At 41.0% G+C, this 561,014-nt stretch overlaps 7 protein-coding genes, 1 long non-coding RNA gene, 2 other non-coding genes and 4 pseudogenes across 40 annotated transcripts; 7 read left to right on the forward strand and 7 right to left on the reverse strand.

Annotated features, from left to right (window-relative positions):
* Nucleotides 1-915: 915 nt before the first annotated feature.
* Nucleotides 916-32,457, reverse strand: LOC136336316 (uncharacterized). Of its 9 annotated transcripts, none has more exons than XR_010731417.1 (5): nucleotides 32,332-32,448; nucleotides 21,167-21,333; nucleotides 18,314-18,395; nucleotides 5,920-5,965; nucleotides 916-1,244 (listed from the first exon to the last, which is right to left on the reverse strand). It is a non-coding gene; the product is annotated as an uncharacterized lncRNA (long non-coding RNA). The 9 variants fall into 9 exon arrangements; XR_010731416.1 differs by having other exon boundaries at nucleotides 18,252-18,395; XR_010731422.1 differs by lacking the exon at nucleotides 21,167-21,333 and having other exon boundaries at nucleotides 18,252-18,392; nucleotides 32,340-32,457.
* A 295-nt stretch (nucleotides 32,458-32,752) lies between these two features.
* On the forward strand, nucleotides 32,753-70,784 carry FBXO33 (F-box protein 33). The gene is made up of 4 exons (XM_066277878.1): nucleotides 32,753-33,412; nucleotides 56,645-56,755; nucleotides 57,265-57,950; nucleotides 68,693-70,784. Exons 1-4 carry the CDS (start codon nucleotides 32,817-32,819, stop codon nucleotides 68,962-68,964), a joined length of 1,665 nt encoding a protein of 554 aa, XP_066133975.1. The 5' UTR covers nucleotides 32,753-32,816; the 3' UTR covers nucleotides 68,965-70,784.
* A 14,643-nt stretch (nucleotides 70,785-85,427) lies between these two features.
* Nucleotides 85,428-221,414, reverse strand: MIA2 (MIA SH3 domain ER export factor 2). 12 transcript variants are annotated; one of them, XM_066277881.1, is made up of 29 exons: nucleotides 221,117-221,414; nucleotides 218,571-218,704; nucleotides 216,684-216,770; nucleotides 202,393-203,602; nucleotides 180,941-181,159; nucleotides 180,401-180,501; nucleotides 163,435-163,566; nucleotides 160,391-160,412; nucleotides 159,676-159,764; nucleotides 155,327-155,392; nucleotides 151,173-151,283; nucleotides 149,980-150,042; nucleotides 149,015-149,119; nucleotides 148,073-148,195; nucleotides 146,124-146,241; nucleotides 144,685-144,731; nucleotides 143,665-143,755; nucleotides 141,064-141,202; nucleotides 137,704-137,805; nucleotides 136,364-136,424; nucleotides 134,896-134,931; nucleotides 130,444-130,511; nucleotides 128,819-128,901; nucleotides 125,174-125,302; nucleotides 120,110-120,268; nucleotides 106,123-106,245; nucleotides 90,263-90,321; nucleotides 87,564-87,783; nucleotides 85,428-86,119 (listed from the first exon to the last, which is right to left on the reverse strand). In XM_066277881.1, exons 1-29 carry the CDS (start codon nucleotides 221,229-221,231, stop codon nucleotides 85,965-85,967), a joined length of 4,167 nt encoding a protein of 1,388 aa, XP_066133978.1. In that variant the 5' UTR covers nucleotides 221,232-221,414; the 3' UTR covers nucleotides 85,428-85,964. The 12 variants fall into 12 exon arrangements, with proteins under 12 accessions (XP_066133978.1, XP_066133976.1, XP_066133979.1 ...); XM_066277879.1 differs by having other exon boundaries at nucleotides 149,971-150,042; XM_066277882.1 differs by lacking the exon at nucleotides 149,980-150,042.
* TRNAT-UGU (transfer RNA threonine (anticodon UGU)) lies at nucleotides 96,399-96,474 on the forward strand. Its single transcript has one exon. It is a non-coding gene; the product is annotated as a tRNA-Thr (tRNA).
* Nucleotides 221,415-239,264: 17,850 nt separating the features above from the next.
* On the reverse strand, nucleotides 239,265-249,513 carry PNN (pinin, desmosome associated protein). Its single transcript, XM_066277892.1, has 9 exons — nucleotides 249,338-249,513; nucleotides 248,593-248,664; nucleotides 248,136-248,204; nucleotides 246,277-246,349; nucleotides 246,064-246,158; nucleotides 245,823-245,898; nucleotides 243,872-244,027; nucleotides 243,658-243,796; nucleotides 239,265-241,575 (listed from the first exon to the last, which is right to left on the reverse strand). The coding sequence occupies exons 1-9, from the start codon at nucleotides 249,448-249,450 to the stop codon at nucleotides 240,194-240,196; spliced, it is 2,175 nt and encodes a 724-aa protein (XP_066133989.1). The 5' UTR covers nucleotides 249,451-249,513; the 3' UTR covers nucleotides 239,265-240,193.
* Nucleotides 249,514-253,729: 4,216 nt separating this feature from the next.
* On the forward strand, nucleotides 253,730-253,913 carry LOC136336859 (small nucleolar RNA U3; annotated as a pseudogene).
* A 1,553-nt stretch (nucleotides 253,914-255,466) lies between these two features.
* Nucleotides 255,467-313,169, forward strand: TRAPPC6B (trafficking protein particle complex subunit 6B). 4 transcript variants are annotated; one of them, XM_066277907.1, is made up of 6 exons: nucleotides 255,467-255,855; nucleotides 265,050-265,117; nucleotides 266,192-266,309; nucleotides 267,962-268,045; nucleotides 271,565-271,658; nucleotides 313,109-313,169. In XM_066277907.1, the coding sequence occupies exons 1-6, from the start codon at nucleotides 255,775-255,777 to the stop codon at nucleotides 313,132-313,134; spliced, it is 471 nt and encodes a 156-aa protein (XP_066134004.1). In that variant the 5' UTR covers nucleotides 255,467-255,774; the 3' UTR covers nucleotides 313,135-313,169. The 4 variants fall into 4 exon arrangements, with proteins under 4 accessions (XP_066134004.1, XP_066134005.1, XP_066134006.1 ...); XM_066277908.1 differs by lacking the exon at nucleotides 313,109-313,169 and adding an exon at nucleotides 292,754-292,788; XM_066277909.1 differs by lacking the exon at nucleotides 313,109-313,169 and adding an exon at nucleotides 276,996-279,429.
* GEMIN2 (gem nuclear organelle associated protein 2) lies at nucleotides 294,924-323,059 on the reverse strand. Of its 4 annotated transcripts, XM_066277901.1 has the most exons (11): nucleotides 322,887-323,059; nucleotides 322,426-322,510; nucleotides 321,367-321,456; nucleotides 319,321-319,380; nucleotides 315,305-315,418; nucleotides 312,357-312,401; nucleotides 310,565-310,633; nucleotides 304,319-304,429; nucleotides 302,372-302,534; nucleotides 301,255-301,313; nucleotides 294,924-295,234 (listed from the first exon to the last, which is right to left on the reverse strand). In XM_066277901.1, exons 1-10 carry the CDS (start codon nucleotides 323,021-323,023, stop codon nucleotides 301,300-301,302), a joined length of 888 nt encoding a protein of 295 aa, XP_066133998.1. In that variant the 5' UTR covers nucleotides 323,024-323,059; the 3' UTR covers nucleotides 294,924-295,234; nucleotides 301,255-301,299. The 4 variants fall into 4 exon arrangements, with proteins under 4 accessions (XP_066133998.1, XP_066134001.1, XP_066133999.1 ...); XM_066277904.1 differs by lacking the exon at nucleotides 315,305-315,418; XM_066277902.1 differs by lacking the exon at nucleotides 310,565-310,633.
* LOC136336322 (eukaryotic translation initiation factor 1 pseudogene) lies at nucleotides 320,025-320,682 on the forward strand (annotated as a pseudogene).
* A 98-nt stretch (nucleotides 323,060-323,157) lies between the features above and the next one.
* SEC23A (SEC23 homolog A, COPII coat complex component) lies at nucleotides 323,158-426,356 on the forward strand. 6 transcript variants are annotated; one of them, XM_066277897.1, is made up of 21 exons: nucleotides 329,247-329,373; nucleotides 331,599-331,672; nucleotides 342,279-342,520; nucleotides 343,154-343,211; nucleotides 343,507-343,593; nucleotides 345,111-345,347; nucleotides 348,837-348,916; nucleotides 350,897-351,041; nucleotides 353,483-353,641; nucleotides 355,163-355,278; nucleotides 362,288-362,411; nucleotides 364,108-364,188; nucleotides 365,208-365,297; nucleotides 367,068-367,174; nucleotides 374,128-374,281; nucleotides 385,590-385,667; nucleotides 387,190-387,351; nucleotides 391,019-391,105; nucleotides 394,043-394,198; nucleotides 396,930-396,995; nucleotides 424,969-426,356. In XM_066277897.1, the coding sequence occupies exons 3-21, from the start codon at nucleotides 342,300-342,302 to the stop codon at nucleotides 425,056-425,058; spliced, it is 2,298 nt and encodes a 765-aa protein (XP_066133994.1). In that variant the 5' UTR covers nucleotides 329,247-329,373; nucleotides 331,599-331,672; nucleotides 342,279-342,299; the 3' UTR covers nucleotides 425,059-426,356. The 6 variants fall into 6 exon arrangements, with proteins under 6 accessions (XP_066133996.1, XP_066133992.1, XP_066133997.1 ...); XM_066277898.1 differs by having other exon boundaries at nucleotides 329,267-329,410; XM_066277899.1 differs by lacking the exons at nucleotides 329,247-329,373; nucleotides 331,599-331,672 and adding an exon at nucleotides 323,158-323,261.
* On the reverse strand, nucleotides 335,673-336,581 carry LOC136335131 (tropomyosin beta chain pseudogene; annotated as a pseudogene).
* On the reverse strand, nucleotides 366,076-366,181 carry LOC136336954 (U6 spliceosomal RNA). Its single transcript, XR_010731688.1, has one exon. It is a non-coding gene; the product is annotated as a U6 spliceosomal RNA (small nuclear RNA).
* A 108,105-nt stretch (nucleotides 426,357-534,461) lies between the features above and the next one.
* LOC136335135 (large ribosomal subunit protein eL18 pseudogene) lies at nucleotides 534,462-535,025 on the forward strand (annotated as a pseudogene).
* Nucleotides 535,026-538,916: 3,891 nt separating this feature from the next.
* On the reverse strand, nucleotides 538,917-540,963 carry RPS29 (ribosomal protein S29). Its single transcript, XM_066276199.1, has 3 exons — nucleotides 540,803-540,963; nucleotides 540,462-540,561; nucleotides 538,917-539,018 (listed from the first exon to the last, which is right to left on the reverse strand). Exons 1-3 carry the CDS (start codon nucleotides 540,862-540,864, stop codon nucleotides 539,010-539,012), a joined length of 171 nt encoding a protein of 56 aa, XP_066132296.1. The 5' UTR covers nucleotides 540,865-540,963; the 3' UTR covers nucleotides 538,917-539,009.
* Nucleotides 540,964-561,014: the final 20,051 nt, after the last annotated feature.

Consider the following 561,014-nt stretch of genomic DNA (forward strand, 5'->3'; position numbering starts at 1 on the left):
AAAGACCATATGATCTCACTTATATGTGGAATTTAAAGAACACAATAAACTGAGGAACAAAATATAAACAGAGGCAGAGTCACAGAGAACAGACGGACAGCTGTCAAAAGGAAGGCAGAGAGACACAGGGTCAAAGAAGGTGTAGAGGTTAGCCAAAAACATATATGCCTAATACAAATATACAAAGAACAGAATAGCAATAGCTAGAGGGATAGAGGTGGAGGGAGGGGGAGGGAGGACAAAGAGAAAGAAATGGGGACAGAAAGAGACTTTGCATGGGGCATGGGGGGGGGCGTGATGCAATGTGTAGAGGGTGTTATATTGAGTGGGACACTTGAAACCATGTCAATACAATAAATTAAAAATTTTAAAAAGAATTCTAAGGAAATAATCAGTAGCAAACAATGCAAATAGGATAAATCATGGAAGGAATGAGGGTTTATTTGTAGGCACATGGAAGATGGAGGAAGGAGTAAAGAACATTAGAAGCCTCATTAATAATAACACCTGGGTAAGAAATATCCTGCAATCAGCAACTAAAAGCCATGATGGCAGTTTTTTTTTTTAAAATAAACACCTGCAGGATGTGTTTATAAAAAAATATTTTTTATTACACTGAAAAGAGATAGTTTTGCTTCCTGTATCAGGGTAATCAACTGTCATCAATGCCTTCTAGAGAGGGGATCACACTTAATGAAATGCCCTCTACTGTAGAGCAGCTTGGTGGGTTTGGGCGAGTGGGGAGAGACAGAAAGGAAAAGAGAGGGACTAGGAGAAAGAACCACGGAAACTGGAAGGAGATGGGGGCTAGGGAGGTACAGGAGAATATGAAGTTCCAGAACTAAGAAGGAGAAAAGAGGAGCCAACCAAATAAAGAAAAACTGAAACAAAATAATTCATTAAAATTCCATGGTGGTAGGTGGCCAAAGGACATTTTGATTTATTTGAGGTTGTTTGCACAACTGCTGTGAAAACTCTGCTGCCATTCTTTCCCCAAATCTTCACTAAAGGCTCTTAAACTCATGAATGTTTTATAAGAATAGCTTTTAATGGACATCAGGCAGGAAGCTCTTTTTTTTTTTCTGAGTCAGTGTAGTGCAAAAATCTTGAGAAGTGCTTCAGATCTCCACAGGCTTTCAAAATGAGAGGTATCCAAGTCAATTTTTTTATTGGAGGTCTCCGGAGCTCAGAGTGAATGGAGGTGTGGGGTTCTTAGACACTGTCTTATCCAAGGAAAAGCTGGCCTGCACAGAAAAAAAATTTCAAATTCACTTTTTCTTAATCCATTTTTAACCCAGAACATCCTCATTACCAGTTTCAAAAATTCAGAAAAGTCATTTTCAGCTTTTGATATCTTTTTTCGTGGGGTAACATTGCCACCTACTGGTACTTATAAAAAATACCTTTGATAATAGTTTTAAAATTGCAGTTGTTTGGCAACATCAGAGTCAGTCTTTCATTCACTGACAGATTCTTTGTGCTGGAACACAAAAGTAGAAGATAAGGCTCTCTGTCCTCAAAGACTTTTATTATCTAATGGTAACTTAACAAAAACATCCTCTCACCTTTCAGGATTCAAGCTTCATTTCATTAGTAAAACATTTCTTTACAATAGTTCCCCATCCTTCTGAGGCAGAAACTGACCACTCCCTACCTTTGTCTCTATACTACCCTGTACATATTTCTGTCTTAGCACTACTGCACATCTTTTATTACAATGTGTCTTCCATAACCAGATTATAACCTCTTTAAAATTCAGAGGCTATATCTTTTCTACATTTATGTTCCCAGCAGCTGGAATAGAACCTGTATATTATAGCTAATAAGCATATAATAAATAAGTAAATGACAATAAAAAAAAGCATAAGCAAGCCAAACATCACTCTATACAAACTTTTATTAATTCAAAACAATTTTATATATTTTTAACTGCAGATATGCACATTATGTACTTCCTTGTATATATGGTATCTTTTACCTCACCAAAAAAAAAAACCACTGCATTTTATAAAATCCATGCACATGAAATCAGGAGAATAAAAAACAAATATAAAGTTATCTTAGCAGTAATTTTTCCATCAGTATCTAATTCATAAACTTATTATAAGATAATATAAAACAATGAAAAACTGTCATCAGATTAATAGGCGATGAAAACCATTTAGCTTAAGTTAATTTATTTGATGAATCAGCACTGTTGAATACAAAGGAATATAAAACATATTATTTGAATTCTCCATATTAGTTACATAACCAAGAGCAGTTGGTACCAGCCATGTTAATGGGAAAGTGGGTAAAACAGCCCCTAATCTAAGGCACACAACTCAATCACTGACACTCCCATGAGTCTGCCCAGACCTCTATTCTGGTTTAGGCAGTTGACAGGGAGTCCAGAGGGTGGGGCCACTGCATTCACCCAGGCTGACACCATAATGAATGGAGTGCTCCTCCCTCACGGGAGATCCTCAAGCCCCACGATCCAGGCTCCAGGTGGCCCCAACCACTCCACTCCTACTAGCCTTGCCCTCCTGCCATCTGGACAGAATGGAGGAAAGACTGAGTAATGTGGTTCTGGGGTGGGAGCTACCTCTTCCACCTTTCCCCAAGCCTAACCAGCACCTTCCTCTCATTAGAAATACACTAGCACCACCTTCCTGACTCCAGGCCACTCAGGCTCCTGGCAGAATCTTGGACAAACTAAGTTGTTTGGCTCTAGGACAGGAGCCATTTTTCCCTTGAACACCTGAATGGTGCAGACCCCTCTCTTCATGTGGTCAAATTTTGATCTGCTTAGGACTGATAAACTCTGCTGGTCTTACCCTGACAGTTCCTGCGGCCCGACCCCACCACAGAGGTCTGTAGGCACCCATCAGGGGCAGCTAGACTTGATATACCTTGGGACATTTGCTGAGTAGCCTCATATCCAGCATTGACACTGAGTTTGAAACTGCATCAATCTGGTGAACACTACTCATCCATACTTGGTGACTCACTAAGAACCTACCTTATTCAACTCAAGTACTGTCAAAGGATCTTACAGTGACTGAGCCTATCAGGCAGCCAACAGGCTTATGCAGGTGGAAGCAGACACAGGGTGCCTTGGGACTATTGCTTACTTACCCCATGGCCTGGTGCTGGTAAACTACTACTAGTTCTGTGGAATATCAGCAAAAGACATATAGGAATAAAAAAAAAATCAAGCTATGAACACAAACAGTAGCCAAGTAAGTAGGAAATGTTTGACTTATCTGTTATCTATCTGGTCAGCAATCTGTGGACTTCATTTTTAACTTTGCCAGGACTCTTTCCTTCCTGGTCACCAGATAATATACTGTATCACCTCTCCTCCATTTATAGTCTAAAACCTTGTTATCCTTGCTGGAAATGACCCAGTACTTTATAACCATCCCTCAAAATGAGGTCTCATCCCCTTCATGAAATCTGCTTTTACTAGTCCAACGTATACTGAGCTCTTAGTTGCTAAATTCACATATATTGTAGTCTAAATTAGTGCTTCTTGAACTATTTGTGAAGAGATGCAATTGTTAAATGTTTCTAATCCATTGCGGACAAATCTTCTATAACAGGAAATGAAAATGAATTACCAGAATTGTTTTAAACATGAAAAATAGAAGCCAGCTTGACCTGTGGTGGTGCAGTGGATAAAGCATCGACCTGGAATTCTGAGGTCACTGGTTTGAAAACCTGGGCCTGCTCAGTCAAGACACAGATGAGGGCCCTGGCCGGTTGGCTCAGCGGTAGAGCGTCAGCCTAGCGTGCGGAGGACCCGGGTTCGATTCCGGCCAGGGCACACAGGAGAAGCGCCCATTTGCTTCTCCACCCCTCCGCCGCGCTTTCCCTCTCTGTCTCTCTCTTCCCCTCCCGCAGCCGAGGCTCCGTTGGAGCAAAGATGGCCCGGGCGCTGGGGATGGCTCTGTGGCCTCTGCCTCAGGCGCTAGAGTGGCTCTGGTCGCAACATGGCGACGCCCAGGATGGGCAGAGCATTGCCCCCTGGTGGGCAGAGCGTCGCCCCTGGTGGGCGTGCCGGGTGGATCCCGGTCGGGCGCATGCGGGAGTCTGTCTGGCTGTCTCTCCCTGTTTCCAGCTTCAGAAAAATGAAAAAAAAAAAAAAAAAAAAGACACAGATGAGGATCATCTACGAGTTGTTTCCTGCTCCCCTCAGCCCACCTTTACCTCTCTCTCTCTCTCTCTCTCCCCCCCCTACACTCTAAAATCAATAAAATCTTTTTTTTAATTAAAAAAAAAAAACAGAAGCCAAGCTTTTTATTATAAATTCAACAGACATAAAATTACTCTGTCAAATTTATAGTTTATTCTCTATTTCTGTACTTATATTCCAACACTATGGTAACAAACAGTTCACATACCAGCATGAGTCTGCAGACTGTACTCTGAGTTGCACTGGTCTAAACAATAGAACTTCAGCTAATAAATATTTATTATGTGCTTAGCACGAATTCACCATGCTAGCCATAGTAGGGGACTCAAAGAGGTACACAGGATAGGCTTTTCCTTTAAAGAGTCTTTATCGTATGGGAAAGAACACTAACAAGTGTGAATCAACAATAAATAAAATAGATAAATAAGCTTTGTTATTGATCAGAGGGAAAAGATCACTGAAGTCTAGAAAAATGAGGCCAGTCCACTTGAAAAAAAAAATGAAAATTTGAATTCAGTATGTTTTTTTAAGTGAGAGAAGGATAGTGAGAAACTCCCGTATGCACCCCAACAGGGATCCACCTGGTCACCCATATCTGGGGCCAACACTCAAATCATACAAGCTATTTTAGCACCTGAAGCTAACCCTCACAAGCTATCCTCAGTGCCCATGTCCATGCTCAAACCAATGAACTGGCTGCAGGAGGGGAAGAAGAAGAGAAAGGGGAGAGTAGGGAGAGAGAAGCAGATGGTCACTTCTCCTATGTGCCCTGACCAGGGATCGAGCCCAGGATGTCCATACAGCTGGATGACACACTATCTACTGAGCCAACTGGCCAGGGCCTAAATTCAGTCTTTACATTTAAACAGGACTCAAATATGAAAAGGACAGTAACTCTGGAGAGTAAAAACTACACATACAGCCCTGGCCAGTTGGCTCAGCGGTAGAGCGTCGGCTCAGCGTGTGGAAGTCCCAGGTTCAATTCCCAACCAGGGCACAAAGGAGAAGTGTCCATCTGCTTCTCCACCCTTCCCCCTCTCCTTCCTCTCTATCTCTCTCTTTCCCTCCTGCAACCAAGGCTCCACTGGAGCAAAACTGGCCCGGGCACTGAGGACGGCTCCATGGCCTCTGCCTCAGGCACTAGAATGACTCCAATTGCAGCGAAGCAACGCTCCAGATAGGCAGAGCATCGCCCCCTGATGGATCCCAGTCGGGCGCATGCAGGAATCTGCCCCGTTTCTTTAGAAAAATACAAAAAAAAAAAAAAAAACTAAATGTACAAAGGCAAAGAAGTGAGAATGAATGAACAAAGCACATTGATGATACAATGAACTAAGTAGCTCACACTAGAAGGGCAAGTATTGCTAAGCAGGGAATTGAAAACCAAGCAGATATTATAGAGAAAAATATGAGTGAGGAAAAAACAGCAAAAGTTTCTAAAGAAGTACCATGGTAGCATCCATATTCTAGAACGGTAAGGCTGTAGTGCTATCAAAGTTGGAGTAGAGTAGGTGGTGATTCTTCACTTGCAGATATTATAAACCATATCTTTTAAAATATACTCTCTAGGACCTAGAGAAGCATATCTTCCTGAAGCAGGACATATTTAAAAACAATTAAAATTTTGTTAGAGATACTAACTGAAGATATTCTATGTTTACTTCACCTGACTCCTGAAACTTAAAATAAAAAAACAAAGTATAGATACTTAGGTCTATATAACAGTGATGAGAACTCACCTTGAAAAGAGCTGGTCATTGGCCATCAGAAGATTTCAACAAATTTCTGAAAGACAAAAGGCAGACAGAAATGTATTGACAATTTAAACAGAACACAACACACTAGGAGGAACCTGCAACTGAGACGAAAGCTGAACTAACCAGTAGAACTCCAGAGATTCTAGGCTCAGGGACACTTAAGGAGCTCTTCAAGGAACATTAGTAAAGGGGGGAGAAGAATGAATAAGAACAGAGATTACCATATTTCCCCATGTATAAGACGCATCCTTTTTCAAAAAATCTGGGGTCTAAAAACTGGGTGCATCTTATACAGTGGTTGTGGTATTTCAAATGCCATAGATGGAACTGAGGACAAGGCAATATATGAAAACTGTGATTCGTCATCAGACACAGGTGAGGACAAGTTAATGGATGGGAGTTTGACAGTGCTGGGGAGTTGTAAGAATTTTATGATGAATAAAACTTGAGTTCAATAACTTTATGTAATACATTTTTTTTCAAATTTTGGATGCCAAAATTAAGGTGCATCTTACATGTGGAAGTGTCTTATAGATCAGGAAATACAGTAATTGGATATTAAAAAATAAAACTGTAGAAATCAAATATTCCACCCCTACCTTCCTCCACCTACAAAGTATACAATAAGCCTAATATTTACTATCAGCCAAAAATAATAAGAGGATAATTCTTCTTTGTGGCAAAAATGGCCAACTGTTGGCCAAAATTCATAACTCTCCTTCCATAGCATAGAGTTGTCCCCAAGAAGTAACTGTTTAGCCAAAAACATAATTCCTCAGACCTTCTTGCATCCAGATGGAAACCATGTGACTAGTTTTATCCAAAGAACTATAAATAGAAGTGATATGTCATTTCCTTCCAAAGAAAATTAAGAGGTACCTTTCCCATTCTCTCTGCCCTTTCCATGAGCAGAAGACAGAGAATCACAGGCTTTCTAAAGATGGTAGAATCACAAGACAAGGCATTCAGGCACCAAATCATCATGTGAATGAAAGCTGCTTACTGAGAGGGAAAACCTTCACTGGACTATTAAGCAAATGAAAAAATAAACTGCTATTTTGTTAAGCCATTGAAATTTTCCAGTTTACTTATTCTAGCAACCATCATCCTTATTAATTAGAGCCCGTTTCTTAAAAAGGAAAGAAGAAGGTAGAGAGGGGAAAATATCGCCAGAAAAATTAATTTTATACTATAGTTTTAGTGACCCAGAGGCAGGCCTCCTTCTTTGTTGCATTTGGAAGACCAGCACCGTAACAGTAGCTTTCTGTCTACCCACACTAAAGGAAAGCCTGCCAACAGGCATGTCCATCCAGAGGAAGAACTAGGTAGTTGGAATGGGAGAAACATCAGTAACTGTGACCAAGAGTTCGGATACGGTAGAATGAATAATTCTTGTAGTATCTTACCTTGTGCAGCTAGTAACAAACAGCTCTTACTTTTGGCATTCTACCTTGAAATTTCCTTGCCCAGTACTACAGTTTTATTAGTTATATACTTTGTTTCCCAGGTTGCCTCAGACAACAGTTTCATCAATGTTTTTCTACTTAACACAGTTGACCACTTTTTAAGCCTCCTCTCTAAGTTTTTTTGCTGAACTCCACCCAGTCCAAAGCCAGTAACATGTACTTTCAAGTTTTTGCTGCAGCAGTACTCCACTTCTTGGTACCTATTTTTATATTAATCAGCTTTTTTTTTTCAAAACATGCAACCACAAAATCTCAGTGGTATACAGAAAACAAGCACATATTTCCCACTCAGAAATAAATTCTTTAGGTCAACTAGGGCAGCCCTAAATTAAGCTATAGGTCAATCTGACATCTTCTCCATGTTTCTCCACCTGGGGCTTGGTGGTGGGCAGGAGATACCTGAAACATGTTTTATTATGCAAGGGTTATAAATTCCCAGAGGGGCAGGTGGAAAACATTTAATGCCTGTTAAAGGCCTATGCTCAAAACTGGTGCACTGTCACTTCTATCCATGTTCTTTGGCCAAAGCAAATCCCAAAACCAAGCCTACCACCCACTGGGAGAGAGAAGTGAATATTTGCTGAACAGTAGTTATATAATCTGCAATAATCCACCCTCTTGTACACGAAAGACTTTCTACTATGCAGCAAAAGTTGATTAATAAGATAAAAATCAAAATATTAATAAAATAAAAATCAAAAGAAAACTACAAATTATAATTAACATCAAAAATTAGTAGAAAGACAAGAGAGGGAAGGGAAGCAATGTAATTAAACTAAATTTTTATCTTTTATAAAAAGGAGTAAACAGATGATGTTTATAGTTCATCAAAGAATTAAGCAAAAACATATAATTTTAAGTTACCTAAAGAACAAAATACCAAAATATTTCAAAATGTTTGTTTCTAGAGGTAGCCCTCACAATGAGAGGCAAGGAATGACAAATTGTTGCTTTTCATCAAAGTAATTTTGTACTACTTTTTTGTTATCATATTCATGTATTTCTCTAGTTAAGAAAAAAATTAACTCCTACTAGAAATTTCTTGCTCAAAAGCTAGATTTTAGAGTTGTGAGAATCTCCATGTATACAAAGTACATATTATTGGAGAAACTCTGTATCCCTCAAGTGAATAGAAAATTTGTTAATTTTCATTGTAGTGTAAAAGCGTGAGTCCCTTTTTAATATTCAATATAAATGAAGTAGTTCACATTTTTAGAAAATCCAGTTGAGATGATAAATTCTTAAATTTAGATATTAACATCATTGTGACTTTTTAAAAAATCTTTATCTGAAAAATTTACTTACAAATGTTAAAACATAATCTGCAGCTACTCACAAATTAAGGAACTGGCATGAATACAATCAACTAAAGAGTACATAGGTACAATAAAAGAAAAGTAGAAAACAAATATGAATACCATAGATTATATCATTTAGACAATAGTTAACACAGACTAGGGATAGAAAATATAGTTCATGCAGGCCAACAATTCCTTCAGACCACAGAAGACATCAAACATGGCAATTCTTCCCAGGAGAACCAGGGAGCAATCTCAAAATCCTTCTAATACAGTACTACTCAGCCTCCAACTGACCAGAGTTAGCATATTAAGTGAAACTCCTTTGCCCTACAACAGTGGTCGGCAAACTCATTGGTTAATAGAGCCAAATATCAACAGTACAACAATTGAAATTTCTTTTGAGAGCCATTTTTTTTTTTTGTATTTTTCTTAAGTTGGAAAGGGGGAGGCAGTCAGACAGACTCCCACATGCGCCCAACCAGGATCCACCCGGCATGCCCACCAGGGGCAATGCTCTGCCCATCTGGGATGTTGCTCTGTTGTGACCAGAGACATTCTAGCGCCTGAGGCAGAGGCCATGGAGCCATCCTCAGCACCCGGGCCAACTTTGCTCCAATGGAGCCTCGGCTGTGGGAGGGGAAGAGAGAAACAGAGAGGAAAAAGAGGGGAAGGGGTGGAGAAGCAGATGGGTGCTTCTCCTGTGTGCCCTGGCCGGGAATCGAACCCAGGACTCCTGCACACCAGGCCGATGCTCTACCACTGAGCCAACCAGCCAGGGCCTTGAGAGCCAAATTTTTAAACTTAAACTATATAGGTAGGTACATCCCTTATTGAGGTAGCGCCTGCACATGGTATTTTGTGAGAGAGCCACACTCCAGGGGCCAAAGAGCCCCTATGCTCACTTTATTAACCACAATATACACTACTGGCATCCCTGCGCAAGGAAATTAGGCACATTACACAATTACAACAGGACAAATCATACAATTTCAACAATTACAAAGGTACATTTCACCAGTCTCTGAGCATTTTGCCAAAAGCGCAAAATGTCCTCAGCCTTCTTTCTAGCGTCTTGAAAGGCTCCCGGGACAGGGAAAGGGCCTCCAGCAAAGCTGCCCCCCACTCCCATCAGGGTATTTCACATTGTCCAAAATCCATAAGTCCATTCAACAAAGGAGCCAGTGCCCACTCCAGTCGTAGTCCAGGAATCAGTCCACACACATGGGGCCTCAGCCACTCCCCTCATTCCAGTCTTACACTGTTCCAAAGAGGAGCATGTGGCAATGGCAGTCAGCATTTCCATCTCTGCTCTGGAGAGTATGATGTCACCCACCCCTATGTCCCAAAATCACAGACCTACCAGGGCCATAGTAAGTAGGTGCTCCTTCCAGCTGGGCCTTTATCTTCTGGAGACTGCGGATTGCAACTCCAGCCCAATTCTCCTCATCTTCCAAAGCGGAACTGGAAACATCAGCTCCCGCTGCCAGCCTTGCAGCCCCGGGCCCAGCCTCAGCCCTGGCCTCCCACCACTGCTGGCTCTCCACAACGTCCAGGGCAATCTGCAACTCACGAACCTGTGATTCCTTCTCCAGCACTTGCTCCATTTCCAGGTGAATCTCACAAACCTGGCCAGCCTCCTCCAGTGCTTGCTCTAGCTCCAGGGTCAGCATCTCTTTCCCCCACGTTTGCTCCAGCTCCTTCCACTGCTTGGTTTGCAGGTCCCAGGCAGCCTCCTCCACAGAGCTATCGGTTTCCTCACGTATGGCTGTAAAAGTCAGTCAGCCTATGGTCCCCAAAAGGACAGCCATGGGGAACCATAACAGCAGCCAGTCCTCTACTCCACCGCTCAAAGGTGGTGGTGGCTCCATACTCACCTGTATCGAATCCTGCCACAGACTACACCAAATGTAAAGCCAGTAGCCATGGCCACTGTCACAGCCGCCTGGCCCATGCAGGTTCCCACTGGATTTGGACAGACGGTAATGAAACAATGGAGCCAAGAACTGGTGGGCCATCATCTTTAATCCTAGCTTGCACCCGGCGGGCAGTACACACACTGGGCTCCAAAACCCACTCATTCAGTGCTCACAAAGCTATGGACTTATCCAAGTTTCCTAGAATCAAAGGTTTCTAGCTCACCAGACTTATTCACCTCTGTTCCTCATCTTCTTCTCCCGCACAAACTCTGCATAAACTGGCTTCTCCCTCAGCACTCCACCATCTTGGCTGCTTCTCCTGGCCTCCTCCATGTGGCCTTTTTCTGCTCTCCTCTCTAATGCTAATCTCAGGAACCTCGAGAGAGCCAAGCTCCCGGTCTGCCCCACTTTATAGTGTAGATTCAAAACCTTTAATCCAATATACAAACAAAGAAGTCTCTGATACAAAGTCATTTATCTGAGGCATACTGGGATTCCTATGAGAGTCCACCACCCTACATCAAAAAGGGTGGGAAAGGCTTAGTCTTAAAACGAAGTCTTAGGCTATAATGTCCCTGCCTGCTTACAGCCTGTCCCTCACACCCAATGCAAACTATAAGCAAGCAAACATATATATTTACAAACTTATTTAACCAACACTGGGCAACAGGCTTCTATGTGGGCAGCACCATCTTTAACAAAGTGAGCATAATATATTTTATCTGCCCAACACTTGCGAACCGCAGTTTGCTGACCAGGGCCCTAGAACAAAGTAACACTCCAGTTAATGTTTACTGTATGAAAATATATACTTCATTTCTCCTGTTCAGCACCTTATGGCCTAAAAAGACTTTCCAAAGGATTAAAAAATTAAATACTAAATTCTGCAATGAGAATATTGTAGTGGTCGCAATATGGCGACGCCCAGGATGGGCAGAGCATCGCCCCCTGGGGGGCAGAGCACCGCCCCTGGTGGGCGGGCCGGGTGGATCCCGGTCGGGCGCATGCGGGAGTCTGTCTGACTGTCTCTCCCTGTTTCCAGCTTCAGAAAAATGAAAAAAAAAAAAAAAAAAAAAAAGAGAATATTGTAGTGATTGACTACACTATATATCCTATGAAGCCTATATCTCTTTATGACAAAGTATCATGGTTATTCAACTAGTGTGACCGGAAAAGTTTGATGGGTATTCCAGGAGGAGGAGAATCCAGAGACTCATCCGAATACTATTCAACAACTATCTAAAAGATCAGTTGTCAGCTTCAGTCATTTTTGTTCAATACAGAGTTCTAGGCATCTCTTGATAAAAAGTCCCTGAGCCATAGTATCTACTGTACTAGATAGATTTCAGTGATTAATGGTCCACACTTTGTTCTGAAGAAAGCTACTTCCTCTTTTTACCCTAATGTCCACAACCATCAGCCCAAAGCTTTTAGTACATTAAGTTTATTCTCCTAAATTAGGCTAATTGGACTAAGGCAGAAACACTGATAACTCAATCAGATTCTCTCAAAAATTTCTACTGAAGACAAAGAGCAAATCTGCAAATGGAAATGAATACTGATTGCTTCTCAGCCTTCTGGCTAAGATCAAGTGAAATATGGAGCTAGAAGATCATGTAAACTAGTAAGGCCCAGCAGTTTGGGGCCCTCCGTAAAGTGAAAAAGCAAAGGAAGGCCTGACCAGTTGGTGGTGCAGTGGATAGAGCATCGACCTGGAACACTGAGGTCCCGGGTTCAAAACCCTGAAGTCACCCCCGAGGTCATCGATATATATGACCCTATAATCACTGGCTTGAGCCCAAAGGTCACTGGTTTAAAGCCCAAGGTTGCTGGCTTGAGCAAGGAGTCACTGGCTCGGCTGGAGCCCCCCCAGTCAAGGCACATATGAGAAAGCACATATCAAATCAATGAACAATTAAAGTGTCACAACTACAAGCTGATGCTTCTCATCTCTCTCTCCCTTCCTGTCTCTCTCTCAAAAAAGATAAGAAAAAGAAGAAAGGAAAAAGAAAAGAAAAAAGAAAAAGGAAAGGAAACCTGCTGAAAGGAGGGAAATAAGACTAGGGTACTCTGAAAGATGAAGAGACCTTACTCTCTGTTTTTAGTTCCCCATTCTAGTCTCTGTAAGGCTCCAGTATGCTCTGAAACATGTGTATAAATGTCCTCAAAAGTCCTTGTAGTATCTATAAAAAGAAAGAAAAAAAAAAAAAAAAGCCCTTCATTTATTTACGCTAGTTAAGGAATCCAATTAAAATGATTATTTAGAAACTGTGCCCCTTGGGTAATAATCCTCGGAAGCTTCATTGTGGGTCAGTGCCTATAATGTAAGTTGTACAACTCCAACCAAGATAATTAAAATCAGTCAATTCCCTATTTTTACTAGAAGTCAAGGAACCTTATTGGTTGAATCAACTGCATCAAAGATAGCAACATTCGCCTGACCTGTGGTGGCAGAGTGGATAAAGTGTTAACCTGGAATGCTGGGTCGCCAGTTCAAAACCCTGGACTTGCCTGGTCAAGGCACATATGAGAAGCAACCATTGAACAAGTAAAGTGAAGCAAGTATGAGTTGCTCCTCCCTCTCCTCTCTGTAAAATCAATAAATTAAAAATAAAAAATAAAAAGATAGCAACATTCAGCTCTCAATGTATTTTTAGCAACAAAAGCTACCTCTAAAAACACCCATTCTCTTGAATAAAAAGCAAGATATCAGTAATGCTATAAAATAGGCATTCAAGTTAAACCTTTTTTCTTCCTTTCTTTTTCCTTTAAACTCTGTAAAGGGAATGGGGAGAAGAAAAAAAAAAAAGCTCTGGGAGTGAACTTACAACAGGAATTAGCTAACAGGGTTAGCTATTGGAACACAAAGCAGACAGCTCACATGTAAGAAAGCCCTTTGATAACCTGATGTCCTACAGACTAAATCTGGTTTTGTTTTTCCCACAGAATATTTTTAATGTAAAGGAGCTTACAATCAAGATATTTCATCTTTTAAAAAATTAGTATTTTATTTTCTCTTGAAAAACTAGGAAATCTGGAAACATGGAATGTTCTCAATTAGGAAAAGCACATTCTGGTAAGTCAAAATCCTCCCCACTCCCTCTCACATTGCCCTTCTTCTCTCATTGCTCCTGTCTCCGTTAGCACACTATAAATTGCTGCTTTATTAATACAGATCTTCCAACTCATAAACCTGCACAATCAACTTGTGACTGGCTTGGTTAAAAAAAAGTCTGGTATCAGCAACATGGTACACCAAGGGAAAAGATTAATGACCTGGTCCTTTGTCCCACACCCTCCTCACCAGTGCAGACTTACCCTTCCATAAAGACAAGTGTCCTTCAGTCCCTTCTTTCTTTTTCCTATAATGACCTCACAAGGAACCATTCCAATCCATCAGACAAGGAAGGAGAGAAAGGAGTCAGGTTCCAATTTCTATTCTCTTAGGAGGCTCCTGTACCTCTAAATTTCTGGATGCATGATAATAGATAATTAGAAGGTAGTTATGTCACCTCTACTGCCAATAGTGTCTGGAACCCAGACCTTATTCAGAAAAATACATTTTTTTGAGAAATCTTTGAATTTGGTCAATTTGCATGTTTATTTTGGTCAATTTTAACATGCAACATCGCATGTTAAAAGCCTTGAGCATCTTTTCATAATGTAGCTAAATAAAATCTGTACCATGGGAGTTTATTTTGTTAAAAATTTTCAAATGATTCAGCAAATTATAACCACTGTCAAACTGCCAAACAGTAATGGAGAGAAAGCTACAGTAAAAATATATTTAACAACCTAACTGGAAAAAGCACTAAGTTTAGCATGTTAGAAAAGGAAGATTATAAGAACACTGAATGATTCACTTCTCTCCAGAAAAATACTGTACATTAACAATAATTAAGACCTCTCTATAAAAGACTCAATCATAATAAACATAACAAGAAAAACAAAACAAACCTTTTACTATCAATAGGCACATATATCAAACCACCAGAGCACATACACATCTTGATGTTATACTCTTAGTCACCATTTGTTGCCTGGATTTCAAATCCAAATAAGTATAGGCAGTTGCTATAGTGACAATATGCTACTTTTGGAACCAGGAACTTAGTACTACTGAGTGCTTATGAGCTTTGTAATGTCAGTACTTCCTCCCACACATTGAATTATAGATCACACATTATAACCACAAAATGTGATTTCATTCTGTCTTTTAGAAGTCAATTTTGTTACTTTATCAAAAATAGTCTATACTTTATCAAGTATAGTATACGTAAGTGCCATGAAAAATACTCTAACTCACCTAACATGCTAAAAATATACAAACTCAATAAATATTTTTTTAATTTATTTGATTTTAGAAAGAGAAATGAAGAAAGAGACAGAAACATTGATCTGTTTCTGTATATGCCCTGATTGGGAACCAAACCAAAAGCCTTTGAGTATCAAGACATTGCTCCTATCAACCAAGCTATCTGGCCATGGCCAAACTCAATAAATATTTAATTGATTAATATTAAAGATGGTGGCTTAATAAAATAAATAAATTGTATGACATCATTGCAATTCACTGTTTTATTACTGTAACCCAGTGGTAGTCAACCTGGTCCCTACCTTCCACTAGTGGGCATTCCAGCTTTCATGGTGGGCGGTAGCAGAGCAACCAAAGTATAAATAAAAAGATAGATTTAACTATAGTAAGTTGTTTTATAAAGATTTGTTCTGCCAAACTTAGTGAAAATCCGTACTTTACATAAAGTACTTGGTAAGTAATTATTATTATATGCTTTAACTTGCTATAACTCTGCTTTATAAATTTTATAAAGTAAAGTTACTTCCCTACTTTATAAATCACCATTACTGTGGAACCAGTGGGCAGTTAGAAAATTTTACTACTAACTGAGATACAAAAGTGGGCGGTACATATAAAAAGGTTGACTACCCCTGCTGTAACTGGACAAGGACATATCCTATTACTTCATGTTCTAGTTCACTGTCATTAATAGTATTCCTATCATCATTCATTTAAAAGTAAAAGTTAAAAATTTTAAACACAAAGAAGCTAAATTTTATTTTATAGCAGATTGATACTTTTATTTCCTTTAGGAACTATTCATAATAACTAAAGACTAATTATATATCCAAAGAGAGGACTGTCAACCCATGCAACATGAACCTGCCGCTCACCTCTCTGAGGAGAAATAAAATTGGAGTACCAAGCAAGGCTGAGGGATTAGGCTCTGGAGTAGGGGCCACTTTCCCAAACTGAGCTCCTGACCAAGAGACTTCCCCAGGTAGGGGGTTCCACTAACATTGTCTTCTAAATCTCAGTTGCCCTAACCCACCAAGCCTGCAACTTGTGGAGAACTTGGTGATGTGAAGCCAGTCTGAGCCCACTCTACAGTCTTTCTACAGGTGACTCTGCAGGAAGACCAGGAAGAAGCAAGGGGAGGTGGAGCAGCTGAAAAGTGGAGGCAAATATTAAGGAACTTGAGCCCTTGTATGGAGCTACTGTCAGCTCTCAGAAGGAGGAAGTCAATCCTTATACATAGGTTGGCCCCTCACACTTACACCAAGGCATAGAAAACACAGGCACAAACAATGAACAATGCAAGCACCAGATAGGTAGCCCATAGTGAGTTAAAAGTGTCTAATATCGCCTGACCAGGTGGTGGCGCAGTGGATAGAGCGTCGGACTGGGATGCGGAAGGACCCAGGTTCGAGACCCCGAGGTTGCCAGCTTGAGCGCGGGCTCATCTGGCTTGAGCAAAAAAGCTCACCAGCTTGGACCCAAGGTCACTGGCTCCAGCAAGGGGTTGCTCGGTTTGCTGAAGGCCCGCGGTCAAGCCACATATGAGAAAGCAATCAATGAACAACTAAGAAGTCGCAACGTGCAACGAAAACCTAATGATTGATGCTTCTCATCTCTCTCTCCGTTCCCGTCTGTCTGTCCCTGTCTATCTCTGCCTCTGTAAAAATAAATAAATAAATAAATAAATAAAAGAAAAAAAAAAGAAAAAAAGAAAAAAAAATGTCTAATATCAACCCATACCTGAACCCCACCCAAGAGGACCCAGACCAACACAACTAGTAGTAGATTGCAGACCACATCAAACTAGATCCAACTAGTCACACAAGCGGCATACCCAAAGGAATAGTCCAGAAGGCACCAGACCTTGCTGAGAATACCTATACCCCAGAAGACAGACACTACATAATATCTTACACATGTGATAAAGTTGACCCTTAGAGCCAGCCAGCCTGAAGGGTTCACTCCATCCAAAAAAGAGCCAATAGCATTCAAGACTCACATACAATAGGAGGGCAAATATAAAACCCTCAAGAAACACTCCTAGAGCAAGGAGCTCAGGTGGCTTGGAGGCTAGTACCACTGAACCCAACTTCCTCCTAAAGATATCACAACTAATTGGGAGTCAGAGAAGAGCTACCTAATACACAAACAAAATGTGCAAAGAAATATGCCCCAAATGAATCATCGAAAAAAATCACTAGAAAAAAAATCAAATGAAATGGGAGCAACCAAACTACTGGATGCAGAATTTAAAATAATAGTCATTAGGATACTCAATGATCTTAGAATAAGAATGGATGATCTTAGTGAAAACTTACACAAAGAGATAGTAAGCTCCACTTGAAATTTCAACAAATTGAACAGCTATAACTCAGTGAAGAAACACCAGCTGGGCTCACAGGCTTGCCTGAAAGGTCTGTGCACCAAATGGACTAGGGGTGGGAAGGGTTGAAAAGCAGGGGTGGAAGATAAGACACAGTTGTGAACTTGCAGTCAGATCTAGAGAGAAGAGAACCCCAAACTGTCTGAGTTTTCATCTGCTGGGGCACCAGAGAGAGAAGAAATTCAAAGTGACTGGGTCTTCTTCTACCAGAAGGAGTGGGGAGATTCGGGGGAATTGGGGGAGATACTGAACCACATCAGCAGAGTATGGTGTCACCGTTAGTATTCCTATGATCAGTAGGCAGCCCACACTCAGAAAGAGATACAAAAATGAAGGTAAGGCCCCTAGTCTGACCAGGTGGTGGCACAGTGGATAGAGCATAGGACTGGGACACGAAGGACCCAGGTTCAAAGCCCCAAGGTCACCGGCTTGAGCATGAGCTTATCAGCTTGAGTGTGGGCTCACCCACTTGAGCGCAGGGTCGCTGGCTTGAGCATGGGACCATAGACATGACTCCATGGTCTCTGGCTTGAGCTCAAAGGTCACTGGCTTGAAGCCCAAGGTCACTGGCTTGAGCGACGGCTCACTCAGTCTGCTGTATCCCCCAGTCAAGGCACATATGAGAAAGCAATCACTGAACAACTAAGGTGCTACAATGAAGAATTGATGCTTCTCATCTCTTTCCCTTCCTGTCTCTCTGTCCTTATCTGTCCTCTCTCTGACTGTCTGTCTGTCTCTGTCAAATAAAAAAAAGCGAGGCCCCCAGCCACCAAGATCCCACTTCCCTCCCCTCCTGGATACTGACAGTGGCAGAGACATACTCCACAGCTAGTTCTACACAGCCACTCTTTCCCCTGAATAACAGATGTATTCTGTGTCCAGTCTACTGGTTTGTTCAGATGTAGGGAGGAACACCTGGAGGCTTGCGGTTACCTTTGCTAATAAGCTGTAAACGTCACAGCACGTCCCATCCATCAGCGTGACTACAAACCCACCTCCATCCTGGTGACAGCAGATTCTCAGTGGAGACCAGCCTGGAAATTTCACAGAGCAAAACTTGTAATGCAGCACTATCTACTGAAAAAAAGAGAAAAAAACCTCTTTTTACTTGGGTGTTTGTAATATTTTTATTGTAAGATTTTTTTCTTGTAATATTTTTATTGAGTTTTTTGTTGTTTTATTTGTTTTTTATTACTATTACATTGGGGTTTATTTATTTTTGTGGTTTTTCCCTTTTATTTATTAAATTTTTATTTTATTTTCATTTTCATGTTTAAATTTATTTTTTAGTTTTATTTTTGGTGGGGGCTTTTGCTCAATTTCTTAACAATACCACTCTCAAATGCCCTCAAGGCAGAAAAAAAAATGAATACCATAGCAAACCAAGAAAGATACAGAGTTTAGAAAGGAAATAAAAAAAAAAAACCTTCAGAAAGCAATCTCAATCACACAGAAACCTTGGAGTAAAATGATAAATAATTAAAAATTGAAGTTCTGAAAATACTCAATGAGATGTGAGAAAACGATTGGCAATTTAACAAGCTCAAAAAACAAAACAAGTACCTCAAACAATAAGGATATTAAAATTTGAAAAACACAATGAACTCAATACATAAACTAAAAATGAGCTATCAAGTTTAGCTAATAGAACTGGCCAGATAGAGAAGAGAACCAAAGACCAACAAGATGATATAGATGGAAGAGGGAGACTCAAGAATTTAATAAAATGAGAGAGTTCTGTGAGAACTGTCAAACTCCATCAGAAAGAGCAATATAAGAATAATGGATAGTTCAGAAAAAGAGGAGCAAAAGAAGAGAATGGAGAGACTATTAAAACAAATTATTGATGAGAACTTCCCAAGCTTATGGAAAAAGAGCAGAGGTAGTCAACCTTTTTATACCTACCTCCCACTTTTGTATCACTGTTAGTAGCAAAATTTTCTAACTACCCACCGGTTCCACAGTAATGGTGATTTATAAAGTAGGGAAGTAACTTTACTTTATAAAATTTATAAAGCAGAGTTACAGCAAGTTAAAGCATATAATAATAATTACTTACCAAGTACTTTATGTCGGATTTTCACTAAGTTTGGCCGAATAAATCTTTATAAAACAACTTACTATAGTTAAATCTATCTTTTTATTTATAGTCTGGTTGTTCCACTACCACCCACCATGAAAGCTGGAACGCCCACTAGTGGGCAGTAGGGACCAGGTTGACTACCACTGAGTTAGAGCCTCAAATACTAGAAGAAAACGGAACGCCTTGCTACATGAACCCAAAGAGGCCATCTCCAGGACACATGGTAACCAAATTGTCAAAAATCAATGACAAAGAAAGAATCCTCAAGGCAGCTAAAGAAAAGAACATAATATATAAAGGAAGGTCCACCAGGTTATCCACAGAATTCTCAGCAGAAACTCTACAAGCCTGAAGAGAGTGGACCCAAACATTCAAAGTACTAAAAGAGAGGAATTACCACCCAAGAATACAATATCCTTCAAAGTTATCCATCAAATATGAAGGAGAAATAAAAAATTTCCAGACATACAGTACCTAAGAGAATTTATCATCAGAAAACCTCTACAGCAGGAAATACTCAAAGGGGTTATTCTACCTGATACAAAGACCAAAACAAATCAAAACTACAAGTAAAAGCTCTAACAAGTTTACAATATAAACAAGGATAATCGACGACAACAAAAAATAAAAGAGGAGAGGATAAAGGTTTGAAGTAGCAAAGGAGAATGGAGTGCAGAAGCACTCAAAAGACAAAGGACTCTTATACATATAAAACTGTTTTTCTCAATAACCTAGTGGTAACCACCTACAAAAAAAAACAACTAAAATACATAGCTTAAAGAAAAGAAGAAATAGAGAAAAGCAGCATAGAATACCAACAAACAAACACAATTGACAAAAACACAAAGGAAAAGAACCAAAGAAGACACAGAACTACCAGAAAACAAAACATATAAAGGCTATAGAAAATCCTCATGTGTCAATAATTACACTAAATGTAAATGGACTGGCCTGACCAGGCAGTGGCGCAGTGAATAGAGCATCAGATTGGGATGCGGAGGACCCAGGTTAGAGACCCCAAGGTTGCCAGCTTGAGTGCAGGCTCATCTGGCTTGAGCAAAAAGCTCACCAGCTTGGACCCAAGGTTGCTGGCTCAAGCAAGGCCCGCGGTCAAGGCACATATGAGAAAGCAATCAATGAACAACTAAAGTGTCGCAACAAAAAACTGATGATGGATGCTTCTCATCTCTCTCCGTTCCTGTCTGTCTGTCCTTCTCTCTGACTCTCTCTGTCCCTGAAAAAAAATAAATTAATTAAATAAATAAATGTAAATAGACTGAACTTACCAATAAAGAGGCACAGAGTAGCAGATTGGATCAAGAAGCAAAACTGAACCATAGGCAGCCTTCAGGAGACACATCTGAGTTGCAGTGACAAAAGCGAACTCAAAGTGAAAGGTTGAAAAACAATTCTTCAAGCAAATAATGCCACCCATAAAAAGAAAGGGTAGTCATACTTATATCTGACAGTGCTGACTTTAAGACAACAAAAGTAACAAGAGACAAAGGTAGGCACTTCACAGTGGTAAAGAGGACATTCTATCAAGAAGACATAACACCTATTAATATATATGCACCAAAATGTAACAGAACAAAGAGATAGAACAAAACACAATCATATTTGGAGATATTAGCATACCAACAATGCTTTAGATAAATCATCCAAACAAAATCAGTCAAAAAACACGGGCCTTAAATGACACACTAGACCAGGGGTCCCCAAACTACGGCCCGCGGGCCACATGCTGCCCCCTGAGGCCATTTACCTAGCCCTCGCCGCACTTCCGGAAGGGGCACCTCTTTCATTGGTGGTCAGTGAGAGGAGCACAGGATGCGGATGCTGTATGCGGCAGCGCTCATGTACAGTACTACTTCCAGTGGCACAGGACACATGCGTCACGGCTCCAGAAGTGCGTCATATCACTTGTTATGGCTAGCAGTGACAAATATGGAACTGGACATTGACCATCTCATTAGCCAAAAGCAGGCCCATAGTTCCCATTGAAATATTGGTCAGTTTGTTGATTTAAATTTACTTGTTCTTTATTTTAAATATTGTATTTGTTCCCATTTTGTTTTTTTACTTTAAAATAAGATATGTGCAGTGTGCACAGGGATTTGTTCATAGTTTTTTTTATAGTCTGGCCTTCCAACGGTCTGAGGGACAGTGAACTGGACCCCTTTGTAAAAGGTTTGGGGATCCTTGCATTAGACCAAATGGACATAATAGACATTTACAGAACATTTCATCCCAGAACACCAGATAATACATTCTCCCCCAGTACACATGGAACATTCTCAAGGATAGACCATATACTGGGTATCAAAACTAACCTCAACAAATTCAAGAAAATTGAAATTACACCAAGCATATTCTCTGACCATAAGACTTTCAAATTAGAATTCAACAGCAAAAAGAATGTAAAGAAACACACAGAAATGTGGAAATTAAACAACATACTTCTAAAAAATGACTGGGTCAAAGAAGAAATAAAAGCAGAGATAAAAAGATATATTAGAAAAATGAAAACAACACAACATATCAAAACTTTTGGGGCCCTGGCCGGTTGGCTCAGCGGTAGAGCGTCGGCCTGGCGTGCGGGGGACCCGGGTTCGATTCCTGGCCAGGGCACATAGGAGAGGCGCCCATTTGCTTCTCCACACACCCCCCTCCTTCCTCTCTGTCTCTCTCTTCCCCTCCCGCAGCCGAGGCTCCATTGGAGCAAGGATGGCCCGGGCGCTGGGGATGGCTCCTTGGCCTCTGCCCCGGGCGCTAGAGTGGCTCTGGTCACAGCAGAGCAACGCCCCGGAGGGGCAGAGCGTCGCCCCCTGGTGGGCAGAGCATTGCCCCTGGTGGGCGTGCCGGGTGGATCCCGGTCGGGCGCATGCGGGAGTCTGTCTGACTGTCTCTCCCTGTTTCCAGCTTCAGAAAAAAAAAAAAAACTTTTGGGATGCATCAAAAGCAGTAATAAGAGGAAAGTTTGTATCATTACTGGCATGTATCAAGAAACAAAAGAGATCCCAAGTAAGTAACCTAACATCACATATTAAAGAACTAGAAAAAGATGAAGAAAAGCAACCCAAAGTCAGCAGAAGAAAGAAAATAGTAGAAATTACAGAACTAAATGAAATAGAGAAAAAAACTATAGAAAAAATTAATATGATAAAGAACTAGTTCTTTGAAAACATCAATAAAACTGACAAACAAACCCTGTCTAGACTCACTAAAAAAAGAGAAATGATTCAAAAAAAAAAAAGAAATGATTCATATAAATAAAATCCCAAATGAAAAAGAAATTACCACAGACATCACAGATATATACAAAGGAACATACTAGAAGACTATGAAAGATCATATGCCACTAAATTCAATATTCTAGAAGAAATGGATAAGTTCCTAGAACTATACAACCTTTCTAGTCTGAGCAACTCGACTGTAGCCGGTAGGCTCACCAGTAAAGCATCAGCCTAGCATGTGGAAGTCCCAGGTTCAATTCCCAGCCAGGGCACACAAGAGAAGCTCCAATCTGCTTCTACACCCTTCCCTCTCTCCTTTCTGTCTCTCTCTTCCCCTCCTGCAGCCAAGGCTCCATTGGAGTAAAGTTGGCCCTGGCACTGAGGAGTTGGTCCATGGCCTCCGCCTCAGGCACTAGAATGCCTCTGGTTGCAACGGAGCAATGGCCCAGATAGGCAGAACATTGCCCCCTGGTGGATCCTGGTTGGGCACTTGCAAGAGTCTGTCTCTCTGCTTCCCCACTTCTCACTTCAGAAAAATACAAAAAAAAAAAAGAAAAGGAAGTAACTCCCTAACACATTTTATGAGACCAACATAACCCTGATATCAAAATCTAACAATGATAATAAAAAAAAGAAAACTACAGACCAATATCTCTAATGAATACAGCTATAAAAATCTTAACATACTAGCAAATCAAATACAACATACATTAAAAAATAATACATCATGATTAAATGGGATTCATTCCAAGACCACAAGAATAGTTCAACATATATGTTAATCAATATAATACATAACATCAACAAAACAAAAGACAAAAATCATATGATCCTATCAATAAATGCAGAAAAAGCATTTGATAAGATACAACATATATTTATATTTATTCTTTTTTTTTTTTTTTGTATTTTTCCGAAGCTGGAAACGGGGAGAGACAGTCAGACAGACTCCCGCATGCGCCAGACCGGGATCCACCCAGCACGCCCACCAGGGGCGACCCAGTGCCTGGGCCATCTTTGCTTCTATGGAGCCTTGGCTGCAGGAGGGGAAGAGAGAGACAGAGAGGAAGGAGGGGGGGTGGAGAAGCAAATGGGCGCTTCTCCTATGTGCCCTGGCCGGGAACCGAACCCGGGTCCCCCACACGCCAGGCCAACACTCTACCGCTGAGCCAACCTGCCAGGGCCAACATATATTTATATTTAAAACACTTAATAAAATGGGTATAGAAGGAAAGTATCTCACATAATAAATGCCATATATGACCAAATATCAATAAATATCATACTAAATGGTGAAAAATTGAAAGCTTTTCCTCTGAAATCTGGAATAAGACAAGACTGCCAACTCTTCCCACTGTTATTCAATATAGCACTGGAAGTCCTAGGAAGAACAATCAGGCAATTGAAAGAAATAAAAGGCATCCATATTCGGAAAAAACAAGTAAAGCTATCACTGTTTGCAGAAGACATGATCCTGTATATAGACTCCACTGAAAAACTATTAGAAACAAAAAACAAGGTCGCAGGATACAAAATCAATACACAGAAGTCTATTGCTTTCCTTTACACCAACAATAAAACTTCAGAAAATAAATTGAAAAACACAATTCTTTTTACAATTGCAACAAAAAATAAAATACATAGGAATAAATTTAACAAAGAATGTAAAGAATCTATATACTGAAAAGTACAAAACATTATTGAATTGGAAAAGACAAAATGAAAAGGGAAGATATTCCATGTTCATGGATCAGAAGAATCAACATAGTGAAAATGGCCATATTACCCAAAGCAACATCAACTATAATGCAACCCTCATTAAAATCTCAATGTCGGCCCTGGCCGGTTGGCTCAGTGGTAGAGCATCGGCCTGGCGTGCAGAAGTCCCGGGTTCGATTCCCAGCCAGGGCACACAGAAAAAGCACCCATCTGCTTCTCCACCCCTCCCCCTCTCCATCTCGCTCTTCCCCTCCTGCAGCCAAGGCTCCATTGGAGCAAAATTGGCCCAGGCACTGAGGATGGCTCTGTGGCCTCTGCCTCAGGCACTAGAATGGCTCTGGTTGCAACAGACAATGCCCCAGATGGGCAGAGCATCACCCCCTGGTAGGTGTGCCGGGTGGATCCCGGTTGGGCGCATGTGGGAGTCTGTCTGACTGCCTCCCCGTTTCCAACTTCAGAAAAATAGAAAAAAAAATCTCAATGTCACTTTTTTTTATTCATTTTAGAGAATGGAAGTGAGACAGAAAGAGAGAAAGTGAGAGAGAAGGGTGGGGGAGGAGCAGGAAGCATCAACTCCCATATGTGCCTTAACCAGACAAGCCCAGGATTTCGAATCAGTAACTGACCTCTGCATTCCAGGTTGATGCTTTATTCACTGCACCACCACAACTCAGGCCTAACATCACTTTTTAAAGAAATAGGACAAAAACATCACCAGATTTGTATGGAATCATAAAAGAGTGAATAGCCAAATCAATCCTGAGAAAAAAGAATGAAGCCAGAGGTATCACACTACCTGACTCCAAATTACACTACAGAAGCATGATAATCAAAACAGCATGGTATTGCCTGACCAGGCGGTAGCACAGTGGATAGAGCATTGAACTGGGATGCTGAGAACTCAGGTTCAAGACCCCAAGGTTGCCAGCTTGAGTGTGGGCTCATCTGGTTTGAGCAAAAGCTCACCAGCTTCAACCCAAGTTCACTGGCTTGAGTAAGGGGTTATCCGGTTTGCTGAAGGCCCACGGTCAAGGCACATATGAGAAAGTAATCAATGAACAACTAAGGTGTAGCAACGAAAAACTAATAATTGATGCTTCTCATCTCTCTCCGTTCCTGTCTGTCTGTCCCTATCTATCCCTCTCTCTAAATCTCTCTCTCTGTCTCTGTAATAAAAAAAAAATCATTCTTTAAAAAAAACAAAACAGCATGGTATTGGCAGAAAAACAGACACACAAATCAATGGAACAGAATTGAGAGCCCAGAAATATAACCACACTTATAGACAAATAAATCTCTGACAAAAGAGTAAAATACATAATGGAGAAAAGAAAGCCTTTTCAATAACTGGTGCTGGGAAAATTCAAAGTTACATGCAAAAGAATGAAACTTGACTACAGATTGTCCCTATGCATAAAATTAATTCAAAATGGGTCAAAGACCTAAATATAAGACCTGAAACTATACATAGAAAAAAACATAGGTACTAAATTCTTGGGCCTTGGCTATAGAGAACATTTTATAAATTTTACCCCAAAGGCAAGGGAAGTAAAGGCAAAAATAAATAAATGGGACTACATCAAACTAAAAAACTTCACAGCAAAAGAAACCAAAAACAAAACAATAAGGCACCCAACCAAATGGGAGATGATATTTACAAACAACAGCTCTGATACTGGTTAATATTCAAATTATATAAAGAACTCACTAGCCTGACCAGGCGGTGGCTCAATGGATAGAGCATCGGACTGGGATGTGGAGGACCCAGGTTCAAGACCCCAAGGTCGCCAGCATGAGCATGGGCTCATCTGGTTTGAGCAAGGCTCATCAGCTTGAGCCCAAGTTCGCTGGCTCGAGCAAGGGGTCACTCAGTCTGCTGTACCTCTCCAGTCAAGGCACATATGAGAAATCAATCAATCAATGAACAAACTAAGGAACCGCAATGAAGAATTGATGTTTCTCATCTCTCTCTCTTCCTGTCTGTCTGTCCCTATCTGTCCCTCTCTCTGACTCTCTCTGTCTCTGTCACAAAAAAACAAACAAACAAAAAAACTCACTAAGTTCAGCAACAATCAAGCAAACAATCCAATTAGAAAATGGGGGCCCTGGCCGGTTGCCTCAGCAGTAGAGCGTCGGTCTAGTGTGTGAAAGTCCAGCGTTCAATTCCCAGCCAGGGAACACAGGAGATGCAACCATCTGCTTCTCCACCCCTCCCCCTCTCCTTTCTCTCTCTCTCTCTTCCACTCCCACAGTCAAGGCTCCATTGGAGCAAAGTTGGCCCGGGCGCTGAGGATGGCTCCATGGCCTCTGCCTCAGGGGCTAGAATGGCTCCAGTTGCAACTAAGCAACGCCCCAGAGGGGCAGAGCATCACCCCCTAGTAGGTATGCCAGGTGGATCCAGGTCGGACGCATGCGGGAATCTGTCTCTCTGCCTTCCCACTTCTCAATTCAGAAAAATACCAAAAAAAAAAAAAAAAAATGGGGACAGGACCTGAACAGACACTTCACCCAAGAAGACATACAAATGGCCAAAAGATATATGAAAAGATGATCATCTTCACTAGGTATTAGAGAAATGCAAATGAAAACTACAATGAGATACCACATCGTGCTGATTAGAGTGGTTGTTATTAACAAGATAGGTAATAACAAGTGTTGGAGAGACTATGGAGCAAAAGGAACACTTATCCACTGCTGGTGGGAATGTAAACTGGTACAGCATTATGGGAGAAATTACAGTGATACCTCAAAATATTAAGAATAGAATTACCATATGACCCAGCAATCCTTCTACTGGTATCTTCCCGAAAAACACTGTTACGCAAAAACACATGCACTCCCATGTTCATCGCAGCATTATTCACTGGCCAAGACATGGAAACTCCAAAGTGTCCCTCGATAGAAGACTGAATAAAGATGTAGCATATATATACAATGGAATACTACTCAGACATAAAAGATGATGACATATTGCCTTTTACAACAACATGCATGGACCTTGAGAACATCATACTAAGTGAAATAAGAAAATCACAAAAAGCTAAGAACTATATGATTTTACACATAGGTGTGGAATAGAATGGAGCCAAAGGTATCACACTATAAAACTGAGACATAGATAAAAGTGAAGTGGTTACCAGAGGGAGGGGGTTATGAGGAAAGGAGAGGGGGTAAAGGAGTAAACAGGGACAAATATACGGTGATGGAAAATGATTTGACTTTGGGTGATGGGTACACAACATAATCAACAGTTGAAATATTATAAAAATGTTTACCTGAAACCTATGTACTCTTATTGATCAATGTCACCCCTTTAAATTTAATTTTCTAAATAAAATTTAAAATAATAAATAAAAATAAAAAGGCAACCCACTCAATGGGAGAACTTATTCGCCAATATATCTGATAAGGGATGAATAAACAAAATTTAAGAAGAACTTCTAAAACTCAACACCAGGAAGGTAAACAATCCAATGAAAAAAACAGATAAAAGACCTAAATAGACACTTCTCCAGAGAGGACATACAGATGGCCAATAGGCAGATGAAAAAATGCTCAAAGTCACTAATCATCAAAGAAATGCAAATTAAAACCACAATGAGATATCACCTCAATCCTGCCAGAATGGTGCTCATTAACAAATCAACAAACAAGTGCTGGCGAGGATGTAGAGAAAAGGAAACCCTCCTGCACTGCTGGTAGGAATGCAGACTGGTGCAGCCACTGTGGAAAACAGTATGATGTTTCCTCAAAAATTTAAAAATGGAACTGCCTTGTGACCTTGCTATCTCACTTCTAGGAATATATCCTACAAATCTTAGAATGTTAATTCAAAAGAAGAAATACACCCCCATGTTCATTGCAGTGTTGTTTGTAATAGCCAAGATCTGGAAGCAACCCAAGTGTCCATCAGTGGACAAGTGGATAAAAAAGCTGTGGTATATTTACACAATGGAATACTACATGGCTACAAAAAAAAAGGAAATCTTATCTTTTGTAACAGTATGAATGGACCTGGAGGTTATTATAAGTGAAATAAGACAGGCACAGAAATTAGAAATACTATATGATCTCACTTTTGTGTGGAATCTAATAAACACAATAAACTGAGGAAAAAATAGAAACAGAGGCAGGGTCACAGGGAGCAGATGGACAGCTGTCAGAAGGAAGTGGAAGAGAAGATTGGATCAAAGAAGGTAAGAGGATGAGCCCAAAACATATATATATTACACTATACACAGGGTAGCAATAGCCAGAGGAAAAGTGGGGGTGGAAATAAGGGGTAGGAGGGCAAAGTGGAGGAAATAGAGATGGAAAGACTTTGCATGGGACATGAGGGGCACAATGCGATGTGTAGAAGGTGTATACTGAGTGGGACACTTGAAACCATGTCAACACAATAAATTAAAAATTTTTTTTAATCTGCTATAAAAAAAGATCAAAATCCTGGCTTATCCTCCAACCTGTCCAATATTATCAGTGCCTTCTACTAAAAAATGCTCAAAGAACTTTTAAATTATAATTATATAGAAATCTTTGAGAGATGTGGTAGAAGCATCAAATTTTGAAAAAAAAAGGATTAAAACATACCCCAAATTCATAAGTACATAAATGATATTCAGAAAAAATAAACAGTAGCCTGACCATGCAGAATGCAGTGGATAGAATGTTAGAGTGGGTCACAGAGGACCCAGATTCAAAACCCCGAAGTTGCTGGCTTGAGCACGGGCTCACGCAGCTTGAGCGCAGGGTCGCTGGCTTGAGCGTGGGATTATAGGCATGACCCCATGGTCACTAGCTTGAGCCCAAAGGTCGCCGGCTTAAAGCCCAAGGTCGCTGGCTTGAGCCCAAGGTTGTTGGCTTGAACAAGGGGTCACATGCTCTGCTGTAGCCCCCCTACCCCACTCCCACCCCCACCCTCGTCAAGGCACATATGAGAAAGCAATCAATGAACAACTAAAGAGACTAAGGAGCCACAATGAAGAATTGATGCTTTTCATCTCTCTCTCTTCCTGCCTGTCTGTCCCTATCTGTCCCTCTCTTTGACTCTATGTCTCTGTCAAAAAAAAAAAGGAAAATATAAATGCTAGAAAAACTCACTTCTTATTCTTTGAAATCAAATTATTCTCAAAATTGGTAAGAAAAGAAAAAGAACTAAGCATTTTTTTCTGTCTTTCCAATAACAGCTGTAATTTTGAGGTAACTAAATGTTGCCAGTTTATGGAAGAAAGCTTCTACACTATAGAAAAATGCAAACTATTAAATATAGCTGAAATAAAAGGATTAGCAATTATCATTTTGCAACCCCTAATCAAGTTATGATTCAGGTAATAATTATCAATTATTGTTAAGGCCAACACATGAATGGATGTTGAGTGCTGGACATTTTCTGAAACCAAAATACAGCACTTCACAGATTACTTTAAGGAGAAAAACAAAGCAAAAAAAAAAAAAACATTACATAAGGGGGATCAAGATGTCAAAAATCTAGGCAAGCCTTTACCATTATGTCCAGGTTTATTAAAAATGTAGAGACTAGAGGACTAAGCTAAACACCAAGACAAAGTAGTCAATTACTGAAGGTGAGATATTCTACAGGAATAAGTCTCATTTCTTTAGCAAATCAGAGAAAGAATAAAAGGTGGTTGGGGTGGAAATGGAGGACTATTTTTTTATTTTAAAAGACTTAAAATAGCCTGACCTATGGTGGCACAGTGGATAAAGCATTGCCCTGGAATGCTGAGGTCACCAGTTCAAAATCCTGGGCTTGTCTGGTCAAAGCACATATGGGAGTTGATGCGTCCTGCTCCTTCCCCCTTCCCTCTTTCTTTCTTTCTCTTCTCTCTTCTCTCTCTCCTGTCTAAAATGAATAAATAAAATCTTAAAAAATAAAAAAAAGGCTTAAAATACATCACCAAAACCAAGTGTGGTCCTTAACTAGATCCTGGTTTGGACCTAATAGCTGGACAAAAGACATTTGGGAGATTTCCAGCTAAATTTAAAGATGGAATAATATCAAATAGCATTAAGTTATTATTTTAAATATGATAACATGTCTGTTATATAGTAATATGCTTTTATAGATATGCATACTGAAGCAGGGTGAAGTAGGAGATTTAGATGCTGTTGGTGGGCAATGTAAAGTAGTACAACCACTATGGAAGACAGTATGGTGGTTCCTCAAAAAATTAAGAATAGATCTACCATATGACCCAGCAATCCCTCTACTGGGTATACACCCTCAAAACTCAAAAACATTGGTACATAAAGACACATGCAGCCCCATGTTCATTGCAGCCTTGTTAAGGGGGGGTGGGGAGGTAAGACATGGAAACCCAAAAAGCCCTTCAATAGAGGATTGTATAAAGAAGATGTGGTACATATATACCATGGAATACTACTCAGCCATAAGAAATGATTACACAGGATCATTTACAACAACATGGATGGACCTTGATAACATTATACTGAGTGAAATAAGTACATCAGAAAAAACTAAGAACTGTAAGATTCCATATATAGGTGGGATATAAAATTGAGACTCACAGACATAGATAAGAGTGCAGTGGTTACCAGGGAGAGGGAAGGGAGGAGGGCAAGGGGCATAAAGAAAACCAAATAAAAGGTGAGAGGGGATGATTTGACTTTGGGTAATGGGTATACAACATAATCGAATGTCAAAATGATATGGAGATGTTTTCTCTAAATCTATGTACTCTAGTTGACCAATGGCACTCCGTTAAAATTAATTGTCTAAATAAAAATTTTTTAAAAATAAATTTTACAAAAGATACAAAAAATTAAAATGCAAGACAACTTCCTAATTCACTATTTCCATTAAAAACTCATTAATTTATGTGTAAGGTGTACAAATGAGGTAGAAAGAACTCTTGGAGGCAGAGGTTCAAGGAAGTGAGCTACCATGATATGTTAACTTTTTTTTTTTTTACGGTTACTGAGCTGAAGAGAACTCAGAGGTAAAAACACAACATTGTAGGCAACCTGGTACATGCAAGGTACCAAAAGGCATCAAACAGCATGAACAGAGAGCTTCACCCTCAAAGACTGAAGTTTCTTGGTGTTTACCACAATAGAACAAGGCTGTCCCAAGATCACACAGTCAAAGGCTTTGAAGCAGCAGCCTCAGTAAAGCTATCCTCAATTATTACACAAAGTATTATTCCTTTCTGACTTCACCACCCATTACAACCAGTTAACTATTTCCCAAATTATAATGAAGGACACTCTCTGGAAAATCCTCTTCGGCTGAAAAAAACCCTACACTATAACCACCAGCTTCATTTCAACTAGGGTTCTACAAATCTCAGAACTGGGAAGGAACAGAGCCTCCTGCAAACCTTGATGATGAGTGTAATCATCAACCAGCCAGGATCTCATTCGCCTTCTTTCTCCTGTCCGTTAAACCCAAAGGGTGGCGCTGTGCTCATTCCGTCCCCAAACACCAGGTGTGCAGAAAGGTCTCTTTGCCTGGTCCGACTCTGGGGTAAAGTCTACATAGGGCTTCAGACTCAGACCCGCACCTGGACCGCCACCTCTCCCGACCTCCGCGCTTCTCCTCTCCCGACACGGCCGGTGAGGTTCGCACGAAGGCCCCTCCTTCGTGCTCAGTGATGGCATGGATAAGCGGAACAACATATCGATGTTTCGCTCAGAGTGAGAGAGTGAGAGAGAGAGAGAGAGAGAGAGTGTGTGTGTGTGTGTGTCCCTTACTCTCTCTCTCTCTACAAATCAATTTTTAAAAATTTAGAAGGTAAAATATACACACAGACACACACACACACACTCTCTCTCTCTCTCTGGGCAGGTGGGACTGAAAAAGACCCTGCAAGCTAATACTTCAGCTCTGAGTCTCCAGCCCAGATCCTGACAAACGAATGATGCGAGTAGCGTCATAACCCCTCCTACTAAAACGAGCTCCGAGACTTCACCCGCCTGAACGCCCAAGTTAACCGACCGCAAGACCTGGCTGGACGCCACAGCCGCTGGAAGACGCAAGGGGTGCTCTGGGAGAGCGCCACCCACGCCCGCCGCTCAGCCCGCCGGCTGCGCGCGCCAGGGGTCACGTGCTGCGTTTCCCCTCCCTACAGGCCACCGGGCGCTTCCTTCTTCCGGAAGTCGCTCCCATCAGCGCCGGGCCCCTCCCGCCAGAGGCGACGTCAAACTGAGCTCCTACCACTGCTCAGCCACCGCGTCCAGGCGCGGGGAGGGCCGCCGTTTCCTTAAAATAAATGCTGCCGCTTCCGGGCCTTTAAACAGCACAGGCGAAAGTACTGACGTTACTGAGTGTGCGGGTCTCAGAGGCGCGTGAGTAGAGTTTGCGAGGCCAGAGGCTAGTTACCTGGAGGACACCCCGCAGAGGCCTTTCCCCCTCCTCAGCTTGTGCTGCACTTGGTTCGGCCGAAACCCACGACGGTTCCGCCCCCTTCTTCCTTGTCATTGATGTTGTTGTTCTTGTCAGTGCCGCATCCCCGACCGTCGGGAGCTCGAATCCGAGCCGGGGCCGCCCGGGCGGCGCGGTGGCGGCGGCGGCAGTGGCTGCGGCTGCGGGGGCTGCTCCGGGGACTGCGGGGGCAGCCGGGGACCGGCAGCTGGCGGCGGCGGGGCCGGATGGCTCTGTGCGGGCAGGCGGCTGCGGCCGCGTCGCTGCCCAGCGAGCTAATCGTGCACATCTTCTCCTTTCTGCCCGCGCCCGACCGCTTGCGGGCCTCGGCCTCCTGCTCGCACTGGCGCGAGTGCCTCTTCTACCCGGCTCTCTGGCCCCAACTTCGCATCTGCCTCCGAGTCTCGCCCGTGGAGCAGCCTCGGCTCGAATTCCTCATGCGCAAGTGCGGCTGGTTCGTGCGAGAGCTGCGCGTTGAGTTCGCCGCCGAGAATTACCTGAACGGAGGCGGCGGCCCGGGCCACGGAGCCAGCGCGGACCCCGGGACCGGCGGGGAAGAAGTCGAGGCCCTGCAGCTCTCAACCCGTTGGCTGGAAGTGCTGCGCACCTACTTGGAGCTGGTGCTGTGCGTGCTGGTCAGCATCCGGAACAACAGGTAGGCTCAGCGTGACTCCACCATCCACCCTTCTTCCCTTTTCTTCTCCTGCGGGGCTCGGAGTCGCCTCCTTCCTCTCCCCCAGAAAGTACTGTAGTGAGTACCTGCCGGGCCCGCCTCCGCGTAGCGGTCTTCCGGGACTGGGGGTGTCAGTTCTTACGCGGAGATTTCATTGAGGCGAGGGAGGGGGACGGGGGGCCTAACGGGACTTCGCGTACTGCTTTATAGACAGTGATGTACTTGCTCTTGATCAGGCTTCACTCCTGCCTGGCGCCTCCCAGGCACCGTATCATTCATCCTCTCGGTGGCTGTGTGATGGAGCTGACAGGCACCCCCATTATTCATTTTACAGACGGGAGAGCTGAAGCTTTGCAGGATGAGGCGTGTGAATCTTGGGGGAAACAAAAACATAACTCGGTTTTTCTGAATCTGAACCTGTCCTTTCAAAATAGATGGGGGTGGGGGAGAGGGAAGACTATGCTACTGGTGTCATAATTACACGACTCTCCCTAGGAGAAATCTTTGACAGCCATTTTCTTATCGGGACTAGTTTTGATTAACTGGTCCAGGCACAAGGAGTACTGGAAGTGCTCGTTAAACCTGGGGATAGGGGAAGAGCCTGATCATCAGTGTTGGAAGTTCTTCCCCTTGCACTCCGGATTCAACTTGTCCCCAGAGATTCACCTAAAAGTAACACAGTACAGCATGGTGGTTGCCTGTTCTTGGGCGAGTTAGGCGGTGTCTGCAGAGGGTAAGCACATAGCTGTCCTCGTTTTACGTCAGGACTACTGTAATTTGGGACTAACTTTTTATGTTCTAACCGATTATCCCAGTAAGTATTTCCCTTATTTGTATATTCTATTGCCTTCTCCAAAATCCCATTAGTTTTTGTTTTCTGTACCTGAATACTCTAACGAAATTAAAATTAAACTGAGTTGGAAGAAAGTTCAAAAGGTCCAAGGAGCAATGTACATAATAATAGTTTAGCAGTTCCCAAGTACTTTTAATATTCACTATCTTAGTTGATACTTTCAAACCTTGAATTAGGCAAGAGGGCTACTACTATTGCAATATATTATCCCTAATTTATAGAAAGGAAACTGACACTTAATGTCAAGTGATGTGCACATTGTTATACAGCATTGTTTTTCTCCAAAAGCAGTATCTTTACTTTTGCAATAAATACAATATATTGAACATAAAGGTCCTAGTTTAATGCTAAGCCATATACATATATGCATATAAATTTTCTGTCCAAATCAAAAGTTGGGAGATAAGCGTATAGCTCTAAGTTGTACATAGAGTATGGTTCTAATATTCTAGTCACCTGTGTATTTCCTTAGCTTTTCACACCAAGCCATTACATTTCCTTACTTTGATTTTATGTGGGAAGAAAGGCTTTTTGAGACCTTGATCAAATTGGAGGCTCTGTCACAGTTGATTGTATAGCTAAATAGCTAAGGGCACCACTAAACCACAAGTTGAAAAGAGCGGGCATTCTACTGATGAGACCAAGTGTGGGGATGAATTCAACGAGTACCAATTAGATTTTTATGTTCTGAGCTCCTATAGCACTTCTGAGCAACCATCTCAAAAAAAAAAATGCATGCCTTTGGTCTAAGTAAGAACAACTCTTGCACAGTGCCTAGTTCTTTTTAAGGGTTGCTTAGTTGGGTGGGTGGATAACATTACACAAGCCAAATAGTGATATACCACATCTGCCCTTTGTTGTTTAATTCTTCTCTCCCTCCCTTTCTCCCTCCGTCACCTTTTTTTTTTTTTTTTTTTTTTTTTTGGTTTAATTGAATTCTACTTGACAAAAGTATACCTTACACTAATGCATTTCAGTCTACCTGTCTGTGAGGCTACCCTATGCCTTTCTTTCTGGCTTAGCTATCACTTCTATACAAATACCATACACTGTCATTCCTGTTCTTAAGGTTTTGTCATTTACTATAGGGATGGTGCTGTGTTTTGCTGTAATGTGTATCTGTAAAATTAAAGTGTAATGTCATTACATGTATTCTAATGCTATTTCAAAGGTTTTATTAAAATAAGTTATATGGGCCCTGGCCGGTTGGCTCAGTGGTAGAGCGTCGACCTGGCGTGCAGAAGTCCCGGGTTTGATTCCCGGCCAGGGCACACAGGAGAAGCCCCCATCTGCTTCTCCATCCCTTCCCGTCTCCTTCCTCTCTATCTCTCTCTTTCCCTCCCGCAGCCGAGGCTGCATTGGAGCAAAGATGGCCCGGGCGCTGGGGATGGCTCCTCGGCCTCTGCCCCAGGCGCTAGAGTGGCTCTGGTCGCAACAGAGCGACGCCCCCTGGAGGGCGTGCCGGGATGGATCCCGGTCGGGCGCATGCGGGAGTCTGTCTGACTGTCTCTCCCCGGTTCCGGCTTCAGAAAAATACAGAATAAATAAATAAATAAATAAATAAATAAATAAATAAATAAGTTATATGTTTGGAAATAAGTTAATCTGACCTTTATTTTTGAAAATATCTAGAGATACTCTAGAAACATTAGAAGTATTTATGTGAATGTTAAAAATATAAATGGGGCTAGTTTTCTTTTTAACAAATTTGAAAATGTTTTAAACCAAATTGTTTATTTGGTTATTTTGATAAAGCCTCTTCTTATTTCCTTCCATAATCACTTAAACTGCAGACTGAGGTTTAGTAAAGACCCAAAACAACTTTATTTACTTTTTTTGGTTTTCTAAAAACAGAAAATTTAATAACTAATGATAAGAATGAACATTTGATATTGTTCTTTACATTTCTGAGTTAAATTTACAGTGATTTTGTTTTATGATTTTTGCTATTTTATAAGTAGAAAAGCGGGGTATGAAATGTACCAGGTCACAAGCTTTATGCTTCCAGGCAATGCTGAATTCTTTATATAATTCATACAATTTGTTCTTACTTTGTTGTGTTCCGGTTATTTTCATGTTGCTCAGGAAAAGAACTGAAACTATCCTGGAATTGTGGGAACTTTTCAAGGGTTATAATTCTGACAGAATATTTAGCATTTTGTTTTGCTTGATTTCTGGGTTTCATATGCGCATGTAATTTCAATGACTATAGCCATCTTAGGTATTAGAAACAACTGATGAGGATCAAGGAGGTGCAGAGATGCCTCTCAGGATAAAATATAGTCCTCTAGGTTTCAGAGCTCCCCTTCTTTACAGCTAGAATACTGCCTTCTTGATGAACAGAATCACAGTATATTCAACTATACTGTAGGTTAGGTAGGCTGAATTTCTTCTGCAGTTGTCCTACAAGAAATTGAACTTGAAAGGTCAAAACAACAAATTTAGATATATATTTTTAGGATTTAATCTGATTATCTAGGACTGCCTATTGAAATACTGTATTTCAGACAGGAAAAATGAAAGTTCACAGACAAGATATATAATAATAGTAAATAGCTCAGTCATTAAAAATACTTAAACAGTAGGCATAAGTACATCATCATCTTGTTTATGCTTTTCTGGGCTATATAAATATTTTTATATAAGTTTTTTGTGGGTAAATGCTATATTGGGGGCAATACTTTATTTTTAAAATGAATAGTGCAGCAGGTGAGAGAAACTTTTTAAGAGGTTGACTTTCTTTTTAAAATTCTGCGTTACAACTCTAACAAGATGTATGTAGATTGACCATTTCATGACTATGCCATCTTATATATCCTTTTAGTAGTAAAGGATCTATTAATAATTCTTAGATTTGGTCCTGGTGATTTGGCATATTCAGTGAAGGAGAGTCTTACCTTTATAAGGTTTTCTCAGCATCAGTCTACCAAGACCCAATAACTGATAAACCCATTTAAAAATACATTTTAAAATAGGTGAAATATTTTTTGGGCATTTCTTATTACTATTTAAGATTGTAGGAAATACTTTGAAGGTGTTATTCCCGATAACCATCAGCTTTATGTTTCTTGAAATATTTTCCCTCATTATAGTGTAATAAATCTATATAATAATAGTTATTCACTTTTTAGAGCTTATCTTTATTATTTACCTAAAGAAGCCCTTTACAGAATAAGTAAGCATATTGGGACTCTGACCAGACTACAATACTAAGAGGTGGTTGCCTATAGATAAGATAGGTGAGATGATGCATGCCCAATAGACTCCATCCCTTAAAATTGACAAATTGAAGTGGTTCTATAGGGATAGTCTTAGGATCCTTGAGAAGCGATGAGACTCTAACCTGCTAAATAAACTAACCTCCTAGGAGGACTGCTGAGAGGACTTGGGGATCTCTTTATTTTTTATTTTATTTTTTTTTATTCATTTTAGAGAGGAGAGGGAGAGACAGAGAGAGAGAAGGGGGGAGGAGCTGGAAGCATCAACTCCCATATGTGCCTTGACCAGGCAAGCCCAGGGTTTCGAACCAGCAACCTCAGCATTTCCAGATCGACGCTTTATCCACTGCGCCACCACAGGTCAGGTGGGGATCTCTTTAATACATAGACAGATGGTTAAGAACTGATAGATGGAGAATAGGAAGTAAAATCAACAAAAGATTATGAAAGTAAAGTATTATTTTTTTTCTGTGTTGAGTGAGACTGTCTAGCATCTTTTGAGTGAGGTGATTAAATTACTTCCGTTTTTAATGTGTTACATCTGAAGAAACTGTGGAAGAGTTCACCCAACTTGATCAGTTTACATAGGACATAAGATAATAGTTACAAAAAATTTGCTGTTTTTCCTCTGCGTATTAAGAGCTTACCATGTGCCAAGCAGCATGAACAAGCTCCTTATTTCCATGGAGTCTAGAGAGGAAAGGCAGACAGAAATAAGTAAACAAATGAAGGGAAGTTTATTTCTGTTATGAGAATAAGAGAAAATCTGAAAATAAAAGGACTATGTAAGAGTGACTAGGTAGCAACTTAGAGTGGTGAGGGAAAACCTCTTTGAGCTGCAACATGAATGACAAGTCACCCATCTGAAGATCAGAGCAAATAGCATTCCAAGCAGAAAAAAAAACGAAAGATAAGCACCAAGGCCTTAGTCCAGACAAATTTTTGGCCTGTTGGCGCAGTAGGAAAGTACCATGTGATTCAAGGTAAGAGTGGTGTCGGATAAACTCAGAGATGTAGAGAGAGGAAAGAATGCTTTTGGTTATGTGGACTTCAGAATGAATTGTCAGCTATATTCTAAGAATAGAAGAATTGATTTAAAAAAATAGTAAGGACAGCCCTGGCTGGTTGGCTCAGTGGTAGAGTGTCGGCCTGGCGTGCTGGAGTCCCGGGTTTGATTCCTGGCCAGGGCACACAGGAGAAGCACCCATCTGCTTCTCCACCCCTCCCCCTCTCCTTCCTCTCTGTCTCTCTCTTCCCCTCCCGCAGCCAAGGCTCCATTGGAGTGAGGTTGGCCAGGGAGCTGAGGATGGCTCCTTGGCCTCTGCCTCAGGTGATAGAATGGCTCTGGTTGCAACAGAGCAACGCCCCAAATGGGCAGAGCATCGCCCCCTGGTGGGCATGCCGGGTGATCCCGGTTGGGCGCATGCGGGAGTCTGTCTGACTGCCTCCCCGTTTCCAACTTCAGAAAAATACAAAAAAAAAAAATAGTAAGGACAGGAATAAGGTGATCTAGTTTGCATTTTAAGACAATCACTCTGGTTGCTGTATAATGAATGAATTATAAGAAGGAGAAAGAGGAAGCAGGGAGACTAGTTGGAAAGCTGTTGTAATAATGTAGGCAAGAGGCTATAGAGACAGTTAAGATGAAGAAAAGTAGATGGATTTGGAATATATTTTTGAAGAGCCCAGAGGACTTGCTGTTTGGATATATATTTTAAAAAGAGAAGAATCAAATATTTTTTATTATTTCTCTGTAAGACTCATTTTTCTTATTCTTAGTACTGTTAAAATTACTGTTAATTATTTAATAGCATATTAAATAGCAATTTTATATGTCAATCTAATTTTTTTTAATTTTTGTTGTAAACTCTGTAATTTGAGGATGATGGTAATTCTGAGATAATTGAGTAAATGAATTTATAAATTCTGAGAAATCACTTTTAGTTAATGTATCATAATAACGCTAAGAAGGAATGCCATTATAGTCTGGTGACTTATTTCTGGTCTCCAAAGTTGTGTGCTGTCCAGTATGGTAGCCACTAGCCACATAGCTATTTAAATTTAATTAAGTAAAATTAAAGATTTAGTCACACTAGCCATATTTCAAGTGCTGCATAGTCATATGTGGCTAGTAGCTACCATATTGGATATGTTATTAAAGTATTTTGTGGATGTAAACACACTTGATAGTGAACATGAACTAAAAAAGAATAGAATTAACCTGAAAAAATTTCATGCAGGATGTAGATTATTTTAGCTTTGATCTACTTAGAAAAGAAAAATATTTCATTTTATGGGCTATTTTACGGCATCGTCGAAGGTTTTAACTTTTTTAAGAACATCTTTTTCAAGTATCAAGTTTTTATGTATTCCCCTTTTCCATAATTAATTAGTCTTAGCTGTATTAACTAATTCAAAGTGGCTGTTTTTGGCATTTTGACACACTGGTACTACTTTATTACATCAAAAGAAACAATTTTGGATCCTCTGAAATGAAAGAAAGCATGCTAAAGTTACTGCCACAGATTAAGTTCCCAAATTTTGAACCTCAGAAAAGAGAACAAGGTCTTTGTGACCAAAATATCAGAAGCCTTTGGGTCCTCAATTGTACTAAACAGTCCAACAGAAATACAATAAAAAGATAAAAGATTTTCAGTCCTTTCAGGCACTTAGGTGGTTAAGATTGGTTTTGAAGAATTGCTCAGACTAACCCAATGAATCTGTATGTATAGGTTTTTATAAAATGCTGTCAAAAATTGAGATGGTGGTTTAATTCATAGGGAAATTCTTATGCTAAAAAAAACAAAGTATATTTTCAGTGGGAGTTGAATATACATGTTTAAGTTGTGTGTTTTTAATACATATTAAAACTATGGTTGAAAAGATAAGTGGAAATCACAGGTTTGCAGAAAAGAATTTAATTTTTCTGGGCAAATATGTTGTTTTGGAGGGATTCCAAGTATAAGTTGTACCTGAAAACTCGTTTTCACCCTCGTTTTTGTCATGCACTAAGGTAAATATAACATTCAACAAATATTTATTGAATGCCAGTTCTAGCAGCTAAAGGTACAACAGTGATCAAAAAGTTCTATCATCATAGAGCTTGTTGTATTGGGGAGAAAAATAAGTAAAATATGTAGTATCACATATACTACATGCACAAAGCAAAATAAAGCAGTGAAGATAGATGAGAATGGTGGAGGTGGAAAGGAGTGCTGCTGTGTAAAATTAGGAAATTTAAGGAAAGTGTCAATGACAGAAGTAGCACTTGAAGGAAAGGTAGCAAGCCAGATGTGTGTCTGGGAAGTGATTCCTGAGGGAAGGAGTAAATGAAGGCATAGTGCTGTTTTTGAAAACATGAGTCTTTTTTAAAAATTTTGTTCCATATACACTTGAAATGAAACCAACATAAGTATTCACATCATTAGCACAAAATGCTTTTTTATTAGTTGAATAAGCAGAGTAGGAGAGCAGTCTGTAGGCTAAGTTTCTAAGTTATAAGTACTTAATGATGTGATTTAGCTTTATATCTGGAACTGATGATTTTTTAAAATAGGATTAAAGAACAATGCAATTAAGTTGAAGAATTCATTTATTTCTGGCAATAGTATGGCCTTTTGCATATTTTAGAAAGTTCAATTATCGAACACATTTTAGGATTTGCAAGGGACTGGTAAGTAGGTTGTATCCTATTAACATTACCATAGGAACGGAGCTAAATTAATTTGAAGAATTAAGATGAAAGAAAAACTGTCTAACCAACTGTAATGTTTTCCCAGTGTATTTTTGTCAAATGTTTTTGAACAATTGCATGGTAAACATTGTACAGGAAAGAACCCTGTTTGCTTCTTTAGTTCACTTGCTGATTCAACCATAAGTAAATGAATGAATAAACTCAGGTCACAGACTTCATCCTTAAATAAAAGGATTATGTGGGCCTCAGAATGAGGCATCTATTTGTTGCTATGGTTCAGTACGTTCTGTTCTAGTGTTGTTGCCTCAATGTTCTTTTCAGTCCTTTTTTATCATCTGAAACAGTAATGAGCCACCTGGGGGCTATATGCAGTCTCCTTGGCTTCACTGTATGATCTGTAATCTAATTTCAACATAATATATTTGAACGTTGCCCTTGAGTTGCCGCGGTCTTTTTCCTGTTTTAAAGTGAATTAACGTTTTCTACATCATTTAATAAATAAGGTTGCATTTTGAATGGAAAAATAAGTACCTAAAATTCTTTCCACAAATGTCTCTCATATGCTACTCTAAAATATACCAGTTACAATTTTTCTAATAACTTTCAATAGACCATTATATTTAAGGACATGGTTTAACTATAACAACATGAACGCAGTGTGAGTCAGAACCCCAGTACTCTACCTAGTCCTGTCCTATTATTGCATCTTCTACAAGTCACTCCAGTTTCCTCATCTATAAAGAGAAATGACTGAGTTGGATGATCCCACAAATCATTCCACCTTCAAAAATATGTCAGGGATTACATCTGTAAAGAAAATTTGTGTGCGACCAGGCAGTGGCTCAGTGGTAATAGCATCAGCCTGGGATGCTGAGGACCTAGGTTTGAAACCCCAACATCGCAGGCTGGAGCACAGGGTCACTGGATTGAGTGACCATGGGATCATTGACATGGCCCCCATGGTCACTGGCTTGAGCCCAAAGGTTGCTGGCTTGAGCAAGGTGTCACTGGCTTAGTTGGAGCCTCCTGGTCAAGATACATATGGAAAAACAATCGATTAACAACTAAGATGTTATAACAAAGAATTGATGCTTTTCAACTCCCTTCCTGTCTGTCTGTCCCCTCCCCTCTTATACTATAACAACATTATTACCATTTTATTGCTGCAAATAAAAAGTTTTTTGTTTTCTTTTTTAGCTAGAGGGAGAGGGAGAGAGAGATTAGAAACATCAACTCATAGTTGAACCATTTTAGTTGTTCATTGATTGCTTCTCATACCTGCCTTGATGGAAGTGGGGGATAAGTAGGGGCTCCAGAGGAGCCAGTGACCCTTGCTGAAGCCACAGACCTTGAGCTTCAAACCAGCAATGTTTGGGCTCAAGTCATAAAATAATTTTTTGTTAAATTGCCCTTGAGTGGCATGTTTCAAACATTGCTTGCACATTTAAAAATATTGTATAGCTGGAACTAAAACAAAAGTATTCCAGGGAATCACCTCATATTAACTTGTTAAAATTTAATAATATGCAGATTGTTGATTTTTAAATTATTTTCATGTAAATTAAGTTCTTACAAAGGTGAAAAGCTATGTAAAGGTAATTTAAGTTTCTGAATTCCTAAGTAGTATGTATTTATAAAAATAGAGTATTTGAAAAATAGAGAACCAGTGAAAAATTCCCCAGAGATAATTGCTGATAAAATGTGATACATCCTTTTGCAAAATAGGAATAATAAATCTGTGTGTGGTTTTCCATTAATATTAAATCTTGTGCCTGACCTGTGGTGGCGCAGTGGATAAAGCGTCGACCTGGAACGCTATAGTCGCCGGTTCAAAACCCTGGGCTTGCCTGGTCAAGGCACATATAGGAGTTGATGCTTCCTGCTCCTCTCTCTCTCTCTCTCTCTCATTCTTTCTCCTCTCTAAAAATTAATTTAAAAAAAATTTTTTTTTTAAATCTTGTGCATTTTTTCACACTGGTAACATCAAATGCTGCCAAAATGTAGAACAACAGAAACTTTCATTGCTGGAAGGAATACAAAATGATGCAGTCACTATGAGAGATAATTTAGCAGTTTCTTACAAAACTAAACATACCCTTAACCATACAATCCAGCACTCATGCTCCTTTGCATTTGAAAGGAATTGAAAGATGTCCTCCGGAAAACATGTAGTCATTTATAGCACCTTTATTCATAATTGGCAGAACTGGAAAAGAACAAGATATCTTTTATTAGGTGAATGGATATATTAACTTTGGTATATTCAGACAATAGAATTGTTATTCTGGGTTGAAAAGAAATGAGCTATAAAGCCATAAAAAGACATGAAGGAAGCTTATATATTTCCAGCTGAAAGAAGACAATCTAAAAAGGCTTTACACTGGTAATTTCAACTACACTGCTCACAAAAATTAGGGGATATTTCAAAATGAATATGAAGTGATTTTAAAAAATAAGCATTTGGTTTCTTTTTATTAAACAAGAACATCAAAAAAGCAAACAAGTCAAAGAAAGTTGTTTGATTATGCAAATGAGATGCAAATAAGTTATCATGATTGAGTAGCAGGTGACATATTGGGGGTGAACAGAACCATGTGAAACTGTACAAGAGTTCCACACATTGACTGTTCAGTAGGGTGTATGGTTACCTAAGACTGCCAAAACACACTGACAGCGAGGGGGCATGGACAGGATCAGATTGTCCAGCAATTCTTCTGGGATGCTCTGCCACTCTTGCTCCAGGGCAACTTCCAGCTCAAGAAGTGTGGGAGGCACTGGACAGTTTGCCAGATGTCTTCCCAGTGCATCCCCAGTATGTTCAATGGGATTCAGGTCTGGAGAATGTGAAGGCCAGTCCATGCGTTTGATTCCTGCCTCCTGAAGCATGTGGTTGACAAGATGCGCGTGGTGGGGCCTTGCATTATTGTCCATGAAAAGAAAGTTGTTTCCAACTGCTCCAGCATAGGGTACCACTGTAGGGTGCAGGACCTCATCTCAATATCTGACAGCAGTTAATGATTCATTTCTAATGACGTGGAGGTCGGTGTGACCACCAGTGCTGATGCCAGCCCACACCATGATTCCACCACCACCAAAGGAATTCTTTTCTCACTTGAAACGTGGATTCTCCCCATGTTCCTTATTCATGCCAGATCAGGACACGATGATTGTCAGGCTGCAGACTGAACCGTGACTCAACAGAGGACAGTTGACCACTCATCATTGGTCCAGTGATGATTCTCATCAGCCCATTTTCTGTGGGTTCTACGATGTTCAGCAGATAACAGAATGCACACCATTCGTTGCTAGGCATGCAGTCCAGTACGATTGAGCTGATTTTGTATGGTCTGGGTGCATATCCATTGTCTAGTGGCAACAAGAAACTGTCCCCACAGCTCTGTTGCATTGCTGCACCTGTTTCTTCTTGCCAGTAAGATCAAGTAGCAGTCATCTCTAGCTGTTGTGGCAGATAGGTGACCCTGCCTTTGTCACCTTCGTACTGTGCCAGTCTCTTGAAAGCTATTCCACTGTCTGCTACTCATGGTTTGGGATGTTCCAAATGCTGTTGCCACTGTCGTCTGTGTTTGACCAGCTTCAAGACGTCCTGTGGCTCTCCAGATCATGTTGCAGAAGCATTGCAAGGGCTGGGAAATTACAGGATGTGCACTTTCAAGATCAGGAAACATGCAGATACTACAGTACTTGCAGCCTTTTGTATAGTGCATTTTCACCAATGAAATAAAAGTTGGTTTTGCATCTCATTTGCATAATCAAACAACTTTCTTTGACTTGTTTGCTTTTCTGATGTTCTTGTTTAATAAAAAAAATCAAACGCTTCTCTTTTTATCACTTCATTTTTAATTTGAAATATCCCCAAATTTTTGTGAGCAGTGTATATGAGACTCTAGGGAAAGAAAAACTATGGAGACAATCGAAAGGTAAGTGGTTGCCAGAGGTGGGGAGAGGAGAGATCTGAATAGGTGGAGCACAGAGAATTTTTAGGGCAGTGAAAAACTATATTACAGTAGTGGACATATGTCGTTATACATTGATCCAAATTCACAGAATGTACAACACTGGGAGTGAACCCAAGGTAAACTATATACTTGAGGTAATAATGATCTGTCAGTGTAGGTTCATCCTTGGTGGAAAAAAAAGATATCATTCTGGTGAGTGATGTTGAGAATCGGGAGGTTATTCACATGGGAATAGGTGGTAAATAGCTCCTCAATTTTGTTATAAACTTGAATCCACCTTTAAAAAATGAAGTTACTTAAAAATCATATCATGACAATATATATATTGTATTTAAAGGAAATGATTTTTACACCCTTTTTTAGACATTCAGTTATGTTGAATATTTTTAAGTTCCCTATAAACTCAAAGTATATGCAGTTTACTCATTTTTAAAAAAAATATTCTGGTCATCAAGAGTAACTGAACATAGAACTTAATTTTTTAAAAATTCTGTCAATTTCCCCATCATTTCTTGGTTTTTATTTTATTTTTGAGGGGGTTTTTTTTGTTTGTTTTATTTTTTAGTGCATACGAGAAAGACAGAGGGGGTTACAGAGAGACAGGAATGGAGAGAGATGAAAAGTATCAACTCTTCATGTGGTACTTTAGTTGTTCATTGACTGCTTTCTCATATGTGTCTTGACCAGGCAAATCCAGCCAAGCCAGTGACCTCTTGCTCAAGCCAGCAACCGTGGGGTTATGTCACTGATCCCAGGCTCAAGTCAGCAGCCCACACTCAAGCTAGATAAGCCCGCACTCAAGCCAACAACCTCGGGGTTTCGAACCTGGGTCCTCAGCATCCTAGGTCAACACTCTATCCACTGCGCTACCACCTTGGCCGGTTTTTGTGGGGTTTTTAATATTGAGGTATAACTGACATATAACATATGAGTTTCATGTGTACAACATAATGATTTGATACATGTACATGTTGCAAAATGATCACAATAAATCTAATTAACTCCCTTTCTCCATCTTAAACCCAGTACATTTACTGTTTCATTTCTGTGGTCTCTAAAAGACAGTAAATCTCAATTAGGAAGCACATCTCCCCTACATCCCCGAACTTATGCTGAAAATCATTTGTAAATAAAATGTTACTGACAGAAACGGGTTGTACATGTAAACACAGTAAAGAAAAAAATTTAAAGGGTATGTGAATGTATGTTGTATTTATACATATATGTGTATATGTGACAACTGATTCTAAAATTTTAAGGAGAAGCAAAGATCAGAACAGCCAACATAGCTTTAAAGGAGAACAGCATAGCCCTGGCCGGTTGGCTCAGCGGTAGAGCGTCGGCCTAGCGTGCGGAGGACCCGGGTTCGATTCCCGGCCAGGGCACATAGGAGAAGCGCCCATTTGCTTCTCCACCCCTCCGCCGCGCCTTCCTCTCTGTCTCTCTCTTCCCCTCCCGCAGCCAGGGCTCCATTGGAGCAAAGATGGCCCGGGCGCTGGGGATGGCTCTGTGGCCTCTGCCCCAGGCGCTAGAGTGGCTCTGGTCGCAACATGGCGACACCCAGGAGGGTCGCAACATGGCGACGCCCAGGATGGGCAGAGCATTGCCCCCTGGTGGACAGAGCGTCGCCCCTGGTGGGCGTGCCGGGTGGATCGCGGTCAGGCGCATGCGGGAGTCTGTCTGACTGTCTCTCCCTGTTTCTAGCTTCAGAAAAATGCAAAAAAAAAAAAAAAAAGGAGAACAGCATAGACAGAGGACTGACACTGCCTGATTACAAGACTTACTATAAAGCTACAGTAGTCAAGACACTTCGGTGTTCGTGAAAGAAGAGACAAATAAAACAGAGCCCAGAAATAGACCCACATAAATATAACCAATGTTCAAAAATTAACTCAAATTGGATTACAGACCTAAATGTAAAACACAAAACTATAAAATACCCAAAAGATAACATAGTAGAAAATCTGGATTAGTGGTTTTCAACCACTGGTCCCAATGATTATAGATTCTGTAATTTTCATACAACATCAGTGTCGTTAACTCTTTCACCAACTGGCAAAAAATTTCTGGTGGACCAGCACCCGTCCATAGATTCACAGTTGAAAACTACTGATCTAGATGATCTGGGGTTTGGTGATGACATTTTAGATATATCAGCAAAGGTACATCCATGGAAAGAAGAATTGATAAGCTGGACTTCATTAAAATTTAAAATGTCAGCACTGGCTAGCTAGCTCAGTTGGTTTAGAGCAGTGGTAGTCAACCTGGTCCCTACCTTCCACTAGTGGGCGTTCCAGCTTTCATGGTGGGCGATAGCGGAGCAACCAAAGTATAAATAAAAAGATAGATTTGATTCTACTATAGTAAGTTGTTTTATAAAGATTTATTCTGCCAAACTTAGTGAAAATCCGTACTTTACATAAAGTACTTGGTAAGTAATTATTATTATATGCTTTAACTTGCTGTAACTCTGCTTTATAAATTTTATAAAGTAAAGTTACTTCCCTACTTTATAAATCACCATTACAGTGGAACTGGTGGACGATTAGAAAATTTTACTACTAACAGAGATTCAAAAGTGGGCGGTAGGTATAAAAAGGTTGACTACCCCTGGTTTAGGGCGTCATCCCAACACAATAAGGTTACAGATTCAATTCCTGGTCAGCACATATACAAGAATCGACCAGTGAATGCCTAAATTGGTAGAACAACAAATCAATGTTTCTCTCTCTCTTCCTCTATCAAGTCAATAAAAATAAATTTAAAATTTTCAGTTCTGTGAAAGACACTGTCAAGAAATTTAAAAGAGAAGCCATAGACTGGGACAAAATATTTACAAAGGACATATCTGATAAAGGGCTGTTAACCAAAATATACAAAAAAAAAAAAATTCAACAATAAGGAATTGCAAACAGCCTTATTAAAAAGTGGGCCAACAACTAAGGTGTTGCAGTGCGCAATGAAAAACTAATGATTGATGCTTCTCATCTCTCTCCATTCCTGTCTGTCCCTGTCTATCCCTCTCTCTGACTCACTCTCTGTCTCTGTAATAAATAAATAAATAAATAAATAAATAAATAAATAAATAAATAAAAGTGGGCCAAAGATCTTAACAGCCATGTATATATCTTCATCAAGGAAGATATATAAGTCACAAATACACATTTGAAAAAATATTCCACATGGTGTGTCATCAAGAAAATGCAAATTAAAGCAAAAGACACCACTACAAACTTATTAGAATAGCCAAAATCAAAATCTAAAACAACACCAAATGCTGGCAAAGGTATGGAACAACAGGAACCCTCATTTGTTGCTGGTGTGAATGCAAAATGATGCAGTCATTTTGAAAGACAATTTGTCAGGTTCTTACACAATTAAACCTACTCCATATGATCCAAATATCATGCTCCTTGGTATTTACCCAAAAGAGTTGAAAACTTCTTTGTCCACACCAAACCTTGCATAGAGATGTTTATAGCAGCTTTGTTCTTAACAGACAAAATTGGAATCCAAGGTGATTTTCAGTAGGTGAATGAATAAATAAATAGCCACACAATGGAATATTATTCTGCATTTTTTTTAAATGAGCTATCATTAAAAAGCCATCGCCTGACCAGGCGGTGGCACAGTGGATAGAGCATCAGACTAGGGTGCAAAAGATCCAGGTTTGAAACCCCAAGGTTGCTTGCTTGAGTGTGGATTCATCCAGCTTGAGTGTGGCATCATAGACACAGCCCCATGGTCGCTGGCTTAAAGCCCAAGGTTGCTGGCTTGAGCAAGGGGTCACTTACTCTGCTGGAGCCCACCCATCAAGGCATATGAGAAAGCAATCAATGAACAACTAAGGTGCCACACGAAGAACTGATGCTTCTCATCTCCATTCTTGTCCCTCTCTGTCTCTCGCTAAAAAAAAAAAACCAAAAAAAAAACTAGTTATTGAGCCAGGTAAAGACATGGAAGAACCTTGAAAGTGAAAGAAGCCAATCTGTAAAGGCTAAATACTGTATGATTACAACTATATGACATCTGATAAAGCAGGGGTCCCCAAACTACAGCCCACGGGCCACATGCGGCCCCCTAAGGCCATTTATCCTGCCCCCACCGCACTTCCAGATGGGGCACCTCTTTCATTGGTGGTCAGTGAGAGGAGCATAGTTCCCATTGAAATACTGGTCAGTTTGTTGATTTTAAATTTACTTGTTTTTTATTTTAAATATTGTATTTGTTCCCGTTTTGTTTTTTTACTTTAAAATATGTGCAGTGTGCATAGGGATTTGTTCATAGTTTTTTTATAGTCCGGCCCTCCAACGGTCTGAGGGACAGTGAACTGGCCCCCTGTGTAAAAAGTTGCTGTGATAAAGGTTAAACTATGGAAACAGTAAAAAGTTCAGTAGTTGTCAAGAGTCAGCACTAGCCTGACCAGGTGGTGGCGCAGTGGATAGAACGTCGGACTGGGATGCAGAGGACCCAGGTGCAAGACCCCGAGGTCACCAGCTTGAGCATGGGCTCATCTGGTTTGAGCAAAGCTCACCAGCTTTGAACCCAAGGTCACTGGCTTAAGCAAGGGTTTCTTGGTCTTCTGAAGGCCCACAGTCAAGGCACCTATGAGAAAGCAATCAATGAACAACTAAGGTGTCGCAAGGAAAAACTGATGATTGATGCTTCTCATCTCTCTCCATTCCTGTCTGTCTGTCCCTAACTATCCCTCTCTCTGATTTTCTGTCTCTGTTAAAAAAATAAAAAATAAATTTAAAAAAAAGAGTCAGCACTAGAAAAAAAAATAAGCTATCACACCATGAAAAGACATGGAGGAAACTTAAGTGCATACAGCTAAGTGAAAAAAGCCAGTCTGAAAAGGCTCCATACTGAATTCAGAGTGTATTAGTTTGTAGTCTATTGCACTCCCAGCAGCATGGATAAGAGTTCTAATTGCTTTGCATGCCTTACAACACTTAGTATAATCAGACTTTTTAATTTTAAACATTCTAGTATGTGTGTTATCTCATTGAGGTTTTAATTTTCATTTCCCTAATAATTAGGATAATCATTTTTTGATGTGTTATTTGCCTTTTGTATGTCTTCCTTGGTATAATGTCTGTTCACATATTTTGCCCATATTTTCACTGGCTGCTTTGTCTTATTAATAATTAAGTTGTAAAGAGCTCACTATATATTTTGAATACAGGTTTTTTAAATTATGCCCTAAAAATATTTTCTCTAGTCTGTTCCTTGCCTTTTCATTTTCTTCTCTATCTTTTGCAAAGCATATAGGTGTTAATTTTGATAAAAATCAATTTATCGTTTTTCCTTTAGTGATTTATGCTTTTTGTCTCTGATCTAAAAAATATTTGCCTAATCCAAAGCCACTCTCCTGTATTTTCTTAAACAGTACTGTAATTTTAGCTGTCAGGTTTAGGTATATGATCCATTTCAAGTAAATTTCTCTAGATTGTATGGGCTAAGGATCTAATTGTTCTAGCACCATTTTTTGAAGACTATCCTTTTTACACTAGACTTACTTTCCAAATTTTTCAGAATTTCTGATTTTCATTTTATGTATCATTATCTTAAACAAAATTAAACATGTGTATACAATAGCCATATATGCATGAACCTAGTCTGGTCTCTCTGTTCTGTTAATTGCTGTATCTGTGCTTAAGCTAGTCTCACCAGTCTCACTCTGTCTATAATCTGCTGCTTAGAGTCTTGAATTCAGGTAGTATGTGTAATCTAACTTTGTTCTTTTCAAAATTGTTTTGGCTATTCTAATTCATTTACTTTTTCTTAAAATTTTTAGAAACAGCCTGCTGGATTTTGATCGAAATTATATTGACTCTATTGATAATTTGTATGAGCTAACATACTAACAATATTACAGCATATTAATAGTCTTCCATTAAACGTAGTCTGTTTTTTTATTTAGTTCTTTGATTTCTTTCAACAGTGTTTTGTAGCTTTATATGTACTTTTATTATATTTATTCTTAAGTATTTTTTTAATGAACTAACAAGCAATATAGAAACAGACTCATATATAGAGAGTAGGCTGACAGTTGTTGGGATGGGGAGTATTGGGTGAGGAACTATTTCATATTTTTTATGCTATTGCAAATAGTACTTTTTTATTTCAATTTCTAGATGTTCATTGTTGGCGTATACAAGATAATTGATTTTTACGTATTGACCTTTTATCCTGTGACCTTATATTATTAAAACTAACTTATTAATTCTAATAGCTTTTTTTAGATTCCTTAGAATTTTTTTGTAAAAGTTATCAAATAATTGGCAAATAAAGATTGTTTTACTTTTACCTTTCCAATCCATGTGCCTTTTTATTGATAGGTAATATTATGCAGCATATTGTTTTTCTTTCTTTGTGAGAGAGGCAGGGAGAGACAGAGACAGGAACCTCAAGCTGTTTCTGTATGTACCCTGACCAGGGGTCAAACTGGCAAACTTTGTGCTTTGGGATGACACTCCAACCAAATGAAGCATATTTCTAATAGTTTTAAGTTCCTTGCCTGCTAATTTTTTCATGTCATTTCTGGGTACTTCTGTTGATTCATTTTTTTCCCACTTATGAGTCATTTTTCCTTTTTATGTCTGATATTTTGCTTGGATGCCAGGCATTTTTTACATTATTGAGTCCTGTATTTTTTTTTAATTTTTATTTATTTTAATTATGTTAGGGTTTTTTGTTGTTTTTTTACAGAGACAGAAAGAGAGTCAGAGAGAGGGATAGATAGGGACAGACAGACAGGAACGGAGAGAGATGAGAAGCATCGATCATCAGTTTTTTGTTGCGGCTCCTTAGTTGTTCATTGATTGCTTTCTCATATGTGCCTTGACTGTGGGCCTTCAGCATACTGAGTAACCCCTTCTGGAGCCAGCGACCTTGGGTTCAAAGCTGGTGAGCTTTGCTCAAACCAGATGAGCCCGCACTCAAGCTGGCAACCTCAGGGTCTTGATCCTGGGTCCTCTACATCCCAGTCCGACGCTCTATCCACTGCGCCACTGCCTGCTCAGGCGAGTCCTGTATTTTTTAATTATTCTTATTCCTTTATAGAGTATTGGGCTTTGATCTGACACATAGTTAATTTATGTGAAATCAATTTAATCCTTTTGAACTTTGCTTTTAAGCTTTGTCAGGGCAGATCCAGAATACCCTTTATCTAGGGCTTAGTCTCCACTAATAAATAAGGCATGGCTTTTCTAAGAACTCTACCCAATGCCCTTGTATTACAGTGTCTCTTAACTTTGGCTGGTGAGAACATAAACTCTTCCCACCACTGTGTATGCTCCACTACTTTCCAGTGTTCTTTCTCTAGCCTTCTGCAGTTTCACACCACACTTGTGAAGATCATTACTCAACCAAAGACTTGGGTAATGTCTTGGCATATCCCTTTGCAAATCGGTGGTGCTCTCTCTGTGCAGTTCCTTTATCTCTGGTACTCTGCCCTGCAAATTGTAGCCACTTCGGGCTCCCCAAACTCTCTGTCTCCTCAACTCAGGGAGACTACTGGATTCAGGGTTCCTCCACACTGTGATACAGCCTAAAAACTCTCCAGGTTATTAACTGAGTCAATGACAGTTCTTATCTCATTTTTCTCTTCTTTCAGGGATCACAGTCCTGAATTGTTTACTGTCTAGTTTTTGAAAACAGTTGTTTCATAGGTTTTGAACAGTTTCCTAGTTGTTTACAGTGGAAAGAAGTTATATTGGGATGGCTGTTTAATCCTTTATGGAAGAAGTAAAAGTTTATCATGTTTTTTAATACCACAAGGACAGTTTACAGATATACAATAGTAATCAATGGAAGCTGAGTTAAAGGGAGAAAAATATTGGGATTATATGAATTTATAGGTTCCTCCTCTCTGAATCTATTAGAAATTGAATGGGATTTTTATTTTCTACATTGTATAACAACTCATATTTTCCAAAAATCATTCTTTTGGAAGTCTTTAAATTTATTTTTCTTTCTAGAAGAAGTTATGAGAAGCAGATTAGCCTCTTTGTAATTCATTGATGTAGTGGCAACTTCTGAATAAAGAAGGGTAAAAAGGAAAATACTATAAAGACAATCATAGTTATATAGTATATATACTAATGTGTCCTTTAGAGGTTGATATGGTAACTATCCTCACAACAGCAGTTTATACATCCTTTTTTTTCCAATGGGTATAAATCATTTATTTTTAAGATGATGTCTTCCTTCAAAATATTTTTAAGAGTACAGTTTTTCTGGTAGTCACATGGAAAGATGATTAAATCGACTAGAGTGACTAATTTAGAATTTTTTAGAAGTCAAGAAAAAACAGTTTATATCCTTCTAACATTTTCTTTGATATGTTCTACATTGGCTGTTTTATAACCTTTCCCCATTTACCAGTGGGATTCTTAATGTTTTATTTTCTATTTATATGGGATTCTTTTATTTATATATTGATATAGATATAGATATATAGATATAGATATAGATATATAAAGTAACTAATACTTCTTACATGTTTTTCTCATTATGTTGGTTTTTCCTTTTTAGTGAGATGTGCTATTATTAAATATCAAGTTTTTGTTTTTATGTAATCTAATTTTTTTCTTTCTAATTTATTCAGTTATTTCTGAGTTTAGGAATTCATATCCCTCAGAACTTAAATGAAATTTTGTTGCACTTTCATACTAATTTTACCTTGATTTGATGTTTTAGTATGTAATGGTATCTACAGAAATCTTTAGTCTATTGAGAAGCCCTTGCGTCTCTCCTTTTCACAGCAAGTTTTTTAAAGATTTGTCTGTATTTACTATCTCTTTCCTCACATCCAATCGGATCTCATCACACCACATAAAATGAATACCTTGTTGCTCCATTCTGAATACCATGTTGCTAAGCCAAATGGACATATATAGTCCTTATAAAACCTCAAAGCAGTATTTGACACTGCTCTGATCACAATATTCTTTGTAAAGCGGTTATCCTTTGTCTCTGTGATCTCCACTCTCCTCAGTTTTCTCTAACTTCTGACCCCTCCTCTGTAGCCTCATTCTTCTCTAGTTTAATTGTTGAAGTTCCTCACAACTTAACTTTTTGCCTGCTTTTCAGAAACCTCAAGCTCAACATATGCAAAGTAGAGTTCATAATCTAAATATTCTACCACGTCACTTCTCTTCCCCTGCCCCCCCCCAAAAAAACTAATTAATTACTGATTCATTTCTAAGAATCCCTATCTAAATGAAAAGCTCTACCATCATTGCAGTTCCACAACTCAGAAAATTTAGGAATTATTCTTGACTACTGTCTCTCCCTCACCCCTCCCCATATCTAATCCAGCACGCCTTTCTGTTCATCGTAGTTCCTAAATGCAGCTTTACGAATGTCCGTTTTCTTCACTTGTCCCACCAAAAACCCAGTTTAAGCTACCATTATTTCTCATCTCTGTTAACTATTGTAAAATACTCTCTTAACAGTCTTCCTAATTTGACTCTACTTCTTTTCAGGTTGTTCTAACACTGCAGCAGTGTTTTCCAGACACAAACTTAATCTTGTTATTTCCTGCTTAAAACCATTTTGGGGTATTTCATTGTTTTGACAACAAAAACCAGAATTTTATTTGACATAGAACTTTATATATCTCTACAGCCACATTTCATTTCTGGACTCTGGATTCCTTTCACTGTCTTAAGCTCACTTTGCTGCCCTTAGCATGATTTTAGAGACTATATACGTACATTTCCTTAGTCCTGTAACACCTTCCTCACCCTCCTCCTTGTTAACTCCCAAGTATCCCTAAGATCTTTTTTTTTTTCTTTTTTGTATTTTTCTGAAATGAGAAGTGAGGGGCGGCAGAAAGACAGACTCCCGCATGCGCCCAACCGGGATCCACCCGGCATGCCCACCAGGGGGTGATGCTCTGTTGCTGCGGAAGCCGTTCTAGAATGCACCTGAGGTGGAGGCCATGAAGCCAGCCTTATAGCGCCCAGGCCAGCTTTGCTCCAATGGAGCCTTGGCTGTGGGAGGGGAAGAGAGAGATAGAGAGAAAAGAGAGGGTGAAGGGTGGAGAAGCAGATGAGTGTTTCTCCTTTGTACCCTGGCCAGGAATCGAATCTGGGACTTCCACACGCCAGGCCAATGCTCTACTGCTGAGCCAGCTGGCCAGGGCCTCCCTAAGATCCCCTTTTAATCAGTTTATTTAACAAAGGCTCTCTGACTTACACAGTGTCAGATACCACCCCCATGATAGTGACACCATATGCTTGTCCTTCACAGCACTTGATTGCTGTTTTGTCTCCGATAGAACACACAGTGAATGAATAAATTCATTATTATTCTTCAAGCTAAATTTTAGAGTCATCAGGCTTTTTAGTGAAACTAAAGTTATTACTTTGGAAAACTGGCATACTATCAAATATTATTTTTCATTTATTTAACTCTTATCACTCCTGTGGGTTATACGTTTCTTTATTAAAGTTATCCTAGTTTTGTTATAGGTGGACTCTCTAGTTGGTTATCATTGGCATTTAAGCTTTATATCGCTATCCAGTTATTAGTTTATTCCTGCTTTATTTAGAATTTCACTATTATAAAAATATGTTTTGTAACTAAAATTATCTAAAACTGAAAGATTTTTACATAATTTCTTTACCTCTATTGATCATAAGCTATATAGTTTTGATCATAAAACTGACAAAGTTTCTCTAGATTGTAGTCCAAGAATATTTCTTCTATTTTTATCCCTTGTTCTTTTTTTAATGAGCAAGAGAGAGACAGGAAGGGATAGAGATGAGAAGCATTAACTCATAGTTGAGCACTTTAGTTGTCCATTAATTGCTTCTCATATGTGCCTTCAGCTAGGAGCTCAAGCCGAGCCAGTGACCTTTGGGCTCAAGCCAGTGACCCTGCGCTCACATCAGCGACCTCAGGGTTTCGAACCTGGGACCTTAGCATCCCAGGTCAATGTTGTATCCATTGTGCCACCACCAGTTAGGCCAAAGAGTACTTCTTACTAAGAAGATATCTTCAGGACTGTGCTCCACTCTTGAGCATCGAATGTGTTAACTGGTTTGGGAAATTTTTATAATTAATATCTGTATAAAACTTAGAGCTTATACAGTTCTTTCATATGTCATTTTGTCATTTATTCATCCCTAACCCTTTTAAGGTAGGTATTATTATTATTACTGATAAACAATTCAGTCTCAGGGACTTTAAGAGACTTTTCAATAGTCATTAAAATATTGAGTTCCTGAACTAATGTCATACCCCAGTCCTCACTTTTTAGAGACTATGCTGTTTCTCCTGTATCACATTGCTTTCCATTGTATGTAAAAATCAATCTGAAAGTATTCAATTGGATTCTAAGTGAGTTCCAAAGTAGAAACTTTCCTAGAATACCCCTTCTGAGTATTTTTATTTTTAATATTTATATTTTTATATATTAATTATTTAGACAATCATTTTAAATTATTTTTCTTATAGGAACCTCCAGAAGTTTAGCCTTTTTGGAGACATAAGTGTTCTACAACAGCAAGGAAATTTGTCAAATACATACCTCAGCAAGGTGGACCCTGATGGCAAAAAAATTAAGCAGTAAGTTACATAGTTAGTAGAAAGGGGTTTATGTTATAATAATTTCAGTTTTTTGAAAAATTGTAGGATATGATCAGAAGAGTAATGATTATTTTTCTAAAAATAACTTTCTGGAAATGTCTTAACTATGATAAACAGTAATCATTATATGCCATTCCATATCATAAATTTTAAGGTGAGTCAAAGAATTTTCTGGGTAATTATTGCTTTGTAAAACTTATTTCTTTGCTTGCTTTTGCTATAACATAAATTGTATATCACCACTCTTTTCTGCCATACTGGTATAAAATGCCGCTTTCCCTTAATGTATATTTATCTTATCTATATGTTTAATACATATTATTCAATATATATTAATACATTTATAATAATACTTGTGGGCTGGATAAAAATTAACCAGTGAGAGAAAATGAATCTTAACTTTGCATGCAATTTCATTGCCTGTTTTCAAAAGACAAGATTAGAGCTAAATGTTAACAGGATTGTTGTGTCATGTGTTTTTCTTACAGAATTCAGCAGCTGTTTGAAGAAATACTGAGTAATAGTAGGCAACTGAAATGGCTATCCTGTGGGTTTATGCTGGAAATAGTTACCCCAACATCACTGTCATCTCTCTCAAACTCTATTGCCAACACCATGGAGCACCTGAGTTTACTGGACAACAATATCCCTGGTAACAGCACCCTTATCACTGCTGTGGAACTAGAGCGGTTTGTGAATCTGCACTCACTTGCCCTGGATTTCTGCGACTTCACAGCTGAGATGGCAAGAGTCTTAACTGACAGCAACCATGTGCCTTTACAGCGACTGTCTCTCCTGGTCCACAATGTTTCCGTGATGCACAAGTCTCTGGACAACATGCCAAATGATGAGCATTGGAAAGCCTTGTCACGAAAGAGCACCAGCCTTCGGGTCTATATAATGGCTTTTGATACCAAGAGTGAAGATATGTTAAAGATTCTGAAACCTAGTATACCACTAGAGAGAATTCATTTTGACAGCTACATCACTTGTGTTTCAGGAGCTATTGTTGATCTTATATCTAGGCAGTATGACAAGTTTCTCACTCATTTTATATTAATGAATGATGTGATTGACACATCTGGTTTTCCAGATCTTAGTGACAACCGAAACGAAGATCCATTGGTTTTATTAGCGTGGAGGTGCACAAAGCTCTCTCTTCTGGCAATTCATGGTAGGTGACTGTTGTTCACTAAAATGTGATATGAATATTATGACTAAAATGTTTTATGCTCTGACCAGGTGGTGGCACAGTGGATAGAGTGTCGGACTGGGATGCCGAGGACCCAGTTCGAGACCCCGAGGTCACCAGCTTGAGCACAGGCTCATCTGGTTTGAGCAAAAGCTCACCAGCTTGGACCCAAGGTCACTGGCTTGAGCAGGGGTTACTCGGTCTGCTGAAGGCCCACGATCAAGGCACATATGAGAGAGCAATCAATGAACAATTAAGGTGTTGCAACGCGCAATGAAAAACTAATGATTGATGCTTCTCGTCACTCTTCATTCCTGTCTGTCTGTCCCTGTCTAGCCTTCTCTCTGACTCTCTCTGTCTCTGTAAAAAAAACAAAAAACAAATTTTATAACAAATTAATTTGCACATTTTTGTACTTTTTAAAGTTATAGTGGGCCTGACCGGGTGGTGGCACAGTGGATACAGTGTCGGACTGGGATGCGGAGGACCCAGGTTCGAGACCCCGAGGTCCCCAGCTTGAGCGTGGGCTCATCTGGTTTGAGCAAAGAGCCCACCAGCTTGAACCCAAGGTCGCTGGCCCCAGCAAGGGGTTACTTGGTCTGCTGAAGGCCCGCAGTCAGGGCACATATGAGAAGGCAATCAATGAACAACTAAGGTGTTGCAACACACAATGAAAAACTAATGATTGATGCTTCTCATCTCTCTCCATTCCTGTCTGTCTGTCCCTGTCTATCCCTCTCTCTGACTCACTGTCTCTGTAAAAAATAAATACATAAATAAATAAAGTTAAAGTGGTATACCACATACAAGTGGAAAGTCACATCTCTACCCTAAGTGTTCTGCTTCAGGTTCCCTATTTCTTCTTCCAACATGGGATTGATGGCATTTCACAAATATGGAATTTGAAATTAATTTGAGAAAATATACATATTTATATACAGCATAAATATATCCTCTAATCGCAGATCTCTTAAAACGATACCTGGAAAAAAGAGAAATATGGGTCTTGTTTTCTTATCCATGCAGCTACCCTGTCTTGATTGGAGCATTTATTCCATTTACATTTAAGATTATTATTATATGTATTATTGCCATTTTATTCTTTAAACCTATAATCTTCTTTCTTGATTTCCCTTTTTTTTTTTTCTTTTCTCTTATAGGAGGCCCTTCAACATTTCTTGCAGTACTGGTTTGGTGGTAATGAAATCCTTGAGCCTTATTTTGTCTGGGAAGCTCTTTATTTCTCCTTCAGTTTTAAGTGATAGCCTTTCTGGATAAAGTAGTCTTGGTTGTAGGCTCTTGTTTTGTATCACTTTGAATATTTCTTGCCAAGCCCTTCTGGTCTGAAGTGTTTCTCTTGAGAAGTCATATGTCAGCCTTAGTGGTGGCTCCTTTGTTGGTAATTAATTATATTTCTCTTGCAGCTTTTAATATTCTTTCTTTGCCTCTTAACTTTAGCATTTTAATTGTGATATTACTTGGTGTGGGCCTTCTTGGGTTCATCTTTAATTGAACTCTGTGCTTCTTGAGCTTGTGTGACTTTTTCCTCCATCAAGTTAGGGAAGTTTTCAGCTATGATTTCTTCAAAGAAGTTCTCTATCCCTTGTTTGTTCTCTGTTCCTTAAGAGCCCCTTTGATGTGGATGTTTCTTCTTTTCGTGTTGTCACAGAGGTCTCATAGAGTCTGCTTTTGTGATTACATGTATCTTGTCCTCTAAATCACTGATTTGATCCTCCACTTCATCCAGCCTACTTTTGATTCCCTCTAGTGCAGTCTTCATTTCAGATATTGTATTTGCCATTTCTGACTGGTTCTTTTTTATGGTTTCAATGTCTTTTTTAATGCTTACTAACTTCTCACCTGATTATCCATTCTTATTCTAAGATCTTTGAGCATCCTAATAACCATTATTTTAAGCTCTTCTCTGGTAGTTTGGTTATTTCTATTTCATGTAGTTCTTTTTTGAGGATTTCTCTAGTTGATTCATTTGGATCATATTTCTTTATCTGACCATTTTTTCTGTATATTAGGTAGCTCTGCTCTGACTCCCAAATATGTTGTGGTGTTTGTATGAGGAAGATGGGGTCAGTGGTACTAACCTTCAGGCTCTGAGTTCCTTGCTCTCGAAATGCTCCTTGAGAGTTGCATTTACCCTCCTGTTGTATGTGAGTCTTGAATGCAATTGGTACTTTAGTGGGTGTAGTTATCTCTTCAGGCTGGCTGGCCTAACAGTCAACCTCGATCACATGTATTAGAAACTGTGCAGTGTCTGTCCTGTTGGGCATATTTATTCTTCACAGTGTCTGGTGCCTGCTAGATTCCTCCTTTGGGCGTGCTGCTTATGTAGCTAGCTGAGTCTAGTGTTGGTGCATTCTGCCACCCACTACTGGTTGTCTTAATTCTGGGTCATCTTGTGCAGGGTTCAGGTATGGGTTGCTATAACCCACCATGGGCAACCTGTCTGGAGCTACTGCTGTGTTCACTGTTTGTGTCTGTGTTTTCTGTGCCCAGGTGTGTATGGGATGGGTTAGTCTATGTATTGATATAAAGGTCAGCTTCCTCCTGCTTAGAGTTGACAGCAGCCTTGTAAAAGGGCCCAAGTTCCATAAGATTTCTGTCCACTATTTATTTAGAAAGAGTGTAGTGTGGGTTTATATGGCCTTGCCACACCAACCCCTCTACAGGTTGCAAGTTTGGTGGATTAGGGCAGCTGAGGTCAGGATGACAGTGTTAGTGAGACCCTCTACTTGGGAGGTCTCTTGGACAGGCACTGAGTACAGAGAATGTGGCCCCTACTCCAGAGCCTAATCCCTTAGACACTGCTGGCTATTCCATTTCTGTTTCTGCCCAGTGAGGTGAGCAGCAGGTTCACATTGGTTAGGGCCAATAGGCCCCTCTGCAGAATTTCTTCCAGCTGGTGAGACCCTGGTCTCAGGGAGGAAGACAAGAGAGTCCCTCACTGGGGCTGACCGTGCCCCCCTAGAAAGTGGCTAAGCCCCTCGACCAGTCCCAAAGATAGGCTTCAAGACACCAGCACCTTCAATGTCCGTGTTCTAAGCCTTTCTCCCTTTCCCCTGTGGAACCTCCCAAGCAAGGCAGGATATCTGGGACCCAGGTTGGCCAACTGTGAAGCTCCACCCTATCCAGTGCTAATGCAAGCCACTTTGCAGGTGCTGACTACAGAAAGTAGTACTAGCCTCATCTTTTCCTAGTGTCCGACAAGCCCTCCTTTCAGAGACACGCAACCAGCAAGGGTAGTTGGGTCCTCCTCCAATGTTCTCCACAGCTGGCCACTGGATGTGCCGGCCCTGGGCCTCCCAGGAGGGAACCCAATGCAAATCAGTGCAAGACACTGCCATGACTGGCACTTATCAACCTTCTTGGAGCTACAAGCAAACCAGAGGTTGTTGCTGCCTCTGCTGGGCATAGGTGCACATGGAAATACCAAATCAAACACCTAGTCTGGCTTTTACCCACACTAGTCCTGGGGAAAAGTCAGCAAAAGGCCCAAGTTTCCCTGACAGCTGCCACCTGCTACCTCTCTGTCTGCTGGCTGCTTGTTAGGCTCAGCAACTGAAAAAAACCTCTGATAGAGTCTAGAGCCAGGGCAACTTAGGGATTACAAAATATGGTCAGTGTGACTCCCATCCCAGGGTCCCAGGTGTCAGTCTATCCTAAAGTGTGGCCACTTGGAATACAGTGAATGTGGCCTCTGAAATCCAGAGATTCTGAAATCCAGAGATTTGGTCTACCCACAGTCCAGCCAGTTTCTACTGAATCTCTCGTGAGGCCGAATCACCAGTCATATTCTTGGGAAATTGTGGGGAAAAGCTCCGGCCTCAGCGCCAGAAAACCGAGAGTCACTGACATCCCCTGCTTCCTGGCCAAGGCTGCTACGTCTCTCCACAGGGCCCAATTTCCACAGGCTGGGCAAGAGAGATTCCCAAAGGTGTGGCAGTTGCTTTCCCCCAGGCTGATGCTGCACACAGGGTACTGCTCCACCCAAGAAAGTTGGCAACTGCATTATTGGAGAATGACTCAGCAGAGGAGTCTGGTGGCCATTCCCCCACACACACACAGTGTCTCTCCCTAGGCTGCCAGTTTCACACTCTCCTCACACAACTCTAGTCCTCTCAGCCCTTTGCCACATCCCCAGGTAAGTGGCTGTGAACAAGATTTTTCTGTGTTGGCCCTTTAAGACAGTGCCTGTGTCTCTGAGTACTGTCTCTTTTCACAGACAGAAACTTCACTTCCGCTCACCACCAAATACTATGTGGATATTTCTTCTAGACTTTGGTGTTCTAGGCTGGGAGTCCTAATCTGGGGCATAGGACCCACTCTTCTCAGAGCAGATCTCCTCACAGCTGACAGTCCTTCCAGACCTTCAGCCACTGCTCATTCCTGGAAGTGGGGACAGCTCTTTTTGCATCTCCACCCTTCCTACCAGTCTCAATGTGGCTTCCGTGACTCCTTGGTTATGAACTCTACTTCATTTAGTCTGAGGTTGGTTTTTCAAGATTATTGTTCTTAAATTTAGTTGTAACTCCAATTTGGTCCTGGGAGGCCAGAGTTGGAACATCCTCCTACTCTGTCACCATTTGGAATCTCCTTTGATTCATCTTGAATTAATTTTTTATGCATAGGAACAAACTGTAGTCATTTTATTTTTTTACACATGGCTTTCCAGTTTTCCCAGCACCATTTATTGAAGAAGCTTTCTTTTCTCCGTTGTGTGTTTTTCTCCTTTATCAAAGATTTGTCCATATATATGTGGTTTTATTTCAAGGCTCTCGAGTCTGTTCCATTGGTCTGTACGTCTGCTTTTTTGCCAATACCATGCTGTTCTGGGGGGGGGGGGTTGTTTGTTTGTTTTGTAGAGACAGAGTCAGAGAGAAGGATAGATAGAGACAGACAGGAATGGAGAGAGATGAGAAGCATCAATCATCAGTTTTTCATTGCGACACCTTAGTTGTTCATTGATTGCTTTCTCATGTGCCTTGACCATGGGCCTTCAGCAGACCGAGTAAACTCTTGCTCGAGCCAATGACCTTGGGTCCAAGCTGGTGAGCTTTGCTCAAACCAGATGAGCCCACGCTCAAGCTGGCAACTTCAGGGTCTCGAACCTGGGTCCTCCGCATCCCAGTCTGACGCTCTATCCACTGTGCCACCGCCTGGTCAGGCGATACCATGCTGTTTTGTTTATCATGGCTCTACAGTATGATTTGAAGTCAGATAGTGTGATACCTCTGGCTACAATATTTTTCTAAGGATTGCATGGATCCATATAAATCTAGAGATTTTTGTTTATTTCTTTAAAAATGAATTGGTATTTTAATGGGGATTCCATTAAATTTGTATCTTGCTTTGAGTAATATGGCCATTTTAACTATGTTGATTCTACTGATCCATAAACATGGAAAATTTCCACTTAATTATATCTTTTTCGCCTGACCTGTGGTGGCGCAGTGGATAAAGCATCGACCTGGAAATGCTGAGGTCGCCGGTTCAAAACCCTGGGCTTGCCTGGTCAAGGCACATATGGGAGTTGATGCTTCCAGCTCCTCTCCCCTTCTCTCTCTTTCTGTCTCTCCCTCTCCTCTCTAAAATGAATAAATAAATAAATAAATAAATAAATAATTATATCTTTTTCAATTTCTTTTAGTAATGCTTTATAGTTTTCAGTAGATAGGATCTTCACATCCTTTGTTAAGTTTATGGCTAGGTATTTTGTTGTTGCAATTGTAAAAGTAATTTGTTTTTTAGTTCATTTTCTGAAATTTCATTGTTGATGTATAGGAAAACAGTAGACTTTTATATATTGATTTTGTATCCTGCAACTTGACTGTATTTGTTTCTTGTTTCTAATAGTTTCTCAGTGTAGTCTTTGGAGTTTTCTATATACGGGATCATGTCACCTGCAAAAAGCGATACGTTTACTTCTTCTTTCTCAATATGGATGACTTTTCTTTCTTTCTCTTGCCTTATTGCTCTGGCTAAGTCTTCTAGTACTGTATTGAAGAAGAGTGGAGAGTGGGCATCCTTATCTTGTTTTTTGACCCAATTTTATGCTTTATTCTTAAGAATGTTTTATGTCTACTGGAAAAGAAAGTATAATCCAATGTTCTGGCATAAAAGGTTCTGTAAATTGTTTCTGAATTTAGAGGGTAAGCTTTCAGTTTTTCACCATTTAGTATGGTATTGGCTGATGGTTTGTCATATATGGCCTTTATTATGTTGAGGTACTCTTCATCTATACACATTTTATTCAGTGTTTTATATTTTCATACATTTTTATAGATTTTTAGAGAGAGAAATGGGTGGGGGGCAAACTGGGAAGCATCAACTTGTAGTACACAGGTCACAAAATTAGGGGATATTTCAAAATGAATCTGAAGCGATAAAAAGAAGTCTTTGATTTTTTTTTTTTTTTTTTTTTTTGAAGTTGGAAACGGGGAAGCAGTCAGACAGACTCCTGCATGCACCTGACCAGGATCCACCTGGCATGCCCACCAGGGGGCGATGCTCTGCCATCTGGGGCATGATTTGAAGTCAGATAGTGTGATACCTCTGGCTACAATATTTTTCTCAGGATTGCTCTGGCTATTCAAGGTCTATAATGGATCCATATAAATCTAGAGATTTATGCTCCATTGCAACCAGAGCCATTCTAGCGCCTGAGGCAGAGGCCACAGAGCCATCCTCAGTGCCTGGGCCAACCTTGCTCCAATGGAGCCCCAGCTGCAGGAGGGGAAGAGAGAGACAGAGAGGAAGGAGAGGGGAAGGGGTGGAAAAGCAGATGGGTGCTTCTCCTGTGTGCCCTGGCCGGGAATCGAACCCAGGACTCCTGCACGCCAGGCCGACATTCTACCACTGAGCCAACCAGCCAGGGCTGATATTTTTTATTAAACAAGAACATCAGAAAAGCAAACAACAATGTCAAAGAAAGTTCAATTATGCAAATGAGATGCAAACTCCATTATTGTGATTGAGTAGCAAGTGACATATTAGTGGGGGTGAACAGAAGCATGTCAAACTGGACAAGAGTTCTACACATTGACTGTTCATTAGGGTGTATGGTCACCCAAGACCACCAAAACAAAACATGCTGACAGCGATGGGGTATGGACAGGATCAGATCATCCAGCAGTTCTTATGGGATCCTCTGCCACTCTTGCTCCAGGACAACTTCCAGCTCAAGAAGTGTGGGAGGCACTGGACAGTTTGCCAGATGTCTTCCCAGTGCATCCCCAGTATGTTCAATGGGATTCAGGTCTGGAGAATGTGAAGGCCAGTCCATGCGTTTGATTCCTGCCTCCTGAAGCATGTGGTTGACAAGATGCGCGTGGTGGGGCCTTGCATTATTGTCCATGAAAAGAAAGTTGTTTCCAACTGCTCCAGCATAGGGTACCACTGTAGGGTGCAGGACCTCATCTCAATATCTGACAGCAGTTAATGATTCATTTCTAATGACGTGGAGGTCGGTGTGACCACCAGTGCTGATGCCAGCCCACACCATGATTCCACCACCACCAAAGGAATTCTTTTCTCACTTGAAACGTGGATTCTCCCCATGTTCCTTATTCATGCCAGATCAGGACACGATGATTGTCAGGCTGTAGACTGAACTGTGACTCATCAGAGAAGAGGATAGTTAACCACTCATCATGGGTCCAATTACGATACTCATCAGCCCACTTTCTATAGGTTCTACAGTGTTCAACACATAACAGAATGCATACCATTGGTCACCAGGCATGTAGTCCACGCAATGGAGCCAATTTCATATGGTCTGGGTGCATATCCATCCTCTAGTGGCAGCAAGAAACTGTCCCTGCAGCTCTGTTGCATTGCTGTGCCTATTCCTTCTTGCCAATAAGGTCGTGCAGCAGTCATCTCTTGCTGTTGTGGCTGATGGGTGACCCTGCCTTTGTCACCTTCGTACTGTGCCAGTCTTTTGAAAGAGATTCCACAGTCTGCTGATAAACGCTTTGAGATGTTCCAAATGCTATTGCCACTGTCATCTGTGTTTGACCAGCTTCAAGATGTCCTGTGATTCTCCAGGCTTTGAATTCAGGCAAATCGTGTAGCAGGGACATTGCAAGGGCTGGGAAATGGCAGGATGTGCACTTTCAAGATCAAGGAACATGCAGATACATACTCTAGTACTTGCAGCCTTTTGTATAGTGCATTTTCACCAATGAAATAAAAGTTGGTTGGTTTTGCATTTCATTTGCATAATTGAACAACTTTGACTTGTTTCCTTTTCTAAAGTTCTTCTTTAATAAAAAGAAATCAAATGCTTTTTTTTTTTTTTTTTGCTTTATATTCACTTTGAAATACACCCTAATTTTTGTGAGCAGTTTAAGTTGCTTCTCATATGTGCCATGATTGGACAAGCCCTGTGTTTCAAAGGGGGCCCTCAGCATTCCAGGTTGTTGCTCCATCCACTACGGCACCACAGGTCAAGCTTATTGCGTGTTTTAAACATAAATATGTTGTTTCTTATCAGATATTTTTTCTGCATCTATTGCAAGATCATTTGATTTTTGTCCTTTGTTTTGTCTATCTTGTTTATCACATTGATAGATTTGCATATGTTAAGCCATCCTTGTGCTCCTGTAATGAATCCCACTTGATTGTAATGTAAATTTATTTTTGCAGTTAAATTCTAATTTCAGAGCATGATGGTCAGAGAATATGCTTGGTATAATTTCAATCTTGAATTTGTTGAGACTAGTTTTTTGACCCAAAATATCTTCTATTCTTGAGAATGTTCTATGTGCACTGAAAAAGAATGTATAATCTGATGTTCTGGGTGAAAGGTTCTGTAAATGTCAATTATGTCCATTTGATCTAGTGTGTCATTTAAGGTCAATATTTTTTATTGATTCCTGTTTGGATGATCTAACTAAAGTTGTCCATGGAGTGTAGGTCTCCAACTATGACTGTGATTTTATCTTGTTTCTCCTTTTACTTATAAGTAGTTGTCTTCTATAATCTGAGACTCACAGATTTAGTGCCCATTAAGAAGTATTATGTCTTCTTGATGTAATATTCCATTTATCACTATGAAATGTCCATCTTTGTTTCTTGTTACCTTTGTTGTCTTGAAATCAGTATTATCAGATATAAGTATGACTTTACTTGCTTTTCTTTGGGTATTTTTTTCTTTAGAGAATCATTTTCCAACCTTTCATTTTCAGTGTACTCTTCTCCTTGCAGCTTAGATGTGCCTCCTAAAGGCATCATATGGTTGGGGTTGTTTTTTATCCAATCTTCTACTCTGTGCCTCTTTATTAGTGAGTTCAGACCTTTTACATTTAGGGTAATTATTGATGCGTAAGGATTTCCTATAGGCATTTTACGTTTAGTTTTCTAGTAATTTAGTGTCTTTTTTTGGTTCTCTTTTTGTGTTTTTGTCTGTTTGCTTGGTTTTTGGTGCTCTTCCATACCTCTTTCTTCTGTTTTCTCTTTTATTTTTAAAGATTTTATTTATTGATTTTAGAGAGAGGAGAGAGAAGGGGGGAGAATCAGGAAGCATCAATTCGTGTCAACTCGTGGTAGTTGCTTCTTGGTATGTGCCATGACTGGGCAAGCCCTGGGTTTTGAACCAGCAACCTCAGCATTTTGGGTTAATGCTTTTGAGAAAAACGTTTCATGTATACAAGAGTCCTTTGTCTTATAAGTGCTTCTGCCCTCCCTCACCTTTACTACTTCAGACCTTTATCCTTTCCTCTTTTTATGTTTTTGTTGTCACAGAGTATGCTTGTTTATATTGTTAGCTTTTTGGAGCTTTTACTTGTAGTTTGGATTTGTTTTGTTCTTTGTATCTGGTCAAATAACCGCCTGGAGTATTTCCTGCAGTGGGCATTTTCTGGTGATAAGTTCCCTCAGTTTCTATATGTTTGGAAAACATTTTATTTCCCTTAAGATAACTTTGATAGATATAGTATTCTTGGCTGGTAATCCTCTCTTTCTGTACTTTGAATGTTTGAGTCTTATAGAATTTCTGCTGAGAAATCTGATGATAACCTAGTGGACTTTTTTTTATGTTATGTTCTTCTTTTCCCTAGCTGCCTTGAGAATTCTTTTGTTGTTGAATTTTGACAATTTTATTACATGTGTCTTGGAAAAGGCCTGTTTGGGTTTAGATAACTACGTGTTCTGTTTGTTTCTTGGATTCGAGGATCTAACTCTTTTCATAGACTCGGCATATGGATGTCCCAGGTTTGAGTGGCAATCAGGGCATGCAAGAGTAGTGACCATCTGCTTCTCCCCCCTCCTTCTCCTTTTCCTCTCCCTCCTCCCCCCTTTTCTCTCCCTCTTCTCCTCTCACAGCCAGTGGCTCAAATGGTTCAAGCATTGGCCCCAGGTGCTGAGGATAGCTCAGTTGGTCCCAGCCTGTCAGCTTCAGTGCTAAAAATAGCTCAGTTGATTGAGCATCTCACCCCAGATGGGGATTGCCAGGTGGATCTCGGTCAGGCTGCATGTGAGAGTCTGTCTCACTATCTCCCCTCCTCTCACTTAAAAATAATTTGACTTTACTAAATGTGTTTATATCAAATTGTATTACAGCACCATCCATTCACCTTCCACAGTAATGTTCTTGGAGACATCAAACTTCTTGGTTTATTTTCTGGCTAAAAATTTGCAGAAAAAACTAATCATATAAACAAAATAAAATACAAGGCACTTACAGTGCTTGTGTTTTGCTTATTTTTAAGGTTACACAGTGTGGGCACACAACCTCATCGCCATTGCTCGTCTTCGTGGCTCTGATCTAAAAGTACTTGAAGTCACTGAAGAAAGCATTGATTTTGACCAAGGTGAACTGGCCGACCAGGATGTGGATCCAGTGCATAACCTTATTGAGCAGGTATCCCTGGGCCTGGGTCAACCTTGGCACGCAGTCATGGACATCGAAGCACTCAGTGTCTTCACTGAACCAAATCGTCATTTTTACAGAGAGATGCAAAGCTTCAGTGAAGACATCTAGCTTTTTTTTTTAATGTACAATTCCTGTGGTTACATATGCAAGTAGGGTCCTATTATGTTTTTTTCAGTAGTGTAAATTAATCCCTTTGTGCTGTGTTCAATCAGTATTGCTTCATAGAATTATATATGTATGTTCTATTTCTTGATCAAAGAACGCAGTCGGGTATTGGTTTAGAAGTTCAAAGTGACAATGTGTAGGGCTTTCACGGTTAATGGACTTATTACAAAACTTTAAGGATGTACAACTGAAGGTTGTCTGAGGTTGCTGGCTAACTTTATTTTTCACTGAGTTACTCTGCCTTTTTGATGTTCTTATTCTTTGTGTGTCAGAGTTCAGAACTCAGGAGCCAAAATATTTTTATACATATATAGATTATATCCATAGCCTAGTAGATTTGTATGTAATGCACCGCATTCATGCATTCTAATAGCATTTCATTAATTTTTATTTGAAATGGAAGGGAGGATAATGTCCCAAATGAATTATCTTTAGCAGAAAAGCCAATATTTTAACTGTTGTTGCATATGTAAAATCGGTATCACCAGTTACCATTCTGAATTTTGTATAGTGCTAGGTTAGAACATTGCTTAACCCTTTCTTTAAATTCATTTACATAAACATAAATACTCAAATTGTTAGATTTTTAAAAACTATGTCTGACACGATTTTATCAATTATATTATACATTCAAGTTAGCTTTTAAGTCCAGATTTAAAATAGTGGAGGAAGAAATAAACTATATTCCAGGGTAAAACCTCCTAAAAGAAAATAAAAAACCAGAATTGTAAACACACATGCTTGCAGACAAACATTAGTTCTGAAATCCCTAGCAACAAGTCACTGGATTTTCTCTGTCAGCGCGCGTGTCAGCTGCCAAAGAATAGACTTAACTGAAGAAGTGCCCACATGCTGGCAGGGGCCGGCCAACTCAGGCTAGCCAAATACTGCTAGATTGTAATATTTAAGGTCGAATTTCGACCTGTGGTACACAGCTGTGCTGTGGCTCAGTCAGCAACCTCAGAACTCTGAAAAACAAAACAAAAAAAAAGAAAAAAAACATGCACCTGTTTCACTGTGAATAGTGAATGTAAAGGAAGAAAGAAAAAACTGAAAGCTTGTTCTATCACAGGTATGAGCTGCTATATGATACATGAAGAACATTCCATGAAGTATGTTTTAAAACCTTGTTATATCTGAGAGGCTTTAAAAGCCAATTTAACTGTTTCAGGGCAACCGCGGTACAGACGTGGTCTCTGTGAGACTTCCACCTGACCCTAGTTTTAAGTGGTACGAATGTTGTGCATTTAATGTTAAAGGACAGTCTGCAATAATAAAGTAGCCAACATGGGTGCCCAGCAGTGCTGAGACCTGGCTGCTCTATTGTAAGCTTTGGAAACACAATTTATGCAACAGATGTCCAGATATGATTCTATTTATGGAAAAAGTTTATATGTGTTTTACAAACGGTTTTACCATCTTATATTAAAATGACCTTTTGACAGGTGTGCACTGTTTTGTCTCCAGTGGGCACATACCCTGCAGATTTTATATGTACATCAGTAGTGTGAATCCACTGGCACAGTGTGTGTAAATGCCAGATGTGGTGAGATTTTATAAGTGTGCTCAGATAAATAACTCCTGACAGAAACTGTAAGGAAATCAGCTGAATGTTTGACCTGATGACTGATGTTATATGGTTTATGTTAAATGTATATTCTTTTAATCAATGAATAAAGCATTAAAAAGTGATCATTGATATATATTTTATTGTATATAAAGCATGAAAAATTTTAGTGTTAAATAAACTGCAGTAATCTTTACATTGTGTATAATCATATGTTAGCTCCTATTGTAATCTGAGCAGCAAAGCTCAAATTTGAGAATATATCATAAGTCTTAGGCTGAATAGATTGGAGGATTTTAATTTCTTGAAGTCCCCTGACCTGTGATGGTGCAGTGGATAAAGCATCGACCCGGAACACTGACATCACCAGTTCAAAACCCTGGGTTTGCCTGGTCAAGGCACATATGGGAGTTGATGCTTCCTGCTTCTCCCCCCTTCTCTCTTTCTCTCTCTCTCTCTCTCTCTCTCTCTCTCAAATGAATAAATAAAGCCCTAAAATTTATTTTTAAATGTCTTAACTCAACTTTGGCAAAATACAAGCTTAAAAGCAAACAATAGACTGGTTAGCACAAAATCCGACTGTGGCTACTTATGTCAATATGCCAGTATTAAATAGTTCATAAACCCCTATATTGCTTTAGTTCAGCTTTGCAATATACATTCTTGGTTGTTTAAGCAAACACCTGTCATATGAGAAAGAAAATGGCTTTTCCTTCCATTGTTCCTTTTTTAGTCATTCCATATACTGACTTTTGTAATCACTGCCTCATCTTGGAATAATCTGGTGTTCAGAAAAAACTGTCATCATACCTGCTGCTTACTTGTTAGACACATCTAATTCCTTTCAATAATTAACATGTTTATGTATTTAAAATACCAATTAGTACTCAAAACATGAAAAAAAAAGCCTATTTATATATGAGTAGCGTATAGGTGAAGGTTGATATAGTAATGCCTGACAGTTTTTTCTTCTATAAACTCTGACTCAAATGCTACGTGAACACGGACTCTTCCTTGAGCTTCAGTGTCCTCATCTGTGAAATGAGCAATTGGTTATCTAAAACTCTGATTCTTCATCTAACGTTTCAACCCTTGTTGGCCAATAGCTTACAGATATGTACAAGATCATCTTTGAACAAATGTATTAAATAAAATAATCTCAAAACATAGCTTACTGAACTATATGAAATTTACATACCTAAAATTACTTTCACACACTCTCTCCCCCCACCCCCAGAATTAAAAACTTAGGGATTTGGTGGCACATGGCTTGGGAAGGAAGTGTGCTTATGGTTGAACATGTAGATTTCAAATCTAAACTGCTTGGGTATTATAGCATGAATGAGATGATCTTTATGAAGTTAGTATATAAAATGGTGCTAATGAAGTTAACACAAGGTGAAGAAACCCAGTGACCACCCATACTGTCTATATCAATGCTTCCCGACCTCTTTATGTCCTAACAGTTAGAAAATACTGTACAGCAAGCTGGTATAAACTGGAAGGAATTGGAGCAAAAAATAATCATTTTTTAATTCTATAATTGATGAGAAGAAAATGCAGATTTATAAATATTAAATTTGTATAGAATTTTCAAAAAATACTTCAAATGTTTTAACTCATAACCTCATAAAATTTTTAATATTACCACCAATGAGAAACCCCCACAAACAAGTGATTTTTAAATTTTTTTTTCCCCACAACCATTCAAACTTAGGCAACTGAATTATACTTAAGAAATTTAACTGTTCTAAATGTAACGGTAAATGTAATGTTGAGATTTCTTGCAGGATAGATTAATATCAAATTCAAGAGGTTTTTTTCATTACAAGTACAGTGTGTCCGTAAAGTCATGGTTTACTTTTGACCAGTCACAGGAAAGCAACAAAAGACGATAGAAGTGTGAAATCTGCACCAAATAAAAGGAAAACCCTCCCAGTTTCTGTAGGATGATGTGGCAGCCTGTACGCATGTGCAGATGATGACATAACACCATGTATACAGCGGAGCAGCCCACAGCCATGCCAGTCGAGATGTGGACGGTACAGAGGAAAGTTCAGTGTGTTCTGTAGCTCGCTAAATTTGAATCTGTGACCAAAGTGCAACGTGAATATCGGTGCATTTATAACGAAGCACCACCACATAGGAATAACATTACTCAGTGGGATAAGCAGTGAAGGAAACGGGGAGTTTGGTGGAGAAACCCCGTTCTGGTAGGCTATCAGTCAGTGAGGAGTCTGTAGAGGCTATACGGGATAGCTACCTAAGGAGCCCTAAAAAATCTGTGCATGAGCCCACATTGAACTGCACTGAATAGGTATGAAACTGGGAGAGTTTTCCTTTTATTTGGTGCAGATTTCACATTTCTATCCTATTTTGTTGCTTTCCTGTGACCGGTCAAAAGTGCATCATGACTTTATGGACACACTGTATTTAAAAATAATGATGAAGCTTTCATTTGAAATCTCCCATACTTAACCATGCCACTAGATTAGCCACCACAGAGGGTACACTTCAGCAACCACAGACAAGCATCTGGTTTATAAGAAGGCAGTTAGAAGCCTCTGGGGTGCCCTCCTCTTATCTCCAGCTCCCAGTCCCCTCACACATCTGGCATCACACCTGGCTTTCTTGTCTTCTCTTGGGACACCTGAAACATACTTCTCTCACAGCTTCATAGACCCCCCTTGTCTGTGATAGACAGCGGAGCACGCTGCATCTGGCAGGGGAGTACTAAGTACTCAAGCTTGCTCTCTACACAAGGCATGCTGTCAGACCCAGCTCCACTCCAGCTACTCCACAAGGATAGACTGAAAGCATCCCAAAGCAGCCAGCCAGGGCTCCAAAGCCATACCAGAATTCAGGTAGTCTTGAGGAGATGTCTGGTACCGTCTCCTAACTAACTGGGCTTGCTGGTTGTGAAAAGAAAATGAGAGATATATTGTGAACAAATCTTTAGGATATTCGAATCATCCTTTCTAAAAGATTAAAAATTAATGAGGGCAAGATAATGTCAAGTGTTGGCAAGGAAGAGGGAAAAACTGACAGCTGGAACTTGACTTGGTATATCCACTTTAGAGAGCAAAATTGCAGTTTGCTGTAAGGCTGAAGTTGTCTGTGTGCCCTGTGACCCAACAGTTACACTTCTACATGTGTTCTCTTAACACTACCTTTGAACTCTTTTGTTCTCATAGTCCCTAAAAATCCTAAAGGAATTTTGAAAAACCATGTACTCATTTGCAAAGTTTGTTAGACATATAACATTGGCCATAATCTTAAGATATAATAACAATTTAAAATAAACTGTACATATCACTTTTTAAAATGTATATAATGTGATCTAAATGCTATAGTTTAGTACCTCTTACCATCCATTCATTTAAAAAAATGTAATAAACTCTTGATCATTTTGAAATTTTTTCATTCATTTTTCTCCCTAAGCTCATATTCTGTCAGTTATCAATTTATTGCCTCACCTCTGAATGCACCCTTCAATACATACTTTCCAATAATGGAACTCCTTTACATAGTGCACGTTTAAAGTCAGCACAATGTTAAGTTTCTCAGTAAGAGGCACGCAGGGCATGGTAGAAGGAAAAGTCTCTCCTGTAGTTCTTGGGGCAGGCCAGGGTAGGCATCCTGGGCAGGAAGACTTGCAGTGGAGCCTGCCCTAGCTGCGGGCTCAGAAACTATCCCTCTGTGATCTTGCCACCTCGACCTGACCTTCAACCCTCTTGACAGAGAAAGAGGTGCTGCATAGCCCACGTGCTTTGAAAGCCTCCTACCTACACTGGCACATAGACTGTCACTGCCCTGAGTGGCCGCATACTGCCCATGTGATCCCAAGGGTTACAGTGGGGCTTGCCACTGCCTGGGCACTCACTGGCTCTGAAGGCCTCTGCATCTCCAGCACCCAAACCCCTACGGCACACCCATGCCACTGATCACTGCATGCTCCACGCTGGAAATTAGGTTCAGTATAAATTCTATTCCCAGTTTTCATTTTTATAAACTCAAGTGCTAAAAAAAAATCTTTTTCACATAAATAGATGATAATAAAGTTTTGTTATAATGATGTTACTCAATCTTTGAACTAGGCTTATATGGAAAAAAAACTGGTCTATCAAAAATTATTTTTGGTAATTTGGTTGATGTAGAGTTTTCTCAGCACTGACACCAATATTTCAAATTGTCTCTGGGGCTTCAGAAGTTAGTATACCTCAATATGATGCATTATAGGAAGATCAGGAGGAGGTGAAAGGTATGTGTTCCTTTTGTAACATGGGAGTAGGGTAACTGCAAAAAGAGGTTAGAAAAGGAGAACCTATACCTTCTTAAGTTCATCTTTGGGCAAAACAGCTGCAGAAAATACACATGAAAGGTGAAATTTTGTGAATTTCCCTAAAAGCACACCTGCATACTGCTTGGAAATTCTCTGCATACTCAACAGGGGATGTATCCCAAGTTTCAAAACTAGAGTTCCAGAAAAGAATGCTTATGTGACTGACAAAGAAACAAATACAAAGATGCTAATTTCCAAATGATAATGAAAAATCAGAAGCAACCTAATGTCCATTAATAACAGAATGAACTTACTGTCACATTCATACAGAGGGTTACTATACAGCAGTTAAAATTAACTAGATCTACATTTATTAAAATGGATGAATCTCAGTGTTGAGTAAAAAGAAAAAGCCAACTTCTAAGGGATATGTTGATGTATATTTTTAAAAGGCAGATAAAATAGCCTGACCAGGAGGTGGTGCAATGGATAGAGCATAGGACTGGGATGCGGAAGGACCCAGGTTCGAGACCCCAAGATCGCCAGCTTGAGCGCGGGCTCATCTGGTTGAAGCAAAAGCTCACCAGCTTGGACCCAAGGTCGCTGGCTTGAGCAAGGGGTTCCTTGGTCTGCTGAAGGCCCGCGGTCAAGGCACATACGAGAAAGCAATCAGTGAAGAACTAAGGTGTCGCCATGAAAAACTGATGATTGATGCTTCTCATCTCTCTCCGTTCCTGTCTGTCCCTATCTATCCCTCTCTCTAACTCTCTCTCTGTCTCTGTTAAAAAAAAAATAGTAATAAAATAAATAAAAGATAGATAAAATAAACCTACATATTGTACATAAACATTTAACTGGAAAAACAAAAAGCATTCCCATCCTCTACACACGTGTGTTTACCTCTAGGGTATGAGGGCAAGAAGTGGTACGGGCATGAGGATAAGTATCCGTTATATATTTTTGTTTAAAAAAGGCAAACATTAAATTTGCTTTCCCTAGGTTCTTAATAAAAGGAAATATATTATTTGGTTCTTTTCTATATTTTTGAAATATTTGTAATTTAAAATGTCAGTAAATGCATGTTTATATATTGACTTGGTTAATAATCATGGCTGAGTCTAAAATGTGACCAAGGCAGGAAGATAGAATATTGCTCCCACTCACTCACAGAGGAATGCATAGTAAATTGAAAGAGGCTCAAAGGTCTACTGAGAATTTAAAAGACTAGTTTAATTTTAAGTAGGGAACTACTAAATAATTTTTAATATATCATTGCAGTTTACTATATATATGTCAATTTAAAGCACTATTGTCAGAGTAATAATTCAATATGAACCACCTCAGCTATTTTGATTATACAAATGACCCCAAATAGGCCCTGGCTCAGTAGCTCAGTTAGTTAGAAAGAACATCATCCTGGTATGCCAATGTTGTGTGTTCGATCCTGTCAGGGTACATATAAGAATCAACCAATGAATGCATAAATAAGTGGAATAACAAATCAATATTTCTATCTCTCCCTTTCTTTCTCTCTCTCTCTTTCAACAAAAATGATGATTACTTTTTTTAAAAGTATGTATAAAAAAGAACCCCTGGCCCTGGCCAGTTGGCTCAGTGGTAGAGCGTCGGCCTGGTGTGCAGAAGTCCCGGGTTCGATTCCCGGCCAGGGCACACAGGAGAAGCGCCCATCTGCTTCTCCACCCCTATCCCTCTCCTTCCTCTCTGTCTCTCTCTTCCCCTCCCGCAGCAAGGCTCCATTGGAGCAAAGATGGCCCGGGCACTGGGGATGGCTCCTTGGCCTCTGCCCCAGGCACTGGAGTGGCTCTGGTCGCAACAGAGCAATGCCCCGGAGGCGCAGAGCATCGCCCCCTGGTGGGCAGAGCGTCGCCCCCTGGTGGGTGTGCCAGGTGGATCCCGGTCAGGCGCATGCGGGAGTCTGTCTGACTATCTCTCCCTGTTTCCAGCTTCAGAAAAATACAAAAAAAAAAAAAAAGAAGAAGAAGAAAAAAAAAGAAAAAAGGACCCCATGTAGCCACAGCAATCTTGAGAAAGAACAAGGTTGGAGAAATCACACTACTTAATATCAAACACTACGAAGCCATAGTAATCAAAACTGCATGGTATTGGCATAAAAACAGACACGTAGATCAACTGAACAAAGCAAGAGAGTCCAGCAATAAACCCATACCTATTTGGTCAGTTAATATATGACAAAGGAAGAAAGAAAGTATTATGGTAAGTGAAATATGTCAAAGAAAGACAAGTACCATATGATTTCCCTTGGAATTTAAAGAACAAAATAAAACAGAAACAGACCACAGACACAGAGAAGACTGATGGTTGCCAGATGGGAGGAAAGTTGAGCAGATGGGTAGAAAAGGTAAAAGGATTAAGAGCTGCCAACTGGTCGTTACAAAATAGTCATGGCATGTAAAGTACAGCATAGGGAGGACAGTCAATGATATTGTAGTAAGTATGTATAGTGTCAGGTGGGTACTGGAAATACTGGGGGAACACTTTGTAAAGTATATGATTGTCTAGTCGCTATGCTGTATGCCTGAAACTAATACAAAATAATATTAAATGTAAACTGTAATTGAAAAATAAAATAAAAAAGAATTGTGGGGCCAGATTATTCCCTGCAGTAATACTTAAGATGTCATTCAGTAAAGCCATTTCCACTTCCACTTAGCTCAGTTACTCTTATTTTTAGCATAATTCTAATAAGCCAGTTTGATTTCTCAAAATACAGTAGACTGGAAGTAGAAGGAAGTAGTGAGTGAAAGACATCGTTTACAAACTTGAAAAGAGAATATAGCTAATCTTTTTTTAAGAGAGAGAGATATGGGGCAGAGGGGCAGAGAGCAAGATACAAGGCAGAGAGGGGGTGGAGAGGAGAAACATCAACTCATAGTTGCTTCACTTTAGTTGTGTATTGATTGTTTCTCATATGTGCCTTGACTGGAAGGCGCAAGTCAAGCCATTGACCCTTTGCTCAAGCCAGCAACCTTGGAATCATGTTGATGATCCCACGCTCAAGCCAGCGACCCCATGGTCAAGCTGACAAGCCAGCGCTCAAGCTAATGAGCCCGTGCTCTAGCTAGAGACTTCAGGGTTTCAAACTGGGGTCCACGGCATCCCAAGCCCACATTCAATCCACTGCACCACCACTGATCATGCAGAACATACCCAATCTTAAGCTATTTGTTTTGAAACTGGAAACAAACTTAAACACCCCTCTAACAAAACTGAGGTATACAGAAATGATAAGTATTTGTAATGAACCTGTATCAATTGGAAAATACATTCAGAATACCTATGTAGTAAACTAATAAAACATTTAATACATTTTTGAAATACTTTCACACAAGATGGGTAAAAGGATTGGTGTTTAAAAGAATGACTTTAATCAAGAAATATTCAGTGCTGGCCAATTGGCTGTGAATAGAGCATCGGCACGGCATGCAGACATCTGGATTTGATCCCCAATCAGGGCACACATTAGAGGCAACCACCTGCTTCTCTTTCCCTCCTCCTCCTTCTCTCTCCTCTTGCAGCCAGTGGCTCAATTGGTTCAAGCTTCACCCCAGACGAGGGTTGCCAGATGGATCCTGGTTGGGGTGCATGTAAGAGGCTATCTCCCCTCCTCTCACTTAAAAAAAATCACTTAAATGAAACTTTCTAAGAAAACAGATAAACTAGGACCCTAATATTATATAACATCTATTCTGTTACCCTTAAATACAACTATACTATTAGGCAAATAATACTGTTTTCAACTTAGTTTATCAAATGTTTAGATACTAGATTTTAAAGTTCCATACTCTCCATGCACCAGTATTATTGCTATATTTCTTGAATTGCATTAACTGACCTTGGTATATTTCAATGTCTGTGTGTGTGTGTGCATGTGTGTGACCAATTTTATTGAATCACAAAACAACAGAATAATCATGTAGGTACATTAATTTATGTGTAACACATAAAAGTGTGTATGTGGAAACACATTGAAAATACAAATAGATGGTGTCAGAGTAATGGCAGAGTGAGAAATACTCCCGATCTCTCCCCTTGCAATTTGAACAACTATAACACAGTGAAGGACCCCTGGCTGGGCTCACAGGGGTGCATGAAAGATCCACACACTGAATGGACAAAGGTGGAACTGGTTGAAAAGGGGGAGTGGAAGATAAAATGCACTCACCATGGGCTTTGGAGAGGAGAGGAGACAAACTTAGGACAGGGTTGTTGTTTTTTTTCTCTGCTGGACTATGGGGAGGAGGGAAGCTTGGGCTCTCTGGATTTTATCTTAGGGGTACGGAGAAAAAAACCCTGAGTGACTGGGTCTCCTCCTGCTGGGAGGAGCAGTGAGACAGAGGGGCAGAGAGGGAGATAAACCAAAGCGGCCAGATTGTGGGGTCATGGCCATTGTTCCTGTGGTCTGCCTGCAGCCCACACTTGGGAGAGACAGAGAAAACTAGAAAACTAAAGTGTAGCCCCCAGCCTCCCAGATCCCCCCTCCTTCACCTCGTGGTACAGAGAGTGGTAGAGACAAAACCCACAGCTAGCCCTTCAGAACCACTCTCTCCCCTGAAGAACAGAGGTGCTCCACATCTGATCCCCAGGTCTGTTGAGACATGGGGAGGAGCATAAGGAAGCCTGAGATTGCCATTGCCAGAGCCATAAAGCTGGAAAGCTGAAGCTGGAAAGCACTCAAAACACACCCCACCCACCAATGCGACTGTGGCCTCGCCTACATCATTGGGACACCAACAACTCCAAAAAGGGCAGCCCAGGAATCTCAGAGCTAAAAGTTGTAATACAGTGACACCTACTGGAAGAAACCTCTCAAAACCAAAATTTACTTTTCCCTTTTCATCTTCCCTCTTCTTATTCTTTTTCTCTTTTGAATTTCATTTTCTTTAATTTTATATTTTTTGTGGGTGTTTTGTTCTTGAATATTTTTTGTTTTTTATCTTTGATTTTTGTGGTTTTTCTTTTTACTGGTCATAATTTTTAAATTTTTTATTCTAATTTTTAATTTTTTAGTTGTTTTTTGATTCGGTTCTTAACAATACCATTTTATTCTTTATTTATTCTTTTGACAAGAAGGAAGAGAGATGAGAAGTATCAACTCTTTGTTGAGGCACCTTAGTTGTCATTGATTGCTTTCTCATATATGCCTTGACCAGGGGGCTATAGCAGACCGAGTGACCCCTTGCTCAAGCCAGTGACGTTGGGCTCTAGCTGGTGAGACTTGCTCAAACTAGATGAGGCCATGCTCAAGCCGGCGACCTTGGGGTTTCAAATCTGGGTCCTCTGCGTCCCAGTCTGATGCTCTATGATAATGCCATCAAGGAAGAAGAAATCAAATACTATGGCTATATAAGACAGAGACATAGTTCAGAAAGAAAATTAAAAATCTCCAGGAAAACATCTCAATGACATGGAAATCTTGGAATTAAATGATAGGGAATGCAAAATTGAAGTTCTGAAAATACTCAACAAGCTGTGAGAAAACACCGAAAGGCAACTTAATGAGATCAGAAAACAAAATGAATACCTCATGAAGGCTCCACAAGACAGAGAAGGAAGGAAAGAAGAAAGGTGTTAGATCTGGGTCCAGGACCCCATATCAAAATCTCAATTAGCCAGGATAAAACTTTAAGTGAACTGGCACCAGGGCAGTTCCCATAGCTCTCCTCCTATCACTTATCTAAACATTGTTACTTGGTCATTGATCTTCGACCTTCAGATATCCTGCCAGTTAGTCACCTCCCATCACTTATCTAAACATTCTGTTGCTTAGTGATTAACCATCACCCTGCCCCAGGGTTCACTGTCAAGGCTAACCTCCTGGCTAGCCTTGCTCACTAAACCTGTAAAGGCTTGGATCCCCAGACTCTTGGAACTCGTTCCTTTTTCAGACTTAGCCTATCTGTTCACAGATGCATACAATAAATTTCTTATAAAACTCATCAGCTTTGTGTGTCCCTTCTTTGGCAACCTGAAAGGAAGGAAGGAAAAGGAGGGGAAGGAAGGTTAGAGGAGGGGAGGTAGGGAGGAAAGAAAAGGGGGGAGGGAAGGGGAGGGAAGAGAAGGAGGAGAAGGGAAGGAAGATGAGGGGAGGGGAGGGAGGAAGAAAGGGAGAGTCCCTGGTCAGTTGGCTCAGTGAATAGAGCACCAGTCCAGCATGTGGACATCCCAGGTTCAATCCCCGGTCAGGGCACACAGGAGAAGGAACTATCTGCTTCTCTTCCCTCCCTCTCCCCCTTCTCTATCTCTTTCTCACTCATAGCCAGTGGCTTGACTAGTTCGAGCATCAGCCCCAGGCACTGAGGATAGCTTGGCTGATTTGAGCATTGGCCCCAGAAGGTGGTTGCCAACTGGATCCCAGTCAGGGCACATGCAGGAGTCTGTCTCATTATTCCCCTCTTCACTTAAAAAAAAAAAAGTGGGTTTTTTTAATTCATTTTCTGAAGTGTCATTTTTGGCATATAGAAAAGCAGTAGACTTTTTTTTAGAAATTAAATTTAATGAGGTGACATTGATCAGTAAGAGTACATAGGCTTCAGGTAAACATTTCTATAGCATTTGAACTATTGATTGCATAGTGTGCTCATCACCCAAAGTCAGATCATTTTCCGTCACCTTATATTTGTCCATCTTTTACTCCTTTGCTCCCAACCCCCTCTGTCGGGTAACCATTTCACATTATCTATGTGAGTCTCAGCTTTATATCCGACCTATGTGTGAAATCATATAGTTCTTGGCTTTTTCTGATTTACTTATTTCACTCAGTATAATGTTCTTAAGGTCCATCATGTTGTTGTAAATGGCAACATCATCATTTCTTATGGATGAGTAATATTCCATTTTATATATGTACCACATCTTCTTTATCCAATCCTGTATCTAGGGATACTTTGGTTGTTTCCATTGTCTTGGCCACTATGAATAATGCTGCAATGAACATGAAGGTGCACGTGTCTTTGCATGCCAATGTTTTCAATTTGGGGGGTAGATACCCAGTAGAGAGATTGTTGGATCATATGGTATTTGCAGTCTTAATTTGTTGAGGAACCACCATACTTTCTTCCATAATGGCTGTACCAATTTACATTGCAGTTGAATTTTGTATATTGATTTTGTACCCTGCGACTTTACTGGATGTTTCTTGTTTTAAGGCAGAAGTCTCTCTAGTACTATAATAGTTTCTCAGTGTCTTTGGAGTGTTCTATATACAGAATCGTGTCATCTGCAAAAAGTGAAACCCTTAATTCTTCTTTCCCAGTAAGGATGCCTTTTCTTTCTTTCTCTTGCCTGATTGCTCTGCCTAGGACTTCAGTACTACATTGAATAAGAGTGTAGAGTGGACATCCTTGTCTTATTCCTGATTTTAGAAGAAAAGCTTTCAGTTTTTCACAATTTAGTATGATATTGGCTGATGGTCTGTCATATATGACCTTTATTATGTCAAGGTACTTTCCTGCTATAGCCATTTTATTGTTTTAAACATAAATGGATGTTGTGTCTTATCAAATGTCTTTTCTGCATCTATTGATAGGATATGATTTTTTTCCTTTGTTTTGTTGATGTGGTGTAATACACTGATCAATTTGTGTATGTTGAATCAACATTGTGTTCCTCGAATGAATCCCATCTGATCAAGTTGTATTATTTTTTAATGTATGTTGTATTTAATTTGCTATTATTTTGTTTACAATTTCTGTATTCATTAGAGGTACTGGTCTGTGGTTTTGTGTGTGTTTGTCGTCCTTGTCAGGTTTTCGTATGAGGGTTATGTTAGCCTCATTAAATGTGTTAGGGACTATTGCCTCTTGTACTTTTTGTAAAACTTGGAGAAGGATAGATACCAAATCTTCTTTGAATATTTAGAATTCACTAGTGTAGCCATCTTGTCCTGGGCTTTTATTTTGGGGGGAGGTTTTTTTTTTTTTAATTATTTTTATTTATTCATTCATTTTAGAGAAGCAGAGAGAGAATGGGGGGCTCAGGAGCAGCAAGCATCAACTCCCATATGTGCCTTCACTGGGCAAGCCCAGGGTGTTGAACTGGCGACCTCGGTGTTCCAGGTCGTCGCTTTATCCACTGAGCCACCACAGGTCAGGCATGGGGGGGAGGGTTGATAGTTGTTTCTATTTCCTCGCTATTTATCAGTCTGTTAACATTTTCCACTTCTTAATGACTTAGTCAAGGAAGATTGTATAGTTCTTGGAACTTATCCATTTCTTCTAGATTGTTAATTTGGTGGCATATAATCTTTCATAGTATTCTAGTATGATTCTTTGTATATCTATGATGTCTGTGGGAATTTCTCCTTTTTTCATTTAGAATTTTGTTTATATGAGTCATTTCTCTTTTTTATTCAGTGAATCTAGCCAGAGGTTGGTCAATTTTATTGATCTTTTCAAAGAACCAGCTCTTTGCTGTATTACCTTTTTCTCTAGTTTTTCTGTTCTCTATTTCATTTAGTTCTGCACAAATTTTTATCATTTCCTTCCTTCTGCTGACTTTGGGTTGCCTTTCTTCATCATTTTCTTGTTCTTTAAAATGTAATGTTAGGTTATTTATTCAGGATCTCTTGTTTCTTGATATAAGCCTATAATGATATAAACTCAGGCGTCCCCAAACTACGGCCCACGGGCCGCAATGCGACCCCCTGAGGCCATTTATCCAGCCTCACTGCACTTCTAGAAGGGGCACCTCTTTCATTGGTGGTCAGTGAGAGGACCACTGTATCTGGCAGCCCTCCAATGGTCTGAGGGACAGTGAACTGGCCCCCTGTGTAAAAAGTTTGGAGAACCCTGCTCTAAATACTGATTTTGTTGCATTTCAAAGGTTTTGATATGTTGTGTTGTCATTCTCATTTGTCTGTGTGTGTGTGTGTGTGTGTGTGTGTGTATATATATATATATATATTTTTTTTTTTTTTTTGTATTTTTCCGAAGTGAGAAGCAGGGGGGAGGGAGACAAACAGACTCCTGCATGCACCTGACCGGGATCCACCCAGTATGCCCACCAGGGGGCAATGCTTGACCCATCTGGGGCGTTGCTCTGCTGCAACCAGAGCCATTCTAGCGCCTGAGGCAGAGGCCATGGAACCATCCACAGCGCCCATGCCAACTTTGCTCCAATGGAGTTTTAGCTGTGGAAGGAGAAGAGAGAGATAGAAAAATGAGGTAGAAGGGTGGAGAAGCAGATGGGTGCTTCTCCTGTGTGCCCTGACTGGGAATCGAGCCCGGGATTTGCACATGTTGGGCTGACGCTCCACTGCTGAGCCAACCGGCCAGGGCATGGTGTGTGTGTGTGTGTGTGTGTGTGTGTGTGTGTGTGTGTATGAGTGTGTACATATATTGATCTCTGCTTTTATTTCTTCTTTGATCCAGTCATTTTTTAGAAGTATGTTGTTTAATTTCCACATTTTTGTGTGTTTCTTTACTTCTGTTTTGCAGTTAAATTCTTTTTCAGCCCTGGCCGGTTGGCTCAGCGGTAGAGCGTCGGCCTGGCATGCAGGAGTCCCAGGTTCGATTCCCGGCCAGGGCACACAGGAGAAGCACCCATCTGCTTCTCCACCCCTCCCCCTCTCCTTCCTCTCTGTCTCTCTCTTCCCCTCCTGCAGCCAGGGCTCCACTGGAGCAAAAGATGGCCCGGGCGCTGGGGATGGCTCTGTGGCCTCTGCTTCAGGAGCTAGAATGGCTCTGGATGCAAGAGAGCAACCCCCCAGAGGGGCAGAACATCACCCCCTGGTGGGTATGCCAGGTGGATCCTGGTGGGGCGCATGCGGGAGTCTGTCTGACTGCCTCCCCATTTCCAGCTTCGGAAAAATGAAAAAAAAAAAAACCAAAAAGTAAAAACCTCTTTTTCAGAGGCTTATGGTCAGAAAACATGCTTGGTATAAATTCATATTCTTGAATTTGTTGAGGCTAGTTTTGTGGCCCAACATATGGTCTATCCTTGAGAATGTTGGATGCACACTAGAAAAAAATGTAGAAATCTGATGTTCTGAGACAAAATGTTCTATAAATATCTAGTATGTCTATTTGATCAAATGTGTCATTTAAGGCCGGTATTTCTTTATTGATTTTCTGTTTGAATGATCTATCTAAAGATGTCAATGGTGTGTTGAGGTCTCTAAGTATGATTGTGTTTTTGTCCATTCTGTTTTTCGATCTTAGATGTCTTATATATTTTGGTGCTCCCTGACTCAGTGCATATATATTAAGAAGTGTTATATTTTCTTCATATAGCGTCCTCTTTATCATTATGAAATGTACATCTTTGTCTCTTGTTACTTCTGTTGTCTTAAAGTCAGTATTGTCAGATGTAAGTATGGCTACACCTGCTTTTCTTTGGGTATTATTTGCTCAGAGAATTGTTTTCCAAGCTTTCACTTAGAGTCTAGTTTTGTCCTTGTAGCTTAGATGTGTCTCCCGAAGGCAGCATATGGTTGTGTATTGGGAGAAATGACAACTAACTAAGGTAACTACACTTACGGAAAAACTAGCTCATTTTATTATCAATGCCAAACAGGTGTTTAAATCAATTAAAATTTATTTCATTGAGCATAAAGTTACTTTTACATTTGTCTCCAACCATAAATACAGTTCTTGGCATAAAGACATAGCCTTTGGAGTTTAAAACATCCCCAACTGCAAGATTACATATAGGAAACTCCTATTATTGTTCATGTGATAGTAGATTCATTAATCAAAACAAAATAATTATACTATGTAGAATAAAATAAAGTAGAAATAATTTACTCATAAAATTCATATTTAAATCATCTTTATTTACAAAATACTATCCTGAGAATGTAATTCCATTAAGCTCTAATTTGAGCATAAGTATAATCACTTAAGTAACAGCTGTTACTTAAACTGAAAATAAGAGAAGTAAAAATTACTTTTGAGACGGATCATGAATCCTAGAAATGTACACTTGAAACCTATATGATCTTATGTGAGATCCCAATTATTTTCATTAAAAAAATAAAATTAAAATTAAAAAAGAAAAATAATTACTTTTGAAGAGATCCAAAAATATTGTCAAGTTTCTTGTAGTTCTGGATGTTCACTCGGTAGTAGGCTCATTTGAAGATGGCATCACCCCTGATGGGCCCTCACTTCTACTTTCAGGATGTGGGGGTTGGGGTGCAGGGAAGGGGAAAAATCCAGCTCTTGGGGGAAGATAATGAGGAAAAGCTCTTGGTGAGTAGATATTTCTCACTGTTCAAAGAGATTAATAAAAGATATTTTTAAACTTTAGGCACTTGTGGTACAGCCTTAATAAATCACTAGCTTATATTATAACTGTCAGTACTTATCTTTACATTCAAAAATTGACTCTAGAATAATTAGTTGACCTAACAAATGAACTTTTACAACATTAAAGAAAAACATGCTTTCTTCAAAGGGGATTTTAGACCACTTCTTGTCTTATGAAAATTCAACATCTTAATACTTTTTAAAAGGAATTATTTCAAAGTACACAAACCTACTTTTAAAAAGTTTAATGTAATGGAATTTTCAAAAGACTTAAAATTCAGTTATTCCCAGTTCAAATTTGGTATTATCATAAAACATTTACACTTATATCAACCACTGCCTTAAAAGTCCTCAAATAAAATTCATTTTAATTCACACCTAAAATGGAGGAGGAATAAGAAAAGTAATCACCACATTAGGCAAATAATACAATTCTGTCTAGTACTTGGTAATCATATGTATATTCTGTAAAAAACTACAGTTCAAAACAGCAATGTATAGATATAAAGGCAAAAAATTATTCCATTTTTCTGATGTGAGGCTGTGAAAGAATTTCAATAAATTCAACAATTAGTCCAAACACATTTTAGGTTTTAAGTAAGTAGGACGGCATGAGAACTACTTTAAAAAAGGACTTTAAAAAATATGTTAACCAGTAATTTTAATGCTAAAATATAAGTTGTAATTATTTTTCCTAATTGGCATAGTAACCAGTTTCTTTTCTTTTTTTTTTTCTTTTTGTATTTTTCTGAAGTTGGAAATGGGGAGGCAGTCAGAGAGACTCCCACATGCGCCCAACTGTGATCCACCCGGCATGCCCACCAGGGGGCGATGCTCTGCCCATCTGGGGTGTCGCTCTGTTGCAACCAGAGCCATTCTAGCACCTGAGGCAGAGGCCACAGAGCCATCCTCAGCGCCCAGGCCAACTTTGCTCCAATGGAGCCTCGGCTGTGGGAGGGGAAGAGAGAGACAGAGAGGAAGGAAAGGGGGAGGGGTGGAGAAGCAGATGGGCGCTTCTCCTGTGTGCCCTGGCCAGGAATCAAACCTGGGACTCCTGCACGCCAGGCCGACGCTCTACCACTGAGCCAACCGGCCAGGGCTTATAGTAACCAGTTTCTATGAAATGAGATAAAAATAAATTCAATCTTAACATAAGACTACTACAAAAAGCAAGTGATTTTCTTGACAAGGGAAATACAGAAATAGTTCCACATTACTGAGATGAGTCAAGTTGAAACCTCAGTAGTCTACTGATGATTGGTTGCCTTCCAAATTATGAAGAGTAGCAGTACACTCACAAAAATGTGAAGAAAGTTTCCCTCTACTATATTACTACACAAATAGAAAGTAGACTTAATATATCTGACTTACTCTATAAAATATATATTAAATTTAGAAAGCATACTTGCAAATGGAGGCAGTGGTGGACCAGGAAAGTCCCCTGGAGGAAAATAATCACGTGAAGCTCCATACATGCCCCCTGGAGGTGGAGGAAAAGGAAGACCTCTTCTCATCAACAGGCCCCTTGCATCCACTGGAAACAATGGACCTCTGACTGGAGGAACAAAGCCAGGGCCAGTAGCTTCGCTTTTGGGGGGCAGAGATGCATCAGGCACATTAAAATTCTGTAACAAATTGACATATAGCAATCACTAAAAATAATAGCAAAATTTGTCATCATTTTCTTAGAAAGCCTAAGGAACCTAGACAGCTAGGCAGAAAGGAGTCGGCGATAGTCATAAAAGGCTCCAAAGATTCAGTTTTCTACATCAGAGAGATTTTTGCTGTCACAAATAGTTTATTAATTCAGCAGAAGCAGCTTTAACCAACAAAGTGATATTCCGACTAAAGATATAACAAAAGAATACAAAAATATATTCTTTTATAAGCATATACTGAAAAAAAGATGCTTATGTTTATACTTTCAACATAAAATAAGGTAATCAAAATCAAAATTGTAAACATAACAACAAAAATACACTTTAAAACATTCAAATAGCCTAACCAGGCAGTGGCGCAGTGGATAGAGCGTCGGACTGGGATGCGGAGGACCCAGGTTCAAGACCCCGTGGTCGCCAGCTTGAGTGCGGGCTCATCTGGTTTGAGCAAAAAAAAAGCCCACTAGCTTGAACCCAAGGTCGCTGGCTCCAGCAAGGGGTTACTCGGTCTACTGAAGGCCTGCGGTCAAGGCACATATGGGAAAGAAATCAATGAACAACTAAGGTGTTGCAACGTGCAATGAAAAACTAATGATTGATGCTTCTCATCTCTCTCCGTTCCTGTCTGTCTGTCCCTATCTATCCCTCTCTCTGACTCACTCTCTGTCTCTGTAAAAACAAACAGACATTCAAATAAAAATCCAAGGGAGAAAATCCAAATTCTTGCTTAACTATAGTAAAACAACTCAAGCCTCTAGTTCAGGGGTAGTCAACCTTTTTATACCTACCGCCCACTTTTGTATCCCTGTTAGTAGTAAAATTTTCTAACCGCCCACCTGTCCATAGTAATGGTGATTTATAAAGTAGGGAAGTAACTTTACTTTATAAAATTTATAAAGCAGAGATACAGCAAGATAAAGCATATAATAATAATTACTTACCAAGTACTTTATGTCAGATTTTCACTAAGTTTGGCAGAATAAATCTTTATAAAACAACTTACTATAGTAGAGTCAAATCTATATTTTTATTTATACTTTGGTTGCTCCGCTACTGCCCACCATGAAAGCTGGAATGCCCACTAGTGGGTGGTAGGGACCAGGATGACTAGCACTTTTCTAGTTTGTGGACACATTTCAATATGTAAGTTGTATTTTATCACCATCAGGTACATTCCAGAAAAGAACAGCTATAATGTTAAATAGAAAGTACTGCCCTGACCAGTTGGCTCAGTGGTAGAGCGTCGGCCTGGCGTGCAGAAGTCCCGGGTTTGATTCCCCGCCAGGGCACACAGAATAAGCACCCATCTGCTTCTCCACCCCTCCCCCTCTCCTTCCTCTCTGTCTCTCTCTTCCCCTCCCGCAGCAGAGGCTCCACTGGAGCAAAAGATGGCCTGGGCACTGAGGATGGCTCCGTGGCCTCTGCCTCAGGTGCTAGAATGGCTCTGGTCGCGACAGAGCGACACCCCGGATGGGCAGAGCATTGCCCCCTGGTGGGCGTGCCGGGTGGATCCCGGTCGGGCGCATGCAGGAATCTGTCTGACTGTGTCCCAGTTTCCAGCTTCGGAAAAGTACAAAAAAAAAAAAAGTACCGTATTTCCCCACATATAAGATGCACTGTTTTCCGAAAAATTTCGGGTCTAAAATCTGGGTGTGTCTTATACAGTGGTTGTAGATTTTTTTTACTTGCACTTCTTGCTTTTTCGTACTTGTTTTTACGCTCATTGTTGAAGACAGTGATAGACGCAGATGAAGACAAGCTAATGGATGGGAGTTTTGACAGTGATTGATGAAGGGTTATATGAATTTTATGATGAATAATACTTGAGTTCAATGACTTCATGTATATATATTTTTCCAAATTTCAGGCCTCAAAATTAGGTGCGTCTTATACATAGGAGCATCTTTTTTTTTTTGTATTTTTCTGAAGGTGGAAACGGGGAGAGACAGTCAGACAGACTCCCGCATGCGCCCGACCGGGATCCACCCGGCACGCCCACCAGGGGCGACGCTCTGCCCACCAGGGGGCGATGCTCTGCTCCTCCAGGGCGTCACTCTACCGCGACCAGAGCCACTCTAGCACCTAGGGCAGAGGCCAAGGAGCCATCCCCAGCGCCCGGGCCATCTTTGCTCCAATGGAGCCTTGGCTGCAGGAGGGGAAGAGAGAGACAGAGAGGAAGGAGGGGTTGGGGGTGGAGAAGCAAATAGGCGCTTCTCCTATGTGCCCTGGCCAGGAATCGAACCCGGGTCCCCCGCACGCCAGGCCGACGCTCTACCACTGAGCCAACCGGCCAGGGCTCATGGGAGCATCTTATATGTATATTTATCAAAATGAAAGAAAAAGGGTTACATTAAAAACTAGATGGCTAGTTAAATTTCTGTTCATAGTAAACTAAGAAATTTGAAAGCTCCTGAATAATGGATAAAATTACATTTTCAATACTTACACCAAGATCGTCTTTGCTATCATTTCTACTGGATTCCACTTCCGAAGACTTTGGCCCATCTAGACATAAAAATTAAACCATGAAAAATATATGACTTATCACCCCATTCCTAGAATAGCTTCAAATCACAAAGGACACTGATACTTTCCCACTCCCCTTGTCAACACATAAACCAGCTTGACACCAGCAACCTGTATTATGGCCACAAGAGCAGCCTGAGGTCCCTTGGAATTTTGGGCAGACTTAAGAGTCCTGCAAAGGCATGTGGCAGCTTGTTTCTAGGCAAACGTGCTAAAAGCAGCATCATGAAATTTCTAGGAAGCAGCATTTCTCACCCTCCTTCCTTTCATTTTTCCTTCCTTCCTTCATTTTTCTCCCCTTACTTCCTTTCTTTTATCCCTCTCTCCCTCCTTTGCTCCTTCTTTTCCTCCCTCTAATCCTACCTTCCTCATTCCTCCATCAGGTAGCATACACTAGCATTCAAAGAAGCAATCATGGCTGATGCCCAGGTTAGCCACTGTTTCTAAATAAATGTTATTAAACTTTGTTATCAAGAACTGCTCAGTCTCGTAAAAAATAAAAGTAAAATAAAAAAAGAACTGCTCAGTCTCTGAGAACACTCCAGCTCTATAGTAATCCAACCTTCTGCTTCCACTCTTCTTATACCTGAGCCACTTAGCATGTCTGGGAGTAAAAAAACCCACAAAGCCATGTAGACTGGCATCGTGCCAGGCTGACAGCTCTCCAGCCATACTTTCAGCTGCCCATTGCCTAGCTTTCTGTCTTGAGTCTCCTAAGCCAGTTTTCTCCTCCATAATTTCAAACCTACTATACCAGTAGGAGTTAGAAACTCCCTTAATTTTCTATAATCAAACTTAACTGTAATAGCAACTATATTCCTATGATCTTTCCTCTTATTATCATGGAAAAGGATCCTTCTATACAATCTATAACCCCGATTCTGTACTCAAAATCCCTTCTCTCCATCTTCTTCAGGGATTTCCTTCTCTTTGTTGCCTTATTCCTCCCTTTCTGCAAGTCTGTCCCAACTGCTATGTAAAAATGAGGCAGAGAATCCCCCTATAACTAGCCACCTCTCTTCTTAACAATCAAATTGTTCAGGATTCCTCCCATTTTGTTCTCATTTTACTATACTCTATTTGTAATATCAACTGTTTCACTGAAACTGTTTTCCTCAAGATCAAAAACAGTCTTTGTTTTGCTAAATTAAAAGACACAGTTAGTCCTTATGTTATTTTTCACCATTGTTGACTGATCCCTTCTTTAAATCCTCTCAGAGAATTAAAAGAAATCCTTTTAATTTCTTTTTTTTTTTAAGTGAGAGGAGGGGATATAGACAGACTCCTGCAAGTGCCCCAATCAGGATCCACCTGGCAACCCCTATCTGAGGCTGATGCTCGAATCTACCAAGCTATCCACAGTGCCTGGGGCCGACACTCAAACAAATGGAGCCACTGGCTATGAGAGGAGAAGAGAGAGAGAAGCAGGAGAGGGAGAAGAGAAGCAGATGGATGCTTCTCATGTGTGCCTTGACCAGGAATCAAACCCAGAACAGGCTGGGCCAAGGCTCTATCCACTGAGCCAAATGACCAGGGCCTCAGCCTTTAATTTCTGTGATGCTACCTTTCCTTCTCTCCATCTCTTCTTTCTAACCACTGCTCTTCAGTCTCTTTGGTGGGTTCCACTACCTCTGACCATTCCTTACACGGTGGTCTCCTCAGAGTTCTACCTTCAGCCCTATTCTCCTCTCACTTCCTCTTTGAGAAATCCCCTCTACTCCTATAGCTTTGATTTGATGTATACTATTAATGACTCAGGTGTATAATTCCAATCTAGATATTTCCCTTAGGACTTGAAAACTTGAACTGCTGACTTGAATATTCATGCAGGTGTATCAAAGGTACTACTAATTTGTAAGTTCAAAATGTAACTTATAATCTTTCTTGTCAAATTTCCTGCTGCTCCCTGTTCCTTGTCTGAAACAATGAATGGCCCAGATACCACCGCCAGGAACCTGGGCATCAGCCAAGATCACTTCTTTTCCCTCCCACATGCCTTCAATCCTAAATCCTCTCAATTCTATTTTCCCTATCTCTGTTTCCATTTACCTATCCCCTCTATATCATCACCCATGTGGATTCCTGTCAAGTCTCCTAAAAAGTTACCCAAATTATATTATTTCCCTATTTTAAATACATTAATGTATTTACTCTGTGAATGAGGTCCAAATTTCAGAACAGGTCTGCAAAAACTGCATGCACCACTTACCTCTTCACTAGTTTCAATATTCCAAGACATATACTCCATGTTACAGCCATAACCTACGAGGTACTCTTAACTCTAAATCTTTAAAGATGCTATTCTCTTCTCCTGAAACATCACCATCATTCTGGCCCAGCTAACTCCTCCTTTAATTCTTAGCGTCTATGTCACTTCCTCCAAGATTTTCTTAACTACCCCATACTCAAACACTAACACCTCATCTTGGTGAGTGCTCCATCTGCTCTCATAACATTTTGTACTCACTACTTTGTCACTATGTCATGCAGCTGCTATATGCCTTTACTAAACCTGAAGGTATAAGGAATGCTGAGCTCCTGTTCACCACTGAAATAGAACAATTTCCATAATGCTTGTATACAGTAAGCATTCTACAAATATTTAGTGCATAAATGGCTGGGTCTACTACACTCTCATTTCAATTAAAAAATCTTTAATAGGGACCCAAGATCATGGCTTAAGTCAGAGAGACACTTGTTCATATTCTGCCTCAGATATTTCCTATCCTAAGATCTTGCATACCTTTCTGAGCCTCAGTTTCTTCACCTCTAAAATGAGGATACCAGTGTCTACTTCACAGGTTCACAGTGAAGACTAAATGAGATAATGCACTTTCATTCAATGAAGGCTTAATGAGCACTAGTAGTTGTGGTGATTTAACCTTATCTCTCATCATTCTCCTTCATATAAATACCAAATACTGACAGAGAAATAGTCATATATTAATGTTTATATAAAATTCTTCTATTCACAAAACACTTTCACACACATTAACTCATTTAATCCTCATAATCATTTAATCCTCATAAGGCTTTGTCAATGATTTTTTTTTTTTTTTTTTGTATTTTTCTGAAGCTGGAAATGGGGAGAGACAGTCAGACAGACTCCCGCATGTGCCCGACCGGGATCCACCCGGCACGCCCACCAGGGGCAACGCTCTGCCCACCAGGGGGCGATGCTCTGCCCCTCTGGGGTGTCGCTCTGCTGCGACCAGAGCCACTCTAGCGCCTGGGGCAGAGGCCAAGGAGCCATCCCCAGCGCCCGGGCCATCTTTGCTCCAATGGAGCCTTGGCTGCGGGAGGGGAAGAGAGAGACAGAAAGGAAGGAGGGAGTGGGGGTGGAGAAGCAAATGGGCGCTTCTCCTATGTGCCCTGGCCGGGAATCGAACCCGGGTCCCCCGCACGCCAGGCCGATGCTCTACCGCTGAGCCAACCAGCCAGGGCCTTGTCAATGATTAATACCTCAGTATTACAGCCATTTTCCGTACAGTTCACGCTACCACTTTTCTCTCTTACTGTTTATGCTCTTCATTACTATTGGCACAGGTCCCCAATTCCCAATTAATTTTTCAAATTCTCTCAAAAGCAGTGCAAATGGCACCTCCCTCATGGGAGTTCTCACTGAACCTTCAACTAGACAAGTGTTCTCCCATTCTGTGAACACAGCATATTCTCGTATGAGACTTACTATTCTCACCAGTATTAACGATACATGTCTTTCCCCACTATTTAGTTATTAATGTAACTATAATAAACTGTACCTTATTATAATCATATTGTCTGCAATGTCATGCAGGGCACCTTCTAAATAAGCACTTAAATATTATCTGCTTAATGGGCTATAGTTTAATTACCAAAAAAAAAAAAACCCTAAAAAATTTTAAATAGCACTTGCTTAATTATACATAGATTTTCCTTTCATTAGGCTTAAATTAATAGGGGGGAAACAATTTCAAAAGCCTAACAAAAATTTATTTAATTATAACTAATAATAAAAAATCTAGACCACAGGTCTGCTTCCCTACTCATTTCCTTTTATTGTAACTTAACACATTGTGGACCACTAGTTCTATTTGCTAGCTTTACTCAGTAGTCAGATAAGTTTCTATTGAATGAGTACAAAAAACGTTTTACATAAATGTTAAAGACAAACTTTAAAATTAAATATCCATTGTATTTCGAAGTTATTTATTAAAAGAAAAGTCTTTGTATCTTACTCGGCTTCCTGGATTGAGCGCTTGATAAATCCTGAATGAACTGAATAGTCCACAACTAATCAGGTAAAGCACTACTTTCTTCGTCCATTTTATTGTTTTTCTAAGGATACTACATGTTGAAAGATATTGGTTGGCAAGATCAATACCTTGTATATATTACTGTACTGCACAATGAAAACTGACTTCTTTATTTCCTCTCCAGTATGCCAATTTGTCTTCTCTGTTTCACACGCAGTCTGGTTTGTTCACAAGAGGAAGCATCATGAATAGCTGAACTAATTCAAACTTCTCTTTTATCCTCCCAAATCAGTAATACAATGTCACCTTTTTTTTTTACTAAGAGTTAGAGGGAGGTACAGACAAGGGCAAATAGGGAGAGATATGAGAAGCATCAATTCTTCATTGCAGCATCTTAGTTGTTCACAGATTGCTTTCTTTTCTTTTCTTTTTTTTTTTTTATAGAGACAGACAGAGGGATAGATAGGGACAGACAGAATAGAGAGAGATGAGAAGCACCAATCATCTGTTTTTCGTTGTGGCACCTTAGTTGTTTATTGATTGCTTTCTCATATGTGCCTTGACCATGGGGCTACAGCAGACCAAGTAACCCCTTGCTCAAGCCAGCGACCTTGGGCCCAAGCTGGTGAGCTTTGCTCAAACCAGATGAACCTGCGCTCAAGCTGGCGACCTCAGGGTCTCGAACTTGGGTCCTCCACATCCCAGTCCAACACTCTATCCACTGCGCCACTGCCTGGTCAGGTCACAGATTGCTTTCTTATATGCTTCGATGGGGGGGGGGTGCTACAGCAGAGAGAGTGACCCCTTGCTCAAGCCAGCAACTTTGGGCTTCAAGCCAGCAACCTTTGGGCTCAAGCTAGCGACCATGAGGTCAGGTCTATGATCCCATGCTCAAGCCAGCAACCCTGCACTCAAGCTGGTGAGCCCATGCTCAAACAGGATGAGCCCGCACTCAAGCCGGCAACCTTGGGTCTTCAAACCGGGGTCCTCCGCATCCCAGTCCAGTGCTCTATCCACTGAGCCACTGCCTTGTCAGGTACAACATCTTTTCTTGGAAGGTTATTTCACCTCCTTTAAGCATAGATGCATCATCTTTTAAACATTTTGGCAAGCCTCTATTTGTTTAAAGTGTTCCGCAAACTCTTGTTTTATGTAGTAATAAAGTTTCCACAATTGAAACGCTATTATAAAAGTTATCTTGGTATATGTAATGCCCTAATTCCAGATAAGGCCAAAGTAGTGAAAGAATAGAGTCATTCAATTTTTTTTCTTCATCTGTGTAAATTTCCATATTGCAAATATACCCAGTCTTGTTCTCACATACCATTCTTACAGGTAAACCATACTTAATAATTTTAGCTGGGTTGTAAATTCTAAAAAGAAGATGTCCCTCCAGGGAATCATGCCTTCATCTAATGATAATTCAGGTATAGGTTTATATATTGTTTGAAATTTACTAATAAAGTGGTCAAGTACAGATTGAATTTTTAAATAGCCTGAATGAAGATTTTGTCATGTTTGCATTGTCACCGAAATGCCAGTAAGTCCAGATTTGTTCAAAATAATCTCAACTCAACATCTGAGGAAACAATGGAACAGCTAGAACTAACTGGATTTGTAGACCAATATTCTTTCCAAGTATCCTTTCGAGTATGCCCCATTAGCACTATAAGCCCTAAAACTTTCTTCATATCTGTTGGGAGTAACTGGAGACCACTTTATTGCTTCCAAAATTTTGTGCTTTCCCAAATTTTGGTTAAAATATATGTTCGATTGATGACAAAATAGTACAAACAGATCGTCATCAAAAAACAAGTTGGAGCCCTGGCCAGTTGGCTCAGTGGTAGAGCGTCAGTCCTGTGTGTGGAAGTCCTGGGTTCGATTCCCGGCCAGGGCACACAGGAGAAGCACCCATCTGCTTCTCCACTCCTCCCCTTCTCCTTCCTCTCTGTCTCTCTCTTCCCCTCCTGCAGCCAAGGCTCCACTGGAGCAACGTTGGCCCGAGCACTGAGGATGGCTCCATGGCTTCCACCTTAGGCACTAGAATGGCTCCAGCTACAACAAAGCAATGCCCCAGATGGGCAAAGCATTGCCCCTGGTGGGCATGCCAGGTGGATCCCCGTCAGGTGCATGCAGGAGTCTGACTGCCTCCCTGCTTCTAATTTCGGAAATATACAAAAAAAATCAGACAAGTTGGTGACTTCAATGATGACCTTAGAATCAGACAGTATAACTGTAATCCCAGAATTACCTTCAAATTTTTCCAAATTAGGTTGAAAGTCCTCTTTTGACTAATCATTATCTTGGCAACCAAGAGGCAAATTACACTCAAAATCATGTGTGGAACTGTTCAAACTTTCAGGTTCAAAATCACTTGAAATGACTATTTTTCCCTTTTTTGAAAGAATAACTATATCACTGCCACTGTCAAAACTTTCATCAGTTTCACTTGGAATATCTGATAAATTTTCAGCAAATATATCCAGAATTTTATCATGTTCTTCATCACTATCCATGGTTACTGAGCACTTTAAAAATATCAAATTGATATTAAAAGTTATTTTTATTACTGACAAGAGACTAATCACTTTTCATTTCTTTTGTAATTTTTAGCTTCAGTGAATGCATTTTCTGTTACACTGTTTCTCTCTAAATGACAATGAAAAGCTGAGTATTCTCGTGATTGGCCACAAGCCTTAGAACAGAAAACATGAGAATTCTCATGATCCGTCTGCAATGTGTTAAGTATTATTTTGTGAATTTTTAAAAAAACTTTATTCAAGAGAGAAAAAGATGGCAGCAGAGTAGGTAGACGCACAGATGCCCAGCTCTCACCACCAAACTGGAATATAAATCAATTTAGGAAAAATCAGCATGAAAAACCAACTCTGAACTGCAAGAACAGCTCTCAAAAACCAAGGAGCAAAGAAGAAGCCACAACAATCCTGGTAGGGAGCGCCTGAACCTCCTCTGCTTACCGGAACGGAGGGGGTCGGTGAGGCTGAGAGCCCAGAGAGGATCTCACAGAGGGAAAAGAGCAGAAACTACTGCTCACAGCCACTTGCCTGGCGACCAGAGAGCGAGGTGTGTTGAAAAGACCAGCTTATCTCCCAAGTGGAAAGGACAGGGAAAGGGACAGACTGTGAGGGGCTAAGGAATGCAGGAAATGAACTAAAAAAGCTGACTCATCCGTGCTGCAGGCGGCCATAGCTGGGGGAGGGACGGAACCTTTCACAAAACAGAGCTGAAGTGCTTCCGGATCAGAGATCTCTGGACATCGATCCAGCTCCAATCAGCACAATAAGACACAGCTGAAAACAAGAAGTGGGGAGGAGGGGCAGTAACTCAGGTCTCCATGGAGATCTGAGATACACCTCCCCCTACTGAAGCTGAGAAAACACCCTGCCCCCAGTGAGATTAGCTGGCTAAAGAGGCCTTCAAAGTCTCAGGTTACATCCATCGCATTCCTGGATACAGTTTCAGCGAAACCTCTGCTGAGATCAGTAAACAAGACTATCACCTGTTAAGAAAACAAACAAATCAAGACTTCAAAGCTGCCCAAATCTGAAAGTGGATTACAGATAACAGCTGATACCAACCCAAGAAGACCTAGAAATAACACAACTGAAAACTGGAGGCAGACAACACCAAGCCTAGACTCAACCAACTCTACAAATAAAACACCCAAAAACAGATGATGAGAAGACAAAGGAGTGCAATCCAAATGAAACCACAAGAGACACCTTCGAGAGATGAACTGAGTGATATGGAAATAATCAAACTTCCAGATGCGGAGTTCAAAATAATGATTCTAAGGATGCTTAGGGATCTTAGAACAACAATGGATGGTCATTATGAAAACCTAAATAAAGAAATAGCAAGTATAAAAAAGAATCAGTCGGAGATGACAAATACAATATCAGAAATAAAGACCACAATGGAAGGAATTAAAAACAGGATACATAAAGCAGAGGATCGAATCAGCGAGTTAGAGGACAACTGGAATGAAGGCATGAAAGCAGAGAAGAAAAGAGAAAAAAGACTCAAAAAGTCAGAGGAAACTCTTAGAGAGCTCTGTGACAACATGAAGAGAAATAACATCCACATCATAGGGGTTCCTGAAGAAGAAAAAGAACAAGGGATAGAGACTTTGTTCAATAATATCATAGCTGAGAACTTCCCTAAATTAATGCAAGAGAAACTCTCACAAGTCCAAGAAGGACAGAGGACTCCATTAAAGAGAAACCTAAAGAAACCTACACCAAGACACATCACAATTAAAATACCAAAGCTAAGCGATAAAGAGAAAATATTAAAAGCTGCAAGAGAAAAAAAAGTTATCACCTGCAAAGGAGCCCCCATAAGGATGACATCTGACTTCTCAACAGAAACACTTGAGGCCAGAAAGGAATGGCAAGAAATATTCAAAGTAATGCAGAACAATAACTTACAACCAAGACTACTTTATCCAGCAAGGCTATCGTTTAAAATTGAAGGAGAAATAAAAAGCTTCCCAGACAAAAAACAACTCAAGGAATTCATTACAACCAAACCAATGGTGCAGGAATGTTAAGGGGCCTGTTGTAAACAGATCAAAGTGGGAAAAGAATATAGCAAAAAAGGAATACACCTTTAAAGAAGAAAATGGCAACAAATAACTACATATCAATAATAACCTTAAATGTAAATATGGATTAAATGATCCAAACAAAAGACATAGGGTAGCTGCGTGGATAAGAAAACAGAACCCATACATATGTTGTCTACAAGAGACACACTTTAGAACAAAAGACACACATAGATTGAAGGTAAACGGATGGAAAAAAACATTTCATGCAAACAGAAATGAAAAAAAAGCTGGGGTAGCAATACTTATATCAGACAAATTGGACTTTAAAACAAAGGATATAGTAAGAGATAAAGAAGGCCACTACATAATGATAAAGGGAGTAATCCAACAGGAAGATATAACTATTATAAATATCTATGCACCTAATATAGGAGCACCCAAATATATACAACAGACTTTGATGGATTTAAAGGGCAAGATCAACAGCAATACTATAATAGTAGGGGATTTCAATACCCCACTAACATCACTAGATAGATCCTCAAGAAAGAAAATTAACAAAGAAACAGCAGACTTATTGGAAACACTAGATCAACTCGATTTAATAGATATCTTCAGATCCTTTCACCCTAAAGCAGCAGAATATACATTCTTTTCAAGTGCTCATGGTACATTCTCTAGGATAGACCACATGTTAGGGCACAAAAGTGCTCTCAACAAATTTAAGAAAACTGAAATCATATCAAGCACTTTCTCTGATCACAACGGCATGAAACTAGAAATGAATCACAGCAGAAAAGCTCAAAAATTCTCAAACACATGAAAACTAAATAGCAGGGTGTTAAATAATGAATGGCTTAAGAATGAGATCAAAGAAGAAATAAAAAAATTCCTAGAAACGAATGACAATGAGCATACAACAACTCAAAATTTATGGGACACAGCGAAAGCAGTGCTGAGAGGGAAGTTCATAGCACTACAGGCACACTTTCAGAAGCTAGAAAAAGCTCAAATAAACAACTTAACCCTGCATCTAAAAGAACTAGAAAAAGAACAGCAAGTAAAGCCCAAATGTAGTAGAAAGAAGGAAATAATAAAGATCAGAGCAGAAATAAATGACATAGAGGCTAAAGAAACAATACAGAGGATCAATGAAACTAGGAGCTGGTTCTTTGAAAAGGTAAACAAGATCGATGAACCTTTAACTAGACTCACCAAGAAAAAGAGAGAGAGGACTCAAATAAATAAAATTAGAAATAAGAGAGGAGAAATAACAACTGACACAAAAGAAATACAAAATATTGTAAGAAAATACTATGAAGAACTGTATGCCAAAAAACTAGACAACCTAGATAAAGTGGACAAATTCCTTAAAACATACAATCTTCCAAAAATCAATCTGGAAGAATCAGAAAACCTAAACGGACCAATTACAACAAATGAGATCGAAATAGTTATCAAAAACTCCCAACAAAGAAAAGTCCAGGGCCCGATGGCTTCACAACGGAATTCTACCAAATATTCAAAGAAGAACTCCTATCCTTCTCAAACTATTTCAAAAAATTCAAGAGGAAGGAAGACTTCCAAGCTCCTTTTAGGAGGCGAGCATAATTCTGATTCCAAAACCAGGCAAAGACAACACAAAGAAAGAAAATTATAGGCCAATATCTCTGATGAATATAGATGCTAAAATCCTCAACAAAATATTAGCAAACCGGATCCAACAATATATGGAAAAAATCATACACCATGATCAAGTGGGATTTATTCTGGGAAGGCAAGGCTGGTACAATATTCGTAAATCAATCAATGTGATTCATCACATAAACAAAAAGAAGGAGAAAAACCATATGATAATTTCAATAGATGCAGAAAAAGCATTTGATAAAATCCAGCACCCATTCATGATCAAAACTCTCAGCAAAGTGGGAATACAGGAAACATACCTCAACATGATAAAAAGCCATCTATGAGAAACCCACAGCCAACATCATACTCAATGGGCAAAAATTAAAAGCAATACCCTTAAGATCAGGAACAGCCTGACCTGTGGTGGCGCAGTGGATAAAGTGTCGACCTGGAAATGCTGAGGTTGCCAGTTCGAAACCCTGGGCTTGCCTGGTCAAGGCACATATGGGAGTTGATGCTTCCAGCTCCTCCCCCCCTTCTCTCTCTCTGTCTCTCCTCTCTCTCTCTCCTTCTGTCTCTCCCTCTCCTCTCTAAAATGAATAAATAAAAATAAAAATAAAAATAAATCAGGAACAAGGGCCCTGGCCGGTTGGCTCAGCGGTAGAGCGTCGGCCTAGCGTGCGGAGGAACCGGGTTCGATTCCGGCCAGGGCACATAGGAGAAGCGCCCATTTGCTTCTCCACCCCTCTGCCACGCCTTCCTCTCTGTCTCTCTCTTCCCCTCCCGCAGCCAAGGCTCCACTGGAGCAAAGATGGCCCGGGTGCTGGGGATGGCTCTGTGGCCTCTGCCCCAGGCGCTAGAGTGGCTCTGGTCGCAACATGGCGACGCCCAGGAGGGTCGCAACATGGCGACGCCCAGGATGGGCAGAGCATCGCCCCCTGGTGGGCAGAGCATCCCCCCATGGTGGGCGTGCCGGGTGGATCCCGGTCGGGCGCATGCGGGAGTCTGTCTGGCTCTCTCTCCCTGTTTCCAGCTTCAGAAAAATGCAAAAAAATAAAAAATTAAAAAAATAAATAAATCAGGAACAAGGCAGGGGTGCCCCCTTTCACCACTCTTATTTAACATGGTCCTGGAAGTCCTAGCCAGAGCAATAAGACAAGAAGAAATAAAAGGCATTCAAGTTGGAAAAGAAGAAGTAAAACTATCATTATTTGCAGATGATATGATATTGTATATAGAAAACCCTAAAGTCTCAGTCAAAAAGCTACTGGACCTGATAAATGAATTCAGCAAAGTGGCAGGATATAAAATCAATACTCAGAAATCAGAGGCATTTTTATACACCAACAATGAACAGTCAGAAAGAGAAATTAAGGAAACAATCCCCTTCACAATTACAACCAAAAAAATAAAGTACCTAGGAATAAACTTAACCAAGGAGACTAAAGACTTGTACTCGGAAAATTACAAAGCATTGATAAAAGAAATCAGGGAAGATACGAATAAGTGGAGGCATATACCGTGCTCATGGTTAGGAAGAATAAACATCATTAAAATGTCTATTATTACCCAAAGCAATCTATAAATTCAATGCAATACCAATTAAAATACCAATGACATACTTCAAAGATATAGAACACATATTCCAAAAATTTATATGGAACCAAAAGAGAACACGAATAGCCTCAGCAATCTTAAAAAAGAAGAATAAAGTGGGAGGTATCACACTTCCTGATATCAAGTTATACTACAAGGCCGTTGTACTCAAAACAGCCTGGTACTGGCATAAGAACAGGCATATAGATCAATGGAACAGAACAGAGAACCCAGAAATAAACCCACAGTTCTATGGACAACTGATATTTGACAAAGGAGGTAAGGAAATACAATGGAGTAAAGACAGCCTTTTTAACAAATGGTGTTGGGAAAATTGGACAGCTACCTGCAAAAAAATGAAACTAGACCATCAACTTATACCATTCACAAAAATAAACTCAAAATGGATAAAAGACTTAAATGTAGGCCGTGAAACCATAAGCATCTTAGAAGAAAACATAGGTAGTAAGCTCTCGGACATCTCTCGGAGCAATATATTTGCTGATTTATCTCCACGGGGAAGTGAAATAAAAGACAGGATAAACAAATGGGACTATATCAAACTAAAAAGCTTTTGCACAGCTAAAGACAACAAGAACAGAATAAAAAGACAAACTACACAATGGGAGGACATATTTGACAATACGTCTGATAAGGGGTTAATAACCAAAATTTATAAAGAACTTGTAAATCTCAACACCAAGAAGACAAACAATCCAATCCAAAAATGGGCAAAAGAGATGAATAGACACTTCTCCAAAGAGGATAGATGGCCAATAGGCATATGAAAAAATGCTCATCACTAATCATTAGAGAAATGCAAATTAAAACCACAATGAGATATCACCTCACACCAGGCAGAATGGCGCTCATCAACAAAACAACACAGAATAAGTGCTGGCGAGGATGTGGAGAAAAGGGAACCCTCCTGCACTGCTGGTGGGAATGCAGAATGGTGCAGCCACTGTGGAAAACAGTATGGAGATTCCTCAAAAAACTGAAAATCGAACTGCCTTTTGACCCAGCTATCCCACTTTTAGGAATATACCCCAAGGACACCATAGAATGGCTCGAAAAGGAAAAATGTACCCCCATGTTTGTGGCAGCATTGTTCACAATAGCGAAGATCTGGAAACAGCCCAAGTGTCCGTCAGAGGACGAGTGGATTAAAAAGATTTGGTACATATATACTATGGAATACTACTCAGCCATAAGAAATGATGACATCGGATCATTTACAATAACATGGATGGACCTTGATAACATTATACGGAGTGAAATAAGTAAATCAGAAAAAAAACTAAGAACTATATGAATCCATACATAGAAGGGACATAAAAATGAGACTCAGAGACATGAACAAGAATGTGATGGCAACAGGGGTGGGGGGTGGGGGGAGGGGGGAGGGGGTGAAGAAGGATAGAGGGGTTGGGGGAGGGGAGGGGCACAAAGAAAACCAGATAGAAGGTGACAGAAGACAATTTAACTTTGGGGGAGGGATATACAGCACAATCAAATGTCAAAATAATCTAGAGATGTTTTCTCTCAACATATGTACCCTGATTTATCAATGTCACTGCATTAAATTTAATAAATAAATTTTTAAAAAAACTTTATTCATTTTAGAGAGTAGAGAGTGGGAAGGAGGAGAGAGAGAGAGAAAGAAGAGGGGATAGGATTAGGAAGCATCAACTCTCATATATGCCTAGAGCAGGCAAGCCCAGGGTTTTGAAATGGTGACCTCAGCATTCCAGGTCAATGCCTTATTCACTGCACCACCACAGGTCAGGCAAGTAATATCTTAAAAGCATATGTGTGTACACTTTAATGGCTCATAAGATGTAAAATATATTTCTTAATATAGATCATAGTGACTGGAGAAAGAAGGATTGTAGAGAGGTAAGTATGGTGATAAGGAGACTGGTAAGAAAGGGTTTACCATATTGAAATCTGTAAAGCGATGTGATTTTTTTGTTTTCTTTATTTTTTTAATTTATTGAGGTGACACTGGTTAACATAATTATACAGGTTCCCAATGGCCAATTCTACAACACATCTCTATACACTGTTTTGTGTTCACCCCGCCCTCAAGTCAAGCTGTCCATCAGCATTCACTTATATTATAGAAAATTTTTTTTCTATAATAAATACTTCAAACAAATAATGCTCTCCCCCCAAATATATATCCTTTCCTGAAGAAACTTTTACCAATAAATTTATATTAATTTTCCACCTATGTTTTAATCTTTTTATAATCTTAATGTTGTATACTTTTTTAAAGATTTTATTTATTAATTTTAGAGAAAAACAGAGAGAGAAAGTAGGAGGGGAAGGAAGCATCAACCAGTAGTAGTTGCTTTTCATATGTGCCTTGACTGGGCAAGCCCAGAGTTTCAAATCAGTGACCTCAACATTCCAGGTCAACCGTCATCCACTGCATCATTATAGGTCAGGCAGTTATATACTTATGATTGATACATTGGATATATGTATTTCCCAACTTCAGAGGGCTGCTTTGAAAGAGGTTTAAGGAAAAGAGTGCATGACAAATAGCAGGTTCCTCAGTAAATGTTAGTTAAAGCTAAGTACAAAATGTTTAAATACAGCCTGACCAGGCGGTGGCGCAGTGGATAGAGCGTCGGACTGGGATGCTGAGGACCCAGGTTCAAGATCCCGAGGTTGCCAGCTTGAACGCGGGCTCATCTGGTTTGAGCAAAGCTCACCAGCTTGGACCCAAGGTCGCTGGCTCGAGCAAGGGGTTACTCAGTCTGCTGTAGCCCCACGGTCAAGGCACATATGAGAAAGTAATCAATGAACAACTAGGCTGTCTCAACAAAAAACTGATGACTGATGCTTCTCATCTCTCTCCGTTCCTGTCTGTCTGTCCCTGTCTATCCCTCTCTCTGACTCTCTCTCTGTCCCTGTAATAAAAAAAAAAAAGTTTAAATACAATAATTGATGAAACCAGCAACAGAGCACACACCCAAATTATTTTTCTGATGAATTTTCACATATTCATTGACAGCAGCCTAATTTCCCTGACTACCAAACTGGATATATGTAAGTATACTGGAAAAATCAGAAAATTAATCATGGAACAGAGTAAAATTTTGTATCACAGGCTCACAGAGTAAACCCATTGCATGGTGCCCAAACCAATCACCAACATATATGTAGATGCCACAGATGTAAACAATATTACAAGAAACATAAAACCAGGAAAAATTTTGGAAGAAGATTTTGGCCTTAAGAGCTACCACAGCCTGACCAGGTGGTGGTGCAGTGGATAGAGCGTCAGACTGGGACATGGAGGACCCAGGTTCCAAACCCCTAGGTTGCTGGCTTGAGCAGGGGCTCACCAGCTTGAGCATGGGATTGCTGACTTGAGTGCAGGATTATAGACATGACCCTATGCTTGAGCCCAAAGGTCGCTAGCTTGAAGCCCAAGGTCACTAGCTTGAGCCCAAGGTTGCTGGCTCGAGCAAGGAGTCACTCACTCTGCTACAGGCCCACGGTCAAGGCACATGGGAGAAAGCAATCAATGAACAACTAAGGAGGCTAAGGAGCCACAACAAAAAGTTGATGCTTTTCATCTCTCTCCCTTCCTGTCTGTCGCTCTCTCTGTCTCTCACTGTCACAAAAAAAAGAGCTACCACAGATTGCAATTATATGGTCCTTCATTCAGCTTCTAGTTCTTTAATGTGCCACCGTTATTAAAAATCACATACATACACATGAAGTATTTCCCACCTGCTCTATCCAGTGATGGTATATTAAAACTTCTGAGTTCTGCTGGTCCAGATAGTCTACCAGTATTAGAATAAAATCTATCTTGCCTTTGTGGAGGAAGAGCTGGATCAGGATAAGGTTGGCCTAAAAACAAAGTTTTAAAACATTTTCATTAAAAGTAAATCATTTACTTAAGTTGAATATATTGAACGTAGACATTTCCCTTGCTTCTTAAAAAAACTGTAACTGTATACTCCCAGTAAATAGTAAAGAATTTTAGGAAAAATACATATTGCACTACAGGAAGTAACTAACTGCTTTTGTAAATAGGGTACTTTGGATTTTAAAATTTTCAATTATAATGTGTAAATTAAAATAAATAAATAAATAGAATTTAGTTATATATATTCATTTAACTTTCAACTTTAATAGAAGAAAGCTATACATCAATATATCAAAAAAAGACTTTGAAAATATAGCTACTAGCACAGAAATAAAAACAGAATATGTTGTCAGTATAGCAAGAAAATTAGCAGAATAGACAATGATAAAAGAAATAGTCACCAAAGCAGAAAGAGTATTGTTTAGAGGTCTCTGTTGATCAAATTTCAGGATATGTGCTGATATTAGGCCTTCATACATACAAGGTCTGACTATTGCTGCAGAGCTTCAGAAGAGACCTCCAGGACAATACTTTGATAAATGGCAGAACAAACGAAGGAAGGGAGGCCAGGGAAGTACTTCTGTCCATGGACCTTGTTTCCAATGTGGGGAGTCTAGGACATTTTGCTAGAAATTTCCCTATTCCCCCCAGATATCAGTCTCAGACTCCCCCTCAAGGAAAGCCAGCTCTTAAAGCTGCTGACCTCTGCCCACGCTGCATGAGAGTTAACATTGGGCGAATGAATGTAAAAAGTAAGTATACTGCCGAAGGGCAGGTGACTCAGGGAAACAGACAACGGGGCCCTCCCCCGGCCCATCAAACAGTATGGGCAATTTCAGTGTTTCCTCAGCAAATTCTGATTCCAGCAGGCCAACGTCGCCCAGTTATCCCCAGCAGCGGCAGGGCTGCTGCTTCTAGTTCTCTCTGGCTGCTTAGTTTGCCACTCAGCTAGAATTAGGGTAGAGGAGAGGTCTCAGCATACTCAACCTGAACTGCCAGTTAGAGCAGCAATGGAGTTTGAGAATAGTTAGGAGACTCAGCTATTAAGGTTGTAGCTCTTTCTGTTGTCTGATTTTCTTTAATGTTTTAGCTATAATATTCTGAACTATCATTTTCTTTCTTTATTATTCTTTGCCTGGAAATTTAGGCAGGGGACACCTGTTGGATCTGACTATAGAAAATATCCCAGCAGCTGCCAAAAAAATTTTCTTGGGGAAATTTTATTTAGTCCTATACATCATCAGTCCCTCTGTCAGAAAATGCCCTGACTGAGATCAGGCAGGCATCTTTCTAGTCTGATTGTGCTCTGAAATCCTGGGTTTCTCTCTGGTTTGTCTGTGTCATCTGATTCTAGATTCTGTTTAGTCTTTATCTGATATTGTCTAAAATGTGATTTTTTAAGGCCTGAATTAAGTTCTTGCATGCAAAAATTGGAAATGCTAGCTCTAATATTGAAATAAATAAATCGAAGTTTCATCACTATATTTTTTACTTTAAAATTAGAACTTGTAAGGAGCACTTACTTAAATTTAAATAGAAGAGAGTGTAGACCCTTAAGGCTTGCTAATTTGGTCAGTGCATTGTGAGGTTTGTTTGGAGTTAGGAACCAAATAGCAATTCAGGTATTAGGATTAATCAAAGTTATATGTTATATTTGTGTTTTTGTGCATAAATTGTCTTGTTTATGTGTAAAGCTGTACTCAGGTAGGTAAAACAAAGGAATTGAGCAAAATTAAGCAAGGACCTAATAAGTCATTTCAAGAATTTGTCTCAAGCTGCTTCAGGCAGTTAGAAGAATAGTAAAAATATGCTAATTTTGCTTGTCAGGCCACATGCTGCAAAAAGGGCCCCAAGGAAATCAGGGACCTAGCTCCTCTGATTTTGCCTTTTGAAATCAAAACATAGGTCAGGAATGCCCTGAAATAGAGCTAATAATACAATGGCATAAGTTCACAAGACTCTTAGATACAGGAGCTAATGTATCTGTTATTGCTGAGCAACATTAGCATTCTTCCTGGCCCACTCATGAAGCAGTCACTGAGCTGCAAGGCATAGGGGAGTAAGTCCCCCCATCAGAGCTCTAGTTTTTTGCAATAGGAAGATAAAGAAGGTCATACTATACTTTTTCAGCCTTATATGCTCCCTAGATTGCCTGTCAATATTGTAGGGTAGTGATTTTTTAAAAATATAGGAGCATTACTTGTCAGTCCTAATATTTTAGTCAGTGCTCAAATGCTTGATCAGGGACTTTTGCCCACTGAGGGATTAGGGAAAGAACAACAGGGATTCTCACCCCCAGAGAAATGACACACAATGCCATTGATTAGGAGGCATTGATTAGGGTATCAAAATTTAGCATAGGGGCCTTGGTAGCTCCTGCTACCCCAATAATGCATTGTACAGACCCAATTACTAGGAAATCAGAGTATCCTGTATGGGTAGATCAACAGCCCCTCTCTCAGGAGAAACTAAAGCTGCTGCTCAATTAGTACAAGAGCAGTTACAGCTTGGGCACACTGAACCTTCTAATAGCCCACAGAATAAGACTATATTTGTGATTAAAAAGAAATTAGGCTAGTGTGCGGAGGACCCGGGTTCGATTCCCGGCCAGGGCACACAGGAGAAGCGCCCATTTGCTTCTCCACCCCTCCGCCGCACTTTCCTCTCTGTCTCTCTCTTCCCCTCCCGCAGCCAAGGCTCCACTGGAGCAAAGATGGCCCGGGCGCTGGGGATGGCTCTGTGGCCTCTGCCCCAGGCGCTAGAGTGGCTCTGGTCGCAACATGGCGATGCCCAGGATGGGCAGAGCATTGCCCCCTGGTGGGCAGAGCGTCACCCCTGGTGGGCGTGCCGGGTGGATCCCAGTCGGGCGCATGCGGGAGTCTGTCTGACTGTCTCTCCCCGTTTCCAGCTTCAGAAAAAAAAAAAAAAATGGAAAAAAAAAAAAAAAGAAATTAAGAAACTAGAGGCTATTACAGGATTTGAGAGCAATAAATATGACTATGGAAATTATGAGTCCTTTCCAGCCAGGAATTCCATGGGATTTTCAACTTCTTATTATTGATTTGAAGGATTACTTTTTTACTATTCCTTTAAGCCAGGGGTCGGGAACCTTTTTGGCTGAGAGAGCCATGAACACCATATATTTTAAAATGTAATTCCATGACAACCCGTGTATGTTACGCATTATCCAATAAAAATTTGGTGTTGTCCGGGAAGACAGCTGTGATTGGCTCCAGCCACCTGCAACCATGAACATGAGCAGTAGGAAATAAATGGATTGTAATACATGAGAATGTTTTATATATAGTAACATTCATTTGCCAAAGTTTTCCTGGTAGGAGTCCTCGAGGGCTAACTCTAAACGAGGGGAAATTGGTTCAGCAGAACCTCTATGAATGTTAAAATGTGGTTTTAGTTCCCCTGTAGTTAATTTTAAGAAAGGTCTAAGCCAATTAATGTCTCCTAACAATTTCTGGAAATCATTTAAAGTTTGTAAATTATTCATCCTGATTTCTAATTTTTGTGGATGAATTTGTTGTCCCCTCAATAATCTGTCCTAAATAAGAGAAAGGCAAGGACTGCTGTACCTTTTTAGGAGCTGTATAAAGTCCTGATTCTTTTAAAGAATATTCTAATTGTTACAAAATGGTCAGCACAGTGTCTTTATCTGGATGAATAATAAGAATATCATCTATATAATGGATTATGTATGCCTTAGGGTGCTGCCTTCGTACTGAAGAGACAGCTTGAGCAACGTATTTCTGGCACAAGGTATGACTGTTTGCCAAACCTTGAGGCAAAGCTCTTCACTAGTATCACTCCATGGGACCCTGAAAATTATATATATACCTTCATTTGGTAAACAGTCCTTTGTCCATGTTACAGTAGATACTTATCCTAGATTTATAATAGCCTCTGCCAGAACAGGTGAGACTGCTAAGCATGTTATAGCTTCATTATATGCATTTTCTATTTTAAGACTGCCTAAGGTAAACAATGCTCCTGAGTATGTAGGAGAAGCATTTACTATATACATTTTGTACTGCTGAGGCTCCTTGGTGGGTTCCTGAACGTTTGGTGAGACACCATAAGCTAGGAGGAGAGGCTTACTCCACAAGAGCAATTGTATAAGGCTTATTTTAATCCACTTTTGTCCTTCTCTCTGTCAAACCTGTTTCTATAAAAAGCTTAAATTGGCAGTGGAGAGCCCTCAAACCCCTCAACAAGATCTCCTAAGCATGGCTTTTAAAGACTATAATGACCAAGAAAAACAGGAGAAGGTAGACAGAGCCCAAAGGGATCAGGCAAAATACCAGCACTTGGCAGACACCCTTAAAGGTTCCAACACCCCTAAGGGACCTCATAAGACTCCATCAGAGCTCTGCTTCAAGAATGGAAAGGAAGTCATTGGGCTAAATTCTGCTTGGCTTCTTGGCCCCCACCAGGGCCATGTCCTGGCAGGAGAGGTAGACTGCCCCCTGGCTCCTCAAAGGGAGAGTTCAGTCTCTTCTAGCCTTACCTCAGCCACCTCTGACCTAACCTTGCCCAGCCTGCTGGGACTTGCCACTGAAGACTGAAGGTGCCCAGGGCCATTGGCCCCATCTCATATCATCATCAATGAGCCTAGGGTGACCGTCCAAATAGCAGGTAAGCTGATCTCATTTCTTATAGATACAGGGGCCACCTACTCTGCCTTGCCCAAATATTTGGGTCCTGTTCATCCCTTGCAGATCTCTCTTGTGGGTGTTGATGGTCTTATTTTCCTCATTTGCCATGGATCCACTGTCTAGTCTAATACAATACATAGTGTCTCCTCTACACACTCTTTTTCTCCTCCTGCCTTGATGCCCCAAACCTATTTTAGGCCAAAAATTCAATCTTTCTTTCTTTTCACCTCCTGTCCTTGAAATCGGCCTTGTTGCTACTCTAGGCCAGCCAGATTTGCCCACTTCTATTACAAATTTACCTCTTCCACCCAGCATAGTGAATCACCAGGTTCTCCTCACCACCTCCACAGCTGCAAAACTCCAGGAAAAGGACCCCTAGTTTCACCGCTCCAGGTTAAAGAAAACAAAAGCTCCATCTTCACACATGCCTACAGACAGCCTTTCCAGTCTACCTGAATCATCACCAGAAACCCAGAACTGACATTAGGCTTGAGACAAAGGCTTAGTGTGCTAGAAGCAGTGGTCTTGGGACTTGGAGGCTAGCTGCAGAGTATGAATATGTGACAACAGTTCTAGTGCCAGATGAACTTTTCCTGGACTCCTGCTCCTTGTGACAGTTTTCTATAGACTGAAGTAGGCTTGGGTTGCATTTGCAGGGAATGTGAAATGGTGTTGTGTCAGCATGGACTTGGTGTATATATTAAGGACATTCAAAATAGTAAAGACTCTATTATATTGTAGATCCTGTTACATTGGCTAAAAATTTGCTTAAAGGCTTTAATCTCTATAATGTATTAAGACATTTGTTTCAGTATCTGTTAACATTGGCTATGTTAATTTTCTGTTTATTCTGTATTTTTCCAATTTGCCTCTGAATTGGAATCTGGGAAATAAGACAAGTGCAAATCTCACCACATGAGCTAAACTTAAAAATAAAAGGGCATATATAGGAGATAGGCTGTAAGCTGCAAAGTCCTTATAGCTCAGGGGTCAGGAACCTATGGCTCACAAGCCAGAATATAAAACATTCTTATGTATTACAATCCATTCATTTCCTACCACTCATGTTCATGATTGCGGGTGGCTGGAGCCAATCACAGCTGTCCTCTGGGACAACACCAAATTTTTATTGGATAATGCATAAAATACATGGGTCATTGTATGGCTCTCATGAAATTACATTTTAAAATATGTGGTGTTCATGGCTCTCTCAGCCAAAAAGGTTCCCGACTCCTGTTATAGCCTAAGGATTAGTTTAAGACTAAGCTCTTTCCCACCCTTTTAAGACTAAGATATTCCAAGATCTTCTCCACACTCTTCTAATACTAAGATCTTCTCAACACCCTTTTTAAGACTAAGCTTTTCTTCACACCCTTGACTGCTGCATGGTGGGGAGTGGTGCACTCCTATGAAGATTCCCATTTATACCTCAGATGAGTGACTTTGTATCAGACTTCCTTATTTGCATCTGGCTTAAAGGCTTTAATTCTCTACACTATACAATAAAGCAGACTGGGGGCTCTTACTCTCTCTGATTTGCCATCAGCTTGCAGAGGCCTCCTGATCCCATCCTTTTTTTTTTTTTTTTTTTTTTTTAAATTTATTTATTTATTTATTCATTTTAGAGAGGAGAGGGAGAGAGAGCGAGAGAGAGAGGAGAGACAGAGAGAGAGGAGAGACAGAGAGAGAGGAGAGACAGAGAGAGAGAAGGGGGGGAGGAGCCGGAAGCATCAACTCCCATATGTGCCTTGACCAGGCAAGCCCAGGGTTTCAAACCGGCGACCTCAGCATTTCCAGGTCGACGCTTTATCCACTGCGCCACCACAGGTCAGGCCTGATCCCATCCTTTTTCTCTTTATTTCTTAATTCCATATCATTCTCCCTCTGGACCTGGAATTACTAGCTACACTGGTGTGCAGCAACATACAATGTGACTCAGTTACTTGGGATCTTATTGATACACCTCTCCCACACAAAGCCAATAAATCATCTGGCATCGATCAGAATTGATAGAAAGAATCATATTTAATGAGCTCCCAAGAGTCAAAGGAGGTGACTCAGGACAGAACGATCCAGATAGGCTTGCAGGTTCATTTCCTCTCCCTTTCAGAATCTTAGCAAAGAGCTGTCTCAATGGGTCTGAATTAGCCCAAGGGAAGAAAAGACAAATACCAAGCACCAAGAATTAAACTGAGTTTTCCCTTCCTACTTTAAGCATGGGATTAAATGCAGAGTTGGGGAAGGGGATAAATCAGAGAAATCTTAAAATCTCATAATTCTTTCTTAATCAGGTCCCAGACAGCATATAATTATTTTGCTTCTAAAATACATCCCCACAATATTAGCAACTTTAGAAATACAAAACTTTACTACAAAATTATTATTTTATGAACCATATGCCCATGTTGTCCTCCACTGGCAAAAATAACCCATTCCTTAATTCTACCATAGCCTATTAAGTGCCAAATACAGTACTAGTGATACAACATTGATTTTGATAGAGTTCATGCTCTTAGTCTAATGACAGAAACAAATACAGATACACGGGGTCCTCAGGTTATCATACAGCTCTATTCCTACAAGGATGTAACCCAAATTTTGGTGTAAGTCAACACATATCCTAGCCTAACACAAACAGAACACTTGAGCTTTTAACAGTCCAAAATGGCGTAGCTAAGCATACCTGGAGAAGCCATCTCTTCATTCATATACCATGTTACTGCATATTCTTTCTCCATGAGCAACCAAACTAGTTCATCCACATAGTTCATAAGTACAACACTAATAGAGTAAGCTGAAACACTCACATCTCAATTTTGTTAAGTTTTTGGTTGTTGTTTTTTTTTGTATTTTTCTGAAGTTGGAAACGGGGAGGCAGTCAAACAGACTCCCGCATGCGCCCGCTGGGATTCACCCAGCATGCCCACCAGGTGGCGATGCTCTGCCCATCTGAGGCATCGCTCTGTTACAACCAGAGCCTTAATTCTAATGCCTGAGGCAGAGGCCACAGAGCCATCCTCAGTGCCCGGGCCAACTTTGCTCCCATGAAGCCTTGGCTGAGGGAGGGGAAGAGAGAGACAGAGAGGAAGGAGAGGGAGAGGGGTGGAGAAACAGATGGGTCCCTCTCCTGTGTGCCCTGGCCGGGAATGGAATCCAGGACTCCTGCAAGCCAGGCCAACGCTCTACCACTGAGCCAACCGGCCAGGGCCAATTTTGTTACGTTTTTATGGAAATGAGCATCGTAACCTGAAACATCATATGTCAAGACTGTCATAATCTAAGGACCCCCTGTAAACTGTAATCAATGCTTAACAAAAGGCACATAAATGAAAGGTGAACTATCCAATTCTGATTAAAAGAATCAGAAATGTTGTCAAAGAGACGGTAACGCTTGCCCTGAAAGTCAGGAAGAATGAACAGGTAAACAAGGATATTCTGGTCAAACTCAAATACACATATACTTGTTCATATGCATATACATATATACAATATAATAAGATGAATTATGTAGATGAATGTAATAAGATGAATTATGTAATAAGATGAATTATGTAATAAGATGAATTATGTGGAAGGCATATGACCAATGAAAGGCTGAAATACAGAAAACAGGACATAAGTAATCTCTTTCTTTTTTGCTTTCTTACCTGTTTTCTATCACCTTATAAGAGAAAAGATGATCAGAAAGAAAGAATGGGAGAAGGAAAAGTATCAAGGAAATAAAATGAATAAAGGGGGGGAATAAGGGTACAATGCATTCTGAAGCCGTTTCATAAACTGAGAATTAGACTAAAATTCAAGATGCCTAGTTTAAAACAAAAATGCTGTTCATCTCTTTTCATTCCAGAACAAGTACTGGGTTGCAACTGTTCCCTTACCTATCTACTTTAATAATCTGGAATTCTATCACATAACAGGAACATCAACATGGTTGAAAAGAGAAATATAAAGATAGATAAAAGGTTAGAATTTTTTTAGGTTCAATACTGGTCACTAATCAAGTACAATAAGCAGTTCTACTTAGAACATGAAAAAATCCAATTAAGAAATTTAAATTTAAATAAAATGAAAAGGAAAATTTCCAGAAAGTAGTTGCTAAAAGCAATGATATGAATAGGTTATGACTCAGGAATAAAGAGATCAATTGTATATTATGACTCTAAGATAAAGAGACCAACTGGATAGACAGAATGTCTAAAGAACAGACTTATGCAAAATTGAGATTTAATTTAAGATAAAGGTGACATTTCAAGTGGATGAACCAATATATACTATTAAAATAACATCTATCTGGCCCTGGCCGGTTGGCTCAGTGGTAGAGCGTCAGCCTGGCGTGCAGGAGTACCGGGTTCGATTCCTGGCCAGGGCACACAGGAGAAGCGACCATCTGCTTCTCCACCCCTCCCCCCTCTCCTTCCTCTCTGTCTCTCTCTTCCCCTCCTGCAGCCAAGGCTCCATTGGAGCAAAGTTGGCCTGGGTGCTGAGGATGGCTCTGTGGCCTCTGTCTCAGGAGCTAGAACGGCTCTGGTCGCAATAGAGCAACGCCCCAGATGGGCAGAGCATCGCCCCCTGGTGGGCATGCCGGGTGGATCCCGGTCAGGCGCATGCAGGAGTCTGTCTGACTGCCTCCCCGTTTCCAACTTCAGAAAAATACAAAAATAAAATAAAATCTGTCTAATGGAAATATAATACCACCTCAAAATAAACACTAAAACAAAAATAAAATTCTGACTAAAGGCTCAAAAATCAAAACAAAATTTTAAATTTTTAGATGAAAATAAAGAATATCTTTTTGATCTAGGAATAGGTCTTAAGCAAAAACAAAAATTGTATGAAAATAAAGATAGATTAGCTTATCTATAACAAAATTTGAAACTTATGCATAATAATAACACCAATTAACAATGAATTGAGAAAATAATTGCAAAAGACAAAAGATTAGTATCCAAAGTACACTAAAAATTCCTACTAAGCAAGAGATACGTCACATGGGTAAGGTAATTAAAAGACAAAAACAAACGATCAATAACCATGAAAAAAAAATGCCCAAGCTCATTAATAATCAAAGAACTACAAACATGAGATAAAATATTTAAATCATATGACTGAAAATATTCAAAAAAGTTTTACATCAAGTTCAGGAGAAATAGCTATTGTTAAATACTTCATGCAGGCCCTGGCCGGTTGGCTCAGTGGTAGAGCGTCGGCCTGGCGTGCAGAAGTCCTGGGTTCGATTCCTGGCCAGAGCACACAGGAGAAGCATCCATATGCTTCTCCACCCCTCCCCCTCTCCTTCCTCTCTGTCTCTCTCTTCCCCTCCTGCAGCCGAGGCTCCATTGGAGCAAAGATGGCCCGGGCCCTGCGGATGGTTCCTTGGCCTCTGCCCCAGGCGCTAGAGTGGCTCTGGTCGCAACAGAGCGACGCCCCGGAGGGGCAGAGCATCGCCCCCTGGTGGGCAGAGCATCGCCCCCTGGTGGGCGTGCTGGGTGGATCCTGGTTGGGCGCATGCAGGAGTCTGTCTGACTGTCTCTCCCCGTTTCCAGCTTCAGAAAAATAAATTAAAAAAAAAAAACAACAACAAAAAAAACCCAAATACTTCATGCATACCCACTTTTGAAGACAATGAGGCAATATCTATTAAAACCAAAAATATGCATATTCTGTTACCCAACAATTTCATTTCCTGGAAACATTTACAAAGAAGATATGTGCAAAAAAGATGTTAATTGCAGCACTGTTAGTAATGGTGAAACATTGGTGGCTGTCCTAAATACTCATCAAAGGAGACTAGATAAAAATACAGTGATACACTTATATACAGAAATATTATGCAGCAATTAAACTGTATGTATATTAAAATGAAAAGAATTCAAGACTATATTGCTGATAAGAAAATTTGATAAAAAAAGGAATATACTTTTTTCAAAAGAATCATAAAATTTATACATACAAAATTCATAAATAGTTGCCTCTGGGAAAGAAGGAAGGCAATGGTCCCAGAAAAGGGACTAGAATAGGCTTTAACTTATTTATATGGATGGTATGCTATTTCTTTATATATATATATATATATATATATATATTTTTTTTTTTTTTTTTTTTTTTTAATTAATTTATTTGTTTGTTACAGAAAGAGAGAGATAGGGACAGGAACGGAGATGAGAAGTATCAATCATCAGTTTTTCGTTGGGACTCCTTAGTTGTTCATTGATTGCTTTCTCATATGTGCCTTGACAACGGGCCTTCAGCAGACTGAGTAACCCCTTGCTGGAGCCAGCAACCTTGGGTTCAAGCTGGTGAGCTTTTTTTTTTTTTTTTGCTCAAGCCAGATGAGCCCGCGCTCAAGCTGGAGACCTCAGGGTCTCGAACCTGAGTCCTCTGCATCCCAGTCCGACGCTCTATCCACTGCGCCACCGCCTGGTCAGGCTTTCTTTTTATATTTTATTTACACAATCACACTCACATGCACGCACACACACACATCTGAAGCAAATATTAAAATGTAAATGTGGGAGGTCATATATAGGATTTTGTTACATTATCTGTGTTTTTGTTTCCTAATAAGTAAAATGGGAGCCTAACCTGTGATGGCACAGTAGATAGAGCATATCCCTGGAACGCTGAGGTTGCCAGGTTCGAGATCCCCGGTTTGAACATGCAAGAAATAACTATGAATTGATGCTTCCTACTCCCACAACCCCCGCCTTTCTCTCTCTCCCCCCTTCTGTAAAATCAATAAATAAAATATTTTTAAAAAATAAGTAAAATGTGGCCCTGGCCAGTTGGCTCAGCGGTAGAACGTCGGCCTGGCGTGCGGGGGACCCGGGTTTGATTCCCGGCCAGGGCACATAGGAAAGGCACCCATTTGCTTCTCCACCCCTCCCCCACTCCTTCCTCTCTGTCTCTCTCTTCCCCTCCCGCAGCCAAGGTCCATTGGAGCAAAGATGGCCCGGGCGCTGGGGATGGCTCCTTGGCCTCTGCCCCAGGCACTAGACTGGCTCTGGTCGCCACAGAGCGACGCCCCGGAGGGGCAGAGCATCGCCCCCTGGTGGGCAGAGCATCGCCCCTGGTGGGCGTGCGGGGTGGATCCCGGTCGGGCGCATGCGGGAGTCTGTCTGACTGTCTCTCCCCGTTTCCAGCTTCAGAAAGAAAAAAAGAAAAAAAAGAAAAAAAAATAAAAAGAAAAAAAAATAAAATGTGAATAACACTCTCAAGAGTGTTGGAATGATTATAAAAATCACTTCAGATAATATCTGGCACAAAGTAAGCACCCCAAAGTAACTAATGATAAATTTTTTATGACCATAAACTATTTTAAAAGTATAGTACTGATTGATCTCATTCAAATTCATAACCATAAATTTCAAATGAATACTCAACACTACCCTAATCATACTACATTTAAGTTCCTTCACTCTCCTAATGGCTACTGTCTGCCTTTTACTCTTCAAATCTGACAATCCCCCTCCACTCCCATCTCAAGTTAATGATCTTGCCATATCAAGAAAACTGATGTGCCTGACCCGTGGTAAGACAGTGGACAGAGTGTCACCCTGGGACGCTGAAGTCCCAGATTCAAAACCCCAAGGTTGTGAGGAGTAAGTGTGGCTCACCCAGCTTGAGTGTGGGGTCAGTGGCTTGAGCGTGGAATCAATATGATCCCACGGTCGCTGGCTTGAGCCCAAACGTCACTGGCTTGAAGCCCAAGGTTGCTGGCTTCAGCAAGGGGTCACTGGCTCGGCTAGAGCCTCCACCCCTACACTGGGCAGGGCACGTATGAGAAACAATCGATGAATAACTAAAGTGCTGCAACTACAATGATACTTCTCATCTCTCTCCCTTCCTGTCTCCCCCCCCACACTCGATAAAAAAAAAAAAAAAAAAAATTAAAAATGGACTGTTTCATGACCACTAGCAATCCCACTTCTGGGAATATAACCAAAGAAACCCCAAAGAATATATGCAGCCCTGTGTTTATTGCATCAGTATTTACAATAGTCAAGATTTGGAGGTAGCCCAAGTGTCCATCAGTAGATGAATGGATAAAAAAGCTATGATACATTCACACAATGGACTACTACTCAGCCATAAAAAAGAAGAAAATCTGATCTTTTGCAACAAAGTGGATGGACCTGAAGGTTATTATGCCAAGTGAAATAAGTCAATCAAGGAAAGACAAGTACCATATGATTTCACTTGTATGTGAAATCTAATGAACAAAATAAACTCACAAACAAAATAGAAACAGACTCCTGAATATGGAGAAGAGTCTGTCAGTATCAGAGGGGAGGGCGGGATAGGTAAAAAAGGTGATGGGACTGAGCAAAGAAAAAACCTTACAGAAACAGACAACAGTGTGAGTACTGCAGAAGGGAAAGGGAGTGGGAAGAGGTAGAGGTCAGTGGTGATGGAAGAACACTTGACTTGGGGTGGTGTACACACAGGGCAATACACAGATGCTGTATTACAGAACTGTACACCTGAAATCTGTATAATTTTATTAACCAATGTCACCCCAATAAAGTTAATTAAATTTTTTTAAAAGAAATTTTTGTAGTCATAATTGTACATAAAATCAATTAAAATTTAAAAAATCATTCCCCTCACAAAAAAACAAATTAGAGGTTAGTAGGAGAACAGTGATTGCCTTATTTCAGGATATTCTGCTATGAGTCTTCTGGTAATATATTATTTTTGCAAGATATACTACTCAAGTTATAAAAAAATCATAAGAGGGTGGATAGTCTAAGTGCACAGATGTGATGAAGGAATCTATACCTATATTTACAAACGCAACTCTCCCTGCCCCCAAAAATGAATCCCTAAAAGATATATAACTAAATCCTGGAAGAGCATGCTAAGATGATAGCAGGAGTTTTCAACTGTCCTAACTATATATTTCTACGCCGTTCAGATTTTCTAAAATAAACATGCATTACTTTCACAAGCAATAGAAACAATAAAGGTAGTCTATGGGGGAAGGGATATAAAATAGCTTTCAGTAATGTGTACAATTACACCTAATTATTTTGTTTAGAAATTTGTGTTATTTTTGTGTTCTAATATGTATCATGGTTTTTCTTAAGACATGGCACACATAACTCCTTTTTTCCATTCTTGTATGTTGCATATACTGGTTGCCTTTCAAATATAAATGATAACTGCATTCTTTCCATACCTGATGGAGGAATCATCATCCTACAATCCTGTTCCCATGGAGGTGAAAGGGACCCAGTGTCAGAAGGTTCCCTGTGAGGATCAGTTAACTTATCGCAACTTGATATTCCTCTTTCATTAGTAATCTGATGGTCCTGAGGATTCCCTGGGCCTGTTTCACCTAATTAAAGAAAAAATACACAATTCTGTTTTATCTAAAAAAGTATTCTAAGACTTATTACCAAATAAAATTCAGACACTTTTTAGAAAGTAAAAACAATCAGATTCTAACTCAGCTTCTCTCTCTCTTACCAAAGCCATTTCTAGAACAATTTTGCCAAGTGCATAAACAAGCACTTGCTTATAAATTTTTTAAATGTTATCATCATGGTTTTATACATAAAATCAATGGTTAAACATTAAATTATAAATAATTTCTGAAAAATAAAAGTAGAAAGTAAATTGCAAAGTCAAGATTTCTATATCAGATGCAATAAAATAATTATAAAATAAAGCTTCTGTTGTTTAAACTAACCTACCAATAGTCAAAGAGCATAATTTTTTTTAAAGTAGTCTTTTCTTTATTATTATTTTTATTTTAGATCTTATTCATGGATTTTTAGAGAGAGGAGAGAGAGAAAGTGGGAAGAGAAGCAGGAAGCATCAACTTAATTGCTTCCTGTATGTGCCTTGACCCAGCAAGTCTAGGGTTTTGAACCTACAACCTCAGCATTCCAGGTCGACCCTTTATCCACTGCGCCATCACAGATCAGACAAAAAGCATGATTTCTTTAAAACAGTCATCTTATTGAAATATATATATTTCAATAAGTATCTGCAAGTACTCCCAGTATTTCTTAGAAAAACTCATTGGAAACATATTCAGATTAACTTTAAAGCCACTAAAGAAATTGTATCTCAGTGTTATAACATAACTGTACTTATCCCCAAAATAATTTTAACCAGTTTGATTACAAACTTTATATCACCAGATAAATTTGGCTATAAATAGCTTATAGCAATTTCTAAATGTCAAATTCACTTTCAAGAAGAGCTATAGCCCTGAAGGCAAGTCTAAAATAGGAGTTTCAGAAATAGCACTGTTGGAACAAACACTTTGAGTAAGATAATATGCATTTGGATAAGAAAATTTGCCATGCCTACATTAATAAAGAAGGGAAATCGCTTTAAAGTTCCTTTCTCAGGACTCTAGAAAGAATAATATCTCAATAACCCATATTCAATTAAAATAGAAAAGACAAATATAAAAAATATTTTAAACATTAAATAACAAAATATATTAAGACCTAATTTATCCATCCTTGAGAGGCAAATGAGGCCTTCTCAAAATTATATTGCCCAAAAACAAAAGCTTAATCCTTTTCAAAAAATAGTTTTTAGCCTAACCTGTGGTGGCGCAGTGGATAAAGCGTCAACCTGGAATACTGATGTTGCTGGTTCAAAACCCTGGGCTTGCCCAGTCAAGGAACATATAAGACGCAACTACTATGAGTTGATGCTTCCTGCTCCTCCCCCCCTTCTCTCTCTCTCTCTCTCTTTCTAAAATCAATAAAGTCCTTTATAAAAAATAAAAATAAAATTGGACCTGGAGGTTATTATGCTAAGATGAAATAAGACAAGCAGAATAACAAAAATATCATATCTCACTTACATGTGGAATCTAATGAACAAAGTGAACTGAGGAACGAATAGAGACAGAGGTGAGGTCACAGGGAGCAGAGGGACAGCTGTTAGAGGGAAGCAGGATGAGGGGATCAGAGAAGGTAAAGGGATTAGTGAAACTATATATACATAACACATAGATACAGATAACAGGGCAGCAAATCTTAGAGGGAATGGGGCAGGGTGTTAGAGGGAGGGGGGCACAGGAGGTGTAAAAAGGGACACGGGAGGGGTGTGAGGGAGTGATATTCAGTGGGACACTTGAATCTATGTAAACACAATAAATTAAAAATTAATAAAAAATTTAAAAAATAAAGTAGTGATTGGGACACTATAAAAAAAGTTTTTTAGGCCCTGGCCGGTTGGCTCAGCGGTAGAGCGTCGGCCTGGGGTGCGGGGCACCTGGGTTCGATTCCTGGCCAGGGCACATAGGAGAAGCGCCCATTTGCTTCTCCACCCTCACCCCCTCCTTCCTCTCTGTCTCTCTCTTCCCCTCCCGCAGCTGAGGCTCCATTGGAGCAAAGATGGCCCGGGCTCTGGGGATGGCTCCTTGGCCTCTGCCCCAGGCACTAGAGTGGCTCTGGTCACCGCAGAGCAATGCCCCGGAGGAGCAGAGCATCGCCCCCTGGTGGGCGTGCCGGGTGGATCCCGGTCGGGCGCATGTGGGAGTCTGTCTGACTGTCTCTCCCCGTTTCCAGCTTCAGAAAAATAAAAAAAAATAAAAAAAAGTTTTTTAAAAACAATATTTTTATAATAGAAATCTTTCTAAAATGCTTCCCACATTTCAGAACTTTTAAAAAGAAACAAAAATTAATTTGACCTTTTCTTGGTTATTTGTGCAATCAGTATATACAAGCTTTCTCTTTTTTTAATATATAGTGATCTTTTTAAAAAACTTTTAGCTACTCTCTAGAGTCAAGAGATCAACTTTTATGTCAAAAGGTTAACTCTTCTCCTTTTGTTGTACATTCTATTAACTTCTCCAAATCTTTCCTTCTAGCTTGTTCATCTTTCTAATCAGCTTATTAGAAGAAAAAGGCTGGAAAAGCAGAAAACTGAATAGGTAATAAATGTGCAAGAGTCAATTAGGCAAAATTAATCTAGAGTGAAGCACATATCTTTAAAGGAGATATTAAAAGGATTTCTTCTGATTGCTTACTTCCAGAGGACCAAGTACAGGACAATTAGCTTGCTACCAGGTAAAAATAACAAACTTAAATTGCTAAAGGTTGAAATTTTTCATTCAGACCCAGTTATTCCTCAAAAAAGAAATTATTTTCCTCATACTCAATTTTATTCAAACATATATCTCATTCGAACTTTCAAATTTTAAAAGATAATAAAAGGCAGAAAAAGGAAGGGCACTGGTCATTTTTCTTTGATGAGTCAGAAAACTTTCAGTCCAAAGCAACTCTTTTAAGACCTGTTGATTACTTACCTAAATCATCTGTGGCTTCTCTTTTTATTTATTTATTTATTTAAACAAACCATTATTTATGCAGGTAACCAGGATACATGTTGTAACATTACACAACTTTTTCAAATTCCTCTGTAGCTTTTCTAACGAACAGTAAAATATCCTTACAAATAATGTAAACACATGGTTATCTTGAAGGTAATTAAAAAGGAAAGGAAAGTACTTTAAATAGGAGAGGAGAAATCAAAGGTAATTTTTAATGTTATTCCAAATATTCAATTGACTGCAAGCAATCCTTGACTTATTTCATTCAATTTATGTAATTTGCATCAAGCCAATTATACCTTTATTTCCAGAGCACTATTTTTCAGACTGCTGGCTACAACCCAACTTAGTGCATGAAATTAACTGAGTCTTAATCACTATTCTTTTCTAATGAAATGGAATAGAACTGAATAGAAAATATCAGAAAACATAGAAAATAGTAATAACTATTATTTCTTGCAACTGGTTTCAATTACATTTATATTGGTGTGTAATGTGACATGATATAAAATGTATTTCTTATTCTAGGTCAAGGCAAAAATTGGGGGAGATCTAGGGCACTTATTGCACACGTGTGAATTTCAAAATTAGTCCCCTACTCAGAGTACTTAAAGCAAAACTCTCTTTAGGGCTCCAAGTGTCAATCTGCAACTCAACCTCTTTCCCTAGGAGTTTTCAGTCCAAAGCCAATACAAGTAAAGGCTCTCTCTGAGGTAGTCCCAGGCTGTGGGCCCAGTCTGCTGAGGGACTAGGAAACAGGAAAGACGAGTGCTCAGTGTGGTAAACTGAGGATGGGGAAAGAGGATATAAATAAGAAACTAGCAAAGAGAAAATATCTCGTGAACATAAAGTAGGAAATTGATTTTTTTTACTTTTAAAGGCAATTCCAAAGAAAGCATTTCAAAAATATTGAAAATGGCAGCTTCAACAGGGAAGTACACACACTCTTTGAGAGGATACTTTGATGACTAGTATCCATTTGAATATCAGAACTTTCCTATATTGGGTTTGTTTTTATTGGGTCTCATTTCCTGATGCTACCTCAGATTCAATGTGCTAATATCACTGACATAAAAGGACACAACACTGGTGAAGAATGCTATCAGCTCTAACAAAACACAGATTCCGAGCTAAGAACCTAAGACTTGATTGTGGAACAAACAGGGCTCTCTATCTTTGAAATGTGCCACATTCAAGGGAAAGTTTTAAAGCAACTTGACAAAGTGAACAAAGTATGATGAGATCAAAAGAGGCATATTCTGGGTACAAAGGTAACACCAGAGTGAGTGCTGATGAGGTAAATACAGAAAGACCAACAACTAATATGAAAGACCAACAACTAATACTTAACTTGAAGTAGCTTCAGAAATTCTCAAAAACACATAAAGGGGTAACAAAGCAGACAATCTTCGGTTAGTTTTTCAAAGTATTAACAAATGATTTAGGTCTTCTTTAAGATTCCCATCAATACTCTATGTACAAAAGAATGATTCTGAATTCAATACTAAAATACAGGTTCTCTCACTTGGACTTTCTACAATAAAAAGATCATGATAATGAAGTTAAAAAAAGATTTTTAAAACTCTACTTCCTAATAATGTTTCATTAAAATACAATTTTTTGCTAGGTTATATTGTTATTTTATGTATTCTTAAGTTTTATATTATGTAGTATAAAAAGTTTTTAAAAAGTCAAAAATATGATTTAAAAAGATATGCATCAAGTGCTTGACCAAAATGTATTCTAACAGTTTCTAAGAGAAAAATATGTTAAAATTAGATGTCATAGAACTCCTTTTTCCAAACAAAAGTAACCCACAATAAGTGCAAGGAATGCCTGCATTTTCCAAAGGATTATTTTAAAGATTGTTTTTTAAGAAAAGTTGAGATGAAAATATAAAGTTAGGAAGAATCTAGAGTAATAAATGTTTAAACAATATACCTCTTCCTCCTCCCCCTGGAAGCAAAGGTGAGAGTCTGAGTGGACCCTCCAACAAAGTTGGAGGGGAGAGAAAAGCTCTCGTTTCAGATGAAGGTCGACCCAATGGTGAGGGACCATATGGGGAATGCTCTGGAATAATTAAAACAGCATATTTAAATTCATAGTTTCAATTAGCTACACTACAGATTAGAATCCATTTCAACAATTACCATCAGGTCATCCCCTTGCTAATTTAAATTTAATCCAGGTCTTGAACACAAACTATGCCTTGGATTTTGCTAACATGGAATAGAATTAAATATAGAACTCTGTGTTTCATGAAGTCTGTTTACCAAATGCACATTTTTGTCAATAAAAACATTATCCTCTTGACAATTAAGTCACATAAATAAAATACACATACAATATTAAGCAAAGAATAGTAGTGATATTTTGGAGTTACAGAAAGATTTGAGGGGGCAAAAAGTTTTGTTTGTTTTGTTTTTACTGGTAGTGTGCTTCTAGATATTTCAGCTGGTGAGCGTTGTAACATAGAAGGGCTCGATTTAAATAAGGGTTGATTACCCTGGCCAGTTGGCTCAATGGTAGAGCACCAGCTTGGCATGTGGAGGTCAGGGTTTGATTCCTGGTCAGGGTACACAGGAGAAGCGACCATCTGTTTCTCCATCCCCCCTTCTCTCTTTCTGCAGCCACAGCTCAGTTGGAACAAGTTGGCCCCAGGCACTGAGGATGGCTCCATGGCCTTGCCTCAGGTACTAAAATAGCTCAGTTGCTGAACAATGGAGCAAGGGCTCCAGATGAGCAGAGCATTGACCCACAGGGGCTTGCTGGGTGGATCTCAGTTGAGGCACATGTAGGAGTCTCTCTGTCTCTTCATTTCTGACTTAAGAAAAATTTTTTAAAAAATCTGGGCCAACAGCCTGTGTTGGGCCATAAATTTTTTGAGTAAAGTTTCAAATATTGAAAAGTGGAAAAAAAGCATAAAATATTCAAAAGCATCAGAAATTACATTTGATTAATTACCAGTGAAAAGCTAATTTATATACACTAATTCATTAAAAAATTGTCACTTTATCTGTAAACCATATAACCAAGAGCCCTATCATTTCACAAACTTCACCATTCCCAAATAATGGTAATGCTTCAAAAGATCAAAAATCAACAGCAAAAAACAAATTTAAATACCACAAAAAAACTTTTTAAACATGTTAAATTTTTGTATGTAGTTTACATAATATACAAATGTAGTTACAAGAGATAGAAGCATTATTTAACCTCACCTCACATTTTTGCCTTAATTTCAAACAAAAATTATTTCTGTATAATTCCTCCCACTCTTAACTTTGTTACCGTTTGAAATTCACAATAATCTGCTACCCTTATAATGCAGAAATAGACTTTCATTTTTATGAAATTGGTTTCCAAAATGATTTATAACTTCAAAGGTTATAACAGGATTCTATCTACATAAAGATAGGATTAGCCTGACCAGGTGGTGGCGCCATGGATAGAGCATCAGACTGGGATGCAGAAGGACCCAGGTTCGAGACCCCGAGGCCACCAGCTTGAGCACGGGCTCATCTGGTTTGAGAAAAAGCTCACCAGCTTAGACCCAAGGTAGCTGGTTCGAGCAAGTTAATCGGTCTGCTGAAGGCCCGCGGTCAAGGCACATATGAGAAAGCAATCAATGAACAACTAAGGTGTCACAACGAAAAACTGATGATTGATGCTTCTCATCTCTCCATTCCTGTCTGTCTGTCCCTGTCTATTCCTCTCTCTGACTCTCTCTCTGTCTCTGTAAAAAAAAAAAAAAAAAAAAAGATAAGTTTATTTTTCACTGCCTCAGGAACTTAATTCCAATTCAACGAAAATTATTTTGAAAATGTTAAGCTATTTAGAATAGTATGAGATCATTAAAAAGGCTAACTCATTAATAGACAGAAATATTAAAAACATCTTCCAAAGAACTGGTCCTCTCTTGAGGGTATTAAAGCAATCAAAAGTCACGCTTGATCAGGCGGTGGCGAAGTGGATAAAGCATCAGACTGGGATGCCGAGGACCCAGGTTTGAGACCCCGAGGTCGCCAGCTTGAGCGCAGGCTCATCTGGTTTGAGCACAGCTCACCAGCTTGAACCCAAGGTCGCTGGCTTGAGCAAGGGATTACTCGGTCTGCTGTAGCCCCATGGTCAAGGTACATATGAGAAAGCAATCAATGAACAACTAGGGTGTTGTAACGAAAAACTGACGATTGATGCTTCTCATCTCTCTCCGTTCCTGTCTGTCTGTCCCTATATATCCCTCTCTCTGCCTCTGTTAAAAAAAAAAAAAAAAAAAAGATAACTCAGAATTTCCCACCTTTTAATTAATATTTTTAAGTAATTAACTGTTTTAATTAGGTTTTTTGGGTTTTCTTAATTCTTAGTTTTATAATACACACGAATACCAAAGAATAGTTAATATGTTCCACATTTCTCCATATAGGAGATGCTCCCATGTATAAGATACACGTTGGCCCTGGCCGGTTGGCTCGGCGGTGGAGCGTCGGCCTGGCGTGCGGGGCACCCGGGTTCGGTTCCCGGCCAGGGCGCATAGGAGAGGCGCCCATTTGCTTCTCTACCCCACCCCCTCCTTCCTCTCTGTCTCTCTCTTCCCCTCCCGCAGCCGGGGCTCCATTGGAGCAAAGATGGCCCAGGCGCTGGGGATGGCTCCTTGGCCTCTGCCCCAGGCGCTGGAGTGGCTCTGGTTGCGGCAGAGCGATGCCCCGGAGGGGCAGAGCATCGCTCCCTGGTGGGCGGAGCATCGCCCCTGGTGGGCGTGCCAGGTGGATCCCGGTCGGGCGCATGCGGGAGTCTGTCTGACTGTCTCTCCCCGTTTCCAGCTTCAGAAAAATACAAAAAAAGAAAAAAGAAAAAAAAAGATACACCTTAACTTTGGGGCCCAAATTTTGAAAAAAATGTATTACATAAAGTTACTGAACTCAAGTTTTATTCATCATAAAATTCATACAACTCATCACTGTCAAAATTCACATCCTTAGCTTGTCCTCATCTGTGTCTGATGACAAATCACTGTCTTCAACAATGAATGCAAAAACAAGCGCAAAAAAGCGGGAAATGTAAGTAAAAAAATCTACAACCACTGTACGAGATGCATCCAGTTTTTAGACCCCAATTTTTTTGGAAAAAGGTGCGTCTTGTACATGGGGAAATACAGTAAATACTAACATTGGTATTCTACTTAAGCAATCCTTACCAACTGATTCTCCAAAGAAATCATTAACCAGTACCTTGCTATGTGTCAAGCACTTCACATTTCAAGGAGTTCAAGGTACTAAAATGTACATCAACATATAAAATCCCTTTGAACATATGTACCCTGATTTATTGATGTCACCCTAGTTAAATTAATTTAAAAAAACATATAAAATCCCACTGAGAAAGAGAGGTAGCAAGTATTTATATTATTGCTAGGGAAACAAAATTCATAAACTTGAGAAAATGCAAGAGAACTGAGAATAGAAACCTAGCTCCAAAATCTAAAATATTTGTAAATAATAGTATGAAATTTACACTAATATAAATTGTATGTACAATATATATGCAAATATATATGTATTTTTTAATAAGGGGTTAAAAAAAAACTACCTCTGCCAAATCCTGTATTTGGAACATCAAGTGCATAAGGATCTTTTTCTAAAAGTTCAAATTTAAGCTCTGTTTCAGTTAATCTGCGAATAAAGAACAAACATCTCTAAGTTACTCGTCCAACAGAAGCACCCACATTTCAAGAAAAATGCCACCATCAAATATAAGCTACTCTTTCTCAAAATGCTTAAAAGAAACATCCTTTAAAATTATTCTGACCAAAATACCTTTCTATATCCCCCACTACTATTTTGGGGTAACAGGCTTCTTTTTGCCAGGTGATAATGATGTTTTGCTGAGGTTTAGAATTCTCTTTTCTTCAAAATCAGAATCTAAAGAGTACAGTTTCACAAAACCCAAATTTTAGAAATAGAAGGATCCTCCTAGGTCAACCAGTTCAAGTCTATCATTTTTCAACTACAGAAACTGAGGCTAGGAGTTTGAATTATTTATTCAAAATGCCAGGATTAAAATACAATGCTCTTGGCTTTGAGTCATGTATGCTTTCCATTGTAATGTTACCCACAGAATTCCAACCACAACACAATGAACTCATCCTACTATTTTACTCCTAACTTTTTTATCTTAGAAATGTCACATTTTAATCCTTTGAGTAGTGAGGTTTTATCCAAAAAATAAAATTAGTTCCAGTTACAGTTTCATTAACTTAAAATTGTTTGATAACCGATTTATGAAAACAAGAAGAACATACATTTGCCTTTTTTTAATGTTGCCCAACACATTTTTTAAATCAATCAATCATACTCTGGATGGTCAGGAGGCACAAGGATGTACATGAATGTTTGTACTACTTTAAAAGAATGCTATTTCTACTTCTTGACCATCATATCTGAAATAAAACATTTATTCATTTGGTTTTAATTTATGAGTAGAAAAGGCAAGCAAGAAGACTAAAACTAATAATTGGATAGTTAATAGGATATTTTCACAAGAAATTAAAACACTGTTACAATCCTCAAAGAAAAGCACTTTCTCTTCCTTTTTGTAATACACACTTTTGTTCTCATTTTCATATTTTTATTAAGTAATGCCACCCAAATACATTAAAATCAGGAGATAAGAGAAATAATAAACATTTACTCCATCCATTTATCATTAAAAAATGCTGATATTCTGCGAAGTACTATCTCAGAGACTGTCATCCTTTCTGTTTCTATCCCATGTAAACTTCCACTACCAACCCTGCTGTCGTTTTTTTTTAAGTTTTGTTGTACCTTTTATCAGAGGCAGATTTAATGGCGGTGCACAGGGTGCATGCTCTGGGCCCCTACTTCGAAGGGCCCCAAAAAACCCCAACTTTTTTCTAATGACACCAAGTTTAAGGGGCCCAATATTTTCTTCTACGCCTGGGGCCTCAACTAACCTTAGTCCACCTCTGCCTTTTATAAAAGAATCTGTGAACAGTTTCCTCCTGTTAGAGTTACTTAAGACAAATGTTTCAATGAACCAAAAAAAATCTAATAACTTCTAGTAAAATTAATAGATTTCACCATTAGACATGCTGAATTCACTGCAAGTTTTCTTGTTTATCTTTACAAAAGTATTAACTAATTAATAAAATAATTAAGAATAAAGTTTTTAAAGTGTTTCAGTAAGATACTTACTTTTGCCTGAGGTAAGAATTTTCTTTCTTTAAATCATTGAGGTTTCTTTCAGCAGTTCGAGCTGCCAACTTAAAGAAAACAATACATTTTAAAGATGCCTTTATATAAACTTAACATGAAAGATACATGCATATAAAAATCTCAGTGATGGCATATAAATATTACAGTCACTTAAGTATCTATTTCAGTAAATACAATGTTAAAAGCTTTAACTTAGGAAACAATTTTTAAAGGGAATGAGTCTCATGTAACCAGAAGACATGAGCGTAAGGCTGAGTTCAACCATGTACTTGCCAATAAATGCTGTTATCTAGATGTGAAATCAAGGATTAGCATTATTTAGTGCTACAAATATCCAAAACCATGACAAGAGCAATGGAATGGAGACTGAGGGTCATAATGCAGGGCAGCACTGGCTACGGAACAAGGTAACCATCTCTGCAAAGAAATCACTATAATTCTAAAATACTTCCACAGCATAATGGTATGGGCCATTTTTTTAACTGGCTAAATATAACCAAAGCATGCTGCATATCTATTAAGTGTACAGCACTATACACATAATACATAGTCTTTTTACATTTGTTTGGTGACACTTTTGTTTAGTAAAAGGTTAGAAAATCAGAGTTCATGTTACAGAAAATAAAGCTACACTTATAATAAACAAAAGAACATGCACTATAGAAGAACATGCACTATGCCCAAATAGTTGTGGGCAAAGGTTAAAAGTGAATGAATTACTAAAGGTTAAAAGTGGATGAATTACTGCATGTTCCCCAGTCATCCTGTGGATTCTCCAGGTGAGAAGCAGCAGTATGTGGAACATCAGACCTGCCGAACTAATGCAATCCTGTTTCTATCATACCACTGTTTCTATTATATAAAGATAGGTAAATTAAATCAGTCTATAACCATAACTTTTTACAAGTAAAAGAACTATATTATCAATGTGTTCACTTAAAACTGTGAACTACAAATGGGATTGACTTTCACCAAAAAATAAATTATGTAAATATTCACCAAAAAAATAGCTTAACCATATGTTAGCACTCCCTATCAAAAAGATTTCATGAGTAAATCTTTTTTTCCAATATATAATCATATAATCAATCTTTTACTAACAAAAAATGTTATAGCCTGGCCAGTGGCTCAGTGAATAAAGCATCATCCCTGCACACCAAGGCTGTGGATTCAATACTGGGTCAGGGCCTGTAGGAGAAGCAATCAATGAGCACACAACTAAACAGGACAACTAAGTGGGAATAGCGAGCTGATGCTTCTCACGCTCTCTCTCTCCCTTCTTCCCCCTCTCTCTTTCTCTCTCAAATCAATGAAAAAGAAAAGTTTTTTAAAGACATGCCTGACCGGTGGTGGCGCAGTGGATAAAGCATCGGACTGGGATGCCGAGGACCCAGGTTCAAGACCCTAAGGTCACCAGCTTGAGCACAGGCTCACCTGGTTTGTTATCTGGTTTGAGCAAAGCTCACCAGCTTGGACTCAAGGTCACTGGCTCGAGCAAGGGGTTACTCAGTCTGCTGTAGCCCCACGGTCAAGGCACATATGAGAAAGCAATCAATGAACAACTAAGGTGTTGCAACGAAAAACTGATGATTGATGCTTCTCATCTCTCTCCATTCCTGTCTGTCTGTCCCTATCTATCCCTCTGTCTCTGTAAAAAAAAAAGACTTTTATACCATAACAATTTTAGTTAATAAAATACCAATTCATTTAACTTTTAACATGCAGAACCAAAATTACTTCTAAATGTTTTCTACACTGTGGAACATATTTACCAGTAAGATAAGGCAGAAAAAACACAGTTAATAAGTTATAAGTTCTACTATGATTATAGTATAGTTTGTATTAATGGCATACCTACAACAACAAATATATACAGATAGATAGATGATAGATAAACAGATGGCAAATGAATAAATACACACTTTTGAAAACCTTATACCCAAAGGTTAGATAAAACAAATTTCAGTAGATGACCACATGTATTCTAACACACTGCATTCAGATACTGAATACTTAGAATATACAAAAAAGCATTCAATTAAGTACAAGTGTTAAGGAAAAAGAAACAGTGCCTATCTTAAGAAGCTTAAATCTGCCTGACCAGGCAGTGGCGCAATAAGTAGAACATTGGCCTGAGATGCAGAAGACCCAGGTTTGAAACTCTGAGGTCACCAGCTGGAGCACAAGCTCAGCAGCTTGAATGAGAGATTGCCGGCTTGAGTATGGGATCATAGACATGACCCCATGGTCACTAGCTTGAGCCCGAAGGTCACTGGCTTGAGCAAGGGATCACTTACTCTGCTGTAGCTCCCCAGTCAAGGCACATATGAGAAAGCAATCAATAAACAACTAAGGTGCCATGAGGATGCTTCTCATCTCTCTCCCTTCCTATCTGTCTCTCCTTGTCTGTCCCTCTCTTGCTCACTCTCTCAAAAAAAAAAAAAAAAAAAAAAAGCTTAAATCTGTGGTAAGAACAAAACTAAATGAATGTTACTTGTTACTTGCTACAGGACACAAACACACACAAATAAATAAAGTAGTCTGTGAGTTCAAAAGAAAAGATTAAATCTAATAGGATGAAGCAAAGAAATGTTGAATAAAGTAACATCTAATATTATGAAATTACTTATAACAGTAAAAAGGGATAAAACTAAACGTTTATCAAATGGGAAAGGTTTATATAAATTATGAAACATTCACAGAAAAATATCAAAGATATATTAATAAAGGTTATAAAACACTCATTTATAATATGATTCCATTTTTTTCAACACCCATGTGCTTTTATGTCTAAATGTATTTATTCAACAAAGTATAAAATAAATGAAAGTAATACTGCTGATTACTTCTTTTTACCTCTATTTATGGTCTGAGCTTTTGTTTAATGAGTATATATTTTTACAAAATCTGAAAAATACCTTAATTTTGAAACAAAGGGCATATTTTCTGCATATTTTATAGTCAATGGCATTATTTACTAAAAAATTCAATGTAAAGTAACAGAAAAAGCATAAGACTTAGGATCTAAAAAGTCCTAATTACAGTCTCTACTCTTCACTCTTCATTCTAATTATGGGACCTTAAGCTGTTTCCTCATTTATAAAACTTAAATTATAATATCTATTTACAGAATTATTGTGTGGACTGAATGACTAATACAGGTAAAATATATTTAAATACAGTGCAGTATTAATAAACATCAATTCTTATCCATCTTTTTTTAACATTATTTATTGATTTTAGAGAGGAAGGAAGGAAGAGAGACAGACAGACAGAAATATTCATCTGTTCCTGTATGTGCCCTAACCAGGGATCAAATTCACAAACTTTGTGTATCAAGACGTGTATCATGACGATACTCAAACCATCCCAGCTATCCGGCCAGAGCAATTCCTATCCATCTTTAAAAAATAATCAACATTTGAGTCATTTATTAAATGGTGAGGGGTGGTGAAGACCAAATTCATAATTCAAGCCAATCTTAATAACAAATTTTTACTTGAACTCTCAATACAGAGCATACAAATTCTTAAGATTGGGAGCTTAATTTCCCACCCATTAATCTGGAATCAGCACTCCAAGAAACATTTAGGACTAAGAATGAACTCCCAAGCTTCAGTATTAACAGTGATATTAACAGTTAACATTTACTAAGTGCTTACTATGTCAGACACCTGGCTAGCAGCCTTACAGGAATTATTTAATCATTTAAAAAACTCTGAAGTAGGTACTGAAAATGTAAGGGAACTGGCAGTAGGTAATGGAACCCAGATACCCACCAAGACAGGATGAGTCTAGACCACATGGATTCACCAACTGTGCAAATTTGCCTCCCCTTGAAGACACCTAGGGACAAATCCTCCAAAGGCCAGCTGTTATAACAATTCTACATGGTAGTGGGATCGTTCTTATAATTAGTCAAAATCTGTATCCTTATGATTTCCTAACACAGTTCCTCTGGATGACTGACATGACATGTCTCATGATGGTCTTTTTTTTAATGTGTACTAAGTAATTCAACACTGAGAATCAGATACTAAAATTTTTAGATTCTTTTACTTTAAGAACTAGAAAGGGCTTTAGGTATCGCTTAGTACCATCCCACTCTTTTACAGATGAGTAAACAAATTTTAAGTAATTTTTCCACAGTAATTAGTGGCAATCCAGTGCCCTGAAACAATAAAGATTATATCACCTCCCCAGAAAGAGTATTAAGTTCCTTGCAAAAAAGCAATGTAATAAAAGTAGAGAAGAAAAAATTAGATTCTGTGAATAATTGTGCTATAATAAAGTATTTAGTTCATAAGCAGCATAGTAAAAGAAAATGATTTTTTAAAATACTACCTTTATTTTCAGTACCTTTTACACTGTTCTTTTAAATTAGGAAAAAGAACAATCTGATAAAGGAACCTAAGAAAATTTAATACTCACCCAATTATCATGTGCTTTTTTCTCATGAGAAATAATCTGAAAAAGAAAATCATTATAACACTTTTCTTATGTAAAAAACATTCACACCTACCACTATGATTTAGTACATAACTCATAAACTCAAAAATAACTCAAGCAACTCTAATGCCATTAATATCAAAGTCTTTCCTTTTTGGTATAAATGGGGAAGAATGTACACAGTATTAATTAATTCAAGAATTATGCCACAAAAAGAAGACTATATAAAAATTTGCTTTAAAATGTTACTGACTGAATGAATATAAAGAGAAATAAACTTTCAATTTTAGTAAATTTCAATTTTATACAATAATCAACTATGAGTTGCCAATTAAGAGACACTAGCCAGCCTGACCAGGCGGTGACACAGTGGATGGAGTGTCGACCTGGGAGGCTGAGGACCCAGGTTCAAAACCCTGAGGTTGCCAGCGAGCTCATCTGGCTTGAGCACAGGGTTGCTGGCTTGAGCGTGGGATCACAGACATGACCCCATGGTCACTGGCTTAAGCCCAAAGGCCGCTGGCTTGAAGGCCAAGGTCACTGGCTTGAGGAATGGGCCACTGGCTCAGCTGGAGCCCCCCAATCAAGGCACTCAATCAATAAACAACTAAGGAGCCGCAACAAGGTGATGCTTCTCATCTCTCTCCCTTCTTCTCTGTCCCTGTCTGTCTCTCCTCTCTCTTTCTCTCTCTCTAAGTAAAAAAAAAAAAAAAAGACACTAGCCAGACTAACGATGAGACCCCAGTGCTGATATACAGGGTGGGGCAAGAGTAAGCTTCCAGTTGTGAGTACAGGAAACACAGAGTTAAAGCTATCGTAATAGGCCCTGGCTAGTTAGGTAGGTTAAGACCCAAAACAAGGTTGCAGGGTCGATCCCCAGGTCAGGGCACACACGAGAAGCAACCAAAAAAATACACAACTGAGTGGAACAACAAATGCTTCCCTTTCCCCTTCCCTCTCTCTCCCTTCCTCTCTCTGTCTTCCTAAAAATCAATAAAAACTAAGCCCAGCTGGATAGCTCAGTTGGTTGGAGCCTCGGCCCAGAGCAGATTCAATCCCCCAGTCAGGGTACGTACAGGAGCAGCTCAATGTTTTTTTTGTTTTGTTTCGTTTCGTTTCGTTTTTTTGAGAGAGAGACAGGAACAATTCTATCATAATAATCATAGCCTGCATGTCCTTTTCCACCGGAACAACTGTACACCTACTTTGTCCCTTCCTGTAAGTTATTTATTTATGCACTTCAAATTCCCAAAGCAGCAGAAGACGTAGCAACTTGAAACATCTCTTTTCTCAGAATCCTTGCATCTAGAAATGTTCTACAGCCACATGAAAACCTCAAGATAGACATCTAGTCAAGTAACTATATTCCTGAATAAAAACAGAGATATCAATTCAAACAAATCAGAATTGTCTCAAGTTATACATACACACACACCACACACACACATACCTGCCCTTGATAAGAATGAATGGTTCTCTCCAATTCTTCTTCAAGATCTTTGGCTCGCTTTCTATAGGGAAGAAACAATCATTTTACTATTAATGTACATATACTAAGAAACGATAGAACACTCTCTCTGCTTTGCTTCATGTAAAAAAAAGAGTTCATAACTTATGTTAATCACTTTGAAGAGGTCCTAAAGTATATTTTTTCCTGATACAATTTTAAAATTAAGCTTTAAGAGTTGGGTTTACCCAAACCAAAGGTCATGCAGATTTATACGGTACATTGGTAAATTTTTATATATTTTTTTTTCTGTGTTTTTCTGAAGCTGGAAACGGGGAGAGACAGTCAGACAGACTCCTGCATGCGCCCGACCGGGATCCACCCGGCACACCCACCAGGGGGCGACGCTCTGCCCACCAGGGGGCAATGCTCTGCCCCTCTGGGGCATCGCTCTGTTGCGACCAGAGCCATTCTAGCGCCTGGGACAGAGGCCAAGGAGCCATCCGCAGCGCCAGGGCCATCTTTGCTCCAATGGAGCCTCGGCTGCGGGAGGGGAAGAGAGAGACAGAGAGGAAGGAGAGGGGGAGGGGTGGAGAAGCAGATGGGCGCTTCTCCTGTGTGCCCTGGCCGGGAATCGAACCCGGGACTTCTGCATGCCAGGCCGACGCTCCACCACTGAGCCAACAGGCCAGGGCCAAATTTTTATTTTTAAGAAGTATGATCTTAGAAGATTTACTCACAAATCTGTAATCTTTAACAGAATTCTAGGAAATTAACAAATTAATTTTCATTAAATTAATTTTTTTAAATAAACTGTTACTTGTTACCTTTATAAGAAAAATAAGATAATTCCTTCTTTTGGATAAAACTGAAGCTTACACTTCCTAATGAAATAAAATATCACAACTATCTGGTATACTGTTGATTGACTTACTGTCTTATAAACACTTCTTCTGAACTTTCATCGTAGCTCACTTTTCTTTTTGTAGCATAATTCTTGAAGTAATTAATACTGTATACATTCTTCCCCATTTGTACCAAAAAGGAAAGACTTTGAAATTAATAGAATTCATAATTTTCTTGACATTAAAATAAAACAGAATTGCTCTTGTTCAAATACAACTAATGTGAGAGATTTAAAATCTCACACACTGAAGAAAGAAAAACATTTTTCCTTTTTATAACTTCTGTATAATTGCAAAATAGCAAGTCATCTAAATGAAAATTATAAAAAAAATACATTGTTTTATTTTTTGTTGTTATTGTTTGTTTTTTTTTTCTGATATTGGGCTTGTGGATACCCTCCTCACCTCAAAAAGAAAGAGGTAAAATATATTTAATACCTATAGGTCTCCAGCTCTTCAGCTGCATGGCTGACCTTTTCATCTGCTTTAGAAAGTTTTTCCTCTTTCTCTAACCGGTAATTTTCTTCTACTGTTAATTTCCTTTAAAAAAAAAACACAGCGTTTTATTTCTTTTACAATGTGTCATAAAATAATCAATTATTATCACTTTAATTATATCACAATTGGTTCTCCCATAACACAATTTATACAATACCATTAAAAACATCACATGTAAAAAAAAAAATCACATGCAAGCCTTATCTGCGGTGGCACAGTGGATAAAGCAAGCGTTGACCTAGAATGCTGAGGTTGCCAGTTCAAAACCCTAGGCTTGCTGGGTCAAGGCACATATAAGAAGCAACTACTACATGTTAATGCTTCCCACTCCTCTCCTCCCTTTCTCGCTCTCTAAAATCAATATATAAAATCTTTTTTAAAAAGTTTGTTTAAAAAAAGCAAACAAAAACATCACATGCAAGCCTGACCAAGTGGTAGCACAGTGGCAGAGTACTGGACTGGGACACAGAAGACCCAGATTTGAAACCCTGAAGTCACCAGCTTGAGCATGGGCTAATCTGGTTCGAGCAAGGCTCACCAGCTTGAACCCAAGGTCGCTGGCTTGAGCAAGGGGTCACTTGCTCTGCTGTAGCCCTCCAGGTCAAGGCACATATGAGAAAGCAATCAATGAACAACTAAGGAGCCACAACGAAGAATTGATGCTTCTCATCTCTCTCCCTTCCTGTCTGCCTGCCCCTATCTGTCCCTCTGTCTCTGTCTCTGTCACCAAAACAAACAAACAACCACATGCAAGAAACAAAGCACCTGAGTCAATATTACTGGCATGTAATTCAATATTATAAACTCAAATTATAAAGCATCTTGTCTAATAACACTGCTACTAATATAAAAATTTTAAGAGTTTTCTATAAGAACTCATAAATATAAGATCATCAAAGGTAAATATTAATAAAATTATCAAGACTATATGTTATTTATCAAGATGTTTTATACAAAGAAGCATTATATATATTTATTAGACAAGTCACCAACTAATGAACTGCTTCAATAATCTTTCAGTTGGTTGTTAAGCTGTAAAATAGTGATTAATCTTCCAGGCAAGCTCATCAAAAAAAAACCTCAAAGTAAATAAAAGTAGTAGTCATCCTGCTTACTATATATAGTTCCTTCATAATAATTTCTAACTTATTGTACCATTAGTATGTGCCAGAAACTGTTCTTAGACCTTTACATGTATTATCTTATATAATTACCACAACAACTCTACAAGAAGGTTACTACTTAGAAAAAGAAGAGGAAGAAGAGGAAGAAGAGGAAGAAGAAGAGGAGGAAACAGCAACACAGAGAAACTGAATACTGAACCAAGGAATAAGCTAGCAAGTAGTGGCTCCATTATACTATATTTCCCAGTTGTTTCAGATGGTATCGTTAATAACACTGGCCCTTCAAGAAATACTGAACACCCAGAGAAAAACACATTTGGAGTCCTAACTATGAATGTCTTCCCTTCCCCATGAACTTGGGGGAGTAACATGATAAACAATTGTAAAAATTCTACAAAGCAAAAAAAAAAAAAAAAATTCTACAAAGCAACTGTAAATGTTTTACTATTTTACACACTACATTACCTATTGCTTAGGAAACACTCCCCAGAGGTCAATCACTTCACAGATGTTATAAGAAAGAAAATAAGTCATTGCCTTAGGAAAAGCATAATCCTTGGATCTAGAAATGTTCCACAGCCACATGAAGACAGAAGTGTTTTTACAGACCATCCAGATTAAAAATGGCCAGAAATTCTTTGACACGCCTCCCACTAAAAGGGGTGAACCTTCCCCTTAAGTTTGGGTGGGCTTATTAATGATGAAAATTACACTGTGAAAGGAAACCCAACAATATAACTAAAAAACAATCATCTTATTTCACATATTGAAAGCAACATATCAAGTTTCTATACTATTTCCCTTCTCTTCAATGTCATATTTGGAAAAGTGCTAGTCATGTAATATATCAGTAGTAAAAAACATCAATCCAACATCTAGAAATGATCTAAATCACACTGTATGAAGGCAAAATATTTAACATTTTATTAGTACAATCAAATCTATATTCCATTCTGAAGAACAATCAGTGTCATAATTTATTGAACTTGAGTAGTGCATATATTAAGTGTAATGGAATACACAATATTTGAGGAATTCAAAGCATTTCAAACTAATGAATGAAACACAATATGACCAACACACATACAGCTAGGATTCTATTCAGCTGCCTATCCTTGCTTTGAGTATCTACAGAAATTTTTCCTTGAAATTTTAAACATTACTCATTAAAATTCTATAAATGACCATAGATTTATCCAAAAAATACACTCAAAAGTATACCTTTCACTTCAGATAACCCCTTTTATGTTCAAAAGGCCCTGAGGTACAAATGTACTTGCCATGCTAAAGATCATCAAGAAGGCCAGTGTAGCTATAAAATAGAGAAAAAGAAAATACATAAGCTAAAATTAAAGAAGTAGCCAAAGGCCCAATCTTGTAGGGTCTTGAAAGACATGAGGAAGCTTTGGATTAAATTCTAGGCGTGAAATGAAAACACTTGGAGGTTCTAAGCAAGAGAGCAACATTACTCATTATTTGCTTCAGAAGGGTCATACTGCTGAAATCAGAGCTGGAAGTTTTGAGTATAAAAAGAAACACTTTTAAAACTTTTTTAAAAAAAGAGAGACACCTCTCAGGATAATACTGTAAGAAATCAGATACTAATGTTGATGTCTTACTTAGATCAGAGTAGTAGTATAGGAGATGGTGAAAAGTAGATTCAGGATACAGGAAAGCTGACAGAATCTGAAGACAGACTGAATACGGGATATAAAAGAGAGAAGTTAAGGATGGCTTGATCAGCTGCCATGAGCAACTCAGCAAATAACTACTATTTACTGAAACAAGAAACAGTTTGGCAAGAGCAATTTACAAAAGGGAAAGGAACCAGCTTTACATATATCAAGAAGAATTTAATGAGTAGAATGCAATTACTAGGATGTCCATCCACATTCCCTGACTTAGCTTGTGGTATTAAGAAGTATTTTGTAGCAATAATTTGCCAATTATAAGAAGCTAAAAAGAATTTGTGAACTAGTTTCCAAAGTCCAGTATCATTTACACTTTCTTCCTTGAAAAAGTGTTCCAAGATCAAACAGCTTTCTTTAACAATGAATTAATGATATATAGCCCAACCACAAACTCAGAACTTCGGATAATCACATAAACTTTACATGCAATATTTTAAGCTATTTTATTTGCCATTCAGTAAAGGTATCAACATAAATTTTATTACCTATGAAGTATCATTTCATTTTCTTGATACAGTTCAGTCATTACTTTAAGTTTGTGCTGAAGCTTTTGATTCTCATTTTCAAGATGTTCATTTTCTGGCTGCAAAGATGCTTGTGCAGTCTGGAGATTTTTGATACACTCTATAGAATTTTTTTAAAGTCAAAATTTAAAAAGTAAATATTTTGAATTCCATATTAACATTTCATACAGATAAAAATTACTACAAGTAAAAAATTATTAATAAACTAAATTCCAAAAACAGAAAATCTATAAGGCATTTAAAAAAAAATTTTAAGACTTTATTTATTGATTTTTAGAGGGGGGGTGAGGAGAGGCAGAAAGCATCAACTTATAGAAGTTGTTTCCCATATCTGCCTTGACTGAGCAAGCCAAGGGTTTTGAACCAGCAACTTCAGTATTCCAGGTTGAATGCTTTATCCACTGCACCACCACAGGTCAGGCCTGTAAGGTATTCTGAAATTTACACATGTTGACTTAAGCTTTAAGCCAGTGCCAAGGACAGTCACTTAACAGCGCATTAATGTTAGATAGTATCTTAATTAAAACTGGGTCATACCTATAAAAAACCACAATAAACCAACATTTCAATCTTCATTATATTTTTGTACTTCTATTGTTACTATTTTGTTTCAAATTTTCTGTATCTTAAAATAGCACTGCAAATAATTAGAGCAGTGATTTCCAACCTTTGTTTCTCATGCATTCATAAACTAATTACTAAAGAAAAAGGGGCCCTGACCACTTCTTCCTTAGTAACTAATTTATTTGTGCCATGAGATGAAAATGGTTGTATTTAGTCAGGGGCACTGACCTTAGTAATTAGTATGTGTTTGTGCCATGAAAAAAAAAGATTGAAAATCACTGAATTAGAGAAGAGGAAAGCAGTTTAGAAGAAAATCATAATATTATGAATAGAGAAGATCAATTACAGGAATTTATCTTACATGATCCATTAAAATAAAAGAAAGTTAGATTTGAAAGGAGGGTACAGGCAGGCATCATCTCCAAATACCACTTTTAGAAAATAATAAAGATTTTCCAAGCAACTGTATTAAGGGTTAGGGTAACTGGTAAGAAAATCCTTGGTATTCTGGCACTTACTGCACAAGTTGTATGCTGAGTCTGTTAACACACTAAAATTCAGCTTCCTTGTCCTTATCTTTTCCTCTAGTGATTCTCCTATGGCTTTTAGTATGATGCATCACATATAGCAAAACTTTATTTTTTACATTGATATTACTTTTCAAACTCTAACAATAATCTAATTACCAATGAATAAAGCTAAGATCTTTTTTAAATAATCTGTATCTTTGCTGTTTCAACTTTTTGAAAAAGTGTTTTATTAAAAACATAGTTCACTTCTTGTAGACATTTTGAAAATACAGGTAAGTAAAACAAATAGAGAAATCCCATATTCAAAGATAATCATTGTTGACACTTGGAGTATGACCTTCATTCTTTTTTTATACAAATTATGGTAAAAAAATTTTTTTTTACAAAATGTCATGTTACTTGTATCAACCATATCAGAAAAATAAATAAAAATGTTTCAATAAGCCTAACCAGATGGTGGCACAATGGACAGAGCTTTGGACTGGGACGCAGAGGACCCAGGTTTGAAGCCACAAGGTCAGCTTGAGCGTGGGCTCATCTGGCTTGTGTGAAGGCTCACCAGCTTAAGCACAGGGTCGCTGGCTTGAGCCCAAAGGTTGCTGGCTTGGGCAAGGGGTCACTCACTCTGCTGTAGCCCCCAGTCAAGGTACATGAGAAAGCAGTCAATGAACAACTAAGGTGCCACAACAAAGAACTGATGCTTCTCATCTCTCTCCCTTCCTGTCTGTACCTATCTGTCCCTCTCTCTGTCTTGCTCTCCATTTCTGTGTCACACACACACACACACACACACACACACACACACCAAGTTTTAATGAGCCTGACCTGTGGTGGTGCAGGAATGCTGGAATGCTGAGGTCACCGGTTCAAAACTTTGGGTTTGCCTGGTCAAGGCACATATGGGAGCAGATGCTTCCTGCTCCTTCCTACCTTCTCTTTCTTTTTCCCTCTCTCTCTCCCCTCTCTAAAATGAATAGATTTTTTAAAATCTTTTAAAAAAGCTTCAATGAAAAAATCTTCCATTCTACAGCTTTAATATCACTCTTGCATGTGCTAATGTTCTATGCATGTACACTAAAGAAGAAAAGTATACTATAAACAGATCTGTAAAATATGCCACTAATAAAGGTCAATTTTGCAATTAAAGATTCTGAAAACTTAACAGTTTTAATTTGCTACTTTTAGTATCTCAAATCATACAACATATATTAACACTGAAATTCAAACCTAAGTATGGTTTGAATGATTTTTAAAATAATTTCATTATTTTAATTTCATATAAACATGGAGGAAACTGACAACACTTTACAAAGAAAAACAACTCACATATCATCTTCTACAAACAGGAAACAAAAGTAAAAAAAATAAAAAATCAAATTGGATCTTCCCATAATTGATTTGATTCATGGAACCATTCTCAATTATTAGATTTATTTAGAAAAACTTTAAAAGTATGTAGACTACCTACCTGTAAGCTCTTCCTTTGTTTTATCTACTTCAGTTAATTGAGTATATATTTGGTTTCTTTCTCCTTCTAGGGTTTTTAATGAAGCCTTTAACTTCAAAGAATAAGAGAAGGAAAAAAAGCAACATTAATCAGTTATACAAAAAAAATCTCAATATATGATTCCAACCTTTTGCAGCTCTTTTATCACTTTGATGAAATTATTGCCTAGAATGCATAAACTAACATAGCTTCCATCTTGAAAGTTAGCGAAGTCATCAATTTCTATAAATTTCAGAATAGGGATACAGAAGATCAGTGATGTGAACTTAAACTGTAGCTCTTTTCATTCTGTTTACTTTTAACATGTAAGTTTTTCTTTTATTTTTATTTATTGATTTTTAGAGAGAGGAAGAAAAATAGAGTGGGGGGAAAAATCAATTTCATTGTTCGCCTCTTTCATGCCACCATTGGTTGATTCTTCTATGTGCCCTGAATGGGAGTCGAACCCGCAATCTCGCCACGTCCTGATGACACTATGATTAACTAAGCAACCAAGACGGAGCTTCAACACATAACTTTTGATTAAAGTAATTTTCAAATTACATTACCAAGACTTCTCACAGATCAGTAAAGACCAGGATACAGAAAAGAGAAGGGATAAACTAGAAAAAAAATGAGTCTAGTATTTACTTCTCAAAATAGAATGTTGGGCAATGGAGATAGGAAAATATGACACCAGAGGAAGAACAATGCTCAACGAGAGAAATATGACAAAAAATAGAGTAAATATTTTTAATATATTCCTCATCCAAAATAATTGAGTGCCGACCTTAAAAATTTTTATAATAAATTCTAAAAATTAATGATATGAATTTCTCAGGTTATTATAAAAAAGAAAAAGTGAAGATAATTCTAATTACTGAAAATTCTGACCACTTATATGGTAACTACAAAATGGACCTTTAAAATAGTTACTAAAGATGTATGGGTTAAATCCATGTTCTATTTCATTTTTTTTTTTTTTAATGTAGTAATGCAAACCTTAGCAGCATAAATCAGCTTCTTCAAAGCTCCTTTTGGTTGATTATCTATTGTAAAAAACAAAAACATAATAAATTACAAAAGAAAATGCACTGCCAAGAGACAAACAAATGATTTTACTAATTCACTCAACTAGAGCCTTATAATCCCTCTTCTTGCTACAATAATGAATTTGATATAAGGCAGAATGGCCTTAGACCTGCTCCCAGAAGTTAAACAATAAAAGAACTTGGTAGTACTATAACAGCAATTAATAAGGGTCTTCACTATTAACTCCAAGAACAGAGTTACAAGTATTTAGTATTCACTTAAATATAGTCCCAGTCTCAACTATTCTTGGATTCCTTCATCATACAAAATATGAGTAGAATTATACTCCAAATTAAAATAATACTAAACAAGCATGAGTTTTCTCATTAGGAAAAGAATATTTCTTACAAAATAAAGCAGAAGTAAAAAAAAAAAAAAAAGCACAAACAAAACTGTATTTATTTACTTTGGAAGTATAAGTTTCCTCCAATGCATTATTTTTATCATCAAAGAAATTTATTTAAAAATCCTATCGTCTCCTTAATAAATCTGTTAATTATGTAGGTGTGAAGAGAGAGAAAAGGGAAAAGACACAAAAGTCAGAAGAACTATCAGGGGAAACTAGGTGAAAGCTACATAAGATGTCTAGGTACTCTTTTGCAACTTCCTATGAATCTATAATTGTGTCAAAATACAAAAGATTTTTTTTTAAGTCAAAGGAATTAGCTGAGAATACAGTGAGCAACTGTAGTGAACTTTTTTCCTGATTTTACAGACTGCAACCAACAACAGCAATAACAATTTGGAATGGCCAAGTTTAAAGTACTATAACCCTCTGAACTATCTAAATAAAACAACACAAAAAGTATCCTGAGGTATTTATTTATATAATGCTCATTTTTCTTTTTTTTATCTTTAACATCTTTATTGAGGTATAATTGAAAAACCATAAAATGTAATCACTTAAAGTATATGGTTTAATGGTTTTCATTATGTTCAGAGAATTTCCTCACCTCAGAAAGAAACCCTTTACCATCACCACCCAACACTTCCTGCACCCAGCCCGCAGCCTTATAATGCTCATTTTTCAAAGTACTCATCCAAACATTTTATTAGCTTGCAGTACAGGAGGAAACAGACATTAAAATGATTATGAAACAATGTGAAACTTGTTGTAATGATGATACATACAATATATAAAAAGAACAGAGGGAAGGAGGCTGTAAATCTGTCTGAGGAGTTAGAGAAAGATTTTGTGAAAAGGCAATATTTTGTGGAAGGATAACTGTAAGGGACAGTGAGAAATGACAAAGTATCAGAGAAAGATGAACAAGACAGACCAAAGCACAAGGTTATAAAGAACATTGTGCACATGGGGAACTAAAAGGACATACAATGTCATTTAATACCTAAGAGTGCACCATTTTCTGAATCACTCTTCATTTTCAAATCTAAGTTATCATCCGTTAAGTCTTCTCCAAGCAAAGCAGTCCAATCTTGCATCTTTAACAAGCGTTCAGTCAGAGACTTGACATTTAGCAAACGAGACAAAAAAGAGAGGGTGATGCTTCATGCTAATAATTTACAACTTGTGAATGTATACTTATAGTCTAAAAATCAGGCCCTGGCCGGTTGGCTCAGCGGTAGAGCGTCGGCCTGGCGTGCGGGGAACCCGGGTTCGATTCCCGGCCAGGGCACACAGGAGAAGCGCCCATTTGCTTCTCCACCCCCCCCCCTTCCTCTCTGTCTCTCTCTTCCCCTCCCGCAGCCAAGGCTCCATTGGAGCAAAGATGGCCCGGGCGCTGGGGATGACTCCTTGGCCTCTGCCCCGGGCGCTAGAGTGGCTCTGGTCGCGGCAGAGCGACGCCCCGGAGGGGCAGAGCATCGCCCCCTGGTGGGCAGAGCATCGCCCCTGGTGGGCGTGCCGGGTGGATCCCGGTCGGGCGCATGCGGGAGTCTGTCTGACTGTCTCTCCCCATTTCCAGCTTTAGAAAAATACAAAAATAAATAAATAAATAAATAAATATAAATAAATAAAAATCAGTGCACATAAATAACAGTACATAAGCTCTGGTAATGAGATATATACATGCTCTGAAAAACCTAACTTTATTGGCTACTAAATTCTGAATGTTAAAAACAAAAGCTGTTTATTCCTAAATCAAATACAATTCTTGATAACGGCCCATCTTTACTAAATATTATCACATGACTATAAAGTGACAAAATATTTTCTTATATGACATTTTTCACATGTCACAAGTAAGAGTGGTCATTAATATGTGAGTAAATTTTGTGTGAAGTCAAATCTATAAGCAAGGTACATGATATACAAAAAGATTAGATTTCACAGATTCAATTTATTAAAGTAAACAACTAGCTGATTCAACTGATATAAAGAAAAAAATTTATAAAAGTGAATCTGAATTGGAGCTTCAAAGGTTTTCCAACAGTACTTTTTTGCATTTTCTTGAATGAATATTTTCTAGCACCATAGATAAAAAATGTGCCATCTATGTATTTCTGTGGAAGGGCCCACCTAAACACCCACTCTGCACTACGAGTTCCACATTTCAACCAGCTCTCTCTAGAGAGATCCAACATAAATAGCACGGCCTACCACTTTGAGCAGAGTTTGGGATTATCATCTCAATCCTGTTTTGTTTAGGAAGAATTCCAAGTCCTTTAGTAGAGTGAATTTAGGGAAAAAAAATAAAAAATATGCCAAATTATGAATACAACTCCTAAAGATGGAATCTTGAAAACAGTCTTAGTAGTAACATAAACAAACAAAACATATAGCTTTCAAGACAATAACATCCACTTCCCTGTGTAGATTATAGCATGTAAGTTTTGTACACCTGAGTATCTGTTTCCAGCTTGGAAGCTTAAGATTTAAACAAGTAGGCAGAAAGGAGTGTAGAAGAAGGAGACAAGTTTCAATTACATTTATTCTTTAAAAGTTATTCATCTCTGTAAAAGTACATATACCAGCTAACCCCAGTATTAAAGATATTCAGCCAATACATTTAACTTCATCTGTCCATTTTCTAAAATTCTTTCCAACCTCTTATCAACAGATGGAAGTAAAGGCAAAGGTAAAATCCATTATTCTTTTTCTTTCTTAATTAAATACCTATGCTAAAATAAGGAGAGGAGTAAAGGAACAACTGTAATGTTGACATTTGGCAGCAAGAATGACAATACTGGTACAAATTTAAATGTATGCTAAAAAGTACACATCCGCAAATTGGCAAAATAATCGAAATAAAAGCTGCTTAAGACAAAATTTTTCACATTTCAGAGTTACTATCAAATTCTAGCTGACTCAGTCATTAAAATCAGCAGGGCCATTTACCTTGATCTGATTTTCTTTATCACATAGAATTTGTTTTACATATACTTTGGAGTCTTCAAATGTTACTTTTTGTTTATTAAGTTCACTCACATGTTCTTTCCATTCTTCAGTTTCTTGTAAAAGCTGAAATCCAAACCCCACCGAAAAAAAAACCACATCATATTTACTTATATAATTAAGTATATCATTAATACGTATTATACAAATACATTGTGTGTTTATTGCTGAGAAAAGAGAAAGAGAAGAAAGGAGGGAATGAAGGGAGAAGAAGGGATAGAAGCAGGAAAGAAATAGTGGGCTCCTATCAGCAAAGAACTTCCAAAAGAGTGGTAATGTAAAATAACAGATACTTAAACAGTCTTCAACTGATTAACATGATTAATTTGTATCAAATAAAAAGTTTTCTGAGATATACATATATGTCAGATTTGGTCATTCCTTACCACTCCTTATATTCCATATAACATACCATCCTACTTGTATTAAAAATTATCCTACACAGCCTGACCTGTGGTGGCGCAGTGGATAAAGCATCAACCTGGAGGTGCTGAGGTCGCCGGTTCAAAACCCTGGGCTTGCCTGGTCAGGGCACATATGGGAGTTGATGCTTCCAGCTCCTCCCCCCTTCTCTCTCTCTGTTTCTCTCTCTCCCTCTCTCTCTCCTCTCCAAAAATGAATAAATAAAATAAAAAAAAAAAAAAAAAAAAAAAAAAAAAAAAAAAGAAACCCAAAACAAATAAACAAAAAACTCAATAAATAAAATTCTAAAAAAAAAAAAAAAAAAAAAAAAAATTATCCTACACAAAAGAAATACAAAAGGACATATAGGAGATTGTTTTCCTCTTGTGGTCTCCAGAAGCACTTGCCCTTCTCATGGGTCAGTCATCAGTATGCTCAGAAGATATATAAATACAAGTTGAAAAGTCTCTATACAGTACAAACCTGTTTCTGGCTTTCCTGAAGTTGAGAATTTTCACTCAAAACATCTTTAATAGCTACCTTAAGTCGTTTTTCATTCATTTGAAATATTTTGAAGGTTGTTTTGGTCTAAGTAAAAAACAACATACCAAGTTTATAACCATCAGTTTAACAGAATAGCTCTTTTTTAAACATATTCTTTCAAACATGGAATTAAAGTAAAAAACATGTCAATATTAATAGAAGAGACAGCATAATACAGCGGAAAAAACTCTGGCCTAGAATCATAATCTAGTCATGGCTCCAACACTAACTTGCCATGTGACTTCGAACATTGATTTAACCTCTTATAACCCTAAATGTCCTATGCAGCAAGTTTAGTTAACTTTTTATTATCTGCCTGTCTTACCAGAATTTAAACTCCATGAGAGTTTTCCTCTCTTTTTGTCTACTAATGTAAGTGCCAATCACCTTCAGCAACGACCAGTACATAGCACTTCCTCAATAAGTATTTATCCAATAAAAAAATAAAATTTCCTGAGATACCTTGCATAAAAATATACACTGTAAAAATGTATACGCTAAGGTCCCAGGTTAGAAACTCCAAGGTCACCAGCTTGAGCATAGGATCATCAACCTAATGCCAAAGTTGCTGGCTTGAGCCCAAAGGTCACTGGTTGGAAGCCCAAGGTCGGTGGCCTGAGCAAGGGGTCACGCCTCGGCTTGAGGTGCCGCCTTCCCTGCCCACCCCCATCAAGGCACGTATGAGAAGCAATCAATGAAAAAGATCCAACTACGAGTTCACGCTTATCTCTCTCCCTTCTTGTATCTCTCTCTCACTTAACATATATATATATATATACATAATACATATATAGAAAAGATCCCTTTATCTCAAATTCTAATATCCTTTAATCATAAAATAATAAATTTAAAATGATTTTCAAAAGCAACAGATCTATTAGACTAATGCAACTTACTTCAGCTACCTGTGATTTGAGTAATTTTGATTCGTCTTCTAAGGACTGTATTCTTTTTGAAATATCCACCATCTGAAAAGTTGGTATCAATTAATAAAGTCCTTCAGTTTCCAAAATGCCATATACATTAGATATACTGTTAACCTAAAAGGTTTTCCTCAAAAAGCTGAGGGTTCAAATTAAGAAAACTTCTCAGCCATTTGCATAAAGGATTTTACATTAAAGTTACATAATGGTATTTTATCTCACCTTAAATTTCATGACATTTAAGCTACATAGCCTCCAAAAGTCCACTAATATCATATCTTACTAATTGATCTCACAGACAAGATCTTCCTTAAGAAAGATTTTAAAATAGAATAACAAAGGAAAGTTAAAATGTGCTTAACATACCTTTTGAGTGATAAAGTAAAATCTATATATGTAATCATTCAAATTAAATTTAAGTAGCTATGCCTGACCTGTGGTGGTGCAGTGGGATAAAGGGTCGACCTGGAACAACTGAGGTCACCAGTTCGAAACCCTGGGCTTGCCTGGTCAAGGCACATATGGGAGTTGATATGTGCTCCTGCTCCTCCCCCTTCTCTCTCTCTCTCTCTCTCTCTCTCTCCCACTCCCTCCCTTTCTCTTTCTCTCTCTCTTTCCTCTCTGAAAACTGAATAAAATCTTTAAAAAAAAAAATTTAAGTAGCTACTTCCACAGAGCATATAAAAATTTCTATAAGAATATGCAAGAAATTTAACATAACAGTAACCTCTAGCAAATGAAAAGAGATAGTGGATCTGAAAATCTTTACTCTCCACTTTATAGCCTTCTGCATTCTTTAAATTTTTTACAGTGTATGCAATACTTTAAACTAGCAATTTTCAACCAGTATGCCGCAAGCATTTTTAAACCATGCAATAATGACTGTTTAGTTGGGGCACTGACTTCTTTCTCTAAGGACTGTCAAATACATAATAAAAAACTGACAACAGCCAACACAACAACAGCTGTCCAGTGTGAATGAATCAAATTATACCAATTTTTTTGTCAGATCAGCAAAACAGAGAATATATTTCTTGTTGTCTACAGAATTTTAGTAATTTGTTTATGTGTACCAAGACATGAAAAAGGTTGAAAATCACTGCATTACATACCATAATTTTAAAAAATGCATTTCTTTCTTTTACCTACAGTTTCCTCAAGCACAGAAGCCTTACCAGTTCATCTTGTTCAGAATGTTTAGATTTCTCTTCCTTTAACTCTCTTTCTAGAGAAAGTATTTCATCCTCAAATTCAGATTTGGAACTCTGCAGCTTTTCACAGATTGCCTAAAAGAGGAAGCCAACTTGATAAGATAGACCTAGGAGTTTTTGGTTGGGATAAATCAGATAAGTATAACAAAACAGATATTCTCTAAGTTAAATAAGTTTAATTTACATATTTGTTCATTTTTGTAACATTGAAATAATAGCAATTCCAGCAGGGGTCAGCAAACTTTTTCTATAAAGAGCCAGAGAGCTAATGTTCTGGGCTTACAGGCCAGGCAGTCTCTGATCCAGCTACTAAACTATGCTTATGTAATGAGAAAGCAAAGACAATTCGTAATGAATGGGCATGGCTGTGTGCCAAATTTTATTTACAAAAACAGGTGGAAAGCTCAGTCTAGTTTGTCAACATCTGCCCTAAAGCATTTAAAAAGCAAAAATGAGAAATAAATCCAATGTAATAAAATCAAAGGCATAATAAAATAAAAAATAAATTAAAAAACAATCAAGATTATTTCATAATAATCCACATTGAATTAAAACATATTTTCTGTGACCTTCTAAATTTAAACTGATTGGTTATTCCAACTGGATATTAAATACAGTAAACATACCTGTGCTATTTGTGATCCTTCAACAAACTTGTTAAAAAATAAATAAACCAAAAATTCAAAGAATGTAATGTAGGCCAAAATAAAAGCAGAACAAATACATACTTACTGTAGTCATTAAAAACAGTATTTATATCTATTTCCCCTAATTTGACTAATTCATTATATTCTTACTTGAATCAAAATTACTATTGTTTTGATTTTTATCTACAGATTCAACTATCAAATTTTCTAGTTGTATCATTAGTTTATATTCAATTATATTTATCAATATTAAAAATAAACATTTTTTTAAATTGCTAAAATTTGAGAAAAACTTCTGAAATGTTCATTTTAAAGTAAAAATTCAGCTAACCTCACTGCTAGATTTAGTAAATTCAATGTCTTGAGAATAAACAGGTGTTCTATTTTGTCCACAATACCACCAAGCTTAAGTAAATAAATGCCTTTGCCCTCCAGTTTTTGCTCTTCTTTAAGCATAAATGCCCATTAAAAATATTTTAGACTAATAAATTACATCTAGAATAACAGTTAAAAGATAGTCAACAAATCAAATATTACAATTTCAACAAGTTCTTGAGGATATTAATTGGTAACAAATAAAGAAATAAAAAATTAAGAAATTGATTTCATTTGGAATTCAATTTGTAACTTCAACTTCAGACTCTAGTAAGAAATGCTGAATCACGACAGACCTTCTGATATCTACAGACATCATGACTGAGAACTGACAAGTTGGACTTACTGAACATGTAGAACACAGGTAGAAAATCTATTGTGTTCTACTCTTTATAACACTTCCATCTAAAAACAGTAAGGCACTCCCATTACCTAGGGCAGTGGTCAGCAAACTCATTAGTCAACAGAGCCAAATATCAACAGTACAACAATTGAAATTTCTTTTGAGAGCCAAATTTTTTAAACTTAAACTATATAGGTAGGTTCATTCCTTATTGAGGTAGCACCCACATGTGGTATTTTGTGGAAGAGCCACACTCAAGGGGCCAAAGAGCCGCATGTGGCTCATGAGCCACGGTTTGCCAACCACTGACCTTGGGTAATCTCTTGGGAGTTTAGCCAGCAACAAACCTTCCTTCCTGTTTCCAAATCATACCTAACTCAGAAGAGCTGACTATGCATAGCTCTCTCAAACTCTAAATTCAGTGATACCATGTTGACATCTTGAAGTTGATCACCGTCAGAGTAGTTATACAACAGAACTCAGCAAATGCTATAAATAAGGGCTTCTGCTTTTCAGATAGCCAGTTGTTAAATATTTACCAGCACACTCCTGCTGATAATACAGTGTGTCTGTAAATTCATGGTGCACTTTTGACCGGTCACAGGAAAGCAACAAAAGACGACAGAAATGTGAAATCTGCACCAAATAAAAGGAAAACTCTCCCAGTTTCATACCTATTCAGTGCAGTTCAATGTGGGCTCATGCACAGATTTTTTAGGGCTCCTTAGGTAGCTATCTTGTATAGCCTCTACAGCAGGGGTCCCCAAACTTTTTACACAGGGGGCCAGTTCACTGTCCCTCAGACCGTTGGAGGGCTGGACTATAAAAAAAACTATGAACGAATCCCTATGCACAATGCACATACCTTATTTTAAAGTAAAAAAACAAAACGGGAACAAATACAATATTTAAAATAAAGAACAAGTAAATTTAAATCAACAAACTGACCAGTATTTCTTTTTTTTTTTTTTTCTGAAGCTGGAAACGGGAGACAGTCAGACAGACTCCCGCATGCGTCCGACCGGGATCCACCCAGCACGCCCACCAGGGGGCGATGCTCTGCCCTCCGGGGGCATCGCTCTGCCGCGAGCGACCAGAGCCACTCTAGCGCCTGGGGCAGAGGCCAAGGAGCCATCCCCAGCGCCCGGGCCATCTTTTGCTCCAATGGAGCCTTGGCTGCGGGAGGGGAAGAGAGAGACAGAGAGGAAGGAGGGGGAGGGGGTGGAGAAGCAAATGGGTGCTTCTCCTATGTGCCCTGGCCGGGAATCAAACCCGGGTCCCCCGCACACCAGGCCGACGCTCTACCGCTGAGCCAACCGGCCAAGGCCCTGACCAGTATTTCAATGGGAACTATGAGTCTGCTTTTGGCTAATGAAATAGTCAATGTGTTCCTCTCGCTGACCACCAATGAAAGAGGTGCCCCTTCAGACAGTACGGCGAGGGCCGGATAAATGGCTTCAGGGGGCCGCATGTGGCCCGCGGGCCATAGTTTGGGGACCCCTGCTCTACAGACTCCTCACTGACTGATGGCCTACCAGAACAGGGTTTCTGGCTGGTTTCCTTCAACTGCTTATCCCACCGAGTAATGCTATTCCTATATGGTGGCACTTCGTTATAAACGCACCGATATTCATGTTCACTTTGGTCACGGATTTGAATTTAGCGAGCCACAGAACACACTGAACTTTCCTCTGTACCGTCCACATCTTGACTGGCATGGCCATGGGCTGCTCCGCTGTATACATGGTGTTACGTCATCATCTGCGTATGCACACATGCTGCCACATCATCCTACAGAAACTGGGAGGGTTTTCCTTTTATTTGGTGCAGATTTCACATTTCTATTGTCTTTTGTTGCTTTCCTGTGACTGGTCAAAAGTGCACCATGACTTTATGGACACATTGTATATATAAATCTCTGCTCTAATTTCAGTCAGTTTCTAATATACAGGGGATGAAGTAAAGGCAAGCACTGCCACAATTTACATAATTTACTGTTACCCATTATTCCTAAATTTATAAAAATTAACTCTATTTTTATTTCTGGAGCAAAGTAAATCAAAAAGAAAAAAAATGGTCACCTTAATACATTTCTCAGGAATAAAGAATAAAGAGCTGCTAGGGTGCCCTAGATTCCAGTGAAATCTCACTCAAAACAAGTTGGTGCCCTGGCCAGTTGGCTCAGTGGTAGAGCATCGGCCCAGTGTATGGAAGTTCCAGGTTTTATTCCCAGCCAGGCACACAGGAAAAGCGCCCATCTGCTTTTCCACCCTTCCACCTCTCCTTTCTTTCTATCTCTCTTCCTCTTCTGCAGCCAAGGCTCCATTGGAGCCAAGTTGGTCCAGGTGCTGAGGATGGCTCCATGGCCTCCACATTAGGTGCTAGAATGGCTTCCAATTGCAAGGTGCAATGCCCCAGATGGGCCAAGCCATCATCCCCTAGTGGGCATGCCAGGTGGATCCCGGTTGGGCACATGTGGGTGTCTGTCTCTCTGCCTCCTCATTTCTCACTTCAGGAAAAAAGAAAAACAACAACAAAAATAAGTTAGCAACCACAGCTCAAATATTTAAAATATTTCATGCCACTTACTAAAGTTCTATTTCCTATATTTAACATCTTTTAAAGTTTAACATCCAGAGATGCTCCTTTACATTTCCTTTGAAATAGTTTTGAGAAGATACATTACTTTTTAAAGCTTATGCTATCTCGTAAGAATATTCTCCCAGCTTTTATGATTATACTATTTATTTTACCTCCAAACGTTGAGCTTCTGCTGACTCCTCAAAGTTGGAATCCTTCAATGACTCTAAGCCTTCAGACTGAAAGAAAGCAATACTGTAAGTAAAAACTCTACAAATTTTATTCCAAATTGTATCTGTGTACATGTCTAAGAAGCAGACAGAATCTACTTTCACAGGTATATTAAGTTAATTTGGATTTACCTAGCTTTAAGTTCTTCAAATTTGACCTCTATAAGAAACAAAGTCAGGGCATCTAACACATCACAACCCATTAGCTTGGGTAACAAATGGCAGAACTTCACACATAATACTGAGAGAGCTGACCAAAATCTACCTATTCATTAAAGAGAAATATATACTAAGTGGCCATAAGAAACTTTCACTTCTATTTCAAATCAAACAAATAAAGCAAGTAGAGAACATAAAATGTTTAAAAAATTAAACAGTATTTACATCTATTTCCCCTAATTTGACTAGTTCATTATATTCTTACTTGAATCAAAATTACTATTGTTTTGATTTTTATCTACAGATTCAACTATCAAATTTTCAAGTTGTATCATTAGTTTATATTCAATTATATTTATCAATATTAAAAATAAACATTTTTTTAAATTGCTAAAATTTGAGAAAAACTTCTGAAATGTTCATTTTAAAGTAAAAATTCAGCTAACCTCACTGCTAGATTTAGTAAATTCAATGTCTTGAGAATAAACAGGTGTTCTATTTTGTCCACAATACCACCAAGCTTAAGTAAATAAATGCCTTTGCCCTCCAGTTTTTGCTCTTCTTTAAGCATGCTAAATGCCCGTTAAAATTTTTTTAAACAGACTAATAAATTACATCTAGAAGAACAGTTAAAAGATAGTCAAATCAAATATTACAATTTCAACAAGTTCTTGAGGATATTAATTGGTAACAAATAAAGAAATAAAAAATTAAGAAATTGATTTCATTTGGAATTCAATTTGTAACTTCAACTTCAGACTCTAATAAGAAATGCTGAATCACAATAGACCTTCTGGTACCTACAGACATCATGATTGAGAACTGACAAGTTAGACTTACTATATAAATATATGTTAGCTTATGCCACTAACTTTGTGGTAATTTGTTATAGCAGCAGGAGAATATAATAATACCAACCCACACAGGCTACCTTATAAGTAAGTCTAAACCAGAAACAGACTAATCCTTTGTTTTATTTTATTTTTTTAATATTTATTTTATTGATTTTAGAAGATAGGAAGGGAGCCTGATCAGGAGGTGGAGCAGTGGATAGAGCATCAGACTGGGATGCAGAGGACCCGGTTCAAGACCCCGAGGTTGCCAGCTTGAGCGCGGGCTCATCTGGTTTGAGCAGAGCTCACCAGCTTGGACTCAAGGTAGCTGGCTAGAGCAAGGGGTTACTCGGTCTGCTGTAGCCCCACGGTCAAGGCACATATGAGAAAGCAATCTATGAACTAAGGTGTCGCAACAAAAAAACTGATGATTGATGCTTCTCATCTCCCTCCGTTCCTGTCTGTCTATCCCTATCTAGCCCTCTCTCTGACTCTCTCTCTGTCTCTGTAAATAAATAAAAAAATAAAAAATTTAAAAAAATTAAAAAGAACACAGGAGAGAGACGGGAACATCTATTCCTGTATGTACCCTGACCAGGGATCAAACCAGCAACCTCTGCACTTTGGGACAATGCTCTAACCCAGTGGTTCTCAAATATGTATTTTCCAATACATATTTATTATACAATACATTTTTAAATAAAATATGTATTTCCGATGGCTTTAGGCGACCCCTGTGTTTTGGTCGTTCGACCCCCGCCGGGGTCGCGACCCACAGGTTGAGAACCGCTGCTCTAACCAACTGAGCTATCCCACCAGGCCTAGACTAAGCCTTTAAACTGAGGCCAAGTTTCCAAATATCTCAATCTATGATTAAAGTAATCTAAAATTTCAAATGTTCCTCACTGGCAAATCCACACTAGAGAAAGATAGTATTACCCACTTCAAAATTATCTATACAATTTTTGTTATATTATCACTGATACTCAAAATAAAATAACTTGGTATTCAAAAAGACAATATTTGACTGAGAACCAACTGAAAAAGTGACCAAGAGAAACAGACTCCTAGAGGACAAATAACAGAGTTGTTAGTGAGACACTGACTATAATCAAAAAGACATACAATAACAAGCGTTGGGAAGAATGTGGAAAAACTAGAACACTCACAAACTGCTGGTGGACATGTACACAGGCATAGTCACTGTGTAAAACAATTCGGTAGTTCTTCCAAAATTTAAATATAGATCTAGTAGTTCTACTTCTAGGTATATACCCAAAAGAACTGAAAACATATATTCACACAAAAACTTGTACATAAATGTCGTAATAGCCAATAAGGAGAATAACCCAAATGTCCATCAACTGTCAGGTCAACTGTGACACAAAATATTATTTGGAAAAAAAATTACAACTGTAGTTCTGGATTTAGAAGTCTAAAACTAGTTTTATAATGCTATAATAAGGTATCAGCAAGTCTATGTCTTTAAGTAGGCTCCAGGAGAGCATCTGTTTCTTGCCTCTTCCAACTTCTGGAGGCTATACACATTCCTTGGCTCATAGCGACATCACTCCATTCTCTGCTTTTATTTTCATATCATTTCTCTCCTGACTTTACTCCTTTTCCCTTTTATAAGGCCTCTTGGGATTATACAAGACCCACCAATATCATCCATGTATTTGTTCCATCTCAAGATCCTTAATCACATCCGGAAATTTGGAGGATGAGGGTGGAATTTGGAGAGGTCATTTTTCAGCCTACCACAGGGTCCCATCCTAAAATCTGAGCTTCATGGCTCATCCTGCTAATCAGGCCCGGAACTCCATATTTGTCCTCTCAGCTCCCAAGTTTACTAAAATCTCTGCTCAGTTTCTTAGCCTAGTATTTACTACGTGTGTGTGTGTGTGTGTGTCTGAGAGAGAGAGAGAGAGAGAGGGAGAGAGAGAGATGTCAAATACTGGGCTTGCCTTTCTGATGACTTGTAACCAAAATATAGGAGAAAATTCTACATATCAAAAAGAACTATACCTTTAAAAATGTAAAAAAAATACCTGGAAATGCTGAGGTCGCCAGTTCGAAACCCTGGGCTTGCCTGGTCAAGGCACATATGGGAGTTGATGCTTCCAGCTCCTCCCCCCTTCTCTCTCTCTGCCTCTCCTCTCTCTCTCTCTGTCTCTCCCTCTCCTCTCTAAAATGAATAAATAAATTTTAAAAAATGTAAAATAAAAATAAAAATAAAAATAAAAATGCATGACTCATATAGGTAGTTGACAGAACATCAAGCTGGGACAATGAAGTCCCAGGTTCAAAACCCCAAGGTCTGTGGCTTGAGTGCAGGCTCATCCGGCTTAAGCACAAAATCATCAGCAGGATCCCAAGGTCACTGGCTCAAGCAAGAAAGAGGTCATTGGCTCAGCTTGAGGTGCCCAATCAAGGCACATATGAGAAGAAATCAATATAGTGCCACAACTATAAATTGACTCTTCTCATCTCTCTCCCTTCCTGTTTCTGTCTCTCTCTGAAGGAAGAAAGGAAAGGAGGAAGGGAGGGAGAGAAGAGAGGAGAGAGGGAAGGAGGGAGGGAGGGAAAACAGGAGGAAAAAAGGGAGGGAAGAAGGAAGGATCACAAAAAGTATATCTAAATGGCCAATAAACATATAAAAAAAAAGTGTTTAACATCCTTAGTCAGGAAAAGGCAAATTGAAACCTAGTAATATAAAAAGCAAGTGAACTCTCATACTATGCAAACAAAGTATTAATAATCTTAAACTTACAGCCCTGGCTGGTTAGCTCAGCGGTAGAGCACTGGCCTGCGTGTGGATGCCCCTGGTTTGATTCCCAGCCAGGGTATACAGGAGAAGAACCCAATCTGTTTCTCCACCCCTCCCCCTTCTCATTCTCTCTCTCTCTTTCTCTCTCTCTCTCTCTCTCTCTCTCACACACACACACACACACACACACATACACACACACTCTTCCCCTCCCGCAGCCATGGCTCAGTTGGTTTTAGCGAGTTGACCCCCTGGGGCTAAGGACAGGTCCAGTGGACTCTACTTCAGGCATTAAAAATAGCTCAATTGCCAAGCAACAGAGCAATAGCCCAAGATGGGCATAACATCACCCCATAGGGGGCTTTACGGGTGAATCCTGTTTGGGGCACATACAAAAGTCTGTCTCTCTGCCTCCCTTCCTCTCACTTAATTTTTTTTAAAAAAAGAAACTTACAAAGAAGTACCTGTATTGAGAAATATAAAGTCCTCTGACTCTAACATAAATGTTAACATTTTCAAAAACATCATACCTCTTTTTGTATGACACCAAATTTTTCAAGTAGTTTACATTTTTCTTCTATTAGTGTAGAAAGTTCAACTGCAAGCTTTTTCTCTCTTTCTAAACAAAAAGTTAAAACATGAAAACATTTATTTGTAAAGATATATGTACCCTTATGTTCACTGCAACATAATTTACAATAGCTAAGACATGAAAACAACCTAAGTGTCCACTGACAGACTGGTTAAGGAATATGTGATGTGTATTAGACTGTATAAAATATATGTAATGGAATACTACTTAGCTATAAAAAAGATGAAATATTGGCACTGGTGACAACAGGAATAAATCTTTAAAGTATTACCCTAAGTGAAATAAATCAGATGGAAAAGGACAAAAGCCATATGATTTAACTCACTTGTGTAATATAAAACAAAAAGTAACAAACGAACTAACAAAACAACAGAAACAAACTCACAGATACAAATAACAGAATGGTAGTTACAAGTGGGAAAGGGGGACAAAATTGTGGTAATAGAAGAAAACTAGGCTTCAGGTAGTAAGCACACAATAAAGTACACATATGTGGAATTATATATAATCTTGTACATCAAAAATTACATAATGTTATTAACCAATCAATATTACTCAAATAAGTTTAAAATGTTAATATTACTATGTGTAAATTGTTTTAAGTTTTAAAATTATAAACAATGATGAGGTTTAAAGTAGAAAAAAGAGCTTACCCACGTAAAGCCGGCTTCTAATCTGAAACAAATTTTAAACCGAATAGTATTAAAACAAATACACATTCACATAAATCTAATTTATATAATTTATATTGTAAACTTAAAAATAAAACTTTTCTTATTGACTCACTATAGATTTAAGTTAACCAAAGTATTCTATGTCCAATGAGAAAAATGTTACATCTTAATATCTTTCTATTAAAAGTTCACATGGGGCCCTGGCCGGTTGGCTCAGCGGTAGAGCGTCGGCCTGGAGTGCGGGGGACCCGGGTTCAATTCCCGGCCAGGGCACAGAGGAGAAGCGCCCATTTGCTTCTCCACCCCCCCCCTCCTTCCTCTCTGTCTCTCTCTTCCCCTCCCGCAGCCAAGGCTCCATTGGAGCAGAGATGGCCCGGGAGCTGGGGATGGCTCCTTGGCCTCTGCCCCAGGCGCTAGAGTGGCTCTGGTCATGGCAGAGCGACGCCCCGGGCAGAGCATCGCCCCCTGGTGGGCAGAGCGTCGCCCCTGGTGGACGTGCCGGGTGGATCCCGGTCGGGCGCATGCGGGAGTCTGTCTGACTGTCTCTCCCTGTTTCCAGCTTCAGAAAGATGCAAAAAAATAAATAAAAATAAATAAATAAATAAATAAAAGTTCACATGGTATATTAGCATATTAAGGCTCTGAAATAACTATATATTTTTTTTAATTTATTCACTTTTGAGAGAGGAAAGAGAGAGAGAGAAGGGGGGAGGAGCGGGAAGCATCAACTCCCATATCTGCCTTAACCACGCAAGCCCAGGGCTTCAAACCAGTGACCTTAGTGTTCGAGATCGATGCTTTATCCACTGTGCCACCATAGATCAGGCTGAAAAATAACTGTATTTTAAAAATATCTGTTTAATTTCATTTAGCCCATTGTTCCTCAAACATACTTGACCCTGAAACAAATTATTTCAGGAAGCCCCTATTATCATCTCTACTAGTGCTAATATTCAAAATCACACAATTTGAGAAATGTTACTATAGGGCCATGATTTTAAATTGACTATATAGAAACAGTAAATACAACCTTTTTATTCTTTAACCTTTCTCTTTCAAACAATGAAAGAAAAATATCTATTTATAGGGAGATCAGATTTAGGGTAGAGGTAATAATATAAGCAATTATAAAAAATAATAGGGCCTGACCAGGCAGTGGCGCAATAGATAGAGCGTCGGACTGGGATGCAGAGGACCCAGGTTCGAGACCCTGAGGTCACCAGCTTGAGCGCGGGCTCATCTGGTTTGAGCAAAAGCCCACTAGCTTGAACCCAAGGTCGCTGGCTCCAGCAAGGGGTTACTCAGTCTGCTGAAGGCCCATGGTCAAGGCACATATGAAAAAGCAATCAATGAACAACTAAAGTGTTACAACGCGCAATGAAAAACTAATGATTGATGCTTCTCATCTCTCTCCGTTCCTGTCTGTCTGTCCCTGTCTATCCCTCTCTCTGACTCACTCTGTCTCTGTAAAAAATAAAAAAATAATTAAAAAAATAATAATAGGGACTTAAATCATCTACAGAAGATGTACAGGGATAAAATTAAAAGAGACAAAATTTAAAAGTCAAGGTACAGCAGAATGGGTAAAGATGAGGAATAAATTAGTGAACTGAAACATTCCATTGAAGAACTACTGCAAAAGATAACAGAAGACTACAAAAAAAAATTTTTATGTTAAGTGATATGAAAGTCTTAAGTGTCAAGTCTAACATCTAACACATAGTAGTACCCAAAAAAGATAAAAATGTAAAATGCAGAAGAAATTTCCACAATTATCATCTGGTACGGTTAACAGGTCAGTATTACAATTTCAGAGGCAACATTTTGTAAAGTATGTGATTGTCTAACCACTATGCTGCATATATATAAAAATATATATACACATATATACAAAACATATATATACAGCAGTACTAATAGTAATAGGAAAAAAAAACCTGAAAAGAACCCAAATGTCCAAGACCACAAAATCTATAAACTTTAGAATATTCTTAAAATGTACATTCTAAAGCAGTCAAAATAAAAAAAAAAATTAAAGCCTCTTCCAAAAATATGATGACTGTTAGCAATATAGGATGGAATAAAAAAGTTCCAAAACATGACATACAGCATAATATGAAGTAAAATCACATACTATACTTTAGAGAAATATATGTAGATAGGATCAAAAAAAAGTTAAGGCATGGGAATAATCAACACAGGATCCAGGACAAGGTTACCTGTAATATAAGGAGGCAGGGGAATGAAATGAGGGAGGATCACCTAAATATAAGTGATAGTCAGTGTTTTTGTTTCCAGGTTGAGAGCTATATTCAGATATTTAATATACTGTTAAAAACAAATATAGACCAGCCCTGGCCTGTTTGCTCAGTGGATAGAGCATCGGCCTGGTGCAGACATCCCGGGTTCGATCCCCGGTCAGGGCACACATCAGAAGTGACCATCTGCTTCTCTTCCACTTCTCTCTCTCAGCCAGTGGCTCATCTGGTTCAAGCATCAGCCTCAGACAGGGGTTGCTGGATGAATCCTGATCAGGGCTCATGTGGGAGTCTGTCTATCTCCCCCTTCCCTCACTCAAAAAAACAAACAAAAAAACAACAAAACCACAGACCATAAATGAATAATAAATATAGGGCTTTAGTATTAGCTCTACAAAGAAATTCTTTAAAATTTTTACACTTAAAAAATTCCTCTAGGCCCTGGCTGGGTTCTCAGTTGGACAGAGCATCATCCGGATATACCAAGGTTGCAGGTTCAATCTCTGGTCAAGGCACAAATATCAACCAATGAATGCATAAATAAGTGGAACAACAAACTGATATTGCGTGCTCTCTCTCTCTCAAATCAATAATTTTTTTTAATTATTCTAAATCCATATTCAGTTTCTAGTAGCCACACATTAACATGAATAACCCACACAACTACAACCTAACTTGTTATCTTAAAATAAAAGATGTGTTTCTCATATTATGTATTCAATCTGAAGACAAAATAAACATTCATATACAGCACTAGTTACTTACCGATCGAAAACTTCTCCACAAAAACAAGAAAACAGCAAAAAATACAGCAATCGCTGCACATATCAGCAATTCCCATGGAAAACCATAGGGATTAGAATATTTTCTCATATCTTCAGGCAATGCTGCCACAACCTTCAAGACAAGAAAATTAATCACCACTATGATGGAAATTCACAAAATCTCTGACTACAGCTCTGGGTTTATAACTCCGGTTTATTGGATATATCTACTTGGACATCTTGAAGGGGTCACTGCAGAGAACCATCTGCTAGTCTGTGTTCTACTGAAATGGGAAACTGCATGCAAGGGGTAATAATGGTCTATCAATCTTGATGTAGAAAGGTAGGTGGTCTTCCTCAAAGCTAATCACACAGATAAAGGGGGAGGACCTCTAGAAGGAAACCAATATTTGATCTTAAGCTGATAAACCACTATTTCTACTTCAGTCATTCTCTCTTGGGACACAGACTTTACTAAATGTAGAGATGGGTGCTAAAATGGTGTCTAATGCATTAAAATGTGCCAGAGGCTAAATTATCTGTAACTTATTCTCTGCGGTTTCTTTTTTTGTATACAAATATTTCGTAAAGGTTGGTTTCGGTCGTGCTTTAGCTACATTATGAGGAATTAAGTTTAGCCTAAAGTGTTAAATAAAAACACAATGGCTCTCCAGCACCTACATCACCTGGAAACTACTGTATATCTCCAGCAAGCATTATTGCACATCACTCCCTGAGCGCACCTTACACTTCTAGTAATATAGCTCCTAGTCTGATGCACACACCATGCTGCTTCATGCCTCCTCCTAAACTATTCATTCAGCCTGTAAAGGCTTTTCTGAAGACTTTAGAAAATGTCATCTCTCCCACGGATCAATTTCCCTAGCACTTTCTATACATGCTTCCGTAAGCACTTTATCAGTTTCTACTTTGTCCTACTTTTTTGTCTTAACTCCTTTAATGAACAGCATGATACCAGCGGCCCAAATTATGTCATAGTCCATTTAGAATCTCCATAAACTGTCACATGTATAGGAATACCATGACAACTGTACTTTTAATTTACATAACAATAAACAAATAATCATAACTCCCTCAATATTTAAGAGAGCTTTTTAAAATTTTTACTGAAAATTCTTTTTTTTTAAACACAGCAACATAAATGGCCCTAAACACAACAAAGACAACTACAGAAACTCAGAAAAATCTCTGCAACATGATTATAAACCGAACCTAATAATTTAGAACATGTGGAATTTATATCTCTACAATTTACATTAACACGATCTTTTACATAACAAGAAAACAGAAAGGGGAAGAACAATCTCACTTATGGTAAAGCATCTCAAAGGGGCATCTTAAAAGAAAATGTATAATTAGCATCCCAAGTCCCCGTCCAGGCTTGGGCATCCTTTCAGAACGATTAGTTTCATCACTAAAAGGAACTCATCTCAGAGGATCAGGTCCTAAGTTTCGTACAGTCGGGAGCACTGCGTGTCACTGACGCCTGTTCAAAATAACATGACGGAAACGATCATTCGTTTTAGGAATCGGGAAACACTGAAAACACCTCTGTAAAGTCCCACTAAGCAAAGGCTCTCTTCACCTTCCTCATCTCCAGGTCCCCTTCCACCACACAAAACGGCGCAAACATCCACCAACCTGGCTACTGCCGGGGACTCAGGCCGGAGCCCGGTGGCAGATGAAGACTGGCTTCAGGACCTCCCACCACAGCCGCGCAGGCCCCACAGCCGATGTCTGCTGCTTCCTTCCCCAGGCGGCTTCCGCGACCCCTGGGCCAAGTAACCCTGACCGCGCCTGGACTTACCCTGCGCAGCTTTTCCAGGACCAGCCCCAAGTACGGCTGAGGGGCAGTCCTGGGCTCCTCCATGGCGCCAAGGCTGCTGTGGACACAGCCGCCACAGCCACGGCCTGGCCGAGCCACAGACAGCAGCAGACAGCGCGCAGTGTTCTGTCCAGAACCCAAACCCGTACTGAGCAACCAGACCAAACCACTACGGCACCGGCTGCGGGGGTGAGGTGCTGGAGGGAACAGGCGCCGCAAGCCCCAGGTGTAGCCGCTGCCCGTGGAGGAGCCTCGGCGCTTATCTTACGTTTGCGTCCAGGGGCCCCAAAGATCCAGGCCCGTCCCCACTAGAACCTGTAACGTGCCTTCTCCTCGCCGCCACCCCTCCGGTTGGTTTCGGCCAGGCCGCAGTTGGAAGACAGGGAGGCAGGGACGCGGAAAATGTCCCCTCCTACTCCGCGCAGGGTTGGTAGACGTGTCCTGGGCTCGCTCTTAAAGGGCCCGGCGCGCTCTCCCTGGCGAAGCTGTCCACCTTTGGAAGTCTAAGTGCTCGGGGCTGAGAAAATGGGATTCGCCTCAGGCTCAGCGCTATGGTATGGGCTGCTCAGGCCGGAAGACAAGGGCCTAGGCCCAAGACCACCCCTCCCGTTTCAGGTGGCCCAGCAGCACTGAGGCTCCCCAGGGAGACCCCTCAGTGCAGCCCCGAGGATTGAGCACGGCGCGCCTCCTCTGCCCAGGGGCCAGTGCCCGACCCAGCCCCAAGCCACTGCGCTTTCTTCTTGCAGCCCTGCAGGTGCCTTCTATCCGCAACCCTCGAAGGCCCTGACGGCGCTGCACCCTGGGGGACCCCACTGGTCCGGGAAAACCTGCGGCTGCCTTCATGACAGAAAAGACCTGCAGGGCCCGCAACTATAGGTCCTGCCAACCGTTGTCCAGACTTTCCACTTTGGACAGGAAGGAATCTCGGGTAACCAGTTGTCTGGACAAAGTGTAACCTCGCTCATGCAAGAGAACACTGATCGGGTCTCCTCTGCCCAGCACAGGATTCTTAGAGGTTACTCACTTTTACCTGAGTTAACTCAGCATTTGCTAGGCACAACTGTCCTAAACTTGATGAGCTCTGAGTTACTTACCCAAATGCTAAATCAACACCGTGTGCACTTGCCTTGACTAATGCTGAGAAGGGAAGCTACAAGTAGAACCTTGCTCTAAATTTAGGGCCCTATTTTTAGGTCTGTCGAATAAGGGGCGCTGGATTTGTTCCTGGGAGATGGTTTTAACTGACATCGTGTAAGAAATGACCCATCCCTAAATCTTCCTTTGCCAGCATAACAGTCCTCACCAAATTCAGCCTTCCAACTCAAGTCCTCAGTAAAGCAACTCGAAAAGGAACTGATACTTCTTCCTTAAACAAATCACCCAAGAGAACCCAATAGTTAAAATCTTAAATCCATGAGAAATGTCCCTAATGTAAACTAAGAATCCAGAAGTGTCCCAAGTTCACAAGTGATTTTCAGGCCGAAAATGCAGCCTAGTTTTTTAGAACTCAAGGTATTCTCTCCTGTTTGCTACATCAACCTAACAAGTTTCAGAAACTATCAGTGTCAGGGATTAAGCAGAAATTGCTTAATAATGCTCCATTTTTAAGGCATTACACAACCCTCATAGGTGTTGAACAGTGTGTGTTGAAATTATGTGAGTAGCAATTAAAGTAAAAACAGAAGCATTACCAAAATTTTATCTTTAAAATTTCAAAGAATCTTAGAACAATGTATGCCTCCATTAAAACATTGTATTACTCGATAAAAATTAGTAAGTCTGAATTTTTTTCAGGAAACTTCAGAATCATTTTCAGCTTTTAGGACTTACTTATAACCTGAAACATTTGTTTTTAATCCCTTTGTCCTCCCTAAGACAGTCTTTGCCCTTTTCCAGTTTTTCAATGATTACCATTCCAAATATTAAAAACATAAATTAGGGATGAAAGAATAAATGAAATATTTTAAAAAGAAAAATATAAAAGTTTCACCTCACCCATAGCAAAAACACAATAAAACTCAAACTCAATGCCAGATTCAAACCTAATTTCTATATACTTAATAGTCATATAGAAACTTACCTCTTCCTCTAGATCTTTCAAGTCCATTCTTTAAATTCATGCTAAAATATCCTAACATGTAAATAAAGTTTTGCTAAAGATCTCATATCCTTGAGAAAGATTTCAAATTCTAATACATCCTGCACTCTTCTGTTTCAACACAGACTGTGATCCTGTTTTGACACTTGTGGGTAAAAGGGGTGCTATAGGTGGAGTTGTGACTACCAACACATAATTCAATTTCATGGACATCACTCCTGATTAAATATCACTCTACTAAATATTATACATAGTACTAGCCTCTTAAAAAAAGCTATGATTACAGGCCCTGGCCAGTTGGCTCAGTGGTGGAGCATCGGCCTGGCATGCAGAAGTCCCAGGTTCGATTCCCGGCCAGGGCACACAGGAGAAGCACCCATCTGCTTCTCCACCCCTCCCCCTCTCCTTCCTCTCTGTCTCTCTCTTCCCCTCCTGCAGCAAGGCTCCATTGGAGCAAAGATGGCCCGGGCGCTGGGGGTGGCTCCTTGGCCTCTGTCCCAGGCACTACAGTGGCTCTGGTCGCAACAGAGCGACCCCCCGGAGGGGCAGAGCATCGCCCCCTGGTGGGCAGAGCGTCGCCCCCTGGTGGGCGTGCCGGGTGGATCCCAGTCGGGCACATGTGGGAGTCTGTCTTTCTCTCCCCGTTTCCAACTTCAGAAAAATACAAAAAAAAAAAAAAAAAAAAAAAAAAGCTATGATTACAAAGAGAAATCCTGAATTTGGTAACTGATAAAAATTAAATTGCATGATTTATTCAATAGTCTGTTCATATAGAGTATATAATTTTCGCTATGTAAATGATATTCAGAGGTAGCCCTGGCCTGTGTTGGCACAGTGGATAAAGCGTCAACCTGGAATGCTGAGGTTGCCAGTTCAAAACCCTGGGCTTGCCCAGTCAAGGCACATACGGGAAGCAACTACCTATACTATGAGTTGAGTTGATGCTTCCCACTTCCTCCTCCCTCTCCCCTCTCTCTAAAAATCAATAAAAAATGTTAAAAGATACTGAGAGATCTTAAGTAGACATGGAATTTTGCTGTCTTTAATAGGCCTGCTTTAAAGGAAATGAAGAATAAATGCTGTTAGTATTTATGATAACTACTAAAAAGCATCCAGCCTGACCTGTGGTGGCACAGTGGATAAAGCGTCGACCTGGAAATGCTGAGGTTGCTGGTTTGAAACCCTAGGCTTGCCTGGTCAAGGCACATATGGGAGTTGATGCTTCCAGCTCCTCCCCCCCTTCTCTCTCTCTGTCTCTCCTCTCTCTTTCTCTGTCTCTCCCTCTCCTCTCTAAAATGAATAAATAAATAAATTAATTAATTAAAAAAATAAATAAAATAAAAAGCATCCAAAACATTGGAAACATGCTAACCAGTAAACCTTGTCTACAACCTAGAAACTAATTTCCTTTATGAAAAGCCTGGTTGCAAAGCTTTAAGTTCTAGTCGCTCCTATCTAATTAAACAGGCAATGTCACAGTCTATAAGATCTAATCCTTGGGAAGTAAATCAAACATTTTCCTTCTCTGAACTATAATGTAAGAGTTGCTCTCAGAACATTTAAATCGAGAACTACCTGTTGAACAGGAGCTAGGTGATTTCCATTGTTATTCCACATATAAATGAAGCATTCCAGCCTGACCTGTGGTGGTGCAGTGGATAAAGCGTCAACCTGGAATGCTGAGGTCGCCAGTTCAAAACCCTGGGCTTGCCTGATTAAGGCACATATGGGAGTTGATGTTTCCTGCTCCTCCCTCCTCTTCTCTCTCTCTCTCTCTCTCTCTCTCACTCTCTTTCTCCTCTCTAAAAATTAATAAAAGTAAAAAAATTTAAAAAATTTAAAAATTAAAAAAAATAAATGAAGCATTCCAGTTAAGAATATATAAATGTTAAAACTCAAAGAGCTTCCTCAGTTATAAAGTAGATAAAAAGTGTTATTGATTCCTATTAATTAAACAAAGAAAGTATGTTGTAAACAAAATCTGATATTACCAGCAAATAGAAACAATTACCTGAAACATCTAGACAAGAAAAGGAAAGCTGCCCTGGCCGGTTGGCTCAGCGGTAGAGCGTCGGCCTAGCGTGCGGAGGACCCGGGTTCGATTCCCGGCCAGGGCACACAGGAGAAGCGCCCATTTGCTTCTCCACCCCTCCCCCTCTCCTTCCTCTCTGTCTCTCTCTTCCCCTCCCGCAGCCAAGGCTCCATTGGAGCAAAGATGGCCCGGGCGCTGGGGATGGCTCTGTGGCCTCTGCCTCAGGCGCTAGAGTGGCTCTGGTCGCAACATGGCGACGCCCAGGATGGGCAGAGCATCGCCCCCTGGTGGGCAGAGCGTCGCCCCTGGTGGGCGTGCCGGGTGGATCCCGGTCGGGCGTATGCGGGAGTCTGTCTGACTGTCTCTCCCTGTTTCCAGCTTCAGAAAAATGAAAAAAAAAAAAAAGAAAAGAAAAGGAAAGCCTTTCACCTAAATTTAACTGGAAAATTCCTCAAATTTTCCAATACTGTAGCTATTCAAAACTATAATATGGGTGCTTAATCAATGCACTAAAATTGTTACAATTCAAGATCTAGCAGGAACTCTTCAGAACATTTAGTTCATACATTATGAACTTAAAGCCTTATAGAGGCCAAATAGTTGAAATAAATGTAGGGAAATGAAGAATGCATGTCTATTCAATGCAAGCACTCTTCAGCTTGAGCTTCCTGTTGCCATATGAGAATGGAAGATAATATATTTATTATACTCTTATGCTTTTTCAAGAGAATCCAGAAATCCAGATTTTTATGTGAACTAACCTTTTAAATGTTAGCAACTGGTTCATAATTTTTAAACAATGTGCAACCAGCCTTTCACCTAGTCTCAGCTTCTGATATCCTAGTTGTAAACTCCTCCAAAGAATCAATAACTTTCTAAGGTCACAAGACAATTAACATAAATTTAAATTCAATATTTTTATGTCTAAAGAATTTCAACCAAAATAGTCCAAGTAAAATGTATGTGACTATTTACTGACTCTACAAAAATATACATACTTAGCATATCCTTTATAAATAAGCACTTTATATGAAGGGTGAACATCAAGTACTGATTGATAAATTATTTTACTAATTTAGTAACTTCACTGGTATAATTTGTGAGGAAGGGGGATGACAGTTGAAAGACATGTTAGTTCTCCTACGGTGGAGTAGATTTCTAAGTGAAGTTTTTAATCAACAAATTCACAGTCAAATCAATTGGAGTAAATTAACCACTTCTTTGGACTTATTTATCAGGTAATGTCAACTCTCTAGAACCTAGCAAAGAAAAATATGGATGGACAAAGCTTCTGAAATTAAAATATATATGCCATTAAGCCCAGTTTTCACAGACTGTTATCACAGTTGGTGGCACTACCATCTACTGGTCACCCTCACTAAAAACCTAGTAAGTTATCCTCACTTTTCCATTTTCTTCTCCTTGCTACAATCAATCAATCATTAAATCCAATCAATTTTCTCTATAAAAGACCTGTCTGTCCTTCCAATCATTTTAATAACCTCCATAAAATATTAGGCCAAAGATTTTAAAAGGTGGCTAGTGGGCCAAACCCAACAACCTATGTGGTGATTTTTAAAATATGAGTATTTGGCATTATTGAAAATTGGGAAATTTCACACAAAAACCCAGATTTCCAAATTTTCTTAAAATATCAGAAGATCTGGAAATACCAGACTGAAGGTAAATGCAACCAGGTGCTGGGAGTTGGCACACATTCTCCAGCTGATGACACTTCTCACCTTCACCTGTGCTTCATTCATTCCATAAATTTGTAAACCCTGATTTAGACCTTCACCATTTACTTCTTAACCTAATGTAATAACTTCTTTTTTTTTGGTTGATTGATTTTAGAGTGAGAGAGTAATGAGAGAGAGATAGAGAATATCACTGATTTGTTGATTCACTTATTTATACATTCATTGGTTGATTCTTGTATGTACCTTGACCGGGATCAAATACACACCTTTGGCATATTGGAACAAGGCTCTAACCAACTGAGCTACCTGACCAGAGCCGTAATAACTTCTTGACTGAATTATCTATCTCTGGTTTTAACCTGTTAAATTCTTATTTGACAATGCTAACAGACTATAAATGAAACTTCTTCATTTTAGTCCCTGCTTAAAATCCTTCAATAGTGTTCCATTATCTACAAGATAAAGGTCAACTTCCTATCAAAATATGCAAAAAATTAATTATTTAATCCCTGTATATATACATCTTCAGTCTCGGCACATATTCAATCAGACTAAATTGCTTTTAGTTCTTCAAAAATGCCATAATCTCTTCCACTTCTATACTTTTAAGATTGGACTCTCTTCAGCCTAGAATGCCCATCCTTTCTTTTTCTAACTTCTACTAGATTCCTTCAAGATTATCTAAAATGAAACACACAGAAGAGAAGGCTCTGTGAAAAATGTAGGAAAAGGACCTGGCCAGTTGGCTCAACAGTAGAGCATCGGCCCGGTGTGTGAAAGTCCCTGATTCAATTCCCCACCAGGGCACACAGAAGAAGCATTCATCTGCTTCTCCACTCTTTTCCCCCTCCTTTCTCTCTGCTCTCTCTTCCCCTCCTGCAGCCAAGGCTCCATTGGAGCAAGGTTGGCCCCAGGTGCTGAGGATGGCTCTGCGGCCTCTGCCTCAGGAGCTAGAATGGCTCCCGTGGCATTGGAGCAACTGCCCAGATGGGCAGAGCATCGCCCCCTAGTGGGCATGCCAGGTGGATCCTGGTCAGGCACATGCGGGAGTCTATCTGTCTGCCTTCCCACTTCTCACTACAGAAAAATACAAATAAAAAAAAAAAATGTAGGAAGAGCCTGACCAGTGTAGGTGCAGTGGATAGAGACACGCTGACGTCCCTGATTCAAAACACTCAGGTTACCACCTTAAGCACAGGGTAATTGGCTTGATTGAGCACCGGCTTGCTAGCTTGAATGTGGAATCATTGGCATAATCCCAAAGGTGACTGGCTTGAAGCCCAAGGTCGCTGGCTTCAGCCCAAGGTCTCTGGCTTGAGTCCCACACCCCCATTCAAGGCACATATGAGAAACGATTAATGTACAATTAAAGTGAAGTGACTATAAGTTAATGCTTCTCATCTCTCTCTTTCCTCTCTCTCTCCCTTCCTCTCTCTCAAAAATCAAATAATAGTAATAATATTAATAATAATAATGTAGGAAGAGATTAAACTCAGGTGGCCTTAAGTAAAGAATGTCTGAAGCCACCAGAAGCTAAAAGAGGCAAGGAAGGATTCTCCTGTAGAGTCTCTGGAGAGAATGCAACCCAGCTGACACCTTAATTTCAGATTTCACCTCCAGAACTGTGAGAGAATACATTCTATTGTTTTGTCACACACACACACACACACACACAAAATTAGCTCAAATATGATCTCCTGTGCAACACTTTTGAGGCTTCTCTGTACCCTCTCTGCCTACATTTTCAATCAGTCTACCAGACCACTCCTGTACATCAATAGCATCCAATGGCTATTATAGCTTTGTATTATAATTATTGTTTTTCTTACTTATGACCTCCAACCAGAGAGAGCTCCTTGAAAGAAACCACTGTTAAATTTCATCTTAAAATGTAAATAAGAAAATAAAAATGTTTCCTCAACTATTTATATGGTAGCAGCAGATGAGAAAAAGAAGTCATATTTGTGCCAAGTACTACAATTAGGTCCTTTTGCAATATCTCATTTACAATAAATGAGTTATGACTTAATAGGTTTTATAATAAATGAAAAAATATACAGATTTTGAACTTCTAGTTATGGGTTGGTTAAATTTTGAAACATTAGTTGCTTTTGCAAAGTACTCACATCACCCCATTTTGAGGTCACAACTGTCATTTAGATATAGTCTTCCTCAGTATCTGTGGGGGATGAATTTCAGGACCCCGAAGCATACCAAAATCTGCAGAAGCTCAAGTCCTTGTATAAAATGGCATTGTATTTGCATATAATCTATACACATCCTCCCATATACTTTAAATCTTCTTTTGATTACTTACAATACCTAATACAATGTTAATGCTATGTAATTAGTCACTACACTGTACTGTTTAGGGAATAATGACAAGAAAAAGTCTGTAACCATTCAGTACAGACCCAACCATCATAGCCCTAACTACATTGCTCACAAAAATTAGGGAATCAGGGAACATGCAGATACTCCAGTACTTTTAGCCTTTTCACCAATGAAATAAAAGTTGGTTTTGTATCTTATTAGCCTAATCGAACAACTTCTTTGATTTATCGTTTGCTTTTCTGATATACTTGTTTAATAAAAAAAAATCAAATGCTTTTTTTATCACTTCATATCCATTTTTACATATAACCTAATTTTTGTGAGCAGTATACATAGTACATATTGGAAACAACCAAACATTTAAAAAAAATTTTTTGACCAGCATTTGGTTGAATCTGCATATGTGAAACCCACAGATACAGAGAGTTGACTGTACTCATAATTTTCTTCTTCGTTCTTTTTTTCTTAAGTGAGTAGCAGGGAAGCAGAGAGACAGACACATGCACCCTGACCAGAATCCACCCAGTAAGCCTTCTATGAGACAATGCTCTGCCCATCTGGAGCCATTGCTCTGTTGCTTGGCAACTGAGCTATTTTAGTACTTGAGGCAAGGCCATGGAGCCATCCTCACTGCCCAGGACCAACTTGTTCCAACTTGCTCCAACTGAGCCATTCTGTGGGAGAACAAGAGAGAGATAAAGAGAAAGAAATGAGAAGGGGAGGGGGAAGGATGTAGAAGCAGATGGTGGCTTCTCCTGTGTGCCCTGACTGGCAATTGAGCCTGGGACAACCACGTACTGGGCCAATGCTCTACCACTGAGACAACTGGCCAGGGCCACAATTTTTTTGAGACTCATTTTTAAATCCTATTATTTCTTTTCTTTCTTTCTTCTTTTTTTCTTTTAGAAAGGGGGGGGAAGAGGGGGGAGAGATGAGAAGCATCAACTTGTGGTTGTTTCACTTTAGTTTTTTTAATTTTTTTAACTGATAGCTTCTCATACGTGCCTTGACAGGGGCCTCAAGCCAAGCCATTGACCCTTTGCTCAAGCCAGTGACCTTGGGCTTCAAACCAGTAACCTTAGGCTTTAAGCCAGCAACCTTGGGCTCAAGCCAGCAACCATGGGATCATTTTGATGATCTTGCATTCAAGCCAGCAACCCAACACTCAAGCTGACAAGCCTCTGCTCTAGCCAGAAACCTTAGGGTTTTGAACCAGGGCCCTCAGCATCCCAGCTGACACTCAACCCACTGTGCCACCACTGGTCAGGCTAGTTCATATTATTTCTTAAGTTTACACATTTAGTATAATTTTCCCTGATTTAAAAAAAGGTAAGAAAAAATCCAATACTCAAGATCAACAAAGCTTAAGAAAAAGTTAAAAAGAAATCTTTAGGATCCAAGATAGACCAAACTAGAATTACAGGAGGTCCTCGGGTTATGACACAGTTCCGTTCCTACAACAGTGATGTAACCTAAATCTTGGTGTAAGTCGGAACACACCCTAGCCTAACACAAACAGAACACTGGCACTTTTAACAGTCCAAAATGGCATAGGAGTGTACTGGGAACACCAATCCCCTCACTCATCTGTTGCATTACTGTGTATTCTTCCACTAAGTATAACCAAACTAGTTTTCCCATGTAGTCCATAAGTACGACACTAACAGAAGAAGCCAAAACACTTACATCTTATTTTTTTAAGTTTTTATGGGAGTGAGAGTTGTAAACTCAAAACATCGTATGTGGAGACTCATAACCTGAAGACTCCCTGTACAACTAAAATATAGATAATTAACCTGAATAACCAACTGAAGACTAGCTGAAGAGAAGTCTTATAACCAAGGATTTACAGAAGAAACCACAAAGAGAATTGCTTTGTAGCGCCAAACTGTTTGCCCAGGGCCAGTAACAGGCAGTGTCTGACATTGGCCTGCACCAGAATCCCTCCCAGGAGGCTCCTGAGCCAACACAAACAGAGACCAGCTTCAGACAACATCAGAGCAGGATACAATTAGCTTTACAAGTAGCATATCCAAAAGGAGATCTTGACAGTCACCAGACCCTGCTGAGGCAAATTGTGCTTCATGTGGTCAGCACCTGTACAGCATGTATACACTGTGGTTGGGGTAGATTCTCATAGTCAGCAGCCTGTGGGTCAACTCCATGCAGGAATGAGCCAATAGCAATCAAGACTCCATTACAATAAGAGGGCCCACCTACTTTACACAAGGGACATTCCTGGAGCACCCAGCTCAAGTGACCAAAGAGACTGCACCACTGGTTTCCACAGAAAACATACTACATAAGGCCACCATACCAAGACTGGAAGACATAGCAGATCTACCTACTATATAAAAGAGGCAATACAAAGAGGCAGCAAAAATGCAAAGCCAAAGAAACATGCCCCAAATGAAAGAACAGGAGAAATTTCCAGAATAAAGGTAAGTGAAATGGAGACAACCAATTTACCAGACATAAAGTTCATAAAAAAGGTTATAAGGATGCTCAAGGGATTTAGTGTGAACTACAATGCACTAAAAAGGACATAGAAACCGCAAAATAGAAACAGTCAGAAATGAAGAATAACTGGAAGGAATAAACAGGAGGTTGGATAAAAGCAGAAAATCAAGTCAGTGATTTGCAATACAAGGTAGCAGGAGACATCCAAGCAGAGCAGCAAAAAGAAAAAAGAATTTATAAAACGGAGATAGTACCTGACCAGGCGGTGGCGCAGTGGATAGAGCATCGGTCTGGGATGCAGAGGACCCAGGTTCAAGACCCCGAGGTCACCAGCTTGAGCGTGGGCTCATCTGGCTTAAGCAAATAAGCTCACCAGCTTAGACCCAAGGTCGCTGGCTCAAGTAAGGGGTTATAAAGTCCGCTGAAGGCCCGTGGTCAAGGCACATATGAGAAAGCAATCAATGAATAACTAAGGTGTTGCAACAAAAAACTGATGATTGATGCTTCTCATCTCTCTCCATTCTTGGCTGTCCCTATCTATCCCTCTCTCTGACTCTCTCTCTGTCCCTGAAAGAAAAAATAAAAATAAAACGGAGATAGTTTGCCTGACCAGTGGTGGCAGAGTGGATAGAGTGTCAACCTGGGATGCTGAGGTACTAGGTTCGAAACCCCATGGCTGCCAGCTTGAGTGCATGCTTGTCAGCTTGAATGTGAGGTCACTGGTTTGAGCACAGTATCGTCAACATGATCCCAGGGTCACTGGCTTGAGCCCAAAAGTCACTGACTTGAAGTCCAGGGTTGCTGGCTTGAGTCCAAGATTGCTGGCTTGAGCAAGGGGACACTGGCTGTGCTTGAGATCCCCAGTCAAGGCATGTATGAGAATTAATCAATGAGCACCTAAAATGATGCAACTACAAATTCTCTCTCTCTCTCTCTCAAAAATAATAAATAAAAATAAATGAAGATAGTCTAAGAAACCTTTAGGACAACATGAAGCATAATGTCATCTATATCATAGGGGTACCAAAAAGAGAAGAGAAAGAGAAAGGGTTCAAGAACCTATTAAGGGCCTGACCTGTGGTGGCGCAGTGGATAAAGCGTCGACCTGGAAATGCTGAGGTCGCCGGTTCGAAACCCTGGGCTTGCCTGGTCAAGGCACATATGGGAGTTGATGCTTCCAGCTCCTCCCCCCCCTTCTCTCTCTCTCTCTCTCTCTGTCTCTCCCTCTCCTCTCTAAAAATGAATAAATAAATAAAATAAATAAAAAATAAAAAAAAATTAAAAAAAAGAACCTATTAAGTAGTTTCTTATGTATTCCTTCCCTAATCTGGCAAAGGAAAAAGGCACACAAATCTAAGAAGGGCAGAAAGTTCAAAAAAGATGAATCCAAAGAGGCCCACACTAAGACACATCATAATTTAAATGGCAAAGGTTGAAAACAAAGAGAGAATCTTAAAAGCACCAAGAGACAGTTAGTTACCTATAAAGGAGCTCCCATAAGACTGTCAGCTGATTTATCAACTCTAACATTTCAGGCCAGAAGGGATTGGCATAAAATATTCAAAGTAAAGAAATGCAAAGACCTACAACCAAAACTACATCACCCGGCAAGGCTATCATTTAAAATTGAAGGAGAAATAAAGAACTTCCTAGACAAGAAAAAGCTAAAGGAGTTTGTTACCACCAAACCAGTATTACAAGAAATGTTAATAAGTGCCTTAATGCTCAATTAATATTTGATAAAGAGGACAAGAATATACAATGGGGTAAAAAACAGTCTATTCAATAAATGATGTTTGGAAATTTGGACAGATATATGCAAAAAAATGAAATTAGACAACCTCCTTACACCATAATACAAGAATAAACTCAAAATTGATTAAATAATTAAATATTAGACACAAATCCTAGAAGAAAACAGGTAGTAAAATCTTGAAGTTTCTCATAGCAATATTTTTTTATGATATATCTCTTTGGGCAAGGGAAACAATTGAAAAAATAAACAAATGGGATAACTTTAAGCTAAAAAGCTGTTGTACAACCTGACCATTAGTGACGCAGTGGACAGAGCATCAACCTGGGACGCTGAAATCCCAGGTTTGAAACCCTGATGTTGCCGACATGAGCAAGGGTTCACCAGCTTGAGTGTGGGTTGCTGGCTTGAGCATGGGATCATCAACATGATCCCATGGTCACCAGCTTGAGCCCAAAAATCACTAATTTGAAGACCAAAGTTTCTGGCTTGAGCAAAGGATCACAGGCTCAGCTGAAGCCCCCACCCCCATGTTAAGGCCTGTATGAGAAGTAATCAATGAACAACTAAAGTGATACAACAACAAATTGATGCTTCTTATCTCTCTCCTTTTCTGTCTCTGTCTCTGTCTCTTGCTCACTAAAAAGTAATAATAATAAAAAATAAAAAGCTGTTGCACAGCAAAGGAAACCACCAACAAAATGAAAAGAGAACTTACTCAATGGGAGAACTATTCACTAGTGATATATCTGATAAGGGCTTAAAATTAAAAACTTATAAAGAACTTGTAAAACTCAACCCCCAAAAAACAAACAATACAATTAAAAAGTGAGCAAAGGACCTGAGTAGACACTTCTCCAAAGAGGACATACAGATGGCCAAAAGACATATGAAAAAGATGCTCAATGTCACTAGTCATCAGAAAAATGCAAAATAAAATCACAATAAAATATCACCTCACATCTGTCAGAATAACTATCATGAATAAATCAACAAACAAGTGCTGGCAAGGATGTAGAGAAAAGGAAAACCTTATGCACTGTTGGTGGGAAAGAGGTTAGGTACAGCCTTTGTGAAAAGTATATAGTTTCTTCAAAAAAAAAAATGTGGCCCTGGCCAGTTAGTTCAGTGGTAGAGCATCGGCCTGGCGTGCAGGAGTCCCGGGTTCGATTCCTGGCCAGGGCACACAGGAGAAGCGCCCATCTGCTTCTCCACCCCTCCCCCTCTCCTTCCTCTCTGTCTATCTCTTCCCCTCCCGCAGCCAAGGTTCCATTGGAGCAAAGTTGGGCCCGGGAGCTGAGGATGGCTCCATGGCCTCTGCCTCAGGCACTAGAATGGCCCAGGTTGCAACGGAGCAACGCCCCAGATGGGCAGTACATCGCCCCCTGGTGGGCATGCCAGGTGGACTCCGGTCGGGAACATGCAGGAGTCTGTCTGACTGCCTCCCCGTTTCCAACTTCAGAAAAAAAAAATGTGACTGCCTTTTGACTCAGGTATTCCACTCCTGAAAATATATCCAAAGAATTCTGAACACTAGTTCGAAAGAACATATGCACACCTATGTTCATTGCAGCTGTCCATCAGTAGATGAGTGGATAAAGAAGCAGTGATACATTTACTCAATGGAATACTACTTAGGTGTAAACAAGAAAGAAATCTTACCTTTTGCAACAGCATGGTTGGACCTGGAGACTATTAGGCTAAGTGAAATAAGCCAGTCACAGGAAGAAAAGTACCATATGATTTCACTTATATGTGGAACCTAATTAACAAAATGAGCTAACAAGCATAATAGAAACAGTCTCATTAACAAAGAACAGACTGGCAGCTGTTAGAGGGGAGGGAGTTTAGGGACTAAGTAAAAAAAGTAAAGGGATTATAAAAAAAAATAAACTCATAGACACAATAGTATGGTAATTACTAGAGTGAGGAGGTGTGGGGGATGTAGGGGGTAAAAAGAGAACAAATGGTAATGGGAGTAGATTTGACTTGGGGTGGTGAACACACAATACAATATACAGATGTGGCCCTGGCCGGTTGGCTCAGTGGTAGATCGTCGGCCTAGCGTGCAGAGGACCCGGGTTCGATTCCTGGCCAGGGCACACAGGAGAAGTGCCCATTTGCTTCTCCACCCCTCCGCCACGCTTTCCTCTCTGTCTCTCTCTTCCCCTCCTGCAGCCAAGGCTCCATTGGAGCAAAGATGGCCCGGGCGCTGGGGATGGCTCTGTGGCCTCTGCCTCAGGCACTAGAGTGGCTCTGGTCTCAACATGGCGACGCCCAGGATGGGCAGAGCATCGCCCCCTGGTGGGCGTGCCGGGTGGATGCCGGTCGGGCGCATGCGGGAGTATGTCGAGTCTGTCTGACTGTCTCTCCCCATTTCCAGCTTCAGAAAAATGAAAAAAAAAATATATATATATATATATATATATATACAGATGATGTGTTACAGAATTGTATACCTGAAATCTATATAATATTATTAACCAATGTCACTCCAATAAATTCAATTCAAAAAATTGATAAAAATAAAATCACAGCTCCATCAACACCCCCCCCAAAAGAACAAAATAAGGACATCCTTAACAATATCTATGTAACAAAATGTTTATGTAAGGAGAAATCTTACCTGTAATACTTTATGGCAATGGAAATATTATATAGTGTTTACATAAGGAAGATTCACTTAAACTGATTTTCAGAAATATAGGTAAAATGATTACAAAAAATTTTAAAGGTCAACTTACCCTTTCTGTAAATATTACAATTGATGAAAATGCATAATTTATGAAGTCATGGACATCAATTTGAAATAAAAATTTCAGAATCTGACACTTGGAAGCATAATCTGTGGATTTATAAAGAAAAATAAGTTAAAACTTTATATATTTATTTATTTAGTGAGAGAGACAGGAAAGGAAAGAGATGAGAAGCATCAAATCGTAGTGGCAGCACCTTAGTTGTTCATTGATTGCTTTCTCATACGTTCCTTGGTGAGGGGCAGGGGGTTCTGGCTCCAGCTGAGCAATCGTCCATGGAGTCATGCCTATGATCCCATGCTCAAGCCGGCGACCCCATAATCAAGCTGGTGAGCTTGTGCTCAAGCTGGATGAGCTCGAGCTCAATTCAATAACCTCAGGGTTTTGGATTTGGGTCCTCAGCATCCCAGGTGGATGCTCTATCCACTGGCCACCACCTGGTCTGGTGCCAAGTTAACTCTTTATATGATGTAACTTTTGAATCTGTTTTCTTAATTGCTGCATTAAAAAACATAACTTTTTTCTTACCTTTTTGGGCAATATTATTTTGAGAAGACAAAGAGTAATCAGTTGCAAACATTTCACTGTTTGGCAGGGTATTTTCCACAGATGCGTCTATTTCCTGCTGAGTAAGCTCTTCAGTATATAGTGATACTTTTGATTTTTCATCATTATTTTTAGATGATGGAGTTTTGAAGTGTAAGTCCTCATGATTTCTCATTGGTAACTCTATTTCAGAGATCATATCTGCAAAATCAATGAGAATTCTTTTAATACTTGCTTTGTTTTGGGCTTCCCTTTTGTTTTCTAGGAACTTTGTGATTATTATGATATATCACTGTGGAAAAAAATTCATTAAAACATAAATTGTAGCCTGTATTAGTCCCTGCCACACACTTACTGACTTCACTAATACAAATATATGCTCTTAAAGTTCTAGAGATCACAAGTCCTAAAAATCAAGAAGTTCGGAGGGCTGTGTTCCTTCTGAAAACCCTAGAGGAGAATTCATTTTTTTGCCTTTCCTACACTATGGAGGCCACTGCATTCCTTGGCTCAGGGCTCCTTCTTTCATCTTCAAAATCAACTGTGAGATATCTAATCCAGGGGTCCCCAAACTATGTCCCACGGGCCGCATGTGGCCCCCTGAGGTCATTTATCCGGCCCCCGCCACACTTCTGGAAGGGGCACCTCTTTCATTGGTGGTCAGTGAGAGGATGCATCTGCATCCTGTGCTCCTGCAGTACTGTATGTGGTGGCGCCGCAAAGCGTGGCATCGCTCACATACAGTACTACTTCTGGTGATGCGGGACGCATGCCTCACAGCTCCGGAAGCAGGTCATATCACTTGTTATCGCTAGCAGTGACAAATATAGAACCAGACATTGACCATCTCATTAGCCAAAAGCAGGCCCATAGTTCCCATTAAAATACTGGTCAGACTGGCCTGTGGTGGCACAGTGGATAAAGGATCGACCTGGAACAAAATACTGGTCAGTTTGTTGATTTAAATTTACTTGTTCTTTATTTTAAATATTGTATTTGTTCCCACTTTGTTTTTTTTACTTTAAAATATGTGCAGTGTGCATAGGAATTTGTTCATAGTTTTTTTTATAGTCCGGCCCTCCAACGGTCTGAGGGACAGTGAACTGGCCCCCTGTGTAAAAACTTTGGGGACCCCTGTTCTAATCTCTCCATCTGACCCTCCCATCTTTCTCTTATAAGAAACCTTATGATTATACTGGACCCACTAAGATAATCTCTCCATCTCAGGTAGCTTATTTAATTAATTAATTAATTAATTAATTTGTGACAGAGACAGCGAGAGAAACAAACAGACAGAAAGGGAGAGAGATGAGAAGCATCAATTCTTCATTGGGACACCTTAGTTGTTCATTGATTACTTTCTCATATCTGCCTTGATCAGGGGGCTACCGCAGACCGAGTGACCCCTTGCTCAAGCCAGCGACTTTGGGTCCAAGCTAGTGAGCTTTGCTCAAACCAGATGAACCCACACTCAAGCTGGTGACCTCAGGGTATCGAACCCGGGTTCTCCGCATCCCAGTTCGACGCTCAATCCACTGGGCCACCGCCTGGTCAGGCTCAGGATGCTTATTTTAATTTCATCTGAAAGGTCCTTTTCTTGTTTGTTTAGTAAAGTAACAAATTCATAAGATCTAGAGATTAAGACAAGGACACTTTTGAAGGATCATTATTCAGCCTGGCATATAACATTTCCCTATTCCTTGACCAACAAAGATTTCTTAAAACTGTATAACACTGGGGAACAATTTTTATTTTCATTTTTCTGTTGCATGAGGTTTTAGAACTGTTTCTATATATTTCTGCATCGCTGATTCCAAATATGCAATCTGTTTTTTTGGTGCATGCTCTAGCTCTAATTTTTATGCAATTTTAATTTCTTTTTTGTTACAGTTAATGGCATACATTGGTTTTTAAATTGGAATTAAAGGGCAATGACTCTTGATTGAACATAACCACAAGGCAATTAATGTTTTACAAACATCACTTTTACATAATTATAGTTGTTTTGAAATGTAAAAAATTATTATCTGATAAAAAAAACACCCTTGTATTTTGTTTCAAGATTGAATCATGGCTTCTTCGAGTAGGTGTAAATATAAGAATAGTCCTGACACCTTCTGTTATATATGTGGCTGTTACACACTTCAACGTCAAAGGCACAATATTTTATCATTTGTGACACGTGCATATATTGCCTATTTTCAAGTTCCCCTTGGCGATCAAGACAAGAATTGGGCTCCTCATATTGTGTGCCATAATTGTGAGGAAATGCTTCATGACCGGACAAAAGGAAAACACAAAGGAATGCCTTTTGGTATTCCCATGGTTTGGCATGAACCTAAGGACCACAGCAGTGACTGTTATTTCTGTCTGATCCATACAAAGGGCACCAGCAAGAAAAAACGGCATATGATCGCATATCCTAATATTCCTTCAGCAATACTACCTATCCCACACTCTGAGACACTCCCGGTTCAATGGCTTTATTTCTTCTAAGGACGAAGAAAGTGAACATGGTGATCAAGTGTACTTTGATAAGATGCATGAGGAAATGGTTGTAGAATCTGAAGGATCTTCTTCTGATGCCAAGCAGTCATTAACCCCTCAGCAGTTTAGCCAACATGAATTGAATGACTTAGTAAGAATGACATAAAAATTGTCCTCCACTGGATCATTTGTGTGGATCTTAAAATGGTAAATTTCCTGCTAGAACAACAGAGAGGTTTCACGAAGTATCCTTGCTTTCTGTGTTTGTGGGACAGCCAAGAAACACTGGACACAGAAGGAGTGGCCAAAACATGAAGCTCTGGAAGTAGGGATGCAAAGTATTGTGAATGAACCTGTAGTTAATCGAAAAGGATCATTTTCCCCCCACTTCACATCAAACTTGGCTTAATGAAGCAGTTCGTTCAGGCTTTTATTCTTTTTTTTTTTTTTTTTTCATTTTTCTGAAACTGGAAACAGGGAGAGACAGTCAGACAGACTCCCGCATGCGCCCGACCGAGATCCACCCGGCACGCCCACCAGGGGCAACGCTCTGCCCACCAGGGGGCGATGCTCTGCCCATCCTGGGCGTCGCCATGTTGCGACCAGAGCCACTCTAGTGCCTGAGGCAGAGGCCACAGAGCCATCCCCAGCGCCCGGGCCATCTTTGCTCCAATGGAGCCTCGGCTGCGGGAGGGGAGGAGAGAGACAGAGAGGAAAGCGCAGCGGAGGGGTGGAGAAGAAAATGGGCGCTTCTCCTGTGTGCCCTGGCCGGAATCGAACCCGGGTCCTCCGCACGCTAGGCCGACGCTCTACCGCTGAGCCAACCGGCCAGGGCCCGTTCAGGCTTTGAATAGAGAAAGTGAATGCTTTCAACATATTATTTCTGCTTTTCCTGCCTTGTCTTTCGAGAAGATAAAAGCAGGTGTATTCGATGAACCTCAAATTCAAACTCTCATACATGACGAAGAATTTGCCAGGAAGATGAATAAGGAGGAGAAAGCAGCATGGCAGTCTTTTGTGGCAGTTACAAAGAACTTCCTTGGCAACAAAAAAGCAGAAAACTATGAACTTCTGGTTCAAAGGATGTTGTTGGCTTTCCACAACATTGGATGTAACATGAGCGTTAAGATTCACTTCCTGAACAGTCTCACCTTGATAAGTTTCCAGAAAATCTTGGAGCTGTTAGTGATAATCAAACTATTGCTGGAGCATCAAACAAGATTGTCCTCAACAAGTACACAAATGCAAATTTTTGCCTGAATAGGATTTAAATAAATTTTGCACAAATTTTATGATTAAAATATGTGTTTTAATATGTTCTATTTCAGGCCCTGGCTGGTTGGCTCAGTGGTAGAGTGTCGGCCTGGCGTGTGGGAGTCCCAGAGTCGATTCCCGGCCAGGGCACACAGGAGAAGCGCCCATCTGCTTCTCCACCCCTCCCCCTCTCCTTTCTCTCTGTCTCTCTCTTCCTCTCCCACAGCCAAGGCTCCATTGGAGCAAAGTTTGCCGGGTGCGCTGAGAATGGCTCTGTGGCCTCTGCCTCAGGTGCTAGAATGGCTCTCATTGCGGCAGAGCGATGCCCCAGATGGGCAGAGCATCGCCCCCTGGTGGGCATGCCAGGTGGATCCGGACGGGCGCATGTGGGAGTCTGTCTGACTGCCTCCTCATTTCCAACTTCAGAAAATAAATAAATAAATAATATGTTCTATTTCAAAATTCTAGACAAATTCTGATGCAATCATATCTTTTAGTGCATTAGTGTATTTACTGCATTATATAAATTATCATATTTTCACAAAGATGATGCCCAAGAAGACATTCTACTTCATTATGTTAAACTAAATGTTGAAAATTTTACAATAAGATGAAAACCTAAAATCTTGAATTGCAAAAAACCCTGTAGTTTACAGAGAAAAACTGTCAGATTTGAGATCAGCACACTCGAATTAGGTAAGAACAAGTGTTTTTGTGAATGCAACAAAAATTTTGTTCCCCAGTGTAATCTATTTCTCTGTTGCCTTTTTGTCCTAAAATTAAAAAGGAAAAAAAAAAAACTAACATAACCTTCAACAACTCTGTTATACTATACAATAGAAACTTACAACTAAGAATAAAACAGTAAGTAGATCCCTATAGAATATCAATCTTCTTAGATATATTTATTATCCAAAGAGGAGTAATAATTAAATGCCATTGTGAAAATATATATCCCTACCACCAAAGAGTCAAATGACCAAAATAATTTACAATTATTTATAGCCTACTTGATGTTAATTGTTAGTTTTATTTAATACGGAGAACAAACTGAGTTAGTTGCATGAAGGAGGATAAAATTAGAACTTACAGCAATTAATTTTTAAGTTCTGAAATTTAGTACACTGGATCATGCATTTCTACAACACATATTACTAATCTGAACTATCATATATAAAAGTCACAAGACCTGGCCTAGTAGCTCAGGTGATTAGAGTGTTGTCCTGATATACTGAGGGTGTGGGCCCGATCCCTGGTCAGGGCACATACAAGAATCCACCAATAATTACCTAAATAAGTGAAACAACAAACCAATGTTTCACTCTCTCTCCGCTTCTGATCCCTCTAAAATCAATAAAATAAAAATACAAAAGCCATTATTACTCAAACTTTTAATGAGGTTGTTCCAAAATGGAAGAACCATTCACTACTAAAGAAATTACATTAATCATCTGTGCAGAAAGCTACCCATAGTCATAAGCTATTTAGAACAAATTTGATAATGATACAGTACCTATAAAATGTCAGGTACTGTCTTGGAGCTTTATTATTTTCAAAGTCCAACCAATGTCCAGTATATTATCATATGTCATGTCATATACATGTCATCCAGTGAGTATATTAAAACAAACAATGAATAAACAGAGACTTTTTAATCTCCAAATAAAATACATCCTTTATATCAAATGAAAATCTTGCAGGAAATAAATTGAGAGCAATCCTTACTGGTCAGCACTTACAGGATGTTTTATATTTTAAAGTACATTATATTGTGAATAGTATTTACTAAATTACTACAATGTGTTGTGTAAAACAAATAATGTCAACAAATTGTATTTTGAATTTCATTAATATGATTTGAATGTGTCTGGCAAAAACAAAACTTCACATGAAATTGATGTTTCTATAATTTGATAATCTCATGAAATTCACATATTACTTTAGTAAGATGAAAATATCATAAATTTTAATGGAATTCAAAAAATTATAAATCTTGGCCCTGGTCAGTTGGCTCAGCGGTAGAGCATCGGCCTGGCATGCGGGGAACCCGGGTTCGATTCCCAGCCAGGGCACATAGGAGAAGCGCCCATTTTCTTCTCCACCCCCCCTCCTTCCTCTCTGTCTCTCTCTTCCCCTCCCGGAGCCAAGGCTCCATTGGAGCAAAGATGGCCCGGGCGCTGGGGATGGCTCCTTGGCCTCTGCCCCAGGTGCTAGAGTGGCTCTGGTCGCTCGCGGCAGAGCGACGCCCCAGAGGGGCAAAGCATCACCCCCTGGTGGACAGAGCGTCGCCCCTGGTGGGTGTGCCGGGTGGATTCCAGTCGGGCACATGCGGGAGTCTGTCTGACTGTCTCTCCCTGTTTCCAGCTTCAGAAAAATACACACACACACAAAAAAAATTATAAATCTTATCACTTTTTTTTTACAGAAGTCAGATAAATCTGTATTGTCAGATAAAAGTGCATATTATCCAACTGATAAAATTTTCATTAGGGAATGTATTTTGCATTTCAATAAAACAAGGCTGACAGAGGTTTAAATAAAATATTCCTGATTTTTCTGCTTTCGATATTAAATATTTAAATGATTTACACTTTTAAAAGATAATATACCTAAGTTCAAATTTAGAGTAAAAATATGTATTCACATCTCTTGAGAATCTCCATTTAAAAAGGATTACCGGAGGACAAGATGGCAATAAAGTAGGCGGATGTACCAACTTCCACCTCCCAGAACCAAAGTGGATTACAACTTATGTTAAAAACAATCATCTGGGCCTGACCTGTGGTGGCACAGTGGATAAAGCATCAACCTGGAAATGCTGAGGCTGCCGGTTCGAAACCCTGGGCTTGCCTGGTCAAGGCACATGTGGGAGTTGATGCTTCTAGGTCCTCCCCCCCTTCTCTCTCTCCTCTCTCTCTCCTCTCTAAAATGAATAAATAAAATAAAATAAAAAAACGATCATCTGGAAAAGCCAACTTTGGACTAAACTAAGAGGACTCTTTAACCAAGGAACACTGAAGAAGCCACACTGAGACTGGTAGGAAAAGCAGAAATGTGGAGAGGGCTGCCCAGCTTCCCAGAGTGAAAGGCAGCCTGGACAGACTCGCATGGCGGGAAGTGAGTTTAGCAGAGAAGGGAAGGTCCTGAGCCCCAGGAACAAAGCCCCAGCCTGCATCCCCAGAGCCTAGAAGAGGCGTATGGACAGAATTTAGCTGGAAACAAGTCAGGATACTGTTTGTGAGAAACAGACTGATTTCTCAGACCCAGGATTCTTCTTAAAGGGACCGCACAGAAAACCTCTCTCACAACCACTCACCCAGGGCTCCAGGGGATGGGGAGAGAGGAGAGGACTGGAGTAGCAGGAAGAGAGTGTAATCTAGGAGGCACAGGGAGAAACACTTTGAAGGACAACCACCCTAACCCCTGGGCTGAGTCACTCCCCAAATCTGAAGCGACTATTTCCCCTGGAAACAGCAATACCAGCAAAGGGAAGCAGGACACCAGCCAAACAAGCTCTCCAGTGGCACTCAGAGCAAAGTCGCTTAGAAGGAGGGAGCTTTCAACTCTACTGTATTGAGTGTTAGGGTCTGAACTGTAGCGCCCCCACCCACACGGCTGAGGGCTCCTCCGAGGGTGGGCAGCACTGGGACGCAGAAGTGCAGTTCCCTCCGCAAGGACTGAAACCAGCTGGTCACAACTGAGGCCCAGGTGTGATCTCAGTCTTGCCGGGCTGGGGCAGAAGGGACGCGCAAAAGTGGTCAAGCCCAGCTGTGGGCCACCTGCAATCCAGCCTGCAGAGAAAGGGCAGGAGGCGCGGAAGGGGCAGAGACCCACCCTTGAGCAAGGGCACAGGAGCGCAGCCTCACCTGTCCCACAGGAACCTAGGCTTACGACCTGACTCGGGAGCCGGCTCCTCCCATGTGGGTGGAGCAAAAGCCCAGAACAGGCAGAGTCGCAGGCAGCCCTGCCTGGCAGGTGGAGCCAAGGCTTGCAGCCATCCCATGAGCAGACTCCTCCCTCAGGGGTGGGGCAAAAGCCCAGAATCAGGCAGAGACCCGCAGCTGAGCAAAGGTGCTCACCCCTGCCTTCAAGGCCAAGGCTTGCGGCAGGGCGCAGCACATAACGTCACCCGCGGGGGGTGGGGGGAAGGCTGAGGCCACAGAGGCTTGTACACGCAAGCACGTGATCACAGCCCCTCTGTTGAAGGAGAGGCGGAAACCACAGCAACAGCAACAGTGGGCTGCCACCAGCAACCTCCATACGCCCTAGGCAGCAGCAGCAGAAGGGGTGGCAGGACTGCAGAGAGACCACACATAGGGAACACAGAGGGCACACCCAGTGGATTTCAGTGGCCAAAACCTTCTTTGACACAAACAAAATGGGAAGGCAGAGAAATGCAACACAAATTAATCAAGCAAAATCCCCAGAAAAGGACCTGAATGAGTCAGATATAACCAAATTACCAGATGCAGAATTTAAAATAACGATAGTTAGGATGTTCAAAGATCTTAGAACAATAGATGGTCATTACGAACACTGAAATAAAGAGATAGTAAATATAAAAAAGGACATTGAAATAATAAAAAAGAATGTCAGAAATGAAAAATACAATATCAGAAATAAAAAACACAATGGAAGGAATTAAAAGCAGGATGGATGAAGCTAAGGATCAAATGAGCAAGTAGGACAAGATAAATGCACAGAAGCAGAGCAGAAAAAAGAAAAGAGACTCAAAAAGTCTGAGGAAACTCAGAGAGCTCTGTGACAACATGAATAGAAATAACATCCGCATCATAGGGGTTCCTGAAAAAGAAGAGAAAAAACAAGGGATAGAGACTTTGTTCAAACATATCATAGCTGAAAACTTCCTTAAATTAAGGAAGGAAAATGTCTCAAAAATTCAAGAAGCACAGAGCCTGACCTATGGTGGCGCAGTGGATAAAGCGTCTACCTGGAATGCTGAGGTCACCGGTTCAAAACCCTGGGCTTGCCTGGTCAAGGCACATATGGGAGTTGATGCTTCCTGCTCCTCCCCCCTTTCTCTCTCTCTCTCCCTCCTCTAAAATGAATAAATAAATAAAAATAAAAATAATTCAAGCAGCACAGATAACTCTATTAAACAAAACCCAAGGAAATCTACACCAAGACACATCATAATTAAAATACTAAAGCTAAGTGATAAAGACAAAATATTAAAAGCTGTTAGAGAAAAAAAGGCTATCACCTACAAAGGAGACCCCATAAGGATGACTTCCGACTTCTCATCAGAAACACTTGAGGCCAGAAGGGAATGGCAAGAAATATTCAAAGTAATGCAGAACAAGAGCCTACAATCAAGACCACTTTATCCAGCAGGGCTATCATGTAAAATTGAAGGAGAAATAAAAAGATTTCCAGACAAAAAAAACACAAGGAATTCACTACAACCAAACCAAGGCTGCAAGAAATGCTAAGAGGCCTGTTGTAAACAGATCAAATAGGAAAAAGAATATAGCAAAAGAGAAATACAGTTTTAAAGAATAAAATGGCAGCCTGAAAAGGCAGTGTGCAGTGGATAGAGCATTGGACTGGGATGCCAAGGACCCAGGTTTAAGACCCTGAGGTCACAAGCTTGAGTGCGGGCTCATCTGGTTTGAGCAAAAGCTCACCAGCTTGGACCCAAGGTCGCTGGGTCAAGCAAGGGGTTACTCAGTCTGCTGAAGGCCCACAGTCAAAGCACATATGAGAAAGCAGTCAATGAACAACTAAGGTATCGCAATGTGCAACGAAAAACTAATGATTAATGCTTCTCATCTCTCTTCGTTCATGTCTGTCTGTCCCTGTCTATCCCTCTCTCTGACTCTCTCTCTGACTCTGTAAAAATTAAATAAAATGGCAATAAACAAATAAAAATCAATAATAACCTTAAATGTAAATGGATTAAATGATCTGATCAAAAGACATAGGGTAGCTGTGTGGATAAGAAAACAGGACCCATACATGTGCTGTCTAAAAGAGACACACCTTAGAACAAAAGATGCACATAGACTAAAGATAAATATATGGAAAAAAATATTTCACGCAAATGGAAATGAAAATAAAAGCTGGGGTAGCAATACTTATATCAGACAAAATGGACTTTAAAACAAAGGCTATAGTAAGAGATAAAGAAGGTCATTACATAATGATAAAGGGAGCAATCCAACAAGAAGATATAACCGTTATAAATATCTATGCACCTAATATAGGAGCACCTAAATATATAAAACAGACTTTGATGGATTTAAAGGGTGAGATCAACAGCAATACTATAATAGTAGGAGATTTCAATACCCCACTAACATCACTAGATAGATCCTCAAGAAAGAAAATTAACAAAGAAACAGCAGACTTAAAGGACACACTAGATCAACTCGAGTTAATAGATATCTTCAGAACTTTTCACCCCAAAACAGCAGAATATACATTCTTTTCAAGTGCTCATGGTACATTCTCTAGGATAGACCACATGTTAGGGCACAAAAGCGGTCTCAACAAATTTAAATAGATTGGAATCATATTGAGCACTTTCTCTGATCACAATGGCATGAAAGTAGAAATCAATCACAACAAAAAAACTGAAAAATACTCAAACACTTTGAAACTAAATAGCATGGTATTAAATATCGAATGGGTTAACAATGAGATCAAAGAAGAAATAAAAAAAAATTTCTAGAAACGAACAATAATGAGCATACATCAACTCAAAATTTATGGGACACAGCAAAAGCAGTCCTGAGAGGGAAGTTCATAGCATTACAAGAATACCTTAAGAAGCTAGAAAAAGCTCAAATAAACAACTTGACCCTGCATCTAAAAGAATAGAAAAAGAACAGCAAGTAAAGCCCAAATGTAGTAGAAGGAAGGAAATAATAAATATCAAAGCAGAAATGAATGACATAGAGGTTAAAGAAACAATACAGCAGATCAATGAAACTAGGAGCTGATTCTTTGAAAAGGTAAACAAGATCAATGAACCTTTAACCAGACTCACCAAGAAAAAAAGAGAGAGGACTCAAATAAATAAAATTAGAAATGAGAGTGGAGAAATAACAACTGACACAACAGAAATACAAAATATTTTAAGAAAATACTATGGAGAACTGTATCACAAAAAACTAGACAACCTTGATAAAATGGACAAGTTCCTTGAAACTTATAATCTTCCAAAAATTAATCTGGAAGAATCAGAAAACCTAAACAGACTGATTACACAAATTGAGATCAAAACAGTTATCAAAAAACTCCCAACAAAGCAAAGTCCTGGGCCTGATGGCTTCACAGGTGAATTCTACCAAATATTCAAAGAAGAACTAACTCCTATCCTTCTCAAGCTATTTCAAAAAATTCAAGAGGAAGGAAGACTTCCCAGCTCCTTTTATGAGGCGAGCATAATTCTTATTCCAAAACCAGGCAAAGACAACACAAAGAAAGAAAATTATAGGCCAATATCCCTGATGAATTTAGATGCTAAAATCCTCAACAAAACATTAGCAAACCGGATCCAGCAATATATGAAAAAAATCATACATCACGATCAAGTATATGTATTCTTGGGAGGCAAGGCTGGTACAATATTTGCAAATCAATCAATGTGATTCATCACATAAACAAAAGGAAGGAGAAAAACCACACGATAATTTCAATAGATGCAGAAAAAGCATTTAATAAAATCTAGCACCTATTCATGATCAAAACTCTCAGCAAAGTGGGAATACAGGGAACATACCTCAACATGATAAAGGCCATCTATGACAAACCCACAGCCCACATTATACTCAATGGGCAAAAATTAAAAACAATCCCCTTAAGATCAGGAGCAAGGCAGGGGTGCCCCCTTTCACCACTCTTATTCAACATAGTTCTGGAAGTCCTAGCCACAGCAATCAGACAAAAAAAAGAAATAAAAGGCATCTAAATTGGAAAAGAAGAGTAAAACTATCATTATTTGCAGGTGATATGATATTGTATATAGAAAACCCTAAAGTCTCAGTCAAAAAACTACTGGATGGACCTAATAAATGAATTCAGCAAGGTGGCAGGATATAAAATTAATACTCAGAAATCAGAGGCATTTTTATACACTAACAATGAACTGTCAGATAGAGAAATTAAGGAAGCAATCCCCTTCACCATTGCAACCAAAAAATAAGGTACCTAGGAATAAATTTAACCAGGGAAATTAAAGATTTGTACTCAGAAAATTATAAAACATTGATAAAAAAAATCAGGGAAGATACAAACAAGTGGAAGCATATACCGTGTTCATGGTTAGGAAGAATAAACATCATTAAAATGTCTATATTACCCAAAGCAATTTATAAATTCAATGCAATACCAATTAAAATGCCAATGACATACTTCAAAGGTATAGAACACATATTCCAAAACTTTATATGGAACCAAAAGAGAACACAAATAGACTCAGCAATCTTGAAAAGGAAGAATAAAGTGGGAGGTATCACACTTCCTGATATCAAGTTATACTAAAGGCCATTGTACTCAAAACAGCCTGGTACTGGCATAAGAACAGGCATATAGATCAATGAAACAGAACAGAGAACCCAGAAATAAACTCACACCTTTATGGACAACTGATATTTGACAAAGGAGGTAAGAGCATACAATGGAATAAAGACAGCCTCTTCAACAAATGGTTTTGGGAAAATTGGACAGCTACCTGCAAAAAAATGAAACTAGGCCATTCACAAAAATAAACTCAAAATGGATAAAAGACTTAAATGTAAGCCATAAAACCATAAGCCTCTTAGAAGAAAACATAGGCAGTAAGCTCTCTGACATCTCTTGCAGCAATATATTTGCCCATTTATCTCCACGGGCAAGTGAAATAAAAGACAGGATAAACAAATGGGACTATATCAAACTAAAAAGCTTTTGCACAGCTAAAGACAATAAGAACAGAATAAAAAGACAAACTACACAATGGGACCCTGGCCGGTTGGCTCAGCGGTAGAGCGTCGGCCTGGCGTGCAGGGGACCTGGGTTCGATTCCCGGCCAGGGCACATAGGAGAAGTGCCCATTTGCTTCTCCACCCCCACCCCCTCCTTCCTCTCTGTCTCTCTCTTCCTCTCCCGCAGCCAAGGCTCCATTGGAGCAAAGATAGCCCGGGCGCTGGGGATGGCTCCTTGGCCTCTGCCCCAGGCGCTAGAGTGGCTCTGGTCGCGGCAGAGCGACGCCCCGGAGGGGCAGAGCATCGCCCCCTGGTGGGCAGAGCGTCGCCCCTGGTGGACGTGCCGGGTGGATCCCGGTAGGGCGCATGCGGGAGTCTGTCTGTCTCTCCCTGTTTCCAACTTCAGAAAAATACAAAAATAAATAAATAAATAAATAAATAAATAAATGAATAAATAAATAAAACAAACTACACAATGGGAGAACATATTTGATAATAAGTCTGATAAGGGGTTAATAACCAAAATTTATAAAGAACTTGTGAAAATCAACACCAGGAAGACAAACAATCCAATCAAAAAATGGGCTAAAGAAATGAATAGACACTTCTCCAAAGAGGACATACAGATTGCCAATAGGCATATAAAAAATGCTCAACATCACTAATCATTAGAGAAATGCAAATTAAAACCACAAGGAGATATCACCTCACACCTGTCAGAATGGCGCTCATCAACAAAACAACACAGAATAAGTGCTGGCGAGGATGTGGAGAAAAGGGAACCCTCCTGCACTGCTGGTGGGAATGCAGACTGGTGCAGCCACTGTGGAAAACAGTATGGAGATTCCTCAAAAAATTAAAAATCAAACTGCCTTTTGACCCAGCTATCCCACTTCTGGGAATATACTCCAAGAACACTAGAGCACTGTTTCAAAAGGAGAAATGAAACCCCATGTTTATGGCAGTATTGTTCACAATAGCAAAGATCTGGAAACAGCCCAAGTGTCCATCAGTGGACGAGTGGATTAAAAAGCTTTGGTACATGCAGTGTGTCCGTAAAGTCATGGTGCACTTTTGACTGGTCACAGGAAAGCAACAAAAGATGACAAAAATGTGAAAGGAAAACCCTCCCAATTTCTGTAGGATGATGTGGCAGCATGTGCGCATGCACAGATGATGATGTAACACCATGTATACAGCGGAGCAGCCCACAGCCATGCCAGTCAAGATGTGGACGGTACAGAGGAAAGTTCAGTGTGTTCTGTGGCTCGCTAAATTCGAATCTGTGACTAAAGTGCAACGTGAATATCGGCGCGTTTATAAAGAAGTGCCACCACATAGGAATAACATTACTCGGTGGGATAAGCAGTTGAAGGAAATCGGCAGTTTGGTAAAGAAACCCCGTTCTTGTAGGCCATCAGTCAGTGATGAGTCTGTAGAGGCTATACGGGACAGCTACCTAAGGAGCCCTAAAAAATCTATGTGTCATATACACTATGGAATACTACTCAGCCATAAGAAATGATGACATCGGATCATTTACAGCAAAATGGTGGGATCTTGATAATATGATACGAAGCGAAATAAGTAAATCAGAAAAAAACAGGAACTGCATTATTCCATACGTAGGTGGGACATAAAATTGAAACTAAGAGACATTGATAAGAGTGTGGTGGTTACGGGGGGGAGGGGGGAAAGAGAGAGGGAAAGGGGGAGGGGGAGGGGCACAAAGAAAACTAGATAGGTGACAGAGGACAATCTGACTTTGGGTGATGGGTATGCAACATAATTGAAAGACAAGATAACCTGGACTTGTTATCTTTGAATATATGTATCCTGATTTATTGATGTTGCCCCATTAAAAAAATAAAATTATTAAAAAAAAAAAATCTGTGCGTGAGCCCACATCGAACTGCACTGAATAGGTATGAAACTGGGAGCGTTTTCCTTTTATTGGGTGCAGATTTCACATTTCTGTCATCTTTTGTTGCTTTCCTGTGACCGGTCAAAAGTGCACCATAACTTTACGGACATACTGTATATACTATGGAATACTACTCAGCCATAAAAAATGATGACATCAGATCATTTACAACAACATGGATGGACCTTGATAACATTACACTGAGTGAAATAAGTAAATCAGAAAAAACTAAGAACTATATGTTCCATACATAGGTGGTACATAAAAATGAGACTCAAAGACATGGATAAGTGTGGTGGAGCCCTGGCCGGTTGGCTCAGCGGTAAAGCGTGGGCCTAGCGTGCGGAGGACCCGGGTTCGATTCCTGGCCAGGGCACACAGGAGAAGCGCCCATTTGCTTCTCCACCCCTCCGCCGCGCTTTCCTCTCTGTCTCTCTCTTCCCCTCCCACAGCCAAGGCTCCATTGGAGCAAAAATGGCCCGGGCGCTGGGGATGGCTCTGTGGCCTCTGCCCCAGGCGCTAGAGTGGCTCTGGTCGCAACATGGCGACGCCCAGGATGGGCAGAGCATCGCCCCCTGGTGGGCAGAGCATCGCCCCTGGTGGGCGTGCCGGGTGGATCCCGGTCGGGCGCATGCGGGAGTCTGTCTGACTGTCTCTCCCTGTTTCCAGCTTCAGAAAAATGAAAAAGAAAAAAAAAAAAAAAAAAAAAAGAGTGTGGTGGTTATGGGTGGGGGGAGAGGGAGGGATTTGGGGAAGAAGAGGGGCACATAGAAAATCAGTTAGAAGGTGACGGAAGACAATTGGACTTTGGGTGATGGGAATGCAGCATAATCAAATGTCAAAATAACCTAGAGATGTTTTCTCTGAACGTATGTACCCTGATATATCAATGTCACCCCATTAAAATTAACAATAAAAAATAAATAAATAAATGAAAAGGTTTACCTTTCCTAAAAATTAATTTAAAAATTTTAAATTTGAAACATCAAAATTTGCCATGTTTGTAATGTCACATCATATATATATATGTGCATATGCCATGTCAAATAGCCGTCAATTTATTTTAAGACAATTCCATTTTCTTTTTTTTTGTATTTTTCTTAAGCTGGAAATGGGGAGAAACAGACAGACTCCCGCATGCGCCCGACCGGGATCCACCCGGCACGCCCACCAGGGGGCGATGCTCTGCCCCTCCGGGGCGTCGCTCTGCCACGACCAGAGCCACTCTAGCGCCTGGGGCAGAGGCCAAGGAGCCATCCTTAGCGCGGGGGCCATCTTTGCTCCAATGGAGCCTTGGTTGCGGGAGGGGAAGAGAGAGACAGAGAGGAAGGGGGGGGGGGGGGTGGAGAAGCAAATGGGCGCTTCTCCTGTGTGCCCTGGCCGGGAATCGAACCGCGTCCCCTGCACGCCAGGCTGACGCTCTACCACTGAGCCAACCGGCCAGGGCCAAGACAATTCCATTTTCAAAGATAGTTTAAGCTGATTGCTTGATAAAATTAAATAACCAAACAGAATTAAAGAAACAAGCCCTGGCCGGTTGGCTCAGCGGTAGAGCGTCAGCCTGGCGTGAGGGGCACCCAGGTTCGATTCCCGGCCAGGGCACACAGGAGAAGCGCCCATTTGCTTTTCCACCCCCTCCCTCCTTCCTCTCTGTCTCTCTCTTCCCCTCCCGCAGCGAGGCTCCATTGGAGCAAAGATGGCCCTGGCGCTGGGGATGGCTCCTTGGCCTCTGCCCCAGGCGCTAGAGTGGCTCTGATCGCTCGCGGCAGAGCGCCCCGGAGGGGCAGAGCATCGCCCCTGGTGGGCAGAGCGTCGCCCCTGGTGGGCGTGCCGGGTGGATCCCGGTGGGGCGCATGCGGGAGAGTGTCTGACTGTCTCTCCCGGTTTCCAGCTTCGGAAAAATACAAAAAGAAAAAAAAAAAAAGAATTAAAGAAACAAAACTTCTAACTAGTTCTGGCCCAAAGTATGGAATTCAAGTAAACTAGGATTTACTTCTCAGTTACTTACTAACACAAGGAGAAAAATGCATCATTGCAGTTCTGAAAAACAATATTAAAGCCATGTAAGTGAATTGCTCAAGGTCTAATTTTGCTCTTTGAGCTATAATTTAACACAGCACTTTGATGCTGTCGGTTAGCATTGTTTTTTTTAAATTTAATTTATTATTATTATTTTTTTACAGAAACAGAGAGAGAGTCAGAAAGAGGGATAGATAGGGACAGACAGACAGGAACAGAGAGATATAAGAAGCATCAATCATCAGTTTTTCATTGTGACACCTTAGTTGTTCATTGATTGCTTTCTCATATGTGCCTTGACCATGGGGCTACAGCAGACTGAGTAACCCCTTGCTTGAGCCAGTGACCTTGGGTCCAAGCTGGTGAGCTTTTGATCAAATCAGATGAGCCCATGCTCAAGCTGGTGGTCTCGAACCTGGGTCCTCCGCATCCCAGTCGGAATCTCTATCTACTGTGCCACTGCCTGGTCAGGTCAGTTAGCATTGTTTAATTTATTTTTTGTTGTTGTATTTTTCTGAAGCTGGAAACGGGGAGAGACAGACTCCCACATGCGCCCGACCAGGATCCACCCAGCACGCCCACCAGGGGGCGACACTCTGCCCACCAGGGGGCAATGCTCTGCCCCTCCGGGGCATCGCTCTTTCACGACCAGAGCCACTCCAGCGCCTGGGGCAGAGGCCAAGGAGCCATCCCCAGCACCAGGGCCATCTTTGCTCCAATGGAGCCTTGCTGAGGGAGGGGAAGATAGAGACAGAGAGGAAGGAGAGGGGGAGGGGTGGAGAAGCAGATGGGCGCTTCTCCTGTGTGCCCTGGCCGGGAATAGAACCCGGGACTTCTGCACGCCAGGCCGACGCTCTACCACTGAGCCAACTGGCCAGGGCCAGTTAGCATTGTTTAAAAGACAACAGTCCCAAGTAAGCAAACACTTATCAGTAATTTAATCACCCCTCTGTAGATATAAAAATTAAAAATGTCAGTTCGAAACTCTGGGCTTGCCTAGTCAGGGTACATATGGGAGTTGATGCTTCTTGCTCTCCCCCTTCTTTCTCTCTCTCTCCCCTCTCTAAAAAAAAAATGAATCAAAATCTTCAAAAAAAAAAAAGCAATCAAATTAGGACTCTGAATACAATGGGACTGTTGTCAATTGATTCACCATGTCGGTTAATGGCAGTAGAGGGGAAAAGACTTCTTTAGTAATTAATTACACTCAAATATATATGTGGCTATATAATTTTTCAAAATATTATTTTACACTGCATTTGAAATAAATATATGTGTTAAAAATGAATATATTTTATAGTATTTTTATATTTAATTACAATGAGGTTTTATTTTCTTTTAACTTACACTTAAGCTTTAGGATTTACATTAGTTACAGAGATGCCTTTCTGACAATTGTTCATAAACAAAATTCTAGGTAAAATAATAATTTTTCAATTTAACTGTACTTAGAAAAATCATTATTTAAATATGCTCAATTGGAATCCTATTATAAAAATAGTTACTAAATAACTCTTCCCTAATTTATCTGTTTTGTATATTTTTATATCAGCATATTAGTTTTTCTGTAAATGTGGTTAACACAAGTCTTAACCTTTCACAGATATTGATTCAAAATCAGTGATTCATTTTTCTTATTCACTCTTTCTCAGTAAGGAAAGCTTTCATTTGTATTTACTAAAAGATATGTTGATATTATCTGAAAATATTGGCTGTTTTAGCAATTTCTCCAACATCCAGAAAATAGGGCCTGTGGCTTTAGCTGAACTTCTCCTTAGAGTCTTTTTTTTTTTTTTTTAATTTTTTTTTATCTTTTAATTATAGTTGATAACTTTATTTATTTATTTATTCATTTTAGAGAGGAGAGGGAGAGACAGAGAGAGAGAAGGGGGGAGGAGCTGGAAGCATCAACTCCCATATGTGCCTTGACCAGGCAAGCCCAGGGTTTCGAACCGGTGACCTCAGCATTTCCAGGTTGACGCTTTATCCACTGCGCCACCACAGGTCAGGCAGAGTCTTTTTTTTTTTAAACCAATTTTACACTACATCAGGCTGGTTTTCATTGAATTAATATTATACTGTTTTGGAACAATAAACTTTGTTTATATAATATATCTTTCTATGAAACAAATATTTTCTAAATATTTTAATTAAAGTCCCTTAAAACTAATTATAATTGTATAAATGTCCTATTTTCATTTGACTACTCACCAAATGTTTCATATTTAGAAATTCTCCCAACATTATGATTTGAAATTATAAATAAAGTCTATTAAAACTCCAGGATGCTCTGGAGTTTCTATATATATGCTTTAAAATATTTTTATATATTTATATTTTGAATTTTCTATATTCCTGGGCCTGATATTGATTTGATTTGTTTAGTCTTCTTTACAATTATTCTATCTACTTTTTCACAGTATTCCTTTAGGATCTAACAAGTTTAGAACAAAATAATTTTCTCTTTAATCTTTCCCAATTTAGTCACAAAACACATCACACCAACACCTTTCTCATTTACAAAGATTTAGAATCTAAAGAACAGAAGAGCCCTGGCCGGATAGCTCCGTTAGCCAGAGCTTTTTATCTCAAAGTACAGGAGTTGCTGGTGTGATTCTCTAGTCAGGGCAGATAGAGAAACAGATTGATGTTCCTGTTTCTGTCTCCTTTCCTCACTCTAAATTAATAAATAAAAATTAAAAAAATAAAGGAAAGAAAGAGATCACATTTTGGAGGATATTTAGAAATGACATAGTTCGAGAAATTCAAGAAAATCAACCAGTTCTAATGGAAATGTGTTTTTTTCTGAGTTTGCAACATTGAAACTTTTCTTGTGAAAGTTTTCTGTCATTATAGGGTTCAGTTGTTTTTGTATTATTGGAAAATATTTACAGAGTTCCTAATCTGTCCATCACAGAGACATCAGAACAGAAATGTGGGAAAGTCATGTTATATAATTTTGTGTTTTTTTGTGGCAGAGAGAGTCAGAGAGAGGGACAGACAGACAGGAAGGGAGAGAGATGAGAAACATCAATTCTTCATTGCAGTTCCTTCATTGTTCATTGATTGATTTCTCATATGTGCCTTCATGAAGGGGGGGGGGGTGGCTACAGCAGACGTAGTGACACCTTGCTTGAGCCAGCAACCTTGGGTCCATGCTGGTGAGCCTTGCTCAAACCCAATAAGCCTGCGCTCAAGCTGGTGACTTCAGGGTCTCGAACCTGGGTCCTCCACGTCCCAGTCCAATACTCTATCCACTGCGCCACCGCCTGGTCAGGCTATAATTCTTTACTTAAAAAATAATAATAATCCATGTGTTTTTAGTCATAGGAGTGTTAGATTCCTGGGCATCTAGATCAAGAAGCATCCTATGATATTCTTTGTTCTGTTGACCTCTGTTAATCCCAGAATTGAAATAGTTGAATGAGAGGGTTAAAAACCCGAGTTTCCTTATTTTGTTGTATGCTTAAAGAAAACCGTTGTTAAATTAGCATAGTTCTTCTTGTGGGGTAAAGGGGGGTGGTGGAATACAGACCTAAAATAAAATATCTTTTAAGAATTAAGACTACTAGCCTGACCTGTGGTGGCGCAGTGGATAAAACATCAACCTGGAATGCTGAGGTCGCCGGTTCGAAACCCTGGACTTGCCCAGTCAAGGCACAAATGGGAGTTGATGCTTCCTGTTCTTGCCCCCTTCTCTCTCTCTCTTTCTCTCTCTCCCCTTCCTAAAATGAATAAATAAACATCTAAAAAATAATTAAGACTATTTTGAATTATTGAAGTTTTCCTTAGCATTCAACTATAGTATATAGTTATATTGGGAAGATGTCAATGAGCAAAAACCCTCATCTATCAGAATAATAATTCAGTGAGCATCATCTAAAATAGATTAATCAAAGCAGAACAATAGAACGATTTTGTTTAGAAAATAGAGATAAATGCTAAAAGAAATTTGCTCTTGTATAAAAAAAAAGAAAAGAAAAAAATTATTGACCCTGGGACAGAGGTGGGAATAGAGATGAACAGAGGGGACAAAATTTTCATTGATTAAAAAAAAAGGCTTAGCACTATTTATATTTTCAAACCTGTTTATATATACTACTTTCATAAAAAAATAAAATTGCCCTGGCCGTTTGTCTCAGTGGAGTAGCATCAGCCCAGCATGTGGATGTCCCAGGTTTGATTCCCTGTCAGGGCACACAAGAGAAACACCCATCTGCTTCTTCACCCCACCCCTCTCACTTCTCTCTCTCTCTCTTTCTCTCCTGCAGCCATTGCTTGATTGGAGTGAGTTGGCCGCAGGTGCTGAGAATGGCTCCATGGCCTGTTCCTAGGGCACTAAGAAGAGCTCCATTACTGAGCAACAAAGCAACACCCCAAATGGGCAGAGCATGGTCCCCTAGTGGGCTTGCCGGTGGATCCTGGTTGGGGCACATATGGGAGTCTGTCTCTCTGCCTCCCCTTCTCTCACTGAATGAATTAAAACAAACAAACAAATAAATAAATAAATAAATTTATTTTAAATTATATAAAATTTATATAATACCTTAAGGTTTTCCTGAAACATTCATATATTTCCAATCATTCTCTTCCCTTGAGATTTTTATTTTATAATATTAAGATCTAAGTTCCATGAAAAAAACTAAGTCCCAGAATAAATCAGAAATTGATAAAATAGTGGTTAATAATATTGATTATTGAGTATTTTAAGACTATGGATTCCTAGACATTTGTATTTATGAAAGTACATATTTTATTTTTACTTATAAATAAATATACTTTATGTTTAAAAAATAAATTATGTTAAAGGTTATACCAACCTGAGTGACTGTATCTGCTTTTTAACATCATAACTTTGGTTTCAGCTGTGGGATCATTTTCAAATGAAAATTCTTCTGTTTCATCATTTTCAAATACATTAATTTCCTCCAGTATCTTTTTGGGAACTGACATTTTTTTTTCCTTCTGGAAGTTCCAAGGGTTGTCAAGATTATATAAGAAATTTTTAAAATATGGTAAGGTATCAGAATCATCTGTTTTCTCTAAAGATCCTTCCTTGTCGAATTGACCTTCAGTTTCCATAATTTCTATTATTTTTATTTCTTGTTCCTTATCAGGGTCAAATCCATTTGTTGGGTGTTCATGTTTATCTCCTTTACCTCCTTCTTCATTTTTTCCATTATATGTTGTAATTTTATCTTCATTGGCATATGCTAAGCCTAGCATACTAAAACCAAAATCAAACCAACTTGATTTGAGAGTTGAGTTATCATTAGTGATTGTGTCTTCCTTTTCTGATAATATTTCTGTACATGGAACTGTGGGTTCTTCCTCAGATGATACGGTATTAGGGACATCTTGTAGTGGTGGGCTGCTTTCTTTGGACAGTAATTCAAGCTCTGTATTCTCTCCCCCCAAACCTAAATAATTTGTAAATCCACTGCTAAACCAACCAGTTTGAGGATTGAGAATGTGATCTGACTCAGATGCTTCTAATTGTTTCTTTGGCACTAAACTGAATTCGGATTCAGATCTTTGTGTATGTTCTGTTTGGGGCTCACCATTATTTAATTCTTCTAGGTCATTCTCATCTTCTACTCCTATTTTTCTACTTTGAAATGAGCTTTCTTGTTCAATAACTGATTCAAAAGTCATCCCTTCAGCTTGTTCCCTTCCAAATCCAAACCATCCTTTCACTTCAGACACAGCTGAGGATGGTGGGACATAATCCACCTTTGGAATAGGATCCCATTTCACACTTCCAGCTTCTACTCCTTCCCAATTTTTTGAGTCACTAGTTTTACTGATATCGTCAGGAGCCTCTGGTGATAGAAATTCATCTTCATACCAAGTATTTTCAGAAGCTGAGTAAAATCCAGGTTCTATCTGAAAATCACTTTCATCCACACTAGATTTTTGGTCTTTATCTTCTTCATATGGATATATATTTTCACCATCATCACTATGTAACTCACTGTTTTCATTTTCAAATGTGTAGCTTACTCCAAGCAGACAAAGAAAATCAGATTCCTAAAAGAAAAAAAAGTTTAATTGACATAAATATACTAAAATCCCTTTGTTTCTCCCTAAATTATTTTAAATGGATGACTGATTTTTCCAAGACAACCCAGCTAGCTCAATAGCAGAGCAAAAACTATAATCAGATCTCCTAATCTCAGACACTTTCAGTTGGATCACAACTGACTGATTCCTCATATTAATGATATAAACTTAAATGAAAATCAGTTTATAATAGGATTTCTTTGTTATCAAATAGTTGAAGAATTTGAGAAGCAGAGACAAGTCTTTGAGTGTATTCTGTATATAAAGTGATGAAAAGGCATACATGTCCATGAAATCTTGTTCCTCCTAAGAGGGCACCACATGTGGCTGTGTGGTAATTTGAGGGAGTTTCACAGCATGAAGTCACAGCTCAGACAGACCAGAGAACAGAGTCTTCGTGAAGGCATAGATAAAAGTTGCACTAAGACATTTAGACGTCTTTTATTAAGATATTACATATATAACCAATACAAGTAGGGATGCCCTTTCTCATCTCACAGAACAACCAAATCATCAAGAAGAAAAATGGAAAGCTATTTTTTTTTAATCTGAAGGTAAATAACTGATACATACTGCTGTTTGGATAGCACCACTATAAAATGAGAATAATGTTTAGAATTATTAAAAATAAACTTCAGAATTATAATTTTATAGTATGTTTTTGGCACTGCAATATAGTGATTAAGAACAGAGTTCAGAGTCAAACTTTCTGGGTCCAAGTATTGACTCTGCTGTGACCTCTCTATGCCTCAGTCTTGTCATCAGTACCTACCATAGAGGTGTGTTTTGATGATTAAATGAATCAAGTGCTTAGTATTTTTAACTATTTCTAATATACACTAGCCTAACATAGATCAAGGTTACATTACCCCAGATGAGGCGGTAATACAAGGGTTTATCACAGTGGTTCTCAAAGTGTGCGCCCTAGAAGATTTCTAGGTGTGCCCTATAGTATTCCAGAGAAATACGGAGTTTAGATTTTGGGGGGACAGAGGTGTGGGGAATTGGCTGTAAGCTGACAGTTTACCCAACCCTCCACCTCACTTGCCTGATTAGGTTTAGGTTGCAAAAGGCTGTTAAGCTATGGTGCTGGATTTTTTTTTTTTTTTAATTTATTTTTTTTTAGTTGTTTACAGAGGCAGAGATAGACAGGGACAGACAGGAATGGAGAGAGATGAGAAGCATCAATCATCAGTTTCTCATTGCGCGTTGCGACTTCTTAGTTGTTCATTGATTGCTTTCTCACATGTGCCTTGAGCGCGGGCCTTCAGCAGACTGAGTAACCCCCTGCTGGAGCCAGCGACCTTGGGTCCAAGCTGGTGAGCTCTTTGCTCAAGCCAGATGAGCCCGCACTCAAGCTGGCGACCTCGGGGTCTCGAACCTGGGTCCTTCCGCATCCCAGTCCGACGCTCTATCCACTGCGCCACCACCTGGTCAGGCCTGATGCTGGATTGTTTACACTACCCCCCATGTTCCCCAGAAAAACTGGAGGCAAGTTTCTTCTATCCTTTGTTTGGTGTAAAGTTAAGATGATATGTATGGTGGGGGTTTTCTGCACTTGCTAAAATTCTTGGGTTGCCTTGGAAATGTGATCAGAGACCATTGATTTGCTAATGGCCTCACTTTGCCCTATAAATAAAGCAAGATGAGGTTTTTGGGTGTGCTTTGTTCTTGCTAGCAGCAATTACAGGGCCCTCCCGATCCCATATTTTCTTAATTCTGTACTGTTCCCACTCAGGATCTGGAATTACTAGCTGTGCTGGTTCACGGCATGTGCCCAGATATAAAAATAAATATAGTTACTCTATTATACCATTTCATTAAGGAAACACCACTCTTTATGTTAACACATCATTATATTATTTTTAGATAAATACACCCAAATAAAATGGATAGATTTCTCAAAAAGAAGCGTGATATTGAAGAATCTGATTCTAGAAGTGAGCAAAAGTTAAGGGTAAATAAAATAGGACTTGAAGGCTGATGGGCAGAATTTAATTTATAGCATTTTCCATCACTTAACACTGAACAATATTATTGGATTGGAAACCCATTCATGGAAGCTTCAACTGATTTTGGTTTAACATTAACAGAAGAAGCCCTGGCCGGTTGGCTCAGTGGTAGAGCATTGACCTGGAGTGCAGGAGTCTCGGGTTCGATTCCCAGTTAAGGCACACAGGAGAGGCACCCATCTGCTTCTCCACCCCTCCCCCTCTCCTTCCTCTCTGTCTCTCTCTTCCCCTCCCACAGCCGAGGTTCCATTGGAGCAAAGATGGCCTGGGCGCTGAGGATGGCTCTGTGGCCTCTGCCTCAGGCACTAGAATGGCTCTTGATGCAACGGAGTGACGCCCCAGATGGGCAGAGCATCGCCCCCGGGTGGGCATGCCAGGTGGATCCCTTTTGGCCGCATGCGGGAGTCTGTCTGACTGCCTCCCCGTTTCCAGCTTCGGAAAAATGAAAAAAAAAAAAAACCAGAAGAAGAAGAACTGGCAGCTACATCCACTGATCGTGGATTGATGATTAAACATAAGAAATTGTCTCTTGAAGCCTTTTGGATTTCTATAAAAAAAGAATATGTGGCAATATCTAAAAAAGCTTTGAACATTTTACTACAATTTTCAACATCCTATTTATGTAAATTAGGATTTTCTACCCTCAACATAATTAAGAGTAAAATGAGAGGAATTCTTCAATGTACTGACAAGGAAATGAGAGTTTGTCTTTCAAATATATGCCCAAACATTGAAGAAATTGCTAGGACACATCAAGCTCATGTTCCTCATAAACACAAGAATGAAAAAGCTTAACACATTCGTGCCGGGACCTGCCAAATTTACTAAATCTTTTTTTTTTTTTTTTAATATTTATTCATTTTAGAGAGGAGAGAGAGAGAGACTGAGAGAGAGAGAAGGGAGGATGGGAGGGGCAGGAAGCATCAACTCCCATACGTGCCTTGACCAGGCAAGCCCAGGGTTTGGAACCGGAGTCTTCGGCTTTCCAGGCCGAAGCTTTATCCACTGCGCCAGCACAGGTCGGGCAAATTTACTAAATCTTACTAAGAATGTATCTCTATATATAAAAAGATAACTTTTATTGTTTTTTTTTTATTTTTAACCCCTCTTTTTTACAAATTCGAAAGAGCATAACTCAAAAAATGTAACATAAAAGTGTTTTTTAATGTCAGAATAAATTTAATTTTGTCGTATTTATTTCATTTAATTACCATAAAAGCACACTTGGACTTTATATTTTTTTCTTTAATATTTGACTTAATTATTATAACACATTTCTCAGAAATTCGTATATAGTGTGCCTACAATTATTTGTAGAATTTTAAATGCGCCCCAACTTCAAAAAGTTTGAGAACCACTGGTTTATCGGGACAACTCTGACAGGACATCCAGCTTCCGAATTCTTTATCCAGTGAACTGAGACCTTTATTGCAACTGCATCACAATTCAGCTTCTCTATCTGCCCAGCCTTTCTTTTCCTTTGTTCCTTCACAGATGCTATTCCCAAGAAAACTACCCAGTAAAATTCTTGGATGCAAAGGTCCATATCAGCCTGACCTGTGGTGGTGCAGTGGATAAAGTGTCGACCTGAAATGCTGAGGTAGCTGGTTTGAAAACCTGGGCTTGCCAGGTCAAGGCACATATGGGAGTTGATGCTTCCTGCTCCTCCCCCCTTTTCTCTCTTTCTCTCTCTCTCACTCTCCCTCTTCTCTCAAAAGTGAATAAAGGAAAACAAAAAATAAAACAACAAAAACAAAACAAAGGTCCATTTCAGAGTCTATTTCCTAGGAAACTTGACCTACAATTTGAGGCATCTGTATGTTTACTATAACGCTGCACTGTGCTGGAATTCTACAGTAAACAATAGAATAAAAGGTAATTAGAGATTGTGATAAATGCTATGGAGGAAATACAAGGAAGCTGTGACTAAGAAGGAGTAATTCTGTGAGAATCATCATGGAAGGCCTCTCTGAGTACTGATATTTAAACTGTGACCTAAGGGATACAAAGGAACTAGCCAAGTGAAGAACTTGTGAAAAGCATTCTGACTAGAGGGAATAGCCCGTTTGGATCTCTGGGATGGGAAAAAGCTTGGCATATTGTAAGAACAATCAACAGCACAGTGAGTGAGGGGAGAGTGGCATAAAATAAGAGCAGCAAGGGGCAAGGTGGGGGCAGGGGCAAGAGAGATCATGTAGAACCAGGGTAAGAAGTCAGGGCTTAATTCTAGGTTCAGTGGAAAGGCTTTAAACCAATGTAATGACATGATCTGATCTGATTTTTTTTTTTAACTGTTCTTTTTTTAATGAGATTTTTGCTGTTTGAAGAATGGATTGGGAGAGGGCAAAAGTTGGGGAAAGAAGTTCATTTAGAAGGCAATTGTATTCTAATTAAGAGATGATGCCTTAAACTAGGGCTAAGGGGAGAGTGAAAATAAGAAGACAATATACTCCAGATGTATTTTGGAGATACAACTAATAGGATCAGTAACTATACAGTAAATGGACAGTTAATCCCAGAATTTGTGCTGAGAAGGAGCCAGATAATAGACAGCTTGCCTAACTAGGCAGAATCACTGCACAGTGATCTCATGACAGGTTAATTGGTTTAACCTGATCTGAACTAAATGGCCTAATCAAATTCACATATTGAAAAGTCACTTTTTTATTCCCTTTCTCATTATCAAGCCCAACATTATCATGCTCATTTAAAACTACAACAAAAAAATAAGTTGTACAGATATGATATCTAGAGACTATTAACCTAAAAACACAAGGCCTTTCAAAGTGAGAGACAACAAGCATGTATTTGGGATAAAAAAGAATAGTTATTCAGGAATCACTTATTCAGGCAGAAACCCAAATAGTGTTCAGATTAGGAGACAATGGCAGGGTATTTATGAGAAAGGGAAGGGGAACAATTATGGCAATAGGAGGAAGGCATTTCTATTGGTGTAGATAAGCTAATATAGTAATGCTAATTCTAAACAATGTTTTTAATTTTTAGTCCTGTGGTCATAATATCTTCTCTCTTGTTATCCTTCGGACACAATGTTACTTTAGGCCCCATCCAAAAGTTATTTTGCACTGTTTTAATATTCTAAAGGTTTGAGGCATTTCAAAATGGCTCCACTTAGGTCCTGGTTAGGTGGTTAAGTGGATAGAGCATTACCCCAACACACTGAGGCTGCAGATTTGATTCCTGCTCAGGGCACATACAAGAAGCAATCAGTGAGTTCACAACTAAGTGGAACAATGAATTGGTGTTTCTCTCTCTCTCCCAAATCAATGGAAAAATTAAAAAGAAATAAAGACATTTTTTAAAATGGCTAGATTTGTATTATTTTTCTTAACAAGAGTGTGATGGGAAATAAATTTTGATCATGTAAAATAACATTAGTAATAATATCTAACACATATCACTTACTAAAGTGCAGTTCTATGTATGTTTTTTTTAGAAAGGTATTTTTTCTTTTTTTTTAATTTTATTTATTCATTTTAGAGAATTTTATTTCTCATTTTAGAGAAAAGAGAGAAACAGAGAGAGAGAGAGAAGAGGGGAGGAACAGGAAGCATCAACTCCCATATGTGCCTTGACTGAGCAAGCCAGGGTTTTGAACCAGCGACCTCAGTGTCCCAGGTTGACGCCTTAACCACTGTGCCACCACAGGCCAGACTATGTATGTCCTATGCTTACATTTTCCTCAAAATATTGTAATCATCATCCTTATTTTACAGATGAGAAAATTAAGGCCCACAAGATCACAAAGCTACTTGTTAGAACTTGAACTCACTCCACCCCAAGAATCCATGCTCTTAACAACTATAGCCTAGAGCTTGTCTGTTACTGTATTTCCCCATGTATAAGACATTTCCATGTATAAGACTCATCTTAATTTGGGGGCCGGAAATTTGAAAAAATATATATTACATAAAGCTACTGAACTCAAGTTTTATTCATCACAAAACTCATACAACTCCTCAACACTGTCACAACTCCCATCCATTAGTTTGTCCTCATCTGGGTCTGATGATGAATCACTGTCTTCAACAATATGCGCAAAAACAAGTGTTAAAAAGTGGGAAATGCAAGTAAAAAAATCTACAACTACTGTATAAGATGCACCCAGTTTTTAGATTCCAAATTTTTTTGGGGGAAAGGTGCGTCTTACACATGGGGAAATTCAGTAATTTTTCAGAAAGCAAAAGCTTTGCCTGTCATCAACTTTGTCTTACCTAATTTTATCCACATAATCAAACTATTCTAAAGTGAGTTCTCAGGTCAACTATTTTATGTATTCACTATTCAAAATATATAACTGTAGGAACCCGCCTTACCCTGAAGGTTGCATGAGAGGTTGCATAAGGAACAAGGAACTTAGAGCTGACCCAGCCCCCAAATCCTGTTTATCTAGATTTGTAACAGTTTTAACAGTTTTAAAACTTTTCCACTGCCTGCCCTATGTTACTATGCCATGTGACTTCTCCCCCCGCCAATAGCTAATAGCCAAGTCTGCTTTTGGAAACTGCTTGCTTGCTCAGCCTATATAAGACCTAGTTTGTAAGCGTTTGGGCACGGCTCTCATCTGCGAATTTTTAAGAGTATAATGTCCCTGAGACACCCGAGAGTCCGCCCCTGTGCAGGTTAAAAGCTTGGCCAATAAATTTTCCATCTAAATTCCTGAAAGTCTCCGACATCTGTTTTCTACCCCGGTGGATGCTACATTTTGGGGGCTCGTCCGGGATCCCCTTCAGTGGGACCTTTGGTCGGAGGCCAGAAGAACAGCTCGAGCTGGGTAAGTTTTGCTGGGGATCCCATGTAGTCTGTTTCTGGCTCCGGAGTATTTGCAGCCTGTGGCGGTAGACAGGACGCTGTCAGAAACCCGCCCAGGCACTCAGGGGAAAGGGCAGGACGCTGCTCCCTGAGTTATCTGTATCAGTAAAAAGGTGACCGGTCACATTAGGAATTTCTGCGCTGCACTGCGGTTTGGCTGTGTGCGAATGCCTGAGTCGAATGTAAGACAGGTGAGAGGAAGAAATCTGAATGAAAAACTTGCTTGCATGTGTTTAAGTCTGTTTATATATTTTTTTAGTATTGTTGTTCTTGTGTGGGTTTTCATTGAGAAAGTAGAAAAGAAGAGGATTCAAATTGAGAAACAAAAAAATGGGACAAGAGTCTGTACCCGGTTCTCCACTAGAGTGCCTGCTAAAAAGTTTCTCTGATTTTCAGAAAAGAGCACAAGGGTACAGGGGACCACCTCCAGACCAAGAGACCCTGCAGACCCTAAGTCAGTTAGAATGGTCCGCCTTCAACGTAGGATGGCCCACTGAGGGAACTTTTGATCTCCCTATAGTGTTTGCTGTTCGAGCTATTATCTACCAGGTGCCCCACCTGGACCAACAATTATATATTGATGTGTGGGTTGATATTACTACTGAGAAGCCTGGGTATATCAGAAAGTATCTAAAGAAGGGCAAGAGAGAGAGAAGGGGAATATGTGTTACCGCAAGTAACCGGAGGACAAAAAAAAGCAGGAAGGAAGTAAAAGAGAGAACCAACCCCCCAAAGCAGTCTAATGTACAGTCATCTAGAATTTACCCTGTCTTGCTGAGGATCCCTTAGACCCAGTAAACTTCCCTCCTCCCTATCGGAGACAGGACAAACCTGATTCCACACAGCAGAAAAAAAATAGATTTTTGAGTCCACCACACACCCGAGGAGGGTCAAGCTATTTGGCTCCTCTTCCTCAGGCGGGAGCTGCTGCCATTTTGGCTCCTCCTCAGGCAGGAGCAGCTGCCATTTTGCCTCCTCCTCAGGCAAAAGCCACTGCCATTTTGGCTCCTCCACAGGCGGGAGCAGCTGCCATTTTGGCTCCTCCTCAGGCAGGAGCCACTGCCATTTTGCCTCTTAAGGAAGCACCTCCATCACTAAAAGCCGGCCCAAGGGCCCCCTCTCATATAATTTATGTGCCTTTCTCCACTAGTGACCTCTATAATTGGAAGCACCAAATCCCTCATTCTCAGAAAAACCTCAATGATTAATCTCCTTACTTGAGACTGTTTTTAGAACCCATCAACTGACATGGGATGATTGTCAACAGCTTTTGCAGACTTTGTTCACCACAGAGGAAAGAAACCACATAAGCCAGGAATCAGAAAAGGCTTTCCTAGAGGATGGGGGAACAGAAAGGGAAATAGGGGATGTCCTCCCTAGACAACCACCAAACTGGGACCCCAATGTTAGCAGGGGAAGGGAGGCACTCTCTCAGTATCACCAGGCTCTACTGCGGGGACTGAAGGCAGCAGCCAGGAAGCCTACTAATTTTAGTAAGGTAAGTGAGGTTATCCAGGGACAGGAAGATTCCCCTGCTGCATTTTTAGAGTGGCTAATGGAGGCCTACCGGGATTATACCCCTATAGATTCAGAGGCTGAAGAAAATCGCAGGTTAGTGAATATAGCTTTTGTGACACAAGAAGCATCAGACATTAGGAAGAAGCTTCAAAAGTTAGAGGGATTTGAAGGAGAAAATAGAAGTAAGCTGTTAGAAATAGCTCAGAAAGTATATGTAAATAGGGATGACCCGGAATTAGAAAAAGCGGCTGTCCAAATCCTCCTTGCTGCTAACAGCTCTGAAAGAAAGGGAAAAGAAGGGCAGCAACATCAAGGTAAGGGGAGAGGCCCACCGCAGAGGCAACTAGACAAGGACCAGTGTGCATACTGCAAAGAGAAGGGACACTGGAAGAAGGACTGCCCTAAACGGCGGGCTGAAAGGCCCAACCGGGAATCACAGGTACTGCTCCAATTGGACTGATGGGGCCAGGGCTTTATCCCTGTTGGCTCCCAGGAGCCCATGGTCACCTTAGCAGTCGAAGGAAAGCCTACTAGCTTCCTGGTCAACACAGGAGCCACATATTCAGTCTTAAAGAGTCCACAAGGAAAAATACAAAAAGAAACCATGAAGGTAGTCAAGGTAACAGAAAAAGCAGTATCCTACCCATGGGCCACTGCTAGGATAACTGATCTAGGCCGCAGCACCATCACCCACTCATTTCTAGTCATTCCAGATTGTCCTTACCCACTCCTAGGTCGAGACCTCTTACAGAAGCTTCATGCCACGATCACCTTCAAACAAGAAGACAGTGGCCGGGAAAAAGGAAGCCTAGAGGTAACGATGCCCATATCAGAAGAATACTTGATAGTGGCCCTCCAGGGAGGTAAGGACAAATCTATCGGGGTCTCAGAGGAAATAAGGCAAAAGGCACTCGGAGTGTGGGCTGAAGCCAACCCACCAGGCCTAGTCGCCCATCAGCCACCTGTTATAGTGCAGCTGTTAAGCACCGCTAGCCCTGTGCGGGTGAAGCAATATCCCGTTCCAGCGCAGGCCAAGCAGTGTATAGCACAACATTTAAAGCGGCTGTTAGTAGCAGGCATCCTCTGGGAGTGTCAGTCTGCCTGGAACACGCCTTTGTTACCGGTTCAAAAACCTGGGACCCAGGACTATCGCCCGGTATAAGACCTGCGGGAAGTCAATGCCCAGGTAGAGACTATACACCCCACAGTGCCAAACCCCTATACCCTGTTGAGCTCATTGCCCCCTACGCATACATATTATTCAGTATTGGACTTGAAGGATGCTTTCTTCTGCATCCCACTAGCCCCCAGAAGCCAAGACATATTTGCTTTTGAATGGAATGATCCAGAAAATGGACTAGTGGGACAGTATACTTAGACCAGGCTTCCCCAAGGGTACAAGAATTCTCTCACTATCTTTAATGAAGCTCTGAGCAAAGACTTGCAGGGGTTCCGAGCTGACCACCCATCAGTTGTACTGCTACAGTATGTGGATGACCTCCTCATCGCTGTAGCCGAAGAAGAGCAATGCAGGACGGCCACCTTGGATCTACTCCAGGATCTCCAGCAGATGGGATATCGAGTCTCTGCCAAGAAGGCCCAGATTGTCACCCAAACTGTAAGTTACTTGGGGTATAACTTACAAGGGGGACAAAGGACATTATCCAGCCAAAGTATTCAGACTGTGTTGCAGATCCCAGAACCCAATAACAAAAGGCAAGTGCGGGAATTTCTGGGTGCAGTAGGATATTGCAGACTCTGGATATTAGGATTTGCAGAGCTGGCCAGGCCCCTCCACGAATTAACACGGGGCAAAGAAGAACAGTTTATTTGGACAGACAAGAAAAGGAAGGCTTTCCAGGCACTGAAGGAAGCCCTAGTAGCTGCCCCGGCATTGGTGCTACCAGATATGGCCAAACCTTTCCAGTTGTACATTGCTGAGAAGGGAGGGGTAGCCTTGGGAATCCTCAGCCAAGAGCTTGGGCCATGAAAGAGGCCTGTAGCATACCTATCCAGGAAGCTAGTCCCCGTAGCGTCTGGCTGGCCAACCTGTTTGAGGGCACTTGCTGCTACCTCAATCCTAGTTAAGGAGGCCAACAAGCTGACATTGGGTCAGGACATCCAGGTTATTGGAGAGCACTATCTAGAACAAGTGCTGCATACCCCACCAAATAGGTGGCTCTCCAATGCACAACTGACGCATTACCAAGCACAGTTATTGAATCCCCCGGCAGTGCATTTCTTGAACACGGCAGCCTTAAATCCTTTCACCTTGCTACCGTTGCCAGACCCATCAGTGGTCCAAGACTGCAGACAGATATTGCACACTGTCACAGGGGCCAGACCGGACCTTCAGGACCAGGCCTATGAGAAGGCAGACCTCACGCTGTTCACTGATGGAAGCAGTTATGTCCGAGATGGACAAAGATATGCAGGAGCAGCCGTAACTACACAGGACAGTGTCTTATGGCAGAGAGCATTACCAAAAGGTACGTCTGTGCAGCAAACAGAGTTAATTGGACTTACACAGGCCCTCCAGATAGCTGAGGGCAAAGTGGCCAACATTTACACGGACAGCAGATACGCCTTTGCCAATGCTCACATTCACGGTGCCATTTACAAAGAAAGAGCCTTGCTAACAGCAGGGGGAAAGGAAATTAAGAATAAGACTGAGATCTTAGCCCTGCTGATGCCATTTGTCTTCCCTCTAAAGCAGCCATAATTCATTGCAAAGAACATCAAAAAGGGGACTCTCCAATTGTTCAAGGAAACCGTTTTTCTGACATTGCTGCTAGAGAAGCTGCGGAAGAAGGGACTGCAGACATTCTTCCGCTCTTGCCTCAACCCTTGCTGCCTCCAGACCCTAAATATACTCCTGAAGAAGAGCAGGAAGTAAAGCAATTAGGGGGTGAAAGAAATAAGCAGGGGTGGATAGAACTTCCTGACACCAGACTCTACCTACCCCAAGGAATAATAGGAGAAATTGCAAAGGAAATCCACACAAGTTCCCACTTAGGGCAAAATAAGATGGAACAACTAATTAAGAAGTACTATAGGGGACCTCAGATTAGGAATATAGTGCAATTTATAGTTTCTAGATGTAAGGCTTGTGCTAAGGTCAATACTATAAACAAGAAGCTTCCCCCTTTAGTTAGATATAGGGGAAAGTGCCCAGGAGAGTTACTGGAAATAGATTTCACAGAAATGACTCCAGGAAAGGCAGGATTTAAGTATCTACTTGTGCTAATAGACACTTTTACAGGATGTACAGAAACCTTTCCCACTAAAGGTGAAACTGCTTCCATGGTTTGCAAGATCCTACTAAGAGAGATCATCCCTAGATATGGAATTCCCATAGCCGTAGGGTCTGATAATGGACCAGCCTTCATTTCTAAAATCTCTCAGGAATTAGCTAAAAGGTTAGGAATTAACTGGAAATTACATTGCATTTACAGGCCTCAGAGTTCTGGGCAAGTAGAAAGAATGAATAGGACCTTAAAAGAAACCTTAATCAAGTTAAAGGAGGAGACCGGCGAGAACTGGATAGAGTTACTCCCCTTCGCCTTGTTCCAGTTCAGAAGTACCCCATATGTCAACAAGTGGACTCCCTATGAGCTCATGTTTGGACAACCTACTCCATTAGTTCCCCAGCTCACTAGAGAGGAAATAGAGGTATCTAATCATAATTTCCTCAAGTCCCTACAGGCATTACAGCAGATCTGAGAGGAAATGCGAGAACTAAGGAGGGAAAGAGGAGCAGCTCAAGAAAGCAGCACCCAAGAACCTCCACCAGAGCCTGGACAATCGGTATGGATCCTTAATCATCGCAGGGGAAACCTCAAGCCAAGGTGGCAAGGGCCATTCCAGGTATTGCTCAGCACACCTTCTGCTGTTAGAATTGCTGAGAAGCCCTACTGGATCCACCTATCCCATGTGAAGCAGGCCCTGGAACCAGGAGAGAATAATAGGACATGGCGAGTGTGACGGGACCCCGATCAGCCTCTCAAGGTCACCTTCTCCAAGGAATAAGAACTCTAATATTTTATTGGACCAATAATCCTAAACAAGGTTTTAGGTTTCATCAAAAAAAGAATAGAAGTTGTTAAGCTCATGGTTCTTTCTCAGCCTTACACGCTCCTAGCAGGGGAAGAAAATGAGTCAAAGGTTTAACTCATGTCTAAGAAAAAGGGGGAAATGTAGGGACCCGCCTTACCCTGAAGGTTGCATGAGAGGTTGCATAAGGAACAAGGAACTTAGAGCTGACCCAGCCCCCAAATCCTGTTTATCTAGATTTGTAACAGTTTTAACAGTTTTAAAACTTTTCCACTGCCTGCCCTATGTTACTATGCCATGTGACTTCTCCCCCTGCCAATAGCTAATAGCCAAGTCTGCTTTTGGAAACTGCTTGCTTGCTCAGCCTATATAAGACCTAGATTGTAAGCGTTTTGGCGCGGCTCTCATCTGTGACTTTTTAAGAGTATAGTGTCCCTGAGACACCCGAGAGTCCGCCCCTGCACAGGTTAAAAGCTTGGCCAATAAATTTTTCATCTAAATTTCTGAAAGTCTCCGACATCTGTTTTGTATCCCGGTGGATGCTACAATAACCAATAGGCATTTATACTTCAGAAAACTATTTTAGCCAAGAAATTTTAAATTCAATTAATAACCATAATAAATTTACTCACCTTAGTTGGTATTTCAATCTCCTCAGATATAAACACCTCTTCGATCTGGACTGCATCTCTGGGAAAATATCCAAAATCCTTCCCTTTCTATCAAAATGAAGAACAAAGATAGCAAGGAAGAGTGATCAAAGCAATAAACTATTGAACCCAATTTTGCCCCATGTCCTTGGCTTTTATTTATTTCAAATCATAAATGTTAACTGGCTTTCATCTGGCATCTACAAGAAAGTGGGTGAGCCTGACCGGGTGGTGGTGTAGTGGATAGAGTGTCAGACCGGGATGCGGAAGACCCAGGTTTGAGACCCCAAGGTTGCCAGCTTGAGCGAGGGCTCATCTGGTTTGAGCAAAAGCTCACCAGCTTGGACCCAAGGTCGCTGGCTCCAGCAAGGGGTTACTTGGTCTGCTGAAGGCCCGTAGTCAAGGCACGTATGAGAAAGCAATCAATGAATAATTAAGGTATTGCAACACACAACAAAAAACTAACGGTTGATTGCTTCTCATCTCTCCGTTCCTGTCTGTCTGTCCCTGTCTATCCCTCTCTCTGTCTCTGTAAAAAAAAAAAAAAAAAAAGAAAGAAAGAAAGTGGGTGAAATCATATTACTTTTGTTATTCAAAAGAACAGCATTAATTTGAGGAAACAGAGCCAAGCTGTAAAATTACATTTTCTCAAACTTCAGAGAGAAAACATCCCATACACTTATTTTTTTTTTCATTTTTGTGTTCCTTAATGACTGTTCCTGCCCTGGTGGACCACGCATTTACACTAATAAACCAGGGATATCAAATGGCAAGAGGAAGGTGGGAGTAGCCAAGCTAGATAGAGCTGTGACATATTCAGCATTTTCAGGATGTCAAGATCAGGTAAAAAGTTTAAACTCTGAAGAGCCAAGAGAGATTCATCAAAATAATAAAGATCCATGAGTCCTCCAGGGAGGATTTGGTTCCATTCAACTTTTCTGGGGCTAATTTGGTGAACAGAGATCCTCTTAATCCAGTTTAAATACATGTAGGATGTCCCCTGATAGTGAAGACTTCACACAACCATTCTCAACCCATTTCTTATCACTATCAAGGTTTAAAGAGCACATTTCTTTTGGTCATTTGATTTAACACCATTATGCCTCCATTGTGATTCTTCCACTTGGCAGCTGCTGCAACTATTTGGAAACTGACAGCATATGGGTGAACTCTACAGTGTGGTTCCTTAAACACTTATCTGCCTGAACTAAACACCTAATGCATAAAAGCTAAGAGTGGTTGAAACATGACCATGGTTCCAAACATTATATGCCACTTTTGTGCAGAACTATCATTTTCACACATAGTAAATAAGAAAGAATGCTTTCTTCTATTATGGAACCTACTGTGTCATTTTTCTCACAGTTGCATTGGGTGCCTCTAAATACTTTCAAAATGTAGATGGGCATATTTAAGGGACCATAAGCAGTAAGGAATCTTGGGTGCTGCAGAGGCCAGGCAAATAATTCTGGCTAGCGACATTCAGAGTTTCAGTCATACAGCCTCTGATGCTAAAAAGCAGGACAGATCCAAATAGAATTTGTCCTGGCCAGGTAGGTTAGTTGGTTAGAGCACTGTCCCTATAAGCCAAGGTTGCGGGTTCAACCCCCAGTCAGGGCTCATACAAGAATCAACCAATGAATGCATAAATAAGTAGAAGAATAAATTGATGTTTCTCTCTCTCTCCCTTCTTCTCTCTAAAATAAATAAATAATTAGACATGGTAAGGGTTGTGTGTGTGTGTGTGTGTGTGTGTGTGCGCGCCCATGCACTTTAAAGTTCTTAAAGTTCCTTTTGAGATGAAAATCTGGCATCCTCGTGTAAGTTGGCCATTTATTCTGTATTCAATTTTTAAGATTAGATACTTACACTTCCTGCCCACAAATCTTCCCTTTCTCCTGCAAGTTTAATATACAGAGATATTTCTTCTCCCTTAGTAAAGTTCAGGTATCGGCAGTCAGGTCCTCTGTAATCTCTCATGGCTATGACTCTGCTAATTAAAGCTATGTAAGACATGTGATGAAAAACACACAATTTAAGTTAAAATGTTATTTCTCTCCCTCCCATTTTGCCATCCTCCAATCTTAATGTATTTCCAAAAGTTTCATATTATTTATGGCCTCAAAAACCTACATAGACTTACGAGGCACCAAATCAATTCAAAACCCTGCCTCAGTATCAAAGGCTATTCATAACCTGGTCTCCCTTTTTTATGTAAAATGACTTTATCTTTGACTGGTGGTGGTGCAGTGGATAGAGTGTCAACCTGGGACTCTGAGGACCCAGGTTCGAAACCGAGGCTGTGGATTTGAGCGCAGGCTCACCAATTTGAGCGTACGGTTGCCAGCCTACGTGTGGAATCATCAACATAATCCTGTGGTCACTGGCTTGAGCAAGGTGTCACTGGCTTGGCTGGAGCCCCCAGGTAAAGGTGTGTGTGTATGATTAGTAATCAATGAACAACTCAAGTGCTGCAACTACGAGTTGATGCTTCTCATTTCTCTCCCTTCCTGTCTCTCTCGCGCGAGCGTGCACACTAAAAAATATTTGTGTTTTCCTGGTACATATATATTTCAGGCATTTTGATAAGCTGTTTAATATCTTTATTTTATTAAATCCTCAAAACCTATGAGATAAATAATCTCATCTCAGTCTAATAAATTAATCTTTAAGTCTCAGTGTTGGTCACACACCTGATAAATGGTGGAGCTAGATTTGCATGGAGATTCTTTTCACTGTAACATCCACCTTCCATATCCTGAGGTTTTCTTTCCTCTATTTCCTAAGGCTGGAAAACCTTCAGTTTTTCTTCATGGTGACCTCATAACTACTTCCTGTATGACAGTGGTCCCCACCCCCCGGGCCACGGACCTCTACCGGTCCGCAGGCCATTTGGTACTGGTTCGCAGAGAAAGAATATATAACTTACATTATTTCCGTTTTATTTATATTTAAGTCTGAACAATGTTTTATTTTTTAAAAATAACCAGACTCCCTCTGTTACATCCATCTAAGACTCACTCTTGACGCTTGTCTCGGTCACGTGATACATTTATCCGTCCCACCCTAAAGGCCGGTCCATGAAAATATTTTCTGACATTAAGCCGGTCCGTGGCCCAAAAAAGGTTGGGGACCACTGCTCTATGAGACATCCCTGATCTGTCTGGCTTACTCTGCCCCTAACTTGAACTTTAATGTTACTTATTATCCTTATAAGGTATCTGTATTCACTGGTTAATATTGAACTATCTTGTCACTATTCACTAGAATGAAAATTTTTGGAAGTCAAGAAACTGACTTAAAATTAATTTGATTTCCCATAGATACAACAACCTCCCATCCAGACCCAGCACATAATATGCCCTCAATAACAATGAATGATCATAACCATATATGTAGATTTAACACATAAACTAATGTACATTATTAACTTAACTAGTAAAATTATACTAACATATGTAAAACATTTTAATTAAGTCATGCAATTAAAGTTAAAATAACATAAATTTGAATATTCCCATTTCATGTTTTGTGTCTGGCCTCAAAGGAAACTAAAATGAGGTTGAAAAAGGGAAAGAAAGATTATTACTATTATAAAACATTATCTAGCAAACCTCCATATATTTAATTACATATCAAAAGGTTACAGAAAATGTTTATTCATAAAAAATTTACTTATAAATTATCTGTTTACACTAATAATATTTTTCATTTTTGACTTGCAACATGTAATTCTCACACACTGGAGATATAAAACATTTTTAAAGTTATTATAGTATATTGGGATAAAACTCATTTTGCACCAGAATGCTAATAACAGAGAATAAATTAAGCTATTAAGCAATAAAATAAAATTATCTTTGTAGAAGACAGAAGTTTTAGATTCAAGGACATAAATAAAATTATGTACTGAGTTCAGTATTATTACATAATAAACACAAATTATTGTTTGATAAAGTTTAGACAGTACATCCTAATGATTTGAAATAAACACATTTTTATAAAACTTATGAGAATTAGATAGTTCTGATTGTGAAAGAAAAATTAAAATACACAAAGGCTTCAGAAATCAAGTACTATCCATCAATGGCTTGATATTTTTTAAAATTACAATTATGTTTAGAAATAGAAAAGGTGCTGATTAGTTTGATTTTGAAGTCTGGAGTAACATCTTTATAATTTCTGATATATTCATCTATCAGGTTGATCTTCACCCCTTTGTATTATTCCAATAAAAGCTATCACAAAATACTTTGCTCCAGTATTTCCTTTTTATACTGAACTATATTTATAATTACAATTTTTTTCAATGATACTAATGTTCACTTATATCATGCCTATCTACGAGAACATTTTATGTCATTTCAGTGCCTCAGTTTAAGAGGAAGAGAAGGAAAAAAGAAAAGCAAACTTACTTTCACATTCCAAGTCAGCACATTTTTTAAAGTCTGCCAGCAGTTTCGTGCCTTCCAGACACTTTGTCAGAGAAATAACCAAAAGGAGGATTCTATGAAGTCCAATCTCAGCCATGCTAAAATAAGCAGGGGTTCCAAATGAGATTTAAACTAACTGTTTAAGCTGTTGATATGTCAGCCAAAACAGGTGCTAGCCCCACTCTCTTTTACTAAATATCAGAGACCAAGGTTTAGGTTTTTTAATCCCTTGGTAACTACATTTTTCCGTTGGTGTTTAGGCTCAGCTTGAGAGACAAACACTGTGTTCAATCTGCAGTGTCAGGAACCTAGATAATACTTAGGGGTTTAATAATTAACAGGGACTTTTAGTTGGACTTCTGTCTTATGAAGGTGGCCCATATCTTACTTAAGGGCACTTTGTGTTCAATATTTCTTAAACAGGCCTCCACAATAAGGTAGTTAATCTCTTTACCTAAGATTAAAATCTTAGGTAAATCAGTAAGTACAAACAGTATTTGCTGCATGCAAATATCAGCATCAATGAAGTATGCATTACATGTAGAAGCAGTGGTAATTTATGTTAAAAAAATGGTTTTGGCCTGACCTGTGGTGGCGCAGTGGATAAAGCGTTGACCTGGAAATGCTGAGGTCGTCGGTTCGAAACCCTGGGCTTGCCTGGTCAAGGCACATATGGGAGTTGATGCTTCCAGCTCCTCCCCACTTCTCTCTCTCTGTCTCTCTCTCTGTCTCTCTCTCCTCTCTCTACCTCTCTGTCTCTCCTCTCTAAAAATGAATAAATAAAATTTTTTAAAAAAGGTCTTCTCATCTATTAAAAAAAATACTTACAGAACTTTTTTTTTAAAACGGTTTTGAAAAGTCATGATGAAAGTTATTTGGAAGAAATATTCTCTTTATATTTTATTTTTAATTTTTTTTTTCATTTTTCCGAAGCTGAAAACGGGAAGGCAGTCAGACTCCCGCATGCGCCCAACCAGGATCCACCCGGCACGCCCACCAGGGGGCGACGCTCTGCCCCTCTGGGGTGTCACTCTGCCGCAATCAGAGCCATCCAGCACCTGAGGCAGAGGCCACAGAGCCATCCTCAGCACCCGGGCAATCCTTGCTCCAATGGAGTCTCGGCTGCGGGAGGGGAAGAGAGAGACAGAGAGGAAGGAGAGTGGAGGGGTGGAGAAGCAGATGGGCGCTTCTCCTGTTGTGCCCTGGCCGGGAATCGAACCCGGGTCCTCCGCACGCTAGGCCGACGCTCTACCGCTGAGCCAACCGGCCAGGGCCATTTTTAAATTATTTTTAATTTATTGATTTTAGAGAGAGAGGAAGAGAGAAACATCAATTTGTTCTTTTACTTATTTATGCATTCATTCATTGATTGATTCCTGTATGTGCTCTGACCAGAAATTGAACCCACAACCTAGGTGTATCAGGACAATGCTTTAAAGAACTGAGCTACCCAGCCAGGGCTCCCTTTTTATAATTTAAGAAAACCTTAGTGTCACTGTGAAGTTGAAACTTGTATTTACTTAAGAAAAATAGTTAAAATGTCATGTCTTGATTGTTTTACAGTTACAATTTAACCACTTATGCCTGACCAGGTGGTGGCACAGTGAATAGAGCATCGAACTGGGATTTGGAGGACCCAGGTTCGAAACCCTGAGGTCACTGGCTTGAGCACGGGCTCATAGACATGACCCCATGGTTGCTGGCTTGAGCCCAAAGACTGCTGGCTTGAAGCCCGTGGTCGCTGGCTTGAGCAAGGGGTCACTCACTCTGCTATAGCCTCCTAGTCAAGGCACATATGAGAAAGCAATCAATGAACAACTAAGGTGCTGCAATGAAGAATTGATGTTTCTCATCTCTCTCCTTTCCCATCTGTCTGTCCTTATCTGTCCCTCTCTCTGTCTCTGTCACAAAAACAAAAACAAACAAAAAACACTTAAATATATGATCTGATTTATCAGTCACACCAACTCCCTAAAGTAAATAATATTACTATCCCCATTTTTGTTTATGAAGAAACTGAGTTACATAGAAAAGGGTTAAATCACTTGCCCAACATCACATAGTAAGTAGAGAAATTTAAACCTAGGAATTATGACTCCCCTTGATGGAGGAAGACTTGACTTAAGGTAGTGAATATACAGTGCGATATGCAGATGATGTGTCATAGAATTGTATACCTGAAACCTGCATAATTTTATTAACCAATGTCACCTCTATAAATTCACTTCAAAAAAATCAAGGAACTATGACTCCTCGTACTCATAACCATAGACTTTCCTAACAAGAATCAAGTCATTTGCCATAGAAAGGTGTCTACTTTGTCTGCAACAGTACTATTACAGGAACAGCAGGTACAGTATTATTCCATGTATTTAAAATTGTATGGGCACTGGTCAAATAGCTCAGTTGCTTGGACTATCATCCCCATATACCAAGGTTGTGAGTTTGATCCCTGGTCAGGTCACATAAAAAATTAACCATTGAATGCATAAATAAGTGGAACAACAAATCAATGTTTCTCTCTCTCTCTCTCCCTTCCTCCCCTTTTCTAAAATCAATAAAAAAAATTTCATAAAATAAAAATAAAATGTATGCCTATTTCTGTATGTGGAAAGAGAATGAGAGAGATGTCCGAAAGACTCTTCCCTCGTACAACGGGAGTATATAATGTGATTCAGGTTGTATTCACTTTCTTCTTTGTAATTTTCTGTATATTTTTACTTAAAAAAAACAGGAAGCATATAGCCTTTTATAATTTTTATTTTTTGAGAGAGGGAGTGAGAGAGAGAGACAGGAAGGGAGAGAGAAGGTGAGAAACATCAACTCTTAGTTGCTTTCACTTTAGTTGTGCCTTGATTGCTTCTTGTACATGCCTTGACCCAGCAGAGCCAGTGTCCCGTTGCTTAAGCCAGCAATCTTGGGCTTTCCATGCCAGCAACCTTTTGGGCTCAGACTGGCAATTGTGTGGATGATCCTCTGCTCAAGACAGCAATCCTGTGCTGACAGGCCTGTGCTCAGAGCCAGCAACTTCGGGGCTTCGAACTGGTGACTTCAGTATTCGGGGTCCCTGCTTTATCCACTGTGCCCCTACTGGTCAGGCAGGAAGCATATATCTCTTTACAAGATCAATAAAACTATGAAAAACAAATGATTTGAATGTATTATCACATAAGAGGTATCAAAGCCCAATGTTGGGAATTTTTGTGTAAAACACGAGCTCTCAGTAGGTTTTCAGAAACTGCCATTGTGCTATTTCAATCTTGATCAAATGTTTTTCTAAGCCTTTCTTTGCTGTCCCTGTCCCTGGTCATGTCAGGGTGTGTGCTGTTTATAGAATGCAGCACTTGTATGACACCACACTACCCTCTAGTGCCTAATATAAACACGACAGACATTCAGCACAGGAGCAAGCGAAAGTGAAGAACTTTTGCTTTCAAAGGCCTAAAAAACTGAAATGTGTTTTCTGGTTGTTATTCAGAAGGAGTAATGACCAACAAGCCTGCTCTCTGGAATCAAAGATTTTACTAATAGATCATTAATTTGAGGATCATCTGGCTTGTGATCAGAGCGCTGCACATTCAGAGGTGTAGGTTGATTTCTTGAATGCTTTTTTTTAAATACTTTTGAAAATCTGTAAACAATGTTGTCAAAGACATCCAAAGGCCCCAGCCGGCTGGCTCAGCGGTAAAGCGTTGGCCCAGTGTGTGGAAATCCCAATTCCCAGTCAGGGCACACAGGAGAAGCGCCCATCTGCTTCTCCACCCCTCCCCCTCTCCTTCCTCTCTGTCTCTCTCTTCCCCTCCCGCAGCCAAGGCTCCATTGGAGCGAGGTTGTCCCGGGCGCTGAGGAAGGCTCCCTGGCCTCCACCTTGGGTGCTAGAATGGCTCCGGCCACAACTGAGCAACATCCCAGATGGGCAGAGCATCGCCCCCTGGTGAGCATGTAGGGTGGATCCTGGTCTGTGCATGCGGGAATCTGTCTCATTGCTTCCTCGCTTCTAACTTCAGAAAAATACACACACACAAAAAGACATCTAAAGAAGAATTAGCTATTCAGCTTCAAATGTTGGCACTGAGTTATTTGCATAATTTATAATATCAATTTGAGAATATCTAATTATGTATTTTACTCTTTTTTGGTATTCAATATTAAAACTATTACAGCTAAATTCTGAACTAATTAATTTAACTATGAACCCAAACATTTAAATTTGATTGACTAGCCTGAAGAAGACATGAGTCAAGGAAAAAAAGAGGCTGACCTGTGGTGGCGCGGTGAATAAAGTGTCAACCTGGCACGCTGAGGTCACTGATTTGAAGCCCCAGTCTTGCCTGGTCAGGGCACAGAAGAGAAAAATCTTTGCCTGTGATATCAGCCTGGTGTGACTTACTCCTCCTAGAAATGCTCCCGCTTTCTTGCTACTAATACACCCAGATGATCTCATTTTATGTCCAGATTATTATGTGGTAGCACAATGCTAACTGTCTCTAACAGACCCAAATGAAGAGGCAGTACATGAAAGGGATTAGAACATTTAATTTAAAGAAACCAAAGTATTACCTGACCAGGCGGTAGCACAGTGGTAGAGCACTGGACTGAGATGCCGAGGACCCAGGTTTGAGATCCCGAGGTTGCCGGCTTGAGCGTGGGTTCATCTGACTTGAGCAAAATAAAAAATGCTCACCAGCTTAGACCCAAGGTCGCTGGCTTGAGCAGGGGGTTACTTGGTCTGCTGAAGGTCCGCGGTCAAGGCACATATGAGAGCAATCAATGAACTAAGGAGCTGCAATGAAAAACTGATGACTGATGCTTCTCATCTCTCTCTGTTCCTGTCTGTCTGTCCCTATCTATCCCTCTCTCTGACTCTCTCTCTCTCTCTCTGTTCCTGTAAAGAAAAATAAATAAATAAATAAACTTAAAAAAAAAAAGAAAAAAAGAAACCGAAGTATTGCCTGACCACGCGGTGGCGCAGTCGATAGAGCGTCGGACTGGGAATGCGGAGGACCCAGGTTCGAGACCCCGAGATCGCCAGCTTGAGCATGGGCTCATCTGGTTTGAGCAAAAGCTCACCAGCTTGGACCCAAGGTCACTGGCTCAAGCAAGGGGTTACTCGATCTTGAAGGCCCGCAGTCAAGGCACATATGAGAAAGCAATCAATGAACAACAAAGGTGTCGCAACGAAAAACTGATGATTGATGCTCCTCATCTCTCTCTGTTCCTGTCTGTCTATCCCTGTCTATCCCTGTCTCTGACTTTCCTTCTATCCTTGTAAAGAAAAAAAAAGTTCTGTTTAAAAAAAAAAAAAGAAACCGAAGTATCAATTTTCACTACAAAAACAGTCACATTCAGTTAGCCAGATATTATCTAATTGCTTATGCATTTTGCAGATCAAGTGTTGTGTCTGTAGAACTACTAGTGAAGGAAGATTTCATGGTAACAGGAACATCGATTTGAAAGTCCTGTGGCATTTCTCAGACCACCTACTATGTAAGCTAAAGGAGGAATCGTCAAAGCCACTCACATGTTCAGTATCTTAGAGATAATAGCACAGAGCAACCCTTTCCATGAGAATATAGAGACACTGCTCTTCTACTGTTTGCCGACATTATTTCTGATAATATATACCATTATCTTCTCTCTTAATACCTCAGGTTTCCTAAAGTGGGAAAATATTTCCTTCAATCAGCTGGCAATTTTAAAAGTAAAGAAACTTGATTAGAAGGTACTTGGAATAAGCTGAACTGATTAAGCAGGGATTTTTTTTTTTTTTTTTTTTTTTTTTTTTTTTTTACTAAGGAGAGGGCACTAAAACAGAGCCCTTGAAAGCAGTTACCTGGTAGACATGTGCACAGTAAGATTTAAGACCCAGGAGAGACCTGGTGTGAACGACATGGACAGCAGCCATCAACACCTCCTATTCCAGGTAAGACTTTCTGCTCAGCTTCAGAGAGCACAGTTAGCAGACAGACTCTGGCCCGCGGTCAAGGCACATATGAGAAAGCAATTAATGAACAACTAAGGTGTCGCAATGCACAACGAAAAAACTAATGATTGATGCTTCTCATCTCTCCGTTCCTGTCTGTCCCTGTCTATCCCTCTCTCTGACTTTGTCTCTGTTAAAAAAAAAAAAAAAAAAAAAGTCTACCTCAGCTTCAGAGAGCCTCTTAAGGTCACCCCTTCCCAAGTGATTTAGTGAATCAAGTGAGTAAATGATGAGTACAAAAGCAGGGTTATTTCAGCCCAATGTGGGATACTCTACAGGCACTCCTTGTTCTAGAGTTGGGTTGACTGAAGCTTTATGAAACCCACATTGCAGCTCAACTTTCCTTCTGCCCAATCCTGGTTTCTCCTCCTTCCTGTCATAACTGTTGATCCCTTGATCAACCCTAAACTCCATCCAAGCATTGGCTTCTAGAAGACCCAATCTTAGAAGCTAGTGATCCACAGATGCAAACAGAGACAACAAAAACGTGGACATTTTGGCTCATCATTTGTGCTAGTCACTGCATGGCTCATCTTCCCTTTGTTGCTTTTGTATCACTGAAGTCCATGTTTTCACTCTGCTTTTTCTCATTCTATCTTTGTCAGACAGAGGTCTACCAGAAAACCGATGGCTATTCTGTGTTGAGGGATGACACTCCTCAATAATTGAATTTTTTTAAAACAGAAAATTCTTTAAAAAAAAATTTTTTTTTTAAATTTTCATGAGAGAGGAAGGGAGAGATAAGTAGGTAGGTAGGTAGGTAGGTAGGTAGGTAGGTAGACAGACAGGAACATCAATCCATTCCTGTATGTGCAACCTTTGCACTTTGGGATGAAGCTTTAATTAACGAAGCTATCCGGCCATGGTGTTGAGGGCATTGAGGAAATTTTTTTTTAAGATTTTATTTATTCATTTTAGAGAGAGAAGACAGAGAAAGAGAGAGAGAGAGAGAAGGGAGGGAGGAGCAGGAAGCATCAACTCCCATATGTGCCTTGACCAGGGAAGCCCAGGATTTCGAACCAGCAACCTCAGTGTTCCAGGTCGACGCTTTTACTCACTGTGCCACCGCAGGTCAGGCGTTGAGATTTTTAATGTGAGACTATTTACAAAGGTGTGGGCAGGGTTTAAGGGAGACTAACAGGGAATGCAACATCCCCAGGCATGTAGGAACGGTGACCACTGCCTGCAGAGAACAATAAGAGTTGCCCAACAGGAACATAAAGGCTTCAGTGAAGAAACCCAGTCAAGAGAACCCCACCCTTCTACTTTCTGATCTCCTGATGGTACCTCCAATTGATTAAACCCAGCCGTATGCCAGAGAATAAAGGAACACTTTGAAGCAGTCCTAATGGTCTGTGTTTCTGGGGACACAGCAGAGTGGCAAAGAGTGGAGAGTGGATTGGAGCAAAAAAAGGATACTCCACACACTGTGATTACGCCTTTACTACATGACATCCTCTACTTCCAAAATGATACATGTGATATTTGCTGATCAAGGGACTGAACTGATTAGTTTCATAAATAGGAAAGAAAGAAATTTAATGTTTGTTGAGCACCAACTCTGAACCAGTGAGCTGAATATTTCACATATAAATCTCACCTTTCAGAATAGGTATTATTCACTGACTTCTAATGCACGATGTGTCAGACACTATTTCAGGGGCTGGAGATGTGGGAGGAACAGGATAAAGTCCTTAACCTTGCATGCTAATGAAGGGAGATAAATAAAAACCAGCAAACAAATAAAAGAACAAGATAACTAACTGTAGGTAGTGATGTTATTATGGAAATAAGTGTCTGTTGAAATAAACTTGTCAGGAAAGGAACCTCTGGAGAGTGACATTAGACTTAATATGGGGAGTAGGAAGGCAGAACATTCTGTACAGAAGGAAGAATGAGGTCATACTTCATTGTCAGAAGTTTGTTTTTTTTTTCTGAAGTTGGAAACAGGGAGGCAGTCAGACAGACTCCCACATGCGCCCAACCGGGATCCACCCAGCATGCCCACCAGGGGGCAATGTTCTGTCCATCTGGGGCATTGCTTCGTTGCAACCAGAGCCATTCCAGCGCCTGAGGCAGGGGCCACAGAGCCATCCTCAGCGCCTGGGCCAACTTTGCTCCAATGGAGCCTTGGCTGCGGGAGGGGAAGAGAGAGACAGAGAGGAAGGAGAGGGGGAGGGGTGGAGAAGCAGATGGGTGCTTCTCCTGTGTGCCCTGGCCGGGAATCAAACCCGGGACTCCTGCACGCCAGGCTGATGCTCTACTACTGAGTAAACCGGCCAGGGCTGTCTGAAGTTTGATTTACAGAGACTTAAAGAAAAAACAAAAGAGACACATTGGGTGCATTTCAAGATGTCAGAAGTAAGGTCTTAAGGTGGAAACTAACTTGGCAGGCATAATCAAGAAAGAGAAAGGCAAGTGGAGAGTAGTAGGACATAAAGTAGAACCTGAAGACAGGTCTAATCATGCAGGGACTTTTGCCTGGGGAAATGAAATGTACTATTTATTATAAGTGCAATGAGAAGCCATAGAAAGTTATCACAAAAAGAATGATTTTTTTTCGGGGGGGGGGTGAGTATTTTATTTTATTTTATGTATTTTTCTGAAGCTGGAAATGGGGAGGCAGTCAGACAGACTTCCGCATGTACCCGACCGGGATCTACCCAGCATGCCCACCAGGGGGCGATGCTCTGCCCATCTGGGGAGATGCTCTGTTGCAACCAGAGACATTCTAGCACCTGAGGCAGAGGCCATGGAGCCATCCTCAGCGCCCGGGCCAACTTTGCTCCAATGGAGCCTTGGCTGCGGAAGGGGAAGAGAGAGACAGAGAGGAAGGAGAGGGTGAGGGGTGGAGAAGCAGATGGGCACTTCTCCTGTGTGCCCTGGCTGGGAATCAAACCCAGGACTTCTGCATGCCAGGCCAACGCTCTACCACTGAGCCAACCAGCCAGGGCCGAAAAGGACTGATATTGTGTTTCTTTCATATAACTTCACTTTTTTGCTTTGCTAACTCTTATTTATTTTTGAGAGAGAGTGAGGAAGGGAGAGAGAGATGGGAAGCATCAACTCGTAGTTGTGGCACCTTAGTTGTTCACTGATTGTTTTCTCATATGTGCCTTCATCGGGGGGTTGGAAGCAGTGAGGTTCCAGCCAAGCCAGTGACCCCTTGCTTAAGCCAGCGACCATGGGGTCATGTCTCTGATCCCACACTCAAGCCAGTGACCCAATGCTCAAGCCAAATGACCCCACACTCAAGCCAGATGAGCCCATGCTCAAGCCCACTACATTTGTGTTTCAAACCTGGGTCCTCAGCATCGCAGGTGGAAGCGCTATCCACTGCACCACTGCCTGGTCAGGCTCTAGTTGTAAATTTTAAAAGCATGTTAATGATGTACCTAATCACTTCAACACTAAAGACTGTGATACCTCTAATGGAGACTTCAACTTTACTGTTTGTTTTTTAAGGTGAGAGGAGGGAAGATCGTGAGGCAGACTCCAGCATGCACCCCAACTGGGATCCACCCATTAACACCATCTTGGGCCAATGCTCAAGTACTGAGCTATTTTCAGCCCTTGAGGCCAACGAGCTCCAAGGATGCTATCCTCAGCACCAGGGGCCATGCTCAAACTAATCAAGCCACTGGTTATGGAGGGGAAGAGGGAAAGAAGAGGGAGAAGGAAGGGGGGAGAAGCAGATGGTCACTTCTCCTGTGTGCCCTGACCGGGAATGAACCCAGCACATCCATAAACTGGGCTGATGCTCTATCCATGGAGCCACCGGCCAGGGCCTCAACTTTACTGTTCTTAATAATTTTCATTCCACGTGTTACCCCTCCGGACTAAGCCTTCTCTAAACAAAGGAACATATGGTATCAACTCTCAGTTAACCTCATTAACAAATGAGTAATTGATTTTTGGTTTTGAAACATATTTAGAGACCCGAGAGTAGAATTGTCATTACCTTTTTTTTTTTTTTTTTTTACATGTCCCTGGTATGAAACAGCTCTGGCCACCAACACAAGCATCAAGCTAGGGTGAACTAAGGACTGTACACATCTGCCTTCCCTCTGACTGATATAAGAACACTACTATTCAGGAGTCTCCTTGTCCACTTGCCAGGGAATGAGCCATGGCTGCTCATGGCCTGACACTGTGACACTGCTAAGCAACCTCTCAGTGACTCTTCCATAGCTAGCCACCACCCCACACCACTCTGGCTCCAAAATAAAATCAGTGACTCCATTTGTTAACTGGGAGGGTGGGGAGGGGTGCAAGTGGGGAGAGGAATGGCACCAGGGTGTTAAACCACAGTTCAGCAACCTTAGTTCTTGAGTTCTAGCTGAGAGAATTCAGAGCCAAGATTCAAATTATAGGAGAAAGTGTATTTAAAATTTTTAGATTGATTTTAGAGTAGGGGAGAAGATGGGAGAGCAAGCATGCGGGTGCACGAGAGCTGTGGGGAGAAAAGGGGATGGGGAGTGGGGAAAGGCGCAGCGTGCTAGAGAGTCGCCTGTCATTATTTTCTTGGCAACGTTTTCCTTAAACTTATATTGAAATGGAATTATATTTCTCTGCACATATGTGAATTGATGGCTAAAAGAACCATCTTGAAGGTAATCTTGGGGGCAACAGAATTTTGGGATTTTAAGTTTCTTACAAATAACCACAGAAGTGAAAATTCACATTGCAACGAGGAGGTATGATAACTAAGCTTGAATCTACAATAACTTCTAATATTTTCAAGTTCTCATACCTATGCCATCATTTTATAACTAGTGTCAAAGACCTAAGTTCCAAAACTGTGCACCTTTCAGCATTAAAGGCCCTTGTGATTAGTCCTCTTGAAATTTAAAGCATGTGCAGTATTAGAAACACAGCAGAAGGCCTGACCTGTGGTAGTGCAGTGGATAAAGCATCTACCTGGAAATGCTGAGGTCGCCGGTTCAAAACCCTGGGCTTGCCTGGTCAAGACACATATGGGAGTTGATGCTTCCAGCTCCTCCCCCCCTTCTCTCTCTCTGTCTCTCCTCTCTCTCTTTCCCTCTGTCTCTCCCTCTCCTCTCTAAAATGAATTAAAAAATAAAATAAAATAAAATAAAAGAAACACAGCAGAAGACCATGACATTGTCACTAGTGTAACTATGACCTGTATATTTCTGTGGCTCAGCTGCAAAGCTGGGTAAGTTACATTTTGTGCGAATCCAGTTATACACTTAATGACATGCAATTTTTTCTAACTTTCCTATACTTAAGGCTATCTCAACCATGCTTATAGATTATTACTTCTAAATAAACCCAAACAAGTTCATATCTCAATATATCAGTGTTAACAATCCGTGTTATCTTTTGAGTTACTCAATTTAAGAAACACTATGGTAAATCCTATTTATTAAGTAAAAGGAAGACATTTGGGGCATTGGAAATTGAATGTATTCTATTACTGAGAAAAACATTAAGATGATTTCTCTTCCTTTCTTAAGGATTGATCAGTCTTTCATCCTACAAATATTTATCACCTCCTGTATGCCAAGTACATAAATAGAAGCTAGAAATTGATGAAATAATTTTCTATGTTAAGCTAAAAAAAAATGTTTTTCCCCTTAACTGTATACCTTCAAATAGATCACATAAGCCTCACTGCTTCGTAGAGACATCAAAATTCAAATGTTTATAATGCATCATGGTTTAGCTTCTACAGATTTTTCACACAATTATCCCACAAGAATATTCACCAAAACTACAATTGTAAGGTGATGTGTTTGTTTAATGAACAAATAAGTACCTACAATGAGAAATATTGTTTGCTGGGCAATTTCAGGGGGAAAAAATCTTAAGATTTTTCCTTTTGGAAATTGGGGATATAGGCAGTACTAGCAAAACAATAAAACAAACAAAAACAACTTGGACCTATAAGTCTTCAGTACCTTAATGGTTCCCTGAAGTAAATGTATATATCTCCACTTTTTCTACTTCTTCTCAGTGTGATAATTGGTCCAATTTAACTACCCTAACTGGAAGTTATACTTACCTCCATCTCTTGAATCCTCTCCAAACAGCTCCTTATTGCCATCACCTCTAAAACTTCTTTTGAAGAACATTAATGACCTATGTTGCTACAGCCAATGGTTCTTCCTCTTCACTTTCATTAACCTACCAGCAGCACTTGAGCACATTCCCTTACCTTCAACACCTAAATTCTGTTTTTCTATTTCTCTAGATGTTCCTTCTCTTTTGCTGGTTCCTCTTCAGTTCCCCATCTTTTTCAAAGCTGATGTGCCCAGGGCTATCACTTGACCTCTTCCTTCTCTACACTCGCTCCTTGGTGATCTTACCAGACATGCTCAAAAAACTCAAATTTGTTATTTCCAGTGAATAACTGTCTCCTGAACCCAAATGGTAGGTATGACTTCTTTTACTTCACATCTTCACATTGATGTCTAATGGGAACTTCAAACTAAGCTCCTGACCCATTGACCTCCACTATCCCAAACCTGTTCATTCTAGTTTTCCCATCTCTGCTATGGACTACTTTTTAAAAACTTTTCTCCCTTGATAACTCTGCTCCAGGCATGTTTACTTGATGTATCTTGGTTCATTGTTTCAAAAACTGGAAGAGGCAACTAAAATTGTCAAGACAAACAGAGATAAAACCATAAGCCACATGGATAATTCAATGTCATAATTCATTCACGATAGTATTGCCTATAGTGCACAAGGCTCTATCCTAATATTTTTATAGAGCAATGGGGTTAAAAAAATTCTTGCTCAGCTGGAGCTTGCATTCTAATGAGAAGTAAACAATAAAATGAGAAGTAAACAATAAACAAGTGTAATATAACTATGATATAACGCTAAATGGTATTGAAGAAAATAAAGAAAGGGGACAATGAAAGCAAGAAGTGGTCATTACAAATTTAAACAGGGTATTCCAATGGTCAAGGCAAGCAGAGCTGTAGTTATTTGAAAACCATTTTTTTAAAATATCCTGCTAAGTGAGAAAGAATATTAAGAAATTTTCAGATCAATTTCCCCTATTGACTTTAATTAGAGTAGGAAGGTCCAGCTATGTAAACAAATGATTTTTTTCTGGGCTAAGCACTTTAATGGCATTATCTCAAGGGAAACTCGCTAAGACTTTTTTCAAATAAAGATCTTTAAAAAATTAGCTTGGAGGCCCTGGCCGGTTGGCTCAGTGGTAGAGCGTCGGCCTGGCGTGCAGAAGTCCCGGGTTCGATTCCCGGCCAGGGCACACAGGAGAAGCGCCCATCTGCTTCTCCACCTCTCCCCCCTCTCCTTTCTCTCTGTCTCTCTCTTCCCCTCCCGCAGTGAGGCTCCATTGGAGCAAAGATGGCCTCGGGCGCTGGGGATGGCTCCTTGGCCTCTGCCCCAGGCGCTAGAGTGGCTCTGGTCACGACAGAGCAACGCCCCGGAGGGGCAGAGCGTCGCCCCCTGGTGGGCGTGCCGGGTGGATCCCGGTCGGGCGCATGCAGGAGTCTGTCTGTCTATCCCCGTTTCCAACTTCAGAAAAAAAAAAAAAAGAAAAAAAAAAAAGAAAAATTAGCTTGGTACAGTGGCAGTATCATAGCTAATGCCAAGGTGCAATTATTGCATGTTAAAGAAAAAAAATTCATGTCAAATAATTGAACCCCAAAACATTTTAATGACTTGCTATTCTGACAGCATTGACCCATTATTACTATACCATACTATCACTAGTAGCTTTCCTTTTAAATTTGTCAATTTATTAATTTGTTCAACTTATATTGCTGGGTTTACTTAGCCCCAATTACTAGAACATACATGTTTAGTTACCAGTTTTAGAAATAGTACATAGATGAACGCTGGATTACATACAGCCCTCTGAAGACCACTCTTCTAATTTCTGTGGCTTGCAAACCTTGAATCTAAGAGTCAACAAGATGTTCTCTAAACACACCGAGATGCCTTTGCTAATAGCTCCAGACTAATTTGTCCTCAGTCACTAGCTCTCTCTCCAGCTTCTCAACTTTCCATAAATACTAATTTCTAACTTCTAATAGGACCCAAGAATGTCCCCTCTTCCTAACCCTAGGAAACTGTTCCTACTTTTACATTTTAATATTCCTTATATCTGATCTTTGCAAGTCACCAATTACATAGTTCTGTGGATTTCATAAAATTTCATTTCTAAGGATAAAGCATTGATTGGAAATATAATAAACTGAATCAACAAAGTGAAAACTTCCAATTTATAGATGCAGAGCAAGTAAAATTAGAATTCTTTCTATAGACATCAGCAATACTTAATTGAAAATTGCTCTTCATATTCCAGACTTTATTTATTTTATTTTTTATTTTTTTTTTTTTTTTTTGTATTTTCCTGAAGCTGGAAATGGGGATAGACAGTCAGACAGACTCCCGCATGCGCCCGACCGGGATCCACCCGGCACGCCCACCAGGGGGTGATGCTCTGCCCCTCCGGGTCATCACTCTGCCACGACCAGAGCCACTCTAGCTCCTGGGGCAGAGGCCAAGGAGCCATCCCCAGTGTCGGGCCATCTTTGCTCCAATGGAGCCTTGGCTGTGGGAGGGGAAGAGAAAGACAGAGAGGAAGGAGGGGTGGGGGTGGAGAAGCAAATGGGCGCTTCTCCTATGTGCCCTGGCCGGGAATCGAACCCGGGTCCCCCGCACACCAGGCTGACGCTCTACCGCTGAGCCAACCGGCCAGGGCCCATATTCCAGACTTTAAACCATGCATTAGACCAGGGGTGGGAAACTTATGGCTCGCAAGCTAGATGTGGCTCTTTTGATGGCTGCATCTGGCTCGCAGACAATTCTTTAATAAAAAAATGTTAAATATATAAAACATTCTCATGTATTACAATCCATTCATTTCCTACCGCTCATGGTGCACTTTTGACTGGTCACAGGAAAGCAACAAAAGATGACAGAAATGTGAAATCTGCACCAAATAAAAGGAAAACTCTCCCAGTTTCATACCTATTCAGTGCAGTTCGATGTGGGCTCACGCACAGAATTTTTTAGGGCTCCTTAGGTAGCTATCCTGTATAGCCTCTACAGCAGGGGTCCCCAAACTTTTTATACAGGGGGCCAGTTCACTGTCCCTCAGACCTTTGGAGGGCTAGATTATATAAAAAAAACTATGGCCTGACCTGTGGTGGCACAGTGAATAAAGCGTCGACCTGGAAATGCTGAGGTCACCAGTTCGAAACCCTAGGCTTGCCTGGTCAAGGCACATATGGGAGTTGATGCTTCCAGCTCCTCCCCCCTTCTCTCTCTCTGTCTCTCCTCTCTCTCCCTCTCCTCTCTAAAAAAAATGAATAAATAAAAATTAAAAATATATATATATTTAAAAAAAAACTATGCACAAATCCCTATGCACACTGCACATCTTATTTTAAAGTAAAAAAACAAAACAGGAACAAATACAATATTTAAAATAAAGAACAAATAAGTTTAAATCAACAAACTGACCAGTATTTCAATGGGAACTATGCCCCTCTCACCGACCACCAATGAAAGAGATGCCCCTTCCAGAAGTGTGGCGGGGGCCAGATAAATGGCCTCAGGGGGCTGCATGCAGCCCGCGGGCCGTAGTTTGGGGACCCCTGCTCTACAGACTCGTCACTGACTGATGGCCTACCAGAACGGGGTTTCTCCATCAAACTGCTTGTTTCCTTCAACTGCTTATCCCACCAAGTAATGTTATTCCTAAGTGGTGGCGCTTCGTTATAAACGCGCCGTTATTCACGTTCACTTTGGTCACGGATTCGAATTTAGCGAGCCACAGAACACACTGCTTTCCTCTGTACCGTCCACATCTCTACTGGCATCTCTACTGGCATCTCTACTGGCATGGCCGTGTGTTGCTCCGCTGTATACACCATGTTACATCATCATCTGCGCATGCGCACATGCTGCTTCATCCTACGGAAACTGGGATGGTTTGCCTTTTATTTGGTGATTTCACATTTTTTTTCCTTTTTTTTTTTTTACAGGGACAGAGAGAGAGAGTCAGATAGAGGGATAGATAGGGACAGACAGGAACGGAGAAAGATAAGAAGCATCAATCGTCAGTTCTTCATTAAAAGACCTTAGTTGTTCATTGATTGCTTTCTTTTTTTTTTTTTTTTCTGTATTTTTCTGAAGCTGAAAACAGGGAGAGACAGACTCTCGCATGCGCCCGACCGGGATCCACCCGGCACGCCCACCAGGGGGTGATGCTCTGCCCCTCCAGGGCCTCGCTCTGTTGCGACCAGAGCCACTCCAGCACCTGGGGCAAGGCCAAGGAGCCATCCCTAGCGCCTGGGCCATCTTTGCTACAGTGGAGCCTCGGCTGCGGGAGGGGAAGAGAGAGACAGAGAGGAAGGAGAGGGGGAGGAGTGGAGAAGCAGATGGGCGCTTCTCCTGTGTGCCCTGGCCGGGAATCAAACCCGGGACTCCTGCACACCAGGCTGATGCTCTACCACTGAGCCAACCGGCCAGGGCCTGATTGCTTTCTTATATGTGCCATGACCGCAGGCCTTCAGCAGACCGAGTGACCCCTTGCTTGACTCTGGATCCAAGCTGGCAACCTTGGGGTCTTGAACCGGGGTCCTTCCTCATCCCAGTCCGATGCTCCATCCACTGCGCCACTGCCTAGTCAGGCAGATTTCACATTTCTCTCGTCTTTTGTTGCTTTCATGTGACTGGTCAAAAGTGCCCCATGACTTTACGGACACACTGTATGTGGCATTCATGGCTCTCTCAGCCAAAAAGGTTCCCGACCCCTGCGTTAGTCTATCAACACCACTCCCAACAATTGTGCTTAAAGCCAAAACTAGTTTTTCTGTAAGCACCATGAATATTGTTTAAAATTTCCAGATAAAAATGAGTCAACAGCCTGATGGTGGTGCAGTAGATAAAGCTTTGACCTGAGACACTAAGGACCCAGGTTCAAAACTGATATCGCTACCTTGTGCCCCCGAGTCAAGGCAAGGCAAGTATAAAAAGCAGTCAATGAACTAAAGTGACACAGCCAGGAGTTGATGCTTCTCATCTCTCCTTCAAAAAAAAAAAAAGTGAAATTTTGTACAAAGGATCTTACTGCATACAATTATTTTGGTTTCATATACTTTTAAAGAACCAGGTAAGTTTGTCATCCCTTCTAAGTGGTTATCTTTCTCTCACCATGGAAGAGTAAACAATTTGTAGTCCCCCCTCATCTGTGATGGTACCTGGAGTCAACCATGGTCAAAAACATTAAATGTATCTAACTGGTGGTAGTGCAGTGAACTGTGTTGACCTGTGATGCTGAGGTACTGATTCAAAACCTGAAGTTGCTGCATTGAGCCCGGCTTGAGCTCCCCAGTTAAGGCAAGTATGAGAAGCATATCAGTGAACTACTAGTGACACAAACACGAGTTGATGCTTATCTCTCCCTTTTCCTCTCCCTCTTGCTCAATACTTTTAAACAGCAATGGATACCCGGAAATGAGTAGTCATTCACATGACCATTATTATAGTATACTACTTTTAGTTCTATTCTTATCACTATTAATCTTTTACTGTGCTTTACACTTGTTTCCATAGGAAAAAAACATAGCATACAGAGTTTAGTACCATTGTGGTCTCAGGAATCCACTGGGAATCTTGGAATATAACTAACAAGTAAGGGAAAACTACTTCCTGCTGGAAAGTATTAAAACCCCTGGATGAAGCTACTCTTGGTGGAAAGAGATGGCCCAGGGGTGCAGGGAGCTAGCTACACAGCTGGAATTCTGCTCGTTTGTTTATTCCAAGAATGAATTTTTTAGAGTTCTTTCTTTTAACATGTTCACTTACATTTATACAATGCTGAAAATGCTTAGACATTTTCACCATTATTTATTCAAAGGAAGGCATACTGAATATTCAAAGTCAAGCCTAAAACTATAGTCAGTGTTAAATTATAAATTAAAAAAAAAAGCCATCTGCAACTTAAGTGCTCTCTTGTATAAAGCATCAAAAAGTTAATACAAGTACTAGTCTTAAGCAGTCACACAAGTCTAAGCCACATTTATTTGCACATGTAATGGGCAACAGATACTCCAAATTCATACAAATTTATAAAACAACAAAGTTAATAATCACTTGGTACACTTGTGTTAATTTGTTTACAGATTCAAGTGTAGATGAACTTCCTTTATTTTGTAAACTTTCATACAATACTTAAGCAAAAATTCTTGAAAACACTTATTGGCATGTTTCAGTTAGAGCCAAAACAAAAGTTAAGACCACCAACAAACTCATAAACCAAGTTTAGAATATATTTTTCTACCTCCTTCCCCTGGAAAGAAGTGATTATTTTAACAGATGTATACGCTTTATCACAAAAGAAACAATGGAGACATATGATGCTTCCATAATTGTGAAAATGGCAACCAAATCATACGGCTTTAATTATCTACCAAATATATGGTGTAAATCTGAAAAATGGGGAAAAGCTTAAGATGAAAATAACAAAGGTAATTAGAAAAAATAGTAAATTATCTTAAGAGCAAACTATACCCCCCACTACCCAAAGCTGCAGATCTGATTTGGACAATGCAAAAATAATTGTCTAAAGTAAATAAAAATGAGGAAGCCTTCAAGACATTCTAATCATCTTCAGTATCTAGTGATAAAAGCTGAAAATGGCATCAAGAGGAATATTATACACGTGTTGAGGACATCCCAAAACGAAAGAAATGCACATTTCTACAAAAGCAACGTATGATAGAGAATTAGAAGAGAACAGACTTAAAGATGTACCTATTTAAAATATACAGATTCTTGCTAGGATATTTAAAAAAGATGACAAGGGATGTTAATCTTTTTTTATTATTATTATTTTTACATATTTTGGAACCTCACATAATTTTGATAAATAATTCTTACAAAATTATGCAAAAAGTACAAGAATGTCTGGTAAACAAACAGTCTGTAATTTTCCAAAAAGATTTCTTTTTACAACATGCAATTCTTAAGGCAGCATCCTCCTTACAAGGAAAGATAATCCTTTTACTCATCAAATCTTCTGCTGCAAAGAATAGGCTAAGAAAGCCTGGCTTCTTCCATTAACGCCTTTTGTCTTTCCTGTCTGATTTTCGGTCTCTTTCACTTCTTGAAGATCTTTTGCCTGATCGACTACTCTCTGATATAGACCTCTTTCTGTCGGACCGGGAATTCTTATCCTTTGATCCTTTCGTATCTCTACTACTGCCACCTTTTGAAGATTTGTGACTCCTTTCTAGTCCTGATGTATCCCTTCGCTTCCGATCCACACTCCTTCTGTGCTTTCTATCTCTATTATGTCCCCGACCCCTACTCCGACTTCTACTCTCACTACTACTAGTAGTGCTGCTGCTACTGTCTCTGCTGCTGCTGCCACTTGTACTGGAGCTGCTACTGGAACTACTTCGACTACTACTACTGCCGCTGCTGGAACTGCTTCCACTGCTACTGCTGGTTGAACTGCTACTAGAACTACTACTGCTGCTGCTCCGACTTCTACTCTTGCTTGTTTTATTTCTAGCTCGACCTCTACTTCTGCTCCTAGTTTTAGTTTTGGATTTGCTCTCTGGGTGTACTGTCAAGGCTGGCTCTGTCACCTCAGTGAGTTTTACAGCTCCTACAGGAAACTCCTTCCTCTCAGATACTAAATACCCTTGCTCCTGAATAACCTGAGATGATGACTGTAAAACAGCTGATGGCAAACTCTCAGGTTGAGAGAGAGGCTGGGGCTGAATTACTAATTGGGAATGAGACTGGGATTGGGGCTGTGGCTGTGGCTGTAGCTGTGGCTGTAGCTGCAACTGAGGCAGGAGCTGGGGCTGAACCATAGGCTCAGGCTGTGGTTCAGATTCTTTCTCTTCTTTGTCCTCAGGCTCATTCTCCATTTCTAGAGCATTAGCATTCTCTTTCGCAGGAGAAAGAGACTTACATTCTTTATCTGGCTCAACTTCAAATTCCATTTCTGGCTCCCTGTTAGTTTCATTTTCTGAAGGTTCTACACTTTCAACTTGATTGGTTTCCATCACTTCCTGCTCAGCAATTACATTTTTGACACTCTCCACCATCTCTAGAACATCCATAACTTCCTCTGGCTGACTATCCTGCTGCTTCTCACTTTCCCTTACCTCAGTTTCCTCTTCCATCTTAACTTCCATTTCCTGTTTCTGTTCCTCCTCCTCCTGTTCTTTCTCTGCATCACTATGAACTGTACTTATTTCCTTTTCCTCTTCCTCTCCTGCTTCCTCTATTTCTACATCATTGTGCTGATTACCTGTCTCCTCCAATTCTTCCTCTCGCTGAGCCACCTTACCCTCTTCTTGTTCCGCCTTCTGTTCTTCATTACGCACCACCTGATGCTCTTTTTCCTTCATTGATTGTCTTCTAGGCCTAGCCTCCATTTTATTTATTTGTTCTGCAAACTCGATGCGTCTACCTTCAAATAAAGCTAAAGAATAAAAATTTACATGTGTAAAATTTACTATGATTAAGAAAATTCAGTCACAATTTGACACTTGGCCACAAATTGTCATTGAGCTTTATCTAAATGTCTTTTTGTAAAGAAACGATGACAAAAAAACTGATTATGACATGAGTAATTAAAAACAGACATAAAATGACAAAGCAACGATCCATTCGCAAGGAAAACTACATACCTAAGTGAACAAAAAGAACGATCTTTTGCTATTTAACTTTATGCTAGTTTAAAAAGAACAAAAACTTCCTTCAAATAATCAGCTTTATAGTATTTCATGCATTAATATTTCTAATCCTAAAAAGAAACAAATCATCTAATCAAGGTCTTAGCAGTGTCTACTCTTCCATGTGTGCTCCCCTTTATATGACGATATTGATGTTCTAGTGTTTACCTTGTCCTGCTTAATTCTTTTTTTTTTTTTTTTTTTTTTGGTATTTTTCTGAAGTTGGAAACGGGGAGGCAGTCAGACAGACTCCTGCATGCACCCAACCGGGATCCACCCGGCCATGTCCATCTGGGGCGATGTTCCACCCATCTGGGGTGTTGCTCTGTTGCATCCAGAGCCATTCTAGCACCTGAGGCAGAGGCCACAGAGCCATCCTCAGCGCCTGGGCCAACTTTGCTCCAATGGAGCCTTGGCTGTGGGAGGGGAAGAGAGAGACAGAGAGGAAAGGGGGGGGGTGGAGAAGCAGATGGGCACTTCTCCTGTATGCCCTGGCCGGGAATCGAACCCGGGACTCCTGCACACCAGGCCGATGCTCTACCACTGAGCCAACCGGCCAGGGCCTGCTTAATTCTTTATATCTGGATACTAAAGAGTTATCAAGCAAAAGCAGTCATGTCAGAGATAAGAAATACACAGGTATTAAGCACCACACTTATAAAACTAAGTTCCTAGTTAAACTCCATGAAACAAATGGTCTTCAATGCAAACACATTAGCATCTTTTAAAAATCAATGACTAGGCTGACCAGGCAGTGGCACAGTGGATAGAGAGCGTTGGACTGGGATGCGGAGGACCCGGTTTCGAGACCCCGAGGTCGCCAGCTTGAGCGTGGGCTCATCTGGTTTGAGCAAAGGGTTACTCGGTCTGCTGAAAGCCCACAGTCAAAGCATATATGAGAAAGCAATCAATGAACAACTAAGGTTTCACAACAAAAAACTAATAATTGATGCTTCTCATCTCTCTCCGTTCCTGTCTGTCTGTCCCTATCTATCCCTCTCTGTAAAAAAAAAAAAAAAAGACTAAACCACAACTCTTACAGGAAACAAATGTGCATCTGTGGAGTTATCACCTTATCCATTAAAAATATTTCAGCCGCCTGACCTGTGGTGGCGCAGTGAATAAAGCGTCAACCTGGAAATGCTGAGGTCGCCAGTTTGAAACCCTGGGCTTGCCTGGTCAAGGCACATATGGGAGTTGATGCTTCCAGTTCCTCCCCTTTCTCTCTCTCTGTCTCTCTCTCCTCTCTCTCCCTCTCTTCTCTAAAATGAATTAAAAAAATAAAATAAAATAAATAAAATAAAAAATTATTTCAGCCCTGGCCGGTTGGCTCAGTGGTAGAGCGTCGGCCTGGCTTGCGGGAGTCCCAGGTTTGATTCCCGGCTGGAGCACACAGGAGAAGTGCCCATCTGCTTCTCCACCCCTCCCCCTCTCCTTCCTCTCTGTCTTTCTCTTCCTCTCCCACAGCCAAGGCTCCACTGGAGCAAAGTTGGCCCCGGGAGCTGAGGATGGTTCCATGGCCTCTGCCTCAGGCACTAAAACGTCTCTGATTGCAGCAGAGCGATGCCCCATACGGGCAGAGCATCGCCCCCTGGTGGGCATGCCGGGTGGATCCCAGTCAGGCACATGTGGGAATTTGCCTGCCTCCCCGATTCCAACTTCAGAAAAATACAAAAAAAAAAAAAAAAAGCCGTTTGGAAACCCTGGGCTTGCCCAGTCAAGGCACATATGGGAGTTGATGCTTCCTGCTCCTCCCCCTTCTCTAAAATGAATCAATAAAATCTTAAAAAATATATATCTTTTTAATAGGTCGCCTCACGTACACTTACCATTCATTTTTCTCTGTGACTCTTCTATTAGTTTTTGAGTAGCTGGACACATTCTTCCAGGAATATAGAACAAATGGGGCTTTGTCTTAGTTCTTATATATTTAATTATCTTGGCATTATGTTCATTCCATTCTTCTTGCTAAACAAAAGGTAAAAGGTTAGTGCTTTTGTAAACATAAACGATCACTCAATCTTAGAATTCCAAAATACTCACCAGCTGCGCAAGCTCAACCTTCTGTTCCAAAAGCCGCAGTTCTGTCTGCTTAGCACGTCTCTCTTCAAATAGTTCTCTCCTCTCATTTTCAACCTGCTTTCTCTCTTCCTCTGCCTGCACTTCAAGTTTTTGTTCAATTTCCTGGCGTCTCTTTTGCTAAAGACAAATAATGAAGTTTAAAATCTTTCTACAGCCTGACCTGTGGTGGCGCAGTGGATAAAGCGTCGACCTGGAAATGCTGAGGTCGCCAGTTCGAAACCCTGGGCTTGCCTGGTCAAGGCACATATGGGAGTTGATGCTTCCAGCTCCTCCCCCCCCGTCTCTCTCTCTCTCTCTCTCTCTCCTCTCTAAAATGAATAAATAAAAAATTAAAAAAAAAAATCTTTCTACAGGCTCTGGCTGGTTGGGTCAGTGGTAGAGCGTTGGCCTGGCGTGCAGGAGTCCCGGGTTCGATTCCCAGTCAGGGCACACAGGAGAAGCGCCCATCTGCTTCTCCACCCCTCCCCCTCTCCTTCCTCTGTTTCTCTCTTCCCCTCCCGCAGCCAAGGCTCCACTGGAGTGAAGTTGGCCTGGGCGCTGAGGATGGCTCCGTGGCCTCTGCCTCAGGTGCTAGAATGGCTCTGATTGTGACAGAGCAACGCCCCCTGGTGGGCGTGCTGGGTAGATCCCGGTCGGGGGCATGGGGGAGTCTGACTGCCTCCCGTTTCCAGCTTCAGGGAAAAAAAAAGAAAAAAAAAAAATCTTTCTACATATCCTGACTATGTGAAACATAATCAATATCAGTTTTCTGCACAGGTTCACATTTGCAATTCAGGGTACTAATTTACTACTTAGCATAAGCATTTGAGACTGACTAAAATTTATTTCAGGAAATGGGTACTGAAGCTTTTTCATGTAAAAAAAAATCTAAATTTTAAAGCCACTAGCCAATAATATCAATTTAACTGTTTCATTTCAACATCATAGTTAGATATAATTATCCACAAAAATGTCTTCATAGGTTTTCAGTTATTCTAAATTTAAAAAAAAAAATTAACAGGGATGATATCCCAATGATGTAACTAGTCATACTCTCTTTCGTCTATTTTAAAAAACTACGCTTACTCTTCACACATTAAAATGCCTTTCAGGCCTGACCTGTGGTAGTGCAGTGGACAGAGAGCATCGACCTGCAATGCTGAGGTCCCCAGTTTGAAACCCCAGGTTTGCCCAGTCAAGGCACATATGGGAAGAAATTACTGTAAGTTTATGCTTCCCACTTTTACTACTCCCCTTTCTTCCCTCCAAAATCAACAAAATCTTTAAAATAAAAAAAAAAAAGGCTTTTAAACCTTTTATATTTTCCAGTGAAGGTAACATGTAAGAGCTGAAATATGTTTATTAACCTCCTATAACTGAATTGCTATCTCCCTTTCCTCTATAAGTTCTCTAAGAAGCAATAACTTGGGTGTTCAACTCCAGACAGTTTTGTACCTTTAGTAAAAGAAAAGCTTCTAGAAAGATGACACAATTGAATGAACTGTGGAGGATAGTCAACATGTATACTTTTGTTTCTACGGTGCTAAGTATTGTTCCTGAGTGTTTAAATAAGTCTAAAAAATTAGAATTAACTAGTAGAAACGAGTTCAATTTCCTTGTTGAAGAAAAAGAACTTTGAGGCCTAAAGAATAAAGGACTTGCCCTAGAACATGAAATGAGACTGCTATAGAGGTGAGGCCAGAGCTTATAAGGGTCCTCCTGAGTCACAGACCACTGTGCTTTGCACTACAATGAAGTTTACTCAATTACTTCAAAGAACCTTATGAAAAAGCCAGTTAATAAGTTAACAACTCCAGAGTCTTATGTTTTTCCTTGACTTCGTTTCAGGTTTGCAACTAAATCTTGAGAGCTTTTAGGCTCTTTCTAAAAATGTAAGCAAGTAAAGAAAACAGAAGAAAAAATGCATCAATACCCTTTCAGTAGCAACAGTGGATTCTTGTTTAAATTTCTGAAGAGTGCCCATCAACAAGCCAAATATTCGCCGGTTCCTAAAAAACAAGGGCAAAAAGTCAATTTTAATAAAATTTACTTCATTTAAACCTGTCATTTCCTAAAAAAGAAACATACTATAGGTACTTGGACAACTGCCTTAATTTTCTTAAAACTGCATCATTTGACAGGAGTCCCCGGCCCCCAGAAGTCACAAAAGATACCTTTGCTTTCCCTTTTCATCCATATTTTGATCCTGGATAAGGTCTCGCCGTGTGCGTTCTTTGGAGGTAGCTACAACTGAAGACTGCAAAGCTGGCTGCAAGAGAAAAGAAAATCCCAGTAATTTAACAGGAATATCGGTGGTACTCCTTAAAGTATTGTTAAGATGAAAGTACCATCTTCACCCTCTAAGAGGTTTTTTAAATCTCAATTACCTTTTTAACATCATCATCCTCTGGGTCGCTTTCTTGGCGTGATTCTCTCCGTGTCCGACGCTCCCCACCCAGCCTGTCATAGGAAAAGTAATTTAAATGACCACTACAGAATCTGATTTAAGTACATATGTAGTAAAAGACTAAAATCACTATTTTCTCAATCTTATTTGTTCATGACCTTTATTTTAGTAGTATTTGCAAAGACCTGAATTTTGATGGGTACTGTGTGTGTCTGTGACCAAAAGTAACCTCACAGCATAGTCTGATCATAAATTCCTATCTGGGCAGGCCATGCAGGCTGTCATGTCTCTGGTCTATAGCTTCCTTAGCTCTGCCCATTGCTCCTAAGCCTCTAGGCTAACAGCTTTGGAATGTCACAGTAATTCTCCTTTCCAGACCCCTTGAAAGCACAACCACAGGAACCACAGTGCAAGACCACAGAAGCCCTTATTATTGTTATTTTATTCTCACATAACCTCTCTGTGTGCTGTACATATTAATTAACTAACCTGTATCCATCAATGTAAAGGAAGTGTGTGTTTCTCCATTTTGCTTTTCATCCAATTTAGAGATAGCCCTGCTTTGCTTTCTCCAGCCTCCTTAATCTACCATCAGTGGATACCTGTAACCCCCCTTATATCTCCACCTTATGCTAACACACTGCTCACAAAAATTAGGGGATCAAGGAATGTGCAGATAGTACAGTACTTTCAGACTTTTGTATAGTGCATTTTCACCAATGAAATAAAAGTTGGTTTTGCATAACTGAACTCTTTCTTTGATTTGTCGTTTCCTTTTCTGATGTTCTTTTTTTTTTACAGAGACAGTGTTAGAGAGAGGGACAGACAGACAGGAACAGAGAAATGAAAAGCATCAATCGTTAGCTTTTTGTTGCGCATTGAGACACCTTAGTTGTTCACTGATTGCTTTCTCATATGTGCCTTGACCATGGGCCTTCAGCAGACTGAGGAACCTCTTGCTCAAGCCAGCGACCTTGGGTCCAAGCTGGTGAGCTTTTGCTCAAACCAGATGAGCCTGCGCTTAAGCTGGCAACCTCGGGATCTTGAACCTGGGTCCTTGGCATCCCAGTCCGACACTCTATCCACTGCGCCACCGCCTGGTCAGGCATGATGTTCTTACTTAATAAAAAAATCAAATATGTTTTTTATTGCTTCATAATCATTTTTGAAATATCCCCTAATTTTTTTTTTTTTTACAGTTTTGTTTTGTTTTTTGTACTCCTCCGAAGCTGGAAACGGGGAGAGACAGCCAGACAGACTCCCGCATGCGCCCGACCGAGATCCACCCGGCACGCCCACCAGGGGCGAAGCTTTGCCCACCAGGGGGCGATGCTCTGCCCCTCCGGGGCGCAGCTCTGCCGAGACCAGAGCCCCTCCAGCGCCTGGGGCAGAGGCCAAGGAGCCATCCCCAGGGCCCGGGCCATCCCTGCTCCAACGGAGCCCCGGCCGCGGGAGGGGAAGAGAGAGAGAGGAAGGAGGGTGGGGGGTGGAGAAGCAAATGGGCGCTTCTCCTATGTGCCCTGGCCGGGAATCAAACCCAGGACTTCTGCATGCCAGGCCAACGCTCTACCACTGAGCCAACCGGCCAGGGCCTATCCCCTAATTTTTATGAGCAGTATATATTAAACAAGCTGCAAAACTGCCATTCTCCAATCTGCTGAGATTTTGCTTCCAGACACATACTCAAATTTTTGGTTCAAATACTCTTATAAACCTTTTCTATAGGCTGGACAGTATTTCATCAATAAAACAATAATTATTAAACATTTACATTTGTATACTACATCAGAAAATATAACGTTACAAGTATGCCTTCAGAATCTTTTTTTTTTAACATACCTACTAACTGCCCCTTCAAGGTCTCTCTGCTTGGCTGGGGGTCCTCCTCCACTATCTGAGAATCCACGCCTATGATTAAAAAAAGCACTTAAAACTTAAGATACATCATGTTTTCACTTAGCAAGAGAATTTAAATTTTTAAATATCCTCCCAATCAACGCAATCTTAAATAGGCATTCACTCCAACATGCTTTTAAACCATTAAAAAAAAAACTCACAAGAAGAAATTAAATTTACACAAAATTGGTACAGTTAATATATTCTTCAATCTCCATGTTTGCACGTAAATGAGGTTCCATGATAACTACGCAGAAAGTATGGCTGATTACAGCTTTCAACGTAAACATTTCTAACGCTGGTTCTACCAAGAATTTTGTTTAAAATGACAAATAATTTAATATAAAAAGCACCAAAGCACCAGTAGTCTTAGCATCTGAAAATCCTAAGGAAATCTTACCTCAGCAATAAACTACCACGTCCTCTACCTCCACCAGGACCAGAAAGGGCCAGCAATCTGGCTTGGATGGGCCTACAAGACATTTACAAATCAGTGCCAAAAATCATAACAAGACACATATAATGTATTTCAATCACGAGTGCGGTTCGTCTCAGGGAGAATATAACTCGAGAAGTTTCAAAGAGAGAGATTAAACCCACGTGTTTGAAAAAGAATAGGAAGCGCTATTTTATATCACTTCCTTTTTTCAAGACCAGTTATCTATCACACAGATCATATTGACCTCGATGCCACTACACAGTAACAAGCTTGGGTCAGTTCCTAATTTCGCCAAGCCCAAGGAAGCTACACTTCGGCACGATCGTGGGGGCGGGACAGCGAGACGCGTCCGGGAGGCTCTCAGGGCCAGCCCGAGCCGGGTGGTCCTGGGCGAGGGCAAGGGCTTTGTGCCACAGCTCTGGGCCCGCAGAGCCAAAGGCGGGAATCGGCAGGCTCGGCCTTCCCACAAGCGTGGCAGCCACCCGGCACAGCCAGGTCCCGCTCTCCTTCCTCACGCACCCAAGCACGCGGACCTTCGGCGGGCGCTCGGGAGACGCCCTAGCTCATCCCAGACCGATTCTAGCGCAGCCCCCGACAACAGGCCTCGAGGTTACAGCTTTCTCCTAGCTGGCTGCCCTCCCCGCCCCCAACTAACCCTGGCTTGATAGCTGCCTCTCGGAGCCGACATTTCTTATTCGGCCCTTACCTCACGTCATTCGGATCCCGCCCGGTGAGCTTGCGAATATTCTCATCCACGTTCTTTAGGCTCTCTTTGGCCTTTTCCAGCTGTTCCTGCAAAGTTCTCACCGCGACCGCCATCTTCTCTCTGCAGCAGGCTTCGACACTGCTCCACGGGCCGCGCCTGGCTGTGTCGCGCCTCCAGACGCGAGAGAACGGACAGCTGGGCTCAGCCAATGACGATAGTGGTTGTTTTCGGCCTCAACCACTCAGCAACCGGAAGGGGGAGAATCGGCTGGCTTTTGTGACTCTCGGCCAATGAAAAGTCCGTCAGGCTGTCTCTCCCACCCCAATTAGCTGCGGGTGGCTAGTCTCCGCTTCTGGCGCAGACCCGGGGCGGGTTTTTGAGTCCTTGGGTCCTTGGAGACACAGGCTCGTGGGATTGCTCTCCTGGAGGGGAACGGGAAGTTTTGCAGCCCCTTTAATTTGTGATATGGCATGCTTTACGCCATTTTAGCTACCTGATTACATCAAAGTGAGCCAGAGACTAGTCTGTCCACCCACTCCCCGTCGTGACTAGATTAAGAAAGGGTGGGGCCGTTCTGTTGGAGCGCATGTCCAGAGGGGCGGGGGGGGAAGCTTCTCTGGATTCGGTTAAACCAAAATGAGAAGGGGGGGGGGGGGGGGTCTGAGCAGGCGGTGGCGCAGTGGATAGAGCGTTGGACTGGGATGCGGAGGACTCAGGTTCGAGACCCGAGGACGCCAGCTTGAGCATGAGCTCATCTGGTTTGAGCAAAAGCCCCCCAGCTTGAACCCAAGGTCGCTGGCTCCAGCAAGGGGTTACTTGGTCTGCTGAAGGCTCGCGGTCAAGGCACATATGAGCTTGAAAGCAATCAATGAACAACTAAGGTATTGCAACGTGCAATGAAAAACCAATGATTGATTCTTCTCATCTCTCTGTTCCTGTCTGCCTCTCTCTGACTCACTCTGTCTCTGTAAAAAATAAATAAATAAAAAAGAACTAAAGAGAAAAAAAAAATGAGAAGAGGGGGATAAAGAATGAAAAACAGGAAAAGCTATTAATCTTAATAGCTAACAGTTATTATTGGGGCACCGTGTGAGACGCTTTACGTGCCTTATGCCTCTCAAAACCTTGAATAAAATGCCTGGTTTTTTCTGATAGGGAAATTGAGTCTGTGGGTACGGACTAGGTCTTGCCAGCCTAGAATCACAATCAGATCAGACTCTGTGGAAGGCTGTACTAGGAGAGAAAAGCAACGATGAAACATGAGGCAGGCATTAGACCTGGCCCAAAGATGGTCAGATTAAGATGGGGTCGAGGGAGCAGAAGCATTGTTGATTGTGTGTGTGGGGGGGGGAATTGTTGTCCAACTTCTGGTTATGCTCTGCCTGCACTGCCATTAAAAATATATTTGCAGCCTGACCTGTGGTGGCGCAGTGGATAGAGCGTCGACCTGGAACGCTGAGGTCGCTGGTTTGAAACCCTGGGCTTGCCTGGTCAGGGCGCATGTGGGAGTTGATGCTTCCTGCTCCTCCCTCTTCTCTCTCTCTCTCTCTCTCTCTCTCCCTCTCTCCTCTCTAAAATGAATAAATAAATAAAATAAAAAATCTTAAAATATATATATATATTTGCAAATTATACCTCAGAAAGCGTCTTCTCACAGAAAATATTATAAATAACATTTGGATTCCCATTTTCCATCTGTCAGCCAGGCATCCTCCTGGCACCAAGCATTAGCAACCCAACTGTATTTCATTCCAGCACCATTTTAATTCACCAAACATTTAAATGCTCCTCTGATGTATGAGCAGTAAACTAGGCTCTGAGGATAAATCCTACAGCAAGATAGCTGTGGTTCCTGTTTCTCTAGAGTATATAAACTCGCCAGGAAGCAATGATCATTCTCGTACTCATTCAACAAATATTTAGTGAGCTCCTATTATGTGCTATCCCAAGAACTTGGTTACAACAGTATACAATAAAGATCTCTGCCTGACCTGTGGTGGCGCAGTGGATAAAGCGTCAACCTGGAAATGCTGAGGTCCCCGGTTTGAAACCCTGGGCTTGCCTGCTCAAGGCACATATGGGAGTTGATGCTTCCAGCTCCTCTCCCCCTTCTCTCTCTCTGTCTCTCCTCTCTCTCTCTTTCTCTGTCTCTCCCTCTTCTCTGTAAAAAATGAATAAACAAAACAAACAAACAAACTCTGACCTGAAGGAGTTTAGGAGCAGAAAGAGTGTGGAGAAAGGACAAACATCAGTAAATTGTGTAGCATGTTAGTGAAAGAGAAGAATATGCTTCCCCCAAATGTGCCAGTTTGGCATATGAATTATTTTGAGCTGAATGAAATTAAGACCCAAAAGACTAAAAAAAAAAAACCTTTTAGCTCTCCCTACCTGCCTAAAATAATTTAGTTAGGGCACTTGGCCTAGAAAGAGAGATATAACTAGAGTTAATTTTTTTTTTACAAACAGGAACAGAGAGAAATGAGAAGCACCAATCATTAGTTTTTCGTTGCGACACCTTAGTTGTTCATTGATTGCTTTCTCATATGTGCCTTGACCGTGGGCCTTCAGCAGACTGAGTAACCCCTTGCTCAAGCCAGCGACCTTGGGTCCAAGCTGGTGAGCTTTGCTCAAACCAGATGAGCCCGCGCTCAAGCTGGCAACCTCAGGATCTTGAACCTGGGTCCTCCTCACCCCAGTCCGACGCTCCATCCACTGCGCCACCGCTTGGTCAGGCTACCAGAGTTAACTTTAAAAAAAATGTATTTGTTAATTTTAGAGAGAGGGGAAAAAGGAGAGAGAGAGAGACAGAAACATTGATTTGTTTCTGTATGTTCCCTGACTAGGAATCGAAAGGGCAACCTCTGGTATCTAGATAATGATGCTCTATCCAGCCAGGGCAGAGTTAACTTTTTTTAAAAATTAAATTTATTGGGGTGATATTGGTTTATAAGATTATATGTTTTGCCTGACCAGGCGGTGGCACAGTGGATAGAGCGTCGGACTGGGAAGCCAAGGACCCAGGTTCGAGACCCCAAGGTTGCTAGCTTGAGCACAGGCTCATCTAGTTTGAGCAAAGCTCACCAGCTTGGACCCAAGGTCGCTGGCTTGAGCAAGGGGTTACTCAGTCTGCTGAAGGCCCACAGTCAAGGCACATATGAGAAAGCAATCAATGAACAACTAAGATGTCGCAATGAAAAATTGATGATTGATGCTTCTCATCTCTCTCCATTCCTGTCTGTCTGTCCCTATCTATCCCTCTCTCTGTCTCTGTAAAAAAAAAAAAATTATATGTTTCAAGTGTACAACCTTGGCCGGTTGGCTCAGTGGTAGAGCGTCGGCCAGGCATGCAGGAGTCCCGGGTTCGATTCTCGGCCAGGGCACACAGGAGAAGCACCCATCTGCTTCTCCATCTCTCCCCCTCTCCTTCCTTTCTGTCTCTCTTTTACCCTCCCGCAGCCAAAGCTCCATTGGAGTAAAGTTGGCTCGGGCGCTGAGGATGGCTCCATGGCCTCTGCCTCAGGTGCTAGAATGGCTCTGGTTGCAACAGAGCAATGCCCCAGATGGGCAGAGTATCACCCCCTGGTGGGCGTGCTGGGTGGATCCCGGTCAGGCGCATGCGGGAGTCTGTCTGACTGCCTCCCTGTTTCCAACTTCAGAAAAATACCAAAAAAATAAATATATATATATGTATATATATATATATATTGTAGTACATAATCTGAGAGATAACTTTTTATCTGAAAAGTTTATCTGCATTATCAGGGCAAACATCTGTTCTTCTTTCTGTGAATTGTCCTCCTCCCATTTGAAGCACTAGATCTCTATCCTATTCCTTAGGTCAGGACATCAAATAAGCCTCAACTGCCTCAGTGCTATTGAAAAAAAGAGTATGTAAAGCTAGTAAAAAGGATGAGGATTGACGAATTCTTTCTTTTTTAATTTTTTATTTATTCATTTTAGAGAGGAGAGGGAGAGACAGAGAGAGGAGAGACAGAGAGAGAGAAGGGGGGAGGAGCTGGAAGCATCAACTCCTGTATGTGCCTTGAGCAGGCAAGCCCAGGGTTTCGAACCAGCAACCTCAGCATTTCCAGGTTGACGCTTTATCCACTGCGCCACCACAGGTCAGGCAAATTCTTTCTTTCGGATTGTGAGCATAATTGATCTCATTGATCTATATTACATTATTATGTCATACACAGTATATGAACCAGAAGAATGTAGTTACAGTAGATACTAACATGAAATAGAACAGTCTCTCCATGAGAAAATGCTTTTAAAGTTAACCAAAACCTGTTTCCAAAGGATCTATTATTTAGATTCTGGACAATTTAACATAATCTGCTTTATTGGGGGAGAATCAGTGAAATGCTATTTAACATTTAGTAGGTGCTTAAGACTATACTTTTAGGGATCATTTCTATAGTTTGTTACTATATTTAGTAGGTGTTCAATAAATGTTTTCCCTCTATTCCCTAAAATATTCTAAGAACCCCATGTTATTGTAGTTTGAGAAATCAACCTTAACCTGAACAGGTGGTGGTGCAGTGGATAGAGTGTCCGCTTGGGATGCTGAGGACCCAGGTTCAAAACCCTGAAGTTGCTGGCTTAAGTGCACACTCATCAGGCTTGAGTGAGGGGTTACTGGATTGAGCGTGGGATCATAGATATGACCCCATGGTCGCTGGCTTGAGCCCAAAGGTTGCTGCTTGAAGCCCAAGGTCACTAGCTCAGCTAGAGCCCCCACCCCCACCCCCTGCATGTATGAGAAAGCAATCAATGAATGACTAATGTGCTACAACTAAGAGTTGATGCTTCTTGTCTCTCTCCCTTTCGGTCTGTCCCCTTCTTGTTTTCTGTCTTGCAAAATCAACCACATATGGGAAATTTTAAAAAACTTTTTTTTTTTAACATGGGAAATTTTAGTGCTGGAAAAATTAAGATTTTGGTTGAAAAAAAATTACACTATTTAGTGTTTTCAAAAGCTTAGGCAGAACTTTTATGCTTGATTTATGTGATGGTCAAATAAACTGATCCAAACATTAGAAAGTATGTGTAAAAAATGAAAAACTACCATAATTCCAATTATGGAACATGATCTTAAATTTCTATAAAAGAATTGAGAGGGTGTTAACAACTTGAGAAAACTTGGGAGAAGCAATAAATTAATTGGGGGAAAATCTGCTTTGTCAATTATTAAGAAAATAACTACATGCTAAGCAACACGTTTAGCTAGATTTGCCAAATTTAAGAGTTGCATACATCTGTAGTTGTTCTGTCATAGATTCTTATGAACTCCATCGGACAATGATGTTGCTTTTTTCTCCTTAGCACTTTTTCCATTCATCTTATCCTCTGATTAATCTGTGGTTTTTGGTTCAAGAGTATCTTTTTTTTTTTTTACAGAGCCAGAGAGAGGGATAGACAGGAACAGAGAGATGAGAAGCATCAATCATCAGTTTTTCGTTGCTCATTGCGACACCTTAGTTGTTCATTGATTGCTTTCTCATATGTGCCTTGACCGCGGGCCTTCAGCAGACCAAGAGTAACCCCTTGCTTGAGCCAGAGGCTGGTGAGCTTTTTGCTCAAACCAGATGAGCCCGCGCTCAAGCTGGCAACCTCGGAGTCTTGAACCTGGGTTCTTCCGCATCCCAGTCCAACGCTCTACCCACTGCGCCACCGCCTGGTCAGGCAAGAGTATCTTGTTCTTTGCTTACTCCCTGTCCCTTACACCCCTTCTAGTAAACTTCCTGTTAGCCAAAATGGCTTTAAATCTTTTCGAGTACCTAGGCTTAATCCAATATAGATTGGGATACTTTCTCAATATATCTAAAGTCTATAGCCTGAAAAATTATTTATTCACTCTATTTACAATTTTTCACATTGAACATATGGCAGGAAGTGGAAGCTTTTGATGACGCGAATAGACATTCTTGTAGGTTCATCTAACTCATAGGCAACTAACACAGAGATGGCAGTGGGAACTCCATTTTTCTTAACACACTCTCCCAGTCCCTGCAAAACCACTTGGGTACCAGCAGTTCACCCCAAAGGATGAACTCTGACCATAGAGGTGGCTGAATACCAGGGCAGAGGGAACCGGAAGTGGTTTTTTTTTTTTTTTTTTTTTTTCCCCTCGCCCCCAGCCCTGGGGCCTGATCGGGCTCTCCGCGGGTTTGGTTTGGTTCGGTTCCTTCAGCTGTCAGACTCTCGTTTGGCCGACCGGCTTGGCAGGCTGGGGGTGGGCGCGCTCTGGTACCGGGCTCACTACAGTGCCAGCCTTCGGGAAGTCAAGTGAATTTCTCCGTCTCCTAGCAACGAGGGATAGCCTGCGGGCTGTGAGAGCCGGGTCCAGTGCAAATCGCTCGGGTACTGGCCGGAACCCATGAGCCCGGCCCAAACGGGAGCCGAAAACCAGAGATTGTACGGATAAGCAGGAAATGGCGGACGAGGCGTTGTTTTTGCTTCTCCATAACGAGATGGTGTCAGGAGTGTACAAGTCCGCGGAGCAGGGGGAGGTGGTGAGTGCTGCGACAGGCCCTTTGAGGTCCTTCTGCGGTGATTCTGTTTCCCCTCAGTTTTTTCTTTCAACCCTGTCCCACCCCCACCCAGCGCCTCCCGAGGTTTAGACCACCAGCTGGTCGGCCAGAAGGTATCTTAAGCTCCTGAAAGCTGTCTTCGGTTTTTTATCCTCGTCTCTTTCGCATCTTGCAGGCGTCCCCAAACTACGGCCTGCAGGCCGCATGCAGCCCCCTAAGGCCATTTATCCGGGCCCCCGCCGCACTTCTGGAAGGGGCACCTCTTTCATTGGTGGTCAGTGAGAGGAGCACTGTATGCGGCGGCCCTCTAGCGGTCTGAGGGACAGTGAACTGGCCCCCTGTGTAAAAAGTTTGGGGACCCTTGTTTGGGGGTCCATTACCATACCTCTGTCCCACACCCTCAGGTTTTCTTAACTTTCAGTGTTGTCTCTACCATGATTCACGTCAGGGTTAACTGCACAGCGATTTTGGCACACCCACGTAATTCTGTCATTTCCAGCGCTTCCGAGCCGTCTAGAGCGCAGACCTTTCCTGGGCGGAGAATCCTGTCCTCTTCCTTAACCCTAGCTCTCAGTACCACTCCACGCAATCCGGAGACAGAAGTCTAGTGAGATTTGAATTCAAAGCAAAGTTTGCAGGAGTTGCTATAATTAGGAAACTAATTAAAATTAATTTAAAAATATTTAGTGCCATGATATTAGAGCTAGTTTTCTAAGTGCTGGGGATACAGTAATGAAGGAAACACCGTGGAAGTTACTTCTAATATGTGGGAGTCCTCGTTCACGCATTCATTCAGGAAATAGTGTGCATTGTGGGCCTGACACTGTGTGCCAGATAGTTGTTGGGGAATAGGGGTGCAATGAATAATTAAGGTATTGGGTGATAATTAGATATAGACTCTCGGAGTTGTAACAGATTTTATGAATAAGGTATTCCAAAGTCATGCTCAAGTCTAAAGCCCTTTCTATAATCCTGTTGATAAGGAGAGGCAGAAAGTGGGAGTAGGCAAAGCATCCTAGGCAAAAGTAAAGACATAAAGATATGAAAGGTTGGTTGTAAAGTATTTAAATATGCTCAAGTATTTCATTGTGACTAAACTGAGTGGTGGAGTGAAACTAAAGAACCTTCCTTGTATCATTAAAGAATTTGGACCTTCTCAGTGGAAGATTTAAAGGATTTTTAAGAAGGGGAATGACATGGCACATTTGTGTTTTAGAAAGAGGGGCTAGCTAGTGAGGGAAGATCCCCGTAGTGAGAAGATGCATTTATTGCAGGAGCCCAGGCAGGAGATGATGAAGATCTGAATTAAGACACTGACAGAAGAGAAGCAAACAAGTTTGAGAAATAGGAGGTAGAATCTCTGGGGATTTGGTATAAGAGTAAGAGTTGAAAATTATCCACAGGATTTTAGTTTGAACAGCTGGGTTGGTTGGAAAGGAATAAAGAAGAAAGAGATGAAGATAATGAATTATTTTTTGACAGGTTGAAATTTTGAGATGCCTATAGGATATTCAGGAAGAAGTGCTGCCAGTTTGTAAACTACAAGAAGGATGGTGTCTTAGTCCATTCCAGCTGCTGTAAAAAAATACCATAGACCGAGTGGCTTACAAACAACAGACTTACTTCTAACAGTTCTGGAGCCTGCAAAGTTCAAAATCAAAGTGCCAGCAGAATCCCTGTGTTATGAAGGCCTACTCCTAGTTAATAGATGGCTGTCTTTTCTCTGCCCTCACATGGCGGAAGGGGGCTAGCTAGCTTTTGGGCATTTCTTTTTGAAAGGCCCCTCCCAAGGGTCTCACCTCCTAATACCATCACATTGGGGGTTAGGATTTCTTTTTTTTTAAACTTTTTTTTAAAAGATTTTATTTATTCATTATAGAAAGGAGAGGGAGAGAGAGAGAGAAAGAAGGGGGGGAGGAGCAGGAAGCATCAACTCCCATATGTGCCTTGACCAGGCAAGCCCAGGGTTTTGAACCGGCAACCTCAGCGTTTCCAGGTTGACGCTTTATCCACTGCGCCACCACAGGTCAGGCAGGATTTCATATATGAATTTATAGAGGACATAAACATTCAGTTTACAGCAGATAGGCATGATGCATTCATTGGGAGATATCATTAGGAAGACACCAGGAAGAGGGCTGGAAATGAAGCAAATTTTATTGTTATTCAGATCCATCTGTAATAGAGCTTTTTTCCAAGTTACGAATTTGACTTTATCATCGTCAGCAACCAATAGTTATTAATGTTTAGCATCTGTGTTAAATGCTGAGTAACTGATGTTTGCTGTTTGTGCAAAGCTAGCCTTCCTTTTCCCCATGGAATAATTAGTATCATATCCCCTTTACTCTATCATTCCATCCCTGTTCCCACCAACCCCCAACATGTACAATCAGTTCTCTTCATTTTCTCCCTCTACTTTCTTTCTCTTTTCTAGCTCTTTCCCAGGAAAGTCATATATATATATATATATATATATATATATATATATATTTTTTTTTTTTTTTTTTTTTTTTTTTTACAGAGACAGAGAGAGAGTCAGAGAGAGGGATAGATAGGGACAGACAGACAGGAACGGAGAGAGATGAGAAGCATCAGTCATCAGTTTTTCATTGTGACACCTTAGTTGTTCATTGATTGCTTTCTCATATGTGCCTTGACCGCGGGCCTTCAGCAGACTGAGTAACCCCTTGCTCGAGCCAGCGACCTTGAGCTTTTGCTCAAACCAGATGAGCCCGCGCTCAAGTAGGCAACCTCGGGGTCTCGAACCTGGGTCCTCGGCATCCCAGTCCAACATTCTATCCACTGCGCCACCGCCTGGTCAGGCTTTAATTTTTTTTTATTTTTTATTTATTCATTTTAGAGAGGAGAGGGAGAGACAGAGAGAGAGAAGGGGGGGGGGCTGGAAGCATCAACTCCCATATATGCCTTGACCAGGCAAGCCCAGGGTTTTGAACTGGCGACCTCAGCATTTCCAGGTCGACGCCATATATTTTTTAAATCCTTATTTTTCTAATGTATTAACCCTCCAAAAAACAAAACAGAGCTGTTGTAATCACGATTGATCATTTTAAGAGGTGTGTTTGTCATATATGAGAAAGGAAGTTCACAAGATTTGAATCATTTAAACCAGCAATTTTTTTTTTTAAAGTTATTAGATTGTTTATAGTATTGCATTTATATATTTTTTTATTTTATTTTATTTTTTCATTTTTCTGAAGCTGGAAACAGGGAGAGACAGCCAGACAGACTCCCGCATGCGCCCGACCGGGATCCACCCGGCACGCCCACCAGGGGCGATGCTCTGCCCACCAGGGGGCGATGCTCTGCCCATCCTGGGCGTCGCCATGTTGCGACCAGAACCACTCTAGCGCCTGGGGCAGAGGCCACAGAGCCATCCCCAGCGCCCGGGCCATCTTTGCTCCAACGGAGCCTCGGCTGCGGGAGGGGAAGAGAGAGACAGAGAGGGAAAGCGCGGCGGAGGGGTGGAGAAGCAAATGGGCGCTTCTCCTGTGTGCCCTGGCCGGAATCGAACCCGGGTCCTCCGCACGCTAGGCCGACGCTCTACCGCTGAGCCAACCGGCCAGTGCCTATAGTATTGCATTTATAAAGGAAGCAAACAATGCATTTTCAATCAGTGTGCTGCAAGAATTTTTTTTTTTTTAATTTTTTTTTTCTGAAGCTGGAAACAGGAAGAGACAGTCAGACAGACTCCCGCATGCGCCCGACCGGGATCCACCTGGCAGCCCACCATGGGGCAATGCTCTGCCCACCAGGGAGCGATGCTCTGCCCATCCTGGGCGTCGCCATGTTGGGACCAGAGCCACTCTAGCGCCTGAGGCAGAGGCCACAGAGCCATCCCTAGCGCCCGGGCCATCCTTGCTCCAGTGGAGCCTTGGCTGCGGAGGGGAAGAGAGAGACAGAGAGGAAAGCGCGGTGGAGGGGTGGAGAAGCAAATGGGCGCTTCTCCTGTGTGCCCTAGCCGGGAATCGAACCCGGGTTCTCCGCACGCTAGGCCGACGCTCTACTGCTGAGCCAACCGGCCAGGGCTGCAAGAATTTTTAAAACATGCAATACCTGACTGTTTAGTCATGGACACTGACCTCTTTTCCCTTAGATTGTCAAATAAAAAAATGATAATATCCAATGCAACAATAGTCATCTGATTTGAATAAGTAAAAATTGTACCTATTTTTTTTGTCAAATAAGCAAGAAATATATTTTTGGTGTGCCACAAATTTTTAGTAATTAGTTTAGGTGTGCCATGAGATGAAAAAGGTTGAAATCACTGATTTAAACTAAAAATAACCAGAAAAATACAAAAAAAAAAAAAAAGCCCTGGCCGGTTGGCTCAGTGGTAGAGCGTCGGCCTGGCGTGCAGAAGTCCCGGGTTCGATTCCTGGCCAGGGCACACAGGAGAAGCGCCCATCTGCTTCTCCACCCCTCCCCCTCTCCTTCCTCTCTGTCTCTCTCTTCCCCTCCCGCAGCGAGGCTCCATTGGAGCAAAGATAGCCTGGGTGCTAGGGATGGCTCCTTGGCCTCTGCCCCAGGCGCTAGAGTGGCTTTGGTTGCAACAGAGCATGCCCCAGAGGGGCAGAGCATCGCCCCCTGGTGGGCGTGCCGGGTGAATCCCGGTCGGGCGCATGCGGGAGTCTATCTGACTGTCCCCGTTTCCAGCTTCAGAAAAATACAAAAACAAAAAAAAACCAAACTAAAAATAACTTTTCCTATTGCATTTTATGTGGGGGAAAAAATTAAAGTGCATTTAAATGATATGATTTTTATAGTTATGGTACACCTAACCTGTGGTGGTACAGTGGATAAAGCATCAACCTGGAACACTGAGATTGCTGTTTCAAAATCCTGGGCTTACCCAGTCAAGGCGCATATGAGAAGCAACTACTACAAGTTGCTGCTTCCCGCTCCTCCCCTACCTCTTTCTCTCTCTCTTTCTAAAATCAATAAATAAAGTCATTAAAAAAAAGTTACATGACAGTCTAGATAATTACAATTCATATTGGAATAGGGTGTCAGAGAGTTCCTTGTGTTAGTGTCTCTACTTGGAATGTGCTTCAGATTTTTCATAATAAAAAACTGTAAAAGAAACTAATCCTGTCATCCACAGATGGTTTTTATTATATCTTTTTAGATAAAAAGTCCTAAGTTTTGAAATGAAATAAAGGAAAGAACCAATGTTCTCACCCTCCAAATCAATGATTTTCAAGTTATGTTAAAGAGGAATTAAGTAAATAATTGGATATTTACCAATTTATGGAGAATAGGTTTTTTAGAAAAGTAAATGAATAAAATACTGTCAAATTTAATTTTCTTAAAAATTTAGTGCATGCTACTGAGCACTCACAGATGCCAAAGGGAATGAATCAGCAGTAACAGCGGAAGGTATTTACTACAGCTTATTTTATTTTATTTTTTTTAATTTTTATTTATTTATTTCAGAGACAGAACAAGAGTCAGAGAGAGGGATAGACAGGGACAGACAGGAACGGAAAGAGACACCTTAGTTGTTCATTGATTGCTTTCTCATATGTGCCTTGACCATGGGCCTTCAGCAGACCGAGTAACCCCTTGCTCGAGCCAGCGACCTTGGGTCCAAGCTGGTGAACTTTTTACTCACACCAGATGAGCCCACGCTCAAGCTGGTGACCTTGGAGTCTCGAACCTGGGTCCTTCCGCATCCCAGTCCGACTCTCTATCCACTGCGCCACCACCTGGTCAGGCACTACAGCTTTTTTTTTTTTACTATTTTATTTATTGATTCTTTAGAGAGAGAGAGACAGAGAGAGAGAGAAGGGGGAGGAGCAGGAAGCTTCGACTCCCATATGTGCCTTGACCGGGCAAGCCCAAGGTTTCGAACCGGCGACCTCCGTGTTCCAGGTTGACGCTTTATCCCACTGCACCACCACAGGTCAGGCCACTACAGCTTATTTTAAAAGCTCATGTGATCATAGTCTGAGAATGTCTACATACAGAGTAAGGCAAAAGTAGGTTTACAGTTTCTATGGAAAATAATACAGCCCTGGCCGGTTGGCTCAGCGGTAGAGCGTCGGCCTGGCGTGCGGTGGACTCGGGTTTGATTCCCGGCTAGGGCACATAGGAGAAGCGCCCATTTGCTTCTCCACCCCCCCCCTTCCTCTCTGTCTCTCTCTTCCCCTCCCGCAGTCAAGGCTCCATTGGAGCAAAGATGGCCCGGGCGCTGGGGATGGCTCCTTGGCCGCTGCCCCAGGCGCTAGAGTGGCTCTGGTCGTGGCAGAGCGACGCCCCGGAGGGGCAGAGCATCGTGCTGGGTGGATCCCGGTCGGGCGCATGCGAGAGTCTGTCTGACTGTCTCTCCCCGTTTCCAGCTTCAGAAAAATACAAAAAAAAAAAAAAAAGAAAAAAAAAAAATACAATAATTAATAAGTAATAATACAAGAATAAACTGTTTCATATACAACTGTAAACATACTTTGCTCCACCCTGTATATAAGCATATTTCCTGCTAATCACTATGTTCCTGGGTGATTCTACAGACTAGATTGTTTTACAAAGAGCATCATGACTTAGACATACTCATTGCACCTGAGCATGCTTGATAATGAGTATGGAGAATAACAAGAAAATGAAGCACAGTGATATGTACAATGATAAATCTATGTACAGGGTGTTATGGCAGCATAGGGCCCAAAGGAGTGTCAGGGAAGGTTTCTGGGAGGATGTGATACAGTCGTCCCTTGCCATATCATGGTTCACTTTTCGTGGTCTCACTGTATCACGGATTTTTAAATTGTATATATCTAATTTTGTATCGCGGATTATTCGCTATATCATGGGACTCTGTAGTATATAGGTATTTTTATATACCTTAATTATTTAGAAAGTGTTTAAGAGCATAGGAAGAAGTGTTTATAAGAGCGTGGGAAAGGTTAATAATAGTATGGAAAAGGTTTATAAGAGTGTGAGGAGGGTTTATAAAGCCTTAAAATATATATAAATAGTAAATATAAGGTTGCTACTTCGTGGATTTTCTGGAAACTAACCCCCGTGATAGACGAGGGACCACTGTACTTCAGCTGAATTTATAGAATGTGCAGTTTAGGGAGCAGCATTTATTAATACAAAGGCATGGAGGCAGAAGAAAGCATGGAACTGTGGAGTTGCTGCAGAAATTTCAGAGTAGTAGAGGGAAGGATGTTTGTGGATTTGTGGCTATTCGTGATTCTGGTTATGTAGTTAGAGATCATTTAAGGAAAGGCACATAATATAATGCTACGAGTTTGGGGGCTTTTGAAGAAAGGGGGGGAATACTGAAAGATCCAATAGAGAAATAAGATGATTTATTTTTCAGAAAGTCTATACCAGAAATATAGAAAATAAATCAAAGGAAGAAAAAACTAGAGTTGGAAGGCTGACTGAAAACTAAGAGAGAAATGATAAGGGCTAATTTACACTGTAGGATGAAGAGAGATGTATTTTGGAAAACAGGTAGATACTAGGCTCCACAGGACCAGATTGCAGTGTGTATGGAGAGGCTGAGAGCAAAGGGATGTAGAAAATGGAAGTTCTCTGGTTGGAGTAACTAGGTGGACAGTGATGCCATTAATGAAGTTAGGGAATTCTGGAGGAAAAGCAGGCTGGATATACCTACTTTGAGGGGCCTGTGGGACCTCTAGATGGCTATGTCCAATAAAGTCTGTACTAGAAATACAGATTTAGTAATCACAACACCATAAGTGGAGTACGTGGTTCCTTAGAAGAAAGTTTAACAAAGAATGAGGCCTGTAGTGTACTACTTAGTGGGAGACAAACAGGCTTAAGAAAGTTTAAAAATGTCTATCCTTTTGGAATTGTCTTCTAGCAGAGAGTGGGGATGGAGGGACGTGGCAATATAAAATTAGTAAAATGTATAAGTAGTACTTTAAATGGTGAAAGAACTTCTTTGGAGACAGCTTGCAGGGAAGTGGGATAGGGTATCAGAACCACTTTTATTTATTTAATTTTATTGATTTGAAAGAGAGAAAAACATTGAATTTTTGTTCCACTTAGTTATTCATTCATTGGTTAATTCTTGTATGTGCCCTGAGTGGGGATCAAACCTGTAACCTTCACATGCCAGGATTATGCTGAGCTAACTGGCCAGGATCAAGATCACTTTTAGAGGGTTTCTTAAACAGATTACTAATATCACTAAGTAAATTAGTGATGGGATTACAGAATTTGGCATTTTTACAATTTTCCATGTGATACCAGTGTTGCTGGACTTGAAAATCACTAGGATAGAGAGTTGCTGAAGGGGAATGATGTTGCAATTTTAAAGAAATGGTTAAAGTAGGCCTCATTTGAGGTGGTGACATGTGAGTGGTAACTTGAAGCGAGAAAGTTGGTCTTGTGAGTATCTGGAGGAAGAGCTGCCTATGCAGAGATAAGAGCATGTCTGGCATGTTTAAGGCCAGCAAGAGACCAGTCCAGCTGAAGTAGATTGAGTGAAGGAGAGTAGAAAGTTGGGATTCAAGAGGTACATAGGTCCAGATTGTAAAGGTCTCTGTAGGTCATCCAGTGGATTTTGGGAGTCTTCAGCATAGAGATAGTATTTAAAGCCTTAAGATTGGATGAGATTGTCAAAGGAAGAGCAAAGCATTTGCATTCCTCCAGGCTTAGGATGGTGGGGTCATCAACTTAGACCCACTGCGAACTAGAAATGACTCTAAGAGATATTTTGAAGCAAGGAACAATAGAACTTAGTGACAGCACAAAGCAAATGACTGATAGAAAAAAGTCAAAGGCAATACCAAGATTTTTTGTTTTCATTTTAGAGAGAGAATTTTATAAGGGTTTATTTGAGCCAAAACTGAGGACAATTGCCAGGAAGCAAGATCTCAGATGCTCCCAATACCAAGTTTTATAACTGAAGAGAGAAGAATAATTGTTGAAATGTAGAAAAAAAGTTGGGGCAGAGGCTTTAGCATTTCTGAAAAATAATAAGTAACAGTTCCCTATTTATCTTATTGCCTTATGAAACTGATTAGTACTAAGAAAATTTACTTTTTCTTATAATGTTTCAGTGAAGAAAGCACAAATGTTTACATTAATTTTTTTAGCCAGCATTTTAAAACAATTTTGAATACCAACATTCTGGCATTCTAAAAGTATTTAAAGCTATTACAGGTATTTTTTTTAAATAGGAAAATGGACGCTGTATTACCAAGCTGGAAAACATGGGGTTCCGAGTGGGACAAGGATTAATAGAAAGGTGAGCAGTCTGGATTTGAAAATTTCCTTTCAGGTAGGCTATAAACAAAGATGATCCATTTCAAAAAATTTTATAAAACTTGAAATACTTTAATTTCAAATTCTCAAATTTAATTTCTTCTTTGTTCTTTAATTCACAATTTTTTTAGGTCTTATGTTATTTTAACTCAGTAATTCAACTTTTATGTTTTAATATTTGAAGAAAATATATAATTTTATATGTTTTAGACTTATTTTCCTAAAAACTTTTGGTGTACTGAAATAACTATCTAAAATCTTGTTGCATTTCCTACTTAAGGTCCATAGGTTCTTTAACCTAAATGTAATTTTGTTTAAATGCTTAGAGATGGAAATGCCTTAGAATAGGGGTCCCCAAACTACGGCCCGCGGGCCACATGCGGCCCCCTGAGGCCATTTATCCGGCCCCTGCCGTACTTCCGGAAGGGCCACCTCTTTCATTGGTGGTCAGTGAGAGGAGCATAGTTCCCATTGAAATACTGGTCAGTTTGTTGATTTAAATTTACTTGTTCTTTATTGTAAATATTGTATTTGTTCCTGTTTTGTTTTTTTACTTTAAAATAAGATATGTGCAGTGTGCATAGGGATTTGTTCATATTTTTTTTTATAGTCCGGTCCTCCAACGGTCTGAGGGACAGTGAACTGGCCCCCTGTGTAAAAAGTTTGGGGACCCCTGCCTTAGAATCTATGTTAATGCATGCAGTCATCTTTCAATTCATAGAACAGTTCTTTTTAGTACTCCTTTCTCACTATTTGAATAGTTGAACTTTATGTTTTATACAACAATACCATGATCATTCTCAGCTTTTTTTTGATGTGCTAGAATGAACTGTGCCTAAAACTGCAGCTTACTGCTGGGTTCTCCTGTTAGATCAATTTTAGGCCCATGTTGTATAACAGAATGTCAGTCCATTGAGGTGGGATCTACTTTGGCGCTTATCACTTTATGACTGTCAGTATTCAGTGCTGTTCTGGCATTTGGAAATGAGTTAACAATTTGCCCCTCTTACTTTCTTTGGAGGAAAAATACTGTATTACTTTTAGTTGATCTTTTTAGGTTTACAAAAGATACTGCAAGGTTCAAAGATGAGTTAGATATCATGAAGTTCATTTGTAAAGACTTCTGGACTACAGTATTCAAGAAACAAATCGACAATCTAAGGACAAATCATCAGGTATTTTGATAAATTAAGGCCTTTTTTTTAGTCCTTTAACTTTATACAAATGTCCTATTTTAGTAATTTACTTTTTAAAACTTCAAATAATTTCTAGTCAACTTTGGAATGCTTCTATTCTGTTATTAATAAATCATTACTTTTTTTCTCTAATAGGATTTAATGAATAAAGACAAAGGAACATGTATCAGTAATAATAGCTGTTTCTTTCCCCCAATTTAATAAGTTATTTTAAGTTTTAAAAAGCAGCAGTGTCAGAATGGTAAAGGTTTTAGGATTTGGTTTCTTTTATTTCTGAAGTCTAATTTATAGAATAGATTTAATTCTTAAATAAGTCTTGCATTGCCAAGTTGCTGTCAAATTTTCTATTAAAATATTTTGGCCCTGGCCGGTTGGCTCAGCGGTAGAGCGTCGGCCTGGCATGCAGGGGACCTGGGTTCGATTCCCAGCCAGGGCACATAGGAGAAGCGCCCATTTGCTTCTCCACCCCGCCCCTCCTTCCTCTCTGTCTCTCTCTTCCCCTCCCGCAGCCAAGGCTCCATTGGAGCAAAGATGGCCCGGGCGCTGGGGATGGCTCCTTGGCCTCTGCCCCAGGCGCTGGAGTGGCTCTGGTCGCAACATGGCGACGCCCAGGATGGGCAGAGCGTCGCCCCCTGGTGGGCAGAGCGTCGCCCCTGGTGGGCGTGCCGGGTGGATCCCGGTCGGGCGCATGTGGGAGTCTGTCTGACTGTCTCTCCCCGTTTCCAGCTTCAGAAAAAATACAAAAAAAAAAATTTTTGTTCAGCCTGACCGGGCGGTGGCGCAGTAGATAGAGTATCGGATTGGGATGCCGAGGACCCAGGTTCGAGACCCTGAGGTCACCAGCTTGAGCGCGGGCTCTTCTGGTTTGAGCAAAGCTCAACAGCTTGGACCCAAGGCCGCTGGCTTGAGCAAGGGGTTACTCGGTCTGCTGAAGGCCCATGGTCAAGGCACATATGAGAAAGCAATCAATGAATAACTAAGGTGTCGCAATGCACAACGAAAAACTAATGATTGATGCTTCTCATCTCTTCATTCCTGTCTGTCTATCCCTCTCTCTGACTCTGTTTCTGTGTAAAAAAAAAAAAAATTATATAAAAATTAATTGATTACATGGAAAATGGTGAATTTAAAATCTCAAGAAAATATTTAGAGTGGATCTTGGCATTTTCATTAAGTATAAAAAATGAAAAGACTGTATTTAGTAGCTCTCCATAGAATTAATTTTTCATATAACACTATCAACCTGAATTTTGAAATATTTGACATACTAATGGGAAGAAGTGACTGATTATTGGTTTCATAGATATGAGTTAATAATATATAACTGCTAATTTCACCTGGACATGTATATCTGATTCTTTTGCACTAAGACTGTGAGTTAGGGATAGGGACTATGTCTTATGTATCTTTGTATTTTCAGTATCTAAAAGCACTTAGTAAATATTGTTATAAAATGCTGAACAATTTTTCACCTTGAACATTGTACAGCTCCTTCACTTAAAGAAAATTTGACCAATTGAAAGGAGTTTTAATAACTTAGAAAGCTCTTAAATTGTTTTAAATAAAAGAAGTAATTTTTAAGGACTAAAGACTACATTGACTTTGGATTTGTTTCCTATTTTTTGGAACAGGGCATCTATGTACTCCAGGACAACAAATTCCGTCTGCTTACTCAGATGTCTGCAGGAAAACAGTACTTAGAACATGCATCTAAGGTATTGATGGAATAGAAGACTGAGGTTTTTTATTATGAAAAGAGTAGAACCATAGGGAAAAGTACAGTGCCAGTTCCAACAGACTTTTGATTTTAAAACAGGTTTTTCTTTTTTTTAAAAAAAAACACTTTCTTATGAAATAGGAAACAGATGGTCATTGTATTAAAATAACTTACATTAAATTGTAGCTGCCTGAGTGGATAGAGCATTGGACTGGGAAGCAGAAGATCCACATTTGAAACCCCAAGGTCGCCAGCTTGAGTGCGGGCTCATCTGGTTTGAGCAAGGCTCACCAGCTTGGACCCAAAGTTGCTGGCTTGAGCAAGGGGTTACTCGGTCTGCTGTAGCCCCACAGTCAAGGCACATATGAGAAAGCAATTAATGAGAAACTAAGGTGCTGCAACAAAGAATTGATGCATCTCATCTCTCTCCTTTCCAGTCTGTCCCTATCTGTCCCTCTGTCTCTATCACACACAAAAAAGAAGAAAATCAATAAATGAATTGTAGCTGCCTGACCAGTGGTGGCACTGTGGATTAAATGTTGGGCCAGGATCCAAGGGCCCTGCTTCAAAACCCTGAGATCTCCCGCTAGAGCATGGGCTCATAGGCTTGAGTGAATTTGCTAGCTTAATTAAGCAAGTGGTCACCAGTTTGAGTGCAGGATCATTGAAATGATCCCAAGGTCTCTGGCTTGCGCCCAAAGGTCGCTGGCTTGCAATCCAAGGCATCTGGCTTGAGCCTCCTGGTCAAGGCACATATGAGAAATAATTTTAAAAAAGCAACCAAAGTGAAGCAACTACAAGTTGATGCTTCTAATCTCTCTCCTCCCCTTCTCTTTCTCAAAAAGAGAAAAATAAATTGTAGCTAAGTAGGCTTATGGTGACCAATTAAAGAAACACTGCATTTAAATGCCAATGAAATTATTGATCTCAGAGTTTATATTTACAATCTCCTTTATTACATGGACAAAATTGTTTTAAACATAGTTAACATTGTTTTGACTGACCAGGCGGTGGCGCAGTGGATAGAGCGTCGGACTGGGATGCGGAGAACCCAGGTTCAAGACCCCGAGGTCGCCAGCTTGAGCGTGGGGCTCATCTGGTTTAAGCAAAGCTCACCAGCTTGGATCCAAGGTCGCTGGCTAGACCAAGGGGGTTACTTGGTCTGCTGTAGCCCCACAGTCAAGGCACATATGAGAAAGCAATCAATGAACAACTAAGGTGTTGCAACGAAAAACTAATGATTGATGCTTCTCATCTCTCTCCGGTCCTGTCTGTCTGTCCCTATCTATCCCTCTCTCTGACTCTGTCTCTGTAAAAAAGAAAAAAACATAGTTAACATTGTTTCTAAGTATACCTGTTTTGTGTTAGGTATATTTGTGTTTATGGGTGTTGTGTAGTTTTTGTTTTTCAGTCTCCTGTAGGAATCAAATAAGTAGACATAAGTATTAAAGAAAGATGACAAGTTTTTATGAACTTCTATTTATTTTGAATTACTTTTTTTTTTTTTTTAGATTTTATTCATTTTAGAGAGAGGAGAAAGAAAGACAAAGAGAGAGAGACAGAGAGAGAGAAGGGGGGAGGAGCAGGAAGCATGAACTCCCCTGTGTGCCTTGACCAGGCAAGCCCAGGGTTTTGAACTGGTGACCTCAGCGTTCCAGGACAATGCTTTGTCCACTGCACCACCACAGGTCAGGCAAGTTTTTATAAACTTTATAAAAATTTATTCATTGATTTTAGAGAGAAAGGAATGAGAAAGAGGGAAACATTCATCTGTTGTTCCATCTATTCATGCATTCATTGGTTGACTTTTTTTTTTTACAGAGACAGAGAGAGTCAGATAGAGGGATAGATAGGGACAGACAGACAGGAACTGGAGAGATGAGAAGCATCAATCATTAGTTTTTCGTTGTGTGTTGCAACACCTTAGTTGTTCATTGATTGCTTTTTCATATGTGCCTTGACCAGGGGCCTTCAGCAGACCGAGTAACCCCTTGCTCGAGCCAGCGACCTTGGGTCCAAGCTGGTGAGCTTTGCTCAAACTAGATGAGCCTGTACTCAAGGTGGCAACCTCGGGGTCTCGAACCTTGGTCTTCTGCATCCCAGTCCAACGCTCTATCCACTGCGCCACCGCCTGGCCAGGAGGTTGACTTTATTTTTCCTTAAGATTTTATTTATTGATTTTAGAGAGAGGAGAGAGAAAGGTGGGGGCAGGAGCAGAAAGCATCAACTCTTAGTTGCTTCGAGTATGTGCCTTGACTGAGCAAATCCAGGATTTCAGCCAGTGAGTTTAGCATTCTAGATTGACGTTTTATTCACTGCACCACCACAGGTTAGGCAATGATGACAAGTTTTAATGTAAGGGTTCCTTCAAAGTGATTAAAATATCTTGGACAATATAAGCTGCTATTTATCTGTACACATTTTTCCATAGCTAAATTCTCTAACACAAAGGCAGTATAGGTATAGTTGAAAGAACATGGAGTTTGGACCAACTAAATCTAGATTTAAGCTAAATTCCATGACTTACAGGTTTGTGACATTTTTTAAGTTCCATAATCCCTCTGGACTAGGACCTTAGTTTCCTCATTAATAAAACTGGTTATAATAATCCCTATATTATAAACATTCTCTAAGCTTTCTTCCAGTTCAAAATTTTGTGACTCTAGATTTAATTGCTTATCAATACCCATTTATTTATGTTTTAAAATGATAAAATTTTATATTATTCATATATACTTATCATTGTTGAATATCATATAATATAGAAATGTAGGTAATGAAAAATTGCTTGGATTATTAATTTTTTAGTTCCCATTCTTGTCCTGGCTTTCTCTTCTGTAGCTCAGTCCCTTTCTTTGTTTCTCTATGTCACCACTATTGATATTTTGAACTGGCTAATTTTTTGTGGTGGCAGGCTGTAAGTCTCATAGATGTCAAGATTTTTGGTTATAGAAAGCAGAAACCAACTCTGTTTGAATGGAATAATATTAGCTTATAGAATTGATGGAGAGAGGCTTGGAAAACAAGCAAGAATCATGGGAAGTTAAAGCAGCTAGAAAGAGCCCTGGCTGGGTGGCTCAATTGGTTAAAGTGTTGTCTTAATATGTCATGGTTGTGTCCCTAGTCAGGACACATACAAGAATCAGCCAGAAAGAGCCCAATCATTCCACAGGGAGGGTCTGGTTAGAATTCTTCAGGTAGCACAAGCCACTTTTGTAGCCTCTAGAACTAAATCTAAAATGTTTCTAGCTTGATTTTGTCACTCACTCGATTCAGACTCCTTGACTGGAGCACACAATGGGCAGGGGTTGTCATGTGCCATGATTTAGTTATAAGGAGCTGGTAAATCTAATAATCAGAATTTTTAGTAATTTGAAAAGTTCTTTTATAACCTCCCCTTTTTTAAAAACAGGAATGACTTTAATAGTAAGGCTTAATTAAATGTCATACTTATCCGTAGATTTACTGTTTGAGTAAATCCTTAATTTTTTTTAAACATTTTTTGTGTTTCTTTTAGTATTTAGCATTTACATGTGGCTTAATCAGAGGTGGCTTATCAAACTTGGGGATAAAGAGTATTGTAACAGCTGAAGTGTCTTCAATGCCTGCCTGTAAGTTGAATTCACATTGCTTACAAATGTTTTTAGTTATTTTTCAGGTCTGGTATTTTATTTGTTTGTTAACTTAGAGGAAATTTAAAATGCTAAAACCATTTATTTTACTTTGACCAATTTTAAAATTTAATGCAGTAATATGAAGTATGCATATATTTATATTCAATGATTTTTGAATTCATGATGATTTAAGAAAGAAATCCAAATTTATTAGACAACTTAATGATTCTTAACTTTTAAAGAAAAGTTGTATTCTTTTCAGATAGCAAATTTCCCTGTAGTATTGAAAAACTTTTTTTTTATGTTTTCTAGACTTTATTTATTATATAAAGGTAAATAAAGCCAAGTGGTCTTTTATCACTAAACTCCTTTCAAAAAGTCTTTTCCCCGAGAGCTACCAACCAAGAACAACATTGAGCCTGACTGATGGTGGCACAGTAGACAGTGTCTACCTGGGACCCTAAGGTCCCAGGTTCAAAACCCCAGGTCACTAGCTTGAGTACTGGCTTGCCAGCTCGAACAAGGGATCACTGGCTTGAGCGTGGGATTATCAAAGTGATCCCAGGGTTGTTGGCTTGAGCCTAAGGTCACTGGCTTGAGCAAGGGGTCACTGGCTCGGCTTGAACCACCCCCACCTCTTCTGTCAAGGCAGGTATGAATGAGAAGCAATCAGTGAACAACTAAAGTGATGCAACTACAAGTTGATGCTTCTCATCTCTCTCCCTTCCTGCCTGGCTGTCCATCTGTCTGTCTGTCTCACTAAAAAAAAAAAAAAGAATAAAATTCACTTGAGCTTTACTGTATTTCCTATCTATTTGAAATGATAATTAGCAATGAAATACCCAAAATGTAGTACAGAGAAAAAGGCAACTTATTCACCAATCAGATAGTCATCTCATAAAAATGGATATTTTGAAGAATGTGAAAAGTTTGACATACAAGTTTCTTTTTCTTTTTCTTTTTTTTTTCTTTTTTTTCATTTTTTCCGAAGCTGGAAATGGGGAGGCAGTCAGACAGACTCCTGCATGCGCCCGATCGGGATCCACCCGGCATGCTCACCAGGGGGCGATGCTCCACCCCTCTGGGGCATCACTCTGTTGCATCCAGAGCCATTCTAGCGCCTGAGACAGTGGCCACAGAGCCATCCCCAGTGCCCGGGCCATCTTTGCTCCAATGGAGCCTCAGCTGCGGGAGGGGAAGAGAGAGACAGAGAGGAAGGAGAGGGGGAGGGGTGGAGAAGCAGATGAGCACCTCTCCTGTGTGCCCTGGCCGGGAATCGAACCTGGGACTCCTGCACACCAGGCCGACGCTCTACCGCTGAGCCAACCAGCCAGGGCCTCTTTTTCTTTTTAGGAGAAAGAGATGGAAAGGGAGAGAGATAAATATCAGCTTGTAGTTGCATTGTTTAGTTGTTCATTGATTGCTTCTCATTTGTGCCTTGACAGGGGGTAGGGAGGTGTGCTCCAGCTGAGCCAGTGACCTTGGACTTTAAGCCAGCAACCTTTGGGTTCAACCCAGAAACCCTGCACTCAAGCCGAGTGTTTTGAACCTAGGAACACAGCGTCCTAGGTCAACACTCTATCCTTTGCGTCACCACTGGTCAAGCCAAGTTTGTTTTTTTTATGAAAACTACTTTCTAAATAGAGCAGAAAACTGATGTTAGACTTGTTTTCTTTTTTCCTAAAATCAAAATGATTTTTCATGTTTTCCTTTTTAGGTAAATTTCAGGTGATGATACAGAAGTTGTAGAACATACTGAAATGCAAAACTTCAATAGTGTAAAGAGTTAAATTATTCATGTATAAAGTATTTCAAGTAGCAATGATGTAATTACATTGTTGGAAATTTGTGTTGATATAAGCTATTTGCTAACTTGTACCATGAAATATGTACTCTTAAGCAGTAATAAGATTGTATTTTAGCAATTTAACCTAGGCCAAGTTAAAGCAGATAACATAACATATTTTACTGAAACTATTCAGAATGAAAAAATCTGACTTCAAAGAAATAAACACCAAGATGTAGGATCCTTATTTTTAACATTTTTATTTGCTTAGTGATGCGTATTTAGCCACAGATGGGGAAGCAAAACTCAGGGTTTGATAACTTAGCATAAAGAAAAGTATGCACCAGTCAGAATCATTTATGTAAGAATGAAAAAATTTTGATTTTGTTTTATGAGTTTGTTTAGTTACTAAAAAAGGAAATAGCACATTAAATTTGACTTTTTAATTTATTGCTTATAATTTGTCTATTAATTTTTATGCCTGTTTAAGAATTTCATTATATATATTGTATGTATGTATGAAAAATGTCCTATCTCACTGCCTAAGTTGCTCAAAAACATAATTTCTCTTTAATAGAACTTAATTCTGGAGCAATCCATTAATGTAATTAAAGTGAAATACAGATTTGTGTAAATGTACATTCAGTGGCTCCGGAGCCAAAGAATATAAGGTATTTTAGGAAAGAATTTTTATACTTACTCCTGTTACAGTTTCAGCTTTAAACTGTTCTCCCCTTGCATGGAAGTGCTAGTGAAGTTTCTAACTTCTTTATCTTTATTCCCTTATTTACTCTTCCCCACAGGTAGAAGGTAAACTCAGTATGCTGTGAGGGTCTGCTTCTTAGTTCACAGAGGGCTATATTTTAACAGTGTCCCCACGTGGTGTTAAGGGTTTTAGCTAACTCTCTGAGGTTTCTTTTATAAGGGGCACTAATCCTGCTCAAGAGGGCTTTACCTTCATGGCCTAAAAATCACTTCCCAAAGGCCTGGCCTCCTTAAACTGTCACTTTGGGGGTTAGGATCTGAGCATATGTATTTCTGGGGACATAATATTCAGTCCACAGCAGAACCTGATGCAGTGAGTAAAGTAAAGCAGAATCCTATAGTCAGGATTGGTGAACTGTTTTTCAATCTGAACAAAGTGCAGCTGTCAGATGGGAGTTCAACTCAGGCATCAGACTGGGAATGGCACAAATATTGGAGTCATAAAAATTAAGAAACTAGATAGAAACTACAAGTTTTTCAAAGTATTCTTTTAAAAATGAGTACTATGATCAAATACAGTGTGTCCATAAAGTCATGGTGCACTTTTGACCAATCACAGGAAAGCAACAAAAGACGATAGAAATGTGAAATCTGCACCAAATAAAAGGAAAACCCTCCCAGTTTCTGTAGGATGATGTGGCAGCATGTGCGCATGTGCAGATGATGACGTAACACCGTGTATACAGCGGAGCAGCCCACGGCCATGCCAGTCGAGATGTGGACGGTACAGAGGAAAGTTCAGTGTGTTCTGTGGCTCGCTAAATTTGAATCCGTGACCAAAGTGCAACATGAATATCGGCGTGTTTATAACAAAGCACCACCACTTAGGAATAACATTACTTGGTGGGATAAGCAGTTGAAGGAAACCAGCAGTTTGGTGGAGAAACCTCATTCTGGTAGGCCACCAGTCAGTGACGAGTCTGTAGAGGCTATACAGGATAGCTACCTAAGGAGCCCTAAAAAATCTGTGCATGTGTGTGCTCGACAATTACACCTAAGCAAGACTACAGTTCATAAAGTGTTAAAGAAACGTCTCTGCTTTACGGGGTACAAATTGCGGCAACAAATGGAGCCCACATCAAACTGCACTGAATAGGTATGAAACTGGGAGAGTTTTCCTTTTATTTGGTGCAGATTTCAAATTTCTATTGTCTTTTGTTGCTTTCCTGTGACTAGTCAAAAGTGCATCATGACTTTACGAACACATTGTACATTTTGTAAATCCATCCTCTTTTGTGTATTTTTATTATTAATGTCTTATTAATGGCATGTTACAGGTTCCAGAAAAAATACAATTTTATTCAACTTAGTATTTGATTACAGTATCATATTTTCAAGAAACACTAATAGCCTACCTGACCAGGTGGTGGCGCAGTGGATAGAGTATTAACCTGGGACATAAAAACCCAGGTTCGAAACCCTGAGGTCACCAGCTTTAGTACAGGCTCGCTGGCTTGAGCATGGGATCATAGATATGATCCCACGGTGGCTGGTTTGAGCCCAATGGTTGCTGGCTGGAAGCGCAAGGTCACTGGCTTGAGCAAGGGGTCACTGGCTTAGCTGGAGACCCCTGGTCAAGGTATGTACAGTGGTACCTTGAGATACAAGTTTAATTCGTTCAGTAACAGAGCTCGTAAGTCAGTCAACTCTTATATTAAACAAATTTCTCCCATTTAAAATAACTGAAATAGATTTAATCCGTTCCAGCCCTGTGAAACATCCCCAAACCATCCTGAATTATGAAAAAACACAGGATTTTAATTAAGAAACACACATGTATACTTTACCAATGCATAAAAAAATATAAGATGTAAAAGAAAAAAGTGTTATTTAGTACTGTATTCTTACCTTGGGGACAGACGAGTGCAGCTAATGGAGGTGAATGGAGGAAGAGGGAGGGAGGAAGGGATGCAAGCACTGCAGACATGTAAACTAAAACTGCACTTTTTTTTTTTTTTTTTTGTATTTTTCTGAAGTTGGAAACGGGAAGGCAGTCAGACAGACTCCTGCATGCGCCCAACTGGGATCCACCCGGCACGCCCAGCAGGGGGCGATGCTCTGCCCATCTGGGGTGTTGCTCTGTTGCAACCAGAGCCATTCTAGCGCATGAGGCAGAGGCCACAGAGCCATCCCCAGTGCCCGGGCCAACATTGCTCCAATGGAGCCTTGGCTGCGGGAGGGGAAGAGAGAGACAGAGAAGAAGGAGAGGGGGAGGGGTAGAGAAGCAGATGGGCGCTTCTCCTGTGTGCCCTGGCTGGGAATAGAACCCAGGACTCCTGCATGCCAGGCCAACGCTGTACCACTGAGCCAACCGGCCAGGGCCAAAACTGCACCTTTCTTAACACTAAATATAAACTAAATTGCATTTTCTTTACTTTAAAACAAAACTAACTAAAATTGCACTTTCTTTACTTAAAATGAAATCACAAAAACTTAATTGTAAAAAAATGCACTTTCTTAAATTTAAACTTAACATTACGTATTTTTCATTTAATCACCACCTGTTTTTGCCTTTTTGGCTGCACTTTTGGCACTTTTACTTGCAGGACTTTTGAATAAAAATCTATCCAAAGAGGTTTGCTTTTGCCTGCCTTTTAAACTGTAATGGAAATGTGACAAGTGTCATTAAAAAGTGCTGAAGAACCACCAGTTGAAACTTTTCCTGGGTGTTTCTTTTCAATGAAACTTGAACACTTCTCCCACAGTGCCAGCATGTCTTTAATTTCACTTGTAGAAATCACTTCCTCCGACTCTACCTCCTCCTCACTACTAATCTCTTGCAGAAGCTCCATATGTTGCATCATCTGTAGCTCCTTCAACTCATCAGGTGAGAGTTCCTCCTCATGTTCCTTGACGAGCTCGTTTACATCACCCTCATCCACCTCCAGACCCATCAACTTTCCGAGGGACAGAATCTCCTCCAGTGCTTCTACCTCGGTCTCTGGTTTGAATCCTCTGAAGTCCCTGTCTGCAACAACATCAGGCCATAACTTTTTCCATGCTGAGTTCAAAGTTCTTCTTGTAACTTCTTGCCATGTCAAGTCAATAATGTGTAAACATATCACGATGTTGTAGTGATCTTTCCAAAACTCTCGAAGGGTTAGAATTGTATTCTCAGTCACCTCAAAAGCAGCAGCAGAACAAGTGCTTTGTGTAAAGCTTTTTAAAGTTGGAAATGACCTGCTGATCCATAGGTTGCAAGATTGAAGTCATGTTGGGTGGGAGGTAGAGGACTTTCATGAATTTGAACTCACTGAGAATATCATCTGCAAGACCAGGTGGGTGGGCTGGAGCATTATCAAGGATTAGTAATGCTTTCAATAGGAGTTTATTTTCTTGAAGATATTTCTTCACTGCAGGACCAAAGACGAAATTTACCCATTCAATAAAAAACTGCCACATAACCCATGCCCTAGCATTGGCGTGCCTGCAGTTTTTCTTTAAGAATCTTGTGAGTCTTAAAGACTCATGGATTTTCAGAATGATACACTAGCAGTGGCTTTACTTTACAGTCACTGCTAGCATTTGCACACAATGCAAGGGTCAGACGGTCCTCCATGGGTTTATGGCCTGGCAGCTCCTTCTCCTATGTGGTGATGAAAGTCCTCCGGGGCATTTTTTTCCAAAACAATCCTGTTTCATCACAGTTGAAGACTTGTTGGGGGATGTAGCCTTCCTTTGCGATAAGTGCAGCAAAACGTGTGATGTACTTCTCAGCTGCCTTAAAGTCAGCACTCACAGCTTCACCATGCCTCACCACCGAATGGATGCCAGATTTCTTCTTGAAATTTTCAAACCAGCCGTGATTTGCCTTAAATGTATCTTCTGCCTCTTTTGGGGTTCATGGTTCTTTCTTCTTCAAGTCACCGTAAATAATACGTGCATTTTCGCATATTATAGTCTCTGTCACTGTATCTCCTGCCAGCTCTTTCTCTTTCACCCAGACCAGCAGAAGCTTCTCCATTTCTTCATGGATATTTGTCCTTAATTGGGACAGAATTGTAGTTCCTTTCGCTGGATTTGCGCTTTTTTTAAAATTTATTTTTTACAGAGACAGAGAGTGAGTCAGAGAGAGGGATAGACAGGGACAGACAGACAGGAATGGAGAGAGATGAGAAGCATCAATCATTAGTTTTTCATTGCGCGTTGCAACACCTTAGTTGTTCATTGATTGCTTTTTCATATGTGCCTTGACCGCGGGCCTTCAACAGACCAAGTGACCCCTTGCTGGAGCCAGCGACCTTGGGTTCAAGCTGGTGGGACTTTGCTCAAACCAGGTGAGTCCGCATTCAAGCTGGTGACCTTGGGATCTCGAACCTGAGTCCTCTGCATCCCAGTCCCATGCTCTATCCACTGCGCAGTCCAGCGCGCCTTTTTTTTTTTTACAGAGACAGAGAGAGAGAGTCAGAGAGAAGGATAGATAGGGACAGACAGACAGGACCGGAGAGAGATGAGAAGCATCAATCATCAGTTTTTCGTTGTGACATCTTAGTTGTTCATTGATTGCTTTCTCCTATGTGCCTTGACCACGGGCCTTCAGCAGACCGAGTAACCCCTTGCTCAAGCCATTGACCTTGGGTCCAAGCTGGTGAGCTTTTGCTCAAACCAGATGAGCCCGCGCTCAAGCTGGTGACCTTGGGGTCTCGATCCTGGGTCTTCTGCATCCCAGTCCGACGCTCTATCCACTGCGCCACCACCTGATCAAGTGGATTTGCGCTTTTGATGGCATCCTTTTGTTTAAGGATGGTACAAATTGTAGATGTATTGCGGTTGTACAGCCTTGCCAGTTCAATCACTCATACACCACGCTCATGTTTTTCTATTATTTCTTGCTTCTGTCGACATCATTCTTTTCTTCTCACCACTGTCCTTTACACTCACTTTCTTCAGCCCCATGATAGCACACAAAGAAAGTTAGTAAAAAATGCAAAAGTGATGCAAGAACGAGTACAGAGCATGAGAGTCAACTTGATTCTGCGGGTAACACATAAGAATGAGGTGCTGGTGTTGTGCTGCTGATACTGAACCCGTGTAGCAATGCGCCAACTAGTGGCAGCTTCCCGAATCACGACTCGTATCTCAGAACTTCGCTTGGATCTCGAACAAAAATACGGACCAAGTCACAGCTTGTATCTTAAAAATTCATGTTAGTTTACTCGTATCTCAAGGTGCCACTGTATAAGAAAGCTATCAATGAATAAAGTGCTGCAACTATGAGTTAATGATTCTTTATTCTCTCTTCCTGTCTGTCCCTGTCAGTCTTTCTCTCTAAAAAAAATAAAAAATAAATAAAATTGAAAAAAACACTAACACCAAAATAAATCAACATTCTAGGACAATTTGGGAAACATTTGTTTTAGAAATTTCGTGGGAGTTGGTAACGTACGAAGCAAAATATAATTGTGGTATGGACATAAGTCAAGGTGACTGTTCCATAATTTGTAAAAGTCAGACTTTTCTCTCTGTCCCCAGATAGTAGAATTGATCATCTGAATTTATTTTAATATAAGTAAGCTTCTCATTGGTTTATTCTGCTAAGAGGCACAGATAAAATAATCTTATTTTTTAAAAATAGAAATGAATACAATTTAAAAAAAAGTACCATCACAATTTAATAAATGTATAATATCCTCCTTACCAAAAGAAGTAATGTATCTTGTATGTATGTGAACAAAAAAATACAGGTACAATCTAATTTACTCTGTCACTCTTCCACAGACCTGATTAAGCTATTGTTTTAAAAATAACTTCTAAAATCTATGCTTAAAATGTGTAATTTCTCAACAAACTTAGAAGTTTCTATTTCTGTCAAGAGTTGGGGAACTTTTTCTCTTCAATTTCTCATTAAAACCAGAAGATACTTTTAATTTGTATGCTTTGATAAACTGTATGGCTATACTGATAGTCAGCACACTTTATTTTTATTACATTAGTGGCTTAAAATATCTGTCCCTTTTATTTTTCAACATTCCTGAAAAATATACTTATGCCAAGTTTAATCACTAGAAAATGGGTTCTCAATTACCTATTTGAGATTCTCCAGCTTCCTAGAAAATAGAGATGTAACTGCATTCAGGTTATTTCTTACACCACTTGTTTTTTTTTTTAAACTACTTTCTTTAATTTTTTTTTATTTTATTCATTTTAGAGAGGAGAGAGAAAGGGATAGAGAGAAAGAAAGACAGAGAGAGAAGGTGGGGAGGAGCTGGAAGCATCAACTCCCATATGTGCCTTGACCAGGCAAGCCCAGGGTTTCGAATCGGCGACCTCAGCATTTCCAGGTCAACGCTTTATCCACTGCGCCACCACAGGTCAGGCCTACATCACTTGTTTTCAGCACATGGGAAATTGCCTTCTTTTTTATGCTATCTAGTTCTCAGGAATTTTATTCTGTGTAAGTAGAGTACATAACTACATGTTCAGACACTAGTTACGCAAGAAATGTAATTAGAACAATAATAGACATTTTAGTTCTATCAAATCAACCCCCAGGCACCCTCCCTCTTCTCCCAGCATAAAATCAACAAAAAATGCAAGGCTGTAATATAGCTAGTTGTGGTATAGGTTGGAAACCTAAACTCTATTTTTATTAATTTTAATTTATTGTGCTAACATGGATTCAAGTGTCACTCAATATAACACACTCACTCCCCAGCCCTGTGTCCCCCATTACACCCACTTTGCCCCCCTCACCTTAATCCCCTCCCCCTCTTCCCTCTTGGAATTCCTGTCCTGTGATCTGTATCTGTGTTAGGTATATAGAGTTTCACTACTCCCTTCACCTTTTCTGATCCCTTCTCCTCATCCCCCTTCTCTCTGCCAGCTATCTCTCTGCTCCCTGTGACCCCACCTCTGCCTCTAATCCATTCCTCAGTTCACTTTATTCATTAGATTTCACAAATAAGTTTGAGATCATATGATTTTTTTTTCTTTCTGTGCCTGGCTTATTTCACTTAGCATAGTGATCTCCAGGTCCATCCATGTCATCCGAAAAGGTAAGATTTCCTTTTTCAAGGCTGTGTATATGTGCCACAGCTTTTTTTTTTTTTTTTTTTTTTTTTTTTTTTTTTTTGTATTTTTCTGAAGTTAGAAACGGGGAGGCAGACGCCCGCATGCGCCCAACTGGGATCCACCCAGCATGCCCACCAGGGGTCAATGCTCTGCTGCAACCAGAGCCATTCTAGCGCCTGAGGTAGAGGCCATGGAGCCATCCTCAGCGCCCGGGCCAACTTTGCTCCAATGGAGCCTTGGCTTTGGGAGGGGAAGAGAGAGACAGAGAGGAAGGAGAGGGGGAGGGGTGGAGAAGCAGATGGGCGCTTCTCCTGTGTGCCCTGGCTGGGAATCGAACCCGGGACTCCTGCATGCCAGGCCAACACTCTTACCACTGAGCCAACCGGCCAGGGCTTGTACCGCAGCTTTTTAATCCACTCGTCCACTGACAGACACTTGGGCTGTTTTCAGATCTTGGCTATTTTAAACAATGCTTCAATAAACATGGGGGTGCATACCTTTTTTTTTTTAACTTTTATTTATTTCAGAGACAGAGCAAGAGTCAGAGAGAGGGATAGACAGGGACAGATAGACAGGAACGGAAAGAGATGAGAAGCATCAATCATCAGTTTTTCGTTGCAACACCTTAGTTGTTCATTGATTGCTTTTCTCATATGTGCCTTGACCGTGGGCCTTCAGCAGACTGAGTAACCCCTTGCTCGAGTCAGCGACCTTGGGTCCAAGCTGGTGAGCTTTTTGCTCACACCAGATGAGCCCGCGCTCAAGCTGGCGACCTCGGGGTCTCAAACCTGGGTCCTTCCTCATCCCAGTCCAACGCTCTATCCACTGCGCCACCGCCTGGTCAGGCCATACCTTTTTTTGAATCAGTGATTTGGTATTCTTAGGATATATTCCTAAAAGTAGGTCAAAAGGCAGTCCATTTTTTATTTTTTGAGAAAACGCCATACTGTTTTCCACAGTGTCTGCACAAGTCTGCATTCCCAGCAGCAGTGAGGAGGGTTTCCTTTTCTCCACACCCTTGTCAGCACTTAACTATGTGTTGATTTGTTAATGAGGGCCATTCTGACAGGTGTGAGGTGGAATCTCATTGTGGTTTTAACTTGCATTTCTCTGATGATTAGTAATGGTGAATATTTTTCCATATGCCTGTTTGGACATCTGTATGTCCTCTTTGGAGAAGTGTCTATTCAGTTCTTTTGCCCATTTTTTAAGTGGATTGTTTATCTTCCTGCTGTTGAGTTTTATAAGTTCTTTATAAATTTCGGTTATTAACCCCTATCAGATGTGTTGGTGAGTATGTTCTCCCATTGTGTGGGTTGTCTTTCTATTTTGTACATGGTGTCTTTTGCTGTGCAAAGCTTTTTAGTTTGATATAGTCCCATTTGTTTATTTTGTCCTTTATTTCATTTGCCCATGGAGATAACTCGGCAAAATATTGCTACAAGAGATATAGTCGAGTTTATTATGTTTTTTCTAAGATGTTTATGCTTTTGCAACTTACATTTAAGTCTTTTATCACTTTTAAGTTTATTTTTGAGAATGGTGTGATTTGGTGGTATAGTTTCATTTTTTTGGATGTACCTGTCCAATTTTACCAACACCATTTATTAAAGAGGCTGTTTTAACTCCATTGTATGGTCTTCCTTCCTCTATCAAATATCAATTGACCATAAAGGTGTGGGTTTATTTCTGGGTTCTCTGTTCTGTTCCATTGAGCTGTATGCCAGTTCTTATACCAGTACCAACCTGTTTTGATTACAATGGCCTTGTAGTATAACTTGATGTCAGGAAGTGTAATTCCTCCCATTTTATTCTTCATTTTCAAAATTGCTGAGGCCATGCATGTTCTTTTTTGGTTTCATATAAATTTTTGGAATATTTGTTCTATATCTTTGAAGTATGCCATTGGTATTTCAATAGGAATTGCGTGGGACTTATAAATTGCTTTGGGTAGTATACACATTTTAATGATTATTCTTCCTGTCCATGAACACAGTACATGTTTCAACTTGTTTGTATTTTCCTTGATTTCATTTTTCAATGTCTTATAATTTTCCAAGTACAAGTCTTTTAACTCCTTGGTTAAATTTATTCTAAGTACTTTATTCTTTTTGTTGCAATAATGAAGGGGACTGTTTCCTTAATTTCTCTTTCAGACAGCTTACTGTTGATGTATAAAAGTGCCACTGATTTCTGAATATTTTATATCCTGCCACCTTGCCAAATTCTCTTATCAGGTTTAGTAGTTTTTTGACTGAGACTTTAGGGTTTTCTATTTAAAGTATCATGTCATCAGCAAATAATAATAATTTTACTTCTTTTCCAATTTGAATGCCTTTTATTTCATCTTGTTGTCTGATTGCTGTGGCTAGGACTTCCAGGACTATGTTGAATAAGAGTGGTGAAAGGGGGCAGCCCTGCCTTGTTCCTGATCTTAAGGGGATTGCTTTTAATTTTTGCCTATTGAGTATGATGTTGGCTGTGGGATTGTCATAAATGGCCTTTATTGTGTGACGTATGTTCCCTGTATTCTCACTTTGCTGACAGTTTTGATCATAAGTGGGTGCTGGATTTTATTAAATGCTTTTTCTGCATCTATTGATATACTCATGTGATTTTTGTCCTTCCTTTTGTTTATGTGATGAATCACATTCATTATTTGTGAATGTTGTACCAGTCTTTATTCCCTGGAATGAATCCCACTGAATCATGATGTATGATCTTTTTGATGTATTGCTGAATCTGGTTTGCTAATATCTTGTTGAGAATTTTAACAGCTATGTTCATCAGGGATATTGGCCTGTAGCTTTCTTTCTCTGTAGTGTCTTTACCTGCTTTTGGAAAGAGGATCATGCTTGCCTCAGAAAGGAGCTTGGAAGTCTTTCTTCCTCTTGAATTTTTTGAAATAGCTTGAGAAGGATAAGTGTTAGTTCTTCTTTGAATATTTGGTAAAATTTGCCTGTGAAGCCATCTGGTCCAGGACTTTTGTTTGCTGGGAGGTTTTGATAACTGTTTCAATTTCATTTGTTACAATCGGTCAGTTTAGGTCTGTGATGGTGAACCATTTTTATAAAAACCACCCCCTTTTGCAGTGCTGGTCAACCTGGTCCCTCCCACCCACTAGTGGGCATTCCAGCTTTCATGGTGGGCCAATCGCAGCACCATTTGGTTGCTCCACTACCGCCCACCATGAAAGCTGGAATGCCCCAGAGGGACCAGGTTGACCAGCACTGCAAAAGTGGGCAGTTTTTATAAAAAGGTTTGCCATCACAGGGTTAGGTTTTCTGATTCTTCCTGAGTTTTGGAAGATTGTATGTTTCTAGGAATTTATCCATTTTGCCTAGGTTGTCCAATTTCTTGGCATATAGATCTTCATAGTACTTTCTTACAATCCTTTGTATTTCTGCAGTGTCAGTTGTTACTTCTCCACTTTCATTTCTGATTTTATTTATTTGAATCCTCTTTCTTCTTTTCTTGATGAGTCTGGTTAATGGTTCATCAATCTTGTTTACCTTTACAAAGAACCAGCACTTGGTTTCATGGTCTTTTGAATTGGTTTTTTAGCCTCCATGTATTTGTATCTGCTTTGATCTTTATTATTTCCTGCCATGAACCAGCGTGGCTATTAATTCCAGGTCCTGAGGGAGAATGGCACCGAATTAAGAAAACAGACTCACTGAGAAAAGAGGATGGGATCAGGAGGCCTCTGCAATGCTGATGGCAAGATCAGAGATAGAGAGTCTCCGGTCTTGTTTATTATATAGCGTAGACCAGTGGTAGTCAACCTGGTCCCTACTGCCCACTAGTGGGCATTCCAGCTTTCATGATGGGCGGTAGCAGAGCAACCAAAGTATAAATAAAAAGATAGATTTAACTATAGTAAGTTGTTTTATAAATATTTATGCCCTGGCCGGTTGGCTCAGCGGTAGAGTGTCGGCCTAGCGTGCGGAGGACCCGGGTTCGATTCCCGGCCAGGGCACACAGGAGAAGCGCCCATTTGCTTCTCCACCCCTCCGCCGCGCTTTCCTCTCTGTCTCTCTCTTCCCCTCCCGCAGCCAAGGCTCCATTGGAGCAAAGATGGCCCGGGCGCTGGGGATGGCTCTGTGGCCTCTGCCTCAGGCGCTAGAGTGGCTCTGGTTGCAACATGGCGACGCCCAGGATGGGCAGAGCATCGCCCCCTGGTGGGCAGAGCGTCGCCCCTGGTGGGCGTGCCAGGTGGATCCCGGTCGGGCGCATGCGGGAGTCTGTCTGACTGTCTCTCCCTGTTTCCAGCTTCAGAAAAATGAAAAAAAAAAATTTTATTCTGCCAAACTTAGCGAAAATCTGACATAAAGTACTTGGTAATTATTATTATATGCTTTAACTTGCTGTAACTCTGCTTTATAAATTTTATAAAATAAAGTTACTTCCCTACTTTATAAATCACCATTATTGTGGAACTGGTGGGTGGTTAGAAAATTTTACTACTAACAGAGATACAAAAGTGGGCAGTAGGTATAAAAAGGTTGACTACCCCTGGCATAGACAATTAAAGCCTTTAAGCCAATATACAAATAAGGAAGTCTCTGATACAAAGCCACTTATCTGAGGCATAAATGGGATTCCTCATAAGAGTGCACCACCCCACATCATGCAACAGTCAAGGCTGTGGGGAAAAGCTTAGTTTTGAGAAGGGTGGTGGAAGATCTTAGTATTAGAAAGCTGGAGAAGAGCTTAGTTTTAAACTAAGCCCTAGGCTGTAAGGATTTTGTCAGTTTATAGCCTTTCTACCACAATTTCCTTCCTTCTACTTTCTCTGGGCTTTATTTGTTGTTCATTTTCTAGTTTTTAAAGAGAGTTAGGTTGTTTATTTGAGCTTTTTCTTGTTTCTTAAAGTATGCCTATAATGCCATGAACTTCCTTCTCAGGACTGCTTTTACTCTGTTCCATAGATTCAGAGTTGTTATATGTTCATTTTCATTTATTTCTAGGAAATTTGGTTTCTCCCTTGATCTCCTTATTAACCCATTCATTGTTTTATAACATGCTTATTAGCCTCCAACTGTTTGACTGTTTTTTAGTTTTTCTATTGTAGTTGATTTCTAGTTTCATGCCATTGTGATCAGAGAAGATGCTTCATATGATTTCATTCTTCTTAAATTTATTGAGTCTTGTTCTGTGTACTAACATGTGGTCTGTCCTAGAGAATGTACCATGAGCACTTGAAAAGAATGTATATTTTGCTGCTTTGGGGTGAAAGTTTCTAAAAATGTCAATTAAATGCAGTAATCTAATGTATCATTTAAGGCGCTGTTTTTTATTTTTATTTTTTCTTTTGTATTTCTCTGAAGTTGGAAACGGCGAGGCAGTCAGACAGACTCCCGCATGCGCCGGATCGGGCCAGCACGCCCACCAGGGGGCGATGCTCTGCTCATCTTGGGGCGTTGCTCTGCCGCAATCAGAGCCATTCCAGCACCTGAGGCAGAGGCCACAGAGCCATCCTCAGCGCCCAGGCCAATCGCTGCTCCAATGGAGCCTCGGCTGCGGGAGGGGAAGAGAGAGACAGAGAGAAAGGAGAGGGGGAGGGGTGAAGAAGCAGATGAGCGCTTCTCCTGTGTGCCCTGGCCGGGAATCGAACCCGGGACTTCTGCACGACGCTCTACCACTGAGCCAACCGGCCAGGGCTTTGTCCAATGATTTTAGTGGAGTATGAAAACCCCCTATTATTAATGTATTGCTGTCGATCTTGCCTTTTATGCCCATTAAAATCTGCTTTACATACTTAGGTGCTTCTATATTAGGTGCATAAATGTAATATTTACAATGATTATATCTTCCTGTTGGATTGCTCCCTTTATCATTATGTAGTGACCTTTTTTATCCCTTAATATAGCCTTTGTTTTAAAGGTTATTTTGTCTGATAAAAGTATTGATACCCCACCTTTTTTTTAATTTTCATTTTCATGAAATACTTTTTTCCATCCCTTTACTTTCAGTCTGTGTATATCTTTTGTTCTGAGGTGGAACTCTTGTAGACAACATATGTATGGGTCCTTTTTTTAAATCCATGCTGCTACCCTGTGTCTTTTGATTGGGGCATTTAATCCATTTATATTTAAGGTTATTATTGATATGTATTTATTGCCATTTTTTTCTTTCAATCTATAATCTTTTTCTTGATTTTTTTCCCTTTGCTCTCTTTACAATAGGCCCTTTAACACTTTTTTACAGTACTGATTTGGTTGTAATGAATTCCTTGACTTTTTTTTTTTTTAATCTGGGAAGCTTTTTATTTCTCCTTCAGTTTATAAAAAAAATTTTTTTTCAGGGATAGAGAATCAGAGAGAGGGACAGATAGACAGGAATGGAGAGAGATGAGAATCATCAATCATCAGTTTTTCGTTGCAACACTTTAGTTGTTCATTGATGCTTTCTCATATGTGCCTTGACTGCAGGCCTTCAGCAGACCAAGTAATCCCTTGCTCAAGCCAGTGACCTTTGGTCCAAGCTGGTGAGCTTTTTGCTCAAACCAGATGAGCCCGCGCTCAAGCTGGCAAGCTAGGGGTCTCGAACCTGGTCCGCATCCCAGTCTGACGCTCCATCCACAGAGCCACCACCTGGCCAGGCATTTCTCCTTCAATTTTAAACAATTGCCTTGCTGGATAAAATCATCTTGGTTGTAGGTTCTTGTTTTACATCACACTGAATATTTCTTGCAAATCCCATCTGGCCTCAAGTGTTTCTGTTGAAAAGTTGGATGTCATTTTTATGGGGGCTATTCTGTAGGTAATTAATTTCTCTTCTCTTGCAGCATTTTTTTTTTGGTATGTTTTCTGAAGTGAGATTCGGTGAGGCAGAGACAGACTCCCACATGCACCCCACTGAGATCCACCCGGCATGCTCACTAGGGAGCAATGCTCTGCCCATCTGGGGCCCTTGCTCTGTTGCAACTGAAGCCATTCTGGCACCTGAGGCAGAGGCCATGGAGCCATTCTCAGCACCTGGGCCAACTTTGCTCCAATGCAGCCTGGCTGCAGGAAGGGAAGAGAGTGAGAGAAAGGAGAATGGGCAGAGAAAGAAACAGATAGGTGCTTATTCTGTGTGCCCTGGCCAGGAATCAAACCCGGGACTTCCACGTGCCCAGCCGATGCACTACTACTGAGCCAACTGGCACCAGCTGTCCTGCAGCTTTTAATTTTGGCATTTTAATTATGATGTGTCTTAGTGTAGGCCTTGTTGGGTTCCTCTTTAATGGGATTCTCTGTGCTTCTTGAACTTGTGTGACTTTCTTTTTTTTTTTTTTTAATTTTTTTTTATTTTATTTTCTTTTATTAATTTTTTTTTTTTAGAGAGGAGAGAGAGTGAGAGAGAGAGAGAGAGGGAGAAGGGGTAGGGAGGAGCAGGAAGCATCAACTCCTATATGTGCCTTGACCGGGCAAGCCCAGGTTTTTGAACCGGTGACCTCAGCATTCCAGGTTGTTGCTTTATCCACTGCGCCACCACAGGTCAGGCAAACTTGTGTGACTTTCTTTCATCATTTTAGGCAATTTTTTTTGGTTGCAAATTTTCAGCTATGATTTCTTCAAACTGGTTCTCTATCCCTTGTTTGTTCTCTTCTCCTTAAGGAACCCCTATGATGCAGATGTTGTTTCTCTTCATGTTGTCACAGAGCTTCCTTAGAGTTTCCTCAGTCTTTTTGCAACTCTTCATTTTGCTGCTCTGCTTCTGTGCTTATGTTTATCTTGTCTCCTAAATCAATCGTTCAATCCTCTGCTGTTTATTATTAAAAGCTTGCTGTTTATTCCTTCTAGTGCAGTCTTCATTTCTGATATTGTATTTGTCATTTCTAACTGGCTCTTTTTTATGATTTCATTGTTCTTATTGATACTTGCTATCTTTTTGTTTAGGTACTTATTATGACCATCCATCATTGCTCTAATATTCAGAGCATCTAAAAAATCATTTTAAACTGTGCATCTGATAGTTCGGTTACTTTTATTTCATTCAGTTTGTTTTCTGGGGATTTCTCTTGTTGATTCATTTGGGTCACATTTCTTTATCAGACCATTTTGTCTGTGTAGTAGGTAGTTCTGTCTGCCTTTGAAATTTTTGTGCTGTCTTTATGAGGAAGATGGGCTCGGTGGTACTAACCTCCAGGCCACTTGTTTTCTTGCTCTAGAAATGCTTCTTGAGGGTACTAGTTTCCACCCTGTTGTGACTACTGAACGCAGTTGGTCCTTTCATGGGTACAGTCATCCTTTCACACTGGCTGGCTCTAAGGGTCAACCTTGATCATGTATATTACCTACTGTGCAATGTCTGTCCTGTTGGGCATATTTATTGTCCAGTGTCTGGTGCCTGTTAGACTCCTCTTTTGGGCATTCTGCTTGTGTAGCTAGCTCATTCTAGCGTTGGTGCTGTCTGCCACCCACTACTTGAGGTGTTGGTTCTAGATCTTGGGTTGACATCAGTCATTGTTTGTAACCTTCTATGGGCTACCTGTCTGCAGGGACTGCTCTTTTTACTGTGTCAGCATTTTCTAAGCCTGGGTAGTATGTGGGGTGCCAACATGTGTATAAGGATCAACTTCCTCATGCTTAGAGATGACATTAGCTCTGTGAAAGCCCCAAGCTCTGTAAGATTTGTCTCCACATTTCAGCTGCACCTACTCCTCTTTCAGCTGCCTGGTCTTCCGTCAGAGTCTTCTGTAGAAAGACTGTAGTGTAGGCTCAGACTGGCCTGACCCAGCCAACTCCTCTACAGATTGTAAGCATGTTTGGTTAGGGCAGCTGAAGTTGGGAATTAAATGTTAGTGTGACCCCCTACTTCAGCGGTCTCTTGGTCAGGAGCTCAGTACAGGGAATGTGGCCCCTAATCCAGAACCTAATCCTTCAGCCACTGCTGGATACTCAAAATTTATTTTTCCGCAGCAAGGTGAGCATAGGATTCAGATTGAGGGGGGTCGACAGTCCCATCTGCAGAAGTTCTTACAGCTGGTGAGACCCTGGTCTCAAGGAGGAAGACTGAGCAAGTCCACTCCTGGTGCTGACTGTGCCCCCAAGAAAGTAGCTAAGCTCCTCAACCAGACCCAACCATAGGCCCACAGGGACCCAAACTTTTTATTTATTTATTTTTAATAGTATATTCAAAGGTTGTTGTTTTTTAATAGGGTATTCAAAGTTTTTTTAAAAATTTATTTATTTTAGAGAAAAGAGAGAGAGAGAGAGAGAGAGAGAGAGAGAGTGTGTGTGTGTGTGTGTGTGTGTGTGTGTGTGTGTGTGCAGGGGGTGGGGAAGAGCAGGAAACATCAACTCCCATTTGTGCCTTGACAGGGCAAGCCCAGGGTTTTGAACCGGCAACCTCAGCGTTCCAGGTTGATGCTTTATCCACTGTGCCACCACAGGTCAGGCAGGACCCAAACTTTAAATGTTCATGCTCCAAGCTTCTCTCCCTTCCCCCATTGGAATCTAGTCCAGCAGGGCAGGATATCTAGCACCCAGGCCAGCAGACTGTGAAGCTCCACCCTATCCAATGCACATGAGTTGCTGTACTGGTGCTGATCACAGATAGTGGAACTTGCCTCAGCTGGGTCCAGTGTGAGGAGCTTTTCTTTAGGATACCACTCTAGCAAGGGTTGTTAGGTCTTGAACCGATGCTCTCTGTAGCTGGCCACTGGTGTACCAGCCCTGGGCCTCCCTGGCAGGAACTCAGCACACACCAGTGGGAGACACTGCCTGTGACTGGCCCTCAGCAACCTTCTTGGAGCTATAAGCAATCCAGAGTTTGTGCCTTCCTCTGGTGAGCCCAGGTGCACATGGAAATACCAAGCTGCACAGCTAGGTTGTCTTTTACCCACACTGAACCTGGGGGAAGGTCCACTTAAAAGGCCAACGTTTCCCGAGTCCTGCCTCCTGCAGCCTCTGTCTGATGGCTGCTTGTTGGGCTCGGCCACTGAGAAAACCTCTGGTAGAGTCTAGAGCCTACAGCAATTCAGGGATTAGGAAGGGTGGTGGGTATGGCTCCATCCCTAGGTCCCAGGTGTCAGTCTGTCCAGGCTGTTTTCACAGACCTTTGTAGGTTGTGGACCCAGAAGTCTGGTGGGTATGTCCTCTGAGACCCTGAGGTGTGGTCTTCCCACAGACCGGACCAGTTCTACTGAGTCTCCAGTCTTGGTGTGGTTTCTTCATTTAGTCCAAAGTTTGTTTTTCAAGATGATTTTTCTTAAATTAAGTTGTAATCCAATTTGGTTCTGGGAGGCAGTATTTGGAACGTCTGCCTTCTCTGTCACCATCTTGGACCAAGTTGGAAACCTAAACTCTTTATAATAGGTACTGCTGGCTACCTATCCAGTATCCACTCTTCCTTCTTTTCTACCAGAGCACTATTTTTGATAGGATTGGCAGTGTGCTCAGCTAAACCTCATCATGTCCAACTTCCTTTATAATTAGAAAATGTTATAACTCTAGCAAACAACATATAAGTTGAAGGTTTCTTATAATGCTCCTCTGACATAGACAAGAAGAAGGGATGGTGCCTTTTTACCCTTTCTGGAATACAGATGTGAGGCAACAGACAAAATATCCATATCACGACTGAAAAGATGAAAGCTACACACCAAAACTGATAGAAGAAAAATCTTGATGCAGCCCAAGACATGTATGATACTATAGAATTGCTGCACTAGCCCTAAACTTCTTACACAGAATTATGAGAAATTGAAATTCCTAATTTTAAAATCTCGGTTAGTTCAAGTGTTCAAGTTTTTAGATGCAATGTTAACTGATGAGACTCTTAAGAATTACAACTATACTCTGGGAACTCTGACCAAAGAAAGCAAAAAATAATGTATGTGAAGATACAGTAGCATTTTCTATATTGGATTAACACTGAAAACAGATTAGATATCCAACAATGAGAGAATGCTTAAATTAAAGTTGAACTATTAAACTGACATTTAAAAACCAGCTTTCTGAAGACATAATAGAAAAGACTCAAATGTAAGTTATATCTGTATTTTTTTGTTGTTGTTGTTTTTCTGTGAGTTTATTTTTTTTGTATTTTTCTGAAGTTGGAAATGGAGAGGCAGACAGACTCCCGCATGCGCCCGACCGGGATCCACCCGGCATGCCCACCAGGGGGCGATGCTCTACCCATCTGGGGCACTGCTCTGTTGCATCCACAGCCATTCTAGCGCTTGAGGCAGAGGCCATACAGCCATCCTCAGCGCCTGGGCCAACTTTGCTCCAATGGAGCCTTGGCTGCGGGAGGGGAAGAGAGAGACAGAGAGGAAGGAGAGGGGAAGGGGTGGAGAAGGAGATGGGTGCTTCTCCTGTGTGCCCTGGCCGGGAATTGAACCCGGGACTCCTGCACGCCAGGCCGACACTCTACCACTGAGCCAACCGGCCAGGGCTTTTTTTTTTTTTTAGAGACAGAGAGAGTCAAAGGGACAGACAGGAACAAAGATATGAGAAGCATCAATCATTAGTTTTTCATTGCGCATTGCAACACCTTAGTTGTTCATTGATTGCTTTCTCTTATGTGCCGACCGCAGGCCTTCAGCAGACTGAGTAACCCCTTGCACGAGCCAGTAACCTTGCGTCCAAGCTGGTGAGCTTTGCTCAAACCAGATGAGCCCGCGCTCAAGCTGGCAACCTGGGGTCTCAAACCTGGGTCCTCGGCATCCAGTCCAATGCTTTATCTACTGCGCCACCACCTGGTAAGGCTGTATTTTTAACTAGTGGCAAAATTATTGGCTCCCTGATCTCATTCCTAATCCCCTTTTCCTTTTATATCTCTATTAGAAAGTCTGGAAAGGCTTACAGTTTCATTTCTTGACCTTTCTTTGAACCAGAGGTGATCATCGAATACACTGTCACCAAAAGATGAATACAGTTGGCTGTGGAATTCTGTGGTTTTGTTAGTTGTATGAGAATCAGATACTAAAGGCTCTGCCTCCTTCTCCCTTTTCCTGTTAAGAAATAGTCCCATAGCCTTGAAGTACAGTGTCCACCTTATTACCATGAGTGAAAGACCAAAAGAATCAGAGATCTTGGTATCATGGACTGACTCAGTGGTCGGCAAACCTCGGCTCGTAAGCCACATGTGGCTCTTTGGCCCCTTGAGTGTGGCTCTTCCACAAAATACCATGTGTGGGCGTTACCTTGATAAGGAATGTTCCTACCTATATAGTTTAAGTTAAAAAAATTTGGCTCTCAAAAGAAATTTTGATTTTTATTCTGTTGATATTTGGCTCTGTTGACTAATGAGTTTGCCAACCACTGGTAACTGAACCAATCTGGTAGCCACCAGCTCCCCTACACTTTGCACTCTATAAAAAAATAAATCCCTGCCTGACCTGTGGTGGCACAGTGGATAAAGCGTCGACCTGGAAATGCTGAGGTCACCGGTTCAAAACCCTGGGCTTGCCTGGTCAAGGCACATATGGGAGTTGATGCTTCCAGCTCCGCCCCCCTCCTCTCTCTCTCTCTCTCTCTCCTCTCTCTCCCTCTCTCTCTCCTCTCTAAAAATGAATAAATAAAATTAAAAAAAAAATTTTTTTAATCCCTATTTGAAGAACCATTACTACTAGAACCTTCTGTTGCTTAAAAGTAGACAAAAGGGCCCTGGCCGGTTGTCTCAGTGGTAGAGCGTCGGCCTGGCTTGCAGGAGTCCCAGGTTCAATTCCCGGCCAGGGCACACAGGAGAAGCGCCCATCTGCTCCTCCACCCCTCCCCCTCTCCTTCCTCTCTGTCTCTCTCTTCCCCTCCCACAGCCAAGGTTCCATTGGAGCAAAGTTGGCCTGGGCGCTGAGGATGGCTCTATGGCCTCTGCCTCAGGCGCTAGAATTGCTCTGGTTGCAGCAGAGCATCGCCCCTTGGTGGGCATGCCGGGTGGATCCCGGTCGGGCACATGCGGGAGTCTGTCTGACTGCCTCCCTGTTTCCAACTTCAGAAAAATTAAAAAAAAAAAGTAGACAACAGTTCTACCTGTTATATATGAACAGAAGATTTGACAGAAAAATTAAAAGTCTATATATATATATGTATTTTATTTTGAGAATACATTTATTAAAGCTGGGAATAGTGATACAAGGATAGAAGCAACAGGAGAAAGCTTAGGTGGGGCTGTTGTTGGCTCACTGAAAAGTCAGAGAAGAGGAGGCCTTGGAGACAGGTTTAGGGTGCTAGTCCAGGATGAGATGCCACTGCCCATTGCTTCCCTGGTTGCAAATCTTGTGGGGTCCTTCAGAGTTTAGGAGATACACACTTGTGGGGGAGGGAAAAGGCACAGGAATACTCCTGGGAAAGGGAGCATGCCTAGATTAATTTCTTTTTAAGTGAGAGGAGGGGAGATAGTGAGGCAGATTCCCACATGTACCTCAACAGGGATCCACCTAGCAACCTCCATCTGGGGCCAGTGCTTGAATCAACAGAGCTCTCCTCAGTGCCTGAGGCCGATACTCAAACCAGTGGAGCCACTGGCTGCGAGAGAGGAAGAGAAGCAACTGGTTGTGTCTCTTGATTGCGCTGACTGGGGATCAAACCTGGGACATCTGCACTCCAGGCCGATGCTCTATCCACTGAGCCAGGGCTAGATTTTTAAAAATTCCAACCTTTCTCCATTGTCTTGTTCAAGAGTGAAACAAAATTTTAGTAACCAAAACACACTTTCAATAAAACTTTATGTGTATATATGTAAATAAACAATGAAGCAGCACCAAGAACATTTGTAAAATTTCATTGTAGTTTTGCGCATGGTTATTGAAAACTTTAAAACTGTTCATCAGAAATTAGATGGGATTATCCAGAGATACTGCAGATATTCAAATCTATATACTCTATCTTCTGCATATCAACTTGAGTTACATAGGTTAAGAAAAGATCCTTTACATAATGTTGAAGATGTGATGCAGTCTGCACATGTTGGCATTGTGCTTCCTGAGACAGGCAGCCTTTATCAAAAGTATCTTCTATCCCTAAGAGATCGTCTACATCAAGATGGCTCATCAGCTAAATCACGTTGGTCAAAATACCTAGTAAAGAAATAATTGATCCACAAAAAGATTATTAGAAACAATAAACCAATACAGTAAGGTCGCAGGATACAAAATTAACATACAAAAGTCCATAGCCTTTCTATATGCCAACAATGAAATATTAGAAAACGAACTCAAAAAAACAATCCCCTTCACGATTGCAACAAAAAAAATAAAATACCTAGGAATAAACATAACAAAGAATGTAAAGGACCTATATAATGAAAATTACAAAGCATTATTAAGGGAAATCGAAAAAGATACAATGAGATGGAAAAATATTCCTTGTTCTTGGATAGGAAGAATAAATATAATCAAAATGGCCATATTACCCAAAGCAATATATAAATTTAATGCAATTCCCATCAAAATCCCTATGAGATTTTTTAAAGAAATGGAACAAAAAATCATCAGATTTATATGGAACTATAAAAAACCCCGAATAGCCAAAACAATCCTAAGGAAAAAGAATGAAGCTGGGGGCATTACAATTCCTGACTTTAAACTATATTATAGGGCCACGATAATCAAAACAGCATGGTATTGGCAGAAAAATAGACACTCAGACCAATGGAACAGAATAGAAAGCCCAGAAATAAAACCACATATATATGGTCAAATAATCTTTGATAAAGGGGCCAACAACATACAATGGAGAAAAGAAAGCCTCTTCAACAAATGGTGTTGGGAAAACTGGAAAGCCACATGCAAAAGAATGAAACTCGACTATAGCCTGTCCCCGTGTACTAAAATTAATTCAAAATGGATCAAAGACCTAAATATAAGACCTGAAACAATAAAGTACATAGAAGAAGACATAGGTACTAAAATCATGGACCTGGGTTTTAAAGAACATTTTATGAACTTGACTCCAATGGTAAGAGAAGTGAAGGCAAAGATAAATGAATGGGACTACATCAGAATAAAAAGTTTTTGCTCAGCAAGAGAAACTGATATAAAAATAAACAGACAGCCAACTAAATGGGAAATGATATTTACAAACAACAGCTCAGATAAGGGCCTAATATCCAAAATTTACAAAGAACTCATAAAACTCAACAACAAACAAACAATCCCATAAAAAAATGGGAAGAGGACATGAACAGACACTTCTCCCAGGAAGAGATACAAATGGCCAACAGATATATGAAAAGATGCTCAGCTTCATTAGTTATTTGAGAAATGCAAATCAAAACTACAATGAGATACCACCTCACCCCTGTTAGATTAGCTATTATCAACAAGACGGGTAATAGCAAATGTTGGAGAGGCTGTGGAGAAAAAGGAACCCTCATTCACTGTTGGTGGGACTGTAAAGTAGTACAACCATTATGGAGGAAAGTATGGTGGTTCCTCAAAAAACTGAAAATAGAACTACCTTATGACCCAGCAATCCCTCTACTGGGTATATACCCCAAAACCTCAGAAACATTGATACGTGAAGACACATGTAGCCCCATGTTCAATGCAGCACTTTTCACAGTGGCCAAGACATGGAAACAACCAAAAAGCCCTTCAATAGAAGACTGGATAAAGAAGATGTGGCACATATACACTATGGAATACTACTCAGCCATAAGAAATGATGACATCAGATCATTTACAGCAAAATGGTGGGATCTTGATAACATTATAAGGAGTGAAATAAGTAAATCAGAAAAAAACAAGAACTACATGATTCCATACATTGGTGGAACATAAAAAATGAGACTAAGAGACATGGACAAGAGTGTGGTGGTTACCAGGGGTGGGGGGAGAGAGGACATGGGAGGGAGGGAGGGAGAGAGTTAGGGGGAGGGGGAGGGGCACAGAGAACTAGATAGAGGGTGGCGGAGGACAATCTGACTTTGGGCGAGGGGTACGCAACATAATTTAATGACAAAATAACCTAGACATGTTTTCTTTGAATATATGTACCCTGATTTATTAATGTCATCCCATTACCATTAATAAAAATTTATTAAAAAAAAAGAGAAAGAAATAATTGAATTCATGCTTAAAGATACTAATGCAGCACCACTAATAATAATAGCAGAAGACTGCAAGCAATCCAAATGTCTCCATCAGTAAGGGGACTAATTGAATAAACTACAGTACATCATTTATACAGTGGAAGACTATAAAGCTTTTACAACAAAGGAATGAGGACAATATCTACTGCTACAGTGTGATTTCCAGGGTTTATTAAGTGGAAAAAAAGTACAGATTGGTATGTTTAGTATGGTGTGCTACCTTTTTTGTAAGCATGTGTAGGAATGCAGATATATATATATTTGCTTATAGTTTTAAAAATAATGAGTGGAATGCCAGACCAGGCAGTGGCGCAGTGGATAGAGCATCAGAGTAGGACACAAAGGATCCAGGTTCGAAACCCCGAGGTTGCCGGCTTGAGCATGGGCTCATCGGGCTTGAGCGCAGGGTCGCTGGCTTGAGCCCAAAGTTGCTGGCTTGAACAAGGGGTCACTCGCTCTGCTATAGCCCCCCTCCCCCGTCAAGGCACATATGAGAAAGCAATCAATGAACAACTAAGGTGCCGCAACAAAGAATTGATGCTTCTCATCTCTCTCCCTTCCTGCCTGTCTGTCCCTGTCTCTCTCTCTGGCTAAAAAAAAAAAAAAAAAAGAAAAAAAGAGTGGAAGGATAAACCAAAAATAATAAAATGGATACTACAGCCTGACCAGGCAGTGGCACAGTAGATAGAATATCGGACTGGGATGCGGAGGACCTAGGTTCGAGACCCCGAGCTCGCCAGCTTGAGTGCGGGCTCATCTGGTTTGAGCAAAAAGCTCACCAGCTTGGACCCAAGGTCACTGCCTTGAGCAAAGGGTTACTCGGTCTGCTGTAGTCCCACAGTCAGGGCACATATGAGAGGGCAGTCAATGAACAACTAAGGTGTCACAATGAAAAGCTGATGATTGATGCTTCTCATCTCTCTCCGTTCCTGTCTGTCTGTCCCTATCTAACTCTCTCTGTAAAAAAATACAAAACAAAACAAAAAATAAAAAAAATAAAATGGATACTACAGAAGAGAGCAAAGAGGTTAGAGAAGAGAAAGATGGATTCTGAAATACTCCAAATGTACCCTGAATTATAGTTTTACCTTTGGAACAATGTAAATATTTTATGTAGTTATAAAACAAGATGAAATAAAAAAGAAAATCATGAATCAGACTCCACAAAATGAAGTGTCCTATATATCAAGTTGGTGGCATAACCACACAGAATAATTTCAAGTGACCTTAAACATGGTGTTCTGATACAGGTTTCCAGAAAGATATACCAGGGAGAAAAAAACTGCAAAGAAATTTTAAAATTACTTAAGGATTTTTACTGTCAGAGACACTGGTAGTATTTTTATTCTAAAACTGTTATGTGCATACTACTGGTAAAAGCCATAATTGTTAATATTGTTAGAAACCAACATTTTCAGCATAGGAGAAAAGAAAAAGAAAAAATCACATAATCTTAAATTAAAACTGGAATATCAATTTGAACTTTTATCTCTTTCTAAAAAACATGTGGTTTCTAGCTCTGTTCACTGAAAAGGACTTAATGCAGTGACCAAACTAGTAATAACTAGTTCCCTAACGTCAAAATTGTGGATTGTAAATTCCATCTTACTTGAAAAGAATTCTCCAGGATTCCCAGGAGAAAAGACTAATTCTTTTTTTTTTTTTTTTTTTTTTTTTTTCATTTTTTCTGAAGCTGGAAACGGGGAGAGACAGTCAGACAGACTCCCGCATGCGCCCGACCGGGATCCACCCGGCACGCCCACCAGGGGCGACGCTCTGCCCACCAGGGGGCGATAATCTGCCCATCCTGGGCGTCGCCATGTTGCGACCAGAGCCACTCTAGCGCCTGGGGCAGAGGCCACAGAGCCATCCCCAGCGCCCGGGCCATCTTTGCTCCAATGGAGCCTTGGCTGCGGGAGGGGAAGAGAGAGACAGAGAGGAAAGCGCGGCGGAGGGGTGGAGAAGCAAATGGGCGCTTCTCCTATGTGCCCTGGCCGAGAATCGAACCCGGGTCCTCCGCACGCTAGGCCGACGCTCTACCGCTGAGCCAACCGGCCAGGGCGAAAAGACTAATTCTTGATCCAGATCCAGAATTGTTCAAGATGCATATGAATCATTTTGCCAAAACAGAAAGTAAAACTATAAAAAACCACTAGGATTATAAAACAAAAAACAAAGGAATTGACCTGAAGGGCTCCCGATTGGCCATTGATGCATCAAAAAAAAAAAAAAAAAAATGACTGCAATGGATTGCAATATATCAAATTTTAAAACCCCTAAATTGAAAACAATAATCCAAAACAGAAACAACCTTATCTGTCATCTTTTGGGATTGCTAGGCCAGAACTTCATTATTCCAAAAGTCAGTAAATAAAGGAAAAGAATCTAGCATGTATCCTTATTTTGGGTTGGGGTGGGGGAGGCTGTATTTTTTTTTTAATGGCCACTTTTTTTATTTTAATATTCATTTTTAGAGAGGAGAGAGACAGAGAGGGAGAAAGAGGAGAAAGAGACAGAGAGAGAGAAGGGGGGAGGAGCAGGAAGCATCAACTCCCATATGTGCCTTGACCAGGCAAGCCAGGGTTTCAAACCGGTGACCTCAGCATTTCCAGGTCGACGCTTTATCCACTGCACCACCACAGGTCAGGCGGGAGGCTGTATTTTTAGGGTAACTAAATTGTTGAAGGGAAGTTGGTTTGTAGAAAAAACTTCTAGCTATAGAGAAATAGAAAAACCAGCATTTTAGCATCCTAATGAAATAATGGATCTATGCAATAATCTTCGATGGCTGACAAAACCAACAGGTAAAAACGTATGGACTTTACCTGAACACAATGATCAACTTTATCAACACTAAACATGGGATAACTAGACTCGTGTGCTTCCTGATGTAATACAACAGCATCCATGGAGTCTTGTCAAAAAATAATATGTAATCAAGCTGCTAGACCTACCTACCAGTTTATAGAAAATACAGAGGCTATATAAATACATTAAATATAACCCATGAAGATTTAGTTGTCAAAACCAAAATGTGAAATTTTACAAGTCAAATTTTCAACAAATGACAAAAAAACCCCACAAAAACCAAGGGGGTTGATGAGGAAACTTAAGAGACATCAAACAAATGCAATAAGTGCATCTTAGTTTTAAACAATTCATAATTAAAAGACATTTTTGAGACAGAGAATAGGAAACATGGATGAGACATCAGATGATACTGAGTTATTAAATTTATCAGGTGTTGTACTAGTATTATAATCATGTTTTTAAAAAGCTCTCATCGCTTTGATACATACTAAAGGAAGAAAAATGCCCTTAAAATACATGAACAAAAGAGAAGGAATAAATGAAACACCCTGGTGAACAGTTAATAATTATCGAACATGGGTGATGAATTCATCTGGGAGGGATTTTTTACTACGTTTGTATGTGCTTGAAAATCTTAATAATAAGCTTAAAAAATAATCATTGGTAAAATAATTAAGGTAGCTATTGGATCCTGTTTGAAAAGGATTCCATTCATTTGAGTAGGTATTGCTATGAATTAGCAGTTATTGCCTTAAAGCTACCAAAACAAAACTAACAGTAAAAACATGAGACAGCCTGACATGTGGTGGTGCAGTGGATAGAACATTGAGTTGGAACACTCAAGCTGTATACCATATAGCCTAGGTATGCAGTAGGCTATATATCTAGGTTTGTATGACTACCCTCTATGATGTTTCCACAATGATGAAATTGCTTAATGATGCATTTCTCAGAATGTGTCTCCAAAAGCCTGCGCTTGCCCTTTGACTTATTTCTAGGAATTTAACCTCAGGAAATAATGGAGCTCTATGTCTAAGGATCTTCACTGTAGCATTATTTATAGGGAAGCACTAAGAGAACTATGATATATATATATTATATTACCCCTCAATTTTCTCTACTGTAAAATGTAAATAATACTCTCCACCACCATTGATAATACTATGACAAAGCAAGAAGCCAAAGATTACTTACCTGCTAACCAAGCAGATTAATAAATTCAAAGCAGGAATCCTCTCATCATCTTTGTTGTTCTAAAAAAAGAAAAAAGTAGGAAGCCACATGTGGCAGAACTCAAATGTAATGTTCCCCCCTAATATTTTGGAAACATTTTTATTAGATGACAGTAAAAATCATGTGGTAATAAGAAACCTCAAAGAAAAACGACAAAACTGTAGAATTAATGATCCCTCAAGAAATATCTAAGATCATCTTTTAAACAAATATCATTAACAGGGAAAATAAATAAGAATTGAGGGCTCTAAGGAGAATACCTTTGGAAAACTTTTTTTCTAGTTCCAAGTGGAGCAGCGCTAAAAGCCTATATTTTAACTACAGAAATGAAAAAAGCATATAAAAATATTTTGAAGAACTTAAAACTGAGATAAAGTGAAATTCAGGCTTCTAGCATAAGACATACCAGTAACATTCCAGATCAAGGCTCTCAATTATGATGGAAGTAGTTCCTGAACTATATACATTTTAGAGAGTTCACTTTAAATATTTGTTAAATCGACATACCTAAGACAAATGGAAAGTAGTCTTACAGAGTATGAAATTTATTTTTATACATTTCAAATAGTCACTTTAACGAGTAGTGTTATAACAGACATATCAGATATTAACTCAAACTTGGGACACATGTCCATGGTGTTACTGTACTCAATTCTTCTATGTGCCAAGCAGTATATGGGCCAAAGTTGAATAAAACATTACCTGGTAATAGCATAGAAGATGAAATATCCACATATTAGCTTTTTTTTTTTTTTTAAGTAAGAGGTGGGGAGACAGACTCCTACATGCAACCCAACCAGAATCCACCTGGCAGCCCCTATCTGGGGCCAGTGCTCGGACCAACTGAGCTATCCTCAGTGCCCAGGGCCAATGCCTGAACCAATCAAAACACTGGCTGAGAAAGGGGGAGAGAGAAAAAGGGGGAGAGGGAGAAGAGAAGCATATGGTCACTTCTCATATGTACAATGACAGGGGATTAAACCTGGGAAGTCCACAAGCCAAGCCAATGCTCTATCCACTGAGCAAACTGGCCCAGGCCCACATATTAGCCTTAATGAAAGAAAAAAATGTGCCTGACCTGTGGTGGCGCAGTGGATAAAGCATTGATCTGGAAATGCTGAGGTCGCTGGTTCGAAACCCTGGGCTTGCCTGGTCAGGGCACATGTGGGAGTTGATGCTTCCAGCTCCTCCTCCCTTCTCTCTCTCTGTCTCTCCTCTCTCTCTGTCTCTTCCTCTCCTCTCTAAAATGAATAAATAAAACATAAAATAAAAAATATTAAAAAAAGAAAAAAATGTGTAAAGGGCCACAAAACAATACAAAGTATACTGGGAAATCAGAGGATGGAGAGATTTTTTTCAGTTGTTGGGATCAGAGAAGGTATCATAGAAAATGATGAAATATGAGCCAGATTGTTAGAGGTAAACAATATTTAGATGCTGATTGGAAGAGACTGAAAGGGCTCTTTGGCAGAGGGAATAAAGTCTAGGAACAAAGCATGAGGAATATTCAGTGAGTAGCAAGTACATTTTATCTGGAATAAGGCCATTAAGTTAGTTTGCACCATGGTAGTCCAATGAAAGTATTTTGGAGTCAATGGACAAGTTTATATTTTGTGGCCTGACCAGGCAGTGGTGCAGTGGATAGAGGATCAGCCTGGGATGCAGAGGACCCAAGTTTGAAATCCTAAGGTTGCCAGCTTGAGTTTAGGCTCATCCAGTTTGAGCATGGGCTCACCAGCTTGAGCGCGGAGTTGCTGGCCTGAGCATGGGATCATAGACATGACGCCATGGTCCCAGGCTTGAGCCCAAAGGTCACTGGCTTGAAGCCCAAGGTCGCTAGTTTGAGCCCAAGGACTGTGGCTTGAGCAAGGGGTCACTGGCTCGGATGGAGGACCCCCCACTCCCGGTCAAGGCACACATGAGAAAGTAATCAATGAACAACTAAGGTGCCGCAATAAAGAACTGATGGTTCTTGCCTGACCAGGCAGTGGCGCAGTAGATAGAGCGTAGGACTGGGATGTGGAAAACCCAGGTTCGAGACCCCGAGGTCAGCAGCTTGAGCGCGGGCTCATCTGGTTTGAGCAAAAAAAGCTCACCAGCTTGTACCCAAGGTCACTGGCTCGAGCAAGGGGTTACTTGGTCTGCTATAGCCCACGGTCAAGGCACATATGAGAAAGCAATCAATGAACAACTAAGGTGTCTCAATGAAAAACTAATGACTGATGCTTCTCATCTCTCTCTGTTCCTGTCTGTCTGTCCCTTTCTCTCCCTGTCTCTGTAAAAAACAACAACAAACTGATGCTTCTCATCTCTCTTCCTTCCTGTCTGGCTGTCCCTCTCTCTGCCTCTAGCTTAAAAGAAAAAAAAAAAAAAGAGTTTACATTTTGTCGAGGGGAGAGGAGGGATGACAAAAAATCAAAAGAGGGCTTACCTTGGGCTTTAAATGAATTTTTACTGTAATGTTTAATGCATGAGTTAGAGGAAGGGTCTGACTGAAGAAATTCAAATCAATTATTGGGTCAGAGACTGCTAGGTGACTACTCCAGCTTCTTATCCCCCCTTACTATGAAGCTCACTTTTAGCTAGGCACACTGCCACCCAGGTAGAAGCAAACATTTCCCGTAATTGCTTATGGCCATGCGACTAAATTCTATCAATGAGCTATACAGCCAGATGTGCCATGGAACCTCTGGGAAGGCTCTCAAGGAAGATGATAACCACCTTCTCTTCTTTCCAACTGCTTATAATGAAATATAGTACAATAGCTGACGCTCCAGCAGCCGTCTTGGACCAGAAGGTGAACTGAGAATGGAAACCATGAGTGGCAGACTCGAAGACCTGGGTTCCTGCCATCCTAAATCTGATCAGCCTACCTTCAGACTTTATCTGAGAAAAGGTTGTTTTAACTAAGCTACTGTTATTTGGGGCTTTTCTATTATGTGGCCAAGTCTCACTTTGACTAATAAAATAGTCCGTGTTTTCTTATTTCAATGGAATCCTGCTTTATTACCGTGTTACAACTTACCACTAAGAGCCTCACTTCAGAGCACCGTCTTGCAAGCTGCCGAATCAGTGAGTGAGCCTCAGGTAATAAAGGCTTTTCAAGACAAGCCAATAAAGCATAAAGCCATCTTCCCTAAACAGAATTTTAAAAAGTAGTAATTAGGAAAATATCGCACCGTCATGTTTTAACTTATTTTTTTTAATGTCTAAATTTGTGTGTGGTTATATGCTATGAATAAATTCACAGAATATTTAACTGTATTATGTTTGGATGTAGGTAACAAAGGGTCATCTAGATAGCACAGTGATATCTTTTTTTTTTTTCTTTTCTATCTTCTAACTATAGACACAGAATATTAGATACTTCAAAATAGTCTTACCCCCAAAGAGTTCATTTCAGAGATTCTTATTACAATATTACAATTATAGTCCTAATTCATAGGTAGAAAACTACATTAAGATGTGTATAAATCCTTAAAAAATAAAGATTTTTTTTTTCTTTGCCCTCTATAGACAGATACACAAATCATTTTATAATTTTATAACTTTTCTCTCTGGGTCTATACAAAGGAACTATATTCTCTAGATGACATAATATAAATATTTTGATACTTCTATAAATACCATGGCAAACTAAATTTATGCCCATCCCCTTTTAAAATGGGTTTTTCTTTTTAATTACAAAAGTAATATATACATAATGCAGAAACTCTCTCAGCATGGTATTTATATACTCTTTAACCAAGCACTTATACTTTCCTGTCACTAGTGGTTTATTCTTTCTTTACCCAAATTTTGTGAGAGTATAATGATAGACATTATACCCCTAGAACGTACGAGGAGCTTCATTAAAATATTTGTGGGATGAATGTTTCACTGTGGATTCACCATAATTTACTTGAACCAATTTCCTGTTGTTGAGCACTTAGGATGTTTAATTAGTTGCTATTATATATTATATAAAAAGCAGTGTGGGCCTGACCTGTGGTGCACAGTGGATCAAGCACCGACCTGGAATGCTGAGGTCGGCGGTTCAAAACCTTGGGCTTGCCCAGTCAAGGCACATATGGGAGTTGATGCTTTCTGCTCCTCCCCCCCTTCTCTCTCTCTCTCTCTCCTCTAAAATGAATAAATAAATAAATAAAATTAAAAAAAAAAAGCAGTGTGATAAATATCCTTGAACTTAAGTTTTAGAGCATCTCTGATTGATTTCTTGGACTAAATTCCTAGAAATGAAATGATAATATCAAAGGGTATATATGTTTATAAAAATTCCTGAGCTATAATCACTAAATTGTATCCCAGAAAGGTTATATCAAATTATATTTTCATCAGTAGCGTATGTAACTGAGTTTATTCTGAGCAACACATCACTCTGGAGAAACCTGAAGGGTATTGGAACAAACCTGAAATAGCATATTTTATGCAACGTACAAAGTTACTTCCGGAAGGAACTAACTAGTCATCCCTCGCCATATCACAGTTCACTTTTCGCGGTCTCACTGTACCGCAGATTTTAAAATTGTATATATCTAATTTTGTATCGCAGATTTTTCACTATATTGCAGGATTCTGTGGTATATAGGTATTTTTATCTATTTATTTAATTATTTTTGCAGTAAAATAAGCAAAATAAGTGTGGTAAAGGTTTATAAGAGTGTGGGGAGGGTTTATAAAGCCTTAAAATACATATAAATAGTAAAACAAATATAAGGTTGCTACTTCGTGGATTTTCACCTATTGCGGGGGGTTCTGGAACCTAACCCCTGTGATAGACAAGGGACCATTGTAATCAATACAAATTTTTCTTAAACAAAAGAATCCATATCCAGGTTTCTTTTACCAACAGTGAGCGAAATATTCTTCTACATGATAAAAGCTATTACACATTTCAACTTGACTCAAATTTTTAGGCCTACATTTACTATGTAAAGGTAGTATACAGGTCAAATGGTCTCTACACTCTGACCTTGCTTAACCCTCTGATTGTCTTAGGCATAATTATGCTGTAAGGTTCCTTTCCTCAAAGTTAATGAGCACACTGTGACAATACTAAAAATTAAAAGCACAGAATCCAAGCCCAAGTAGTCAAAATCTTCCTACTTAATAACTTCCCACTTGGATGATAAATAAGGCTGCATTTCTCAATCAACTAACAGACACGTAATACCAGGTAATTTTAGAAAGGTCCCTTTTTCCTTTTGCTAGTTGATGATATGCAAACTTACTGTGACAAATGTTTTTACTTTAAACACTGATATTCTCAAAACTAGAGTTCTAATGGTATGGTTATTTGGATAGAGGAATTAAACATTGCTGATTTAAAAGACAGATTACTTAAAATAAGACTCAAAAGATTAATCCAGTTAAAATTTAGTAAATCAGTTGTCAGTGGTTCAGAAATACTTTAATGGTTCCTCTGGCTACACTTTTTGGTGATTTGCTTTCATTAATTAATAGGAAAAGCCAAACTTATCACCCTCTTGAATGTGTAATCTTGCAACAAAATTAAAGAATTAAAAAACAAAGTTAAAATAAATATTGAACATATAAAATATATTTAATAAATATTTAAATAAGATTAAATATTATTTAAATAAGTATAAAAGAAAAGGAAAACAGGTAAGTAATACTGATCACTACCCGAGAGAAAGAAATGATATGAAACTTAAAGTTTGGTATCTAGCTCTGGTTGGATAGCTCTGTTGTAGAGTATCATCCTGATATTCAAAATTGTAGGTTTGATCCCTGTTCAGGACACATATAGGAACAGATCCATGTTTCTGTCTCTCTCCCTCTTCCTCTCTCTAAAATCAGTAAATTTTAAAAGTACCTTTAAAGCTCAATATCTAGATTCCAGTGACTAAGTAGCATAAGAATATGAACAAAGTTGAAGTATGTTGATGGTATAGTTAATATAGCAACACATGGGAAAAATACTGTTTCACTAGTATTAAAAGAAATGTAAATTATATTGACTTTGAAATACTACTACAAATTCACCAAATTTGAAATACACAGATTACAAAATGTTAGATTGAACCACTATATGGAATTACTGATAATCAAATGCTTTTAACCTACAACAAATGGCAATTGCATATGGTTCAACTTAAAGTAAGGTTTCAAAGAGCCCTAACTTTAAGCATCTATTGCTGATACATTATAAATTCATTCATTTCTTCTGGAAAACAATCTGGCAGAATGTGACAAAGGTTTATAAAACCTTGATCCAATAATTCTACTCTAGAAATATCTTAAGAAATTAGTATAAATGTTTATATTTTAGTCATGACTGTAAAATACAAGGAGGAACCCAAATAGTCAATAATGAGAATCAATGCAGATGATAAGACATTAAGGCAATGGCAATTATGTGAATTGCACTATCATACAGAAATATATATATATGAAATGTAGCCAGAAAAAACCAAAATGTATATGTGTATAATACATTAATGTTATACATTAATTATAACTATGTAAAAGACAGGTAGGACCACTGAATCAGAAATGATGATTTTAAACATGAAATTTTCCCTTAAAAAGTACATATTATATAGTAGAGATTTAAAAGAAAGAAAATATAAAAATTTAAACTGAAAAGTCTAGTGATATATTTATGGAAGACTTATCTAAGCCCCTTGGCTGAATGGCAGGCTGGGAAATTTACACACCGTACTGTAATTCTGGTTCACCTGTTTCACCTAGCAGACTCTAAGCTTCTGGAGGGCAAAGATTATATCTTACATATTGACAGAGAGCTTTGGAGCCTCAGATACACTATTTGCAAATATCTACAACTGTTAAAAATACTTGTTTCTAAAAATTAAATCTAATTTCAGATGATAAAACTTATTAGGAGACTAAGTAGGTAATTTATATAATGTCCACCAAAATTACCCAACTTTGAAGATAAAAATAAAATGAGCTGTGCCTATAAGGCAATAAAATAGAGGAGCAGTGTAGTATAGTTAAGAGTATAGTCAGACTCATTGCCTGGGCATGAGTCTCAGTTCTGCCATTTAGGATCAATGTGATCTTAAGCAGGTTATTAAATCTCTATATGTTCCAGTTTCCTATCTATAAAATGAAAATAATAGTTGATAGGTTACTAGAGGATTCAACAAGCTATTACATACAAAGTCCTTAGAACAATGCATGACACAGCCTGACCAGGTAGTGGCGCAGTGGATAGAGCGTTGGACTAAGATACGGAAGAACCCGGGTTCGAGACCCTGAGGTCGCCAGCTTGAGCGCGGGCTCATCTGGCTTGAGCAAAAAGCTCACCAGCTTGGACCCAAGCTTGCTGGCTCGAGCAAGGGGTTACGTGGTCCGCTTCTGCTGAAGGCCCGCGGTCAAGGCATATATGAGAAAGCAATCAATGAACAACTAAGGTGTCGCAACAAAAAACTGATAATTGATGCTTCTCATCTCTCTCTGTTCCTGTCTGTCTGTCCCTATCTATCTCTCTGTCCCTGTAAAAACAAACAAACAAACAAAAAAACCCCAAAAATCCCAAAACAATGCATGACACAAAGTGCTATTACTGTTGTTATTTTTTTGAGTTGGATTTAGAAATGTATTTCAAACTTCCTTAAGCCAGTGCCACTGAAAATAGGGTCTGCAGGCCCTGGCCGGTTGGCTCAGCGGTAGAGCGTCGGCCTGGCGTGCGGGGGACCCGGGTTTGATTCCCGGCCAGGGCACATAGAAGCACCCATTTGCTTCTCCACCCCCCCCTCCTTTCTTCCTCTCTGTCTCTCTCTTCCCCTCCCACAGCCAAGGCTCCACTGGAGCAAAGATGGCCGGGGCGCTGGGGATGGCTCCTTGGCCGCTGCCCAAGGCACTAGAGTGGCTCTGGTCGCAGCAGAGCGATGCCCCGGAGGAGCAGAGCATCGCCCCCTGGTGGGCAGAGCATCGCCCCTGGTGGGCATGCCGGGTGGATCCCGGTCGGGCGCATGCGGGAGTCTGTCTGACTGTCTCTCCCTGTTTCCAGCTTCAGAAAAATACAAAAAAAAAAAAAAAAAAAAAAAAGAAAATAGGGTCTGCAGACTGGTTGCTAGTCTGTGCCGTTTGTTACTGGCTGCAGTGAGATCAACAGCTTGTCTCAGGACAAAAATCAACTGTTTGACACTTTTTTCTCCCTCAAAGCAGGATTTTCCCAATGAAGAAAGTAGTATATAGAGTTATATTCTAGTTTAAGTTCATTATTTCACTACAAACAGGTATAGCCTGCATCATACAATTATATATATATATAGTGTGCCCGTAAAGTCATGGTGCACTTTTTTTTTTTTTTTTACAGGGACAGAGAGAGAGAGTCAGAGAGAGGGATAGATAGGGACAGACAGACAGGAACGAAGAGAGATAAGAAGCATCAATCATCAGTTTTTCATTGTGGCACCTTAGTTGTTCATTGATTGCTTTCTCATATGTGCCCAGAGCACAGGCCTTCAGCAGACCGAGTAACCCCTTGCTCGAGTCAGCGACCTTGGGTCCAAGCTGGTGAGCTTTTTGCTCAAGCCAGATGAGCCTGTGCTCAAGCTGGCGACCTCAGGGTCTTGAACCTGGGTCCTCTGCATCCCAGTCCGACGCTCTATCCACTGCGCCACTGCCTAGTCAGGCCATGGTGCACTTTTGACCGGTCACAGGAAAGCCACAAAAGATGATAGAAATGTGAAATCTGCACCAAATAAAAGGAAAACCATCCCAGTTTCTGTAGGATGATGTAGCAGCAGGTGTGAAAACACAGATGATGACGTAACATGGTGTATACAGCAGAGCAGCCCACGGCCATGCCAGTCAAGATATGTGGCTCACTAAATTCGAATCTGTGACAAAGTGCAACATGAATATCGGCACATTTATAACGAAGCGCCACCACATAGGAATAGCATTATTCGGTGGGATAAGCAGTTTGGTGGAGAAACCCCGTTCTGGTAGGCCATCAGTCAGTGAGGAGTCTGTACAGTGTAGAGGCTATATGGGATAGCTACCTAAGGAGCCCTAAAAAATCTGTGCGTGAGCCCACATCGAACTGCACTGAATAGGTCTGAAACTGGGAGAGTTTTCCTTTTATTTGGTGCAGATTTCACATTTCTATCGTCTTTTGCTGCTTTCCTGTGACCAGTCTAAAGTGCACCATGACTTTACGAACACACTGTATATATATAATACATACATATCTATAAATACTGTAGAATCCTATCTCATATATAAGTATAGATAATTTCATCTGAATTATGAAAATAAAAAGATGTAACACTACCAATTCTGGAGTAAAATCTCTTTCTCCAAACCAATTACTCAGATATTCCAAGACACTGGTTACTGTTGCCTAAAAAGGTGGGGGAGGAGGTGGAAGAATTGCATTAATAGTAAAATACTGACAGGTTCAACATGAGTTTCACTCAGTTAGTTAAAAAGCAATTCTGAAAAAAAAAAAAAGCAATTCTGTTATTTAAAGTGACCCCATTTTTTAGATTTCCAGCAAGAACTATGACTCTGTTTAGTAATTTGATTAGATGGCTCATACAATGAGAAGAGGCCATTAAGGCAATTATTCTTATACACTTTTAAGTATCAGTATCATGGTTTAAATCCTAGGACTTAGTTTGTAACTACTAACTTAGTTTATCACTACTTGAAAAATTCCATGTGCTCTTAAAAAATGTCTTTGAATAAAAACTTTCACTTATTTTCATTAAAACAAAATACAAATCTAAACAGAAAGTAAGCTAGAGAAAAATCTGTTTTAAAACTATACAGACAGGCCCTGGCCGGTTGGCTCAGTGGTAGAGCGTCAGCCCGGCGTGCAGAAGTCCCGGGTTCGATTCCCGGCCAGGGCACACAGGAGAAGTGCCCATCTGCTTCTCCACCCCTTCCCCTCTCCTTCCTCTCTGTCTCTCTCTTCCCCTCCTGCAGCCGAGGCTCTACTGGAGCAAAGATGGCCCGGGCGCTGGGGATGGCTCCTCGGCCTCTGCCCCAGGCACTAGAGTGGCTCTGGTCCCAACAGAGCGACGCCCTGGAGGGGCAGAGCATCACCCCCTGGTGGGCAGAGCATCGCCCCCTGGTGGGCGTGCCGGGTGGATCCCGGTCAGGCGCATGCGGGAGTCTGTCTGACTGTCTCTCCCCGTTTCCGGCTTCAGAAAAATACAGAGGGAAAAAAAAAAAAAAAAATATATATATATATATATATACACACACACACACACACACACACACACACACAGACACACACAGACAGAATTTATCAAATTGTTGAAAATATTCTCTGGCTTATTCCTATAGAATTGAACACTTAAAAACACTGATAGAGTTTAGTGTGACTACTATAGTATCTTAATGCAAATGACCAAGTAAGTGAAACTGTCAGCCAGTATAATTTATGACAGACTCTTTAAAATGTCATCTTCCAAGGGTATCCAATGCAAGACAAAACAATCAAACTTTTTAGATGGTCTTTAAATGGCTAATAGAGTTACTCATCTTAAAAGTCTAAAAAAACCAAAATCCCTATTTCTATCCTTTTCCAAGAAATTTATGTAGTGGTTAAATTTTGAGGGAGTCAATAGGTATATGTGAATTTTTTACTGCAAGGGATCAGTGTCCCTAACCCCCGTGTTGTTCAAGGGTCAACTCTATTTCATTCATAATGGAGTACGTAGGATATCTGGAACTAGAAACAGCAATCTAACCTTAATATTTACTTCAAACTCCAGAATCTAAGATTTATAACTGAAATGTATACAATTAAATACTGTAGTTTAGCACCATGATTAAGAGAATCAGTTCTAGAATGAAATCACTTGGGACTGAATCCCTGTGCTGCCATTAAAACTTGCTGAAAAACTACCTGCCAAGTTACTTAACCTCTAATTTTGTTTCTTCTTCTCTAAAAAAGGGTAATAGTAATAACTTCCTACAGTAAGGATTACATAAGAACAGTTAAAGAATTTGGGACAGTGTCTTGCATAAATATTCAGTAAATTTATTCAAATACTTTCATACACATCACAAACAGAACACTACATATATTCTTATTATTAAATGGATTTTACCTGATTCATTCTGCTAACAATACTAAGCAAGGGAGGAAAACCAATCTGAAAGAAAAATGAGATTGCAATTTATTAAGTATATAGTATTATAAGGGAGGAATTTATTTTTTTTTCAAACTGGTTAATTTCACATCACACTGTTATTTAAAAATAAGAAATGGCTAAAACAAAATTACTTTACTGCCTAAAATGTCTTGAAATCTGAATATGTAAATTTAAAAATTATTTCAGTAATTGAAATGTTAAAGTATGACATTTTTTAAAAATGATACTGATATATTAATACTATGACATTAATATGTGATATAAACTTTAAAAAATCTTTAGCTAAAGCTAGTATTTTTAGGAATTAAGGGCATTTGAATTGGAATAACTTTTTTTCTTTTTTAAGCAGATTTTAAAATTTATTTATTCATTTTAGAGAGGAGGGGGGAGAGAGGGAAAGGGGGAGAGAGAGAGAGAGAGAGAAAGAAGGGGAGAGGAGCAGGAAGCATGAATTCCCATATATGCCTTGGCCAGGCAAGCCAGGGTTTTGAACTGGAGACCTCAGAGTTCCAGGTCTACACTTTATGCACTGCACCATCACAGGTCAGATCGAATGACTTTTTCAAACCTAATGTGAATCAATTCAAAAATATCTACTTTGAAGTTTAATGCTGCGAGCCTTGATTATGAAATAAGTACTGACTTATGAGAAACTTAAGAGGACATGCATTCAAGTTGAATAACTTTTGCATCTTTATTTTTTTAAGGTTTTCGAAAAATTTTTATTTATTGATCTTAAAGAGAGAGAAGAAAGGAGACACAGAGACATGGATCTGTTCCACCCATCCAGGCATTCATTGGTTGAATTTTGTATGTGCCCTGACCGGGTATTGAACCCCCTACCTTGGCCTATCAGGATGACACGCCAACCAAATGAGCTACCCAGTAGGCCAAACTCTTGTATCTTTAACTGGTCCTTTCACGTGGCATATGTAATTTGTATGTATTTTATGAATAAATTTTAATTCTTTATTAAATTAAAACAATGTAATATACATTAGGGATTATCCAAAAGAATAGATTGCATGAGAAACAGTGCCACATCAGCACCCCAGGAAATTTGAATTTATTTTCACTCCCACCACATGTGTGAGAGTGCCTGTTTCCCCAGTCCCACCAACACAGTAGACTAAGCTTTCTTTTCCAATATATTACCTGAAAAATAGCAGCTCAATGTACTGTAGTTACATTACATTTATATTACAAGACAGTTTGTGCATCTTCTCATATAAGAACAATTTGTATTTCCTTCTCTGTAAGATGTTTATTTGTATTCTTAGACTATTTTTTATTTAAAAAATTTTTAAATTGAGTTCTTGGTCTTTTTTGTGATTTTTTGGAGCTTATACATTTTGGAAATAAATTAATTTTAAATAGGAAAAACACAATGTGGTACCACATAGCAAACAATAAATACCTATTCAACATAACAAGAACAACATAATATAGGGAGTTAGTAGTAATGCAAATGTATTCAAAGAGTTCCACAGACCATGCAGACTTCAGGGCAGGTGAATCCTGAAGGACAAGAAGGACTTGCCCACATAATTTATGAAGCCATGTGAAATTTAAATATACTCTCAACATTTCATCTCCAGAATATACAATTTACTAAGAATTTTTAAATATGTCTCTAATTGTGTCATATATGTATTTTCCTGTTTCCCTGAATTCATTACTCATTGTTTGACTAATCATTGAAAAAAACAAACAAATCCTGGCTCTGACTGGTTTAGCTCAGTTAGTTAAGAGAGTTGTCCCAAAACAAGAAGACTGTGGGTATGATCCCTGATCAGGGCACCCACGGGAAGCAACCAATGAATGCACAACTGAGTGGAACAACAAATGAATGCTTCCCTTCCCCCTCCTCTCACTCTCCCTCTCTCTGTCTCTCTGAAAATAAAAAAAAGAAATTAAGCCCTGGCCAGATAGCTCAATCAGTTGGAGCACTGTCCTAGAGTGTGAAGATTGCTGGCTCGAGTCCCCGGTAAGATATGAAGCCAACCTAAAAAACATCACGACACATTAATCACATTGATTCAGAAACTGGGATACCAATTTTTCTTTCTTTTTCTTTTTTTTTTGGTATTTTTCTGAAGTGAGAAGCAGGGAGGCAGAGAGTCAGACTCCCGCATTTGCCCAACCGGGATCCACCCAGCATGCCCACCAGGGGACGATGCTCTGCCCATCTGGGGCATTCCTCCATTGCAACTGGAGCCATTCTAGTACCTGAGGCAGAGGCCATGGAGCCATCCTCAGTGCATGGAAAAACTTTGCTGCAGTAGAGCCTTGACTGCCAGAGGGGAACAGAGAGACAGAGAGAAAGGAGAGGGGGGAGGGTAGAGAAGCAGATGGGTGCTTCTCCTGTGTGCCCAGGACTTCCACACTCTGGGCCGATGCTCTACCGCTGAGCCAAATGGCCAGGGCCTGGGATGCCAATTTTTAAGTAAGAGAGATAATAAACTAAGGGGCTGGTGAACATTTTCTGTAAAAGGACAAACTAAATATTTTATGTTTTGCAGGCCATACACTGTCTTAGTCACATATTATTAGTTTGTGTTTTACAATCCTTTAAAAATATAAAAACCAAAGCCCTACCCGGGAAGCTGTTTGTTACAGCATCATTCTAATGCGTCAGGGTTGCAGGTTTGATCCCTGGTCAAGACAAGAATCAACCAATGAATGTATAAATAAGTGGAACAAATCAATGTTTGTTTCTCTCTCTATATATCTCCCTTCTCCTTTCTCTAAAATTAACAAATAAATAAAAAACCATTATTAGCTTTCAGCTGCACAAAAATTAGGCTGTGGACTGGATTTGGACCAGGCTGTAGTTTGTTGACCATTTATACTACATGATGTGTCAAAACTAGAATACTTTTTGTTTATCCACTATCACCTACTTGTATATAATCTATTCCAGGATTTTCATTTTCAGCAGGTCCAACAGCCCCTTCAGAACATAACCTTTCACCCAGACAAAATTTTTTCCAGCCTTCTTCATCTTCAGATTTTGGCTAAAAGGAAAACAACAACAAATTTACTTATTTCTATGTATTTTTAAAATACTGAACTGTGAAACAAAAAAAATGAGGATATCCATATTTTCCTACCACCTCAATATGAAGATATGGTTCCTATTATGGACTGAATTATGTCCCTACAAAATTCATCTGTTGAAAACCTAACCTCAGGATATGACTGACTGTACTTGGAGACATGGCCTTTATAGAAATGATTTAGGTAACCAGAGGCTGTAGAGTGGGCCTACATTCAATCTGACTGGTGTACTTGTGAGAAGAGGAAATGTGGACACCCAAAGAGACTGAGGATACACATGCACAGAGAAAAGACGATGTGAGAACACAATGAGAAGACAATCTGTGCAAGCCAAAGACAGAGGCCTTGAGATAAACCAAAACTACTGACACCCTGACCTTAGACTTCTAAAGAACTGTGAGGAAGTAAGTTACTATTTGTTTTTTGTTTTTTTAATTTTTTTTTAAAGATTTTATTTATTCATTATAGAGAGGGGAGAGAGAGAGAGAGAGAGAAAGGGGGAGGAGCAGGAAGCATCAACTCCCATATGTGCCTTGACCAGGCAAGCCCAGTATTTTGAACCGGTAACCTCAGCGTTTCCAGGTTGACGCTTTATCCACTGCGCCACCACAGGTCAGGCAGTTACTATTTGTTAAGCTAACCAGTTTGTGGTATTTTACTATGGAAGCCCTAGCAAATGAATACAGTACCCAAGAGGTCACAACATATATGGGACATGTTTAGTGTGGCGCACACTTTAATGGACATTGACAAGCAAGGGTACATACAAAAAAGGATGATTAAGATGGAAACTGGTATAAAAAATGCACTAAGAATGTTTCTAAGAATGATGGATGTTTGTTCGAGGGAAGGAGACATGATTATATATATACTTCACATACTCGATGGGCTGTCCAGTCAAAGAAGAAATAGATTGATTCTATATTGCCAGATGGAAAAACCAGGGAAAGGGGGAGAAGCATTCAGTGCAATTTAACTATCTTAACAAAATTATTATTATTATTATTATTATTATTTGTATTTTTCTGAAGCTGGAAACAGGGAGGCAGTCAGACAGACTCCCACATGCGCCTGACCGGGATCCACCCGGCACGCCCACCAGGGGGCGATGCTCTGTCCATCCGGGCGTCACTCTGTTGCGACCAGAGCCATTCTAGCGCCTGAGGCAGAGGCCAAGGAGCCATCCCCAGCGCCCAGGCTATCTTTGTTCCAATGGAGACAGGGCTGCGGGAGGGGAAGAGAGAGACAGAGAGGAAGGAGAGGAGGAGAGGTGGAGAAGCAGATGGGTGCTTCTCCTGTGTGCCCTGGCTGGGAATCGAACCCGGGACTTCCACACGCCAGGCCGACACTCTACCACTGAGCCAATCGGCCAGGGAAAAATTATTTTTATTTGTACACATCACTTTGCACTTTGTATTGCAAAGTGCAATTTTTTCCCCATGAGAATAGCTTCCATTAGATTCTCAGGATGAAGATGAGGCCCCTAAAAGGTTAGCCTGCTGTCCTGAAACAATGTATCTACCTTTCTATATTACTCCATTAAGACTGAGATTATTTCAGCTGTAGGTAGCACTGCATACCCTGATTACTAAATATAGTAGGTGTTTTATAGATGAATGGTTCAATCAATGGATTGATCAATCTGTTTATATTTACACAGGTTTTTTTAAAATTTTATTTATTTATTTATTTTTTACAGAGACAGAGAGTGAATCAGAGAGAGGGATAGACAGGGACAGACAGACAGGAACGGAGAGAGATGAGAAGCATCAATCATTAGTTTTTCGTTGCCCATTGCAACACCTTAGTTGTTCATTGATTGCTTTCTCATATGAGCCTTGACCACAGGCCTTCAGCAGACTGAGCCCCTTGTTGGACCCAGCGACCCTGGGTTCAAGCCGGTAGGCTTTTGCTCAAACCAGATGAGCCAGCGCTCAAGCTGGCAACCTCGGGGTCTCAAACCTGGGTCCTCTGCATCCCAGTCCGATGCTCTATCCACTGCGCCACCACCTGGTCAGGCTATTTACACAGTTGACAGAGTGTGCTTTAAAATATTTCATTTTATTATTTTTGTTTACATTGGCCATGATGAACCTATGTTACTGCTACATAATACGGTATTCCTGTTTTGATGAATCATAATTTATTGAATCAATTTTGTTAGGTCACTTCATTTTTTAAAAATATTTCATTTATTCATTTTAGAGAGAGAAGAGAGAGAGAGAGAGAAGGGGGGAGGAGCAGGAAGCATCAACTCCCATACGTGCCTTGACCAGGCAAGCCCAGGGATTCGAACCAGCGACCTCAGTATTCCATGTCGATGTTTTATCCACAGTGCCACCACAGGTCAGACAGGTCATTTCATTTTTGACAAAATTATATCACCATAATGTTATTGATGTGGCTTCTTTCTGAGTTAGTAAGCATGTACACAAAGTCCTTACACTAAGCAAGAAAAGAATAATATATCTGAGGGTGGAGGGTGGGAGAGGAGTGTAAAAAAGGTAAAATACAAGGTGACAGAAAATGATTTGACTTTGGGTGATGGGTCTACAACATAATTGACTGTTCAAATGATGTGGAGATGTTTACCTGAAATCTATGTACTCTTGTTAATCAATGTCACCCTTTTAAATTTCATTTTCTAAATTAAATATATATATATATACATATATATATATATACACACACACACACACACACACACACTTAACTAACCTCCACCTCACAGAATAGTGAAAGGCTTTCGAGTCAGACAAACTTCAGTGGCTACCATCTATAACTCTTATGAGTAAAATGGTCTAGGTCAAGTAATGTCAGTTTCTTTTACACTTTTTTTAGAGCAGAACTTCCAACTGGTATGGAGAAGCATAGAGAGAGACCATATACTGAATCACTCAGCTATCAGCTGGTAGTCCATGGAAGATTATGCAAGCAGCCTCTTCCATTTACCCCAATGTGACACCATGTAAAAGATGTTAGAAAGAACTGCCTAGAAGCTTCTAAAATCTGAAATCTATGAACTATTTAAACCTGAGCACAACTGTATGCATAGGTGCATTTTGTCCCTCTGAAGATAAACAGCTTTCATTTGATTCTCAGGAAGAATATGAGACTCCTTTAAAGATTAAAAATATTGCCTTGGAGCACACCTAAATTAATATAATATTGTACATCAACTATAACTGAAATATAGACTAAAACAAAAAGAGAGAGAGGAATATAAAAACTAAAATTTAAAACCTTTCACAGATAAAAAAAAGTACTGCCCTGGAACAACTTTCCATCTCTTCCCAACTTTCTTTTTTATTCATTAGTCCAGATATATCTACTAAAGAGCTTAATATTATTTCTAAACTGATAAAATGAAGGAAATACTACTTTCCCGTATGCATGACAAGCTTTACTAAAATGTCACTAATATTGGCACCATTATCTCATCAGGAAAGTCAGATAAGCCTTTACTCAATCTTTTTGTAAATACTGAAAATGTATTTATTTCCAAAAAAGCAATGTCTAGAAGAACCCTTAAAAACTTGTAGAGGTTAGTCTAAGGCTGTACCACCCTGAACGCGCCTAATCTCATCTGATTTCGGGAAAACTTGTGGAGGCTTAACAATTACCTATCCATAATCTCTCAAAAATGCTGCAGATCCAAAGTGTTATAAAAATAGCACCTTGCATTACTGATTTTACATTTTTCAGGCCACTAATATAATGAAATTGTTACTATTAAAGGTAGATGAGAAAGAAAGAAAATAATATGGACTAAGTCAATGAATCTTTAAAGACTGGAAGTAAATATGGACTATTTCCAATAGGAATACACTGTACAAATTAAACAGAGGATCTTACATACCATGGTCACATTACTATCCAACTGTTGTGATTTCCAGTGACTTCTATGTCTGTTCACACTCTAGAGGAAGAAGAGTTAGACACTGACTTTTAGAGAATGGATAACAAAAAAGAAATCAATTACTGCACATTTTAATAATCCTAAAACTTGGAAAATATAGTGTGTTTCAAATTGTATTATGTCTAATGATTATAATAATAATTTGGTAATTGAGTCATATATATTCTTTTTGTGTGTGTGTGTGATAGCGACAGAGAGACAAAGAAAAGGACAGACAGGGATAGACAGACAGGAAGGGAGAGAGATGAGAAGCATCAATTCTTCGTTGCAGCTCCTTAGTTGTTCATTGATTGCTTTCTCATACATGCCTTGACCCAGGGGGCTACAGCAGAGCAAGTGACCCCTTGCTCAAGCCAGCGACCTTGGACTTCAAGCCATTGAACTTTGGGCTCAAGCCAGCGACTATGGGGTCAAGTCTATGTTCAAGCCAGCAACCCCATGCTCTAGTTGGTGAGCCCGTGCTCAAGCCAGATCAGCCTGCGCTCAAGCAAGCGATCTTGGGGTTTCCAACATGGGTCCTTTGCATCCCAGTCCAACGCTTTATCCACTGCGCCACTGCCCGGTTAGGTCATACTCTTTTCTTTAAACTTCAGAATCACAAATTTTATTTTTCCAACTAAAGTTTAAGAACTGAGATAAGCCCCAGTCACTGAGCCGCCGCCGAGGACTCAGCAACCTCCCCCTCGAGCCCCCCTCGCTTCCCGACGCTCCGTCCCCCCTGCCCGCCTTCTCCCGCCGCAGCCTTCCGCAGGCCGTTTCCACCGAGGAAAAGGAATCGTATCGTATGTCCGCTATCCAGAACCTCCACTCTTTCGACCCCTTTGCTGATGCAAGTAAGGGTGATGATCTGCTTCCTGCTGGCACTGAGGATTATATCCATATAAGAATTCAACAGAGAAACGGCAGGAAGACCCTTACTACTGTCCAAGGGATCGCTGATGATTACGATAAAAAGAAACTAGTGAAGGCGTTTAAGAAGAAATTTGCCTGCAATGGTACTGTAATTGAGCATCCAGAATATGGAGAAGTAATTCAGCTACAGGGTGACCAGCGCAAGAACATATGCCAGTTCCTGGTAGAGATTGGACTGGCTAAGGACGACCAGCTGAAGGTTCATGGGTTATAAGTGCTTTTGGCTCACTGAAGCTTAAGTGAGGATTTCCTTGCAATGAGTAGCATTTCCCTTCTGTCCCTTGTCACAAGTTTAAAAACCTCACAGCTTATGAGATGTAACCATTTGGGGTCTGCTTTTAACTTGGACTAGTGTAACTCCTTCATGCAATAAACTGAAAAGAGCCATGCTGTCTAGTCTTGAAGTCCCTCATTTAAACAGAGGTCAAGCAGTAGGCGCCTGGCAGTGTCCCGCCTGAAACAAAGCAGTAATGTGATGTTTCAGCCAAGCCCCAAGGTTCCAGACAGCTATGTCTGGCTCCTCTCCAGAGTCCCCTGCCCTCAGAGAATGTCACCACCAGGACACCCTGCAGTGAAGCTGAGAGGCCAGGGGTTAGGCAGCAGCGGCTTCTGTGCCACTAGAGGGAGCCTTTGGTAGTTAAAAGATCGCCAACAGGACTGGGTGGATGAACTTGAAAAGCTACCTTTCTTCGAGTGAGGTGATGAGGATATCTGGCTTGCCACTAAGGTCTTTTGGACCAGACATATCCTGGCTAATTGATGTCCAAACACCAGAATTTTAGGCCAACCTTATATCAGAGTTAAACTTTTGACAAGGGAACAAATTTCAAGCCGATGTGTCAGTCACTTAGCTAGGTGTAGAGCTTGCAACTTACTAGGAACAGCTGCCCAAGGCCATGTGAAATAACAAACTGATTTCTGGGTTTTTCCCCCCTTCAGTTTTAATGTTATGTAATGTATTTAAACCCTTATTTAAATAAACTTGTTTTCAGAAACAAACAAACAAAAAAAGAACTGAGATAAATCTGAGGGATGGAAGAATTTAATGTGATTAAATGATTAAAGTACACTTACCTGTCGAACAGTTGAAAATTGTGACGCTTGTTGCTGTTGCCACTGGAGTGTAGGGGAATATCCTTTGGGAGCAGGTTGGCATCCTGAAAGCTAGAGATCAGTTCATCAACGTTAGTGTTGTAACTAGAATCTCATACCTCTGCAAAGTGAAAGTAAAATTAACATGAACAGTGAATAATAGAATAAATGATTAAGACTGTACGAAAAATAGTAAAATAATTTTTGCTTATGCAGAAAAGTAGGTAGCCACTTTACTGTTTATGTTGTGTTTAAAATGTTAGGAAAAGATCTTTATTTAGTCATTTTAATAAGAGCAATCTGGAATGGTTTATAGTAGTAGTTTCTAGGAAATCTAAATGTTATGTGACCTGAAGATATAATCTAATCATACCTTTCTAAAATAGCAAAATAGTTTGAAACAAAGAGATATATTACAAATAAACAATTTCAGTATAGGCAGAACATACTCAAATAATTTAAGACATTTGACTTTGAAAGGTCATGAGAATGTAAACTCTACAAGGGCCAGGACCTTGTCTGTCTTATTCTGTTTTGTTTCCAGTGCCTGGCACTACCTAGTTGGTTAGTAAACAATGTGCTGGTTAAATGAAAGAAAATGTTCACAGCGTGCAAGTAGCTAGAAGAGGTGTATGATTTCTTGGTTTTTATTCTTAAAAAAATAATAATCCAGTCAAAATCTGAACATGCACACTACACTAAGAATAAACAGTCCAATAATAATGATGCCGATAACTGGAAAAAGTTACTTAAAAATAAAGGTTAGCATAAGTAAACTGTTTAAAGACTTCTCTAGGATTGGATTATGTCCCTAAAGTATGAAGAACAAATCTCTTGAATGCCAGAGTTACTGAAAGCCTCTGAGGGCAATAAATGCCAACTGTCCTTTTGGAGGAAAAAGTACAAGCAAATATCTAACTTCCTAGGGAAAGCTGTCAAATCTTATTATCTTCATCACAACTGATACTATACAGGAAAACGCTCAGTCTTTTAATTCGGGGTGGGGGTGTAAAAAAGTGCCCTGACGGTAATAAAACTTACAGAAACATTAACACTTTGCTTCCTTTTCAGCTTCTTTGGTTCAATCTGAGCTACCACAACATCTGGACATTGAGCAGCTTCAATCCTACAAATAATAAATGCAAGAAATGTGATTACTATCGTGCTTTGCTCATGTGTAGTAACACAAGCTATCCATTTCTACAGTTCATTATGAAATCAGAAAAACATTTCGGAATCACAGTTGAGGTGCTCATCAATATATTTCTGAATTTATCTGGATTGAAAACAAGGAAATCTACCCATTTTGCCATGGGTAATCAAATTTAATATAATTAAGTTCACAGAAACTTTTCCACGTAAAGATGTAATTAAGTGATCCTGATCCGACCCAAACGGGAACAAAGACGGGGCTTTACCACCGACGGTTCAAGCAGGACATCCGGCACTTGCCCAGGGACAGAAAGGACGACCAGCCCACCCGCACACGCCAAGGCACTCACTGGACCCGCCTCAGGTATTCCTGAGGCGTCCTCGGGGGTATGGAGGGATCGAAACCTTCTGTCAAGTCGCAGGGTTCCACTGGCAACAGCCGAGGCATCAACTCTTCCACTGCAGACTCCGCCGGTACCCACGCCATGGTTTACAACCCAGGCAGCCCTACGTCTGGGTCACGGCGCAGGCGCACAAGCAGGCACCTTTGGCGCGGAGTAGAGCAAGCGGCCCGGTTTAAGGAGCGCGATTGCGCATGCGCAAACCTGCTGCTAAGTGTAAGGTTAAGGCTCCCGCGGTGTAATGAAAACTGCGAATGTAGTTCACCGCAGTCGCGCCTCTGAAATGTTTCTGCGGGTTCTCTGTTCTACCGTCTGATGCTCTAGGTAAAGACTGAGGGTTATTAACTTTTATGCGTCCCTAATAGTGAGGGATTCTTAACTTTTGGGGGGATTAATGAGCAATATTACTGTAATTACTTATTGACCTTTAAATTCTTAAACCCCTGGAAGACAGGTTACATATATTTCCTCGTTTAATTTTTATAACTTTTTGAAGTAGGTAGTATTATCTCTGTCTTTTTTTCTTTCTTCTTTTTTTTTTACAGGGACAGAGAGTCAGAGAGAGGGATAGATAGGGACAGACAGGAACAGCAAGAGATGAGAAGCATCAATTACCAGTTTTTTGTTGTGACACTTTAGTTATTCATTGATTACTTTCTCATATGTGTCTTGACCGCGGGCCCTCAGCAGACTGAATAACGTTACCAAGCTGGTGAGCTTTTTGCTCAAGCCAGATGAGCCCATGCTCAAGCTGGCGACCTCGGGGGTCTCAAACTTGGGTCCTCTGCATTCCAGTCCGAGGCTCTATCCACTGCGCAACCGCCTGGTCAGGCATTGTCTCGGTCTTCTTTGGGAGGAAATAGACCAAAAGAAGGGTTAAGCACAACAACTATAACTTTCTCCAAAAGGGGAAGAGCCAATTCCAACCCAAATTTATCTGAGGACAAATGAACAAAAATTTAATTTTCCAGATCAATCTCTCGTGCTTGGCTACTTGAAGAATCACTTTATATTTATCTGAAATGAATAGCACTCCTAGAGTAGCCATCTTTTTTTCCCCCCCAGAAAGAACTCTACTTAAATATAAGTAGTGCAAAGGATAAGACTAATGCAAACACCCAGAAGACACCATTATTAATCTCAGGGACATTCTTGTGGGGTTAGTACTATTATCTCCATTTTACAGGTGAGCAAACAAGGCAGAAATGATTTAAGCAAAATGATTTGCTAGGTCACAAGTTGCAAGAAAAAATGAAAGTATTCTCAATCTTTTTAAACAAGCTCTGAGTGAATAAAATTGACTTTTATTTCTAAGGTTTATGTTTAAGGCTTTAAAAAAAGGCACTACTGCCTTGGCCGGTTGGCTCAGTGGTAGAGTGTCAGCCTGGCGTGCAGGAGTCCTGGGTTTGATTCCCAGCCAGGGCACACAGGAGAAGCACCCATCTGCTTCTCCACACCTCCACTCTCCTTCCTCTCTGTCTCTCTCTTCCCCTCCCGCAGCCAAGGCTCCATTGGAGCAAAGTTTGCCCGGGCGCTGAGGATGGCTCCATGGCCTCTGCCTCAGGTGCTAGAATGGCTCTGATTGCGGCAGAGAGACGCCCCAAAATGGGCAGAGCATCGCCCCATGGTGGGCATGTCGGGTGGATCCAGGTCAGGTGCATGCGGAAGTCTGTCTGACTGCCTCCCCGTTTCCAACTTCGGAAAAAATACACACAAAAAAAAGGGCACTACTTTAGCAATTGATTTAAAACCAGAACGTAACTTACTCAATTGACGATGAATGAAGTAAGGACAGTCTTTAGGTTAAAAACTCCAGTTATAAGAACGTGGCAGAACTACACGTGGATAAAGAAAGGAGAGGAAAAACAGAATGAACAAAGGATATCCTAGGAAATAATAATAATTTATTTTCCAAAAGAAGAAATGAGTAATAAGTACATGAATGATTCTGAAATGCTTCTGAAAGTTTAAATGCGTAAGCATAAATTCATTTAGGAGGAAGAAAAGTAAATTAAGAATTTATGTGTTGGCCCTGGCCAGTTGGCTCAGTGGTAGAGCGTCAGCCTGGTGTGCAGGTGTCCCAGGTTCGATTCCCGGCCAGGGCACACAGGAGAAGCGCCCATCTGCTTCTCCACTCCTCCCCCTCTCCTTCCTCTCTGCCTCTCTCTTCCCCTTCCGCAGCCGAGGCTCCATTGGAGCAAAGTTGGCCCAGGCGCTGAGGATGGCTCCATGGCCTCTGCCTCAGGCACTAGAATGGCTCTGGTTGCAACAGAGCAAGGCCCCAGATGGGTAGAGCATCGCCTCCTAGTGGGCATGCCGGGTGGATTCTGGTCGGGTGCATGCGGGAGTCTGTCTGCCTCCCTGTTTCCAACTTCAGAAAAATACAAAACAACAACAACAAAAAATTTATGTGTTGCTTTCTGCTAGTTCAAAACTAATCAGACATAAAAGAATGGTAATAAATTGGAAATTGCACTAAGTATTTTTGATAGTTTCAATAAGCTATGAGACAGCTGAGAATAAGCTATAGTTGTTTGATGAAGTTATTCTGAAAAAAAAAAGGTTGTTAGAAAGCTGAACTTCTAAAATGGTAATAACTATTCCATCTAACCTATTCTTGGGGAGAACCATTCCCAGGATTCTGAACGACTTGCGGTGCCCCATTTCCAAAGCTTTCCAGTTACTTCTCAGTTTAAAATGGGAAGTTTTTTTATTTTATTTTAAGAGTTTATTTATTCATTTTGGAAAGAGGAAAGAGAAAGAAGGGGGGGGCAGGAAGCATCAATTTGTAGTTGCTTCCCATATGTACCTTGACCAGGCAAGCTTGGGGTTCTGAACCAGTGATCTCAGCATTCTAGGCAAAAGCATTATCCACTGAGTCACCATACTCTCTTATCTTCTCTGTTTAAGAACACTGTCCTCAAGCTTTGGGCTCCAGATACATAAAGAGGACTAGACAGCTGAATTGATGGCAGAAAACCAAAGCAAGGTCTAGTTTAATTACAGAACACAAAACAAAACTGAAATTTTACTCCTTTAAAGTAGGAGTTTCCTTCTTTTCTGCATGGGTTTTAATCATTTTTATGTTCTTTATAAATCAAATAAACATTCAACAAAAAGAATAAAAAGCTATCAGTAAAGAATTATGTTTCATTTCTTTGGACCACTATACATGGTTTAAGAGTAGATCAAATGATTTCATTCGGAAGGTTTGATTAAATGAACTCAGTAATAATTCTAGAGTTTGTTAGAGTGGCCCAATGAAGTGGTATAGGAGTATATTACTTGTGGGGCACTGAGGAATAGAAACAATTGCTGTTGAAACAAGACTAAAATTTTTTTTTAATTTTATTTATTCATTTTTTATAGAGGGGGAGAGAGAGAGAGAGAAAGAGACAGAGAGAGAGAGAGAAGGCAGGGAGAGGAGCAGGAAGCATCAACTCCAATATGTGCCTTGACCAGGCAAGCCTGGGGTTTTGAACCGGGGACCTCAGGTTTCCAGGTTGACGCTTTATCCACTGCGCCACCACAGGCCAGGCAAGACTAAAAATTTTAATGCTATGTCTCGTCATCACTTAAAGGAGAAATGACAAGTATGAAATAAAAATTGTGTGCTACCTGACCAAATGGTGGCGCAGTGGATAGAGTGTTGACCTGGGGTGCTGAGGACCCAGGTTCGAAACCTCAAGGTTGTCAGCTTGAGCGCGGGCTCACCAGCTTGAGCATGGAATCATAGACATAACCTCATGGTCACTGGCTTGAAGCCCAAGGTCACTGGCTTAGGCCCAGTGTTGCTGGCTTGAGCAAAGAGTCATTGGCTGGGCTGGACCCCCAATCAAGGCATGTATGAGAAGCAATCAATGAACAACTAAATTGAAAAGTGACACAGCTATGAGTTTATATATTTCTCATTTCTCTCCCTTCCTGTCTCTCTCTCTCTTGCTGAAAAAAAAATTGTGTGCTAAGTTTTAAATGGACTCCAGCACCCTGACTTTGGGTATGCTATGTGACCTCTCTTATTCTCACATTCATTTGTTATGTGTAAGGATTGGACTAAATGATCATTAAGATCTATTTGAGTTTATAATTCTGTGATGCTCATGTATGATTTATTAATTTGCCTTACTTATTATTTAATATGACTGTAGTTATTGTGTGTGTAAAATTAGAACACTAGACGCCCTGGCCAGTTGGCTCAGTGGTAGAGCGTCGGCCTGGTGTGCAGGAGTCCCGGGTTCGATTCCCGGCCAGGGCACACAGGAGAAGCACCCATCTGCTTCTCCACCCCTCCCCCTCTCCTTCCTCACTGTCTCTCTCTTCCCCTCCCGCAGCCAAGGCTCCATTGGAGTAAAGTTGGCCCGGGTGCTGAGGATGGCTCCTTGGCCTCTGCCTCAGGCGCTAGAATGGCTCTGATTGCGGCAGAGCAACGCCCCAGATGGGCAGAGCATCGCCCCCTGGTGGGCATGCCAGGTGGATCTTGGTTGGGCGCATGCGGGAGTCTGTCTGACTGCCTCCTCGTTTCTAACTTCAGAAAAATACCCCCCCCCAAAAAAAATTAGAACACTAGACTGATATTATCTTACCTAGATAGACTTGATACACTGTTGATGCTGAAAATTCAAGCTAGCAGAATCTGAGTACTGCTTTTTCTAGTGAGTACTCCAAAAATAGTTGGTCAATGCCTTAGAATGCCAGCATCTGAGTGGAAGACAATCCATGTTAGAAAAAAACGGCAAATGCTTCATTTATACTAAAGAACAGATTAAGCCAAAAAGAAAATATAGAAGTAAAAACTCTATCTGGTGGTGACCAAATAAAATTTCAAGAAATTTATATAGTCATACTTCATCTAGCCTGTCGCAGTACAGTGGATAAAGCATCGACCTAGAACACTGAGGTCACTGGTTCGAAACCCTGGGCTTGCCTGGTCAAGGCACATATAACAAGCAAGCAATGAACAATTAAAATGAAACAACTATGAGTTAATACTTCTTGCTGCCCCTCCTCTCTGTAAAATCAATAAATAAAAGCTTTAAAAAAAAAGAGAGAGGATTGAGCAGGCTGCTCAAAGAACTTCTTGGCCTTCTAGAGAGTCACAAAGGCAGAAGTGAGCCAGCTGGGCTGCATGGACTCAGGAAAAAAGTTGCAGAGGCAAAAGAAAGGCCCTTGGAGACAGATTCAAGGGGTTAGCATGGTACGAACTGCTGCTGCTTGCTGCTCCTCTGGCTGCAGGTCTCATGGGAACCCTTATTGCTTAGGAGAAAGAAAGCAAAGTTACATGCCTGGAGAAAGAAGGTGGTGGGGAGGTTGGAGGGGGAAGAGAGAGAAAGAGAGATTGAGAGCAAGCACTGGGTTCTTTGTATTAAGGGAAGACTTTTAGGGGAGATCTCAGGGACAGATCTCAATAGAATATTCCACTTTCCAGGTGTGGCTTTTAAATGCTGATCAATTAAAATGAGTTATAGGGTCGGAGTCATGGTCTCTATTGATTGGTCAGTGCTAGGGTAGGGAAAGTTATTGGTCAATGCATGTGGTCCAGATGCCAGCCTGGTTTGGCTTGGTGATTTTGCTGCTTTTCTGAGTCTGGAGCTAAAACACAATTGAAGCCTAAATGTTATCTCTAGTTTGACTGAAACTCTGTTTCTGTGGTCAACAGACCTGAGGCTTTGTTCCCAAGATTTGATGCTGATCATATCCTCATTTGTCCTGGTGGCTTAATGCTTAAGGATGTGGTTCTGAAAGTGAGGAGTGGAAAGAGAGTGACAATACTGGATGAGGCCAGTTTTAATCAGCTGTCTCAGTGTCCCCATTCTACTTACGAAAAAATTTTCCTACCTTCTGACTATTCTGTATCAAACGAACAACTTCTCACTCTGTTTTTTAAGAGGAAATGTTTGTGGACTAGAAATTAAGCAGGGCTCTAGAAGACAGGAAGTCTGGAAAAGGATGTCTTCATTTCTCTAGGTGAGCTGAGTCAGTCTGAGCGGCCACGGAAGAAGTTCTCACCCTTTCTGAGTCCTCAGGGAGTGGGAGCTCCTTGAGTCCCAGGGGAGAGGAAGGCGCTTCACTCTCTTGAGCTCCGGCTCTGCCTGTCCAGCACCGTTCCCTTCCGTCCCATGACCCAGTCACCCCGCAACTTCAGCTCCGCATCCACCTCTGCTTTTCCTGCGGTTCTCTCCAGCTAATAGTCCCTTCCCCGCATAGAGTTCACCGATTCACAACCTCCTCTTCCGTTTTCTGCTGGTGGCCCCGCCCCTCGGCTCCGTCCCGCCCCTTTCCTGCCCTCACGCCCCGCCCCCTCCTCTTGACGTGGCAGAGGCGGCACCAGCCATGTTGGCCCCGCAGAGTTCTGCGCGGCGGCCGGGGGCGGGGCGTTGCGGGTCCTAAGGGTGCTGCCGCTGTGCTTCAGCTCCGCGGATACGACTGATTTCGCAAGGTGAGGCTGCGACAGGCTCTGGTAGCGGGACACTGTGGTAAGGACCCTCTTCAGGGCTGCCTCTGCCCAGCTCCTCCGGGGACCGCGGTCGCTCTGCGGGAAGCGGGGGAGGGGCGGCGGTGTGGCGCCTGGCTGGCAGAAAGGCCGGGGTCTCAGAGGTGGTGCCCGCTCTGCCCTCTTGGTGTCTCGGGACAGGCGAGGCACAGCTGATCCGGAGGGGCAGCAGACTTGAACCCTGAACCTGTCACTCTGTCACCCACCGCCCACTGCTTCGTTCTTTCGGGGCCTGGTGACCAGGCCCCCGCATCCAGATACCCAGGATCAGGTGTTGGGAGTCGAGTGAGAAACGGCAGTTCGAGCATCTGGGCCAGCAGCCCATCCCAGCCTCCGGGACGCTCTGCCTTCACCCCAGGCCGCAGCCGCTTCTGGGCGCTTGGACTTCTGGGTTCATTCCTTGCTGGATCTGAAGTGCCCTAGACTTTGAACCGAGGTGACTTCGTCACCCGTAGTTCGGCCATGGGAGTGAAAGGGGAAAAGGAGTAAAGTTAGGTCAAGCTGATGCCTTGAGGCCTTGATTGCCTGTACAGTTCACTTTTCAGATCTGCCCAATCTTGCCGGCCCTCGTGTTTTCTCGTTTTGGTGGAAAGGAAAAGTCATAGGAAACTTACATGGGAACCACTGGAGTGTGTTTGTTGAATTAACATTTCCATGTGAACTTTCTCAACCTCCAACCCCTCAAAGCCAAAAATTAACTTGATTTAAAAAGGTTTTATATTTATGCCCTACCGGTTGGTGGTGGTACAGTGGGACGCTGAAGTCCCAGGTTTGAAACCTGGAGGTTGCCGGCTTGATTGCTGGCCCACCAGCTTGAATGTGGGGTCACAGGCTTGAGTGAGGGGTTGCAGCTTGGTATCATGAACATGATCCCATTGTCGCTGGCTTGAAGCCCAAGGTGCCCCCCAACCCCCCCACCCCCACCCCCGCTCCCCGCCAGGCATGTATGAGAAGCAATCAATGAACAACTAAAAGAAGTGCCACAAGACAGTTAATGCCAGTTGATGCTTCTTATATTCTAAACCCCCACCCCCACCCCGCGCACTAAAGAAAGAAGAATGTTTGGCCTGGCCGTATAGCTCCATTGGTTGGAGGGTCGTCCTGAAGTGCAGAGGTTGCGGGTTCAATCCCAGATGAGGGTACATGCAGGAACAGCTCCATGTTCCTCTCTCTCTCTGTCTTTCTCCCTCTCTCCCTGCTTCTCTCACACACAAAAAAAGTTTTACATTTAAATATATATGTAAATATAAATATATTATATTTCCTTTTCATTCTAGCATTTTTAATTGACTCAGACTTTTAGTTACAAAGGGCCTTGTAGTTTTCTAGACCAAGCCTTCATTTACTGATGAGAAATGGAGGATCCAAGAGGATAAACTATTTGTCTAATATAAGGCTAGTAATCAGAAGTAGTTGAGGACACTTCACTGAGGATCTTACAACTGAAAAGTAAGACACAATTTAATTTTCTGTTAAATACATCTGATCAGGAGGAACTCAATTTTACTTTCAATTTAGGATGTTTTTCATTTAGTTATCTATAAAACGGCTAAAATGGAAATACTGGAAAACTAGCATAGAAAAAGCTTTTAAAAGTACTGTGAGCATGTGTTTGATATGGTAGGTTAAACTCTTATGCCACTTTGTTTCTTTGCTTTTTTATTTAAAGTAACTCCTACTAATTATAAGTTTTGCTGAAAAAGATTTGCTTGGATTGTCTTCTGTGTTTTGTAACACTTAAGAAAATGTATAGCAATTAATATGTTAAGTCTACATGCTAATATAGTGTCTGTGTCATAGTCATTTGGTTTACACTTTTATGCAAACATAATGTAATGGGAGAGAGTGCTTATCAAATAATGCCATTTTGTAATCAGCTAGTTTCTGAAAAGGACTTTAGTACAGATATGCCATTGTGGGGTATGGGACTAACCTGAGAAATTTTGTGTTAGAATTAGTAATTTTAAGATTGAGCAATTGCATGATTATATAATTGGATTAGTTAAGAAGAAACAAATTGGATGCTTTTCAAGATACTACTGGAAAGTGAGAATGTAAGAAATAAAATAAGTGTGACTTAGTGATCCTAGAGCAATGAGATAGTAAAGAAGAGGGGTGAATTTTGCTTATATGTCTTTTTTTAAAAAATGTTTTATATTATTCATTTTTAGAGAGAGAGAGGAGAAAGAGAGAAAGAGGTGGGGAGGGAGCAGGAAGCATCAACTTCCATATGTGCCTTGACCAGGTAAGCCCAGGATTTTGATCCTGTGACCTCAGAGTTTCCAGTCAACACTTTATCCACTGCACTACCACAGGTCAAGCCTTGTATGTCTTAATAAATAGTAAGGAGTGGAATTATAATCTAGCTTTCTTCAACTGTTATAGAAACTTAAACCTGGCCACTGCCTATGTGTAAATTTCTTTTTTTTTTTTTTTTTTTGGTATTTTTCTGAAGTTGGAAACGGGGAGGCAGGCAGTCAGACAGACTCCCGCATGTGCCCAACCGGGATCCACCTGGCATGCCCACCAGGGGGTGAAGCTCTGCCCATCTGGGGTGTCGGTCTGCTGCAATCAGAGCCATTCTAGCGCCTGAGGCAGAGGCCACCAAGCCATCCTCAGCGCCTGGGCCAACTTTACTCCAATGGAGCCTTGGCTGCGGGAGGGGAAGAGAAAGACAGAGAGGAAGGAGAGAGGGAGGGATGGAGAAGCAGATGGGTGCTTCTCCTGTGTGCCCCAGCCGGGAATCGAACCTGGGACTCCCGCACGCCAGGCCAACGCTCTACCACTGAGCCAAACAGGCAGGGCTGTGTAAATTTCTTTGTGCTAAGTCTCATAGAGCCTTTCTCTATAAGGCTTTCTGACTGAATTAAGCCCTAATGTCCTATGTCCTAATGGCAGTAGTTCTCAGAACCCAGGACCCCTTTATTTTTTATATTTTTTTGAGAGAGAGAGACAGGAAGGGAGAGAGAAGGTGAGAGAGAGTGAGAAGCATCAACTCATAGTTGCTTCCACTTTCACTTTGGTTGTGCATTGATTGCTTCTGAGAGAGGGAGGAGAGAGCAAGAAGCATCAACTTGTAATTGCTTTCTTGTTAGTTGTACATTGAGTTTCTCAAATGTGTCTTGACCAGGGCCATGCCAGTGTCCCCTTGCTCAAGCCAGCCACCTTTGGGCTTAAGCTGACAAGCTTTGGGATCATGTGGACCATTCCCTGCTCAAGCCAGTGACCCTGTGCTGATGAACCTGTGCTCAGAGTCAGTGACCTCAGGGGTTTCAAACAGGTGACCTCTGTGTTCTGGGTCGACACTTTATCCACTGTATCACCACCTGTCAGGCAGGCCTCCTTTATTCTTAAACATTATTGAGGATTCAAAAAAATCTGATTTAATAGGCAGGCGGATTTTCATATTTACTTCTGCGTTCAATCTATTGTGATATGTTGTTTTGGTTGATTTGTATGAAGGTAATGTGGCGCATACGTATGTTGCTGGAGAAAGGAGGGCTAAGACTATACTTTCAGGGATCATTTTTATAGTTTGTTGAAAGGAGGGCTATTTTCATAGCTTTTTTTAGATAATTGTACATATTCTTCTTGGATACTACACCAGAAATGAATAGTTTATTTATTTATTTATTTATTATTATTATTTTTGTATTTTTCTGAAGCTGGAAACGGGGAGAGACAGTCGGACAGACTCCCGCATGCGCCCAACCGGGATCCACCCGGCACGCCCACCAGGGGGCGACGCTCTGCCCCTCCAGGGCATGGCTCTGTTGCGGCCAGAGCCACTCTAGCGCCTGGGGCAGAGGCCAAGGAGCCATCCCCAGCGCCCTGGCCATCTTTGCTCCAATGGAGCCTCACTGCGGGAGGGGAAGAGAGCAACAGAGAGGAAGGAGAGGGGGAGGGGTGGAGAAGCAGATGGGCACTTCTCCTGTGTGCCCTGGCCGGGAATCGAACCCGGGACTTCTGCGTGCCAGGCCGACCCTCTACCACTGAGCCAACCGGCCAGAGCCAGAAATGAATAGTTTTAATTAAGAAATCAAGGGTTAATTGCAGTGTCAAATCTGAAACTTTAAAAGTGTACTTTTTGTACTCTGTTGTATTAAAACCCATTGTTCTATCCTGGTACTTTGAATGGATCATTTAGTCATGCATGATTTTGTAACACATGAATTGATCATTTTGTTACCAGCCGTGGAGTTCTTGGGTTCCCCAAGATAGAAATCAAGAGGAAATCCCAGAGAAATTTCCAGACAGATTTTACTAAACTTAAGCTTGAACACAAGGAAGGCAGCACAGAGGAAAGGAAGGAAGGTCCTCAGAACTGGCTTGGAGGATGGCTCTGTTTAGCTGTAGTATTTATAAGCTGAGGACAAAGGGGCTTGCATTATGTGAAAAGGTGGGCTTGCATGAAGAGGCGAGCTTGTGAAAGTTGGAGGGTGGAAATTTCTGTTAGGTTGTTTGGCAGCTGCCTCCCCAAATGTACTACGGGGACAAGATGGTGGCATTACTCATTACCAACACCTTAGGAAGGTTCTAAGCAGTCAAATCTTTATCAACTGCATATGTGGAACAGTGGTTTAGACATTTTCTGGCCACCTGGTCATTATTTTGCTTTCTGACCACCTGGTATTTTTTCATGCCTGGGAACCAGGTCCCTATGCTATCTCAAGTTGGAGAAACTGCTTCACTGAATAATGTATATTTTCCAAATGTTGACATTTTGTTATACAATATTTGAAAAAATCACATTGATATTACCGCTGATATCAACAGGAAGAAAAATCTTGACATATTAGAAAGCTGTGAAGCTCTTGGTGGTAGATACAAATTTTCAAAAATTTTTAATATTTTCTTGCGTGAACAGGCGGTGGCACAGTGGATAGAGTGTTGGACTGGGATGAGGAGGACCCAGGTTTGAGACCCCGAGGTCGTCAGCTTGAGCACAGGCTCATCTGGCTTGAGCATAAAGCTCACCAGCTTGAACCCAAGGTCGCTAGCTTGAGCAAGGTGTTACTCTGTCTGCTGAAGGCCCACGGTCAAGGCACATATGAGAAAGCAATCAGTGAAGAACTAAAGTGCCACAATGAAAAACTGATGATTGATGCTTCTCATCTCTCTTCATTCCTATCTGTCTGTCCCTATCTATCCCTCTCTCTGACTCTCTCTCTGTCCTTTCTCTCTGTCTCTGTAAAAAAAAATAAAAAAATTAAAAAATTTTAATATTTTCTTGAAAGTTGAAATTTTCTCATTGGGATAAGTACTGTCAGTTGTGTTCTAGGTGACAGGCTCATTTCACTCAGTTTGAGAAAATATATGACAAATACGTAAGTACTACTAATATACCATTCTTGGGAAATTGAGAAAATGTCACTCAAAACATTTTTGGGTGTGTTTTTTTGGTTTAGATCTGAGGTCCCCAAACTACGGCCCATTGGATGCGGCCCCCTGAGGCCATTTATCTGGCCCCTGCCACACTTCTGGAAGGGGCACCTCTTTCATTGCTGGTCAGTGAGAGGTGCACATTGACCATCTCATTAGCCAAAAGCAGGCCCATAGTTCCCATTGAAATACTGGTCAGTTTGTTGATTTAAATTTACTTGTTTTTTATTTTTTATTTTTTTTGTATTTCTCTGAAGCTGGAAACGGGGAGAGACAGCCAGACAGACTCCCGCATGCGCCCGACCGGGATCCACCCAGCACGCCCACCAGGGGCGATGCTCTGCCCACCAGGGAGCGATGCTCTGCCCCTCCGGGGCATCACCCTGCCGCGACCAGAGCCACTCCAGCGCCTGGGGCAGAGGCCAAGGAGCCATCCCCACCGCCCGGCCATCCCAGCTCCGATGGAGCCTTGGCTGCGGGAGGGGAAGAGAGAGACAGAGAGGAAGGAGGGGGTGTGGAGAAGCAAATGGGCGCCTCTCCCATGTGCCCTGGCCGGGAATCGAACCAGGGTCCCCCGCACGCCAGGCCAACGCTCTACTGCTGAGCCAACCGGCCAGGGCCTACTTGTTTTTTATTATTTTAAGTATTATATTTGTTCCAGTTTTGTTTTTTTACTTTAAAATAAGATATGTGCAGTGTGCATAGGAATTTGTTCATAGTTTTTTTTATAGTCCAACCCTCCCATGGTCTGAGGGACAGTGAACTGGCCCCCTGTGTAAAAAGTTTGGGGACCCCTGGTTCACATGAACAACACTGATTGATCTAGTATATATATATATATTTTGTCAGTAACATTGAATTTATTGGGTTTGGGTGGCAACTGTAGCCTGGCTGGAGGCAGGGCCAACCTTCACAGATTGTTGAGTTCCAGCAGGGTCTGGTGAATCTCCACGTTCTCCTCCTTGGCACTGGCCAAGGTCTCTTCCAGGTCATCGATGGTTTTCTCCAACTTTGCCACAGACCTTTCAGCAAACTCTGCTCTGGTTTCGGCCTCCTTTAGCTTCTCCTCCAGCAGTTTGATCTCTTCTTCATATTTATCTTCTTTGGTGGAATACTCCTCCTCTGAGGCCATCAGGGACTTGAGGGCCTGGTCCATGGTTTGGAGTTCCTCCTCCAGCTACCTGGCTTGGCTCTCAGCCATCTCAGCGCTCTCTTTTGAGTGCTCCAGCTCTCCTTCCAGGATCACCAGCTTCCTGGCCACCTCCTCATTTTTGCGTTCTAAATCCTCGGCAATGTGCTTGGCCTCCTTCAGCTGCATCTCCTGCAGCTCCATCTTTTCCTCATCCTTCATGGCTCGGTTTTCAATGACCTTCATTCCTCTCTCACTCTCATCAGCTGCCTTCTCAGCCTCCTCCAGCTTTTGCAGGGCTGTAGCCAGGCGCTCCTGTGCCCGGTCCAGCTCCTTCTCTACCAGCTGAATGCGGCAGTTCAGGGAGGCCATATCTGCCTCTGCATCAGTGGCCTTCTTCTCGGCCAGCTCCAGTTTCTCCTGGGCATCCTTTACTGATTCTGTATACTTTTCCACCTCATCCTCCGTTCCTTTCAGCTTCTTCTGGAGGGCCTGCTGTTCCTCCTCCAGCTGCTTGCAGTGGTCTTCAGCTTGCTTCTTGTCGGCCTCGGCCTGTTCAGTGTGGTAGGTGGCATTCTCCTTGTCCAGCTTTAGCATCCTCATCTTCTTGATGGCGTCCATGGCTGCGAAGGGGGACGGGCCAGTTGGCGGCCGTGCGGACCAGAAGAAATGGGTCGGCTGCGCAGACTGGGTGCACAGGTGGCGGGTGAGGAGGACCAAGCGGGATTGGGTGATCTAGTATATTTTAATAGATATTTTATTGCTTTTTGGTGATACCTTTTATTGATTTATTTATTTTTATTTATTTTATTTAATGCATTTATTTTATTTGATGCATTTTAGATGCAGCTTAGATTATAGATTTAATTAAGTAGTAAACAGAAAACTTCATTTGCTGTGTTTTCTATAGAAATAATAGAAGGGATTGCATATAGTGCTGGAATTTATATTTACATTTGTGGCATGAAAGCTGCCTCTAAACACTGGATTTCTCTCCCAGAGGTGGCTTTTTCACTATCGCCTGTGAGAACTGAGGTTGGCATCCTCAAATTCTGCTGTATCGCAGGCCTTTGTTTTACCATTAGTTTTCAAAGGCTACTTTTTCCTTTTTTCTCTTTCTTTCTTTCTTTCTTTCTTTCTTTCTATCTTTATTTTTTTAGCAAGAGAGAAACAAAGAGAAAGAGAGATGGGTAGACAAAGACAGATAGACAGGAAAAGAGAGAGATGAGAAACATCAACTTGTAGTTGCAGCACTTGAATTTTTCATTGATTGCTTTCTCATGTGTGCCTTGACCGAGTGGCTCCAGTCAAACCAATGACTGCTTGCTCAAGCCAGTAACTTTGGGCTCAAGTCAGCGACCATGGGGTCATGTCTGTGATCCCAAGCTCAAGCCGGCGACCTCAGGGTTTTGAACCTGGGTCCTCAGTGTCTTAGGTTGACACTCTATCCACTGCACCACCATCTGCTCAGAGAACAGCCACTTTTTCTTGAGAATACATACCATCCTTCTCAAAATTGTCTCCTATATTTACCTTTAAGATAATCTTGTCTAATCAATTTAGGTATCTTAGGATGTCTCTATTCTTTACCAACATTGGGAAAATTTATGGTTCTTTTTTTTTTAAATTATTAATTTTTTTTCGTATTTTTGTATTTTTCTGAAGTGAGAATGGGGGAGAGGGAGAGGCAGACAGACAGACTCCCCCATGCGCCAGACCGAGATCCACCTGGCATGTCTACCGTTGGCAATGCTCGGCCCCTCTGGGGGCGTTGCTCCTCTGCAACCAGAGCCATTCTAGTGCCTGAGGTGGAGGCCATGAAGCCATCTTCAGTGCCTGGGGCCAACTTTGCTCCAGTGGAGCCTTGGCTGCTGGAGGGGAAGAGAGAGACAGAGAGAAAGGGGAGGTGGAAGGGTAGAGAAGCAGATGGACGCTTCTTTTGTGTGCCCTGCCTGGGAATCGAACCCGGGACTTCAACACGATGGGCTAATGCTCTACCGCTGAGCCAACCGGCCAGGGCGGTTGTTCTTTTAAAAAAAAATTTATTTTATTTTTTGTATTTTTCTGAAGCTGGAAACGGGGATAGACAGACTCCCGCATGCGCCTGACCGAGATCCACCCGGCACGCCCACCAGGGGGCGACGCTCTGCCCCTCCAGGACATCGCTCTGTTGCGAACAGAGCCACTCTAGCACCTGGGGAAGAGGCCAAGGAGCCATCCCCAGCGCCCGGGCCATCTTTGCTCCAATGGAGCCTCGCTGCGGGAGGGGAAGAGAGAGACAGAGAGGAAGGAGAGGGGGAGGGGTGGAGAAGCAGATGGGCACTTCTCCTGTGTGCCCTGGCTGGGAATCGAACCCAGGACTTCTGCATGCCAGGCCGACGCTCTACCACCGAGCCAACCGGCCAGGGCCTAAATTTTTTTTTATTGATTTCAATTTATTTTGTTTACATAGATTCTAGTGTCACCCCGAATGCATCCCTCCCTCCCTCGTATTTCCCTCAACATCTCCCTTGCAGGGTGGTTGTTCTTGATTAGCATAAGATTCTCTATTTGTCTCTTGGATTCTGATAGGAGGAAGTAGTGTTTAAATTTTATTTTGTTTTTAAGGTATAATTGGCATCTTTATTTTAAAGAATTTGGCATCTTATTTCTTTTTTAATTTTTAAAAAATTTTATTTTTTGATTTTAGAGAGAAGAGAGAGAGGGAGTAGGGTGGAGGGGAGGAATGGGAAGTATCAACTTGAAGTAGTTGCTTTTTGTATGTGCCCTGACCAGGCAAGCCCAGGGTTTCCAACTGGTGACCTTAGCATTCCAGGTTGATGCTTTATCCTCTGCACCACCACAGGTCAGGCAGCAATTTATTTCTTTTAAAGAAAAGGAAGCTATAAGCTACATAAGATAGCTACTAATACTTAGATTTGTTAACCCTTTGAGTAGTGAGTTTTTTTTCATGCTCGCTGACCCCTGGGAGTGAGTTTTTTTTTTCAAAAAACGAAATTAGTTCCACTTACAGTTTTATTAACTTAAAATCATGTTTGTTTGATAACCAATTTAGGAAACAAGAAGAACATGCATTTGCCTTTTTTTAATGTTGCTTTACACATTTTTAAAATAAAAATTTTTGTACAATTGTACTCTGGATGGTCAGGAGGCACGAGGATGTACATGAATGTTCATACCACTCAAAGGGTTAAGCTTCACTTTCTGTAATTTGTATTACCAAAATCTATTTGAAAATTTTTCTAAAATTAAAATTATCGTATGTACTATGCTTTTATCAAATTATACTTTTCCTTCTCTCACGTATATTTGAGGGTCAGTTTCTCATCCCATTGTTGTTCTTAGCAACTTGAGTATCCATGTTGGCTATTTTGGCACCGTGTCTTCATAAGTCTTCAGTTCTCAATGTTGTTTATTTCTCCCACAGATCTTTTTTTTTTTTTTTTTAATATTTCTGAAGCTGGAAACAGGGAGAGACAGTCAGACAGACTCCTGCATGCGCCCGACCGGGATCCACCCGGCACGCCCACCATGGGGCGACGCTCCGCCCACCAGGGGGCGATGCTCTGCCCATCCTGGGCGTCGCCATGTTGCGACCAGAGCCACTCTAGCGCCTGGGGCGGAGGCCACAGAGCCATCCCCAGCGCACGGGCCATCTTTGCTCCAATGGAGCCTTGGCTGCGGGAAGGGAAGAGAGAGACAGAGAGGAAGGCGCGGCGGAGGGGTGGAGAAGCAAATGGGCGCTTCTCCTGTGTGCCCTGGCCGGGAATCGAACCCGGGTCCTCCGCACGCTAGGCCGACGCTCTACCGCTGAGCCAACCGGCCAGGGCTCTCCCACAGATCTTTTAGCCAGCCACATAGCACTTGAAACTCTCTATCCTCTCAGATCTTTAATTTTTACAGTTTTGCCTGACCTGTGGTAACACAGTGAGTAAATTGTTGAGGTGGAATGCTGAAGTCACTGGTTCGAAACCTCAGAGTTGCCCAGTGAAGGCACAGGTATGAGTTGATGCTTCCTGCTCCTGTCCCTGCATTTCTCTGTCTCTCTCAAATCAATAAATAAAATATTTAAAACTATTTTCAATAAATAAAATATTTACAGTTTCCACTGTTGCAGTTTGAGAGCGTGAGATAGAATTGTTGCCTGGAGAGGAACAAGATGGAGATATTGCTTGATATTGGCCACTAACCAGAGTGGCATCCCCCTCCCCTGGTAGTAAATTTGCTACCTCTTCTTGGGTCTAATGGGCATGGGGTTCAGTAGAGTCATTTATTATTGTTATAAGTGGGGGTTCTTTTGCTTGCTAATTTTTTTCTGAGAAACATTTTTCTTTGGTCATGATTTGTAATGAATTAATATTGCAGAAACTGGCATTTTATTTATTTATAATTTTTTTGTGACAAAAGACAGAGAGAGAGAGGGACAGATAGGGACAGACAGACGGGAAGGGAGAGAGATGAGAAACATCAATTCTTTGTTGCGACACTTTAGTTGTTCATTGATTGCTTTCTCATATGTGCCTTGACAGTAGGGTTGCAGCAGACCAAGTAACCCCTTGCTCAAGCCAGCAACCTTGGGTCCAAGCTGGTGAGCTTTTTTTGCTCAAACCAGATGAGCCCGCGCTCAAGCTGCCAACCTCGGATTCTCGAACCTGGGTCCTCCACATCCCAGTCCAATGCTCTTTTCATTGTGCCACCACCTGGTCAGGCGAAAATAGCATTTTTAAAAAAATTTGTTTTTATTATTTTTAATTTATTTTGTTAACATGGATTCAAGTGTTTCATTCAATAATGCTTCCTTACCTCCACCCCCTTGTCCCTCATTACCCACTCTTTTCCCCCTTCTCTTAATCCCCCCCAATTCCCTTTGGGATTTGCTGGCCTGTTATCTATATCTCTGTATTATGTATATATATTATCACTAATCCCTTCACCTTCTCTGATCCATGCCTTCATCCTCCTTCCCTCTGCCAGCTGTCCCTCTGCTCCCTGTGACTCCACCTCTGCTTCTATTTCATTCCTTTGTTCACTTTGCTCATTAGATTCCACATATAAGTGAGATCATATGGTATTTTTTTCTCTGCCTGTCTTATTTCATTTAGCATAATAATATCTAGGTTCATCTATGCCATTGCAGAAGGTAAGATTTCCTTCTTTTTCTCCACCTTGTAGTATTCCATAAAAAACATACTTATTTTGAATTTTATTAAGAGAATTAAAAAAATCTTAATTTTGTTATATGTCTCAAATGAAAGTTTGAAATGTATAAGTTGTAATGTTAAAAATTGTCTGAAGTAAGTTTCTGAAAAAGTGGTTAAATGATATATAAATCATAGAGAAGACTATATATTTACTATTTATTGTGCCAGAGATGTCCAGAGGAGCATTCGAGATCTTTCTTCCCAGCATATTTTGTCAGTTGGGCTCAAATAAACTCATAAAAATTAAAAAAAAAAAAAAGTTCTATATTTGCACAAAAAAAACAAAACACCCTGCCTAAAACAGAAGTGCCCAATCTTAGAAAAACCATTTTGTTAGGTATTATTAAACATCCTCTTCTTTTCTGGATAGAAAGATGTATTAATTTTAGAATTTAATGTTTTTGACAATTTGTTTATTAGACTAATATAACTTTCAAGGCTGATGTGGAAAATATAGGATTTAGATTTCCCTCTATTTTTGCCTTTCTTGCCTGTGTACCTTTATTTATTTATTTTTTATTTTTATATTTTACAAAGAGAAAGAGTCAGAGACGGATAGATAGAGACAGACAGACAGGAATGGAGAGAGATGAGAGGCATCAATCATCAGTTTTTTGTTGTGACACCTTAGTTGTTCATTGATTGCTTTCTCATACGTGCCTTGACTGTGGGGCCACAGCAGACCAAATAACCCCATACTCGATTGCGATCTTGGGTCCAAGCTAGTGAACTTTGCTCAAACCAGATGAGCCCACACTCAAGCTTGCGACCTCGGGGTCTCGAACCTGGGTCTTCCGCAACCCAGTTTGACACTCTATCCACTGTGCCACCACCTGGTCAGGTACCTGTGTACCTTTAAATAAATAGGACAGTTATTATTTATTATTTTTTGCCATACTTTTTACAAGAGTGAATAAAGAAGGATAAAATACCTTTTATTGAGCCTAATGGGCATTGGGTCCAATAGATCATTTATTATTTTGTTATAAGTGGGGATATTGTTGCTTGTTAATATGTTTCTGAGATAAATATTTTTCTTTGGTCATAATTTCTAATGGATTAATATTGATGAAGTGGGAAAAAGTACTTATTTTGAGTTTTCTTAAGATAATTTTAGAATATCTTAATTTTTTTTACAGAAATAATAATCAAGCTCTACAATGACAACCTATTTGGAATTCATACAACAAAATGAAGAACGAGATGGAGTCCGATTTAGTTGGAATGTTTGGCCCTCAAGCCGACTAGAAGCTACAAGAATGGTTGTTCCAGTAGCTGCCCTATTTACGCCACTGAAGGAGAGACCTGATTTGCCACCTATTCAATATGAGCCTGTTTTGTGTAGTAGGACCACTTGCCGGGCAGTTTTGAATCCTTTATGGTAATTAAAATATATGAAAAAACTAATGTGGCAATATGATTTAAAAATGTAGTGGGTTTTTTTGCTCATTTAGATAGAAAAGTCTTTCTTTTTGTGTATAGTTATTTGTAAAATTAGGATCGTGAGGTCCAAAGAACTGTAAGGTTTTAGGAGTAGTAAGGTAATAAAAGACTAAATGTCTAGATCAAGCAAATAATAGTATTGTCTTAATCTTAGTGATATTTGTTGTATATTAAAAGTTACAGCCTGACCTGTGGTGGTACAGTGGAGTAAGCATTGACCTGGAACGCTGAGATCGCCGGTTCAAAGCCCTGGGCTTGCCCGGTCAAGGCACATAAGAGAAGCTACTATGAGTTGATGCTTCCCACTGTTTCCCCTTCTCTCTCTCTCTCTCCTCTTTCTAAAATCAATAAATAAAATCTAAAAAAAAAGTTATAGTATATTTAAGTGATTGTGTATATGTTAAAAGTATGGATTAGATATTAGCAACATTTAAAAATATGTGGCTTTTACAGATCAATTTGACTATCAGTATGAATGCATTCATACTTTAGAAAGAAATTAATTTTATTGAGATAGGATCCTTATAAAATTGAATTGAAACATAAGCTATTGTATCTTTTCTTAAAACAGTCAAGTGGATTATCGAGCAAAACTCTGGGCTTGCAATTTTTGTTATCAAAGGAATCAGGTAAGAAAACTACCATTGCAGATGTTAATGCTGTAGTACTGGTTTAAATATGTATATGTTGAACATACAGGGTGGGGAAGAAGTAGGTTTATAGTTGTTTGGAAAATAATACAATAATTAATAAGCAATAATACAAGAACAAACTTTCATGTACTTACATGTAAACTTACTTTTTCCCCACCCTGATTTTTTTTCATTATTAAATGATTAGGAAATATTTCTTTTCAGTTTAAAGTTTTATTACTCTTTTTTGCAAATAATTTGTTAAATTATTTTGTTTCCTTTCTGTCTGTAGTTTCCACCTACTTATGCTGGTATATCTGAACTGAATCAGCCTGCTGAACTCTTACCTCAGTTTTCTAGCATTGAATATGTAGTTCTGGTAAGAACATAAGAGTAAATCTTTAAGGAAGTTTAAAATATCCAGTAATTTATAACAAAATAGTTGTTAAAATGAGATGACTTAAAAGGCATCATTCTTGATTTTCACATTGAATTGATGGAGCATTTCAAAGATAAGACCTCTCAAGTTCATTTTAAACAAGGTACTATCTCTGTTGTAGTTATTTGAAACTGGATGGGATGGTGTGATTTGTTATACCGAGTAGATCAATAAACACTGAAGTATTACTCTTTGTAGTTGGAAGGTCAGTTTGATGCTTAGTCAATATGATGCTGGAGCCTGATAATATATCCCCAAGTCTGGTTAATGAAACTATTCTTGTGTTGGTACTTCATAGGAAATTAAATTTTCTTCCCTTTTTGAACAGCTTTCATAGTTGTTTCTATATTTAAGAGTGAAATTAATAATAAATAACCTTTATGAATCTTGACGAGAAAGCAGAATATGGTTCATTTGGACCAGTCAGCAATTTGTCCAGCCTGGCTAGTTTCTGGTTCTCATACAATTCAATTCAGGCTTAGACAATTATTTTATAAATTCACTACGTGTTTTTAAACTTTATAGTTACTATTTTTTAAATTTTTATTGCAAGAAATGAAACCTCATCTGACCGGTGGTGGCTTAGTGAGTAGTGTGTCAGCTTGGGACACTGAGGTACCAGGTTTGAAACCTTGAGGTCTCTGTCTTGAGTGCAGGCTTATCTGGCTTGAGCGCAGGCTCACCAGCTTGAGTGCAGGGTCACTGGCTTGGCTGGAGCCCCCAGGTCAAGGCATGTATGATAAGAAGCAATCAATGAACAACTGAAGTGCTGAACAACTACAAGTTGGTACTTATCATCTCTCTCCCTTTTTGTCTCTCTATATATCTTGCTTAAAAAAAAGAAAGAAAGAAACTTCATGCAGTTAAATAAAATTGGAAGTGAATATCTCCACAAGTAATTGTAAATAATTTTTTAAACTTAATTTTTTCACTTAAGATATAAGTCTTAGAGTCTCTCCATGCATATGTTACCTGTTAACTTTTTTTTTTTTTTTTTACAGAGACTGAGAGAGCCAGAGAGAGGGATAGGTAGGGACAGACAGGAACACAGAGAGATGAGAAGCATCAATCATTAGTTATTCATTGCAACACCTTAGTTGTTCATTGATTGCTTTCTCATATGTGCCTTGACCACAGGCCTTCAGCAGACCGAGTAACCCCTTGCTCGAGCCAGCAACCTTGGGTCCACACTGGTGAGCTTTGCTCAAACCATATGAGCCTGTGCTCAAGCTGGCAACCTCGGGGTCTCGAACCTGGGTCCTCCGCATCCCAGTCCGACTCTCTGTCCACTGTGCCACTGCCTGGTCAGGCTATTTGTTACCTGTTACATTTCTGAAATGGCTTTTATTAGAATTCCATTGCGTGAATGTACTATTGATTATCCTTATCAATTGTGCTGAAGTCTTAATACTTTTAAACAACATTATTTTTTTCTCTTATGGCACATTTTTTAACAGCGTGGTCCTCAGATGCCTTTGATCTTCCTCTATGTGGTTGACACTTGTATGGAAGATGAAGATTTGCAAGCCCTGAAGGAATCTATGCAGATGTCATTAAGTCTTTTACCACCTACAGCTTTGGTTGGACTTATAACTTTCGGGAGAATGGTTCAGGTTCACGAACTTGGATGTGAGGGCATTTCAAAAAGCTATGTCTTCAGAGGAACAAAAGATCTGTCTGCTAAACAATTGCAGGTAAACAACAACCTATCTATGAGCATCACTGTACATATGTCTAAAAAAGCTTTTGGATATAATTTTTTAGAAAATATTTCTATTATACTTGACTTATATAATTGTATTATAACAAGGGCTTTACATTTAATGTTGGCATCAGTTTTCTTTCATTTACCTTAATTTTTTACCATACTGAAGGAAATATTTTACTTATAATGGTATTTAAAGTTTTTTTTTAATGTTTTTATTTATTTATTTATTTATTTTGTATTTTTCTGAAGCTGGAAACGGGGAGGCAGTCAGACAGACTCCCGCATGCGCCCAACCGGGATCCACCCGGCATGCCCACCAGGGGGCAGTGCTCTGCCCATCTGGGGCATCGCTCTGTTGCAACCAGAGCCACTCTAGCGCCTGATGCAGAGGCCATGGAGCCATCCCCAGTGCCCAGGTCATCTTTGCTCCAATGGAGCCTTGGCTGCGGGAGGGGAAGAGAGAGACAGAGAGGAAGGAGAGGGGGAGGGGTAGAGAAGCAGATGGGCGCTTCTCCTGTGTGCCCTGGCTGGGAATTGAACCCAGGACTTCCGCACGCCAGACTGATGTTCTACCACTGAGCCAACCGGCCAGGGCCTAAAATATTTTTATTTGTTAATTTTAGAGAGAGGGAGAGAAACATCACTTTGTAGTTCCACTTACTTATACATTCATTGGTTGATTCTTGTATGTGCCCTGACTGGGGATCGAACCTGCAACCTTGGAATATTGGGACAGTGCTCCAGCAGACCCTAGCTACAAGGTCAGGGCATTAATAGTATCTTTAAAATTTAGTGTGTAACTGAAATATTTTACTAGAGATTTGAAGGTCTTAAATAAGAGTCATTCTGAAGACTGGGAGAAAGCAACTATAAAATATTAGCTTTTGTTTTCTTGACATCTGACTTAAGAACTAAACACTTTTGTTTTTCAAAGGGAGATATTTTAAGGCTGAAGAGGTTTAATATAAGAAATATGGGTGCATATTTTTTTCATACATTAGGACAACATTTTATCTTTGGGGTAAATGAAGTTTTATCCAAGGCAGGGAAATTATGTGTAGCGTACTCTATCACTTGGGCATATTTTTCAAAAATTTTTATTCTGCTCAGACATTTTGGTAGACCATAGAAGAGTATTGGGAGATGGTTGGAAGGGTAGGATTTATCATCTGATTATTCAAAAACTTCCTAGGAGATTCTGATACAACTCCTAGTTGAGAACAGTGACCCTAGAGGATGATAGATAAGCCTGGCATAAAGTAGACAGACATGAAATCACACTTGGGAGGCGTATAGGTAGTCCAAAATTTAAAAAAGAAAAGATTTTGACTTATTTTGAGCATGGCTGACTGGGGTAGTGGTGCTACAGTTAATTGAGATAGAAAATACTGGAGGAATTCAATTCACAGGTTTGGATGGGGAGGATAGTGAATAAGATAGTGAATGTGTAGTGAATATGATTTAAGGAAGTGGAGACAATTAGAGTCTGTGTTCTTTCATAAGGTTTGTTATGAAGGTAAGGAAGGTGATAGATAGTATGGGGATTTTAGAGAGAACTGAGTTAAAGAGGTTTTATTTAGGAGGGACACTTGAATGTGATTATACATAGAAGGGAAAGGGACTAAAAATGACAGCAAGAGTGAGAAGAGGAGAGCGAGGTTTCAGAAAACAGGTTAGGAATTCCTTCAGGAGCAAAGGAAGCAGAGTACCTTCCTTCACAAGAGAGAGAAAGGCATAACCTCTTTATACCTTAGTTTTTTCAAGTGCAAAAGGGCGATAAGAGTATTTACCTTATAGGATGGTCATGAGAATTAGATGGATCATGCCTTTCTGTGCTTGCTATTATTGTTATTTTAAAATTGTTAATTTATTAAAAGTGGCTTAATATTAGTTCTGATTATAAAGTACATTTTACTTAAATTATATACATCTACCTTTTTGCAACAGGCAATGAATGCCTGTAGACTATAAAGTTTTATTTTCTTTGCTAAAATGTTTTTATCTTCTATCTTCAACTATCTGTTTGAAAAGAGTCTGGTGTTTGTTCTCCAAATAGTGCTGGGTTCAAATCTTAAATTCTTCCAAGTTGTATGCTCTTGGGTTGATCTCTTTGCTTTTTTTTTTTTGTAACAGAGAGAGGAACAGATAGGGGCAGACAGACAGGAAGGGAGAGAGATGAGAAGCATCAATTCTTTGTTGCGGCACCTTAGTTGTTCATTGATGGCTTTCCCATATGTGCCTTGACAGGGAGGGCGAGGCACAGCAGACTGAGTGACTCCTTGCTCAAGCCAGTGACCTTGGGCTCAAGCTGGTAAGCCTTGCTCAAACAAGATGAGCTCGTGCTTGGGGTTTCGAACCTGGATCCTCTGTGTCCCAGTCTGATGCTCTATCCACTGTGCCACCGCCTGGTCAGGCTCTTTGCTTGTTTTCTTATCCTGTATGGAAAGATATAAACAATACTTACTTTGCAGGGTTATTATTGGTAGTAAATGAAATAATTTGAGAACACTCAGTATAATGTAAACTATTGAAGGATTTTATAGCAAAACCTGGATTACTATCTTGCTTTGTCATTTGCTAGTTGTGGAACCTTAGGCAAGTTATTTAGCCTTTTTGAGTGTCAGTTGTAAAGAAGGGACTAAGAAATCTACTTTGTTGTTGCTTTGTGAGGAAATAGTATACTGTATATAATGTTTAGAACATAACACATTTTCAATAAAAAGTTGCTGTTCCTGATAGCAGTATAGGAAATACTGCAGGATTAGCTTAATATTTTTTTTCCTGACAGATCTTTAAACATTCAAATTTTCTGTTATATACTTTTACTTCATGACTGAGCATTTCTAGATTCAATAAAACTCTAGTAAAATTGCATTATTTAGAGAGGAATTGGATACACTTCTAGAATTCAAAACAAAACTAGCAATTTGGATAGACATTAAGTCAGAAAATTAACAAGTATAGATCACAAAATAAGTCTACCTTATCCCCCTTCATATGATGCCATGTAATTCTGCATAACACTTATTACAGTTGCAGTTTTACACTTAATGATTTGACTTGACTAACCACTGTGTCTCTTCCACTAGATTTTAATTTCTGTAATGTCAGGAACTGTATTTTTTTTTTGACCATTAGATGCCAGGCACAGAAAGGGGATGAATGGATACAAGTTAAGAAATATAGTCAGTCAAGTTACACAGTAACTATTTATTAGACTATTTATTAGAAATAAAATATTTTTCAGCTAATATCCTTCTTCTTTGCTCACATAGCACCTTGTACTTTGCTCTCTTCTGGTGTTTGTTTTACTGTGTTAGTCTTGCCAACTAGACCTTTTGCTTTCTGAGGAAAGATACTTTGTTCTCCATTTTTGTGTTCCAAATACCTATCACAGCACCTTGCACATGGTAAATAGTTGATGCATCTTTGTCGGAGTAGTGAAATGGATATCACAGAAATAATCTCTTTATAGGAAATGCTGGGGCTCTCTAAAGTTCCCGTTACTCAAGCAACACGTGGGCCTCAGGTACAGCAGCCACCGCCTTCCAACAGGTAATACTTAAATATGGCAAAGAGAATTTGGCAATGGATGCAGCTATTTTAAGCATCCCATACCCTTTATCTGAACATAGACATTCAATAATACTACAGTGTTAAATATTTTTAGTATAATTTTTATTTTTAATTTTTTTTTTTAGATTTTATTTATTTATTTTAGAGAGGATGGGGGGCGAGGAGCAGGAAGCACCAACTCCCATGTGTGCCTTGACCCAACAAGCCCAGGGTTTCGAACTAGCAACCTCAGCATTCTAGGTCGATGCTTTATCCACAGTGCTACCACGGCATTAGTATACTTTTTATTTTTATTTTATTTTATTTTTTTGTGGTAGAAACAGAGTCAGAGAGAGGGACAGATAGGGATAGACAGACAGGAAGGGAGAGGGATGAGAAGCATCAATTCTTCATTGCAGCTCCTTAGTTGTTCAGTTATTGCCTTTTCATATGTGCCTTGACCCGGTGGGCTACAGCAGACTAAGTAAGTGACCCCTTGCTCGAGCCAGCGACCTTGGGCTCAAGCTGGTGATCCTTACTCAAACCAGATAAGCCCACACTCAAGCTGGCGACCTCAGGGTCTCAAACCTGGGTCCTGCATCCTAGTCCGACGCTCTATCTACTGCGCCACTGCCTGGTCAGGCTCATTAGTATACTTTAAAGAGTTAAGACAGAATCATATCATTAAGATGGTTGGTTTCTCATGGTTATAATGTAAGGAGCCACTTTATGTGGTTTTTGTTTTTATTTCTTGAGTGAGAGAGAGAGGGACAGATAGGAAGGGAGAGAGATGAGAAGCATTCTTTGTTTTGGCACCTTAGTTGTTCATTGATTGTTTTCTCTCTCTCTTTTTTTTTTTTTTTTTTTTTTTGTATTTTTCTGAAGTTGGAAACGGGGAGGCAGTCAGACAGACTCCCGCATGCGCCCTACCGGGATCCACCCGGCATGCCCACCAGGGGGCAATGCTCTGCCCATCTGGGGCATTGCTCTGTTGCAACCAGAGCCATTCTAGCACCTGAGGCAGAGGCCATAGAGCCACCCCCAGCATCTGGGCCAACTTTGCTCCAATGGAGCCTTGGCTGCGGGAAGGGAAGAGAGAGAAGAGAGGGGGAGGGCTGGAGAAGCAGATGGGTGCTTCTCCTGTGTGCCCTGGCCGGGAATACAACCCGGGACTCTTGCATTGCCAGGCCGATGCTCTACCACTGAGCCAACCGGCCAGGGCCTGATTGTTTTCTCATATGTGCCTTGATGGGAGGGGTGCTTCAACTGAGCCAGTGACCCCTTGCTCAAGCCAGTAACCTTGGGCTCAAGCTAGCAACCATGGAGTTATGTCTGATCCTACACTCAAGCTGTCAATCCCGCTCTCAAGCCAGATGAGCCTGCGCTCAAGCCCGCGACCTTGGGGTCCTCAGCGTTCCATATTGACACTCTGTTCACTGTGCCACCACCTGGTTAGGCAGAAGTTACTTTAGTTTTGATGTATTTCTGATTTTCTGTTATTAGGTTCAGAGGAACTTAATTATTGTGGTTGAAGGAAGGCAAGCAAAAAATAGGACCTCAAAAACTTTTCAAATTAGAGGTGATATTACTAAAATTGAATTGATATATCTTATAATTATTTCAATAACTTCAAAACTTACCAGAGTGGTAAACAAAAGATGCAGTCCTGAAGAAATACTTGGCTTGACTGTTTCTTTGATAGCAGTTGTACTCAAAGTGTGGTTCCTGGACCAGTAGTCTCAGCATTACTTGGGAACTTATTTGAAATGCAGATTCCTAGGTTCCACCTCAGACCTCTGGAACCAGCAATCTGTGTTAATACAAACCCTCAGACCGATTTCTGATGTACAAAGAAGTTCTGAGAACCATTGGTCTACTGTGTATTCAAATTATTTTTTTTTGTTTTTAAGAAAATGTATAGTTTATTTCTTAAACTCTCATTCACAAATAAATGACTTTTCATTTAATTTTGTTTTGCAGATTTTTGCAACCAGTACAGAAAATAGACATGAATCTCACAGATCTTCTGGGAGAACTGCAGCGAGACCCGTGGCCCGTACCACAGGGAAAGAGGCCTTTGCGTTCCTCGGGGGTGGCACTCTCCATAGCTGTAGGACTGCTCGAGGTAGCGGCAGTGGCTTCATTTTGGAATGTAAATGTGCAATGATATGTACAAGGTAGTGCTGAGTGAAAAACACGAGGTCTTGAAGAGCAAGGGTGTGATTTTATTTAAAGTTTGATCTGAAGTGTATCCTTTTGTATATAGAGAAGCTTCTGGAAGGATGTTCACTCAAATGTTAGTGGTAGGATAAGGCCAATTTTACTTTTAAATAGAATTTGAAAATATTACACTACACAAATGTTAAACATTATAATTAGGAAAGAGTTATTAATTTTTTTTTAATTTGAAATGCTATCAAATTTACAGAAAAGTTGCAGAGAACTTTTTCCCCCTGAATTATTTGAGATTAAGTTGCTGACATGATGTTTCTGACCCCTTGAATACTTTGGTTGCATTTTCTATAAACCAGGACATTCTCCTATATAATCACAGTACTATTAAAACCAGAATATTAACACTGATGATACATTACTACCATGTAATTCTCAGACCTCATCCAAGTTTTACTGATTATTCCAATAATTTCTGTTATTAAAAGGATTTAGTTCAGAGTCATACATTCAGTGGGATATGTCTCTTTAGTGTCCTTCAGTTTGGAACAGTTCCTTAACTTTTCCTTGACTTCCGTGACTTGGACCACTTTGGAAGATTCAGGCCAGTTTTCCATAGATTGGCTCTCAGCTTAGGTTTGTCTTGATGTACCCTCACAGTTAGATTCTGGTCTTGCTGTTATCACAGAAGTAATGCTTTGTTTTCCTCACATCCTATCAAGTGGCACCTGGTTTTTATTTGTCACATTACTCATTAAGGTTGGATGTCCTAGGTTACTCCACTGTAAAATTATTCTTATTTCCCCTCTCTTTGTAATTAGCAAACATTAGTTGGTGATGATCTTTGGAACCATGCAAATATTCCCTTATTCACCTAACTTTCAATTTATTTATTTATTTGTTAGTGTCACTATGGACTCATGGTTTCCTATTTTATACAGTGAGTTGTAATCTATTACTATCATTATTGTCTTAACTTTCTACATTGACATAATTCTAAACATGGAAAAATTATGAGAAATGTTCAAAGATTAATTGAGCTTTTACCCAGATTCCTCAGATGCTAATATTTTAGTACATTTGCTTTTTCTTTCTTTCAGTATTTATATACATCAATCTCTCTATATGTATCATATCTATTTATGTCAGACACATATAAATTTTAGAAAACCATTTGAAAGTCAGTTACAAACATGCTTCTTTACCTCTAAATACTTCAGTTTGTATTTCTTAATTACAGAAACAGTTTTTTGCACAACTGCAATTCAGTTAACAAAATCAGGAAATTAACACTGATATAATACAATTTTCTAATCTGTAAACTTTATTCATATTTCACCAGTACCTCCAATAATACCCTTTATAGCAAAAGAAAATCCTGGATTATGGATTACATTCAGTTGTTATGTCTCCTTAGTGTCCTTTAATCTGTAATAGTTGCTCAGTTTTTTTTTCCCTGAAGCTGGAAACGGGGAGAGACAGTCAGACAGACTCCCGCATGCGCCCAACCAGGATCCACCAGGCATGCCCACCAGGGACAACGCTCTGCCCCTCGGGGCGTCGCATCCAGAGTCATCTGCCACGACCAGAGCCACTCTGGCGCCTGGGGCAGAGGCCAAGGAGCCATCCCCAGCGCCCGGGCCATCTTTTGCTCCAATGGAGCCTTGGCTGAGGGAGGGGAAGAGAGAGACAGAGAGGAAGGAGGGGGACGGTGGAGAAGCAAATGGGCGCTTCTCCTATGTGCCCTGGCCAGGAATCGAACTCGGGTCCCCCGCACGCCAGGCCGACGCTCTACCGCTCAGCCAACCGGCCAGGGCCAATAGTTGCTCAGTTTTTTGTGTGTTTCATGACACTGACATTTTTCAAGAGTACAGACTAGTTATTTTGCAGACTTTAAGTCCAGATTTGGTTTATCTGATCTCATCTCATGAGCAGATTTAGGTTATACATTTTTCCAGGAATGTTGCAGAATTGATCTGCATTCTACTTAGTGCAGCACATCTGGGAGCTGCTGTTGTTGATTAGTTTATTACTATGATGTTAGTTAGATCACTTGGGTAAGGTGCTTTATTCCAGGTTTTATTTTAAAATTAGGAAGGCACTATTATTTAGAAGAGGATTTAAAAAGCTCTCTTCAAACAAACACCTTGTTTTTATTTTATTTTTTATGATTTTAATTTGTGTTTACATAGATTCAAGTATCCCACTGAATATATCTCCCCCCACCTCAAACACCTTGTTTTTAAATTTCATTTTAAACATTTGATTATTTTATTTCTTGGAAAAGCTATGATATTCTGTTTTCTATAATGAGTATGTCACAGTTCATTATCAGAAATGTATATTCATATGTTTTCCTTTAAACTCTTTTGACAAGTTACTTTTATCTGATAGTGTACTTTCCCCAACACTGGTGCCCGTATCATGATGTTCATTGGTGGCCCAGCCACTCAGGGGCCAGGAATGGTGGTTGGAGATGAATTGAAGACACCTATAAGATCATGGCATGACATTGAAAAAGACAATGCCAAATATGTTAAAAAGGGAACTAAGGTAATTTTGGTTTTTAAGCCTTTTTGCCTTGGAAATATTCATTTAATAAAAAAGGAGTAATATAAAATACAAATATTGTATGATAAATCTAATATTGTGAAGTCTAATACTGTAACTGCTATTTATAATTTGAGAAATAGTCTCTTTCTTAATAACTTACATTATAATTTTCCTGGTTTTAAATGTTTAAAAATTTAATAGTATGTACCAATAGGTATCTCTTTAAAGATTACTCCTGAGAGAAACCCTGTGAGCCTTTCATGTTAAAGAATGTCTTTTCCTTCAGGAAAAATTTCTCACATTTTTTTACTTTTTCATTTTCCAGCGTCTGTACTTTAGATATGTTTATTTTTCATAGCTTGAATAGTATTATCTTTTTTTTATAAGTTTTCTGTTCACGTAGCGCGAGCACATTTTCACTAAGGTTGATTTTTGATTCCCTTGTATTGCTGTTGCTTTAATGTCCCCCACCCCTTTTAATAAAATTCTCTAGAGTTTACAATTTCAATGTAGTGCTATTTTATATTTCTTTTTGGTAGTGATTATTTATCATATTTTTTAAGTGTAATTAATAACAAATAATTGTCACTGTAAATGGGTACTTTTTTTCCTGCCACCTAATTTCCCTTTTGAGCTTGGGACTTTTCTGTGAGCTTCAAAAAATGTTTTAGATTTGTTTACCTTACTGCTTTCATTGTTATCTTTTTTGATGTTTTTATTACTTGAGTGTAGATTTAGCCAGGAAAAAGATTTCTTTGTTTTTCTTCTACCATGTTTATGTAAAGAACAAATTGTTCAGTATGCCTTTTTTCAACTTTCGTGTAATTTAGGACTTTACAGTAGTCCTCCCTTATTTGTGGTTTCGCATACTGTGCTTTCAGTTACCCGTGATCAGCTGCAGTTCGAGAATATTAACTGAAAAATTCCAGAAATAAACCGTTCATAAGTTTTAAATTGCACACTGTTCTGAGTAATGTGATGAAATCTCACGCTGTTCCACCCTGAACGTGAATCATCTCTTAACCCAGCACATCCATGCTACCTGCTCATTAGTCACTTAGTAGCCATCTTGGTCATGGTATCCTCTTTCTTGTGTTCCACTTTTACTTACTCATGGCCTCAATGTGCGAGAGTAATGATGGTAGCAATTTGGATATGCCAAAGAAAAGCAGTCAAGTAAAACGATATGTATGCATAGGAAAAAACATAATTCATATAGGATTTGGCACTATCCATGGTTTCAGGCGTCCCCTGGGGATCTTGGAACATATCCTCATGGATAAGGGGAGACCACTGTATTAAGAAAGAATGGCTTTTACAGAAGAATATGACAGTTACAGACTTATAGAAACTACTGTATTATTTGAGACATTATAGAAAATTAAATTATAAAAAATCACATTAAAATTATGAATTATTTTTTTTAGTATTCTTAGATCATTTTAATCTATTAATGGCAAAAAGAATTATAGGATGATTAGTTTATACATTAACTTTATTTGATTAAAAAATCTTTTGTAGCATTTTGAAGCATTGGCTAATCGAGCTGCTACGACTGGTCATGTTATTGATATCTATGCATGTGCATTAGATCAGACAGGTCTCCTGGAGATGAAATGCTGTCCCAACCTGACTGGGTATGTATTTGAATTTTACAATTTCTGGAGTTACAAACTAATAATACAATAGCTGTTAACAGGTTTTGGGTTTTTTTAATTTAAAAAAAATTTTTTTTTTTTAATTTTGTGACAGCAGCAGAGAGAGACAGAGAGGGGACAGATAGGGACAGACAGACAGAAAGGGAGAGAGAGATGAGGAGCATCAATTCTTCATTGCGGCACCTTAGTTGTTCATTGATTGCTTTCTCATATGTGCCTTGACCGTGGGGCTACAGCAGAGCGAGTTACCGCTTGCTCAAACCAGCGACCTTAGGCTCAAGCTTGTGAGCCTTGCTCAAACCAGATGAGCCCGTGCTCAAGCTGGAGAGACCTTGGGGTTTCAAATCTGGGTCCTCCGCGTCCCAGTTCAACGCTCTATCCACTGCGCCATCACCTGGTCAGACGGTTAACAGGTTTTGATACTTTCACTATAAACTTTTCCTAAAATATAGTTATAAAGGCACAGTTCTGTTTGAAAAGCTCTTCTTGATATCCTGCAGTCATTGTATTATCAACCTTTTTGATCAACCTGTGGTGGTGCAGTGGATAGAACGTCGACCTAGAATGCTGAGGTCACTGGTTTGAAATCCTGGGCTTGCCCCGTCAAGGCACATATGAGAAGGAAAAAGTATGAGTTGATGCTTCTACTCCTCCCCCACTTCCTTGTTCTCTCTCTCTCTCTCTCTCTCTCCTTTCTTTAGAAATCAATAAGTAAAATCGTTTATTTTTTTAAAGAGATATAATTCATCCATTTAAATACCCATTTAAGTGTATAATTTAATTTAATACTTAAAATTTTTTTTTTACAAAGACAGAGTCAGAGAGAGGGATAGACAGGGACAGACAGACAGAAACAAAGAGAGATGAGAAGCATCAATCAGTTTTTTTGTTGCAGCACTTTAGTTGTTCATTGATTGCTTTCTCATATGTGCCTTGACCTTGGGGCTATAGCAGACGAGTGACCCCTTGCTCAAGCCAGCGACCTTGGGTCCAAGCTGGTGAGCTTTGCTCAAACCAAATGAGCCCGCACTCAAGCTGGCAAGCTCAGGTTCTCAAACCTGAGTCTTCCACATCCCAGTCCGACTCTCTATCCACTGTGCCACCGCCTGGTCAGACTAAAAAATTTTTTTACTATATTCCTAGGTGTAATAACCACTACCATAATTTAATTTTAGAACATTTGCATTACCCCAGAGAGAAACTCTGTTCCCATTGGCAGTCATTCCCCATTCTTTATTTCTTCCCTTACTTCTCCCCTCTCAGCCTAGACAACCACTAATCTTTTCTGTCTCAAAGGATTTGCCAATTTCTTTTATTATTATTATTTTTAATTTTTTTATTTTTCTAGAGTAAGAAGCAGGGAGGCAGAGAGACAGACTCCTGCATGCACCTGACCGGGATCCATCAGGCATGCCCACCAGGGGGCGATGCTCTGCCCATCTGGGACATTGCTTCATGTCAATCAGAGCCATTCTAGTGCCTGAGGCAGAGGCCATGGAACCATTCTCAGCATCTGGACCAACTTTGCTCCAGTGGAGCCTTGACTGTGGGAGGGGAAGAGAGAGATAGAGAGAAAAGAGAGGGGGAAGGGTGGAGAAGCAGATGGTCGCTTCTCCTGTGTGCCCTGGCTGGGAATCAAACCCGGGACTTCCACAAGCAGGGCCGATGCTCTACCAGTGAGCCAACCAGCTAGGGCTCCTTTTTTATTTTAACAATCTAAAAAAAAAAGATTGATTTTAGAGAGACAGAGAGAGGAAGGGAGAGAGAGAGAGAGAGAAGTATTCATTTGTTGTTTCATTTAGTTGTGCATTCATTGGTTGTTATCCGTCTGTATTCTGTTCAAGGATTGAACCTGCAAATTTGACATTTCCAGACAATGCTCTAACCAACTGAGCTAACTGGCCAGGGTTTGATTTACCTATTCTTTTTTTTTTTTTCTTTTTACAGAGACAGAGAGAGAGTCAGAGAGTGGGATAGATAGGGACAGACAGACAGGAACAGGAACAGAGAGAAATGAAAAGCATCAATCATCAGTTTTTTGTTGCGACACCTTAGTTGTTCATTAATTGCTTTCTCATATGTGCCTTGACTGCGGGCCTTTAGCAGACCAATAACCCCTTGCTCGAGCCAGTGACCTTGGGTCCAAGCTGGTGAGCTTTTTTTTTGCTCAAGCCAGATGAGTTGGCAACCTTGGGGTCTCAAACCTGGGTCCTCCGCATCCCAGTCCGATGCTCTATCCACTGTGCCACTGTGCTCTATCCACCGCCTGGTCAGGCAGATTTACCTATTGATCTTAGTGGGAAACCATGTCATCTTTCACCATTAAGTATGATGTTAGCTGTGGATTTTTGTAAATGCCTGTATTAGGTTGAGAACTTTCCCATCCATTTCTAGTTTGTTGAATTTTTTTTCAGGAAAGGGTGTTAGATTTTGTTAAATGCCTTTTCTGCATCTATTGAGATGGTCACATGATTTTTGTTCTTTGTTCTATTAATATGATGTATTACAGTATTTTTGTTGTTGTTGTTGTTTTTGTTTGGTATGTTAAACTAGCCTTGAGTTCCTGGATGAATCTGACCTGTGAATAATTCTTTTTATTTATTGCCAGATTTGATTTGTTAGTATTTTGTTGAGGATTTTTGCATCTGATTTCATACGGGATCTTGGCTTTTCTTGTAATGTCTTTGTTGTTGGTATCAGAGTAATACTGGTGTCATAGAATGAGTCAGGAAGTATTTATTTTCCATTCACAGGCAGTCATGTATTTTGGGGATAATTTAATTAGCCTTTAAAAAACTTAATTAGGGGCAACTTCCCTAGCCTCCATCTTTCTTTCCTTGGGGCCAGGGAACCTTGCCGGGCAGGATGTGCGCTCTGTACTCAATGAAGCCGTTTATTATTCCACACTTTGCAGCTCCGGCCCTCTTCCTTCCTTCTCGGCGGGGAAAAATACCTTACATATACGTGAAGTGCCTACCTGATATAAGGCATGTGCTCAGAAAGTGGTAGCTATTATTCTTAATAATATAAGGAAAGTCTATGGGGAAACTAGGCAAGTACCAAATGCTCCTCTTCGAATAAGGAACCGAAACAGCCCTGACCGGGCTCCACCACCCCACCCGAGTCAGCAATCTGCTCAGAGGGGGAAAGACAGGAAGAGTCCTCTCTGTCTTTCCCCATCCCAAAGCCTGTAAAAAAAAAACCAAAAAACAACTTAATTAGGTATGCCAACTTATTTCTCAGGTTTATTAATTGAATTAATTTATTTAATAAATATTAATGAAAACCTGTGTGTCAAACTGTTTAAGGTACTGGCGATACAGCAATAAGCCAAACATGAAAATTGGCCCTCATGGAACTTATCTTCTGTTGCTGGACATTGCCATTTTTTATTGCACATATTCTCAGCATTGTCCCCTTGAAATGTGGCAAATGTGACTGAGAAATTAAGTTTTTAATTTACATTTCAATTTTATATACACATGTGGGATGTGCTGCGCTAGAGAGAGCAGATGAGAGAGACAGATAGTATGTCGTCAGGTGATGATAAATGTTCAGGAGAAAAATAAGTCAGGAAATGAGGATAGCGGTTTGCAGTTCTAAGGAGGGAGAGAAGGGATAACCTCATTAAAAGTGAGGATTTAGCAAAGATTTAAGGAAGTAAGAAAGTGAGCCAGGTGCATATATGAAAGAAGAGTGTTCCAAGCAGAGGGAATAGCAAGAGCAAACTTGAGAACAAATCTGGGGTGTTTGAGAGATAGCAAGGCAGCCAAAGGGGGGGACAGATCGTGACGATTTTTTGACTATTAGGCTTTGGACTTCACTTTGAGTGAGATGGGAACTCATTGCATAGTTTTTAGCAGAAAGTAATGTGATCCAACTTAATCTTTTAAAAGGATCATCTGACTTAGGTTGTCTTCAATAAGAGTATACCATTCCCCTAATGATGTCATTTCAATTGGCATTGTTTCGTTACAATGTTGGTGAGGAAAAAAATTGATTCCTGGCTTGGCCACTCTGTGTGAGGTTTGCACGTTTTCTCCATGTTTTCATGGGTTTTCTCCAGGGACTCTGATGTCCTCTCATGCCCTAACGATGTATAGTGAGGTGAGCTGGCATATCTACAATGACCTGTCTGAGTGAGTGTGTGTGTATGTGAGTGTAGGCTGTGATGGGAGGGCATCCTGCTCAGTGTGGGTGCCAGCCTATACCTCAAGCTGCTGGGACTTAAGCTTTGGGCACTATCGATGCTGAACTGGAATAAGCAGGATGGAAAAGAATTATCTTCTTAGTTTTTATTAATCTTCCTTAAATGTAGGTATAGCTCACATTTATTTCACTGTTTAACATTAGAAGTGTTTTGAGTGTTTGTTTAGAAGTTTGGTGATGTTTTTGTGGCTAGAAATATGCCATAAGAACTTAACTTGTATTTATATCAATGAGCCTATATGGTAAAATTGGTTTTGTTACACATCATTTTGCTTAAAGTTGTAGTTTTTAGGAACCTTTTGACATTAAATTCCTGTAGGGATACAGTAATACCAAGTGATAGCATTACAGGTGGTAAGAGTGGTTGGATTTTGGATATATTTATTTATTTATTTTCATGCAGCATTTTTATTTTATATATATATATTTATTTATTTATTTTTTTACAGAGACAGAGAGAGAGTCAGAGAGAGGGAGAAGGATAGATAGGGACAGACAGGTATGGAGAAAGATGGGAAGCATCAATCATCAATTTTTCATTGCAACACCTTAGTTGTTCATTGATTGCTTTCTCATATGTGCCTTGACCATGGGGCTACAGCAGACAGAGTAACCCCTTGCTCGAGCCAGTGACCTTGGGTTCAAGCTGGTGAGCTTTGCTCAAACCAGATGAGCCTGCGCTGAAGCTGGTGATCTCGGGGTCTCGAACCTGGGTCCTCTGCATCCCAGTCTGACACTCTATCCACTGTGCCACTGCCTGGTCAGGCTAGTTTTTGGATATATTCAGAAGGCAGAGGATTTACTGATATATTGAATTTGGGGTTTGAGAAAAACAAATGTTTACTCAAAAGATTGAGTTGCCCTTTATTGAAATGGGTAAGACTGTAGGAGAAGAGTATTTGAGGAAAAGATTGGTAGTACATTTCTGAACATGTTTGGTTTAAGGTGCCAGTAGATATCTATGAGGAGATGCCAGGTAGGCAGTTGGACGTTATATCCAACATAGAAAGCAGGAGTTAGGTTTGGGCTGAACATATAAATATGGGAGTTGTCAGAATATTAGTGGTTTTTAAAGCAATAAAAATGGTTGAGTGTTGTAAGAGTGTTCTAAGAAATGTAAAGGTCACTGGTATTCGTAAGAGCAATAAAAGTTGATTTAGAGTAAACTAAAAAAGAGAACAGGCAGAGGAGATTGGAGGCCGCTGAAATAGATCAGAACTTCCAAACTCTCACATGTACAGATCAGCTGGGTATCTTGTTAAAATACAGATTTTGGGTTAGTAGGCATAGGATGGGTCTTGAAATTCTAGTTTTCAAACAAGATCCTTGGTGATGCTAATGTTGCTAGACCAAGGGCCACAATGAGTAGTAAGGATATAGAAAGGTTTGCTGTAAAAGGAAGCAGATAAGTGGGGTGGTGTAAGTTGTTATTAATATAGGATGCATTATCACATTTAGTGATAACACAGATCATCATAGATGACATGTTTGTGAAAGAAAATTTGAAAGAATCTACATACAAAGTGTAGACAGATTGTTAGAATAATATGTTAAATTTTCAAGACTTCTAGGTCAAGGTCAGTATACAAAATTTAACTATAGTATTTTTTTTTTTCCCAGAGAATCAGAGAGAGGGATAGATAGGGACAGACAGACAGGAACGGAGAAAGATGAGAAGCATCAATTATCAGTCTTTCGCCGCGACACCCTAGTTGTTCATTGATTGCTTTCCCATATGTGCCCAGACCACGGGCCTTCAGGAGACCGAGCAACCCCCTTCTCGAGCCAGAGACCTCGAGTCTAAGCTGCTGAGCTTTTGCTTGAACCAGATGAGCCTGTGCTCAAACTGGCAACCTTGGGGTCTCGAATCCATGTCCTCAGCATCCCAGTCCGACACTGTATCCACTGCGCCACCGCCTGGTCAGGCACTATAGTATATTTTAATATACCAGTGACAAACAGAAAATAAAAATTTAAAAGATACAATCTATAATGGCATCTGAGATAACATAGATCAAAACTTTAACTTTATCAAAAATAAAATCACTATTATAGCATATCAGTTTTGTTCTTTTGCCTATTTCAATTTTTTATTGTATATTATTATTTAAAAGTACTTAAAGTGCCTGACTGATGGTGCCACAGTGTTGACCTGAGATCATTGTTCAAAACCCTGAGGTTGCTGGCTTGAGAGTGGGCTCATCTGGCTTGGGCATAGGCTCGACAGCTTGAGTGCAGGATCATCAGCATAGTCCCCCAGGTTGCTGGCTTGAAGCTCAATGTCAATAGCTTGAGCCCAAGGCTGGAGCAAGGGGTCACTGGCTAAGCTGGAGCCCCGTCCAAGGCACATATGAGACGCTATGAATAATCCAAGTGCTACAGCTTTGAGTTGATGCTTCTCATCTCTCTCCCTTCCTGTCTCTCTCTCTTTACTCTTTCTCTGTTGCTAAAAAAAATAAAATAAAATAAAAATCAGTGGTAATGTAGCACATTTTAGGAAGTATCTTTAAAATTTGTTAGTACTGAGAAGTAATTTTTTATTTTTAAAAAAATTTTTATTGAGTTTATTGGGGTGACATTGGTTATTAAAATTATACAGGTTTCAAGTGTACAGTTTTATAACACATCATCTGTATATTGCATTGTGTGTTTATCACCACAAGTCAAGTCTCTCTCCATCAGCATCTTCCCTGCCTCTACTCTCCTCCACCTTAATTTATTTAACACATGAACTCACTACTAGTGCTGCGTACATTATTTTTTTGTTCTTTCTTTGCAGAGGATACATGGTAATGGGCGACTCTTTCAACACTTCCTTATTCAAGCAAACTTTTCAAAGAGTCTTTACCAAAGATATGCATGGACAGTTTAAAATGGGTTTTGGTGGTACATTAGAAATAAAGGTAAGAACCAAATCTTGACATATGTAGTAGTATGTTACCAAAAGAGATTTGTAGGCTAGATCATTAATTAAATTCAACATATGCTTTAAAATAGTGGTTATATTATATTGAATCCTAGAGTTAGATTTTGTTTGTTGGAAAATATGTCATTATTATTAAATATACAGTGAAATTCTACTTGTGCATTTCTATATAATTGTTAGAAAAGAAGATATATAGGTAAACTTTGCTTTAACTTTATTTTTTTCTTTATATAGGGTTTAACTGTTTTAGTGTGTTTGGTCTTTTAGTGCTGAATTTGTTTATGCTAATGCTAGATTTTTAAAATTGCAATGCTTGGTATCTAACTTAAGAGAAACCTGATCTGTTCTACTTGGATAATCAGTTGTTTTATGGTTGGTAGGTTCTTATTATTATCTGTCATTTCAACTTTGAATTTCAAAAACCTAAGGCTTAGTTACAAGTGTATTGCAAGCAAGCACTTTTATTTTAAATTTTTATTAAATATTCTTAGTAATCTTATTTTATTAAACGCTTGCTAAGTGTCCAGCATTAAGGTAAGAAATTGTAGAGATCACAAGGGATATCTAAAGCATGGTTCTTCTTGTAAAGAAACTTAGTTGTTGTTTTTTTAATTGATTTTAGAGAGAGGGGAAAGGAGAAAGAGAAAGGGAGAGAAAGACTGATTTGTTGTTCCACTTATTTATGCATTCATTGAGTGATTTTTGTCTATGCCCTGACTGGGGATTGAAACTTGCAACCTTGGCATATTGGGATGATGCTCTAACTAACTGCACTACCCAGCCAGGGCCAAAAAATTTAGTTTTGTTAAAAAGACAAGATTAACATGAGGTAGAATGAAATAACAATAGATTATGAAAGTGCTATAAAGGTGTAGGGATGACAAATGAATATACCCATGACACAATTTATTGTAGAAAGTAAATTATTTTATTGGTTTTTGAATGATGGCAGAATTGAAGTTGGTTGAGGGGAATGCATTTTAGTCAGGAGCCCAGTGTGAGGAAAGGCATGGAGGTGAGAATCAGGTGAGGCACATTATGTTTGGGAAACGGCCCAGTGAGAGTGGATAGTTTGTATTGGAATGTAAGGGAAGTATTGATAGTTTAATTCTGTGTGTTAGTTGTAGTTTGCAGATGCGTGTGTAGGCTGTAACAGCCACTGCAGGTTAATGAAGAATAGTGCTTTCCGTAAAATTTATCTGACTGTCACATTCAGGATTTGTCAGGAAAAAGAATCTCAAATAAAAAAATTGAAGTAGGCTAATTTTTCTAGATAAAAGGTAAATGATAGCTTAAATTTTGATAGTGGAGATTGGGAAAAAACCAATCTTGGTAACAGATTATCGATGAAGGAAAAATAGAAGATAGTGTCTCTAAGGTTTTGGGTTAAGACATGTTAATTTTGGGTATGCTATAATATTGAATTGAGGATGAGTTACCAGATGAAGACCTCCCCTAGGCATCTGGAAATAGAGGACTAAAGTTAGGTCAAGGCTAGATTTTAAATTTGGAGTTAACACAGAAATGCTCACTGTCTGATTATTTTAGCAGTATATTTTCATTGACTTTTGAATTTTAGATGTAGAAGAATATCTTTATTCTTATATACTTATATTTGAATTTTTGAACTTATCTTTGAGCACACCAAAGTATACTGTGTTCTTATTTTGCAGACCTCAAGAGAAATAAAGATTTCAGGAGCTATTGGACCGTGTGTGTCTCTAAATTCTAAAGGACCCTGTGTGTCTGAAAATGTAAGAAACTTTTATTCTAAAATGAAAGTGCAATATAAATCTCAAGGCAGAACCAGAAGAGACCTGGGTGGCAGCCTATAGTATTCTTTTAAAAATAATTGTGTAGACTAAATTTTTCAGTAGAATGTGGCTTAGTCTTCATCGGTTTAATTCTTCATTGTTGCTCTTTCCGACCACCCATTTCCCACCCACATCTAAATTAAAATATTTGTACTTCTGGTTTTTTGGGGTTTTTTGTATTTCTGGTTTTTATGTCTAAGTTATTCCTTGTGCCAGTGTGCCTCAAGAAGACAACAGCTATGCTTTGGAAATTTGGAGAACTGAAAATCAAAATTTCTGAAAGTTTTTTGTTAGTAGAATTTACAACAAAGTAACCAAATAAGACAGACTTAAGTTCAATTTTTTTCTTATTACTCCATCTAGTGGACGTATAGTATACGTAACAACAGTAGAATTATATACTGTTGCTGTAGAGAGGATGATGGACAAATAACACAAAGTAGGTAAATTTTTTAAATGACTGAGTTAAAAATTAGTTTTAAGCACTTTGCATGGTAAAGATTTATATCTTAGAAATTTTCTTGGGATTAAGACTGCTTTAGTCATGCCGTTCTGATCCAGAAAACCTGTATTCATATGTGCACATATTATGTGTTAAGTCAGTATCTCTACGCATATCAAATAGTTGGATAGAAGGATAATGTTAGTTGTAATAACTTCATTAAGTGGTATATACTTTTAAAGTCTACAATATAAAGAACTTGTATCAATACTTTTGTGCTTTACTTAGCATAAATTTGATTTATTTTATAATGTTATTGTGTAAAAATGCTTAATTTTATTTCATGATATATTTTATATGATTTTAAAAATATTAAGTTTTTAATTTTCAGTGAATTCATTGGACACCTGAATTAGATCCTTTTTCTTGCTGGAGGTTTTATTACCCCCTTCACCTTGGTATATGTTATAGTAATAAATCATATTGTCTAGTTTTCAAACATATTTTATGTTTACAGGAGATAGGAACAGGTGGCACTTGTCAATGGAAGATATGTGGACTTAGTCCCACTACAACCTTAGCCATATATTTTGAGGTTGTCAATCAGGTATGACCTTTTATATTTGAATACTGAAATGTATATTTGAACAGTACTTAATTTGGCCATGAATATTTTATATTTTTCTTCCAATAATAAATACAACCCAAAGCTTACTCTGTTTTGGAGTTTTTGTTTATTATATTCTATTTTTCAAAGCTAAACTCTTTGGTGAGAGAATATACTATAGTAGAAAGAGGTATCAGGGAAATCTGCAAATGCCCAACTTTAGGCAACCCAACTTAACTCTGTTTTTTATTTTTGATATAAAATTGAAGCATAAGTAAAATCTTAAATTTTTTTCTATCTATGCATTTTTGTAATTTGGTATCTAGCTCCCAATTGTCACAGGATATGTATATATAATGATATATGAGTCTTACTAGAAAGTTTTCTTTCCTCTTTTTATTTTATTTTTGTTTTTATTTTTTTGTGTGACAGAGACAGAGAGAGACAGAGAGAAGGACAGATAGGGACAGACAGACAGACAGGAAGGGAGAGAGACGAGAAGCACTTTAGTTGTTCATTGATTGCTTTCTCATATGTGCCTTGACCGGGGGGCTACAGCAGAGCAAGTGACCCCTTGCTCAAACCAGTGACCTTGGGCTCAAGCCAACAACTATGGGGTCATGTCTATTTTCCCACACTCAAACCAGAGACCCCGCATTCAGACTGGTGAGCCTGCACTCAAGCTGGTGACCTTTGGGTTTCGAACCTATGTCCTGTGCATCCCAGTCCAACGCTCTATCTACTGCGCCACTGCCTGGTCAGACTCCCCTTTTTATTTTTAAATATGGAACACTTCACAAAATGCATGTCATCTTTGCACAGGAGCCATGCTAATCTTCTCTGTATTGTTCCAGTTTTAGTATATGTGCTACTGAAGCGAGCACCATCAAGTTTAATGTGTCAAAATCCATAGAAAAAAATTAGGAGGTAAAGATTCTAACAATTGGAGAGACTATTCTTTTTTTTTGCTATAGGAGGAAGTTATCATATTAAAGAATTGTTTAATGTATAAATTACTGACATATACCAGTAGTGATTAGGCATAAAATGAACCACAGGCTATTGATAGTCAGCTTTTGTAAGACAAATGCAGAAATTTCTTTTTCTAACAGTTTTAATTTGTGTAAAAGATAATAGCTGTTATTAACCAAAACAAATAAAATCAAAGCAAGAATATCTGTTGTCAAAGGGTTTGAAGAAAATTTTTCTATTGACCACCTGCTTTTTCCTTCTGAGAATCATTACTATAATCATTACTCTTTTCTCACTAATAGTTTTCTATTGGTCAACTAAGTTTTCTATTGAAAACTAATAGTTTTCACATGGTTCATCATGTGATTATCTTCCAAAAGTTTCATTTTAATTTTATATACAGAGGGGAGTAGGACTTAGTTCAGTTTCTCTTTCTAATTACTGTTAGTCAGAATTGCCTCACACCTTTCTTTATCTGTTAGTTTCTTTACACTTCTCTGTTCATTTTATTTTTTTCATGTCCTTCTGAATTATATATTACATGAAATTGATTTCCGAGTTGGACTCACTCCTCTTATCCTTGATCATTTTTTCCCTTTACTAAATCCATTTTTCTCTTATTTGGCATACCAAACTGTTTTATATGTACTGTAATATCAAACTGTTTTATATGTACTGTAAAAACATCCTTCTAATTGATATTAGAATGAATTTTATTAGTGCTAGGATATATAGTCAGTGACTAGATGACAACAACATAATAGATTTTTTTTAGTTTTTACTCTTATTTTTACACAGCATAATGCACCAATTCCTCAAGGAGGGCGTGGCGCAGTTCAGTTTGTGACTCAGTATCAGCATTCAAGTGGGCAGAGACGCATCCGAGTGACCACCATTGCTAGGAAGTAAGTTGTATTTATTGGAGATTTAATATACATGTGAAAACTATTCTGGATTGTGCTCCCAAACTGGGTTCCTATAATGAATAACATCCATGAATAGAAAATGAACATTTATGACCAATGGCATCTGATTTCTTCTAGTCACATTATTTGCTAAGGGATTCATTGTTAAGAACTATAAAGTAATTTCAAACTCCATTCCTGAGACACATTCTGAAAAATATTTTTTTATTTTTCTTGTTCCACTGAGAGGAGAAAAGCTAATGTTATCATGTAATAGGCAGTAATAATATATGTGATACATTATATGCATATATAACAGCACAGTAATTAATAGTGTTACTTTTCAATTGATAATAAAGTTCTTAACTACTTTTATCATTGTATATTTTTTCAAGTGTTAGTCATTTCTTTTATGAAATCTTTATTTAGCTTCTGCTCTATAGATTGGGTACGGTTAGGAGAGTATGTAGAATGCAAACGACTTGAACACACTTGGTCTGCTATAGGATGGTATGATGGTGTGGAATAGACCAGTCCTCAAAATCTGTGGTGAAGATGACAGTCTCCTTTGGAGACTAATACTTTTTTAAACACAATAAAATGAATTACTAGAAAAATGAAATTTTAAAAAATTCAAAGTACAAGTCCCTATTTTTTATTAGATTTATCAGACATGAAACTATTTTGCTAAATAGCTCAAAACTTTATTAACATTTATTTTCAATTTCTGTTCTTATCTCTGGATTTGAATATCACACTTCGAGTAGAACTGGCTGAGACCACAAAAGGCAAATCTCTCTCTTTTTCTCTCTCTCTCTCTCTTTTATTTTAGTGAGAGGAGGGGAGCCAGAGAGACAGATTCCTGCATACACCCTGACCGGGATCCCCCCCGGTGACCCACTAGGGCAGGGGCTGGGAACCTATGGCTCGCGAGCCAGATGTGGCTCTTTTGATGGCTGCACCTGGCTCGCAGACAAATCTTTAATAAAAAAATAGTAACGTTAAAAATATAAAATATTCTCATATATTACAATCCATTTATTTCCTACCACTCATGTTCATGGTTGTGAGTGGCTGGAGCCAATCACAGCTGTCCTCCGGGACAACACCAAATTTTTATTGGATAATGCATAACGTACATGGGTCATTGTATGGCTCTCACGGAATTACATTTTAAAATACGTGGCGTTCATGGCTCTCTCAGGCAAAAAGATTCCTGACCCCTGCCCTAGGGGGTGATGCTCTGCCCAGCTGTGGCTGTTGCTCCATTGCTCAGCAGTGGAGCCATTTTTTAGTGCCTGAGGCAGAGGCCACAGAGCCTTCCTCAGCACCTAAGGTCAACTCACTCGAACCAATTGAGCCATGGCTGTGGGAGGGGAAGAGATAGAGAAAAGAGGAGGAATGGAGAAGCAGATGGTCACTTCTGTGTGCCCTAGCCAGGAATTGAACCTGGGACACCCACACACTGGACTGATGTTCTAACACTGAGCCAACCAGCTAGGGCCAACAGGCAAATCTCTTAACAGTTAATATTATAGGGTAGTGTTTTGTGTAATATAGTTATGTCTTACATTTGATGAGAAAGTTACAGTTTTCAAAAGAGAATCACTAGACAGAGACTAATTCACAGTTGTCAGTTATTTGGAAAATGTTAAAAATTTATATGTCTATTTGAAAAAAATTAAAGGGAGAAGAATTTTGAACATGTGACTGCCTGCATTCTCTTGGAATCACTTCTTACATCTTTGAGTCATGTAAAAGTGATCCAGCTTTTCAATAAGTCTATAAATATTGCCAGATTTGCTTAAAATAAAGTATTTTTAAAGTAGGATCAGCTGATATATTAAGAAATGCTTTCAATGAAGTATTAAACAAACAAACAGAAACTGTTACTGGGTCTACCCAGGATTAATTTGATTGATTAGATTTATGGAGCATATTACTTAAATAAATTACTTCTATTTTAAACATAATCCCTTAGACTAACATTTTCACTTACTAACTTTTAATTGGTTTTAGTCAGTGTATTAACATGGAGAAAAAAGAATACATAATAGTTTTAATTATATAATTTTTATAAGTAATAATTGAATTAATGATCAATGAGTTTAAGTAACATGTTACTGAGCAGTGACATCAGGGAAAAATTAAAATGAAATGAAATCACAACCCAAAATCTGTGGGACACAATGAAAGCAGTCTTGAGAGGGAAATTCATAGTATTACAGTCCTATCACAAGAAACAAGTAAAATCACAAACAATGTAATTTGATACTTCAAGGAACTTGAAAAAGAACAACAAAGCCCAAGGTGAGTAGAAGAAAGGAAATAGTAAAGATCAGAGCAGAAATAAATGAAAAAGAGGCTAAAAATAAATACAGAAAATCACTGAAACCAAGAGCTGGTTCTCTGAAAAGATAAGCAAGATTGACAAACCTTTAACCACACCCATAAAGAACAAAAGAGAGAGGACCCAAATAAATCAGAAAGAGGAGAAGTAACAACTGACATCACTGAAATACAAAGGATAGCAAGAATATATTATGAGCTTAACTGATGGTCGCGCAGTGGTTAGAGTATCAACCTGGGATGCTGAGGACCCAGGTTTGAAATCCTGAGGTTGCTGGCTTGAGTGTGGGCTCATCCAGCTTAAGTGCAGGCTTACCAGCTTGAGCACAGGCTCACCAGCTTAAATGTGGGATCATCTACATGATCCCATGGTCACTGGCTTAAGCCCAAAGATTTCTGGCTTGAAACTCAAGGTTGCTAGCTTGAACAAGGGGTCACTGGCTCTGCTGGAGCTCTTTAGTCAAGGCATGTATGGGAAGCAATCAGTGAATAACTAAGGTGCTGCGATTATGAACAGTTATATGCCAACAAATTGGACAATCTGGATAAAATGAATAAATTTCTAGAAACATACAATCTTTCAAAACTGAATCACGAAGAATCAGAAAACCTGAATATACCAATTACAACTAATGAATTGAAGTAGTAATCAAAAAACTCACAACAGATAAAAGTCCTGAACCGGATGGCTTCACAGGTGAATTTTATCAAACATTCAAAGAACTAACACCTATCTTTCTCAAACTATTTCAAAAAATTCAAGAGGAGAGAAAACTCCCAAGCTCATATTACAAGGCTAGTACTATTCTAATTTCAAAACTAGATAAAGACACTACAAAGAAAGATACAATTATAGGCCAGTTTCCCAGATGAACATAGATTCTAAAATTCTCAGCAAAATATTAGCAAACCAGATCCAGCAATACATTAAAAAACTTATACACCATGGTCAAGTAGTATTCATTCTGGGTATGCAAAATTGGTACAATATCTCCAAATCAATAAACATGATACACCATATAAACAAAACAAAGGATAAAATTAAAATAATCATTTAGTAGATACAGAAAAAGCATTTGATAAAATCCAGCACCCATTTATGATATAAACTATTAGCAGAGTTTTTAATAGAGGGAATATATCTCAACATAATAAAGGCTATATATGACAAACCTACAACCAAGAACATATTCACTAGGCAAAAACTAAAAGTGTTTCATTAAGATCAGGAACAAGACAGAGATTCACTTTCATCAGTCTTATTCACATAATAATGGAAGTCCTAACCACAGCAGTCAGACAAGAAGAAATAAAAGGCATCTAAATTGGAAAGAAAGAAGTAAAACTATCAGTATTTGCAGATCACATGGTACCGTATATAGAGAACCCTAGAGATTTCACCAAAGACTATTAGAACTGATAAATGAATTCAGTAAAGTAACAGGATACAAAACAAACATTAAGAAGTTAGTTCCATTTTTATATACTAATAATAAACTACCAGAAAGGCAAACTAAGAAAACAATCTCATAATTTCATCAAAAAATTTAATCAAATATGTAAAAGACCTGTACTCAGAAAATTAGAAGACATTGAAGAAAGGAATTGAAGATATAGATTAGTGGAAGCATATGCCATGTTCATCAATAGGAATAATTTTATCATTAAAATGCCCACACTACCCAAAGCAATCTATAAATTCAATATAATCTTTATCAAGATACCAATGGTTTATTTCTCAGAACTAGAAAAAATATTCCAAAACTTTTATGGAATCATAAAATACCTTGATTAGCCACAGAAATCTTAAGAGAAACAAAATTGGAGGAATCACACTACCTGATCTTAAACTATACTATGAGTTAATAGTGATTATAACATTATGGTACTGGCATAAAAAGAAACGTAGATCAATGAAACAAAATAGAGAGTCTAGAAATAAAGCCACACCATTATGATCAATTAATATTTGACAAAGAAGGCTAGAACATATTATACAATGGGGTAAAGATAGTCTATTCAATAAATGATGTTGGAAAAATTGGTATGTGCAAAAAAATAAAGCTAGACCACCTTCTGATACCATACACAAAAATAAACTCAAAATAGATTAAAGACCTAAATGTTAGACTTGAAACCATAAAAATCCTAAAAGAAACCATAGTAAAATTTCAGTGATTTCTTGTAGCAATATTTTTTTGATATATCACCTTGGGCAAGGGATACAAAAGAGAAAATATAAACAAATTGGACTAAATCAAACTAAAAAGTTTTACACAACAAAGGAAACCATCAACAAAATGAAAAAAACTACTGAATGGGAGAACTCACTCACCAGTAATACATTTGATGTGGGTTAATACCCAAAATTTATAAAGGACTTATAAAAACTCAGCATAAACCCCCCCCAAATACAGTTAAAAAACAGGCAAAAGACCTGAATAGACACTTCACCAAAGAGGATATACAGATGGCGAATAGACATATGAAAAGATGCTCAATGTCCCTAATCATCAGATAAGTGCAATTAAAATCATGAGATAATTGCCTCATACCTGTCAGAATGGCTGTCATCTATAAATCAACAAACAACAAGTATTGGAGAGGATGTGGAGAAAAGAAAACCCTTGTGCACTTTTGGTGGGAATGCAGATTGGTGCAGCCACTGTGGAAAGCAGTATGAAGTTACCTCAAAAACTTAAAAAGACAACTGCCTTATGACCTAGCTACTTCACTTCTGGAAATATATCAGAAGAAATCCAAAACACTAGTTCAAAAGAATATATCCACCCTTATGTTCATTTCAATGTTGTTTACATTAGCCAAGATTTGGAAGTAGCTCCAGAGCCCAGTAGATGAGTGGATAAAAAAGCAGTGATACATCTACAGAATAGAATACTACTTGGCTGTAAAAAAGAAGGAATTCTTACCTTTGTGACAGCATGGATGGACCTGAAGAGTATTATGCTAGTAAAATAAGCCAGTCAGTAAAAGATAAGTGCCATATGAGTTCTTTTATATATGGAATCTAATGAATGAAATAAACTAACAAAGCACTCATAGATATGAAGAACAGACTGACAGCTGTCTGAGGGGAGGGCAGTTGGAGGACTGGGTGAAAAGAAGGAAGAGATTAAGCCAAAAAAGAAGAACAAATTCAGACTCAGACAACAGTATGGTGATTACCAGAGGGAAAGAGGAGTTAGGGGAGGTAGAAGAAGGTAAGTGTGGGGGGGAGGGTGATGAAAGGAGACTTGACTTCGGATGGTGAACACACAATACAATGTTCAGGTGAGGTTTTTTTGTGTGTGTGTGTGGTTTTTTTTGTTGTTGTTTTTTTACAGGGACAGAGAGAGAGTCAGATAGAGGGATAGATAGGGACAGACAGGAATGGAGAGAGATGAGAAGCATCAATTATCGGTTTTTCCTTACGACACTGTAGTTGTTCATTGATTGCTTTCTCATATGTGCCATGACCGCGGGCCTTCAGCAGACTGAGTAAGCCCCCCGCTCGAGCCAGTGAACTTGGGTCCATGCTAGTGAGCTTTTTTGCTCAAGCCAGATGAGCCCATGCTCAAGCTGGCTATCCTGGGGTCTCGAACCTGGGTCCTTCCGCATCCCAGTTCGACGCTCTATCCACTGCGCCACCGCCTGGTCAGGCCAGGTGAGGTATTATATATTATAGGATTGGACCCCTGAAACATATATATATATATATATATTTTTTTTTTTTTTTTTTTTTACAGAGAGAGAATCAGAAAGAGGGATAGGCAGGAACAGAGAGATGAGAAGCATCAATCATTAGTTTTTCGTTGCACATTGCAACACCTTAATTGTTCATTGATTGCTTTCTCATACGTGCCTTGACTGCGGGCCTTCAGCAGACCGAGTAACCCCTTGCTTGAGCCAGCGAGCTTGGGCTCAAGCTGGTGAGACTTTTGCTCAAACCAGATGAGCCCTCACTCAAGTTGGCGACCTTGGGGTCTCGAACCTGGGTTTTCTGCATCCCAGTCTGATGCTCTATCCCCTGCGCCACCTCCCAGTCAGGTCCTATATAATTTTAATAACCAATGTCCAATAATTTTTTTTAAAAGACCAATGAGAAAAAATTTTAATAACTTATTCATTTTCCAGTTTAGTAACTGTGAATTACTTAGGTTGAGAAAAATCCTTTAGTTTTGTATTTCTATATTTCTGCTTTTACAGAATTAAAGAAAAAATTTTAAAATTTGAAATAGAGACTTGTGTATCTATGTGTACATGGACAAACCTATGCTATTATTTTTACTTGTAAAAACTTAATATCTTAAGGAATGTATTTGAATATCTACCTTTATAGTTTCAAAAATTTTATTAGATTTGGATACATTTTTCTGCAAAACAATGAATGTTGTACTGAAACTGTTACTAGTGATTTTTTTTTTAATGCCAATTTTTCTAGATAACATTGGAAATTGAAATAGTGGAATAATTTTCTGGTTGATGTTCCATCAACTGTGCCACCACAGGCCAGGCCATTTTTAGTTTAAATATGTGTAATAGCCAGCTATGATATTGTGAATGTAATAATTTAGCAGCTTGTCTGTGCTTTCTCTTGTCTTAAGCTGGGCAGATGCTCAAACTCAAATCCAAAACATTGCTGCATCGTTTGACCAGGAGGCAGCTGCCATTCTTATGGCCAGGCTGGCAATATACAGAGCAGAAACAGAGGAAGGGCCAGACGTGCTTCGGTGGCTGGACAGACAGCTCATTCGACTGGTAAGAAGTGAACATTGTGTTTTTCTAACTCTGTTTGCCTTCATTTGTAGTTATTATTCATTCCTGATAATATTTCAGTTTGTAACAGTGTAACTGAAAGACTGTATGAGTGACTCTTATTTGTTGCTGAAAGAAGCATAGTAATGAATAGAATTTTTATCTCCTCCAGTAAACTAAAATGCCTCTTTACCTTAAAATGAAAGTGACAGTTATGTAACGTCTTTTCTTTTGGCTGATATCACATTAGTTCCAAACATAATACTAAATGACTATAACTGTTTTTACTGCCTTTTTGCACATTTTGCTTCATTGCTATGGTTTTAGTTTTCTTTTTTTTCTTTTTAATTTTTTTTACAGAGACAGAGAGAGAGTCACAGAGAGAAATAGATAGGGACAGATAGACAGGAACAGAGAGAGATGAGACACATCAATCATCAGTTTTTTGTTGTGACACCTTAGTTATTCATTGATTGCTTTCTCATATGTGCCTTGTCCATGGGCCTTCAGCAGACCGAGTAACCCCTTGCTCAAGCCAGCGACCTTAGGTCCATGCGGATGAACTTTGCTCAAACCAGATGAGCCCGCGCTCAAGCTGGCGACCTCGGGGTCTCGAACCTGGGTCCTCTGTACCCCAGTCCGACATTCTATCCACTGCGTCACCGCCTGGTCAGGCTTCTTTTTTAATTTTAATTGAACTTTTTTGTGTGTGTGTGTGTGGCAGAGACAGAGAGAGTCAGAGAGAGGGACAGATAGGGGCACACAGACAGGAACAGAGACAGATGAGAAATCAAATCTTTGTTGTGGCTTTTTAGTTGTTCATTGATTGCTTTCTCATATGTGCCTTTACCGGGGTCTACAGCAGACCGAGTGACCCCTTGCTCAAGCCAGCGACCTTGGGCTCAAGCTGGTGAGTCTTGCTCAAACTAGATGAGCCCATGCTCAAGCCTGAGACCTCGGGGTTTTGAACCTGGGTCCTTCCTCCACATCCCAGTCTGATGCTTTATCCACTGCGCCACCTCCTGGTCAGACTTATTGAAATTTTTAAGAGAAATTAGTTGGGATATAAAAAGTATACATGATATAATTAATTATAGAAAAATATAGACAAGTCTTGATTATCAGGATCTATATTACTAAAGTGTGTGGCCCTATTATTTCCTTGAAAGTACCTAGTTCTTTAGTTTAGCCATCGGTTCAAATATCCTGTTTAGAACTCTCTGCTAAGCTGTCATATTTCTATTTGTAAGGAGGTTTTTGTATTCTTAGTCTAGATTTTCTTGTAGTTTTTAACATATTATTGAGTGAACTAATCTTAGTTTAATAAAGTTAGCCATTTTTGTAGCATGATTCAGGATTTTTTTTTTTCATTTCATTTCTGAGTGTTTTTATACTAGCACCTCTCTGTGAAGAAAGCAGTATCATGACAACATCAGCATGTTTCTTTTTTGACAAGAGACATAAAACCTCTTATAGGGTCAACCATTGATTGTTGTACCATCAGTACAATTATACAATTGTACCATCAGTACAATTGCCAACAAGTTCCTCCAAGATAGACCTTTTGTTTCCACATAGGAAGATAAAACATTAAATATATTTTTTCCTTTGTTTAGAGCAGCAGAAAGGTTTTTCTGAATTTTACTATTACTTAGCAATTTGATATGACGTTGATGAAATCTGTTGACTCATCAACCTGAATAGAGAAGCTGTTATTTTTCAGCTAATTACACAAACCTTTCAGCATCATGTGACATGGTATCAATGCATTTACTTATTATATTGTTTTAAGATGGAACCTTCTTAGTTTCTCAGATCATATCATGGCCCAGCATTTGACTTACAGTAATTTTACATGTTGCCATTATTAGGTTCTCACCAATTGTGTGACTTTTTCTCTTCTGGGTAGTAAGCTGTGCTTTGAAATACCTTGCTTCCTGAGGCTTTTCACTGAATGTGACTTTAATACAATTGTTTTGAGTTTCTAAAAGCTGTTGAAAGAATCAATACTTTTTTTTGTCAAGTGGCTGTGATTCATAGTAAAGTACTTTTTTCCTTTTCATGGAGCTATTACTGCCTTTGTAGGTTATCACATATGACACAAAATTGAGTAGTACAACCTGGGCATCAGCTTATGTGAAAACCATGGATAGGCGCTGGCCGGTTGGCTCAGTAGTAGAATGTCAGCCTGGAGTATAGAAGTCCTGGGTTTGATTCCTGGTCAGGGCACACAGAAGAAGCTCCAATCTGCTTCTCTACACCTCCCCCTCCCCTTCTTTCTCTCTTTTTTCCTCTCCTGTAAGCCATGGCATTGTTAGAGCAAGTTGGCCCTAGGCGATAAGGATGGCTCCATGGCCTTGCCTTAGGTGCTAAAATAGCTTGGTTGCTGAGAAATGGAGCAATGTCCCTAGATGGGCAGAGCATTGCCTCCTAGTGGGCTTGCTGGGTAGATCCTGATTGGGACACATGCAGGAGTCTGTCTCTCTGCTTCCCTGCCTCTCACTTGATGATTAAAAACAACAACACGAATAAGCAGCCTTGGCTGGATGGCTCAATTGGTTAGAGCAGGGGTCCCCAAACTTTTTACACAGGGGGCCAGTTCACTGTCCCTCAGACCATTGGAGGGCTGGACTATAAAAAGAACTATGAACAAATCCCTACGTACACTGCACATATCTTATTTTAAAGTAAAAAACAAAACGGAAACAAATACAATATTTAAAATAAAGAACAAGTAAATTAAATCAACAAACTGACCAGTATTTCAATGGGAACTATGGGCCTGCTTTTGGCTAATGAGATGGTCAATGTGCTCCTCTCACTGACCACCAATGAAAGAGGTGCCCCTTCTGTAAGTGCGGTGGGGCTGGATAAATGGCCTCAGGGGGCCGCAGTTTGGGGACCCCCAATATGAAAATATGAAAGGTGGCAGTTTGATCCCGTCAGGACACATACAGGAACAGGTCGATGTTTCTGTCTTGCTCTAAAAATCAATAAAAACAAAAGAAAAACAACAACAATCCTCCCTCCCCAGGTAAGCAGCTTTCATTGTGAAAATGGACTTTTTCTGTATCCCTTTTGCATGAGTTAGTGAAATGACTCAGGAAGATTATAATTCTTCAAAATTCTCTGTAGGATCATGTCTAGAATCTTTCTCTTCTTTTTTTTTAATTTATTCATTTTTAGAGAGGAGACAGAGAGACGAGAGAGAGAGAGAGAGAGAGAGAGAGAGAGAAAGAAGGGGGGAGGAGCAGGAAGCATCAACTCCCATATGTGCCTTGACCAGGCAAGCCCAGGGTTTCGAACCGGCGACCTCAGCATTTCCAGGTCGACATTTTATCCACTGTGCCACCACAGGTCAGGCTAGAATCTTTCTCTTTTATCTCACATCTCAGTTTCAAAAATTGCCATATTGTTTGACATGCTTGTAAAACACAAACACTAATAAACTATAAATCAGGATGGCCTTGTAAATAACTGGGTCAGTTGCAAAAATGTTAAATTATAAAAACTCAACAAGGCCCTGGCCTGTTGGCTCAGTGGTAGAGCGTCGGCCTGGTGTGCAGGAGTCCCAAGTTCAATTCCCGGCCAGGGCACACAGGAGAAGCGCCCATCTGCTTCTGCACCCCTCCCCCTCTCCTTCCTCTCTGTCTCTCTCTTCCCCTCCCGCAGCCAAGGCTCCATTAGAACAAAGTTGGCCTGGGTGCTGGGGATGGCTCCGTGGCCTCTGCCTCAGGCACTAGAATGGCTCTGGTTGCAACAGAGCAACACCCCAGATGGGCAGAGCATCGCCCCCTGGTGGGTATGCTGGGTGGATCCCAGTCGGGCGCATGCGGGAGTCTGTCTGACTGCCTCCCCGTTTCCAAAACGGGGAGAAAAAAAAGAAAAAAAATAACCAACAATATAATTCACTTTTAATATGCACATTCTGCAGTTTGCAACACTTAGAACAGCAGCAGGGCTGTTGGGGCTAGAGGACAGGTGAGTCATAGCATAATGGACATTTACCCCGATCCTCTGCCACACAGTATAGCTTGTCTGTTCTCATAAGCCTGTTGGCAGCTGTGAAAGAGGAAGTTAGTGGAGAGAATTTGGGAGTGAGAGGTTGACGCTGTAAGTTCACTCTTCTGCTTCTTGTGTGAAACAACTTTCATTAACAAAATTTTTGTTGCATACACAAAAACACTTGTTCTTACCTAATTCGAGTGTGCTGATCTCAAATCTGACATCAGGTTTTCTCTGTAAGCTACAGTTTTTTTGCAATTCAAGATTTTAGGTTTTCATCTTATTGTAAAATTTTCAGCATTTAGTTTAATATAATGAAGTAGAATGTCTTCTTGGGCATCGTCTTTGTGAAAATATAATAATTTATATAATGCAGTAAATACACTAATACACTAAAAGATATGATTGCATCAGAATTTGTCTACAATTTCAAAATAAAACATATCAAAACACTTATTATAATCATAAATTTGTGCAAAACTTATTTAATTCTATTCAGGCAAAAATTTGCGTTTGTTGCTCTTGCGTTTGTGTACTTGTTGAGGACAATCTCGTTTGATGCTCCAGCACTAGTCTGCTCATCACTAACAACTTCAAGATTTTCCGAAAACTTATCAAGGTGAGACTGTTCAGGAAGTGAATCTTAATGCTCATGTTACATCCAGTGTCGTGGAAAGCCAACAGCATCCTTTGAACCAGAAGTTCATAGTTTTCTGCTTTTTTGTTGCCAAGGAAGTTCTTTGTAACTGCCACAAGAGACTGCCATGCTGCTTTCTCCTCCTTATTCATCTTCTTGGCAAATTCTTCGTCCTGTATCAGGGTTTGAATTTGAGGTCCATCGAATATACCTGCTTTTATCTTCTCAAAAGACAAGGCAGGAAAAGCAGAAATAAGTCGAAAGCGTTCACTTTCTCTATTCAAAGCATGAACGAAGTGCTTCATTAAGCCAAGTTTGATGTGAAGTGGGAGGAAAATGATCCTTCTCGATTAACTGTAGGTTCATTCACAATACTTTGCATCCCTACTTCCAGAGCTTCACGTTTCGGCCATTCCTTCTGTGTCCAGTGTTTCTTGGCTGTCCCACAAACACAGAAAGCAAGGATACTTCGTGAAACCTCTCTGTTGTTCTAGCAGGAAATTTACCATTTTAAGATCCACACAAATGATCCAGTTATGCTCGTCATACTTCAGAAAGTGGAGGACAATTTTTATGTCATTCTTACTAGGTCATTCAATTTATGTTGGCTAAACTGCTGAGGGGTTAATGACTGCTTGGCATCAGAAGAAGATCCTTCAGATTCTACAACCATTTCCTCATGCATCTTATCAAAGTACACTTGATCACCATGATCCCTTTCTTCATCCTTAGAAGAAATAAAACCATTGAACCGGGAGTGTCTCAGAGTGTGGGATAGGTCGTATTGCTGAAGGAATATTAGGATATGCAATCATATGCCGTTTTTTTTTGCTGGTGCCCTTTGTATGGATCAGACAGAAATAACAGTCACTGCTGTGGTCCTTAGGTTCATGCCAAACCATGGGAATACCAAAAGGCATTCCTTTACGTTTTCCTTTTGTCCAGTCACGAAGCATTTCCTCACAATTATGACACACAATATGAGGAGCCCAATTCTTGTCTTGATCGCCAAGGGGAACTTGAAAATAGGCAATATATGCATGTGTCACAAATGATGAAATATTGTGCCTTTGACGTTGAAGTATGTGTAACAGCCACATATATAACAGTAGGCATCAGGACTATTCTTACATTTACGCCTACTCGAAGAAGCCATGATTCAATCTTAAAACAAAATAAGAGGGTGTTTTTAATCAGATAATTTTTTACATTTCAAAACAACTACAATTACGTAAAACTGATGTTTGTAAAACATTAATTGCCTTGGGTTATGTTCAGTCCAAGAGTTGTTGCCCTTTAACTCCAATTTAAAAACCAGTGCATGCCATTAACTGTAACAAAAAGAAATTAAAATTGCATAAAAACTAGAGCATGCACCAAAAAACAGATTTCAGATTTGGAATCAGCGATGCAGAAATATATAGAAACAGTTCTGAAACCTCATGCAACAGAAAATGAAAAAAAAAAATTGTTCCCCAGTGTTATGTGTTGTCTCCCTGTGTCAAATACTAAGAAAGGAGTTATCCAAATGAACGTAGTCCTACTGCGTGCTGCCACATGGAACTGAACAATCTCTAAAGAAATTGCTAAAAGTATAACTTGGTATCTGTCCATCACTGTGGCTGTTACCCTATGGTGTACAAAATTCAAAAATCAATTTTTTAAAAAGTTACAGAATCCCTTGTGTTTATGCACCCCTCATATATGGTAACAGTGGTGAGAATATGATCTTGATGGTTTTCTTTAATTGATTTAATCAAATTAATGTGTGGTTGAAGTGAGGTTTCAAGTGATGACAAATGAACCTTGGTTACATAAGCCATTCTAAGTAGCTAATACAGTATAACCTCATTTTTTATACTGATTCCATACTGCTAAATTTTCAGCTACAGCAGTGATAGCTACACAAATAGAGAAGGGGTAATATCTTTTAGGTACTACACTTTTCAAAGTTCTTTCCCTAGTGAAAAATCTGTGAAATTATAGGAACAAACTTCTTTGCCTTCATTTGGCCTAATTAATATAATTGTTTTTTTCTTGATAATTCAGAGTAATGTTAATTAAAAATAAACATTTAAAAACTTAAAAAAGATTTTAAATTTATTTTAGAGAGGAAGGAAGAGAGAGAGAGAGAAATATTGATTTGTTTTCCCACTATCTTATTCATTCATTGGGTTGATTCTTATACATGTTAACCAGGACCAAACCCGCAATCTTGGTGTATCAGGACAACACTCTAACCAGCTGAGCTACTGACCAGGGCCTAAAAATAGTTTTTTAGATAATGAACATTGTATTGCCAAATTGGTGCTGGAACCACATTTGCTTCTGACACCTTATATTGTTTTATTTTATTTTTGCGAGAAAGAGAGACAGGAAGGAGGAGAGATGAGAACCATCAATTTGTAGTTGTTCATTGATTGCTTGTCACATGTTTCCTGATGGGGCTTGGGGAGAGTGGCTCAGGCCGAGCCAGTGACCCCTTGCTCAAGCCAGCAATCTTTGTGCTCAAGCCAGCAACCATGGGATCACTTCGATAATCCCACACTCAAGCCAGTGACCCCATTCTCAAGCTGGCAAGCCAGCACTCACGCCAGATGAGCCCACACTCAAGCTGGCCACCTCAGACTTTCAAAGCTGGGCCTCAGTATCCCAGGTCAACACTTTATCCACTGCGCCACCACCTGTCAGGCTCTGACACCATTAACATGTGCTTGCTTTCCTTGGTCAGCATCACTTATGGTACTAGCATCAACATAAGGTTTGCTATCTCCATTTCCTGTATCTTGTTGGTCACTTTTGTGTCCATCTTCATAGATCTGTTCCTTACCTTTTTGACTCTTGACCTTTTCTATTGAATGACATTCTCTTACAACTCAAAATTGATATTTCATTTTTTTTCATCTTTGATTTACCCACTAACTACTAATTTTGTTTTTCCTTTAGATGTGCAGCTAGCCTAATGCATAAATGCTTTATCTGCATAGTCTTGGTCCAGGAAATTTCTCCTGTTTAAGACACTTGGGGTTTTCCTTGTGAATTTTACCCATGCCGGGTTTTTTCATGCTATACAACGGGACAAAGCCCTTTAGTTGTGTGTTTTTAAAGATCACTTTTGTAATTATCATTTTCTTACAGAGCTTAGGCTTGACCCTTAGGGCTCTTTTATGTGGCTACATTGATGTATAAATAATTACTGAAGTCTCTCATCCAAGTACTAACCAGGCCCGACCCTGCTTAGCTTCCGAGATCAGACGAGATCGGGCGCGTTCAGGGTGGTATGGCCGTAGACAATAATTACTGAAGTAAGGACAGGACAAGACTTCTTGTGAGTGTGTTATTTTCCTCAGGAAATTGTTGCTTTATCTGACCAATCATATTACTTCTGAATGACTCAAACAGTGGATTTTTGATATATCTTCTTTATACTTTAGTCTTTTTTTCTCATTTGTATTAGTGTTTTCGTTGGGTTGTAAATAAGGATGATAAATGAATGCTAAGGCATTTGATAAAAGATTCAGGAATGTTTTAAAGAAGTAGCCCAAAAGCCCTGGCCGGTTGGCTCAGTAGTAGAGCGTCGGCCTGGTGTGCAGAAGTCCCAGGTTCGATTCCCGGCCAGGGCACACAGGAGAAGCGCCCATCTGCTTCTCCACCCCTCCCCCTCTCCTTCCTCTATTTCTCTCTCTTCCCCTCCCGCAGTGAGGCTCCATTGGAGCAAAGATGGCCCGGGCGCTGGGGATGGCTCCTTGGCCTCTGCCCCAGGTGCTGGAGTGGCTCTGGTCGCAACAGAGCGATGCCCCGGAGGGGAGAGCATCGCCCCCTGGTGGGCAGAGCATGGCCCCCTGGTGGGCGTGCCGGGTGGATCCCGGTCGGGCGCATGCGGGAGTCTGTCTGACTGTCTCTCCCCGTTTCCAGCTTCAGAAAAAAAATAATAAAATAAACAAACAAACAAATAAATAAATAAGAAGTAGCCCAAAGATGAGAAATTTATGTTTGTATATGTTATACAAATTTCATATTGTTATCTGTGTTAAAGTATAAACTATATCATTTGTTATATGTAAAATAGAATGTCAAAATTTTCATATGTTAGATAGAGCTCTTTATAAATCAGATTTAGACAAAAAATGAGCAATGGTCATGAGCAAGGAATTAGTAAAAGAAGGAATGCATATAACTAGTATATATGAAAAATTACTAACCTTATTTATAATCAAAGTTGTAAAACAGAATAAGACAATTATCTGTCAAACTGGTAAGAATTAAAAAAAACAGGAAAATTCTTAGATTTGGTTAGTATTCAGGGAAACAGATAGCTTTATAGCTTATAAGGTTGGTGTATGAATCTGTACAACCTTTGTAAACATCTGTCTAGCCTCATACAAAGAAGGCAGTTGGTGACATATATCAAAAGCTTAAAAATGACCTTTTACTCAGAACCCTGGACAATTAGCTCAGTTAGTAGTGTCATTCCAAATCAACAAGGTTGCGGGTTTGATCCTCGGTCAGGGCACGCATAGGAAGCAACTAGGAAATGCATGACTGAGTGGTACAACAAATGAATGCATCCCTTCCTCCTCCCCTCTCTCTCCCTTTCTCTCTCTGTCTCTAAAAGTCAATAAAAATTAAGCCCTGGCTGGACAGCTCAGTATGTTGGAGCGCTCTACCCGGAGCACAGAGGTTGCCGGTTTGATTACCCAGTCAGGGCACATAGAGGAGCCCTGCCTCTCTCTCTCTAAAAAAAAAAAAAAAAAAAAAAAAATTACCTTATACTCAGAAATTCCACCTATAAGAATTTATCCTAAAGATATAACAGGACAAATGTAAATGCTAATAATGAAGTATTGGTTAAGATAGTTATGGTATATATACATTAATATCAGTATAATGGAATGCTAGTCAGCCATAGCAGTAGAGTATTTAATGACATGAAAAAAAGTTTATAATAAAAGCAAAAATTTTGGACATCAGTATCACATTTATCCCACTCTGTAAATTAGCCTTTTGCACATGTCCAGTTACCCAACCATAAAAGTCAACAATCTTTTTGTTACCCTCAATAACCATAAGATCGGATTTGTCTAATGTTTTAAACAGAATCCTAAGCCCAATGGAAAATGTGTATATTTAATATAATGTGATTAAAAGTCTGAACAATGCATGACATATTGGCTTTTTCACATATTTTCAATATATTTGATATTCTGCGTAAGCTCTATCCAGGAGAACTTCTGCAGTGGTGGCAATATCTATTATTTGCACTGTACATCATGGAAATGCTACCTGTGTGTGTCTATTGAGCACATCATATACAGGGGTGGGCAGAGATAGGTTTCCAGTTGTGAGTATGCAAAACAGAGAATTTATCTTGATTTATTATTTAGTAATTATTGTCTTACATGTGTAACTGATGAACTGGATTTTTATTTAATTTTAATTACTTTAAATTTCCATATGTAGCTAGTGGCTGTCATATTGGACAGTGAAGATTATTATTAGTTATTTTAAGGTTATTTATTTATTTATTTTAGAGAGAGGAGAAAGAGAAAAGGGGCTAAGGAGTGGGAAGCATTAACTCATAGTAGTTGCTTCTCATATGTGCCTTGACTGGCAAAGTCCAGGGTATAAAACTGGCGACCTCAGCCTTCCAGGTCAACACTTCATCCACTGCGTGACCACAGGTCAGGCAAGATTTTTTTTTTTTTCTTCCATTTTTCTGAAGCTGGAAACAGGGAGAGACAGTCAGACTCCCGCATGTGCCCGACCGGGATCCACCCGGCACGCCCACCAGGGGCAAAGCTCTGCCCACCAGGGGACAATGCTCTGCCCATCCTGGGCGTCGCCATATTGCAACCAGAGCCACTCTAGCGCCTGAGGCAGAGGCCACAGAGCCATCCCCAGCGCCCGGGCCATCTTTGCTCCAATGGAGCCTTGGCTGCGGGAGGGGAAGAGAGAGACAGAGAGGAAAGCGCGGCGGAGGGGTGGAGAAGCAAATGGGCGCTTCTCCTGTGTGCCCTGGCCGGGAATTGAACCCGGGTCCTCCGCACACTAGGCCGACGTTCTACTGCTGAGCCAACCGGCCAGGGCTAAGATTATTTTTTTAATCCAGGGGTCTCAAACTCGCGGCCGTGCGGCCCGCCCACCAATTTTGTGCAGCCCGCAGACTAATCAAACTTCGTGGATTAATCTGCGGGCCAGTCTGCGGCCGCACAAAATTGGTGGGCGGGCCGCGAGTTTGAGACCCCTGTTTTAATCTATAAGTTTCACTAGTGAAGTATATATTAGGAAACATTGAAGACTGCCAAACTCTTATGCCCAGATACTAGGATCTGTTTTCTAATGCTTTGCTCTACAACTACAGCATTTCTATCCTTTGAATGACTGGTTCTGAAATTATTTTTCCTGGAAGCCAAAAATGTGATCAAATTAATTTTGCCTTTTTATGTGCTCTATAAGGCATAAATACATACGTTATACAGTACTTACTTCTGAAATTCATATGTATTCCTTTGGTTGTAATTTTAGTAAGTTTTTAAGCAATATTCCAATTTTATCCTGTATCAAGTACCTAACTCCTAAAGGATAATAACTTTTTAAACTAGAATATGTATAGGCTACAGTTAATTCTATACCAGGAAGTATATTACTAGCATGTTTTATTTTGTTTAGTGTCAGAAATTTGGAGAGTATCACAAAGATGATCCAAGTTCCTTCAGATTTTCAGAAACTTTCTCCCTTTATCCACAGGTGAGTAGATAAAAGGTCTGTGTTCTTTTGTGTTGATAATAGCATTGGGTCTCACTTTTCTTGTTGACTTTTATTACTTATAGAACCTATTGTATTGGGTCTCTTTCCCTCTGAAAGAAGGTATCTAATTATAATGATACCAAAAGAACTTCACCTGAAATAATTTTACCAATCAACTAGTCTTACAGCATGGTCTCAGCACTTGAGAACAGTTCTATGGGGTCATACTAGATAAACAGAAAAGAAGCTAATTTGATTTATCTAACAGAACCTTTTTCATTCGGGCAGTGGAATCTATTCCTCTATCTTTTGTTTTCATAGGTATTTTAAATAGTGTAGGTTGTTTATATAATGAGCAACAATAACATTTATTCAACTGAGTACTATGTTCAAGGATCTTTAGGAGAACAAAGATGACTGATCTGATCCCATTTTTAAGGATACTTCAGTCTGAAGGGTGAGATGGACTTTACAGGCAACTTGAGGGAAGCTTTCCAAATGGACAGTTAGATATGTATTTATAGAAGTGGCAATTTAGCACAGCCTGTAAGGATGGTTAATATTGATAAGTGGAAATCCAAATTTTTGCTCCTGAAAACTTGATTTAAAGCCTCAACTTTCTTTTCAGAGCTCCTCTTATGTTTTTTGAAAAATTCTTTATTGATCTTTAACCTAAAAATTTCATATTTATAGAAGGATACTTCCCTAAATCTCCAGTGAAGTTTTGAAGAACTAAGAAAAGGCAGAACACCTGTTTTAAGGCAGGCAGCAACCCTTGCTGTTTTGGGAAGTCTTAGGCCTCATGTGCATAGCAGAAACTAATAGAGGGAATGAGGGATCAGCCTAAGCATTTGACTAAATTCTCTACACTTGTTTTCTCTTCTTTACTTAAACCTTCTCTTTAGGCTTTTAGAGTCTTAGAAATCTGGGCATCCTATCTTTCCTCCTCTAAGGGAAATAGAGACCAGAAGACCCAGAAAGACTTTGGGTTTTCAAAGCCTGATGATCTTCTAAAAGGTTACATAGACTACATTTAAGGGAGATCTTCATCTTCAAAACATTTAACCCCAAATTTACCAGTTACACATTCCCATAAATAAACAAAAATGGTTGACATGGTAAGGGGTAAGAGAGCCTCTTGGTACATTAGGAAAGGAATGAGAATTTCAGTGAGAATTTGTTGGGGGAGAGAACTGTGGAGTGAGTTTGTTTTAGGAGCAACATGTACACACTTGATACTGAAAGGCTGAAGGAAGGTGAGAACTTAAATCTGATCTATAGGGTTTTGCCTCTATTTTAATTTTTCTTTTGAGTCGCCTTTTTTATTTTAATTTTCTTAGTTGAGTTCTATTTCCAAGTAATTGATAAATAATCATGAATAAGATTCTTTGTGAGGAATACAATTTAGAGTGTAACTATAACTTGTTTTTTTGTTGTGTTAGTAGTTATAATCAAATATTTTTTATAATAGTAGACTCCTATTAAAATCATTAAAAAGCTATCTCAACATTTTATCTTGTAGTTTATGTTTCACTTAAGAAGGTCTCCTTTCTTGCAAGTTTTTAACAATAGTCCTGATGAGAGTTCATATTATCGTCACCATTTTATGCGTCAAGATCTGACCCAGTCTCTCATCATGATTCAACCTATTCTGTATGCATATTCTTTTAGTGGACCACCAGAGGTAAGAGGGAATAAAAAAATTGGTTTTGTTATGGTGATGTGTGCCATTAAAAAGTGAAAACTTTTTCTTGAAATATAGTTACTAAATATAAGAATAATTATATTATTTATACATTTATTTAAAATATTTATGAGTGCTTACTTTGTGCTAGGATCCATGCTAGGCCATATTAGGAAATCACTAAAAAAATGATGAGGCCCTGGCCGGTTGGCTCGGTGGTAGAGCGTTGGCCTGGCGTGCAGGAATCCCGGGTTCAATTCCCAGCCGGGGCACACAGGAGAAGCACCCATCTGCTTCTCCACCCCTCCCCCTCTCCTTCCTCTCTGTCTTTCTCTTCCCCTCCCACAGCCAAGGCTCCATTGGAGCAAAGTTGGTCCGGGCGCTGAGGATGGCTTTGTGGCCTCTGCCTCAGGCATTAGAATGGCTCTGGTTGCAACAGAGCAGCGCCCCAGATGGGTAGAGCGTCGCCCCCTGGTGGGCGTGCCCGGTGGATCCCGGTCGGGCGCATGCCGGAGTCTGTCTGACTGCCTCCCCATTTCTAACTTCAGAAAAATTAAAAAAAAAAAATGAAACAATGAGGTAGAAGAGAATTTTAAGATCATTTTGTTGTCATTTGGTTGATCAAATCTTCTAGGGTTTATGATTCTTATGTCCTTAACAATGTCTAGAGTTGATGATGATTCTAGAATCTGTAGCTTTTTCCTGAGTTTCTTGTCTGAACAAAGCCTCTTGCTTTAATATAATCTCATTTTCCTCTAGTCTCTTTTGAGTATAAGGTACAGTTGATTATACAGACGTGCACTTAGAAACGGGATCAAGTTACCCATTTTTGTCTTCTTAACAAACTGTTTCACTTATTTTATCATTATCAAGTAAATGGTTTTTATTCTTTAGTTAAAATTGTCTGTTTTGCCTGACCAGGCGGTGGCGCAGTGGATAGAGCGTCGGACTGGGAAGCCAAGGACCCAAGTTTGAGACCCCGAGGTCGCCAGCTTGAGCACAGGCTCAACTGGTTTGAGCAAAAAGCTCACCAGCTTGGACCCAAGGTCGCTGGCTTGAACAAGGGGTTACTCGGTCTGCTGTAGCCCCCCCCCCCCCCCCCCCCCCCCGTCAAGGCATATATGAGAAAGCAATCAATGAACAACTAAGGTGTCGCAACGAAAAACTGATAATTGATGCTTCTCATCTCTCTTTGTTCCTATCTGTCTATCCCTTTCTATCTCTCTCTCTCTCAAAAAAAAATTGTCTTTTATTACTTAAAAGTATGTTTTGGCCCTGGCCGGTTGGCTCAGCGGTAGAGCGTCGGCCTAGCGTGCGGAGGACCCGGGTTCGATTCCCTGCCAGGGCACACAGGAGAAGCGCCCATTTGCTTCTCCACCCCTCCGCCGCGCTTTCCTCTCTGTCTCTCTCGTCCCCTCCCGCAGCCAAGGCTCCATTGGAGCAAAGATGGCCCGGGCGCTGGGGATGGCTCTGTGGCCTCTGCCTCAGGCGCTAGAGTAGCTCTGGTCGCAATATGGCGAAGCCCAGGATGGGCAGAGCATCGCCCCCTGGTGGGCAGAGCGTCGCCCCTGGTGGGCGTGCCGGGTGGATCCCGGTCGGGCGCATGTGGGAGTCTGTCTGTCTCTCCCTGTTTCCAGCTTCAGAAAAATGGAAAAAAAAAAAAAAAACCTAAAAAAAAAAAAAAAAAAAAAAAAAAAAAAGTATGTTTTGACTATATTGGAAAATAATACTTTAAGAAACAGTATAAAGAGGCTAGTTATAATACCTATTGATTAATGATCCCTCATGAGGCCTTTATTTACTATTTTGTAAAAAAAATAGTGGGTAAATTTATTTTATTACTATAATTGTTTTAGTAGTTCTAGTTTAAACTTTTTTAGGAAAATATATATTTTTAATATATTGATCTAGCTATATATTTGGTCTTGTAGTTCTTTAAATCAGGAAAGTTTTAGAAATAACTTTAAAAAATTCAGAATAATGTAAATTGTAGACATCTAGAAAAAGTAAAATAGTGTTTAGAGGAAAACAGGAATCCTGTTATTTCTGGTACCTGCTCATGTCGAGTTCCAGCCTTTCCAGTTGGTCCATGAGTACCGTTAGCTTTGTTTCCTTAAGTCTTTGCTCATGGAGTTACCCTCTTTCTTTATTGCATTATTATCATTTCACTCCATCTGGATCATTCTTATTAACGTAGAAACCTTAAAAGCACTCATGTTAAAACAAACAGAAACTGTCCTGGCCGGTTGGCTCAGCGGTAGAGCGTCGGCCTAGCGTGTGGAGGACCCGGGTTCGATTCCCGGCCAGGGCACACAGGAGAAGCGCCCATTTTCTTCTCCACCCCTCCGCCGCGCCTTTCTCTCTGTCTCTCTCTTCCCCTCCTGCAGCCAAGGCTCCATTGGAGCAAAGATGGCCTGGGCGCTGGGGATGGCTCTGTGGCCTCTGCCTCAGGCGCTAGAGTGGCTCTGGTCGCAACATGGCGACGCCCAGGATGGGCAGAGCATCGCCCCATGGTGGGCGTGCCGGGTGGATCCCAGTCGGGCGCATGCGGGAGTCTGTCTGACTGTCTCTCCCCGTTTCCAGCTTAAGAAAAATGCAAAAACAAAACAAAACAAAACAAAAAAACCAGAAACTGCTTGACTTAGTATTTTTTTTCTAATTGCCACCCCCGTTTCCCTGGTTCTTGTCAGAGCCAAACTCAGAATCTACTTGTTGCCCATACTTTCTCACCGCATGTTCTCTTCTCAATCTGTATTAGTCATACTCATGTCCCTAGCATTATACTGAAACAACTTTTTTTTTCTATTGGATTTATGGGGATGACATTGGTTAATAAAATTATATAGGTTTCAGGAGTACAATTCTATTAATATAGTATGAAACAACTTGAACAATACCCTACATCTTTTTTTTTTTAAAGATTTTATTTATTCATTATAGAGAGGGGAGAGAGAGAGAGAGAGAAGGGAGGAGGAGCAGGAAGCATCAACTCCCATATGTGCCTTGACCAGGCAAGCCCAGGGTTAAGAACCGGCGACCTCAGCATTTCCAGGTTGACGCTTTATCCACTGCGCACATCTTGCCAGAACTTTCAACAGTGTTTTTCTAGTGAGGACTCCTTGCAAAACTTTGCTCCAGGCTTCTCTGACACCTGCAATAATACCTGCTGTGTTTCTTCCTACTCGAGGCCCATTTCCTCTCTCTCCTTTTGTTGCTGGCTTCTCCCTTTCAGACCTCGCAGTGTTGTCTTGCTCCAGGCTCTCTGCTGCTTCTCTGTCTTCCCTCTCTCTGCGTGCTGCAGTCTAGTCTCATAGGTATAATTATCACCATCACACATGTGATACCCAAATTTATGTCATTAATTCAGGCCACTCGCTTTCATATGCATTTTTTTTCTGTCTGCCCCAAATTTGCTCTGTCCCTAGCTTTCACCTATTTTACTCAGTGGTGCCACCGTCAAACATAGCAGTCATGCTTGATTTCTTGACTCTACTCTGTTTTTCAATTGTTAACCTGAGGTTAGAGATATGCCTTAACAGCAAGAGGTTTTAAGTAATATGGTATAAATTTAGAACTTAAGAAGTTTAAATTACAGGATCCTGGAAAGATCTTTTTTGTCTTTAAGTAATTTTTTCTTCTTCCTCCCTTCTCATTTTCTTCACGGTAGCCGGTTCTCCTTGATAGCAGCAGCATCCTTGCAGATCGTATTCTTCTCATGGACACGTTCTTCCAGATTTTGATTTATCATGGTGAGGTAAGGTTCCATGGCATTTAGGGCTGTACAAAATCTTTTCCTTTCACTCGATGTTTAGTGTTTCCCACTATGATAAACATTTATTTCCATTTTTATAAAATATATTGTAACATGTGGTTCTTCCTAGTACAGGTTTTCAGATTTCATTTGCAATTGACTCACCTGTGATAATTTTATCTGTTTGTCCACACATGATTAGACAAATAGATTTTACACAAAGTATAGTGTTGTGAAAATAAGAACATTGATGTATACATGTGCATATCATACTTTTGGGATTTACTTGAAGACATTAAGAAGGGAAGAGGCAGCCTTTGCTAGTGGGCAGGCTTTCCTTTTCCTTAATTCATGTAATCATTTAAATATGTTGCACATGAAGTATTTAAAGGTTTCTTGTTTGTTGTGTTTAAAGTGAAATTGAGTTTTTTTAGTAAAGCAGTGAGACAGAGAATGGTCTATCCCAGAAGGAGCAAACACTTTAGCCAAAAGTGCTTTTAAAAATAATCCACATGATCTCAAAAACTCAGTGAAAACCTAAGTGAATTAAAATTTGTAATTTTGCTTAATTGGAATGACAAATGATTGAAAGAGCAGAATATTTGAATAGCCATTAAGGTATTTAGCAGAACTCTGTTCATTCCTATATTTATTCATTCAGCCAGTATTTAAGTGCTTCCTCTGTATAAAAAATCACTGTACTCTGGATGCTTTGAAAGACAAATTCTTTAGTCACAGACCCATATTCAAGCTTATAGTCTAATATTTTAGTAATTTGTGCTCTTTGCTTTTCATTTTTTTTAAATTGTAAATGATTTTGGTTTGTACTGTAACAGTAAAGGCATTGTTCAAAATATCTTTTTAAGTAATATTCAGGACTTCTAAAAGATGTTATTATTATTATTAATTTTTAGAGAGAGAGACAGAGGGACAGATAGGGACAGACAGACAGGAAGGGAGAGAGATAAAAAGCATCCATTCTTTGTTGCGGCACCTGAGTTGTTCTTTGATTGCTTTCTCATATGTGCCTTGACAGGGTGGGGGGGCTGCTGCCGAGCCAGTGACCCCTTGCTCAAGCCAGTGACCTTGGGCTCAAGCCAGCGACCTTGAGCTTCAAGCCATTGACCTTGGGGTCATGTCTATGATCGCACGCTCAAGCCAGCAATCCTGTGCTTAAGCTGGTGAGGCTGTGCTCAAGCTGTGACCTCGGGGTTTCAAACCTGGGTCCTCTGCGTTCTATCCACTGCGCCATGGTCTGGTCTGGCAAAAGATTTATTACTTTTAATTGATACTAGTTACTAATGCCCTTTATGATTTTTTTTACTGAGTTAACAAAGAAAGTTTATTTATATTTTCATCTGTGGATGTTTTACTAAGTCGTGTTACAACTCTTTTATATGTTTTTAATAACCTCAAATAGTTCTCAGTGTCTGCCTCCTGTCACTGGTTGTTCTGACAGTTTACTGAAACATTATTATTTATTAATGCTCTTTACTTATTTTTTTTTAACAGAGACAGAGAGAGAGTCAGAGAGAGGGATTGATAGGGACAGACAGACAGGAACTGAGAGAGATGAGAAGCATCAATCATTAGTTTTTCGTTGCGACACCTTAGTTGTTCATTGATTGCTTTCTCATATGTGCCTTGACCGTGGGGCTACAGCAGACCGAGTAACCCCTTGCTTGGGCCAGTGACCTTGGGTCCGTGCTAGTGAGCTTTGCTCAAACTAGATGAGCCTGCGCTCAAGCTGGTGACCTTGGGGTCTCGAACCTGGGTCCTCTGCATCCCAGTCCGACTCTCTATCCCTTGTGCCACAGCCTGGTCAGGCAATACTCTTTACTTTTTAAGAATAATGCCTATAATATGAAAGAGCTATTTTTTTTAATAATGTTTCTGTCTTCAAATAGCTTGTTAATGTGCTTAAAGAAGAAATCAGAAATGCAGATGACTGTTCTTTTGTTAAATACAGAGATAGAACTGATTCAGTTAACTTAGAAACCAAGCCAGGTTTACATTTTTGCATGATTTAATTATGTATTATTCAGATATTCTTCTATAGGTATATTATCTTGATAACGGTATTGCTATTATTATTAAAGTTTTTATGTTTATTTATCCTGCCTGAATGTCACTCTGTTGGTAAAGACTTCATAATAGTGGATCATTTAGAAGTCTCTGGGAAATCTTCTGTAACAAAAATTTTTCTCATTTCTCATAAGCTTAGATAGATAGTTTTTAGTAACATTAATTTGCTAAGTGTACTGTTTTAAAGTTTTCTGGATTATTTTTATTATTAAGGGAGAAGAAATATCCTAATTTTGTATATTTACTAAAGAATACTGAAATTAGTGTTCTTTAAAAATTGAGATAAATGGAATTATATATAATTTTCTTATATCCTGAAGATTATGTTCATTGAAAAAAAATCTCTTTAAGATTTTTGGATAGGCCCTGGCCGGTTGGCTCAGCGGTAGAGCGTCGGCCTAGCGTGCGGAGGACCCGGGTTCGATTCCTGGCCAGGGCACATAGGAGAAGCGCCCATTTGCTTCTCCACCCCTCCGCCGCGCCTTCCTCTCTGTCTCTCTCTTCCCCTCCCGCAGCCAAGGCTCCATTGGAGCAAAAGATGGCCCGGGCGCTGGGGATGGCTCTGTGGCCTCTGCCCCAGACGCTAGAGTGGCTCTGGTCGCAATATGGCGACACCCAGGAGGGTCGCAACATGGCGACGCCCAGGATGGGCAGAGCATCGCCCCCTGGTGGGCAGAGCGTCGCCCCCTGGTGGGCGTGCCGGGTGGATCCCGGTCGGGCGCATGCGGGAGTCTGTCTGACTGTCTCTCCCTGTTTCCAGCTTCAGAAAAATGAAAAAAAAAAAAAAAAAAAAAAAAGATTTTTGGATAGACAAGAAATTAAAAATAATAATTCCTTTAATTGTTTTAAAATTAGACCATAGCCCAGTGGCGCAAGTCAGGATACCAGGATATGCCAGAATATGAAAACTTCCGCCACCTTCTACAAGCCCCAGTGGATGACGCACAGGAGATCCTCCACTCCAGGTTTCCAATGCCGAGATACATCGACACTGAACACGGGGGCAGCCAGGTGGGTACTGGTAATTTGTGTGTTTGTTGCTACTTTTGTAATGAGTTGTTCCTGCTTATCTTCTGACTTTAACATGAATAGAGTGCTTTATGAGGCAAATGGGAAGGAGATGGGCAGGCAAAGGTATCTAGGAGAAGGTATCCATGATTTTTGCCATAGCTTTGAGAGCAGAGCTATAAGTTTTTTGGCTGGTTGACTAAATGAGCAGTTTCTCCCATTTTCTGCCTCTAGCTCAGCTCTACTAACAGAGCCAGGATGGCATTATGGTGGTAGGCCAGCTTAAGTTGAGTAAAAAGACATGAGCAGCTTGGGAAAAAAATTTTATTTTTTTATTTTTTATTTTTCCAAAGTGAAAAGCGAGGAGGCAGAGAGACAGACTCCTGCATGTGCCCGAGTGGGGTCCACCCGGTATGCCCACCAGAGGGCGATGCTCTGCCCATCTGGGGCATTGATCTGTCGCAACCAGAGCCATTCTAGCACCTGAGGCAGAGGCCATGGAGCCATCCTCAGTGCCCGGGCTAACTTTGTTCCAATGGAGCCTTGACTGCGGGAGCAGAAGAGAGAGACAGAGAGGAAGGAGAGGGGGAGGGGTGGAGATTGGCACTTCTCCTGTGTGCTCTGGCCGGGAATCAAACCCGAGACTTTCATACACAGGGCTGATGCTCTACTGCTGAGCCAGGGCCTTGGGAAATAATTTAGTGTACTTTTCTTAAAGTTGTTATTTACGGATTAAGTTGATGAATATGAGGTGTGTGATCACATAATTTTTTTCTGTTTTCCTCATCCTGTCATTCCAGTTGTTCAGAAAATGTCATGTAGTAGGAAAGCATTATGATGTTATAAAAGGCTTTGTGGTTTTTACAATTATATGAAGATTAAATAAATTACATATACCTATGTAGAAGGCCCTTTTGAGCCTTTCAGAAATCTAGACTAGGACCTATTAACTTACATTCTTTTTTTTTTTTTTTTTTTTTTTAATTTAGTGAGAGGAGGGGAGGCAGAGACAGACTCCCACATGTGCCTCGACCAGGATCCCCCTGGCAAGTCCACTAGGGGCCGATGCTCCATTGCAACTGGAGCCATTTTTTAGTGCCTGAGGTGGAGGCCATGGAGCCATCCTCATTGCCTGGGGCCAACTCACTCCCATAGAGCCATGGCTGCAAGAGAGGAGGAGAAGAGAGGGAGAAAGAGAGAGAATAGATAGTGGGATTGTGGAGAAGCAGATGGGCACTTCTCCTGTGTGCCCTGACCAGGAATCGAACCCAGGGCATCCACACACTGGGCTGATGCTCTACCACTGAGCCAACTGGCCAGGGCAACTTCTTCTTAAAGTACATTTTACTTCTCCCTTGTAATTCTTATTCTAGTTATAATTAATTATAAATTGTTATAAGTTTGTTTTCCTTGCTTCTTAAAGTCAGGGATCAGGCTTTGTTTTTCTGCAGTATTCCTATGCCTAGCACTGTATTATAAAGTAGGTAGTAAATGTCAGTAATTTTTTTTTTTTTACAGAAACAGAGAGAGAGTCAGAGAGAGGGATAGATAGGGACAGACAGGAACACAGAGAGATGAGGAAGCATCAATTCTTTGTTGCAGCACCTTAGTTGTTTATTGATTGCTTTCTCATATGTGCCTTGACCGTGGGGCTACAGCAGACTGAGTAACCCCTTGCTCTAGCCAGCGACATTGGGTCCTAGTTGGTGAGCTTTGCTCAAACCAGATGAGCCCGCGCTCAAGCTGGCAACCTGGGGGTCTCGAACCTGGGTCCTCCGCATCCCAGTCCGACACTCTATCCACTGCGCCACCGCCTGGTCAGGCAGTAATATTCTTCAGAAATGATAGCAATCACTTGTGGGGTTTTACTATAATAGCTACTGTGTATTGAGAATTTGCAAACTAATAGAACTTTGCACACCATATTTCATTTGATCCTCATAATAGTCCTTTATTTATCTGTATCTCCATTATACATATATATAATAAAACTGAGGTTACTTGTGGCCTAGGAAACATAGTAAATGGAAGAGTTAGGATTTGAATCCAGATGTTCTAACTCTAGATCCAGTTGTCTTGTGTTACTGTTTACTTACAGAATAGAAAAAAAGACTGGATTGTACTAAATTTCAAAAGATGTGACAGCCTGTATTTGTCCAAAATGAAGTAATTTATGACTGGTTCTCTCATTGACATCTCACCATGTGCAGTGCTATTTTCCTCTTCTATTCTGGCTTTTTCATGATGATAAGGCATAGTGGGTAGATGGGTAAATGTTGGATAAGTTTGTCTCATAAAATAGCTTAGAATTTAAAAGAGTTTGAATTGTTGTTTAAAGTTACAGTATATAGGCTTTCATGGTTTTTACTTTTATTGTTTTTGAACTTGAAACCTCTAATGATGTTTCAGACCAAGTAAATTTTATACTAACCTTGTAATAATTGTTGCACACATAATTTTTATATGCTGAGTTGTAGACTCAATAATTTATTATGTTATTAATAATGTTATGGATGTATGATTTGGAGAGAAGAGGGACACTTATTTTTTATTTGTAACATAATGGCCTAAATATTTCAAAATTTAGTTCATTTTTAAAAGTTATTGTTAATAAAATTAATTTTATCCCAATGTATTAAATGAAATGCATTTTAGATAACATAATGTATTAGTTCAACTTAATATTGACTAAGTCTATTTCTGATGGATAATGTTATTTGTCTTTGCTTTTAAGGCCCGTTTTCTGCTTTCAAAAGTCAACCCTTCACAGACTCATAATAATATGTATGCCTGGGGTCAGGTAAGTGTAAATAGAAAATCTTAGAAGTTATTTCTTTGTGTATTTATAATTTTTATTTTAGCTAAAGCTACATTTTTCTCTATGTATTTGATAATGATTCATGTTGGAAAAGTAATAAAAAAATAAAAGTAGAAAATATTGGAATTGGTGACACTATAGAAAATGCAAAAGTGACCATATCAAAGAGATACAACCCTTTCATATTCCAAATTTAACACCACACCTTTGAGGAAAAACACAATCAAGTATATAATAATAGATAGAAGTGATGATATAAACTTAATGCTAGGTCATGAACCACAGAAGGCCATACACAAGAGAGGTCAGAGATTATAGTTAAGCAAGAGAGGTGGGAGGCCTGGAAATAATTATTCATGTATTTTAATTTGGTAGAAGTTTTACTTCTTGTTATAATAGATCAACGTTTATTGAGTATTCAATATGCAGGACTGTATATTTGTACTTTAGGGCACATAGCAATCGTTGCTGCCTTTGAAGAACTTGTAATCTATTATTGGAGATAAGATATATGGCTGAGGAATTATAGTACAAAACAGACTGGAATATGTGTTTTCAGAAGGATGTAAATTATTATAGAGGTTAGAAGAGGAAGATGGGAGTAGGTCACATGGTGACAGCAGGAGAAAGATGTGTGATCAGAAAAAGGGGCATTTCCTTTTAGAATGGTTATTATTTCAATAGGTGGATATTACAGGAGAAAGGCAATTCTCGGTAGAGGATAGTATGGGCTAATAGTGGTACAGAGAATATGTAGGGACAAATAGTAGAACATAAAACTAGAAATGTATCATTCAGCCAAATTGTGGGGGATCTTGAATGTGAAGTTGAGGACTGAGGAACTGAGTATTTGTTAAGTAATGGAATGTTATTGGAGATTTTTGGAGAGAGAGGTGAATTTGAGTCTTTAATAATATAGTTGGATGGTAAGATAGATTGGGAGTAGTGTATATATTGAAACTATACCTATTGAATTAATGAAGGCAAGATGATGAAAAGGAATAGATTTGGGAGATATTTCCCAAGTAGACACAATGGGACTTGATTAAAAGTTGCAGGAAAGTTAAAGTTATTCCAAGGCAAGACAGCTATACACAAAATCTGAATTCTGATTGTATCCTGGATTAGAGGGAGAGATAGCTGTAAAGAACATAATTGGGATAATTTGTGATTTTGAGTATGGAGTTTATGTCACATACTAGTATAATATTATCAAATTTCTTGAGTGTGATAATGGTATTGTGGTTATGTAGGAGATTGTCCTTGATCTTAAAAGATACATCCTAGCCTGACCAGGCCATGGCACAGTGAATAGAGCATTGGACAGGGTCACAAAAGACAAAGGTTCAAAACCCCAAGGTTGCTGGCTTGAACAAGGGGTCACTTGCTCTGCTGTAGCCCCCCGGTCAAGGCACATATGAGAAAGCAATCAATAAACAAGCAATCATTGAATAACTAATATGCTGCAATGAAGAATTAAAGCTTCTCATCTCTCTCTCTTTCTGTCTCTCTGTCCCTATCTGTCCCTCTCTCTGACTCTCTGTTTCTGTAAAAAAAAAGAGAGAGAGAGAGATCCTAAAGGGTTTGGGGATAAAATGTCATGATGTCTTTAACTTGCAGAAATAATTTAAGAAGAAGAAGGAAAAATATGTAGAAACATAAAGCAAATGTGGCAAACTGTTAATCAGTGTTTTTATGTATAGAGCATGTGGCTGTTCATTGTACCTTTCTCTTAACTGTTCTGTAGGTTTAAATTAAAAAAAATAGCTGAGGGAAAACAAGGTAATTTGGGGTTTTGAGTCTAAGTAACTAAGAGAACATTTATCAGTAAGTGGGAAAACAGGGAAAAAAACTGTTTGATTTTAGACACATTGAATTCAAGATACCATCTAGATGTCCATATTGAGCTAGCTATTGGAAATTTGGATTTGGTGATTAGGGCAAGGATGTCAAAGGTGATTGTAGAAAGGTGATATTTAAAATCATCACAGTGGATGCTTGTCCAAGGAGAGAGAAGAGAGGCAAAAGAGGCATGAAATAAAACCATGAGGAATTATGAATGGTAGGAGAATTTTATAAATTATCTAAAAGATGTGCAGAAAATGAAAAAATACCATGTTATACATGAGGGAGGATTTTATAGAAGGGAGAAGATGGGGGTAACAAACACTGAGATGCTTCAGGCACTTAAAAGGGGTAAAGACTGAAAAAAGGCAGATGGGTTTGATGCCTAGGAGGCCATTTGTGACTTGGCAAGTAGTTTTAATATAGCATTTGAGTAGAAGGTTGATTATAAGGAATTTGTGGGTGGTAAAGAAATGAAGGTTGTAAGTCTAAATGTTTAAGATCCTTAAAAGGAGGCAGTGTCACCAGCACTAGGTATTTGGGAGGAGGAGGACATTTATTTCTGCATAAGCAAAGGGTGAGAAGGCTGAAAACCAATGTTGAGGTGGAGAGAAAGCTCATATTGGATAATTGCCTATTTCTTTTCAGTAATAAAAGATTACTTGATGAGAGTGGGAAGTGCTGGGGTTAAAAATAGAAATTAGAAAAAATTTAAAACAGCTGTAAGAAATCAACAGAGGATGAATAAAAGGCTTTTACAGCAGTGGTGAGTTTTCCTTTTATTTGCTAACAATTTTGAGACATGCTTCCACACTGCTCTTTAACCATGTTTTGTAGTTCCGGCATTGCATCACAGATGGAAGACTCGGGTGTAATTTGGAACAGGAGTAGAATAATTTAGATCAAAGTTAAACAGCTGACTCTGGGATGCTGGCGGGGTAGAAGATAAATGAAGCAATCATTGGGATTAAGGCACCTTCCCTTTGAATATTGAGGTGCCTGAAAATGTTGCCTTGATTTCTCTACATAGCAATGGGTGACTGCTCCCATTCCCATGGTGTCAGCTTTCATCTAAAGCTAATGTGCAAATCTTCCCCTTCTGTTTTGGCCTCTCACTAAGGTAGAGACTGAATTTCTGTAACTATGTGCTGTACGTCACTTGGGTTTTTTACATACATTTTGTTAAGTGGCACACCCAGCTTGAACATGGTCTCTTTCATGTTATCTTGTTCTTCCTGACTTTCCTATTTTCTCAGAGGCCTCAACCATTCTCTCAATTGCCAAGCCGTGGCACTTCAGTCATTTACATTACATCCCTTCTGCCCCTAATTATTCACAAACGATCTAATCTATCTCCCTCATCCATTTCTTCCTTCCCCCGTCACTAATAAAAGTCAAGCCCTTGTTGGAATGATCTGCTCACTGGTCTCAGTGCTTCAGCCTTTCCTCCCCTTTAGCACTGACCAGAGGGGTCTCCCTAAAGCAGGCAGAGCACTGTTTGGACAGCTTTTATAACCCTCTAGTAAACTACATATATATGTTTTGTATTGCTATTGAGCAGGGGTCCCCAAACTACGGCCCGCGAGCTGCATGCGGCCCCCTGAGGCCATTCATCCGGCCCCCGCCGCACTTCCGGAAGGGGCACCTCTCTCATTGGTGGTCAGTGAGAGGAGCACATTGACCATCTCAGCCAAAAGCAGGCCCATAGTTCCCATTGAAATACTGGTCAGTTTGTTGATTGAAATTTACTTGTTCTTTATTTAAAATATTTATTCTCGTTTTGTTTTTTTACTTTAAAATAAGATATGTGCAGTGTGCATAGGGATTTGTTCATAGTTTTTTTTATAGTCCGGCCCTCCAATGGTCTGAGGGACAGTGAACTGGCTCCCTGTGTAAAAAGTTTGGGGACCCCTGCTATTGAGGGTCCCTTATGGTGATTCAAATAACTTCTACTTTTAGCTATATGCCTATATAGTATTTTTAGCCAAACTGGATTTGTCATTCTACTTTGAATGCACTGAGCATATTCCCATCTCTGTGGCTTGCTCTGTCACCTTAGACACATCGTAGCCATCTCTCAAGGCTCAGTACAGAGCTCACTGACTGCATGGAACCTTTCCTGACTGCATGACTGGATTTGTGTAATATTCCTGCTCCTTTATCCCTCTTTTTTCCCACCCATTTCTGATGGCACTTATTTCCTCTATTAGATTTTAAATTACTTGAGGGTAATAACTAGGTCATTTTCTTTTTGGACTTTCCATAGTACCTTAAAACAGCATATGTTGAATATAATGTGATATGAACAAGGGAACAGAGATTAGAGTACAGGAGGTGGAGGTCTTTAGGAGGTTTTGTGAATATAAATAACTAGAAAGCCTGGCGGTCATACGAAATGACCGCTGTTCTAGATATTATAAATTGTAATTAAAATGATTTGTGCAAAGGTATCTGCTAATTCAAACTGAATTACCCAGGGCAGGCAGCGAGGACACCCCTTTGCTTAGTGCCCCACGGGGTTTCCCCCTTCTACTTGCTTAATTGCTTAAAGTAGAGTGCAATGAAGGAAACCACTGGCGGTACATTTCTTAAGAGCCACCGCTAGCTCAATGAATAAAGGTGATTTAAATAATAAAATGGTAATTCACATGTCAAAGATCTCTTTGTACACAACATTTCTTGTGTAGATCTTTCCATCATTTTTAAGCTCGCCTTGCAGAAGACCATCAATTATTTTTAATTTTATGTTCGTTCTTTCACGAACTCTTAAACAGGCAACATAAAGTTGACCGTGTCCAAATGCAGGCTCAGGTAAAAAAAATGCCAAGTCCTGGTCCAGGCAAGTCAATTGGTTTGTTTCCCATGGACGCAAAAGCAAATGAACTATTAATGGATCGAATGCTATCCATGTACTGTTTGCTATTTGGATGCTGATCAGTCAATAATTTATTCAAGAGTGGTGGATAATTCTCAATTAGTGGAACTACAATGTTTCCGTACTTGCAACATTGAGAAAATCCTTTCTTGCCACGGTCAGATTGATTAGTTTCTTACTTGAAGTTTAAGAACTGACAGTGTTCACATTTTAATATTCATGTCACCAGAGGAATGCTCAAAAATTAAAGTTTCTCCGTTTGAAACTGTTTTAATCCTTTTTATTTATTTATTTATTTATTTGTATTTTTCTGAAGCTGGAAACCAGGAGAGACAGTCAGACAGACTCCTGTATGCGCCCGACTGGGATCCACCCGGCACGCCCACCAGGGGGCAATGCTCTGCCCACCATGGTGCGATGCTCTGCCCCTCCGGGGAGTTGCTCTTTCGCAACCAGAGCCACTCTTGCGCCTGGGGCAGAGGCCAAGGAGCCATCCCCAGCACCCAGGCCATCTTTGCTCCAATGGAGCCTCGCTGCGGGAGGGGAAGAGAGAGACAGAGAGAAAGGAGAGGGGGAGGGGTGGAGAAGCAGATGGGCGCTTCTCCTGTGTGCCCTGGCCGGGAATCGAACCTGGGACTTCTGCACGCCAGGCCGCCGCTCTACCACTGAGCCAACCGGCCAGGGCTTGTTTTAATCCTTTTTGCGTTTCGGTCAGCATTACTCTATCTTTTTTTGCATTTCTCTCCTGCCTTTGTTCAAGGGACTCATTTTGTCGAGACAGGCTTTTTTGTCTTGCATCTGAGGCAAGCCTTGTTTCTCTATGCTCATCAGTCTCATTTTGCCGAGAAAGACGCATTTGCTCTGCGACTGAAGCAAGCCTTGTCTTTCTCTGCTCAGTGGTTTCTTTTTGTCAAGAAAGCTGTTTTTGTGCAGCTTTAGCTCCTTTTCTTTCCTCTTCAGTGCTGTATTTTCTAGGAGGCATTCTTAAAAGAAATTACGTTAAGATGTAGTTTTTATGTAAAACAGATGATTGCCAATGCAAACAAATGTTCACCTTCCCCCTGACATGCTCAATTTGCGTTCAGCCTTAAATTGTTTCAAAAGCAGATGATTGCCAATGCAAACAAATGTTCACCTTCCCCCTGACCTGCTCAATTTGCGTTCAGCTGTGGCAACTTCACCCCATTGGCTAGTACAGTTACGCAAGCAACCAATAAGCTATCGGCGACAGACAGACACTTAGCTGCATATAATAAAGATTTGAATCCAAGGTCTAAAAGTCCTGAAAGGTCAGGAGGTTTTTGTGGCAGGAAAGGAGCCCTAAAGGTATGTAGTACATATGAGAGAAAAAAGTTTATAATCCTGTAATGCCTGTATATTTACATCCTCAGTATCATCTCTGACCCAGATTCACTTCCCAGGGGACAAAAAGCCAAGTACTATGATGTGGAAGTATGGAGTACAGAATATACCATGAATCAGCCTTTCCATTATACTTAACTGTAGTCAACCCGGGGTTGGTTTTAGTTCTGGATCCCATGATTTAAGAGAAACTTAGACTTAATTAAGAAAATTGTAAGAAAATAGAAAAGTAGCTAATAAAATTCATGACGGTGAGGCCCTGGCCAGTTGGCTCAATGGTAGAGTGTTGGCCCAGTGTGTTGATATCCTGGGTTCAATTCCCAGTCAAGGCACACAAGAGAAGCAATCATCTGCTTCTCCATCCCTCCTCCTCCCCCTTCTCTCTTTCTCTCTTTTTCTCTCTTCCTCTCCTGAGGCCATGGCTTGATTGATTCAAGCACGTTGGCCCCAGGCACTGAGTATGGCTCCATGGAGCCTCTGCCTCAGGCACTAAAAATAACTCAGTTGCGAGCATGGCTCCAGATGGGCAGAACAACGGCTCCAGATGGGGGTTGCCAGGTGGATCCTGGCTAGGGTGCATTCGGGAGTCTTCCTTTCACTTGGAAAAAGAAGAAAAAACAATTAACCACTATGGAGAAGGGGAGGTTAAAGAATACTTTCAATAGTGTTTGTCAGGGGTCACATATCAAATTCCCTTAGGGGCCATTTGGGCAACAAATGAATGAAGCTGGCTGAGCATAAGAAAACCTGACATTCTCAATGTCCAGAAGCAATACCAGGGGTCTGTGGGGCTATGGTGGACTAGGGTTTGTGGGAACAATCTTCAGAATATTTTCTAAAGGGGGTAGCTGTTCTTCCCCTCCAGCTCATTGTTGCTTTTCACATAATTCAGTTAAAACTTTATAGGTCCACATTATGTAGACCAAATAAAACATGTCTCTTTGTGGCTGAATTTCTGCATTAAAAAACTGGTGTAGCTCGAGGAAATAATGCACCATTCCTTGTTTTTCTGGGTTTGAATTACAACAGGGAGATGTAGTTGGTAGACAAGTAAAGAACTTCTTGAGTTGGATAGGCGTCATTCTGGGCTGTTAATTGGAAATGTAGACTTGCAAATTATTTAACTTCTCTGCTTTCAATTTCTTGTCTACTATAGAGTTTAATATGCACAGTAATACTCATTAAGTTTTAGCTCTTTTCCTTGTTGAAAAAGTCTCTTCTTGAATACATTTCAAATAGGAAACAAAACCTATTTTAAACTTTTGTCACTGGAACAAGTCAGGATTCAAGTTGCCCGTCACTGCCAATCAATCACAGAGGTCGAGCTGAGTGATATGGTGTGTCTTTTATTCACATTGCCAGCAAATTGAGAAGGCAGGGGACTACTGTCCAAAAGAACTGCTCTAACACTCTTCTGGTGCTGGAAGTTTTTATATGTTTTAGGGCTGCCGCGGACAAGTGCGGCTCCTAATAACAGTGCGGAATTAAGGAAACACACTTATTAAGAAAAAATGGGACTGGGAGGACTCTTCAAATGCTGATGGCAATATCCGAGTGCCCCATTGCCCCAGTTTGCTTTATTATATATATTATATGCAAATCAAGAAAGTCCTTGATAAAAAGTTACACATCCAAGGCAAAAACAGGAACTCTCCCAAGGCATAAACAGGATGCATTAGTGAAATCTACCAACATCTGAAAACAATGAGTCAGAGGAAGGGCATGTAAATTGCTTCCAGCAATTTAAGGAAGCAACTTAAAGTGCAAATACTCAGCATCATAGCCAATATGGAGGTGAAGGGGGGAGAACTTAGCCTTTTGCTAAGCTTGGAATCTACAATGGCTTTTTTGCCATTTACGGTCCACAACAAGGGGCAAAGTCTGTGAAGTTAGTCATGTAACAATGTGCAGGAGGTTGGGGTTCATTTGGCAGGAATGTCTCCCTCACAGGTTCTTCTGATGTTGATGCAGGCCCAATTATCATGGTCTTCCTGGTGGGAATTGTCTGTGAAAAGACTCCCTATTTAAGGGGTCCCCAAACTTTTTATACAGGGGCCAGTTCACTGTCCCTCAGACCGTTGGAGGGCCGGACTATAAAAAAAACTATAAACAATTTCCTATGCACACTGCACATATCTTATTTTAAAGTAAAAAAAAAAATGGGAACAAATACAATATTTAAAATAAAGAACAAGTAAATTTAAATCAACAAACTGACCAGTATTTCAATGGGAACTATGGGCCTGCTTTTGGCTAATGAGATGGTCAATGTCCGGTTCCAAATTTGTCACTGCTAGCATAACAAGTGATATGATGCGCTTCCAGAGCCGTGATGCATGTGTCCTGCATCACCAGAAGTAGTACTGTACGTAAGCGACACCGCACTTTGCGGTGCTGCCACATACAGTACTCCAGGAGTTGCAGTGGTGCCTTCTTCAGGCCAAACATGGATAATACTTATCACTGGGTACTCGATTTCTGATGAAAAGAAAACTCAGATTCCATCACTTTTAGTAAAATGCTTGGTTACCAAGTTAACTCTCTAAATTGAAATCATCAGTTTAGCTTAATTAGCATCAATTTAGCATCCACATCCTGTGCTCCTCTCACTGACCACCAATGAAAGAGGTGCCCCTTCCGGAAGTACTCTGGGGGCGGATAAATGGCCTCAGGGGGCCGCATGCAGCCCGCATGCCGAAGTTTGGGGACCCCTGCCCTATTTCCTTAGGAGACAAAGTAAAAATTTAAGATTGGTGAACTAAGTTTCTAATTAATTTACAGGCCTTAACGTTTCACAGTAAAAGCTATGGCTAGTCTTTTATAAAAAACTGTTGTGATTTAACTTCTCTAGTCTTCAGGTCCCTCCCCAAGTAAGCTTTTTCCCAACATTCCTGCAAACAAACTTTCACTGCATCCCAAATAAAGGCCAGTGAGCCATTAAGAGAAAATAGCAGGTCTGACCTGTGGTGGTGCAGTGGATAAAGCATCGACCTGGAAATGCTGACCTTTCTCCGTGGAGTCAGGGTGCAACGTCCTCCCAGCACCTTGATGTGCTCATCAAACAGGAAAGTCTGCTGAACTTTGGTATCCAGAGGTTTTGGGGGGATGATGGCTCCTTTCCACAGGCATGATTGATCGAATCACTGGAGCCTGACTGAACTCAATTTCCAGCTCCCCCACCCTCTTTTTTCTTCTTTCCTCCCCTCCCTGGAGGTTTGCTGTCTTAAAGCCCCAAAACTCCTATACATGGTTGATCTTTCTGGTGATTGGCCTCCATCCTGAATCATCTTATCTCAAACATAAACTCAGGTATGATCTCAGGGACTTGTGAATGACAAAGACACTACTGTTAGGAAATTCTGGAAGACAAGATGGCGATGGAGTAGACGGATGTACCAACTTCCACCACCTCCCAGAACCAAAATGGATTACAAACTAATTTTAAGAACCATCATCTGGAAAAACCAACTTTGGACTAAACTAAGAGGACTCTTCAACCAAGGAACACTGAAGAAGGCACACTAAGACTGGTAGGAAAAGCGGAAATGCGGAGAGGGCTGCCCAGCTCCCTGGAGTGAAAGGCAGCCTGGAGAGACTCACATGGCAGGAAGTGAGTTTAGCAGAGAGGGGAGGGTCCTGAGTCCCAGTAACAAAGCCCCAGCCTGCAGCCCCAGAGCCTAGAAGAGGAGAATGAACAACATTTACCTGGAAACAAGACAGGATACTGTTTGTGTGAAAGAGACTGATATCTCAGACCCAGGATTCTTAAAGGGACCGCGCAGAAAACCTCTCTCACAACCACTCACCTTGGGCTCCAGGGGACGGGGAGAGAGTAGAGGACTGGAGTAGCAGGAAGAGTGTAATATAGGAGTCACAGAAACATTTTGAGGGACAGCCACCCTAACCTCTGGGATGAGTCCCTTTCCAAATCTGAAGTGAATATTTCCCCTGGAAACAGCAATACCAGCAAAGGGAAGCAGGACACCAGCCAAACAAGCTCTTCCGCGGCACTCAGAGCAGAGTTGCTTAGAAGGAGGGAGCTTTCAGGACTACAGTAGTGAGTGTTAGGGTCTGAGCTGCAGCACCCCAACCCAAACGGCTGAGGGCTCGCTTGAGGGTGGGCAGCAATGGGACACAGAAGCGCAGTTCTGTCGGCAAGCGTGGAAGCCGGCTGGCCACCATTGAGGCCCAGGTGTGAGCTTAGTCTTGCCCGGCTGGGTAGGAGGGGACATGCAAAAGTGGTCAAGCCCAGCTGCAGACCGCCTGCAATCCAGCCTGTAGGGGAAGGGCAGGAGCCCTTGAAGGGGCAGAGACCCGCCCTTGAGCAAGGGTGCAAGAGCACAGCCTTGCCCTGCCCACAGAACCGAGGCTTGTGACCTGACTCGGGAACCGGCTCCTCCCACGATGGTAGAGCCAAAAGCCCAGAACAGGCGGAGTCCCACTACTGAGCATGGGCACGCAGTCCCACCCGGCCTGTGGAGCCAAGGCTTGCAGCTGTCCCACAAATGGGCTCCACCTGCAAAGGCGGGGCGAAAGCCCAGAATGAGGTGGAGACACACAGCTGAGCAAAAGTGCTCACCCCTGCCCTCAGGGCCGAATATAACGCCACTCACAGGGGCAAGGCAAAGGCCAAGGCCACCGAGGCTTGTACACACAAGCACGTGATCACAGCCACTACCATGAAGGAGAGGCGGAAACCACAGCAACAGCCCCAGTGGGGAGGCACTGGCAATGCCCATACCCAAACGCCCTAGGCAGCAACAGCAGAAGAGGTGGCAGGCCTGCAGACCGACCACACCTAGGGAACACAGAAGCCACACCCAGTGGACACCAGTGGCTAAAACCTTCTTTTACACAAGCAAAATGAGAAGGCAGGGAAATGCAACACAACTGAATCAAAAGAAATCCCCAGAAAAGGACCTGAATAAGTCAGATATAACCAAATTACCAGATGCAGAGTTTAAAATAATGATTGTTAGGACGCTCAAAGATATTAAACAATAGATGGTCATTACGAACACCTAAATAAAGAGATAGAAAATAGCCCGAACATGCAGTGGCGCAGTGGATAGAGCATCGGACTGGGATGCGGAAGACCCAGGTTCGAGACCCCAAGGTCACCAGCTTGAGCGCGGGCACATCTGGTTTGAGCAAAAAGAAAAAGCCCACCAGCGTGAACCCAGGGTCGCTGGCCCCAGCAAGGGGATACTCGGTCTGCTAAAGGCCCGCGGTCAAGGCACATATGAGAAAGAATCAATGAACAACTAAAGTGTTGCAACACGCAATGAAAAACTAATGATTGATGCTTCTCATCTCCCTCTGTTCCTGTCTGTCTGTCCCTGTCTATCCCTCTCTCTAGCTCACTCTCTGTCTCTGTAAAAAAAAATTTTTTAAAAAAAGAAAGATCATAAAAAAAAAGAGATAGAAAATATAAAAAAGGACATTGAAATGATAAAAAAGAATCAGAAATGACAAATACAATATCAGAAATGAAGAATACAATGGAAGGAATTAAAAGCAGGATAGATGGCCCTGGCCGGTTGGCTCAGCGGTGGAGCGTCGACCTGGCGTGTGGGGGACCCGGGTTCGATTCCCGGCCAGGGCGCATGGGAGAGGCGCCCATTTGCTTCTCCACCCCCGCGCCCTCCCTCCTTCCTCTCTGTCTCTCTCTTCCCCTCCCGCAACCATTGGAGCGGGGATGGCCCAGGCGCTGGGGGTGGCTCCTTGGCCTCTGCCCCGGGCGCTGGAGTGGCTCTGGTCTCGGCAGAACGGGGCCCCGAAGGGGCAGAGCGTCGCCCCCTGGTGGGTGGAGCCTCGCCCCTGGTGGGCGTGCTGGGTGGATCCCGGTCGGGCGCATGCGGGAGTCTGTCTGACTCTCTCCCCGTTTCCAGCTTCAGAAAGAAAAAAAAAAAATGTTTAAAAGCAGGATAGATGAAGCTGAGAATTGAATCAGCGAGTTAGAGGACAAGATAAAGACATGGAAGCAGAGCAGAAAAAAGAAAAGAGACTCAAAAAGCCTGAGGAAACTCTAAGAGATCTCTGTAACAACATGAAGAGAAATAACATCTGCATCATAGGGGTTCCTAAAGAACAAGAGAAAGAACAAAGGATAGAGACTTTGTTCAAACATATCATAGCTGAAAACTTCCCTCAAGGCAGGAAAAAGTCTCACAAGTTCAAGAAGCACAGAGAACTCCATTAAAGAGAAACCCAATGAAATCTACACCAAGACTCATCATAATTAAAATACCAAAGCTAAGTGATAAAGAGAAAATATCAAAAGCTACTAGAGAAAAAAAGACTATCACCTACAAAGGAGCCCCCATTAGGATGATTTCAGACTTCTCAACAGAAATACTTGAGGCCAGAAGGGAATGGCAAGAAATATTCAAAGTAATGCAGAACAAGAACCTACAACCAAGACTACTTTATCCAGCAAGGCTATCGTTTAAAATTGAAGGAGAAATAAAAAGCTTTCTACACAAAAAAAATCTCAAGGAATTCACTACAACTAAACCAAGGCTGCAGGAAATGCTAAGGGGCCTGTTGTAAACAGATCAAAGGAGAAAAAGAATATAGCAACAGAGGAATACAGTTTTAAAGAATAAAATGGCAATAAATAATTACATATCAATAATAACCTTAAATGTAAGTGGATTAAATGATTCAATCAAAGAGCATCGGCCTGGCGTGCAGAACTCCCGGGTTCGATTCCCGGCCAGGGCACAGAGGAGAAGCATCCATCTGCTTCTCCACCCCTCCCCCTCTCCTTCCTCTCTGTCTCTTTCTTCTCCTCTCGCAGCCGAGGCTCCATTGGAGCAAAGATGGCCCGGGCGCTGGGGATGGCTCCTTGGCCTCTGCCCCAGGCGCTGGAGTGGCTCTGGTTGCGACAGAGCGTCGCCCTGGATGGGCAGAGCATCGCCCCCTGGTGGGCGTGCCGGGTGGGTCCCAGTCTGGCGCATGCGGGAGTCTATCTGACTGTCTCTCCCCGTTTCCAGCTTCAGAAAAATACAAAAAAAAAAAAAAAGGATTCGATCAAAAGACATAGGGTAGCTGCGTGGATAAGAAAGCAGGACCCGCCCTGGCCAGTTGGCTCAGCGGTGGAGCGTCGGCCTAGCGTGCGGAGGACCCAGGTTCGATTCCCGGCCAGGGCACACAGGAGAAGCGCCCATTTGCTTCTCCACCCCTCCGCCGCGCTTTCCTCTCTGTCTCTCTCTTCCCCTCCCGCAGCCAAGGCTCCATTGGAGCAGAGATGGCCCGGGCGCTGGGGATGGCTCTGTGGCCTCTGCCTCAGGCGCTAGAGTGGCTCTGGTCGCAACATGGCGATGCCCAGGATGGGCAGAGTATCGCCCCCTGGTGGGCAGAGCGTTGCCCCTGGTGGGCGTGCCGGGTGGATCCCGGTCGGGCGCATGCGGGAGTCTGTCTGACTGTCTCTCCCCGTTTCCAGCTTCAGAAAAATGAAAAAATGAAAAGAAAAAAAAAAAAAAAAAAGAAAGCAGGACCCATACATATGCTGTCTACAAGAGACACACCTTAAAACAAAAGATGCACATAGACTTAAGATAAACGTATGGAAAAAAATATTTTACGCAAATGGAAATGAAAGAAAAGCTGGGGTAGCAATAGTTATATCAGACAAAATGGACTTTAAAACAAAGACTATAGTAAGAGATAAAAAAGGTCACTACATAATGATAAAAGGAGCAATCCAAGAGGAAGATATAACCGTTATAAATATCTATGCACCTAATATAGGAGCACCTAAATATATAAACCAGACTTTGATGGATTTAAAGGGCAAGATCAACAGCAATACTATAATAGTAGGGGATTTCAGTACACCACTAACATCACTAGATAGAACCTCAAGAAAGAAAATTAACAAAGAAACAGCAGACTTAAAGGACATACTAATAGATCAACTGGATTTAATAGATATCTTCAGAACCTTTCACCCCAAAGCAGCAGAATATACATTCTTTTCAAGTGCTCATGGTATATTCTCTAGGATAGACCACATGTTAGGACACAAAAGTGGTCTCAACAAATTTAAGAAGATTGAAATCATATCAACCACTTTCTCTGATCACAGTGGCATGAAACTAGAAATCAATCATAACAGAAAAACTGAAAAATACACAAACACTTGGAAACTAAATAGCATGTTATTAAATAACGAATGGGTTAACAATGAGATCAAAGAGGATATTAAAAAATTTCTAGAAATGAACAATAATGAGCATACATCAATTCAATATTTATGAGACACAGTAAAAGCATTCCTGAGAGGGAACATACCTCAACATGATAAAGGCCATCTATGACAAACCCACAGCTAACATCATACTCAATGGGTAAAAATTAAAAGCAATCCTCTTAAGATCAGGAACAAGGCAGGGGTGCCCCCTTTCACCACTCTTATTCAACATGGTTCTGAAAGTCCTAGCCACAGCAATCAGACAAGAAAAGAAATAAAAGGCATCCAAATTTGAAAAGAAGTAAAACTATCATTATTTTCAGATGATATGATATTGTATATAGAAAACCCTAAAGTCTCAGTCTTTCTTCCTCTTGAATTTTTTGAAATATCTTGAGAAGAGTAGGAGTTAGTTCTTCTTTGAATATTTGGTAGAATTCACTTGTGAAGCCATCAGGCCCAGGACTTTTCTTTTTTGGGAGTTTTTAAATAACTGTTTCAATCTCATTTGTTGTAATTGGTCTGTTTAGGTTTTCTGATTCTTCCAGATTAATTTTTGGAAGATTGTATGTTTCAAGGAATTTGTCCATTTCATCTAGGTTGTCTAGTTTTTTGGCGTACTGTTTATATCGGTGTTTCCCAATGTGGGGCCCATGCCCCACAGGGGGCAATTCGATAGTTAAGAGGGGCAATTTGAAAATGGACTCGACACGACTTTAAGTCTTTCGCCCCAGGCCATTTAAATGCAATGCTAGATATCGGTGCCAAATTTAACAAAAAATGCAATTCTTAAATAATTGCGGTAAATAATTATTAAGTATAATTTTGTTTGACGAGACCAAAATATCAACTGGGTGATTGGCATCGTCAAGTAAACTTCGTCCTGAGTTCACAGCGGAGCGTGCCGTCTGCCGCGGGGAACCCCGGACGTTTTAAAAACTCACTAAACAACGCAGTTATTCTCACCTACGCAGGTTATTCGCAGTTATTGGCCCATCGCAACTTCTGTAGTGTTTCACATCATTCAGTTGATGTTAATTTGAAATAAGTGTCAGTCAAAACTGTTGTAAAAGCTCGTTGATTTAATAAATATACATATATATATTGTATAGATATAATTGGTATTTGATTTTATTTTTATCAATATTAAACTCTTTATTAAGTACTTCTTGCATCGGGGCTAGAAAGCACTAATATTTTATAAATATTATTGGGGCTATAATAGTGCATGCAGCCTGACCTATGGTGGCGCAGTGGATAAAGCGTCGACCTGGAAATGCTGAGGTCGCCGGTTCGAAACCCTGGGCTTGCCTGGTCAAGGCACATATGGGAGTTGATGTTTCCTGCTCCTCCCCCCCATTCTCTCTCTCCTCTCTCTCTCTCCCCCCCTCTCTCTCCTTTCTAAAATGAATAAATTAAAAAAAAAGTTTAAAAAAAAAAATAGTGCATGCACAACAATTTTAATTTCAGAAGCATAACTTTCCAGAAAATTTTGTCAAGTGGAAAAAATAATAGATACCTTTTGATTTGCGGTGGTAGTGTAGTAAATGTGTTATATACATTTAAATAAATATGAATTTTTAGTATACGTTTACTCTATGTCACATTGAATATATTTTAACACATATTTTAATATTAGTTTTTAATTGATCTTATTTTTATTACTGCCCATAGTAAAATGAGTGGTGCAAGCAAGAAAAAAACTCGTCAGTATTCGGAGGAATATTTAAAATTTGGGTTCATACCCGCTGTTCATGATGAACGGATTCCTTTTTGTGTTTTATGCCAGCAATGCTTGACCAACGAATCAATGAAACGAGGTCGTCTTGAGGTGCATTTGAAGGCGAAACATAGTGCTCATATTAATTCAGATTTGAGTTACTTTAAAACTTTAAAGAAAAATTTTGAAAAAAGAACATTAAAGTCTCTATTTACTGCTCATACTTCAACTAATAATCGTGTTCTTGAGGCTAGTTATCAAATTTCTTTATTCATCGCTAAAACTGGAGAAAATCACACTATAGGAGAGAATTTAATGAAACCGTCAATATCAGCATTTCTTTTTTTTTTTTTTAATTAAATTTAATGCAGTGACATTGATAAATCAGGGTACATACGTTGAGAGAAAATATCTCTAGATTATTTTGACATTTGATTGTGCTGTATAGCCCTCCCGCAAAGTTAAATTGTCTTCTGTCACCTTCTATCTGGTTTTCTTTGTGCCCCTCCCCTCCCCTAACCCCTCTCTCCTTCTTCACTCCATCCCCCTCTCCCAACCCCCCGCCCCTGTTGCCATCACATTCTTGTTCATGTCTCTGAGTCTCATTTTTATGTCCCTTCTATGTATGGATTCATCTTAGTTTTTTTTTCTGATTTACTTATTTCACTCCATATAATGTTGTCAAGGTCCATCCATGTTATTGTAAATGATCCGATGTCATCATTTCTTATGGCTGAGTAGTATTCCATAGTATATATGTACCAAAGTTTTTTAATCCACTCGTCCTTTTGGGGTATATACCCAGTAGAGGGATTGCTGGGTCATAAGGTAGTTCTATTTTCAGTTTTTTGAGGAACCACCATACTTTCTTCCATAATGGTTGTACTACTTTACATTCCCACCAACAGTGTATGAGGGTTCCTTTTTCTCCACAGCCTCTCCAACATTTGCTATTACCTGTCTTGCTAATAATAGCTAATCGAACAGGTGTGAGGTGGTATCTCATTGCTGTTTTGATTTGCATTTCTCTAATAGCTAAAGAAGATGAGCATCTTTTCATATATCTGTTGGCCATTTGTATTTCTTCCTGGGAGAAGTGTCTGTTCATATCCTCTTCCCATTTTTTTATGGGATTGTTTGTTTGTTTGTTGTTGAGTTTTATGAGTTCTTTGTATATTTTGGATATTAGGCCCTTATCTGAGCTGTTGTTTGAAAATATCATTTCCCATTTAGTTGGCTTTCTGTTTATTTTGTTATCAGTTTCTCTTGCTTAGCAAAAACTTCTTAGTCTGATGTAGTCCCATTCATTAATTTTTGCCTTCACTTCTCTTGCCATTGGAGTCAAATTCATAAAATGCTCTTTAAAACCCAGGTCCATGAGTTGAGTACCTATGTCTTCTTCTATGTACTTAATTGTTTCAGGTCTTATGTTTAGAGCTTTGATCCATTTTGAGTTAATTTTTGTACAGGGGGAGAGACTGTAGTCCAGTTTCATTCTTTTGCATGTGGCTTTCCAGTTTTCCCAGCACCATTTATTGAAGAGGCTTTCTTTTCTCCATTGTGTGTTCTTGGCTCCTTTATCAAAAATTATTTGACTATATATATGTGGTTTTATTTCTGGACTTTCTATTCTGTTCCATTGGTCTGAGTGTCTATTTTTCTGCCAATACCATGCTGTTTTGATTGTCGTGGCCCTATAATAGAGTTTGAAGTCAGGTATTGTAATGCCCCCAGCTTCATTCTTTTTCTTTAGGATTGCTTTGGCTATTCGGGGTTTTTTATAGTTCCATATAAATCTGATGATTTTTTGCTCCATTTCTTTAAAAAACATCATTGGAAGTTTGATGGGAATTGCATTGAATTTGTATATTGCTTTGGGTAATATAGCCATCTTGATTATATTTATTCTTCCTAGCCAAGAACAAGGTATATTCTTCCATCTCATTATATCTTTTTCAATTTCCCTTAACAATGGTTTAAAGTTTTCATTATATAAGTCCTTTACATTCTTTGTTATGTTTATTCCTAAGTATTTTATTTTTTTTGTTGCAATCGTGAAGGGGATTATTCTTTTGAGTTCCTTCTCAGTTGTTTCATTGTTGGCATATAGAAAGGCTATTGACTTCTGTATGTTAATTTTGTATCCTGCGACCTTACTGTATTGGCTTATTGTTTCTAGTAGTCTTTTTGTGGATTCTTTGGGGTTTTCGATGTATAGGATCATATCATCTGCAAAAAGTGATACCTTTACTTCTTCTTTTCCGATATGGATGCCTTTTATTTCTTTGTCTTGTCTGATTGCTGTGGTGAGAACCTCTAGTACCACATTAAATAAGAGTGGAGAGAGTGGACAACCCTGTCTTGTTCCTGATTTAAGGGGGAAAGCCTTCAGTTTAGTGGCATTTAACATGATGTTGGCTGATGGTTTATCATATAAATTTGCAGCGCTGGAATTCGCTCTCGCTCCGTCCCCGTGCGCGGCTTTTGCAAGGCGCTGGGGCGGCCCGAGATTCCGCTTTTGCCCACACAAAGGCCCCTGACTCTGCCCCTCTGTGCGATAACACGGGCGCGCACTGCTGAGGCACTCGGAGGAATCGCTCACTACCTATCTGCGCGCGCACACCAGGATATGAGGCCGGCCGCGTTTCCCTGAGTGAAACCCTCACCAGCACGGAAAATTTCCACCATTGGAATTAGTTCTTGCTCCCTCCCGTGCGCGGCTTTCCCAGGGCACTGGGGCTGCCCAGAGATTCTGCTTTCGGCCCACAGAAAGGCCTCTGACCCTGCCTCTCTGTGGGGCAACACGGACACCCACTTCTGGGGCTTAGGAAGAGATCTCTCGCCCACTAACTGCGCACCAACCAGGAGAACGGGTAAAATGGCTGCCCCGCTTGTCTTTCTTTGTTTGGGTTTGGCGCGAGTGTTAGCTTGTATTGCCCGGCTTGCCACAGGAACAGTTTTTCCTCCGCTAGGATCTTCGTGCCACAGCCTGGTTCGGCCCTTTGTGCCGCATACTGGATGTATTCACCCCCTTTGCCCGCCTCAGTTTCTATATTCACAGTTACCAGAGAAAGCCGCCCTGTTTAGGTTAGTGAGGAAGGCGGAGCATTTCTTACTCCCTATTTCCTTCAGGATTTGGTTATATATTTAGCCAATTTTTCACTCGACCATACCTTCGGGTGTATTGTGAAGCATCTGGAGGCTCCAAGTATAGGTTTTTCTGTTTCTGGTTGAAGATCTTGTTGAGTTTTGGGGGAGATTTATCGGTATCGCTTCCTACTCCGCCATTACTCTGACGTCATCTCGTAGTTTGTCTTTTTATTCTGTTCTTGTTGTCTTTAGCTGTGCAAAAGCTTTTTAGTTTGATATAGTCCCATTTGTTTATCCTGTCTTTTATTTCACTTCCCCGTGGAGATAAATCAGCAAATATATTGCTCCGAGAGATGTCGGAGAGCTTACTGCCTATGTTTTCTTCTAAGATGCTTATAGTTTCACGGCCTACATTCAAGTCTTTTATCCATTTTGAGTTTATTTTTGTGAGTGGTGTAAGCTGGTGATCTAGTTTCATTTTTTTGCAGGTAGCTGTCCAATTTTCCCAACACCATTTGTTAAAGAGGCTGTCTTTACTCCATTGTATTTCCTTACCTCCTTTGTCAAATATCAGTTGTCCATAGAACTGTGGGTTTATTTCTGGGTTCTCTGTTCTGTTCCATTGATCTATATGCCTGTTCTTACGCCAGTACCAGGCTGTTTTGAGTACAATGGCCTTGTAGTATAACTTGATATCAGGAAGTGTGATAACTCCCACTTTATTCTTCTTTTTTAAGATTGCTGAGGCTATTCGTGTCCTTTTTTGGTTCCATATAAATTTTTGGAATATGTGTTCTGTATCTTTGAAGTATGTCATTGGTATTTTAATTGGTATTGCATTGAATTTATAGATTGCTTTGGGTAATATAGACATTTTAATGATGTTTATTCTTCCTAACCATGAGCACGGTATATGCTTCCACTTGTTTGTATCTTCCTTGATTTCTTTTATCAATGTTTTGTTGGTGTATAAAAATGCTTCTGATTTCTGAGTATTAATTTTATATCCTGCCACTTTGCTGAATTTACTTATCAGGTCCAGTAGTTTTTTGACTGAGACTTTAGGGTTTCCTATATACAATATCATATCATCTGCAAATAATGATAGTTTTACTTCTTCTTTTCCAACTTGAATGCCTTTTATTTCTTCTTCTTGTCTGATTGCTGTGGCTAGGACTTCCAGGACTATGTTAAATAAGAGTGGTGAAAGGGGGCACCACTGCCTTGTTCCTGATCTTAAGGGTATTGCTTTTAATTTTTGCCCATTGAGTATGATGTTGGCTGTGGGTTTCTCATAGATGGCTTTTATCATGTTGAGGTATGTTCCCTGTATTCCCACTTTGCTGAGAGTTTTGATCATGAATGGGTGCTGGATTTTATCAAATGTTTTTTCTGCATCTATTGAAATTATCATATGGTTTTTCTCTTTCTTTTTGTTTATGTGATGAATCACATTGATTGATTTACGAATATTGTACCAGCCTTGCCTCCCCAGAATAAATCCCACTTGATCATGGTGTATGATTTTTTCCATATATTGTTGGATCCGGTTTGCTAATATTTTGTTGAGGATTTTAGCATCTATATTCATCAGAGATATTGGCCTATAATTTTCTTTCTATGTGTTGTCTTTGCCTGGTTTTGGAATCAGAATTATGCTCGCCTCATAAAAGGAGCTTGGAAGTCTTCCTTCCTCTTGAATTTTTTGAAATAGTTTGAGAAGGATAGGAGTTAGTTTTTCTTTGAATATTTGGTAGAATTCCGTTGTGAAGCCATCAGGCCCCAGACTTTTCTTTGTTGGGAGTTTTTTGATAACTGTTTCGATCTCCTTTGGTGTAATCGGTCTGTTTAGGTTTTCTGATTCTTCCAGATTGATTTTTGGAAGATTGTATGTTTCAAGGAATTTGTCCATTTCATCTAGGTTGTCTAGTTTTTTGGCATACAGTTCTTCATAGTATTTTCTTACAATATTTTGTATTTCTGTTGTGTCAGTTGTTATTTCTCCTCTCTCATTTCTAATTTTATTTATTTGAGTCCTCTCTCTCTTTTTCTTGGTGAGTCTACTTAAAGGTTCATCAATCTTGTTTACCTTTTCAAAGAACCAGCTCCTAGTTTCATTGATCCTCTGTATTGTTTCTTTAGCCTCTATGTCATTTATTTCTGCTCTGATCTTTATTATTTCCTTCCTTCTACTACATTTGGGCTTTACTTGCTGTTCTTTTTCTAATTCTTTTAGATGCAGGGTTAAGTTGTTTATTTGAGCTTTTTCTAGCTTCTGAAAGTGTGCCTGTAGTGCTATGAACTTCCCTCTCAGCACTGCTTTCGCTGTGTCCCATAAATTTTGAGTTGTTGTATGCTCATTGTCATTCGTTTCTAGGAATTTTTTTATTTCTTCTTTGATCTCATTCTTAAGCCATTCATTATTTAACAGCGTGATATTTAGTTTCCATGTGTTTGAGAATTTTTGAGCTTTTCTGCTGTGATTCATTTCTAGTTTCATGCCGTTGTGATCTGAGAAAGTGCTTGATATGATTTCAGTCTTCTTAAATTTGTTGAGAGCACTTTTGTGCCCTAACATGTGGTCTATCCTAGAGAATGTACCATGATCACTTGAAAAGAATGTATATTCTGCTGCTTTAGGGTGAAAGGTTCTGAAGATATCTATTAAATCGAGTTGATCTAGTGTTTCCAATAAGTCTGCTGTTTCTTTGTTAATTTTCTTTCTTGAGGATCTATCTAGTGATGTTAGTGGGGTATTGAAATCCCCTACTATTATAGTATTGCTGTTGATCTCGCCCTTTAAATCCATCAAAGTCTGTTTTATATATTTGGGTGCTCCTATATTAGGTGCATAGATATTTATAATAATTATATCTTCCTGTTGGATTACTCCCTTTATCATTATGTAGTGGCCTTCTTTATCTCTTACTATATCCTTTGTTTTAAAGTCCAATTTGTCTGATATAAGTATTGCTACCCCAGCTTTTTTGTCATTTCCGTTTGCATGAAACACTTTTTTCCATCCTTTTACCTTCAATCTGTGTGTGTCTTTTGTTCTAAGGTGTGTCTCTTGTAGACAAGATATGTATGGGTCCTGTTTTCTTATCCACGCAGCTACCCTATGTCTTTTGATTGGATCATTTAATCCATTTACATTTAAGGTTATTATTGATATGTAGTTGTTTATTGCCATTTTCTTCTTTAAAGGTGTATTCCTTTTTTTTTTTTTTTCTGTATTCTTTTCCCACTTTATCTGTTTACACCAGGCCCCTTAATATTTCCTGCAGCATTGGTTTGGTTATAATGAATTCCTTGAGTTGTTTTTGTTTGGGAAGCTTTTTATTTCTCCTTCGAATTTAAACGATAGCCTGGCTGGATAAAGTAGTCTTGGTTGTAGGTTCTTGTTCTGCATTACTTTGAATATTTCTTGCCATTCCCTTCTGGCCTCAAGTGTTTCTGTTGAGAAGTCAGATGTCATCCTTATGGGGGCTCCTTTGTAGGTGATAACTTTTTTTTCTCTTGCAGCTTTTAATATTTTCTCTTTATCGCTTAGCTTTGGTATTTTAATTATGATGTGTCTTGGTGTAGGTTTCTTTGGGTTTCTCTTTAATGGAGTCCTCTGTGCTTCTTGGATTTGTGAGAGTTTCTCTTGCATTAATTTAGGGAAGTTTTCAGCTATGATATGATTGAACAAAGTCTCTATCCCTTGTTCTTTTTCTTCTTCTTCAGGAACCCCTATGATGCGGATGTTATTTCTCTTCATGTTGTCACAGAGCTCTCTAAGAGTTTCCTCTGACTTTTTGAGTCTTTTTTCTCTTTTCTTCTCTGCTTTCATGCCTTCATTCCAGTTGTCCTCTAACTCGCTGATTCGATCCTCTGCTCTATCTATCCTGTTTTTAATTCCTTCCATTGTGGTCTTTATTTCTGATATTGTATTTGTCGTCTCCAACTGATTCTTTTTTATACTTGCTATTTCTTTGTTTAGGTTTTCAAACTGTCCCTCCATTGTTGTTCTAAGATCCCTAAGCATCCTTACAATCATTATTTTGAACTCTGCATCTGGAAGTTTGATTATTTCCATATCACTCAGTTCATCTCTCGAAGGTGTCTCTTGTGGTTTCATTTGGATTGCACTCCTTTGTCTTCTCATTTTCTTTTTTATTTTATTTATTTATTTTATTTTATTTGCAGAGTTGGTTGAGTCTAGGCTTGGTGTTGCCTGCCTCCAGTTTTCAGTTGTGTTATTTTTAGGTCTTCGTGGGTTGGTATCAGCTATTACTTGTAATCCACTTTCGGATTTGGGCAGCTTTGAAGTCTTGATTTGTTTGTTTTCTTAACAGGTGATAGTCTTGTTAACTGATCTCAGCAGGGGGCTTCCTTGAAACTGTAACCAGGAATGCTGTGGGTGTAACCTGAGATGCTGAAGGTCTCTTCCTCCAACTAATCGCACTGGGGGCAGGGTTTTTTCTCAGCTTCAGTAGGGGGAGGTGTATCTCAGATCTCCATGGAGACCTGAGTTACTGCCCCTCCTCCCCACTTCTTGTTTTCAGCTGTGTCTTGTTGTGCTGATTGGAGCTGGATAGATGTCCGGAGATTTCTGATCCGGAAGCACTTCAGCTCTGTTTTGTGAAAGGTTCAGTCCCTCCCCCAGCTATGGCCGCCTCCAGCATGAATGAGTCAGCTTTTTTATTTCATTTCTTGCATACCTTAGCCCCTCACAATCTGTCCCTCTCCCTGTTCTTTCCACTTGGGAGATAAGATGGTCTTTTCAACCCACCTTGCTCCCTGGTCACCAGGTAAGTGGCTGTGAGCAGTAGTTTCTGCTCTTTTTCCTCTGTGAAATCCTCTCTGGGCTCTCAGCTTCACCCCCCCCCCCTTCCATTCCTGTAAGCAGAGGAGATTCAGGCACTCCTTACCAGGATTATTGTGGCTTCCTCTTTGCTCCTTGGTTTTTGAGAGCTGTTCTTGCAGTTCAGTGTTGGTTTTTCATGCTGATTTTTTCTAAATTGATTTGTATTCCAGTTTGGTGTTGAGAGCTGGGCGTCTGTGCGTCCGCCTACTCCGCTGCCATCTCCAAACTCCCCATATCAGCATTTCTTAAAACGGTTCTTGACAAAGATATAAAAGCTATGCCACTCAGTAACAATTCTGTTAGCAGAAGAATAGACGAAATGAGTGAGGATATTGAAAAACAACTTATTGAAAAGCTGAAAACAAGAAAATTCTCCTTGGAAATGGATGAATCAACTTTGAGAGACAGTGAGGCAGTATTGATAACTTATGTAAGATATATTGATAAAAGACATTTTGCTGAAGAAATGTTCTGTAAAAGATTAGAAAGCATCACTACCTCCAAAAATATATATAATAAGCTAAAATACTACTTAGATGTCAATGATATACCAATGAAAAATATAACATCTTGTGCTGCGGATGGTGCTCCCAATATGATGGGCAAGAAAAATGGCTGCTTAAAATTGATGAAAGATGCGAATCCAGAAATGATTCTTGTGCATTGTGTTATTCATAGGGAAAACTTGGTAGCTAAAAACATCTCGCCTGTTCTGAATGAAGTATTACATACAGTAATAAAGTGTGTTAATGCTATTAAAGCTAGTGCCAAATATGAGCGTCTTTTCAAGCTATTTTGTGAAGAACAAAATGAAGACCATGTGAGACTTTTACTTCATACTGAAGTAAGATGGCTGTCTAAAGGAAACTGTTTGAAAAGATTTATGGAACTGTTTGATACTCTTAGTGATTTTTTAAGCGACAAACCTGAAATGAAGTATCTGTTAACAATAGATGGTAAAGCATTTGTGAGTTATTTAGCCGATATCTTTGAAAAACTAAATATATTAAATAAGTAACTTCAAGGAACAAATAAAACTCTTGTCGATGCAAAAGCAAAGATATTTGGTTTCATTACCAATATTGACATAATCAGAAACATATTAACAACAAAAACTTTAAACAGTTTCATTGGCTCCAAAAATGTGAAGTAACTGATACCGCTTTACTTGTTATTGTCAATCATTTGAATATTCTATCGGCTGGTTTAAAAGAAAGATTTTCTGATTTAAAACAAATTGATTTCCCAACATGGATGATGCAGCCAATGTTAGTGAATTTGTCTGATATATCAAATATGCAGTATCAAGAAGAACTCACAGAATTGCAAAATGATGAGTCAGTTAAAGCTTTATTTAATATCAAAGGAGCGATGGCATGACTTTGTGAGGAAACAGAAATCAAATACCCAAATTCAACCAAATGTGCAAGAAAACTGTTGCTACTGTTTATCTTCATTTTTAGCTGAATGTGGATTTAGTGCTGTAAATGATTTACTGGTAAAAAAGGAAATCGGCTGGATATAACACAACGTGGAGACTTGAGACTAAAGCTAACCAAATTGGAACCTAATATAAAATCTCTGTGCAGCAAGCATCAAGCGCAAGGATCACACTAAATTAAAATAATAAATTAATATAGAAAAATCTGTATTAAAATTATTTGGAATTTAAATTTCTGTTTTTCATTATATGTTTTGAAATTTTACTTACTGTGTTTTGTTAACAATTTCATAGTGATTTCTTCCTAGAACCTATCATTTATGTTTATTAAGTGAACAAATCAATTTTTTAATGTTAAAAATTATGTATGTTACATAGGGGGGGACATAAAAATTTTAGAAAGGTTAAGGTGGGGCATGGCACAAAAAAGGTTGGGAAACACTGGTTTATATGGAACCAGAAGAGAACACGAATAGCCTCAGCAATCTTGAAAAGGAGGAATAAAGTGGGAGGTATCATACTTCGAGATATCAAGTTATACTATAAGGCCATTGTATTCAAAACAGCCTGGTACTGGCATAAGAACAGGCATATAGATCAATGGAACAGATCTGAGAACCCAGAAATAAACCCCCACTTTTATAGACAACTGATATTTGACAAAGGAGGTAAGAGCATTCATTTGAGTAAAGACAGCCTTTCAACAAATGGTGTTGGGGAAATTGGAAAGCTACATGCAAAAAAATGAAACTAGACCATCAGCTTACACCATTCACAAAAATAAACTCAAAGTGGATAAAAGACTTAAATGTAAGCCGTAAAACCATAAGCATCTTAGAAGAAAACATAAGCAGTAAGCTCTCTGACATCTGTCACAGCAGTATATTTGCTGATTTATCTCTACAGGCAAGTGAAATAAAAGACAGGATAAACAAATGGGACTATATCAAACTGAAAAGGTTTTGCGCAGCTAAAGACAATAAGAACAGAATAAGACAAACTACACAGTGGGAGAATATATTTAACAATACGTCTGATAAGGGGTTAATAACCAAAATTTATAAAGAACTTGTAAAACTCAATACCAGGAAGACAAACAATCCAATCAAAAATGGGTGAGCTGCGGCCCTGGCCGGTTGGCTCAGCGGTAGAGCGTCGGCCTAGCGTGTGGAGGACCCGGGTTTGATTCCCGGCCAGGGCACACAGGAGAAGTGCCCATTTGCTTCTCCACCCCTCCGCCGCGCTTTCCCTCTACTGTCTCTCTCTTCCCCTCCCGCAGCCAAGGCTCCATTGGAGCAAAGATGGCCCGGGCACTGGGGATGGCTCTGTGGCCTCTGCCCCAGGCGCTAGAGTGGCTCTGGTCGCAACATGGCGATGCCCAGGATGGGCAGAGCATCGCCCCCTGGTGGGCAGAGCGTCGCCCCTGGTGGGCGTGCCGGGTGGATCCCGGTCAGGCGCATGCGGGAGTCTGTCTGACTGTCTCTCCCTGTTTCCAGCTTCAGAAAAATGAAAAAAAAAAAAATGGGTGAAAGAAATGAACAGACACTTCTCCAAAGAGGACATACAGATGGCCAATAGGCATATGAAAAAATGCTCAACATCACTAATCATTAGAGAAATGCAAATCAAAACCACAATGAGATATCACCTCACACCAGTCAGAATGGTGTTCATCAACAGAACAACACAGAATAAGTGCTGGGCGAGGATGTGGAGAAAAGGCAACCCTCCTGCACTGCTGGTGGGAATGCAGAATGGTGCAGCCACTGTGGGAAACAGTATGGAGATTCCTCAAAAAACTGAAAATCGAACTGCCTTTTGACCCAGCTATACCACTTTTAGGAATATACCCCAAGAACACCATAGCACTGTTTGAAAAGAAGAAATGCACCCTATGTTTATGGAAGTATTGTTCACAATAGTAAAGATCTGGAAACAGCCCAAGTGTCCATCAGTGGACGAGTGGATTAAAAAGCTTTGGTACATATACACTATGGAATACTACTCAGCCATAAGAAATGGTGACATTGGATCATTTACATTACAACATGGATGGATCTTGATAACATTATACTGAGCGAAATAAGTAAATCAGAAAAAACTAAGAACTATATGATTCCATACATAGGTGGGACATAAAAATGAGACTCAGAGATTTGGACAAGAGTGTGGGGGTTGCAGGGTGGGGTGGAGGGGAGGGAGGTAGTTGGCGGAGGGGAGGGAGGTAGTTGGCGGAGGGGAGGAGCACAAAGAAAACCAGTTAGGAGGTGACGGAAGAAAATAGGACTTTGTGTGATGGGAATGCAGCATAATCAAATGTCAAAATAACCTAGAGATGTTTTCTCTGAACATATGTACCCTGATTTATCAATGTCACTCCATTAAAATTAATTAAAAAAAAAATTCTGAGGGTGTAAAATCTCCATCTCAGGAACCTAGGGCGAAAGCCAGTCACATTATACAGCAGGAAAAGAGGCATCATTCTGCTTAAAATAATTTCCTTGTTTGTTTTAAACATTTGCTTATAGATTTGAAGCCTGTGTTTTAATCATAGCAAGTATCTTTTTTTCTAGGAGTCTGGAGCACCTATTCTCACAGATGATGTCAGTTTACAAGTGTTCATGGATCATCTGAAGAAACTTGCTGTGTCAAGTGCTGCGTGAAGTGCTAAACATGTTCAAGACATTTAAGAAGATGAACTAATATTTAATTTCTTTGCTTTTTCAGTTAATCTCTGGAAATCAACAGAGATATCTCTCTAGACTCTTTGTATTAGTATGGTTTAAGATATGAATAAGTGTTCACATTTGTATTCAATAGATTAAGCTGGAATATAAGAGCAATATGAACAAACTTACTTTGCTTGCCACAGTATTATAACTGGTTTTGGAAATTTGAGGTCTTTATAACTTAATTATGTTAAAGTGTAAAAATAGAGTTTGTTTTGTATTAAGGAGCTATAACTCATTTGTATATTGCATATAAATCCAAGTGGCACTGAATGTCTGTACTGACTTCTGAAAACTTGTTCCTCAATTTTAGCTAGAAAGTAAACAAAATCATCAATCAATAGTAATGATAAATGTGAACATTTTTGCCTCTTCATTGAATATTTTCCATGATTTTCATTACACCTTTTCTGTACTTAATTTGTTAAGGCAAATTTATTTTTATGATGATTTGTTTAGAAATTTTTTGACTTTACATATGGTAATTTTCATGAAGATATTTAATGTTTTTAGTTATTTGGAAAAATAGAGATGAAAGTTTTTTTTGGTAACAATCCCCAAACTGACAATAAATGTGAAATTCTCCCACATACCCCAATTTAGGTGATTAAACATTATAATTTTCTTTTTAAGGGCGATAGAAAATAAAACCATTGTGTTAAAGAGCATTTTAGAAAGCCTTTGCAGTAAAAAATGACTTGTAATACTAAACCAAATTTAGTTTTCACTATATCACTTTGTTTTCTTTCCCTTGCTTTTCCAAGGTAAATTTTACACTAAATCCTCCAGTATTTTAACACTATTTTGGGAGTTTACACATTACTTTTTGTTTCTGCTTTCATTTTGTGAAATATTTTAAGTTGTGATTCTTATTGAAACAGTATTATATAATATTTTGTTGAATTATTTCCTGTGATGCTGAGCTCTATTTTGATTTATTCATTAGTATCATTCACTTTTTACCTTTTAAAGTTTACTTGTAGCAAATGTTTACATTGCTAAAACCAGATATATTGAACAATGAAATTTACATCAAGTACTGCAAATATACTGTGGTGCTAATGCTATATGCTTAGGAGGACAGTTTTAATGATTGTACTTGCATGAACATAATTATATGATGGTAAAATAGAAACTGTAGAAATTGTTTATATATATACTCAAATTGCTCTGTTTCATTTTATTTAATTGTGTTAGGCATAAATACCAATAAAATATACTTTTTCTCCGTTTTCCTGCTTATTTTGAAATCTAGTAGAGCCCAAGTAGCCTAATGTAATAGTAGAGCTTAGAGCGTTTTTATTAACCCCTTTAAGGCCAGTAGCCATCGCCATGGCCATGCAGATTCTACATTGGATTTGGGCACACGGTAAAGAAACTTGTGGAGCCAGAAAATTGTGGGTCATTCCATTTATTAACGTCTCCTAACAGCGGATGAACAAACAGGCATAGAAGAGCCCTTCTCTTTCTCTCAGGGCTCCCAAGCCCCTCAGCACTCTGGACTCACCAGACTCACAAGCCCCCACCAGCTTCAGCACTCCCCAGCAAAACAGGCTGGGCTGAAATACCGCTTCTCCGGGAAACAATAGCAAGCAATCGCCCCTCCCTATGGAGGCAGGCAATCAGCAATTTTCAACCTGCCGCTCTGGGGGCAGGCACCCACAGTTTTCCACAGATTATACACATATAGTGCTGCCCCATGCTAATGTACCAATTAGGCAAAATAAAAGTGAGCAAACCTAACACGTTTCACACCTGTTTACCTTACACCCTTAGAATAGTTATTCATGCTTGCTATAAGGCCGTGATGGCGAACCTATGACATGCGTGTCACCACTGACATGCATAGCCATTTTCCATGACACGCGGCCGCATGCAGCGCACACCAGAGAAGTATGGGGCCGCATGCCGAGAAGGACGTTTCATCCTCGGCTCCTGCAGGGCCAGGTGCAGGAGCCGAGGATAAAACATTTGCTCTTTGTAGACACTCTGTGCCGGAGGTCTGTAGGCCAAAACAACAGAACTCTGGCACAGAGCTCTAGTTTTGGGACTTCCGGTTAGGCCGTTAGGGGATCTTTGACCTCACTTCCAGCCAGCGGAGCAGGGAGCAGTGGAATGCCCCAGGGAACACACCTCTGGGGGCCCTGTGATCGCCTTTACCAGCAACCACATAACCACAGCAACCATCATCCAATCTACTGTTCTGGAGTGTCGTGAATTTCTAATTGACCATCATTACTGAGATAAGTGAGGGGGAGGCTGGAAGAGGGGAGGGCCTGTGCTATGGGTGCTGTTTCCCACCATTAGAAATAGCGGCAGCCATCTAATTTACATAAGATGCAACTTGCAGAATTTCAAGACAGCATCTGGGCTCAGGTGTTTGTCGACTTGAGGTCAAAGCTTGAGAATCTGGAAAGGTGCCGCTTGGAGAATCAAGAGGAGTGCTACTACGAACAGGAAGTTTGGAGTGCCTGGAACCGATTACCAGAAACTTTTAGCACCCTGAATAATAGCAATGGCTTTACTCACAATTTTTCACTCTACGTACTTTTGTGAGACCTTATTCTCAGCGTTAAATAATATCAAAACCAACAAAAGAAACAGATTGACAGATGAAGTTAGTAGCGCTTGATTGGGCTTGAAGTGTACAAAATACCAACCTTCAATTGAAGATTTAGCCAATGAAATTCAGCAACAAAAAAGTCACTAATAGGCAGGTTAGTTAAAGAATTCCCCCTCCCCCTCACTTATCTTAGTTCACGGCACCCCACACAAGTTAAATAATGTCAAGACCAACAAAAGAAACCGACTGACAGATGAACAAAGAAGTCACTAAGCAGGTAAGTTAATTAGTTTTTGGTTTATTAAATACAGTATATATTACAATTATACATTTTTGTTATTTAAACTATAAATATCACGAAATTTTAAGGTTTTCTCAAAGTGACACCCACCCAAGTTATGCTCGGTATTTTGGCGAATTTTGACACACCAAGCTCAAAAGATTGCCCATCACTGCTATAAGGAGTTGTGTTTTGAAGTTAACATGTTTTGAATTGAGAAAAGACCCTGTGATGATTGGTAACAGATGTTTAATATGCCTGGCCCCTTCACTTATGTCCTTTAAGAATATGTTACTTCTTCTTTTGTGTGATGTTTGTACTCCTAAACTGCCAATTAGTTAAAGTTGAAGGTGCTAAAGTATTTGGGATATGGATGAGCAAATATATCATCATACCCTTTAATCTACCATTTGAAAGAGATCACCCTGGATCATTTTTGTGTATAAGCTATTACTAAATTGCCAGCTATTTAAATAGACTGTTGAAGAAAGAAATGTTTAATTCTTAACTATTAATGGCAGAGTAGATAAAGGGATATTTGCTAAATCACTAGCAGGATGAGAAGCTTTGGTATGTCCACTGTTTTGGAATTCATTCTTGGATGTACCACCCTTAATGGCCTTATCTCTAAAATGATCTCAAACTTAACTTATGTAAATTTATATTTTGTTGTGACAGGATAAATTTATTGTTTCATATGCTGATTCCAAGAATGAGTTGACATTTTTTCTATCCAGTTCCCCCACTTGATAAACTTCCCTCTCATTTTCTGTCAGGGACTGCATTTAATGACTGTGCTTATTGTCCAGCTTAGATCAGAAATGAAGGGATTATTTTCAACTTTTACTATTTTTTTGAGAGAGAACTACAGGAAGGGAGAAAGAGAGTGAGAAGCCTCAAATCATAGTCACTTTTATTTTAGTTGTGACTTGATTGCTTCTCTTATGATCCTTGATGGGCTGAGCCAGTTTCCCCTTGCTCAAGGCAACGGCCTTGGGTTTTTCATCCTAGCTATCTTTCAGGCTCAAGCTGGTGAGCTTAGGGATCTGATCCCCTGCTCAAACTGGCTATCCTGTGCTAATGAGTCCATGCTTAGAGCCAGTGACCTTGGCTTTGAACCTGTGAGCTCAGCGTTCCAGGTCAATGCTTTATCCACTGCACCACCACAGGTCAGGCTCAATTTATAGTCTTTCCAACATTAACCAACTCCACCTGTGTAATATCTCCCTATCAATTTACTGTTCTCCATCTTACTGCTATTCTGCCTTCATCATATCTAACCTGGTTTGGTGACACAGCCTCCTAACCAGTCTGCTTTCTCCTTCTCTCCATCCTGCTCCAGTTCACTGAAATACAAATCTGTTCATTATTCCCATTGTCCTCAATAAATTCCAAACACTGGGCTGGTGACATACTATGCATCAGATTGAATGCTGCTTTTTTGCAACAGGTTTGTCACCAGAACACAGGTGTGAAAACCACCAGTAAATTTCAAACAGGAAAGGAAAAGACATATTAAAATAGTCATCTTGGACACATAGTGTTGTAATGTAACCAGAGAGGTCCACAAAGACACCAAGTCCAGATGAATTTTTGAGGAGTTTATTAATTATCCGGCTAGCTACACAGGACACAATCCCAAATCATGTAGGGCCTCATACAGTTCTGAGCCTGCTTTTATACAAAATCAAGTACTGGTTGGGATGGATAAGGACAGGCTCATGATCCCTAGAGGTATAAGTCATTCTTACGACTTTAGGCTGAGTCCGAGTATAGGAATTCTTGGTTAAGGTATACAAACATTGTTTTCTAAGGTTTTCAGATAAGTTCTATCTTCTTTGCTCTGTGTGGCAAGTGGCCCCAGGCACCCTTTCAGAGAATTCTAGGAATCAGCTAAACTATGACTAGATGACCCAGCTGCCCTTTAAGCCAGGAAGCTCCTGCATTCTTCTCTCTCCCTTCTCCACAGAAAGGAGGGGGTAAGAGGCCTGACTTCTCCTCTTTAAAATGGCGTTGCTAATACTAAGGTATACAGTTCCTTGGCACCTTATCACAGTAGAATCGAGCCAGTCTATCACTACTGGCCATCTGACCTACAAAGGTGATGGGATTGAAAAAACCATCAGAAAATTTGAGGAGGCTGCTGAGATGGAAGAGTCTCCTTCAAGTGTGCCTGGATCTTGGATAAACTGAAAGCTGAATTTGAATGTGGTATAGCCATTGATATCTCCCTCTGGAAATTCGAGACCAGCAATTGTTATATGGCCACCACTGATGCCCCAGGACACGGAAACTTTATCAAGGTGGGCTCCCCAGTCCAGAACAGGAGAGCTGGGAAGAGTCACCAACATAGCATTCGGCTGTGAAAAGCAGTGAGGTTTCTGTCTGCCAGAAAGAGATGGGAGTCTGCAGACTCAGGTGTCCTCTTAAAGGGCCACAGAAAAATCTTGTTTACAGCCACTTACCTTGGGTTCTGGCAAAAAGAGGGCTGAGCGGACTAGAGTCATGTGAGGTGAATCCGTGTTTTGTGGCTCTGGGGAGAGACACAGAAGGACGGCCACCGAAATCCCTGTGCTGAAACACCCTCCCACACTGCAGTCTTCATGATTCTCCACTCTGTGCAGCATCAGCCGGAAGGAAAGGCGTTTGCTTCCCTGCGGAGATTAGGTCCTGCTGAAGATTCAGCTGCCTTGGCTAGGAAGTGGAGGTGTGGACAGACTCAAGGAGCTATAGTACCTCACCTGTCTGGCCTTGAGGCAAGAACCATTCCCCGACTTTCCTGTGAATCTGACTGGTGCTTCCTCCTCATGGGAGATTCAACAGAACTACCCTTCTGGCTGCTGGTAGACCCACACTCTGGGATCCAAGGCCCCACCTGCATGACTCCTATTGGCTCTGCCCTGCTGAAGTCAGAGAAAAGTCTTGAACAGACTGAGACCTGTGACTCTGGGGTGAGGGCCATGCCAGGAGACAGGCTGTAAGCAGGCAAAGTCCTTATAGCCTAAGGCTTAGTTTTAAGACTAAGCCTTTCCCACCCTTTTAATACTAAGATCTTCTCAACACTAGGCTTTTCCCCCCACCCTTGACTGTTACATGATGTGGGGTGGTGCACTTTTATGAGGAATCCCATTTATGCCTCAGATAAGTGACTTTGTATCAGAGACTTCCTTATTTGTATATTAGATTAAAGGTTTTTATTTCTACACTATAAAATGGAGCAGACTAGGGGCTTGCACTCTCTCTGGGTTCCTGAAATTAGCATTACAGCGGAGAGGCAGCCAAGATGGCGGAGTGCTGAAGGAGAAGTCAGTTTGTGCAGAGTTTGTGCAGAGAGCAGGAGATGGGGAACAGAGGTGAATAAGGCTGGTGAGGTAGAAACCTTTGATTCTAGGAATACTCAGATAAGTCAGTGGCTTTGGGAGCCCTGAATGGAAAGGGAAGTGTTTTTCCCACTGTGTGTATTTCTCGCCCACCAGGTGTGAGCTAGGATTAAATGTAATAGCTCACCAGTTCTTGGCTCTGTTGTTTCATTACCGTCTGTCTGAATCAAATGCGAACCTGCACAGGCCAGGCAGCTGTGATGGTGGCCGCAGCTACTGGCTTTACAGGCTGCTTTGGGACTTTTGCTGACATGTCTTTGAGCCTGGTGTGGTAAAAGCTGGCCTTGGTGTGCAGCTTGGTCTTCCCACAAGCACCTAAGCTCAGCAGAGGGTACCAAAAACTGTGCATGGATTGCTTGTAGCTCCAAAACAGGGGCTGAGGGTCAGTCACAGGCAGCATCTTACATTGGCCTACACCAGGTTCCCTCCCAAAAGACCCAGAAACAAGTTTCAGACATCAGAGCAGGATCCAATTAGCTTTACAGATTCATATCCAAAGGGAAAGCTCTTTAGGCACCAAACCCAACTGAGGCAAATATGCTTCCTGTGGTCAGCACCTACACAGTAGTACACATGCATTGGGCCAGGTAGAGCTTCCCAGTCAGCCAGCATGAAGTTGATCCCATGCACAATGGGCCAATAGCAATCAAGACTCTATTACAATACGAGGGCCCAAATAACCCACACAAGGGACATTCCCAGAGCACACAGCTGAGGTGATCAAGGAGTCTACACCACTGGACACCTGCTACATACATAAGGCCACCCCACAAAGACTGGGAATCTTAGGAGATGTATCTAATACATAGACACAAACACAAAGAAACAGTGAAATTGGAGGAGGAGGAAGGGAACAGGCCTCAAACAACAGAACAGGAGAATTCTCTAGAAAAAGAGCTAACTGAAATGGAGATAAACAATTTATCATTTACAGAGTTCAAAGTTATGGTTATACGAATGCTTAGGAACAAAGTGAGAATGTCAACAAAAAGGTAACAAGCATAAAAAAGAACAGAGACACTATAAAAAGGAACTAGTCAGAAATGAAGAATACAGCCTGACCTGTGGTGGCATAGTGGATAAAGCATTGACCTGGAATGCTGAGGTTTCTGGTTTGAAACCCTGAGCTTGCCTGATCAAGACTTCTATATTGGGTGCATAAATATTTACAATGGTTATATGCTTTTGTTGGATTATACACCCTTTATCATTATATAGTGACCTTCTTTGTCCCTTTGTTTTAAGGGCTATTTTGTCAGATATAAGTCTTGCTACCCCAGTTTTTTTTTTCATTTCCATTTGCATAAAATACTTTTTCCATCCCTTCACTTTCAGTCTATGTGTATGTTTTGTTCTAAGGTGAGTCTCTTGTAGACAGCATATATTCGGGTCCTGTTTTTTTTAACCATGCAGCTACCCTATGTCTTTTTATTGGAGGATTTAATCCATTTACATTTAAGATTATTATTGGTATGTACTATTTATTGCCATTTTGTTCTTTAAACCTACAGTCCTTCTCGCAATTTATTTTTTCCTTTGCTTTTTTTTTGTTTTTTCGGAGACAGAGAGAGATTCAGAGAGAGGGATAGGTAGGGACAGACAGACAGGAACAAAGAGAGATGAGAAGCATCAATTATTAGTTTTTCGTTGCGCATTGCAACACCTTAGTTGTTCATTGATTGCTTTCTCATATGTGCCTTGACCGCAGACCTGCAGCAGACCGAGTAACCTCTTGCTTAAGCCAGTGACCTTGGGTCCAAGGTGGTGAGCTTTTGCTCAAACCAGATGAGCCCACACTCAAGCTAGCGACCCTGAGGTCTCAAACCTGGATCCTTGGCATCCCAGTCAGACTCTCTATCCACTGCACCACAACCTGGTCAGGCCCTTAAAGCAAGCGCTTTTTAATATTTCCTGCAGTATTGATTTGGTTGTAATGAACTCCTGAGTTTTTATTATTTTTTGGTCTGAGAAACCCTTTATTTTTCCTTCAATTTTATTTATTTATTTAAATTTATTAATTTTTTATTATTAATTTTAATGGGGTGACATTGATAAATCAGGGTACGTATGTTCAGCGAAAACATCTCCAGGTTATTTTGACATTTGATTATGTTGCATACCCCTCACCCAAAGTCAGATTGTCTTCCGTCACCTCTCCTTCAATTTTTAATGATAGCTTTGCTGGATAGAGTAGTCTTGGTTGTAGGTTCTTGTTTTGCATATTTTGGAATATTCCCTGCCAATCCCTTCTGGCCTGAAGCGTTTCTGTTGAGAAGTCTAATGCTTCCTTATGGGGGCTCCTCTGTAGGTAATTAATTGCTTTTCTCTTACAGCTTTTACTATTCTTCCTTTGTCTTTTAACTTTGGCATTTAATTATGATATGTCTTAGTGTGGCTCTTCTTGGGTTTTTTTGAAAATTCACTTTTAGAAATAGAGGCAAGAGAGGAAGAGAAAGGGGGGAGGAGCAGGAAGCATCAAATCCCATATGTGCCTGAACCAGGCAAGCCTGGGGTTTTGAACCAGTGGCTTCAGCACTCTAGGTTGACACTTTATCCACTGCACAACCACAGGTCAGGCTCCTTGGGTTCATCTTTAATGGGACTCTGTGCTTCTTGAACTTGTGTGACTTTTCCCTTCATCAATTTAGAGAAGTTTTCTGCTATGATTCCTTCAAACAAATTCTCTATCCCCTGTTCATTCTCTTCTCCTTCAGGAAACCCTATGATGCAGATGTTGTTTCTCTTCCTGTTGTCAAAGAAGTCTCTTAGATTTTTCTCAGGCTTTTTGTTTCTTTTCCTTTTGCTGCTCTGTTTTTGTGCTTACTTTTATCTTGTCCTTTAAATCACTGATTTGATCCTTTCTTTCATCCAGCCTGCTGTTGATTTTTTCTAGTGCAGTCTTCATTTCTGATATTGTATTTGCTATTTCTTTTCTTTATTTTTAACTTTATTTAGAAAATTAATTTTAACATGGTCAGTAAGAGTACATAGGTTTCAGGTAAGCATTTCTATAGCATTTGAACTGTTGATTATGTTGTATACCCATCACCCAAAGTCAAATCATTTTCCATCACTTTATATTTGTCCCTTTTCACACCCTCCCCCCCTCCGCTCCCCTTCTGACTGGTTCCTTTTTATGATTTCAATGTCCTTTTTAATGCTTACTATCTCTTTGTTTAAGTTCTCATTGAGATTATCTGTTGTTGCTCTAAGGTCCTTGAGCATCCTAATAACCATTATTTTAAACTCTGCATCTGGTAGTTTGGTTGCTTCCAGTTCATTTAGTTCTTTTTCTGGGAATTTCTCATGTTGATTCATTTGGTTCATATTTCTTTGCTCATTTTGTCTGTATATTTGGTAGCTCTGCTCTGACTTTCAAATTTGTTGTGATGTCTTTATGAAGAAGATAGGCTTAGTGGTACTGACTCCCAGTCCACCTGAATTTCTTGCCCTAGGAATGCTTCTCAAGTGTTATATTTACTCTCCTGTTGTATGGAGTATTGAATGCAGTTGGTTTTTTTTGTGATTGTGGTATTCCTTCAGGCTTGCTGGTTCTAAGGATCTACTTTGATCATGTTTAGATTGGATGATGCTGACAGTCCCCTCTGCAGAAGCTCTTCCAGCTGGGGATCCCCTGGTCTCAGGGAGAAAGATTGAGAGAGATTGCTCCTGGGAAGACTGTGCTCCCAAGAAAGTGGCTAAGCCCCTCTACCAGGCCCAACAATGGTCTTGAGGAAACTCATACCTTGAATGTCCATGCTCCAAGCCTCTCTCCCTCTCTCTGTGGAATTTAGCCAAGTGGGGCAGGATACCTGGGTCCCAGGCCAGCCAACTGTGAAGCTCCACACTGTCAAAAGCAAGCCTCTGTTGGTGCTGACCACAGAAATCAGAATTTGCCTCAGCTGAGCCAGGTGTGAGGAGCCCTTCCTTAGGATTCCACTGTAGCAAGGGTTGTTAGGTCCTGAACCAATGCTTCCTGCAGCTGGCCACTGAATGTGCCAGCCCTGGGCCTCCCTGGCAGGAATCTGGTGCAGACCAGTGGAAGACACTGTCTGTGACTGGGCCACACACCTAGGCTGGCTTTTAGCTACATTGGGCCTGGGGGCAAGTCAGCAAAAGGCCTAAGGTTCCCTGAGGTCTGCCTTGTGCAGCTTCTGTCTGCTGGTTGTTTGTTGGGCTCAGCCACTGACATAAAACCTCTGGTAGACTCTAGACCCTGGGGTAATTTATGCATTAAAAAGGGTAGTGGGTGTGGCTCTGCCCTTGGCCCCTGGTGTCAGTCTGTCCAACCTTTTTCACAGACTTAAGTAAGGTATGGCCCCCAGAAATCCAGTGGGTGTGGCCTCTTAAAGCCAGAGGTGTGGTCTGCCTGCAGTCTAGACAGTTTCTGCTGGGTCTCCTGTGAGGCAGTAGCACCAGTTATAGACTCAGGAGCATGTGGGGGAAAAGTTCAGGCCTCAACACCAGAAAACTGAGTCACCAACAATCCCCTGCTTACTGGCTTACTTTTCAGAATGGCCCAGTCTTCATCGGTGGGGCAGGAGAGATCCTGAGGGTGGGGCAGTTGCTTTCCCACAGGCTTATGTGCATGGAGGGGACTGCTTCACCCAAGAAAGATGGTGAATGTGGTATTGGAGAGTGACTCAGCACAGGGGTTCATCTAGCCTGCTGTTGATTGCTTCTAGTGTAGTCTTCATTTTTGACATTATATTTGTCATTTCTGACTGGTTCTTTTTTATGATTTCAAAGTCCTTTTTTTTTTTTTTTTTTTTTTTTTGTATTTTTCTGAAGCTGGAAACAGGGAGAGACAGTCAGACAGACTCCCGCATGCGCCCGACCGGGATCCACCCGGCACACTCACCGGGGGGCAACGCTCTGCCCACCAGGGCCACTCTAGCGCCTGGGGCAGAGGCCAAGGAGCCATCCCCAGCGCCCGGGCCATCTTTGCTCCAATGGAGCCTCACCGCGGGAGGGGAAGAGAGAGACAGAGAGGAAGGAGAGGGGGAGGGGTGGAGAAGCAGATGGGCGCTTCTCCTGTGTGCCCTGGCCGGGAATCAAACCCGGGACCCCTTGCATGCCAGGCCGACACTCCACCACTGAGCCAACCGGCCAGGGCTTCAAAGTCCTTTTGATGCTTCCTATCTCTTTATTTAGGTGCTCATTATATCCATCGTTATTGCTCTAAGATCCTTGAGCATCCTAAAAATCATTGTTTTAAACTCTGCATCTGGCATTTTGGTTACTTCCATCTCATTCAGTTCTTTTTCTGGGGACTTCTCTTGTTGATTCATTTGGTTTGCATTTCTCTGTCTGCCTATTTTGTCTGTGTATTAGGTAGTGCTGTCTGACTTTGAAATTTGTCGTGGTGTATTTATGAGGAAGATGGCTTTGGTGATACTGACCTCCAGGCCACTTGTTTTCCTTGTTCTTGGAATGCTTATTGGGGGTACTATTTTCCCTCCTGTTGTATGTGAATATTGAATGCAGTTGGTCCTTTCATGGATACGGTTATCCCTTCAGGCTGACTGGCTCTAAGGGTCAACCTTGATTAAGGGTATTACATACTGTGCAATGTGTGTCCTGTTGGGCGTATTTATTCTCCACAGTGTCTGGTGCCTGCTGGACTCTTTGTTTAGGTGTGCGGCTTGTGTAAGTAGCTGAGTCTAGGGTTGGTGCCATCTGCCACCCACTACCAGGTGTGTCAGCTCTAGATCTTCTTGGATTGGTGTCAGCTGTTGTTTGTAACCTGCTGTGGTTACCTGTCTGCAGCTACTGCACTTTTCTCAGTTTGTTTGCATTTTCTGTGCCTACATAGTGTGGGAGGCACCACATTTTGTATAAGGATCGGCTTCCTCCCACTTAGAGATGACAGCAGCTCCATAAAAGCCCCAAGTTTCATAAGATTTATCTCCACTTTTTAGCTGCTCCACCTCTTCCTGCAGCTGCCTGGCCTTCCCACAGAGTCTTCTGTATAAAGAGTGTAGTGTGGGGCTCAGGCTGGCTTCACCCAACAAACCCCTCTACAGGTTGTGTGCTTGGTGGGTTAGGGTAGCTGAGGTTGAGAATACGTTAGTGGGATCCCCTACTTCAGGGTACTCTTTTTTTTTGGTATTTTTCTGAAGTGAGAAGTGGGGAGACAGAAAGACAGACTCCCACATGTGCCCCACCAGGACCCACCCGGCAAGCCCACTAGTGAGAGATGCTCTGCCCATCTGGAGCAATGCTCTGTTGCAACCAGAGCCATTTTAGTGCCTGAGGCAGAGGCCATGGAGCCATCCTCAGCACATGGGCCAACTTTGCTCCAGTGGAGCCTTGGCTGTGAGAGAGGAAGAGATAAAGAGAAAGGAGAGGGGGAAGGGTGGAGAAGCAGACAGGTGCTTCCCCTGTGTGCCCTGGCCATGAATTGAACTTGAGACAATGACACGCTGGGCTGATGCTCTACCACTGAGCCAACTGGCCAGAGCCACTTGAGGGGTCTCTTGGTTAGGAGCTTAGTACGGGGAATGTGGCTCCTACTCCAGAACCTAATCTCTCAGTCACTGTTAGATACTCAAATTCTATTTCTCTTCAACAAGGTAAGTATCTGGTTCAGATTGAGTGTGGCTGACAGTCCCCACTGCAGAAGTTCTTACAACTGGTGAGACCCTGGTTTCAGGGAGGAAGACTGAGAGAGTTCTCTTCTGGGGCTGACTATGCCCCCCAAGTAAGTGGCTAAGCCCCTCAACCAGACTCGACCATAGCTCACAGAGACCCACACATTAAATATCCATGCTCCAAGCTTCGCTCCCTTCCCCCTATGGAATCTAGCCTAGCAGGGCAGGATATCCAGCACCCAGGCTGGCTGACTGTGAAGCTCCACCCTATCCAATGAGCTGCTGTACTGGTGCTGATCACAGAGAGTGGAACTTGCCTCAGCTGGGCCAGGTCTGAGGAGCCTTTCCTTAGGATACCACTCTAGCAAGGGTTGTTAGATCCTGAACCGATGTTCTCAGCAGCTGGCCACTGGATGTGCCAGCCCTGGGCCTCCCTGGCAGGAACCCAGCACAGACCAGTGGGAGATACTGATTGTGACTGGCCCTCAGCAACCTTCTTGGAGCTACAAGCAATCCAGAGTTGGTGGCTGCCTCTGCTGGGCCCAGGTGCACGTGGAAATACCATCTTCACACCTAGGCAAGTGTGCACCCAGGGAGTACAGAGAATAACTGCCGTAGTCTCTGTTTATTACATTCCTTTGGACTCTACATCAGGGGACCCAATGAGGTGGAGGAATAAATACATCTTTTGTGAATTTTAAATGAATTTTCAAACCCTGGTAGGACAGCTGTGGGGGCATGCGCTGATTGTGATAGAGCCTGAGGTTACCCTTTGACCCCCTGGTAATATACTGTTGATCTGGGTGCTAGTTACACAAATGACTTTGGTTTGTGAAAATTAAATGAGCTATACACTTATGATATATGAGGTTTTCACTATCTATATTATACTATAATTAATTTAAATAAAGTTTAAGAAAACTATTTTCAATTGTGTGTTTGTTTCCCCAAATGGCTTCTTTTTTTATGATTCAGACCATAGTATATGGTGTGATAAACAAATAAGTTTTCCTCTGTGCAAATTCAAACGCCGTAGTCTTTGATTCAACTAAGATCTTGATATGAGGTTATCAGATCTTGGTATGAGGTTATATGTGTGGCAGATTTTGACTTACAGTTTCGTGGATACTTTAGTGCAAACATGAACAGCTTTATGGAAGTTATTAATCAGATTCCACTCTCTGGAAGTCATAACAGTCAAATGAGAATTTGAGAACTGAGATGTATAATGTCCAAAATAAATATCTTAATGAAAAAAAAGAAAAGAAAATCTTAAGATGGGTTTAACAGAAGATTGCAAAAGAGAGAAAATAGAAATACTCAGTTTTCCTAAATTTGGTGGAAAACATCAACATTTAGTCTAGAAGGTTCAGGTGCCAGCTGACTTCTCATCACATTTCTTTCTCTTTTTTTAATTTTTATTTTTTTATTTATTGATTTTTAGAGAGAAGGGAGAGAGAGAGAGAGAGAGAAGGGGGAGGAGCAGGAAGCATCAACTCCCATATGTGTCTTGACCAGGCAAGCCCAAGGTTTCGAACCAGCAACCTCAGTGTTCCAGATCGATGCTTTATCCCACTGCGCCACCACAGGTCAGGCCTCATCACATTTCTTGGTGTGGCACCTGAGACTCTTTGTAGCCTTCCTGATCCCTGCAGTGTGAAAGGCATCTAGAAGTTAACAGCTGGCCAGGCAGGAAAGCAGGAGTTGCTGGGGGCAAATGGCGGTCTGTGGGCGATTTAGAACCTGTAACAACCTTCCTCATGGAGAGAGCAAGAGGGTTTCCATGTCTGGAGGTCTGGACTGTAGCAGAAACCTCTGCAAACAGGCAACCCAGCTTGGTGTGGTTTAGTACCTGTGTTGGTCCTGGGGCAGCCACGGGTGCATGGGAGCTTGCAATCCCTGTAACCTGGGGGGGGGCACTGATAGGGGTCTGAGGACCATGTCTGTATCATGGACCCCTGTGCTCAGCTCCCTAGCTTCACATAGGCTGGAGCTCAGGGAGCCACAATGTCCCTCAGAAATGTGTCATGTCCTATTTTCCATGGATCGGGCAAGGGGAGGAGGTACCAGGGCTCTTGCAGGGCACATAGGATGCCCCTATTAAGCCCCAGTGTGAAGGCAGAGAAAATGCTTATCCCAAAAGGCTGGACCTTCTCAGCCTTTGTCAGCATTTCCAGAGGGGCATGCTTCCACGACGCTCTTTGTGAGCCCCTCACCTGTGGGGTTCTGGGAACACCACTTGTAAGATGTCTTTTCTGTGGGCATGTTCCCATTTCTCCTGGTTTATCTAACCTTCTGGTGGGCAGCACAAGGGTCTGAGGGGGGGCTGCATGTTGCCTTTTGCCCGCACATGCTCAGAACACCATCTTTACCAGCCAAACAGGGGCAGATTCCATCAGCAACCTTGCAGGCACCCCTGCCTCTTTCATCGAAGCACAGGCAGACTTGCAGTTTCCAGAATGCTCACCAGGTGGGGATGTTTTCTCCCTTGCAAAGGGAGCTGGTTTCTCTTCCCCGGCCTAGCCTTCCCCTCCTCCTCCCCTCCAGTTCGCACATTTCCGTTCCCACTGCTGGATTACCAAGAATATATAAAATTTGTAGATTGTTTATTTCACAGAGAGCAAGGTAACTGCTCTTCAGGTAATGCATGACTGCACAGGAACCCCTACGAGGCTCAGTGTGGGTAGTGACTCAGGAAGGTGCTCCTCTGCACAGTTCCTCTGCCTCTGCTCTCCGAGGACATAAGCAAAAGCCTTTTGTGAATGGCAGGACATACTTTCTCCAGTTTTCTCTCACTCTTCCCAGCCCATGACCTCCTATTTTCACCACCATACTTGTCTCATTTTCACAATACATTATATGCCCCAAATTTCCCAAAAAGGCTGTAATCCTTATCTTTATCAATATATTCTGTTTTTTCCCACAATTCCTTTTTCTATGCACTCTGTACCCCAGACTGTGATAGAACCCACAACCTTGTTGCTTTCAGATGACTCTCTAATTGTGCTTGCCGATTAGGGCCATTCCTTCTCTACTTTGTACTCATCAGTCTACTTGGTTCACAGTTATGGTTTTACGCTGTGTCCAGTGGATGAGAATCCACAGCCAGGTTGTCCTTACTCACTCAACACATGTTCTTGAGCATCTTCAGTGTGGTAGGTGTTCCGTGAGTCACTAGAAACACTGAGACTCTGCATTCTGCTGAGATATAGAGGATAAAAACAAGTACTTGTGTTCTATGCCACGTTCTGGGGAGGCTATAAAGAAAAACAATCAGGAATGTGCAGGAGAGTGGTTTGAGATACAGTGTCCTGGGTACCTTCAAAAGGATGAGATCACATTTGAATTGAGAACTGCCAAAAGTGTAGCACAGCGCCATTAGAATAATCTGGATTACCAGAGACATAGCATGGCCTGTGGCAGGTGAGCTTCAGGTGTAAGACAGAGAGAGGTTGGAGAGATCGAGCAATTGGTGAGGATTCTTTACTTGTCAGCCAGGACCCTTAGTGGAGAAAATTGAAATGCTGGCTATATCTACAAACGGTAGTCACTTGTTATTAGCATGGTTGATAAGGTCACTGTGCCCTGTGGCTTCTGTCTTTCCATTCTTCATACACAGCCTAGAACCTGGCACCAGCAGGGTGTTTGCATATAAAGAAATGATTCTGATACCTGTTTCAAAGGACTCACACAGATTCTGAAAAAAGACTTGTTCTTAGAATGAATACTCCACACTTCAGGGTGTGTCTTAGCAGGAAGATGTTTTACTTTAATTTTACTGATAACCCACTCCCCACACCCTCTGGAAATTATGTGGCATCATCTCAGAAAAGACAACTTGGAAGTGTCTTAATTAGATAGGGGCGTTGTCACTCTCTCTTTGAGAAAATCCTAAAGTTGAATACAAAAGGCCAAGCAACCACAAAAATTCACGGTATCATAAATTCGATCCTAAATGTGACTTTCTTGAATCTTGTGAGACACCTGCCAGTATATTAACACCATCACAACCCTTTCTCTCATTCTCTTCAGGTTCCCATGCCAGCACAATCTAAATCCATATTGCAAATGGGTCCTACCACCTGAATGAGATTCACTCTGTTCCAAAAATCCAGGAAGACCAGTAAAAGGTCTATGTCATGGTCATGACCCATAGCTCCTGACTCTACATTTTTAATTTTTTTGACTTGTTTTCTTGCCTTTCCACCTCCTCTCTACTGGAATGTAGTGTTTCACATTCTCACACACATGTTACAACGTCTTCCTGAGGTTCCTTTCTGTGATTGTAAAAGTGGTCCATTAGCATGCCCTTGGGAATTCAAGTATTCATTCTAGACCACTGATTTTCAAACAGTGTGCCACAAACAGGTTAGTAAGGTGTCTGCAGCAAAGCTGGATAGTATTTTCAGTGGACACTGAAGATGGCTTTGCAAAGCAACAGCTTTTACAACAAATGCTCCCCAGTAGAGGTACTGATCATGCCAGAAGGTACACATGTGGAGAAGTCACAGGCTAGCAGGGCACATGGAGCTATTGATGCTCACTAGATGGTGAAAGGAGAAGCTACCATTAAAAGGAATTAGGCCTTTTGTGCCCAAGGGGCGCTACTATGTTTTCATTGTATGACCAGAGGGCACGGAAAGGCAGCTTTTATAGGAATTCAGCCTTTAGCCCCCATATTGTGTTGATCAGTGACACTCTCAGGAACCTGTGGAATTGATTCATGCTCACCTCACTGCCTAGACTTCCACCATCCCTTCAGTTGTAAAAAAAAATTTTTATTTATTTTGTGTATGTGTTGACAAAATACAGTAATACGCATTTGAGTTGCAGACCAGCCATGTATCTGAAGCAAAGCAGAATAATATATTTTAAAATATCCTAAATATTGATTTTATAAATACAGGAAGGGGTAGAAAGAAAGTGGGACTGGAACATACCTGTGTCTGTATGTGCCTAGACCAAGGATAGAACCAGTAACCTCTGTGCCATGAGATGAAACCTTAGCCAACCAAGTTTTTTGGCAAGGATTGGAGGATGCTATTTCCAGAAGACTCTACTGACAGCTGTATACTGTGAAAGATTTTAGAGGAAATGCTCCCCAGTAAAAGTTACAGATGATACCAGAGGCAGCAAAGTTGGAGGAGCAACAGGTGAGCAGAGCACAAGAAGCGGCAGTGCTGCAATGTTCTTAATGCACCACGAGAGGGCGACAAAAGCAGCTTCCATTAGGAATAGTACAGCCTTTCGTAACTACACAGTGCTGCAATGTTTTTATTGCACCACAGGAGGGAGCAGAAGGGCAGCTTTACCTGAAATTCAACTTTTGGTCCCCACACTGTTTTGAGCTGTGACAGTCTTAGGAATTTCTGAAACTGATTTTTGCTCATATCACTGGCTAGGTCTCCACCTTTCCATCAGTTGGTAAAAGATTTAAATATGTGTGTGTTTGCGCATGCGTGGAGACGAGAGAGAGAGAGAGAGAGAGAGAGAGAGAGAGAGAGCGAGCGCGAGCGCGAGCCCTCTTTGGTTTATCCAGGTTACTTGGGAACATTTAAGATGAGAACCCAGTCAGCAGTCAGCCGCGTGGACTCCTTTAATATGTTCTTTTTATTTAAAGACCAGTGCTGTGATCTTCACGTTGTGCCCTAAATCTAATGTGGATTTCCAGGCCCTTAGGAAATTATTCAAATACCTTTCCAAACTGTATTTGAATATCTGACAAAAAGAGTTTATGCCCGAGTGGTTGGTAACCAAATACTAACACACCCGAGCCCACCAACTCGTCGTTAACTTGTACAACAGGGTTGCTCATGATTGGAGCTCAGAGTAACGTTCACCCACCCTCTTCATGTAATAAAGACTATTCCAGGATGCAAGATGAGCTACCATTACATCAGCTCCTTAGCCATTTAATACCAAATTACTTTGATATGATGCAATCTAATCAGAAAGTAAAAAAGTTAGGTGTTTAAGTCAATGGAGACTTTTCGGAGATTGCCAACTATTGCTTTTAGATTTTCATATTGACTCAAGTAGCCATAATGGTTACAACTACATTTGTTTATTGCTTCTTTTTCTTCTTTTTTTATACAGTTCATATTGTAATTATATATTCCAAGTTGTGCCAAAGAACTGTCTTTTGTTTGTTTAAGTGTTGGAAGCTTTAGTTTTCTCAAAAATATATGTCTTGTGAAAAGGTTTGAAAGTCCCTATGACCACAGTCACTGTGACATTTCTTCTGAGCTTACAATTTGTAATGTCACGGCAAAATGGTCCTTGAGACAGGTGTCATTGGCGGCCACAGGTTCATGGGAGCCTGCTGGTGGTCTGAGAGAGGACTGGGAGGCTAAGAGAGTGAGAGTGGCGAAGACCAGAGAGTGCGTGTCTCTGGAGTGGCGCGGCTGCTTCTCTACCCTCACCTGGCACGAAGATTCGGTAGAGCTGGGCCTGAGTTCTGTTCAACCCACTTTCACCTGCTTTTATCTGCAGACACAGTGGGTCCTCATTACACTACTATAGGTATTTAGAAGTGGGTAATTTTAAAAAAGGGTTTTATTCATTTTTTTAAGAGAGAGCAATATACTAATTTATTGTTCCACTTATTTATGAATGCTTTGGTTGCTTCCTGTACATGACCTGAACTGAAATAGTACCAGCACCCTTGGCCCATTGAAAAGAAGCTCTGCCTAACTGATTCGCCTGGCCAGGGATGAGCTAGATGGTTCCTTGTTCTGAGGTGTCCTGTGCCCTGCTGTGTATTGAGCAACAACCTTGGTCACCACCCACCTGCTGCCTGTTACTCGACTTCCAGTTGTTGTCACAACTGGGCCATGATGTCCAAATTGTTTCCACTAGTAAACAACACCCCCTGGAAGCTTCATGACCCAATGTCAGGGCTGGTGTCTGAAAATAATTAGAATTTTTATAGCTCTGATCCACAAATTGGCTTTTTTCAACATGTTGTCTGATATGCCAAAATGCACACACACATATCCAAAACAAAATTCAACACAACCTACACTTCACACAATCTAAATAAACCCCAGTGCCATTCCCAGAGTTTGAACCCACAACCTTGGTGATTCCCAATGATGCTCTAACTTAGCTAACTAGCAAGGGCTATTCCTTCTCTTCTTTCTACTCATCAGTCTCCATGGCCCACAAGTATGGTTTCAGGCAGTGTACAGTGGATGTGAAATCATGCATCAGGCTGTACTTACCCAGTCAGCACGTGTTCTGAAGCATCTTCTGTGTGCCAGGTGTCCCGTGAGTCACTACACACACCCAGACTGTTCGTTCTGCTGAGAGGCAGAGAAAAAGAACAACAGTAGAACTTATGTTCTACTCCATGTTCTGAGGCTATGAAGAAAAACAGTCAGGAGTGTGCAGGGGGGTGGTTTTAGGTAGGGTTCGTGGATGCCTCCACAAGGACGAGGTCACAATTGGATTGAGAACTGAAGTATAGCACAGTGCAATGACAATAATCTAGAGGATTAAAAATATACAATGACATGTGGTATGATGAACTTGGTGTGTCAGTCAGAAAGAGGCCAGGGTGGTCTGGGGACACAAAAGGAGGCTTATGATGTGCCAGGCCCCTTAGAGGAAAAAGTAGGGGTGCTGGTCATTTTCATGTAGGTCAGTCACTTGCCCCATGCATGCCTTCAAAGTTCACCATCTCTAAATTCTTGACATGCAGCCTAGTACCTGGCACCCAGAAGAGTGTGTGCGAATGAAGGACAATTCTGACAATTGTTTCAAAGGACTCACACAAAGTACTATGCAAAGGCAAGTTCTTAAAAAGATTACGCTGCCCTTCAGGATGTCTCTTAGCAGAAAAAATGTTTTATTTTATTGATAACCCATTCACATGACCTTTGGAAATCATGTGGCTTCATCTGTGAAAAGGCAACTTGGAGATGTCTTAGTTTGACATTGAGGTGATATTTTTCTTCTTGGGGACCTCCTGGACTTGAATGAAGGTGGCCAAGCAACTACAAATTCACTGTGACATTATTTTTAAATGTGACCTTTCTGAAGCTTGCAAGATACTTGCCCAGACATTGATCCCATAACAACACTTTCTTTCTTCCTTTCCAGGTTCCGATGCCAGCATTATTAAAATCCATATTGCAAAAAGGTCCTGTTGACAGAATGAGGTTGAATATTTCCCAATAATTCAGGGAGACCTGTGAGAGGGGTGTGACCTTTTTCTAACCCATCTATTCTGTCTCTACATTTCTCCTGCTTTAGAATCGTGTTTCTGCTTTCCCATATCTTTTTTTTTTTTTTACAGAGACAGAGAGAGTCAGAGAGAGGGATAGACAGGGACAGACAGACAGGAACGGAGAGATGAGAAGCATCAATCATTAGTTTTTCACTGCGCATTGCAATGAATCTTAGTTGTTCATTGATTGCTTTCTCATACATGCCTTGACCGTGGGGCTACAGCAGACCAAGTGACTCCTTGCTCGAGACAGAGACCCCAGAGACCTTGGGCTCAAGCTGGTGAGCTTTTTGCTCAAGTGAGATGAGCCCTCGCTTAAGCTGGCGACCTCAGGGTCTCGAACCTGGGTCTTCTGCATCCCAGTCCGACGCTCTATCCACTGCGCCACCACCCAGTCAGGCTGCTTTCCTATCTCTTTTCTGTCAGGATGGAGTGTCCCTCAGGCTCAGTCTCATCATCATGGTACAGCGTCTCCCTGAGGGTCCTTCCTGTGATAAGAGAAATGGTCCATGAGCATGCTCTCAGGATTGGACGGTTTTTTTCTATACCAGTCATTTTCAAAGAGTATGATGCAGGAATTTTTAAAACATTCAATACCTGACTATTTAGTGAGGAGCACTGAACTCTTTTCCCTTGGATAATCAAACTGATAAAATAACAATAGTCATTTGGTGTGAATAAATCAATATTATATCTATCATTCTTGTAAGGCTAGTCTTCTGCAATATTTTACAATAGTTTGTGTGCCACAAGAGTCAAAACGTTGAAAATTGCTGTTCCTTTCAAATGCTCAGAAAGTTCTGTAGATGTTGCAATGTAATGCCAGGTGCAAATCATTTTTAAGTTAATAAAATCGTTGTAAACAGTCTTCTAGTCTGATTTTTTTCCTGATTTTGATTCTGTTTGAATAACACTTTCTGCAAATTTTTCTCTCGAGTAAAATTATTGATGACAGAATGCAGCGACTTGGAGAGGCAGCAGGCGAGCACGGAACCCGGAGCTGCTGTGCTGCAATGTTGCTCATGCACCACGAGATGGCGAGACAAGCAGCTACCATTAGGAAGCATTCAGCCTTTGGTCATGATGCGACACTGCAATGTTCTCATTGTACCACAAGAGGGCGCAGAAGAGCAGATTTTTATACAAATTTTAACCTTTAATTTACTGCTGTTTTGAGCAGCGACAGTCTTAAGAATTCTTAGAATTGATTCATGTTCACATCACTGCGTAGATCTCAACATTTTTATTATTTCGAATATATACATATATATTTGGAGGTATAAATACTGTAAAATGCACTGGAGTTGCAGGCTAGTCAAGTGTCTGCAGCAAGGCAGGAGATTATTTTCAGCAGACAGTGGAGATGGCTCTGCCATGAGACAGCTTTTACAGCAAATGCTCCCCAGTAAATGTACTGATGATGCCAGAAGAGAGACAAGTGGAGAAGCAGCAGGCTAGCAGGACACAGGGTGCTGTTTTGTTGCGATGTTGTTTATGAATCACGAGATGGCAAAAGAAGAAGCTACCATTAGGAGGAATTCAGCCCTTTTTGCCCACGAGGCACTGCAAAGTTTCTATTGCACAACAGGAGGGCGCTGGGGGCCATCTTTGATAGGAATTCAGCCTTTAGTTTCCAAGCTCTGTTGAACAATGACAGGGTTAGTAATCCTTTCAACTGATTTATGCCCACATCACTACCTACATCTCCACTATCTCATAAGTTGCTATAATAAAAAGTATGTGTTATTGTGTGTGTGTGTGTGAATTTGTAGGAATAAATACTGCAATAATCTCTGGTGATGCAGGACAGCAAGGTGTCTCTACAAAAGCAGGATAGTATTTTCTTTTTAAAAGATTATTTTTAAAAAATTGTTCTAGGAAGACATGAAGGAAATAGAGAAAGTGATACAGGAATGTGTACCTTGGAATAGAACTAGCAATATCTGTGCCTTGGGATAAAGTTCTAACCAGTTGACCCATCCAGCAAAGATAGCAGAATTCTATTTTCTGCGGGAACTGCACACAGCTATGCTGTGTGGCAGCTTTTACATCAAATGCACTCGGTTGAAGTTACTGATAATGTCAGAAGGTAGCAGAGTGGAGAAAGGGCAGAGAAACAGGGCACATGGAGAGGCTGACCTGCAATGTACTTCATGCACCACAACAGAAGGCCAAAGGGCAGATTGCATCACGAATTCTGACTTTGTATCCAGTGCAGCACTGCAATGTTCCCACTGCATAGCAGGAGGGCACAGAAAGGTAGCTTTAACACTGTGCTTTGTAGCAGTGCAGGTACAGGCTGATTGGAGGGTGGAGCCCTAAAGAGAGGGAGAGGCATTGAATTCGGCAGCCATTCCCCATAACGGCCAAAATGAGGGGTTGACTGTGGACATGGAAGCTTGGCTGTGCACAATCTTGGTTACAGCACATAATGGGATGTAGGTGGGAGGCATGGGCATGTGAGGTATTGAAGCTCTCATGGGAAGAGTCCTGAGATTGTGTTCTATTCAGAACATAGTGGATGGAAGTGAGCGGCCTGCCTCTATCTCTCCATAGTGGATGGAAGTGAGTGTCTTGTATCTTCTCCAATTCCTTGTTTATCCCACTATTCCCTGTTCTGAAACAGAATGTCCTCTTTCCCATGACCCATATGCCCCTAGTGTCCCACAGTTCTCCATTCTCACCCATGACCACCTGTCATCGCTACACTTCTCACATTTCTTCATTACATTATGTACCCACAATTTTCCCATAGCAGCTGTAATTTTTATCTTCTCCTACATTGCTTTGTTTTTTTTCCCACAATTCTCTTTCCTATAACCTATGTGTCACCTTGGTGTTTTCAGATGACTCCCTAACTGAGCTAACCCACCAAGGCTGTTTCTGGCCTTTTTTCTACTCATCAGTCTCTGTGACCCATGATTAAGTTTTCAGGCTGTGTACACTGATTTGAAGCCATACACTGGGCTTTACATAGCTACTCAGCACATGTTCTTGAGCACCTTCTGTGTGCCTTGTGTCACATGAGGAACTACACACTGAGACTCTTCATTCTGCTAGGAGACAGAGAAAAACCACAAGAGATTATATTCTATTTTATGTACTGAGGAGGCTTTGAGGAAGAACAGTCAAGAGGGTGCAGGAGGTTTTAGGTAAGATGTCCTGGATGTCTCCCTAAGGACAAGATAACATTTGAATTGAGACCTGCAGGATGGCCATAAAAATGATATAGAGGAACAGAGATGTACAATGGCCTGTGCTGTATGAGCTTGACATGTAAGATAGAAAGAGGCTGGAGTGGTCAAGGGTCATGAGAGGAGGCAGCCGCTGTCAGCCAGGACACTAGTGGAAACAATAAGGGTAATGGCAATTTTGATGGAGGACTGTCAGTTCCCCACATTCAGATGCAAAAGCCACTGAGATTTATGGCTTTTATATCTGCATTCTACACATGCAGCCTAGAACCTGTCACCTAGCTGGGTGTTTGTAAGTGACTGAATGATTCTGACATCTATTCCGACGGACTCGCTCAAGTCCTGAAGAAAGGAGTGTTCTTGGAATGATTATACAGCCCTTCAGGATGTCTTTTAGTAAAAAGAACGTTTCCTCTTATTCTACTGATAACCCACTCCCATCACACCTGGAGCCCATGTGACACCATCGATTGAAAAGACAACTTTGAGGTGTCTTTGTTCGATAAATAGGTGGGCTACCTGTCTTTGGGGACCTCCTGGAGTTGAACGCAGGGGCCAGGCAATAACAAAAAAATTGCACTGTGATCTCATTCTTACATGCGACCTTCCTAAATAATACAAGAGACCTGCCAGGACACTGACACTATCACAAACATTTTGCACTTCCTCTCCAAGTTTTAATGCCAGTACAATCAAAATAACATATTTCAAATGGTTTCTGCAGCCTATATGAGATTGACTCTGTTTCAAAAATCTAGGGAGACCTGTGAGAGGGGTGTGTGGCACAGGCCTGACTCATAGTCCCTGACTACATTTCTCATTTGTTAAAATTGTTTTTGTGCCTTCCCATTTCCATTCTGTCCAGATGTAACATTCCATAATCTCACCCTCATCAACATATTACGCCTTCCTGAGAGTCCTTTCTCTGATTAGAAAAATGGTCCATTGGTGTGCTCTTGGAAATGCATTTATTCCTTCTAGAGTAATAATTTCTTTTTAAATATTTTTTTAATTTATTAATTCTTAGAGAGGCATGAGACAAAGAAAAAGAAAAGCAAAGGAGGAGCAGGAATCATTAACCTCTATCTGTGCCTTGACCAGGCAAGCCCAGCATTTCAAACCAGCAACCTCAGTGTTCCAGGTTGACACTTGATCTACTGTGTCACCACAGGTTAGACTACAAGTGATTTTCAAACAGTGTGCCTAAAGAATTTTTAAAACATGCAATACCTATTTAGTGAGGGGCAATGACCATTTTTCCCTTTAACAGTCAAATATAAAAAATGACTACAGCCAACATAACAACATCCATCTGGTGTAACTAAATAAAACTTTTACCTACCTTTTGTCAGATTGGTGTTTTGCATAATTTTAATAATTAGCTTGTCTGCCATTAGAGTAAAAAAGTTGAAAATCCCTCTCCCAGACAAATGGCCAGCCACTTCTGTGGATACTGTAATGTAATGGCAGGCCGAATATATCTTTAAATTTAATAAAGTTTGGCTTTCAGTATGGCTTCGGTTCAGTATGAACAATACTCAGTGCTAATTTTGGCTCTTGGGAAAAGTTATTGATGCCAGAAGGCAGCCATCTCCAGAGGCAGGAGATGAGCAAGCACAGGCAACTGCTGTGCTGCAATGTTCTCATGCACCACGAGATACAAAAGCAAGCAGTGACCAGTAGGAAGAATTCAGTTTTTGGCCTGACCAGGCAGTGGCACAGTGGATAGAGCATCGGACTGGGATGTGGAAGAACCCAGGTTAGAGACCCCGAGGTTGCCAGCTTGAGCGCAGGCTCATCTGGTTTGAGCAACAGCTCACCAGCTGGAGCCCAAGGTCACTGGCTTGAGCAAGGTGTGGTCAAGGCACATATGAGAAAGCAATCAATGAACAACTAAGGTGTCGCAATGAGCAACAAAAAACTAATGATTGATGCTTCTCATCTCTCCGTTCCTGTCTGTCTGTCTCTGTCTATCCCATCCCTATCTCTGACTCTCTCTGTCTCTGTAAAAAAAATAAAAAGAATTCAGTTTTTGGTCCTGATGTGGTGGTGGTGCTCTTCTTCGCCCACTAAAAAAAAAATGGTGGAAAAGAGCAGCTTTGATAGGAATTCAGTTCCAACACCCATGCTGTCTTGAGCAGCAACAGTCTCTGGAAGTCTTATTTATGCTCACAGTTGGTAAAATAAAAAGTATATATGTGTGTGTAACTGCGTGTATGGGTTTGGTAAAAATACTGTAATATACACTTGAGTTTTACACCAGCCATGTGTCTTTAACAAAGCAGGATTGTATTTTTTTAAATTTTTTAAAAATTGATTTTAGGAAAAAGATGGCAGCAGAGTAGGCGGATGCACAGATGCCCAGCTCTCACCACCAAACTGGAATACAAATCAATTTAGGAAAAATCAGCATGAAAAACCAACTCTGAACTGCAAGAACAGCTCTCAAAAACCAAGGAGCAAAGAAGAAACCACAACAATCCTGGTAAGGAATGCCTGAACCTCCTCTGCTTACCGGAACGGAGGGGGGGGAGTGTGAGGCTGAGAGCCCAGAGAGGATCTCAGAGGGAAAAGAGCAGAAACTACTGCTCACAGCCACTTGCCTTGCCACCAGGGAGCAAGGTGCATTGAAAAGACCAGCTTATCTCCCAAGTGGAAAGGACAGGGAGAGGGACAGACTGTGAGGGGCTAAGGAATGCAGGAAACAAACTAAAAAAGCTGACTCATCCATGCTGGAGGTGGCCATAGCTGGGGGAGGGACTGAACCTTTCACAAAACAGAGCTGAAGTGCTTCCAGATCAGAGATCTCCGGACATCTTTCCAGCTCCAATCAGCGCAACAAGACACAGCTGAAAACGAGAAGTGGGGAGGAGGGGCAGTAACTCAGGTCTCCATGGAGATCTGAGATACACCACCCCCTACTGAAGCTGAGAAAACACCCTGCCCCCAGTGAGATTAGCTGGCTAAAGAGGCCTTCAGAGTCTCAGGTTACACCCATCGCATTCCTGGATACAGTTTCAAGGAAGCCCCCTGCTGAGATCAGTAAACAAGACTATCACCTGTTAAGAAAACAAACAAATCAAGACTTCAAAGCTGCCCAAATCCAAAAGTGGATTACAGATAACAGCTGATACCAACCCAAGAAGACCTAGAAATAACACAACTGAAAACTGGAGGCAGACAACACCAAGCCTAGACTCAACCAACTCTACAAATAAAACACCCAAAAAAGAGGATGAGAAGACAAAGGAGTACAATCCAAATGAAACCACAAGAGACACCTTTGACAGATGAACTAAGTGATATGGAAATAATCAAACTTCCAGATGCGGAGTTCAAAATAATGATTCTAAGGATGCTTAGGGATCTTAGAACAACAATAGATGGTCATTATGAAAACCTAAATAAAGAAATAGAAAGTATAAAAAAGAATCAGTCGGAGATGACAAATACAATATCAGAAATAAAGACCACAATGAAAGGAATTAAAAACAGGAAAGATAGAGCAAAGGATCGAATCAGCGAGTTAGAGGACAACTGGAATGAAGGCATGAAAGCAGAGAAGAAAAGAGAAAAGAGACTCAAAAAGTCAGAGGAAACTCTTAGAGAGCTCTGTGACAACATGAAGAGAAATAACATCCGCATCATAGGGGTTCCTGAAGAAGAAGAAAAAGAACAAGGAATAGAGACTTTGTTCAATCATATCATAGCTGAAAACTTCCCTAAATTAATGCAAGAGAAACTCTCACAAATCCAAGAAGCACAGAGGACTCCATTAAAGAGAAACCCAAAGAAACCTACACCAAGACACATCATAATTAAAATACCAAAGCTAAGTGATAAAGAGAAAATATTAAAAGCTGCAAGAGAAAAAAAAGTTATCACCTACAAAGGAGCCCCCATAAGGATGACATCTGACTTCTCAACAGAAACACTTGAGGCCAGAAGGGAATGGCAAGAAATATTCAAAGTAATGCAAAACAAGAACCTACAACCAAGACTACTTTATCCAGCAAGGCTATCGTTTAAAATCGAAGGAGAAATAAAAAGCTTCTCAGACAAAAAACAACTCAAGGAATTCATTACAACCAAACCAATGCTGCAGGAAATGTTAAGGGGCCTGTTGTAAACAGATCAAAGTGGGAAAAGAATATAGCAAAAAAAGGAATACACCTTTAAAGAAGAAAATGGCAATAAACAACTACATATCGGTTGGCTCAGCGGTAGAGCATCGGCCTAGTGTGCGGAGGACCTGGGTTCGATTCCCGGCCAGGGCACATAGGAGAAGCGCCCATTTGCTTCTCCACCCCTCTGCCACGCCTTCCTCTCTGTCTCTCTCTTCCCCTCCTGCAGCCAAGGCTCCATTAGAGCAAAGATGGCCCGGGCACTGGGGATGGCTCTGTGGCCTCTGCCCCAGGTGCTAGAGTGGCTCTGGTCGCAACATGGCGATGCCCAGGATGGGCAGAGCATCGCACCTTGGTGGGCAGAGCATCGCCCCATGGTGGGCGTGCCGGATGGATCCCGGTCGGGCGCATGCGGGAGTCTGTCTGACTGTCTCTCCCTGTTTCCAGCTTCAGAAAAAAAACCCACAAAAAAACAAAAAAACAACTACATATCAATAATAACCTTAAATGTAAATGGATTAAATGATCCAATCAAAAGACATAGGGTAGCTGCGTGGATAAGAAAACAGGACCCATACATATGTTGTCTACAAGAGACACACCTTAGAACAAAAGACACACACAGATTGAAGGTAAAGGATGGAAAAAAACGTTTCATGCAAACGGAAATGAAAAAAAAAGCTGGAGTAGCATTACTTATATCAGACAAATTGAACTTTAAAACAAAGGATATAGTAAGAGATAAAGAAGGCCACTACATAATGATAAAGGGAGTAATCCAACAGGAAGATATAACTATTATAAATATCTATGCACCTAATATAGGAGCACCCAAATATATAAAGCAGACTTTGATGGATTTAAAGGGTGAGATCAACAGGAATATTATAATAGTAGGGGATTTCAATACCCCACTAACATCACTAGATAGATCCTCAAGAAAGAAAATTAACAAAGAAACAGCAGACTTATTGGAAACACTAGATCAACTCGATTTAATAGATATCTTCAGAACCTTTCACCCTAAAGCAGCAGAATATACATTCTTTTCAAGTGCTCATGGTACATTCTCTAGGATAGACCACATGTTAGGGCACAAAAGTGCTCTCAACAAATTTAAGAAGACTGAAATCATATCAAGCACTTTCTCAGATCACAACGGCATGAAACTAGAAATGAATCACAGCAGAAAAGCTCAAAATTCTCAAACACATGGAAACTAAATAGCAGGCTGTTAAATAATGAATGGCTTAAGAATGAGATCAAAGAAGAAATAAAAAAATTCCTAGAAACGAATGACAATGAGCATACAACAACTCAAAATTTATGGGACACAGCGAAAGCAGTGCTGAGAGGGAAGTTCATAGCACTACAGGCACACTTTCAGAAGCTAGAAAAAGCTCAAATAAACAACTTAACCCTGCATCTAAAAGAATTAGAAAAAGAACAGCAAGTAAAGCCCAAATATAGTAGAAGGAAGGAAATAATAAAGATCAGAGCAGAAATAAATGACATAGAGGCTAAAGAAACAATACAGAAGATCAATGAAACTAGGAGCTGGTTCTTTGAAAAGGTAAACAAGATTGATGAACCTTTAACTAGACTCACCAAGAAAAAGAGAGAGAGGATTCAAATAAATAAAATTAGAAATGAGAGAGGAGAAATAACAATGACACAACAGAAATACAAAATATTGTAAGAAAATACTATGAAGAACTGTATGCCAAAAAACTAGACAACCTAGATGAAATGGACAAATTCCTTGAAACATACAATCTTCCAAAAATCAATCTGGAAGAATCAGAAAACCTAAACAGACTGATTACAACAAAGGAGATCAAAACAGTTATCAAAAAACTCCCAACAAAGAAAAGTCCAGGGCCTGATGGCTTCACAAGTGAATTCTACCAAATATTCAAAGAAGAACTAACTCCTATCCTTCTCAAACTATTTCAAAAAATTCAAGAGGAAGGAAGACTTCCAAGCTCCTTTTATGAGGCGAGCATAATTCTGATTCCAAAACCAGGCAAAGACAACACAAAGAAAGAAAATTATAGGCCAATATCTCTGATGAATATAGATGCTAAAATCCTCAACAAAATATTAGCAAACCGGATCCAACAATATATGGAAAAAATCATACACCATGATCAAGTGGGATTTATTCTGGGGAGGCAAGGCTGGTACAATATTCGTAAATCAATCAATGTGATTCATCACATAAACAAAAAGAAGGAGAAAAACCATATGATAATTTCAATAGATGCAGAAAAAGCATTTGATAAAATCCAGCACCCATTCATGATCAAAACTCTCAGCAAAGTGGGAATACAGGGAACATACCTCAACATGATAAAAGCCATCTATGAGAAACCCACAGCCAACATCATACTCAATGGGCAAAAATTAAAAGCAATCCCCTTAAGATCAGGAACAAGGCAGTGGTGCCCCCTTTCACCACTCTTATTTAACATAGTCCTGGAAGTCCTAGCCACAGCAATCAGACAAAAAAAAAAGAAATAAAAGGCATTCAAATTGGAAAAGAAGAAGTAAAACTACCATTATCTGCAGATGATATGATATTGTATATAGAAAACCCTAAAGTCTCAGTCAAAAAGCTACTGGACCTGATAAATGAATTCAGCAAAGTGGAAGGATATAAAATCAATACTCAGAAATCAGAGGCTTTATACACCAACAATGGTTTTATACACCAACAATGAACAGTCAGAAAGAGAAATTAAGGAAACAATCCCCTTCACAATTACAACCAAAAAAATAAAGTACCTAGGAATAAACTTAACCAAGGAGACTAAAGACTTGTACTCGGAAAATTACAAAGCATTGATAAAAGAAATCAAGGAAGATACAAACAAGTGGAAGCATATACCATGCTCATGGTTAGGAAGAATAAACATCATTAAAATGTCTATATTACCCAAAGCAATCTATAAATTCAATGCAATACCAATTAAAATACCAATGACATACTTCAAAGATATAGAACACATATTCCAAAAATTTATATGGAACCAAAAGAGAACACGAATAGCCTCAGCAATCTTAAAAAAGAAGAATAAAGTGGGAGGTATCACACTTCCTGATATCAAGTTATACTACAAGGCCATTGTACTCAAAACAGCCTGGTACTGGCATAAGAACAGGCATATAGATCAATGGAACAGAACAGAGAACCCAGAAATAAACCCACAGCTCTATGGACAACTGATATTAGACAAAGGAGGCAAGGAAATACAATGGAGTAAAGACAGCCTCTTTAACAAATGGTGTTGGGGAAATTGGACAGCTACCTGCAAAAAAATGAAACTAGATCACCAGCTTACACCACTCACAAAAATAAACTCAAAATGGATAAAAGACTTAAATGTAGGCCGTGAAACCATAAGCATCTTAGAAGAAAACATAGGCAGTAAGCTCTCTGACATCTCTCGGAGCAATATATTTGCTGATTTATCTCCATGGGGAAGTGAAATAAAAGACAGGATAAACAAATGGGACTATATCAAACTAAAAAGCTTCTGCACAGCTAAAGACAACAAGAATAGAATAAAAAGACAAACTACACAGTGGGAGAACATATTTGACAATACGTCTGATAAGGGGTTAATAACCAAAATTTATAAAGAACTCGTAAATCTCAACACCAGGAAGACGAACAATCCAATCCAAAAATGGGCAAAAGAGATGAATAGACACTTCTCCAAAGAGGACATACAGATGGCCAACAGGCATATGAAAAAATGCTCAACATCACTAATCATTAGAGAAATGCAAATTAAAACCACAATGAGATATCACCTCACACCAGTCAGAATGGTGCTCATCAACAAAACAACACAGAATAAGTGCTGGCAAAGATGTGGAGAAAAGGGAACCCTCCTGCACTGCTGGTGGGAATGCAGACTGGTGCAGCCTCTGTGGAAAACATTATGGAGATTCCTCACACAACTGAAAATCGAACTGCCTTTTGACCCAGCTATCCCACTTTTAGGAATATACCCCAAGGACACCATAGAACGGCTCGAAAAGGAGAAATGCACCCCCATGTTTGTGGCAGCATTGTTCACAATAGCGAAGATCTGGAAACAGCCCAAGTGTCCATCAGAGGACGAGTGGATTAAAAAGATTTGGTACATATATACTATGGAATACTACTCAGCCATAAGAAATGATGATATCGGATCATTTACAATAACATGGATGGACCTTGACAACATTATACGGAGTGAAATAAGTAAATCAGAAAAAAAACTAAGAACTATATGAATCCATACATAGAAGGGACATAAAAATGAGACTCAGAGACATGAACAAGAATGTGATGGCAACAAGGGTGGGGGGTGGGGGGAGGGGGGAGGGGGTGAAGAAAGAGAGAGGGGTTGGGGGAGGGGAGGGGCACAAAGAAAACCAGATAGAAGGTGACAGAAGACAATCTAACTTTGGGGGAGTGGTATACAGCACAATCAAATGTCAAAATAATCTAGAGATGTTTTCTCTCAACATATGTACCCTGATTTATTAATGTCACTGCATTAAATTTAATAAATAAATTTTTAAAAATTGATTTTAGAAAGACAGAAAAGGGGAGAGAGAAAGTGAGATAGGAACATAGAGTTACTTGTTCCTAGTGTGCCTTGACCAGAGATAGAACCAGCAAACTCCTTGCCTTGGGATGAAGCTCTAAGCAATTAATCCACCCGGCCAGGGCTGCAGGATGCTGTTTTCTAAAGACACTGTGGACAGCTGTGTCGTGTGACAATCTTCACAGCAAATACTTTCCAGTAAAGTTACTGATGAGGCCAGAAGGAAGCAAAGTTGATGAAGCAGCAGGTGAGCAGGGCACACGGGGTGGCGGTGCCGCAATGTTTTAGGTGCACCATGAGAGGGCGCCAAAGAGTATTTTCATTTAGGTATTCAGCTTTTTGTACCCACAGGCGCTGCAGTGTTTCTAGTTTATCACCGAGGGGCGCATCTGAAGAGCTATAACTGAATTCAACTTTGGTCCCCACGCTGTTTTCAGCTGTGACTGACTTGAGAATCCCTGGAACCTGAGTTATGATTACATCACTGCATCTGTTGTTACCTTTCCATCAGTTGGTTAAAAAATATGTGTGTATGTGTATTTGTGTGAGCGTGTGTATGCATGCACTTTGGTTTATCCAGCCCACAAGGGAGAAGTTAAGATGAGAATCCAGTCGACCCTCATGGGCTCTTCCGGTATGTTCTTATTATTTAAAGAATAGTACTGTGATCTTTACATTGTGCCCTACCAACCTCTAATTGTTCCTCCAGGCACCTAGGAAATGATTTAAATTTCATTTCAAATTGCACACGAAAATCAGAAAAAATGTACATGCCTGAGTATAATCAAATACAAACTCACCTCAGGCCCACGAATCTGTTATCTTGTCTGACCCAAGTAGCTTATGTTGGGAGCTCACCCATCCTCTTTGTGTAGTGAAGACTATTCTGGGATAGCAAGATAATCTATTGTTAGATTTCAGTTTCTTTTTTTTTTCTTTCTTTCTTTTTTTTTTTTTTTTTTTTTTTTTTTGTATTTTTCTGAAGCTGGAAACTGGGAGACAGCAGACAGACTCCCGCATGCGCCCGACGCCCACCAGGGGCGATGCTCTGCCCCTCCGGGGGGTTGCTCTGCCGTGACCAGAGCCACTCTAGCGCCTGGGGCAGAGGCCAAGGAGCCATCCCCAGCGCCCGGGCCATCTTTGCTCCAATGGAGCCTTGGTTGCGGGAGGGGAAGAGAGAGACAGAGAGGAAGGAGGGGGGTGGGGTGGAGAAGCAAATGGGCGCCTCTCCTATGTGCCCCGGCCGGGAATCGAACCCGGGTCCCCCGCACGCCAGGCCGACGCTCTACCGCTGAGCCAACCGGCCAGGGCCTAGATTTCAGTTTCTTAACAATTTAAAACCAAATGTCTTGATATGCTGCAATAAATTGAAAGGCTAAAATGTTAGATGTTTAAGTAATGAAAACTTCACAAAGACCTCCACCTTTTGTTTTTAAATTTCATATTGACTCAAAGAGCCCTAATAGTTGCAATAACATTTTTTTCTTTTAATACAATCCACATTGTAATTATATATATCATATAGTGTGCCACGAGACCACTGTCTTTTGTTTATATGAGGATTCCTTGTAAGCTTTAGTCTTCTCAAAAATCTATTTCTCTGCGTATGAATAGGTTTAAAAGTCACTGCTCTGATCACAGTCACTATGACGTTTTTTTTGAACTGAGCATTTGAAATGTCCTGGAAATTTAGTCATTCAGAGAGGGGTTGTTGGAAGCTAAAGTTAAATGGGAACCCACTGGTGGTCTGTGAGAGAGGTTCTGGGAAGCTGAAAGATTTAGAGTGGTGAAGCTCATCGAATGAGTGTCTCCAAAATACTGGACTGCCCCCGTTTTCACCAGGCCCGTGGTGGGTCAGACGAGCCTGGTTTCCGTCCAACACCCCCCCACCCGCTGCCGCTGCTGTCACAGTGGGCTTCATCTCACCGCTGGGAAATGTAGAGCTGGGCGATTCTTAAAATCATTTTTATTCATTTTTTTAAAAGAGGGCGTGAAACATTAAACTGTTGTTTGAGATATTTATGCATGCATTGGCTGCTTCCTCTGCGTGTCCTGACTGGAAATGAAACCCACAGTCTTGGTGCATTGGGACAGTGCTTTACCAAACCCAGCTACTTGGCCAGAGCTGACCTACATTATTCTTTTTGCTGATGTGTCCTGTGCCCTGCTGTGTTGAGCAGCAAACTTGGTCACCACCCACCAGCTGCCAGTAACATCACTCCCAGTTGTAAGAACCAACCTGTTTCCAATAGTCGACAAACACCTCCAGTGTCTCAGAATAATGAGGCTTTCAAACCTGGGGTCCACAAATTTGCTTTTTCCAACATGTTGTCTGATACAGACACACATACACAGGCACACGGAGTTAAAGACAAACCCCACACAACCGCAAGCCCACACAACTCAAACCACAAAAACAGTGTAATTTGGAGCAAAGTAAATATGCATATGACTTCAGAGTTCCATGTTGTTTTTGATCCCTCCTATTCAGATACATAGAAGGAGGGTTTGTTTTCAGGTGACTGCTTGGTGTAAGTCTCAGTGCCCCCCAAACAGGCTGATGCACTGGTTGATTGCTACCTGGAGACTGGTATGGTCAGACTGTAATGGAAAATCTGGAAGGACAAGAGTGGTTATGACTAACGCTGAAGTCAGAGCGAGTTCACAGACTCTTTGAGGTCAAATCCTTCCTCAAGGCCAAAAGACCCCCCGACAGAATTGCTGTTAGCAAAGTACCTTTTGGGTAAAGGGCCAAAAATGCTATTTTCACATTTTCGGCCTCATTTGCTTTTCTATTCTGGGGTTTTCAATTGTTGGAGGCCATCCTTGGAGGTCAAGTAAAACATTACAAATAAGAGTAAAACCCATCCTAATCCTCTTTGAGAATTGAACTCCATTTTCAGCCCATTTACATCAATATCCAGTGAAGAAAATATCTTAAAAGCCTTTGAGTGTGGGTTGTGTTCCAATGGCTGATGTTAATGTCCAGGATCTGATACAAACATTAATTGATCTTTGGCTTTAGCGGGGATAAGAGAAAAAGGGTGGATTTTGCAACAGACCCTAATTCTCACCCTTCTAACGTCAAGCTGGGTTGGGTTAGGCTCCCCACTATCCTCCATCCCTGTAGGAAAGGGAGGGGTGAGTGTCTCATGGGGGAGGGCGGGGCCACAGTGGAGCTGGGAGTTAGAATCTGTTGGAGGGGCATAGGTGGGGCAGACCTGTAGGTGAGAACAGAGCCGGAGGGGCTGTGGCCAGAATGCAACCCAGGGGCATGGTTCTGGAAGGGTTGGCATGTTAAAAATAGAGCTCAGAACACGGCCACGTCAGAGTAGGTGTGTCCAGAACAAAGTAGGAAAGCAGATTCCTGGCTGGATGGGAGTGGCCAGACTGGAGTTCAGGGGTGAAAAAGCTAGTAACCTATAGGCATAGCCCTGGTAGGGTGGATGTGTCCAGAATAAAATTCAGGTTGAAGATTTGGCTGCTTGAGAAACCCAGATTAGAAGTCAGGGGCAGGCCTCTGGCAGAATGAGCATGGTCTGAGTAGAGCTCGTGGGAGGAGCCTTGGCTGAACCTGCCTAATGCAGCGCAGGTGCCTGAACGGGTATATTCAGGCTGAATGGTTGGCGGAGAGAAAATGTTGGAGAGGCATTAATGATGGCAGCCCTTTCCTGCAGTGGACAAGAGAGGAGCTGGCCATTGAGTTGGGGCTCAGCTATAAACAATCTGGGTTACTGCACAAAAGGGGGTGTAGGTGGGGAGCATGGGCATGTGTGTAAACTGAAACTGTTGTTGGAGCATTCCCCAGCGTCATATACTATCCAGAACATAGTGGATGGAAGTGAGCAGCCTGCCTCTGTCTCTCCCACAGTGCCTCCTGTCTCCCCCAAGTTTATATTTACTATTCTCTGTTCTGACCCACAGTTCCCTCTTTTCCATTACTCATAACTTGTACTGGCCAGAGTTCTCCATTCTCTCCCATGTCCACCTGTCTTCACCACACTTCTTTCATTCCCAAAATACACTATGTACCCACAATATTCTGTAGCAGTTGTAATCTTTATGTTTCCAACAATGATTTGTTTTTTCAACTATTCCTGTTTCTATACCATTTCTGCTCAGACCCGGGATTGATCCCACAACTTTGGTGTTCTCTGATGATGCTCTATCTGAGCTAACCATCCAGGGCCGTTCCTGCTTTTCGCTCTACTCATTAATCACTGTGGCCAAAGGCTATGGGTTCAGGCTGTGTCCAGTGAAGCCACATACTGGGCTGTACTTACCCACTCAACACATGTTCTTGAGCACCTTCCGTGTGCCTGATGTCCCATGAGTCACTATACACATCGGGACTCTCCATTTTGATGAAAGACAGAGAAAAAACTCAAGTAATTATGTTCTAGTTCACATACTGAGGAGACTAGAGAGAAAAACAGTCAAAGGGGTTCAAGATTTTAGGTAGGGTGTCTTGGATGCCACTTCGGGGATGAGATAACATTTGAATTGAAACCTGGAAGAAGTGAATCACGGAGCCATGAAAATAATTTGAAGGAAAAGACATGTTCAATGGCCTTTGGCAGGGTGAACTTTAGGTGTAAGACAGAAAAAGGCTGGAGTGCCAAAAGACATGAAGGGAGGCTGCAGTGGCAAACCAGGCCCATTAATGGAGGGAATTTGGTTGCTTGCTATATCTACAGAGGGTAGTCCCTTGCACCATGTGTGGCTACAAAGGACACCGTGCTTTATGCATTTCATTGCTGCATTCTAGGCATGCAGCCTAGAACCTCGCACCCAGCTGGGTGTTTGCAAAAGAATAAATGATTCTGAATCCTTTTTCAAAAGACTCACACACAGTTCTCTGCCAAAATGTGTTCTTAGAGATATTATGCAGCTCTTCAGAATGTACCCTGGCAGGAAGAACATTTGCTTTTATTCTATTGATAACCAACTCTCCTAACATGCAGAAAATCTTATGACATTCATCTGTGAAAAAGCAACTTGGAGATGTATCAGTTTGACAAGGGTTAGATCTTTTTGTTTTCCCTTGGGGACCTCCTGAACTTGAATGCAGGTGGCAGGCAACTACAAATTCATGGTGACCTTATTCTTTTTTTTTTTTTCTTTTTTTTTTGTATTTTTCTGAAGTTGGAAACAGGGAGGCAGTCAGACAGAGTCCTGAATGTGCCTGACCGGGATCCACCGGCACACCCACCAGGGGGCGATGCTCTGCCCATCTGGGGCGTCGCTCTGTTGCAACCAGAGCCATTCTAGCGCCTGAGGCAGAGGCCATAGAGCCATCCTCAGCGCCCAGGCCAACTTCGCTCCAATAGAGCCTTGGCTGCGGGAGGGGAAGAGAGAGAGAGAGGAAGGAGAGGGGGAGGGGTGGAGAAGCAGATGGGTGCTTCTCCTGTGTGCCCTGGCTGGGAATCGAACCCGGGACTCCTACACACCAGGCTGATGCTCTACCACTGAGCCAACCGGCCAGGACCATGACCTTATTCTTAAATATGACCTTCCTGAAGCTTCTGAGACACCTTCCAGAACATTGACAACATCACAACACTTTCCAGTTAGGTTTGGATGCCAGCATAATTGATATCTTTATGGTAAAAAGGTACTGCAGCTGGAATGAGGTTGACTCTTTTCCAAAAATTCAGAGGCCTGTGAGAGTGGTGTGGCCAGGTCCTGACAGATCTACCCTGACTCTACATTTTTTCTCCTTTAGAATCGCGTTCTGGCCTTTCCATCTCTACTCTGTCAAGATGAAGCATCCCCAAAACTCAGTCTCAACATCATGGTACAGCATCTCCCTGAGGGTCTTTTCTGTTGTAAGAGAAATGGCCCATGAGCATACTCTTGGGAACAGATGAATTTTTTCTGGGCCAGGGATTTTCAGACAGTGTGCCTGAAGAATTTTTAAAGCATGCAGTACCTGACTATTTAGTGAGGTACTGACCTCTTTTTTTTTTTTTTGAAATTATCAAACTAATAAAATGACAACAACAACAAAAAACAGTAGTCATTTGGTGTGAATAAATAGAAATTAAACTATTATTTTTGTCAGATCAGTGTTCTGCATAAATTTAATTATTAATTTGTGTGCCATGAGAGTCAAAAGAGTGAAAATTGCTGTTCTAGTCAAATGCTCAGCAACATTCATAGATGTTGCAATGTAATGCCAGGTCCAAATTCTTTGTAAAGTTAATAAAAGTTGTTGTAAGCAATCTCCAGGGCTGGTTTGAATTCTGTCTAAAGAACAATTTCTGCTAATTTTTGCTCTCGGTTAGTTATTGGGGCCAGAAGGCAGCCCAGTGGAGAAGCAGCAGGTGAGCAGGGCCCAGGAAGCTGCTGTGCTGTAATGTTGTTTATTTACCACGAGATGGCGCAGCAAGGAGCTACCATTTTACTTTTTTTTTTTTTTTTTTTTTTTTTTAATTTTTAGAGAGGAGAGAGAGAGAGAGAGAAGGGGGAGGGAGGAGCTGGAAGCATCAACTCCCATATGTGCCTTGACCAGGCAAGCCCAGGGTTTCGAACCGGCGACCTCAGCATTCCAGGTCAACACTTGATTCACTGCGCCACCACAGGTCAGGCAAGGAGCTACCATTTTAAAGCATTCAGGTTTTGGTCCTGATGCTGCACTGCAATGTTCCTGTTGCACCAGAAGAGGGCTCAGAAGGGGAGGTGTATTAGAAATTCAGTCTTTAGTCTCCTGCTGTGTTGAGACTTGACAGACTCAGTTATCCTTGGAATTGATCCATGCTCACATCATTTCCTAGATATCAAGCTTTCCATCATTTGGAATAATATATATAATGTATATATATATGTATATATTTGTATTTGGAAATATTGCATCATGCACTGGAGCTGCAGGTAGTCAGGTATCTGCAGCAAAGCAGAATACAATTTTCAGCAGACATTGAAGACGGTTGTGCCATGTGACAGCTTTTATAGCAAATGCTCCCTAGTAAAGTTACTGATGATGCCAGAAGGCAGCCAAGTGGAGAAGCAGTATGTGAGCAGGGCACAGGAATCTGCTTTTCTGCACCAAGAGATGTCGTAAGAAGCACCTACCATTAGAATAAATTTAGCCTTTGGTCCTGGAAGGTGCTGCAATGTTCCCATTGTACCACAGGTGGGCGCAGAAGGGCGGGTTTTGGTGAAAATTTAGCATTTAGTGCCCTTGCTGTGTTGAGCAATGACACTTTAATGAATCCTCTGAACTGTTTTCCTCTGTCATTTGTGTCTGTTATTGTGTCCATCTTTCGATCTGCTGGCAAAATAAAAATCATGTGTTCATGTGTGGGTGTGGGTGTATTTGTAGGCAGAAATACTGTAATAATCACTGGTAATGCAGACCAGCAAGGCATCTGTAAAAATGCAGGATATTAATTTATTTAAGAAAGATTTTTTAGAAAAACTAATTTTAGAAAGACAGGAAGATGGAGAAAGAAAGTGAGACAGGTACAAGTGCCCTGACTAAGGATTGAACCAGCAATGTCTGTGCATTGGGATGAAGCTCTAACCAACTGCCCCACCAGGCCAGGGTGCAGAATGCTATTTTCTGAGGGCACTGCACACAGCTCTGTTGTGTGGCAGCTTTTACAGCAAACGCTCTCGGTTAAAGTTACTGAGGATGTCAGAAGCTAGGAGAAAGAAGCAGCAGCAGATGAGTTGTAAATATGGAGTGGCTGCAATGCACTGAAGTGTTCTTTGTGCACCACGACAGGCTGCCATCAAGCAGCTTTGATCCGTAATTCACAATTAGGTCCCTGACACTGTGTTAGGTAGTGACAGTTGGAGGATTCCTTGGAACGTGATTTATGCTCACATATCTGCTTAGGTTTGCACCATCCCATCAGTTGGTAAAATAAAAATTGTGTCTGTATGTATGTTGGCCATACTACTATACATACTACTAGTATAAAGGCCATACTGCACTTTAATTGCAGACCGGCCAGGTAGACAAAGCAGAATATTTTTTGCAGACACTGAAGACAGCTGTGCTATGTGACAACTTTTAGAAAAATGCTCCCAGTGTTGTAATTGATAAAGTCAGAGGGTACCCAAGTGGAGAAGCAGGAGGCAAGCTGGGTACATGGATAGGATGAGCTGCAATGTACTTTGTACATGATGAGAGGGCACCAAAGTTCATCTTTTATCAAGAATTGAAGTGTGCTGCACTGCAATGTATCTATTGCAACTCAGGAAGGCGCTGTAGGGAAGCTTTGACATTGTGCTTTGTGCAAGAAGGGAAGATACACACTGAGTTGTGGGCGAAGACACAAAAGGTTGAAGAGACTTTGAAGACCTAAGCTCTTCCCTGTGGGTGCTGAAAATAGGGGCTGGTAGAGAAGATGGATCTCACCTGTTCACAATGTGGGTTATGGCACATAAATGGGCACAGTTGGGAAACACGGGGATGTGGGGCACTAAAGGTGTTGTGGGTGGAGTCATAAGCATCATGTCCTATTTAGATTATTGTGGATGGAAGTGAGGGCTCTGCCACTGTCCCTTCCATAATGTCTTTTGTCTCTTCCAATTTAATGTTTCGCCCACCAATCTTTGTTCAGACCAATAATTTCCTCTTTCCCACAACCCATAAACCCCTGGTGGCCCACAATTCTCCATTCTTGCTAATGACCTCCTATCTTCAACACACTTTTCTATTCCCACAATATACTATGTACCCACAATTTGTCAAAGTGGCTGTAATCCTTACCTGTACTACAATACTCGTTTTTCCCCACAATTCCTTCTTTATACACTCTGTGCCTGGCCTTTGATAGAACACTAAAACTTGTTGCTTTCAGATGAGTCTCTAACTGTGCTAACCGGCCAGGACTGTTCGTTCCCTTCTTTATACTCATCAGTGTCAGTGGCCCATGGTTATGGTTCAGGCTGTGTCCAGTGGATGAGAAGCCACACACCACGCTGTACTTACACACTCAGCACATGTTCTTGAAAATCTTCCATGTGCTAGGTGTCCTGTACTCACAATACACATTCTGACTATTCATTCTGCTGAGATACAGAGGAAAATAAAACAAGTAATTATGTTTTATGCCACGTTCTGGGGAGGCTATGAAGAAAAACAGTCAGTAACTTGCAGGAATGTGGTTTTACGTAGAGTGTCTTAGACACCTTCACAAGAATGAGATCACATTTGAATTGAGATACTCAGAAGTGTAACACAGAGCCATTAGAATAATCTGTATTAACAAAAACATGTACAGAGGCACATCTTACCAGCAATGTTCCCTTCCAAACGCTGTTCATTGATTAAGGAGCAAAATATTGTATATGTTGAACGTATAAGTTGGCAGACCACTGTTTAACTCTTGTAAGTACTACAGTAAATTTGAGTGGTGATTCTATTGGTGTTTGTAAAGAATTGAAAGGAAGGGTTGATATGCCTGGTCAGTATGGAACGTTTGTATTCTGTGGTTGTAATGACGGTGCTAAATCCTACAGAAGGGTTTAAAGATATTTTAGGTTTGCTCTGTGCTTTCATGGAAGAAGGGGCACTGATGAGCTGTTCCTTATAGTACTAATACAGACGCGTGTCTTACCTGCAATGTTCCTTCCAAAAGCTGTTTCATTTACCAAGGAGCAAAATCTTGTATGGGCTGAATGTATCAATTGGCTTCCAAATGCACAGACGGCACTGTTTCCGATAGGAATGGAGCTGAAGTTTTGAACTCCACCTGTAAAATGTGAAAGAAACAACTTGATGACTATTGACAATGCATTTCAACAACTCATTATACACATCACTCAAAGCATACTTACTTACAGTGTAATATTTTCCAAGGAAATTGCTGTCATTTTGGGGTAGGTAGGTTTTCTTACATACACAGTGAAAACGTGCTTCTTTCTATGTGACTGGAATGGTATTCTGACACTTATGAAATGGAAAAACAGAGAAAGACTAATAATGAGCTCACATTAATGTTATAATATCTTCTGGAGCTTAGTATGATATACATTATATGATATATGTTAAGGGCAGAAAAACAAAAAGTGTGGAGAAACATTTCATTTCAGTGCTAGGATACATCCGGGTTCATCTATATGGTTTAGTTATCTGGAATTTCATAGAGACTGTTATAACATGACAAAATACATACTGGTTTTTTGACAATGTTTCTTTGATTATGCACGTATCTTGAGCAACGTACTGTGTGAAATGTAAAAAAATATCTGTAGTTTTAAAATTTGTGCCCTTGAAACGTTTCCTGTACATGTGCAGTTAAGTAGAACTTGTAGCTCATGCGAGCTAGATGATTCGCAGGTACTTTTTACTTCTAGTTTAACTTCTGTTTTTCTCAGGATTTTGTAACTCTACTTACACAATGAGGCCACTGTTACTTGAGAAATCTGATTTTATATGGAACTTTGTGTGCTGGTAAAATTGCAGTACATAAACGAAGCAGTGTTAGGTTCAAAGAAGACATTCTGTAACCTAATCTTGGAAGATCTTCCAGAGCTGGAAATACAGACAATGTAAACATGAAAGCCTGAAGTTAATTTTTAAGTAGAACCAAACATACACACGAAGCTATCTTTGGTTGAAGCTATCTCAGAACACTTGAAACTGATATAATTAAAAAACCGGATACAACGAAAAACTAAATCTGACATATATCAATAATAAAGCATTAACCATTGTCCTGGAAGAATATAATATCTTCAGAAGTATGAACTGATCTTTGAGCAAGTTCTTATGAGAACTATACGAACGGTTATTTGAAACCTTACCTTTTCATTCAGTTCGAGAGGCTACAAACAGGTGGTGTATGTACATTACTGTGTAACAAAACTGAATATTATCTCTGTTCCCAATGAATATCAAAGTGTAGCCAAGCGCTGCTTCTCCTGAAGAGCAGACAACTGTGTAACTCTAGATATACTACAGTAAATTTAAGTAGTGGTGATTCTGGTGATGTTTGTGAAGAATTGAAAGAAAGGGTTGATACATGTGGTCACTATGGAATGTCTGTATACAGTGGTTGTTATACACAGTGCTAAAGACTACAGAAGGGTTGAAAGATATTTTATGTTTGCTCTCTGCTTTAATAGAAAAAGGAATACTGATGATCTGACCTGTGGCAAGTGAGCTTCATGTGTAAGACAGAAAACGGCTGCAGAGGCCGGACAATGCAAGAGGAGGTTTCAATTGTAATCCAGGACCTTTAGTGGAGGAAATTGAGGTACTGGCTTTATCCACAGAGGGTAGTTACTTGCTACTTTCATGGTTGCTAAGGTCACTGTGCCTTGTGGCTCTGTCTCACCATCACACGCAGCCTAGAACGTGGTACTCAGCAGGCTGTTTGAAAATGAAGGAATGATTCTGACACATGTTTGAAAGGACTCACGTAGATTCTCAAGAAAAACCTGTTAGTAGAATGAATACCCTTCAGGGTGTGACTTAGCAGGAAGAGGTTTTACTTTAATTCTACTAATAATATGCTCCCTACATTTTCTGGAATCATGTGGAACCATTTACAAAAGGCAACTTGGAAGTGTTTTAATTAGACAGGGGTGTTGTCACTGTCTCTTTGAGGAAATCCTAGAGTTGAATACAGGAGGCCTGGCAACCATAAAAATTCACCATGATATTCTTCCTAAATGTGACCTTCCTGAAGCTTGTGAGACACCTGCAGTACATTAACACCATCACAGTCCTTTTCTATTTCTCTCTATGTTCCAATGACAGCACAATCTAAATCTATATTGCAAATGGGTCCCAACAAGTCAGTGAGGTTGACCTTGTTACAAAAATCCAAAAAGACCTTTGAAAGGTCTGTGTCATGGAAAAGACCCATAGCTCCTGACCCTACATTTCTCATTTTTTATTGCCACTCCAACTCCTCTCTGCCAGGATGTAGTGTTCCACAATCTCACACTCATCAGCATGTTACAGCACCTGTGATTAGAAAAGTGATCCATTATCGCACTCTTGGGATTCAATTATTCATTGTAAACCAATGATTTTCAAACACTGTGCCACAAACATTTTTTTTTAGATCTTTTTTTTTTTTACAGAGAGAGTGAGTCAGAGAGAGAGATAGACAGGGACAGACAGACAGGAATGGAGAGAGATGAGAAGCATCAATCATTAGTTTTTCATTGCACGTTGCAACACCTTAGTTGTTCATTGATTGCTTTCTTATATGTACCTTGACCTCGGGCCTTCAGCAGACCGAGTAACCCCTTGTTGGACCCAGCGACCTTGGGTTCAAGCTGGTGAGCTTTTGCTCAAACCAGTTGAGCCCGCGCTCAAGCTGGTGACCTCGGGGTCTCGAACCTGGGTCCTCTGCATCCCAGTCCAACGCTCTGTCCACTGCGCCACTGCCTGGTCAGGCCACAAACATTTTTTTAACATGTAATATTTATTTAGTGAGAATCAATTAAGTATTTTCTGTTAGATAGTCAAAGTAAAAAAAAAATGAGAAGAGCCAACACGACAATAGTCATCTGGTGTTATTAAATCAAAACCATATTTATTTTTTTAAGATCAGTGTTTTTCAGAACTTTAACAATTAGTTTGAGTGCCATAAGTGTCAAAAGAATGAAAATTACTGCTCCATACAAATGCTCAGCAACTTCTGTAGACACTGAATGTAATGCCTAGTCCTAGTCCTTTGTAAAATTAATAAAGTTGTTGTAATCAATTTTCCTCCTGGACTTGAATTTTGTCTGAATAAGACTTTCTCCAAATTTATGCTTTCAGTTAAGGTTATTGTTGTGTAAAGGCAACAAAGCAAAGAAGCTTCATGTGAGCAGAATTCCAGGAGCTTCTGTGCTGCAATGTTGCTCAAGCACCACAAAAATGGCGCAAGAAGCAGCTACCATTAAGAAGTATTGAGCGTTTGGTCCTGATGGGGCGCTGGAATGTTTTCTTTGCACAACAGGAGAGCACAGCAGAGCAGCTTTGATAGGAATTTGAGGATTTAGCCCCCATGGTGTGTTGAGCAGCAACAGTCTAAGGAATCTTTGAAATTGATACATGTTCGCATCACTGCCTAGATCTCATCATTTCATCATTTGAAAAATATACATATATATTTGTACAGAAAGATTCAGTAATACACACTGGAGGTGCAGGTTACTTAGGTGTCTGCATCAAAGCAGAATAGTATTTTTAGCAAACACTGAACATGGCTCTCTGAATGTGACAATATTTACAGCAAATGCTCCCTTGTCAAGGTACTGATTATGCCAGAGAGGAGACAAGTTGAGAAGTCCTACACCAGCCGACCGAGCACAAGGAGCTGATGTTGCTCATGAAATGGCAAAAAAGCATCTATCATTAATAAGAATTGAGCCTTTTGTGCCCAAGGGGTGCTGAAATATTCCCAGTGTACAACCAGAAGGCGCAGAAAAGCAGCTTTATAGGAATTTAGGCTTTAGACCCCACGTTGTGTTTAGCAGTGACACTCTCATGAATCCGTGGAATTGATTTATGCTCACATCACTGCCTAGACTTTCACCATCAACTCAACTGTGAAAATAAATTGTGTGTGGGTGTGTGTTGACAGAAATACAGTATTATGAATCTGAGTTGAATACCAGCCAATTGTCTGAATCGAAGCACAATAATATATTTAAGAAAATATCATAAATGTTGATTTTATAAAGAAAGTAAGGGTTAGAGAGAAAGTGGGACTGGAACATATACCTGTTCCTGTATGTGCCTTGACCAGGGATAGAACCAGCAACCTCTGTGCCATGAAAAGAAACTCTAATCAACCCAGCCTTCTGGCCCGAGCTGCAGGATGCTATTTTCAGAAGACACTTCAGACAGCTGTGCCATGTGACAGATTTTAGAGGAAATGCTCCCCAGTAAAGTTACCGACGATACCAAAAGGTTGTAATGATGGAGGAGCAGCAGGTAAGCAGAGTACATGTAGCAGCATCGCTGCAATATTCTTGGTGCACCACAAGAGGGTATCAAAGAGCAGCAACCATTAAGAATTCAGCCTTTGGGCCCTGGCCGGTTGGCTCAGTGGTAGAGCGTCGGCCTGGCGTGCAGAAGTCCCGGGTTTGATTCCCGGCCAGGGCACACAGGGGAAGGGCGCATCTGCTTCTCCACCCCTCCCCCTCTCCTTCCTCTCTGTCTCTCTCTTCCCCTCCTGCAGCCGAGGCTCCACTGGAGCAAAGATGGCCCGGGCGCTGGGGATGGCTCCTTGGCCTCTGCCTCAGGCACTAGGATGACTCTGGTTGCAATGGAGCGACACCCCAGATGGGCAAAGCATCGCCCCCTGGAGGGCATGCCGAGTGGATCCCAGTTGGGCGCATGCGGGAGTCTGTCTGACTGCCTCCCCATTTCCAACTTCAGAAAAATACAAAAAATTTTTTTTTAATTTTAAAAAAATTGCTTAAGTCCAGGAGTGCTCATCTGTGCACCTGTCTGCTCCGTCCCTGTCTCTCTTGCTCCCCAGATGGACTTGACACACCTGGCCTGTTATGCTCCTTTATGTTTCCAGGGCCCAGGACAGAGCTCGAGGCTCGGTGAGTACCTCGATGAGGTAGTCTCACCCTTTTGCTCTTGGCTCACCACATTCACAACCACCGAGCCAGCTGTCAACTGATGCCCAAAGTAGCGGGAGTTTCTTTAGCTGATAAATCATAAGGGTGAGTGTTCTTATTGACAAGCTCCCACCCCTGATTCTGGCTGGTTTTAGCATGGACAAGGGGACCAGTCAGCTATGTGGTATCTCCAAAGTAATGTGTGAGGAGGCCACACAGACAGGAACAGGCATAGTGAGGCTACAGAGTCAGTGCCCTGCTAATCACACAGGCACAGAGTGCACTGGGTGCTGCCACACCTTTATATTAGACACTAGGCCATCCCCTAAACCACACCCATGCTGCCTTCCAACGGGACATGTCTGTGGCCAAGCTCACTCTACATGTGCTGTTTCTTCAGCCCATTCTCTTGGGCATTAGCTTTTAACCTAAAGGTTTGGGACTCTCCTGATTTGCTCTGTTTGGTCCTGTGACATCTTTGAGCTGCAAGGAAGGCTGGAAGGTAAGCATCTTGTGTCTGTGCTTTCAGAATGGGGGTCCGGGTGCTATCTTTCCTCCAGAAGGTAAAGCCTCACATAGAAAAGGCTTTCACAACCAAAAAGCCCATCAATAGATGACTGGATAAAGAAGATGTGGCACATATACACTATGGAATACTACTCAGCCACGAGAAATGGTGACATCGGATCATTTACAGCAAAATGGTGGGATCTTGATAACATGATACGAAGCGAAATAAGTAAATCAGAAAAAACCAGGAACTGCATTATTCCATACGTAGGTGGGACATAAAAGTGAAACTAAGAGACATTGATAAGAGTGTGGTGGTTACGGGGGGAGGGGGGAAAGGGAGAGGGAAAGGGGGAGGGGGAAGGGCACAAAGAAAACTAGATAGAAGGTGACAGAGGACAATCTGACTCTGGGTGATGGGTATGCAACATAATTGAACGACAAGATAACCTGGACTTGTTATCTTTGAATATATGTATCCTGATTTATTGATGTCGCCCCATTAAAAAAATAAAATTAATTTAAAAAAAAGAAACACACATGTATACTTTACCAATGCATAACAAAATATATGAAATAAAAGAAAAAAGTGTAAAAAAAAAAAAAGAAAAGGCTTTCAGTGCTGGGGTCAGACAGACTGTCCACACAGACAGTCACAACAAAGATGCCACCCAGCAAAACTGGCACCACAATTGCTGTGCCCAGTATCTATCTGTGGCCATGCAAACCCAATTGTGCAAACACAGAAGCCTCCTGCAGAGCTCAGCTAGAGTGAAAGGAAGTCCCAACCTCAATAAAATTGCTGGGCTGTCCACAGTGTCTGCAGAAAACAGCATCCCACTTTTTTGCAAACACCTGTCTGTTCTGCAATTCCAATGCATATTTCAGAATTTCTGCCTACAAACAAATGTGTGTGTGTGTGTGTGTGTGTTGAATGTATGGAAAGGGAACCTCTGAGACTGTCACTGCTCAACAAGACCTGGGGTCAAGACTGAATTCCTCATAAAGCTGTCCTTTGGTGAAATATGATATTGCAATGCCATGTAAATACCAAAGGCTGAGTTCCTGTTAAAGCTGTTTTTGGCAACCTTCTGTGGTGCAGTAAAAACATTACAATGCCACAAGGCTTAATTCCTCAAAACCGCTGTCATTCAGCGTCCTCTTATTGTGCAAAGTATCATTGCAACCCCGCAAGGAGATCAATGGCTAAATTACTGATCAAAGTTGTACTTTGGTGCCCTGTTGCAGTGCACTGAGATCATTAAAGTGCAGCCACTCCATGGGTCCTGCTCACCTGCTGCTTCCCCAACTTTGCTTCCTTCTGGCCTCATCAGTAACTTGACTGCAGAGCATTTGCTGTAGAATCTGTTATGTAGCACAGCTGTTTTCAGTGTCCTCAAAAATAGTATTCTCTTTTGATGCAAGGAACCTGGCAGCATGCAACTCTAGTGCATATTACAGCAGTATTTCTGCCTACACACATGTGTGCATGCATAAACGCACACACATTTCATTTTTATTTTAACAACTGCAGGTAAGGTGGAGACCTAGACAGTGATGTGAATGTAAATCAGTTTCAGGGATTCCTGAGACTGTCACAGCTCAACACAGCTTGGAAACTAAAGGCTGAATTCCAATCAAAGCTGCGTTTCTGTATCCTCCTGCACTGCAATGGGAACACTGCAGCACTACACGGGGAGCAAAGTCTGAACTATTTCTAAAGGCTGTTGCTTCTTACATCATCTTGTGGTGCAAGTGCAACACTGCAACCCAGAAATTCCCTGTAGCATCTCACCTACAGTTATTTTACCCTGGCATCATCAGTAACTTTACAATGGAGAATTTAGTGCAAAAGTAGTCACATAGCAGAGCTATCTGCAATGTCCAAAGAAAAAGTATCCTGCTTTGCGACAGACACCTGGCTAGCCTGCAACTCAAGTGCATATTACATTATTTCTGCCAACACACACAATCCCCCTCATATATATATATATATAATATATATATATAATTTTTATCTTACAAACTGATGAAAAGGTAAACACCTAGGCTGCTATGTGAACATAACCTAGGCAACTATGTGAGCATAAATCCTGTCCAGAGCTCATCAGACTGTCATTTCTAACACAGCATGAGGGACCTACTGCTGAATTCCTGATTAAGCTGCCCTTTCTCGCCCTCATGTGGTGCACAAAGAACATTGCAGCACAGGGGCTCCATGTGCTCTGCTCAACTGCTGCTCCTCTGTTCTGCTGCCCTCTGACATTATCAGTAACTTTATCCAAGAGCATTTGCTGTAAAAACTGTCACATGGAAGAGCTGTCTGCAGTGTCTTCAGAAAATAATATCCTGCTGGCCTGGCTGGGTGGTTAAATTGTTTAGAGCTCCATCCCAATGTACAGAGCATGCTGGTTCTATCCCTGATCAGGGCATATAAAGGAACAGATTGGTATTTCAGTATCACTTTCTCTCTCTTACTTCACGTCTTCCTAAAATAAAAATATTTTAATTTTTTAAATACTATTCTGCTTCTCTGCAGACACCTGGATGGCCTGCATCAGCAGGGATTATTACAGTATTTCTGCCTAAAAATAAACACACATGTATACTCTCTTTCACACACACACACACACACACATGCACACGCACATGCACACACACACACACATCTTGCCAACTGGTGGGAAGGTGGAGACTAGGCAATGACGTGAGTATGAATCACTTGCAAAAATTTCAGAGACTGTCGCTGCTCAACCCAGCATAAGGACTAAGAGCTGAATTCCTACCAATGCTGCTCTTCTGCACCCTCCTGTGGTTCAGTGGAAACATGGCAACCCCTCTCTGGGATCCAAGGTTGAATTTCTATTAAGGCTACAATCTGGCAGCATATTCTAGTGAATGAACAGAATTGTAGCACAGCAATTTCCTGTGCCTGGCTTGTCTGCTGCTTGGCCGCTTGCCTGCTTTCTTTCATCATCAGTAACTTTGAGAGCAGGCACTGCAAAAGTTATCACATATCAGAGCTTTCTGCAGTGTCCACTAAAAATACTATCCTGCTTTGCTGCAATGCTTACTTGGCCTGCTAGTCTGGTGCATATTAAGGTATTTCTGCTGATATATGTATACATAGTTCCAAGTGATGAAAAAGTGGGGATCTAGGCGGTGTAGTGAGCATGAATCAGTTGCAAATATTCCTAAGACTGTCACTTGTCACTATAGCCTGGGGGTTAAAGGCTGAATTCCTACCAAAGCTGCCCTTCTATGCCCTCCTGTGCTGCAATGAGAACATCGCAGAGCCGCATCAGGACCAAACATTGATTTCTTACTAATGGTAGCTGTTTCTTATGCCACCCCAGGGTGATTGAAAAACATTGCGGAACAGCAGTTCCATGAATCCTGGTAGCCTGCTGCTTCTCCATTATGCAGCTTTCTGGAATCATTAGTAACTTTACAGGGGAGCATTTGCTGTAAAAACCGTCACATGGCAGAGCTGTCTGCAGTGTCCATAGTTAATAGTATCCTGCTTTGCTACACACACGTGGCAGGCCTGCAACTTCAGCGCATATTACAGTATTTTTCCACACAAATATACATGTATATTTTCAAAATAATAAAATGGTTGAGATCTAGGCAGTGTGATATGAGCATATATCAATTCCAAAGATTTCTAAGACTGTCGCTGTTCAACCCAACATGGGGGTTAATGGCTGAATTCCTATTAAGCCTGCTCTTTGGCGCCCTCTTGTGGTTCAATGATAACATTGCAGTGCCGCATCAGGATCAAAAACTGAATACAGTACTACCAAAGGTAGCAGCTTCCTGCACCATCTCGTGGTGAAAGAGCAACATTGCAGCACAGCAACTTTCTCTGCTCTGCTCGCCTGCTGTTTCTCCAATTGGCTGCCTTCTGGAACCAAAAACTTTACCCGCGAGCAAAAATATGCAGAAAGTGTTATTCAGACATAATTCAAGCCAGAATGGGAGACCGGTTATAACAAATTTATTAACTTTACAAAAGATTTGTACCTTGCATTATATTCCAGGCTCTACAGAAGTTGCTAAACATCTGGTCTAGAACAGCGATTTTCAATCTTCGGACACTCATGGCACACAAACTACTAATATTCTGCAGGACACTGATCTGTTAAAAAAAAAAAAGTTTATTTTTTATTTAATCTCACCAGATGGCTATTGTTGTGTTGGCTGTAGTCATCCTATTCTATTTAATTATCTAAGGAAAAAAACTTCAGTGCCCCTTACTAAATACTTTGGTATTGCATGTTTCAAAAATTCCTGTGGCATACTGGTTAAAAATTACTGATCTAAAAGGAATATTTGCATTCCCAAAAGTACACTATTAGACCGTTTCTCTAATTACTTAAAGGACACTCAGGGAGATGCTGCACCATGATTATAACAGTGAGCCTGTGGGACGCTCCATCCCAACAGAGTGGAGAAGGGAAGGCAAGAACATGATTCTAAAGAATGTGACATGTTGTTGAATAATATGGGGTATGGGACATGCCATACTTCTTTCACAGGTCTCCCTAGATTTTTGCAATAGATTCAATCTCATTTAACCTGCATGCCCCTGTTTTGATATGCATCTCCATTGTGCCAACATCCGAACCAGAGAGGAAGAGAAAATATTGTGATGGTGTCAATGTTCTGGCAGGTGTCTCACAAGATTCATGAAGGTCGCATTTATGAATGATATCACAGTGCATTTTTGTGGTTTCATGGACACATGCCCTCAACTCCAAGAGGTCACCAACAACAGGCAAATTACCTCCTTGTCAAACTAAGACACCACCAAGTTGTATTTTCACAGAATATGCCACATGGTTCCCAGAGGGTGGAGGAAGTGTGTTATCAATAGAATAAATGCAAATATTATTCCTGCTAAGAGATATCCTGAAAGACTGCATATTCATTCCAAGAATACACCTTCCAAGAACTGGTGTGAGTCCCTTGGAAAGGAGTCAGAATCGTTTCTTCATTTGCAAACACCATGGTGGCTGCATGTGAAGAATGCAGAGTTGGAAGCCACAAGTTATGGGGGTCTTTAAAATATCTTCTGGGGCAAGTGACTACCCTCTGTGGATATAGCCAGCACAACTATTTTCTTGACTAAGGAAACTGGCTGAAAAATGCAGCATCCTCTCATTACCCTTAGCCACCTCAAACTCTTTCTTACGCGTCAAGCTCACTCTGCTACAGGCCATTGTACATCTCTTTTCCTACTGATTATTCTCATGGCTCCAAGCTACACTTCCTCCAGGTCTCAATTCAAATACTATCTCACCCATGAAAAGGTATCCAGTATACCCTACCTAAAACATCCTGCACCCTCCTGTTTTTCTTCATAGAATCCTCAATACATGGAATATAACATAATTCATTGTGTTTTTATTCTCTATTCATCAGAAGAATAAAGAATTTCTGTGTGGGTAGTGCCTCACGGGACACCAGACACATGGAAGCAAATAAAATACAAGTGCTGAGTTGGTAAGTACAGCCCAGTGCATGGCTTCACATCACTGGACACAACCTTAACTCATAACAGTGGGCCACAAAGACTGATGAGTAGAAAAAAGGAAAGAAACATTCCTAGCCGGTTAGCTCAGTTTGAGTGTCATCTGGAAATAACAAGGTTGTGGGGCACAGAAGGTATAGGAAAGAAAATTGTGGAAAAAACAAAGCAGTGTGGGAAAGAAAGATTACAGCTGGTATATGAAATTGTGGGTGTATAATGAATTATGGGAATGAAAGAAATGTGGTGGACACAGGTGGTCATGTGCAAGAATGAAGAATTGTGGACCAATATAAGTATAAGGATCATGGGAAAGGGAAAATTGTGGGTCAGAACAGAGAAGGGTGAAATAAAGAGCGAATGGAGTTGACAGGAGACATTTGAGAAAAACAGAGGCAGGCTGCTCACTTAAAAGTATATATATATGAATATCCTACTTTGTCTTCCTGGCTGGACTACCACTCATGTACATATTACAGTATTTCTGCATACAAATATATATATAGATATACTTTACAAATATTGAAAAAGTTGAGATCTAGCCACTGATGTGAACCTGAATAAATTCCAAGAATTTTTGAGACTGCCACTGCTCAATGTAGCAGGAACCTAAAGGCTAAAATTCCTATTAGCGCACCTTTACTTCACTCTCTTGTGGTGCAATGGGAATATTGCAGTACCACAGGGGCCCCAAACTACGGCATTTGACTAACTAGAACAGTGATTTGCAACCTTTTGAGTCTTGAGGCACACAAAATAATTATTAAATTATACAGAAATCTAATCTGACATACATATAATTTTTATTTATTCACACCAAATGGCTATTGTTGTGGTTTTGTCATCATGTTTAACTTGACTATTTAAAAAAAAAAGAGGTCAATGCCCCTCACTACAGTGTGTCTGAAAGTCATGGTGCACTTTTGACCTGTCACAGGAAAGCAACAAAAGATGATAGAAATGTGAAATCTGCACCAAATAAAAGGAAAACCATCCCAGTTTCTGTAGGATGATATGGTAGCATGTGCGCATACACAGATGATGATGTAACATCGTGTATACGGCAGAGCAGCCCACGGCCATGCCAGTTGCGATGTGGACAGTACAGAAGAAAGTTCAGTGTGTTCTGTGGCTCGCTAATTCGAATCCGTGACCAAAGTGCAACGTGAATATCGGCATGTTTATAATGAAGCACCATAACACAGAAATAACATTACTCGGTGGGATAAGCAGTTGAAGGAAACCGGCAGTTTGATGGAGAAACCCCGTTCTGGTAGGCCATCAGTCAGTGATGAGTCTGTAGAGGCTATACGGGATAGGTACCTAAGGAGCCCTAAAAAAATCTGTGTGTGAGCCCACATCGAATTGCATGAATAGGTATGAAACTGAGAGAGTTTTCCTTTTATTTGGTGCAGATTTCACATTTCTATCGTCTTTTGTTGATTTCCTGTGACCAGTCAAAAGTGCACCATGACTTTATGGACACACTGTAAATAGCCAGGTATTGCAAATTTTTTTTTTCACTTTTTAAAAAAATTTTTTCCTCATTTTTTCCGAAGCTGGAAACGGGGAGGCAGCCAGACAGACTCCTGCATGCACCCAACTAGGATCCACCTGGCACGCCCACCAGGGGGCGACGCTCTGCTGCATCCAGAGCCACCCTAGCGCCTGAGGCAGAGGCCACAGAGCCATCCCCAGCGCCTGGGCCATCTCCGCTCCAATGGAGCCTCAGCTGCGGGAGGGGAAGAGAGAGAGACAGAGAGGAAGGAGAGGGGGAGGGGCGGAGAAGCAGATGGGCGCCTCTCCCGTGTGCCCTGGCCGGGAATCGAACCCGGGACCCCCGCACGCCAGGCCGATGCTCCACCGCTGAGCCAACCGGCCAGGGCCAGGTATTGCAAATTTTAAGAATTATGTGGCACAGGGTTTAAAATCAGTGGACTTGAAGAATTTTGTTCATTCCCAAGAGCTCGTTTACGTGTCATTTCTCTAATCACAGAAAGGACCATCAGGGAGACGCTGTAACATGATTTTGAGAGTGATATTGTGGAATGCCTCAATTTGAATGAGTGTAGATAGGAGGACAAGAAATGAATTCTAAAGAATGAGAAACATACAGTCACGGGCTAGGGGTCAGGACTGTGCCACACCCTTCTCATGAGTCTTCCTAAATTTTTGGAAATACTCGAACTCATTCAGGCTGCACGACCCATTTGCAATATGGATTTTAATTCTGCTGGCTTCAAAACTTGGAGTGGAAGAGAGAGAGTGGCTTGATGGTGTCAATATTCTGGCAGGTAATATCATTTCTAAATGTGACCTTCTGGAAGCTTGTGACACACCTGCCATTACATTTACACCATCATAACCCTTTCTCTTTTCTCTCCATGTTCCAACGCCAGCACAATCTAAATCCATATTGCAGATTGGTTCCACCACCTGAATGAGGTTGAATCATTTCCAAAAATCTAGAAAAACCTGTCAAAGGTCTGTGTCATGGTCATGACCCATAGCTCCTGACTATATTTCTCATTCTTAAGACGTGTTTTCTTGCCTTTCCACCTCCTCTCTGCTGAAATGTAGCATTCCACAATCTCACACTCATTAGCATATTACAGCATCTTTTTGAGGGCCCTTTCTGTGATTAGAAAAATGAACCATTAGCATAGTCTTGGGAATTCAAGTATTTCTTTTAGACCACCAATTTTCAGACAGTGTGCCACAAACATATTTTAAAACATGTAATATTTATTTAGTGAGAGACAATGCACTATTTTATCTTAGATAATCAAAGTAAAAAAATGAGAAGAGCCAATATAACAATAGTTATCTGGCCCTGGCCGGATGGCTCAGCGGTAGAGCGTCGGCCTGGCGTGCGGGGGACCCGGGTTCGATTCTGGCCAGGGCACATAGGAGAAGTGCCCATTTGCTTCTCCACTCCTGCCCCCTCCTTCCTCTCTGTCTCTCTCTTCCCCTCCCGCAGCCAAGGCTTCATTGGAGCAAAGATGGCCCGGGTGCTGGGGATGGCTCCTTGGCCTCTGCCCCAAGTGCTAGAGTGGCTCTGGTCGCAGCAGAGCGATGCCCTGGAGGGGCAGAGCATCACCCCCTGGTGGGCAGAGCGTCGCCCCTGGTGGGCGTGCGGGGTGGATCCCGGTCGGGCGGATGCGGCAGTCTGTCTGACTGTCTCTCCCCATTTCCAGCTTCAGAAAAATACAAAAAAACAAAAAACAAACAAACAAAAAAAAACAATAGTTATCTGGTGTGAATAAATCAAAAGTATACTTATTTTTTAACATCAATGTTCTTCAGAATTTTAATAATTAGTTTGTGTGCCATAAATGTCAAAAGATTGAAAATCGTTGTTTTATACAAATGCTCAGCAACTTCTGTAGACACAGTAAAGTAATGCCTGGTCCAAATCCTTTGTAGAGTTATTAAAGTTGTGATAACTAATCTTTCTCTTGGGCTTGAATTTTCTCTGAATAAGACTTTCTGTAAATTTCTGCCCTTGGGTAAGATTATTGTTGTGTAAATGCAACCAACCAAACAAGCTTCAGGTGAGCAGGATTCCAGGAGATGCTGAGTTGCACTGTTCTTCAAGCAGCACAGGATGGTGCAAAAAGCAGCTACCATTAAGAAGTGTTAAGCCTTTCGTCATGATGGGCACTGCAATGTTCATATTGCACCACAAGAGAGCACAATAAAGCAGCTTTGATGAAAATTTCATCATTTTGTTTTCATGTTGTGTTGAGCAGGGGCAATCTAAGGACTACTTGAAATTGATACATGTTCATATCATTGTCTGGATCTCAACCATTTCATCATTTGAAAAATATACATAGAAGAGAGAACTGAACATGGCAGCAGAGTAGGCAGATGCACAGACTCTCAGCTCACACCACCAAACTGGACTACAAATTAATTTAAGAACAGCCCCACTCATATTTCAGGCTGGGACCTACTCCTAATTTAGAGTTCTCTTTCCTCCTTTTGCCAACTTGTATTATGAATTTACCTTTGCCACCCAGCTTAGTGTATCCCAAGGTTCTCTTTACCATGCCACAGTCACAGAGCTCCAGGAAAAAGTAACCTGGTCTCAACTCTCCAGGCAGAGGAGAACAGAAGCTCCATATCCACACATGCTGCAAATGGCTTTTTCCAGTCTACCTGAATCATTACCAGCTAGAAGCAGTGGTCATTGGGACTTGGACATGAGCTGCAAAGTATAGAATGGTGACAACAATTCCAGTGCCATGCGGACTTTTCCTGTGGGGAACTTTCCTGGACTCCTGCTCCCTGTGACAGCTCCTAACAGACTGAACTGTGGTTGGGTTGCATTTTTCAGGGATTTGGCATGGTGATGGGGCCAACTTGGACTTGGTGAATATGTTAAGGACACTACTCTTTTATGGATTCTTGCTGTAGTGGCCAAGAGTTTGCTTAAAGGCTTTTAATCACTGTAAAAAAAATAGAGGACTGGATGAAGAAGATGGGGCACATATACACCATGGTATACTATTCAGCTAGGGGAAATGATGACATTGGATCACTTACAGCGGAATGGTGGAGTCTTGGTAGCATTGTGCGGGGTGAAATAAGCGAATCAGAAAAAAACAGGAACTGCAGGATTCCATACATTGGTGGGACATAAAAGCGAGACTAAGAGGCATGGACAGGAGTGTGGTGGTTACGGGGGGTGGGGGGAGGGAAGGAGGGAGAGGGGGAGGGGGAGGGGTACAAAGAGAACTGGATAGAGGGTGATGGAGGACGATCTCTCTTCTGGTGATGGGTATGCAACAGAACTAAATGACAAGATAATCTGGAAATGTTTTCTTTGAATGTATGTACCCTGATTTATTGATGTCACCCTATTAAAATAAAAATTTATTTATTAAAAAAAAAAAGAACAATCAGCATGAAAAACCAACTCTGGACTACAGGAACAGCTCTCAAAAACCAAGGAGCAAAGAAGAAGCCACACCAAGCCTGGTAGGGAGCACTGAGGAGCAGTGGGTCTCCCCTGCTTACAGGAATGGGGGGGTGAGGCTGAGAGCCCAGAAGGGCTCTCACTCCAAGGAAAAGAACAGGAAATATTCACTCACAGCCACTTGCCTGGGGACCTGGGAACGAGGTGTGTTGAAAGGGCAGGCTTGTCTTCCAAAAGGAAAGGAGAGAGAGACAGATGGTGATGGGCAGAGGAATGCATGGGATGACCTGAGAAGCTGAATCATCCAGTGCTGGAGGCAGCCACAGCTGGGAGAGGGGTTGATCCTTCCACACAATACAAGACTAAAGTGGTTCCAGGTGACCCATCTCCAGACATCTCTCCAGCTCCAATCAGCTCAACAAGACACAGATGAAAATAAGAAGTGGGGAAGAGGGGCAATAACTCAGGTCTCCATGGAGATCTGTGATACACCTTCTCCTACTGAAGCTGAGAAAACACCCCACCCCCGGAAGGAATACCTGGCAGATCAAGCCTTCAGAGTCTCAGGTTATACCCATCGCATTCCTGGATACAGTTTCAAATAAGCCCCCTGCTGAGATCAGTAAAGAAGACTACCACTGTGTTAAGAAAAATGAGAAGAAAACAAACAAATCATTACTTCAAAGTGGCTCTACTAGAAAAGCCAAATCTGACATGGATTACAAATAACAGCTGATGCCAACCCAAGAAGACCTAGAAATAACACAACTGAAAATTGGAGGCAGACAACACCAAGCCTAGACTCACCAGCTCTTCAAACAATACACCCAAAAATACAGACATAATGAGAAGACAGAGAAGTGTAATCCAAATGAAATCACAAGTGAAAGCTCCAGGAAATGAACTAAGTGATAAGGAAAAAACCAAACTTCTGGATGCACAGTTTAAAATAATGATTGTTAGGATGCTTAGGGATCTTAGAACAACAATGGATGGTCATTATAAACACCTAAATAAAGAAATAGCAAGTATAAAAAAGGACATTGAAATAATAAAAAAGAATCAGTCAGAAATGACAAATACAATATTGGAAATGAAGCCCACAATGAAAGGAATTAAAACAGGATGGATGAAGCTGAGAATTAAATCAAAGAGTTGAAGGACAAGTTGAAAGAAGTCATGAAAGCAGAGCAGAAAAAAGAAAAGAGACTCGAAAGTCTGAGGAAACTCTAAGAGAGCTCTGTGACAACATGAAAAGAAATAACATTCACATCATAGGAGTTCCTGAAGAAGAAGAGAAAGAACAAGGGATAGAGACTTTGTTCAAGCATATCATAGCTGAAAACTTCCCTAAATTAATGCAGGAAAAACACTCACAAGTTCAAGAAGCACAGAGAACTCCATTAAAGAAAAACCCAAAGAAATCTACACCAACACACATCATAATTAAAATACTAAAGCTAAGAGATAAAGAGAAAATATTAAAAGCTGCTAGAGAAAAAAAGGCTATCACCTACAAAGAAGCCCCTATAACACTGACATCCGAATTCTCAACAGAAACACTTGAGGACAGAAGGGAATGGCAAGAAATATTTAAAGTAATGCAGAACAAGAGCCTACAACCAAGACTACTTTATCCAGCAAGGCTATCATTTAAAAATGAAGGAGAAATAAATAGCTTCCCAGACAAAAAAAGAAAAAAAAATTATGAATTCACTACAACCTAACCAATGCTGCAGGAAATGTTAAGGGGCCTGTTGTAAACAGATCAAAATGGGAAAAGAATATAACAAAAGAGGAATACAGTTTTAAAGAATAAAATGGCAATAAACAACTACATATCAATAATAACCTTAAATGTGAATGGATTAAATGATACAATCAAAAGACATAGGGTGCCTGACCAGGTGGTGGCGCAGTGGATAGAGCATTGAACTGGGATGCGGAAGGACCCAGGTTCGAGACCTGAGGTCGCCAGCTTGAGCGCAGGCTCATCTGGCTTGAGCAAAAAGCTCACCAGCTTGGATCCAAGGTCGCTGGCTCCAGCAAGGGGTTACTCGGTCTGCTGAAGGCCCGCGGTCAAGGCACATATGAGAAAGCAATCAATGAACAACTAAGAAGTTGCAACGTGCAACAAAAAACTAATGATTGATGCTTCTCATCTCTCTCCATTCCTGTCTGTCTGTCCCTGTCTATCTCTGCCTCTGTAAAAAAATAATAATAATAAAAAAATAAACGTAGGGTAGCTGCATGGATAAGAAAACAGGACCCATACATATGCTGTCTACAAGAGACACACCTTAAAACAAAAGATGCACATAGACTAAAGATAAAAGGATGGGGGGGGGGGAACAAGATGGTGCAGGAGTAGGCTGACTAACAACATCCACCTCCCAGAACCAAAGTGGATTACAAAATAATTTTAAGAACTATCATCTGGAAAAACCAACTTTGGACTAAACTAAGAGGACTCTTCAACCAAGGAACACTGAAGAGGCCACACTGAGACTGATAAGAAAAGTGGAAACACGGAGAGGGCTGCCCAGCTCCCCGGAGCAAATGGCAGCCAGGAGAGACTCGCGTAGCGGGAAGTATTTTAGCAGAGAGGAGAGGGTCCTGAGTCCCATGAACAAAACCCCAGCCTGCAGTCCCAGAGCCTAGAAGAGTTTTAAAAACAGTATTTAGCTGGAAACAAGTCAGGATACTGTTTGTGAGAAAGAGTCTGATTTCTCAGACCCAGGATTCTTCTTAAAGAGACCGTGCAGAAAACCTCTTTCACAACCACTCACCCAGGGATCCGGGGAATGGGGAGAGAGGCTCCTGCTACCGGAGTAGCAGAAAGAGAGTGTAATCTAGGAGGCACAGGGAGAAACATTTTGGAAAACAGCCACCCTAACCCCTGGGACAAGTCATTCCCCAAATCTGAAGTGAATATTTCCCCCGGAAACAGCAATACCAGCAAAGGGAAGGACAACAGCCAAACAAGCTCTCCCGCGGCACTCAGAGCAGAGTCGCTTACAAGGAGGGAGCTTTCAGGTCTACAGTAGTAAGTGTTAGGGTCTGAGCTGCAGGGCCCACACCCCACACAGCTGAGGGCTCACCGGAGGGTGGGTGGCGGTGAGACGTGGAGGCACGGTCCTGTCGGGAGGGGCAGAAGCCTTCTGGTTGCCTCTGGGCTCACGTGTGAGCTCAGTCTTGCCTGGCTGGGGAGGAGTAGGCATGCAAAAGTGGTCAAGCACAGCTGCCAGCAGCCTGTAATCCAGCCTGCGAAAAAAGGGCGGGAACCCTGGAAGAAGTGGAGGCCAGCCCCTGAGCAAGGGCGTAAGAGCACAGCCTTGCCCTGCCTGTGCAACTGAGGCCTGTGGCCAGACTTGAGAGCCAGCTCCCACGGGGGTGGAGCCAAAAGCCCAGAACAGGCAGAGTTCCACTACTGAGCAGAGCATGGGCACACAGTCCTGCCCAGCTGGTAGAGCCAAGGCTAGCAGCCGTTCCAAGAGTGGGCTCCTCCTGCAAGGGCAGGACGAAAGCCCAGAAACAGGCAGAGACCCGCAGCTGAACAAAGGTGCGCACCAGTGCCCTCAGGGCCGAGCATAATGCCACCCACGGAGATGAGGCAAAGGCCAAGGCCACCAAAGCTTGTGTACCCGAGCACATGATCACAGCCACTACCATGAAGGAGAGGTGGAAACCACAGCAAAAGCCCCAGTAGGCAGGCACCAGCAACGCCCAATCCCAAAAGCCCTAGGCAGCAACAGAAGAGGGGGTGGCGGGCCTGCAGACAGACCATACCTAGGGAACAGAGGCCATACCCAGTGGACTCCAGTGGCCAAAACCTTCCTTTACACAGAGAAAATGAGAAGGCAAAGAAATGCAACACAAATGAACCAAGAGAAATCCCCAGAAAAGGACCTAAATGAATCAGATATAACCAAATTACCAGATGCAGAGTTTAAAATAATGACTGTTAGGATGCTCAAAAATATTAGAACAACAATAGATGGTCATTACAAACACCTAAATAAAGAGATAGCAAATATAAAAAAGGACATTGAAATAATAAAAAAGAATCAGTCAGAAATGACAAATACAGTATCTGAAATAAAGAACACAATGGAAGGAATTAAAAGCAGGATGAATGAAGGGGAGAATCGAATCAGCGAGTTAGAGGACATGATAAATAAAGGCATAGAAGCAGAGCAGAAAAAAGAAAAGAGACTTAAAAAGACTAAGGAAACTCTAAGAGAGCTCTGTGACAACATGAAGAGAAATAACATCCGCATCATAGGGGTTCCTGAAGAAGAAGAGAAAGAACAAGGGATAGAGACTTTGTTCAAGCATATCAGAGCTGAAAACTTCCCTCAATTAAGGCAGGAAAACATCTCACATGTTCAGGAAGCACAGAGAACTCCATTAAGGAGAAATCTAAAGAAACCAACACCAAGACACATCATAATTAAAATACCAAAGCTAAGTGATAAAGAGAAAATATTAAAAGCTGCAAGAGAAAAAAAGACTATCACCTACAAAGGAGCCCCCATAAGGGTGACTTCTGATTTCTCAACAGAAACATTTGAGGCCAGAAGGGAATGGCAAGAAATATTCAAAGTAATGCAGAACAAGAACCTACAACCAAGACTACTTTATCCAGCAAGGCTATCATTTAAAATTGAAGGAGAAATACAAAGCTTGACAAATAAAAAAACCTCAAGGAATTCACTACAACCAAACCAAGGCTGCAAGAAATGCTAAGGGACCTGTTGTAAACAGATCAAAGGAGAAAAGGAATATAGCAAAAGAGGAATGCAGTTTTAAAAAATAAAATGGCAGTAAACAATTACATATCAATAATAACCTTAAATGTAAATGGACTAAATGATCTGATCAAAAGGGTAGCTGCATGGATAAGAAAACAGGACCCATACATATGCTGTCTACAAGAGACACACCCTAAATTAAAAGATGCACATAGACTGAATATAAAGGGATGGAAAAAAATATTTCACACAAATGGAAATAAGAAAAAGCTGGGGTAGCAATATTTATATCAGACAAAATGGACGTTAAAACAAAGACTATAGTTAGAGATAAAGAAGGTCACTACAGCCTGACCAGGCGGTGGCGCAATGGATAGAGCGTCGGACTGGGATGCGGAAGTACCCAGGTTCGAGACTCCGAGGTCGCGCGCGGGCTCATCTGGCTTGAGCAAAGAGCTCGCCAGCTTGGACCCAAGGTCGCTGGCTCCAGCAAGGGGTTACTCGGTCTGCTGAAGGCCCACAGTCAAGGCACATGTGAGAAAGCAATCAATGAACAACTAAGAAGTCGCAACGCGCAACGAGAAACTGATGATTGATGCTTCTCATCTCTCTCTGTTCCTGTCTGTCTGTCCCTGTCTATCTCTGCCTCTGTAAAAAAAAAAAAAAAAAAAAAAAAGATGGTCACTACATAATGATAAAGGGAGCAATCCAAAAGGAAGATATAACCGTTATAAATATCTACGCACTTAATATAAGATCACCTAAATGTAAAAAGCAGACTTTAATGGATTTAAAGAGTGAGATCAACAGCAACACTATAATAGAAGAGGATTTCAATACCCCATTAACATCATTACATAGATCTTCAAGATAAAAAATTAACAAAGAAACAGCAGACATAAAGGACATATTAGATCAACTCGATTTAATAGATATCTTCAGAACCTTTCACCCTAAAACAGCAGAATATACATTCTTTTCAAGCGTTCATGGTACATTCTCTAGAATAGACCACATGTTTGGGCACAAAAGCAGTCTCAACAAATTTAAGAAGATTGAAATCATATCGAGCACTTTCTCTGATCACAATGGCATTAAACTACAAATCAACCACAACAGAAAAACTGAAAACTACTAAAACACTTGGAAACTAAAAAGCAAGTTATTAAATAACGAATGGGTAAACAATGAGGTCAAAGAAGAAATTAAAAAATTCCTCGAAATAAATGATAATGAGCATACATCACCTCAAAATTTATGGGACACAGGAAAAGCAGTCCTGAGAGGGAAGTTTACAGCATTACAGGCATACCTCAAGAATCTAGAAAAAGCTCAAATAAACAACTTGACCCTACATCTAAAAGAACTAGAAAAAGAACAGCAAGTAAAGCTCAGAGCGAAAGAAGAAAGGAAACAATAAAGATCAGAGCAGAAATAAATGACATAAAGGCTAAAGAAACAATACAGAGGATCAATGAAACCAGGAGCTGGTTCTTTGAAAAGGTAACCAAGATCGATGAACCTTTAACTAGATTCACCAAGATAAAGAGAGAGAGGACTCAAATAAATAAAATTAGAAATGAGAGTGGAGAAATAACAACTGACACAACAGAAATACAAAATATTGTAAGAAAATACTATGAAGAACAATACGCCAAAAAACTAGACAACCTAGATGAAATGGACAAATTCCTTGAAACATATAATCTTCCAAAAATTAATCTGGCGTTAATCATAAAATTATACACCATGATCAAGTGGGATTTATTCTTGGAAGGCAAGGCTGGTACAATACTCGCAAATCAATCAATGTAATGCATCACATAAACAAAAAGAAGGAGAAAAACCACATGATAATGTATGCTCATTATCGTTTATTTCTAGGAATTTTTTAATTTCTTCTTTTACCTTATTGTTTACCCATTTGTTATTTAATAACATGCTTTTTAGTTTCCAAGTGTTTTAGTAGTTTTCAGTTTTTCTGTTGTGGTTGATTTGTAGTTTAATGCCATTGTGATCAGAGAAAGTGCTCGATATGATTTCAATCTTCTTAAATTTGTTGAGACTGCTTTTGTGCCCAAAATCTGAAAGAATCAGAAAACCTAAACAGACCAATTACAACAAATGAGATAGAAACACTTATCAAAAAATTCCCAACAGGCCCTGGCTGGTTGGCTCAGTGGTAGAGCATCGGCCTAGTGTGCAGAAGTCCCGGGTTTGATTCCCGGCCACGGCACACAGGAGAGGCGCCCATTTGCCTCTCCGCCCCTCCCCCTCTCCTTCCTCTCTGTCTCTCTCCTCCCCTCCCACAGCGAGGCTCCACTGGAGCAAAGATGGCCCAGGCACTGGGGATGGCTCCTTGTCCTCTGCCCCAGGCGCTAGAGTGGCTCTAGTTGCAACAGAGCAACGCTCCGGAGGGGCAGAGCATCACCCCCTACTGGGCAGAGCGCCGCTCCTGGTGGGAGTGCCGGGTGGATCCCAGTCGGGTGCATGTGGGAGTCTGTCTCTCCCCGTTTCCAGCTTCAGAAAAATACAAAAAAAAAAAAAACTCCCAACAAAGAAAAGTCCTGGGCCTGATGGTTTCACAAGTGAATTCTTACAAATATTCAAAGAAGAACTAACTCCTATCCTTCCCAAGCTATTTCAAAAAATTCAAGAGGAAGGAAGACTTCCAAGCTCCTTTTATGATGCGAGCATAATTCTGATTCCAAAACCAGGCAAAGACAACACAAAAAAAGAAATTATAAGCCAATATTCCTGATGAATTTAGATGCAAAAAAACTCAACAAAATATTAGCAAACCAGATCCAGAAGTATATGAAAAAAACCATACACCATGATCAAGTGGGATTTATTATTGGGAGGCAAGGCTGGTATAATATTTGCAAATCAATCAATGTGATTCATCACATAAACAAAAGGAAGGAGAAAAACCACATGATAATTTCAATGGATGCAGAAAAAGGATTTGATAAAATCCAGCACCCATTCATGATCAAAACTCTCAGCAAAGTGGGAATACAGGGAACACACCTCAACATAATAAAAACCATCTATGACAAACCCACAACCAATATCATACTCAATGGGCAAAAATTAAAAGCAATCCCCTTAAGATCAGGAACAAGGCAGGGGTGCCCCCTTTCACCACTCTTATTCAACATAGTTCTGGAAGTCCTAGCTACAGCAATCAGACAAGAAAAAGAAATAAAAGGTATCCAAATTGGAAAAGAAGAAGTAAAACTATCATTATTTGCAGATGATATGATATTGTATATAGAAAATCCTAAAGTCGCAGTCAAAAAACTACTAGACCTGATAAATGAATTCAGCAAGGTGGCAGGATATAAAATCAATACTCAGAAATCAGAGGCATTTTTATACTCTAACAAGGAACTGTCAGAAAGAGAAATTAAGGAAACAATCCCCTTTACCATTGCAACCAAAAAAATAAAGTACCTAGGAATAAATTTAACCAGGGAAATTAAAGATTTGTACTTGGAAAATTATAAAACAATGATAAAAGAAATCAGGGAAGATGGCCCTGGTAGGTTGGCTCAGTGGTAGAGCATCGGCCTGGCTTGCGGGGGACCCGGGTTCGATTTCCGGCCAGGGCACATAGGAGAAGTGCCCATTTGCTTCTCCAACCCCCCCTCCTCTCTGTCTCTCTCTTCCCCTCCCGTAGCCAAGGCTCCATTGGAGCAAAGATGGCCCTGGCACTGGGGATGGCTCCTTGGCCTCTGCCCCAGGCGCTAGAGTGGCTCTGGTCGCAGCAGAGCAACGCCCCAGAGGGGCAGAGCATCGCCCCCTGGTGGGCAGAGCATAGCCCCTGGTGGGCGTGCCGGGTGGATCCCGGTCGGGCACATGTGGGAGTCTATCTGACTGTCTCTCCCCGTTTCCAGCTTCAAAAAAAAAAAAAAAACCCTGGCAGGTTGGCTCAGCGGTAGAGCGTCGGCCTAGCATGCGGAGGACCCGGGTTCGATTCCCAGCCAGGGCACACAGGAGAAGCGCCCATTTTCTTCTACACCCCTCCGCCGCTCCTTCCTCTCTGTCTCTCTCTTCCCCTCCCGCAGCCAAGGCTCCATTGGAGCAAAGATGGCCAGGGCGCTGGGAATTGCTCTGTGGCCTCTGCCTCAGGTGCTAGAGTGGCTCTGGTTGCAACATGGTGATGCCCAGGATGGGTAGAAGCATCGCCCCCTGGTGGGCAGAGCGTCGCCCCATGGGGGGCATGCTGGGTGGATCCCGGTCGGGTGCATGCGGGAGTCTGTCTCTCCCTGTTTCCAGCTTCAGAAAAATGCAAAAAAAAAAAAAAAGAAATCAGGGAAGATACAAACAAGTGGAGGCATATACCGTGCTCATGGTTAGGAAAAATAAATATCATTAAAATGTCTATGTTACCCAAAGCAATTTATAAATTCAATGCAATACCGATTAAAATACCAATGACTTACTTCAAAGATATAGAACACATATGCCAAAAATTTATATGGAACCAAAAGAGAACACGAATAGCCTCAGCAATCTTGAAAAGGAAAAATAAAGCGGGAGGTATCACACTTCTGGATATCAAGTTATAATATAAGGCCATTGTACTCAAAACAGCCTTATACTGGCATAAGAACAGGCATATAGATCAATGGAAAAGAACTGAAAACCCAGAAATAAACCCACACTTTTATGGACAACTGATATTTGACAAAGGAGGTAAGAGCATACATTGGAGAAAAGACAGCCTCTTCAACAAATGGTGTTGGGAAAATTGGACAGTTACCTGCAAAAAAATGAAACTAGACCACCAACTTACACCATTCACAAAAATTAACTCAAAATGGATAAAAGACTTAAATGTAAGCCGTAAAACCATAAGTATCTTAGAAGAAAACATAGGCAGTAAGTTTCTGACATCTGTAACAGCAATATATTTGTCAATTTGTCTCCACAGCAAGTGAAACAAAAGACAGGATAAAGAAACGGGACTTAGGCATCACGGAAATGGTGCCGTGAGCAGCACGTCTGACAGATCTCCCCAAAATCTCAACAAATTTATCAACTAGAAACAGAAAAATTTATCCTCGGAGCATTCCGGAGTTCCACACAAACTGAAAGTGAAAGGACTGTTATCACTTGAATCTGAGAGACGAGGGTGTGGAGGAAGCTAACTACCGCACGGATGTTTATTCAAGCCGCGGAGGGAGTGCGCCTGTTGTGAGTCGGTCCACACTCGGAGAGCGGCGCCCTGCGAGCAGCCGCTGGCACGCGCGCGCCTGGTGCCGCAGTCCGGTCGCAGAGCGAGCACCGCCAGCATCCCCAGCAGCCTGCTCACTGCGAGTGAGAGTCCCCAGCCACCGGTGCCCGGAGCACCCCATTCGCGCGCGTGCCCTGGGCATCACACGCACCCAGAGCACCCCACTGGCCTGCACACCCAGGGTGCCCCATTATCCCGCGCGCCCGGTGCGCCCCAGCCGCCAGCGGCGGGGCGAGCGGGAGAGGCGCCAGGGCTGTCTTTCCTAGTCGGGAGATTCTCTCCGTGGGCGGGGCACCTCACCCAGCCATTCAAGCTAACAATCAAGCATTGGGGGAGGGGCGCGCGGGCAGCCTGAAATACCTTCTGAAGCACAGCTGCGGATCCAATCACTGAAATTAGCTTAACCCATGAAATCTGCGCGCCCACGGGGCTCTAATTGATAAGATCTCTCTCAGTTCAGCGATCCAAGACAAGAGGCATGATATTTTTTAGTGCCTCTCGCAAAAGGGGTGGGGGCATCTTCTGATTGACAGAGCCTCCATATTCAGGGATATACGATAACAAGAGGGACTTGGCAGATAATAAGACCTATACAGCAAGCAGTGACTAGTGCTTATTCTTCCCAGCCAAAACAGGCTACAAAGTGTGGAAAGCCTGGTTTGAGTGGTCCAACTGAATGCTAAGCGCTGAACAGTCATCTTGACAACAACTGACTCCCAGCCCCACCTGATTACGCTGGAGGCTCTGACTGCCAGAGCTTTTCTCAAAGCCTTGCACAGAGTGGGGATAGAGTGGGGATTTCCTAGCTTTTTAAGCCTCTTACTCCCCAGGCGGAAGCAGTAGCAGCCTTATAGCTGGATCACCAGGCTGCTAATTCAGGAAGGGGAGACTAGGAGAGAGACTTCAGGAAAGCAAACTCTCTCATTGCAGGGTGTTGCAAACCCTGCAAACACCAACAAGCCTTGACTACCAGGGAGACTAAGGGCAATTATGTGACATTGCCATAGAATCCCAACAACTGCAAATCCCTACCTAAGTGTGACACAGGGGCAGAGCCTGGGGTACAGAGTCACCGACCAGGAAGAGGGAGAGAAAAGAAAAAGGAAGAAGTTAACCTCTCAAAATCAAGAAAAATCCACAGACTTTATAACTTGTTCCACTAATTTTTCATTGTTGTTTTTTCTTCTATCTTATTGCCTTTATTATTATTATTTCTATTTCCTCCACCTCGGTCCTTTTATTCTCTGCCCATCTTATGCTTCCTTTTCTTGAACTACACTACCCATGAGTATTACATTTTATTTCTTTTCGTCATCCTCACCCTCCTTTAGGGTTACACTCCAAAACACTTAACTCTCACTCTCTCCCCTTTTGTTTTTTTTTGTTTTGTTTTTTCTCTTCCTTTTCTTTCTTCCTTCGTTTTTCTCTTTTTCTTATTTTTTCCTTTCTGTTTGTTTCTTCTTTTCTCCTTTTACTTTTCCTCCCATTTAATCCTCAATCACGAACAAGTTATTTAATTTGGGACTCAAGGTTTTTTTGGTTTATTTATTTATTTATTGCTTTTGGGTTTTTTTGTTTGTTTGTTTGTTTATTTTTGTGACATTTTGGGTACTTTTTACGTTGCTTTTTAACTCACTAGTATTCCTCCCAACCCAAGGTCTCCATTGTGTTTAGTTTTCGATCCACTTAATACAACACATTTTTACTGATTATTTTTATTTTTTTTCTTCTTTATTATTTTTTTTCTCCTTTTTTCTGTTTCCCTCTTATCCCTCTCATTATATCTCTTGGTCGACCATCATTTACAAGCAAATCATCTTATGCTTGTCTAAGATTTTCTCCTTTTTTTTTTTTGCATTTAGTAGGTCCCTACTCCCTTTTTTTGCCCCTTGAACTCTTCACCCCAAATCAGGCCCTCCGTTATAGGCAGTTTTTGTTCCATTTGGCATAATATAATTCACAGGTCATCACGATATTTCCCTGAGGAGGGGAGAGGAGGAGAAGAGAAGAAAGAAAAAAGGGGAAATAATAAAATATTACTGTTGTGTTTTTTTTGTGGGGTATTTTACCTTTTTTTTTTTTTACTTTTTACTCTTTATTAATTCTAATTAGTGCTATCAACAAGACCACCCTCAGATGCCAATAAGAAAGAGGAAATCGAATATTATGAATACAAAAGATAGAGCGGTAACACAGATGTGGAAAATCTATGGAGAAAAGATTTAACATATTGGAAGCCTTGGAGCTAAATGACAGAGAATTTAAAATAGAAATCTTAAAAATACTCAGAGATATACAAGAAAACACAGAAAGGCAATTTAGAGAGATCAGAAAACAACTCAACGAACACAAAGAATATATTACCAAGGAAATTGAAACTATAAAAACAAATCAAACAGACATGAAAAACTCAATTCACGAGCTGAAAAACGAGGTAACAAGCTTAGCTAATAGAACAGCCCAGATAGAAGATAGGATTAGTGAAATAGAAGACAAGCAACTTGAGGCACAACAGAGAGAAGAAGAAAGAGACTCAAAAATAATAAAAAACGAGAAAGCCCTACAGGAATTGTCTGACTCCATCAGAAAGAATAACATAAGAATAATAGGTATATCAGAGGGAGAAGAGAAAGAAAATGGAATGGAGAATATACTCAAACAAATAATAGACAAGAACTTCCCAAGCCTGTGGAAAGAACTAAAGCCTCAAATTCAAGAAGCAAACAGAACACCGAGTTTTCTTAACCCCAACAAACCCACTCCAAGGCACATCATAATGAAGATGACACAAACCAATGACAAAGAAAAAATTCTCAAGGCAGCCAGGTAAAAGAAGAATACAACATATAAAGGAAGGCCTATTAGATTATCATCAGATTTCTCAGCAGAAACTCTACAAGCTAGAAGAGAGTGGATCCCAATATTTAAAGCCCTGAAAGAGAGGAACTTTCAGCCAGGAATACTATACCCATCAAAGCTATCCTTCAAGTACGAAGGAGATATAAAAACATTCACAAATACAGAAAAGATGAGAGAATTTATCATCAGAAAGCCCCCACTCCAGGAAATACTAAAGGGGGTTTTCCAACCAGATTCAAAGAACAAAAGAAAACAACACCACAAGTAACAGCTCCAACAAGAACACAATAAAACCAAACTTAAATTGTGACAACAAAAGAAAAAAAGGGGGGAGAGGATGGAGATTAACAGTAGCAAAGGACGATGAAATGCAGAAATACTCATAAGATAGGGTACTACAATGAATATGGTAGGTACCCTTTTCATTACTTAATGGTAACCACCCTTGAAAAAACCACCACAAAAACACTTGACTTAAAAAAGGTAGCAACAGAGGAAAGAAGTATGGAATACAAACAAACAAAAACAAATGATAGAAAAACAAAAGAGAAGAATCAAACAAGATACAAAACTAACAGAAAGCAATTTATAAAATGGCAATAGGGAACCCACAAGTGTCAATAATTACACTAAATGTAAATGGATTAAACTTACCAATAAAAAGACAGAGAGGCCCTGTCCGGTTGGCTCAGCGGTAGAGCGTCGGCCTGGCGTGTGGGGGACCCGGGTTCGATTCCCGGCCAGGGCACATAGGAGAAGCGCCCATTTGCTTCTCCACCCCCCACCCCACCTCCTTCCTCTCTGTCTCTCTCTTCCCCTCCCGCAGCCAAGGCTCCATTGGAGCAAAGATGGCCCGGGCACTGGGGATGGCTCCTTGGCCTCTGCCCCAGGCGCTAGAGTGGCTCTGGTCACGGCATAGCGACGCCCCGGAGGGGGAGAGCATCGCCCCCTGGTGGGCAGAGCGTTGCCCCTGGTGGGCATGCCGGGTGGATCTCTGTCGGGCGCATGCGGGAGTCTGTCTGACTGTCTCTCCCCGTTTCCAGCTTCAGAAAAATACAAAAAAAAAAAAAAAGACACAGAGTAGCAGAATGGATTAAAAAAGAAAATCCGACTATATGCTGCCTACAAGAAACACATCTAAGCAACAAGGATAAAAACAAATTCAAAGTGAAAGGCTGAAAAACAATACTCCAAGCAAACAACACCCCAAAAAAAGCAGGTGTAGCAATACTCATATCTAATAATGCTGACTACAAGACAGAAAAAGTACTCAGAGACAAAAATGGTCATTTCATAATGATTAAGGGGACACTGAATCAAGAAGACATAACAATCCTTAATATATATGCACCAAACCAAGGAGCACCAAAATATATAAGACAGCTACTTATTGACCTTAAAACAAAAACTAACAAAAATACAATCATACTTGGAGACCTCAATACACCGCTGACGGCTTTAGATCTGTCATGCAAACAGAGAATCAATAAAGATATAGTGGCCTTAAACGAAATACTAGAACACCTGGATATGATAGACATCTACAGGACACTTCATCCCAAAGCAACAGAGTATACATTTTTCTCTAGTATACATAAAACATTCTCAAGAATTGACCATATATTGGGCCACAAAAACAATATCAGCAATTTAGAAAAATTGAAATTGTACCAAGCATATTCTCTCATCATAAAGCCTTGAAACTAGAATTCAACTGCAAAAAAGAGGGGGAAAAACCCACAAAAATGTGGAAACTAAACAACATACTTCTAAAAAATGAATGGGTCAAAGAAGAAATAAGCGCAGAGATCAAAAGATATATACAGACAAATGAAAATGAAAATACGACATATCAGAATCTCTGGGATGCAGCAAAAGCAGTAATAAGAGGGAAGTTCATATCACTTCAGGCCTATATGAACAAACAAGAGAGAGCCCAAGTAAACCACTTAACTTCACACCTTAAGGAACTAGAAAAAGAAGAACAAAGACAACCCAAAACCAGCCGAAGAAAGGAGATAATAAAAATCAGAGCAGAAATAAATGAAATAGAGAACAGAAAAACTATAGAAAAAAATCAATAAAACAAGGAGCTGGTTCTTTGAAAAGATCAACAAAATTGACAAACCTTTGGCAAGACTCACCAAGGAAAAAAGGCACAGGACTCAAATATATAAAATCCAAAATGAAAGAGGAGAGATCACCACAGACATCATAGATATACAAAGAAATATTCTAGAATACTATGAAAAACTGTATGCCACCAAATACAACAATCTAGAAGAAATGGATAAATTCCTAGAACAATACAACCTTCCTAGACTGAGTCATGAAGAGGCAGAAAGCCTAGACAGACCAATCAGCAGGGAGGAAATAGAAAAAACTATTAAAAACCTCCCCAAAAATAAAAGTCCAGGCCCAGACGGGTATACTAGTGAATTCTATCAAACATTCAAAGAAGACTTGGTTCCTATTCTACTCAAAGTCTTCCAAAAAATTGAAGAAGAAGCAATACTGCCAAACACATTTTATGAGGCCAACATAACCCTCATACCAAAACCTGGCAAGGATGGCACAAAGAAAGAAAACTACAGACCAATATCTCTAATGAATACAGATGCTAAAATACTAAACAAAATACTGGCAAACCGAATACAACAACATATTAAAAAAAATAATACATCATGATCAAGTGGGATTCATCCCAGAATCTCAAGGATGGTTCAACATACGTAAAACGGTTAACGTAATACACCATATCAACAAAACAAAGAACAAAAACCACATGATCTTATCAATAGACGCAGAAAAGGCTTTCGATAAAATACAACACAATTTTATGTTTAAGACTCTCAACAAAATGGGTATAGAAGGAAAATATCTCAACATGATAAAGGCCATATATGATAAACCATCAGCCAACATCATATTAAATGACATAAAACTGAGGACTTTCCACCTTAAATCAGGAACAAGACAGGGTTGTCCACTCTCTCCACTCTTATTTAACGTGGTGCTAGAAGTTCTGACCAGAGCAATCAGACAAGACAAAGAAATAAAAGGCATCCATATTGGAAAAGAAGAAGTAAAGGTATCACTTTTTGCTGATGATATGATCTTATACATCGAAAACCTGAAGGACTCCACAAAAAGATTATTAGAAACAATAAACCAATACAGTAAGGTCGCAGGATACAAAATTAACATACAAAAGTCCATAGCCTTTCTATATGCCAACAATGAAATATTAGAAAACGAACTTAAAAAAATAATCCCCTTCACGATTGCAACAAAAAAAATAAAATACCTAGGAATAAACATAACAAAGAATGTAAAGGACCTATATAATGAAAACTACAAGGCTTTATTAAGAGAAATAGAAAAAGACACAATGAGATGGAAAAATATTCCTTGTTCTTGGATAGGAAGAATAAATATAATTAAAATGGCCATATTACCCAAAGCAATATATAAATTTAATGCAATTCCCATTAAAATTCCTATGACATTTTTTAAAGAAATGGAACAAAAAATCATCAGATTTATATGGAACTATAAAAAACCCCAAATAGCAATCCTAAGGAAAAAGAATGAAGCTGGGGGCATTACAATACCTAACTTTAAACTATATTATAGGGCCACGATAATCAAAACAGCATGGTATTGGCAGAAAAATAGACACTCAGACCAATGGAACAGACTAGAAAGCCCAGAAATAAAACCACATATATATGGTCAAATAATCTTCGATAAAGGGGCCAACAACACACAATGGAGAAAAGAAAGCCTCTTCAACAAATGGTGTTGGGAAAACTGGAAAGCCACATGCAAAAGAATGAAACTCGACTACAGCCTGTCCCCGTATACTAAAATTAATTCAAAATGGATCAAAGACCTAAATATAAGACCTGAAACAATAAAGTACATAGAAGAAGACATAGGTACTCAACTCATGGACCTGGGTTTTAAAGAGCATTTTATGAATTTGACTCCACAGGCAAGAGAAGTGAAGGCAAAAATTAATGAATGGGACTACATCAGACTAAGAAGTTTTTGCTCAGCAAGAGAAACTGATAACAAAATAAACAGACAGCCAACTAAATGGGAAATGATATTTTCAAACAGCAGCTCAGATAAGGGCCTAATATCCAAAATTTACAAAGAACTCATAAAACTCAACAACAAACAAACAAACAATCCAATAAAAAAATGGGAAGAGGACATGAACAGACACTTCTCCCAGGAAGAGATACAAATGGCCAACAGATATATGAAAAGATGCTCAGCTTCATTAGTTATTAGAGAAATGCAAATCAAAACTACAATGAGTTACCACCTCACACCTGTTAGATTAGCTATTATCAACAAGACGGGTAATAGCAAATGTTGGAGAGGTTGCGGAGAAAAGGGAACTCTCATCCACTGTTGGTGGGACTGTAAAGTAGTACAACCATTATGGAGGAAAGTATGGTGGTTCCTCAAAAAACTGCAAATAGAACTACCTTATGACCCAGCAATCCCTCTCCTGGGTATATACCCCAAAACCTCAGAAACATTGATACGTAAAGACACATGTAGCCCCATGTTCATTGCAGCACTGTTCACAGGGGCCAAGACATGGAAATAACCAAAAAGCCCTTCAATAGAAGACTGAATAAAGAAGATGTGGCACATATACACTATGGAATACTACTCAGCCATAAGAAATGATGACATCAGATCATTTACAGCAAAATGGTGGGATCTTGATAACATTATACGGAGTGAAATAAGTAAATCAGAAAAAAACAAGAACTACATGATTCCATACATTGGTGGAACATAAAAACGAGACTAAGAGACATGGACAAGAGTGTGGTGGTTACCAGGGGTGGGGGGAGGGAGGACATAGGAGGGAGGGAGGGAGAGAGTTAGGGGGAGGGGGAGGGGTACAGAGAACTAGATAGAGGGTGACGGAGGACAATCTGACTATGGGCGAGGGGTATGCAACATAATTTAATGACAAGATAACCTAGACATGTATCTTTGAATATATGTACCCTGATTTATTAATATCATCCCAGTAACATTAATAAAAATTTATTTAAAAAAAAGAAATGGGACTTTATCAAACTAAAAAGCTTCTGCACAGCTAAAGACAATAAGAACAGGATAAAAAGACAAACTACACAATGGGAGAATATATTTGACAATGCGTCTGATAAGGGGTTAATAACCAAAATTTATAAAGAACTTGTAAAACTTAATACCAGGAAGACAAACAATCCAATCCAAAAATGGGCTAAAGAAATGAATAGACAATTCTCCAAAGAGGACATAAAGATGGCCAATAGGCATATGAAAAAATGCTCAACATCACTATTAGAGAAATGCAAATTAAAACCACAATGAGATATCACCTCACACCAGTCAGAATGGCGCTCATCAATAAAACAACACAAAATAAGTGCTGGTGAGGATGTGGAGAAAAGGGAACCCTCCTGCACTGCTGGTGGGAATGCAGACTGGTGCAGCCACTGAGGAAAACAGTACGGAGATTCCTCAAGAAATTAAAAATCGAACTGCCTTTTGATCCAGCTATACCACTGTTAGGAATATACCCCAAGAACATCATAGCACTGTATGAAAAGAAGAAATGCACCCCCATGTTTATGGCAGCATTGTTCACAATAGCAAAGATCTGGAAACAGCCCAAGTGTCCGTCAGAGGACGAGTGGATTAAAAAGCTTTGGTATATATATACACTATGGAATACTACTCAGCCATAAGAAATGACGACATTGGATTTTTTACAACAACATGGATGAACGTTGATAACATTATACTGAGTGAAATAAGTAAATCAGAAAAAACTAAGAACTATATGATTCCATACATGAGTGGGACATAAAAATGAGACTCAGAGACATGGACAACACTGTTGGGGTTACAGGGTGGGGGGGACGAGAGGGAGGGGGTCGGGGGAGGGAAGGGGCACAAAGAAAACCAGTTAGAATGTGATGGAAGACAATTTTATCAATGTCACCCCATTAAAATTAATTTAAAAAAAAAGAATTTGTCTCACAGCTAATTCAGGCAGTTAGAAGAATAGTATAAGGATGCTAATTCTGCTTCTCAGGCCACATCAAGCAAAAGGGGCCCCAAGAAAATTGGTGATTTGGCTCCTCTGATTTTACCAATTGGATTTAAAAAAAAAAATAGGTCAGGAACGCCCTGAATGAAACTAACAATACATGAGCATAAATTTAAAGGACTTTTAGATACTGGAGCTGATATGTATCTGTTACTGCTAAGCTACGTTGGCCTCCTTCCTGGCCCACTCATGCAGCAGCCACAGAATTACAAGGTATAGGGCAGAGTAAATCCCCTCTACAAAGTTCTACTAAATTGGGAAGATTAAGAAGGTCATTCTGGATTTTTTAGGCCTTATGTGCTCCCTGGATGGCCAGTTAATTTGTGGGGTACAGATGTTTTGAAAAATATGGGGGTGTTGCTTGTAAGTCCTAATGGTTTAGTCAGTACTCAGATGCTTGATCGGGGATTTTTGTCCACCAAGGGACTAGGGAAAAAACAGCGAGGAATTCTCACCCCCACAGAAGTGGCACCCAATACCAGAAGGTGTGGATTAGGATATCAAAATTTAGCATAGGGGCCTTGGTAGCTCCTGCTACCTCAATAATATATTGTGCAGACCCAATTACTTGGAAATCAGATAATCCTGTATGGGTAGACCAACAGCCCCTTTCTCAGGAGAAACTTAGGGCAGCTTCTCAATTGGTACAAGAGCAGCTACAGCTTGGGCACATTGAACCATCTAATAGCCCATGGAATACACTTCCATATTTTGATCTTGTTGCCTCCTGGATTATCAAGGGACATAGGCGACCCTTACAGCTTATAGGTTGTTCCTTTATTCAAAGGATCAACAACAATGGCTCTGGGAAACTTCCACTAAATGGCAAATCGCTCTTGCAAATCAATGGACAACTTTATACTGAAACTGTCAACTTAAAATCAGCTCAAAGACTACAATTATATGCCATGATCATGGCTTTTCAGCATTTGCCATATTCCCCCTTTAATCTATATACAGACAGCAAATATTTACTTATGGTGTTTCCACTATAAAGACTGAAGTCTTAGGGACAAATGCTGATGAACTATTTCAGCACTTCCTCCTTCTTCAAAGACTTGTATGTCAACATAGAGCTCCATGTCTTTTTTTTTTTTAATTATTTTATTTTATGTTATTTTATTCATTTTTAGAGAGAAAAGAGAGAGGGAGAGAGAGAGAGAGGGAGAGAGACAGAGAGAGAAGGGGGAGTAGCTGGAAGCATCAACTCCCATATGTGCCTTGACCAGGCAAGCCCAGGGTTTCGAACTGGCGACCTCAGCATTTCCAGGTCAACACTTTATCCACTGCGCCACCACAGGTCAGGCTAGAGCTCCATGTTTTATAGGACATACTCGAGCTCACTCCATGCTCCCTGGAGCTTTAGCACAAGGGAATGGCCCTTGTTGATCAAGCTACCCAAAAGAAAATTATTTGGAGCAACTATGACAGATTGAGCAATTCAGTCTCATACTATTCATCACCAGAACGCTGCAGCCCTGTGTAAACAGTTTCAACTTTCTCTGGAAGCAGCACAGCAGATTGGGAAATCCTGTCCAAGGGGTTCTATACTACAATCTGTCCCTTCATTTGGAGTTAACCCTCAAGGACCCCTACCAGGACAGCTTTGGCAAATGGATGTTACTCATGTACCTTCATTTGGCAAACAATCCTATGTCCACGTTACAGTGGATACATATTCTGAATTTATAGTAACCTCTGTCAGAACAGGAGAGGCTGCTAAGCATGTTATAGCTCATTGTCTGTATTCATTGTTCTATTATTGTATTTTATAAACTGGTTAAACTGACAATGCTCCTGCATATGGAGCAAAAGCGTTTACTGTATTTTGTCAAACCTTTCAAATTATGTGTATTTCTTACAATCTTTAAAGTCAAGGTATTATTAAAGTGTACCCAGCAAATATTTTAAGGTCAATTTAAAAAAATGTACAAGGGGGGAGTCATATGCTGGCACTCCTATGGGTCTATCATATCATGCTTTTTACTTTAAAAAAATTTAAATTTCTTTTGAATGCTGATGAACAGGAGACACCAAATCTTTTTCTCCTGCAAACTACTACCTTCTTCATTTGATCCAGCTAATAACACTGTTTTGTCTTTTTCCAAATAGCCCCAGATATATGGAAAAGATCTGTATAGGCGAATGGGGATCCTAAAACCCCTCAGCGAGATCTTCTGAGCATGGCTTTTAAGATACCTAGAGGCAGAAAAAGCCCAATAGAGATCAGGGGAACTACCAGCTTTTAGGATACACCCTTAAAGGCTCGAACATCCTAAAGGGGTCTCATAGGATGCCATCTGGGTCCTGCTTCAATAGTGAGAAGGAAGGTCATTGAGCTAAAACCTGACAGACTTACATGCCTCTGCTGTGAGGATACAGGGACACTGGAAGGTAGGCTTCCCCCTCGTTCCTCTAAGGAAGGGTTCAGTCTCTACCAGCCCTGCTCCAGCCACCTATGACCTAACCTTGCCCAGAATTCTGGGGTTTGCAACTGAAAGCTGAAGGTGCCCAGGGCCATCAGCCCCATCTACGACAGTGTGGATGAGCCTAGGGTATTTCTTCCAAGAAGCAGGTAAACTGATCTCATTTGCACAAGGGCCACTTAACTATGTCTTGCCTTAATAGTCAGGTTTTTTATTCTTCCCTCGAAGATCTCTGTTGTTGGTGTTAATAGTCCTATTTTCTGCTGCTTTGTTTAATATATAGTGTTTCCTTTATTCCTCCTACCTCAATGCCCCACTCATATTTCAGGCTGGGACCTACTCCTAATTTAGAGCTCTCTTTCCCCCTTTTGCCAACTTCTATTATGAATCTATCTTTGCCACCCAGCTTAGTGTATCCCAAGGTTCTCTTTACCTACCAAGCCATAGTCGCAGAGCTCCAGGGAAAAGCAACCTGGTCTCATCTTTCTAGGCAGAGGAGAACAGAAGCTCCATCTCCACACATGCTGCAGATGGCTTTTCCAATCTACCTGTATCATTACCAGCTAAAAGCAGTGGTCATTGGGACTTGGACGTGAGCTGCAAAGTATAGAATTGTGACCACAATTCCAGTGCCATGCAGACTTTTCCTGGATGTGGACTTTTCCTGGACTCCTGCTCCTTGTTACAGCTCCTAACAGACTGAACTGTGGTTGGGTTGCATTTATCAGGGACTTGGTATGGTGTTGGGTCCAACTTGAACTTGGTGAACTTGTTAAGGACACTACTCTTTTATGGATTCTTGCTGTATTGGCCAAGAGTTTGCTTAAAGGCTTTAATCACTGTAAAATAAAAAAGGAAGACTGGATAAAGAAGATGTGGCACATATAACCATGGTATACTATTCAGCCATAAGAAATGATGTCATTGGATCACTTACAACAAAATGGTGGGATCTTGATAACATTATACAGAGTGAAATAAGTAAATCAGAACAAAACAAGAACCGCAGGATTCCACACACTGGTGGGACATAAAAATGAGACTAAGAGACATGGACAAGAGTGTGGTGGTTACGGGGGGGCAGGGGGAGGGAAGAAGGAAGAGGGGGAGGGGGAGGGGCACAAAGAAAACTAGATACAAGGTGACGGAGGACAATCTGACTTTGGGTGATTGAATGACAAGGTAACCTGGACATGTTTTCTTTGACTATATGTACCCTGATTTATTGATTTTACCCCATTAAAATTAATAAAAAATTATTTTTAAAAAAAGATAAAAGGATGGAAAAAAATATTTCATGCAAATAGAAATGAAAAAAAAAACTGGGGTAGCAATACTTATATCAGACAAAATGGACTTTAAAACAAAGGCTATTGTAAGAGATAAAGAAGGCCACTACATAATGATAAAGGGGCAATCCAACAGGAAGATATAACCATTATAAATATCTATGCACCTAATATAGGAACACCTAAATTATAAAACAGACTTTGATGGATATAAAGAGCAAGATCAACAGCAATACTATAATAGTAGGGGAATTCAATACCCCACTAACATCACTAGATAGAGCCTCAAGAAAAAAAATTAGCCTGACCAGGCATGGTGCAGTGGATAGAGCGTCGAACTGGGATGCAGAGGACCCAGGTTCAAGACTCCAAGGTTGCCAGCTTGAGCGCAGGCTCATCTGGTTTGAGCAAAACTCACCAGCTTGGACCCAAGGTCGCTGGCTCAAGCAAGGGGTGACTCAGTCTGCTGAAGGCCCGTGGTCAAGGCACATATGAGAAAGCAATCAATGAACAACTAAGGTGTTGCAACAAAAAGCTGATGACTGATGCGTCTCATCTCTCTGTTCCTGTCTGTCTACCTCTATCTGTCCCTCTCTCTGACTCTCTCTATCTGTCTCTGTAAAAAAATAAATAAAAATAAATAAATAAATAAAATTAAATTAACAAAGAAACAGCAGACTTAAAGGACACACCAGATCAACTGGATTTAATAGATATCTTCACCCTAAAGCAGCAGAATATACATTCTTTTCAAGTGCTCATAGTATATTCTCTAGGATAGACCATATGTTAGGGCACAAAAGCGGTCTCAACAAATTTAAGAAGATTGAAATCATATCAAGCACTTTGTCTGATCACAATGGCATGAAACTAGAAATCAACCACAATAGAAAAACTGTATTTTTCTGAAGCCGGAAACAGGGAGAGACAGTCAGACAGACTCCCGCATGCGCCTGACCAGGATCCACCCAGCACGCCCACCAGGAGCAAAGCTCTGCCCACCAGGGGGTGATGCTCTGCCCACCAGGGGGTGATGCTCTGCCCCTCCAGGGCATCGCTCTGTTGCGACCAGAGCCACTCTACTGCCTGGGGCAGAGGCCAAGGAGCCATCCCCAGCGCCCGGGCCATCTTTGCTCCAGTGGAGCCTCGGCTGCGGGAGGGGAAGAGAGAGACAGAGAGGAAGGAGAGGGGGAGGGTTGGAGAAGCAGATGGGCGCTTCCCCTGTGTGCCCTGGCCGGGAATCGAACCTGGGACTTCTGCACGCTAGGCCGATGCTCTACCACTGAGCCAACCGGCCAGGGCAGAAAAACTAAAAAATACTCAAACACTTGTGTGGGGTGGAGCTCAGTGCATTCCTAGCAGCTGTGGCTGATGCAATGCTGTGAGAATACTCCAGCTCCCAGAAGCCTCCTGGGCATACCCAGGAAGGAAGCTTGCCCACAATAAGGAAGTGACTCAGTGCCAACCATGCAGCTCTTTGATGTTTTCAGCCTTTGGCTATGAAGGACATGCTGTAACACCCTATAGGCTGAACCTGTGTATATAAGCTAACTTACTTCTAGAATAAAGTGGATCTCGTCACTGAACCTGGTCCCCGGAGTCAGATCTTTGCGTCTTCGTAGTACTCACCCCTGGCAGGACTTGTCCACAACTGGCACCCAATGTGGGGCAAGGGCCTAACTGGCATCCAAGGGATGGGTGAGTGACCCTCTGCGATGGGAAACCTTCTCCCCCACTCTCGAGCCACGCAGGCTCAAGTCCTGTGTTGGGCAGATAAAATGTATTATGCTCACTTTGTTAAAAATAGGTGCTGCCCACGTGAGACCATTGCCCAGGTGATATTAATGTGTGTTGAGAATTGTTGTAGCCTGAGGCTTGGTTTTGGGATTAAGCCTGTCCCACCCTTTTTGGTGTGAGGTGGTACAATCCTATCATGCCTCAGAGAAGTGACTTTGTATTAGAGACTTCCCTATTATGTATATTGGATTAAGGGTTTGGATTTCTACACTATAAAATGGAGGCAGAACAGGACTCGGCCCTTGGTTCCTGGGATTAGCATTAGAGAGGAGAGCAGAGAAAGGCCACATGGAGGAGGCCAGGAGAAGCAGCCAAGATGGCGGAGTGCTGAGTGAGATGCCAGTTTGTGTAGAGTTTGTATCTGGGATAAGGAAGGAGATGGGGAACTGAGGAGAATAAGGCTGGTGAGCTAGAAACCTTTGATTCTAGGAAACTCGGATAATTCAGTGGCTTTGTGAGCACTGAATGTGACTGGGTTTTGGAGCCCAGTGTGTATTTTTACTTGCCCGCCGGGTGCAAGCTAGAATTAAAGACTATGGCCCATCAGTTCTTGGCTCCGCTGTTTCTTTACCGACTGTCCGAATCCAATGCAAACCTGCATGGGCCGGGCTGCTGTGATGGTGGCCCTGGCCGCGGCTCCTGGCTTTACACCCTGCACGCCCCATTGCAGAATAGACGAGTTGAAGTTTATGAAAAGAATCTCTGTAATTACTGAGAGATTCTCTCTGGTCTCAATCCCTGGATGCTCCCCTCTGGGACCTGGACACTTGGGCTCAAGTTTTCTGACCTCATTTGGCTGAGGTGCATGGGGGGCAAACCTTCCCTCTTGGCCTCACTCCTGCCTTATTGGCAATACATGCATGCTTGACCGGTGCTCCTGCTGGGGACCCTCCGCCGGTGCCACAAATATTATAGGCTACCTCTCTCTCTGAGGAGACCCTACCTCCCTATTCGCCCCCTCCACTGAGAAGGAAAGTAGTTTAGCCTCCGAGTTTGACAAAATCACAGCTGAGCGTGCAGAAACGAAACCAACCAAATTGCTAACTGCGCCATCGGCTCTGCCACTAGAAAAAGCAGAAGTTGCTACTTCCACATTCCCCACCAGGGCTCAATGCCCCACCCCAGCCTCTCGGACGCCATTTTCTCCAACACATGTTCCAGCTGCAGGCCCATGGGCCAGCCTATACGCCCCCATGTGTCTTTTTTCTTTCTGTCTGTCTTGTCTATTTTTCCTTATCTCTCGTTCCTCCTCTCCCCCACCCCTCTCTCTGAAATGATGCTGGAAGGACCCAGCCATGGAACAGTGGCAGGGATCACACCCTCTTCTAACGCAACGGAGAGGTTATGCTTCTGTTTTTCAGCCAATTTATATCTCAGGAACCCCCCAACCTGTTTGACAGGGTTTCTTGGGCACCCACCATGTGGTTCAGTCTCCACCAGTCCAAAGCCACAGCCCTGGCCTCCTCCACACTGACCATGCCTGAGAGGAGGAGGTCTTCAGCACCCCAGAAGAAGACCTGGTGGCTGGCATGCACGCCCCATCACCTGGAGGGATGTGGAGGCTTTGGCGGGGCAGGCCCAGAGAATTGCCATTGACGGGCCCCAGGTCCTGGTGCTCTGTTCTTGCTTATGTGTGCTATATTAACTGCTGACTCCCAGACATAGGCGGCGGCAGCCCAGGGCTTAAGCCTGACAGCACAAACTGATGTTTTTAGTTCATTTTTGGAGGATGAGGATTATTGGGCCGGAGTTGCGATTCACAGACTCCAGAAGGTAAACGGCAGCAGCTGCAACAGGAGGATGAACGGAAGCCAGGCTTGCATCACCGAGTGGCTGCTGGAATGGCAGGGAGTGCCTTCAGAGCCACTGGTGGGTTCACTGACATTTTGGGACATAGGAGTGGTTGCCATCATGCTCTCCAGAGCAGAGATGAAAATGCTGACTGCCATTGCCACGTGCTCCTCCTTGGGACAGTGTAAGATGTGCCAGGACTGCAGGAATGAGGTGGGTGGCTGACACCCCATGTGCATGGACTGATTTCCTGGACTATGATGGGAGTGACCATTGGCTCCTTTGTTGGATGGACTTAGGATTTTGAACAATGTGAAATACCCTGATGGGGGTAGGGGGGCAGCTTTGCTGGAGGCCCTTCCCCTGACCCAGGAAGCTTTTCCCATGGCAAGAAAGAAGGCCGAGGACATTTTGTGCTTTTGGCAAAGTGCTCAGAGACTGGTAAAGTGTACTTTTGTAATTGTTGAAATTATATGATTTGTTGGCCTGACCTGTAGTGGTACAGTGGATAAAGCGTCGACCTGGAAATGCTGAGGTCGCCGGTTCGAAACCCTGGGCTTACCTGGTCAAGGCACATATGGGAGTTGATGCTTCCAGCTCCTCCCCCCTTCTCTCTCTCTGTCTCTTCTCTCTCTCTCTCTTTCTCTCTCTGTCTCTCTCTCTCCTCTCTAAAATGAATAAATAAAAAATTAAAAAAAAGAAAAGAATCTTTAAAAAAAAAATTACTGATAAAAAAAAAAAAAAAGAAATTATATGATTTGTCATGTTGTTGTTATTTGTGTAATGTGCCTTGCAACCATATGCAGTACGCAGCCCACGGCAAGCTATCTGTTCTATGTTTGATGCTGGGAACTTTGTGGGAAGGGGCATGCTGGACCTACGTCCATTTTTTACAATCAAAATGGAACTGTGTTTAACAGCATCTAGAAGGTCTCTGTAACACAATGGGAGGGAAATGGAATCCTGACCCCTAGGAGGAATCTCCTGTTTAAGACCCCCGTTCTATTTCCTAACTAGATAAACATTACAGAAGCTTGCCTCATTGTTTAATTCAGCTAATCTATTAGTATATAGTATAATAGGTATTATAGTTGTTTTAGTTCTACTAGGGTTCCGTTGCATAATGCATAGCATTCAGAAGCTACAACAACAGCAAACTGTCATTCATCAAGTCCAATGGCCTTAATTAATAGAAAAGGGGGAGATATGGGTGGAGCACAGAGTGCATTCCTAGCAGCTGTAGTTGATGCAATGCTGTGAGAATACTCCAACGCCAAGAAGCCTCCTGGGCATACCCAGGAAGGAAGGTCACCCGCAATAAGAAAGTGACTCAGTGCCAACCATGCAGCTCCCTAATCTTTTCAGCCATTGGCTATGAACACGCTGTAATACCCTATAGGCTGAACCTGTGTATATAAGCTAACTTACTTCCTGAATAAAGTGGATCTGCATCACTGAACCTGGTCCCTAGAGTCAGGTCTTTGCATCTCCATTGTCCTCACACCCAGCAGGACTTGTCCACGCACTTGGAAATTAAATAGCATGCTATTAAATAATGAATGAGTTAATAATGCGATCAAAGAAGAAATGTAAAAATTCCTAGAAATGAATGATAATAAGGATACATCAACTCAAAATTAATGGAACACAGCAAAAGCAGTCCTGAGAGAGAAGTTCATAGCATTACAGGCATACCTTAAGAAGCTAGAAAAAGCTCAAATAAACAACTTGACCCTGCATCTAAAAGAATTAGAAAAAGAACAGCAAGTAAAGCCCAGAAGTAGTAGAAGGAAGGAAATAATAATGCTCAAAGTCTAAGTAAATGACATAAAGGCTACAGAAACAATACAGAGGATCAATGAAACCTGAGCTGGTTCTTTGAAAAGGTAAACAAGATCAATGACCCTTTAACCAGACTCACCAAGAAAAAAAGACAGAGGACTCAAATAAATAAAATTAGAGACGAAAGTGGAGAAATAACAACTGACACTACAGAAATACAAAATATTGTAAAAAAAAAAATACTATGAAGAACTGTATGCCAAAAAATTAGACAACCTAGATGAAATGGAAAAATTCCTTGAAACATATAATTTTCCAAAAATTAATCTGGAAGAATCAGAAAACGTAAATACACCGATTACAACAAATGAGATCAAAACAGTTATCAAAAACTCCCAACAAAGAAAAGTCCTGGGCCTGATGGCTTCACAAGCGAATTCTACCAAATATTCAAAGAAGAACTAACTCCTATCCTTCTTAAGCTATTTCAAAAAATTCAAGAGGAAGGAAGGCTTCCAATATCCTTTTATGAGGTGAGCATAATTCTGATTTCAAAACCAGGCAAAGACAACACAAAGAAAGAAAATTATAGGCCAATATCTCTGATGAATTTAGATACTAAAATCCTCAACAAAATATTAGCAAACTGGATCCATCAATATATGAAAAAAATCATACATCATGATCAAGTGGGATTTTTTCTGGGGAGGCAAGGCTGGTACAATATTTGCAAATCAATCAATGTGATTCATCACATAAACAAAAGGAAAGAGAAAAACCTCATGATAATTTTAATAGATGTAGAAAAAGCATTTTATAAAATCCAGCACCCATTTATTATCAAAACTCTCAGCAAAGTGGGAATACAGGGAATATACCTCAACATGATAAAAGCCATCTATGACAAACCCACAGCCAACATCATACTCAATGGGCAAAAATTAAAAGCAATCCCCTCAAGATCAGGAACAAGGCAGGGGTGCCCCCTTTCACCACTCTTATTCAACATAGTTCTGTAAGTCCTAGCCACAGCAACCAGACAAGAAAAAGAAATAAAAGGCATCCAAGTTGGAAAAGAAGAAATAAAACTATCATTATTTGCAGATGATATGATATTGTATATAGAAAACCGTAAAGTCTCAATCAGAAAACTACTGGACCTGATAAATGAATTAGCAAGGTGGCAGGATATAATATTAATACTCAGAAATCAGAGGTATTTTTATACACTAACAATGAACTGTCAGAAAGAGAAATTAAGGAAACAATCCCCTTCACTATTGCAACCAAAAAAAAATAAAGTACTTACGAGTAAATTTTTTTTTTTTTGTATTTTTCTGAAGCTGGAAACGGGGAGAGACAGTCAGACAGACTCCCGCATACGCCCGACTGGGGTCCACCCGGCATGCCCACCAGGGGGCGATGCTCTGCCCCTCCGGGGCGTCAGTCTGATGTGACCAGAGCCACTCTAGCGCCATGGGTCAGTGGCCAAGGAGCCATCCCCAGCGCCCGGGCCATCTTTGCTCCAATGGAGTCTCGCTGAGGGAGGGGAAGAGAGAGACAGAGAGGAAGGAGAGGAGGAGGGGTAGAGAAGCAGATGGGCGCTTCTCCTGTGTGCCCTGGCCGGGAATCGAACCCAGGACCTCTGCACGCCAGGCCAATGCTCTACCACTGAGCCAATCGGCCAGAGCCTAGGAGTAAATTTAAGCAAGGAGATTAAAGACTTGTACTCGAAAAATTATAAAACATTGATAAAACAAATCAAGAAAGATACACACAGGGCCTGGCCGGAGGGGCAGAGCATCGCTCCCTGGTGGACAGAGCGTCGCCCCCTGGTGGGCATGCCGGGTGGAACCCGTTCGGGCACATGCGGGAGTCTGTCTGACTGTCTCTCCCCATTTCCAGCTTCAGAAAAATATTAAAAAAAAAAAAAAAGGAAGAAAGAAAAAACAAGTGGAAGCATATACCATGCTCATGGTTAGGAAGAATAAACATCATTAAAATGTCTATATTACCCAAAGCAATTTATAAATTCAATACAATACCAATTAAAATACCAATGACATACTTCAAAGATATAAATCACATATTACAAAAATTTATATGGAACCAAAAAAGAACACGAATAGCCTCAGCAATCTTAAAAAAGAAGAATAAAGTGGGAAGTATCACACTTCCTGATATCAAGTTATACTACAAGGCCATTGTACTCAAAACAGCCTGGTACTGGCATAAGAACAGGCATATAGATCAATGGAACAGAACAGAGAACCCAGAAAAACCCTCACCTTTATGGACAATTGATATTTGACAAAGAAAATAGGAGCATACAATAGAGTAAAGACAGCCTCTTTAACAAATGGTGTTCAGAAAATTGGACATCTACCTGCAAAAAAATGAAACTAGAGGCCCTGGCCAGTTGGCTCAGCGGTAGAGCGTCGGCCTGGTGTGTGGGGGACCCTGGTTCGATTCCCGGCCAGGGCACATAGGAGAGGCACCCATTTGCTTCTCCACCCCCCCTCCTTCCTCTCTGTCTCTCTCTTCCCCTCCCGCAGCTGAGGCTCCATTGGAGCAAAGATGGCTCTGGCGCTGGGGATGGCTCCTTGGCCTCTGCCCCAGGCGCTGGAGTGGCTCTGGTCGCCGCGGAGCGATGCCACGGAGGGGCAGAGCATCGCCCCCTGGTGGGCAGAGCGTCGCCCCTGGTGGGCATGCCGGGTGGATTCCGGTCGGGCGCATGCGGGAGTCTGTCTGACTGTCTCTCCCCATTTCCAGCTTCAGAAGAATACGGGGGAAAAAAAATGAAACTAGAACACCAACTTACACCATTCACAAAAATAAACTCAAAATGGATAAAAAACTTAAATGTAAGCTGTGAAACCATAAGCATCTTAGAAGAAAACATAGGCAGTAAGCTCTCTGAAATCTCGGGCAGCAATATATTTGCCAATTTATCTCCACGGGCAAGTGAAATAAACGACATGATAAACAAATGGGACTATATCAAACTAAAAAGCTTTTGCACAGCTAAAGACAGTAAGAACAGAATAAAAAGACAAACTACGCAATGGAGAACATATTTGACAATACGTCTGATAAGGGGTTAATAACTAAAATTTATAAAGAACTTGTAAAACTTAACACCAGGAAGACAAACAATCCAATCAAAAAATGGGCAAAAGAGGCCCTAGTCGGTTGGCTCAGTGGTAGAGCGGCGGCCTGGCGTGCAGGTGTCCCAGGTTGGATTCCCAGCCAAGGCACACAGGAGAAGCGCCCATCTGCTTCTCCACCCCTCCCTCTCTTCCCCTCCCACAGCCAAGGCTCCATTGGAGCAAAGATGGCCCGGGTGCTGAGGATGGCTCTGTGGCCTCTGCCTCAGGCACTAGAATGGCTCTGGTTGCAACAGAGCGACACCCCAGATGGGCAGAGCATCGGCCCCTGGTGGGCATGCTGGGTGGATCCCGGTCGGGCTCATGCGGGAGTCTGTCTGACTGCCTCCCGTTTCCAACTTCAGAAAAATACAAAAAAAAAAAAAAAAAAAAAGACCTGGAAACAGCTCAAGTGTCTGTTAGTGGACAAGTGGATTGAAAAGCTTTGGTTTACTACTCAGCCATAAGAAATGATTACATCGGATCATTTACAACAACATGGATGGACCTTGATAACATTATACTGAGTAAAATAAGTAAATCAGAAAAAACTAAGAACTATATGATCCCATACATAGATGGGACATAAAAATGAGATTCAGAGACATGGACAAGAGGTTGGTGTTTACGGGGTGTTGGCTTACGGGGGGGGGGGGGGGCACAAAGAAAACCAGATAGAAGGTGACAGAAGACAAACAATCTGACTTTGGGTGAGGGGTATGCAACATAATCAAATTTCAAAATAACCTGGAGATGTTTTCTCTGAACCTATGTACCCTAATTTATCAATGTCACCCCATTAAAATTAATAATAATAAAAAAAGATTTAAATAAGTAGACATACCATATTCCCAAGGGCAAAAACTCTATTAAAAGATATCAGTGGCCTGACCTGTGGTGGCACAGTGGATAAAGCGTCGACCTGGAAATGCTGAGGTCGCCGGTTCGAAACCCTGGGCTTGCCTGGTCAAGGCACATATGGGAGTTGATGCTTCTAGCTCCTCCCCCCCTTCTCTCTCTCTGTCTCTCCTCTCTCTCTCTCCCTCTGTCTCTCCCTCTCCTCTCTAAAATGAATAATAAAAAATTTTTTTAAATAAATAAAAGATATCAGTTATCACACATACACAAAAAGAACCTTATTAGGCTTGCCATCCAATTTCTCCCTATCTGCCCCAGCCGCAATCAAATCTACCCTCATCTATGTTCGGGTAACTTTCACAGGCCCATTCCTCTTGCTAGTCAGAGGGGCAGCCCAGGCAGCAGCCCTCATAGTTTTGTGATTCTTTGCTACCTCCAGCTCCCCCAAACCTGCTACCATCTGTGTAACCATGTTGATGGGCTGTCTCACATAAGGGCCCAGGATAGCCACTAGTGACCCAAAAAGGGCTGAGGGGGCACTGCAGAGGATAAGATCCCGCAACCCAGCTGTAAACACTTCCTCATTGGTCCACAGGACCCCAGGTGGAAAGCAGCATTTTCATACCTAGTTCCCAAAGGACCTTTATCAATTCACTATAGCACTGCCATTGATTCACTGCCTCTGGCAAGTCCCCAGCATTCTGCCGGAATTTACAAATGGCAGCCATCACCTTTAGGTAGAATGCAGAGCATTTACCTAGCAGCTGTGGCTGACGCAATGCTGTGAGAATAATCCAGCTCCCGGAACCCTCCTGGGCACACCCAAGAAGGGAGCTTGCCTGCTATATGGAAATGACTCAGCGCTAACCAGGCAGCCTTCTAACCTTTTTTGGCCATTTGCCCTGCTGTAACATTCTATTGGCTGAACCCATGTATATAAGCTAGTTTACTTCCTGAATAAAGTGGATCTGCGTCACTGAACCTGGTCCCCGGAGTCAGGTCTCTGCATCTTTGTCAACCTCACCCCCAGTGGGCCTTGTCCACAATCACCTATTCTAATAGGGTATGGTTTTTTGGGTTGTCATGGCAATATTGAAGATGCTGCCTCAAGGAGGAGTATGTGGTAATGGTGGTCAATTTCTCTGTTCTGGAGAACATGATGCCATCTAACCCCTATGTCCCACAACCTCAGTAACCAGTCTGCCAGTGGCTCCATGGGTTTGACTGAATTGCGTCCCCAACTCCATCAGCTCTGCCTGGGTGTAGAGCTGGACTATAGAGTGCTCCACTATCTGTGGAGGAAGCTTTGTCTGCCTCTGAGAAACTCTTTGCTGTTGGGATTTTACCTTCTTGGCAACCACCGACCAGGCTCTGAGTCTGGGGGTGGCAGTTGCAGTCCAAGCTTCCCCATCAGAAGAGGAGGAGTCAGAAATGCCTGCTCCTGCCAAATCAGAGCCACTCTGCCAGCAGGAATGTAGCTCTGTCTTCCATGCCCACTTTGGCTCCTGTGGCTGCCGGCTCTCAGCCTGAAGCTGACTGACAAGCTCCTGAACCCAACTCTTGAGCTCCTGAACCTGCATTTGTTTCTCCAACAGCTGTCACTGCCAGTGTTCAGCTTCCAGGGCAAACTGCAACTCATTGAACCTGCAATTCCTTCTCCAGAGACTGCTCCAGCTCCAGGCACCGTTGGTGTTCAGCTGCATCTCACAATACAACTCTCAGACCCACTCAACCTTCCTCTCCAGTGCTGACTCCAGTTCACGCCATTGCTGGTTCTCAATGCAGTCTGACTTGCAATTCTTGGATCTACAGCTCCTTCTCCAGTGACCATTCCAGCTGTGCTGTTGTTGCTGCTTGGTCCACAGCTCACCCTAGAGCTTTCGACCTTGGGCCACCTCTCGCATATGAACTCTCAGTTTCCTCTCGCAGGGCTGTAAAAATCACCCAGGCTACAGCTCCCAAAAGTACAGCCACAGGGAACCATACATTGGAGAACAGTGACCATTCCTTTACCCCAGCCTCCATGGTGTCAGTGACTCCATACAAATCTGCTTCGAACCCTGCCCACTACACCAGGTGTAATGCCAGTGGCTGAGGCCAAGCAGGTTCACATTGAATTTAGGCAGACAGTAGAGGAACTGTGGAACCGAGAAGGGTTGGGCTATACCCATTTATTGGAGGCTCACAAAGACAGGCGAGCAAATAAACAACAAAAGTGAAAGAGCTAATAAATAAAGGAAAATCTACTAATCTCAGTAAGGGAAAGGTAACAAGGAAAACCACACCTCACGGCGCGAGAGTGATCTGGGGGAATAGCCACCCAGAGGAAGCACCGTAGCCTTATATAGGCTATGCACATGTGCCTCTGCCACCTGCTCATGCACTAATCAAATACACAGCTTGTATCTAGTAAACCCGCGAGCAACCCTAACACAGCTGCTTCACACATTGTAAAACAGCCTGGACTTTATGGATGAGAAAACCAATGCCTATGAAAGAACATCACAGGTCACCACAGGGTGGAGGCTGGAGGTGCCCCTCTTCTACCCACAGGCTTTGTCCGACATGGTGATGATCTAATTCCATGTGTTCACCTGAATGGGCTAATTTACCCAGTCATTCAGCTGACCACCAGTCTATGTGTCGCTGTAAATGTATTTTATAGACATGGTCAACAACCAACCACTCCAGTCTGCTGACATTAAGAGGGTTTCCCGTAATAATGTGAGTTGGCCTTGCCCAATCAGGTGAAAGGCTGTAAGAGGAAAATTGAGGTTTCCCAGAGAATGCAATTCTTCAGACCCACTCAGCCTTCCTCTCCAGTGCTGGCTTCAGTTCACGCCATTGCTGGTTCTCAATGCAGTCTGACTTGCAATTCTCAGATCTACAGCTCCTTCTCCAGTGACCATTCCAGTGACCAGAAAGAAGAAATTCTGCCACCTCTGGCCTGTAGAGCATGCTCCTGCCTGGTCTCCAGGCTGAGGGCTGCCCCATAGATGTCAGACTTGCAATCCCCAATGATCACACAAACCAATTTTCTAAAATTAATCTCGTAATATATACACATATCTGTGTTTGTATCCACATCTATATTTGATGGTTCTGGGGAACTGTGACTGGTCATCACCCAGAACTGGCACTGGTTGGAAACCACGTGGTCCCACATCCGCGGCATTGAGGTTTCACAATTGGCCCTCAACAATCGGAATTGAGGGCTAGTGACCCTCAACATGGACAGGATCTCTGCACACTTCCTTCCTGTGCCTGCAGGCTGGAGGCAGAGGATCCCAGGAATAGCGCAGCCTGGACCCGAGTCACACCACGAAGAGAAGCAGCCATCTGCTGACCATGAGAACTGTGCTGCCCAGGGGGAGGTGGGAAGGAAATGCAAGCTGCATTAAGCCACCCAAGCTGTGGGCTTATCTGTTACAGCAGCTAACATTGCCTTGCCTGGTTCACACAGCTACAATGTTCTACAATCAGACAAGGGTACCGTACGGGTGGTCTCCTCTCCACATTCATGGTAGACCCATGGACACGCACTCTGTCCTGTAAGGAGGACACAGAGGACTGAGAGGCTGTGCCCATCCTGGTCCTCCAGGAGCCTAGACACTAGGAACATGGGGGAGGGGCACACAGGAGACTAGCCAGTAACTTCCTGCAGCAAACCATCCTCCAAGCTCAGGCACACGGCCACATGCAACAGTTTGCTGTCAACCCTCCGGGCTGAAGTCTGCAGAGAGGTGGGTTACTGTAAATTGAGGCATACCTGTCTCTCACCTACAATGTCCCTTGTCCCTGACCGGTACTGATATCACCTGTGGCTGTTACATCACAGCATGTTATTTCCCATGAATAACCTACTTGAAGCTTGTAGGCAAGCTGTGTGCAGAACCTGTATGGGGGGAGCCTGTCAGGAAGCCAGTGGTCCACTTAGGGGGACACACCAAAGCTGTAGGCCCCTGAAGCAAACATGGCTGCTCCCAGATGCAGGCAATGAGCCCAGGTTCTACCATAGCCAGAGTAGTGCACGTTGACCAGGCATCTCCCAGAGACACTCAGTGCTCTGCTTTCTTCCAATACCCATATTTTTGCTCAATACCATTTAATATAAGTGGCCTCTTCATAACATTTTAGCCAACGCAATCTCTTGGCCAGCAATTATAAAATGGTTTTCAGCAAGGCTCCCTGGGGACCTCTGAGACCTGCGAGAAGGGTTTCCCTTCATGAACACCAGCCCGCATTTGAGTGATTTTTATGGAGACTTCCCACTGAGGGGTTCTCAGGGACAGCCCAGGAGAGACCTTCTGCAGTGGTGAAGCTGCCTGTTTATGAGATTGGCACATGAGATTGAGAATGAGGCTTCAAACATTACATCAACCAGAAAAAGCCCTTTTTATTTTTCTTTCTCTCTTTTTTTTTTTATTATGGCTGGAACATTCAATCCAAGTTTTCTGGCACGTGTATCAAACAGCCTCTTAACTAAAGAGCCTTGCACCGCAAGGTGGCATGATATAGAACAGGGGTCCCCAAACTTTTTACACAGGGGGCCAGTTCACTGTCCCTCAGACCGTTGGAGGGCCGGACTATAAAAAAAACTATGAACAAATCCCTATGCACACTGCGCATATCTTATTTTAAAGTAAAAAAAACAAAACGGGAACAAATACAATATTTAAAATAAAGAACAAGTAAATTTAAATCAAGAAACTGACCAGTATTTCAATGGGAACTATGGGTTTGCTTTTGGCTAATGAGATGGTCAATGTGCCCCTCTCAATGACCCTCAATGAAAGAGGTGCCCCTTCCGGAAGTGTGGCAGGGGCCGGATAAATGGCCTCAGGGGGCCGCATGCGGCCCGCGGGCCGGAGTTTGGGGACCCCTGATATAGAATCATGCCACCTTGCACTGATTTCTGGTTTGGACAAAGCCCAGCAGAATCAAATCAACCTGCTAGAGAAGTCCTTATTCTGAAACTTGGCCATCCTCTGGAACAACACACCAGCGATTCCTTCTGCACGCTCCACACACCTGTCACCATGCCCCAGGCCTCAGAAAGGTCACCTTACCTGCCTTCTTGTCCTTGTGCTTGCACTGGACTTTCTCCACGCACTTCGCCAGGAACCACCCGATGTGGCCACGGGCACTGCTTTCCCAGAAGCCCCTCCACTGATGCTCAGAACTAGAGACAAAGAAAGGACAGTGTCAGCGGCAGGGCGGCCACTGGAGGGGGGGTGGTGCTGGCGATGGCAGGGAGGCCGGCATGTCACCACCAGGCAGGGAGTATGTTGGCAATCAGGCTCAGGTCCATTTGCTTCTGACCACACTTCCTTCAGCTGTGGACGAGGAGACCGGACAGAGTGTCCCTTCAGGAGGACAATGTTGAGCATGGTAGCAACACAGTCCCCATGTCCCCTCTACCTGTTAAACTGAAGGGACACAGTGCAAGCACCAGATGTCCTGGAACCTCTCCAGCTCACACAGCGTCATGCAGCCACTGTGTCCCAGTTGAGGCAGGAGACTGGCAAAGGGGGCAGGGGGCAGGCCCCTCAAAGGGGAGAAGTAAGGATGAGGTCGTGTCTGTCCCTCCCAAACTGGGTCCCCAGGAGCTTCTACACCAGGTTGAGGAAAGAGGAATCACGGCAGGAGACGGGACAGCAGTCAGTGATGGCTCCGTGGGGAAACATGCCACCCAGTCTCATGAAAAAGGGCTGAAATGGTACCGACGCCACAGAGACCAGGCCCTTTGGTATGCTGTCTTATTGATGAAGAACCTATTGATCAAGCTGGCCCTGGCAAGGAGCAGGGGTCTGCGATCCTCTCAGAGAAGGGGTGGTGGGCTTCTCCTCAGGGCATGGTTGCTCTGCACAGTGGGAATGCAGATGGACAAAGCAGAACTGCAGACACACCTCCTGCCTGCATGGCTGGGCCTCCCTTCCCAGGGTGAAGTGCTGAGAGCACACAAGGGCCTCAGTGAACAGCCACTGCAGAATACACTGTTTCTAATTTCAACTGATACTCCACTCTTTTTTTTTTTTTTTTTCCTGAAGCTGGAAACGGGGAGAGACAGTCAGACAGACTCCCGCATGCGCCGGACCGGGATCCACCCAGCACGCCCACCAGGGGCGATGCTCTGCCCACCAGAGGGCGATGCTCTGCCCACCAGAGGGCGATGCTCTGCCCACCAGGGGCGATGCTCTGCCCACCAGAGGGCGATGCTCTGCCCCTCCGGGGCGATGCTCTGCCGTGACCAGAGCCACTCTAGCGCCTGGGGCAGAGGCTGAGGAGCCATCCCCAGCGCCCGGGCCATCTTTGCTCCAATGGAGCCTTGGCTGCGGGAGGGGAAGAGAGAGACAGAGAGGAAGGGGTGGGGGTGGGGAAGCAAATGGGCGCTTCTCCTATGTGCCCTGGTCGGGAATCGAACCCGGGTCCCCCGCATGCCAGGCCGACGCTCTACCGCTGAGCCAACCAGCCAGGGCCACTGATACTCCACTCTTTCTAATCTCCACTGAAGCTGAGTGCTGGTGAGAGATACTTCCCAAAAGCAGGGCCACAATGAAAGGTACAAGGACCCATGTGTTCCCCAAGGCATTCTTTGGACCAATATCTTGGTTAACTTAAACTATATAGGTAGGTACATTCCTTATCGAGGTAGCGCCTGCATGTGGTATTTTGTGGAAGAGCCACACTCAAGGGCCAAAGAGCCGCATGTGGCTCACGAGTTGCGGTTTGCTGACCACTGATATAGTAAGTGAGATGGACAAGCAGCCTCCCAGCTGACCAGGATAAGCATAATGGCTCAAAGCACTTCCTCCAAAAACCGACGCTGCCCCACTGAATGGGTCCTAGGCCACGACTTCCCAGCAGACCAGGATCCAGGGTCACTTGCAGGCTCAGCCCTGGGCAGCTATGTGTTGCATGCCACCTGAGCCAGGGCTCCTTGCAGGTGACACGCTTCCTTTCTGGGAAGCCATGAGCGGGCTGTCCTGGTAGCATTAGGTGGTCCACAGAGGGCAAAATGTGTAGGAAGCGCTGTGCCCTGGCTTCTCTGCCCCACATGTGGGAAAGCACCTTAATGTCTGTGCCTCAGCTTTCCTCATTTGCCAGAGCTGGACAATGCTCTCTGGCACACAGACCTACTTTGTGTGACACGGAGGCACGTGAGCCCAGCATGGAGCCCCCCACCGCTCGCTTTCTCCCAAGGCCTCCACCAGGGACAGCACAGTCCAGCTCCACCTTTAATCGACAGGAAGTGCACACTCCTGGTGTTATGATTGTTCCGAGACCAAGAGAAAGGATGGAAGGCTGTTTGGAGCTGGCTTAACAGAGCAGAGGGACAAGTACAAGGAACCCCAGGAGGCGTGTGTTAGAGGGACCCCCTGACTTGGGGATCCTTCACAGCAGATTGGTTTCACAGGCACAGGGACAAAACAGGATCTTTGCTGAGGGGCCAGATGGGGATGGTGAGGGACGGAGAAAGGATCCAGGATGACCCTAGGTTTCTGGTGAAGCAATAGCCAGTGGTCCTCTTACAGAGGTGAGAGGAAGAGGTGGGTTCCAGGGTAGGGGCAGAACTCTGGGGACGATTGGGAATCCTCTGTGTGTATGGCGGTCTGCAGCACAGGTCCTCCTGTTCTAAGCAGCCATGTGTGAGTCCTGTGGTCTTGGACACTGGGCCACGTTTCCACACCCCAAGGTTGGCATTCCTGGGGATCTGTCTCCTATGTTCCCAGGGCTGGATCAAATGGCTGTCCTCTTGGGCACACCTGTGTCCAGGTGAGAATGGGTGTCCTTTGTACAGTGAAGAAGGAATTGAGCTGGGCTTACCCACTAATCGGTGATTTGAGGCATTCAGGAGGAAACATTTCACACCCTGAGTATAAATAGTGCATCCACTGACCCTCCCTGAGCCCGGCACGCTCTAAGGCTGTGCTGGAATGAACAGGTGGAGAAAAGGGTCCAATCTAACTGTCCTCAGTGCTTGTCACTACCCGCCACTCCCCTCCAGACACTCAAGCCCTCCCTTGAAAACTGGATTCTAACAATAATTACGCAGAACCGATAAGCTCTACAAGGTAACAGGGCTTGGTAGGGACTATCACTGCGTGATCACCCCCAGCAATGTTTCATCCCCCTGTTTACCCCACCCTGTCTGGGTCACTGAGGAGGAACTTGTCCCAGTGCACAGGAGGAAGCTTCTGGGGGGATATCTGAGCCTCTGCTCCCTCCCATCCTACACCGAATCCCAACTAAAGTATACACATGGGTCACCTTGAACTAAGCCATCTGGGCTTTCCTCCATACACCCATCTCCAGGGAACCAGGACAGGTGTACCCTTGTTCCTGGGCACCCCTCATTTTAAGAGTCAAGTTGGGGTGTGCTTCCCCAGGGACTTGGGTTCCAACTATGTACTGTGAATATTAGGACCTGTTGGGCAGCAAATGTTTAAAGAAAATGAGAGTTGAGTCCTATCCAGGGACTCCTCTGAGTCTTGCATCCTTGTCAGCGTGGGCCACCCTCCAACTTCCCCTGGTCTGTGCAGGTTCATGTCACCCAGAGTGTGCTGGCCAGAGCAGCCAACTCACTTGCCTCTGATCACCCAATGGTAATCAGGCAAGCCCTGGGGGCCTGTCCTTCCCACTGTCTCTGAATGGGGGCACCTCCCATAAGAACGGGTGCTCCCTGCCCAGGAAAGCCACGGCCACTGTCTGCCTGGGAGGAGGGCAGTGAGGGGCACAGGCTGGAGCAAACAGGATCTCTGAGGACAGCTACGGGAAGGTCCCCTAAGCCCTGGCCTGGCCTGCCAGCTCTGGGCACCCCACAGCTGTCCAGAGATGCCCTCCCACCACTGCAGGGCAGACAGAGGGACAGAAGGATGCATAGTGGAAGCAGCACCTGCTGAGCTGATGCTACTGTTCAGGGACAGACTCACACTCAGCAAAGACGTTTTGGTCACCTCTGTCTTTGGTCACCTCTGAGCACAGAGACAGACCTGTGGACAAGGCTACTCCCAGCCACCAGATTACCCATCTACAAAGGAGAGTTTTGTGTCCAGAAGCCATGTTGGCTGTACTGTGATTGTTGTGGGTCGATGAAAATTACTGAACATATTGGGGGAAAGAACACATTGACACATTGTGGTATTAGATTCAAAGTGGCAAGTCTTGTGAATTTTTACATTCACAACCTCAATATTTATAATTTTAAAGTTTACAAAAAATACTGATGTAAACTATATAGGAACAACTCAGAGACTGTGTCTGGGTACGACAGTCAAAGATCCCCATGGGCCACACTGCAGCAGGCAGCTATGAAACCCAAGTGTGATGGAAAAGCAGCTCCCTGGAGGTGCTGGAGTATGCAAAGGAGTTGGCTGTTGTGGACCGTTAATGGCAAAAAGCCATTATAGATTCGAGGCTTGGCAGGGGGCTAAGTTCTACCCCCTCCATCTCCATATTTGGCTTTGATACTGAGTGTTTGCACCCACTCCACTTCCTTCCTTGGGTTGCAGGAAGCAATATACATACCCTTCCTCTGACTCTGTTTGTTTCAGATGTTTGTAAATTTCACTAATGTATCCTGTTTTTGCCTTGGGAGAGTTCCTGTCTTAGCCTTTGATGTGCAACTTTGTATCAGGGTCCTTGATTTGCATAGGTCCATATAATAAAGCGAACTGGGGCTGTGAGGCACTCAGATGCTGCCAGGCAGTTTGAGGAGTCCTCCCGGTCCCATCGGTTTTGTTCTGACAAAGTGTGTTTCCTTAATTCCGCACCGTTATTTGGAAGCTGCGCTGGTCCGCGGCAGTTGGCAGCCTGGGGGACGGTGCAGGTGGGTGCAAGGGAGGACTGCTCTATAGGAGAGCCCCCTCCCCCTTGGCTTGGAGCCTGAACTAAGTGAAGTACACAGGGCAGGGCTGGTGTACCTGGGGATATCCTTGTATCCTCAGTAGCCTGAAGCACCAGACAGATGAGTCAGGAGGAAACCGTGGACCCCAGAGAGATGGGGGTTGGGGAGACCCCCTACCCCAAGGAAAGATCCAAAGAGAGTTGAATTACACATATCTCTGACTGAGCCCAGAGAACACGTGCAAAACAGACGCAGAGCAGCTCAGCTCAAGTTCAAGTTCAAGACCTGAACCTGCCCAGAGTTGTCACCAAAGTAACTGGATAAAGAGAAAGAAAGAAAACTAACAAGGGCCAGACTCTCAACACCCTAATACCCCTGCTGTCCAGGTGCAGCAGAAGGTCATGAGACATGTGAAGGCCTGAAGAGGGAGCCTGTATCAAGAGACAAGAAAACCAAGTGAGTCATCCCCGAGATGACCCCGGTGGCATCATAGGCAGGGATTGTAAAGGGATGTTTACACCAACTCCCAAAGTCATAAAACCACACACATGCTGTCCGCAAGCAAAACTCTCAGCCAAGCAGTGGGGAGTCTTGGCAAATACTCTGTTTTTTGCTTCATAAAATGCACTTTTTTTTTTTTTTTTTTTTTTTTTTCCTGAAGCTGGAAACAGGGAGAGACAGTCAGACAGACTCCCGCATGCACCCGACCGGGATCCACCCGGCACGCCCACCATGGGGCGACACTCTGCCCACCAGGGGGCGATGCTCTGCCCATCCTGGGCGTCGCCATGTTGCGACCAGAGCCACTCTAGCGCCTGGGGCAGAGGCCACAGAGTCATCCCCAGCGCCAGGGCCATCTTTGCTCCAGTGGAGCCTCAGCTGCGGGAGGGGAAGAGAGAGACAGAGAGGAAAGCGCGGCGGAGGGGTGGAGAAGCAAATGGGCGCTTCTCCTGTGTGCCCTGGCCGGGAATCGAACCCGGGTCCTCCGCACGCTAGGCCGACGCTCTACCGCTGAGCCAACCGGCCAGGGCTAAAATGCACTTTTTCTCCAAAAAATGGAGGGGAAAATGCCCTTGTGTCTTATGAAGCAAATGTTCAAATTTTTTTTTTTTAGCTACTGCAGGTTCCTGGAATACTAGAAGAGTATTTGAACATTAAAGTCTCTTCTCATTTGTTAATAACAGTGCTAATTGTTGTTAATACTGCTGTTGAGTTTACATTGTTGAAATATTGTGGTATATTTTATTAAGTATTTTAACACACCATTTGGTTCAGAATAGTTTTTTTCTTATTTTCCTCCTTAAAACCCTAGGTGTGTCTTATGGGCAGGTGTGTCTTATGGAGCAAAAAATATGATAAAAAGAATAGAAAAAAAATACATGTGGAAACTGTAGGGTTTAAATATGTCATTTTTTCCATTTAAAAATTCACCAGAGGGACTTAACAGGTGGCTAATGGGACATCTCAGAGGAAAGAGTGAATGAACGTGGAAGTAGGTCAATAGGAACAATCCAAGGTGAAGAAAAAGATGGAAAGGAATGCACAAGGTCCCCGGGGACTCACTGAGGCTACATGATGGTCAAATCCACATGCAGGGAGACCAGCTGGAGTCCAGCAGCTGGGGGGTTCCACCTGTTAGCAGACACCTGCAAACCTGCATAGGTTGGCCTGGCTAGCATGAGATACACTGGGCAGGAAGGAGGAGAACACAGTTCATTATGGGCTCAGGTCCACACAGAGACTATGGGGAAGATTTGAATCTGGCCCACCTGCCTCTAGGGGGCCTGCTTCCTGCCAGTGCCAGGCATCTTGTAAAAACCCGCACTCGATAGCGGAGGGAGGGCACAGTGGCCAGTGGCCACATGTGGTGTGCCGTTTCTTGCTCTACCCAGTGAGTTCAACTGCCCCTATGTAGCCTGCAGCCCACATCTGCTCCATCTCCATGTCCTTCCCATGGCCTTCAGCCCCACAAGCTTCGGCCACAGCCATGGCTCACCCCCTTGCATCCTGTAATGCCTCATGAAGGCCTCCCATTTCTGCTCTCCCCGCAGCTCTGGGAATAGTCTCACTCTGAGGCCTGGCATGCATGGGGGCCACCAGAATGCCTTTAAACTGCATTTCCTAGGGTTCTGCCTCGGAATTCTTCCCTCCAACCTGGCAGTCTCCCTCCTTGACCACTGCAGACCTCCATTGTGGTGGCTCAAGCTGTACCATCCACCTAGACACTCCTCTCCAAATCCCAGCAAGACATGTCCCTGTTCTGACCCGTGCTAGGACCCATGCCCATGCCATGTCTCCAGGAGGCCCTCGGGGTGTCCAAGTGGAAAGGGGCCCTGTGCTCGGAGCCCCCATCTGTCCCTTCCTGCTGCGAACCAGTAATTCTGGAATTACAAGACCTAGTAATTCCAGGTCTTGTGTGGGAACAGCGCAGAATTAAGAAAATATGCTTAAAGAATAAAAGGATAGGCTCAGGAGGCCTCTGCAATGCTGATGGCAAGAACAGAGAGCGCTCCACACCTACTTCTTGCTTTATTTATAGGGCAAAGTGGGCCATTAGCAAATCAGACATCTCTGATCACATTTCCAAGGCAACCCAAGAATTTTACCAAGTGCAGAAAAACCCCACCATACATAACATCTTAACTTCATAAAACAAAGGATAAAAAAACTTGCCTCCAGTCTTCCCAGGGAACATGGGAGGTAGGATGAGTATAAACAATCCAGCACCACAGCTTAACAGCCTTTAGCAACTTCACAGAACAACTGAGGTGGGGATTTGGGCAGACTGTCAGCTTACTGCCAGTTCCCCACACCTCTGTCCCTCAAAAATATAAACTGCAAAGACTCTCTTGGCTTTCGGTCCCCAACACCCTCCCCTGCATTTTCTGCAATGGAACCTCATTCCACACCTGTGTGTCATCTTCCCCAATAGCAGCAGGGACACCAAAGCTGCAAAATGCCCAGTGAGCATTGCTCCATTCCTCATCTGCCCATGGGGCTCCATGCTTTCCACAGGAGGCCTTGGCCTGACCCTGCCCCAGAGGCAGAGGACCATGGACACTGACCTTTGACTTTGTCACCATGGTGAAGGGGGATCTCACCACCAACCCAGGGCTGGTATAGCTGATGATGACAAAGAGCTTCCCAGGCACCATGCTGTACAGCTTCTGCCAGGGCCCCGCTTACTTGAAGGTGGACAGTGCTTCCTTGCTGGCACCAGACGGGAAAGCCAGCCTGCGAGGAGTGGGGGGGGGGGGGGGTGCCACGGCCCAAGACAGAGCAGACCTGGGCCGGTCTGTTCCCAACAACTCCCCGTCAAGAGCAATCACAGAGGAGCCCCTACCAGGTCCTCCCAGGACAAGAGACTTTCCAGGTTAGTCCCAGTTGGTGGGGAATGTGGGCGCTGCTGTCCCCTTGCAGTGACAGGAAGGAGGCTTGAAGACACACAGCCAGCAAGTCTCAGGGGCACATAAATGCTGCCTGAACTCAGCATGTGCCTTCCTGCTTTAAGCAAGCCAACAGCACCCAAGAAATAATCATTTGATGCGAGGGGGGCTGGCTGCCCTGATTTTGCAAAAATACATCAAGAGCTGTTCTGAACCTGGCAAGAGCCAGTTGCCCCCTAGATAGCTGGGAGGGGTATTGGGAGGGTCCCATTCCTTCTCTCCACACTCAGTGGTGGGTGATGGGGCAGGTGGATGCAATCACGCCTCTCCACCAGCTCTTAGGGATATGGACCAGCCATGCCAGTGGGTGCCACTAGAGGGCATATCTCAGGCAGGCGTCTGTAGGGCCTTGCACCTGCAGCAGGGTGCAAAAAAGATACAAGTACCTGGTTTTCAAAGGCTCAGATGGGCTTATCTCTTTGCCTTGCGCTCAGGTCAATGGGCTGTCTGGCCCTGGGCTGTCCATGGGGAAGCTCACCTTGACCACACCACAGAGACCCTCTGGAAAGGGTAATGGTCAGCAGGTGGGGCTTGGGCAGCTGGAGAGGCCTTGGTTTGCCTCCCGCCATGTCTGCATCTGAGGGTTTGGTTTTGGCTACACTGATGCATCCCTCATATTCCTGGCCGAGGTTTCTGGAACCTCAGGTTGGCATTGAGGCAAATGGATCCATTTGAGAGAGGGTGCTGGTGGCCAACCTTCCCCATTGGACATGGGCAGCAACAGAGGCAGGAGAAGATGAGGTGAGCATGTAGAACCAGAGGACAGCCTCCTTGTGCTCAGGATGCTAAATCACCCTCGGCCGGCTGATGTGATCTTCATGTCTGTCCCTTAGTCAAGCTGGGAGTCTTCACCTGGACAGTGGCACCTGACACCCTCCAATGCCCATTCCACAGCAGCCAGAGGGTCCTCCTCAAGTGTCCCTGATGAGTATGACAACTAAGGGTAGCAAACACTTCTGCAGACCTTACTATGAGCCAGACACAGGTTCTTGACACAGGATGGGGATTAAATTCAACAGAGTCCTCACCATAAACCTATTAGCCTCATTTTACACAAGATAATGGAGGCACAGAATTGTCAAGTGACTTGCCTAGTCACACAGCAGGTAGAAAGCAAAACTGGATGCAACCAGTGGTTTGACACAGGGTTTGCATGGTGATGAGCTGGTGGGGCAGCTACCCACTGAGACAGGACAGAGGTGGAGGCATGACGTGGGAACAGGGTGTTTGTTCCCTTTGGTGACATGGGCAGCAGCTTAACCCCACATCCCAGCTCTGTGATCATCAGCAGGGGCTCTGTGGGCACTCTGGCGTACGTTGTGGCTGGGAGGCAGTGTCCTCATGAGTGCTTTGTGTGTCCTGCCTGGCCAGGACCATGTGCCCCAGAAAAGGGCTGTCTCTGAGCTGTGAAGACAAAGATGGAGTGGCAGGGTCCAGCCACCTTCCTGAGCCCCAAAATGCCAAGGTGTTGTGCTGTGGGGCTCTGAGTGACACCACCCTCATCACCAGGTCTGGGCACAGGTATGGAAGGCCAGGCCGTAGTCTCCCAGCTAGGAAGCAGACACCTACCATGCTGCTTAAATGCCCAACATTATCTTCTCCTACCAGGTCACAGGCCGGCGTCCCAGCAGACCTCCATTGGGATAGGGGAATCTGAGGACAGCAGCAGCCCATGGGGTTATGTAACAAAATACCTACAACCACCGGTGAGTGTTGTAGACCGTTAATGGCAGAAAGCCATTTTAGATTCAAGGCTTAGCAAAAGGCTAAGTTCTCCCCCCTCCATCTCCATATTTGGCTTTGATGCTGAGTATTTGCACCCACTCCACTTGCTTCCTTGGGTAGCAGGAAGCAATATACATGCCCTTTCTCTGACTCTTTGTTTCAGATGTTTGTAAATTTCACTAATGTATTCTGTTTTTGCCTTGGGAGAGTTCCTGCTTTAGCCTTTGATGTGCAACTTTGTATCAGGGTCCTTGATTTGCATAGGTCTATATAATAAAGTGAACTGGGGCTGTGAGGCACTCAGATACTACCAGGCAGTTTGAGGAGTCCTCCCCGTCCCATCGGTTTTGTTCTGACAAAGTGTGTTTCCTCAATTCTGCACCGTTATTAGGAGCTGTGCTGGTCCGCGGCAGGTGAAAGAGCTGGATCCTGAAAAGATGGCCATGGAACCGGCAGATTTTGAAGGGTGGGGGAGGGAAGAAGGCTGGGACAAAAGCAGAGAGGGCCAGACCAACAGAATGTCACTCAGCAAGTTGGGTTGCTGGCTGGGCCAGGAGAGCCCTTTCTTTTTTTCTTTTCTTTTCTTTTTTTTTTTTTTGTATTTTCCTAAAGCTGGAAATGGGGAGGCAGTCAGACAGACTCCCACATGCGCCCGACCGGGATCCACCTGGCACGCCCACCAGGGGGCGATGCTCTGCCCATCCAGGGCATCACTCTGTCGCAACCAGAGCCACTCTAGCACCTGGGGCAGAGGCGAAGGAGCTATCCCCAGCGCCCAGGTCATCTTTTGCTCCAATGGAGCCTCGGCTGCAGGAGGGGAAGAGAGAGACAGAGAGGAAGGAGAGGGGGAGGGGTGGAGAAGCAGATGGGTGCCTCTCCTGTGTGCCCTGGCCGGGAATCAAACCCGGGACTTCCGCACGCCAGGCCGACGCTCTACCGCTGAGCCAACCAGCCAGGGCTAAATTTTTTTTTTTTTAATTCATTTTAGAGAGGAGAGGGAGAGACATAGGAGAGATAGAAGGGGGGGAGGAGCTGGCAGCATCAACTCCCATATGTGCCTTGACCAGGCAAGCCCAGGGTTTCGAACCGGCGACCTCAGCATTTCCAGGTCAACGCTTTATCCACTGCGCCACCACAGTTCAGGCGGGAGAGCCCTTTCTGATCGGGACAGGCACTGGGCCACCAGTCAAGGGACTGACCATCCTGGTGTTAGCACTGCCAGTCCCTGCATTCTGGGTAAACCCAGATGGTTGGTTGCTCTGCCCACAGCTCTGTGACAAAGGGAGTGGGTTTGGCCAAATGCCCAGCCTTGGGTTGGACTTGAATTTGGGTTTCATGTAAGGGCCAATGTGGACTGAGTATTCAGTGTGTGCAGGCCTGGCCAAGGATTCATTCATTCCGTGTGGAGAATAACCAGGGGAGCTGGCCTTCCCATGATCCTCGTCTTATAGTCTCCAGAGACGCAGCACAAATGGTTAAGTACCAGGCCCTCAGTGGAGTCTGGACATGTAATCAGGGAGCCTTGGCATCAGGCACTCAGGACAGGCTGGCTGTTGTGATTACCAGATGCACACATAGTGCATGCACACATTTCCACACACGGTGCATTCACACACATATGTGCAACATAAGCACATACACACATGCATGCAACACAAGTACATGAACACAAGTGAACACAATGCATGAACACACGTGCATACTACACAAGTGGATGCACATACACAAGTACACACATGCATGCAAAACAAGTGCATGGACACACAAACACAAATGTGCACCCATGCATACAGAAACACACAGAAATGTAAGGACACATATGTGCATACATGTGCACAAACACAAATGTGCGCTCATGCATATGCACATGCACCAACAACTCACGAACACATGCACACCTGCACAAGAAACCAGGAACAATCAGACAGGGTCCCTGTCATATGCACAGTTGCTATTCTCTTCACGAGCAATACTTTCTTTGTAGCTTTTGTAAGTCCCTGGTCACACTGCCTTCGGTATCTTATTAGATTTCATAATGGAGGCAGGGGATTATAGTCATAATTCTAATAAATGGTGTGAATTGGAATTTTCTGCCTTGGAGGAATCCTTTAATTTAGCTTTAAACTGTTCTTAGCACCTGGGATTTCTACCTCAAGGTGACTCAAAGCAAAAATCTATACCAGAGCCAGGTATATTCTAAGCCTGTTTCTTCACTTACATACTAAGGGTATCTATAGAACATATTTTGAAATTTAAAAGATAATACACTTGGCCTGACTTGTAGTGCCACAATGAGTAGATAGAGCGTCAACCTGGAATGCTAAGGTTGCCAGTTTGAAACCCTGGGGTTGCTTGGTCAAAGCACATATGGGAGTTGATGCTTCCTGCTCCTCCCCCTTCTCTTTCCTCTCTAAAATAAATAGTCTTTTATTTTTTTTATTTTTTATTTTTTTGTATTTTTCTGAAGTTGGAAACGGGGAGGCAGTCAGACTCCCGCATGTGCCCAACCGGGATCCACACGGCATGCCCACCAGGGGGCGACGCTCTGCCCATCTGGGGCACTGCTCTGTTGCAACCAGAGCCATTCTAGCGCCTGAGGCAGAGGCCATACAGCCATCCTCAGCGCCCGGGGCCAACTTTGCTCCAATGGAGCCTCGGCTGCAGGAGGGGAAGAGAGAGACAGAGAGGAAGGAGAGGGAGAGGGGTGGAGAAGCAGATGGGCGCTTCTACTGTGTGCCCTGGCTGGAAATCGAACCCGGGACTCCTGCATGCCAGGCCAACACTCTACCACTGAGCAAACCGGTCAGGGCCTAAAATGAATAGTCTTTTAAAAAAATTACTTATTTCACCTGATCAAGTGGTGGCGCAGTAGATAGAGCGTCGGACCGGGATGCAGAAGACCCAGGTTCAAGGTCACCAGCTTGAGTGCGGGTCATCTGGTTTGAGCAAAAGCTCACTAGCTTGAGACCAAGGTCGCTGGCTCAAGCAAGGGGTTACTCAGTCTGCTGAAGGCCGCAGTCAAGGCACATATGAGAAAGCAATCAATGAACAACTAAGGTGTTGCAAATTAATGACTGATGCTTCTCATCTCTCCGTCCCTGTCTATCCCTCTCTCTAACTCTCTCTCTCTCTCTCTCTGTAAAGAAAAAAAATTACTTATTTCTTTTAAAAAAAGATAATATAGACCTGACCTGTGGTGGCGCAGTGGATAAAGCATCAACCTGGAAATGCTGAGGTCGCCGGTTCAAAACCCTGGGCTTGCCTGGTCAAGGCACATATGGGAGTTGATGCTTCCAGCTCCTCCCCCCTTCTCTCTCTCTGTCTCTCCTCTCTCTTTTCCTGTCTCTCCCTCTCCTCTCTAAAATGAATAAATAATTTTTTTTTCTGAAGCTGGAAACAGGGAGAGACAGACAGACTCCCGAATGCGCCCGACCGGGATCCACCCGGCACGCCCACCAGGGGCGTCGCTCTGCCACGACCAGAGCCACTCTAGCGCCTGGGGCAGAGGCCAAGGAGCCATCCCCAGCGCCCGGGCCATCTTTGCTCCAATGGAACCTTGGCTGCGGGAGGGGAAGAGAGAGACAGAGAGGAAGGAGGGGGGGATGGAGAAGCAAATGGGCGCTTCTCCTATGTGCCCTGGCCGGGAATCGAACCCGGGTCCCCTGCACACCAGGCCGACGCTCTACCGCTGAGCCAACCGGCCAGGGCAAAAAAATTTTTTTTAAAGATAGATAGCTTTTCCGGACATGGTGGAGCAGAAGGCGCCATCATGGGAGTGGACATCTGACACAACAAAGACCGAAAGGTTCGGCGCAAGGAACCCAAGAGCCAGGACATCTACCTAAGGCTGTTGGTTAAGCTATACAGATTTCTGGCCAGACGAACCAACTCGACCCTCAACCAAGTGGTGCTGAAGAGGTTGTTCATGAGTCGCACCAACGGGCCACCTGTCCCTTTCTCGGATGATTCGGAAGATGAAGCTTCCTGGCTGGGAGGGCAAAACCGCTGTGGTTGTAGGGACTATAATCGATGATGTGCGTATCCAGGAGATGCCCAAACTGAAGGTGTGTGCACTTCGAGTCAGCAGCCGCGCCCGAAGCCGCATCCTCAAGGCTGGGGGCAAGATCCTCACATTTGACCAGTTGGCCCTGGACTCCCCCAAGGGCTGTGGCACTGTCTTGCTTTCCGGTCCTCGCAAGGGCCGAGAGGTGTAGAGGCATTTCGGCAAGGCCCCAGAACCCCTCACAGCCACACCAAACCCTACATAAGGGCCAAGGGTAGGAAGTTCGAGCAGGCAAGAGGCCAATAGGCCAGCCGTGGCTACAAAAACTAACCCCAAGGCCCTGGCTGGTTGGCTCAGCGGTAGAGCATCGGCCTAGCGTGCGGAGGACCCAGGTTCGATTTCCGGCCAAGGCACACAGGAGAAGCGCCCATTTGCTTCTCCACCCCTCCGCCGCGCTTTCCTCTCTGTCTCTCTCTTCCCCTCCCGCAGCCAAGGCTCCATTGGAGCAAAGATGGCCCGGGCACTGGGGATGGCTCTGTGGCCTCTGCCTCAGGTGCTAGAGTGGCTCTGGTCGCAACATGGCGACGCCTAGGATGGGCAGAGCATCGACCCATGGTGGGCGTGCCGGGTGGATCCCGGTTGGAGGTATGCGGGAGTCTGACTGTCTCTCCCTGTTTCCAGCTTCAGAAAAATGAAAAAGAAAAATAAAAATAAAAAATAACCCCAGATCCTATCTTATTAAAAAGATTTTGGGCCCTGGCCAGTTGGCTCAGTGGTAGAGCGTCGGCCTGGTGTGCAGGAGTCCTGGGTTCGATTCCCAGCCAGGGCACACAGGAGAAGCGCCCATCTGCTTCTCCACCCCTCCCCCTCTCCTTTCTCTCTGTCCCTCTCTTCCCCTCCCACAGCCAAGGCTCCATTGGAGCAAAGGTGGCCTGGGCATTGAGGATGGCTTCATGGCCTCTGCCTCAGGCCCTAGAATGGCTCTGGTTGCAGCAGAGCAACACCCCAGATGGGCAGAGCATCGCCCCCTGGTGGGCAGGGCATGCCAGGTGGATCCTGGTAGGGCACATGCTGGAGTCTGTCTGCCTCCCCGTTTCCAACTTCAGAAAAATACAAAAAAAAAAAAAAAAAAAAAAAAATTGGAGGGAGGCTGAAATAAATAAATTAAATAATATACTTAACATGTCTGGCATATAAATTTTAAAATAATCTTTTTTTAAGTGTTTTTCAATTGTATTTAAAGAAGAAGAGAAACATCTATTTGTTCCACATATTTATGCATTTATTTGTTGATTCTTGTATGTGCCCTTACGAGGGACTGAACCTGCAACCTTGGTATAAGAGAATTTTATCACCAAGTTATTCAACCCCTAGCAGAAAAACCAGACTACTTGTCCACACCAGCCTTCCCACCTACCACATACAGGCCTAGAAATGCTAGGGAATTTCCCTTCCATGTGTTCCCTCAGGCAATGCACAATTCTTACAGCATTTACACAGGGCCATCCTAGACCAGCTCATTCAAGATTCTGATGCCCAAAGCAAACTCATCACACATCATTATTTACCTAAATCATTAGATATGAAAGCCCTTCAAAGTACTTCACTATCTTTTCCACTCAGCTGACCAGCTTCTCATCCATTCTATCTGCAAAACCAGCTCCATTCCAATACTAGAAATTTCCTTCCATCTTCAACCTCTTCCCCCAGTATTCTTTCCACATCCTTGCTGATTGAACCCTGGTTCTTCCCTGGACACTTCTCCAACAGCAACTGTAGTTTATCACACCTACATTTGGGACTCTGGAAGGAGCAGAGGTGGAATTACTATGAAGCTCTTGAAACTTAAGTTAGTGTCCCTAACTTCCATAAGCTCCCTTTAAGGTCCTAAGAGACATACTAGCAACATGTTCAGTCAGGTTTTTGAAAATTTTGCTATCATTTAAACACAAAACATTTCCCCCTCTCCAGCTTCCCCTCAATTTCAGGTAATACTGCAGTATTAATAGTATCAGCGGCAGTTACAGTTGGATCACTTCCTGCTTGGCTTCTAGTAGGCCATTTTTTCAGTTTTGCTTTGCTGAATCCCTATTGGAGAAAACCAGGAACAATCCTCTTTTCCATGTAGTCACTCCATAGAGGTAAGAACTGAGATCTCACCAGTCACAGGATGAGATTCCAAAATACCAGATACAAATTTATACTGGGGACAACCAAAGTTGTATCTCCAGTCCAAAGTTCCCAAGAATTTCAGGTGAATATATAAAGGCCTACATGAGCATTCCACATAGATGTCTAAATTAAAGTTTTGAACTTCATATGCCTCAAACTGTACTACTCTTCCCCAAACTGAATTTTCAGTTCTAGCTTAATAACTTTAGCCTCCCAGATACAGGCACCAAAGCCCTCCCACCCAATCCTTCAACAAACTCCACTGTCTCCACCTTCACAAGTCACTGATCATGACTACCTAAACCACTTTTACCCTATTCCAATAGTTTCCCTTCCTTTTTTCTTGGATTTTTATTCATTTTAGAGAGAGAGAAAAGGGGGAGGAGCAGGAAGCATCAACTCCCATATGCCTTGACCAGGTAAGCCCAGGGTTTCAAACCAGTGACCTCAGGGTTCCAGGTTGATGCTTTATCCCCTGCGCCACCACAAGTCAGGCCTAGTGAACCTTTAAAAAACAGTTCATGCCTGACCGAGGGTGGCGCAGTGGATCAGGTGTTGACCTGGAACGCTGAGGTCGCTGGTTCAAAAACCCTGGGCTTGCCCGGTTAAGGCACATATGGGAGTTGATGCTTTCTGCTCCTCTCCCCAACCCTCTCTCTCTTCTCTAAAATGAGTAAAAATAACTTAGTGGCGCAGTGGATAGTGTCAGACTGGGATGCGGAAGACCCAGGTTCGAAACCCCAAGGTCGCCAGCTTGAGCATGGGCTCACCTGGTTTGAGCAAAAATTCACCAGCTTGGACCTAAGGTCGCTGGCTCAAGCAAGGGGTTACTCGGTCTAATGAAGGCCTGCGGTCAAGGCACATATGAGAAAGCAATCAATGAACAACTAAGGTGTCACAATGCGCAACGAAAAACTAATGATTGATGCTTCTCACCTCTCTGTTCCTGTCTATCCCTCTCTGTAAAAAATTGTTTTAAATTTAAAAAATAATAATAAAGTTCATAGCACTAATCTGTTCTCCAAATGGAAGTTGATCTCAATTACCTAACCATGGCCTACTGAGCTCAAAGTTCTTTTCAGCTTCTCACTCCGCACCAACTACAACTTTGCTGTTCCTAGAAGGCTCCAGGAATTCTCTCCCCAACAGGACCCATACTTACCTCTGTCTACTAACTACCTAACCTACATATAGGCATGGCTTCTTAGCAAATGGTCAAGACAGCAGTTTTTGTCTGTCTGTCCCTATCTGTCCCTCTCAAAAAAAACAAAAAAAAAGATTATTTTATACAACCTCCACCCTCACCCTTACCAATGCAAAGAAATTCTCACTTTTCTCAGCAATCATAATCGATACATCTATGTAGTTAATCACTGCTCCCTTCCGCATATTGAGAAATTTACAAACTTTCCTATATGAATGATCCTAAAAGCCAGGACTGCAAACTATACACAAATGCCCAGAGCATATTTCAGTGATAGCCTGGTTCTCAAAATCATTTTCCAACAGTTCCACTGTCACTCAGGTTACACGCTATATCAGGGGTAGTCAATCTTTTTATACCTACTGCCCACTTTTGTATGTTAGTATTAAATTTTCTAACTGCCCACCGGTTCTACAGTAATGGTGATTTATAAAGTAGGGAAGTTTACTTTATAAAATTTATAAAGCAGTTACAGCAAGTTAAAGCATATTAATATTAATTACTTACCAAGTACTTTAATGTTGGATTTTTGCTAAATTTGGTAGAATAAATCTTTATAAAACAACTTACTATAGTTAAATCTATCTTTTTATTTATACTTTGGTTGCTCCACTACCACCCATCATGAAAGCTGGAACGCCCAATAGTGGGCAGGAGGAACCAGGTTGACTACCACTGTGCTAGATGTTCCTATATATAGAAGCAAATGTATTTTTAAGCATAAAAACAAAACTGGCATTTACCAGAGTACAGCATGAATACTTCTATATAATGGGGGGGGGGGATTTTAAAGATGAATGCACTGAGAAGATAACAGCAATTTAAAAAAAATACTTCTAGTCACATGACTGTTTCTTTCACATTTTTATTTTATGTACAAAGAGACAGCATTCTGTGGTAAGGTAGATGTCTTGAATCACCCATTCATGGAAGGTCACTTAGTCCAACTGGAAAAAAAAAGCAGAGGAATAAATTAATTCAAATGTTTTAAACATCCACTTTACTGACAAAAAACTGGCTTATCAAATTATACTGCTCACAAAATTTAGGGGATATTTTATAGCTTCATATTCATTTTGAAATATCCCCTAATTTTTGTGAGCAGTATAGAATCAAGTTTGAACTGGAAACCTGACCCACCCAAAATAACTATCAAGATCTAAATAGTTTAAAATATTTAGTGAACGCATATTACAAGCTGCTCCACAAAACTCAACAATTATACTTTGGATTGTGAGTTTAGTATTGGTATTCTCCCTTCTTCCCTCAAAGAAATTTGCTGCAGAAACACTTCTACATAAAACGACCTTTACCAAGTCGTTTACTTAAAAGTGCTACCATGTTGATACTCAATGAGTGCCATAAAAGAGCTGTGCATCTTGGCCCCTAAGAAACTGAAGACCTAAAGCTAGAGCAAGGGCCTGAGTTCATTATCTCCTATGTGACAGCCTACCTCCTTGTTAAGTATTTGGTTAAGGGTAAATGTCTAAGCATAAGATAATGTCTCTGCCACATTAGATACCTCACATTAACAACTTACATTTCCTACAATACAGCAACACAGAGACATCTATTTTTTTTTTTAGATGAGAAGCATCAATCATCAGTTTTTCCTTGTGACACCTTAGTTGTTCATTGATTGCTTTCTCATATGTGCCTTGACCGCGGGCCTTCAGCAGACCGAGTAACCCCTTGCTAGATCCAGCGACCTCAGGGTCTCGAACCTGGGTCCTTCCACATCCCAGTCCAGCGCTCTATCCACTGGCCCACCGCCTGGTCAGGCGAGACAACTATTTTTAACAAGTATATTCCACTTAACAGCCAAAAGAAATTATGAATCAGACCAGTAACTGCATCTCAACAAGGAATTAGTTTTAACCTAAAAACAAACAAAAAAATCAACCCCTATTAACCGATTATTAGAGTTTAGAAAGCTTCACATAATTTTTGTAACACTACCATTCATTTTCCCAGGCTCACACTGGGCTTTGAGGGACCTGACCTCTGACTGAATCTTCACAAGGTCTATCTGGCCCCAAACCTCAAGCTCATTGCAGCATATAACCCTATTCAACATTTCAGGACAGGGGTAAACACACGTGTCTCCAGGCACGGTGAAAAATATCTGCAATGCAACTGTAGTGGTTGTGAGAAATTAATTTTCTTCAACATAATAAATGGCACCTACTGGTGGCAGAGATGGGTAAACAGGGATCAGGGCCTTCACCCTCCCTATTCCACTAACCTAACTGCCAAAACCCTCAAGTCTGACGCGCTACCCTGCCAACGAACACAGAGGAAGCCGGTGTTGGCCGACCGCCCACACCAAGGAGTGCCCCGCACATCCTAACCCCAGAAACAGAGGGCGAGGCGGCGCCGCGGGCGAGTACCTTAATGAAGCCTATGTCCTTGGCGTACTGACGGAAACACTGGCGGCACATGTTGAGGCCGTATTTCCGGATCAGACCGTGCCGGTTTGAGCAGACGCGGCTAGTAAGAACGAAGATGGCATTACGACAAGTTGCAAAAACGAAAGGATTCCGTACTCGGGGGTCCCACCATCGGGACCGCTGGCCTCCACAGACCCATCAGAGGCCTGTAATGGCGGCAGTCACGGTTCCAACTCGGTCGCCCCCTCCCCACACGCCGCCTGCGAGTTCCTCTGCACGAGATTTCAAGCAGCGTCACGCCCCAAAGTAACACTTCCCCAAAACCACATTCTGCTTCTCACCACGAACGAGAACCCTGGCCGAATTTTCTCGGATGGCTCCAGTAGAGCTGCTGGTGACCCATCTTGCTCCCTCTGAAGCAACGAGGCAAAAGGAAAAAACTAGCGTACGCATGCGTTCTTGAAGTTCTGGAGACAGTTACCCAGAATGCCGTGCTGACAAAGGACGCGTGCGCGATGTGGTTACGCGAGTTCAGGGTTGTGAATAGAGGTCGTGCGAAATGGGCGACCCAGCAGATTACGTCACCGGAGCTCAGCCTCTAAGGCAGTCTGGCGCTATACCCTATCGCCGGGCGTGGTGGCGCGCGCCTGTAGTCCCAGCTACTCGGGAGGCTGAGGCGGGAGGATCGCTTGAGCCCAGGAGTTCTGGGCTGTAGTGCGCTATGCCGATCGGGTGTCCGCACTAAGTTCGGCATCAATATGGTGACCTCCCGGGAGCGGGGGACCACCAGGTTGCCTAAGGAGGGGTGAACCGGCCCAGGTCGGAAACGGAGCAGGTCAAAACTCCCGTGCTGATCAGTAGTGGGATCGCGCCTGTGAATAGCCACTGCACTCCAGCCTGGGTAACATAGCGAGACCCCGTCTCTTTTGAACCCTGAGCAAGATAAGTCTTGAACTTCTTATACATTCACTAACTACCGCTGCCTTTTACATCGCCTCAATCTTTCGTTTTTCTTTTAATTAAAATTTTGCACTTGGAATAAAGGACATCCCGTCAACTCACCACTGACACCTACTGGAGTAAACTTACAAAATAACAAAAACCAGCTGCAATTATTAGAAGTCAACGGTAGGAGTTTCTATTTTGTTAAACAGAGTATGTTTGCAAGGTTGTTTTTAAATTGACACACGCCTAAAATTACACCTACACCATTCCTTCCCAAAAAACTGATGCGAAACAGAGTGTTTGATATTTAATTGGAGTTGGTTGAGTTTAAACTGAGAAACAAGTAAACATGTAATGCATGCAGCTTTGACCAGATGATTTGTTGACCAAACATCTAGTGAAAACCAGATGCCATCTGATAATCTACTGAAAAAGATCTCTATCCATAGTCATTTATAATGTCTCTAGATAAACTTAAAACTGTATATAGCTCTGAAGTCAAAGTGTAGTAGGCAGTTAGAGGTGAGCAGAGCAAGGACTATCGGCCAGACACAGAACATCACCAGGGTGGAAAGCCCCAGGAGCCTACCAGGGGGCAAAGCTGAGAGAACAAGGATCACACTCCCAGGGTAACCTCTCCTCTACTAGCATGTTTTTGGTCATGTGGGTTAGGAGTGAAAGGTGGGGAGGGCAGAAAATGATTAGACCCCACCACCACCACCACCACCACCACCACCAAGATAACATCTAGGCCTCAGTTGCTGTTCATCTCTAGGCCCAGACAAGCAATGCCATGGCTAAACAACAAAAAAAAAACTTTTCAAAAACTTATTTGGACTTGGTGCCTTTACAAAAACCCGCAGAATTGTGGAATTGGGTACTTTATAACACTAGAATGGTTCTGGCAGCAATGGAGCAACGCCCCAGATGGGCAGAGCATCGCCCCTGGCGGGCATGCTGGGTGGATCCTGGTCTCGGGCACATGCGGGAGTCTATCTGACTGCCTCCCCACTTCTAACTTTGGAAAAATACAAAAAAAAAAAAAAGAATTATTGGTACCTTGACCTGTGGTGGCACAGTGGATAAAGCGGCAACCTGGAATGAACAAGCCATGGGTTCAAAAATTGGGGCTTGCCCAGTCAAGGTGCATATAAGAAGCAACTGAGTTGATGCTTCCTGTTCCTTCCCCCACCCTGCCTTTCTCTTGCTCTCTTTCTCTCTCCGCTCTCTAAAGTCAGCAAATACTTAAAAAAAAAAAAAAAAAGAATTACTGGTTGGCAGATGAAGAAACACTAGAAACATCTCTGGACTGCAACTTTTATCTAAATTAATTTTTTCCTAAATTCCAAACCCTTTACCTACCCTTCCTCCCTTTATAAAAAAAATTGGCATGAGATGAGATGTTAAGGTATCTTTTTTAGGGTACATGATACCGTCTTCTCAGATCAGAGGCCATCTGAATAAAGCACTCACAGAGAGTCAATCCTTATATATATACTTATTTGGCTGAGCAATAACAGGTAGCATGAATGCCAACATTTCCAGTTTCAAAAGCTTTGACTAGATCTATAAAATGTACCACAGGGCATAATAATCCAGGAAACTTTTACAGAGGAACTCATATCAGAACTGAAATACAACACTTAAAGGTTGTATTTCGTCAGGATTTCGTTGGGACTCTTCTCCCAATCATTAAATTAGGCATTTCATTACACAATGAAGGAAGAAGGCAAATCACAGATTTGCTTGATATGGCCCGGTGTGGCCCAATTCCTGGCTTGCAAATGTGATGGAAACAGGATTGTCTCAAAGCCCTTCCTTCCAGTTCCAACTTTTGTGACTCAATTATGTGATACAGCTAAGCAAGCAGAATATTCTGTATTCAATAATGGATTTGCCCACGGAGTATTAGAGGAGCAAAGAAGAGAGAAATTAATTCTAGCTTATTGCATTTAAGGGGCCTCTGAGCCCTGGTCAGATAGCTCAATTGGTTAGCACATTGTGCTCTAAAGCACAGAGGTTCACAGTTCAATCCCTGGTTAGGGCACATACAGGAACAGACCAATGTTCTTGTCTCTCTCTCCCTAAAATCAATAGATAAAAAATTTTTAAAAAGGGGGACCTCTGAGGTAAACTTTGAAAAGTGGGATTTCTACAGACAGCACTTGATGAAGGGAATGCCTAATGAGAGGAAGTTTGAGCCAAAGAATGGAGTTGAAAAAGACATGGATAACATGAACAACTTTGTGTAACTAGAGTGGAGGACAAACGAAAAAGCCTAGTAATAGATAAGATTGAAAAGGTATTTTATGTCTGACCTGTGGTGACGCAGTGGATAAAGCATCAACCTGGAATGCTAAGATCAGTGGTTCAGAACCCTAGGCTTGCCTGGTCAATGCACATATGGGAGTTGATGCTTCCTGCTCCTCCCCTTTCTCTCTCTCTCTCTCTCTCTCTCTCTCTCTCCTCTCTAAAATGAATAAATATAAAAAATAAAAAAAAAGAGGTATTTTATTTTAAAGCCTGACTATGGAAGGCCCAGTGCCAAGCTTCTGTAGTTTTCCTGGAATTTATATTAGTCACTGATGTATAGTTAACAAAATCAATGTGCGTCTCAAAAGCTAATCTAACATTTGCCCACCTCTATACCCTTCTCAGACCTTACCTAGTTGGCCTCAGTAAAAGTGGTTCTGAGATCAATTCCATAATATTTTCGAGACTCATATATAATCATTTGGGCCAAAAACTGTGAACTCCTTTAAAAGAAAAAAGAGAAAGGTTGTACAAGAAGCAATCAATTACACGTAAACAATCTGTTCAACTATCATAATATTCAAGTAGTTTTTTTTTTAATGTTTTTTTTCTGATCTTGAAAGTTGTTCTTGGTGGAGATACTGCAAAACTGCTATTGAGAAGTTATATTTCCTCTTTTAAGATAATGTGGCACCATCTATCAAAACTAATGTAATTATCAATTTCTTTTTCAATAAGAAAGCTGAGAGTACAGCTTCAAAAGTCCATTTTAACCTGGTGTTTATAAAGAGTTTATAGCTTAATCCCATAGTCTTCTTACAGGTTCCTAGTTCTCATTTGTATTTGGCTTTTCAATACGTTTTTAGACACATTTTTTTTCCTAATACAATACTTAATGGATTTGTTTCTTTTTTTTTTTAATGCAGTGAATGCAAAGAAAAAAAAAAAACATGCCATAATTTCCTTTCCCAGATAATCCCTATTGAGATTTTCTTTTTGAAAAAATAAAATACTCCTAAAATTGAAATGTTAGAAGAGCACAGAGTATAGACATTATTTTTTAATGTAAGCACATTGAGTTAGTCTGCATGTTAAGACACTGTTGTGCAAGATGACTCTTGTTTTCAACCTCAGATTCTTTTCACAATCGTTTGGGATGGTACATGCAAAATTTCATAGTTTAAAGGCCTGTATCTCTTGAATGATCTTCAATTTCAGAACCTTTAGGAATAGAATCATACTTTTCCTCTAAACTTTTAAAAATCTATTTTACCATAAACAGGGTCTAAGAGATATATATTTTGCATGTTTGGCTATTACAACAATATGAACACTTCAGTTTCGTCAGCCGGTTCTTTCCAGCTGGTCAGAATTAAGCTGTTAATGATTTAATCAGTCTTTTTTTTTAAGTTCAATGTTTTAATAGTCTGTATATCTATATATTTCAGCACATATTGGGATTTTAACTAATTATATGCTCTAAAATAAAACATGTATATATACATTTTTTTTCAATTTTCTTTTAATTGATTTCAGAGAGAGAAAGGAACATTGATTTGTTGTTCCACTTATTTATGCATTCATTGATTGACTCTTGTATGCTCCCCAAGCCAAGATGGAACCCGCAATGTTGGTGTATCGGGACAATGCTCCAACCAACTTAGCTACCCAGCCAGGGCCCAAAAATAAATTTTTAAAAGTAAGTCTCTTGCCTGACCTGTGGTGGTGCAGTGGATAAAGCGTCGACCTGGAAATGCTGAGGTCGCCGGTTCGAAACCCTGGGCTTGCCTGGTCAAGGCACATATGGGAGTTGATGCTTCCAGCTCCTCCCCCTTCTCTCTCTCTGTTTCTCTCTCTCCCTCTCTCTCTCCTCTAAAAATGAATAAATAAAATTAAAAAAAAAAACTTAAAAAAAAAAAAAGTAAGTCTCAACCTGGCTGGATAGCTCCATTGGTTAGAGCATCAATCCAAAGCACAGAGGTTGCCAATTCAATGCCCAGTCAAGGCCAAGGCACATACAGGAACAGATGTTCCTGCCTCTCTCTCTCTCTCTCCCTCTCTCTCTCTCCTTTCTTCTCTCTATAATTAATAAATTTTAAAAATTTTTGTGAAGGGAGGGGAGGGACACAATGAAAACCAGATAGAAGGTGACAGAAGACAATTGGACTTTGGGTGATGGGAATGCAACATAATCAAATGTCAAAATAACCTAGAGATGTTTTCTCTGAACATATGTACCCTGATTTATCAATGTCATCCCATTAAAATTAATAATAATAATAATAAAAATTTTAAGTCACCCAGCCTCCATTTTCTTGTCTTCAGTCCAGAACATGTTATCAGTTTTGAGTGAGATCCTTAAAAAAAATCTTTCTATATTCACTTACACACATATATGTATATATATGTATAAATGTGTTCATATATATGCTTGTATTTATAATTAAATATATATTTTTATACTTCTTTTCACTTACATAAACAGAAGCATATCGAATTCACAAATAGATCATAAAGCATCTCAGAAGAATATAAAAGCTAAGGAGAAATGTATAGCAAAAATAGGGAATAAACATGAAGTGAAATATCCTCAGGTGTGGGGGCGCTCCACACCTTACCTCCTTCCCAGGAGGAAAGCGTGTGTGCATCTCCTGAGCTCTAGGAGCCCTACTAGCAATGGGCAGCACGCTAACCCCCTGACCTTGTGTCTCCAAGGCTCCCTTTTCTCTGACTCTCCAGTGAGCTGACAACAGCCCTGCCTTGGCTCCCTACTTTCCCATTACATTTCTAGAGAACTAAAGTAGTCCCACCTAGCCTCTGTCCTGTTGCTTCCTCTGACCTAAGCCCTTCTTTGTTTCACTGTCCCCAAGTTAAATAAACATACTTGTACTATCAAAATAATATATATAAACACACACACACATATGCTCGGGTGAACATTTTTGCATACATACATATATATATATATATATATATATATATATATTTTTTTTTTTTTTTTTTTTTTTTTTTTTTTTTTTGCATTTTTCTGAAGCTGGAAACAGGGAGAGACAGTCAGACAGACTCCCGCATGCGCCCGACCGGGATCCACCCGGCACGCCCACCAGGGGCGATGCTCTGCCCATCCTGGGCGTCGCCATGCTGCGACCAGAGCCACTCTAGCGCCTGAGGCAGAGGCCACAGAGCCATCCCCAGCGCCTGGGCCATCTTTGCTCCAATGGAGCCTTGGCTGCGGGAGGGGAAGAGAGAGACAGAGAGGAAAGCGCGGCGGAGGGGTGGAGAAGCAAATGGGCGCTTCTCCTGTGTGCCCTGGCCGGGAATCGAACCCGGGTCCTTCGCACGCTAGGCCGACGCTCTACCGCTGAGCCAACCAGCCAGGGCGCATACTTATATTTTTATAGTATATCAATATAATAAAGTATATCTATAAAGTACAATTATGGAAATAGGCCTGCTAGACTTAAGAATGTTTTTTCTTAATTTTTTAGATATAACCAATTTGCTCCTATAGAAATTGTAACAATTCAAATTCATACGTGTAGAAACTGTTTTCCCTCAATCCCCAACGATGTAAACCAGCAAACTATTTAGCATTTGTCTTCTTTTTTTTTTCTTTTTCTTTTTTTAGATTTTATTTATTCATTTTAGAGAGGAGGGAGGGTGAGAGAGAGAGAAGAGGGGAGGAGCTGGAAGCATCAACTCCCATATATGCCTTGACCAGGCAAGCCCAGGGTTTTGAACTGGCAACCTCAGCATTTCCAGGTTGACACTTTATCCACTGCGCCATCACAGGTCAGGCTAGCATTTGTCTTCTTAAGCATTGGGGAAAAAAACATTTGTTGCAGCCACAAAAACACTTGTTCTTACCTAATTCAAGTGTGCTGATATCAAATCTGACATTAGTTTTTCTCTGTAAGCTACAGGTTTTTTTGCAATTCAAGATTTTAGGTTTTCATCTTATTGTAAAATTTTCAACATTTAGTTTAACATAATGAAGTAGAATGTCTTCTTGGGCATTACCTTTGTGAAAATATAATAATTTATATAATGCAGTAAATACACTAATACATTAAAAGATATGATTGCATCAGAATTTGTCTACAATTTCAAAATGTACATATTACAACACTTATTGTAATCATAAAATTTGCACAAAACTTATTTAAATTCTATTCAGGCAAAAATTTACGTTTGTAGCTCTTGCGTTTGTGTACTTGTTGAGGACAATCTCGTTTGATGCTCCAGCAGTAGTCTGCTCATCACTAACAGCTCCAAGATTTTCGGGAAACTTATCAAGGTGATTGTTCAGGAAGTGAATCTTAACGCTCGTGTTACATCCAATGTCGCGGAAAGCTAACAGCATCCTTTGAACTAAAAGTTCATAGTTTTCTGCTTTTTTGTTGCCAAGGAAATTCTTTGTAACTGCCACAAAAACTGCCATGCTGCCGTCTCCTCCTTATTCATCTTCCTGGCAAAATCTTCGTCACGTATGAGGGTTCGAATTTGAGGTCCATCGAATATACCTGCTTTTATCTTCTCGAAAGACAAGGCAGGAAAAGCAGAAATAATATGTTGAAAACATTCACTTTCTCTATTCAAAGCCTGAATGAACTGCTTCATTAAGCCAAGTTTGATGTGAAGTGGGGGAAAAATGATCCTGTCTCAATTAACTACAGGTTCATTCACAATATTTTGCATCCCTACTTCCAGAGCTTCATGTTTCAGCCATTCCTTCTGTGTCCAGTGTTTCTCCCAAGCTCAGCTGTCCTACAAACACAGAAAGCAAGGATACTTTGTGAAACCTCTCTGTTGTCCTAGAAGGAAATTTACCATTTTAAGATCCACACATGCTCAGCTTCATTAGTTATTAGAGAAATGCAAATCAAAACTACAATGAGATACCACCTCACTCCTGTTAGATTAGCTATTATCAACAAGACGGGTAATAGCAAATGTTGGAGAGGCTGTGGAGAAAAAGGAACCCTCATTCACTGTTGGTGGGACTGTAAAGTAGTACAACCATTATGGAGGAAAGTATGGTGGTTCCTCAAAAAACTGAAAATAGAACTACCTTATGACCCAGCAATCCCTCTACTGGGTATATACCCCAAAACCTCAGAAACATTGATACGTGAAGACACATGTAGCCCCATGTTCATTGCAGCACTGTTCACAGTGGCCAAGACATGGAAACAACCAAAAAGCCCTTCAATAGAAGACTGGATAAAGAAGATGTGGCACATATACACTATGGAATACTACTCAGCCATAAGAAATGATGACATCAGATCATTTACAGCAAAATGGTGGGATCTTGATAACATTATAAGAAGTGAAATAAGTAAATCAGAAAAAAGAACTACATGATTCCATACATTGGTGGAACATAAAAATGAGACTAAGAGACATGGACAAGAGTGTGGTAGTTACCAAGGGTGGGGGGGGAGGGAGGACATGGGAGGGAGGGAGGGAGAGAGTTAGGGGGAGGGGGAGGGGCATAGAGAACTAGATAGAGGGTGACGGAGGACAATCTGACTTTGGGCGAGGGGTTTGCAACATAATTTAATGACAAAATAACCTAGACATGTTTTCTTTGAATATATGTACCCTGATTTATTAATGTCATCCCATTACCATTAATAAAAATTTATTATATAAAAAAAAATCCACACAAATGATCCAGTTATGCTCCTCATACTTCAGAAAGTTGAGGACAATTTTTATGTCATTCTTACTAAGTCATTTAATTCAGGTTGGCTAAACTGCTGAAGGGTTAATGACTGCTTGGCATCAGAAGAAGACCCTTCAGATTCTACAACCATTTCCTCATGCATCTTATCAAAATACACTTGATCACCATGTTCACTTTCTTCATCCTTAGAAAAAATAAAACCATTGAAAACTGGAACCAGGAGTGTCTCAGAGTGTGGGATAGGTCGTATTACTGAAGGAATATCAGGATTTGCGATCATATGCCCTTTTTTCTCGCCGATGCCCTGTGTATGAATCAGACAGAAATAACAGTCACTACTGTGATCCTTAGGTTCACGGCAAACCATGGGAATACCAAAAGGCATTCCTTTGCATTTTCCTTTTGTCCAGTCATGAAGCATTTCCTCACAATTATGACACACAATATGAGAAGCCCAATTCTTGTCTTGATCGCCAAGGGGAACTTGAAAATAGGCAATATGTGCACGTGTCACAAACGATGAAATATTGTGCCTTTGATGTTGAAGTGTGTAACAGCCACATATATAACAGAAGGTGTTAGGACTATTCTTACACTTCTATTCTCGAAGAAGCCATGATTCAATCTTAAAACAAAATAAGAGGGTGTTAAAACTAAGAACTATATGAACCCATACATAGATGGGACATAAAAATGAGACACAGAGACATGGACAAGAATGTGATGGTAACGGGGGGTTGGGTGGAGGGGTAGGGAGGGGGCAAAGAAGGAGAGGGAGAGGGTAGGGGGAGGGGAGGGCACAAAGAAAACCAGATAGAAGGTGACAGAAGACAATTTGACTTTGAGTGTGGGGTATGCAGCATAATCAAATGTCAAAATAATGTGGAGATGTTTTCTTTTTCTTTTTTTTTTAAAGATTTTATTTATTCATTTTAGAGAAGGGGGAGGAGCAGGAAGCATCGACTTCCATTTGTGTCTTAACTGGGCAAGCCCAGGGTTTTGAACTTGCGACCTCAGTGTTCCAGGTCAATACTTTATCCACTGTGCCAGCACAGGTCAGGCCAGGAGATGTTTTCTCGGAACATATGTACCCTGATTTATCAATGTCACTGCACTAAAATTAATAAAAATAAGATAAAGAAAAGAGGGTGTTTTTATCAGATAATAATTTTTTACATTTAAAAACAACTACAATTATGTAAAACTGATGTTTGTAAAACATTAATTGCCTTGTGGTTATGTTCAATCCAAGAGTTGTTGCCCTTTAACTCCAATTTAAAAACCAATGCATGCCATTAACTGTAACAAAAAAATTAAAATTGCACAAAAAGTAGAGCATGCACCAAAAAACAGATTTCAGATTTGGAATCAGCAATGCAAAAATATATAGAAACAGTTCTAAAACCTCATGCAACAGAAGACGAAAAAAATAATTATTTCCCAGTGTAGCATAAAAATGTAACTTGTTTTAGTTTGAATTTTGATAAGGCAGATCATGTTTTCTTGTTGTCAGTGTAAGAAATTTCCAACGTGGTAAAGAATTTTTATCAGTTTATTTGAGCCAAATTGATGGTAATTGCTGGAAAGCAAAATCTCGATGGATTGAGAAAATGCTTTAGAGAATGGCAGTTTTGCAGCTTTTTAAAAAAATTTATTTATTGATTTTAGACAAAGGAGATAGAGAAAGAAAGGCTGGGAGGAGGAACAGAAATCATCAACTCATAGTCTGGCCTGTGGTGGCTCAGTGGATAGAGCATTCTATTAGAATGCTGAGGTTGCTGGTTCAAAACCCTGGGCTTGCCTGGTCAAGGCACATACCTCAAGCAAGGAACAACTAAAATGAAGCAACTATGAGTTGATACCTCTCACTCTGACCTCTCTGTAAAATTAATAAATAAAAACTGAAAGAAAGGCCCTGGCTGGTTGGCTCAGTGGTAGAGTGTCGGCCTGGTGTGCAGGAGTCCCGGGTTCAATTCCCGGCCAGGACACACAGGAGAAGTGCCCATCTGCTTCTCCACCCCTCCCCCTCTCCTTCCTCTCTGTCTCTCTCTTCCCCTCCCACAGCCAAGGCTCCATTGGAGCAAAGTTGGCCGGGGCACTGAGGATGGCTCTATGGCCTCTGCCTCAGGCGCAAGAATGGCTCTGGTTGCAGCAGAGCAACGCCCCAGATGGGCAGAGCATCGCCCCTGGTGGGCATGCTGGTGGATCCCAGTCGGGCGCATGCGGGAGTCTGTCTGACTGCCTCCCCATTTCCAACTTAAGAAAAATACAAAAAAAAAGAAAAAAAACTGAAAGAAAGAAGGAAAGAAAACATCAACTCGTAGTTGCTAAGCCCAGGGTGTAGAACCAGTTACCTCAGCATTCCAGGTCATCACTCTATCCACTGTGCCACCACAGGTCAGACATTGTAGCTTATTTTATACATTGGAATCAAAGGAGGAGACATAAGGAGGACTATATGAAATCCATTGGTAAATTAAGGGGTGGGAGAAAGCAAAGTGGTGAAATCTCTCAGATTGGATAAAAAATAAAACAAAGAGACAAGTGCTTTTACATCGGTGGGTACAGGACAATTAACAACTGACAGAGCACGTACAGATGATATTAGGGCAAGAAGAAAACAGTGAGATTCTGAGATCTCCTTAAGGTAAAGACTGACTTTTGTCAAGGATGCTATAGAGGCCTAGGATGAGACTTCCCACTGTGATTTGCTTTCAGTTAAGACTGCTTTTCAAACTACTTATGTGGTCACTTCCTCATTGACTTTGTAAGTTCCACCATGCTGGCTTCCCCTGAGCTTGTCATGTTTCGTATGTGGCCCCTTTTAAGTCTACACTTTGTTTAAAATCCAGCATGTGTCTTTATGTGGGCATTTCTCCTTTAAGTCTACAGCCCTCTTTCATAATGTCTTCCTAATCTTTATATATTTGTAAATGTTTGCATGCAAGAAAATAAACCCTTAAAAAAAGATTATGAGCCCTTTGACCTTCATATTGGTCACAGTTATTTTAGTTATCACGTTAGATAGGACAAGAGTCTCAAGGTCTTGAAAGTTCTTACTAAATGCTATTCTTTTTTGTTTATTTTTGTTTTTGTTTTTTGTGACAGAGAGAGGGACAGATAGGGACAGACAGAGAGAGAGATGAGAAACATCAAGTCTTCATTGCAGCTCCTTTGTCTACTTAGTTATTTACTGATTGCTTTCTCATATGTGCCTTCACAGGGTGGGGGGTTACAGCAGAGCAAGTGACCCCTTGCTCAAGCCAGTGACCTAGGGCTCAAGCAAGCGACCTTGGGCTTCAAGCCAGCAACCTTTGGACTCAAGCCAGCACCATGGGGTCGTGTCTGTGATACTACACTCAAGCCAGCAACCCCATGCTCAAGCCAGCGACCCTGCACTCAAGCTGGAAACCCTGCACTCAAGCTGGTGACCTCAGGGTTTTGAACCTGGATCCTCTGTGTCCCAGTCTGATGCTCCATCCACTGCGCCACTGCCTAGTCAGGCTAAATGCTATTCTTGCTATATGTTAAAATGTGGTACAGTATTTTGCAGATGCAGCTGTAAATGGGATGAGCTTGAAAGGAACTCAAGCATGTAAGTGTAGCCAACTGCAAAGAAGTCAATGTATAATTAACTAAATAGTGTATATAAGCAATGGCTAAGTCTCCCTTCCAGCAGACAGAGCTTTGGACGTGAATTTCTTGTCTGCTTTAATTGCTGCAAGTAAATAAAACTACTAAAAGACAACCACATCTTGTTCTTGAAGAGAACACCCCAAGTAGTGAACCCCTTGAGTTCGGTAACAAACACAATCCCAGATTTTTATTTCTTTCATCTGTTTCTGGTATATTCTTTCATGTAAAACGTTTACATTTTATAGATTAAAAATGATCAACTTGTTACATTGTTTATGTTTTGTGTCAAAATTCTTTTTTGTGTGACAGAGACAGAGAGAGGGACAAATAGGGACAGACAGACAGGAAGGAAGAGAGATGAGAAGCATCAGTTCTTCATTGCGGCACCTTAGTTGTTCATTGATTGCTTTCTCATATGTGCCTTGACATGGGGCTACAGCAGACCGAGTGACCCCTTGCTCAAGCCAGCGACCTTGGGCTCAAGCTGGTGAGCCTTGCTCAAACCAGATGAGCCTGAGCTCAAGCTGGTGACCTCAGGGTTTCAAACCTGGGTCCTCCACATCCCAGTCCAATGCTCTATCCACTGCACACCACCTGGTCAGGCTTCTGTCAAAACTCTTTAAAATTTCTTCCTTATAGAATTTTTATATTTCCATTTTTTATTTTAAATCTTTACTCCATCTAGCCCTGGCCAGTTGGCTCAGTGGTAGAGCGTTGGCCCGGTGTGTGGAAGTCCCAGGTTCAATTCCTGACCAGGGCACACAGGAGAAGCGCCCATCTGCTTCTCCACCCTTCCCCCTCTCCTTTCTCTCTCTAACTTTCTCTCTCTCTCATCCCCTCTGGCAGCCAAGGCTACATTAGAGCAAAGTTGGCCTGGGCACTGAGGATGGCTCCATGGCCTCCAACTCAGGCACTAGAATGGCTCCGGTTGCAACAGAACAACGACTCAGGTGGGCTGAGCATCTCCCCTTACTGGCTTGCTGGGTGGATCCCAGTCGGGCACATGCAGGAGTCTGTCTCTTTGCCTCCTCAATTCTCACTTCAGAAAAATACAAAAAAAAATTTAATCCATCTAAAACTTATTTCACTGTACCCAGAAGTAAGGGAGAAATCCAGCTTCCCACCCTTCCAAATGATGAGCTATAATACTCCAACACAAGCAATATAAATTAAATATGCACTAGTCTGTGAGTTTGCTCTATTTTAGCACATGGCAGGCTCTCATAAATATTTGTTAAATGAGCCTGACCAGGCGGTGGCGCAGTGGATAGAGCGTTGGACTGGGATGCTGAGGACCCAGGTTCAAGACCCCAAGGTCGCCAGCTTGAGCGCGGGCTCATATAGTTTGAGCAAAAGCTCACCAGTTTGAGCCCAAGGTCGCTGGCTCGAGCAAGGGTGTCACTCGGTCTGCTGTAGCCCCCCCCCCCCCCCCCCCCGTCAAGGCACATATGAGTAATCAATCAATGAACAACTAAGGAACCACAATGAAGAACTGATGTTTCTCATCTCTCACCCTTCCTATCTGTCTGTGCCTATCTGTCCCTCTCTCTGACTCTCTCTGTCTCTCCCACAAGAAAAAAAAAACACGGTTAAAGAGTATCAACAGGTACAAGGCAACACTATAAAGGTCTAATGCTTAGGTACATATTTGTTAACTATTTTAGCTTTATTTTAGATGAAGTTTACCATTAAAAATAAAACAAAACAAAACTCCAAGATCTGGTTCCAAAGAAGACAAGTCGACCATGGATTGTGTCTTTAGATGGTGCCTGCTTTTTAAAGATATTAAATGACTATGATTTTCTTAGCTTAAACCCAAGTGAGCCACAAATGGGAGTAAAGTTTCTGATGGACACAAATGAAGGGAAAAGTCAGTCAATTATTATCTGTTGAATGCCTGGCAGGTGCCACAAACCCAAGGAAAAAAAAAATATATATATATAACCTAAGTTTAAGTGCAATTGGATTTCCAAACTCCAAAAAGGTAGTTCAAAATGTTAAAGAAAGCTTAGTGGAAACAGAACTGGGTTTTGAAAAAGTAATAGGATTAATTAGTATAAACAAAACACAGAAAAGGGTTTAACTAGTGGTGGCCAGCGGATAGAGTGCTGACTAGGAAACCGTGAGGTCACCAATTTGAGCACAGGCTCACTGGCTTGAGCATGGGATCATCAACATGGGATCATCAACATGGGATCATCAGCCCAAAGGGAGGAATGAGAGTAATATACAGGGCAGGAAGAATAGGATCCAAGTTGACAGAAGGAAAACAAATCTGGATGTTATTTCTTTGGTTCTGTTTGTCAAAACCTGTAGCCCAATTTAACATTTCTTGTCTATTTCCATGTCCAGTCAGTCTGCAATACAAAGTAGTGTCAGCTGATGGTCTGTGGCTTCAATGCCATCAGGAATCCCCAATTTGGGGTGCAGTGAAAATTGAAACTTTATTCAATTCAAGCAACTCAACTGTGATACAGCAGAGTTCTGAAACAGCACAGCCCTTAGAAATCCCTAGGGTGAGGCTTAAGGGTGACACAGTCCTGGGGCCACGTCCTGCTTAGGGCTCTTTTCTCAGCTCTGCTCCAGTGAGATATCTTTGATGTTTCAACTCCAAAAAGGGAAATGCAGTCTTTAGCAAAAAAAGGGAGAGTGCCATGCTCCCCCAGTCAGAAGAGAGCTGGCTTACATAGACACAAGTCCCCATTTCTGGTCCCTAATTTTTCCTACCTCATGCAAATGAGGACTCCAATCCTCACAGTTTGATTGGTACAAAAGGCAATCTGTTCTGATTGGTCAAACAGAGCCACTCTTTTTGGTTAAAAAAGATGCTGATGGGGATGTAGCATCTCTGACTGGACAGGGAAAGACTCAATCTTATTGGTTGAAATAAGATTCCAGAAATTTCTTTAAAAACATCCAAAAGTGCTAGGTGAAATATTATGGGGCCCAAAAGGACTGGCTCAGAAGGCAGAAATAGCGTAGGAAGTCTTCAGCATAGGAGGTAGGTGTCTTCCTGAAGTGGGGTTTGTGTGAGAGGTCCCTGCGTATAAATGGCTGCTAGACTTTTGTGTTTGTTTGTTTGTTTTTAATTTTCTTATTTATTTATTCATTTTTTTAGAGAGGAGAGGGAGAGACAGAGAGAGAGAAAGGAGAGACAGAGAGAGAAGGGGGGAGGAGCTGGAAGCATCAACTCCCATATGTGCCTTGACCAGGCAATATACTTCTTTTTTTAATCACTTCACATTCATTTTGAAATATCCCGATTTTTGTGCGCAGTGTATTTAATGAGGCCAGGCCCAGGGTGTGGAGAGAGAGAGACACCTAGAATCACATTTAAGGAGTAAAGACTTTTAGCCTCAGAGTGAGTGCCTCCTTAAAATGTGTGCCTCAGGGGGCCTCCCTTACCCCACGTAGGCAGGGTCTGGCCCTTCTTTAAAGATTTAATTTTTTGAATTGGAGAGAGAATGAGAGAGAGAGAGAGAGAGAGAGAGAGAGAGAGATAAAAGGGGGTTGGGGGAGGAGGCAGAAGCATCAACCCAAAGCAGCTGCTTCACTTTTGTGCTCTGACCCAGCACCTGGGGTTTTGAACTGCCAAACCCAACATTCCAGGTGGACACTCCAGCCACTGCACCACCACAGGTGAGAATGGTCCTTCTTTAATATTTGGAATTGAGGCAGGTTGGTAAGAAGCTAAGGAGGCCTGACCTGTGGTGGCGCAGTGGATAAAGCGTCGACCTGGAAATGCTGAGGTCGCCGGTTCGAAACCCTGGGCTTGCCTGGTCGAGGCACATATGGGAGTTGATGCTTCCTGCTCCTCCCCCCTTCTCTCTCTGTCTCTCTCCTCTCTCTCTCTCTCTCCTTTCTAAAATGAATAAATAAAATTTAAAAAAATAAAAAAATAGAGAAAAGAAATCTTAAAAAAAAAAAAAAAAAAGAAGCTAAGGAAATTCCCTGGCAAGTGGAATAAGGGAGACCAAGACAAAATATTATAGTTAAACAAACAGCTGAGCAATTATCAGCGGGCTGATAAATTACAAGGCCCTATCCTCCCTAATCAGAGACATGCAGGAGCAGATGGTTTATTTTACATTTCTCCTCCCCAACCAGCAAGTAAGTAGTTTAAAAATCACCGTAGGCCTGACCTGTGGTGGCGCAGTGGATAAAGTGTCGACCTGGAAATGCTGAGGTCGCCGGTTCGAAACCCTGGGCTTGCCTGGTCAAGGCACATATGGGAGTTGATGCTTCCAGCTCCTCCCCCCTTCTCTCTCTTTGTCTCTCTCCTCTCTCTCCCTCTCTGTCTCTCCCTCTCCCTCTGTCTCTCCTCTCTAAAAATGAATAAATTAAAAAAAATAAATCTTTAAAAAAAAAATCACCGTAGTCAGGGAGAACGATAACAGAGACCTAGTTGGTGCCATCAGTGCCAGCCAAACTCCAAAACAGATAAAGTCAGGGGAATAAAGAAAAGTGGATTTAATGGCGGCACACCGGTCAGGTACCCTGGGCCTCAACTTCTGAAGGGCCCTACAAAACCCCAACTTTACACTTTTTTTCTAATGTAAGGAGCCCAATATTTTCTTCTGCGCCCGGGGCCTCAACCAACCTTAATCTGCCTCTAGGAATAAACAACAAAACCCCCCACAGAGCCAGACAAATCCAGGATACACATGAAGCTGACCAGAAAATGATCCTAAACCCCCATTACATGCATTTTGATGCATTAGTGTTAGTCAAATAAGTTTATATGTTTGCTCACTTAGAGTTTGCCTTGGGTGTGGGAGACAGGCTATAGGCTGGCAAGGTCCTTATAGCCTAAGGCTTGGTTTTAAGACTAACCTTTTCCCACCCTTTTAATACCAACATCTTTTCAAAACTAAGCTTTTCCCCACACCCTTGACTGTTGCATTATGTGAGGTTGTGCACTCTTATGAGGAATCCCATTTATGCCTCAGATTAGTAGCTTTGTAACAGAGACTTCCTTATTTGTATACTGGCTTAAAGGCTTTAATTTCTACATTATAAAATGAAGCAGACAGGGGGCACTCTGGCTTAGATCCTGCTATTAGCATTGCAGAGGAGAGGCAGCCAAGATAGTGGAGTGCTGAAGGAGAAGCCAGTTTGTGCAGAGTTTGTGCAGAGAGAAGGAGATGGGGAGCAGAGGTGAATAAGGCTGGTGAGGTAGATACCTTCGATTCTAGGAAACTTGGATAAGTCAGTGGCTTTGGGAGCCCTGAATGGAAAGGGAAGTGTTTTGCCACTCTGTGTATTTCTAGCCTGCCTGGTGCAAGTTGGGATTAAAGGTAATGGCCCACCAGTTCTTGGCTCTGTTGTTTCATTACCGTCTGTCCGAATTAAATGCGAACCTGCATGAGCCAGGCGGCTGTGATGGTGACTGCTGCTACTGGCTTTATAATCAACATATTGAAAAACACACCTGAAAAGCTGATTGTTGGTCAAATAAGTTTGTAAATATGATATACAGTGTGTCCGTAAAGTCATGATGCACTTTTGACTGGTCACAGGAAAGCAACAAGATGATAGAAATGTGAAATCTGCACCAAATAAAATGAAAATTCTCCCAGTTTCATACCTATTCAGTGCAGTTCGATGTGGGCTCACGCACAGATTTTTTAGGGCTCCTTAGGTAGCTATCCCATATAGCCCCTACAGACTCTCACTGACTGATGGCCTACCAGAATGGGGTTTCTCCACTCAACTGCCAGTTTCCTTCAACTGCTTATCCCACCGAGTAATGTTATTCCTATGTGGTGGCACTTCATTATAAATGCGCCAATATTCACGTTGCACTTTGGTTACGGATTCAAATTTAGCGAGCCACAGAACACACTGAACTTTCCTCTGTACCGTCCACATCTGGACTGGCATGGCCGGGGGCTGCTCCGCTGTATACACGGTGTTATGCCATCATCTGCGCATGCGCACATGCTGCCACATCATCCTACAGAAACTGGGAGGGTTTTCCTTTTCTTTGGTGCAGATTTCACATTTCTGTCATCTTTTGTTGCTTTCTTGTGACTGGTCAAAAGTGCACCATGACTTTACAGACACACTGTATATGTGTGCTCACTTATAGTTTGCATTGGGTGTGGGGGACAGGTTGTAAGCAGGCAGGGTTGTTATAGCCCAAGGCTTAGTTTTAAGACTAAGCCTTTCCCACCCTTTTAATACCTAGATCTTTTTTTGTTTGTTTGGTTTTTTTTGTTTTTGTTTTTTTTTCCTAGATCTTTTTACAACTAAGCTTTTCCCCATACCCTGGACTGTTGCATGATGTGGGGTGGTGCACTCTCATGAGGAATCCCATTATGCCTCAGATAAGTGACTTTGTATCAGAGACTTCCTTGTTTGTATATTGGATTAAAGGTTTTGATTTCTACACTATAAAATAGGGCAGAAGAGCCCGTGCTGGAGGAGAGCAGAGAAAGGCCACGTGGAGAGGAGAAGCAGCCAAGATAGTGGAGTGCTGAAGGAGAAGCCAGTTTGTGCAGAGTTTGTGCAGAGAGAAGATGGGGAACAGAGGTGAATAAGGCTGGTAAGTAGAAATGTTTAATTCTAGGAAACTTGGGTAAGTCAATGGCTTTGGGAGCCCTGAATGGAAAGAGAAGTGTTTTCCCACTGTGTGTATTTCTTGCCAACCAGGGGAAAGCTAGGATTAAAGCTAATGGCCCACCAGTTCTTGGCTCCGTTATTTCATTATCATCTGTCTGAATCAAATGAGAACCTGCACGGGCCAGGCGGCTGTGATGGTGGCTGTGGCTACTGGCTTTACATTTGGTGTAGTCTGTGGCAGGATTCGATATAGATCAGTATGGAGCCACCACCACCTTTGAGCGGTGGAGTAGAGGACTGGCTGCTGTTATGGTTCCCCATGGTTGTTGTAAAGCCAGTGGCCACGGCCACCATCACAGCAGCCCAGCCCATGCAGGTTCGCACTGGATTCGAACAGTCGGTAAAGAAACAACGGAGCCAAAAACTGGTGGGCCATCATCTTTAATCCTAGCTTGCACCCGGCAGGCAAGTAAAAACACACACTGGGCTCCAAAACCCACTCACATTCAGTGCTCACAAAGCTTATCCGAGTTTCCTAGAATCAAAGGTTTCTAGCTCACCAGACTTATTCACCTCTGTTCCCCGTCTCCTTCCTTCTCCCTGCACAAACTCTGCACAAATTGGCTTCTCATTCAACACTCCGCCATCTTGGCTGCTTCCCCTGGCCTCCTCCACGTGGCCCTTCTCTGCTGTCCTCTCTGTTCTCTCCCTTAATGATAATCTCAGGAACCAAGAGCAAGCTACCATTCTCCCCCATTTTATAGTGTAGAAATCAAAACCTTTAATCCAATATACAAAATAGGGAAGTCTCTAATACAAAGTCACCTATCAGAGACATGATGAGATTTTACCACCCCACATCAAAAAGGGTGGGAAAGGCTTAGTCCTAAAACCAAGCCCCAGGCTACAAAGATCCTGCCTGCCCACAGCCTGCCCCCAACACACATTAATATCACCTGGGCGATGGCTTCTGTGTGGGCAGCACCATCTTTAACAAAGTGAGCATAATATATTTTATCTGCCCAACAGCTGTCCTTTTGGGGACTATAGGCTGGCTGACTTTTACAGCCATGCATGAGGAAACTGAGAGCTCTGTGGAAGAGGCTTCCTGGGACCAGCAAACTGAGCAGTGGAAGGAGCTGGAGCAAACATGAGAGAAAGAGATGCTGACCCTGAAGCTGGAGCAAGCACTGGAGGTGGCTGACCAGGTTTGTGACATTCACCTAGAAATGGAGCAGCCACTGGAGAAGGAATCACAGGTTTGTGAGTTGCAGATTGCCCTGGACATTGTGGAGAGCCAGCAGCGGCGGGATGCCGGGGCTGAGGCCAGGACTGGGGCTGCAGAAGGAGCTGATGTTTTCAGTTCCTCTTTGGAGGATGAGGAGAATCAGGCTGGAGTTGCAATCTGCAGTCTCTAGAAGGTGAGATCCCAGCAGCAAGGAGTACCTACTATGCCCCTGGTA

Source organism: Saccopteryx bilineata, chromosome 4 (assembly GCF_036850765.1).
Source record: "Saccopteryx bilineata isolate mSacBil1 chromosome 4, mSacBil1_pri_phased_curated, whole genome shotgun sequence".
Lineage (NCBI taxonomy): Eukaryota > Metazoa > Chordata > Mammalia > Chiroptera > Emballonuridae > Saccopteryx > Saccopteryx bilineata.

What these genes read in the sequence shown, in the direction of transcription:
- FBXO33 (XM_066277878.1), top strand. Translation starts at nt 32,817, where the DNA reads ATGTTGTTGTTCTTGTCAGTGCCGCATCCCCGACCGTCGGGAGCTCGA. An exon ending in GATGGCAAAAAAATTAAGCA is followed by an intron (nt 56,756 to 57,264) that starts GTAAGTTACATA and finishes TTTTTCTTACAG; the next exon opens with AATTCAGCAGCTGTTTGAAG. An exon ending in CTCTCTTCTGGCAATTCATG is followed by an intron (nt 57,951 to 68,692) that starts GTAGGTGACTGT and finishes CTTATTTTTAAG; the next exon opens with GTTACACAGTGTGGGCACAC.
- MIA2 (XM_066277879.1), bottom strand. Translation starts at nt 221,231, where the DNA reads ATGGCTGAGATTGGACTTCATAGAATCCTCCTTTTGGTTATTTCTCTG. An exon ending in AATGAAATGATACTTCATAG is followed by an intron (nt 137,806 to 141,063) that starts GTAATAAAATTT and finishes TTTTTTTTAAAG; the next exon opens with GAAATTAACAGTAGAAGAAA. An exon ending in ACCACTGCCTCCATTTGCAA is followed by an intron (nt 86,120 to 87,563) that starts GTATGCTTTCTA and finishes CTCTTTGAACAG; the next exon opens with TGAGAAATATCTACTCACCA.
- PNN (XM_066277892.1), bottom strand. Translation starts at nt 249,450, where the DNA reads ATGGCGGTCGCGGTGAGAACTTTGCAGGAACAGCTGGAAAAGGCCAAA. An exon ending in CGTGGTAGTTTATTGCTGAG is followed by an intron (nt 248,205 to 248,592) that starts GTAAGATTTCCT and finishes TTTTAATCATAG; the next exon opens with GCGTGGATTCTCAGATAGTG. An exon ending in GTCACAGAGAAAAATGAATG is followed by an intron (nt 241,576 to 243,657) that starts GTAAGTGTACGT and finishes TTTATTCTTTAG; the next exon opens with CTTTATTTGAAGGTAGACGC.
- TRAPPC6B (XM_066277906.1), top strand. Translation starts at nt 255,775, where the DNA reads ATGGCGGACGAGGCGTTGTTTTTGCTTCTCCATAACGAGATGGTGTCA. An exon ending in CCGCGGAGCAGGGGGAGGTG is followed by an intron (nt 255,856 to 265,049) that starts GTGAGTGCTGCG and finishes TTTTTTAAATAG; the next exon opens with GAAAATGGACGCTGTATTAC. An exon ending in AGTGTCTTCAATGCCTGCCT is followed by an intron (nt 271,659 to 273,378) that starts GTAAGTTGAATT and finishes TTTCCTTTTTAG; the next exon opens with GTAAATTTCAGGTGATGATA.
- GEMIN2 (XM_066277901.1), bottom strand. Translation starts at nt 323,023, where the DNA reads ATGGCGTGGGTACCGGCGGAGTCTGCAGTGGAAGAGTTGATGCCTCGG. An exon ending in CTGGAATAGATTATATACAA is followed by an intron (nt 312,402 to 315,304) that starts GTAGGTGATAGT and finishes TTTTTCTTTCAG; the next exon opens with ATTGGTTTTCCTCCCTTGCT. An exon ending in TTGTTAGCAGAATGAATCAG is followed by an intron (nt 310,634 to 312,356) that starts GTAAAATCCATT and finishes CCACCTTTTTAG; the next exon opens with GCAACAGTAACCAGTGTCTT.
- SEC23A (XM_066277899.1), top strand. Translation starts at nt 342,300, where the DNA reads ATGACAACCTATTTGGAATTCATACAACAAAATGAAGAACGAGATGGA. An exon ending in ATGTTAAAAAGGGAACTAAG is followed by an intron (nt 353,642 to 355,162) that starts GTAATTTTGGTT and finishes AATCTTTTGTAG; the next exon opens with CATTTTGAAGCATTGGCTAA. An exon ending in GACCCTGTGTGTCTGAAAAT is followed by an intron (nt 364,189 to 365,207) that starts GTAAGAAACTTT and finishes TTATGTTTACAG; the next exon opens with GAGATAGGAACAGGTGGCAC.
- RPS29 (XM_066276199.1), bottom strand. Translation starts at nt 540,864, where the DNA reads ATGGGTCACCAGCAGCTCTACTGGAGCCATCCGAGAAAATTCGGCCAG. An exon ending in GGCCAGGGTTCTCGTTCGTG is followed by an intron (nt 540,562 to 540,802) that starts GTGAGAAGCAGA and finishes CGTTCTTACTAG; the next exon opens with CCGCGTCTGCTCAAACCGGC.